Raw genomic sequence first — 567,517 nt, 5'->3', positions numbered from 1 at the left:
GAGCTCCATCACTGATCACTACACAACATCCGATTTAAATATAAACTGTAAATTCTCTCAGTCTAGTGTAAAAGTGATCGTGGTGTGCGGCTGTGTCCGTTGGCCTGAGCGTACACCATGTGTATGTGGGGGGATGGGATGGGGTGGAGAGAGATTGTGTTTGTGTGTGTATGTGTGTGTGTGTGTGTGTGTGTGAGTCTTACACGGTCCATCTGGCCATTGCGGCTGTCATCTGGAGCACCAGGTGTCATTGTGGCCTGGAATCCTGTCTGTATGTTTGTGTGTCATTTGGCATCAGAGAGACACAACCCTTCTCTAGTCGTGGTGTTAGTAAATGCCACAGCTCTAGCTATAGATCAAACTGGCCTTTTTTATCAGTTACAGAGGATATGAAGCTGATAAGCAATGATTGTAGTTTAGCACGTATGTTGCTGAACAGCTGTGTGTGTGTGTGTGTGTGTGTGTGTGTGTACATGGGAATGCTGAATGCTCCAGTTTCTCTGGGGAGGATTTTGCTGGGAGTTAAAGGGGTCGTGAGATCGCAGCGTTGGAGTGAGAAAGGGCTTAAAGGTGTGTGGGTGTGTATGTGTGTGTGTGTGTGGTTTAGCTTAATGCCTTGTAAACTGCAACTGGACTAGTCAATCAACAGATATGGAAACGTAGCCCAAAAACATGTCCTGTGTTCCACACACAACCTTTGAAAACACCTAAAACATACAAAAACTGCACAGTAAATGAGAGTGGTGACTGGATTGAAGGCTATGGTTCATGTAAGAGACTGTAAATAGCTAGTTAGCTAGTTATGGTTACTGACAGCTAACCCTGCTTTCACACGTGCTGCTTGTAGGTTAATGTTTACTTTGTACTAGCTTCATTGGCAGATTAGCAAAGAAACCTAACGATCAACACTCAACGATCTCTGCTACTTCCTTCCAAGCTTTATTTTTCTTTGTAACAGCTCTATAAACATTTAATGAGAGCTCATATGACAGGATAAGACAAAACCACAGTTATAGATTTATCTTCCATTTTTGGGCATCAAACAGAAGAACGAATTGGGAATGAATTGGAGGTAGGAAATAAAGTGACCATACATGACGATAGGATTGATCTGAGGAATTATTCAAACCAATCGTTTGGATTTGTCACTTTACATCGTCATAGTGAATTTGCATGGGGTTAAGAAAATCTCAACTCGCTTATCACTCTGCCACATTGTTGCTTGCCATTGTTACTGGTTCTGTGTTGTGCTTGTACATAGAAAACGAACGATCGCCAAGTCGCAATTTTTAACTCACTAGTAGATAACAATAACATTACTGAAGCTGTCAGAAAAGTAAGGACTCAAACACAACTGAAATGGAGTCGTGATGTGGCCCAATACAAAGAGGAGTTACAGCACATCCCAGAGTAGTGTGTTCCTCTTCTAACACAGGAATTTGTCATTGCATTTTTCTATTAATTAAAGAACAGCACATTGTATTTTTTTAAATCCATTTATAATTACATTTAATGCTATGGAATGTCCATGAGACAAGTTTGTTCCTATTATCACTTACCTTTACAACTACAAACAGCCGTTCCCTCACCAGCCTCTCTGTTTCCTCTCTCTTGAAGTGAATAAGACAAAAAAATTACAACTTAATAAAATGAATAACAACAACAACATAACAATAATAATGCATGAAAAAGAATGTAGATTAGTATAGAACCAGAGGGCACTCTAACTACTGTTACAAAACGCTATCTAACTACTCTTAAACAAAACGCTGACACTAGAGACTCCTTCCAAAAATGTTAAAAGAACATCTCCTTAGAGAAAGTTTCACCATATCAGTGATTATATTTTTCTTCATTTTTTAAAAAAATTTGTTTCTTTTTAGGCTTAGATTAGATTTAGATTATTAGAGTATGTGGAACATCCATCAGAGAATACTGCAGCTCAGAAGGTGTTGATTAATTTTCTATAACAGCATCTCTGACAGTAGTGATAGCCATGATTCAGATCACAGGTGTACAGTATGTTAATGCACTCGTTGTAATATGGTACTGTTTCTATAGTAACAGCTAACTCAAAGCGGATGCTTATGCAGTTTTAGTCTAACAACAAACAAAGACAAATGTAAGACGTTTTGTGTAAGGAGGCGTTTATTCAGCATTTATGGAAGGAGTCTCCAGTGTCAGTGCTTTGTAACAGTCAGTAAGTTTTGCTCATTGTGGTTTATCAGTTATGGAGCAAGCTGCATTTTTTCGTCTTATTAACCTCAGTATGAATAATATGAGTAAACTGGACTGGTCATGATACCTTTGATACTCACAGAAAAGTGTATTCATCATTTATTACAATATTAGCATAATATCATCATATCGCCCAGCCGTCCTGTGTTATGATGTCGTATTGTCAGTAAAAGAGGATGGATGGTGAAGGTGTGGAGGCTTATACGGCTTAAAAAGTCCTTATTGATGTCACAGGGTGGTGGTGGTGGGGGGGTCACAGGGTTGTTGCATCTATTGACTGGGCTCTGTGTGTGTGTGTGTGTGTTGGGGGGGTATGTGTCATCATATGAACAGGCTCGTATTGATGAAATGGGGGAATCTACAAGGGTTATGGCGATCGGAGAACATGCAAGGTTTTATTGACGGGAGAAGGAAAGGTGTGAGTTGGTTTTGTGTGTGTGGGGGAGTCATAGTTTGTCTCCATTTCTGTTGTGTATGGGGTTATTGATGTGTGTAAAATTGTAAAAGTGGACCATATCTTTGTGTGTGTGTGTGTGTGTGTGTGTGCGCGCGTAATGTTTTCCACTTAAAACCTTTGACAGCTGTGTGTGGGAGGAGACAAGGATGGCAGTAATCCAGGCTCCACCCCTTTCCCAAAGAGCTTAAGCAACAGTCAGACAGATGAGGTATTTTAGGAACACGTCTGTGTGTGTGTGTGTGTGTGTGTGTGTGTGATTTACTGAGAGAAAATTAAAAATAACAGTGAGAAAAATAACGACCGAAACTGTCTGCAGTGTCATATTTATTTGTGTACGTGGGAAGGATGAGTGTTTTTTAGTTTGTGTGTACATTTGTGTGTGTGTGTGTGTGTGTGTGTGTGTGGCCAGGGACTGATTTGCCATGTGCTTGCGCCGGGCGTCCATCTGTGTTGGCTTGTCAGGGGGGTCATGGAAGGATAAGGGGAACTGTGTGTGTGTGTCTGTGTGTCTGTGTGTGTGTTTGTGAGTGTGTGCAGATATGCCAAGGTCCTGTCAGCTATCTTGGAGAGTAATGAGGGAGAGGGAGAGGGTGTCCAGGACAGGAAAAGAGTGTCTATGAATGTGTGTGTGTGTGTGTGTGTGTGTGTGTGTGTGTGAGGTTATTAAGTCACAGTAGGTGAAATCATCGTCTGCCCGTGTTACTTCATAATTAAGCAACTTCACTCCTCCTTGTTTCTGTCTTTGTCTCATTCTCTCTCTCTCATGTGATGACGGTTAGCTTTTCCAGGAAATGCTGCAGTTGGCTTGAGTCTCTCAGTGCCAGTCCCCACGTCCCACCGCCGCCCGGCCGGCCCCCACAGCCGCAGGGCATGCTGGGAAAAATCCACCACTACTGCGGCATTTCAGGCTCCACAGGCTCAGAGTCCAACTCCACACATTGAGAGAGAGAGAGAGAGAGAGAGAGATGGGGGAGGGGTGAGAGAGCAAACGTGACTAATAGGGGGTAAATCAGGCAGAGAGAGAGAGAGAGAGAGAGAGAGAGAGAGAATGAACAAAAAGAAAGCACAGTCCAACACAGGTGTTAATGCTCCAGTCTTTGGGAAGTTTGTCAGCCTTGTTTTCTTCTCAGATGTTTACCTTAAAGGAATACTCCAGTGTTTTCAGTCTAATCCCTATCCACTACATCTGTAGTGTATTTGTGATTACAACAGACAAGAATTTCAACACATTTCCGCACAAGACCAGAAAACATGTTTACTCACGTATAATGGGAATCTAAGGACAGTTGTTGAATTCCGTCAAAAAGCTTTGAAAAACGTGACTACATCACGTGAATTCAAAACTACAACTTTTACACTCTGATGGTCTTCTGCTGCATTCGACTAAAACTCGTAACTCAGAATTTCTGACCTCCGACTTGGGAAAAAAGACAATTTTCCCTAGAATTCCTACATGTAAAACTCAGGAAGGTCTCCTCAACCCTGATTTCAGTAAGTGACGTCAAAGCAACATGGCTGCTCACAACATCAACAGTAAACAAAGTAGCACTTCTTTACTGTATGTACAAGTATTTGCTTTAGATCAATCAACATACACACATATTCGCTTGTTAAATCAATAACATTGACTATCTAGTTTGCTCATCACAATTAGCTGGCTAGCTTGTTGCTAGCAAAAGATGAACACGGAGGCGTCCATGTTTTTTTCCTGCTATGCAGCTCGAACATGTTTGCAGCTCGAACACAGTTCTGACTAAAAAAAATTTACTGAAACTGCTGTTATGGAATTTAATTCCACTTTCTAACCCTGTAACCATAAAGTAAAAAGTATTTCCGGTTACTTATGCCGTGGCTGCATTCGTTCCCTGCTAGTGCACTATTTGGGGTGCAGACATTTTGTAGCATTGTCCGAATTCTCAGTGGACAAATTATATTCCCCTGATATACTAGCTACTATGTTATAGGGCGAATAGGATCGATGCATTGATTTAAAAGGCAACAATTGAAATAAATTGAGGCAACAAATTTCATCATCATAAATCGATGATTGTCCAAAAAGATCAGAAAATTGGTGATGCTAACTGGTGACGTAAACTGATGTGTAAATAGGTTAGCGAGGGAATTGGAACATAACTCTGACACTTCTAAGAAATAAAGTCCTTCACTACATCATCATCATTCGCAAATTAAGGATAGACCTACCCTAAATTCTGAGCAACACTGATCACACATCGATTGGAGGCTACTAAATGGAATCGTATCATAGTAGATTCAGTGATATAGTCAAATATTGAAGTAAAATTGTATTGTATCATGTGGAAGCCCGAGGGTTACACCTCTAGTATGTTTTTACACTTAGTAATGAGAATAATAACAATATACAGGCCAGGCAAGTTTCTTTCAGCTCGAAAATGACTGGTCAGGAGGACACCAGAGCGGCCGTCTTGGAATATAAATGTATTTATTGAATATTAATGCATTTTTTTTTTTTTTTTGTTTAATGACAACTAAAGTATGAATTCAGTCTGTCTTCCCATATAGTGCTCTGACAGAACAGTCGATATAGTAAATAGTGAATGAGTGAGGGAAGGATTTCAGCATTACACAGTGTTACTCTTTTCCAAAGGTTTTGTTGTATCAAAATGAGCAATTAGATCCATAATTATTGCCTTTGAAAAAGTAGTTTGATCTTTCAAAGGATAAAGAGTTTACAAAAACCTTTGAATTTACTAAGGCATTTTAGCCAAAAATGTGTCTCATAAACATTTATTAATGGTCAACAACTGGCATTAGACCTCCATTATAAGTGAGTTTCAGTTAAATTGGTGGTGGTGTTTTTTTCCTCAGTTAAGGATAATGTGTTAAAATTCTTATCTGAAAGATAGATATTATTTCGAAAAACACTGAAGTATCCGTTTAACCGTGGCGCAAAATGCTTCATTTACTGACCACTGCTGTTCTCTCTTTCTCCCCCTCCCCCTCTTTTACTTCCCTGTGTCTCTAAGAAGGTGATGCTGCCCACCGGAGCTCCTTTCCGCTGGTTCCAGTAGGACGATGGCCAACCGGACTCCCTGGCGAGCTCAAATTAACAAACTGCCAATCACGCGCAACGCCAACGCCCACTCGGACTGCTGCTGGCTCATAAACACTGGCCACAAATAACAAAACGAATAAACAAACAGCCTCTATGAACCGAGAGAGGTAAAAAAAGAAGGCACTAAACGAGGATGAAGCTAGTTCTTCTGAACCAAAAATAGACTGCCATGGCAGCATGTCATTGCTTTGTTTATTTTTTTGTTTGTTTGTTTGTTTGTTTGTTCGTTGTTCTCTATGTTCCAATCAGGAACCGTTCGACTTTTTATTGTGGAGTCGTGTCCTTTGTTGGACACTTTGGGAACTCTGGACTGCCAAACAGAAGATGTACAATCATTTTATTTTCTGTGTTTTTTGTGTTTTGTCCATGTGTGGAGGAATGCTGTATTTGCGTTAGAGAATGTAAACTCGAGACTCTGTATTAAAGCTAGTTATTAATCCAGAGCACTATTGTACAGTTAGCACCGACGTTCTTACTGACTGCTTCAGTATATTTGGATTTGGCTTTTTTATTTTCTTGTTTTTTTTTTTTTTTTTTTGGGAGGGGGGAATAGTTTGTCATAAAAACTGGTTTTCAGATCGCTGTTTGATATCAAACCTGATGAAAAGACAGAAATCATTATGATGTAGCATCCCTTTTGGCAAACAAACAAACAAAAAAACATCTACTGTTATTTTTTTTGTATTGTGAAACCGAATCAATGTAGTTCTGCACTGACGTCATTCAAGGATGGCTGAGACAAACGGAAAAAAGGAGCACGAACACCAGCCGGCGGCGTTTACAGATCAGATTACTTTCCACGGCAGGTTGTTGCTCTGCTAGATCCTGATTGGTCAAACGGAAATCACTGACACAACAGAGATCTCTAAACAAAAAGTGGAGGCCCTTATTCTACTAAACCACATCAGAAAGCTATCTGTACGTTTACCTAGCTTGCGAGATTCCGAGTGAGATTAAAAAGACTCAAGGACAAAAGACATCCCTCCCTCCTGCACCATAACCACATGGTGGAGGCCATCTTGGATGGCTGACCACAATCCGCTTAATCAGTCACGCTGGTGGTGTTCTGTTCTGATTTTGTGTTGAAGCCTGGCTAGAAAAGGACGAAGCCCAGGTCCCTAAAGTGTCTGAAGATCTTCAGTGCGACATCCGTGTCTCCACAGCCACCATCCCGAGGGCTGCGTTTGTAAACTGAATAGACGAATGCATGTATCTGTGTCAGAAACCGACAGCTCTGAGGTTGCAGCTTTCCTCAGCTTTGGAATAAATAGAGATACCAACCTACACTGTTTGACCCTGGAATATGTAAATGTGTCACTTGTAGTACAAAGTTTAATGGATCTGAAGGATAATTAGAAAACAGATAGGGTGCTGCTCCAAAGGTCATTCAGGGTGAAATCGATGCCCAGTCAAATTTCCGCATTCCCACATCAAAATGTGTTTTGTAGTACGTAGGGAGGATTAATAGCCTGCATGTGGGAAAAAACAGTCACATCAGTGTATTTTTGTTTGGAGTGTAGGAGTGAATGAGTGTCTAGGTCTGGGTTTTGTTTTTGTCTTTTTCTTTTCTCTCTGTGTAAGCTCTGTCTGGATTAAATCGTCAGCCTATTACAGAAACAATGGGCCTCATTTATGAATCGTTCAGTAAAGTTGTGCGTAAATGTTGTCATAAGCCAAACCATACAAAAAAAAAAATCCCACCAGATTTACAAAAGTTTGGGTAATGCTGATTTTCTTCATGCATATGTTGATAAATGCCAATCACCCATAAATTACCAAGAGTGTTCACATCACAGCTGATTTATATTTAGCGACGTCCGCAAAACACCATAAAAAGCAAAGATGACAGAGCTGAAAATGACAACATGACAATTAAATGGTGAAAGAGCGCCTCCTAAGTGTCGCGTGCATCAAATCTTCTAGTAACGCAGCTCAGCCACTGCAGCAAATCAGCTACCTTAAACCTACATTAACTCTTCCTCCTGTTATAGGGCGCCATTTCTTTTGACCTAATTGAATGGATAGTTTTATTTGTATTAATTTATGGATTTGTTTTGGATTGCTTTAAGTCATTAATATGAAATGACTGAGTTTCACAAAATTTTCACTAAATTTGTGTGTGATTGAAATAAATAAGCTATTTAAACTTGACAGTGTAATCAGTGTATAAAATTACAGTAACTAATCACCAGTTATACGATTTGAAGCCGATCAATCGAGATTCACGTTACTCAGGAACTCAGGAGCTCTCGTAGGACGCGATTTTAATACATTTTAACGATATAACTGGATTTTTATGAATACCACATTTCTTGTTTAAATGCTTCTGCGAACAATTAACGAATAAATTTGTTTGTATCCAGTTTGATAAATGAGGCCCTGTGAGAGGACGGGGACAAGAACGTTAGCTAAGGAAACTAATGACGTGTTCAGATGAAAATTGTGAATTAGTGCTTTTGATATGGGAAGGCAAACACACTGCGCCAGTCAAGTGGTTAAAGTTGTGAGAACACTGTTGCTAGGCAACCAAGAAACATGGACACCGTGCATAGCTAGCTGATGAACTAGCTAGCTAACATGACTAGCTATCCATTTATTTGGGATGGCTGATGGATCAATGTAGAATAATATAAGGATAAACATTTTGCTAAGTAATATTAATTCATGATAGAAGTGGAGTAAAACTATTAGTGTCAAAAATGTTATCTCCCTTCATCTTGATACCAAAGAGTATTGTGCACATCCCATTAACAGGTAATGAGAAAACTTGAAGAGTGATAGGAAGGGTAGCAAGCCTTGAATCTTTTTTTTTTTTTTGCACAAATGTGAACACCGACAAATATAAACACAAAATTGTGCTAACTAGTACATAGTCCATATGAACAATCTAGTACTAGTAACAGTGACTAGTACCAGTGGAAACAAGTTAAATTTTTTTTTTTTAAATTTTCATCAGATGTGTTGCTTAATTATGAAGAATTATGAAGATTTCTGACTAAAACAAACTTCTACGGGTTTCCACCATATTGAGGAATGTCAATGCTGAATCATGAATCGGAACTTTCAGGAAAAATTTGACCAAAAAAGAAATTTGTCCTTTTGACATGAGAATTGTATGAAGGTACTCTCAGTGTTTACATGGTCAAAATCATGAAAACACTGTTGCTAGGCAACCTAAGGACACTTTGCTCTTGACTCTAAATGAGGCTAAATGAGGATTTAGCTAGCTATCACCTGTCCGATAAGTATTGTACATGGCTAATGTAAAGGCACAGTGACAGTGAAAATGAGACAAAACTATCAGGAATATCAACATTTTCCTCAGATGTGTTGGTAAACTGCTTAAAAAAAAGAATTTTATAAGTGAAATCAGGCTGTAATTATGCGTAGCATCGACCACTAATCTTCATATTGAGAACCATCAACATTGCAGCCAACTTGTGATCTCTGAGCTATCAGAAAATTGCCAAAGTAACGAACACCACAAGAGTAACAAGTTTGGGTGGAATTTTTTCAGAAGCATGGTGATCACATGACCCGGTATGAACGTACCATTAGAACAAAGTGAGTCGTTGCGTGTGTGTCCTGTGTATCCGGTGTGTTTTGTTTGTTTCTGCGCTACAGGTCGTTAGACATTATTTCACCATCCATCTCTTGTCCAAAAAGCTTGCATGCATCAGTGTGTGTGACCTGTGGGCACAGAATGGCTGACACTGAGGGACGGACTGGAGACCCTTTCAACGTTATCAGCACAACCCAGGCTCTAGTAAGGTATGCATCCATACACACACAAACACACACACACACACGTTTCTGTTATTATCCTTCTGAGGACCTTCCATTGACATAATTATTGAGGACCTTCTGTTGACATAATTATATGCAGCTAATTAATGCTATACCTAAATCTATCCTGAACCTTAACCTCAGTGACCAAAGGGGAACATTTTGGTCTTGTAATTTTTTTTAAAATAAAAGCTGCAGTTTTTGTAAGGAAAAAAAGAAACAAAAAGAGCAGTTTTTCTAATGGGGACAAGCCAAATGTCCATTTCAGATAACCCTATACTTGTGTATTTGGCCCCCACCAAGATATAAACCCCCCCCAACACACACACACACACTTTGAGCGGCCTGATGCTCATGTGTCTGGGCGTGCGTGAGGAAGGAGGGATGAAAGGGGGGAGGGAAGGAACGGTATCCAGGGCGATGGATGATAAGATATTCGCTCCCCCGCGGTTCCTGCACGGGTTCGGAGGAGGCGGGAACGTAGTGCGGTGCTACTATGGTAACGGCAGCGCGAGACATTGCGCTATAATTGGTGCGAGGCAGCGTAGCGGCACTTCCAGGTGCGCGTGTCAGCACGATGTTACCCCCTCCTGCTGAGAGAGGCAGAAAAAAACCCCAGACCTTGGGCCTGCTCTTTCCTTCCTTTTTTCTTTTTTCTCTGTGGCTTGTTTTCACTTAGGAAATGTTTTAATGGGTCTCTGATGATTCAAAATTGTTTTGCAAAAAAATATTAAAGAGTTCAAACCTGTGTGTGTGTCAGAAAGTGGGGACTCAAGTGACTTCCTGGCACACACAGACCTGAACTGTTATTTTTACAGATCATATTGAATCATTAGAGACCCATTAAACAAAAAAAAAAAAAACAACCTAAGCCATGTTCAGAATTTGTGTCCTTCTAAAACTGCTGATGACGCTCAAGGCCTGAAATCACACACATCACGTGCAGCACCTTTGTAACTCAATCTGTCTGAGCGTGCACGCTGAGGCATGAGAGAGCACACTGAGTGAGAGATTTCTCCCTCCTCTTGCAGAGATCTAGAGATTGCTGCTGGTCTCTCTCTCTCTCTCTCTTTCTCTCTCTCTCTCTCTCTCTCTCTCTCTTCTCTCTTCACTCTCCTCTCTCTCTAGGCTATGTCTGGGTTTAATTGCGTGTGGTGGCGGGAGGCAGCAGCAGGACAGGCTCAGGTCTCTCTCTGCAAGGAAGCCATTTAATTCAGCTTCCCCTGCGCACCACACATACACACACACACACACACACACACACACTCACACACACAATGTTTGTCTTACTATACTTGTGAGGAACTTCCATTGATGCTTCCATTGATGCAGCTAATTAATACTATGTCTACACCTACACCTAAATCTAACTCAAACCTTAACCTCAGGAACCCAAAGGAAACCTTTTAGTTTTTAATATAATAGCTGCAGCTCCAGCCAAATGTCCCCACAAGGTCAAAACTGTCAGTTATTCCTCACCTCCTTCATTCCTCTCACAAACACACACCAAACACAGCTACACATGCCCTAATAGCTAATGAAGCAAGTCTCAGGCTACCACCGAGCTGTTACCTCTAACGGCTATGGAGTTGGTCAAACACACACCCATGGACACACTTGGGCATGGCTAGGTTTTTAGGAAGGGTGTTAGAGACTACACACACTCACACACAGTTTCATAACGTGCATACTGACACTCCTGTAAACACCAGGACATCGAGCATTTAATATAGCTACTATACAAGTTATATCAATGACATATTATAAATATTAAAAATGACATAAACAAATCACACAAGCAGAAATTAATCAGATGCAAAAGGGCTCATCTGAGTATTTTCAAGCAATGTTTTCTTTCTTTCTTTCTTTATACCTTTTTTCAAGCATGTCAAGTCTACAATAAGATACAATGTAAGTAGTGTGCCCTATATAAGATAACAACATTCAGCATTCTGTCTCAACTACATCACAGCATTCACAATGACATTATTTTTCACCCAGGAGGCTTTTCTTAAACTTCCCAAATACTCCGAGCTCTTCACTGCTTTTCCTAAGTTCTAAACAAAAACTACACGTTTGGGGAGAACAATTTAATTTGAAGTCAAAGCGTAACATAACAATAATTAGACGCTATTTACAATGATCTTAGAATCAGAATCTCCCATAGGTGTTCAGGGTTGAGATCTGGTGACCGTGATGACCAAAGCATATGATTTACATCACTCTCATTGTCATTAACACATTCAGTCCTGTGGATGTGGGAGGAGTCATACCAGAAGAGACCACTCCCATCAGGATAGAAGTGTTTCATAAATCTTTTGCAAGCATTTACAGTGTAAAGCTGATCAGTCAGAAGAACTTACAGTAATGCTTAACTCTAAAGAGAAGCCAAACCATGCTAGTAAAATGAATAAATAAATAAATAAATAAATAAATGCCCCCCCAGTGCGAATCAGAACTGCCGTTTGTTTCCTAATAAACACTTCTTTATCATTCTCTGCCTAATGAGAAAAATGAAGCAAAGTTACAACATTTATGCTGATTGTTTTTTTTCTCCAGTAATTTATTACATGTAATGGCTACACCTGACAGCCACAGAGCTTCCAGACCTGACTACCGGACCTGAACAAACACATACACCTAAACGGAAGTTATTAATTGCCGTACATTAGAGAAGGACGGAAGATGAGGATAGTACAGAGGTAGAATATGAGGAAAAGGAAGAGCACAAGTATTGTCTTGCCCAAAACAGTCTCAAATGAAAGTCAGGCTAGACTAGTTTAGCCACATGGCTCAGCTGTGTGTTCTGTGTGTGAGATGAGAATGAATGTTTGGCTGGAGAGAAAAATCACATGTAGAAAAAGGTCTCTGGACAAACAGAAAAATTAATAACACAATGTTAGTCTCATTCATTCATTCATTCATTCATTTCAATAAAGGTATGGTGTATATTTTGTCCCTTCTTGCATTTTCTTTACTATATCCTTAAATAAATGATCTGTTGTGCATGATAGGTACACATGGTATTTTGATATGGTAAATATTTCACTTTGGGCAGAGTGTTTATTGCTTTGGATGCAGCCTTTCATTTGCTCATAATTATACAAAGATTTGCAAAATGTGTGTACAAGTTTTAGACACTTGCCTGAAATGTGTGTAAAACACTGAGAAGAAAATGTAACAAAATTTCATCACAAATATCAGAGAAATACAGTATTTGTATATACATATTTATCCGAATTTGTTTCCCAATTTTAGCCACATTTATAAGAAATGTAAACTGGACCCAAGTGAGACCCTTGTGGGACACCTTTTTCCAAGGAATTCTGTAATTGTGCATCATGCCTGCTTATTTTTTTTCTTTTATAGACCTTTCATTCAGTTGTTACGTAACAGCGTTAAAAAGTGACAGCAAAAACAGCAGCTCTGACTGTACTTCAAATCACAGGTTTATATTAATGCACTTGTTCTAATATTTTATTGTTTCTATAGCAGCAACTCATTTACTGGGACTTGTATGGTGGATGCGCCACAAAATCTAAAACCAATTAAAAACAGATTTTAAAAAATTATGTACTAAAGGAAAAAAACATAATCATTGATATGGTGTAGTTTTTGGAAGGAGTCTCCAGTGTCAGTGCTCTGTAACAGTCAGTAAGCTTTAACTAACTTGAACTTTAACAACAATATTCATTATAAATGGTTAAAAAGTACATCATGTTCATTTAAAAATATGTAAAATGTATTTTTTTTGGCAAATTGCTGTGGTATAAGAGGAATAAAACACTTCAGGAAGTGCTGTTACTGGAATTAATCAACTGATCACACCACTCTGTCGTTGATGATTTTCCTTTGACATCATGTCCTGATGTGTTTCCTTACATAAATGAATAAAATGCAAAGAATACAAATAAATATATAAATGACATGTTTGTGCAGTTTGACAGCACTGTGACAGTTGTATTGTCAATACATCTGTGCAGTGTGCAGTGACATGGCTTGCTGTAGAAGTGTGTTTGCGTGTGTCGTATTTTGCTCTGAATAATTCATTTTGAAGAGTGTATGTACGTTTGTGTGTGCGCGTATGTGTGTGTGTGTGTGTCGGGGGGTGTATAGGTATTGCAGTCTATTTCGCTTAAGGATTTACAGAAGGTGTGTACATTTCTGAGAAATGTGTTGGGACATTTGATAGCAGAGACACTTCTGATTTCCTGAAATGTGTGCAAGCAAGTGAGAAACGGTAACATCGATAGGACGTAATCCTACACCGTACGTATAGGAGGTTAGTGAGGTTTTCTGGGTTGCTGAGGGGCAGTCAGGAGCACTCGGCACCCTTCTGAGGGCTGGGGGAGGGGTGGCCGTGTGTGTGTGTGTGTGTGTGTGTGTGTGAGTGAGTGAGTGTGTGTGTGTACGGTTTTCGCCACGCTGCTCGAGTCACCAGCAGAGCCTATTAAATCCGGCGGCCTTCTCCAACAAAGACTGACTGCCAATTACAGAAGCCTTTCCACCATCTCTCTTTCCAGCTCACTCCCTCCTTCTCTCTCTCTTTCTATCGTTCTTCTATTGAACACACTTCTCGCCTTCATTTGGCAGATGAAGAAAAATTTCTTTACTAATAATCAAATCATCAAAGAGATGAATATCTACTCATTATTGACTAACCTTGATTTAAGTGAGTGATGCATCACTGAGCTCATCAATAGCCTCAAAACAAATCGTGTGACATGGTCCGGAGACAAACTCACAACATGATAAACAACTGTTTTACCTTGACGCTGTGCATTTGGGGCTGATATAGACAAGGCTAATTCCTTTAAGGTTTAAAAGGTTTTTAACGCAAGTGAACCTTGTCATACAGAAGGTCAGGGATACATGCATTTAAACGACACATTACAATTTAGAGTAATGGAGAATACATTTGTAGACAAACCCAGCATGTAATCAAAATGCTTTCGTGTTCTGTAGTTTTGTCCTTTCAAACATCATTAAATGCTTTGTATTTTGACCATTGTTGAGTCATGTAATGAACGCTGTTGAAAATGTAATTACTACTCATTATTGTCTGGAAAAAGTCATCAAACTACTCATTTAAAGTTACTCTTTAAAACCCGTACAAATTAGCGATGAAAATTCTCATCTTTTCAGTGAGTCAGATCATTCGACTCAGAGTCAACTCCCAAACGGCTCACTGTCGTTTTCTTTTAAACTGGACAAAGACAAAAACATTTTGACCACTGATAACAGGTTTTATTGCTCACTATAACTACATGAAAAAAATGGAACTCACATGTTTTAGTGCTGCTTTTAAACCGAAACATGGCGGACACTCATCTACATCAACATCCTGGTGATGTTTGAAGCTGCTTTCGTTAATTGAATCAGATAAAACTTTCGTTTCTTTGACCAGGATAAAGCACTTACTCAACATGAATGAATTCATGCTCAGAGACAGCTCAGATGTTGAAAACAAGTTTCCACTGAATCCTTTTGATTAAATTACTCTACAAGAGTAAGGACATTGCCCACAGCTACAAAAAAAGGCTCATATAAATGAGTCAGCTCTTACCGCTCTAACAGACACGTCAGTAGTACAAATCTGTAGCAGATGACTCTGTGATTGGGGTGCTATTTGTGTCCCACTGATATTTAAAGACATTTGAAACATCAGCAAAGTGTCCTTCACAACAACCTATGTGCATATTTCAGATAAATAACTTAAAACATTAATAAAACTTCTACAGAACTTAGAAAACAGCATTTTTGCTCACTATAACTACATTCTACCATGAAATATAATGTTTAAAATACATAAAAAATATTATTATTCTTTATATTAATGTGTAACTCTCACACTTGAAACATCTGTTTCTGTGAGTCATCCATTATAAGTTATAAAAAATGTACATTTTAGTTTCACAACATTCACTCAGCCCTGTTACCTGTACACATTCACCCCTATGAAAATTTGGAATATTCCAAAAGTCAACAGGAAGTTGCATCATCTGAATTTCCTGAGGATTGTGGGAAGAAGAAAATTAAGTTCTCTCTTCTTCTTTTTTCTTTATTTTCAGTGATACTGTGATATCTGACAATATCCATTAGCATGGATGCAAGTTAACCAAATTTTGTGTATTTGTTAATTCCATGCTAAAAAACTCAACCCTGTTATTCATATAACGGCAAAATTGTCAGCAACGACGCGTGAGAGATATCGCTGCCTGTTTTCTCATATTAAAAATTGAGATTTTTTTAAAGATTTACAAGAGTTAAATGAATCCTGAATTTCCCTTCGGGGATTAATAAAGTTTATCTTATCTTATTATCTTAAATGGCACCTAAATCATGGAATCACCTAGATAACAACTAATGCTTTATTACAGAGGAAAAAGGCATGTGTGGGAAAAAAAAATCATTCTTAGCCACTAGTTTCATCCTAGCATGCTGCCTGACGACCTTTCAGTATTTGACAGCATCTAACAATTTGAATAATGTTGATATGTTTGATCTTTTTGTGTAATAAACTCAGCCATTTTACAACAAAACAGCACAAATTATGTAAAATGCTAAGAATTAATATTACGTAGACAAAAACGTATGGTATATTTTAAGTGCAGTACCCTGAAATGACCTGACGTCCCATCCAGGGTGAATTCCCGCCTCGTGCCCGGATTAATACAAGTTAGAAAAGTATCATTAAGTCAGTGAATATAATGTGATTCCAGAAACACTAAATATAATATGCAATATATTGTTTGTTTTATCACTGTTTTCTTTGTGTGTTTTTTTTTTCAAAATTGTACCAAGCTACCTCACAGCTACCTCAAGCTAAATTAAATTAAAAGTAAAACTAAATGAAAACTAGTAGCATTAGTATTTATTAAGAAGTTTTATTAAGTTCCGTTGTATTGCTTAACACCCAACAACAGCTGCTTGTGTAGAAATACTCGCAAGCACTAAACACTTGTGAAAAGCAGTACTTTAATGAACAGCAGCTTACAAATGCTTAAATGACTCGCCAGGAAGGAAATGGAAATGATGACTGACTCATTTCTGTCCGCAACTGTTGTTTCTGGATGTCTAGTGCTGGATGCTAACTAGCAGAAAAAGCTGCTATGATCTTGTTAAGGCTCGTTTTCTATGCTCACATAAAAAAAAATATAATACCAGGTTAACATTTGTGGTAAAGACACCAGACCATACAGAATATCTGTCAGTTAACGATTTAGTGCAGACCAAAGTGTGGTTTCTGAAGAAAAACTAGCATTAGCACTAGCTACCGTCCACTTGACTGCTAGCATTACCTTTATCATCTCATGTCCTCCTCACAATCATTTTCCCCCATTTATTTTCTTTTCATACGTTTTAGTCATATTATTTTGTAGTTCATTTTAATACATTTTGTATTTTGTGTCAAATTACTGATGTATTTTTTTTTTTGCCCAGCTAACAGCGTAGCCCTTGGCTCTACATCCATGTAGCACAAAACAAAGGAAGGATGCGGTGACTCACTAAACACCCTGGGGCTCTCTCTCTCTCTCTCTCTCTCTCTCACTCCTTTATATAACTCTATATAGTGTTCAGAATATATATGATGATCTATATGATATTCAGCTGGCTGTGTTGAAGCCCAGACAAAGCAAGCAACACTACCGCATAGTGATGAGACGGTGGACACACAACCTGGAGCTGTGTGTGGATGTGCAGGAAGGTTGTGAGGGTACTGGGGATTTTACAAAGAAAGAGAAAACAGGAGCTGCTCCTAGATTTAGTCAATTCCTTGCTCAAGTTTCTCTCTCACACTACAGGTTTAATTACTGCTCTGATGCTGTCAGGTTCTGTGGAAGTGCTTAGACAGTGTATTAGCATGGAGGTAAGGAAAGGTGAACTACAGGGGACTGTAGAAACTGCTGAAATAGTAGTAGTATTAATAAATTATAATTATGTTACTCATTAATAATATAGCAAATTTAAATTTTGTGCCCAGAATTTCTGTTTTACAAAGAAAAGACTTACAAAGAAGTGTGAATGATCAATCTTTATTGAAATAACTATAAATCTATGAAAACCACTACAAAATGTTAAATGCTTTAGAGGAATAATCAACAATCTTTAATCAGTTAACTATAAATCTATGAAAACTACTTCAAATCATTAAATATTTTAGTGAAACGATCAACAATCTTTAATGAATTAACATAAATCTATGAAAACTACTACAAATCATTAAAAAATTTTAGTGAAACCACCAACAATCTAACAAAATTACTATATATATATGAAAACTTCTACAAATCATTAAATATATTAGTGAAACCATCAACAATCGTTAATGAATTAACTATAAATCTGTGAAAACTACTATAAATCATTAAATATTTTAGTGAAACAGTCAAAGATCTTAAACAAAATAACTGTAAATCTATGAACAACACTACAAATTGTTAAATAAATAATAAAATGTGATAAAAAGCCAAATAACCACAAATAGGCTAGCCTATAAGGTACAAGTATTCTTTTAGTCTGGACAATTTTAAAGGTGAACCTATTCTACAGTTTCATCTAGTAATGAGTTGGATGACTTGGTTTTAATCTGTATCTACCCCCCAAAAAGTTACAGTAAGTAAAGCCAAAGCATTCTGTGCTTTTGGCTGAGCGGATCTTTGTGTCTGGAAATCACGGCTGGTTTTTCCTGCATCCCTGGCTCCACATTTTCCACATGAACACTCACTGGACAGCGATTTCCACACCTCTAATTCCACTTTTCCGGAAATCCGTATCACCTGCTGTCCGTGCTGCTGTACGCCTGGCCTGCCAATGCGCCAGCAGGCACCGGAGCCTGGCAGAGTGGCAGAGACAGGAGACGGGGGAGGAGGAGAGGAGCGAGAGAGCGAAGGAACAAGGAAACGGGGTCAGATTGTGAAGCAGGATGGACAGAGTTATAGATAGGAACAGTGATGGAGAAGGACAGGGAACAGGAACGACTCTGAAGCAGGGAAGTAGATTGAGAGAACACGACCTGGTAGTTTGAAAAGTTTTAGATGTGTGACAGAGACAGAGACTAACAAGAGTTATAGTAGTGTTTAAGTAGTTATTTTTATGAATATGAGTTCATATCATCAAAAATTTGTGCAAATTCAAGTGAGGAAAAAGACATTGGAGTTTGTTTGTTTTCATTCAAATTAAGGGATTAGTTAATTAGTTAATGCTATTTGCTTGGCATTGTATTGTGTATGTATATTTTGTATTAAAGACCAAATCAAGTTCCTGAATAGTCAAAAAAAAAAATTGTAGACATCACAGATTTAAAAATCCTGTAGTGTACTCCAGGCAACATGTCACACCTAGAAATAGTTTTTGTGATGTCATTATTGATACCAGTATTGTATAACCTAACCAGCTAATGGAGAACATTACCAGAATGTTCAGTAAGGTTATCTCACAGGTCACACTGTAGTGTTACAAAAATAACGTTCTTGCAAAGTTTTAAAACATGAATGCTTTACTTCACTAAATTCCCACTTAGACATAAACGTTGCAGCAACAATGTTGGAAAGTTTACAAAGGTTATGTAAAAATGTTCTCAAAACACTAAAAACAAAACGTTACACACTGCATTAATACATCATTTTTATTTTTTGCTCACACTAGCATTTTTAGTAGGTTTTCCAATCGCGTTGTGTTCTATTATGCTAGGAATATTTGACCTTTGACATGGAAATTTGCAATGAAAGTGTCAGAATTCCCAGTTGGAACCTTGGACAACAGCCTCTCTATCAGAGTTTGACAATCACAGATAAAACTGTAAAACTGAACCTGAATTTTAAAATGTCTATAATCATTGATATGGAGTTTTCTATAAGGAGAAAATTATTTAGCATTTTTGAAATGAGTCTGCAATGTCTGTCTTCAGTCTGAGGTAAAGCTGCAACTTTTCCAACACATTCATCTCTAATGGAGGATTTTGTGGTTTCCTGGTAACAGGACAAGCTTTTTTTGGGCTTATTAACTTCAAGAGAGAGAAAAGAAGAGACACTGGTGAGGGAACAAGTGCAATAACAGGAATTAACTTGTTTTGCAGACGTTCCACAACATTAAAGGCACCTATAAATGCATAAAAATCATGACATGATGTTCTTTAATAAATAAATAAATTGCAATAATTGGCCGATGCTGTAGTATAAGAGGAATGAAACATTTTAGAACATGGTTTTACAGGAAAATAATCAACTTCAATTATGGTGGTAACAGTAACTCTGCTTCATGTTGGGCTGCAGCATATCACTCTGTCGATTATTTTCCTATAATAGCACTCCCCCAAAGTGATTTATTGCTTACCTAATGTACAGGACCCATCCATTTCAATTTAACTTCAGAAACCACTTATAAAATTCTTAAATAGAAAAAGTTGTCCTTTCTTTCCTAATACTTGGTTACTCTTTCCCTCAGCTGAACACCAGCTCCAGTCCTGCCAGGAATGGAGAAAGATGCCACTGGTATCTTGAGACAGTTCCTGTCAGTTTTAGCTCACTCTTCCACTGACTGGGTGACAATTCAGCTAGAGTTTCTGGTGTTTCACCTGCTGTTCCAAATAATCCCACAAGTTTTCTATGGGCTTGTGATTTTGCAGTCAGTCAAAGTGTCAGCAGATTCATCAAAAAAGTCACACACAGGTTTGGCTCTATGCACTCTATAGTCGACTAACTCCAGTGTCAGTGTGGGGTTATGATTGGACACGAAGCACAAACCTCAGAGTCTGGAACTGACCATTTGCTTTTATGCTAAATGACAAGTATTCAGATGAACAATAAGGTTCTGCTGTTGGTGACTGTGAAGGATTTTCAGTCCAGGGAGCTTATTTTGTATATAGACAAGCCAGTGTTATACGAGGTGTCTGTACAGCAAATGTAAGGCTAGCTATCCTAGCTTTTCAGTCACATGATTTTTCTGTTGTGATTGGCTTACTTGGGACCGAATTTCTGGCTTTTGATGACAATGCAAACATGAAAGATGACTAAAATTACCCACCTTACTTTGGAAGAGAGTAAAAGGCACCCTGAAAACTTCAACTGTGATCCTTATGAAATTTTTCCCCCAAACTGCTGATTCCACTTAAACTGGCAGAAAACAAAACACTTTATATACACAACATTTTAACATTTTATACACTAATAGGAACACCTATACCCCTACTCATTCATGTAATAATCCAACCAGCCAAACACTTAGCAGTAGCACAATGCATACAATCATGCAGATATGAGTCAAAAGCTTCAGTTAGTGTTCACATCAAACATCAGAATGTGGCAAAAATTTGATCTCAGTGACTTGGTGACCATGGTATGTTTGTTTGTGTTTCAAAAACTGCTGATCTCCTGGGATTTTCACACACAACAGTTTCTAAAATTTACACCAAATGGTGAAAAAAAACCACATCCAGTGAGCATCAGTTCTGCGGGCAGAAACGCACAAGCCAGAGTGGTTCTAGCTGACAGGAAGGATATGGTAACTTAAAATAACCAATATTTACAACCATTGTGAGCAGAAAAGCATCTCAGAATGCACAACAATGTCAAACCTTAAGGCAGATGGGCTACAATAGGAGAAAACCACACCAGGTTTCACTCCCGTCAGCCAAGAACAGGAGTCTGAGGCTACAGTGGGCACAGACTCACCCAAACTGAACAGCTGAATTGAAAGGGTTCAGCTTATTATAAGGAGGGTAAGTCAATATCAGCGTACTAACATTTGCTCATGTTATCAATACTTGCTGCCAAGAGAAACTTCTCAGTTTTCCCAAAATGTAGCTACCTATCTAACATAGCTATGAGGCAGCATAGGCAAGAAGACGATGTAACATATGTAGTGAACACTGCAAAAAATGACATCTTACTAAGTGAAAATATCTTGAATATAGTCAAATTTATGTAGTATTTCCTATTATAAAATTACAATAAAGCAAATCTAAGATTATTAAACACATTTTGAGATATTTTTAAGCTTAAACATATTTTCTTATTAAGATAATTAATCATTTAGAAAGAAGCAGGTAATTTTGCTTCTTTCTAGAAATAAATGCTTAAAATGAGCAAAAATATCTGCCAATATATCAAGACTATTTCAAGTTTGAATAGTTTAAAAGTTTAGAAGTTTAGAAATAGGTTTAATAATCTTATATTTAGGTTTATGGTAATCTTATAATAGGAAATACTAGATAAATTTGACTACATTCACGACATTTTCACTTCCTATGATGTCATGTTTTGCAGTGAAGTGTATTAGGCCATTTGATTAGTAGTATAAATGAAAATTTCTTGAAAAAATGAAGCACAGCTTCAGAAACATTGATGCAGTCAGTCCTGTATTCAATCCTCAAAATGGTGGTGGTCATACAGTGTGAGGTCACATGAAGCACAAGGATGCTTTGTGATGATATTCTGTAGCATTTATTGAAATATATTCAAAAACCAAACTGCATGATTTTTGAGGTACACAAAAGAAAACACACACCTATCATACAAACTTAATACACGTATGAACACTGAGGCTCTGTGTATCGGCTTCAGCGTCCAGCCTGTTCTACACTGGATCAAGGATATCTTTTCAAACACATTTCACACAGGAGAAACAGCAAAGGAGGGATGTGTGTGTGTGTGTGTGTGTGTGTGTAGAAGCTAATTATTAGCCTGGGTCTGATGTGGATCGTTAGCAGTTAGGAAAGCCAGCTGAATCCATGAGACTGCCTTGAAGCAGTGTGCTGAATTTAACCAAGGACACCTTCTACAGACCAAAACTAACCAAAATGTGCCAAAATGTGTGTGTGTGTGTGTCCTTTTTTGTTCATCTGTGTGTTGTTGAAAAAAATGGGAAAATATGATGACAAAATGAGCCTGTAAGAGAGACTGATCAAAAACTGGATGAGTGAGTGTGTGTGTGTGTGTGTGTGTGTGTTTGACAGAGATACAGATACAATGTGTTTTTCCTCAGGAGAGCTGCTGGAAGCTGGAGATGCTGCCTGGAGACAGCATGAGAGGGCAGAGAGCATCAGAAAGTGTGTGTGTGTGTGTGTGTGTGTGTGAGGAGGTTTGGTGGGAGAATTCTGCAGCACGACTGTGCTGGTTAATCATTAATACGTGGTAGGGAAAGGTTGACTTCGTTAACGCACAACCATGTGACTAATGCAGTGAGCTGTGCTTTGACCCTGACCCCAGTGTATGTGTGTGTGTGTGTGTGTGTGTGCTCATGCCTGTGCATTTATGTGAGGTCATTCCTGGATTTGTTGGATGTCAGTAAAGATTTTTTTTTTCCGCAAAATTGTTCCTAATGGCAGGAAATCCAGTGTGTGTGTGTGTGTATAGAGTATGGAAAAATAATGCGTGAGTAATATGTGATCATGTGAAAAACGTGAAGATGCATTTCAGCTTCACATGCTCTTAAATTGTGAACTCAAGTAAACGCGTGACATCATGTGACTAATCTGTGATCAATCATGTGAAAAATTACACGTGGAATAATAAAACACATGGCTTACTTGTAGAAAATTTTGAAAGTTTGAAATTAATTAAATCACGTGAGAAATTTAGATGTGAAAAATAATCATGTGAGAAAATTACATATGAATGTCCACATGAGCAACATAACATGAAGTGTGTAAAAGTCATATGTGAACCATGTGATTATTCTCACGTGAAGTTTGTGTGTTTTTCTGTAAGGGGACATGTTGGGAATTTTCTCCCTGGGTTTTAGTTTGAGGTAACGGAATTAACAGATAAGAGGAATGGTCACAGTGATGACAGTTAAAGGAACTGCATCATCATTATGGCACAGCAGCAGCAGTGTTCAGTTAAACACACGACAGACGTGTTTGGATTTATGGCACTCTTTTATGTTAATGGCTGTTTAGTTAACCAGATTACATCAGCTACAATGACATTACTGTCTAGAAGGCTTGTTGATAAATGTTTTTCAATTTCTTCAAAGGCAACAACACAGTGAGTACTGAAACTGCAGTGTGTACTGAGACTGAGTACTGAAACTGCAGTGCGTACTGAAACTGTGAGTACTGAAACTGCAGTGCGTACTGAAACTGTGAGTACTGAAACTGCAGTGCGTACTGAAACTGAGTACTGAAACTGCATTGTGAACTGAAACTTTGTACTGAAACTGCAGTGTGTACTGAAACTGAGTACTGAAACTGCAGTGCATACTGAAACTGTGAGTACTGAAACAGCAGTGCATACTGAAACTGTGAGTACTGAAACAGCAGTGCATACTGAAACTGAGAGTACTGAAAATGCAGTGTGAACTGAAACTGAGTACTGAAACTGCAGTGCGTACTGAAACTGTGAGTACTGAAACTGCAGTGTGTACTGAATCTCCAGTGTGTACCAAAACTGAGTACTGAAACTGTCAGTACTGCAACTGCGGTGTGTACTAAAACTGAGTACTGAAACTGCAGTGTGTACTGAAACTGTGAGTACTGAAACTGCAGTGCGTACTGAAACTGAGAGTACTGAAACTGAGAGTACTGAAACTGCAGTGATTACAGAAACTGTGAGTACTGAAACTGCAGTGTGTACTGAAATTGAGTACTGAAATAGCAGTGCATACTGAAACTGTGAGTACTGAAACTGCAGTGTGTACTGAAACTGTGAGTACTGAAACTGCAGTGCATACTGAAACTGTGAGTACTGAAACCGTGAGTACTGAAACTGCAGTGCGTACTGAAACTGAGTACTGAAACTGCAGTGCGTACTGAAACTGTGAGTACTAAAACTGCAGTGCGTACTGAAACTGCAGTGTGTATTGAAACTGTGAGTACTGAAACTCTTTTTAATGATCAATTATTACTTTATTAATTTTATTTGTTTCCTTTACAGCTGTTATTTTACTATTATATTTGATTCGCATGTGGGTCTTTATTTTACTGAGAATGTTCTAGAAACCATTAGATAATTAAAAGAATCTTAAGGGTTCAATATCTTAGGATCCTAGAACAACCTTAATTAAAGTCATCTAGAACAATATTAACTGTGTGAAGAACAATCTAAGGGTTCTAAAAAAAAACCCTAGCTAAATGGTTTGAGAACAATCTAAAATAAAGGGATCTAGGACAATCTTAACTAAAGAACTTGAGAACAAACTTAGGACTCTAGAACAATCCTAACTAAAGGCTTCTAGAACAATCTTAACTAAATGGTTTGAGAACAATCTTAGGATTCTAGAACAATCTTAAATTAAGTGTTTAAGAACAATCTAAGGGTTCTAAAAGTTAACTAAAGAGTTCTATAATAATCTTAACTGAAGAGTTCTGAAGCAATCTTAAATAAAGGGTTCTAGAACAATTTTATCTAAAGTACTTGAGAACAAATTCTAGAAAAATCTTAATTAATGTTCTAAAACTATCTAAATGGTAAAGTAAATGGTTTGAGAACAAACTTCCTATGGTTCTAGAACAATCATAATTAAATGTTTTTTAAAACAATCTTAACTAAGTGGTTCTAGAGCAATCTTAACCAAATGAGAACAATCTTAGGATTCTAGAACAATCTTGTCTAAATGGTTCTAGAATAATCTTACCTAAAGAGTTCAAAAAAACAATCTTAACTGAAGGGCTTGGGAACAATATGAGAATTCTAGAACAATCTTAAATAAAGGGTTTGAGAACATTTGAAGGGTTCTAAAAAAACTTAACTAAATAGTTCTAGAAAAATCTTAGTTAAAGGGTTCGAGAACAAACTTAGCATTCTAGAACAATCCTAAATCCTAAAAACTTCTTAACTAATGTTCTTAGGGTTCTAGAACATTCTTAACTAAATGGTTTGAAAACAAACTTAGGATTCTAGAACAATCTTAACTAAACTTCTTGAAGAAAGATTGTTGTAGAACACTTTAGTAAGGATAAGTTAAGATTCTGGAACCTCAGTGGAAACATAGGTGCTGTTGGTACAGGTCTCAGCATCGCTTCAGGGGATAATCTCACATGGACACTGTAGATTTGTACATAAGAGCTGCTGCTGTAATCATAAATACTGTCTTGTGCTCATCCCAGAACTCTTATTCACAATCTGCTCATCCTGTAAACACACTCAGTACAGTCTGTCTCTCCTCTTCTACTAATGATTTATAATCCCCCTATCCGATGTCACCCAGAAGAGGAGGAGCTCCCTTTAGAGTCTGGTTCCTCTCATGGGTTTCTTCCTCACATTGTCTCAGGAAGATTTCAACTGTCAATCTCACCTCTGGCTTGTTCATTAGGGATCTAAATCTACATCCTGTTTTCTGTAAAGCTGCTTTGTGTATTTGTGTAGTTATGTTTAGAGAGTTTCGAATATTTAGTGAGTATTATCTGTTGTGTTTCAACACTGCATGTGGATGGTATTGACTTGTCTTCACTGGATGTCTGACTGATATTTGATAGCATTTCCAGCTATTTCATGACTAACCCATGATACGAGACTCTAGCTAGGTTACAGAGTAGGGTAGTGTGTTCATACCGGGAAAACTAACTGAGATGTTGTGCATTATTAATAGCTGAACAATATATTAAAACTACTTAAAAAATGTAGATCATTGGAAGGTTTATGCACTAAGCAGTCACAGCCTGCTCTACGTACCAAAAGGGGCGGAGCCACCAGAGGGCGCTGTGACTTATAGATACAAAAATTTAACCCATACGTTTAGAATTTTTAAAGTTGGTTGCCGTGGAGGCTGTTCTGCCGTGGTTCACTGATGTGAGGCAGCACACGAGAACGTGTCATTTCTGTTTAGAGCGGAGATTCTCACCCTACAAAAATCATGTACTGCAACCTCAAGTGCGCAGTGTATAGTACTGTATATAGTGCTTACTACACCATTTGAGACAGTTTATAATGCTAACAGGAAGCCTTGTGTCAGTCCTCAGCCTCCCTGCAGCAGTATAAGCGTTAGAACTAGCCGTGACTAGGCTGAAAGGAAGAGCTCTGAGAGGCCCTTGTTCTTCTCGTCACAGTCCAGTGTGTTGCCGTGGTGTCTGTCTGCAAATACGCGCCTGGCGTCACCGAATCGGATCGGCTTCGAGCGGAAAGAGAGACAGCGTGAGACTGGGGTGTGTGTGTGTGTGTGTGTGTGTGTGTGGGGGGGTGATATGAGGTGTAAGCAGAGGGGAAAAAAAGAGGATGGGAATGTGTGAGGGAGAGAGGCACCAAGAAAGGAAAGAGTGAGAGCGAGAGATTGAGGGAGTCAACAGAAAAGTAGAGGAGAGGAAGAGAATGTGTGGGAGAAAAACACAGAAAGAAAGAAAAACAAGAGCATGAAAGGAAAGGGGGAGAGGAAAGAGTGAGAGAAAAAAAGAGAGAGTGAGAGAGAGAGCAGTGCCTCCGCCTGGCCTTGTATCTCACGCTACAGCATCCGCAGGCTAACAAAGTTTACAGTCTTATCTCTAATTGCATTTCCATCACAATTTCATCACCACACACACACACACACACACACACACACACACACGCTGACTGGCTACTCATAACACCACAGCCGAGAAACAGAGGGCACTTGATGAATTAAAGGAATACTCCAGTGTTTTTCAACCTTTTCTCTATCTACTGTCTGGATCTGTAGTGTATTTGTGATTACCACGGACAAAAATTTATAAGAAAAAAAAATATATAAATTTCCCTGTTCTGAGAGAAAAAACAACAACTCCAAACTCACTTACGATGGAGGTCTAATGGCAGTTGAATTCTATCAATATTTACATTTAATAACATTTAATATGTGACTTACATTATACCATTATATAATGTTACATTATATATTATATATTAATTATATATTACAATTATATATTATATAATATATTTTGTATTGTAAAAGTTGTATTGTAACTTTTCAATACAATACAGTAAAAATTAATCTAAATGTTTCTGCAATCAGGCACAAGATAACGATGCTGATAATGCATTATCATTGATTCTTCCCTAGCCCAATCTATAAAAAGTGAGGCGACAATCACTCATCCTACCTTTATTTTCAAAGAGTGGGTGTTGGCAGGCAAATCAGGGCAGCAGGAGGAGAATCAAGCGTGCTTGTACAAGACAAACCGTAACGTGTTTGCCTGAAACAAACACACACCTGCCTGCCTCCGAGCTAAAAAGTACTCGACTTTTAACTTCACAACAAGAAGACTGGATTGTCACTGCTCAGCATTTCCAGCTAGGTATCCAGCATGATAAAATTGGCTTTAGGTTAGCCTAACAGTTTCAGCTGACACAGAGGAAGAAAATTAGTATATGATGTGGTCAGTTTTTAGAGGCCAAGGCTAACTATTAACATGATGCAACCACCACCATGCTTTACTGTAGAGATGGTGTTCTCAGGTTAAATGAGTAGTGTTGGGTTTCTGCCAAACATAGCAAATCTGAGCTGTGGGTCTTTCACCCTTGGGGCTTTGGTTGCTTCTCTGATTAATTTCCTCTTTATCCAGTCACTGACTTTTGGTAGACGGCTTTGTTGTTCCATCTTTTTTTTTTCATTTTTTTAAACTGATTTAATGGTGTTTCATGAGATGTTCAAAGTTTGGGATATTTTCATAACCAAACCCTTATTGATACATTTCTGGAATTTGTTCCAGTAGCTTGGGGGGTTAAAATAATGGCACAATCTGTGTTGGACAAGGGCTAGCTGGGCTTGATATTGCAGTGTGGGAGACACCAGAGATTTTACCCCTGCTGTATGGAAAATTTTGCTGAGTGGAGAATTCTGCCATTTCAGCCTGAAAGCGGAGATGCAGTTGTTCCGGCAAGTGATTTGGCATCTACCACATGAAAAAAGCCTTTATACAGATGAGAGTTTATTTCTGAACATCTTTAACTTAAGAGAAAGCATTCTACAAAACTTGTTTCACATAAATGTTTACTGAATAAACTCAACAACTGCCCTTGTGGATTTTGAGTAAACATGTTTTCTGTTTCTTTTTCGGTACAGGGAGATGTGTTGAAATTCTGTGCCTGTGGTAACCACACATATGCTACAGATACGGTGAACAGAGATCAGGCTGGAACATTTTGTCATAGTCCTTTAACACAGCCACATTTCCGGCACTTTTTCTAAAAAAAAAAAAAAAAAACTGAGGAAACCCTGCAGATTTGATGCTGTTATAGTTTCACATGTGTGATAATGAATAATAACCCAGATATTAATCTAATAATTACCATCTGTAATCATTGCACACAATCTATCCTGTAGCGACAGCAACTATGGCGTCTGCTCTCTTGGAGAGGTGTGCAGAAGCAGATCTGTTCCAGACGTGTGTGTGTGTGTGTGTGTGTTTGTGTGTGTTTGTGTTCGTTCCAGTGCTGAACTGTTCCAACGCGTTTCAGCCTGTGTGCTTCTCAAGCCTTTCTGCACGTATCCCAGCATGCAACGAGCCTAGCTACTCCTTGCTCTAGGGACTGCGTGACCACCATCAGTCACGGTTCTGCGTTTCAGGCGCAAACACACACACGCACACACATGCATGCACGCACACACACACACGCACACACACACACACACACAGTGAGAGGCTTGCTGTGAAATCCTACTCCCCTGAGCAGGGGTGAAATGCGGGTCTGGCTCGCAGTGACCTCTTCGGTTTCCATGGTTACGGCGGACTATAAATAAAACAGGGTTTTTCTCCAGGCAGTTTGGTGGGCCTGTTAGTACTACACTTCCCTCTCTTTCTCTCTTTCTCTCTTTCTCGCTCTCATTTCCACCCTCTCTGTCTTTGTGGCGTTGTGGTTTCTTGGTACATGGCGCTGTGTGTCCTTCTCCTGTTAGCTGGGCGCAATCAGCCGAGCACATAAACACAAAGAGTCTTTATGAGGAAGGCCCTGTGTGTGTGTGTGTGTGTGTGTGTTGGCTGTATTTGTAATGGAGCGAGATCTTCTCTTTCAGAGTGTGACGCATGGGCGTGTGTGAACAGTGAGCTATAGATTACTGCAGGCCACACGGTGTGCGTGCATGTTTGTGTGTGTGTGTGTGTTTGTGTGTGTGTCAGTGCCCGTAATAGCAGGATGGACTCTCTTCCGTTTCACTGCCACTCTGACTCATGCCTGCATTTCTGTGCGTGTATGTGTGAGGCCAAAGATAGCAGTGAGTGAGAGCTGTCTCACTACTCCTAGGTTGTGTATTTAAATTCAGTCTAGACACACACACACACACACACACACACACACACACACTCACACTATATTCTATTCTAATCTTACATAGAGCTCTTTCCTTTATTAGCCACATTTCCATACAGTTTCTAGAACACTCTAGAGTTTGTGTGAATGAGAGTGACAGTGGGAATGTGTGTGTGTGCATAGTGCCCTACGATGGAACAGCACACCTCATGCCCAGTATTCCCGGGATATGCTCCGGATACACAGTGACCCTGACCAGGATAAAGAGGTTACCAAAGATGAAAGAATGCATTAATATTCATTCTCAGTGTTGGTCAGTTTAATATCACTCTACAGTGTTCACTGTTTTTTTTTTTTTTACTGATCACTAAAAAACAAACTTTGCAGCAACAGCTGCCATGTCCCTCTCCTGAGAATACATTTCATCCTTTCTCTCTTTCCCTTGCTCTCTTCTTCTTTCTTTCATTGTCATGCTCTCATGTTGTTTTCACAGAAATAAACTGCTGGATTGAAAAATGGTGTGAGATTTTGACGAAAGCAAAGGTGAAAATTCTGTCGAAATCACTGGTCTGGTTTTGTGTTGGCTTACCAATGGAAAGCGTGATCTCCATCTATCACTCTCACGCTCTGTCAGATTCTCCCTCTCTCTCTCTCTCTCACACACACACACACACTCTCTCTATCACACTCTCTCTTGGCTGTGGGCTGTAAGGGGTTAAGTGCGTTCCTGCTGCAGTCCCCTCGGCCCTCGGCCTCCTGCCCTCGCTCTGATTAATCATGGAGGGGAAACGACGCAGTAGACCGTTACACGCACACGCACACACTTTCTCACTCACACATTCTCTCTCTCTCTCTCTCACACACACACACACACACACACACGGTGGATCATTTTTCTTGCAGAGATTCGTTCTCTCGTTCTCACAGCAGACCGTTCCGCTCTTGCCTGCAGGGGAGATTGGGGTGGGGGGGGTGTAGGGGGCACTGCATATGTGTGTGTGTGTGTGTGTGTGTATGTGTGTGTGTTTGCGGGTGGAATGAAGCGGCACATCCACAGTGGCCCTGTCACATGTTGCAGTTGCACAAACACACTTTCACTGACACACACACACACACACACACAAACAGAGCTCTCTCTCTCTCTCTCTCTCACTCTATCTCTCACTCTCTCTCTCTCTCACCAGGGGTCAGTGGGACTGAAGATCAGCTCAGCTCAGTCCACCAGGCGCTGCAATGCTTTTTTTCCCTTCTCTCTCTCTCTCTCTCGTTTTCTCTTTCTCTTTTTTCTCTCTGGGTGACAGAGAAAGAGAGAAAGTGAGCGACGGGAGGGGGTCACAGAGCCGGCTCTCTTCCTGCACACAACACACTCTTTTTATCTCCCTTCAGAGAATCCCACTGCAGTGGGGGAGCGTGTGTGTGTGTGTGTGTGTGTGTGTGTGTGTGTGTGTGTGTGGGTGGGTGTGTGTGCTTTGAGAGGTTTACGAGGCCTGAGTACCCCTGTTCCTCCGACCCTGAGGCCCACCCCCACCCCAACCCTCTTCTGTCTCCGGAAGCTTCTCTAGAGCATCTGAGCATGACGGCAAAACAGTCACACCCTTTGTAGATGTTGAGAGAGAGAGGGAATTTGCTTTCTGTTTGGATCCTAAAAAGTGTGTGTGTGTATGTGTGTGTGTGTGTGTGTGTGCGTGAGATGTTGGCAATAAGGACGGGCAGAACGGGCGGGTCATTCAGAGCTCCAGGTAGCGGAGCAGAGCCACACAATCAGCAGAGTCTAATCAAAAGCGCACACTGTAGAGGAGGATTTGTGGCGTAACGTTATCAGTCTATCAGTCACTATCAGGGCTGATGAGGTCACTGTCACACATGTTTGACTTTTCCACGATACTGATTAAAATCTCAAGCTAAAGGCTTACGCAATCTGGTTGACTCTTTTTCCATTGTATAATAGCATTGAGATTCTCCACAAGGGGTGCTATTTACGCTCAAGGAGCTTTTTCTGCGTGTGGGTCACTGTAAAAATGACCACAGAAAAAGCGTCATGGCTGCTACGTAACAGTCTCACTTTGCCTTAAGAATTTAATGAGTGTGACATTGTTACAGTTGGAATCTTGGTGCAAAATATTATGTTGGGAATTTTGAAAGCATCGCAGTAATAATCGAAAAGTGGGGTAAACAAACAAACAAACAAGAGGACTGGATTCTCGAGGGCAAATCTATACACGGTACACAATCTAGACATATCAGCAGAGGTCAAAACCAGAAAAAAAATCTAGCATAAATAGGAAAATAAGGTACAGAGGGACCCACAGTTTGGAACTGCAAAAGCGCATGCAAGACTTCGCAAGCCATACAGGGGGAAACAGGGAACAGGTGAAAAAATTCAGTGGAACGTGAGTAGATAGTGATAATAAGATTTACATGTACAAAATTTACATTTACAACATTTAGCAGCAGAAAAAAAGCATTTTTTTCACTATAGGCATATATGTAGGTTTATATTATGCTTCAATATGAGCAAGCAACTCTGGGATAACTGTCTGAAAGTGTTAGCCTTATGTTCTGCATGCTAGATGTAGTGCTAGATTATGCTTCCCAATTAGATAAAGCATAGTTAGATCACATAGGTTACAACACAACACCTTTCGTAAAGTATTGGCTTTACTTTAAAAGTTCAAGACAGTTTGAGCAAAATGACAAATTACACCAAGAAAGCTAGCTAAATAATTAGCTAGCATTATCTTACTTTACGGCTCTACAGTTGTTATCCTTAATTCAACTTACCACAGTTCTACCTCCTCTTTAAATCTTCCTCATGTTGCTTCTTCATAAACTTAGCCAAAATGCTATCAAGATGGGCCCCCTTTAGGAGTTTCCTGGTATCGTGTTGTACACCATTCTGAAGTTTTCAGGCAGTTCTGAATGTTGAGATTTGACATTTTCATGGAATGTCATGGGTTCTCCCTCAAAACTCAGGACCCCAAGCAATTGCCTGTCCTGTAGCTATGCCTCTGTTCAGGAAAGATGCTCTTATGCAGAATGACTTACAGAAGTGCTTTGTAGTCTCCATCAAAAACACATCCTCAAGCTAGTACAAGGATCTAAGAACACCATTAAGTTAAGGAGCTAGAACAGCAATAAGCTGCAACAAACAATGAAAACAGTAAAGGTGAAGGCCTTACATAAAGCACAAATACGAGCAGCTTATATATATATATATATATATATATATATATATATATATATATATATATATATAAATATAAACATATATAAAAGCTCAAGCAACCCATGACAATAAGCATAACAACTCATATAGTATAATAATATATTACATATATTATTATATTATATCAGAGTTACATATACTCTTATAATAACTCGTCTATCTAGCTTATTTATTATTATTTATTATATTTATATTTATATATATTTATTTATTATTTTCAGTAATAAAGATGAAATAAAGATTGGTTTAATCTGGCTCATTCGTTCTAGCTTTAGAGGCAGAAATTTGAAGCGAGAAGAAAAGCTGCTTGAATGACATGACTGTATGCAGCCACAGATAAATTCAGCCGTCACAATGAGAATATTAGCAATAAAATATTTTTATTTTATTCTCCTTGTATTATCTCAGTATAAAGACTAACTTTTCAGCAGCACTTTGTCCTCCATGTTTGTTTTTCTTGCTTGGTCAGGAGGTTTAAAAAATGTTTAAAAAGTTTTTTTTTTTCCTGCAGTTTGACAGTGCTTTTTAAAAGCAGCCGCATTCCACCTGTCTCATGGCTGCTTTCCATAGGATTGCATATAAATTGTGTGATGGTGGCTGAGATAAAATTGGCAAGTATTAAAGCACCTTTAGTTGCTTTAATGAAGAAATGCATCTTCATAATTTGTTTAAAAACAGACTGTTCAGAAAGTCAAGAGAAGTTCATTCCACCGCCTGAGTGCTAGAACAGAGAAAAATCTTGATGCATGTCTTCCTTGTACCTTGAGGGACGGTGGGTCAAGTCGAGCCATGCTATTGGCTTAAAGAGAACATGGTGTAAAGCCAAAGGGAGGATAAATTCCTCCATCCCTCCTTAAGCATGGTGACAGAAGAGGTGGACCTGAACCCCTGCAAGAGACAAGGAGAAGATATGCAATGACCACAGCAAGACTTAACACAGAGATGAAGACAGGACCAGAGACTGGCACAGAGACCAAAATACATGCTTCTTTCCTAATGAACACCTGACACCTTTGGCTTGTTGAAAAGGAAAGAGGAAAAGTCAAGCTATTAAAGTGTAGCAAAAGCTCCACATCCACTGGAGTTAACACCAGATAAGCCACCAGTAGCCGAGTTACTCATGTCAGCAGAGGAGGTGGAGGACGTACTGTACTGGGTATGAGAGGACAGAAAACAGAGCAAAGAGGAAAAGAAATGAAACGATGGAAGAAAAAAACTTCCTTGTCCTCATCTCCTCATCTAAAAAAAAAATAGAAATGGATAGGTCACTTTTTTAATCCCAGAGGGAAATTCACATGTAGTAAATGTAGTAAATCACTATTTTTTTATTTTAAATATTTAATAAAGATGTTTTAAAACCACACATTTAATAAATCTGCAGTAAATCTGCATTTTAAAAAAATCTACTGAATTTGTATTTCAAAGTAAAGTAATTTATATAATATATATTTTGTCCTAATTAACATTTGCAAATTTTACCTTTAGGTTTGCCTAAAAAAAATCTACCCCCTCCAGTATATATATATATATGTACAGTATATATATATATATATATACATATACACACACAGTTAGGACAATGTATTTGGACAATAACAGAGTTTTTGTGATTTTGCTTTTATAAACCACCACAATGGATTTGAAATAAAACAAGATGTGATGGAAGTGTAGACTTTCAGCTTTATTTTAAGAGGTTCCACAAAAATATGGCATTTACCATTTAGGAATTACGGCCATTTTAAGCAAAGTACTTCCATTTTCAGGGGCTCAAAGTGGACAACTGACTGACAAGAAGTTAATTGACCAGGTGCGGTCCATTCCCTCATTACTTCAAGACAAATGAAGCAGACAAAAGGTCTGGAGTTGATATCAGGTATTGAGTTGGCATTTGGCAGCTGTTCGACTGGAGCTACCAATATGAAGTCCAAGGAGATGTCAATGCAAGTGAAGGAGGCCATCATTAGGCTGTAAAAACAAAAGAGACCTATCAGAGAGATAGAAAAAACTTTGAGTGGCCAAATCAACAATTTGGTACATTCTTAAAAAGAAGGAATGCACTGGTGAGCTCAGCAACACCAAAAGGCCTGGAAGACCACGGAAGACATCTAAAGTGGATGATCGCAGAATCCTTTCCTTGGTGAAGAAAAACCCCTTCACAACATCAAGAGAAGTCAAGAATACTCTGGAGAAGGTAGGCGTATCATTGTCAAAATCTACAATCAAAAGACGCCTTCATGAATGTAAATAGAGAAGGTTTACAACAAGGTGCAAACCACTGATAACATTCAAGAACAGGAAAGCCAGATTAGACTTTGCCAGAACACATCTAAAAAAGCCTCCTATGTTTTGGAATAAGATTCTTTGGACTGATGAAACGAAGATTAACTTGTACCAGAATGATCGGAAGAGAAAAGTATGGCGAAAGAAAGGAACAGCTCATGATCCAAAGTATACCACATCATGTGTCAAATATGGTGGAGGAAGTGTTATGGCATGGGCATGTATGGCTGCCAATGGAACGGGCTCACTGGTGTTTATTGATGATGTGACTGCTGACAGAAGTAGCAAGATGAATTCTGAGGTGTATAGGGCTATACTCTCTGCTTACATTCAGCCAAATGCTACAAAACTGATAGGACGCCGCTTCACAGTGCAGGTAGATAATGACGCTAAACATACTGTGAAAGCAACTCAAGACTTTTTGAAGGCAAAGTCAGTCGCCTGATCTCAACCCAATAGAGCATGCTTTTCACTTACTGAAGACAAGACTGAAGGCAGAAAAACCCACAAACAAGCAGCAACTGAGGGTGGCTGCAGTGAAGGCCTGGCAAAGCATCTCCAGGGAGGAAACTCAGTGGAAACTTGGTGATGTCTATGGGTTCCAGACTTCAGGCAGTCATTGACTGCAAAGAATTTTCATCCAAGTATTAAAATTGTGGTTATATTACAATTATGTCACTTTGTCCAAATACCTTTGAACCCCTGAAAATGGAAGTACTTTGCTTAAAATGGCTGTAATTCCTAAATGGTAAATGCCATATTTTTGTGAAACCTCTTAAAATAAAGCTGAAAGTCTACACTTCCATCACATCTTGTTTTATTTCAAATCCATTGTGGTGGTGTATAAAGGCAAAATCACAAAAGCTCTGACATTGTCCAGATACTTCCAGACCTAACTGTATATACACCGATCAGCCATAACATTATGACCACTGACAGGTGAAGTGAATAATATTGATTATCTCGTTACAATAGCACCTGTCAAGGGTTGAGATATATTAGGCAGCAAGTGACCAGTTGGTTCTTGAAGTTGATGTGTTGGAAACAGGAAAAATGGGCAAACGTAAGGATTACAGAGACTTTGACAACGGCCAAATTGTGATGGCTAGATGACTGGGTCAGAGCATCTTTAAAACGGCAGGTCTTGAGGGGTGTTCCCGGTATGCAGTGGATAGTACCTACCAAAAGTGGTCCAAGGAAGGACAACTGGTGAACTAGACCTGTCAGAGTGCCCATGCTGACTCCTGTCCACCGCCGAAAGCGCCTACAATGGACAGGTGACCATCAGAACTGGACCAGGGAGCAATGGAAGAAGGTGGCCTGGTCCGATAAATCACATTTTCTTTTACACCATGTGGAAGGCCGGGGGCATGTGCATCGTTTACCTGGGGAAGAGATGGCACCAGCATGCACTATGGGAAGAATGCAAGCTTGCGGAGGCAGTGTGATGCTCTGGGCAATGTTCTACTGGGAAACTTTGGGTCCTGGCATTCATGTGGATGCTATTTTGACACATACCACCTACCTAAACATTGCAGACCAGGTACACCCCTTCATGGCAACGGTATTCCCTAATGGAAGTGACCTCTTTCGGCAGGATAAGGCGTCCTGCCACACTGTAAAAATTGTTCAGGAATGGTTCAAGGAACATGACAAAGAGTTCAATGTGTTGACTTGGCCTCCAAATTCCCCAGTTCTCAATCCAATCGAACATCTGTGGGGTGTGCTGGCCATCAAGTCTGATCCATGGAGGCCCCACCTCGCAACTTACAGGACTTAAAGGATCTGCTGTTAACGTCTTTGTGCCAGATACCACAGCACACCTTCAGGGATCTAGTTGACTCCATGCCTCGATGGTTCAGGACTGTTTTGGCAGCAAAAGGGGGACCAACACAATATTAAGCAGGTGGTCATAATGTTGTGGCTGATCGGTGTATACATAACCTATAGCTCACTGTTTTCAGGAGAGATGAATCTTTCCTGTGCTAGGACAGAGCAGGACACTAAAGAGCCTCACTGGAAATCTCTCTTTTCTCACACTCGTCATTTATGCCACTCTCAAAGTAAGTCTGAAAAGTTGAAGGTATCAAAATGAAGGTGATGAAGGTATGAAGTGTTTTTTTCTGTGAACTTTACTTTATTAAAGAGTGTAATAGCACCATGGGCATTCACACAGTCTTAGAATAAGTTATCATTTTACACCAGGACAAAAATGATACTAATATCTGCTTGTAATACACACCAGGCTGAAATGCATTTCAGAGTCCTGATGTTTAAAGCTCTAAATGTTTTGCTTTTCTGCTTATCTCCTGAAGCAGTATAGTCCAGTATAAAGCACTTTATTCAGCTGAGACATGTCTACATTTTTTTTTAACTCAGAATAAAAGTGATACATAATTAAAGCTTTTAATTATAATTTATTAAATTATATTAATTAAATATAATTTTTATGAGTAGGATGACATAAGAGCACTTCAGTAATATACAGGCAAATCTAATTATTGACACCCTTGGCAGTACGTAAAGACATAGCAGTACGTATTTGTTACTTATCTATTCCTGTTCTGCACAAACCCAAACTTTTGACAGCTTGATCAAAAAAACTGTTTTTACTAGGCAGATGAGCTGGCTTGCTATACGATTCTAGCAAAGAGGGAACTAGTCGTGAGGCAGCTTGCCATGCTTCAGGCGACCAATACTGTCCCAGCCATGGTCAGCTGCCTCGATCTTACTTTACGACCTACAACATCCACTGGGGCGAGACCTGCCACGGCATCCAATCTAAGTGCAGAGTGCCAGAGGCCAGACTGCCAGGCAATCAGACAGAGGCTAAGGATGCTGGAGGCGAATTTTCCAGAGCGACCTTACAAAGTCCACCAGGACAAAGTACTCACTGTGAAAATCTTAAAGCCATGGTAAGCTCTTCCTACATGATATAATTTTCAAACAAATTTGAAAACCCATAGATTATCAATCTTTACAACTGAATTTAAAACGGAAATATTCAATGCTGTAATGGGTTCCTGGGACATTTATTGTACCCTTAGTAACCTCAAATAGGCTTTATCCCATGTGACAAATGTACACATATATAAGACAGGCCATGTTATTAACCCTTGCTGATTAAGAGTTGTTTTTTTTTTAAACATCTATGGGCATGAATACTTGAGAATCAGCCACCTGCAAAATATGTACTTTACAATCACTATTTCTTTAATGTTATGTTATTTACAATCAGTATTTTCTGAATACTGAGTTCTTTACACACGATTTTTGATTATGTAATGAAATACACCTTAAAACTCTAAATCTGTATTTGTTTTCTGTCTCTACCATATTTTATAATACTAATCAGTCATTATATTTCAAGGTAAATCAAAAGGGTTAAGAAGTAAATTATTGAATATATACTTTCTCTTTAAATATATATTTATATATTCATATTCTTTTATATTCTTATATATTCTCATAATCTTCTTTTAGTCATATTCTTTTGTGCAATCTTTACTTTGGATGTAAAACAAATTCAATTCAATTCCATTTTATCTGTATAGTACTTTTAACCACAGAAATATATAAATTCCAGATATAAATTTTAAATTTATCCCTAATGAGCAAGCCAGAGGTGATGGTGGCAAGGAAAAGCTCCCTGAGACGATATAAGGTATAAACCTTGAGAGGAATCAGACACAAAAGGGAACCCATGCTCATCTGGATGACACTGGATAGTGTGATTAGAAATCACTTCACTTCTATAACTGTATACTATATAGTCAAAAAGTGATACTTGTGTTAACAAGAACTTATGAGCAACTTATGAATATAAGAATCATTTCTGAAATCATTATAGGTTTATCTTAAAGTCTATTGTATCGACTTTAAGTTATTAACTGTCCATTGACTGAGACTTGAGTGCAAACTGTTCTTAGCAAATGTAATCCTAAGGCTATCCAAGGAAGAACATCTATAGCCATCAAATAAAATACATATTATGGGCTGCTAAAGAAGTACATATATCTGAACCTTCAAATGTTATTTTGTTACTTATTTTTCCACTTGCACTGCAAAATTGGATTGTTTAATATGAGGGACTGCACCTTGAAAAGCAGAATGCATTTTTGTTCCCCTCTGCTGTGGTGGCTATAGACTGAAACATGCAACTTTGAAACCCAACAAGTTTTATTTGCAAATTTGATACAGTGTAATCATATTTACAAAGCATATTCGATAAGACAACAAGTAGAAAACATCTAGAAACATCTTTGGCCTTTGTTTACTGGATAAAAATGGTGTATATATATATATATAAAAAAAAAGGCTTGGGGACCACAGTGGACATCACACTTTGTTTAAAAAAAAAAAAAAAAAAAAAAAAAAAAAGAGGATGTGTTGCTAAAGTCCAGGCTGTGCGTATCGACTTGCCGCAGTGGAGTGATTGAAAGGGTTCTGATATCATATACAGAAGATCAGGTTTTATTTCTACCTCTTTGACACCATTGTCTGCTTTATATCCGTACAACCAGCTGAAGGAAGTCCCACGTGTGGTGGTGCTGGAGTCCTTTTATTTACAGGTATGCGAATGTTAAATTATCGAGAACCCATAGCTGGTGTTGATCTCAAGTGTTATATGGTTTACTCCGTGTGTGCTGTTTATCTGACCGAGGCAGCCGTCAGCAGATGAGCCGGTTTGGTGGGAATGGGTGGTTTGGTGCACGGTGAGGGGACTTTAGTGTTCGGTGTGTTAAAGTTCATCCTGAGCTGAGCCACACGACCTCCGAAGGGAGAGCCGAGTCCCTGTTCGTTTACCACTCCTGCAGAGAGAGAGAGACAGGGAGAGACAGGGAGAGAGTGTGTGTGTGTGTCAATAAAACTTGGGAAATGACATGGGTTAACCTCAACCTCAAGCTCACCCAAACATTCAATCATCTGTCCTAGTCTTGTAATGATAAGCTGTTTTTACTGGCTGTAAATCTCCTCTGCTTGTAGAAAGCTTTTATGACCAGGACACAGACCAGCTGAGGATTCAATATATACAGTTTTTCCTCCTTGGTGAACTTGTGATTAAGGATGGATAAAATAATTGATTCTTTAAATCTCTCTGTCTGTTAGCATTTGCATAAATAACTTGTATATTTCACTGAGAAATGTCATTACCAAACATTTCTACTAAATATGATTTGAACACATTTGAAACGCAAGTGTACTCTATGAAGTTAGACCTCCTTTTACTGTACGAGATCTGTTTAGCTATGTTTTCTTTAAATGACCGACTGGATTTGGTGCTACAACTTTAACTAATGATTCATAATTAGCAGTGTTGCTAGTTAGCCATCTTAGCTAGCTAACTAGCTATAGTGATAATAAGAACTCATCAAAATTGAAAAGGTGTCAGTTAGCTAGCATAACTAGCTAGTGTTGTCAGCAGACATATTGTAGCTACAGTTAGATACTCTAAAACAGGGGGAAAAAAGTAGCATTAGTCTAGTTAGCCAAGCTAATATTCATACTAGAGGACAGAGAAACTTTGAAATTGTCATACAGTCCTTGACTGTATCAATTGTTATTTAAGAGACACCAGACACCAAAAGGTAGCTGTGAGCTAACAGTTATATCAGTTTCTTTAGTTTTTTGTGCATTCCATAACTAAACAAACAGTGCCAACTAGTTTTATATTTCCTTTAATGCTAAATAAAAATGCCAATTTCTAGTGGAAGATGTGAGGTAAAAAGAAATCAACAACAACAAAAACCCCAGCTAGCTTTCTTTTGTTTGTCTATATCTCTTTGTCTTTCTGTTATATTAGCTAGTTAATTAGCTAGTTAGCTAGCTAGCTAATATAACCTGAAATTGCTAACTCAAAGAGTATGCTCAAACAGAATCCATTGGTCTGATGGAAAGTTTTTCATCATGGATAAAAAATTGGTACAAAATGATAAGGTAAGCTATAGATATGCAGGCTAAAGAAAAGTTTTGTGATTGATACTGGCAAAAAGTATAACAAAAGCTAAGCTAGAGCATCATTAATAACATCTCTGAATCAAAATCAAATAGAATAGAATGATGTGGCAAACGGATGAGAACAGGATAGAGAGACAGATGCAGTTCAGATTCAGAGGAGCAGTCGGATGAGGGGATGGACTGTATTTTTAGCTTCTCCCTGAAGGCTTAGAGCCTAGAGCTAGCTATCTCTCTTTGTCTCTCTTTCTGTCTTTCCCTCCATCTCTCTCTATCTCCGTCTCAATCACTCTTTTCATCTTCCTTTCTCTGTCACTCACCTTCTCCCTCTCTCTGTCTCTTTCTTGTGTCTCTCTCTATTTGTCTTTCTTTCCCCATCTCCCTCTCTGTCTGTTTTTCTGTGTCTCTCTCCTTGTCCCTCTCTCTGACTGTGGGTCTCTCTCTCTCTCTCTCTCTCTCTCTGTCACTTTCTCTTTGTCTCTTTCTCCATGTCTGTCTCTCTCTATTTCTGTCACTCTCACCCATGAATGGTTCGTTTTCTCCCAGCTGACACGGTGCACCCTACAGCTCTCCTTCACCCGCTACTCTCGCTTCCCTCTCCTTCTCACTTGTCTCACACACACGTTCTCTCTCTCTCTCTCTCTCTCTCCCTGTTTTATTTCTGTCTCTCTCTGGCTCTCTAGCTGTCTCAGTCTGTGTCTGCCCTTTGATCTGCACTTCTTCTTAATGTGTCTCTGTCCATTCGCCGCAGCCGTGACCCTGTGACTGTGTTAGGCTGTCGCCATGGAGACTGGGGTGTAAGTCTTTTCTTTCTTTCTCTCTTTCTTTCTCTTTCTCTCTCTCTCTCTCTCTCTCTCTCTCTCTCTCTCTCTCTCTCACACACACACACACACACACACACACACACACACACACACACACACACACACACACACACACACACACACACACACCCCAGCTGAAGTTCTCCTGATCTAAATGAAGGTAAAATTATACGAACTGGTCAAAGTAGTAAAATGTGCAGACGTGCTTTATATAAAAAGAGCCTGATACTGAAGTGACCGGGCCAGAGTTCATCCGGCAGTTCAGCAGACTTTACATTTCTGAGACTGTCTGAGTTTCTGGTTTTGTTCACTTTAATATAAAACAGCCTGATAGCTGTGTGTGAAGTCGGTACATTTAAACACAGCCAGAAAAAAATAAAATATAAATTCTACCAGTGTTTGGAGGTCAACTCTGCATTACTATTATACAAGCGAAAAATGTGTAATTTTCTACTTTACTGAAAGACAAACACACAGCTGACAGACTGTTGGTTCTATAGAGAACATTTAAGGGTTTTATGAGAGACAAACCCAAGATGCCTTTAGGCTGCTTTGCTAAGAGTGTAGATATTTGGATATTTCCTATACAACTGTATTATCATTATTACCACATTCAACTCACTGAAATGTCATTAAATATAATATACAATAAAATTATATAAACAAACAAACAATGCTAATTAATTTCAAAGACTTCAGATATTTTCCAAAAAAATAATTCAGATATTCAAATAATAATTCAGATATTTTCCAGTTTTCTAGTGTGGTGTTTTGTACATTACAAAACTTGTGAATTTTATTAAATTTTATTTAATCCAATTCAAGTTTCATTGTATTAAATTTGAATATTTTAATGTTGCCAGTAATACTGTTACACTGTGTTACTCTGCAAACCCTTTTCATATTTTTTTCTTTCTTTTTTTTTGATTCTTTATATGTGTGTATAATCAGTAGATACCAGTTTCCTTGTGTGACAGTAAAATTATTAAAAAGGAAACAGGAAACTACGGGAATATTTCGGGAGAGTACGCACTGTGGTGTCTCCTAGGGCCACAGCCGTGGGCCGTGATCAGTTGCACAACATTGCAGATAGAGCTAAAATTGACCGAGCAGACAGACGAACTCAACTAACTAGGGACTGACCGTGTGAGCTCTATTAAAGGAAGCACCGTCTACAGTGTTAGAGCAGAATTAGACCCAGCTGAGGAAAACGAATGCAAGATGCAGTTATAACCTGCTCTGAGATCAGTTGTGTCTCTAATGATTTAGATTACAGGTAGGTAGAGTGCTTCTCATTCACAGCCCTGCTTCATTGCACATCATTTAGATCATCAGCTTATTATCCTTTTATTGAGGTTTATTTAGGGAAATTGTAATAGGGAGACTATGAAGTGCAGAAGTTCTCCAATAGCAAAAGTGGGTTTAAAGTAGCTGGTTTAATCTCACTGTGGGAAAAAAAAAAAAAAAAAAAAAAGACAGCTAGAACTGATTTCTAAGATACAGTTCCACTATATGTCCACTAGATGGCACTCATTTCTTGATACACATGAATAAATTACCAGCTCCACACCACAGCACAAAGCTGTTTACTTCACATACTTAAGTGTATAATGTGGCCTCTTAGTTCAAACACATTCATTTAAAAAATGTCATCATCATTATTGTAATATTTCAGCTATTAATTTTAGTCTAACTCTGGTAATGCTATGGTGCACTATGAAACGTGTGTGTTTGTGTGTAGGTTAGAGATATGCATTGTTTAAAAATCTTACCCCTGAAGGAATTCTTCCTAATTCCAACCACCTGCGATATTTAGCACCCTAATTACTTCTATTTTGCAAAAATATTCAACAAAATTAGTCATTTTATCCACCATGACCTCGTTAATGAACAAGGCCTTTCTTTGTCTCGTAAGCATCATATCTGACCATCCCCTCTTGCTCGCGTGTGAGTTTTTTGCCCCCCCATTCCTGATGCACATGTTTAATTTGGGGGTAAAGTTAAAGCTTAAACGTTTAACTTTGCATTCATTTTGCACTTGTTTACCTCTTTCCTGTGTGTCTTGCTCCACGGCGCTTTTCTGCAAGCCGAACTGGTTCAGTCTCGCCACTACAAACGGCTCTCTGTCCGTCCTGTATGAGTTGGGTGTTCTCAGATTTGAAGAGTCGTCCTTTTGGTTCTTCAGCTCCTCTGTGGAGTGACTGTTGTTGTGTTTCTGGATGTCTGGAAGAGTGTTGGAGTGGTTCATCTCCTCTGCTTTCTGTAAATGTAATCGTATACAGGAAATAAGCACACACAGAGCCTGGGTACAGTCAGTATAAAGACGAAGTATAGACCACGTACAGCTCAAACACATGACTGAAACAAGTGTAGATACAAATGATTTCTGTCAGTTGGTTTATTTTATGTGTCTGGCTTGGCAGTATAGTGATTATGATATTGATATTTTGATAAATTATGTCATGGTGCACACTTAGTACTTCTAGAACACTGACTGATTCAATTGTTACTTAAAAAATGGATGTTAAAGTCTATATTTCTGTCTTCTTTCCTTCCTCCATCATTAAAATAGATTTTTAATAAACTTTAAATGAATAAATACATCACTGAAAAAACAGTATTTTGATGTTACACAATGTTTGGCAGGCAGTTTGGTAGTATGCATTTTACATCATGAATAACGTTTCACTTATTGTTACATTTTTGCCATATTGTCAGCCCCTAATTTGTGCATAAACAGGAGTGTATGTGTGTATTTGTGCAATTTTAGGGTACTCAAGGAAGCCATATGTGCCAAGCTCACACAGTGTATAAGCACGTTAAACGTAATCTCAGCTTTGTGCAGAGGCTACAGAGAGTCGGATGTTGTAATTTTGTACACTTTTCTGGACACAAGCTTCAGAATCTTGATCTACAACTAATATCCCTTTCATGTCATACAGTCAAATGACTCTCAATATGTTTATGAATTAGAATGCCATACCACATGTTAATAATAAATGATTATCTAAAATGTTTGGCGAACATGGGAATAGCATATTTACTAAACAGAATTGCTAACAAAAAAGCCACAAGGGTGAAATATAGATGAAATTGAATTAAACTATCTTGAACTGGTGTACTTGTACATGGCTCATACTCACGTTGAGCAGTAGCTCTATCCCGGGCTTACTGCTGTCCTGCTGGATCACTCGGTTGCCCAGGCTGCTCTTGAGATGTCCAGGATTCTGAGGTCTGTTCAGAGAAAAACACTGCTGTGAGAGTTTATCACTATTTATGCCATTTTCCTCTTCCCCAAATGTGTTTGATCAACCAGGACCTGTCTGGTGTGTTCTAGTTTTGTACTGTAGCTACAGGCTACTGTGGTTAACAAATTAAGGTAGTCTCTCTCACCTAAAATCTTTTCAGTAAATATCTGCCCCTAAATCCAATTCTTCAGACATGCTGATATGTTTTATTGTAAGACTCTGTATAAACAAGAGCCAAACTTGCTGTTATGTTATAGGACAGACATCTTGGACAACTAATAAATCTTTTTTTTTTCCTTAGGGTAATCTTTAGAATTTGCATCAGTCATTAATTACTGTTTTTATTTTGGCTCTTAATTTTTTTTAATAACATAGTTTGATCCATTATTATATGGACTGCTATTATGAAAGATAGTTTTGCACTTTAGAGCTTTATTTAGCACTTTGATTTGTCCAGCCAGCACCATTATGAAAGTAAGATTGGAATGAAACCGTATAATTTTCATGCATATTATTCATTTTCTGTTAAATGAACAACCTTTGGACACAAATACAGACCATCTGTTTTATTTTGTAAAATTACTACACTATGTTTAAATAAAACTTACATAATGTCATTTGAAGAAATTATGTGAACATATGGACATTATATTCATAGAAATATGATAAAAGAAGACTTCTAATACTTGCTACTACCTTAGGCTCTTAGCTCCAGCACAAGAAGAAAGAAGGAAATTTCATGTCTTGGCATGGGGTAAGAGGATCATTGTATTGTAGATTTTATTTATTACTTTAAATTGTATGCATATGTTAAAACCTGCTTGATTCTTGATAAATTCTACAATAAAACACTGGATAGTAGAAGTCAATGAACCGCCTTTTTCATTCTCCACAATTCACTGGAATGAAAACAATCCTTCAGCTGCCATTCAGACTCTAACATCTGAATTACATGCCATTTACTTGAGTAGGTTTATCCTGTTACTTTCTTGAGACTGGAGTCATTGACGTGAACAATGACCTTTACAGGACTAGAATAACCTCATCATCACTATTGTACACCTCCTTTTCAGGAGAGGTGTAGCCTGTTGTTTTCCTGACCTCTGTTTTACCTCTGAGGGACTGCGTACCTGTTGGTGTTGTTGAGGTTGTTCTCATTTTGTTCCCTGAGTTCAGACAGGAGAAGTTTGGAAGATTTGAACTCATCTGTCTCTCCGATAACACACACGTGCACATCTCCATCTCGTCCCAGGAGCCAACTCACTTTCTTAAAAGAGACTAAAAAAAAAGACAGAATTACTTCATTACCTCATTACATCAGATACACACCTTCACGTCACACCTCATAGACGTCAGAGCTGCATGATGAATTTGTGACGTCTATGCTTTTTTTTTTTTTTTTTTTTAAATAACTTGAAACATGTAGCATATGAAAATAAGTAGCATATGAAAAATGTATGTGGTAGCTAAAGAATAGAAATGATTAAGTACTAAAAATGTGACAATAAAAAAAAAAGCAGACAAGAGTACTTATGATGTGTCATTCACAAATGAGTCGGCTCTTTTACTGAACGCTGATTGAGAGTCGACTCGTGAAAGGTGAGTGTGTGTGAGTGGTGTGTATGGGAGGGATAAGAAGAATAATCACTGATCAAAATATCACAATCTCAGTTTAGAAGGAAAAATGGCAATGAGTAGTTTGGAAAATGGAAGAGTCGACTCTTATTGGTGAGCCAAATGAACTGACTCACTGAAAAGAGTCAGAATTCCCATCACTAAAAGGTAAAGTACAGAGTCAACAGCAGAGGGCGGTGTGATGCAACAAACAATCGTATTGTCTCTGAAACTGTGTTGCCAATTTGGCAAATTCCAATTACATGGCTTTTTGATAGTCACTACAACTGTTTTGTGACAAATAAATATATTTTTTATTTAAAACAACAACAAAACACCACCTACATTGGTCCAATAGCTTGAACACCCATGTTCTACTGTACATGTATTTGTTGATCCCCTTTACAAAGTTTTTTCCCCAATCAATCTAACTTTAACTTGTATTCAACCAATCATTTACAGCATTTAGCAGATGCCCTTATCTAGAGCGATTTACACTTATTTCATTTATACAGCTGAGCAGTTGAGGGTTAAGGGCCTTGCTCAAGGGCCCAGGAGAAGCAGCTTGGCAGTACTGGGATTTGAACTCACAACCTTTCAATCAGACAGCCACCGTCTTGACCACTGAGCTACCACTGCCCTGTCACCGAATATTGCTGAATGGTGAATGCGCAGTACAAAATGGCAGAGAAAACAACCTCACTGGTTACTTTATTAAGTACTTAAACCATATAGCTTATTTTGCAGGTGTATAATTAGAGGTTGAGGATAAGTAGAGGATAATCCTGGCCTGGAACGATACAGAGCGCTGGGGCTGGCGACTCCAAGGGCCCCCTCCATCATAACTAGTTTTAAGCTATATTGATGCTAGATGAGCTCAGGCAAGTATGGATTCATTTACATACATAGGTTTTCATATTAGAAGTCTTTTTATTTTATTTTATTTTATTTTATTTTTTTAAATGAGACTTTTGTGGGTGGTTATGGGGATTTTCAGTGGGAGGGGTTTAGCAACTGCATATTTCCACTGTGGATCTAAGGACAGTAAGTCATCCAGCTCGACTACACAGTTCATAGCTCAGGTTTCATATTTGGAAAATACTTTCACTTCTGATTTGTAAAGGTGATAATACCTGGAAATTAGGGTCCTTCTTCAAAATGCACACAAGTTCAAGCACTCCTTCACCCACATCTTTATTTATATTTACAGTCATGCCTATTGAACCTGATCTATTCTACTTAGGGATACTGTAATGTTATAGTAATATTGCTATGGTGCTGTAATATTTTAGGCTTCTGCTGCCTGTAAGGTGAACTGGAATTGCAATGAAAACACTGACAAGCATTCGTCTTCACCCAATCAACCCCGCCAACTTTGTCCTTTTTCCTTAAAAGGCAACAAAACGTATACAGAGCTAAAACTGGGGGTGGAGCCTGTTTCTGGGCCAGAAAAAAAATGTAAACAGAAGACAAAACAAGAAATCAGGCAGCTCTTATTCCAAGTCACAGGTACATTTCAAATGATGAGTACTATAGGCCTAGATATATGTAAAATGTACAAATTGCACATGTTATATTATCGTAATTTTATTTTTCATTACTTAATGTTATTTTCTGAGAATGGTGGCTGAACTGCAGACTTAACAGGAGTGGCACTTTTTTTTTTTAAATAATTATGAGTATCATAGGTCTAGAGAATATTTAAAACTTAAAAACAGGACATTTAATGTTTTATTTTGACTACACACCCTTAAGATGTTCTATGTTGAATATGTGAATACATGAGGTAGCTAAAAAATATTATATCACTCTATACATGTATGTGAAGAAGAAACTAACTGGCTCTAACATTCCAAGTTTTTATAAGATTTCTTTAAATTCTGAGTATTATAGGATTAGGGACACTTTAAATTTACAAACAGCACCTTTAATGTTATTTTTTTATTATTTATTGTTAGTTATGTAATGATTTTTGACCCTGGTTAAAATTAAAAAGGTACCCAAGCTCACTAAACAGTATTGTATTACTCTGTTTGTGTATGTAAAAGTATAACAATACAACTGAATTGGATTTTCAACACACATAGGCTTCTTTCACCACCCCATAATTGCATGTAATCTACATGTTTCCCTTCAATAGTGCTCAGGTTATCCTCCTCTTTATTCCAGTGTCATGTAACCGTATCATATTGCGCACAAAGTAACGTCAGCGTCTGAACCCATGTCACATGATTAATGATCATTACCACGGTCGAGTTTACATAACAAAGCTCTAAAGGGAAAAATACCTTTCAGGGACAGCATGTAGCTTAACGAAACACAAAACAAAACAAAGCAGCATTCCATGATAGGAGTCCGGGTTTATAGAGGGACGGGCAGTGAGCGCTCAGCAGTCACGTCAGGGAAAATTCAGCAAGTTGGAGAGTTTTATGACGAGAAGTATTATTGTTACTAAAGAAACCCAGTACTCCAGGTGACATAGGCATTCCAGGAAGAAATAGAGATAAAGACAGATGGATATGAGCAAGGAGGAAAAAAAAAAAAAGAGAAGAATGCATGACATTAATTCTGTGCCACCATTTGAGACACAATATTCATAACTCCATAATCTTCAACAAGAATTAATCCACTTTCAAATATTCCAGCTCATCTCCTCCAGACCTCACGCAGATCACCATGCTCCTAATTATCATGATGTGTATGGCAGGACATTCGTAACAACTAAATGCGACCGATGCCAATGCAAAAGAACATACATGCAAACAATTTGTCAAAACACAAATGCAAATCTTTAGACGGGCAAGAAATTCACTGGAGCAGAAAGAACACCTACAAAAATATGTGCCATGAAAACAAATCAGCAAAGCTGAAAAACATCTACTGGAAACTGTGCGATAAATACAGGTGTAGGATTTCAAATGCTAACTATGCTGCTTTGTTCTGAATGCACACCAATTATAGGGCATCTCTGCCATATAGTTACACTCACTGATCATTTTATCAAGTACATCTGCCACATAGGATAAGTAGAGGAGCCAGTATTGGCCCTTTTGGATTGGAGCTTGATGTAATTTTACGACTTCAAGTACTCAGGTACTAAGAGGATGTCTGTATCAAATAGCAGTCCATAATCAGAGCTCTGATATTGGTATTGTATCCAAATGGGAAAAAACGGTCACTCCTACTTCAGAGTACACTATAACGGTGGGTTTAACTGAAAAAATGGCCAATGAGTGTATCTATAAATTAGATGTACCAAATATACTGGCAACTCAGTGTATAGAGTTATAAAAAACCTTTAAAAAATCTTTACTATGCAAATTCCTAAAAAAAAAAAAAAAAAAAAAAAAAAAAAAAAACACTGCATGGCCTAAGGGTCATGAAGGAGACGATCTGCATTTTTCATTCCATTTAATTCAGCATTTTTGAAAGGCCATAGCAGAGTTAGATTTGTTTTTCAGCCATCCATATCACTGAATAGTCTTGTTCTAGTCAGTCAAGGTCATACAACATATTCTTGATTAGTTTTGCCTCAGTTTTTTTCCTTAGTTTGGCTCCTGTTAGGAGGAACTAATGGGTAGAACTCGGATGAACTTTTTTAAAAAAAAAAAAAAAACCAAAAAAAAAAATCACAACATCAAGTCATGCAGACTTACTGTTTTATAGAAAACAGTCAATTTCAATTTGCTCATTTAATTCTTTTTTGACACTGTTGTTGTTTGCTTTCATGCTTTCTATTTTGTATTATCTGTTTACTGATGTTTGTTGTGCTTCATAGGTTTCCACAGTGCAGCTACTTTCAGATTCATGTCAGTGCTTAGGTCACATTACTATGCATGTGCCTACCATTACAATTTGGCAATTTGTAAACACACAAGCAGTGCGTGTAAAGAGCAGGGCCGCTGTGCTTTTGGATAATGAGGGCATGTTCACATGTATGAGCTGTCTGTCGTCAATCGGGTCAGTGGGTTTAAACACACAGAACTCGTTTATGTGTTTGAACACTTGAGCAGCTATTATTGTATTTCACCCTGAGGCATAAAGACATGGTACATAACGTCCAGACAGAGAGAGAGAGAAAATGGGAGACCACTTTGTGGGTAACCTTTCTTACACTTTTGCAAATAGAGAGATCTCCTAGATTTATTTTGAACATATATGACAACACACAAAACAGCAAAGTGTTCCATGCTAAAACTTTATGATGTAATTGTGGAGAACATTGCCATGTTTGGACTTGTAGGTCTAATGGATATTTTTTTTTTTTTTTTTTTTTTTTTTAAAAAGGGGCTCACCTGTTGCGGAATAGGACAGGTGCAAACTCCAGTTTCGCACTACTGTGTACACAACTCATCAGCCAACCGAAACATCAGCAGTGTGTTGAACCAGGTCAGATTTCATACCTAATGCTGAGTCAATGTCTGCTCAGACCACTGATGCAGTGCTGACGCATAGAATGAACTAAGAAAAGCATGCTTTACAGACAGACTCGGACTAATAATAAAAATAAAAAGACGGATATAAAGAGCACTATATTCAGCAACGCACCCAATGACAAAGTGTGAGCTCAACAGTACTACAGAGAGGAAAAGCCTCAACCCAAGCTTTGTCCAATAGAAAAGCCACAAGACCCAAACCACATGATTATATAAAAAACACAAAGGATCCATTTGTTGTGACACTTTTAGACCACAAGTCACTAACTGCACTTAGTTCTATAGATAGGGACATTCAACAGCTTCCAAATAAGAAATTGGCTGGGCAGAGAATGTGGACATGCCAGATTCCTTAGATTATACAGGTCTAACATGGTATATGTTTTCTTTCCTGAGGAACATGTCCCCAAAGTCCCCCAAGATATTCTGCAGGCGAGATGCCTCGCATTCCACACATCCTCATCTACTCAGTTGTTGTGTTCCCTACGGTGTGTACTCCAGGCTAAATTCAAACAGTACCCTCTCTTGAAATAAATATTAGAACATTTCAAACCTGTAAGGTGAACCAGGTGCCAAAAACTAATGTTATTCGATGCTATTTATCTACGGTTTGGCATGCAAGTAGACTGTGAGAGACAGAGCGTGAGAGAGTTATGAAAAGCTTGAATGGAATTTGAAAGGAGTTTGGTTACAGTATAAAAACCAAGGATGGTATGCAAGTAGGGGGAAAAAATAAATAATTTAGTAAGAGGTTTGGTATTGTCTAATTAATCTCATGTTGTAATGTTACATGATGAAAAATGATTGCAATTTCAGGGAAATGATAAAATGCCCTGTTTTCACGTAATCACACGCGAAAAACAAGTTCTTATGTGAAATATATGTGATTTATTTTTCTTTTTGTTAGGTTGAGAGAATCCAAAAGCTGTTTCAAAGTATACCTAAAAGTTGATGGCATTTTAATGCAAGATATTCAAGAGAATTTATATAATATTTAGAAAGTCTTTGCTGTTATTATCTTTACATACATTACATGACCATTTCTTTTACTCAAGATAATGAAGGAATGTCTATGAAACCTATCAAACTAAACATTTGGTTCATTTTGCCCTAACGGTATACAAAACCTCAAGCACTCAGCCATATGTAAGTCATAGAAAATGTCCGGGAAAACAGTTTCCTGGAAAAAAAAAAAAAAAAAAAAAAAAAAAGGGACAGGATTTGTTTAGAGAGTTTCAGAGCAGCTACAGCTGAAGAATGTCTGAGAGCAGCTAATGAATCTCAAAATTCACATACTGAGGTCAGTATGGTATTGCAGTGCAAAAAAAAGTCTCAGATTTCCTGTTAGATCATACTGGATGTGAAGAGATAAGCACTCAGTGACGCACAGCTTTATATCTGATGTAGCAGGTGATGTTCTGATGTGCCTTAATATGTTTTGCTTTGGGTAAGATCATAATTATGTCTCCTATCCTTTGCTGCTGTAACAATGCAAATTTCTTATCTTATAATAGGTTTAATCATGCTCTAGGATCTAATGTTGTAGGATAAGCAGTGAATCCAAAATACAAGAACGTTATCTCAGTGACCCCATTTTGAACATTATCTAAAGCAAAGCTGATGTTTGGAAGGCTGTACTTCAGGACGACTGAGAGTGATACACATAACAGACATCCTGTTGTTTGTTATATTGTGAGAAATCCTTACCTTTCTTTGGCCTGGGCTTCTCTCTCCTGCCTTCCGTCTCTTCCTTCTCCTCCCTCTCCTTCCAGCGGCGCACTTGCTCTTCTCTCATCTTCAGAAAGAGCGTCTTCTTCTGCTCCTCGTTCAGTGCCTCCAGGATGTCCGGGTCGACGTACATGTTTGTGAGAATTTGCTGCAGCATGTTGGAGTGTGTGTGGGGCCTGGTACAAAGTGTTGGGAAACAGGAGAGTGTGTGTTTGCAGGTAAACAGGAAGCACTCCTACAAATGTGATTGTTCAGTTTTTTCCTCTTCCTTTTCCTCTTCTCAGGAGAGAATTACCCCTATCCTCCTGCAGCTGGCTCCAACTGTTTCGGCTCTGCTCATTCCTGGCACACACATTCACCGTGTATTTGTGTGTTTTCTAAAAAAAAAAAAACAGCGAGAAAAACAAGAGGGGGAAGAGGAATCAATTACATCGCTGGTGTTATTTGGCAGGATTCCATTTCTTTTTCCCTTAGTTTAACTCATGATGGAACAGCTTAATTAAAAATGGCATCTTTGTGGACAAATGCCACAGATTAGCATTATCATGTTACCATGAATCAAATCCTGATCAGGGTCATGGTGGATCCTGGGAACACTGTGTGTAAAGTAGGAATACACCTTGGATGGCACCATGCACACACATCCACAATGATGGGCAATTTAGAATCACCAATCCACTTACCAGGAAGTTACTGCGAGGTAGGAATCAACCAGATGAAACCCACTTGAGCTCAGGATTGAACCTGGGGACAGGCTGCACCACTTTGCCGTTCCACCGTGAGTTGACCAAAGCAACCAGCCCATTTATAAATCAACCCAACAGCAAACCACCAAACATCCAACTTACACCCTTAGTACACAGCTTTGAAAGTCTAACATCATCACTACCAATGCAAAATGTAGTGTAATATTTGAAAGTACCCTAACACCAAGGCTGTTTTTAGCTATAAACTGTAGGACTGCTTTTTTAAGGCCCCCAAACCACTGAGGGCCCTGCAAGTAACCAGGGTACTTTAATCTTTAATAGGAACACCTCTACCCATGCTCATTCACGCAGTTATCCAATCAGCCAATCATATGTCAGCAGTGCAATGCATAAAATCCTGCACATGCAGGTCAAGAGCTTCGGTTAATGTTCACATGAAACATCAGAATGAGGAAAATATGTGACCTGAGTGACTTTGACCCTGGCATGGTTGTTGGTGCCAGGTGGCTTGGTTTTAGTATTTCAGAAACAGCTGACCTCCTGGGAGTTTCACACACAACATTCTCTACTATTTACACAGAATAGTGAGAAAAACAAAAATTCAGTGAGTGGTAGTTCTGTGAGCAGAAATGCCTTGTTGATATGAGAGGTCAGAGGAGAATGGTGAGACTGGTTCAAGCTAACAAGAACCCTACAGTAACTCACATAACCACTCTTTACAACCATGGTGAGCAGAAAAGGATCTCGGAACACCCAACATGCTTAACCTTGAGGTGGATGGGCTACAGCAGCAGCAGACCGCATTGGCTTCCACTCCTGTCAGCCAAGAACAGGAATCTAAGGCTACAGTGGGCACAGGATCACCAAAGCTGGAGAGCTGAAGACTGAAAAAGGACCAGGCAGTATAGCCCACAATATAGCCCTAATTAAGCACAAACTATGACTTAACTATATGTGCAGAAACAGTCTTATTATTGCACATATTGTTATAAATAAAGATCACAAATGTAGCCCAATTTCACAGGAAAACTGTGGATGTGGCAACTCTGAAGCTATTGTTGTGCTATTGAGGCAAAAGGTCATAACTGCTTATAGTTTGACAACTTAAAACACATAAAACCCAAAAGAAAGTGGCTAAATATTTAAATTGGGTGTTCACTTGCAGCTAAAAAAAGATCATTTTAATCAGTGTCTAATCTATTAAACAAAATGACAGCAAAACAAACAACAGTTACTCAAGTTGGAGTGTTACTCAACACTGGCTAATACTTTCTTTTGCTTTAGGAGAGCAGAATATCCGGTTATTTTCTTGCGTTCGTTGTTAGCCTGATACCTGGACTGTATAGGTGACCACTGATGAAGGGGCCATACTATTTGTTTTGTGTGTGTGTGTTTAAATATCTATGTTAGTATTGTCTCAAAGGCATCAGAGCAATGCTGAGTGACTGAATTAATATGGATTCACTGAGCAAGTTAGCTAAACCATAGATTAAACTGAATTTTGTGCACTTTAGTTAAAGTGTCCTGGGCAGCTAATTAAGCTAACTTTGTGCTTGATAGCTTGCTAACATTTTATCAGCTGTTTACTGTGTTAGACACTTAACCAACTAAAAGGGCACAGTATGAAGTTGTTGGTCAAATCTTGCCTTGTTGTGACTTGATAATTTGGAGTCTTTGGCTAAGCTGCAGACTATGTTGATTTATGTGTCTTGTTAAGATTACAGAGTAATGCTACTCAAGGATGCTAGCTATTAGATAATGATGTATGGCAAAGTTATTAGCTTGCTTTTTTTTTTTTTTTTTTTTTTTTTAGCCTAAAGTAAAGTCTGGCTTGTAAAATAATCATTCTTAAAATCCGTTCTAAAGCACTTCAGAACTTCAGGCCAGCTCTATTAGCTACAAAGGCTAAAAATAAAAGTTGCCTTTCTGTGTTTGGCTAACTGTGATTGCAGGTTAAAATGGACACTAGACAGTTTAAAACAACAACAACAACAACAACAACAACAAAAAACATGGTAAACATACATATTGCATGTACAATGTTTAAGTACTCATTTAGGGATTGTGCTGGGTTTGCGACAGTGACCTCTGTTTCATATGATCCCAGCTGCCTTTCCTGACCTCTGTGTGTGGTGACAAAAGCCAGTCTGTTTTAATACAGTCCAGTTTCTGTCCTTTCTGTCTTCTCTGTCCTCTCTCTCTCTGCCTCCCAGCTGCTGTTGAGCTTCTCTTTTCTCTCACTCAGTCACTTTATTTACTCATTGCTCATTATCCATTCATCCACTGGCTAGTTGTTGGTCTGGTTTGCACAGTTTACGGGATCCTCCTGCAGTCTCCATTTTCAGTCTTTCTGACTCTTTGTCTGATGGTCACACATATCAGAAAAGCTCCCCACGCCTTTACAGCAGCCCTCTTTTCAAAAGTAAACTTCACCATGTGTATCCTGCTCAGTCAGCTTTTCACCAAGCCAACAAAGCCACTTAAAGTGCAACACCACAACTTTTTTTTTTGCCTTACATTTACATTAACTTAACAACCTGTCTGGAACAACCATCATAAAAGCTCAATGTTTAAATCCCACAGCTAAGCAGGAAAAGCTGTGCAACATGCAGGAACATTCAGCTGAGACAACAATGGACTACAGCAAGACTGAAACATTCACAATGTTCAAGATTGCATAACAGAAAAAAGACTGAAAGGGATTTTTGTCCCACAAAAACAAAACAAAGAAAAGTAATGCTCAGAAGAAGTTAAAAGCCCAGTAACCTCATACATTTTTTGCTAAGAGAAGAAAGTAAACACATACTCACATCCAGAGTGAGAGGCACAGAGTCAACAGGAGTTAGTTGTGTGTGAGCGTACTAGTATGAGTTAGTGTGTGTTTCTCTCCCTCACGCCTTTGTATGAGTGGTGTGGTGTGGAGTGACATCACAGCATTCCTCTTTGTTTCTCCTTCCCGCCTCCTTTCTTCCACACACACACACACACACACACACACACACACACAGAGTCTCCTCCCCTACTTAGAGGTTTCTTGGCTTTCTGTTTTTACTTTACACTTTGAGCTGCATTTTAAATTTATGAAAGGTGCTATATTGAGGTTATTATTATTATTATTATTATTATTATTATTATTAAATTATGGTACAGTAGCATTGCCTCCTCACAGCTCCAGGGATCAATCCTGAGCTATTGTGTGTATGGCATTTTGCATGTTCTTCCTGTGTCTTTGTGGGTTTCCTCCTGGTTCTCTGGTTTCCTCCTACCTCCCAAAAACATGCCAATAAGAGGACTGATTCCTCTAAATTGCCCCAAGGTGTGAAGGAGTGTGTAGATAATGCCCTGCAATGGATTAGTGCCCCATTCAGGATGTATTTCTGCCTCATGTCCAGTGATCATGAGCTCCACCATGATCAAATGAATGAAAAGTAGTTGTATTGTGTATCGCTATCAGGTTCCTAAATAGCCTCTAGTCCATTCATCCCCCTATTCCTACTGTTACTGAGTCTATTTACACCCTACTTTAGTACAAAGCAATACTTTGTCTTGATTCCACTTATTCATATTGTTTTCCTCTTACTTATGTTGTATGTTACTTATATATGTTGCAGAGTCACGGTAGATCTGGAAGACAAATGATTGAATTACTTATTTTTAAAAGATATTTTATTTTATTTTAAATCATATTTGTTTAAATTAGGACAGTAGTTGTTGCTCTTGGGTTATGTTTGGATGTGTTGTATATTTTATGCCTTATAATGTCAAGCACAGGCAAAAAAACTTGCGCCTTGCCACAATTATTTCAGTGTACTCGGTGTATAACACAATGACACACTGTCTGTATCTGGTTTCAGATTTAAAACTGAAGTGGGTGTGGGCTAAACCAGAAAGGTTTTTTTTTTTTAAATTAAATATGACCCCAACCACTACACTCCAGGAAATGCTGGGAAAAAAGAACGGAAACACGAATGGCAGCACTACCAGCATGATGTGTGAATTCTGGCTCTCAGAGTTCCTCAACCTCAGCTACATCACCCGAGTTCATATCCTGCTCGCATAGTTCTTATTTTTGTTTGTACTTTCCTGCGATACTTTCTATCAAATCGTCAAGTCGTGGTTTTAGTCTCAACCAGATGCCGTATGAACAAATAATAATAATACTGTATCCCCTATTCATAACTGTATTTGTATCCATTTGGAACACATTCATTCCAAATAATGTATTGATAGCCATTCACTGTACAACATTTGTCAGATTTTTTTTTTTTGTAAATAATGTGAATAAAATATTCCAAAGCTCCAGTTTTTTTTAAAACACATAATAGGTACATTTGCCTGTGAACTATTCATAATAATTAATTATCACCCACAATAAAAGAAGGAAATTATTTTCTATTAACATTAACTGCACTCTTCCTGTAGTTACTGGATGCTTTCCAAAATACACATCAATTCCAGGAAACTGATTGCTCCAGAGGTGGTGAAACAGCCGGTAGTGTTGTTGCCTCCCTGGGTCCCTTGTTCAACCCTGAGCTCAGACTACTCTCTGGGTGGAGTTTCACATGTTCTTCCTGTGTTTGTGGGGGTTTCTTCTGGGTTCTCTGGTTTCCTCCCACTTCCTGAAAACATGCCTTTATGTGAACTGGCTATGCTAAATTACCCCAGGTGTGAAAGTGTGTGTGCTATGTAGTAGTGTCTCATCTTGGGTGCGTTCCTGCCTCACAACCCAAGTTCCTGGCACAGGCTCCAGATTCACTGTGACTAGGATAAAGTGATTATCGAAGATGAATGAATAATATTTTCTAATAATATCATTTGCCCGCACTTTGGCTTTATAACCGCTTCCAAAATTTTTCATATCCTTTTAACAGCTTGTGGATCCTCTCAGTTAAAGTAATCTGTATAACTCAGCCAGATGCATTCTTCAAATCAAGTATACAAACCAAGCGTGCCATGACAAAACTACTTCAAACTACTTTTCGATTGATTTTATGGTCTTGTAACAAGATATAACCATGTTTCACTATTCCAAAAATAGAGGTGCACTTTTTTCATTTCAGAAACCATGGGATATAGGAACTTTTGCTCATGACTGTATCCTTGATCGGTAGCTAGAGCAAGAATGCATGGATGTCTTTAAAACCATGGATGAGAAAATGTTTAATGGAAATCATTAAAACCATAGATGAGAAAATGTTTATAAAATGAAACAACTTTTCTTTTCTTTTTTTCACACAGGGCCCTGAATTAGTTCCCTGCCTCCTTATGTAACTACTTCTCACCCAACATTTTTTTCATATTCTTTTTGTCCTATATATTTTGCCTTCCTTTTCTTACAGCCCCCAGGCCATCCTCTGAAAGAACATTGAGTTCTCTGGGCAAATGGTGCTCGCTATACATTACCAAACAGCCGCTGCCTTTTAGCCTCAAGCTCTATTGATCAGGCTAAATGAGTGTCTGAAAGTAAGAATGTGTGGAGAAAGAGAAAATTTGGGGGTTGGGTCTGCAGCACGAGTAATTGGGGCTATAAAGGGCCATATTTAACTAGTCTCTAGTAGTTTGAGTGTGTTTCTCGCCTCACCTCAATTCACCCTGTCCTTTTAATCAACTATGTGATGAAAGGCAAAAGAAGACTTTATTTTGATCTGTACATACAGCATGAGCCCTTAAAGGAAAACTCAGGTGCTTTGCAATCTAATCTTTAACCACCACATCTATAGTGATTGTCAGATTACCTAAATAACAATTTCAACACATTTGCCTGAACTTAGAAAATAACAGACACCCTTTGTATGCAAAAAATGGAAGACTTATATTGTCTAAGGGCAGTTACAGATTTCCATCAGTAAAGCTATCTTTTTAGCCTTTCAGTGGTATTTGTAAATTAAACTCTAAACCCTTTTCGAGATTTTTGAGGGACTACTTGTTTTGTGGTAGTCAGGTGGGTCTGATGACTAAATAGAGACTTTAAGAGACTGCTTTAAGAACCTGGAATTACTTTTTTTTACTGCATCACTCCAGTGTTGGAAAGTTGGATGAAACACAAAAACAGCATCTCTGTTAAGACTTACATCTGCCTCCACCTCACATGCTTCTTGTTAAAGCGCAATTTTTGTAATTTTCAATTCATGTTACATATTTGCGTATTTTAAACATCTGTTGACTGAATTAAGCAACTGCCCTTACACCTCCATTATGAGTAAGTTTCAAAAAGTGTTTTCTGTTCCTTTCTCCGTACAGGGAAATGTTGAAATTGCACATATGCTACAGTTAAAATAAATATGAAGAAGCTTGAGAAACACAAGAGTATTCCTTTAAAATGTACAAATTGTGGAGTGTTAATTGCGGTTAGAGCAATGAAAAGTGTCATAGAATGAGCGGGAATCCAAGATGCCAGATGAGAAAATAAGGAGCCAGATGAGAAAATAAGGGTGATGAGGGTGTGTATGTGTGTTTTGACAGCATGTGCAAAAGAAGACAGTTTGTTAAGGAAATGTACTCATGAAAAAGAAAGAAAAAAGAATTATTATATTATTCACTCACTTTCAGTAAGCACTTTATCCTGGTCAGGGTTGCAGTGGATCTAGTGCCTATCCCAAGAACACTGGGTGTGAGGGGGAAACACACCCTGGTTGGTTGGGTGTCCAACATAGGGCATCAGTCACACACACACACACACATTCACACACACATTTACAAACTTGGCCAATCCATCTAGTGGCATGCTTTTTGGAAAGTAGGAGGAAACTGGAGAACCCAGAGGAAACTCCTGTGGACACAGAGAGAACATGCATAACTCCTCACTAACAGGATTGAACCCTGGGCTGTAAGGTGGCATCATGCCATATATTACATTATTTTAATTAGATTAGATTGGATTACACTGTATACTATTATTTGTCACTGGAAAACCCCAAATAAAGGAATGATATAATTTCTGACTAGTATCAACAGTTCTCTTCCTGTAGTGACTGGCTCCAGTCTGAAAAATACATACAAATTATATATCTTTATATATCATTATATAAATATAAATGATATATCATAATTGCATTAGATCATATTGGATTTCTATAGAGGCAGAGCTAGGAGTTTGGCATGTTCTCCAGGTTTTCATCAAGGTTTTCATCAGGGTTCTCCAGTGTCCTCCCACCTCCCGAAATCATGCCAGTAGTAGTGAATTAGCTACACTAAATTATCCCTAGGTGTGAATGTGGGTGTGCATGGTGCCCTGTGATGGACAGGAGTGTATTCCCACCTCCTGCCCAGTGTTCCCGGGATATACTCCGGATCCATCACAACCATGGCCGGAATAAAATGATTACTGAAGATGAATGAAAGTGAATGAATGATTTTTTTTTTTTAGAAGTTCTTGATTAATTTTAGGATGTGTATATCTACTAAACTAAACTCTCCAGGAGGAAGATATGTGTTTATTGCAGAATTAAATATTCTACTAATAACAGGAAATGGCCTACATTAAAGTAAATGAAGGAATAAGGAAATGTCATTAGGAAAAGTCCTAGCGGAGGTGCCCTCCCATCCAGCTAATTAAATATTACTTAAGAGAAAGGAAAGTACCTGTTTGGCGAGACTCACCTCCTCGCAGTAGCTGTGTTTACTGTAAATGGTGTTGCTCCTCTGAATCCAGGTCTGTTTCATAAGCTGACATACCTTTAATACTTCACATACACACCCAGGCTATGTGTGACTCAGTTGTTTTTTTCACTGATACAAAACTAGATGCTTTTTAATACACCCACAAATGTAGAACAGGTTTCATAGGGTTTAAAAATGATAAAGAATCCAACCACAGTCACACGACCACTTTATCTTTAATACACATTGTGATTCAGTTGCTTGATATATGAGAATAAGTCATGCATAACTGAAAAGACAAGACCAGAATGTTGAGTGAAAATATCTGAAATTACTTAATGGAAGAGAAAGTGTGTGTGTGTGTGTGTGTGTGTGTGGGAATGAACAAGTTTATAGATTTGTTGTCACTCTAATGCTGCATGCAAGGTTTGAGAGGTGTTTACTGTATACAATGCAAGATTTCATACAACACACTTAAGGAGTCCTTTCATTATATATTTCTGGGCAACCCTTGATGTAGAACCCTACATTCAAACAAGGGTTTCCCTTTCAGGTTCCAAGTCAAGCTTATTTAGAAAGCTATAACCATTAACCAGCAAAAGAACCATTGGGAAATCCCCTTCTCTTGCATAGATACATTGACAGACTAGTGGTTTCATCATGTTGTGATAGTTTCCTCAAAATCGCCAAAGCAAAAATTTCAAAATTGTATACATATTAAGGGTAGTTTTGGGATAAATAAATGTACACAATTACAAGACCTTCAAACACAATACTAAGTATTACAATATAACAAGATTGATGTTTACTTCCCTCCCTCTACCATTTTGTGATTTTTGTTTGCAGATTCTTCTGTTTCCATTTTTGGCATGGTTGTAATATCAGAGAACTTGTAGAGAATGTTTTAAATCCAGTTTTACTAATAGGAATTTGAAGAGTATGCCTTCTTCTGAAACCCTCCACTTGTGAATCAAGGCCTAAATTCAGAAGCAAAAAAAAAAACAACTTTATCCAAAAATGACTACCAAAGAAAACTAAATAACTAACTTTGACTTAATTATTCAACACCAGTCATTTTCATACTGCATTTTCATATTGCTAGTGGATCTTGTAATTTGTTTAATGCATTTGGCACGGCAATAACTCGATAGAAAAAGAAAACACTGTGCAAATGCTTGTCAGTTCTTTTGTACCTTTAGTTAGTGGAACATCATTAAGGCATATAATTTGACCTTAAGGTTCAATATTGTACCTTTGAGGATAAATTAACATTGTGTGTACCTTGAGGAACAAAATATACAGTCTTATTTTCTTTGACAGTATTTTATGCTTAGTTAGTTTAAATGTCAAAATGCTCATAATGCCAAAGTTGTGTAGACTTTTGTGTGTGAGCCAGGTATGAATTGGCCTAGATTAAGCCTTAATCAGAGCCTGTAAGAACAATGCAGCTTTTCGAGCTGTGACACTGTGGCATTTAAGGCTTAGGGGAATGTAGCAAACACTGGCTGGGAGGCAGAGGCATGTTAAAAATGTGCTTTTGTTACTCTCAGGCAGAAATTGTTTGCTGACGACATCAACATCACCTGACTTCTTGGGTTTTTCCTTGAAACTCTGTGGCTTCTTAATGCAGTTTCAAATGAAATGGTTTCAGGGAATCTAATAGTTCAAAATTTAGTTGTCAGTTGGTAACAGAAATGTCAGTGTTTTGTTGAAGAGACCACAGACTTGTGTTTTTTTGATGATTGTGTTTATGTCCATTGAAAATAATAACACACCTGTAACAATTGAGGACGTCAGTGCAAAAAAAAAAAGTGTGCGCATGTGTGTGTTTCCAGGCCACGTATCAGTACAAGCTATGTTTCTATGTTTGACTACAGATAAAATCTATTTTTGCCATGAGCTCAAAACTTCCTGTTATCGACATTCAGGAACACTGTGTCATTGAACAACGTGGCATTCAGGAATTTTAACACATTTACATTGACAGTTATTCACTTACGTTTTACATTAGAATAATTCCTTTATACTGATCCTAATCCTTTTATAAAACAAATAAGACAAACGTGATTAACTTTAAGTCTACTGGCTCCTGATGAGTATCTGTGGTTTAATTACTGGTGATTTGTATGCATGCCTCAAGCTGTCTGCACTGACAAGAGAACAAAAGAACTTGGCAAAAATCATGGAATAGGAAAGTGCAAAATATAAATCAGGGGGTGATCTTTGGGGGTCCAAGCACCCTTTGCAAATAGCGCCCCAGATAACGCTTCTTACAGAGTTACATAGAACAGTAAAGAGGACACAGATCTAGGATCATCAACTGATGTACAATCTTCCGAATACAGACCCAACAAAGCAGAGCTGATAAACACATTACAAAAAAGCCTGTAGTTCAGCGACACTAAATATCATCTAACTTGGCCTCTATAGCAGATTTCTGTCGTCGTTTATCACATCATCCTGTATGCATTTAATGCAAATTATTCAGCTGAAGGTAGCTGGCTCATCAGACTAGCTACAGGGCTAGAGACACTGGCTCAGAGAGTTTCACAGACTTCTATAAATTTTTTTATTTAATTTACTCTTTCTGATTTGATTAGCGAACTGATGATATGACAAAAAACAGAAGGACAAATGGTCTAAGATATATGGGTGAATTCTCAATGTGTCAAATTCAAAACATTGTCTCATTTGTTCGGAGTCTGTGGCGCCAGTCAAAAGTAGTAGTGTGAATTGCCACAGAAAAACAAATCACAACCACTGCTGTGTATTATTTAAAGCCATGAACTTGATTAATGGTGAAGCATAAAAAGGTAGCTGTCACCATTCTGTCATGTTAGTTGCTTATCCTGGTCTAAGCATAGAATTTTAATTGGGCGTTTACAAATAAATGAATTATAATAATAGGAGAATAAAGAAAATAATAATCAGAAATCCTAATAACAACAAGGGAGTTCCAAGCACTTGGAGCCCTAATTAGTGCATATTGTTAAGGTATTTGTTTTAAATCCAAAGAGAAATGTGATGTGGCTTTTTTACTGTTCTTTTCAAACTGTGGTTAAAAAAAATAAATAAATAAAAAAAATCATTTATACCTATCCCAACAAAAATGTTAATTTACAAGAATTCATTATTGCCTTAATGCTTTGCTTGAAACTCAGACTCATTTTCATACAGAGGTTTTCTGAAACTGCATGCTGAACTATAGTGTACTGTCACTGGTGATTCTCCATTTGAAAATTGCTTGTTATGTCACATTTACTGTATTAAAGTAAAACCTGTTTGAAAGGCTTGAGCAACCCTCTCCATGTTAATAAACCGGCTGCTGACAAGGAAGACTTGTTTAATCTTGCCTTAATAAACCAATATCTGAGGTGAACAATAGCTGTCCCTTATACACAACATGAAACCAATATATTCAAGTTTGTGATAAATAACTCATGGAAGCCACCTTTTGGTGTATGTCTTATTAAAAACCTTCCCCACAGACTAAAGGTTTTTGTATGCTGAATATTTCGCAGATTTGATGTCGTTGTTATTTTCTGATGCATTGTAACACATTGGAAAGTTTAAAATCACAAGCCTTACTTTCTCCATCATTCAAATCCAATCTGTAGTTTCTGCATTCAGTTAAAATGGAGCCTAGAGCCTCTCACAAGAAAACCAGTTCTCAGGAATATAATTTCATTTGTAAAAAGGTGAAATGAATGAAAATTGATGCCTTGGTGCCGCCTAGTGATGGTGAAATGAAGCTACAAGGAGCGTTGAAGCTTTCCAGTGTTAAAAAATTGTTCGTTTCTTGACTCTTTCTGTGTCCATTAGAGACCTCTAGTGGTCAAAAAACAAATATATAAAACAGTGAAACTGTTTCAAACTGTTTTAGGTCTTGTAGGTCACAAGGACAGGCCAGTGGTGCATCAGGCATATTAACTACCTCAGCCAGTCACTCCAGATCCCTCAAAGCATAACACCAGTCACTCCAGAACACTCAAAACATAACACCATTCACTCCAGTTCCCTCAAAACATAACACCAGTCACTCCAGAACCCTCAAAGCATAACACCAGTCACTCCAGATCCCTCAAAACATAACACCAGTCACTCCAGATCCCTGAAAACATAACACCAGTCACTCCAGATCCCTCAAAACATAACACCAGTCACTCCAGAGCCCTCAAAACATAACACCAACACCAGTCACTCTAGAACTCTCAAAACATAACACCAGTCACCTCAGAGCCCTCAAAACATAACACAAGTCACCTCAGAACCGTCAAAACATAACACAAGTCACTCCAGAACTCTCAAAACATAACACCAGTCACTCCAGAGCCCTCAAAACATAACACCAACACCAGTCACTCTAGAACTCTCAAAACATAACACCAGTCACCTCAGAGCCCTCAAAACATAACACAAGTCACCTCAGAGCCCTCAAAACATAACACAAGTCACTCCAGAACTCTCAAAACATAACACCAATCACTCCAGAACCCTCAAAACATAACACCAGTCACTCTAGAACTCTCAAAACATAACACCAGTCACTCCAGATCCCTCAAAACATAACACCAGTCACTCCAGATCCATCAAAACATAACACCATTCACTCCAGAACTCTCAAAACATAACACCAGTCACTCCAGAACTCTCAAAACATAACACAAGTCACCTCAGAACCCTCAAAACATAACACCAGTCACCCCAGAACTCTCAAAACATAACACCATTCACTCCAGAACTCTCAAAACATAACACCAGTCACCTCAGAACCCTCAAAACATAACACCAGTCACTCCAGAGCCCTCAAAACATAACACAAGTCACCTCAGAGCCCTCAAAACATAACACCAGTCACTCCAGAACTCTCAAAACATAACACCAGTCACTCTAGAACTCTCAAAACATAACACCAGTCACTCCAGAAATAGGCATATTCAGTGCTTCAAAGTTCACAGACTAGAGCTCAGTCACGGCTCCAGATTCAGTCTTACTCCCTGCTCCTGGCTTTATCTCAGACCCAGATCCAGTTTTGCCCCAGTGTCAGTTTCTGTAATTGATGATGCCTCTGTGTCTACCATTGATTCATTCTCAGTCTCACCCATATCATTTTTTTTGCCATGTGACATGCTCTGGTCTCAGTGTTCAGAACTGCTTTACTGTGATTATTTCCTACCAAGCACCTTGGATCAGTGGATGCCTATAAACATTTCTAAACTTTTTTGACAGTTCAGCTCAGTTGTCATTAGTTATCACTATTTCATCTCATGAAGTCACTACAGGATTTTGAGTCATAAATATCAAACATATTTAATATTTATGAGCTTACATCAGAATTGCCATGACTGACCTATAATTAGATTGGAGGAGTTAGGATTATTATGCACCCCACACCACAGAATAATCTGGGAATATGACCATCATAAAATCAGGACACCTTTTGCAATTGTCTGGAGAAACGACCCAAAATCGACCCAGTTATCCCCTAATGAGGCCCACGCATTAGCCTACTACACAGGTTTCCAACCCTGGTCCAGGAGTACCCTCTGTCCTGCATATTTTAGTGTTATCACTACTCTAATACATTGACTTTAACTCAGGAATAGATGTTAATTAGCAGATTATTTGATTCAGGGAGTAGGGAAAACACTGATATCAGAATCAGAATGAGATTTTATTGTCAAGTGTTCTCACATACGCACAAGGAATTTGACTTGGTATGAAGTTTCCAGAACACACATACCAATAAGATGGCAAGACATATAATGATAAAATTTACAAATAATAATAACATGAGAGAATATCTAACACTGTACAGTAGATACAATAGGCTTAAATGGATTAGATATATGTACAGATATAATAAAGCTATGTGCAAGGTGGCATTAAGGATATGTGTACAGGTAGTATAGTAAAGAATGAATTTACATATTGCACAAAAAATTGTATCCACAGAGAGATAATACACTAAGAAGGACCTAGAAGTAGTTAACTGTTCATGAGGGAAATGGCTTATGGGAAAAAGCAGTTCTTGTGCCTGGTTGTTCTACTGGTCAGTGCTCTGAGGCACCGGCTGGAGAACAACAGTTCTAAGAGATTGTGGCCTGAGTGAGAGGTGTCTGAAATGATTTTACCTGCCCGTTTCTTCACTCTGGATGAGTATAGGTCCTGTAGGGTGGGCAGGGGAGCACCAATAATCCTCTTAGCGGTTCGGACTGTCCGTTGAAGTCTTCTTGTATCTGATTTTGTAGCGGAACCAGACAGTAATTAAGTTTCCAGAACATGTGTAGGACAGGAAGTACTCCAGGAACAGAGGTGGGATCCTGTGGCCTACTATATACACCTAATTAGAATTAATTTAATTCATACACCATGGCACATTTTATGGCATCACCTGTATTTTAGGGCATAGAGCATTGGCCAAATACATAAATTGCTAATAGTGAGGAAGTATTTTTTGGAATCGACAGTAAAAATGGAAGCACTACTATTTAGCAAAACGTTATAGGTCACACATTTCTGAGAGGCAATGCTCTGTACTCACAGTGCAGCTAAGTTAGGTTTGTCCTTGTTCCCTTTTGTTTGGTGTTTGCAAGATGGCTTTTTTTTTCAACATTGTATCCTACCTCGGCATTATGTCCACAGCCACAATGCATTTTCTTTTTTCTCCTATATTTCTATATTTCACAGTGCAAAAGGAAAGAATGTACAGAAAAACCCCACAACCTATGCGGTCACTACTACAAACGAAAATACAATGTTGTTTGGGAGGAAGGATTAGCTGTTTTGTTCCCTACATAGTAATTCCTTGACGTCAGAAACCTTGTGGTCAGACGCAACAACACGCCCAGCTGTAAACAGTCCAAGCACATCTGTCTCTGCATATAAACTGTAATTACCATTCACTGCAGCTCAGGAAAGTCTCTTTTATGATGCACTTCTAATAAATTAGATGCCTGAACTGTAAAACATCAACAACTGTTAATTTAGAATCGAATGATCGAATTGTGCATTTACTTGTTTTCTAGGTGCATTGTAAGCATATACAGCACATCATATGTACACAATTAGTTTAATTTGTGTAATTTTGAAGTCTAGCTTTTATTTGTGAATGTAAAATAAGAGTCCTTTACATTTCCTGGTAAATTAATTTACACAAGATCTGATAAAAGATTTAAAGCCTTCCTATTTTTTCTTTAAAAGGGCATAATTATGACGTCTGCATTCTATTTTCTGAGAAAAAACTTGAGGGCTTTTAAAGTGGACTAGTGCTAGGCAGAGCTAGCACTGGTTAAGCTAGCAATAGTTAAGCTGATAGGCTGTTGATTAGAAGGTTATGAGTTCAAATCCCAGTGCTGCTACTACTGGGCCCTTGAGCAAGGCCCTCAACTGCTCAGTTGTATGAATGAGATAAATGTAAGTTTAAGGATAAGGGTGTCTGCCAAATGCTGTAATGGTTTGTGGGTTTGCTTTACCAGATTTACAATGTCATTATCCAAGATTGTTGGGTGATATCAATGCAAATAGATGAATTTAGCACCTGCAGTGTGATTTTACTGCCTGGAGGAAAATGTTGACAATGGTGAATTACAGTGTTGATATTAATACATGATAGCTCAAATTACTATTTGAAGAAACCAATAAAACCATTTACTAGGCCTGAGAAAGACTTAGAAGGTTTTGTGAAATTATGGCTTGGTATCTCAAAGTAATGAAAATGCTTTCCAAATTATGACTTAATATTACCACAGTAAAGATTTAGCATTTGATATTTTAGATATTAGATGAGATATTTGTGACACATTTGCACCATAGATGCCAAAAGCACTTAAAGAATGCTGTGAATTTTTTTTTTTTGCCTTATGAACAAAACACACATTCAAGTCCACATTCTTTTTCATGCTGAAAACGTTTTATACAATGTCTCACAGTATGTAATCAGTATAATAATTGAGTGATTTTGCATATCTGTGTGCTCGAATGTTAAACACAGTAATACAAAATCATAAATTACACAAAAAAAACATATTGTATTGAGATATGAAGTCATAATTTTAAGAAAACATACACTAAATTTGAATTCAAACATAGATCCATGATGCTTGTACCAAGTCTTCACCATCTAAAGCCTTCTCATCTCAAATAAGTGAAGAAGGAGAAAATATAGAGTAATATCTATACGATGTCGTGGGGATCCTGGAGGACTAGTGCTTAGGCATTGGTGCTCTCACTGCCACGGCCCGGGTTTGATTCCCAGCCAGGAAACCAAAGACAGTGCACTCCCAGTGCCAGTTCCAATCCCAGATAAAACTGGGGTGGGTTGCGTCAGGAAGGGCATCCGGCGTAAAAACTGTGCCAAATCAAATATGCAGACCAACGATCCACTGTGTTACCCCTAACAGGAGCAGATGAAAGAACAACTAATATAAGATGTCATGATGAGAGGTTAATACACAACCAATGTATGTGAGACAGGAAAGGAGAGTAAGAAAGCATATATTTGGATGTGAAATTATCCTAAAGAACCCTCAAAACTCAAAAAATTCTCTGATGCAGTTTTAATTTTAAATGCCTTTTTGCCCTCCAATAAGGAAGCCTCACTGCTTCAGTGATGCTGCCTGGTAGTAAATAACCCAAGGCCTGGTTCTGCAGCTCAATAGTTGGAAAAGTCTTTAGTAGATTGTGTAGTAGAGGCATGGAATTTGTGCCCATAGGTTCTCATGGATCTTAGATGGGTGCTTTAAAGGAGGAGGTCCAGACCAGTAAACATTTGTAAATCAATGACTCCTTTCAGAATGAGTGGTGTAGTCCTGTTTTTTTGATCCCTAAGAAGAATTTTTTTTGTTCATATGCTGAACAGTTTCTTCTTTTTCCATATCAATGTAATGTCCAGTATTGATGACTTGTTTGGAAAGACCTGATTTATCACCCCACTGGATGTATGTAATAGCTACTTTAGGAGTGCAATCAAGTTCTCTAATGGCTTTTAGCACCCCCTCCTTTGGCCTGTTCCAGTTTACAGAAATGCTTTTTGGTCTGAGCAAGGCTCCAGTGATGTTTCAGTATCTAATGGCTCAAGTAATTCTGAGATCCAAAGTGTACAGCTGCAGTCATCTTCACTAGCATCACTTCTGGACCTTGATTTGGGGAAAAAAGGCACACCAGCTGATGCTAAAATGTGATAGAATGTAAGACAAGGAAAGATCACACTGCAGGTGGACAAAGGGGAAGCCATCCAGAACAGTCCCTCAATTTGGACCAAGAAATAGGCCAATTCTTTTCAGGGGCAGGTTGTAGAGTGTTGTAAGGTTATTCTCTAATTCCACAGTGATGTTTTGGCTGTGACTGAACATTTACTGTCAAGTCAGGTGTAAGTCTTATGGAGATTCTAAGCACTTGGCTGTCAAGTCATCAGGATCTCAGCCAGCTCTTGTTCAGTGCCACTACAGAAAATGTTTGCTCACATATACATACACGTGTGGAGTAAAACAAACTGATCTTATCACACCTGACTGAATAAGAAGCAAAACCATATGCTTTTCCTTGTTTTTTACTTTCACATTTAGCATTCAGCAGACACCCTTACTGGCTTCAAAACTGACTTTAAGATCTGTTTAAGACTATTGATGCATGTCTTACTTGTATCTTCAGGGATGGTGGTCAAGTTGAGCAGCGCTAAAGGCTCAGAGGGTGTGTGGTGCAGAGCAGGGTGTAATAAATACTTTAAGGATGGTGGGAGCTGGTCTGTTTTTGGCTTTGTAAGCAAGCATCAGTGCATAACGATTTTTCTGGTGTGAGCAACAACAGGAAGCCAGTGGAATGGGGCAATGGGTTGGCATCAGAGATCTTGGAAAAGATTGAAAACAAGTCTTGCAGCTGCATTTTGGATCATTTCCAAGGGTCAAACGGCACACAATGGCAGACCTGCCAGCAACATTACACTTCTTCATCAAAGCAACTAATTCATGACAAACTAAACAGACACACTTCCTTCTAAAAAAAATATTCATTTTGCAAACATGCCTGTGTCAGGCTGTGAAAACAGTGACAGTTGCAGGTTAAGAGCTTTCATTTTAAAACAGGAAAACAAATCCAAAACATGAGGCAGAATCAAGGTCAGCATACAGGCAGAAGTCAGGTGGTGTGCAAACAGAGTAAACTGGGCAAAAGAGAAAGACCTAAACCGAAGAAACAGAATGATAATCATAACCACAAACACTATAACAAAACAATAACACTTGGTATCACAGGTACAAGACACTAAGCATATACTCTGCAGTGTAGTCTAGGTGTGTGCAATTCAGTATAACGTTGAACCAGAGCGAGTCGTGATGGCTGTTGGGTGCTGTGGTCCATGTTTGTAGGCTGCTCTGTGTTACATGGAATGGGAAGCACTGCTGATTCTGGCATTGACGTGACAGCCTGACGTCCTTTGCATTTGTTTTCTGTTTTTAATTTTTTTGGTGCTGCCATGCCTAACATTAATGTAGGTATGTAAATTTAACATCAAAATTAACATTTTGAGTAGGGGGAAGAGAACACTCTGCAGAGGGGTTTAGATTTGTTTTTATGTGATAGCAAAATCCAGTTTTCAAATTAGGAACCTTGTGTTTTTTGTTTTAGTGTTTTACTTCTAAAATACTTTGTGGACTGATTTAAAAGTGGCAGCGGGCTGCAAATGGCTGTAATATGATCTTCTTGTTGGGAATTCAACCTTGCCAGAGAATTTCAGAGAACTAGGCATTCTTGTTTCTACCACCGTAGAGAAAAATTACAAAGACAACTGAGGTATTTGTATTAAAAAAATTAACTTACATGTAAACTGCAGTATATCCTGCTACGGGTTTGAGTTTGAGTAATTTTTTTTTTAATTCAGGCATCAGAAAAGCATAAAGTCTATGTTTTATTGAATAAACATAAAGTGAAAACGGCAGTATTGGGCCATAAGAACATTCAGCTGTTTAAGAACAAATAAAGTTCATTTAAGCTTTATGTGTGCTCTTTTTTTTTGCAAGGTGTGTAGTAGAGTTTAAAGCCCAATAAGTGTAACGAATGGCCCTGCTTCTATTTAATAAGGTGCTTTCATAGGCCAAACTGAATTAAAAATTCCTAGTTTCGGTAATGGCAATTTTCTTTGTGCTCGTGTCTGTTTGTTGATAATCAGTTGTATATTATGAATCACCTTCATGGCACAGAAGATTTACATTTAGTGATGCACACAAACTCTATAAAAGGCAATGCACACAGAGCTGAAAATGTCAAAATGGAAAGTAAATGTTGAAAGCGTGTCTCCTAAGTGTGGTGTGTGCTTTCCAATAGCTCTGCCATTGCTACAATAGACACACAATAAAAAAGGGCTGATTTGTCTTAATTTATGGATTTAAATTGCTTTCTTTCAAGTCATTAATATGAAAGGAACAAGTTTAACAAAATTTACAGTTTGTTCGCAGTTGAAATAAAACAGCAATTTAAACTTGTCAACATAATCCATATATGTAAAAGTGTGATAACTCAGGCCAATTTTATGATTTGAATTTTTTGAATTTTCATTTTTATGAAAACCTCACTTCTTGTGTAACTGCTTTTGGGAATGAGTTATGAATAAATTAGTTTGATTGAACATGATAAATGAGGCTCTCTGACTTCACAGCAAGAAAACAGAAAAGCATTTTAACATGATACATTAATGGCATATTGGCAATATTTCATTCATTACAAATCTTCTTTTACCTATAAATGCCTATAGTTTCTTACTGCTTAATGTAATGTAATAACCAAATAGGTACATTAAGACTGATAAAGAGATATGAAAGATGCAAGTAACATAGTTTTTCTGGGTTTTTTTTTCAACTTTATGCTTAGATTCTTAAGCATAACACTGTTAACACTTCACAGAAAGTTTGAGTTTTTGACATTGTTAACTTGTTCCTTAAACCCAAGCTTTTAACCTTCTTCTCTTGTTTGCGATGCCTTTTTTCCATCCATCTTTACATCATAACTATAACTACAGCAACGTGTCTTCTTTTCTAAATACTGTTAATATTTACTCTGAATGCTTGGTATTATTTTCTTTATATCAATGAATCAATTAATTATTTTTCTTATATCAATGAATGTTATGGTTTTTACTTCCCAGACAAAAAGGAATAATGGAAATACAGAGTGCTTTTATTTGTTTGATTATAATAGCATGTGTTTATTTTAATATTACACATCATTAATGCCACAATTACAAATTATTATCAAAGAATGCTTGGAATATTAGAGGTCATTTTACTGCACTAAATTACTATCACATGTGTGCAGTGTAGTATATTTTAACAGAAATCCAAATCTATATAGTTTTAGTTTTTTCACCAGCTGACTTCTTATTTCTCTGCAGAATAAAAAGAAATTATTAGAAATATTATGGTTTTCTCTAGATTACTATTATTAGCTAATGGACAATTAAAATAATAACAACTTAATATGTTTTCTAATAATGAAAAAAACAAGAATGAAAATAACAAAATAGGGTTTTTTTTTGGTTACCTGCAGGAAAAACATTGTCCTTAAAGTATCCTGGATTGGATATGTTTCCAGCAGGTTTGTACTGACCAACCACAAAGACAGTTTTTCCGTCAGTGGCTAAGCCCACTCCAACTTCAGTGGTTGATTTCCACACAACCTGGGTGAAGTGTCCTGCAAATTACAGCAAATCAGATATACTCAAGCAAAATGTCTAACAAATAATGAATATCTAAAGATGCACTAAATCTAATTTGTATTTATTTTAATTTGTCCATATTTCCTGCATACAATAATTAACAAATTCAGTAATTTGTAAAATCAGCTTTACCTGTGTTGGATTGAAATCCAGGTTTATTGAAATCATAGTCTTTAATCTCGCTGTACCAGCTTTCCACAGGCTCTTCTCCTAATGTGTGAAGGAAGTCAGTTTTATATATAAAGCACATTTATAGCTACAGGTATAAGTGCTACCACCAATTATTGTTCTCCACTGCTTTAGACAATAATACAAAACACACAAATCATACATAGAATGATACATTGAATGGAGAGAACATACTGCAGTTTTGTGAGAACATAAACTGATTTGTTTGTACTTTTTCACTTTTGTGCAAAGCACTAATGTAAAGTTCCAGTTGTCCAGAAATTTTTTCAATTATTAACATTTTTTTTTTTTTTGGCAAAAGACCCTGTTGCTCTGTCAGTGAATGCTGTAACTACAATTCACTCCAGCTTTTTTCTGATTTACTTCTTTTAATTTATCTGCCTGGCCTAAAAAACAACAACAATTTTAATTCAGGCATATGAATTTTATTCAGTTTGCATTGTCAGTCTAAAATGTCAGGTTTAGCTATTTAATATTTGCACCCTTCCTCAGGGGTGCCCAATATGTCTTGTCTTGACTTACCTGCAAGTGTCTTTGGCGCAGTACTCTGGAAATAATAGAGATTCTCTCCGCTGTCAGTATCACTGTGCTGCAAGGTTTTAGTGGATAGTAAATGGTCAGCCCAAGCCTGTGCAGAGCTACATAAGTCTTGACTTATGGTCAAAGCAGGGGCTCCATGGTTGTTTCTGTACTCGTTATGTTTGGCGAGGAACTTTGCCTTAAACCTTTCATCTGTGAATGGAAGAAATATAGTGGGTAAGAATGGCTCAGAATAGTGCAATATTCTTTAAAAGAAATATGGATACAAAAAATCTATATAAAATAACTGACTAACCTGCCATAGCTGTCAATGATGTGGTGCTGCAAAAAGTATATATATATTTATTAATGCATTCAATCATATGTGATATATTAAGAAATGTTATTAAAATTATTCTTATTTATACAGCAGCACCTTACCTTGTCTTTTCTCCGTGCTTCCTGGTGGTTGCAGTTTGTTTCTTTTTCTCAACCTGATGAAGGAGTGTACGCAACATACATATTTATATAGTTCTCTTCCTAAGCTGTTGCAGGAGGAGACTCAACTGCTCCATCCATTTAGTTTCGGGTTAAAAGGGTATCAAAGGTTATCTTTCTTTGGAAACGAACAAACAAAAAAGAAACCAAGTTGATAATCATCTTTGTCCTTGTAAAAAAAGCATACAGGTGTAAATTCTTTCATCAGTTTCTGTGGAATCTGTGTAAATGAACCCACCAGGAAACACAGAAAGATAAAGATCTTTAATATGTCATTTTTATTTTAGTTGTAATTTATCTGCATAACATTCCATACTTAATGCTGCTAAGATGTAACAGTTATTATTAACATTTTATAAAGTTTTAAAATGCTCATACTCAAATGATGCTCATACTCATGTTCCTTTTAACACTATTAGCACTACTTGACTCTATAGTGTACAGTTACAGAAGAGAAATTATTTATATTTACAGGATCTGGTGTCACCCAGAAGAGGATGGGTTCCCTTTTGAGTCAAACTCAAGGTTTCTTCATCTTGCTGTCTTAGGGAGTTTTCCCTTGCCACCTTGCTTGCTCATTAGGGATAAAATAAAAAAATTCAATTTCAATTTTGTATCCAGATTTCTGTAAATTCTTGAAACTGCCTGCAGCCATGTCTAATAAAAACTAATCAATAACTGCCTTAGCAGTCTTTGTCATATGAGCACATCAGTATTAATTCACATACCATTAACATCCACATTAAGAAAAAACAATATGTAATTTAATATTTAATATGTAATATTCTTTTAAGATTTTATTACTGTTTACCCATGTTATACACTGGTGGGTGTGAGGGAATTGAGTAGACAGAAGGCAGGCATGAGAAGGAGTAGTGCTGTATGCATTCTCTCTCATTTTCTCTCTTTCTCTCTCTCTCTCTCTCTCTCTCTCACACACACGCTCACTCACACACCCACACACACACACACAGGCTCAGCAGTACACTGTCAGAAAAAGCTTAACACAGGGTCTCTCATTCAGTCTGCAGCCTCTAACTGAAATCCACACAGCATGTAAATAATGCATCATTTATCACACACAGGTTAATGCTCCATTCACATCCAGCACTCAACCATGCCTTTGCTGCCACATATTCCTACTGGACGGTTCCAGTTGGGGAACCATCCAGACTAGCCATCTGCACCCCCAGCCTGTGGACCACCTTGAGCTTAACTGGCTAAAGTGCAAGGTACTAACAAGTAATCCGCACACTGGAATCTTTCATGAGGTGGCAATACTGGACCGGGGCATGGGCCAAACAGAGGGTGAAGGCCCATCTCAATAGATAGTATTGGAGGATGAGGACTGCCCACTTGGTAGTCAATTACGCTGTACCAGCTCTCACTTACCATGAGCTTGCAGCTGATCTATAGCACTGGCCACTCCTCCCCTTCCACTACCTGGGACAACATGGCCACCAGCCCTCTGTCTGATGTGTCTGTCTGTAAAACAATAGGAAGACAGTCAGTAGAATCTAAGAGTGGGACTCCACAAAGTGCAGCTTTCACCTGAGTACAAGCCCATTCACATTGCTCCATCCACTAGACCAGATCTGGCATTCCCTTTTCAGTAATGTCAGTCAGAGGGCTGTTGATGATTGAATAATTAGGCTCAAACCAGTGACAGTAGACAGCCAGCCCCAGAAACTGGCTCACCACCTTATTCCTTATATGAGCATAGCTCAAGTGGAAGCCTGGATACAGTACTTCCATCCACACAGTCACAAACGTTTTTCAGGTTTGCTGTGAGTCCTGCCTGTCTCAAAGATCTGAGGACAGCCTTCCTGAGTTTGAATGTGCTGCTGCCAGTCATTACTATAAATAATAGTCATTGAGATAGAAGGATGTGATTTATTTAGAAAAAATGGGGTGGGATGAGAGTGCAAGGGCTAACTGCTGCCTCCGTGCTATGTTTTCAGCCCCAGAAATTCCCAATGATGGGCACTAGCAGATACTCGTCAATATCCCCATGTACATGCTTTGGTGGATTGAGGTTTGATTACTGCCTGAATCAACAAATGCATGATACACTATATTACCAAAAGTATTCGGTCACCTGCCTTGACTCACATATGAACTTGTGAGTCATCCCATTCCTAACCCATAGGGTTCAATGTGATGTCGGTCCACCTTTTGCAGCTATTACAGCTTCAACTCTTCTGGGAAGGCTGTCCACAAGGTTGAGGAGTGTGTTTATAGGAATTTTTGACCATTCTTCCAAAAGCGCATTGGTGAGGTCACACACTGATGTTGGTCGAGAAGGCCTTTGCTCTCAGTCTCCGCTCTAATTCATCCCAAAGGTGTTCTATCGGGTTCAGGTCAGGACTCTGTGCAGGCCAGTCAAGTTCATCCACACCAGACTCTGTCATCCATGTCTTTATGGACCTTGCTTTGTGCACTGGTGCACAGTCATGTTGGAAGAGGAAGGGGCCCGCTCCAAACTATTCCCACAAGGTTGGGAGCATGGAATTGTCCAAAATGTTTTGGTATCCTGAAGCATTCAAAGTTCCTTTCACTGGAACTAAGGGGCCAAGCCCAACTCCTGAAAAACAACCCCACACCATAATTCCTCCTCCACCAAATTTCACACTCGGCACAATGCAGTCCGAAATGTACCGTTCTGTACCGTACCGTTGCATCCGACGCTTTGCATTGCACTTGGTGATGTGTGGCTTGGATGCAGCTGCTCGGCCATGGAAACCCATTCCATGAAGCTCTCTGCGTACTGTACTTGGGCTAATCTGAAGGTCACATGAAGTTTGGAGCTCTGTAGCAATTGACTGTGAAGAAAGTCGACGACCTCTTTGCACTATGCGTTTCAGCATCCGCTGACCCCTCTCCGTCAGTTTACGTGGCCTACCACTTCATGGCTGAGTTGCTGTTGTTCCCAAACTCTTCCATTTTGTTATGATAAAGCTGACAGTTGACTGTGGAATATTTAGGAGTGAGGAAATTTCACGACTGGATTTGTTGCACAGGTGGCATCCTATGACAGTTCCACGCTGGAATTCACTGAGCTCCTGAGAGTGGCCCATTCTTTCACAAATGTTTGTAAAAACAGTCTGCATGCCTAAGTGCTTGATTTTATACACCTGTGGCCAGGCCAAGTGATTAGGACACCTGATTCTGATCATTTGGATGGGTGACCAAATACTTTTGGTAATATAGTGTATGTACCCCATTGGATACTTACAGGTATTCGTTACAACCCTGCTCAACTGGGAAAAGCCTGTAGCACATCAGGGATCCAGACCAGTGTTCCCACTCTAATGACTGAACACTGATCCTGGAAATGTCCAGGTTCCTGGTAGTACCAATACACCTGCCTGGGCCTTACTCCTCAGTCCATGGCTTCATGAACTGTGTGTTCAGGGAAGAGAGATTGAGAATTAGAAGGAAGGGAAGAAGAGATCAAGGAAGAAGTGGGTCAGGTTGGAGCCTGGGCCTGAGGAGTGGCTTTAGGAAGGAGAGCTCTAAGGAAGACAGAGAGTGAGAGAGACAGACCACATACCCCTGGATATACTGCTAAAAGAGATCCAAAAATGTCTCTGGATTGTCTTGTGGAGTCGTCTTCTTGGTGATGTGATCTGTGGATGTGGATGGGGCAGCTGTGGCTAGGCAAGGCAGATGTGGCTGCATCAGGCTCTGGAGCAGCTGTCTATCCTCTGCCTGCACTGTGACCATGGTACTGTTCCTGTTGGTCGGCTTGCAGGTCAAGAAAGACCTGATCCTGCACTTGGTGAAAGGTTGTAAGGGAAGCGATTATCTTTGAGAGGAGTGAGTGCCCCATAGTGGCATATCAGTCCTCAATCCCGGGATTCGGCATCACTGTGAAATCCTGTTAATTACACACCCCATTCTGTTAATCACACACAGGTGTATGCTTATTCATTATATTACTCTCTCCTTCTCCAAGACTCCTCCCTCCATTCACAGGCAATGCTTGACCACACCCACACTGCCACAACCCACTATTGACAATTAAATAAGGAAAAATAAAATACTTTATTCTGGCCAGGCTTGCAGTGGATCCAGAGAAAGCCCCAGGTACACTGGGATAGGATGCCCTAAATGGGATGCCAGTCCATCGCAGGTCACCATACACGCATGTATAAACACACTCATTCACACCAAGGGGCAATTTAGAGTAGCCACTCCACCTATGGGAATGTTTGGGGGTGGAAGGAAACTGGAGAACCTGGAGGAAACCTGCATGGACACTGGAAGTACAAATGAAACTCTACACAGACAGGAAGACAAGATTGAATTGGGGACCCTGGTTCATGATAATTTGTGCTTCTGAGCCTATGCTTCCCATGTTTTCTTGTTCCCTTGTTTTGATTTCAGTGTTTCATGTTTCCCAGTTTTGAGTTTACGCACTTGTGTCCTGTTGCTCATAATCACACGTTACACCTTTTATTTTGCCTCTCTATGGCTATATTTACTTAGTGCTTAGTGTAATTTAACAGCCAACTATGAACAATGAGCAATTTTGCTAATAATGTCAAGCTTGATAGAGAGATACAAATCTTGAAACATGATCCAAGATTTTCCAAGATTTTTTCCATCTTTATACATGAAATAAACACTTCACAGTTTTTGACAGATGCTATTCTTAATCTGTTCTATAAACTGAGAATGCGCCATCATTTAAACCTTCTCCTGTTTGTGATGCCTCTACTGCTTTTTTTTGTCGCCTACCTTTACATTCCAACTGTAACTTACTTTATCTTTTTTGCTACATACTCTTAATTTTCTCAAAATGTATTTGGTATTAATTTTGTTATATCATTGAATCATGTTATGGTTCTTACTTGCCACAGTAACACACAAGAAGACATGATAGAAAAGCAGTGTGCTTCATTTTATTCGTCTGATTACAATAGCATGTTTTTATTTGTTGAAAAACATTAGTTATGCCACAAATGCTAATTATTATCATATGATGCTTTGAAAGATCAGAAGTCATTTTATTGGAGTAAATTGCAAATGCTTCTGTGAAATATAACATGATTTAATAGAAATCCTTATCTATATGGTTTTAGATGTTTCACCAGCCGATGTCTTACTTCCCTGCAGAATAAAGAGAAATTATCATTACTAATATTACAGTTTTCTTCGGGGTTACACACTACATAAAACTATAACAAATATTCACAAATAGAGTATACGAACTGATAGACAATTAGCGTATTAACAACATAATCTGTTTTCTAATAAAGAAAAAACAAGAAAGATTAGAATAAATCGGTTTTCATGGTTACCTGCAGGCAAAACATTGTCCTTAAAGTATCCTGGATTGGATATGTTTCCAGCAGGTTTGTACTGACCAACCACAAAGACAGTTCTTCCGTCAGTGGCTAAGCCCACTCCAACTTCAGTGGTCGATTTCCATACGACCTGGGTGAAGTGTCCTGCATTCAATGTTTTATAAATTATGAACATCTAAAGATGCACTATTTGCAAATTAATTTTGTTCTTATGTTCTGTGTACAACAATTAATGCATTCTTTGGATATTGCCAAAATCAGTTTTACCTGTATTGAACTTAAATCCAGGTTTATTGAAATCATAGTCTTTAATCTCGCTGTACCAGCTTTCCACAGGCTCCTCTCCTAATGTGTGAAGTAAGTAAGTAAGAAAATTTAATTTATTATGCAATGAATGAACATGAATTAAAATTTAAATAAAAATTAAAAATTATTTCTCTTATGCTAGGCATTAGTGAAAAGTTCATTCACCTTCAGAAGGAGAATGCTATGTTTCCAAAAAATTACATCCATTTATTGAAATTGTAATCAAAAGGTACAGCCTGCATTTCTAAAGCAGCAAAATTGTGATCTGGTTGCTTTAGGTTTGCTATAAAGTTTTGTTTACTAAATAGACAAATCTTTCCCTTTCAAATTAATAGAAACATAATTGTAAGAACCAGTAATTAAAAAAAAAAAACATTTTCTTATTATGTTATTGTTAAATATACATTCATTCATCTTTAGTAGCCAAATTATCTTGCTATCTTGGTCAGGGTCTTGGTGGAGCCTAAGCATATCCCAGGAACACACCCAGTCACACCTTGGGGTGATTTAGCGTAGCCAATCAGTTTTTTGAGGTGGGAGGAAACCTCAGAACCTGGAGTGTCCAAAAATTCTATTTATTCACTGTTCAGTTGCTAACTACAACAAAACCACAACATTCTTAGCGAGGAAGGACTAGCTTCTTGCATCATGTTCCCTGCAGTGTAATTCCTTTGGCATTGAAAAACCTTGTGCTCAGAAGCAACAAAACACCCTGTTGTAACCAGCCCAGGCACATCTGTCTCTGCATGTGAATCCCTTAAATTACCATTTACCTCAGCTCAGCAAAGGCAGTTTTATGATGTACTACAAATTCAGTTTGTCAATGTAAAATGTCAGGATTAGCCATAAGCTAGCACAGAGGTGTCCAATATAGCACATACTATGATATACAGTTTCGACTTGCCTGTAAGCTTCTTTGGCGCAGTACTCTGGAAATAATAGAGATTCTCTCCGTTGTTAGAATTACTGTGCTGCAAGGTTTTAATGGATAGTAAATGGTCAGCCCAAGCCTGTGCAGAACTACATAAGTCTTTACTTATGGTCAAAGCAGGGGCTCCATGTTTCTTTCTGTATTCATTATGTTTGGCGAGGAACTTTGCCTTAAAATTTGCATCTGTGGATGAAATATAATGAGTAAGTATAGCTTAGAATAAAACCAATAACTATTCTAGAAAAGGGAATACAGATGAATACAAAAACCAGTATACTAATAATAATTGACTAACCTGCCATGGCTGCTAAGGATGTGATGCTGCAAAGAGTACAAAAAGACATACGTATGTTTTCTGATTCTCTATTCATTAATACATGCAATGATATCTATAATACATGTGTATTATACACATAAATGTGTATTGTTTACACTGCACCATCCTACCGTGTCTTTTCTCCTTGCCTCCTGGTTGCAGCTGCAGTTATTTTCTCAGCCTGATGCAGCAGTGAACACTGCATGCATATTTATATATTTCTCCTCCTAAGCTGCTGAAGGAGGAGACTCAGCTGCTCCATCCCTGTAGTTCTGGCTAAAGATGAATCCCATTCCAGGTGATTAAAAGGCTACATTTCCTTATAAAAGAGAAAAAGTAAATTGATCATTATAGGTGTTAAGTCTTTTATCAGATTCTGTGGGAGGTGTGTAAAATCATCTAACAGGAATCCAACAGGAAATATGATAGCTTATCAATATTTGTTTTTATTGTCATTCTGAAATGATTATTGTTAGTAAGAATTTCCTTAGAGCTCAGCCCTTATTAGGTACTGTGTAACATTGCATGCTTACTTATTATTAATAATTTATAAAGGTTTAAATTAAAGATATAAAGACCAAATTCCTGGAACTGTCTGCAGCCATTATCTGCAGTGTTCGCAGAGTGCAGAGTGATTTTTAAACTCTAAAAGACAATATAAATATGTCAAATTCTCTGTTATATGAACACATCAGTATTAAATTCACATAACATTAACATAGACATGAATTAAAAACAATATATAGTTTTCTTTACTATATTTTATTTTATTTTTTTAAAAATGTGTTCTCACATTTTTTTCAATATTGTGAATTAAATAAGGAAACAGTTAAACAAGTGTTCAATCAAATCCATAAATCTTTGTATTTAAGGACTTCATCATGGTCCACTCTCAGATTGTAATGGGACTCTAAATGAGTGCTTTATTAAAGCAGAAGGTGAAGCAGCTACTGTAAGACTGTAAGTTACTGTAAGCTGAAATTTGTCTTACAGTTGATATTTGACAGTAAGAGTGTTTACTCTAAGATAAATATTTCTTAGACTTTCTAATTCTAGAGAATTTAACTTGAAGCCAGTTCCAACACTGGCAGTATGTGTAATATTTATAATTTTATAGCTTCTGCTGAACTGTTAGCAGTTATGAGATGGCAGACTGATGTGAATTTTATGACATGCACACGGATATGCAAATTGTTTTTAGTTTTCACATATTGCAATATTTGGAGCATGCCCAATTTTTTCTTGAAATTCTTCAGATAAAATAACACTGTTAGGAGTTTCTCCACTGCCTTCATCAGAGTAGCTATACCCTCACGTCCATTCTCCTCATTGTTGGAATTAGGCAATGGTCTGCATTATACCTCACATTCACTATACTGAATGTGAGTGACCTCAATAAAGAGAGTTACAAGAGAAGTAGTTTGAACCAAGCAAGCAGCAGCATTCTGGATGTAGAGGATATAGGAAATATGGAGGGAAACCAGCAAGTAGAATGTTGCTGTAGACAAGTTTAGAAATTACTGAAGTTAGAATGAGAATCTGATGAATTTCTGTAGCTAGGAAAGATAATATTCTTTTGATGTAGAAGAAATCTGTAGGTTTTGTTGTTTGACGTGATGAGATTGTAGAAGCATATCATTTAGATCAATATCAAGTTTTTTTAGCATTGTATGCTAGATGTACAGTGAGTGATGATGATATCTTCACCACACAAAGCTGTATCTTAACAAGACGTTCTAAGAAGGAGCAGTTTCTTAAGAACTCCATGATCACTCCTTCTCAAAATGTAGTATTGGATGAGCAGTTACAGTTTTTAGCACATGTTCCAAACATTCATTCTTTCATCCTCCTGTAAGCACTTGATCCTGCTCAGGATTGGATTCAGAGCCTTTCCTGGGAACATTGCGTGTGACATGGGAAAACCACAGGCTAAATGACGCCATGCACACACAAATTCACATACTCATTCACATGTAGGGCCAATTTAGTGTTGCCAGTTCACCTACCAACATGTTTTGGGAGGCGGGAGGAAAACAGAGGACTCAGAACCCAGTTTGTTTACATCCTTCCATCATATTTCTGACCAATTTTCAAACCCTTTATGCCTTGTAGCCAACACTGCTTTTGCTTTTTGGTTTGTTGAATTGAGTGCAGTGTGAAACCAAAACTAACCAAAATGCAAACAAACCAAAAGTATCAATTTTGCTCTGATTCATACTCAGTAAACAAGACTAATAGATGTGAAAGCACCACAGGTCTGGCTGAAAGCGTGCCAAATCACTATATGAGTTAGTACTGTGGTAGCAATAAAACTTGGTCCTTATAGGCATGTGGGGCTTATTATAAGCTTTCTGTGTCATTTTATGTGAGTAATATGGCATTACTGCTTCAGCTACACATTAAACCCAGCTCCACATTGTCAAGTGATTTACAAATGAAAATAGCAGGGCTCAGGCCTGAATTGTCTGGGTTCTGTGTCAGGAGTTATGATAATTAAGTTGGTGTGTTGAAACAGCCTTCACCGTGTGTTTTACATCCACTACTTGTACATCTACTCTACAAACAAAGCTATTTACATTTGTGATCAACAATAGTCAACTGGTTATGCAACTGAAACACACATAGTTGAGTCAATAGCTGAATCAGAGATAACACTGTAAAAACATATATGTACTTTCTTAAATCTGGGGGCGTTATAATGTGCTGTGACAATTTACTGAGAATTTGTTATGTAATTTCTGCTGGTGATCTAGATTAACACTGTAAAAATAAAGGTATACAGTGCAATATACTATATGTAAGTGTAAATCTACTGCATGTATTTATAGAATGTATTCACATAAAAAAATATATGCATATGCAAAAAACATAAGCATGTTTTTTTATTATTTTTCCAGATTAGCAGGCTTCCAATAAAATATTTTATAAAGGATCTTTAACAGCTAATGGACAAAGGTGCACACCATAGTAAAACGTAATCACAGTACCACCCTTTTACTGTGGAAGATTTCGTTCATGAAATTGTAATAAAAAGGTATAGTCTGTGTAACCAAAACATCTGGTTGCTTTAGCGAAGGGTTAGGGATGAAAGTGATTATGAATGCATGATTCGGAATAAACAGATAATGTGTTTTAAACAGATACAAATATGAATAGGGGGTGCACTATTCGTTTCTTTCTTTCTTTCTTTCTTAAAAAAATACTTGCCAGAAAGGTTCAGAATTGTAGCATCTAGTTCAGACTAAAGGTGTGCACTGGGAAACACAACAAAAAAAAGAGCGAGAGGTTTTTACTTTCATCTGAAAATATGATGCTTAGTAACTGTCTGGTTAGGGTCATGGTGGTTTAAATTAAGCTACTAGTTTATTTATTTTTTTAGGTAATAGAACTAACTAAATTTGTTAGAAAATATTGTGGCCAGTTTCCAGGACCATAGTGATAGGCCTTACAGTGGATATGAAAAGTGGATGCATGCTTTGGGTCATTGTTGTGCTTAAAGGTGAAATTCCTTTTCATCTTCAGCTTACTAGCAGACACCTGAAGGTTTGGCACTAAAATTGGCTAGTATTTGTAGCTATTCATGATTCCCACATGCAGAGAGTAATCTTGTAAGTACTTGTCTGATATTCCTGCAGCTCCTTTAATGTTGCTGTTGGTCTCATGGCAGCATTCCTGGTAAATTTTTGTCTTGTCCTTTTATAAATTTTAGAGGGAAGTCCTGTTCTAGGTATGGTTACTGTGGTGCTCCATTTTCTCTATTTATTTATGATGGCCTTTATGGTGTTCCATGGTACATCTAATGTTTTGGAAATGCTTTTTTTTTTTTTTTTGGAAATTATTTTATACCCCTCTAAGAAGAAATGAAGAAGAAAGTCCTGAAGAAAATCCTACAGAGACAGCTGATCTTTATTTGGGGTTAATCAGAATAATTTCATTGATGACAGCTGTATGATAATTATTTTTGAACATGAGATTGAACATGATTGGTTCATTCTGAACACAGCCACATCCCCAATTACAAAAGGGTTTGTACACTTATGCAACCAGGTTATTGAAAGTTTTTTTTTTATTTTTCCTATTCTTCCTAAAATGTTTCTGATTGTTTTTCACTTAAATGTTGTATGTTATAATTTCACATTAAGGGGGGAAAAGTCCTAGACATGCTTTATCTTGGCTTCATTTTTTTTTTACATCACAAAAACCTGCCATTTTAAGAGGGGCATGTACACTTTTTATATCCACTGTATATTAAACAACAAAAAAAACCTTCTGGTTTAGATCACACCCACATTGGGTTTAAATCAGAATATACTGTACAAAGATCATAGACACCCTCATTTGTCTTAGATGTTTATTTTATGACTAATGCATTATTGGATCAGTCAAACACATTTTAGATTTTCAAACATGAAAAAAGTAATGAAAAATGTTTGTCTGTCAGTAAAGAAGGTATCAGACAAAAAATGAATGCTGGCAAGCAGGATTTACTGGCAAAAGCAGAAGTAAACTGTGTAACAATGAAAAACTCAAGAACAACTGTGGCAGATTCTCCACGATTAGCTTAGAAAAACATACCAGCTAATTTTCTTGTAAAACAGCACACAGTGTACCTAAGACTATTGATGCCTTTTTAAAAAGCAGTGTTGTCATGCTTTTTAATATTGACTTTGTTTATTTTAGTACATGTGCCTAAGACTTTTGCACAGTACCATAGATATGGATATTTGGCGCATTAAACAAAAAAAAAAGACAGACTGTGGCATTGAGTTAAATCTCTCTTTCAGATGTAAGAGCCAGTAGTCAATTATGAAACATGTTGAAGTTATTATTAAAAATTGTTAACTATTATTAATAGTTTGTTCTCTCGAAATCTGTAGTTATTGTAACAGAAACCCTATATGTGTATAATGGCAAATAAAGGGGCAATAAAATGTTAGCTTTTCAAGCAATTTAAAAACTGTTTGCAGGATGAGTGTTCAAATAGAGCAAATCATGTGAACAGGTGTTTTTTTTGTTTGTTTTTTTTACTGTGAAACCATTTTCAATGCTTGTGTCACCGTAAGATGAGATTTAGATGATTTAGTCAGAAGAGACACAAAAACATTCCTTTAATGCTTTAATACAAACATGTAACAAACATCTTAGCACACACATGATCCTGTGGGCTCTTTAGAAATCTCATTCCTCTGTAAAAGATATAGTTACAACCGCATCAACAACACATTACTTTCGACCTGGTTTTCATGAGTCTCTTAAAGACTGTAGTTACAGCTTTATGTCTGCCTGTTACAAAGCACTGAAACTGGAGACTCTTGCCAAAAATGCAAAATAAAAGTATCAACGATTACCTTTATTTATTTTTTATTTTTATTAAGTGGTATTGTGAAGAATTTATGCCTTCATCTGGAATAAAGTGTTACATAGCCACAAGAAAATCCTAGCAGGGAGAAAGAAAACACAGAATTTTAGAGAAAAAAAGGACATATTTCAGTTTCAGTCCTAAAAAAATATTCCTGGTCTTAACACTTTTATTACTGATATGAGAGGAAATCATCAAGCAAATCAAACATCTTGTCTACAATACATACTGAAGAAAATATTAAACTCTGCCATGACACATTTTACCCTGCACTTTTATTATTAAAAATATTTAGCAACCACATATGTATCTTTCACTTCCTGTGTCCTTTCCTCTTAAGTCAATTGGCTTTTCTAACAGAAATTTTATTTGTATTTGGTCTGACCACTGCTTTAGCTGAAAAAGCAATAAATGTAGTCTGGAAGAGGTCAGAAATTGTAAATACTAAAGCTAAACTCTAGATGATGGCAGATCTGTATAGCTAACATGATGCATAATACTGTACATATGGAACATGAGGAATAATAAATATATTTATTTGACTCCCCTCAGTGCTACTTTTACTGCAGAACCCCATTTCTGAATCCATCAATATGTCTAATTTACCACCTTCATGGACTGTAGAGCCATGTGTTTCTGTATCTGTCTTTTGTAGTCCATTTGTCTAATTAGTATGCAGGTTGTGTTTACAGGAACAGTGCAGATAATTACTGCTTTTTGCTGATGTGTCATTTGGCACAAGGCACTCATGTGGTGTTCTGAAAGACAGACAAAAGGATTTACATTGGTGTGAGAATCTGTCAGAATGCCATGCATGTAAATTATAGCTTCCAAGGAAGCCACAACATGAAACAGTGCCAAAACCTCCTGGTAAGACAACATAATGGTTCTTGAGGAAAAGAGTGTTCTTGGGCACATAAAGAAATTCTGTAAAGCAAACAAGTCGTTGATGTAATAATGAAATTAAAACTTACTACATATCAAAAATGACAATAATGTACATTAAACTGTAATAAACTAAAATAAATCAATACTGCAAAAACACAGCACGAGTGATTTTCTAGCGTGCTTACTTTTCTTCTGACCTGGATGTTTGCATGGCGATATGTTCACATTATCACAAATTATGAACTGCTTCATTCATAGAAAACGAGAGTCATTATATTGTGGCATATGCAAATTTGAAGTCAAGCACTCACACAGTTCTAGCATAGCCAGTTTGAACAACAAGGGATATTGTGACCCTTGGTTAAGTGTCATTTTACTTCTAAAGAACTGAAAACACAAAAGACTTCCAAATAATCAATCAGGTGCGGATTAAAGTGATTAAATAGCGGGCCACTTCAGTGAGGCAACACCCATCTTTTTTTTTTTTTAATATCTGAAAAGCGGTCTGTTTCTTAATATGTTTCTTTCTTTAATGACATACAAACATTTCTTTGTAACATGAATTTCTTGAAAATTCCTATACATGTCTCCCAAACAAATATGACACATGTATGGCACTGGCTATGCTAAATAAGTACTTAGTTACTTAAATACTTACTTAGAACTTACTTAGTACTTACTAACTTAGCAGTGTTACCATAGTAGTGCTAACCACTGTGTTACATAAAGTGCAATGTCTTAGTAACTAAACTCACACTGTTTTGATAAAACATTGTTTTATGCATTCTTTATCCACATGACAATAAACTTGAAACCTGAAATTTTATGGCTCATTAATTAATGCTTGAGTACTTACTAAAAAAGTAGTCAAGTATATCAGTTCTCTGTTAGTTATGCCTGAATGTAATAAACAGCAATGATACATTTTTGTGGTGTCATTATATATGCTGTGATAAATCTGTCACTGCAGATTAATGAATGAATGATCACAGACTACTTATATTTTGTTACACAACTAGATTAGTTATTTTGAGCTTCTGGTTTCTGCTTGTTTGTGTGCTGTTCATCCTGTTGAACTGCTCTCTCTCTCTCTCTCTCTCTCTCTCTCTCTCTCTCTTCTCTGCCCACTGCTGTAATCTGTTCTGGATTATATGTATGAAGTTTCATAATATGTGTGCATTGCTTTCTCATTATCATGTTTCCCATCACATTCTCCATTCCTAGAATACTGATATGGAAACAAAAGTAAAATACAGTTAAATTCTGCTCTAACAGCAGTCTAAACTGGCACTAGTTTGGTTTTAGCTCAAAAGACAACCATGTTCTCATCACTTTAGTGCCGAAGTTATTTAAAAGTTGCTTTTTTTTTGCAAGTGTGAATTATTAGAAAGAGTATGAAATAAGAGTTTAGTGCATCTTATGAGCTACACATCACAGTGTTAATAGACTTTGGCCCAGAACATGGCACATGAAAGTCATGCTATCATATTCGTTATTCTAGTTAAAAATGATTTTGAAAAGACAGGTACACACAAAACCTGATCCCAGACGAATCACTATTTGTTTTTCAGTTTGAGTGGCAGCTTTTTAAGAGATACGGTTTTAAACAGTATGGTGCTAACTACAACTAGGACTGAATGTAGAAGATAAAGACTTTATATTTTTTAATTCCCTGTTTGTCTAGTATAATATCAGAATAACTACTGTATGATAAATAGGTAATGAAATTATAATAATTATGAACAGATTCTTAGAACACAATAAATTCTATACAATTTTGGGCTAAAACAATTTTATACTCCAGGGTGCAAATTATATGTTCTTGTATATTCAACCCAGCGGAAGAAAACCTTCCCCCTCAAATGTTATTGTATAATTCATCCTTTGAGCTGCTCTGTCAGTGCCTCAGATCCACTCTATCACTTCAGTCTATAATAAACAAATAATACCCATTACCGTGCAGTGTCTGTCATATGCACGGATCTCGTTATGAGACCTGGCCAACAGAAACTGTCATTACATGGTGCTTATAAAGCTGTTTATCTGTTTTTTGTCTTTGGTTTCCAAATCTGTTCTTAACTGCTCTTTGTAACTCAGAAGTATCAGCTACATCATATGAGTCTCTCAGACTTACAATTGCTCTGCTCTTATTAAGAGCAAATCTTAAAAAACAAATTTTTATTTTTTATTTTTTTATCTCCTGCACACATTATGATACTCTTATGGGGAAAAATGCCATATTGAATTTTAAGTTTCAAAATCTTTATATTATTATTATTATTATTATTATTATTATTATTATTATTATTATTACAGGAGGAATTTTTGGTATGGTGCCATATGCAAACATGGTATCACAATGGAAAAAGTTTCACCTACTTCAGAAAGCCCAGTCAGTAAACAGGTTCTTCCAGATAAATGGTATGTTGTCTGAGTCTAGAGATGAGGCTAAGATGCTGTCAGTCATTGCTGATAGCACTCAGTCAGAGTCAGTGCTGATTTACATAAAAAAGAACATATATAATACAACATTTTGTGTGTGATTAGTATTTAAGTGTTCACTGAAGAGAAGGACTTTAATTTTTCAGTCTTTAATTAATACAGCACAGGACTCAGCTGTTATCATAGCTGTACTAAACTTTCATATAGAAGTCAAATTCATTTCCGCTAGGTGGCAGCATTTGCTCTCCTGCACACTACTTACTCACATCTTATTGCTTTTATATTTGCCCAAAGCAAAAATTGGAAAATGAGAAAAATAAGGCAAACTGACAATAACCACTGGTCATTTACTTATTTTTCTTATATGTATGAATTTTTTTGCTGCACTGGTAACTGAAATAATCTCTAATGCGCAGGATTAGAAATGAAGTTTAAAGCATGTGGTAATATAGCAGAAAATGTTTCCTGAGAATCAGAACATTCATCAGCTGATCAAGGAAAAAGCATCTGGAAAAGACTGATTCAGAATCAGAATCAGTAGCAGAGTCAGAATTAGAATCAGAAATAAAATCAGTAACAGAAGAAGAAGCAGAGCCATAATCAGCAGCAAAGTCAGAATCAGAATTAGAAAAAGAATAAGTAGCTGAATCATCAGTCAGACTCAGCACAACAATCTGAATGAGAATGAGAATCAGACTCAGATTTCACCTCCTGCTCTTTCTAAAGCACTGTCCTGTCCGTCCCACAGCTGATGAAGGGCTTGAGGTGTGAAGAAAGTTTACTGTCATTTGAAGGACTAGTATATCTTTCAGTCTTAAAACTTTTCATTACTCCAGTAAAAGTCCTTAATTCTCATGTTTTGCTGCCTGATACAGCAATGAACTAAGCAATGATCTAAATTTTCTTTCTTCAGTGTAGTGCTGATTACACGGCTTGCAGGAGGTACAGTAAACAACTCCTGCAGTAAACAACACCCACAGTGACCCAGATCACAACTGAACCTCTTCCAGCAACACTACCATAAATGTCCTTTGCCAAAACAAACTTACTTTGCTTCTAGTATGACTCTTATGTATTTATCATGAAAGTAGCATATTAGTTGAGTCTCCAAAAAAGGGACGCATGTGGAACTGTCAAGCAGTGGAGCAATAGCAAAAAATGTATTGGTTTAGAAATGCAGGTATCTAATAAGTTGTGGACAAATTCTTTGTTTTATTGTCAATACTGGCACCTCTTATGTTAGAGTAACACTTATGAAAACTGAAAATTGAAGTAATGTTGGGTTCTGAAAATTGAAATTGAAGTAATTTTGGGGTCTTTAATAAAATGAATCCATATCCATAAGGTAATATATGGAATGTAGGAAAACGTTGAAAAATGTCATATAGAAACTGGGATAAGAACAAGCAGATGGACCTCCAAAACTATTGTCTTTTGTGCAATGTAGTGAGAATGTATAGAATGAGAAAATCCCAGGATGTCCTACTGTATCTGCTATTTTACGTCCAACAGAAAGAATACTACGGTTCATTGGGAAAGTCTTAAATGTTAGAAATAATCACCATAGAATTAGACAGGAACTGAACAGCTTTGTTTTATGTCCTTCGCCAGTGTGTTCCTGTCAAACAAGTGAGGGTGAGATTTGAGTCTGATTGATGTGTCCTGGGGGTCCTGATGACTTGATCACTAATTAAATATTGTTAATCAGCCAAAAGACTATCAGACTCACAGTCAGAGCCACACAGCTTGACACTCTCATACCAACTGTCCTGGCAAATGCCAAGGAACTTTTATTCTCTCTGCGGGTGTACCATTGAACATGCTTCAGTTTCACATCATACATGCTACAGTTTCACATCATACATGCTACAGTTTCACATCATACATGCTACACTATATGCCATTAAAGAATGTACTGCACCAATATTATTCAATGAAACCTTATAAACAACAGGTACAATCTGTGACCTTTGATTTGTTTCTCTTGAGGAACTCTTAAAGAAGTATGTAGAACTCTAAGGTAGAGGAATTCCGTGAGAAACATTGTTTTTCTTTTACTTCTATGTTCATATTTATGTTTAACTTGTATGTAGCACTGTGGTCCTGCGAGACACGACATTTCGTTCCACTATATGTCCACACATTTAGCAGAATGACAATAAAGCTCAACTTGAACTTGAGAAAGAGTTCCAAGAAGAACCCCTGCAGGAAGCAAAGAATTTCAATTCAATTCAATTCGGTTTTATTTGTATAGCGCTTTTAACAATGGACATTGTCACAAAGCAGCTTAACAGAAATATAAAAATTCTGGATATAAATTTTAAATTTACAAATTTATCCCTAATGAGCAAGCCAGAGACGAAGGAAAGGAAGGAAAATCTACCTGAGACAATATCAACAAGAAACCATGAGAGGAACCAGACTCAAAAGGGAATCCACCTCATCTGGGTGACACCGGATAGTGCGATTATAAATCATTTCGCTTCTATAGACTTCTTCTATAGACTTCTTTTAACTTGAAGTCTATACTGTTGAAGTTTTTAACTGTTCAGTGATTTATGTGGCTGACACATGGACTTTGGAAATAAGTGAAGTTGTATTGGAATGGTGCTTGATAATAGGTTTGAATGCAATGGACCACAAGCACTTTAGCTAAAAGGCATTCAATTCCATGCTCCTATAAGAAGTATAGACAGTAAATGCACCTCTTAGAAGATAAGATGACAGGTGGAAACGTCAAAGAAGATTTAACTAATAACTTCTAATGTTTAAAAAGATACAACAGTCTCAAACATCTGACCTATAATGGTAATTAAGGCTTTCTCTCTTCTTTGTTTCATGTAAAGATAAAGAAATGTACTTAACGTAATGTACATTAAATTAATGTACTTAAAGTAATGTACTTTGTCATCTCATTATACTGTGCTGTCTGTGGTTTTTCTTTTACATTGCTGTTTTCAATCTAAATGCACCAGATTTAGACTAAGCAGATATGCTTCCTGTCCCAGAAGTGAGCCACTTGACCTCTCTGAAAATGGAGTTTCTCAGTAGTTGATCACAAAGATGACGTAGATTGATTGATTCATGGGATGTCATACAAAAAAAAAGGCTAGATGTTTAATGATTGGCTTAAAGTGGACTAAATAAAATGGATTTCATTGTGATATACAATATAATACAATATGTTTTTTTTATTGTTCTCTTTTTCTGAAATTCACCTTTTTACTGCAGCTCCATTACGTAGACACACACAAAAAAGCCTTACAGCTTACACAAATTTCATATCATAGTGGTTCCTGCTAATGCACTTTTTTTCCTTTTTGACATGGTAGTAACACATACACACAGTATAACTACAGCTGCCCTCTAAACAGCCTTCCATCTTATTGAACAAGTAAAATTGGTTGATTTCTTAAACCTGCAAGGATGTGAAAGTCTATTTGAGGGAATAAATATATATTCACCATATAGCATGTGTGATGGGTTGAAATACTGTGTTTTTCCAGTAAGCATATAGTTGCTCATTATGATCACTATGTAATTCAATTTACAGTAAAACACTAAAAACAATAAAGTAAATTATATGCATTAGGTTTAGGTAGGAATATATAGATGCATATATGCATGTGTTTATAATTAAAAGCAGGCTATTTAAGGTTTTCTGTTGTGGCTAGACTAGGATCTTTAAATGACTTTACTACACTCTCGTGCTTGTGCACACTTTCCTGTGCTGACCACAAAATATATGTTTGCTGTAGTCTACGCTCACTGGGCATATTAAGCAACTTACACACAGTACTGAAATTTTTAAAGCAGGGGTTGTTAAACCTGGGGTTATGAACCCATGTCAGGCTGCTTGATTTATAAATGAAAGAATCAGAAACTCACAATCTTCTCTTTTGTTTTATTCATTTATTTTACAAATTAATGCTACAAGGATTGCTCTGATATGAAGATGGATTTTTAAAAAAATTTCTAGGAGTCATTTTCAAACAAAATTTATTCATCCTCAACCACATCCAGTGACTCTGACTCATTGGAACAAACAAACAAACAAAAAATGAACATAAAATTACACTGAATCCTTTACTGAATATGGATTTATACACATGAAATAAATGTTACACAAGTGTGCATGAATGTGCTATAAAAACCCTATCTAGGTAACCTTCAAATAGTGTTACTAAACTTTAACGGGGTGAAGAAAAATATTAAATTTCCCAGAGGTGTGAATGAGTGTGTGCATGTGTGTGTGCATTGTGTCCTATGATGGACTGCTGTCCCATTCAGGGTGTATTCCCGACTCATGCTCAGTGTTCCCAGGATCCACATGTGATACTGACTATGATACAGTGCTTGCTGTAGATGAATGAATGAGCCATTGGAGATGTAAACTTTTGCACTCAACTGTGTACACTATATTATCCACTCACTGACTATCCTCATTAGATTCCACCACATATGTTGTATAATGAAAGCAGCACACCAGTGGTTTAGTTGTTATGACATGCATCAAATTCACATGGCGAGCTGTCAGCAGGATCTTTGCTGAGTTTATCATCTCAGCTGCCTAATAAAGTGACCCAGTAAGAGAGCTGCACACCTTGACTGCTGTCAAGCCGTCCTCTCACTGCCCGTGAACCTGCAGAAACACCTCCGCTCACAGGATCGGAACGCTGTCAGAGAGCTGCTATGAGCTGAGGTCACACTGCAGGAGAGTTTGAAATAGAGCTTTTGTAATTTTAGTTATAACATTACATACAACAAAGATGATTCAACTGAATTAATAATCCATTTCTTGTGTTTTAGTGACAAAAAGATGTTTTTGGTTGACCTATACCTGTTTCATTTTAATTTCAATAGTTCCAGTAAGATGAACATGACAGCACCACAACAACGAGAACTAGCTACTTGAGAAGCTGGTGTAAATATAAATTTATAAATTGGTATAAATTTAAAAGACAGTCTAAATAACTTCAACATATTTTTACGTTTTAATCACTTTAGAGTATGAGCTGAGAGTTTTTAAAAAAAGTTTTTAACAAAAAATTGAATTTCTTCTCATTTTGCTTCTCCTAATATAGCAAATTACCAAATATTATGACTTTGTGCTACTGCAAGGCAATACTAATAATTTTGGAGGATAAAAGCATAAAGCATGCTCCTTCTGGACCTGTATATTGTTGAAGGTTTTCTGTGTTTAATTCTGCTAAATGATCATACTTTTCTTTTAGAAAAACATGTAAAGCACTGGCGGTACATAAGCTTCAGTCTTTTATTATGATAAGAGAAGATAGAATGATTGATTTGATTGATTTTTTAATCACAAGTTTGTAATAATTCACTTGTTCTAATACATTAGTGTTTTTATAGAAACATCTTGCACAGGGATTTGAATGGCAGACTGCACATAAGAACTGCTGACATGGTGAAATTTATCAGTAAGGAGATTATTTAATATTTATGGAAGGAGTTCAATCAAAAACGTACTTAAGTGAAAATAAGAAGAGTAACTTTTATTACTTATCTAAAACTGTCATAAACAACTCACAACTATGCCATTTTATCTATCTATCTATCTATCTATACATATACATATACATATACATATATACAGTACTGTGCAAAAGTCTTAGGCACATGCAAAGAAATGCTGTAGAGCAAAGATGCCTTCAGAAATAATGAAACTAAATGTTTCTACATTAAAAAAATACTATAAAGAGCAGTAAACAGTAATAAATGAAACAAAGTCAATATTTAGTGTGACGATCCTTCGCTTTAAAAAAAAATTGTAGTCTCAGGTACAATGTGTGCAGTTTTATAAGGAAATGAGCTGTAAGTGTTACTGAGCATCTTGCAGAAGCAGCCACAGTTCTTCTGGAGACTTTGACTATCACACACACTTCTTATTTTTGCAGCAAAACCCAGCAGCCTTCATTATGTTTTTTGTCTGAAAAGTGTCTCTTATGTAATATGTCTCTTATGTATATGTAATCTGTAACATTTAATTTTGTGCTGGAAAACTAATGTTTGGAAATCTAAAATGTTTTTGTACTGAATCAATAATGTAGAAGTCATATATATATATATATATATATATATATATATATATATATATATATATATATATATATATATATATATAAGATCCTAACTCAAGCCACAGCCTTAATGCTTACTGAGAGGTTTCTGAGATGTTTCTTAGCAGTTTCTCTGTAAAGCATTATTCTATGTTTGGACCATTAATCATTGTTTAAGACCTTCTCAAACTGAAAGTACATCTTTCCTGTACTGAAACTTGGAAAGGAGTGTTACTCTAGAAAGTGTGTCTTCGTAACTGTAATCTGAAAAAAAGAAGAATGAGTCATCTTACATAAGCACTTTTTCTATGATGATGTTTATCACTATTTGAAAGTGAGCAGGTCTTTGGGAGTAGTGACAAAATGAAAGATGGAGGAAAACTCCACATATCCTACAGCAGAGAAGATACAGAATGCATGGAGAAATAGTTCTGCATCAGATTTCAGGGGCCAGGATGCACATGAATCATCTGAAAGTGTGCTGGAAAATCTCACAGTATGTAAGAGGAAAAATGAGAAAATTCACCCATGGAACAGCAAGTACAGTTGAGCTTTAGCTAGCTCTGGCATAATAATAATAATAATAATAATAATAATAATAATAATAATAATAATACAGGTTATAAACTTTCCAGCTTCAATAAATCTGTATACAACATGCTAGTAAATGGTTTGGCATGGTATAACTGTTTTAAATTTCACTTAACTAATTAAGATGTGGATGCAAATTTATTAGCACAGCCACTAAAATTACATGCCTTAAATCATTAAGTGTTATTGACCATGTCCTTTTGAGCTATTAATTGTGTCTCTACATGAGATGGAAACTTAAAGCTTATTGGAAATTAATGCAACAGGAAATGAAAAGTGCTTGATTCTGACATTACAGGTAACACTTTACAATTCTGTCATGTCAGAATCAAGCACTTTTCATTTCCTGTTGCATTAATTTCTAATAAGCTTTAGTGGAAATAATAATAGCTGCTATTGCTAACATTGCTAAGCCTAGCATGCTGGCCTCCCTCCAGATGTGCTACTTCATGCGTGGGCAATAGGAATTTGGGAATATCTTTTAAAAAGGTGTTGTAGGCTCATTTGGCAAATATTGGGCGATGCTATGTACTTTAGAGGAGAGAAGTTTGGAGGCTATAAAAACAGAATTGGACAGGATTCTACAGGACTTAAGAATCCTTCCCATGGAGCTTTATCTCCTCAAGTGAACCATCAATACTCCTTACAGAACAATAGGAAATTTGTACAACCATTGAGTCACACCAAAATGACAACAGTTATCCTTTTTGTCAAGTGTTTTTAAATGCTCTCAGTGAATTTTTGCTAATGTTTTAATATTTGTTCCTACACTAATGTATATATACTATATATTTATCTGAATTGTATATTTATTTGAACTCATAAATTACTTGTCCAAGAGGTATCTGTGACATCTGGCTCTATCCCAATCCTACTCCTGCTGGGACTTTACAACTCCCACACTCACCTGAACTCTAAAACATCTGTTTCCTGTTTACATCCAAACAATTCATTGTATTTAAAGAACTCTTTCTCTGCTGGTCTTTGCAAGGTTTTGCTATTCCCCTACCCTTTTTGCAGCTTTCAGCCATTACTTTGATGCTCCTACATCACTTTCCTCTCAAAATGCAATTTTTATAGTGAGATCTTCTGGAGTTCTTTGTGTACATTTCATTTACATTCTGCTGATTCATGTTGAAGAATGCAATGCACATAGAGAGCGGAGAAACTGAAGATTAAAGGTTTTCCTCAAGGGTCCTCCAATGGCTATCTGGAAGTCCTGAGTTTTTCTACTGACAATCTTCATGTTACCAGAAAAAACTAAAGATAAGAAAGTTCAAACAGTCCCAAAAAAGCATGGGCTGTTAAACTTGTTGACTCTGTCATGCTAGCGGATGTGCCCTCTTTTTCCCAGGAACACAGTGGGGAACTGATTAGCATTGTGTTTGGCAGTAATTTTGGCTCGTGTCATCTCCAGTGTCACACTCATCTATTACAAAGTGAAGTTCTTGAATGTTGGAGGAACTTCATGTCTCCTGAATTGATCTTTAAATCCTGAGTATATGAAGAAGTTGTGATGACAGTCTATTAAATTCACACGATGATCTGCTAACATATGTGCATCAACAAACAATAACTATTATTGAATTTATTGTAAAGGTTTTTATCTTTTGTTCTTTCATTGTTTGGACAGAGATAACTTGGTTCCATAAGTGTCTCTTACTAAGCATAAAATATTAAATAAAAAGTTTAAGGCATAACCAGCTATGAGATATAGAACACAATATCAACTAGACATTTCCTCTTCTTATGTCATTTATATTGATTTTTCTTTTTTTCTTTTTTACAGATTTTATAGGAGTGTTACACTAAATGCAGGCTTTCTGAGACTTGTTGCTTAAATGAGCTTTTCATGTTGTTTTTGAAGGTATGAAATTATAAATAATAAAATGGTATTATCAATTCGATTAGTGTTGTAGCACTACACTTGTAGAAAAAAGAGGGAAAAAAAAAACATTAAAGATTTCTCTGACATCTCCTTTTTTTCCAGCTGATGATCTTGCAGTCCAGGAGAAATTATAGAGATAATGAGGAGATGAGTAGATTACTTTAAAGATTTTCGTCTCCTATGAGGAGAGACAGCGGGAGACAAGAGAAAGGGAGAAAGATGGCAAAAGGAATAGATGTTCAGTTGCAGTTCAGACCTTGACTTTAGTGCTTTTGTTCTGCTGCACAAAGACCGTCACGCTCCAGAGAATGTTGTGAATACGGGCTTAGTGGCACTCAGCCAAGCATCCGTAACTTAAAAAACTTCTGCTCAAGGTCCTTTTCTTGCTCTCTTATAGGACAAATGTAATGTGGAAATAGGGTTTATAAATCCTTTAAATTGGATATTGCTTCCGATCAAAAAATTTGTGCACCAAAAATTAAAACAAAAGTTTTCGAGTGTCTTTTGACATTAATATGAATGGTTCTAAAGGTATAATTTTTACTAGTTGACCAGTAAATCAAAAAAGTAGTCGACAGCAAAAATTGTTTCATTCACAACCGTTTCAAATCAAATGATTCTGAAACTGAGAGCGCATAGCATGGAAGCTCTTTATAGCTTACTAATGGGTGAAGGATGTGATGTCTACAGCAGTGTCTGGGAGGTTTTAACTCTGACCTCAGTAGCATCCAAAAACGAGTCTGGGTTGGCTTGAGCTGGCACAGACCACTGATCTGACTCTAAACTAGCTGAATGGGATTGGATAGTGATGCGCAACCCGTGGCTCCGAAAATACTGTTTCACACAGGGCTAGCCACAAAGGAATTCACTATGCCACAGTGCAAAGATTTTATTTACATTTTATTTAGTTTTAAAGTGTAACAAAAGTAACTGCAGAAGGAATTCCTTGGGGAGTGGGTCTAAACTTCAGGCAAAGTGATAAAGTTTTAACAGTCTGTTAAAGCAAAAGTAAAAAAAAAAAAAATCAGACTAACAAAGTACATTTAGCCTGTTTTCTTTACCATCTGCTTCACTGATTTATCCTCTGCCTTGCCTACTCAACATCCCCACAGCAGCATACTGTGTGTATTCTGAATGTATTAGACAACTAGTAGCAACTATGCAACCCCTGATTAATACTACAGAAAACAAAACCTCTATCCCCAGATTATTTCAAAGTCGGTCTCCATTCCCAGAAAGAGGATGCACATGTTTGATTGACAGCTCTGTGTTCCCTGCTGTCTGTCTGAGTAAATGTACAGTACAAGCAGTTTAGAGACATTCAGTATGATTCAGTTTTTCACAGAGAATTATACATCGCTTAGTCCTGCCTGGCGTTTCATGCCATCTGCTCAGATATATCACGTGTAAGAGAAATTGGTGCTGATGGCAGCAAGGGTGAATTTACCACCACAGCACAGTATGGAGCCAGAAATAAATCTCCAACTACTTCACTTACCCAGGAGAAGACTTATGGTATATCCCAGTAAGGTTGTAATGTTTTTTTTTTTAACAAAGCTTTCCTCTCAGTATAAAGAAGCTTCCATGTAGACCTACTGATGTAGTCTTGATAAGCTGCACTTAATAAAGTGGTGCCTGTTTATCACTGTTACAGCATTGTCATGATGTTAGAATAAAAAAATTACTTCTCACAGGAAAAGATTGAGCAGACTTTTCATTTGGTCATATCAATTTGCACGACTCAATTTATTTAAATGCTTAAGTTTTGTATGTTTTCTTACAACTTTCTTACAACTCCTATGAAACTGACTGAAATCAAGCCTCTCTGTATGACTTTCCCATGCAATCACAGTAATTGGTGGCATGCTTCTTGTGTTGTTTACTTGCTAGTTTCTCACCGAGGATAAATAGCTAGTTTTTTTTTTTAAAGAGCTAATGCTTATACCAAAGAGATAAGCCTGGCAAAGAATTAGCATAGCTACCTTGTTGGATAGCTAACTAGTGCTAGTTTGTAAAATGCAAATATAAAGTTGATTTTAGACGTCATTTTACACCAAAAGTATTCAAAACTTCAGGATCTGCCAACAAAGTTGTCGCAAGTACACATATTTAGAATTAAATCAACATTAATGCAATTTTTGCTCATTTTCCTGAGGTACCATTTGGGTTAAAAAAAAACACACACACACACACACACATATAAATACAGGGATATATATTAGTGGTTAAATATTATACTGTGGCTTGCATAAGTGTTCACCCGCACTGAACCTTTCCACATTTTGTACTGTTAAAACCTGGAACTGAAATGGATTCCATAATTCCATAATGGATCTAATGATACTCTGCAGGATGTTCAAAGTTTGGGATATTTATTTTATAACCAATCCATGAGCGATACTTTTCCAGAACTTTGTCTCAGACTTGTTTTGATGGCTACTCAGTCTTCATGATGCTGTTTGTTTAGGTATGGTCTCTAACAAACTCTGGGATTCTCCAGGAACAGGTGTATTTATACTGAGATCACATGACACTTTAATTACACACAGATTGACTTCATTTAACTAATTATTTGATTTCTGATAGCAAGCTGGTTGAACCAGAACTATTTTAGGTGTTTCACACCAATGGCAGTGAATAATTTATGGGAATAAATTATGCAATCATAAATATTTATGCAACTTTAACACTTTTTATGTGGCAAAATTCAGGAGGAGTAAATACTTTTGCAAGACACTGTATTTGTTAATGAATGTGCTGGTTTTAATTCAAATATCGGATATTTATGAGTTCTTAGCTTTCTAAAGAGGTTGAAACAATTTCTAAATAGTACATTTAAGTCTTCCCCATAGGGACAGATCTTTAAAAACTCTTTAATACATTCTAGTGTACTTCAGTATAAGTTCATTATACATTTTACAAACTGCTGTGTTGCAGTAGAACTATTTGTCCACTATGGGGCACTCTTCAGTGTTCTTCCTGTCTGTCTCAATCAACAACTTCTCAGACTTCTCTGTTAGTGTTTCTCTCTGGTTATCCTGGATCTTACTAATAAAACACACCAGGGGTTATTCAGAGTATAGTGCTGTTGGAATCACACAGCCTCCTCCCCCACGTCCAGTTGAGTGCCAGTTAAGGTTGTGTTTTGTCCTGTGCCATGGCTTGGTCTGAAAATCAAAGGCGTCTAGGCAGAACAGAAGTGCATTCACATCTGTGTGATCTTCAAAAGCTGAGAGGATGCTCACTTCAAAGCACACGGCAACACAGAACTCTATTCTGTTAACACAGCAAAAATAAAGACAGATATGATATGGGCTGATGAGAAGTTGTTGTTGTTGTTGTTGCTGTTGTTGTTGTTGTTTTTTAATGTACTGCATATTAATTTGCACAATTCTTATTGTTCATTAACGATAATGTGATATCTTGAAACCCCTTAGCAGAATGTAGACCTAACTGATCTCCATATTCTTTTATATTCATGTTAATTAAAATAAGATTGATGTTATAAAGCAGATAGTTCTGGTTGTAAAATCTGTGACAGCATCACAATAATTGTTACAGAGATTTTATCATGGATTTTAGGCATGCTGCTTTGTATAGGAAATAACACCCTTACCAGTGATAAACTCAGGCAACATGCCCTCTCATGGCTTATTGCTTTATTTCATACAATCATAAAGTCCATAAATTGTTAGACCATAAATAATGTTTCATTTCCCATTATTGTGTTCATGATTTTGCAGTGTGGTTATACACTGGCAATGACCGCAAGCAATGCATTATTGCTACATGTGCATTACCTCAAAGAAACATAATCTGTCCTAATCTGATTAACAGTCTCCCTTTCAATACTGTATATATATATATATATATCTATGAAAAATATGCAAAAATTCACAGTAATAGTTGAACTAAACATATATTTTTTTTCAGCAAATTTGGCAGAAATCTCTTCCTTTGCCAAAAAGAACTAAGAATATGAAGGCAGTCTTTTCTGTGAAAAATGTCATTTATTTCCATAGAGTGTTTCTAGTTCATTCAAAATAAGAGAAAGAGTTCTGATTAATTAAACGTCAATTTCACATACATTGTCCTTGACCTGTTTTCATTGACAACTGTTGTATTTGCAGCCCCTCTGTGGATATACCTTCTGGCAAATATCTACAAAAATAGAGTAGTAGGTTTCACCTGAATTATATTAGTTTAGAAGGAATATCCACTGGTGGCAGAATTTTATTTGATTTTAAAAACATTTGGTATGATTTAATTTGTGTAGCCGAGCTACGTCTTGTCCCTTTTCTATAATTTTTAAACAAATTTTGTTGTAATCAGCTTCAGTGTGCCTAGGCACAGATTCTACAAGTCTCAGGAACTGTATTGGAGTAATGAATGCTGTGCTTCCTAAATATTTTCCCATCACTTGGTGTTTTGATGATGGTGGAGAGTGCTTTCTAACAACTCACTCCAAAACCTCCCATAGGTGATCAACTGAGTTCAGATCTGGTTAGTGTGAAGACCATAGCATATAATTTATATTGTTTTCCTCATCAAACCATTCAGTGAGCCCTGCTATTCCATCAGGATAGAAATGTATAATTATAGGATAAAGGTTTTGGCTACTGATCAGAGGGCCGGGGGTTCAAGCCCCAGCACTGCCAAGCTGCCACTGTCAGGCCCTTGAGCAAAGCCCTTAACCCTTTCTGTTCCAGGGGCGCCATATCACGGCTGACCCTACGCTCTGACCCCAGCTTGCTAACAAGCTGGGATGTGCGAAGAAAAAATTTCGCTGCACTGTAATGTATATGTGACAAAATAAAGGCTTCTAAAAAATTAATCTCAGGTGTGAAATTCCAGTGTTACAGCAGCAGGCAAGAGATAATATACAATGGATATAAAAGGTCTACACACCTCTTATAAAATGGCAGGTTTTTGTGATGTAAAAAAAAAAATGAAATCAGGATAAATCATGTCAGAACTTTTTCCACCCTCAATGTGAAATTACAGTGTATAAAAATTAAGTGAAAAACAACCAAAAATATTTTAGGGAAAAATAGGAGATATAAAAAAGTTACAATAACCTGGTGTACAAACTTTTATAACTGGGGATGTGGCTGTGTTCAGAATAAACCATCTCATGTTCAAAAGTAATTATCATACAGCTGTCTTCAGTGAAATTATTCTGATTAACCCCAAATAAAGATCAGCTGTTTCTGTAGGATTTTCTTCACATCTTTTTGGTTACATCTATTTCTGAAGCCATGGTCCACAAAGCGTTTACAAAGCATGCATGGTATCTCACTTGTTGAAAGGTATCGATCAGGAGAGGGGTACAAAAAAATTTCCAAAACATTAGATGTACCATGGAACACCATAAAGGCCATCATCAACAAATAGAGAAAATGGAGCACCACAGTGACATCACCAAGAACAGGACGTCCTTCCAAAATTTATAATAGGACAAGACAAAAATTTACCAGGGAGGCTGCCAAGAGACCTACGGCAATAATAAAGGAGCTGCAGGAATATCTGACAAGTACTGATTACTCTCTGCATGTGACAACAGTCTCTCGTATTCTTCACGTCTGGCCTTGGGGTACAGTGGCTAGACGGAAGCCATTTCTCACACAAAACATCCAAACTCACCTAATCCACCCCAAAAAAATGTGTTATGGTCTGATGACACCAATACCAAAAGGTATAATAATTCCAGAATTCCAAAAAGTATGCCTGGCACAAAAAAAGGATATCACCAAAAGAACACCATATCCATGGTGAAGCATGGTGGTGGCAGCCTCATGCTTTAGGGCTGCTTTTCTTTATCATGGTGGAGGGAATAATGAATACCTACAAGTACCAGTCGATTTTAGTGCAAAACCTTCACGTGTCTGCTAGTAAGCTGAAGATGAAAAGGAGTTTCATCTTTAAGCATTACAATGACCCAAAGTATATATCCAGGTCAACAAAGGAATGGCTTAACCAAAAGAAGATCTATGTTATTGAATGACCTAGCCAGAGCCCAGACCTGAATCCAACTAAAAATCTGTAGGGTGACCTGAAGTGGGCTGTGCACAGGAGATACTCCTACAATTTGATGAATCTAGAATGTTTTTGCAAGAAAGAGTGGGAAAAGTCAAGATATGCCATGCTAATAGACCCTTTACCGAAGAAGACTGAGTGGTATAATAAAATCAAAAGGTGCTTCAACAAAGTATTAGTTTAGGGGTGTGCACACTTATGCAACCAGGTTATTGTAACTTTCCAATTTTTAAAATTTTTATTTCCTATTTTTCCCTAAATGTTTCTGATTGTTTCTCGCTTACTTTTATACATTGTAATTTCACACAGAGGGTGGAAAAAGTTCTGACATGATTTATCTTGGTTTAATTTTTTTACTTCACAAAAACCTGCCATTTTAACAGGGGTGTGTAGACTTTTTATATCCATTGTAAGCAAATACTGTATATTGCAGCAAGGAATAATAATTTAAGAAACACAATTGAGCAACATGCTGATCATCTGCTTCAGGAGAACAGCAAGATACACTGGAGTTAAGCCGTTTAGCGCTTTATACACATAATCAGACTTTGGATCATTGGCTCTTTGACTCTAACATCTAGAGGTTATGAAACCTTGTATTAATATCTTCGCATCATGTTGTCATGACAGACAGAGGGATACAAGTCTAGGGCAAACATTATTAACATATATCAGTAGGAGGACTTGGCAATAATCAAATACCATAAAATGAATGAGCCAATGGTCAAGCCATGAGCAAACAAGCGTTAGCTAGGCTAATCAAAATCCAGAGAGACTAGTGATTGGTCATGTGATGGCGGATGGGGTCCATTAGCTGATATAGAGGTTGACTTGATGGGTAATGCAGTTTGACTTGTATGGTATAGCATATGTCTAATTTTGGCTGTGTTTCTTAAATGATGACATGGAGTTTAATACACTTACATGGGAATCATTATTGCTTAGTACACAACATCATATTTCTGTATTATCAGAATTTAGAAACACTATACTCATTCAAATTTTCATCAAAAGTCTTTACGACAGTCTTTTATTTTGTGTAGCTGTGCTGCTGAAGCTGATCAAACTGCCAAGTATACTTATGTATCGTAAACACAGAAGTGTAAGCCAACATTTGTAAGCAAATGTCCAATTATGCTAGATATAAAGGTAGAACTATAGGGGGCCTAAACATGGAACCTTGTGGGACACCACATTGCACTTTTCCAAACTCTAAAGAATTTTCCTTAATGCTAAAAAACATGCTTGGTAACAGTTGAAGAAGAAGTTGATGAAGGCCTGAAGAGGATATTAAATCTTTTAATAGCAGAAGCTTCCACAGGAATGTTTCCATAATGAATAAATACTTCAAGTGATCCATTTGCTCTTTTTAATTCAAAGAAATGTCCCCTTAGCCACTGCCTCCTTTGATTTTCATTTCCTGTGCCATCAATTAAAAAAAAGTCTAATTTCTGTTGCCAACCAGATCAGATTATCTAATCACTAACCTTATTCCTTTTCCCCAATCAAGTAATTTCTGAGTGAAAGCAAGCAGTTGAGGAAATGAAGTCCTGAGTGTACGTATGTACCCAATTTCTCTTTTGAGAGTCAATGTGTTTTTTTCCCCTCTTAGATATCAGTTCAAGTCAATATCCACTATTTCTGAATTATGCACCATGCATTCCCCTAAGGGTGTGAACGCAACCATGAAGGGAATTAAGGATCAAGCAAAAAACAAGTGTTTGTTGTATTTATTTCTGCAATAACAATGCATGAAAGGGTGTTGCAGTCCCTGAAGGTGAATATTATTTGATTAAATTGAAAAGTATATGTCTCTACTGGCTATTTTATAGAGAGAAAGAATGATTTCATCTTATTATCAGCTTTGTAATGCTACCCAGTGGACACCATGTGAACTGGCAGCATATAATTGAGATGACAATAATTTCAAAACAATAGTGATATCCAAGCCCGGTATAGCACCAGCTTAAATAGTTTTCAGCTCAACAGTTCCCTTGGTAGATCAGAACACTGTTGTGGGACCAGACAAACACTGCTTTGTGTGCCTGAGAGCCATTTCAGACCTTTACAGTCTTAAAAATGTATGTGGTATGTAGAACTAACCCCTTAACTAACAAGAATGTAATATTTTTCAAGGGTAGCTAAAAATTTGATCATTGGTTGGTAAAATAAAATCAGACTAGTACACATTTAGTGAAACATGGAAATCATTCAACTTTTTCAGTAATGTGAAACTAACAAACTCTGAGTAAAGAACATTCCACATACAGTAAGTTTAGCTTAAGTACACTTTGCAGAGAAAGATATAATAGAGATATGTACAGTACAGAGGCATAGTTGGGGTGGATTTCAGGTTTGAACCCCTATGAAATATTTTATTACATTTCCAATTTATAATTCGTGGGCGGTTAACATTTAACACACACCAGCACAGCTCAATATAAATATACATGGCAAATGACATTGTTTTGTGCAATAAATGTACTATGGTTATTTCCATAAATGGCCAACGAAGTCATCAGTATGAAACCCTATATAACCACCCCAAATGTCAAATGAATGCATCCCTTTTTTGTTGAATCGCATTTTATTGGTTACCAGCTGCTATACTGAGAAACATGATTAAACAATCAGGATCACATTTCCATTTGAAAGCCAGCTAGCTACACTCTGAGCTCAGAGATATAGCTGACTGAGAAGTACTGGAGATTCACTGCAGGTGGAGAAATATAAGTTAGATCTGGTTTAATATGTTAAAGTGTCTTTCCCAAACTATTACTAGCATCTTCCTTTAATCATTTCCAGTGGAACTGTCATAAAAGTACAGTATTTATGGCAACATTATTAATATGGTATGATTGGTTGATGGTAGATCATGCCTTAAATGATTCAGTAACAAATCTGTGCTGTCAACCCAAAATGCATGAGAATGTCACACTTCTTAATATAATTGTAGATCATGGGGTCATTTTATTTAGTATATTTCCTCATAGCTCCCTTGGGTGAATTCCTGGCTATACCACTGGATTGTAGTATAAGAATTGGTCAAATTTGCAACAAATTCAGCTTTTTATTAGTTAATCATCTTACTTTCTATTTTAAAATATAAAAATATACAAATATTTAATCCTGTGTTTCTCACTTCCAGCTGGATTTCAGCATTTTTAATCATTTATACAGACAACATATGACATGTATTGAATGATTAAAACTATGGCTATACTAGATGTTCAATAATTAGTCTTTATTCATATAGAGTACAGTGAAGCCTTCCTGAATGCTTTGTGAGAGCAAGTTGTGTGTAATGATTCCTAACAGGGAGAAGAGTTGACCCTAAGAGACTTATCCTCATTTTTACAAATCCCTGAGCTCGTAAGTTATTGTGCATAAGACAGCAATTGAAGTGATGAACTGTAATTGGTTTGACCTAACTTATTAAAATAGCCTTTATGCAAGCGTAGACATGGGATAAAAAACTGAACAAAAAGTCTTTTAAGCATACTTAGAATTGGGGCATCATTTTCTATGAAACAAGACATTAAACTTTTTCTTTTTGATTACTGAAGTTCCCAGGAAGCAAACAATCCTGGGTGAATTAAGGTTTAGGTTTAGGTTTAGGTACATAAGAGTCATTTAGGGCAATGGAAAGGCGCTGAAAGTGGACTAGAACCTGGACCTGAGAGCCTGGACTGAGAATGGCACCATGCTTTTATACAGAGGTGGAGTTGTGGCTATGTTCTGCCAGCCAAATTCTCATGAATTTATCAGCATCATTCCACATGGTATCCATAGATGTATGTGATCCAACACTGGCCTGTCGCTACCTGGGGGTAGAGTTATGGTCAAGAATAGATTTATAGTCTTAGTGATGGCTAGGGATAGTTGTATCATTAGGGTCGGGTGAAGTTTTTTCAACTGTGCTCCATAAAGCATGTGAGTTTGCCAGGTTTCAGCAAATTTTCCAGCCCAATTATATCTCAAAAACTACATAAAATACCTGAAACTAGCCCAAAAAAATCAGGAATTGAAAAGGGAGACATTTTCATCTTTTCTCAGCGATTGCATGAGAAAAAGGCACCGTGGTGTACATGCATTTCTTATGTATGGACATTATCCACTCCATAATCCTCCTTTGCCTCTCCCAATATTTGTAATATACCTTACAAAAGAAATGTCAACCCTGCCATTAACTGCTCTGTCAGCTGAGCTTCCTCCACTGAAAATGTTCATAGCGTGAGCATGGAGCAGCACGATGTCTGCCCCAGTGGACCTTTACTAGTGCTGTTGCGGTTCCAATTTTTGACCACTAGGTGCAATAATAACTCTGTGAAGCTTGATTGTACTAAAAGCAAGCAAGTCAGTGGAACATCAGCTTATATCTGTCAAATAGCAACATTTTTTAATTAGTTTAATAGTAAATAGTAATTATTACTTCAATGGTATTTGAAATATATGGTGTTGTGAAGATTAACATTGGTTGAACGGTTCTGCCACACCTGCCCCTATGGATGAGCTGCCACTGCAGAAATGTAAAAGGTGTATTTAATATTTAATATTTATTAAGTTTAGGTATGCATAAACTATAAAGTCCACAAATACACATATATTATAACAGCTATAACAACTAACTGATGAATTAATACATGCACTAATCCTTAGCTCATCAGTAAACAATGAAATGTTTATATTAACAGCCTCTGAGCATATACATGAATAGCCATTAATCATGGTAGTAGTCATGTATTAACATCTTGTTAACTTGTCAACTTGCAGTATTAATAAAGATCATTTACATTATGAAGGGTTTGGAAAAAGTGTAGGTTAACCTAAATTATAGGCAAAGATTTCAGGCAAATTGAGACCGTTTTGTATGTTTTGTTTTTCAGTACCCCCAAATCTAAACTAAACCCAAACACACCATATATTATAAAAACAGCTGAAATATACATTTTGTTAAATTTTCCCTGTGGTAGAACCACAGGTTTAAAATACAGAGTCCTTACACTATGTGAAAGTGGACATCATTCCTGATAATGTACAAAAAAATAGTTAGTAATGTTACTTAGTAAGTTAGTAATCTTTATTAACACTCATGTTAAGTCATGATATTAATTAACATAATGAGGTAATACAGCTATTATTAATGGCTATTTATATATGACTCAGAGCTTGTTGATGTATATGCTTCATTATTTCCTGATGAAACTAAGGATTAGTGCATGTATTAATTCATCATTAAGAAAGCATTACTTAAGTTAGTATATGCTTATTTGTGAACCTTACATGAAATTGTTGCTACATAAACACATAAGACAATTACACATATTTGACCAAGGCATTTTAACACTGTTTCTTTAACAGTTCTTTTGTTGCAATCCTTTTTTTTTTAAAATATATTTTGATTTTTTAAAGTCTATTTTGATTTTTTTTTTAAATAAAAAATGTCTGCATGCTCCATGCAATATGTGCAATTTGTAATATGTGCTTAAATTAATGCTGATAGCCTGATAGCCTTCCCTAGCCATTTATTAATTTCAAATCCATTGTTTTAGAGTACAGAGGACCATGAGTACAAAAGTTGTAATTAATTATTTATTTATAAATGTAATATAGACACACAAAGTTAGTAAAATTCTTTTTGCATATTCTATACATTTTACAATACAAACTGGAATTTGAGGTATAGTTCAATAAATAGACATACAATAATAAATGTTAAATTACAGTAAAATGATATTATAAAATAATAAAAACATCATGTAATTAAGATGCATATTTGGAAATGTATAAATAATAGCCCCAATAAAATCTTTGTTTTAACAAAAAGCTAAGTCTTTGGCAAAGAACATTCCATCAAGCTACATAAATTGCACATTATACCTCTTTTCCTATTTTATGATTCTTTAGGTGCTTTCACATTTGCATAAAGACATGTTTTAACACTATATTATCTTTACTATATTTTATAACATGTCTAGGTAGATCAGAATAATAGACGAGAAAAATCTATAGGGTGATACATACCACCCTCCACTTGAGTTTGAAATGTATATATTTTTAAAAACAAAATTAAATGGGAAAATATTTCTATTGCTATTTCCTATTGCAGTTCTAGGCTGAATTTCTCTAGATCCAGTTTCTTTGATGCTCTCTGTGTCTTGGTTTTGACATCTCTGTTTTTTGTTTTTTTTTGATTATTATATTGATTGATTATGGATTTGCTTGTGTTAACCTTGCCTGACACCAGTTATAAAACAGTGATGTTTCTAGAAAAATCTTAAATATAGCACTGCAATCCACACTGGTCTTCTCGAAGTGTTCACTTTGTCACAGCAGAAGGCTAATTTATTATGCCATCTGGTGATTATACATACACGGACTGGACACACAATTCTCACAAATCTGTTGTGTTCTGCATTACTAAATACAGTATTTCTGTATGACTTTTGTGTTTTCTGTTATCACACTCCACGTAAGTGTGTAATTTCCACACACACACCCAGCTTTTTTTTATGTTTTTCTTTATTTCCGAATTAAATATTGTAGTTTTCATGTTGTGTCAATTTTTCCTTTGGTTATTTTTGTTTCTATGCTTTTTAAATGTAAGCTGTCCCTCTCTCCTGCCTGTTCTGACTCAATTTCCTTCATCAGTCTTAATCCTGAGGCCCGAACATAAGCAATAAACCAATACAAAATGACACTAAAGAGTTATTACCTGAGGTCAAAGCATAAAAATTTTCAGAAGGTTTTACCCTTTGTAATGTGAGACCAAAATCTTACTCATGCTTTTTTATTTATTTTAACCTGACATGCAGAATTAGAGCTATTAATATCACCATCTCTACCAGCAGATGTGGAGTAATAACAATGATTCCTACAAAGCCATTGATCATGGAGATGCTGCTGTGGTGTATTTGATTATGTACAGTCATTTACAGCTCTATTTCTTTTTGGCAATGACACCTGCACGATGATAAGCCACCTGGTGCCATCCAGGCAGGCCAGTTTGTGCTGTTTACATCATGCATGCAAGAGGATTAACAGCAAAATTTTGTTTTTGGTTTTGCATACATTCCCCATAAAAAACTACACACAGGGAATAACATACAGTGAATGAATTTTACAGTATCATGTTTCTCTCAATTAGTACTCAGTTTTGCAGCATAATACATGCAGGTCCTGTTGTTCTGTGCAGTTTTCCAAGCTGCCTTGTGTGTCTACTATTAGCATTTTTACTGAAACTATGATACTGTACTTTGTTGCACTATGTTTACTTGACTTCTATGTTTCTCTATGATCCTGAAAGCACACTATTCTGTCCCTCTGTATATGTTTACATTGACATTTTATTTATTTGGCAGATGCTTTTATCCAATGCAACTAAAATTTTAACGGAGCAGATTTTTCCTTCTGATAACCTTCTCTGATGACTGAACCACCACCATCATTGCATTCATATAAATACATTAGGAGTGTAACTCAATGCCACTATCTGCCTCCATTTCAGTAATTGTTTATTGCTCCAAATATTCATATCTGTATCAGTTTTCAGATTTAAACATGAAGTGGATGTGGCCTAAACCAGAAAGGTTTGTTTATTTATTTATTTATATATATATACACATAAATAGAAATATGTGTGGACCTATTTTTTAAAATCCCACTTATACAGTAATTATTTTTGTATGTACCTGTCTGACATTTTCTAACAAATGTAGTTTTTAGTTTTATTTATTTCCTGAAATACAAACAAACGAATAGCTTAATTTAAACCTCAGTGACTCTGACCAGGCTGTTACTAAGGATGAATGAATGAACATTGTGCAATGCATCATTCTTGTGAACCTTTCTGGTGAACTTTCTTTAAAAAAACAACATATAAAAGAATACTGCACCTTCTCTTCACATCTGTATCAAATTAGAACACATTTTCTGTTCACTTTGAATAACGTATTTGTGTTTGGTTATCCCTAATATACAGTACATGAATGCAATGACAATAAAAAAACTTGACTAATTGAAATAGGGATGCTGAGTTGACCAAAGCTACAGGGAGACAACAGAGAAGTGAATGACAACATGGAGATTTTTATCCTTCGCTTACACATTCTTACTAAGCTTTACTTAGCACTGCTGTTGGCTTTTCAGAATTTCATACAACTTCACTGGATATACATTTAGAAAGTTCAGGACTTTTCTATTGCAACTCACTCAGAACAGGAAACAACAGAGGAGAAGCCTGAAGTAAAAAAGGAAAAGCATGATTCCTTACAATATTTGCAAGGCATAAGAAGCTGGCAGTTCTTCTACACCCAGCATTTATGTTTGCCATTTTGCTCTGGTTTTTGGTATGAACACAAAACACATACTGTCTTATATATTAAAGGACATTTTCAACATCTTACAGGTAAAGTAATAACTGTCAAACAAGCAGACTGAAAATGTCTTTTATCCACATAGTAATACGTTAAACTTAATCCCAGCAAAACTGCTGCTGTTCATCCCAGGTGATTTATCCCCACGTCAGGATCTTGTGATCTCCCTGGACAACTCTTAGATCTCACCTTCGGTCACCGTGTGCAACCTTGGGGTAACCATGGACAATCAACTGTCCTTTTCCTCACACACAGCTCATCTGACACACTCATGTCGATTTCTCCTTTACAACATCAGAAGGATTCATCCATTTCTATCCACACAGGCCACTCAAGTGCTTGTTCAGTCCCTGGACTACTGCAGCTCTCTCCTGGCAGGTCTGCATCTGGCACCTTTCGTCCTCTGCAACTGATACAGAATGCAGCTGCGCGACTTGTTTTCAACCTTTGTTAGTTCTCCCACACCTCCCCATTGCTATGCTCCCTCCACTGGCTTCCTGTAGCTGCCCACATCAGATTTAAACCACTGATGCTTGCCTACAAAGTCAAAAACGGACCAGCACCCACTTACCTCAAGGCACTTAACACACCTGCACTGCACCACACTCTCTCCAATCCTCTAGCACTGCTCCACTCGTCCCACCATCATAACTCATAACTCTTCTCATCATGCATCATAACTTCTCTGTTCTGGCACCTAGGTGGTGGAATGAAGTTCCCCTAGATGTCCAAACAGCTGTCACTGGCAGACTTCAAACAACGTCTAAAGACTTACCTCATCCTGAAGTGCTTAAATTAGCACTTAAAAAATTGTGTTGTCCCCAACAGAGTTTTTAGACTGATGGTATTCTTAGTCCATGACCCCAGTGAACCAGTATCAGGGTGTATTATTTACTGATAGAGACTTCAAAGCACTACTATATATATATATATATATATATATATATATATATATAGAGAGAGAGAGAGAGAGAGAGAGAGATAGATAGATAGATAGATAGATAAATACATACAATGGATATAAAGTCTATACACCCCTGTTAAATTGCGGGTTTTTGTGATATAAAATAAAAAATGAAAGATGATTTCATAATTCCTTATGAAAATACCATGCACTGTTTTTTTTTATTTATTTTTTTTGATTTTGTGACAGTTTTTAAGTATAAAATCTAATTTAAATCAAATAATAATCAACATTTTATGTTTTATATTTATTTTGAGGGAAATTATTTAAGAATTATAATGGAAATTGGCATGTATATGATAATGACAGAGATTTACATATATCAGAAAACAAGCATTTCGGAAATATATGACATGGCTGATTGTGCCAAGTGTACAGAGGTTAAGTCTCACATAATGTTCTGGTTGCAAATGAAAAAAAAAAAAAATAATAATTTTTTTTTACTGTTGAGCTCAGCTATTACTACAGTCATAGAAAGGAAATATTACAGAGGAAATTTATCCACAAATCTGAAAAATGATTGATGTGCCCAAAAGTTTAGTTTCTAACCGTAATACCATGCCTTAATTTTTTTAGACGTTAGATACTACATATTTCATCTCATGTTCATTAAGCACTTTATTCTGGCTTAAAAACTCATTTAATGTTTGTTCGTTGATAAGTCACTCGTTCACTAGTACCTCTCATAACAACAAAGGTCTACTCTGAAAGCCACTACCCCTCCACAATTCAATATATTACAAAATTACATTGGATAATTTGCCCAAGGTTGCTTTCTGTGTGAATAATGTAGTTGCTTTCTATGTGAATAATGGCTAGTTGAAGATAATAGTGTATGAGCGTGGCCGTGACTGTAGTCTCACATCACTCTTTCCAGTTTAAAGCACTCACGCCTTGGATAGCATAATATTTGTTCCAAACTTGGAATAGTAATGCTAGAAGAAATGTATATTATAAATAAATTGCATAAGATGCTCCTTGCATTGTTTATTTGAAGTGAAATGGGTTTGTAGCAAAAAAAAAAAGCTGAGTTGCTGCATTATAATGGCAGTAGTATTTGTTTTGTTATCCACCAGTTGTTTTTAAAGATGTCCTTACTAATATTCATTTGTCAGATGTTTTTGTTCACTTACAAATGAGGCAGAATTTAATCCAAGTATGGCGCTGTTAAAGGAGCCAACAGCACTACACATCCTGCAAGGCTGAATTTCTACCAATTGGAAACAAGTGCAGTATAGTTATAGCTATACACTTAGATGTAATCATAAACACTGCTGTAATCATATGTCTTGCGGACACTAATTCACAACATATACACACTTAGTGCTGTTTGTCTTTAATCTACACCTGTATACCACAATGATTTATAATCGCACTATAGGGTGTTACACAGAAGAGGATGAGTTGCCTTTTGAGTCTGGTTCATTTGAACATTTCTTCCTCCTGTAATTTCAGGGAGTTTTTCCTTTCCTCTGGATTGTTCATTAGGAATCTAAATCTACATCTACATCCAGATTTCTGAAAAACTGCTCTGTGAAAATGTCTATTATTAGAAGTGCTATACAAATAAAACTGAAATGAGTAGCTATAAGAAGAACAAAGACAGTAATACCTCAACAGGTTTTGAGCTACAGAGACACTAAGACCAAATAAACACAAGGGTTGTTGCAAGTGTTAGCATTAAATAGGGCTACTAATGCTAATGCAATAATAATAATAATAATAATAATAATCAAGGGTGTAGCTAGAACCTATGGAAAGGGACACGCACTGATCAAGTGTAAACCCAGAATGGTGTTTACATTATACATCAGTATTAAGCATAGCCTTTTTTGTTTAATACCAAACCATGATACAAACTCTTCTAATCACACACCAATGAACTTTGTCATAATGGGATGGTGGTTAAGATTCTGCTTCCTTTCCTTCCCCTCCCTTCCATAACATTTCCATCTACTGGAGACAGACAGACTACATCTTCAGTATGGAAGAGTCAGCCTTAAAAGAAAATGAAAATCATCTATCTTCAAATCAGCCTAGAGCACAGTAAAGCAAATAAAGAAATAAAATGCATGTGAATTGGCAGAACAAAAGCATAACGTAAAAAGAAAATGAATAACTATTAAAACAGATATCCAGACTATCATTGGTAAAGGTCCAGTAGCAGCTGGTAATGATGCTCCAGGTATATTAGCATGCATACCATTTGTCAATGTCAGTGTTGCTGACTCTATTCTCATTAAATTCGCTAATGTTCTGTCGAGAAATCTATCCTTCCCCAGTAACTTCATGGGCGTAGCGACATCGTCTCATTATTTGGAGGCGCAACACTGGATTTCTTTAGTTCATTATTAGCTATCAGTAGCTAATGATATTAAATTGTAAAGCTAGCATATTGAGACAAACAAACGCACAGATAATGTGTATAGTCACATTATGCTATGTTCTATGAATGTGGATTAGTATTTTACCCCACTGTAGATGAGGATGTGACTGATGTGATTCAGACTGATGTGATTACATGGTATAAAACTAGTTCTTTTTCTTATTCCAAATGCAAGACACAAACCACTACACAACATATACAACTGCTTGACAATAACATGACAATGTATTTTGAACACATCATTTTTGCCATGACAGTAGTACGCAATCATAGTCGTAGAGTAATGCATGTAGCCGTAAGCAGCATCGATCAGATAGAACACACACTCACAGAGATGTAGACGCACACACTCAAAGAGAGAGTGCTGTTTTTTGCTAACGGGAAAGGCATTTTATCTGAAGTGCTGTGAATTTAAATGACCCAAATGCCTTGTAATTGATTCTAAGTCAGAATAGTAATGAGAAAGGAGCAAAACTGTAGTACAAATCATTTCCAATGTATCATAGGTTTGGACTTTGTAACTATAACTAGATGATATTCTGTCCATATATATTAAATATTTATGATGAATAAAATGCATTACTCTCCATATTCTGAAACAGCACCAAACCCTGGGTAAAGTGTTTAAATGTTAGAAGAAAGGCTATATTTGAATGGAATCCTAAGTGATTCAGTTCAATTCAGTTCAATTTTATTTGTCCATTATTAGAGCTTTTAATAATGGACATTGTCGCAGAGCAGCTTTACAGACATATATACTAAATTCTGGATATAAATTTTAAATTTATAAATTTATCCCTAATGAGCAAGCCAGAGACAACAGTGGGAAGGAAAAACTCCCATGAGATGACCTTGGGAGAATCCAGACTCAAAAGGGAACCCATCCTCATCTGGGTGACACTGGATAGTGCGATTATAAATCATTTCGCTTCTATAACTGTATACTATATAGTCAAAAAGTGCTAACTGTTTTAACAGGAACTTACGAGCTTATGAGCAACTTACTATATGAGTCTGAGCATCAGAGTCATTTCTGAATTCATTAAAATTTTATCTTCAAGTCTATTGTATCTAATTGAAGTTATTAACTGTTCAGAGTACAAACTGTTCTTAGCAATTGCAGTCCTAAGGCTATCCAAGGAAGAACAATTACAGCCATCTTTATAGTTTCTACGCGGTACCATCCACAGTAATCTCATGGTGATCTTTAGTCTGTCCATGTGGGGCCATCCTTAGCAGCAGCGAGTGATTTTCAGGTAGAAATATAGATCAGTCATATCCCTAGGTAATGTACACACTGTTTCAAGGGCTCTTAGATTGATATATGATATATGAATGAATATATTGAATATCTTACAGCAGTGAATTGCTCATATTGATTCATCAAATCATCTTTCATTAGTATGATAGGCGATCTCTGATGTACTTTATTTCAGTCCTGTAGCGTAATACATGATGCGCTCTTGACATATTCATCCCATCAACCTCATTCTATCTTTATGTGAGGAGCAGATGCATGCTGTCATCTAATGTCCAGTGATATGTTATGAATGTCAAAAAATGTTTAACCCTATGATAACTTATGTCAAACATTAAAAAAATCACTTCAGTCTACTATGCTATGGCACATAACATATGACAAGCCCCCTATAATGCTGTTATAGACTTGCAGTAACGTCAGGATAGAAATATAAGCCGTTTATGAGTAATTATGTATAAGGAAAATGACCCAAACTGTGTTATGTGTCATAACACTGGCAATAAAACATACGCTAACTAGAGTAATTAGCATGTCACATAAACATTATGACAGCTCTCATGAAAATGAATATTAACATGGTACATTAACACGACTTATTTTACTTGACATAAAGCATGATAGCATGTGACCTCTGCCATGACATTTTCATGAGATGGTTATGTCAGGCTTACGATGCAGGTTTAAGTGCAGTGTTATTGCTCTCATAAATCAATTAATAGTGGAGTAGCTAAGAGATCTGTCAGTACCCATAACCTCTGTGTATGAGTGTGTATGTGTGTGTGTGTACAATAAGACCAAGTGTATTAATCTATTGCTTGATAAATCAGTCCCCTTCCTCACCTCTCTCTGTACATCTCGGGTGAGTGCAATACTTCAGCACTTATTTATTCAACATCACTGTTAAATTCTCTAATCTGATTGTTCAGAATGTGTCGATTAATTTTTTATAACAGCAGCTCTGACAGTAGTCCCAGCTGAAATTCAAACAATAGGCTTATATTAAAGTGCTCATTGTTATATGTTGTAATATATGTAATCATTTCTATAGTAACAGCTCATTGACAGGGACTTGTATAGACTCTCAGCATAATCTAAGGCTAATAATAAACAGATTTATAATGTGTTGTTTAACAAAGAAAGACATCAGGTGAAGCTTTGTCTAAGTATATGTTTATTTAGTACTTATGGATGGAGTCTATAGTGTCAACACATTGTAACGGTCAGTAAGTTTTCCGCCACGGGAAAGTCTTCAGGACACAGGACCTGTGCTTTACACAACATTTAAGGATAAATTGTAATCATTGTCAAATCACTGTGGTATAAGTGGAATAAATCATTCCAGGCGTGTTGTTATAGAAAACTTAGTCCCCTTAGAGAGAGGAATAGTTTCATCTCAAAACCAAAAGTCAAGTTGCTAGCCAAACAAACTTGTGTAAACTTGTATATTCTCAGAAAATTGAGACAATGAGACTAATCATGAGCAACAGATGAGAAAAATAATCAGGTGTTGAGCGTGTGTTTGGGTTGTTTTTGGTAGGCACCTCATGTCGTTATGTACTTCAGGTTCACAAAAACCAACAGGAGGTTTTTACTTTCTCTTCCTGGAAACCCATGAGGTTGTTAACACTGTGCCCTGCTTTTATTTTCTTCTTTTTTTTTTTCAGTTTTAACTCTTCCACCCATGGCTGTTGCAGGCAGGCCTCACACAGTGTTTTGCATCGACAATCTGGACTTCTTCATTGCTGTTCCATTCGATTCTGCTGGAGAAAACCGAGCCTCACTGTTCCCCAGGGGCACGAGACTACAGCAGGACAGTATTTACTCACAAATCAGCTCTCTATTATTAGACCTCACATCAGGGAGTTTGTACCAGCCACAGTAATAGAAAGAAATCTTTCAGAGATCCATTGCATGGCATATCAGCTTTTATAATGTTTAGCACTTTTGAGAAGTTTCTCACCTTAAGTGTTTCCTCCACTGTTGAAAACAGAACTTCTCAAACCCAAAAATGTACTTCATGTGAAAACATTTTCACAAACACTTACCCTTGCTGTGATGTGGATGAGCGTTCCTGGGAAGCCTGAGGGAGAACTGATTTGAATGTGAGAAAGTGATTGTGAAAAGGGCAAGATGAAGTTAGGTCTTCTTTCACAAAGCTCAGTCTGACCTCCTGCAATAGTTAGAGTTAAATTAAAAAATTAAAAAATAATAATACAATCTCCAAGCTGATATTTGAAAAATATATAGGACTCAGTTCATATGAAAAGTTATTAAGGTTATGATTAAGTTTAGGGGTGGGATTAGCATTTGTACTTCATAATTTATTATTTAATGAATCTTTTGCTTGTGAATAAAAAAGTAAAAATTGAATTTTGCAAGTAGATTTTCTTATATCTGATCAGTTATAAGATAATTGCAAATAGATTTTTTTTCTCTCTCTTTCCCTTTGAATGCAGACAGGCACAAAACATGAAAAAAAAATGTGATTGGGTTTTATTAAAGCTTCATGCACACAGTCTAGATGTTAGCACTTCTGAAAGGCAAATCTCAGGTTTATATGAGCATAAATCGATTTTAAAAAGCTGTAATCATTCTTGTATGCATTTTTGGAAGGAGTCTCCAGTGTCAGTGTTTCATTTCAGTCAGAGGTAAAGCTGTAGCTTCTATAAGTTTTCTGTCACAGGAAAGACTTCGGGATGTAGGGCTTTGCACTATGTCCTGAGAGAGAAATAAAAGGCTGTTTATAGTTCTTAAACGATTACAGGAAGTAGCTTTACAACATTAACTGTAACTATAAAACAACGTGTCTGTTTTTAAGTAAATAAAAAATGTGTATATTTGAAATATTGCTGCACTATAAGAGAAATAAAACACTATGTCATTTATTATTTTCCTATAACAGCACACCCTGTCATGTTCTTTATGTAATTACGCACTGTCTTGTACTACCAAGTCCAGTCACATCATTTTTATAGTCATCCCATCCATGTACATGTTTATAATGAGATAAAATATTCAATTCCCAGCCAGGGAACCAACCCCAACCACTGGGGTTGTGCAAGACAATGCACTCCCAGTGCCAGTCCCAAGCCTGGATAAAATTGGGGAGGGTTGCATCAGGAAGGACATCTTGGGTAAAAAATGAAATATGCGGACCAATGATCTGCTGTGGCGACCCCTAACGGGAGCAGCCGAACAACAACATTCACATTGCTCACCAGTTCAGGTCTTCAGAGCACTTAGCACTGAATCTTGTGTCCTTGTTCCCTAATAGTGGAATGACCCTGTGTCTCCATTCTTAAAAAAAAAAAAAAAAGATCTAGAGATATCCCTCTCCACACAATATGTAGGATAACACTGCATTTTTTCTGTTGTAGTGATTGTTCTTTCTGGTACTTATTGGTTTTCTGTACTCCTTTATATTTAATGTTCATGAATTTACTTACATCTCTGCTGCCTTTTAGTCACTTACTAGACCAGTCTAGCATTTGTAAGAACTAGCATCTTTACAGATCCTTTTTCCAAGCATATCATGGAATCTTTGAGCTGTTGTCATGGTTTTTGAAGTAGCTCTGGATAAGAGCGCCTGCCAGATGACTGAAAGTGAATGTAAAACTACGCAGAGCAACAAGACCATCATGGTGACAAGCTAGATGTCATGACTGTGCTAAAGCTGACCAACAGTGGGGGATGTGTGCTTGCTCAGTCTTGGTAAGAGATAAGGAATCTGCCAGGCTTTTTGAGCTAAAGAGTAGTGTTGAAGGTCTTCTGCAATATGCATTTGTGTGTGACTTCATGACATTAACATGAGGAGGTGATTCATATCTGTGATATCATGACACAAACATGACGTTGGGGTCTGGAGGAGTTTCACACATAACAAACATGAAATTTTAGACCTACATGCATAAATAAATCGTTCAAATTTAATGAACTTAAATGAAAGTGTGAAAATGAAGATGTCTAACTAAAGGAAATATGTTTAATCAGGTTCATTTGTTTATTATTATATGTAGAGAAGAAGGGCATATTTGCACAATTTTCTAGCTTAATCTCATGTTTCTTCTGTGTAAACAATACCCAAGTTTACTGGGATGTTTAAAGAAATGTCTATTGTATTCTCCCGAGTAAGGAGTGTCCAAATTGCTTAGTTTGGATTTTCACATCCCTCTTGGCTATAGTCATTGATTATTCTCACCCTCTACCACACTCTCATTCTGTCTACGTGTTTTTTTGCTGAGCCAGCAGTGGTTCTGGTCAATAGTCAATCACAGGTTTATATAGAATTGATGTAAAAGGCCATTTTGTGTCAGTACTGGCACTGACAGTAATTTCTAGTAATTATGTGAGTCGTTTGTTGCTAAATATTAATGACAGAACAATAGTTTAACAAACAAAGGTGTGTACTATAAATGAGACAGAATGGGAATGAGTACTATTATTTGATGGAAACAACAATTTAATTATAATTAAAATCTGAGACACCCACACAATTCTTCAGACAGCATAATGATTGACAGTGGGTCTCTCCAGCATCACTCACGTCTCTATGGGTCTTGAATTTTCAAAGAGTTCCATGCACACAATGCAAAAATATACATCATCTGAAGTCTCTGCCTTGTTTGACTTGGACCTTATCTTGGCTGGCTTTCTCTCTGTTTTGCTTTGCTTGCTTTGCTTCTTTCCAAAACCTTTTTCGCATTTTGGTAGACTTTCTCCTATTTTTTACTTCTTCCTCTAAAGCTTTCTTCAGAGGTATACCTGATAGAATTCTGAGAATCTCTTCTTTTTTGTCCCATGGGTAGTCTTCCTTGGTCCTTCTTTTGGAAATGGCCGTAGAGCAGAAAGACTGAACACACTTTACACATCTTTTGTGGATAACGTGAGCCTGAGAGGAGGTTGAGGTGTTTAGCTGACCTGGAGAAGAGTCTGCGATGGCTAGCTGAGCTAGAGAAATGTCTACTAAGGTAGCTGGGTCCAGAGGGTCAGTTACCTATGATGGTGCAAAATCAGACTCTTGAAAAAGTCTGGGTTGAAAGGCCAAATATCGGTGGATCTGAATCCATCTTGAATGCTGTTGGGTGTCATGGTCTTCGTGGGTTTCATCCACATCCAGACATTACTTACCAAAGTCACCATTTTCTTAAATGGACCATAGACACTTCAATCTACTGATTGCAATTTATGTGAAGAATGAGGGGGAAAGGACAGAAGCACAATCCCATTTGCCTTCCAGTAATCAATTGCTTTTACTGAAATGTGTGAGCTGTGATTGTCAAGCAGGAGTAACACCTTCTTACTGACCTTTGTATGCTTGACAAAGTGCTTGAGGAACAAGAGGAAATAGTCCTCTTCCACCCAACCAGAGTAGTTACCACTCCCATCACTCCCAGGTGGCCCACCGTGTACAAAGAGGTCCTTGTACCTCTTGCATGGGAAAAATGAAGAAGGGTGGGATGGCATTTCCCAATGATGTACTGCACATGCTACTGAGACAAGGGCACCTCTTTTTGCTGAGATTGTATCAACTTGCTTCACTCCACAGCATGCAACTATATGGTCAGATGTCTGGACAGTTGTAACACTGGTCTCAACCATAGTTCACATATTACTACCATCAAACCATGCCTCTCAATAACCTCTCCAAGGCTCTTGAAAAATCTTTTTACTTTTGAATGGTTAAAGCTTGTAGCTCGTGCCAGACTAGTTGCCTCTGCACGGCTCATGGACAGGTTGGGCTGACTTTCACAAAGGTTGAGAACCAGTCAGGACTTGCCATACATTTTTTATCCCAAAATTGGGGTGTTTGAGTTTATAATAAACTGCCAGTTGATGTGTAAATTTTCTGACCTAAAATGTAGAATAAGAAACATTTGATACATAAAGTGATTCATACTTTGGTTTAACTGGCTAACCTGTAGCTGTCATATGTTTACCTCAAGTGGACTCAATCCATAAAATGGTCTGCTGCCTGCATCAAATAACCAGTCAAGACCTCTTCTTCTGTCTCACTGAAGGTCTCACTGAAGATCTTCCCTTCATCGTTCAGCTTCTGCAAAGCTTTAGAAAATCCACCCAAAGTAACATTGCAGATAGAATGGGCCTTAGTGACAGATCTGACTGATTTCCCCATCTGACCTGCACTGCAGCCCATTTCAAGATGTCTGCTGGTATACCCCTGCCTGTCTTCCTTTTCCACTGTCTAGGCATGCTGAAAAATAAAGAAAATATAAAAATTGTCCTTCATTGGGGATTGGTTGTAAGAATTTTTCAAAAGTGTTACAACTTTCCCCACCTCTGTCAGACACTATACTCCTAGCTGTTGTAGAATAGTGGTTTGAGATTAGCATGATTAAAATACATCACATTTTACATGAAAGGCTACTCTTTAATTTAATACAAGTTCTCTCTCATTTTAACTTAAACATTTGATGGCTTGGGACTGTGATTGCTGTGGTGGCTTTGGGGCTGCAGTTGCCATGAGCACCTTCGTACTCAGGACTCCATCAGTGGACAGTGGATAGATTTCAACAAACCGGACTTCTTGCGAAAACTGTGATGAATTTACTGGTTGCACAATTGCACTATTTGTCCATATAGTACACAATAATAGAAGGGATTTATTTCTAATCGCACTATCCAGTGTCACCCAGATGAGGATGGATTCCCTTTTGAGTCTGGTTCCTCTCAAGGTTTCTTCCTCATATTGTCTCAGAGAGTTTTTCTTTGGGGATAAATTTTCATTAGGGATAAATTCACATATTTACAATATATTTTTTTAATCCATTTATTTCTGTAAAGCTGCTTTGTGACACTGTCCATTGTTAAAAGCACTAAACAAATGAATTGAATTGAAATTTTAGGTGCTAATCGAAATATAAACTTGATCCCAAAATTACTTTCTTACTAAATCTTATTATTTTTTTTTTGTCTCTAAAATCTGCAGCTTAGCTTACACGGCCTTAAAACTGCACGTGAGATCAGGAAGGAGGTGGGAGTGTGCAATATTGATCATGTGATTCTAGCTTTTCCCTGATTGGTGAACACTGGTGCTGTTACAACTAACCCAGTGCCCAGTGTTACAACCATCCCCAGTCTCACCTGAGGTACTTTTAATTAAGGATTTAGAGATACAATACACCTAAAGATGCATAGCCTACTAAAGTGCAGATGGTGCATCCTTGTGTGTACCATCTCAATGACATGAAAAGAAAAAAAGACATTTTTTTCTGAGAATGCAGAAGCTAAGAGACTAAGTAAGAAAATGAGGTGGCAGGGGCTATAAGTGCTTGTATCTTTCATGCATCTTTACCAGAAAAGAATCAGAAAATAATGAAAATTACAAACAAGCAATATCACAACAGTCTGGCGACCCAGCTGTTGTTAGGTGAATTGAGACCTTGGGATAGAAATACATAAGAACAAATTAAAAATGTAGTCACATTTCTATGATATGAATATTAAGACTTAGTGAGGCTCCCCCACTAGCTAAATCTTAATGTATGCTCTGATTGTATACCGCTATAAATTTATTGTAATGGTGACTGTAAGTGAGGATGATGATGATGATGATTAATGGGAAGGAGGAGGAGGAGGGGCAGGAGTATCACAGTGACTGATGAACTTGCTTGTAGCCTGTCAGGCGGCTCCGCTCCACTGCAGTGCACTTCAGCTGAACCTCGGCGCGCGCGCTGAGCTCCGGCACCGGCGGTGCGCGCGCATCCGGTGCTTCTCAGGCGGAGAAGCCGCACTCGCCTGTATGTCCGCCAAAAGCAGGCTGTCCAAATACCATAAAAGGGTATCAGTGCCCGCGGATGATGATGAGCAGTGTTGGAAAGAGGAGAACGGCGGTGTGGATGCACGTTACCTGAAATCCGTGAAGAGTGCCAGAGACGCGGCGCACTACTACCGCTACAACATGTGAGTAGCTCACAGTCAGAGCAACGCTTCAGTCTGAGTGAAGGATGTGAGATCTCTAACACACTTACTCACTGAGGATTAAAAAGTGTACAAATGCGTAACAGCTATTGATGGACAGTTAAAAAACTAATGAGAGAACTTGACTTTTTTACAATGTGAAATCTGAAATTTATGATGTGTGCATGCAGTTTTCTCAGTGATCTGGAGTGAAAGATTGTGTTACTGTATGCAGATGCAAGTTTTATGTGCATAATAACAACAACAACAACAACAACAATAACAACAACAACAACAAAAATAATAATAATAATAATTATAATAATAATTGTTACTATTATTATTATTAATGTTGTTGTTGTTCCTCGTCTTTTTCTGGAAAAAAAATCAAATACCTATTTTGTATCCAGTCTTGTTAAATTAATTATTCTGAATAATACAATTAATGTCGGGTGTGTGTAAAGACAATGTAGCGCCATCCTGTGGATCTTTACGAAAGTGTGTGTGTGTATGTGAGAGAGAGAGAGAGAGAGAAAGAGAGAGAGAGAGTCCGTTTTGATCTTTTAGGGACATCTGACTGACCCATAAAAAGAAAAACTGCTTTAAAAGGTGAAAGGTTTCCTTTTGGTTACTGAGGTTAAGGTTAAGGTTAGGGTTAGATTTAGATGTAAGCATTGTATTATTAAACTGCATTAATTATGAATTATGTCAATGGAAAGTCCTCACAAATACAGTAAGACAGTGTGTGTGTGTGTGTGTGTGTGTGTGTGTGTGTGTGTGTTAGTCACAGCATTGTTTATATACTATATTAACACCATCATACTGTATATATATATATATATAAAACCTTTACAAAGTTAAAATAATTTGTGTAGTCTGTTGGTGAGTGTAACACACCGACAAATTCCTCATATGGGTAAAATACTTGGCAAGATAAACTGCTTCTGATCCTGATCCTGATTTAATGGTTCCTCTGGCATTGCTCCAAAGAACTTTTCTAGCACTTTTTTAAAGATAAAATTGAAAACATTAAATGCTTCTTTAGTAAATACTGGTTATCTGCTTTGCTTTGTAGAGAGAGACAAAATGACTTTTTGTATTGTTTGCTCTGCTGTTTCTAAAGATTTTCAATATTTAACATTTTAAGTGATCACATAATATCATGATTCCCAAGGGGAGAGTAAATTAGGTTCACTTTTACCTAATATTGACTCAACTAATTAGCATCAATAAGAAGCTCCTTTTGTCACTGTAATCATTCTCTGTCATTCTTTACTTCAGTACAAAGCATTTGTCTAAGCTTCAACATCCTCACTCCTAGTGTGTGTGCCTCAGTTACTACATTTTCTCAGTAATACTTTATTTGAATTGTTCATTATAGACAATCTACAATTCATCTGTAGACCATCAAGACCCAGTCCCTTAAATGATTCTGCAAAATGTATCAAGGGAATACACATGGACTGAATTTGACATAGTGATAAGACCAGGGACAGTTTGATAGTCTGTAAATGATCAACTAAAATTTGGAGCTATAAACTGGACCATCTATGTTATTAACACATATTAATATACTATAGACTGTGAATAGATTATATATTATACATCAACAATCATTAACAGTTGACATACTGTTTAAAATCAGTTGATATGCTTGTTGATGACAGTCTGTAGATGTTTTCTGACTTCCTGGACTATCCTAATAAAGTGTAACCATTGTTTTACTGTGCTGTTACCTGATTGATGAACCATGTTGTTCACGGTTATGTGTATTATTAGGCACTCTTTCTCTAAGATTGGTAAAGACATTGCATTACATGCAGTGTCACACTTCCCCAATGTTGCCTCTTGCCCCTTTGATATTGCGGTTTATAAGTAGAAGATATTGATTGTCAAAGAGTCACAACACCTGACCTAATAAAGAAAAAAATGACTTTTGTTTAGATGTGGCTCTCTGAAAGATTTTCCCTTTGGACACTGTTGGGGTTAGGGTTACTGAGGTTAAGGTTACGGTTAGGGATTATGGATAAGTGCATGTACAGTAACATACAACCAAATGGGAATAACATGCAATATTTGAATTATATGAGAGTGTGTGTATGTGTGTTTAATAAGCTGCACTTTATGGTTTCTGGTTGATGGAAACTCAATTCTACAACATTGATAGTACTTTGGCTCTTCTAACAGCCATTTTCTTGAGTTAGATTCTGCCTCACTTGTCACTTTGGATGAAAGTATCAGCCAAAATGAATAAATGTGAATGTAAAGCTATCGTGGTGTTAGATACAGCAGTGGATGGGACACTGCAATGCCTTATGAAATGACATACTGATCAGACTGTATCTATCAGTATCTACTTACTGCATAAAGTAGCCATCAACATTTTAGTTGCACTTCCAGGTGTGGCAGGGCTGTGGGTTAAAATAACAAATGCTTTTTGGCTTTTTTTGTAAGTTACTCCTTGTTACTGGAGCAATGGAGGGAGCACCACCAGAAACCTCACAAGTGATATTTGAAGTTATGTGATGAGCAACTATTCTTATACTGACTGACCTCTGAGGGTGCATTGCTCTACCCACACAAGTTTGCACATCTACACTTGATCAGGCACCAGAATGATCCAGCAGCCAGTGGGATTGTCAACATGGTAGGGGGTTAAGCAGGGTTTGATGGAGCAAGCATCACTTGGCCCAGTAGTAGAGCAGGCTACTGTGAGTTGGTCGGCAGAGCAGGCATCTCTAGGGCCACTGGCAGAGCAAATGGCTTTGGGATAGTGGAACAGGGGTATTGGGAACCTTTTTCAGAGCAGATGTCTTAGGGACTTTAGTCAGATCAGGCAGCCTTTCAGACTTTGGAGAAGCAAGAATTTTGTTGGCCTTTGGAGTAACAGGCATCTAGTTGGCCTTTGTTAGAGCAGGCATATTTTTAAATCTTAGAGGAGAAGTTCTCTTTGGACTTTTGGTGGAGCAACTCTCTTTTTTGTCTTTGGAGATGCAGGAACTTTGGGACTCTAGGTGGAGCAGGTGTCTAGGTAATTTTGGTAGAGCAGGTGTCTTGGGTAGACATGGTGGTGGACAATGTGGTGAACAGGATAACTTGGGGTGTAATGGCGGGGCAGGTGTCTTGTTGGCCGTTAGAGAGCAGGTGTTCTGGCACTGTTGCTGGAGCAGGTGTCGTGGAACTCTTGGTGAAACAGGTTCTTGGTGTACATGGTGGTGGAAACTGTGATGGACAAATTGGCTTTATTGGTGGAGCAGGGGTCTTGAAGGCCTTTGGATAAGCAGACATCTTGTGTGCCCTTGGTGGATAAGACATCTGGGGGTCTGTGACATCTTAAAGGAAGCATCTTAAAGGGCCAGTAATGGAGCAGGTGTCATGGAGGACAGACATAGAGCTGGGCTGCAGGCTTAGATATATGTATGGCCTAGGCATCAGGCTGAGGCACCAGGCTACTAACTTTGTTTTTAACCTCATCCAGAAGATTCTCTGATAGAAGACTTATTGATCATTACCCCTTAATAATAAAAAAGATTAGTTAACAGACAGGCTGCATTACATCAAGTTTGATTTCTTTCTTATGGTGTCCAAAACAACCATCTTTTTGTTTTAGATTTTAGTTGTTAATCTTTTGCTTGTGGAGCTTGTCATTTTATTTAAAACTTTTGGCACAGAAAAAAACTCTGGCTGGTTGGATAGTAGGTAAATGCTGAGCTTTCACTGGGATTTTCAACAGAATAATTATACATCAGAATAATTATAGATAGTCCAGATCAAAACGTTGAAACCAGAAACTACATTATTAAATATTGGACTGGGAAAACTAGAAAAACAAGCAACAAGATCAAGGGGTCCAGAAATGAAGTATTGACACATGTAATTTATGCAACAGCAGGATTTAAAGATTGTCAGACCACAACAAAACAAGATACTGGTGAAAAATTAGACATATGGGACATCTAATAATGAATAAGGATTGGAAACAAACCAAAGGCAAACAAGAAGCAATTTTGTCTCGTCTGTATCAGGTATTCGGCTGGCACTCTCCTATGGAACACTTTTATATCTCTAGTTCTCGTCTGTTGATCATCAATTCATCTTCTCAGTGAGGGTGTAATATTGTTTCTCTGTGAGAATGCATATGATAAAAAATAATTATATTTAGGAAATGGGAACACGGTGCCTTGCAATACATCAATACATCACATCATTATTCCTACAGCTCACTTACTCTCTGTATTGTGTACCTACTCCCCAGGCAGATATGGACATAGATTATTGCACCAATATGCATTATCTTCTGCTTGAATGAAGCCTACATCATGATCTGGGTTTTTGTATGTGTTTGTGTTAGATATGAAGTAGCAAAATTAAAAATTTAGTCAAACTTACTTATGTCAGCTTGTAAGACTAATTATATGTTATCAAATGGTAGGTTGAAGTGAGTAATGAGCTGCATGATTAGTTGCAATCAAATCATTTTTCACAATAATGAAGTCTGTATTTTTTTTTTTTAAAGCAAGCTCTCATTCTAATCCTCTTGCCTGTTTTCTCACAGATACTACCATGGTTTAAGGCTGTGCTAAAAAGAGTTTTTTTCCCCCCAAGACTCATGTTTATTTATTTATATGTTTTATCCAGTATAACAGTGAGCGTTAGCACAAAAGGAAGATGTTGCTGCTGTTCCTGGTGTATGAGCGCGTTGTCCAGGTCGAAGACAGCTTGAGACAGAGTGTTTTCATTGGCCGTAGAATTTGACTAGAAAAAAGTCTTATTTACAGCAATTGCTTCATGGTGAGAGAACGCATAATAGCTGCAAAGATATCCCTTTCAAATGACTAATGTGGACCCAAAGGTGGATGAGGTTACAGAATTCTTTAAGCTGAGCATTCACATACCTTGTTGTTGGTTTTTTGTTTGTTTGTTATGTATTTGAGCCAATATCAGCCACGGAATTTTAAAAAATTGTTATTTAATTAAGGAATCAAATACAGCGGAGTATGCTGTTATATAAGAAAAAAATCATTGAAGGGGTAGTGTGGTGCCATTATCACCCCAGAGTTGATTATTTTCCTATACCTTCATGTTCTGAAGTGTTTCATTACTCTTATACTACAGCAATTTGAGACCAATTAAATTTTTATATTGTAATTTTTTTTAATCTGTTTATAGTTGCATTTAATGTTGAGGACCATCCATGAAAAAAAATTGTTCTTTTTACCACCTACTTGTTATCACCAATCTCTCTTTTTCTCTCTTGAAATTAATAAGACAAAAAAAATCAGGATTGTCATTTTACCAAGAAACTGGAAAGCTCAAAGTTCTCTGAACCCTTTCTTGTGTTACAAAGTGCTGACACTGGAGACTCCTTCTTCAAATGTGAAATAATTGTCTCCTCACAGAAAGATTTACCATATCAATGACTTTATGTTTTTCTTTGCCAAATAATAGCACATTTTAAATCTGTTTATTATTAGTCTTAGATTATGTGAAGCATCCATGATCCAAGTCCCTGTCTATAGAAACGATAACGTATCAAAAGAAGTGCACTAATATAAAAATGTGATTTGAATTACAGCTGGTAGTGTCAGAGCTGCTGTTATAGAAAACACAACACTTTTTGGGATGGAGAATTTAGCAGGACTGTGGTATAAAAAAAACATAAAGAACTATGCCCACTCTCATATAATGACTTGAAGCCATTTGTTCTAATAACTTTCTAAATTCTCATAATTCTTTTCTAAAAATCTAACTCTTGGCAGAAAAATCGAGAAAGCTGACAGCATCACCAGTCTTTGGTTGTGATTAATGTATGCTTTTACTTTCTGCTTATGAGAATAAAAGTCTTTTACTCATCTTAATTATGAATTAAACCTCAAGTCAATCAAGTGAATGTACACAGGGGTTAAGACCCCTAGCTGAGGCCTGAGAGGTGCCTTGATTATTTTCATTATTGATTTCATCAAATACCTGACTTGTACAAATTCATTTTTGACATGTTGCTGTCAGCCCCCATTTTGTCTCCATTATCACATCAGGGGTTTGATTGTGTGTGTGTGTGTGTGTGTGTGTGTGTGTGTGTGTGTGAGCTCGTGCATGCAGAAGGCGTTCCTCCAAGTGTGTTCTGCTGCCCCGTGACGCAGAATGAGCAGTAGGTTTGGTTGGATGGCTTCACATGTCTAAGAGGAAACAATTCACAAAAAAGTCAAAATGACACAAAAAGATAAAGCACTTAGCAACGCTAATGGTTTCGTATGGTTTTGCTTTGTGTATAGTAAGTAGTGAGTACCTTTATAGGTTTTCTTGAATGATGTTATTTAATTTTAATTAATTCAATTCATTTTACTTGTCAAAGTGAACTTTACTGTCGTTACAATTATATAATTCATATGTTCAGTTATATAAATCATTATTAGTAGTATTTTTAATTAATTTTCATGTACTTTTGACTTTAAATCTTTTTCATGTATTAAGTAAGTACAGACAAAAGTAACCAACACAATGGGTAGGAGTAAATAAATAAATAAACACATGGTATTCATTTTTTGAATTCATTACTGAATTAATTACTTAACTTAATAAGTAAGGATTGAATTGCACTTCAAATCCACGTCAAGTAAAAGGTTAATATCCCAAACAGAAACATTTAAGGGGGAATAATACAGTAGTGTAAGTTGCCTGAGGTGCAGAAAGTGGCATACCCTGTTAGGTGCAAGAAAGCACTAATATCTGTTATATGAGCTTTAATGAACCCTCCTGTGGAGAAGAGGTACAATAGATATTGTCACAAAGCTTCAAAATGTAATATATACTGTTTATACAGGATAAAGAAACAATGTTTCATTATAACTGTATTTTAAAAATTTAAGCAGCAATGCCAAGCAGGAGACTATTTGCAAAATGCTGGTGATTTTCTCTACCCAAATGAAATCAGCTTCTCTGTACAAATCAAATTGTGGAGTAGATTGAGGCCATATCTTAAAGGCCCATTGGATATGCAGACATTAGGACTAATATTGGTCCAAATTGGCTGTGGAAAGCACTGTGGATGTTCACATCTGGTTCCAAGTTAAACGACCCTCTCGTCTTTAGCTATTCGGCAGTGAAGAGACCGTAAACTGGAATGAGTGTGTGCAGCTCTGCTCTCAGAAATACGGTTCCCTGCTCCACTGAGGCTCTTGTAAAGGGGAGCTGATGGACTCTTGAGACTCAGTGTGTAATTCCACTTAGCATTTATTACTCAGTAACATCCTTTCATCACTGGGGTATGAAAAAATGAGTGAGTGTACAGTGGAGATATTTGATATTATACTGAGATTACTGGAATACAGTGGGGTCCAAAGGTCTGAGACCACCAGAAAAATGCTCCTAATTTTTTCCTAATTTAAAACAACAGTTTTCATTAAAAATTATATTATTGACAACACCTTGAGTGAAAAGTAGAATCTTGGAAATTTTTACATGAATTTCTTCAAGTTTTCTTAGTATTTGGTATCTCCCCCTTTTTGCTTTAATGACAGTGTGCACTCGAGCTGGCACGGACTCCACAAGTTTGTACAAAGCCTTATGATCCATCTTAGATCAAATCCATAGGAGTGTTGTCTGATCATATGCTTCAATAGAAGATATTATGCATGAGTAAAACCTGACCTTTTGTATAAAGCAGTTAACATAATCGTTATCACAAATTTGCTTACATTTAAAAGGGACCTACAAATAGTGCAGAATCTTCAATATTAATTATTCTTTGTTTTAAATATTTCAAAATACTAAAAACTTCGGTTTATTTCCAATTTTAAATATAAAAAAAATCCCAGATTTTCAGTGCGGTCTCAGACTTTTGGAGCCCTCTGTATATTATTAGTTGGAACTGGTCAATGACATCTGTACATTGTAACTTTATTTATAACTTTCAAACATACAATCAAAAATACAATCAAATCTTTACCTATTTGTATAGATACCACAATCATCAGTCTATGCTCATGGATTCTCTCACTTGCTCTTGATACATTAATGTAACTTGAAAGAAACAAGAACCTTATTTATTTTATGAGAAGTTTGTACAAATTTGAATGAGCGATTGTGATATGGATGGATTTCATTAAATTTCATAGGAATCAATGGTACAATCACTAACTCTACATCTAACCTTAACGGTCCCAGTTTTTATAGGAATTTGAAAATGTGAGAGCATGCTGAAAGGGAAAAAACATGTTCTGATTTCCAATTTCAATTAAAATTATTTGTTTTTACTAATATACTGTATATTTGAGCACACTTAAACTAAATATGGACACTTTATTTTACTCAGGTATATTGCTGACTTGCTATTTCTATTTTTAATTAGGATTTAGACCCAAACCTTCTCTTACGTTTTTTTTTTTTTAATTACATTTTTTTTTTGTACTTTGTCCATATTTGTTATTATAAAATGAAATAAAGGTAAGACAGTATATATGTATAGGCCTCCTTATACTGTCTACTGGCAAGTGAAAGTCACATGAAATGCAGATGTTCAGAATAAATGGCTTGTTATTTTCAAAGTGTATCATTAACTTTGTATATACTAAGTGTAAATTCACAAAGTTGACATGTAATTGAGAGTCAATCTCATTTTGAGATATATCAGAGGTACATATATGGATGTCTTTCTACATTTAGTTGATAATCCATCGATAGAATGTAGTTAGATGTAGAACTTAGTGTATACCGTAAAGATTTATATTCCTGCTGTCTGGTTTTACCCAGAATAGGTTGAGATCTCTTTTGAGTCTGGTTCCTCTCAAGGTTTCTTAAGAGAATCACTTTCTGTGAAAGTAGTGCAACAAAAACTTAAGGATCATTAATAGATTCATTAATTAAAATGTTCACCTATGAACAATGTCACGCTCAGAACACTGAAGTGTATACATTTAAATTGGATAAAGTCTAATAGTAAAATACTTTAAATGCAGATTCATCAAATAGATTGTGTTGTTCTTTCTTGTATGACTGTGTTCATAAATGTTTCCTAAAATTGGCACAGAAGGAGCTGGGATGAGGCATCTACCTGTAGCATCTGTTGTGTTTTATTAAAAAGCTATTAAAACCAGGATGAGTTTGCACTATCCACAGGGATCTTTCCCAAGATGGCTGCTCTCACTGTGTTCACTTCATCTGTCACCAGACCTCCCCTGGGAGATAATAGTCCAAACCAAATGTCAATCATCTGCTCCTTCTCAGAGGTGGCTACCTGATGGGACAATGTCAACATGGATTAGCATATTAGACAAAAGCGGGCAGGGGAATACAGCACTGTTTCCACTCACATGAATTTGGAGGGTCTGGAAGTTTAATCTTAGTACAGCTAGATTCTTTAGACGGACAACCTTTTCCTTACAAGGTGCAAATCGACTGTTTATTTCTTCTTCCAGGAAAACTCTGGACTCTTTTCCAGCACGGAGGATGACCCTGCAGCGTGAGAAGGGACGTCGGCAGGCAGTCCGTGGTCCAGCATTCATGTTTAACGCACGTGGAAGCAGCCTGACAGCCGAGGAGGAACGTTTCCTCGATGCAGCCGAGTACGGCAACATCCCGGTAGTGCGTAAGATGCTGGAAGAGTCATCCACCCTTAACGTGAACTGTGTGGACTACATGGGCCAAAATGGGCTGCAGTTGGCTGTGGGCAATGAGCACCTGGAGGTGACTGAGCTGCTCTTGCGGCGAGAGAACCTGGCACGTGTTGGCGATGCCCTCCTGCTGGCCATTTCAAAGGGCTATGTGCGCATTGTGGAGGCACTGCTGGGCCACCCGTCATTCGCTGGTGGAGAGAGGCTCACGCGCAGCCCACGCGAGCTGCAGGACGACGACTTTTATTCATACGACGAAGACGGGACTCGCTTCTCACCTGACATCACACCCATCATCCTAGCCGCCCACTGCCACAAGTACGAAGTGGTGCACATGCTGCTGATGAAAGGTGCGCGCATTGAGCGGCCGCACGACTACTTCTGCAAGTGCGCCGACTGCACAGAGAAACACAGGAAGGACTCGTTCAGCCACTCCAGGTCCAGAATCAACGCCTACCGTGGTCTGGCCAGCCCGGCATACCTCTCGCTCTCCAGTGAAGACCCTGTTCTCACTGCCCTGGAGCTCAGCAATGAGCTCGCCAAACTGGCCAACATCGAGAAGGAGTTTAAGGTATGATGGTTGGGAATGGATAGACCACCAGAATTTTTAACTTTTATTTTCATATACTTGAAACCTGATTGCATGAGAGATTTGAATAGATTTGAACAAACAAGGGTAAAGTGGTTGGATTTTGTTTCATGAAGATGTTAAAAAGTCTACCTTAACCCTACACTTAGTATCTTTTTATACAACTTTAGCTATGCAAATTGTTTCTAATTTGCCAGCCTAATAATATGTTGGCTTTAAAATAGTCCAATTTGAAATACTTAGTAAAAGTTGAATAATACTAATGTTTTTCCCACTTCATTACATGATGCACTAGGCTCAGTTACCTTAATGAATATAAAACATCATTTTACAAAATAATATTCCAGTTATTTTGCCCTGAACAAAAAGATTTTATTTGCTGTCTTTTCATCTTTTATTTACATTCCCATCTGTGCACACACTCCTGCCATCAGAATTGATTCTGAGCATAGAAAACAATTTATGTGTCAGTTTCCATACATATTGTTATATTAATAATAAAAGACATATATGTAACATATATTTGGGGCATTTTAAAATAAGATTTTCATTTGTATTATAAAATAAAAAAAAGACCTGGGTCAATGGGACATCCGTTGCTACTTTTTGCTATTTTTGTCCATTTCATTTTGCTGAAGGCACAGCACTGTGCATAAAATTTAGGACATGGCTTTGAAGAAACATGAAGGTTCTTGTCATTGTTGTACATCTTATGACATTGCTAGGGGGTTCAAAAGTTCAAAACCTTCAAGTACATACAGCACTAAATCAAACACGTATGATTTTTGTATTTTTTTTTTTTTTCTTGGACTCTGTTAGATACATTTTTTTTTTTTTTTTTACAAATGTGAGGTTTTCTATGTAGTTGTGGTGTACTTGTTCATCAGGAGGGGTGATATGACCCTTGCTGAGAGCAATAACCTTGAGATCATCATGATCTTGGCAGAGATGCTCAATAGCAATGCATGCTGGGAGATTAGTCTGGCATTCGATCAACGGAAATGACCTGGGCAGAGCTTTATTGGATGATAGAGACACTTGTCGTGAATAATTTTGCATTTGCTGATTTAGCTGATGCTTTTATCCAAAGCGAATTACTTTGACATTCGGCAACTGTTATTATATGCCATTATTAAATCACTAGAGCTGATTTGTCAACAAAATGCTACAAATAATTCAGAAAATTTTATTACTGTTATTTATTACTGTTCTCATCCGTGTCTGGTCAGTTTCAGCTGCGTCCTGCTTTTTATTGTATGTCTATAAAGTCTTATGCATTTCCACACCGTGTATAAGGTGTGTTTCTCATTTTGCAGTTCTGTGTGGTTTTGATATTTTATGGCTTTAATATTCACCTACATGCTTTAACATTGAATATGCTTTGGTTTACTGTGTCTTGTAGGAGACAAAAAAAGTCATAAATGTCTAACCAAGTAATAATTTTAGTTGTCTAAATTACCAGGCTCCAATTTATAAGGTTATTGCAACTGATTTCAATCAGTGAATTTTGACTTAAAATTAGAGATGGCACAATACAACTTTCCTTACCAATACTGACACAGTTAGCTCTGCCGATATCGATATCCATGTGATATCCATGTGATTTTTTTTTTACTGAAGCACTTAAAATATACAGGAAAAAACAAATAGCTTAAAACATGATTTACATAAAACCACTTATATTGCAAATATAATAAAGTGTAAAATATAAATATAATAAAAATAAATTCTAAGAAAAAAAATAAAATCTCTTTATATGCAAACATTTACAATTCCAAAAAAAAATAATAATCTTTTCCAAACCCAATTCCAGTCCTTTCCATTTACAGGATTTTTTTTTTTTTCTCTGATAACTGATCCAACATTTTTTGCTGGTATTGGCCTGACACTGATCCTGCTTATTGGATCAGTTCCATCTCTAGTTAACCTAGTAATGTTGGAAAAGTCATTTCTATCTCAGCATTGTATTACTAGTATATGCCCAGCTTATGTAATGCAAAACTTTGCACCAGAATGTGACGTAATGGTTTCAGAGACCTTTATTTCTAAGATGTGTTTTGCAACAGCTCTCAGAGGCTACTGTACATCTTTATGCAGGCATCATATGAAAAGGTTAGCTTAGCAGTTTATTTTGAAAAATTTCAGACTCGTTCAGCATCAAATTTCTCCCACATTCTTTAAATCCACTACAGTTTGCTCTGCTCTGCTCCTGACTGTAAGTGCCTGAAAAAAGAAACTCTAAGCATACATACAAGCACTATCCCAATTATACAAAACTTCTAACTAAGTCTCACCAGGGGTTACCATTGAACCGAATGTTGATATGCTACTGTGTCTGCTGTTCAGCTTGTGGTGCATCGTGGGGATTTGATTAATAAATGAAAACCACATTGCAATCACTACCTATGCAGCTCATTCAGACTACACTAGATCTCCTTATTTAAATTAAGCCTGATCCTCAGCTTTGTTAAACGTGGGTACACTTCCTGACAGCATTATCCTTTGGAAGTTTTCCAGCCCGAGGCAAAGAAAATGTCACTGTGGTGGTTAGATAGCTTATAATACAGAGATGGAAACTCTCAAATTTATGTTTAAAATGAGTCACTATGAAATTCTGATAGAAAACTGCTTAAACAAGACATATATTTGATAATACTATGTGTGATTTATACAATCAGGGTTGTACATTTAGCTAACGCTTTACATTCGCTTAACGTTCCCTTAATAAACATTATTTATTGCTTTGATTAACATTAACAAATGCTAAACTTCACCTTTAATAAACTCTAAGTAATGTTAATCATACTACAAAGTAGCTTAACATATGTATTAATTGACATTTGTTTAAATTTGTCCAGGTATAAATATTAAAACTGGATTTTCTGAATTTCACTAGTGAACATTGGTTAATGCAGGTGGTTAATAAGTGACTTTTTGATTTATTATTAAAAAAAAAAAAAAAAACATCAATTAATAGATGTATTAGTTTCTTTGCTAATGTTAGACATGGTGTAGTTTATTATTTGTTCATGTTAATTAATGCAGTAAATAATGTTAGTTAAAACTTTAACTTCCAATTTCAGATTTTATAGATGTATAATTCTAAGACATGATGCAGTGTTATATTTATTCGGCTTACCACATTGTTTCACAGCACAAAAACAAGTCAACAATACATCAGCTCACACTGAAGAAATGGTTCAGGTTCAGATTTCACCATTTAATTAAAGTCTTTCCCTGATACAAGAGAATAAGTTTTACTTAAGAATAGACAATGTGTAGACACTGGAGAAACTGTCAGGTGACTGTCATGAACAAGTCCATAAACTACTTCTAAATAACATGTTAACAGTTTATGGTGGTTGATGTTTAGACCCCCTATAGACCAGGGGTACAATAAAATACTTCAAATGACTGAACTGAGTACTTGAAAAAATACTGCAACAAAGCTTTTAAACATGAACCATCATGGCTTCTGTTCTCTGTTGCAGTTTATCCAATCACAGGCATGTATGTAAATGAATTAGCTGAACATAGCTCATCAGACCAGAGGCTAGCTACAGGGCTACAAACATTAGCTCAGATGGAGAAGAGCTTTCGCAAACGTTCATAGAGTTTTCATTTTATTTACTGGTCTGATTAGTGACCCTATGACAATGGTTGTTTTTAAAGCAAAGTTGAACTTTAAAAATGAAAGGACTAAAGATATATATATGTTTTTCATCTGTTCAGAGTCCATGGTGCTAGTAAAAGGTGGTAATATAAAGCACCATTATGAAACAAAACATGACCACTTTAACCAATTGTCTTATATAACTTATAGAATTGAAAAGAAAAGTGTTGTCACCACCACCAAGTGTTGTTCATGTTAGTTGCTTATCTGGAACTTTGTAAGCAAGCAATTCTGAGTCTGGATTGTTACGAATTTTTAGCTGAACAAAATTTTACATTCAGTTGTGGACTCTGTTGACACTATTTTATGATCAACATTAATTTGCCATATTGTAGAGAATAAGTTGATAGACTGTCTATAGATAGTTTGTGGCCTGTCTAAAGCATACTATCCAAACAGTGTCAACAATGAAAAATATAATTAATCATTGTAGTATAAATCTACTTAGCGTGTCCATGATGTAAGGTTTTAATTTATCTTTGTCTTCTCTTTCCTTAAGTGAAGCTCTTAGACTTGCATACTGAGAGAGTCATTGATTCTTTGGCCACCAACTGCAATAAAAAGAAAACAAAACAAGTTTACAGGGTGTGGGTGCTATGTACGCTGTCTGGTCATTCTACATTAAAATAATTAAATGGGTTTTTTTTTCTAGTTTAATCTTCATCTAATATTGTAATGAACTTAAGATCTTGGATGAGTCATCTGATAAAATCTGCCTGGCCTTAAAATTTTGAGTTTTCTCCTTATAAATCCTAAATTAAACTGAAAGTTTTTTTGTTTTGTTTTTCCTTTTGCTCAACCTTTTTATGAATTTGAATAAATGAAGGTGTTGTGGTTGGGTTTTGCTCAATTTCATACAAGTCTACCAAACTGTACTGAAAACTTAAAGCTAGAGCTTTACCTGTGACTGTTAGAAAGCACAGAGACTTAAGACTCCTTCCATAAATTCAAACTAAACATAAACATCTCCTGACAGAAAACATCATTATATCAACCTTTGATATATAAGTTTTCACATAGGTAAAGTGTAAGACCATGTTGTTTTGTCTAGTGAGGTTCTGTGTATACCTCAGAACTCATAAATTTCTAATAATTGAAAATTGTTTATCAGTATTAATGGTATGCTCTGCTTGAATACTTTTCACACTGGCTGAAAAAGAAATGCCTGATATGCTTTTTAATTTAACATAGTGCCAAGAGCTTTTTTCTTTACAAGGAAAAATGTATTGCATTTTATACAACATAGGAATTTTAATATTACTACTTTATGAAAATGCATGGAATGTTTTTTTTTTCTTCAGGTTTTTATTCGCAGGGCTGGATAAGACGTTTAATTAGAATTCCCCTGCTCTTCTCAGCAGATACTGTTATCTTCACTCTCTCAGTGTATAACTGTTATAAATGGCAGTCCTGGACTGAATAAGCTTGGCTTTGATGAAGTAAATGTGCATAGTAGTGCCCCTCATATCAAATCCCTTCAGACAAGAATTGCTCGACGAATCTACGTCCTAGTAAGCCGTAACTGAATTTGACAGCATGGTTGCTTTGCTTCTTGGAGGAAACACACAAAGTATTTGTCAGCACCTAGCCAAGCAGAAGTTTCAGGACATTCAGGATCTGCTGTAATTCATACTTTGGCAGGTAGAATCTGCTGCTGCTGGCCCAATATGCCGAAGCAGCTGGTCCGGAGTCGAAACCATCATTTTAATTTCTGTTTCCATTTATTCAATTGGCAGACACTTTAAGTGCTAGTACTGAGGAGACACTAGTCATTAATCAGTCAGTCACAACAATGAAGAATGACACAGTCTTACTAGTGCTGAGTAAAGAGACAACATTAGTACACAGTAGTATCTGTTTAGGCCTGTCACAATTATTATATATCACAAGGTATAATCAAATTCATCATCATCTGTTTATTTATTCTCAGTCAATGGCTGTTTGTAATTGTTTTGTCATCTAAAGCTGTAAACTGTATGATGTTTTTGCCCGATTTTGCTGTTGCAGGGGAACGTGGGAAAGGGAATGGGAAAGTCTTCAGGACAGAGGACACTATGGCTTCTGGTTTCTCTGTAATATAATAAGCTTCATTTATTAGATTCAAGAGAGAGAAAAAAGAGCAGATGACAAAATTGTGTATTTGCTGTTTTGTTATGTTAACATAGATCCTTCTTCTCTCTATCTCACTCTCTCTGTCTCCCACTTTGTCTATCTCTGTCTCTGTATCTTTCTCACCACCTTTCACTGTTTCCTGCTGTCTGTCTGTCTTTGTTTCTGTCTTTCGCTCTGTCTGTCTGTCTGTCTGTCTGTCTCTCTCTCTCTCTGTCTCTCTCTCACCCTCTCTCTCTCTGTCAGTTTTTTAGTTTTCATTTATTGGCATGACAAATAATTGTACATTTGTATTGCCAAAGCAGCTACAAAGGAAGGATAGAGTAAAAACAAGAGAAATAAAATAAAAAGACAAAACAAAATAAAATACTAATAGATTAAAATAAACAAAACAAAAAAAATAGTGCAAACAATGTACATAACTTAAGGACACTATATACAGAATAATTGAAAAAGGATGGATAAAATGAGTAAAATAACAGAAGTGAATTTACTAATAAAGGTAAGAAAAAATCTAAAACAATAATAAGAATGAAGAGCAATCATAGCAAATAGAAGAGACACAAGAGTGAGGCAGATCACTTGCTGCCCCTTATATTGTGGCAGGCCAAGACGTATTGTGCTGCTAATAAACAGTCTTTATCTTCTCCTGTGTCTCTCTCTCTCTCTCTCTCTCTCTCAGAATGACTACAGGAAATTGTCTATGCAGTGTAAGGACTTTGTGGTGGGCGTGCTGGACCTGTGCAGGGACACAGAGGAGGTGGAGGCCATCCTGAATGGAGACGTATCTGCGGAGCTGGAGGAGGGTCAGCACCATCGCTCTCTCCTCAGCAGAGTCAAACTGGCTATCAAATATGAAGTCAAGAAGGCAAGTAGCTCAGCTTGGCCTCTTCTGTTGTACATCACATATGCAGTATGTGTGCTTTCTACACCATATGCTCAGCTTAATATATAACCACCTCATAACAGCTAATTCCACTAATTGCACCCTCCATCTGCTGCTGTCTCTGAAAGTTCCATCCAGAGATATAAAAGGATGAAATACAGTGTCCTGTGTATTTCATCTTGACATGCACTTTGGTCATGCTTGTGTGTTAGTTACACATGAGTACTATATGTTCTTGGCCTTGGCTGTCTTAAACACATAAATACAAAAATAGAACCCCTCCCTACTGACTCACCAAGGTCATTAATATGAGGGTTAAAGGAGGGGGTTAATCAAGCTAACAGCAATGAGCTAGAAGTGCAATTTCAAAATGGGCTTTTGGAGGAAAAGATTACCACAGGGGTTTGCTGTCGTGGTCAAAAAAAAAAAAAAACAAGCCGCTTATCCATCTCTGACATAATTGAGATTTAAATGGATGGCAGCATGTTTGGTGTGTTGCTGTGTGATCAATGGAAGCTGTGTGATGTATGATTGATGGAAATACTGTATGTCTGGAGAGCTGGTCCCTATTTTGGTTTTCGGAAATAAGCCACAAAATCTTGGCTTTATATCACCATCGAACGAAGAACAAGTATCTCCAAAAATCAAATTTTTTTAGAACATGGAAAAACTCTTTCTTTTTCATAGGAAGTATCATACAAAATAATTGCAAAATATAAGAATTTAGACACATTTATGCTCAGAAATAAAAATGATCTTTATCACATCATCAGTGTACATTTAAAATGGACTTATGTGGCTTGTAGACACCAAACATGAATCTACGTGGTATTCTTATGAGGAATTCCACCGAGTCGGCTTCTTTATATTCCAAAAACATGGCCATTATGAATAATAAATAGATGTTTTCTATGAATCAACCAGCAGTTTCAATCAAAACCAGTATGTTTAATTCATGTATACTGCTGTGCTGTCCTAATATGTAACATATACGTTGATATATATATATATATATAAAATTCTGATCATGCCATTTAAATAGAATGTATGCTGGTGGCTTTTTTAGAATATTGTACTCATCAATGTTATGTGAATAATTTAGTGGTAGAAACAACCAGAGGGCTGACAAAATTTAAACACATTTTCTGCCTGATCATTTCCTTTTCACAAGATTCAGGAATAGAGTTTATATCAGCTAATTTCCTCATCTTTATGAAGGCAATAAATATTTGGCAAGTCTGGAAGATTTGTTAGACATTTTATCAATTCTTTTAATTATAGAGTGTTTTGGCTTTGCCACCGAACTAAAAGAGGATCTCTCAGCTTATATTACAATGCTAACCTAAAATAATTAAACAAACAAAAAAGTCACTAGATGTCTCTAGATTGTCACTATGTTATATTTGGAAGATTATCTTTTTTTTGTTTGTTTGTTTTTGCCGTTTTGAAAATTCTTTTAATCTTTGGCCCATGTATAAATCAGCTCCTGCACCAGCTGCATGGCATTATATGAGATTTAAACAGGATGAGCTATAAGTTGTCCAATACTGATTTAGCACTTTGCACATATTATCTAACAGCTGTCAGTGTGAGATTTAGCCATGAATGTAATTCCCTGTTAGCTGTAACTAACGCTGCTTACAAACTGGTGTGAGTTATGGTTGCTCAGACAGATCCTGGCTGCAATCTTACAGCCTTTTGATCAGCGGCTGTTGAAAACTATACAGCTTTAAGGTTATTTAAGTTTAGTTTCACACTAAGCTAACAATAAAGGACTTCTAATACTGTAGTGTGAAGCTCATAGGAGTCAAATGTGTATGATGGTTTTTTGATAAGAATCTGATGTGAATTGGAGATTACTGGCAATGTTAATCTAATTTTAAAAGCATGATTAATTGAGGTCAGCTATGCAATATTAAACAGTGTTATTATTCTTTCCAACACATAATGTGGCTTCATTCATTAAGGGTATACTGTATATATACAGATTGTTTTTTTACTCCTTCCTCAAAATAGTCATAGCTGTTCTACCTTCACTTCACTTGACTGCATATTTTAGGATAATCAGACATATTTTGAAACACATCACTGATATATCAAGCAGCATAGCCTATGTTAAGTAGGGCAGATATGAATTTAACACCTATAATTCCCATTAGATACACGCAATTAACCTACTACCTCAAATCAGACCCGCATGTACACCAGAGAACAAAACCGTCACCATCCATCCTCTGTGTAAGCAGTGATCTTAGCTTTGGCCCAGAAACCGTGATTTACCTTTTCAGCATGTACTAAACTCTTTACTGTATCGTGAAGGCACTTCTTTACTTGTCCTGTAGTCATTTCTGATTTAAGGAGCTGATAAGGAGAGATAATAGTTTGATTGATTAATTGATACAATGGACTTGGTGCAGACCCTAGTAATCTGTTATTGCAAGTAAATAATACATTTTATTGATCTAAGTCAGTACTATGTTTGGCTATAATTACAGCTACAAGGCTTCTGGGATATTTCTCTATCAGCATTGCACATATGGATCCTGATAATTTTCCCATTCTTCATGGAAAACATCACACAACTTGATGCTACCTCCACCATGGTTCACTTTGGGGATGGTGTTCTCACAGTGATGAGCAGTGTTGGGATTCTGCCAAACATAGCACTTCATGCCATAGCCAAAATGTTCAAATTTAGTCTCATCAGACTTGACAACCTTCTTGCATATTTGCTGAGTACCCAGCATGCTTTTTGGCAAACAGCAAACATGATTTCATATGGCTCGCCACTCTTCGATAAAGCACAGCTTTGTGTAGTATCCATCCTGTGGTCGTGCTGTGTACAGTTTCTTCTGTGTGAGCTTCAGAGCTCCAAGATGGACAGAGCCACAAGTAGGCTTGAATCAACCCACAGTCCCTCAAGACACATTCATCAAGAACCTTCTCTGTTATGGCACCCAGGTCGTATAATGAACTTCCCTTGGCTGTCCAAACAGTTGAGTCACTGTCTGTCTTCAAACAAAGACTGAAGACTTCGTCACCAAACACTAAAACTAGCACTAAATCTACATAACTTATTATTTTAAAAATCCTGTACAGTCTTTGCTGTGCTAATTCTCACTTGTTCTATTTGTACTAGCATGAGGACATATTTTCAACAGAAAATTCAGTGCACATCTATAAGTCGTTTTGGACAAGAACGTCTGCTAAATGCTGTTAATGTAAAATAAATGAAAATGTTGACTGCTCCTCTGACTAAAGAACTCCTCACGCAGTCACTGACTTCTGGTGGACAGCCTACTCCAGGCAGAGTTAAGATTATTTTAATTGTTTTTTTTCTAATGAATCACACTTTAACCTTTCACATTCAGATACTGATTATGATGATCCTCACTATGATGTTGATGAATGGCATGTTGACATTCCCCTCAGTCTTTTGCTGTCACTCTTAGTAATTACATGACAGTATCTGTGAATGATGTGTTAAAAATACTTCACACTTTCTCCTCTGAACAAAATTCAATCCATCACCCAGTCCTCAGTGCCTCCATCCTGGCCTCTGGAGTCTGTTTCTCAGGCAAGAGTCTAATCTCACTCTCTACACCAAGTGCATATTTTGAGGCATAAACCAGCTATGGATCCATGCACAGTCCAAGCACAAACACTGAGAAGTTTCTTCAGCCATCATTACTGTCTCTGCTGTTCCCTACTGAATCTATCTCTCGAGAATTAGGTCAGATCTGTTAATGAGATTATTATGATGGCTCTCTGTTTCTCTGACATTCCCACATAACATGCAGAAGACCACCTATCCTTTCAGTCACTGCTTCACCGAGCTGAGTCAAACAAGCTGTTTACCTCTACACACTTTCCTTGGATCCCCACCTCTTATTATTGTTGGTGACAGTGTGCAATCTCAGTAAAATGCCTTTACCAGACGAAAAAGTGCATTGCTTTGATGGAAATTATTTGAGGAATTGTTGACAGATTCACTGTAGGCAATTTAGCAATGAATATAACCCTTGGGGACACGCTGTTATAGGAAATTAATAAATGATGGGGTGGTGTGATGCAGCCTGATACAAAGTGGAGTTACTGATACTCACTGATACCACACATACCACAGATATTTTTCTATTTATTAAAGAACGTCATGCTTTTTATCTGTTCACCGTTACATTTAATGTTGGAACGTCTGTGAGACAAGTAACACTTACTTCATAACATCTATAGACATTCATTCCTTCACATCAACAGCCTCTCTTTTTCTCTCTCTTCAAGTTAATAAGATGTAACCATGAACCTCCAAAGCACTCCATCCTCCAGACTCTCGTGTGCTGGAAAATCTATGACTTTTATAAGGCGCTGACACTTGAGACTCCTTCCATAAATGCTAAATACACATCTCCCCACAGAAAACATCACCATTTCAACAATTATACATATTTTCTAATTTGTTTATATGGAGTGTCAATCATACAAGTGCCTGTTTAAGTTGTTAATATAGTAATGATAACGTATTAGAACAAGCATGTTATGACTGATTTGAAAATGAACCAACATCTTCAAATCACAATCAAGAATTCATCAGCTCTGTGGTATAAGCATAAATAAAACATAATATTTTAAAAAATATTGGTGTTATTATGGTCTGAATTGCACTTGTTGATATAAGAAGGCAGTTAATGTCAGAAAGATGAAGTTGTTTACCTCCACCCATAGTGCCAGTGAATCTGCTGTGTTTTGGGGGTTATGTATTCTCGATACTGTGATACATGTAGTCAAATCTATTCTTATTTTTGTGACTAAAAGGTTTTATCCATTTATTGAATCTGATTCTGAGTTTTTATATAGCTGGAAGTTTTCCTCAGTGATGTGAAAGTACAGTATGATGATATTGATACTGATATTGTAATAACCTGATATTCTGGACGTATCACAATATCTTTTCATAACATCTTGGAATATTTTTATAACAATTACAAACTTCAAAGAACTTTGCTATAAAGAATCTTTAAATTGTAAAAATGCTAAAATGTAGTTACAGAATTTTTTGCCTCCTTTTCAGAGTTAAAATAATTTTATTATTTTTAAAATAATTTTATTATTTTACCAAATTTACTTGTTACCAAACCTATATATTGTTTATCATTTTAAAGTATCATGATAAAATATTTTTCCCTAATGTGAATCTGTGTCATCCAATAATGAAGTTACTTTCGTTTGAAAACTCTGTTCTTATCATATACATACACGAAAACTCAAACACCTGCACATTTCTTTCCTCTCCAGTTTGTGGCCCATCCTAACTGCCAGCAGCAGCTGTTGACTATCTGGTATGAGAACCTGTCAGGTCTCCGAGAGCAGTCCATCGCAGTGAAGTGTCTGGTGGTGCTGGTGGTAGCTCTAGGCCTCCCCCTGCTGGCTGTGGGGTATTGGTTTGCTCCATGCAGCAAGGTATGGTGCCACAAAACAACTTCTTAAAGTAAAACCTTGACAAATTCGAAAATACATGATGGTTATGATTAATATGTTCTGTTCACTACTTAGGATGGGTTTTACCCAGTGATCCCAGGCCATCTTGTTGTTGCTGTTGTTGTTGTTGTTTTAGCAATATAGTTGTAAACAACATGGCTTCACACTTATTTCATAATAATGTGCAAGAATCATATGAAAAAATACAGTCTGATGATCAAGGTTACAGTCAGCATTAGTATTCTTACCTTTTCTTACATTTCACACAAAATTCCAGCACATCACCCTCGCTTATTCAAATTCATAAGAATTTAAAGTGAGATCAGCTTGAGAGTTAAAAGTTTTAATTTATTTAAACAAAAATTATTGTTTCATAGTTTATCATTTTTATACTTGTATTTCCACGTTCAAGTTAAAAGGAGTACAATTAGATTGATTTTATTAGAGAATCTGAGCCAAATGCATGACATTTCACATAAAGCACAATGTTTGTCTTTTAGTACAGCTGTGAAATATTCTGAATGTGAATAGCTGAAGCTTGAGCTATCTATTCATGTTCCAGGCAATGGCTTGGATTCTCTTTTTTTTTTTCTAATGGCATTATTTCATTTTTAAAGGTTCAGAGCACAATACCCAGACTGTATTATGGTGATTAAACTACATTATTATTATTATCATGATCAGTAACGTAATTCATTTCAATTTTATAATTCATCATTCAGTTTAATTATGAAGATCCAGTGAAATATACACTAGTGTTGACATAGTGAGTGTTCGTCATTTTGATTTTATGCAGGCATTATTATTTTCATGTGTCCTCGTAAGACAGTGACTTGTAAATCACAGAAACGGAAAAGAGCAAGGTTTTTTTTTGTTTGTTTGTTTTTTTTTTTGTGGAGTAGTAGCAGATGGTACCAAACGAGCTACTCTGGCAGATCCGTCACTAAGAGATGAAAATGCCAAGATGACATTGCAGAGTAATGAGGATCAATCTTTATATTTAGCCTGAAACTCACTGGTGTGTGACATCTGATTTCTCAACAAGGTCAGATGGTCATGCCATATATTAAATTGAATAACAGAATGTATATGAGAGACAAGCAAATTTGTATGATCTAATAAATCCTTTATTACATTAAACAGCCAAGATAGTATTCATGTTTTGCGTCAAAGGTCAGCCTTTGCTGTATTTTTAACAGAGGTTTAAAATGCTTCTTTATATTTACAAAGCTTTTAAATCAGTAACTTTATGGTTGTCCAAAGTAACTTTTAAAAAGATTATATGCTACTTTTACATTATAAGAGTGAGAGGCAAAAATGTGTGATGGCTTCCATGGCTTCTTGGATTTCTAGAGCTTTACTCCATTAAGCAGCCATGGGACCCGCTTGGATCACAACATGAGTTAATGTAATCCTCTGCTTGCAAATGACCCATAACTTCATCGAGTTGTTGTTGTTTTTGCAATAAAGTTAACATTTGAGTCCAATACATTCCATCTCCTTACACTGGTGGAATTAAAACTGACTTTCATTGAAAAACCTTTAGTTGTTTTTATTTTTGATTCTCCTGGCAATGTTTGGTATTTAGAGATGAAGGAGGTAGTCATGCATGTAATGAATAGCTAATCAAGTTCATTATACATCTGTGGCATATGTATGATTACCACAAACAAGAATTTCGACACATTGCCTTGTAGTGAGAAAACAATTCGAATCCCAGAATGGAAGCTGAATCCTATGTACTCACTAGTAAGTGATGAAGTTATACGTGATCATTTTCTATGTACGTGTGTGACAGAAATGTTTTCGCTACAAAGCAACAGCACGACAAGTAACATTTCACTTGACATTTTCTCAATTCTACGACATGGTAAAGCAACAAATTATTGTATTTGGTCAGACGTTACTTAAGTTCTCCACTCTTTTCAGTTCCTACCTGCCTGCTAATTCCCAACTACCTAGCATATAACAGCTACTAACAGGGGAGGGTGAAGGCTAACATATACTTCCTCTGAGACAAGTGAAGCCACCCAACCTCAATGCAGTGTAACACACACTGAGCAAAGCGCTATCTGCCCTGTTCCGCATATATGAGCTCACAGATGCCCACGATTGGCTAGTGTCGCTGTCCCCCGAGAGCATGGCCAGTTTTGCTCCCCATGCTCCAGGCAATGGTGTATATCAGTGTTATATATGTGGAACACCCTGCTGTCCATGAGCAAATATCTCACTTTGCTATGTGAATGTTTCCAGCTGGGTAAAGTCCTGCGCAGTCCCTTCATGAAGTTTGTGGCACATGCTGCGTCCTTCATCATCTTCCTCTGCCTGCTGGTCTTTAATGCATCTGACCGGTTTGAAGGCATTAGCACTCTGCCCAACGTCACGGTCACAGACTACCCACTGCAGATCTTCAGAGTGAAGACCACTCGCTTCTCATGGACCGAGATCCTCATCATGGTGTGGGTGGCAGGTAGGAGGGTAACTCAATAAATTGCATGCTCTTTAGTGTTTAGTGTTATATTTAGTATTATTGCATGTCTACTATGATTAAACTGGGACCGCCCCTGGGCATTTCTAGACATACCTACTGAAGTCACAGATACTGACAGGTGACAAATTAAAGAAAAAAATAGTATCTCTGTTTTTTTTCTGACATGGTCCACTTGTCCCCTTAGAAGGTATGGTCACTGCAAATCAATACAAAGGTCTTCTGACTGATCACCATTATCCTATGATTAAACATTTCTATCCTGATGGGAGTGGTCTTTTCCAAGATGACTTCGCCCCATACACAGGACACAAAGGCTCACTGAATAGTTTGAAGAGAAAATTGTGTAAATAATATGGTATGGCCATCACACTCAAAAGATCCAAATCATGAACATCTATGGGAGATTTTGGAACGGTGTGTTAAACAGCGCTCTCACTTACCATCATCAAAACATCAACTGAGTGAAAATCTTTTGGAAAAGGTTGTTCATTCATTTAATATAGTTCCAGACTTGGAACTATATGATATAGTTATAGACTTGGGAGACTTGCCAAGGTGTGTTGCAGCTGGCCCAAAACCTTACTAGGAGCTTTTATGCTGGTTTTTTCTTTCATTTCATTTGTCTATACTTATAAATGTTTTCAGCCATTTAAAAAATTTTAGTAGTAGTAGTAAGATGTTTCACCATTCATCAGAGGGCCTTCATTGATTCTCCCACTAATATTTATGATTATAACACAACCTGGGTTGCCTTGACTTACTGACTTTCTGCTGCTAGACAATTGATGCATTTAGCGGTCAGTCTTTTAAATACATTTAGAAATAAATCCTGTTCACTCTTCCCTAGTGTATTACACTGTTCAGTGTAGTGTGACAAAGTAGTGCATTCATTATGTCTGGCAGCTTGTGTGCTGCATGGAAATGATCATCCATTACAGAAGTCATCATGTTGAGTGACCCACACAACACACTCCGGACTAATTCCATTTCCAGCCCTGTTGTGGTTGGCTTGTCCTTGAGTGGTTCGTGAATGAATGGGTTTATTTCTATTACATGTCCGTCACAGTGGCCTTGAATGTGAATGATTTTTAGCTCTGTCTTGACAAATTTCGGCTCTGCAGATCAGTAAATTAGGCCGAATGCAAAATATGTGACTGCCCTTTGGGAGTACTGTTTCTCAGTTTCTGAGCTCCATTTTAGTCTAGTTTACTGTTCTCCTCTTGCACCAATAAAAATTGGTTCAGTAAAAATTCCTCTTGTTGTCTTTGGATCAGTACTATTAGAAGAGTAGAAAGAAATTGATATCAAGTGCCTGTCTTTGCCATGGACAGTCTTCCCTGACATTTTACATACTCATTAATATTCAATAATAGACCACTGATGCTCATTAATATTCATTAGTTTGCCAATAGCCTTCTCAACAAAGGGAAAAGCATTTTACATCACAATATAATCTGACGTCTTCTTTGAAATCAGTGTGTTGGACCCAGTTGCAGTTGTTCTTTCTTAATAACAGTGAGGTTACTGCACCTTCTTCTGCTTTGTAGATCCAGTTTTGACTTCTTGTAAAAGACCTCAAGAAAGCATTCTTCTAGTATCAGAATAAATAGTCACTTAGAACACCATAAAAGATATAATCTTTTAAATAAAGCTCAAGACCAACCACATCAATTGTCTACTGAGTCTCCTCAGAGACAGAGAAGAGTGAGATAAGAGATCAATGGACTAAAACAGTTTTTCTTATTTCATGTTATTTAATGGTTCAGAAGCTTTTCATCCATCCTGCAGGCATGATGTGGTCGGAGTGTAAGGAGCTATGGACAGAAGGGCCAAGGGAATACATCCTGCAGCTGTGGAATGTTCTGGACTTTGGCATGCTGTCCATCTTCATTGCAGCTTTCACTGCCCGCTTCTTCGCCTTCATGCAGGCCATGAAAGCGCAGGAGTATGTGGATGAGAAAATCCATGCCGCTGACCTCTCTCTGGTCACGCTGCCACCCGATATCAAGTACTTCACGTACGGTGAGTAGGAGAGACGGTTGTACTTATAAATGGCTCTGAAGTGGTTACAATTAGTTTGTACAACCCTTTCACATTCTCCCTGACGTACCTGTTTGTCAGGTAGTCCTGATATGATACATGTACACTTCATTTTAAGTTCTTCTGAGTCTATTTTTGTAGATAAATTGTAAAATAGAGATACATTTTTTCCCCTATTCAAAAACCATGGAGGATGCATATTGTTTAGGAAATGTAATGACTTACTTACTTACTACCAATATTTATTTCCTGACATTTTAAAGATTTAAAAAGTATTTTTAACTCAGCAAATTTTTTAGTTAATCCACAATTAACTTTTACAATAGTTTACCTAGAATTGGCATATGTGATTAGTCTAATATACAAAATAAGATGATGAGTGAATTTCACAGTATAAAAGTATACAATTGTTGTACTAACCGATGTACAATATTTGTTGTGATTATGTTCCTCTAGCGAGGGATAAATGGCTTCCCTCAGACCCTCAGCTCATCTCAGAGGGCCTGTATGCCATTGCTGTTGTGCTGAGCTTCTCTCGTATTGCCTACATCCTCCCAGCCAACGAGAGCTTCGGCCCGCTGCAGATCTCTCTAGGACGTACCGTGAAGGACATCTTCAAGTTCATGGTGCTCTTCATTATGGTCTTCCTCGCATTCATGATTGGCATGTTCATCCTCTACTCTTACTATCTGGGAGCTAAGGTTAACCCTGCCTTTACCACGTGAGTTACAATCAATCCGTCCTTCTCACATACTGGTGAGGCATTACATCAGCAGTGTTCATTTATCAGAATTTATCTGAAAGGTACATTCTGAATGCACAGACTGAACATATATCACCAACAAATCACATGAACACACTGCAGTTCATTACCAAGAAAATAACTGTTTCAAATTCTGGTTTTACTACACCGTGTCTTGCATAAGTATTCATCCCCCTTGAACTCATTTTTCAATAACAGAGACTAGGTTTTTTTGTTGTTGTTGCTGGGGTTTTTTCAGCAGCAGTCCACAATACATTTTAAAATTAAAACACATAAAAAATGACTTTTTTAAATGACTTTTTGATGAACCATATGTTTGACATCCCTACATTAAATACAGGGTGAGAGCAGGAATTGTGAAGCATGCAAAGGCAATTAAGTAGTCCTATAAGATCATTTCAGCCCAGTTTGCTCACACACTGCAACTCCAGCATCTGACCAATTTCAGATGGAGAAAGTCAGGGCTAAGTGTGAGGTTGCCCGACCAAAGAACTCATTTCATGCTGTAGTTCATCTTCTCCAGGGACACAGTCTCGCTAAAGAGTGCAGGAAGGAATGAATCACGTTCTCTAGCAGGACTGTGTGTGTGTGTGTGTGTGTGTGTGTGTGTGTGTGTGTGTGTGTAATTTCCTCAGGTCTAGTAATTTCATCAAGAGAGCTCTAGGACACCAAGCAGATTTACTTTACAGTCATTTCCTGTTACTAGTTACTCAATCCTCTGTCTGTTTGACTTTCATTAAAAAAATGACTTGAGTTCCTTGTATTAATATATCACCATGTCTGAAACATGAATGTTCTGATTTAAAGGCAGAATAAATTGTCATCACATTTGTTTTATTGAATGAACTTATGCAATAACTATTTCATAAATATATTAGGTTAGTCTTCAAACAAGAAAGGAACTGAGCTAAATACTACATAACATATCCATCTGTTTATTTATCTTTGTCTTTGCAGAGTGGAGGAAAGTTTTAAAACTTTGTTCTGGTCCATATTTGGCTTGTCTGAAGTCTCCTCCGTGGTCCTGAAGTACGACCATAAATTCATAGAGAACATCGGCTACGTCCTGTATGGGATATATAACGTAACTATGGTGGTGGTTCTGCTGAACATGCTCATCGCTATGATCAACAGCTCCTACCAGGAGATAGAGGTGAGTCCAGAAAATCTGATATTCACAATTACATAAAGTTGAATGGAAAAGTTTGCATATACTTAGGAAAGAAATTAGACAAAGAAATTTAATTCATGGCAATTTTGTGTGTTTCACAGATGATCAAATGATCACATAACAAAAATAGTCATGTAGTGTATCTTAAGATATTGATAATAAAAAAAAATCTAAATGATATTAGGAAAGAAAGATATGAGACACTGATGAAGAGAAAGAAGGAAGGTTGAGTGTAATGAGTCCTGGTTATGAAATTAGCATATGCAATAAATGAGGAGAAGTGTTAAAAAAGTAATCAAAATCAAGCAACACGTTGAAGGAAAGCCTGTTAATTAAAATGATTTATACACAACACTTTTGAATTCTCAAAGCTGATTAGTCAGAAGATGATTAATTTTCTATAACACCAGCTCTGAGAGTAGTGCAGCTCTAAAACAAATCACAGGTTTATATTAATGCACTCGTTCATATACGTTATTATTTCTGTAGTAATAACTCACAGAGACTTGTATGGCGGATGCTCTATAATAAACGGAATCTAATAATAAACAGATTAAAAGTGGTGAAGATTTATGTAAGGAGATATTTATATAACATTTATGGAAGCATCGGCGCTTTGTAACAGGTAAAATTGTTTTTTGTTTGCTTGTTTTGTTTTGTTTTTTGTTTTTTTAGTTTTCCACAATGGAAAAAGTCTAACAATGGATGTTGGACTTTGTATTTTTTTTTTCTGTAAACAGCTTTTTTTTAATATACATTTCAAGAGTAAGTATAGGGAACGACTCTTTTTTTATCTCCTAGAACATAAGTGATTATTTGTTTAGCGTATGTTCCACAACATTAAATGTAACTATAAAAGGTTAAAAACTATGATAATCTCCACTTATATCATGAAATGTTGAAGAAAAATGAAGGACAGTGGGACAGAAAGAGAATCTCAACCATTGTTAATGGTATTGGATTTTTACAGGGTACTGACCACGATTAATGGACCATGAAAGACCACAGGAAACATGTGCCAGTTAGTCCACTATCCAGATTAGGACAGTGCAATGTATAGCACAGTTTTCCCCATGCTTTTGAGTTTTATTTGTCTAGCACTTCAAACAGTCCAGACCGTTTATGATAAACACGAGGGTAAAAGTGGCAAAAAAACACACACACACTGAGATGGAATGGGAAATTAAGGCTGGGAGCCAGGAATTTGAAAACCAGTGTTCCCAAAGGATGATCTTTTTTCCCTCTCCCTCTGTCAATCAGGATATTTCTAACCCATTTTTCCCCATTTTCTCCCCAATTTCGTCTCCTGCCTATTCCCTCCCATCAGCCAGCTCTCTGGAGTCATACAACAGTTAAAAAGCAAGGAGAGAGAAGGCTAACACATGTTCCGTCTGGAACATGTGAACAACCAGTCAACCGCATGTTTTCAAACTGCTGCTCATGCTGTGTCACAGGGCAGCGTAACACAATTGGAGGAAAGCGCTGTCGACCCTCTTATGCATACTCCCACAATTGGTTAGTGTCGCTGTGATTGACAGGGGAGAAAGTATGCCATCCCTTCCTCCCAGAGAGCACAGCTAATTTTGTAGCTCCTCATGAAGCTGCTTAAAAAGATCTAAGCGTATACAAAGCCGTTTCTTGATTACTGCACAGTTCCGTATGTGTTATTTCTTTGTTAATGTCATCCTACAATAATAGAAAATAGTAAAAATAAAAAGAAAACCCTTCTACGAGTAGGTGTGTCCAAACTTTTATTTCCTAGTCTATACGTAATAGTCTTGCAGTCCAGCGCCTGTGAGCCCAGTACAATTGGCATATGAAGAGTTTCGGATTTCTAGATCAGATTTAAAGCTGTGGCGTAATGTGTACTGGATTTAACAGATTCTGTTTTCTAGGATGACGCAGACGTGGAGTGGAAGTTTGCCAGGTCTAAACTCTGGCTGTCATATTTCGATAATGGTAAAACCCTGCCACCTCCCTTCAGCATCGTGCCCAGCCCCAAGTCCTTCGTCCACTGCATCAGCAAACTCATTAGCCTGTTGCGTTGCCGACGGCGACAGCTCAACAAAGATGTAGAGCTCGGCATGGAGAACTCCAAGTCTAGAGTATGTACATGTGTCTGTATGTGTAGATTTATGTGTGTGTTTGAATAATGCATGTATGCTTTTCTCATCTCTTATTTGGACCAACACTTAGGTTCTTCCATTTTTCCTTCTATCCCTCTTTTTCTCTCCTTCTTTCTTCCAGCTCTCTTTGACCAAGTTGAAAATCAGCATTTCTACTAGTCATCAAGGTCATGCAGTTGTCAATCGGATTGTGTATCACTCTATCTCTCTAATAAATCCAAAGTAACCTTTACACCTATATCAAATTTATCAGGGCTTCCCCTCAAGGACAATTTGCTAGCATTCATTTGAGACAAGACATATGGCTTTATTCTCCTTGACCCCGCACTGAGCGTGAGTGATGCTGAAATGTTTTATAGGGTGAACGGGGACAATCCTTGTTCATTATTGTGGCACCTATAATCTATCTTTTCATAAACCTACAACGAGGTGTACACAGGACGCAAAGAATAACTGCATTACAGTGATGCACGAGTGGTGAAATTCAACACATTTCCTAGGAGCGTCTAATTCAATCTGAGCTGCTGGATCTCTTCTTGTGGGCTGGGGTAATTGAAAAGCTGGCAAATTTGACATATTGCCGTCAAAACGAATCAGGGAATGGGTTTCTTTTGTCTCACTTTTTACAATGAAGTGGATTTTCATACCTAATTTAAGTTCTTTTAATTAATCTAATTAATTTAATTAATTAGTTCATTTTCTTTTTCAGTAAAATTTTGGCAAGGCTTGTGTCACTCACTGGAACAGTTTGTAATTTTGTCATTTCTAATGCTCCAGCTACATAACATTTCTTGCTTATAAAGGTCCAGAGAAACAACTAACATGATATGAAATGAAAGAATGGTGACAATAGTTACAATAAATTAGGTCATGGTTATAAGTAAGATACTCTGGTGTTGTTATGTTTTGCTTCGTGGTTGTGAGTCACTTTAAAACTTTTGACTAGTGCCATAAAACACATCTGTTTTGAAGTTGATGCAGGGAGAATAAACTCTTACTTCTCTGTCCACTTGTCTTTAAACATTCTATTTTTGTCATTGCCTTGTTCAAAACAAGCCACATCATTAGTTCACAGACCTGAGAGAGTAAATAAAATGAAAAATCTAAGAAAGTCTGTAAAAACACACCCCTTTCTTACCTAGTCCTGCAGCTAGTCTCAATTCCAATGAGCTTCTTTCAGCTAAATAATTTACATAATTATCTGATGTGACTGGACAAGTCGCAACACAGGATTTGCTACAAAAGCTGGTTCATGTTTAGAAAACATGTTTAGGTTTTTAGATCTGCTACAGTATTTTTTCAAGTACTCAATTTGGTCCAATGAAATGATTGCGTTCCAGCATTTCACGACCTCTGGTTTAGAGACGTTTACTGCCTGCAAGGTGAATTGCAAAAGATGATAAGCCTTAACCTTCCCCTTCCCTTAACTGACCCCAGCCTCTCAGCTGAAATTACACAAGCATCATGTGTTGCCTTTTAAGATTTGTGTCCAAAATGTTTTCTTGCGCTGAAATCTATAGCAAAAAACCAGTGCATTTGTACATTGTGTTTGACCAATCAGATGAAGACTTCATGAACTGTATTTATATATATATAATAGAGATAGAAGGGATATAATAATAAACACAGACATTCCAAACTGCACCCTGAAATAATTTACAAATAATGTATCATGTATAAAGTCCCATGTGATTCTACTTTACATATTTTATATTGGAGGAGTTTAATAAGAGTTTGGAGATGGTTGCTAGAGTTTGCTAGAGATGCTAGAGTTTGGTAAGAAAGGATGAGGGTTCATACTGTTTTTAACACATTTCAGCAGTGACACCTAGTGGCCCAACATGCTCAATACAATTTAACACATTTCAGCAGTGACACCTAGTGGCCCAACATGTTCAATACAATTTGTAGGCTGATTTTTATTTATAGTATGATTATTTAGAAACCTAATGTACTGTATACTTGGGTGCATTGAGCATTTCAGAATTTTAATGAACTAAAATTTCATTAAAATTCAAAGAAAACACTTAAATCATGCCCATGTCTATGCTTTAAATGCACAATATATTGCAATATGTGCGTTTAAATGTGCTTCTCAGCCTACATGCCGCATGTAGCTATGTGTGTGCATGTTCAGTTAATCTGCACTGGTTAATTTATACCAGAATCCGCCTGCTCCTGACAGAATGTGTGTTTCACTGCTTGCAGCTAAACCTGTTCACGCAGTCCAACATGCACATGAGTGAGTCGCACAGCTTCAACAGCATCCTCAACCAGCCCACGCGCTACCAGGCAAGATGCATGCTTAACTGGCATCTATATTCCCTACATCCCCCTCACTTTCTGCCTCTTCCTTTCTCTTCTCCTTATTAGTCTTTGATATTCACCAGGACTCCTGCCAAAAAGTATATTTCACACTCAACTTTTTAATTTGGCATTTAATTGTACAAGTTTTTTTTTACTAACTTAAAACAAAAAATTGTACTTGTACATTTTGCCTATGCCATGTCTTATTATGTTATACCTATGTAATTTATTGTAATTGTTCTTCCTGTTTTTGTGGCACATACTGTAAAGATGGGATCTGTCATGTACAGCCTTGTGGTTTTATTAATTTAATTTAATTTATTTATTTACTATTAAATAATAACATTAATTTAATAGTATTAATAATATTATGGTTATTAGTTATTGTTTTGTTATTACAATTATAGGTACAGTACCTAACTGATGCGAATATTTTTTAATTGAAATCTCAGTAACAAAAACAAATGCAAATAATGCCAACTAAAAGTATTGGCACCCTTAAAAAGAAATGGCCAAAAAATATGTTTTATAAAGAAACATTACAAACAATAATTTGTCCTGAACTGAAACTTTTTGGAAAAAGGTTTCATATACATATATATATATATATATATATATATATATATATATATATATATATATATATATATGTTTCAAACTTCTAAAGCAGATGAAAACTTGAGGAAGTGAAAAGGAAATAAGATCTGTTTCAGAAATTAATTGTTCTTTTTAAGTTTTAAAATTTACTTGAATTGGAAATTTATTTGAATTATGATATGATACAACCTTGTATACATCTTGGATAACATTTGTTCCCAAACACAAAGGGGAAAGGAAAAACACACACAATACACTTTACCTAGTCTCAGTATTGCACAATACTCTGTAACCTTACACTATATTTATTAGACGCCATCTCCATAGCAACAAGCTGCTCAGATGATATTTGAACTTCCCCAAGCGTGCCACAATAGAGCTACAGGTGGAACTTTGTGATGTGGTCAGATAAGACTTAAAAGAAACTGCCAGTATATTTGGAGATAAAGGGGAATGCATACAAGGACAAGCACTTGATACCCACTATAAATATAAAATATAGAGGTGGATCATTAGAGCTTTGGGGCTGTTTTGTGGTTGGTGGTTCAATGTCTCTTCTGAAGATTAATGGGATCATCAATTCAGCTAAAGAGAGGATATTTCAGCTCAAAGTGTAGTTGCATCTGCCAGGAGGTTAAATCTAGTCAAAACAATGATCCCAAGTAAACATGCGAATCAGCACAAAAATATTTTGCCCGACCATCTCATTCTCCTGAGTTGAACCCTACCTAAAAAAATAGCTTAAAATATTGTGCATGGACGAGTTGCCCAAGATCTATCTACCCCGCACAGACATTACAGTAAGAGTCTCAGTGCTGTTTTTCTCTCCAGGGAAGGATTTACTAAATATTAATTGTAGGAGTGCCAATAATTTTAAAACCAGTGTTTTACTGGAAAACTATTACTATTGCACTACCTAAGAAAACTCTGAGTGTTTGAAAATGTTTATTCTATACAGTCCTCCCATATATTTAACCTCAATGTACTGTATAACTCATTACATGCTTTATTTATTTTACTCAATAATTTTTGCTTATTTTTATGAGTGCCAGTATGAGTATTTTTATGATTTTTATGAGTGCCAGTAATACTAGAGTTTTAGTCGACTGTATTAGTCATGGTACGATTGACCAATAATTTGCCTAATAGTTAAACTGTTGGATTATTTTCATAAAATACTTCTGTGCTGGGACTGTAAGGTGATCTGTAGATTTTTTTCACACTGGAATGGGTCTCTAGTTATAAAATAAAAAATAAATGAGGGCACATGCTGTAAAGTAGTTCAGTTTTTTTTTTATATATTAATGGTGCTACGTAATATATTATTTATACCACAGTGCTGTAATAATTCTCAGTTCTGATTGGTTAGAAGGTGTTGATTAATTTTCTATAACAGCAGATTTGACAGCTCTGCCAGGCAGGTTTATATTAATGTGCTCGTATTCATGACAATATTTGTAGTAACAACTAATAGGGACTTGTATGATGGATGCTCACTAAAAAAGGATTTTTAAAATGTATAATCCTTGATATGGTAAAGTTTCCTGTGAAGAGATGTTTATTTAGCATTTATAGAAGGAGCCTCCAGTGTCAGTTCTTTGTAATGTTTTCCAACACGGAAAAGTCTGAATGAGGGAGTGAGTGTTTATAGCTGTTATAATATAAGCAAAAACAAGAACTAACTTGTTTCACAAGCGTTCCGTTAATGTAATACTGAACATCACTATAAACAGATAAAATGTATGGTGTGTCATTCTTTAATATATAAAAAAAATGAGTCATTGGCAAATTGCTGTGGTTTGAGAGGAACAAAACACTTCAGGGAGGTGACAGTTGCTTACTGATTAGTTTCCCATAGCAGCACACCCACAAACTTTTTTATTCCTTGCTTACCTATAGAAGTATCGTCTAGTCACTCTTCACCTCTCATCTCCTCCTTTTCCTTCTTATTCAAATGACTGGCAGTTATAACAGATTTACACGATTATCACATATTCTAATCTCCTTATGATCTTCCCATATGGTTAACCTTAATATACTGTATAACTTATTACATGCTTTATTTATTTTACTCATTATTTTTTGCTCATTTTTAAAAAAGAGTGCTAGTAATACTAGAGTTTATTCAAATGTATCATAATGCAGCTTTGTCTAATTTGGACAATACTTTGCCTAATAGTTAAATCATTGATCTTCCCACAGCAAATTATGAAGCGGCTCATAAAGCGTTACGTCCTGAAAGCACAAGTGGACAAAGAGAACGATGAAGTCAATGAAGGTAAGGCTTGTTTCAGATTCCTTCTCAACCCAGATGAAACCACTGGAACAGGCAGGCTTTTAAAATTATAATAGCTTCAGCTAAACTGTGATTGAATAATTTTTTGAATATTTAACACATTAAACTTTCAGAAACGGGACCAGCTTTCCATTCGTCATGCTCATAACTACATACTCTTTCTGTTAAGTTCACTGTAGTTACTGAATAATTAGCAGTAAGATGAATAACTGAATTATAAGCCAAAGCTTTAAGGGGTAAAATAAACACAGACATGCCGACGCATGCTCTTACAAAGTGCATGACTGGTTTTTCTCCTCCCTTTGTCTATATGCATGCACTGGTTGTGTGTGCTTATGGCTCTGTTTTATACGTGTGCGTTTGTTCTCTGTTTTGTTCATCTAAGGCGAGCTGAAAGAGATCAAGCAGGACATTTCTAGTCTGCGCTACGAGCTTTTGGAGGACAAATCCCAGGCCACAGAGGAGCTCTCTACGCTCATTCAAAAACTCAGTGAAAAAATTCACGCATCATAATCTTATCCTGGGACAGTGAGCGTCTCTCGAACAGCCGGGATGCTGCAGATCATCACACCCCAGATGATATGATTAATTCAGTTGTGGCTTTTCTTTTGCCAGCGGTATGCAGATTGAGTTTTTGTTGACACCTGCCACAACAAGCCAAGTGTGTCAGTGTGTCAGTTTGAAGATTCAGCATTACGTTGTTGAAAATTTCTCCCTCATATACACACACACTCACACATATACATAAATCCACTGTCTGGATTTAGCTCTAGGTTTAATTCGTACAGAGCATGGAGAGCAGGAATATATCTATCACTAAACCCATCAATTTAACTTTCAATAATTCTATCAATAAATAAACCAATGATGTGTTTATTTAGCACAGGGGTTCCCAAACTAGGGGTTGGCAGCCCATGTGGGGTCATTTGATTTAAGAGAAACTTGTATTATTAACTTATTTTACAAAGTAATATTATGAGTATTGCTCTAACTAAGTAATCACAGCCATATGAAGAGTGTGCATGATATTTCAGCAATAAAAATGGACATCTACCTCCACTAATTCCTTGACAACATCAAGTGACTCAGACTCAGTGAAGAAGTCAAGAAAACAAACACAAACACATGCCAAAACATTTACTGAATATGAATTTATATTGAAGTCCTAAATTATAAATCAGGAATAAAAAACGTAAAGGATCAAAATCATAAAATCCATTTGCAGTTCTTTGTCCAAAATGTTTGGGAATCCCTGATTTAGCTGATGAATTTAATGATAGATATACAGTGTATTTCATTTTGCATGTACACTGCCAGTCAACATTTCTGAACACTCGGTAATATTTTTGGTTTAACCTCTTGGAAATGGGTTGAGCTGAAATACTCTAGAATTAGAAAATCTTAGTAAGAAATAGGTTTATGTGAAATGAGTAATATTGTGACTTTACTTTGCTGAAAAAGAAAATCTAGATGACAAGGCAACTGACGGAACACTTGTTTAATTTTTTAGTTAATTGCCAATAATGGGAAATCTGTATACAGAAAAAAAATAAAATTAAAAAAGACCATCCATGTGTTCAAGCTGGCAGTGTATGAATTTATTTATCTATTCATTAATGTATTTATTTATTAGTCTCGTCTCCGAAAAATTAGCTATATATTTCCTATAGTTTCTCTGTGATACACTGTACTTTTATTATGGCCCCAGACGCGTAAAAAAACATTCCTCAAATTATGTCTATAATCTACATGAACTAGGCAGTTATTTCCTTCAGTCATTCAAGTACAACCAACATACCAAAAGAACAGATTAAATCTGCATGATAACTCAAAAAACATTCTGCTTCTTCCACTGCTTTAGCTTTCTGTTTTTGTAGTGCACTCAGTGTGCAGCACCCCTCTATTTTGTCCTGTTCTAACACTCCAGATCTATCTAATCACCTAACTAACAGGTCGTTCTTGAGTCAACGTGGGTGTTTTAGAGCAGGAAAAACACTAAAATATACAGAGCAGGAATAGATCAGGACCAGGATTGGGAAGCAGTGGTATAATCTATAGCACCATGTGAGCAAAGGCAAAATTCAAACATTGTGATCCCTTTGAAAAAAAAAATGAAGAAGGTAAAGAAATGTAATTTATATCAACAAGACCTTAAGTTTATTAGGTTTCAGAGTAACACTTTACATTAAGGATCCCTTAACTGACATTATTTAACACATTAGTTAACACGAACTTTAGCATTAATACACCATCAGTAAGATTAACAAAGTAATTAACATTTGTATTAATTGATGTTCATATCATGAATGAATAAAATAAAGATGAATGCTGAAAAGCAAGTTCTAATGTTTACATCTGGATTGCAGCAACTCATCAACACTTAGGAACATGCTGCATTAATACATGTGTTTAATTATTTTACTACTTGGTTAACCTTTTATATGGTTTATTAATGCTGAACTTCATGGTTTGTTAATGCAAAGTAGTCAAGCAAATAACATTAGATAAGGGAACTTCATTATTACAAGTAACAAAAATGCACAAATAGTACGTGTCCATATAGTACTAGTGAAATTCTTTTTTTTTTTTTTTTTTTTCAGATTTGAACCCCCTTTCTAGTACATATAATACAAATTCTAGACCCCCTGGTAGCTCACCATCTACATATTCTCCCTGACACTTCTGTTCTAACTGGTTGTCCTACGCTGTCTTCATCAGATCATATATGGAGACTGAGAGGGTCAGGGTGAAACTACTTTGCAAACAACTTTTTCTGCTGTGTTTGCTTCATGATTTGTATTGTTTTATTGCAGAGTTATGGTGACCTGTAATTGCAAAACACATCAACAAAACAAAAACACAATTCAAATCAGAAAATGCAAGAGCTAATCAGAAAATAGAACAGGAAATCAGAAAACGGAGCAGGAAATCAGAAAATGTAATAACAATTTGAAAACAAAACAGCAAATCTAACAACAATAGGAAATCAAAAACACAACAGCAAAATTACAAACAACAGCAAAACTAAAAAGACAACAGCAAAATCTAAAAATGCAGCAACAAACTTGGAAACACATCAATATTAAGAGGCGGTCCTTACTGAACATCACATGCACAATCCTGATTGGCTACAGCGTGCATCAGTCTGAGAGATGGCAGAAAGCAGAGAACTGGAAGACGTTTAAGGAGAGATGAGGAAAAAAGAAGAACGATACGTCTAAATCAATCTAATGAGGCTGTTATTTCTGCTTTTCTTTTTTTAAATAAAGACAGGATATTCATAAGATATTATTTTAAATATGCTGTCAACTTTGCATGGCATTAATGTGAGTAAACAATGAAAATCCAGCTAAAGAAGGCTGGTTTATTCAGAAGAAAAAATTACTCCTCACCATTATAACATAAATAATTTTGCTTTAAATCACTTTCACTCAGCTACCTAGATGACAGACTTGAAAAGTGGAATTACTTATCCTTGTGATAGTCATACACCATGTCCAATCAGCAACGAGCATATGATGTCCAACAAAAATATCCATTTTGAGTCAGTCCCTTTCTGTTTTGAGTCAATGTTGATGTGATTGTGAACTTGCTGTTGCTTTTTCTGATTTGCTGTTGTGCTTTTGGTTAGCTAATGTGTTTTGCACTTATGCCACCATACAGAATGCAGAATACATACATTTCAGGTTTTGCATTTTCTATTTTTGTTGTAGATAAATTGTGAAATAGATGTAAATTTTACTTTTTTCCAAAACAAAACATGTCCGGACCTAATACACAAAGAGCTAAAATGCTCTGATAGTTTAAAAATATAATGTAGCGTCAACCTAGAGCAAGCCAACTGCGTCATCAGAACAGATTTATACGTAGATGGGTCATTTACGGGTCTGTGCCTTACAGTCAGGTCCATAAATATTGGGACAGTGACACAGTTTTGGTAATTTTGCCTCTGTACACCACCACAGTGGATTTGAAATGAAGCAGTCAAGATGTGACTGAAGCGTAGACTTTCAGCTTTAATTCAAGGGGTTTAACAAAAATATTGCATTAACCGTTTAGGAATTACAGCCATTTTTTACAGAGTTCCTCCATTTTCACAGGCTCAAAAGTAATGGGACAAACTAATATAATCATAAATATTAGGATTATTTTTATTACTTGGAGATAAATCCTTTGCAGTCAATGACTACCTGAAGTCTGGACCCCATGGACATCACCAAATGCTGAGTTTCCTCCCTTGAGATGATTTGCCAGGTCTTTACTGCAGCCATCTTCAGTTGCTGCTTGTTTGTGGGTCATTCTGCCTTCAGATTTGTCTTCAGTAAGTGAAAAGCAGCTCAGTTGGGTTGAGGTCAGGTGACTGACTCGGCCATTTAAGAACATTTAATTTCCAAGCTCTTGGGCTGCTTTCACAGTATGTTTTGGGTTGTTATCCATCTGTACTGTGAAGCGCTGTCCTATCAGTTTTGCAGCATTTGACTGAATCTGAGCAGAAAGTACAGCTCTGTACACTTCAGAATTCATCCTGTTACTTCTATCAACAGTCACATTATCAATAAACCCCAGTGACCCAGTTCCATTGGCAGCCAAACATGCCCATGCCATAACATTGCCTCCACATGTTTGACAGATGATGTGGTATGCTTTGGATCATGAGCCCTTCCTTTCCTTCTCCATACTTTTCTCTTCCCATCATTCTGGTACAAGTTAATCTTGCATCAGGACTGGTCAGGCTTTTTTTAGAGGTTTTTTACCAAAGTCTAATCTGGCCTTTGTGTTCTTGAGTGTTACCAGCGGTTTGCATCTTGAGGTAAACCGTCTGTATTTACATTCATGAAGGTGGCTCTTGATTGTAGACTTTGACAATGATAGGCCTACCTCCTCCAGAGTGTTCCTGACTTGGCTAGATGTTGTGAAGGGGTTGTTCTTCAATAAGAAAAGAATTCTGCAATCATCCACTTTAGTTGTTTTCTGTGGTCTCCCAGGCCTTTTGGTGTTGCTGAGCTCGCCAGTGCATTCCTTCTTTTTAAGAATGTACCAAATTGTTGATTTGGCCCTCCTAAAGTTTATGCTATCTCTCTGATAGGTCTGTTTTGGTTTTTCAGCCTAATGATGGCCTCCTTCACTTTCATCAACACCTCTTTGGACGGCATATTGAGAGTTCCCATGAACAGCTACCAAATGCAAATTCAACACTTGGAATCAGCTCCAGACCTTTTATCTCCTTAATTTATCATGATATAAGGAGGAAACAGGCCACAGCTGGCCATGAAACTGCTTATCAGTCAATTGTCCCATTACTTTTGAGCCTGTGAAAATGGAGGGACTCTGTAATAAATGGCTGTAATTCCTAAACGGTTAATGCAATATTTTTGTTAAATCCCTTGAATTAAAGCTGAAAGTCTACGCTTCAGTCACATCTTGACTGCTTCATTTCAAATCCACTGTGGTGGTGTACAGAGGCAAAATTACCAAAACTGTGTCACTGTCCCAATATTTATGGACCTGACTGTAGATATACTTGAACGTCTGGTATCACTTTATTTTGATGTTCACCCCAGAGATATCCTGTTGATGATTAGTAACCTGGCAGCTATCTCTCAGTTGACTGGTACATGGCATATTGAAGGATTCTTAAATACTGGTATTTTAGATGGCGTAGTTCATCTGGTTTAGAGACACTCATTCGTAGTGTATATCATGATATGACAAGTTAAAAATATTTTGTAGTTTAGCATCTATGACAGCGTTTTATTTATAACTGCCTGTCAGGGTACACAAGGACATTGCACTGATACAGCACAGAAAAAAGCATGTAATAATAATAATAATAGTAATAATAATAACAATAATAATAATAATAATAATAATAATAATAATATAAAGAAAGGAAAGAGAATTAAGAGCAATAATAACGATACAAGAAACGCAACAAAAAATAATGTATGCTTATTTAACTATTAGATAATAAACATAAGAAACTAAAAAGCAGATGGCAAATAACACAGATACATAAGGAGTTATTATGTCAGTGGAAAAGCAAGGTGGAAAATATTTTAAGTTAAAAGTTGCTCAAAAATGGGGCCGGGAGCTCCCGAGTGGCACTACAAAAAAAAAACATTGGCACTACTGTCTGGAGATTGTGAGTTCGAATCCAAGTAATGCCACAGCCATCCACGGCCAGGAGCCCAAGGAAGCAAAACTGGCTGTGCTCTCTGAGTGGGAGGGATGGCATACTCTCTCTTGCCTGTCAATCACAGCGACACTAGCCAATCATGGGTGCCTGTGAGCTAATGTATGCAGAAGAGGGTAGATAGCACTTTCTTCCAAGTGTGTTATGCCTCCCTGTGATGCAGAAGTTCAAAAAGATGTAGTTGTCTAGCTTATCTTGGAGGAAGTGTGTGTTAGCCCAGTTGGTAGCTGTTGTGTGATAGTGGAGAGCTGGCTGGTGGGTGGGAATTGGCAGGTAAATCAAGGTGTAAGCATAGAGATGGAGAAGAAGTATTCCACAGTTTATGTAAGGGTTTTTCAGCAGACTTTCAGGAGATGCTCAATAGTCTGTGCAACAGATTCTCAACACAACAAAACTCAGCAACATTCGTACTCATATATGAGCAATGGCTTTGCAACAATACCTTAGATCTTCAGTAGTATACACTTAGCAAAGCAAGAGTGTCTACATTTTCAGTAGTTTTCTGCTTAAATAGTTTGTTTTTTATATACTTGGCAAATATACAAAGCATAGACACTGCTGCTGTCTCCACTATCAAGTTTATCATATCAATAAATAAAGTGTATTAATGTTATAAATTTGGTATTGTAAAGTGTTACCGTTAACACATCTGATCTTACACTTTTGAATTTTACAGTCATTATTTTTTAGGAAATGTTATTACATTTTCTTACACTCCAGTCAAAACAATATATATATTTTTTTAAACTTTACCATGCTATCACAAACACAAATCAACTGTGTCATATGCAGCATTGACCTATCGTACCAGGTGAGGTAATTGAATAGTTAAAAAATAAAACACTTCAGGGCATGCTGTTATAGGAAAATAATCAATGACAGGGCAGTGTGATGATACTTAAACCACAACAGTTGATTAGTTTTCTATAAGAGCATGTCATGTAGTGTTGTATTGTTCTTATAGCAGAGCAATTTGCCAATGATTACATGTTTTTATATATTAAATATTAGTTAAATGAACATCTCTTTACATAAAGCTTCAGCATATTAACAATTATGCCTTTTTCATTGTTAAATAACAGCACATTATACTGTTATAGCAAATAAGTCAGAACAGAGAATTCAACAGCAATGTGGTATAACAAAGCATTAATGAATGATGTCAGTCTAGTGAGAGGAAACTGCACGTCGGGTTATTAAAGGTCAACAGGATATCTACAGGGAGATTATCAAAATGAAGTTATACCAAAAATCTTAATGTGAAGCTTTATTTCATTCACATTTGTTAGAATGACAAACCTCTAGAGCAATCTGGATAAGGGTTTAGTATTTGGCTGATTCATTTTTATCTTTGTGTAGTTTTTTTTTCCATACAGACATCTGCTGCATACAGCCAAATTTACTTTACATGGAGGCTGCATAATTACCTGCACTTAACTCCAAGCTTATACTCTGAATTCAAAACAAAAATAATTCTTTGTATTATCTGTCCAATATTTTTCCTCATATGTTCCATAATTAAAATGCTGTTCATTAAAAAAAAAGAGTTGGATGGGATGTATTAATATGGCATAAGCACGAGTGTATATTAGAGCACCTGGAGACTTTGATTCCAGATCTATGCAGGACATACAGTCTGTCTGTAATGCATAAATGATGTGGCAGTGACAGAGATGACACAAATTGATCTGCAGAAAATTATACATTGCGTGTATGCTCATGATATTCTAAATTGTATATTTAGGCTGATGAGTCATCCCATTCAAGTTCATGTTCAACAAGCAATTTAGTAATTTGATTTAGCATAAAGCCATAATAAGGTTCAAATTACAAACAAACTCCAAACAATCTGGTAGCCTTTCTATGTTTTTTTAATCTCATGATGCGTTCATCCAGTTTTCTCTTCGATGTGTAGTTTGTTAGATATTTAAGCTATGCATTCTATGTAATTATATGAACTTAAAATCTTGAGAAATACTAAAAACATTATACAAATATTATTGTATTATGAAAAAGACTGTATTGAATTACAATTAGCAAAATTTGTAACCTGTTTTTTTTTTTTTTTTTTTTTTTTTTTTTTACATAAAATGACTTTATGAAAAGAACTGTCTCCAGAGCTGTGTGTTTGAAAAAGTAGACAGTTGCTTTGTTTATTCGTATTCTTATTTGCTTATTCTTTGTTTATCGTTTAGTCTTAAATATGTATAAAATAATAAGTCTGGAAAATATTTCTATCTCAAGGTACAGCCTTACAACTGTGTTTTTCTTTCTGACAAGGGTTTGTATCATGTTGTTTGTGACAGTGTAAATGTGTAATCATTCACTTTAAATCGATGCTTGTTAACAAGCCCCTAGTAGCTAGAACCCCTGGGCATTTGACCCAGTAGGCCCGGATAGTAATCCATCTCTGGTCATGATTAGATGAAATAGTAGCATTTGGTACCAGACTATATTTTAACACAACACTGACATTGTTTGTATTAAATACAACTCATTAATCATGTTAGAACAACATAATGTACTGTACATTGCCCTTAGCTAGACATACTAGTGTGTGGAAAGAAAAAAAAAACACACTATGGCACCTGAGTGGTGATGCATTGGCTAGCTCCATGGAGAAAGCACATGTTAGCCCTCAACTTTCCTGGTTGGTAGCTGTTGTGTGATAAGAGAGAGACAGATAAGTAAGAATAGAAAAATAACCAAAATAGCAAATAAATAAATAAATAAATAAATAAATCACAGTGTGTGCTTTTAATACATCAATTTTAAGAATGTTATTACTAAAACACAATAGTTTTTTAGTAATAACACAGTTTGAAGTTATGTTTTGTTTTGTACTGGTGCCAAATGTTACTGCTTTTGGCTAGCTGCACATACTCTGAACAGATGAGATACATCTGTTTTGAATTTGATTTGGAGAGAAAAAACAGGATGTCTTTGTCTAACTGTGTTTAAACTTTGTTGCCACATTCATCAACTTTATCTATGAAAGTCTTTGAAAACTATCCTTTCTGACCTAATAGCCTTATCCCAGTAGACAGTCACTGGTTTGATGAGCTGTCTTTAGTGAAATAATTTGCATAAATGAATGGGATTGGCTGCAACAGAACAGAGGATCTGCTACAAAAGCTGTCCTCATTCAAGTTTAGAAAACAAGAGCTGAACTTAAGCCATTTTTTATACATTTATTGGATTTTCTGCAGTATTTTTTCAAGCACTCACTTCGGTCTACTGAAATACTGTGCCAGGTTTGAATCTGGGCCACGGATGTTCAAGGTGGCTAAAGAATGAAATACACCTGCCTACAACTGTACCGCAACAATCTACAAATGAATGTTTAACAACCTGAGGGCAAAGTGCACTCTATACTGTAACTGTTAGTGTATTAAAGTTTTACAACTACATTATGCATTCATATTTATTCATTTGGCTGACGTATTAGGATACAAGCTAACTAGGGTCTGACAGTTACATTATTCATTCTTGTTTCTTATCCCCTGGAAAAATCTGACTTAGCGGCAGACAGATGCAGGCTGTAACACGCTCCTATGCCCTTGAGGAATGTGGTTTTTATGCTTAACTATTGTGCATTAAACATCATGGCCCATATGCCTCTGTTATCCGTTTATGTGAGAAATAATCACCTCTGGAGTTGAACAATGTATGCTTAGCCTTACGGTTGTAATCAGGGATTACAATCCGAAAAGAAAAATGTCTCTGTCCACGTCAAAGGAAGTGGTTAGGGAAATGACACCCTCCTACAATTTACAGACAAAGGACTAGAAGTTATTTATAAAATGGACAATACAGAGGACCAGCAATATTTGCAAATGGTGAAATAAAAACTATTATGCCTTCGTCAATCAAATCAAACCCCCATCCCTGGAGGGTAGAGGCAATGAGCTACTGTGCCCCCCTCATCCCCCCCTTCTGGACATTATAAAAAGTAGTAATGTGTCATTTGCAAAAGGAATCAAATCTTTGAGTCAACTCGTTTAAGTGAATGTTGGGAGTCAGCTCGCAGTTCTGAAGAGTCTTTTTAATTACTAAATTAGAATGGGTCAGCATGAACAGGTTAATATTAGCAGTAAATAACAAAAGTGTCTGGACTGCATAGTATTTTATTTTATCTTACCTTTAAAGGAAAAGTAGACATTTTCTTTTGGAAAATGTAGTGAATCAAGCGTTAAAGTTAGGCAGAAACATTTATACTTGAGCAAAGTAGAAATATTATTAAAGTACAGTTAAGTACAATAACAAAGTATTTCTATTTTATTATTATATACCACCAGCAAAAGACGTCATTGGGAAAAAAAATGTACAGTTCTTGCCTTTTATCTTTCACTTATTTACCTCTGCAAATTTTTTTTTAAACATGGAAAACTGCAATAGAACCAGTTACTGAATGTAGAGTCCATGCAGCGTCATTATAAAGACCTGAATCTACAAAAAATTGGCAATGCATTTCTACATCTTGAGAAAAGATTCTCATACAAATTGTGAACCACTAAGCCTTGCTTGCGTGCATACATTTGGGTAGCAACAGAATCTGGTCTCTCATGCTTAGAGGTGATACTCAGCAGGGAAAAAGATGCTGAATAACAAGCTCCATAGAGAGAAGGAGACGTGAAAAACACCCTATGCATTAAAGCATGCATTAAAAATATACATGAGATTTCAAACACAACTGAAACAGAGTTTTACAACTCTGGAATCATAAAAAAAATGTATAGCATAGAAACTTGATTGTGTGTGGGTGTGCTTTCAAATGCTCATGCTCAAAAATCCATGTTTTATGGTATGACATTGAGGCTTGCAATGGTATCTTGTACTGTGGCATGTAACAAAAACTTAGGTGCCTATTGTTTTGTAGAATAGTAGTTATCTTTTATTTATTCATATACAGTATGTAAGGAATACAACATGACAGATCATGCTGTTATAGGAAAATAATCAATGACAGTGTGTTGTGATGCAACCTGTTGAAAAGCATAATTACTGTTACCACTCTGAGGTTGATTATTTTCCAATAACAGCACATCCTTAAGCATTTTATTCCTCTTATACCACAGAAATTTGTCAATGATTACAATTTTCTACTTATTAAAGAACAGCACATATATAGTAGTTTTAACTATTTATAGGTACATTTAATGTTGGAAGGTAACAAAACAAGTTAGTTCCTGTAATCACTTACATTATAGCAGCTATAAACGTCGTTAAGTCATAAAAGTCGTTCCCTCAACAGCCTTTCTTTTAATCTCTTGAAGTTAATATGACAAAAAATTAATTAATTTATCATTTTGGAAGAAGAGTTTCCTTGTGTTGTATTCACTCACTCTTTACATAAAATGAGATAAAAGGTTTAAAAAAGAATGACAGTTACAAGTTGGATTTCATAATATTTGTGAAAGGCATATGTCCTCAGAAATTACCAAACAACTCAAAGCTTGCTAAATCAGGCTCAAGAGCATCTATTTAAAGAACAAACCTCCAAATGGAGAGTTACGAAAAGACTGACACTGACACATCACTTGCAACCAATTTATATGTGATAAATCAAAAAATAAAAATGGTAATCCTATAAATACATGTAAAGAATTCTCATTTGCAGGTGCTAATTTGTAGATACATTATATGGCCAAAAGAATGTGGACACCTGACCATCATCATGAACCATATGTAGGCTTTCTCCAAATGACTGCCACAAAGTTGGACACACACACAATTGGCTGGAATGTCTTTGTATGCCTTAGCACTACAATTTCCCTTCACTGGAACTAAGAGGCCCAAACCTGTTCCAGCATGACAACGCCCCTGTGCACAATGCGAGCTCCATTAAACATGGTTTGCCAAGGTTGGAGTGGAAGAACTTGAATTTGGCCTGCACAGAGCTCTGACCTCAACCCCATGAACACAATTGGAATGAACTGGAACATAGACTGCACCCCAGATCTCCTCGCCCAACATCAGTGCCTGACCTCATTAATGCTCTTGTGGATGAAGGAGCCACGCTCCAAAATCTAGTTGAAAGCCTTCCCAGAAGAGTGGAGGTTTTTATAACAGCAAGGGAGGAACCAACTCCTTATCAATGGCCATGGTTTTGGAATAGGATGTTCAACAAGCACACATATAGGCGTGATGATCAGGAGTCTACATACTTTGGTCATATAGTGTATCTGATGAAAGTCACAACATATGCAATAAAATTAACTATAAAAATAATGTGTGTGTGTGTGTATATATATACACTCACTGAACACTTTATTAGGAACGCTATACTAATACTGGGTAGGGCCTCCCTTTGCTCTCAAAACAGCCTCAATTCTATATGGCATGGATTCTACAAAATATTAGACACATTCCTTTGAGATTCTGGTCCATGTTGACGTGATTGCATCACCCAATTCCTGCAGATTTTTCAGGTGCACTTTCATGCTGCGAATATCCCGTTCTACCACCAAAGGTGTTCTACGTGATTCAGATCCAGTGACTGGGAAGGTCACTGAAGAACACTGAACTCATTGTCACGTTCATGAAACCTTTTGCTTTGTGACATGGTGCATTATCATGCTGGAAATCGCCATAAAAAGATTGGTAGATTGTGGTCGTAAAGAGATGCACAAGGCCAGCAACGATACTCAAAGAGGCTGTGGCATTCAAGCAATGATTGATCGGGAATTAACGGACCCAAAGTGTTCCGAGAAAACATTCTCCACACCATTACACCACCTCCACCAGCCTGGACTGGGTCCATGGATTCATGCTGTTGGTGCCAAATTCTGACCTTACCAATTGTGTGCCTCAGCAGAAATTTAGACTGTTATGCAATACAGAAAAAAAAACATTATTTCAACACTTAAGATACCAATTATAAGAACTATCATATCGTATATCTAAATATAGGACCCTGCTGTTATAATCATAGTGTTTCTTTCTTTATGAAGTTTTTTTGTAATGTTTTTAACTTATATTTATATGATTTAAATTTGTATTATATTGAGGAGGCACACACACACACACACACACACACACGCACACACAAAAACTCCTTTGAATGTTTATTCAATTCAAATCGACAGGGTTGTTTATTCAAATCAGTTTGCCAGTCATTAATAAGTCATGATTTACTTATGCACACCTTTTATCTAGCGTGCCTTTCACAAGACTGCCAGATTGCAATGATAGCCCATGTTTAGCCCAAGGGCAGTTTTGGAGGTTTTTGAGTTATCTTTTATTTAAATCCAATGGTTTTGCCTGCATTAGAATGTTTTCAAATTTTTGACTGTCACCATGAACTTGCAATCTTTTTGCCTTCCGACATGCCTGAGTGACTTTGTTTGCGTGAGCTACCTCACCTACAGCTCACCGTTTGACGTCCTTACTGGCCACAGCATTTGCCACGTGTTTATCTACAATAGGGTGTGTCTCTCTACGACAAGGTTTACAACTGAACTCACAAAGAGCAATGACAGTGTAGGAAACCTTCTGCCAGTCAAGAATTTGTAATATATATATATTTTTTTACCTTTTCAATCATGCAGATTCTGTTCATTCATTACAGATTACTGAGATATTGCTATAAATAACTGAATTATTCATGTATGATTTTTTCTGGGAGAAATGTATGGCAGAGAAAACTATCTACATAGACCATTACTTGGTCCTGAGTCATGATTGCTCAGTGCTATCTGGCTGCTGCTTCTAATTTCCATAAAGAAGAATCCAGAGCAACATTTTGTCACCGCACTGGGAGTCACGTTTTTGCCACTCTACATTAAAAAGGTGAAAATGAAATTTGGTGAATCTGCGTTATGTGTGCTACTGTCATTTGGGTGACACTGCTTCTGCCCTTGCCCCCAGGTGAGAGTGTAACATCATCTTTATGGCAACAGATCAATGTCAAAAATTTCAAGCACTTTTGCATAAGCACTTTGTTCAACTTTTTTTTTTTTTTTTACATTGACCTAACACCATAAACATGGCCTTACTCTTTACCTGTGAGTATATGTAAGTTCCTGAACACAGAGGAGGACATTTGGTGCCTCATCCAAGCATCTTCATCTATGCCGCGTTGTTTCATGAGCAGCAGTTCGATTAGAAAAAGATACAGTGGCAGAGCTTCACATGTCTTGGAGGAGACATGAACACGTGTGAACCCTTCCGAGCTGGTAGCTGTCACACAATAACAGAGAAAATCTGGCTTTGCTTGTTACATGTTTTTATGAAACGTTGATAATTCACATTTTTAAATTTACAATCCAGTTTCACACATAGGCTTATGATATAAATAAATTTACACAAACATATAAAGATGTTAAATAAAACCTTTTATGCTTATTCTCTGAAAAAAGTATCAATTTGTTCATTCAAAAAAGTTTACTAAAAATTGATAACTAACAAATGGTGGTTTAGTTTCAGCCTAGTGTTAAGAGGAAATCTGTCCAATTTGACCTCACTAGTCTTTAAACACTGGAAGTCAGCAAGACTCAGCATATGTGTGTGTGTGTGTGTGTGTGTGTGTGTGTGTGTGCGCGCGCGTGTACATATCTATATATATCTATATCTATATCTATATATATATATATAGATATATTACTACAATATAACTGATTCACAAAAGTAGTGATGGCTGCTGCGATGAACTTGACTGATTTATTTTTCGTTTACTGCTTTTTCCTTTTTTAACATATTCTATTTATATATTTATATTCTATATACTCTAAATTCCTCTATAGGCTGCTAATCTTTTATTATATAGTCTACTAGATTTTATTACATAGTCTTACTTTTTTTCTGTTTTTATTGTGTGTGTGTGTGTGTGTGTGTGTGTGTGTGTCTAGCTCTTTGTTGGTTCTGTTCATTGTTGCACTGTGGGACAAGGAACTAAGGAAAAACTTTTCACTTCATTACATGTATGTAATATGTATGTGACAGATAAAGAATTGAACTGAACTGAACTGAACTACTTGATTCGTGATTCGTTACAGTTTGCAGGCTACAATTTCGACCTGTACTACAACCAAACATTCAGTAACCATCAGAGAATGAACAAGAATATCTAGGTGACAAAACTGTGAAAATGCACACTTAAAAACAAAGAAGGGAAGCAAACCATTTGATTGATTCGTGCTTAAGATTCGATTCCTTTGAATCGATTCGTCCATGAATCTTCAAGGTCAGTGGAATGCAGGCCTAAGTGCAGCTTCTACAATGTTTTTATAGTGCAATAAATTGTTTACTTTCCACACAATGCTGTTGAAATGAGGTACATCTGTTCATTCTCGTAGCACTGGCCACTTCATAAAGGAAACCGGTTCTTCGAGTCATTTATATAATAAACATCCTGTAAGAAAGCCAGATTAGCATGACTCATCAAAAAAACTGAACGCGTGTATAAAAGGAGAAGTGCTCCACACTCACACACACTCGGACACACTCACACGGGCTCAGCGACTGCAGTAAACCAACAGCATCCATCTACAAACAGTAAGTAGCTAAATGTATTCACTCTTCGTGTTTGTGTTCTCTTGTTTAGCACGAGCTATTGCAAGACGCTGTTTATATCCAGACTGGTGCATCTGTATATATTCATTCGCTGTGCAAGTCTTGAGTGCAGAGTATACAATCGAAATCACGATATTTAAAAACATTTGCAAGATATACCATTTGCATAGTCGTATTTTAGTTTAGTGAGTTGTGCAAAAAGACAACAAACTGTTGACACCCATCAGAATACTAGTGCAACCTTTTATAATGCAAATTTTAATATCTGAATATATATACGTGCAATATTTTTTTTTTTTTGCAAATCTTGAAATAGTAAACACCTTAAGACTGGTAAAAATGAAGAAGATACGATTAAAATAATAAAATCCTAAGAGCCAGTCAGCTACCTGTTGCTATGCAGTTTTAATTAGTCTGTGATGCCATTGGTTGATTTTTGTTTTGATCTGTGATTGGTCTAAATTTCTCCATGTTCTGGAACAGACAAAGTGCATTATGCATCCCATAATAGTCCACTTAGTTAAGGTATACAATCCACTGTTGGTCTCCTCTGAGACATTGTGACTGTGGTGATGATATAATTACTGTATTCATCCATCCCTTAGAGATGTCATGCGTTAATGCATCAGTCTCAAGTGTCCATTATTCTTATATTAAGAACCTAGCAACAAAAGGGTGCATTTGATTACATGCCTGAGCAATGCAGTACGGTGGATTAGTTTTCATGTCAACATTTGAATGGAAGATTAAACAAAATATTGCATTTAAATTATGATACTTATTTCCTTCACTGAGATGTGACACATGACCATGTGGGCTTGGCGCAGACAATGATTACTTCTCCTTCTTCGGTGATAAATCAAAATTGCTGCACATAGTTTCCTCAACATGACGTTAATGCATGACATTAATGTTACGCCCTCATATAACAAGTACATTCATATTTATATGCATTTATTTATAAGATGCAGCTGCATTGTTGAATGAAAATGAACAGCTTCGGATATTGTCAGAATGAAAGTAAGGACAAATGGTTTCTTGGCACAAAGCCATGTTATGTAACACACCAGTTGCATTGAAGCACTGTTTCAGTAGTGGTGTGCATAGGGATTGGGATCCTGTAGGACTGGCCCAAAACAATGTGAATGTGGGTGGTTTTTAGTCTTAGCCAAGTAGGGGCGGGCAAATGGGATGAAGAAAAGCCATGATCATTAACACGGGAGTGTAACGTTGGCTATGAAAAGGCCCTAAGCAACACAGTAATGCACTGATTCATTTTCAGTATATGCTTTATCGTGGTTAGGGTCAGCGTGGTTTAAATGACTAATAGTTTATATTTTGTTACAAATATCGCATGCAGGAGTGGGATTTAAAAAAAAAAAAAAAAAAACTCCACACCTCTAGTTCAAACTACAGGAAAACATCCATAGACAGCACATTAAAAACAGCTCTGAAATAAGCTAGACTTAAATGAACCCTTTAAGTGTTAATGCAGCATGACAAGATGAATCAGAACTGTCACAGCTTCCTTAACTTGGTTTCACTACACAAAATGCAGAACATGCACTGGATCAACAGACACCATTGTGTAACAAACTCACAAATATAATAATGCACAAATATGATGTGATTGAGCTACTGTTTGAAATTGACACAAAAATTTCCTCTGCACAAATGTTTTGAAGATTCATTGTATTCTCTCTTTTTTTCCCCCCACACAGTGCCACCCTACACCATCACATACTTTCCTGTGAGAGGTATGTGACAATCTTTTACTTAATCTCCACCACAGTCATATGACTTAGGCTTGACCCCTCAGGATTTTCTGAACAAAATGTCTCATGGTCTTTCTTTCAACTGGTTTACTGGGGAAAGCAAATAAGATTCAAGTAGTTTAATGATTGCACATGCATCCTGAATATCAATTAAATGTTTAATCTTTCTCTAAATACTTGTATTAAAAAAGCAGATGCAGTAATGACTCAGCAAGACCTATCTGATTTGGCTCCAAAGCAAACCAACCATATAAAAGGGAGCTTTACATCGCTGATCGGTCTTGACATATCTGGTGTTCTCCCTTCCAGCATGTCACACGTGACCAATCAGATAGCTGTGTGACCTAAATTGGGGACAAAGGTTGATTTGCATATGAACCATGCAAGAAAAAGAGTGGCAGAGTCACTCATTTAACACTAATTTATCCTGTTTTATTTTGCATTAAGCAGATATAAAAGTAGATCAGAAATTGAAATCAATTAAAGAGATTTATTAACAGTGGTTTAATGATGATTTATAATAAATCTCATAATAAATAATTCCATGTTAGCATTTGCGTAAAGCAAACATAGTACATGCATGCATAAGGGATTAGAAAATCCTGTTGCCATAGTAATGACCTTTTGACATTGTGTTATGTGCTGTGCCAGGACGTTGTACTGCTGTGCGAATCATGCTGTCTGACCAGGGTCAGCAGTGGAAGGAAGTTGTGGTGAGCTTGGAAGACTGGATGAAGGGAGACCTGAAGAAAACCTGTGTGAGTGTCTCCTACAAGGCTAATACTGTTACACATATTCACTTTTAATTTACTTCTCTGCTGTTTATTCTCCAAACTAAATATTATATCTGGAGTTGTAACAGTGAATAAAGTAAACATTAAAAATCTTAAAACCAACATTTAAAACCAACACTTTAATTACTTCCTGTTTTGATATTTTATAGGTTTTCGGACAGTTGCCTAAGTTTCAGGATGGTGACCTTGCTTTGTTTCAGTCAAACACCATTTTGAGGCATTTGGGCCGCAAACATGGTAATTATTTGTCACATAATATAATATTTGTCTGTTCAAATTGTATGTAAAGTGTACAAATTAATCCAGAACACTTACATCTGGGGCAACATTACAGTATATTACTTTATTTATCTTCATCGCAGTTTTGGCTCTGGTCTTGCACTGACATGTCTGGAACCAGTTTATTAATTTACAATACAGTTTAAACCTGCTTATAGGAGTGTTTTCATAATTTTTACTCTCAAATAATAATGAAGACATGAACACTATAAAATAACAAGTATGGAAGTTCTCACATAGTCCAAGCTTCTCAAATAGTCTAAGCAAGTTCTTAAAAAAAAAAAAAAAAAAAAAAAAAACTACTTGTTTGGAGAAACTATATAATAATAAGTAAAAACTATTATTTACAATACATTTTAATAATAAGTTAAATCTAGTGTGTCCAAAATTAGACTAGAAGTGCATATGTACACCATGTACACTATTTACAAGTATAATCATTTAAAGAAACTTATTTACTGAATCTTCAATATCCAATCACCTGCTCTATCCTGATCCAGTGTAAAACTGCACAATAATCAGTTTATGCTATAGTGATAAACTTAAAATGTCACTAGCTATAATACAATAACAGTCAGAAGTTTTTCAAACACCCTGTATTAATATATTTGGTTCAACTTCAAGGAACAGGTTAGCTTTAATTACAGACTCAAGAGGAAAAAAAGGTGAAAAATGTTTCAGACTTTTTAATTTTTTTGAAAAAAAAAATTCTAGCTCTAACTGAAAAGGCTGATCTGGATCACTCAGGCCCTTGTATCACACAACATGTGTGTCTTACAGTAGATAGTATAATACTAGGATAACAGTTGATACTTACTTTAAAGTCCTCAATCAATCCATTCCCTACAAAACAGAAACCTCAGTCAGACTGTCATTAGTAGATCATTTGGAATGGATCAGGGGTTTCATATTAAAACCTCCACCCTGAGAGTTCATTCTGCTTATATGTGCAGGTGCATATGGAAAGAATGACAGCGAAGCTGCCCTGATCGACATGTTTAACGACGGAGTTGAAGATCTTCGTATTAAATACATAAAACTGATCTACCAGGAATATGTAAGTGATGTTATCTTTTTATCTTTGTAACGCCGAAGATACTACTAAAAAAGCATCACCTTCAATAAGAATCCAAAGTTCTACACATGTCTGCATTGTCATACTCTCAGCAATTTATTTAACAGCAGCAAATATACCACAACAATCAACTTTTTTTCATTGCTAACATTAGCTATGATAGCTAGCTACGTTCTGCAGCTAAAGCTTCAGGGTACTGAGTCATCCTCTAAAATTTGCATATTGGACCATGACAAGGTTTGGTCATTTGTGATCATTGAGATCACAAACTAAGCTTATACTGATATGAAGAAGCAAGGCTGGGCTGATTTCTTTCTAGCCCAGACTGTAGACCCAGCTGTATCACATGATTACATGGAGTGAAACACACTCTAGATTTGTTCTCCATTTGAGCTGGTTTTTTTTTTTTTTTTTTTTTTTTTTAATCTCACTTCGCTCACACATCTGCCAGTAGAGCATTACAGACTTGAAACACTTTATAAAAAAAAAAAAAAAAAAATTAACAAATTCAACTGTCTGTATGCTTTTTTTGTGTAATAGTTTGCCCCACATCATTCTTATGTTATCAATGAGAAGTGATATGACGCATTGCTCAACCCTAATAGTCATTGTTGAGCTATTGCTACATTTTAGATTTTAGCAATTTTATCATTTCTAATATCACAACCAGCCGTCATTGTTCAGGACTACACAGATATGTGGGCAAACCCTGAACTACAATTGCACTTATTTTTGTCTGTGTTCCCCAGGAAACTGGCAAAGATGCATACATCAAGGACCTGCCGAACCACCTCTCTAAGTTTGAAGCTGTTCTGGCGAAGAACAAAAGTGGTTTCCTCGTTGGTGACTCGGTATGATATATATACCATATAAAACGTATATAGAACACTTTGTATTCCTGCACATCCACAGTACTTTTCATACTCTACTTGCTCTACACATGATGTGTGTATTGTCTCAAAACTAACCACAAGGTCTTTGAATCATGTGCATGTGTGTTTTCACTCTGTTCACAGATCTCCGTTGCAGACTACAGTCTCTTTGACGTGTTGTTGAACCACCAGGTGCTGAGCCCCACCTGTCTGGACTCCTTCCCTGCCCTGAAAGGCTTTGTGCAGAGGATGTCCAGCCGTCCCAAAATCAAGGCTTTCCTTGAGTCTGATGCCCACAAGAGCCTGCCTATCAATGGCAATGGCAAGCAGTAATACAGCTGAGCATTAATGTTGAATGCAGATAGATTCACTCTCAATCTCTCAACTGTCCTTCCGCTATGACTGTGTAGCATAGCTTTCCATTTTCTATATCTGGATACATTTTTTCAAAGATCTAATATTTGGTACTCTTTTTCAGTGTAACAAACATACATGCATACATACATCATTTACTGAAAATAAAAATTAAACCAAGACATAAGCAATGTGTATTTTCATTTGTTATTCTAGGTTGACTTAATCTTGTCCTGTACCTTTTAAATAACAATTATATATGTAAATGTATTTATTTTTATAACAGATAATTATTATTTTCTGAATAAATAATTTAAAATCTGCAAAAAATCATACTTAGTTATGGTAACAGTTAAAAAAAAATAATAATAAAATTTTTGCACCAGAGTCTTTTTTTTTTTTCTCTCTCTTGAGACAGTCCCTCAAACATCTGGTAAACTACCATATGTCCTTTAACCAAATATCACCTTCCCCTAACATTTCTAAATACAAGCTCCTAAAACACTATATTTGGCACAAATCACCCAAAAGGGTCGAACCTTTTTTTTTTTTTGTTAATAACTTAAACCTGTAGTGAAGTGTCCTCTTGGTTATTTTTCTTAAATCGAACTTTTTTGCGCTCTAACACCTGCAACAAGATATTTCTCTATGATTCATAAACTGTTGTGTGCTGCCTTACTGTTTGTAGACAAATAACCCACATACATGGTCTTTGTGAAAACCATGATTCTCTAATATATGCAAAAATTACAGCATAAGCATGTAAAACCAGCTATGAATAATAAGTGTGTATACATATATTTTAATATACAATATTATAATATAAGTTAATATTTATTATCAGCAAAGATTAGCTGCTTGTTCCCCTGTGCCACTGATTTGCGGTGATCACAAGCAGAGACTGATTGTACTTAACTTTCTTCCTGACTTAGACTTTCTGCTGCCACCTGCTGATTTCCTGCATTCAGTGAAGTGAAGTGACTTGTGGCCAAGGGTCTCACCTCAGTTGTGGTATTGAGGGTGGAAGAGAGCTGGTCATTCACTCCCCCCACCTACAATCCCTACCAGACCTGAGACTCAAACCCACAACCTTTAGGTTCACCTTCGGGTTGCAAGGCCAACTCTCTATCCATTAGGCCACGACTGCCCCCATTCATGGCATGTCCTCTCTGTAGCAAGATCTTTAATCCAGCGTTTCACTAAAGCACAGGTTCCGCATTTTAGAAAATGGACCAGGGCTAGGAACCTGTTCTCTTAGGATACTTGGTGGTAGTACAAAAGGCACGTAATGAAAAAGGAGAAGAGAAACCAGTAGTACACTTTGTGTGATGCAATGTAATTAACACTACTATCTTGAAATGGATTTTATCAGTAATTAAGTAAAAATGCATTGGAACCAGCTTTATAATTGACTGCATTCTGTTTCTCTAGGATAGAATGTAGCTATGAATGCGATATGCTGTGATGAAAACGGTGGCTCAAAAACAAGTGGCTTATTTAAAAAGAAAAAAAAAATGACGTGACCCTCCGGCACAGCACCAAGTGTTCCCTGGTTATCCATTTCTATCACTTGGACAGCTTTTGACAACCAAGTTTCTTCTTTTCTTAAAGCCCATCTTCAACTGCGACCACTCCGTTGAGACTGGCCGGTCAGCATTTTAAAAATTTGCTTATCAGAAAGGTTCACAGGGAATCTGGTTGGGGTAGGTTTTTTTTTTTTTTTTTTTTTTTTTTAAACTTTCATCGTCTTCATGGGACAAACTACATCTACATTTAAGAACACAGAGATGCATTTACAGCATCCTTAGTAACTGCCTGGTGAGGGTAGTGGTAGTTTCAATTACGCTACTAGTTTGTTTATATTTTGGAAAAGACAACCAACTAGATTTGTTAGAAAATATCGAAGCTAGGTCAAAAAAAAAAAAGAATAACTGTTAGCGGAATTAAAAATGGTCTGACACATATCTCTACTTGAGACCAGTTATGAAGATCTCTATTATTGTAGATCCCTCTCTGCTACATTAGTCCATCTTTTCACAGACCTTACTACAGGCTTCTGATTCTGATTCTGAACTTGAATGATGTAGCTGAGGTTGAGGAACTGTCAGAGACAAAAGTCACACATCATGCTGGCATTTCTACATCTGAGGGTTTTTTTTGTTCCATTTTTATTAAACCTAAAAAAAAAAAAAAAATTGTAACACTAAAGAGATACAGATAGTGTCATTGTGTTAAATACCTAGTAGCTACATAAGTTTAGCAACAAGCTATACTAGCTTGCATACCTAGCTACCATACCATGTAGTCTTGTTAGCTAAAACAATTTCTAAATATATATATATATATATATATATATATATATATATATATATATATATATATATATATATATATATATATATATATATATATATATATATATTTTTTTTTTTTTTTTTTTTAATTGTACACATACCCAAATGCTGTTATATTTGGACTGACTGCTTTACAAAACCTCTGCCAGAACAATACAACACAATCTCCAGGGTGCTCGCTTTTTTTTATTTCCAGTTTTTTTCTCTATTATATCAAAATGTTTTTCATCGCATATTTCATGTGAAATCAGAGCCAGTCAGACCAATGTACACAGGCATAAATTACATAAATAGATACATGACATACTCAGCTTTAAATCATAAAGCACAAAGCGATTAAATGCCCCAGAGCATTTAATTCACTCAAGTTTTAGGGCAAATTATTTCTTATTTTCTGGACATCATGAAGAGAGAGGTTGCCCATAAGACAACTATCTGCAATCCCCAGGTATTAAAAACATATGTTAAAGTGTTCCAATAAGAAAATAGGACCACACTTTTCATAATTTGTCCAGAATTAGATTAAGTTTAAAACTTTTGCCATTTGCATTATACATAAAGAACTGAGACACACCCACCAAAAAATAAATTAACAAAATAACTTCTCAACCATTATTATCAAAAAAAAATAATCATATGCTCTGTTATATTCTTTTATACATACAAATACCTTCTGGATAGAAATGAGAAAATATCACAACTATAACAGAATAAGCAGAACTCATTCAATGGCATCTTAAATTGTCCAGGTGGATAAAATGGGCACTATGCGCAAAATAGCGAGGTCATCAGCAATTCATCCTGATCAAGTATGGCAAATGTGAAAAATAATGCAGAAAACTGTTAACGGCAGGTACACTTTGTAGCAATCATTTCTTCGTATTCCTTATACGCAATAGAGCCATCGTTTTCAATGGTCAAGACACTCAGAGGGTCATATTCAGATGGAACACAAGAAGGTCTGGGCACGGAGGAGTCCAGCTTCTCATAAATAATGTTCTGTACCATCGTGTGCACTGGCGAGCCGTAGATATGGCCAACAACACGAGGACAGATGCCTTTGCAGTACCTGGGGTTGTACTTGGAGGGCGCTATGATCCAGTGATCTAATCTGAGCTGGGAGAAGCTCACGCGGAAGTCATAGAGGTCGCAGTCGTCTGTTGGGTGTTCGAATTTGGCCAGTGGTCCACTCGACTTTAAGGACTGAGTTGTGTTTGGAGCACTCCTCCGATCTCTCCACTTCAGCCTCTGAATACCAGATCCATAATATTGGCTCTGTATATTCTCACCCCAATGGTTCGATCTGATTCCTCCCATCCTAGTGTGTGTGGAACCTCTCTGATAGGCCACCTCGCTGGTGTCGTTCAGATAGAGCAAAAGAGACGGCGCCATGTGCGTGAGCTCCACAAGGCTTCGGGAAGTGTGACGTCCTGGTTCATCATCCAGGCAGGTCAGGTTGATGAGTAGGTGGATGTCCTTTTTGTGGCCCTGGATGAGAGGGTGGAGGAAGGGGGTCACATCCACCTCCACCCACTTGTGGTGGCTGGCTCTGTTGACTTGGAATTGAAAACTGATTGGGGACACGGAGTGCTGTGAGCTGGGAGAGCTGAGGCACATGTGCTCAACCGAAGGTGTCTGTTCCTTCATGTAGAGGTAGCAGTGAGAAGTGAGTGATGCCGCGTGGTTGTGGTCCAAGGAGTAGAGCAGAACTGATTTGAGCAGCTGTTCCTGGACTCGTACACGGTTCAGACTGTAGGAAATGTCCTGCATGAAAAATTCTGTAGGAAAGAAGACACACTTGAGAAACCAATCGTGTCCATTGCCTGAATAAAATTCTTTTGGGGGTCTCCTGCTGACAAAATCATAAACAAAACTCCCAATCTGGAATTGCCCAAATGGGGACAGAGTCACTCTAAATTACATTTCACACTACATAACAGGAAGAAGAATCTTTTTTTTTTTCAGATCTGAAGATGGTGGGATACACACAGTCTTATTTGGAAAAGACAAATTCAGTAATCTTAATGGAAAACCCGACCCTGAAACACATTAAATATATTTATATTGAAATATTTGTGAAGTGTTTACTGATTCTTGTGCTAGTTTGTTGTTTGGTGCTGTATTTCCAGACAGTATTACTGCTGGCACAGGTAAAATGGTGTTTAATATGAATAATATAAGACGAAGTTATAAGACGTGGTTACAGCAGAACCCCAGCTCAACTAGTTAGTAATCTACGAGATGACGATGCTGGTATTACCATGAGTGTACAGGAGGAGGAGAGAGAGCTAGACAGACTAAAGGACTAAAGCATTGCTGCATCACTCACTTTAGGTAAAGATGAAATGAGAGAGAAATCCCACCGATGCCACTATCAGAAGGTAGTCCAATGACATTGTGGGTAATGCAAGAAACCGTTAGCCAAAGTGAAAATGTAATAATTCCACCATAATTTTTATGCTTGTAAGTTAAGAAATTTTCTCATAGCCATTAAGACATTTATTTTTAAAAATCAATGAAAACAAATTCATTAATTATAGCTGATATATTCAAGATATGTTTAAAATTGTCACATAAACCAATAAACTACAAATAGTACACTAACCAGTGTTGCTCTGTTAGCCTTTAACCTCTATAGTCACACTTGACCACACTGCAAAACAAGTTTTAAATGATTATTTTCAAAGAATCATTTTAGCCAGTTAAATGAAATGCTTATTTATAGTTGCAGCCTTGCTAGAGGTGAAGTAGCTCCTTCTAGCATGGAGCAAGCTTGCTAGCAAATCCAGTGGAAAATTTTACATCCACGTTAATTTAGCCCAAAAATATACTTTCTGTTTAGCCCATATTAACTCTGACGTATTGTATACAACCACAACAGCCATCTTTTCCAGGTCCTCAAAACATGCACTAACAGCATTTACTCTGGCCAAAACCTACAACCTTAGGCAGCTAGAATCAAACTACTGTAGCTGTCTAAAAGGGTGGAAACTTCTCTTTAATGGAAACCATCTACACATCCTTTAAGGGTCCTTCAGAAGGACCAATTAAAGAACATTTATGATGATTGATGGAAAAAATATTTTCACATCATTTTAATGTGTTTGTGCTTACTGTATCCAAAAATGTCCTCAGTATACTTGTGATCCAATTCCGCAGCCATCAAGCGTACAACATTCAGTGAAATACATCATGTTTCCAGTTTATTAGGTACAACTATACCATATGAGTGCACATTGTAGATATACAACTACTGACTGCAAATACAATTTCCATTCATCAGAGGAAAAAAGGGAACACCACGGGACCAAAACTGACCAGATATTATTTGGGTTGTGGGTGACCCTGACATGGTAGCGTCTGTGGTGGTACGAGCGCATCAGGCACAGCAGTGTCGCTATAATCTATTAGACGCAACTACATTGTTAATCCACCTTGAAAGTATGCAGGTAAAAACTATAGCTCAACTTTCCATGTGCGAAGTGTAATACTTGTCAATTAGTGTTAATCAATGGTCCATCAGTGGTCAGTGGACAGTGCATGAATATTTTTGGTCATTCAATCAATTCATTTGAGGTTTGTTTGGAAATTGTACTGATTTTAACAGTAGGCATTGTCCCAAAGCAGCTCTACAGAAATCCTGACGTAGATTTAGATCCCTAATGAGCAAGACGACAATAATGGGGAAAAACTCCACATTATTTTAAACTCCCTAAGGAAGAGACCTTGAGAGGAACCACTTCATTCCAATCAAGGTAGATCCAGAGCCTATCCTGAGATCACTGGGTTCAAGCGGGAATACAGCCTGGATGGGAGTCCATCAGACACTAACGCTGCATTCGATTCACTTCATAAATGGTAATTCGCCTGTTGGAATTATGTCAACGACCTCGGCACGTTTGACAGACCAGGTGCAGGGGAAAACGTGCACGACACCATGTTTGTCTTTTGTTAGCAACAAGCTAGACAGCTAACTGTGATGAGTGATGTATATTTTCCTCTTGAAACAGTGAACTGTATAGTCAGGGTTATAGATTTAAGAAGCTAATGTCTGTATGTTGATTGATCTAAAGTAAATACTTGCATATACAGTACAACTCATCGAAAGGTAAAGCAGTGCTACTTTGTTTTACTTCTGATGTTGTGAGCAGCCATGTTGATTTGATGTCACTCCGTAAACAGGGAAGGAACTTGTAGTTGAGAAGAAGCTGATGAGTAGGAATTTGAAGTTGAGGGTGTGTTTTCTTTGGCTTTTTACTGGTTCAAGATTTACAACCTCAACAGCATTATTCACACCTAGGGGTAATTTAGAGTCACCAGTCCAACTACTGGCATGTCTTTGTGAGGAAATTCCACACAGACACTAAGCTGTGCTCTGGATCGGATCAGAGGTTCCTGGAGCTGCAAAGCTCTTGCGCCCGATACACTCGTACCAGCTCCCTACACACACACACACACACACACCCACCCACACACAACTATGTCAGTGTGACCGCTGTGCTGAGAATGAGCTACCACTAGAAACAACATCTGGTCAGAAGTGGTCCTTTCCACTGATAGACATGGTAGAAGTGAGGCTGACACACAAGTAATCTTCACACTGTAACTGAATGGATCTCTGGGGTGTGGTTGTTGTGTTTGTACCTCCACATTGGTCCAGACACTCCTGCCGTGCTGTGATCAGGCGCACAGTGTTGTAAAGGTGGGACGCCTCGTGGCTCCTCTCATGCTTTGTAGACAGTTTGTAAAGCCTTTTCATGAATCGTACATATCTGGAATCGGGTCTAGTTCTCGGGAAATGAATTCCCCACGGCTCGTGCTCCGATAAGGCTTTCAGTAACGGGCTTAAAATGTTGCCGTGATGCACTAAGTGCTCGGCGGGTTGACCTCCAGCACCGCGGCCCGAGAGTCCCGACACTCCGGCGCCCATCAGCACGAGCACCAGCGCGTTCAGGCAAAAAACTGCGCAACTTTCCTTAACCATGATCAATAAATGCATCAAACTTTAACACATTCTTTGACCTGCACTTGCGGAATTCTCCCCGGGCCATGCACACTTCCGGTCGCGCGTCACCTCACAGGTGTATGTAATCATCTCAAACCGGGCGCGCGTGCATGACGTTTCTTCAGCACATGGACACTAGAAAACAACACACACACATACACACATACACACACGTCGATAAAAATGCAGTCTTCATCACTGCATTATCCTAACCTGATAGCACGTTTCACATTTTGCATTACCACACAAAAAACTGGAGATGTATACTGTACATTATTTTCCTACATATTGTCTACCAACAAACCCTGACTCAAAATACATTTCACATGTGATTATGTAAGTAATACGTGATCACATGTAAAAAAAGAAAAAAAATTAAAGTGTAAAGGTTTTTTAAAATTATTATTATGCTGTGTCATGCCCTGAAATTGCACCTGTGAGCTCAGACATGGGACATCATGAGGGATAAATAAATCAAATAAAAACACATGGCCTACCTGTGGAAAATTAAACATATTAAATTAATGAATCATGTGGGGGGGGGGGGGAAATCACGTGGGGGGGGAAAACACATGCACTACATATAAAAATATATATATATATATATATATATATATATATATATACATACATACATATATAGTTAAGGAAAAAAATACAGTGTAAAAAGTAAAGTTTTATTAGGCTGTGTCATGCCCTGAAATTGCACCTGTGAGCAATTATATGAAAACAAATTATAATAAATATGTATATATATATATATATATATGTCAAAAAATGTGTGAAACCCAACATGTGAAGTGAAAAAAAAAAGTGTGGAAAAAAAAGCTCACGTATGGAGCTATCCACATGTGAAGTTGATGAGTTCATGTGATTTTTCTGTAAAAGAACTCATGGCCAAAAACCTGTGTACATTTTTTTTTTATTGCTAAAGAAAGCTTCCAAAATCTTTCAAAATACTACTGCACAAATCTACCACTTGTAAGGCAAATAGAAATCTATTCCATCCTTGTTAATATTTCATATTTTTTTTAACAACAAAAGATCCTGTGTTGAATTAAACCCTATATTGATCAATGCATCTATATATCACACTTGTTATGTCACAAACTCGTAGCTAGCACTAAAATATATGATCTGAAAAATGTCTCTGTGCTGTTCAGGGATCTGCAGTATACAACCAGATATTTCAACATAGTCCATTAAACATTGAATAATCAGGAAACGGCTTTGCACTGGCACGGTCCTCCCTTCCTGTTAACTATATATGTACATAATAATATAATCTATCTTTATAACCTATGACCAATATATTATATTGGTCATAGGTTATAAAGATAGATTATAAATGAACAAGAAGTGAAACTAGCTTGACTGAAAAGCTTATTGCATACTTATTTATGTATATTATGTAAACTGATCTAAATATATGATAAAATGTAATGTGGCCAGTGGCACAATTTATAAGCAAAATGCTAAATAAATTAATTAATTAATAAAAGTGTACATAGAAATGGGGGGCATGGTGGCTTAGTGGGGTTCGATTTCTGCCTCCACCCTGTGTGTGCAGCACTTGCATGTTCTTCCTGTGCTTTGGGGGTTTCCTCCGAGTACCCCAGTTTTTTTCCCCCAGTCCAAAGACATGCATTGTAGGCTGGCCAGCATCTCTAAATTGTCCGTAGTGTGTGTGAATGGGTGTGTGAGTGTGTGCGCGATTGTGCCCTGCGATCAGTTGGCACCCCGTCCAGGGTGTCCCGAGTCCCCTGGGATAGGCTCCAGGCTCCCCACGACCCTATGTAGGATAAGCAGTACAGAAAATGGATGGATTGGTAAAATATGTTTAACTTCTCTATCACTGTGGAGCTGGGAAAGAAAGTTCATTCTTTCAAAGATACAAGCAAAATGTAATAAATTCAAGGACCACATTCCTACAGCCCACACAGACTGACTCGTTCTTTTATTCCAGCACAATCAGCCAGTTTTTTCTCAGCACATCCCACATACAGTCACAGAATCAGATATGACAGAAATGAGCAAGTAGTCATTCATAAAGAAGAAAATATGGACAGGATTTCTACTCCAATTTGAAATACTTTAATGAACTATCTTCAACAATTTCACTTATTTAAAAATATGAAGGACAAACAATACCAAATAATCAATGTCTAGTAATTAATTCATTACCAGTTACAAGAAGTGTTATAAAAATATATGGTCAATTTATTCTTTTGAATTTACATCTATTCATTTTTAATCTAGAACTACTTACAATGTGGAATACAGTCTAATTATATATCTGACTAGTTGAGGGATAAAGGCTTCTAAGGGCCCAACAGTGACTTCCTGGCAGTCGTGGGATTGAAATCATCCAGGCACTAGTACAGCCTTAAACACTAAAACATTTCAGTGCTCAGAAAAAAAAAGAAAAAGATGACACTCTGACATTTTCAATACCACAGACAAAAAAAAAACTGTTTTTGTAATTTGTCTACAAACACAATCAGGGTCAGAGACAGGTGTACATTATTCATATTTTCTACAATAACAATATAAAGACAAATTGTACATTGGTTACAACTGTCCTTTTGGCAGGGACATCCATTACACTTACTTGTCATGCTGTAAGCAAGATTATAGTGTAATATCTGAAATCTGAAATAAATGAAATCTATTTGTGACATTTCTTTTAAAACGGAACAAAAGTATAGGATTCTCAAATCGTTTAATGAAATATACTGCACCATGGTCATATGTGTAACACCATTTGTGTGGCTGACAACAATTAGCTAAGGCTAATGATGTTAAATAAAAAAATTAAATAAAATTACCCAAGACTTAAAACAAAACTTAGATTATAGCTCACTGAATCAAATTGACAGTGGTTAATGTCTGAAAAGTCTATGCACAAATTAGTCACAACTTGGCTAAACACCTAAAATATCACTATATTTATTAACTAAAATAATAAATATCAATTAATTAACAAAATATATGGTGTAAAAGTTTACAAGTATTCAAGTGCATCAGCTTTTACTGGGAAGTTCATTCATGTTAGTGGAAAATTCTGCAGTTTTATATATAGTCTTTTGCTGGTTGCCTGGTGGACTAGTGGCTCGCACACGGTGCTCTCATTGCTGCGGTCCAGGTTCGACCCTTGGTCAGGGATCTAACTCCACTGTAGAGTCCATGAGCCAGTGCACTCTTAGTGCTGGTCCCAAGCCCAGAAATGGGGAGGGTTGTGTCTGAAAGTGCATCTGGTGTAAAACTTGTGCCAGAATCAATATGCAGACAGGTGATCATCTGTGGTGACCCAGAATGGGAGCAGCTGAAAGACGAAAAAATATATATAGTCTTTTGCTGTTCTCAACTTATCTAAAAGTAAAATATCACTATCATCTATTTATGTTCACTAAGCGCTTTATCTTAGTCAAGGTGTTGGTGGATCTGAGGTCTATCCCAGGAACACAGGGCATGAATCGGGGACACATGTAGCTCCAAATCCACCTACTTGCATGTTTTTGAGAGGTGGGAGGAAACTGAAGAACCTGTAGGAATCCCACACAGACACAGGAACAACATGCGAAACTCCACACAGACACTAATCAGAGTTTAGGATCTAACAGGGGATCCTGGAGCTGTGTGCCGCCTAATATCACTAGCAAGTAAATGCAAAACAGATATGTTCTGGCAAAAATCTATTCAAGTGCATTATTATCTCTATTAATTAAATTAATAACGATTTTTTTTAATTAACAACAGACACAGTGTAAAAGTCTATTCAAGTGCACCAACTCTAATTTGGGCAGTTTTTTAGTGATAGTGGAACAGACTGGTTCAGTATACAGTCTTTCCTGCCATCAGTATGGCTAAATAAGGAATAAAACACTTTAGTGTGTTGTTACATGAAAATAATCCACAATAGGATGGCGTGATGCTGTGTTTTCTTTCATGTTGTACTAACCTCCTCCAATATGGTTTAGCTTAATGGTGCTGTTGGTCCATGACCTAGTAAACTAGCATGAGGATGTGTTTTTGATTGAGACTACAAACAACTTCTGTGAGCCGTGTCTTCTAAATGCTGTAAATATTAATGTCATTCCCACCCAGAAGTGGATTATTTTCCTATAATAGCATATTAAAATGTTAAGTTAATAATAATTAAACACACACACACACACATACACAGCTTGTCATGTTATCAAGAAACTGTAAAGAGCAAAGTCCTCAGTCCTAAAGACTTTCTTGCGATGGAAAACTTACCGACTGTTACAAAACCAGTGACACTGGTGACTCCTTCCACAAATGTTAAATAAATATCTCCTTAGCAATGATCATATGTTTTCTTCGTTAAATAACATCTTGGATTATGCAGAAATGATAATGTAATAGAACAGGCACATTAATATAAAAACTCCCATTTGAATTAGAGCTGGAACTACTGTTGGACCAATCAGATGCGAGAATTCAACAGTGCTCTGGTATAAAAGCTAAATATCACTATAAATTAAATTAAAAACAGATATGGCAAACATCTATTCAAGTGCATAAACCCAAATCTGAGCACTTTATTAGTGTTAGTGATCTAATGTACAGTCTTTCCTGTTCTGTTCCTGTTCATCACTGATTAAACGGAAGCTTGATCGATGTCTGGATTTCTTTCTGTGTCCCACACTGGCTTGAAATAGTTTACTGAATGTGTTGAGGTTTTTAGACAAATCTGAAAAGTGTTGATCATCTGAGAATGCATGTTCGGTGACCTGGCATGAAACAGCAGGGTCTCCGAGCAGCTCTCTCACCTCAGCCGACAGGTCTTTGCTTAGGTACTGATAAGCCTTTTTGCCACTGTTGTCACGTATGTTGCAGTTAGCACTGTATTCACGCACCAGTAAATTTAAGACTGATTCATGGCTGTGAATGGCAGCAACATGCAGCGGTGTGTAACCATCATAGCTCTTGATGTTCACATCAACTTTTTTACCTACGTCAAGGATTTTGCGCACCATTTTGCTGTTTCCGTGTTTAGCGGCCCAGTGAAGTGCCGTGAAGCCAGATATGAAGCTTCTCTTCTCTGCCAGGTGGACATCCTGCAGCAGGAGGCTGTAGAGTTGACTCCAGCGTCCTGTTGCTGACTTTACAAGCCACTCGTGTTCTCGTGGCTCCAGACGGATCACAGATGAGTCCTTAGCACCAAAACCTGGTTTACCAACTTTATTTCCTCTTTTCGGTGCTGGTGAAATAGGCACCACTGTCTGTCTCCTTTTGATTCTTGGTGATTTGTTTAGATCAGGTTCATGATTTGGGCAGGGTGAATTCTTTCCAGCTTCCACAGTTTTTATCTCCTGCTGTGGTGGAGTCTCGAATCTCTGGCGACATGCAGGTATTCTGTGGTTGACTTTTATCTTCTCAGACTGTGAACGAAGCGGTGATTTTATTGCCACAACAGCAAAAACAGCCCCTACTTTGGCCTCTCTGGTATTATTAGCTACATTAAGTACTCGCGCAGTCAAAGATTGCTCCTGGTTGGATGTAGTGACTGGAGCAATCACAGCATCACACTCAGCTGATCTAATTTGAAACTGTTGTTTTGTGACTAAATCTTTAGAACTGTTAATATAGCAGCCAGGTGGACTTGTGCAAAACCAGGAATTGTTATTTAAAACATCTGCACTGGTTATAGAGCGAGGCTCAGATGTGGAAAAGCAGCTCTGCTGTGTTGTGCATGATGATGATGATGGTGATGATGATGGTGATGATGATATGGTGGACTTTCCTTCACTGATCATCTCTTTGTATTTCTTCTTCAGGACGACGTATTTGACATCATCGACCCGTTTCACGACAGCCACGTTGTTGATGAAACTCTTGAACAGATCCCTGTTGCGACTTCTTTGCTCCGGCTCGCTGCAGTTGATGTGCGCCGTGAACGCGCTCAAAAGCTCCGTGTTCTTCACTTTTCCGCCGCGCTCCATTAAAAACGACAAAACCACACCCTGCGTCAGGGCCATGTTTATTTCTACTTAATCCTTGAGTAAGATAAATCCTTTACTCGTCAGATACAAACTAATCAGCCCTCCCTCCTCTGTTATCTTTAGGATGTTTTCAGCACCAACCTGCTGCTTCCGGTTCTCCCCAACTTCAGTTTCCTGGCAAAGTTCCCCGACAGCGTGAGCGCGCACTGAATAGAGCTCTGGGGAATGCGCGTTCACGACTGGCTCAGCGTCCCTGTGTTTAATTGTTTATTGGTTGCAGAATAAATGGTCTTACGTAACAGCACCAATTAACTACAGAAAAGTCATAAAAGTTGCTTTTTTATGACTAATCCTTTTCAAATGCGAAATAGCAGCCAGTAAGCTTAGTGCAAAGTCAGGAATTGTTATTTTAAACAATCTCACTGGCTATAATGCCAGACTTACATTTGGAAAAGCAGCTATGTGTAGTGCATGATAATGGTGATGGCATCATCATCATAATCATCATCATCCTCATCATCATCATCATCACTATCATCACCACCACCATCATCATTATCCTCATCATCACCATCATCATCATATAAATTTTCATATAAAGTCAATCAACTTTTTTTCTACTTAATCTTTGACTAAGATACTTTATTCAGTAGATTAAAACTCGTCAGCCCTCCTCCTTTATCTTTAGGATGTTTTCAGCACAAACCTGCTGCTTCCGGTTCTCCCCACTATCAGTTTGTGGCAAAGTTCCCCGACAGCGTGAGCGCGCACTGAATAGAGCTCAGGAATGCGCGTGCACGACCGGCTGACTATTTCAGAATAGTGTTACATAACAGCACCAGTTAAATACAGAAAAGTAAATGTTTTTTTGTTTGTTTGTTTGTTTTGTTTTAAGTTCATGCAAAACCAATAATTGTTCATTACAACATCTACACTGGCTGTAGGGCGAGACTCACATTTGGAAAAGCTGATGAGGAGGAGGAGGATGATGGTGGTGGTGTGAGTGCCTTGTTAAATAAGATCAATCTTTTATTCAGCAGATAATGCTGTCAGCCCTCCCTCCTCCATTATCTTTAGGTTGTTTCAAAAAAGTCTTAGATAACAGCACCACTTAACTACAGAAAAATATTTTCACTATTATTATTATCATCACTATTCTAGCTGACAAAGTATTATAAGATCAAAAATCCCCATTGGATTAATTAAAAATGTCATTTTTCCCCCCTCTTTCTCCTGAGATGCTTTCTATTTGTATCCTGTTATATGTTGATATGATATAAAATACATGTATGAAATATGTCAATGTATACTTAGCAAATACCAAATGCCCATTCGTTCAGTCATTCACCTCCAGTAACTGCTTTATCCTGGTCGGGCCATGATGGATCCAGAGTCTATTCTGGGAGCACTGGACATGAGGCAGGAATACACCCTAGATGTGATGCCAGTTCATCTCAGGGCACCACGCACACATGCATTCACAGGTTGGGGCAATTTAGCATAGCAAGTACATCTACTGGCATGTTTTTGGGAGGTGGGAGGAAACCGGAGAACCCATACAGACATACTCGACACACTGCACACATTTTGACCATATATATATATATATATATATATATATATATATATATAGTTAACAATAAAGTCTAGCACTTGGTTGGAATGAATATATATACAAATAACCAGCTAAATAATGTCATCTCTGCCATTCTTAAGGTTCAAGTTAAACTTTTTTTTTTTTTTTTAATTGTTCACACACACACGCACACACACAGCCCTGTTTGTTTTCTCTTGGGTTTTATTTTACTCCTTTACAATCATTACTCTTACTATCGCCACTATTATTGTTATTATTCTTAATTATTGTACTTAATGTTAATTTCTGTTCTCTAATGTTTCTATATTCACGCACACACAGCCCTGTTTGTTTTCTCTTGGGTTTTATTTTACTCCTTCACAATCATTACTCTTACTATCGCCACTATTATTGTTATTATTATTAATTATTGTACTTAATGTTAATTTCTGTTCTCTAATGTTTCTATATTGACACTTAATGTTATCAGTGTTAATTTGTGACAGGTTCTCTCTCCATGATGTTTTTCTATGATGCTTCGGCAATACTGTAAATGCATACAGTCATATCAAGAAAGCTTTGGACCTGTATGCATTCAATAAGTTGAATTGATAAATGATTAATTAAAACAAAGCATCAGTAAATTAATATCTACATTGGGGTGCCATCTTGTGATATAGCCTACATTAGCAGATGAGATACAGCTATTGTAACTATGTAACAAAACTAGCATTATATTTGATTGTACTTTCAGTAAAGTTCTCCTTTTGATGAATGATGACACCATATTTTAAAGAAACACACAGGTTCAACTGCTTATTACAAATAAAATGGAGCTCATAAGCTGTAGTTTATTAGATATATTGTGTTGGATAACAACCATAAAATATGCCAAATTTGTGTACTATACATCACATTTACTCACAGCTTCAAACTGACTTTAACCTACAGAACACCAGGCAAGAAGAGCAATAAATACAGCAGCTCACTGCAGTGAAAACACTGTGGGCTAATAAAGACATTGACTGCACACAAGGCCTAAATTTCAATTCATTTGCTCCACTGGGGCCTTGAAAGTCCTTCAAAATAGCGATTGTGTAAAAAAAAAAAAGGCACAGTAACACAACTTCCCCTGTTCCCCCACCAGAGGGAACTTTAAGGGTTGGATACATTTCACAAGCTCATTGCTCAGAAAAAGGCACACATGCCAGACGAAACTCAACAAACAATAGTCAGTTGTCTCTGAAGGAGCTGTAGATTCTGATAAGCTGGGTTTAATGTGTGTTGCTCAACTGAAACAAATTTTACTTAATTTAATGTAAGAAATGAACAATCTGTAAGAGCAGGCAATGGAGCAGACTGGCAAAAAGATACACAGAATCATACAAGATACACAAATACTCATTTACAACTTACTCATATGCCTTATTTAAGGGCTTGCTACTTCAATTCATTGTGTCATATACATAATGATAATAAAGTTGACTTTTTTTTTTTAAAACTCCTGATATTATATTGGCAAAAAAACTGGATAAAGTTACTTTCCCACTGTGTGATTATAAAATATTCATTCTTTTCCCCTCCCCATGGTCAATATTTTAAAGCCTAGGGGTTTGCTGTAACTTTAATGTGTAACTTTAAAACCAGAAGCATCCTTCACTGAGTAGGGGGAAAAAGAGAAGAGAAAAGAAAAAGAAAAAAAAAAAAAAACCAGACCCCATGGCCTCAACATAATGCACGAATAGCAGCTCAAAAACAATCTACTTTCATCCATCACTCTCTATGGTTTGAAAATAAGGACATTCATATTATTCTAAAAATTCTGAAAATGGTCTCTCCGATTAGCATTAGCATGTTAATTGGTTAACATTATTTTATATAACGCACTGTATAAGTGTTTGATAAAATGTGATCCATTTGTTTTTAATTTTTTTTTCCTACTATTATGTAAACCCCTTCCCTAATTTAGAAACCTGTGCTAATAAGCTGCCACTATCTTTCTCTTGATTGAGTAATTTCTTCAGAGGTGTTTATTGTTTATTTATTGTTAATAAATCACCATTGTGTTTTATCCCAACTTGTCACCTGACTGTCACCTTGGTGTACCCACCACAACAGAACCCTAATGCAATTAGATCTAATTAAACTTACAAAGTTTGATTTCCTTAGCAGCTTTCTTCCCAATGACTTTAGTGTAATCAGTGAGTGATGAAAAGTGTGAATCTGGTAGAAATCAACTCTAAATCGTAAGATGATTCAAATCGTCATGGGCAGTTTCTCGATTTTCCGGCACATTATTTTAACTTGGCTTAAGTAGTGATTTGGGTTGAGCTACAGGGACAATTCAGGTGATGAAATTTGAAAAAGAAAGTGTAGAAAACCTTATAAATGAGAAACCATAACAGTGACAGAAGCACTTACAATTACTACTGACTCGGTTACTTTATCAAGGCATATCTGAATAAATAAATAGCAACTATGTGATTTTTTTTTCCTTCTAATAATTTCAGCAAGGGCTTGAGTATCCACCTCGCTCATTTGTAACATATGTATTTAAAAAAAAAATAAATAAAAGAAAGCAAAAAAAAAAAAAAAAAAAAAAGGCTGCTATATCAAAGAAGTAATATGACTGAGAAAGCCTGCAGGATTTGTTTCATCCAGGCTTACTAATTTTAATTAAGCAATTTTCACTCAAGGTTTTTCATTTCTTCTTTAGAGGTAAGAGGTCAAACGCCATCTTTGGAATGTGTTATATCTTATGTCGATAGTCAAGGCCCAAAATCAAAAACTTTACTGAGTTACTCTCTGAGGATGGAGTCAGAAAAGCAGCACCAAGGCTATTGAAGTTTGAGTATCTGAACACTGAGCATGGTAAACGTAACTAATGTACATTTGCTGATCAGAGGCAAAATTGTCAGTGGAAAAATATCTGGATAAATAAAATTATAATATCTCTAACTTCCTTTGTTACATTTCCTACATTATAAAGTATAAATAAGTGACATCATAAATATTTAATTAAAGTCTTAAAACTCAACACAATTGTCGCAGAAATAAAATGTGGCATGTCCAAAATTCTTTGGGTTGCTGTGTAGATTGTCATTTTAAAAAAACAGCCACGTGATCATCATATCTCTGATAGAGTTCCTACTTTTTCCTTGTTTTGGCTCTAGGTTCACACAGGTTACACACAGGGTGCCGCAGAGACATGGAGACTGGTGCATGAACTTCTAGTGAGAAGATGCCACAGCGAGTCATGCAGCTTTAAGCAGAACTGGTGTGACGTGTGTGTGCATGAGATCACACTTTGGCTCCTCCCCTACAGACTACAGGCATTGAGGTGTGTTAAGTAGTCATGTCGCTCTTGGTAACGCCCCATCAGACGATGTCCTCATCACAGTGAGCTCCAGCTACGAGCAGCGAGTGTTTGTCAGGCTCACTCAGGGCTATGCTGTTGAGTGAGTGCTTGTCTGAGCGCAGGGAGTTGATAGAGGCTCGGCTGTAGTTGACAATCCGGTCGAGTAAGCTAAGTCTGGGCGAAGGACGGCGCAGTTCGCCCATGCCAATGTGAACGCTGACGTCTGAAAGGCTGCCCTGTTTACGCTGCCCGCATATCTGCTGCTCCAGCTTCTCAGCACTGGGCTTAGTGTAACTGTTAAGATTAAGGAGAAGATACCAGACATTGCTCATGATAGAAAACAAACTGTATTATATTACATCTTCCTGCATACTAACTGTCATGCAGGAAACTGTCATGTAGGAATGTTATTAATTCATCATATATACCCAGATCCCTGCTATCCAGATACTCACTACAACAATCATAATCATTAGAGATTATCAATGTTATTACTAGTCATGTTATTTTGCAGTTATTATTTGTATTTGTATGTGTATTACTGTATTTGTTTCCTTCTGATTTCTTTTCTTCATTTTTTTTCTTGTCTTACAGACATCACATCTTAGTGCTGGTTTTCACACTTGTATTACTTTGTATTCTCCCTCTTTCATAGTATCTAATAACAGTAACAAAGTATTACGGGTCCTCTAAAGAGGGTGGATGGTGGCATTCCTCTCTGTTTGTTTGGATTACTTTGAACATGTGGCCTTACCACCCCCCAACAAACTTAAACAATATAACTAACATTACACACATAGTACATACAGATGTGTTTAAGTTTTTTTTTTTTTTTTTTAAATTTAAATTACTTTAATACAGGTAATGTCAAATCATACACTATATAGCCAAAAGTTTGTGGACACCTGACCATCACACCCATAGGTGCTTGTTGAACATCCCATTCCAGATTTAGTCCCCCTTATCTGTTATAATAACCTACACTCTTCTGGGAAGACTTTCCACTAGATTTTGGAGCGTGGCTATGGGGATTTGTGTTCATTCAGCTACAAAAGCATTAGTGAGATCAGGCACTGATGGTGGGTGAGAAAGTCTGGGGTGCAGTCAGTGTTCCAGTTCATCCCAAAGGTGTTCAGTGGGGTTGAGGTCAGGGCTCTGTGCAAGGCACTTGAGTTCTTCCACACTAACCTTAACACACCATGTGTTCATGGAGCTCACTTTGTGCACAGGGGCATTGTCATACTGGAACAGGTTTGGGCCGCTTAGTTCCAGTGAAGGGAAATTGTAATCCTACAGCATACAAAGGCATCCTATACAATTGTGTGCTTCAAAATTTATGGAAACAGTTTGGGGAAGAACCACACATGGGTGTGATGGTCAGGTGTCCACATACTTTTGGCCATATAGTATATTTTCTGTACCTTTCATCATACTTCTGTCTTTTCCACAGTAGCCCTTCACTTAATGTGAAAGGCACAACGACTTAATAATCTTGCATATGGATTCCTCTGAAAAAAAAACCTGCTTGTCTTCTTTTTTGCAACAGTTTTATTTGCACTGTTGGTACATGCTTAAATTTGACAAGCCAGTCATCCATTAAAAAAAATAATTCTGCTTGCTTAGCCTGCTGAGCTACTGATATCATGTACATGTTTGAGATGGCTATCTTGCTCTTGGCGGGTTGAAAACTCCTGTGTTAGTTGACTAGACTACCTCTAGGTGGTGCTAGAATATCAGTATCAGTGGGACTGCCATGTTTTCATTGTGATAAAGTTCAGTCCTTAAATATGAATCTCAAAAAGGCTGACAAATTGGTGCAAGCCATAAAGAGGAAAGCAGAGATGCCCACAAAAGTGTTTTTATTATTATTATTATTATTATTATTATTATTATTATTATTATTATTATTATATGCTGATTTGATTATCTCTTGATTTTTTTTTTGAGTATTTTTATTGGTTTAAGTTTTTAAAGAAAGAAGAAGTTTGGGCAAATCCAGGCAGAATTGAGCACTCCTAAAAATAATGAGAAATAGACACTGCTTTCTGATAAATTCACAGATATATACACATTTTCCAGAATGGATTATACCTGGATAGCACAGTACTGGTGTATGGATCCAGGAATAAGAATATTAGAAAATAACCTCAAAACCAAAGAGAATGGACCCTATAACATGTTTTACAGACCACATCAATTCACTCACCATTTGAGTAAAAGGGAGGAAAGGACCACAGACACAGAAGAAGCTGCCATAGCAGCAGAACCCATCCACGGCTGCAGCACCAGTCCTATCGGCATGAACACACCTACACAGAGAAGCAGCTATTAACATACCTGGATCAAGATATCAGGGCAACCACAGGATCTGTGACATGCAATCAAGCCATTCTGTATGGTGCCATTACCACTTGTTAAGGATGATTTTTCCATGTATGTGCTTACCAGCTGCAATAGGAATTCCTACAAGATTGTAGATTAGTGCAAATACAAAGTTAATACGGATCCTTTTGACTGTCTTCTTTGACAAGTCAATGCTCCCAACAACATCCAGGAGATCGTTCTGCAAAGAAAGTCAGGAAGCATTATGAAGAGTTAGCAGAAGTGCAGGAGAATACTAAAATACCCCAAAGTCTGTTTAATATTAATACTAAAATGTATCAGAATTACTGTGTTCCACTGTTTAAGAAAAAAAAATCAGTTCTTGTCAAAACACTGCTGTAAATAAAATAAAGAGGACATAAAATCATGTCTTCTGAGTCCTACAGTGCAGTGGGTGGAAGCTCTCACCCTGATGAGCACCACGTCTGCTGCTTCAATAGCCACGTCAGTGCCCGTGCCAATGGCGATGCCCACGTCTGCCTTGGCCAGAGCTGGCGAATCGTTCACGCCGTCTCCCACCATGGCCACGCGCTTCCCTGCCAGCTGCAGCTGTTCCACTTTTGCCACCTTGTGAGAGGGCAACACCTCGGCGAACACCTTCCTAATGCCAACCTACAGACACGGGCAAAAGGCACCAGGCCAATTATATACAGTATATATTTATAAAATACATATTCATCCATCCATCTATTTTATCCATCCATTTTATCTATATTTCCATCCATTATATCCACCCTTCTTATCCATCTTGTCCATGCATCTTATCCATCCATGCACTTTATCCTCTAATCCTATCCACCATCCATTTTATCCATATAACCATCAATCCATTTTATCCATCAATCCACCCATATTACCCATCCATTTTATCCACCTATCCATCCATCCTTCTATCCATTTTATTCATCCACTCATTTTATCCACCCATCCATTCTGTCCATCTATCCACCAACCCAATTTTATCCATTGTGCATGGTGATTACAAGCAGGTGCTTATGCTGTGGTTTTTTGTTTGTACATTCTTTGCTATTTAAATATATATTTTTAAATAAGTGCTGCACAACAACCCAGGTGTATTGCTGTGGCAGAAGCTTCAGACAAGTGCAAAGCAGCCAAAACAGGTTTTAGCTGTTACACACAGGTTTCATTTAGGAATAAAGAGGACAGTTGTGTTGAGTTTCACACTTTTACTTATCAAAGCAGGCACACAGAAAAATGGGCTGAATACAAGACTGAAATCTGAGTTACTGGGAGGCCTGAATTCATGTTGAAAAGAGAGGAGTGTATTGTACTTGTGCTGCAATGGCTCGTGCTGTCTTGCTGTTGTCGCCAGTCATCAGCACCACCTCCAGGCCCATAGAGGTGAGAGTTTGTACAGCCAGCTCAGCTTCTGGCTTCACCGTGTCTGCTATGGCAACCATGGCACACAGCACACCTGAGCACAGGTAAATATGCACAAAAGGTGCTTGAGAGGAGAAAACTAAGGCACAACAGAGTGAGGATAAAAAAGCCTACAAAAACAAACACGACAAACCTTTATCTCATGAAAATCGAATCCAGATTAATCACTGTTACAGCCTTATTAAATAAATATATCAGTGTGAATGATACTAAATGATTCCGGCTGGTGTTTTCACTAACCATCCACAGCCACCAGTACAGCAGTTCGCCCCCTCCTCTCGTGTTCGATCATGGCGTCGTCCACTTCAGGCCGTATGTGCAGGGCGTTGCGTCTCATCCACTCCCTGTTACCGATCAGGACTGTGTACGAGGCTGACTGCACCAAAGCTGAAACACCAGACCAGAAATACATCTGGTTTTTACTACTGAAGAGCTTTTGCAAATAAAATGAATAGCAGATAGGTAGGAGACTGTATTGCCTGTCAAAAAAAATTGATTTGTTAAATAAAAATATTATATCTGTAAGAATACCACTTCTTAAAATTCTTCTCAGGGAAGTTTGTTCAAAACCTTTTTTTCATACATGTATTCTCAAGAAAAAGATTATGCTTGCAGCAAATTAGTTTCTAAAATGAGACAGTGGTTAAACATCTTTTAACAAGCAACACAGAAATGGATATCTTGTCATCAATGTATTTAAATGACTGGAATCTTATTAATGTAAAAATGTTAAAATCACACACAAAGCTATGATAAAGCAGGAGTCATCTACTTGTAGAACAAGACCTTGATGTGGGCCCAGCAAGATATTTCACTGGACCAAACCATGCACTTGAAAAACACTGTAGCAGAAATCATCAACGTATGGGGGGAATATCTGTAGTTCAGTGACTCCAGATTTTTAAACATGAACCAGCAGCTTCTGTAGCAGATTATCTTTCGCAGCTAATCACATGCATTTATTTTAAATTATTTACTTGAAGGCAACTCATTGAGAAAGGGGAGATTTTACATAGATTTTAGTCAATTTTTCAAAAAAGTTCAAATCATATCTTATCTGTTCAGTGTCTACGTCACTTGTCAAAATTGGTAATGTGAAGCACTATTGCAAAACAAAAACATAAGTATATATATAAAGCCCTATGTGACTACAACAGTTACCTTTTAATGCTTAACTGTTAGTGATTAGTTCATGGCTATAAATAAGACATATACTATAAATTTAAAGTGCTTATGTTTTTGTTTTGCAATAGTGCTTCACATTACCAATTTTGACAAGTGACGTAGACACTGAACAGATAAGATATGATTTGAATATATATATTACATATATATATATATATATATATATATATATATATATATATATATATATATATGTAATATAAACACCCAGAATGTGTACCAGGCTAGAGGACTCACTCAGTGGCTCTGGGTCCATGATGAGCGGGTGAGAGCTGGAGCTGGCTCTGGGGTCACTGATCTGCACGAGGATGGCGTTGCGCTCATTCTCCTCACCGTCACTGTCCTCTCTCTTCAGCAGGCTCTCCATGTTGCTAACCTGGCACCTGATCCCACAACCCGGTACTGCTTGGAAATCAGTACAAGTGCCCAGTGACTCCGTGCCCAGCTCCTTAACATGAATACAAGCCCAGAATAAGATCAAACAGCAAATTCTTCATGATCACACACGGCCTTTGGCCAGACTCTACAGAAGCATTCATTAATTTTGTAAATGAGCAGACCTGTTTACAGAAGCGGGTGATTGCGGCCCCTAGCGGATGCTCGCTGTTGTTCTCTGCCGTGCCCACAATCGCTAGTAGTTTGGAGCGAGCCATCCGGTTCCCCTCCACAACCATCTTCACCTGCACTACTTTGGGGGTTCCATAGGTAATGGTGCCCGTTTTATCAAAAACAACAGACTGAATCTGAGGCAAAGATCAAACTTTTTTTCAGCTCTTTCCTCTTTGTACAGCAAAAGTCACAGTACATTTGCTAATGTAAAAAGTCTGGCATCAAATAAACAGTGTGACCAAACACACACACACCAAAAACTGTCCCTTTCTTTACTCCCTCACCTTATGTGCCGTCTCAAGAGGTTCCCCGCCTTTGATGAGGATGCCGTTCTGTGCCCCGACTCCTGTGCCAACCATCACTGCTGTGGGGGTCGCCAGGCCGAGAGAGCAAGGGCAGGCGATGCAAAGCACAGTAATAGAGGCCTGAAAGGCAAAGCGGATGATCGCCTCTGCTTCAGACACACTCCTATCATAATCCTGTAGAAAAAAAAAAAATTCTTCAGTAAAGTCATATTACACATAAGCTTCACAATGAAGTCACTTTTTTACAAGCGTGCAAAATGCTACTATTATTATTCTATCACATAAGCATTTAATGAATAATGTTATTCTCTAGGGGCACTTTCACACCTATTAGACTTTCTGCTAAGTCCGAATCAGAGCAAAAGTCAAAACATTTGTGTTTGCTATTTGGTTTGGTTTCACACTGCACATAATTAAAAGAACCAAAATTTCCAAAAAGAACCAAAAGCATTTATTTCCTTTTTTAGTTTGTTGGTACAAATATCCACTAGACAGGATATTTTTGCAGCTCTCTCCTATGGATCAGTTTGCAACTCGTGGCTCAGCAATTCCGGGTAGAATTGCTTTCTCACTGCAATCAAACCACACTAGAGTTCACTTGGAACTGGACTGAGACAACCTCACTCAAACTCTTTTGGGTCAGTTGTTTTGGCCCGCGCCCAAGTGTGATTGCTGTGTTCTCACCTGTCCAAATGAACCACGAGTGGGGAAAATGCACCAGCGTTCAATTCTGATATCAGATATTTTACTAGAACCACATCTTCAACAATAAACACACAAATAAAACAGTAAGACCTCTGCCATACAGACAAAGTATTCAAGCACAGAGAAGGGTCTATTTTTGCAGAGTCAGAAGCACAGCAATACTTACTGGGAAGTATTTCTTCACCACAGAGAAGTCTACAAAACCAATCACAATCCAGGCAATGAGGGTGAGCACAGAGACGCCTACAATAAAGGGGACGAAGTAGCCACTGATCTTATCTGCAAACTGCTGAATGGGAGCCTGGGGGTCAAGAGAGAGAAGCAGGTCAGAAATCAAAAGACGATGGTTGTCGTTCAGCCATCCAGACTTATAGTCTCATAAAAATAAGCATTAGTTACTCTCAGTGCACAAACAGTTTGAGACTTCAAGCACATCTGAAGGACTGAAACTGAAGGAAAAATTTGTTTTCAATTAACAAATTATTGTTGCAACAGCACTGGCACAATCTTAGTTTTTAAACCCAAATGACTCATTTGTGTAAAACACATTCACATCAAAAACCTGATTCATGGACTGTTTGGGGGTGTTAACTGGTTTCTAATCAAATAAAAACAAATAAAATTCAGTGTCAGTGTCATTAGGCAAATCAAAGAAATATTGATTTATAACACTGAAATAGTGTACTAAATGTCTGCTGCTTTTGAGAGAAAGCTGTGTTTAGCTGCAGATGTTGGCTTTATGTCTTAATAAATGTTCTAATTTACTTCAAAAATTAATGAAACATTTACTTCATAGTTTTGAATCCAAAGCAAGGTTTGAATATAGCCTTCATTGAAATGAACAGGCCTCATCCAATACAAAACATATTACCAAAAATACATAAATTTACCATAAAGCTGTGACTTTCATCTTTACACCTTTACATAAAACTCATAATGTGGTTTTGGGTCAAAGTGACATAATACTCTACCAAACACAAATAAATAAAAACTCTATAAATATAAATCATAAACCCAATGTACACAGTGAATAAAGTAATTTGTGCCATAACATGCTTTAGTACAAAAAAGAACAAATTACAATTTACATTCATTTATTAAAGAATATAAATAAAAATTATTAATTAAAAAAAACATAAAATGTGCATAAAGACATTCTCTAATAAATGCACCTTTGAGGTCTGTGCCTCCTCCACCAGCTTGACAATCTGGGAGAGTGTAGTATCTGTGCCCACATGCGTGGCTCGGATCAGCAGAGAGCCGTTCTGATTGATGGAGCCTGCGATCACTGTGCTTCCTGGCTTCTTCGTCACGGGCATGGCTTCACCTGCAGCACAGCACAGTTTTAACAACAATCCGCTTGTCTTCCAGGATCAGTTAACAAAAAATATCAACATGAGTGAGTGATTTCTTAATATTGAATATTAACTTAAAAATAAATTATTAAGAGATTAATGAGTATGCTGCATAATTAGGAAGATCTATGTATGCCTAACCTGTGATGAGCGACTCGTCTGCCATCGAGTGCCCTTCAATTACTCTCCCATCTACTGGGAACTTTCCACCGGGCACCACTTTCACTATATCACCCCTCTGCACCAGCTCCACATCCACCTGCTCTTCACTGAGACAGCAAGAAAGAAAAATACAGGAAGAGAGCTTAATGGGCTGTCTTGTTAAAAATGTTGGACGGCTTGAAGTGTGTAGATCTTCTAGGGCTTATAGACTGAGAGGCACCAACATTTATAAAATGAAGAGGAGCAGCAAGGTTGATACCCAATCCTTCCATTTAAACTGAAGATTACCTTTAATGTAACAGTTAGGACAAAAATAGTACCTCAAATAGAAGTCTTAATCAGTATTATCTGAGGATCATGGACAAACACAGTAAGCAAGGGAATATTAAAATGGTAGTGGGTTATATGCTTAAAACAGAGAACTGAAGTTACAGAGAAGAACATTAGGTACCTCAAAACAGTCATTGTGTCCTCATTTAAAGTGACAACAGTGGCCTCGGTCGCCTGTAAGGACATTAGCTTGGATAGAGCTTCTGATGTTTTACTCTGTGATTAAGCAAATACAACAGACAGAAAAATTAATTATTCCCCAAGAATACATCACATTTGCTATTCAATTTAGCTTCCAAAAATACCTTATAAAAATCTAAAAGTGTACATATAAACAGTTCTACATACATCTTTTCTGTGTTCAGTTTGTACTCTATTTGACTGTTTAAATCTGCATTTAAGACACAACAATCTCCCTGAAGATATAATGATCTGATTATATCCTGGCAAGGGACCCTTGAGCAAGAACCAGAACCCTCATCTGCTCAGTGGAATAGTAACTCGATTTGGATAAAAGCATCTCCCAGAATCGCTGAGCAACTGTGACTGTAAGTGGTGCTGATACAAAATACTGAAGTACTGCAGAATGACAGTTGGTTTTGGTTATTTACACAGTTAACGTTCAAATTTCAGTGCAACTATGATTGTCACTTTTCTTTTTCCATCAGTATACAAGATAACGTTAATGCATACAAAATAATTTCCAAGCAAGATGATAATATACTGTTAGCAAGTCAATACCATTAAGAACAATAAAAGTAAAATAACTTTTTTAACCTCAGCTTAAGGAGCTGTACCTTGGCTATTTGCTCCAGCCACCTTCCCAGTGAGATGAACACAAAGAGCATTGGTGGTGTATCAAAGAAGGTGATGGGGTTGAGCTTTGCCTTCTCTATCATGGCCACCATCAGAATGACCACAGAGTAAGTGAAGGCTATAGAAGTGGCCAGGACTATCAGCACGTCCATATTCGCAGTCCGGTGCTTCAGTGCTTTGTATGCTTGGGTGTAGAAGTAACGGCCTCCTATGAACTGCAAGGAACAGTAAGCAAACTTTAAGTTTTTAGATAATTCCGTCTCTCTAAAATCTAAGACACAGCGTTGTATGTGTCATGGTGTGCTCTTTAAAATGTTTAATTTACCCATTAATTGCATTTACATTTATGGCATTTGGTAGATGCCCTTATCCAGAGCGACTTACAATAGTGCTTTGAAGTCTATCAAAAATACATTCTGATATTGGCTCGCTAGGTCACAAACTAGGAATACCATCAGTCCAAAACTCTGTTGGGGAGTTTTTTTTTTTTTTTTTTTTTTTTTTTTTAAAAGTATTTTATGAAGAGGTAAGTCTTTAGACGTTATTTGAAGACTGCCAGTGACTCAGCTGTTCGGACATCTAGGGGAAGTTCATTCCACCACCTTGGTGCCAGAACAGAGAAGAGTCTCGATGCATGCCTTCCTTGTACTCTGAGAGATGGAGGGACCAGTCGAGCAGTGCTAGAGGATCGGAGGGAGCGTGGTGGCGCTCGAGGTGTGATAAGTGCTTTGAGATAAGTGGGTGCTGGTCCGTTTTTGGCTTTGTAGGGCGAGCACCAGTGTTTTAAATCTGATGCGGGCAGCTACAGGAAGCCAGTGGAGGGAGCGCAGCAATGGGGTGGTGCGGGAAAATTTAGGAAGGTTGAAAACCAGTCGTGCAGCTGCATTCTGGATCATTTGCAGAGGACGAATGGTGCTCAGAGGCAGACCTGCCAGGAGTGAGTTGCAGTAGTCCAGTCTTAAAATGACAAGGGACTGAACAAGCACCTGTGTGGCCTGTGAGGAAAGAAATGGACGAATTCTTCTGATGTTATAAAGGAGAAATCGACATGAGCGTGTTAGATTAGCAATGTGAGAGGAGAAGGACAGTTGATTGTCCATGGTTACCCCAAGGTTGCGTGCGGTAACCAAAGGCGAGATCAGAGAATTGTCTAGGGAAATTGCAAGATCCTGAGATGGGGATGAATCACATAGGATGAACAGCAGTTCAGTTTTGGTGGGATTAAGTTTCAGCTGGTGAGTTGTCATCCATGATGAGATGTCAGCCAAACAAGCTGATATCCGAGCAGAAACATGAGAGTCTGAGGGAGGGAAGGAGAGGATGAGTTGAGTGTCATCTGCATAGCAGTGGTATGAAAACCCATGTGAGGATATGACCGCACCAAGAGATCGGGTATAGAGGGAGAACAGGAGAGGACCAAGTACTGAGCCTTGTGGAACACCAGTGGAGAGTCTGCGAGGAGCAGATGTGGATCCCCTCCATGTCACCTGATATGACCGATCTTCCAGGTAGGAAGCAAACCATGCTGTCATTGCCATGCTGCACCACGAATTCCTAGGCTCATGAGGGTGGATAGGAGAGTCTTGTGGTTCACCATGTCAAACGCTGCTGAAAGGTCAAGGAGGATGAGAACTGAAGACAGTTTGGCTGATCTAGCGGCATGTAGCTTCTCAGTGACGGCCAAAAGGGCAGTCTCTGTGGAGTGTGCCGGTTTAAAGCCAGACTGATTGGGATCTTGGAGGTTGTTCTGTGAGAGATAGCAAGACAGCTGATTATAGACAGTCCGTTCAAGGGTTTTAGAAAGAAAAGAGAGAAGTGATACCGGTCGGTAGTTGCTGATGACAATTGCCATTGCCATGCCCCTGAATCCATAAATCCTGATCCTTAACATTATAAGATATTAAACAGTATGGGAAACTTCTCTGCAAACTCATGCAAAATATGAGGAAGTACAGCTGCTTTCACACTTGGCATTTTTTCCCTCAACCACCAGCGCATGTTTTATGTATAATGTTATGGGAAGCAGCCACAAGGTGTTTGGAATGCGACCACTTTTTAAAAATGCTGCCAGCCTTTTAATGTCACAGCAGAACACTTCCAAACGTTGAAAAAAGTTATTTTCAGAAAGGTGTCAAGTGACGTCAAGTGTTTTATACCTCCTGACCAATCACAAGATGGGTCACAAGATGGGTATGAGTATGTTTGTGAATTCTTTGAATAAAAGATCAAAAGGTTAAACAATAAAGACAATTTTTCACAGTCTTCTTTGCTCATATTTAATATTAGCGGAGGGCATTGTGTGTGCATGTGTGTGTGTGTGCGCATATATATATATATATATATATATATATATATATATATTCTCCTCAGTGGTAAAACTCCCACATCCAGACAGCAATAAATTTACCAAAAGAAGGGTGAATTTCTAGTGGGATGTATTACTTTTGTCAGCAAGACATCTCATTTCTACATTAAGACCATAACAACTATTATTACACTTTCCATATTACATAACATGGATTAGGGCAGCAGCTCCATCAGCTGTGCTTTACCTGCACAGGCAGACAGAAAAGGAAGGAGAGCAGGTTCATGATGGACAGGCCAGGGAGAAGCTGTCTCTCCAGGAACATGCTGGAGTGGTACATCTGCCTGTCCTCCGGTGTGGCGTTGTGATGGTGCATCACCTCAATCTGGTGGTCCACCACCATCATGTACATCATCATGCCCATAACAGGAACACAGAACACCAGGCTGATGAGGAAAGATCTCCGCCACCTGGACGAAAACAACACATAACATATGCACAGTGCTGTTAATGATTAATCATTTAATTTAAACAACATTATAAAATTAAACGACTTTCGTCTTCTACTAGGCTACTTTAAAAAAAAAAAAAAAAAGTTATTTGAAGAAATTTTTCATGATTTATAATTTGACAATTTACCATGAAGCAGTGTGACATGAGTTCACTGTGGGAGCATTTTACAAAGACAACATTGTGCATTGCTGACGTTCTGAATTATAAAAGCAAAACTAATTTACCACAGTGGCATTTGTGCATACCCACTGAGCTCAGCAGCATGCACTGAGCTACTAAAAGTAACTTTTTGGTTAATTTATGTTACTAAAAGCTATTAACAGTTGAGTCCAAATTAGCCTATGCATGTTACGTTAAGCACTGATTTTTTTATTAATAAAGATATGTTTCAGTAGAAAAAATGGGTTTGTACGGTTTATCATCAGTGCATGACAGCACACAACAATCACATTTTTTACACAAGTACACTATATAGCCAAAAGTTTGTGGATGCCTAACCATCACACCCATAACAGCTTTTTGAACATCCCATTCCAGATTTAGTCCCCACTTTGCAGATATAATAACCTACACTCTTCTGGTAAGGATTTCCACTAGATTTTGGAGTGTGGCTGTGAGGATTTGTGCTGAGCATTAGTGAGGTTAGGCACTGATGGTGGGTGAGGAGGTCTGGGGTGCAGTCAGAGTTCCAGTTCATCCCAAAGGTGTTCAGTGCAGTTGAGGTCAGGGCTCTGTGCAGGACACTTGAGTTTTTCCACACCAGCCTTGGCAAACCATGTGTTCATGGAGCTTGCTTTGTGCACAGGGGCATTGTCATGCTGGAACAGGTTTGGGCCTCTTAGTCACAATGTATGGAAATTGTAATGCTACAGCATACAAAAGCATTCTACACAATTGTGTGCTTCAAACTTTGTGGCAACAGTTTGGGGAAAAACCACATATGGGTGTTATGGTCAGGTTTCCACATACCTTTGGCCATATAGTGTATTATCACAGGACCATTAACCCAGTTGGGGACACCTCCGATATATTACTTTGTATTGGTCAATGATTAACTGTTTTTAGTGTTCTTCAGCATTAGCAATAATTAATCAAGGAAATTCCTTAAATTTTGCAACCCTAATATGGCACATATGAAGAAATATTGTTTCATAATAAACAGCATAGTTAACACACAAGGTTGAGTACTAACTTACTCTGGGATTTCCTTCCCTTGAGATATTAAATGCAGTGACTGTTCCACTTACTGCTGTATCTCTCTGCTGTGATCCAGATGACTTCCTGGGCGATCTTTCTTCACCAGAGAGGCTTCAAAACCCAAATTCTGTCAAACAAAATCAAGCAACTTAAATGTTTGTAAACTAAAAATGTGCTACTTCATTTCACTATTAGAAAAGGTCTCAACTATAATAGCACTAAGCTATATATATATATATATATATATATATATATATATATATATATATATATATATATAATTTTTTTAATTTTTTTTGCTTTTTGATGTCCTTTTGATGTTTAAAATCTATACAACTGAAACCACAATTCTCACCTCAATCAATCTCATTATGTCCCGAGGGCCCGTCACCTCCGGGTCATATTTGACATGAGCTTTGTTTGTTGCCAAGGCCACAGAGGCGTAGACGATGCCTTTCTGTTTCATTAGGCTAGACTCGATTTTGTGGACACATGAGGCACATGTCATCCCTCTGACCTGTTGGTCCAAAGACACAGAGCTGTTAGATTTAATTATACTTTTTTATTCCTTCAATCCTATAATAAGTCCATATAATAAGTACACACCACAAGCTCAAGGGTGCCATTGGAGCCATCATAGTTCTCCATAACGGAGGCAGTGAAGCCCAGCTCTTTGATGCACTCCGCTATCCTCAGCGGGTCGATGACACCGGGGTTATAGCGCACTTCCGCTTTACTAGCCATCAGCGCCACCAACACAGAGTGTATACCTTCAGAGAAACCACAATTCATTAATATTAACAACTAATTATCTACAGTACTTAAGCAGGTATATTAATCACAGTGTAAATCTATCTGACGTGGTGAACCACACTGGTATTTGTGTTCATTCAGCAACAGTTTCCAATCAACACTAATTTGAAAATTTGTCTAACTGGGTGCATCATTTGAAAATAACTTTACGATATTATAAGATAAGCAAGCAAACATTCCAAAACCAAATGAAATTCAAAACTGTGAGGCATATATCAAAAAAATTGTATTTAAATAGGGTATAGCTGGGCTATGTTGGCAACCTTTTTTTTAATATATGTATTATTACTAGCCATAATCATTAACCCAACTGGTAAAGGACCTGGCATACTAAGTACCTCATTAATCAATAGCATATGCTATTGCAATCATGAAGCTTACAAGACTTTATACATGTACTACAACACTTTGGTTTAAATAATTAATTTAAATTAAGCATTAAAAGACAACCTAAAAGGAAAAATTCCCTTTTTTAATATTCTTGTCTTTCCTTAGTCAGATTCATTCCTGCACAATTCATCTGTACTAATCTCTTAGACGGCGACTGTCACTTCCGCTAAAGCACAGTGACTTTTTCTTTCTTTTCCCCCCTCTAAATGGCCTGTGACTACGTCACAGTCAGAGTCATGAGACTCATGTGACAAAAATAATAACCAATCAGCAACATCATGTTGTGATGCTTGTTGGGGTGAGAGCAAACTTTGGCCTTGACACTGGAGTCATTGCCTTTGGTCCTGGCTGCATGTACAGGCTCAAGTACATATAGACAGCCTCCTGGGAAGAAAAATTTTATCTTTCTTCACTAACAAGATATCATGACTGTGTTGGTTGTGGGGTGTAAGTGACTGCTATGATCTGACTCCCTGATTGTTTTGGAATGTCGACATAAGTCATAATCCACTCAAACACTCGTGGTCCCTCTCATCTAGCCAGATATAACTATTCACTTGTAAGCACCTCATGTTATGAAAGAAATGTTCTGTCCTTGAGGTTTATTTACATTTCCCATTATTTACTTCCAATTTGCATATTTTACCAATATCTGTTGCATTACATGTACTCTGCCATTAACACACTTGAAGAACGACATTTTGCTAGTGTCTTAACATTATTAAAGCATTGATCATCAACAGCACTAATGCACTGAAAATGATGCCACTTATACTATCAATATCTTCACCTTCAACTTGTCTAGCTTAAATAAACACTCTCACACTGCTACTGCGACTAACTGAAAAAACGAATTAATAGCTAGTGGAGGTAATTTGCATGGTTTTGATTTGCATAATACTAACAACTGGTCAAACTATTTTCTAATTCCATCATCATCCAGATTAGAAATTTTGGTTTTAATAGGGTAGATAATGGCAGTGGTGGCTTTGTGAAATACCACTGAAATAGTGCCTCATGAGTCATCTTGCAACTATGTGTGTACAGTAAGGCTTCTGGGAAAATTTTGATTTTCAACTCAGCGACTCTCACCAGGCTCGTTTTTGAGGTTCCTCTCGATGTTGGCTACGCATGAGGCGCACGTCATCCCACCAATCTGGATGAAACATTTGGAATGTGTATTTGTTGCTGACTCAGCATCGATCTCCACTTCCTTCTCCTTTTTGGTGGAGAGTGCGGGGGACGAAGCAGATTTCTGTACAGATGGAGGACTTTTCGCTTCTGACGGCACCAATGAATTCGTCTCTGTTTACCACATACATGAGAAATAAAGTCACACTGACTTTAGTTAGGTAAGGACTTAGAGCATCCAAAAACAGCAAACATTACGATCTAATCCGCCAAACAATGATAAGGTGGCACTGCATTAAACAATATGCACAGTCAGCAAGATGTTTTCTCCCTTGCAGAGCTATTTATTTTTATGACCAAAAGACTTACTAGGGAAAAAGATCTTGCGGTCAAGATGACCTTAAATTTCACTGCTTCTTGGCAGTGTAGCAAATCTAAGCCTTTATCTAAATAAATAAACTTTAAGGTGGCTATATAAAAGCAATTTTGGTAGGAAGTCATGGCATCAATCCAGTGTAGATAACATTTTTCTGACCTAAATTAAACTGGAGCATGAAAAGTACTCATAATGCACACAAAACCTTTCGTAATCATAATTCATAACAGATGCAGAAACCAAAATAATAAAAATGAGCACAGAAGCTCACCAGGCAGAAACGCATCAAAGCCCATATCCTCAATCGCTGCTCGCAGTTCTTCCGATGTGATGATCAGTGGATCGTAATCAAACGTACCCTGATGGTTAGCCAGGGACACCTGAGCTGATCTCACACCTTTCTTCTGAGAGATGGTGCTCTCAATGGTCTGCACGCACGAGTTACAGGTCATTCCCTCTATGTGGATTTGAACTACAGAATCCAGCGGCTGCAAGAAGTTAGATGACGTCGCGAGGGATTGTTCTGAGGGAGAAGCTGGTGATGTGGCCTCGCATAAGGATAACTGGGTCTTAAATTTCCCTGGTGGCAGCACTTCAATGGCCCTCTGTAGCTCTAGTGCCGTAACTAAATTTGGATTGTGCTGGATTACAGCCTGTCCCTTCTCCAAGGAGACCTGCACCGAGCCGACTCCTAGCAGCTTGCCTATATTGTCTTGGATGTTCACCACACACGAGTTACAATGCATTCCTGTAACGTTTATTAATGTGGTGATGGAGGTGGTGAAGTCTACAGCCTCCTCACTGGTGCTCCCCTCTGGAGAACAATGCATAGATCGTGAGGCATTTAGTAGGCGATCCAATGAAGAGAGCTGTAACTGACGAGGCTTGGACTTCACCGAGGCCTTGAAGCCTGCTACACCGATCTGCTTCACGATCTCATCCACAGTGATGAAGTAAGGCAAGTATGACACTGAGGCTTCCTGGGACTCAAGATTTACTTAGAATAAAAAAAATATATGTAATATATTATAATATGTAATAATAATAATAATAATAATAATATTAATAATATTATAACAGTTATATTATTTTATATATATATATATATATATATATATATATATATATATATATATATATATATATAATAACAAACTTAATGACAGCAAAATATTAAGGCTTGTTCAAGTGTTGAAAGTAGTTGTTTTCAATATGCCTACGAATGTTTTTAGCAATTCATCTTCGGTAGTAGTAACTAAAAGTGCCTCATAATCTTGAAGACATTTAGTCACTTATTAAAAGGGACTTTGTCAGTTCTGCTTCAACAGTTCGTCACTTATATTAATCATTTATAATCACCTATATTAAATGGTAATTCAACCATAAAATGATTCAATTGTATAATCGCAGTACTGCTGAATTCTTGAATTTGGGCAGAAGGTGTTCCAGCTGTAATTTAAATCATAGGTTTATATGAATATTATTGTTTTAATATTAATATCTCATTCACAGGGACTCTTATGGCAGACAATCTACATAATTTAATTGAATAATAAATGGAATTTTAAAATATGTTGTTTTTTTAACAAATAAACATGTATAATCGCTGATGTCATAAAGCTTTCTGTTAGTAAACGTTTAACATCTATGAAATGGAGTCTCGGGTGTCAGTTTTCCACCATGGGAAAGTCACCAGTTTCTCAGTAACATGACTAGCTATGTTTTTTTGTGTTATTAATTTTATGGGAGAGAAAAAAAAACAGAGGTTGGTGAGAGAATGACTGTTTATAGCTGCAATAAAGCAACTGACCAGGAACTAACTTGTTTCACAGACGTTCCATAACATTAAATGTAAATATAAATGGCTAAAAACATGACACAATGTAATTGTAAAAAAAAATGTAATTGTTGGCAAATTGCTGTTGTATAAGAGGAATAAAACACTTCATAACTTCTGTAAAATAATCCACTTTGGGGTGGTAACAGTAACTCTTCTCTTTGAGCCATATCACAACACCCCGTCACAAATTATTTTCCAATTACAGCATGCCCCGTTATGTTTTATTCCTTACATTATTTACATGTATTCATGTTAATTGTACATGTACACTGTCAACATCTTGCCACATTTCAAATTTGCACATTTAAATGCATTCGTTACTGATGAAAATGAACTGATGAAGTCTCTTGGATATGTGGAGAAATGTTTTCAAAATCAAACCACAAGTCCAGTTGTCATGGCCTACTACAATTTTTCAAACTTGAATACAGTTATCCTTTAACACACTGATGGTATTTAGGCTCACCTTTAATCTTCTGAACTCCTTTTAACTTTCCAATCTTGCCCTCAATGGTGGTGGTGCAGGACAGACAGGTCATGCCCTCAATGCGCATCTTCAGCAACTCCACACTACCAGAACTACGGGAACTTGCCTGATCTGTGGAAGTGTTGCCAGAGTTGGACAGTGTATTCAGCATTTCCTGGATTCTCTCGACACTCACAAGACCTGGGATGAATGTGACAGCGAGGTTCCTGTCTTCGCCATTCTCCTTGGCCTCCAGTACACCCTTTAGCTGGCAGAGCTGAGAGAGAGATTCTGCGCTACAGCTGCTGACAGGAAACAGCCCCGTTTCTGTTTGAACAACCGTGGCTGGAGTAGCATTTGTTGCACTCGACTCAAAGCCCATGTCCTCAATGGCGTCTGCTAAAGATTTCGGAGTGTGAAGTGCTTGGTCAAATATCACTGTGGCATTCTTGTGCTCCAAGGACACCTGTAGTACAAGAGAGGCACAATAATTGGGTTTATTCTTAACCACACAGTCTTTAACTGTTTAATGGCCCAATGATAAGCTGTAAAAATAAAACACAGAGCAATGAAGCCTTCGTAACCGTTGTTAAAATCTGCAGATCTATGTGCTTCCTGGCACATTTGCCTACACACACTGAACTAAGTAATCTCCTCTGACACAGTGAGAACTTGTGATTCACTGCATCACCTGATCCACAAGCACAGGGCTACACGTGAGCAACAAGACTGACTGGAGACCTTTTAAAAAAAAAAAAAAGAAAAAAAAAAAAAGAGAGAGAGAGATATGAAATCATATGAATTCTAGGTTGAATGAAAACTAGGGCTTTAAAGTGGCAGCAGCCTTTAGTAGCCTCTAGTAACATGAACTGAGAACAGCACTCAGAGTCTGCTACGTGCTAGTGACATATCTGTAGATATTTAATTTGCTACAAGGCACTGACATGCTCACTTCCCCAAAATGAAAAGTCTAATTCCTGGTCATTGGTGTAACAAGTCAAAATGTTCCTGGTTCCTCTTGAACTCAAAACTAAAACAAGTACAAAGAAAGTAGTATACCCCATTCATCAATAAGGGACAATATGTGACATGTGACTCTACTGATCAACAGTGACACAACCGGTTTCTGCCTCGGAAAGGACAAAGCTCTCGTACACACATGCATAATATCATTATCTGTTCTCTGACTTGAGCCTTCAGGGGAACAAGGCGATTAAGGAAAAGGGCAGCTCACATTAACAATAATTTGGCTGCATCTCCGACCCATACAGATGAATGGCTTTCCTCAATTATGTGACAATCCCTCAGGGAAAACACTAGTAAATCCTATTACGAGGTTTTTAGTGTTCTTGGTGTGTGCATATAGACCACTGATACTGAGTATCATAGCCATTAACTGATTCCCAGAACAGAAACGACACCTACATATTTCATCTGGGGCTTTATTGGGTTTACAATTACTGCCTGCCATTGATAAGGTGTTTTTATGACAGAGAAAACACTAACTGCATTGTCAAAATATAATAAATTATTTCATCAAGTTGTTTTCCCATCCAATTGAACATTTTGGTTTGAAGTGTGAGAATTTGTTCATAAATGTCACTTATTTGCTTTTCTTCATCTCTCTCACTGCACTCAGTCTCTTTTTATGGCTTCATCTCAAGGGTCAACTAAAGAGCATCTGCTGACACTGAAAAGGAAGATTGTAACAGTCACTGTACCATAAGCACTTTCATGTTATTGCGAAAGCGGCCAGATCAAGTTAATATGATAGTTCTTTTGCAACTTGCCACAAAGGCAAGAGAGAAATTAGAAAAAACCTTATGTTAACCTTCATAGAGCTTGAGCCTTATTTATCAATCTTTTAGCAAAGTTGTGTGTAAATGTTTTCATAGGCCAAACTGAACTTTCCTGCCAGATTAAAAAAAAAAGTTTCAGTAACACTGAGTTTCTTAGTATTCTTGTGGGTATGTTAAAAAAAATGCAAATCACCCTCTAATTACCAAGCTTGTGCATGACATTTCAGGTTTGCATTTAACTGATGCCCACAAAACACCATAAAAGGCAAAGCTCACACAGAACTGAAAACGACAAAATGATGGCTAAAAGGTGACAGGGCGCCTCCTAAGTGTGGCGTGTACTGAACCTTCCAATAATGCAGATCAGCAACTACCACACACTAACGCTTTCCTCCTTTTATACGGTGCCATTACTTTTCTCCAGTCTTAATTTATAGATTTGTCCAAGACTTCTTCCTTTCGAGTCATTAATTTTCACTAAATTCATGTGTGCAATTGAAATTAATGATCTATTTATACTTGACAGCATAATTTGCATTTAAAATAGCCAATTAAACGATTAAGCCTATCAATCAAGCTTCTCATTAGTGAGTGTCCTATATACTCCAAATGTCTTTTCTCAATTTGTCTTAATGTGTTTTGACAACTGTTCTGGACTGTAATGTTTACACACCAGGCACTTGTCCAGCTTTTACATTTTGTGAGCAATCAGTGATTGCTGCCTAATGCACTGTAGAAATAACACAGATTTTCTATTGGAGAAGTTTGATATGGAATTGTGCAATGGACGCTCAAGTGTATATTCATTTTTCCTGCATTGTTGATGTTTTCAAGTCCTCGGACAACTGAGAAGCTCTTTGATATGGAAGTGTGTTATAACAAAGGATACAGAACACTATTTGCACCAAACTTAGTCCTGTATACCCCTGCTACCAACTGGTCAATACATTTACCGTTTGTTATTTGCATAAGAGTACGATGTATCATTACCTCTATGTGGATTACGCCTGGCAGTCCCCCAATCTGCTGTTCTATGGTCTGGACACAGGAGCCACATGTCATCCCGTCCACACACAGGGTCACGGAGCTCAGCCCGCCTCTGTACATCATGCTTCCTCTTTAGGACACAAAAATACAACACAAAAGGCACGTTAAAGCTAAAGGTGTTTTTGATAAGGGGACAAAGCACCAGAGGATACAAACAGCCTTCCACGTGGTCCTGTAAAGCAAATATTAGGTGTAGGTTGTAGCGCACATGGTACACATGGTTACTGGATTGATTCAAGTGTTCCACTTTCAGCCTTTTCGCCCTGTTGTAGATAATTATGCTAACAATATAACTAGGAACAATACCTGGTTTCAAGTAACAATAACAATACATAATGTGATCCTTATAAAGTAACGTTGCACCAAAGGAGAACTGAAAGTCAAAACTAGCCAAGCAGTCATTAGGACAACCTGAATGAACCTGAACACAGCACACACATTCAATTTATTAACCATGTGAACATTTTACAAATGAGTAACTGATACATAGATAACAGGTCTTCATTGTAATACTCAGTTTACTTATGCAGGCACAAAACTGAAGCAATTTAACACGAGTCAATAATACATTGTTTAAAAAAATATATGTGAAATAACACCATCATAAAAAGTAAAGGTCTGTGTCAAGGCCTTACTTGTAAGCTGATCTGAATAAAAGCATTTGCCAAATAAATTATGTTTGTAGATTTTGATAGTTAAGACAGCTTTACAACCTGCTGTTCAAATTACCAGTTTATTTAATTTAGATAAATATGGGAAATGTTCAGAGTATCTATGACGTCACTCCTTATAAATAATCTGTGTGGACTTTGTAAATTTGAAGGCCTTCACAGTTACGTATTTATACAGAAATAAAAAATAATAGCTGTGTGTCCAAACTATTGACACTTGACACTTTTTCTAACATAATAAAATAGAATAAAATTATCTACCAGTATCTAATTAATTGTAAAATGAAGGACACTGAAACAGTTCAGTTTTTAAATTTTAACAGTTTGCTTTGCAATCTGCCAACCCAAGCAAAAAGACTAACCGAGTATTAACTATTCCCACGTACCTTTTCTAGTGTCATGAGTGGCTGTAAGTATTCAGACTTATAACTCTTCGCAAGTCTTATGTTCAGACTTATAACTCTTCGCAAGTCTTATGTTCAGACTTATAACTCTTCGCAAGTCTTATGTTCAGACTTATAACTCTTCGCAAGTCTTATGTTCAGACTTATAACTCTTCGCAAGTCTTATGTTCAGACTTATAACTCTTCGCAAGTCTTATGTTCAGACTTATAACTCTTCACAAGTCTTATGTTCAGATTTATAACTCTTCGCAAGTCTTATGTTCAGACTTATAACTCTTCGCAAGTCTTATGTTCAGACTTATAACTCTTCGCAAGTCTTATGTTCAGACTTATAACTCTTCGCAAGTCTTATGTTCAGACTTTTAATAAATCTTGCAGCTCAACTCCACTGAACAGAAGTTTACATATGACTACACTATTATATGTATTAATCAAGCTGTCAAACTTAAATGGGAGAGTCAAAATACTGTACTGTTTTGATGATCAATACGAATGTATGATTTTAATAAGTGAAAGAATAATGGTATAAAATGTACATTTTAAAAAAATGATGGTGGTGTTTCCACAACCAGCTCAACTCAGTATAGCTGTACACATGTCTACACTGTTATATGCATTAGTAAAACTATCAAAATTAAATTACTGTACTGTAATTTTATAATAATAAGAAGAAGAAGAAGAAGAAGAAGGAGGAGGAGGAGGGTGCTTTTCAATCAGCTCAAACAGATCCCAAATCTCTATTTAACTGAAGCTACATAATAATAATAATAATAATAATAATAATAATTTAAACACTACAGTTTATATGTACAATACTGATGTTTTCTGTTCAGATAAACACCAGATAAAACCACACAAAACTTTGATGACTAGAGTCCACTGTAGCTAGATAAACAAATTCAGCTAATCCACAGTGTTGTGTGTGAACGACTACACGGCGAAAAAGTAAACAATGTAGACAAAAATACAATAATACAAAACATACTACTCAAACTACTGAATAAAATATATGCAGTTGACTTAGTTAGCAAGCTAAAAAAGTCAACAAAAATCCCATTCCAGCTAAACCTAATTAGCTATCGCCAGCTACGTGGTTTTCTAAGTACCGTGTAGTCCAGGCTAATGTTATCTAACGCTGTACAGCTAGCAGGAAACAATAACAGACTGTTTATATAATTATTACCTTTTTAATAAGAGTATCCACGGCGGCGTTAGCTAACAACAACCCTCACACACTTGGCTTGTTAGTAAGATAGTTAGTGAGACTCCTCCTCATTAAGCAACTCTCCGCGGTGGATAAACACTCAAACACCGACAGCACTGAACAAACCATCACACACTGTACTCACAGCAGTGAAATAAAACGCCCAGTCCTTCAGCGAGACTGTCTCTTCTCACTGTCTAGCCCATTTGAGAATTAATGAAATGTCGTGAGCAAGACCTGTACCGCACGTATTATCAGATTAAGGCTCAATCCCAAATCGCCCACTGATTTAAACCTAGCACGCTACATAGTGTGTAAACAACCTTAGTGCCTTACCCTAGGTAGTGCAGTTAAGTAGTGAATACAGGGCTATTTGGGTTTTACGTAACTGTACCGGCGCCCTTCTCCACGTTACAGTGCGTTCATGGGAATCAACACTGCGCCACTGAGTGCGCAGCATTAAAATAAAATAAATTAAATAAACAGTACATTCAATTTGTAGCTACAAAAGTTTAAAAAAAAAATGTACTACTGATCCATTGGTCTCTTCTGCTACTTTAAACCTGATACACTTTTGTGACACCTACACTATGTGGCCAAAAGTTTGTGGACACCTGACCATCACATCCATGTGCTTTTCAAACATCCCATTCCAGATTTATTCCCCCTTTGCTGTTATAATTCCATCCTCTATTCTGGAAAGGCTATCCACTAGAGTTTGGAGTGTGGATGTAGAGATTTGTGATCATTCAGCCACAAGAGCATTAGTGAGATCAAGAAAAAAAAAAAAAGTGCCCAAACCTTGTGTACTAAGTGAATTTTATTTATAAAGCACATGTAAAAGAGCATCTGCACTCTTCAGTGATTTAGACAATAATATATGCAAACATAAATTTGCACACTAATGTATTATGCATTCAACCATTCCCAAAGGCTTTGGAAGAAAAGTATGTTTTCAGATTTTATTTAAAAATGACACAGTTCCGGTGAGGGGAAAGTGTAGTGCTACAGCATACAAGGATATTCAGAATTGTGTGCTTCAAACTTTGTGGCAACAGTTTGCGGTAAAACACATATAGGTGTAATGGTCAGGTTTCCACATACTTTTGGCCATATATTTTTTTCTGTAAATATAAATTCTATGTTAATCATAATTGGCAATCATTTATGAGTACTAATCGTTGATGAAGATCAGTGGGTGGGGGGAGTAGGTTTGGGGTGGGAATAATGGGTAATGGGTGTGAATTTTTGGTTGGAGTGAGGACGTACGGAACATCATTTTATAATATTACCCTCCCTGCCAGCAGTTCTCCTGAGTTCTAGTGCAACCTCTGACCTGAATTTCTTGTTCGCTCTTCATTTCATGGTATATAAGCTCACCGTTTTTAGTATATAATTGTCAGTGTCATAGTTGCATAAGTTCTCAAGCCTTGATTGCATTGAATGTGTTTTGGCCCTTTGGCTCATCTTCTGGTGTTTTATTCCTTATTGTGTTCTGACCCTTGCCTGCTCTACAGTTTTAGATTTTTGACTGTGCTTTGGTCTGATCAGAGCATTACAGAAGACTGCAGATTCACATTCAGCAGAAGTTCAGGTGTTGAATGTTGAACGTCTACAGTCGTGTCTTAAGGCCAACTCCTAGGAGCACACACTCAACAGCTACAGCATGTTTCTGCCACCACAGACAAGTCTGTTGTGGTACGCTGCACCATCGCAAACACCCAAGTTTAACGTGAGTCTCTGAATGCACAAAAGTCAAAAGTGCCCAAACCTTGTGAATTTTATTTGTAAAGCACATGTAAAACAACATCTGCACTCTTCATTGATTTAGACAATAATATATGCAAACATTCATTTACACACTAACATATTATGCATACAATCATTCTCAAAGGCTTTGGAAGAAAAGTAAGTTTTCAGATTTTATTTAAAAATGACACAGAAGAAGCATGCCTGAGGTTACTGATAGACTGGTCCAGAGAAGCCCAGTGCAGTGACCACAAAAGTGAAAACATATTTCTGGTTCCTCTAAGAAGTATACAAAGCATGTCTGAAATATAAGAGGGGGTCAGTCCATTTAGGGCTATAAAAAGAAAACAAATAAAGCCTTATACTCAATCCTAAAATGAATAGTAAGCCCATGGCATCACCCTATGAGATGAGTGCAATGGATCCCTGGGCAACTGGAAGAAGAAAAAAGAAGCCTTTATTTTTCACATATACATTACAGTACAGTGAAATTGTTTTCTTCACATATCCCAGCTTCTTAGGAAATTGGGGTAAGAGCACTGGGTCAGCCATGATACAGTGCTCCTGGAGCAGAAAGGGTTAAGGGCCTTGCTTAAGGGCTCAACAGTGGCCGCTTGGTAGTACTGAGGCTTCAACCTCCAATCTTCTCATCAGTAACACAGAGCCTTAACCACTGAGCCACCACTGCAAAGGGTACCTCTTACAGTGCTCTCCTTTTCACTAGTCACCTACTCTACTTTTGGGGTATTGATAAAATAATCCTACTCACTGGAAGACAACTCTATTGGGCAATCATCCTTTACCATTCCCAAGAGTCACTACAGCAGTTTGAATGGGCATTCTGGGAGGTGTATGATCACTGTGTCTCAAAATAGGGGAGCAGCTATTATCTCTGAACAAAGGGGAACATCCAGCTGCTGATTATGCCTTCTTTTTGCACACTTGTTGCACAGAGTAGTTGGAATGAACCTGCCCTTAAAACAGCCTTCCTTCAGACTAAATTAGCATGCAAAGATGGGCAAATGTCCCTAAATGAATCCATTCAGTTGGCTGTATGGATCTGAATCTGATGATGGCCACAAAACCACAATGTCTCACAAGCCCTCAAACCCTGAAGTGCCCATTGGCCAAGTGAAATTATACTAAGAAGGGGGGAAAAAACTGAACAGGAGACATGAGGGGTACTTCAAATACTATGAGGCAAAAGGACATTATCGTGAGGGTCAAGTTTGCCCGCAGAACAAGTTTGTGACCCAGATGAGCATGCCCATCACCTCACTCTAAAGACCAGGAAGTGCACTTTCCCAGTCTGCTTGTCATGGTGAACAAAGTCCTATTATTTTTCAGCTCTTGTAGATTCCAGTGCATGTGGTAACTTCATGGTTGAAGAGAAAGCCCAACAACTTATGCTCATCCCCTCATGTTCTAGATAGTGAACATTTAGGCAAAGAAAAATGGTGATGAGCACCATACTCCTGACCACAAGCACCAGGCTCCTCCACACCACACCACAAGTCCATCTCCTTTATAATGATCAAATCTCCTCATAACGGTGTCCTTCTAGGCATTCTGTGGCTGGCCATTAACAATCCCTCCAACACATGAAAAAAAAAGGAAAACACCTGGGTCGGAGTTATTGTAACATTTTCTCTGAATATCCTACAAGTATCTATTATCGTGTCACTGAAATGTTAGTGACCGTCGCTAAAGTGCAGCAAGAAAGAAAAGAGTGCATAGTTGCACTCTTTTCTTTAGCATTAAGCACTAACTGCTTAATTAGGGGAGACAGTTAGAGAGTGGCAGAGTAGTTGCTTTTATATCAGAAAAATTATCTACTCCTATGTCATCATGATATTTTCTGCAAGATTGACAATGGTGCTCCAAAACAAGACAATGCTTATGTTTAAAATCTATTCAGTTAGTTTTAAATCTATTATTGAACAAACAAGAACTTGACGCCGACTGCGTCAACGAGGATGTTTCCATTACAAGTCAAGTCCCTTTTGTTCCTAATTTGTATGCCAGAAATACCTTTAAAATATACTTCAAACAGCATGGGAGCTATCGAAGAAAAACTATTTAACATGTTTCAGATGGTTGACCTTGTTGTGACCTTGACCCTGTTCAGATCATCCTGATCCTCAATTCCAAAAATCTAATTTAATCTGTTGGTTACAATGGTAATTCCATATAAATCCTACACACATTCAACCACACATTATCAGTGGCGGTTCTGGCTTACTTGGTGCCCTAAGCCAGATCAACCACAGCCACCCCCCCCCCCATAAGCATGCAACATGTTGAAATATGTTAAAATAAATAATGAATAAATGAAAATACAAATACAGTAAATACAATAATTGAGTAATTAGCTATTTACAACAATCAATTCAACATAACTCAAATAACAATTAAGTAATAAATAAATAGAGAAATGTTATGAATAGAAGAGTCAGAAATGTTCAAAAGGGCAAGACAGTACATGAGGTATGATACTAGCAATAATACTGAGATATAATGGCAGAATGCCACTGCAGTGAAAATGACATGAACAAAAAAGAGTTACTACATAAAAATATAACATTAAAATAATGATGCATGTATTGATACTGCGATTTAGGTTATAAAAATTGTTATAATGCGCAATCCAAACTTTCATGTAATTTGGTTTTATACCTATTGATGACTATTATCATAACTAGCACTGCAAGATTAATAAAGTTACTGCAAAACGTCGTATGAGATGACATACATAACATAGCTCTATCTGTGTCCCATTTCTCGTCGTCCTCATTTCTCTTTTTCCGAAATTGAAATCCTGATGGTTTTGAGGTTTTTTTGTTTGTTTGTTTTTTTCTCATTCACAGTTTCTATTTTCATCATGTCACACACACAAACACACACACACACACACACACACACTTGTAAACATGGCTAATTCTGCCCCCGTCGATCACCGGTCAAGACTAAACTTCACATTTGTGGTGTACAGTGTGTCAGCCTTTTGTTGTTATTTATTAGTGTTTTACAGTAATCCAAGGAAACTGCAACTGTACATCATTGGATCAGGAGTAGGGAAACATTATATTTTGCGATTTCACTTATTTCTTTTTTATTTATTTGTTTATTTGTTTGTTTGTATAGCACTTTTGAAATATCCCTCCCCTAGTTGAGGCTTCTAGCAGGTGCGTTTTCATGAGCAGGCAGCCAGCAGCAGAGGTGTGAGGGGCGGCAGAAAGGGGACGTGTACCACAAGGGGCCTATAAAGAACTCATTTTCAATAAGTGCGAAACAGGTAGCAGGCGCAATCCTCTGTGAAACTGCCTCAGATGACCTATGCAGAAGTGAAGAGTGTGTCTGAAAGCTGCGTGCGCGAACGGCGCCCCATGCCGCCCTAGGCGAGTGTGTCTTCACTGCAGCCTGTAGCGCGATGACGTATTGGATTAGATCCACTACGCACTGGATGTTGTAACCCTAACCGTAGTTGAATTATTTACCGACACACTGTCTCTGCCGTGGGTGCATGTATGTTACTACATCCAGAACGTAGTGGGTCTAATCCAATACGTCATCGCGCTACAGGCTGCAGTGAGAACCTCTTGCCCTAGGCGGCTGCTTATGTGGCTTATGCCAGGATCCACCACTGCTCATTACTGATAACATAGGAGTTCCCAGACTCCGGGGTCATGACCTCACATGGTATCGAGAGATAAATTTACTCTTTAGTTTCATTAATTTATTTTAAAAATTAATATTAGAAATAGTGAAGACCGATTTTTTTTTGTGCGCTAATATTTTGAAATACTACTGGGAGCGACGTTTGCATCAATACACGTTATTTTAGTGTATTTTTCCACGATCTTGACACTGCACTCGTGAAGTTAAGCAAAAAACAACAACAACAACAATAAATAAATAAATAAATAAATGACGTAACTGTCACAATGACAGAATCAGACATAATTTGTAGACGCTCTACCATTTGAGCTAATCCCCCTTCCCGAGAGTGGGGAAGTGCGCCACTCTGAGCCCGGAGAGGTGAATAACGTTTGCCTGCTTGGGACAATGTGTTTGCAAAAGCACGTCGGAAAAAATAAGAAGAAAATCCGTGCATTTTTTTCAAACTGGAACAGGTCGGTTCACAATATTGTGCTGGAAGAAAGTCTGTTCTTTGCTTAACAATTTTTTATTAAAGCGGAAAGGTAAAGAACTACCTTTCAGGCTCATTCACAGCTTTGATCCAGTCAAATCCTTTCTGGTGTCACATTTGAAATTGGATATTGATGACAGCTGAACTTTCTGTAGCTAACACCCTGAGATCTTTCTTCATTTTCTTTCGTTTCTTTCCCTTTTTATTTATTTATTTATTGATTAATTTGGAATTCATTTACTGTGACTTGAAACACAAATTTATACTCTGTATGCAATTTAATCATTTTATTAGCCAAGTATCACGTTCACAAATGCAGTGTAGTAAAACTTCAACCCTGGTTTGGTTCTTTTAAAAAACGACTTGGAGTGTTACTTTCATAATTTGTCCACTTCTACTATCAGGAAGGCAACCAAAACTTTGAATATATGTTCCAGTAATTGCATTTGTGCATAATCTGGTTGATGTTCATTTACTTTAACAAACACCTGTTTCATTTTACTTCTGCTCTCCCCCAGGCACTGATGTTGGGTGGGTGAGGAGGTGTGGGGTGCAGTCAGTGTTCCAGTTCATCCCAAAGGTGTTCAGTGAGTTTGAGGTCAGGACTCTGCGCAGGACACTCGAGTTCTTCCACTTCAACCTTGGCAAAGCATGTCTTCATGGAGCACGCGTATTGTAAAGGGTCACTGTCATGATGGAACTGGTTTGGGCCTCTTGGTTCCAGTGAAGGGAAAATGAATATTGGCTGATTTCAAAGACGTCTACCTGTCGTGTCTGACTCCTCCCCTTTTAGATCCGACTGGAGGATTGGAAGCCTTTTATTTCTATTTAATTTCAGGTAGCTTATTTGACACCTTTTTGCTAGGAAATTCTTGAACCTGTTTGTTCTCAGTCAAACTAGTGACAGAAGGTTCAGTCGTGTTGTTCCTTTAGTGACTGACATACCTGAGCGATGTGTTTGGACTTACCATCCTGGACTGTCTCCTATCTGAATGTGGGCATGTGCCGTTGTGGGCGGGATCTTTATCCTTTCGCAGAGGCAATATCGTAGCTTATGAGGTTAATCCGAGGCGCGATCATTGCTGGTTGAAAACTTTACCCAATACCCCGCCTGGATGACTTGAAAAATAGTCAGCCGTGGCAATTTTTGATGGTCTCTAATGAGACCTTTAAAGTTGTGTCAAAAGAAGATTATGCGCTTACTTTTTCCGAGCTAGTAACGAAGGTTTGGTTGGTAAAATGTACGTTGTTCTATGAACATTTATCTGGCGTGTTTTGACACGTCCATGGGTGTTCCTGGTGTAGTAGTGGTAGAATTTTGCTCCATGTGTTTTGCTTCATGTACTAAATGCATTTCAGTTGCGGAATTCTGTTTAAGAAAAAGGAAATAAAAATTCTAGGGCCAATTTCCATTGTTCCTAAGGGGAATTTTAACCAGTGAATAAGAAAGAGTAGGTTTTCCAAGGGGCTTTACCAGATTGCTTAATAATGGAATGGAACTGAATCTCACCTGGTTTCAAGCATGTACCTGTCGTATGTGACACCCGCCCCTTTTCTTCCAGACTGTAGCACTGGAAGGTTTTTGCTTGGTTTGTTTGTTTTCCCCCCAGGTTTTCTAGATCGTTTAATATGAGCTTGGAAATGAATATTGGCTGATTTCAAAGACTTCTACCTGTCGTGTCTGACTCCTCCCCTTTTAGATCCGACTGGAGGATTGGAAGCCTTTTATTTCTATTGAATTTCAGGTAGCTTATTTGACACCTTTTTGCTAGGAAATTCTTGAACCTGTTTGTTCTCAGTCAAACTAGTGACAGAAGGTTCAGTCGTGTTGTTCCTTTAGTGACTGACATACCTGAGCGATGTGTTTGGACTTACCATCCTGGACTGTCTCCTATCTGAATGTGGGCATGTGCCGTTGTGGGCGATTGTGTTGTTCTAGTTTAGCTGTGGTGCCATTTTGGCTGGTTGAAATCTTAGCCCAATTCCACGCCTGGATGACTTGAAAAATAGTCAGCCGTGGCAATTTTTGACGGTCTCTAACGAGACCTTTAAAGTTGTATCAAAAGAAAATTGTGTGTTTAATTTTTCCGAGCTAGTAATGAAGATATGGTTGGTAAATTTTACCTTGTTCTATGAGCATTTATCTGGCGTGTTTTGACACGTGTTCCTGGTGTAGTAGTGGTAGAATTTTGCTCCATGTGTTTTGCTTCATGTACTAAATGCGTTTCAGTTGCGGAATTCTGTTTAAGAAAAAGGAAATAAAAATTCTATGGCCAATTTCCATTGTTCCTAAGGGGAATTTTAACCAGTGAATAAGAAAGAGTAGGTTTTCCAAGGGGCTTTACCAGATTGCTTAATAATGGAATGGAACTAAATCTCACCGGGTTTCAAGCATGTACCTGTCCTATGTGACACCCGCCCCTTTTCTTCCAGACTGTAGCACGGGAAGGTTTTTGCTTGGTTTGTTTGTTTGTTTTCCCCCCAGGTTTTCTAGATCGTTTAATATGAGCTTGGAAATGAATATTGGCTGATTTCAAAGACTTCTACCTGTCGTGTCTGACTCCTCCCCTTTTAGATCCGACTGGAGGATTGGAAGCCTTTTATTTCTATTGAATTTCAGGTATCTTATTTGACACCTTTTTGCTAGGAAATTCTTGAACCTGTTTGTTCTCAGTCAAACTAGTGACAGAAGGTTCAGTCGTGTTGTTCCTTTAGTGACTGACATACCTGAGCGATGTGTTTGGACTTACCATCCTGGACTGTCTCCTATCTGAATGTGGGCATGTGCCGTTGTGGGCGATTGTGTTGTTCTAGTTTAGCTGTGGTGCCATTTTGGCTGGTTGAAATCTTTGCCCAATTCCACGCCTGGATGACTTGAAAAATAGTCAGCCGTGGCAATTTTTGACGGTCTCTAACGAGACCTTTAAAGTTGTATCAAAAGAAGATTGTGTGTTTAATTTTTCCGAGCTAGTAATGAAGATATGGTTGGTAAATTTTACCTTGTTCTATGAGCATTTATCTGGCGTGTTTTGACACGTGTTCCTGGTGTAGTCGTGGTAGAATTTTACTCTGTGTGTTTTGCTTCATGTACTAAATGTGTTTCAGTTGCGGAATTCTGTTTTAAAAAAAAAAAGGAACTAAAAATTGTATGGCCAATTTAGATTGTTCCTAAGGGGAATTTTAACCGGCTTCACCAGATTGCTTAATAATGGAATGGAACTGAATCTCACCTGGTTTCAAGCATGTACCTGTCCTATGTGACACCCGCCCCTTTTCTTCCAGACTGTAGCACTGGAAGGTTTTTGCTTGGTTTGTTTGTTTTCCAGCCAGGTTTTCTAGATCGTTTAATATGAGCTTGGAAATGAATATTGGCTGATTTCAAAGACTTCTACCTGTCGTGTCTGACTCCTCCCCTTTTAGATCCGACTGGAGGATTGGAAGCCTTTTATTTCTATTTAATTTCAGGTAGCTTATTTGACACCTTTTTGCTAGGAAATTCTTGAACCTGTTTGTTCTCAGTCAAACTAGTGACAGAAGGTTCAGTCGTGTTGTTCCTTTAGTGACTGACATACCTGAGCGATGTGTTTGGACTTACCATCCTGGACTGTCTCCTATCTGAATGTGGGCATGTGCCGTTGTGGGCGGGACCTTTATCCTTTCGCAGAGGCAATATCGTAGCTTATGAGGTTAATCCGAGGCGCGATCATTGCTGGTTGAAAACTTTACCCAATACCCCGCCTGGATGACTTGAAAAATAGTCAGCCGTGGCAATTTTTGATGGTCTCTAATGAGACCTTTAAAGTTGTGTCAAAAGAAGATTATGCGCTTACTTTTTCCGAGCTAGTAACGAAGGTTTGGTTGGTAAAATGTACGTTGTTCTATGAACATTTATCTGGCGTGTTTTGACACGTCCATGGGTGTTCCTGGTGTAGTAGTGGTAGAATTTTGCTCCATGTGTTTTGCTTCATGTACTAAGTGCGTTTCAGTTGCGGAATTCTGTTTAAGAAAAAGGAAATAAAAATTCTAGGGCCAATTTCGATTGTTCCTAAGGGGAATTTTAACCAGTGAATAAGAAAGAGTAGGTTGTCCAAGGGGCTTTACCAGATTGCTTAATAATGGAATGGAACTAAATCTCACCGGGTTTCAAGCATGTACCTGTCCTATGTGACACCTGCCCCTTTTCTTCCAGACTGTAGCACTGGAAGGTTTTTGCTTGGTTTGTTTGTTTGTTTTCCAGCCAGGTTTTCTAGATCGTTTAATATGAGCTTGGAAATGAATATTGGCTGATTTCAAAGACTTCTACCTGTCGTGTCTGACTCCTCCCCTTTTAGATCCGACTGGAGGATTGGAAGCCTTTTATTTCTATTGAATTTCAGGTATCTTATTTGACACCTTTTTGCTAGGAAATTCTTGAACCTGTTTGTTCTCAGTCAAACTAGTGACAGAAGGTTCAGTCGTGTTGTTCCTTTAGTGACTGACATACCTGAGCGATGTGTTTGGACTTACCATCCTGGACTGTCTCCTATCTGAATGTGGGCATGTGCCGTTGTGGGCGGGACCTTTATCCTTTCGCAGAGGCAATATCGTAGCTTATGAGGTTAATCCGAGGCGCGATCATTGCTGGTTGAAAACTTTACCCAATACCCCGCCTGGATGACTTGAAAAATAGTCAGCCGTGGCAATTTTTGATGGTCTCTAATGAGACCTTTAAAGTTGTATTAAAAGAAGATTATGCGCTTACTTTTTCCGAGCTAGTAACGAAGGTTTGGTTGGTAAAATTTACGTTGTTCTATGAACATTTATCTGGCGTGTTTTGACACGTCCATGGGTGTTCCTGGTGTAGTAGTGGTAGAATTTTGCTCCATGTGTTTTGCTTCATGTACTAAATGCATTTCAGTTGCGGAATTCTGTTTAAGAAAAAGGAAATAAAAATTCTAGGGCCAATTTCCATTGTTCCTAAGGGGAATTTTAACCAGTGAATAAGAAAGAGTAGGTTTTCCAAGGGGCTTTACCAGATTGCTTAATAATGGAATGGAACTGAATCTCACCTGGTTTCAAGCATGTACCTGTCGTATGTGACACCCGCCCCTTTTCTTCCAGACTGTAGCACGGGAAGGTTTTTGCTTGGTTTGTTTGTTTGTTTTCCCCCCAGGTTTTCTAGATCGTTTAATATGAGCTTGGAAATGAATATTGGCTGATTTCAAAGACTTCTACCTGTCGTGTCTGACTCCTCCCCTTTTAGATCCGACTGGAGGATTGGAAGCCTTTTATTTCTATTGAATTTCAGGTATCTTATTTGACACCTTTTTGCTAGGAAATTCTTGAACCTGTTTGTTCTCAGTCAAACTAGTGACAGAAGGTTCAGTCGTGTTGTTCCTTTAGTGACTGACATACCTGAGCGATGTGTTTGGACTTACCATCCTGGACTGTCTCCTATCTGAATGTGGGCATGTGCCGTTGTGGGCGATTGTGTTGTTCTAGTTTAGCTGTGGTGCCATTTTGGCTGGTTGAAATCTTTGCCCAATTCCACGCCTGGATGACTTGAAAAATAGTCAGCCGTGGCAATTTTTGACGGTCTCTAACGAGACCTTTAAAGTTGTATCAAAAGAAGATTGTGTGTTTAATTTTTCCGAGCTAGTAATGAAGATATGGTTGGTAAATTTTACCTTGTTCTATGAGCATTTATCTGGCGTGTTTTGACACGTGTTCCTGGTGTAGTCGTGGTAGAATTTTACTCTGTGTGTTTTGCTTCATGTACTAAATGTGTTTCAGTTGCGGAATTCTGTTTTAAAAAAAAAAAGGAACTAAAAATTGTATGGCCAATTTAGATTGTTCCTAAGGGGAATTTTAACCGGCTTCACCAGATTGCTTAATAATGGAATGGAACTGAATCTCACCTGGTTTCAAGCATGTACCTGTCCTATGTGACACCCGCCCCTTTTCTTCCAGACTGTAGCACTGGAAGGTTTTTGCTTGGTTTGTTTGTTTTCCAGCCAGGTTTTCTAGATCGTTTAATATGAGCTTGGAAATGAATATTGGCTGATTTCAAAGACTTCTACCTGTCGTGTCTGACTCCTCCCCTTTTAGATCCGACTGGAGGATTGGAAGCCTTTTATTTCTATTTAATTTCAGGTAGCTTATTTGACACCTTTTTGCTAGGAAATTCTTGAACCTGTTTGTTCTCAGTCAAACTAGTGACAGAAGGTTCAGTCGTGTTGTTCCTTTAGTGACTGACATACCTGAGCGATGTGTTTGGACTTACCATCCTGGACTGTCTCCTATCTGAATGTGGGCATGTGCCGTTGTGGGCGGGACCTTTATCCTTTCGCAGAGGCAATATCGTAGCTTATGAGGTTAATCCGAGGCGCGATCATTGCTGGTTGAAAACTTTACCCAATACCCCGCCTGGATGACTTGAAAAATAGTCAGCCGTGGCAATTTTTGATGGTCTCTAATGAGACCTTTAAAGTTGTGTCAAAAGAAGATTATGCGCTTACTTTTTCCGAGCTAGTAACGAAGGTTTGGTTGGTAAAATGTACGTTGTTCTATGAACATTTATCTGGCGTGTTTTGACACGTCCATGGGTGTTCCTGGTGTAGTAGTGGTAGAATTTTGCTCCATGTGTTTTGCTTCATGTACTAAGTGCGTTTCAGTTGCGGAATTCTGTTTAAGAAAAAGGAAATAAAAATTCTAGGGCCAATTTCGATTGTTCCTAAGGGGAATTTTAACCAGTGAATAAGAAAGAGTAGGTTGTCCAAGGGGCTTTACCAGATTGCTTAATAATGGAATGGAACTAAATCTCACCGGGTTTCAAGCATGTACCTGTCCTATGTGACACCTGCCCCTTTTCTTCCAGACTGTAGCACTGGAAGGTTTTTGCTTGGTTTGTTTGTTTGTTTTCCAGCCAGGTTTTCTAGATCGTTTAATATGAGCTTGGAAATGAATATTGGCTGATTTCAAAGACTTCTACCTGTCGTGTCTGACTCCTCCCCTTTTAGATCCGACTGGAGGATTGGAAGCCTTTTATTTCTATTGAATTTCAGGTAGCTTATTTGACACCTTTTTGCTAGGAAATTCTTGAACCGGTTTGTTCTCAGTCAAACTAGTGACAGAAGGTTCAGTCGTGTTGTTCCTTTAGTGACTGACATACCTGAGCGATGTGTTTGGACTTACCATCCTGGACTGTCTCCTATCTGAATGTGGGCATGTGCCGTTGTGGGCGGGACCTTTATCCTTTCGCAGAGGCAATATCGTAGCTTATGAGGTTAATCCGAGGCGCGATCATTGCTGGTTGAAAACTTTACCCAATACCCCGCCTGGATGACTTGAAAAATAGTCAGCCGTGGCAATTTTTGATGGTCTCTAATAAGACCTTTAAAGTTGTGTCAAAAGAAGATTATGCGCTTGCTTTTTCCGAGCTAGTAACGAAGGTTTGGTTGGTAAAATGTACGTTGTTCTATGAACATTTATCTGGCGTGTTTTGACACGTCCATGGGTGTTCCTGGTGTAGTAGTGGTAGAATTTTGCTCCATGTGTTTTGCTTCATGTACTAAATGCGTTTCAGTTGCGGAATTCTGTTTAAGAAAAAGGAAATAAAAATTCTATGGCCAATTTCCATTGTTCCTAAGGGGAATTTTAACCAGTGAATAAGAAAGAGTAGGTTTTCCAAGGGGCTTTACCAGATTGCTTAATAATGGAATGGAACTGAATCTCACCTGGTTTCAAGCATGTACCTGTCGTATGTGACACCCGCCCCTTTTCTTCCAGACTGTAGCACTGGAAGGTTTTTGCTTGGTTTGTTTGTTTGTTTTCCAGCCAGGTTTTCTAGATCGTTTAATATGAGCTTGGAAATGAATATTGGCTGATTTCAAAGACTTCTACCTGTCGTGTCTGACTCCTCCCCTTTTAGATCCGACTGGAGGATTGGAAGCCTTTTATTTCTATTGAATTTCAGGTATCTTATTTGACACCTTTTTGCTAGGAAATTCTTGAACCTGTTTGTTCTCAGTCAAAATAGTGACAGAAGGTTCAGTCGTGTTGTTCCTTTAGTGACTGACATACCTGAGCGATGTGTTTGGACTTACCATCCTGGACTGTCTCCTATCTGAATGTGGGCATGTGCCGTTGTGGGCGGGATCTTTATCCTTTCGCAGAGGCAATATCGTAGCTTATGAGGTTAATCCGAGGCGCGATCATTGCTGGTTGAAAACTTTACCCAATACCCCGCCTGGATGACTTGAAAAATAGTCAGCCATGGCAATTTTTGATGGTCTCTAATGAGACCTTTAAAGTTGTATTAAAAGAAGATTATGCGCTTGCTTTTTCCGAGCTAGTAACGAAGGTTTGGTTGGTAAAATTTACGTTGTTCTATGAACATTTATCTGGCGTGTTTTGACACGTCCATGGGTGTTCCTGGTGTAGTAGTGATAGAATTTTGCTCCATGTGTTTTGCTTCATGTACTAAATGCGTTTCAGTTGCGGAATTCTGTTTAAGAAAAAGGAAATAAAAATTCTATGGCCAGTTTCCATTGTTCCTAAGGGGAATTTTAACCAGTGAATAAGAAAGAGTAGGTTTTCCAAGGGGCTTTACCAGATTGCTTAATAATGGAATGGAACTGAATCTCACCTGGTTTCAAGCATGTACCTGTCGTATGTGACACCCGCCCCTTTTCTTCCAGACTGTAGCACTGGAAGGTTTTTGCTTGGTTTGTTTGTTTGTTTTCCAGCCAGGTTTTCTAGATCGTTTAATATGAGCTTGGAAATGAATATTGGCTGATTTCAAAGACTTCTACCTGTCGTGTCTGACTCCTCCCCTTTTAGATCCGACTGGAGGATTGGAAGCCTTTTATTTCTATTGAATTTCAGGTATCTTATTTGACACCTTTTTGCTAGGAAATTCTTGAACCTGTTTGTTCTCAGTCAAAATAGTGACAGAAGGTTCAGTCGTGTTGTTCCTTTAGTGACTGACATACCTGAGCGATGTGTTTGGACTTACCATCCTGGACTGTCTCCTATCTGAATGTGGGCATGTGCCGTTGTGGGCGGGATCTTTATCCTTTCGCAGAGGCAATATCGTAGCTTATGAGGTTAATCCGAGGCGCGATCATTGCTGGTTGAAAACTTTACCCAATACCCCGCCTGGATGACTTGAAAAATAGTCAGCCATGGCAATTTTTGATGGTCTCTAATGAGACCTTTAAAGTTGTATTAAAAGAAGATTATGCGCTTGCTTTTTCCGAGCTAGTAACGAAGGTTTGGTTGGTAAAATTTACGTTGTTCTATGAACATTTATCTGGCGTGTTTTGACACGTCCATGGGTGTTCCTGGTGTAGTAGTGATAGAATTTTGCTCCATGTGTTTTGCTTCATGTACTAAATGCGTTTCAGTTGCGGAATTCTGTTTAAGAAAAAGGAAATAAAAATTCTATGGCCAGTTTCCATTGTTCCTAAGGGGAATTTTAACCAGTGAATAAGAAAGAGTAGGTTTTCCAAGGGGCTTTACCAGATTGCTTAATAATGGAATGGAACTGAATCTCACCTGGTTTCAAGCATGTACCTGTCGTATGTGACACCCGCCCCTTTTCTTCCAGACTGTAGCACTGGAAGGTTTTTGCTTGGTTTGTTTGTTTGTTTTCCAGCCAGGTTTTCTAGATCGTTTAATATGAGCTTGGAAATGAATATTGGCTGATTTCAAAGACTTCTACCTGTCGTGTCTGACTCCTCCCCTTTTAGATCCGACTGGAGGATTGGAAGCCTTTTATTTCTATTGAATTTCAGGTATCTTATTTGACACCTTTTTGCTAGGAAATTCTTGAACCTGTTTGTTCTCAGTCAAAATAGTGACAGAAGGTTCAGTCGTGTTGTTCCTTTAGTGACTGACATACCTGAGCGATGTGTTTGGACTTACCATCCTGGACTGTCTCCTATCTGAATGTGGGCATGTGCCGTTGTGGGCGGGATCTTTATCCTTTCGCAGAGGCAATATCGTAGCTTATGAGGTTAATCCGAGGCGCGATCATTGCTGGTTGAAAACTTTACCCAATACCCCGCCTGGATGACTTGAAAAATAGTCAGCCATGGCAATTTTTGATGGTCTCTAATGAGACCTTTAAAGTTGTATTAAAAGAAGATTATGCGCTTGCTTTTTCCGAGCTAGTAACGAAGGTTTGGTTGGTAAAATTTACGTTGTTCTATGAACATTTATCTGGCGTGTTTTGACACGTCCATGGGTGTTCCTGGTGTAGTAGTGATAGAATTTTGCTCCATGTGTTTTGCTTCATGTACTAAATGCGTTTCAGTTGCGGAATTCTGTTTAAGAAAAAGGAAATAAAAATTCTATGGCCAGTTTCCATTGTTCCTAAGGGGAATTTTAACCAGTGAATAAGAAAGAGTAGGTTTTCCAAGGGGCTTTACCAGATTGCTTAATAATGGAATGGAACTGAATCTCACCTGGTTTCAAGCATGTACCTGTCGTATGTGACACCCGCCCCTTTTCTTCCAGACTGTAGCACTGGAAGGTTTTTGCTTGGTTTGTTTGTTTGTTTTCCAGCCAGGTTTTCTAGATCGTTTAATATGAGCTTGGAAATGAATATTGGCTGATTTCAAAGACTTCTACCTGTCGTGTCTGACTCCTCCCCTTTTAGATCCGACTGGAGGATTGGAAGCCTTTTATTTCTATTTAATTTCAGGTAGCTTATTTGACACCTTTTTGCTAGGAAATTCTTGAACCTGTTGGTTCTCAGTCAAAATAGTGACAGAAGGTTCAGTCGTGTTGTTCCTTTAGTGACTGACATACCTGAGCGATGTGTTTGGACTTACCATCCTGGACTGTCTCCTATCTGAATGTGGGCATGTGCCGTTGTGGGCGGGATCTTTATCCTTTCGCAGAGGCAATATCGTAGCTTATGAGGTTAATCCGAGGCGCGATCATTGCTGGTTGAAAACTTTACCCAATACCCCGCCTGGATGACTTGAAAAATAGTCAGCCGTGGCAATTTTTGATGGTTTCTAATGAGACCTTTAAAGTTGTGTCAAAAGAAGATTATGCGCTTGCTTTTTCCGAGCTAGTAACGAAGGTTTGGTTGGTAAAATTTACGTTGTTCTATGAACATTTATCTGGCGTGTTTTGACACGTCCATGGGTGTTCCTGGTGTAGTAGTGGTAGAATTTTGCTCCATGTGTTTTGCTTCATGTACTAAATGCGTTTCAGTTGCGGAATTCTGTTTAAGAAAAAGGAAATAAAAATTCTATGGCCAGTTTCCATTGTTCCTAAGGGGAATTTTAACCAGTGAATAAGAAAGAGTAGGTTTTCCAAGGGGCTTTACCAGATTGCTTAATAATGGAATGGAACTGAATCTCACCTGGTTTCAAGCATGTACCTGTCGTATGTGACACCCGCCCCTTTTCTTCCAGACTGTAGCACTGGAAGGTTTTTGCTTGGTTTGTTTGTTTTCCAGCCAGGTTTTCTAGATCGTTTAATATAAGCTTGGAAATGAATATTGGCTGATTTCAAAGACTTCTACCTGTCGTGTCTGACTCCTCCCCTTTAAGATCCGACTGGAGGATTGGAAGCCTTTTATTTCTATTTAATTTCACGTAGCTTATTTGACACCTTTTTGCTAGGAAATTCTTGAACCTGTTTGTTCTCAGTCAAACTAGTGACAGAAGGTTCAGTCGTGTTGTTCCTTTAGTGACTGACATACCTGAGCGATGTGTTTGGACTTACCATCCTGGACTGTCTCCTATCTGAATGTGGGCATGTGCCGTTGTGGGCGGGATCTTTATCCTTTCGCAGAGGCAATATCGTAGCTTATGAGGTTAATCCGAGGCGCGATCATTGCTGGTTGAAAACTTTACCCAATACCCCGCCTGGATGACTTGAAAAATAGTCAGCCGTGGCAATTTTTGATGGTCTCTAATAAGACCTTTAAAGTTGTGTCAAAAGAAGATTATGCGCTTGCTTTTTCCAAGCTAGTAACGAAGGTTTGGTTGGTAAAATGTACGTTGTTCTATGAACATTTATCTGGCGTGTTTTGACACGTGTTCCTGGTGTAGTAGTGGTAGAATTTTGCTCCATGTGTTTTGCTTCATGTACTAAATGCGTTTCAGTTGCGGAATTCTGTTTAAGAAAAAGGAAATAAAAATTCTATGGCCAATTTCCATTGTTCCTAAGGGGAATTTTAACCAGTGAATAAGAAAGAGTAGGTTTTCCAAGGGGCTTTACCAGATTGCTTAATAATGGAATGGAACTGAATCTCACCTGGTTTCAAGCATGTACCTGTCGTATGTGACACCCGCCCCTTTTCTTCCAGACTGTAGCACTGGAAGGTTTTTGCTTGGTTTGTTTGTTTGTTTTCCAGCCAGGTTTTCTAGATCGTTTAATATGAGCTTGGAAATGAATATTGGCTGATTTCAAAGACTTCTACCTGTCGTGTCTGACTCCTCCCCTTTTAGATCCGACTGGAGGATTGGAAGCCTTTTATTTCTATTTAATTTCAGGTAGCTTATTTGACACCTTTTTGCTAGGAAATTCTTGAACCTGTTGGTTCTCAGTCAAAATAGTGACAGAAGGTTCAGTCGTGTTGTTCCTTTAGTGACTGACATACCTGAGCGATGTGTTTGGACTTACCATCCTGGACTGTCTCCTATCTGAATGTGGGCATGTGCCGTTGTGGGCGGGATCTTTATCCTTTCGCAGAGGCAATATCGTAGCTTATGAGGTTAATCCGAGGCGCGATCATTGCTGGTTGAAAACTTTACCCAATACCCCGCCTGGATGACTTGAAAAATAGTCAGCCGTGGCAATTTTTGATGGTTTCTAATGAGACCTTTAAAGTTGTGTCAAAAGAAGATTATGCGCTTGCTTTTTCCGAGCTAGTAACGAAGGTTTGGTTGGTAAAATTTACGTTGTTCTATGAACATTTATCTGGCGTGTTTTGACACGTCCATGGGTGTTCCTGGTGTAGTAGTGGTAGAATTTTGCTCCATGTGTTTTGCTTCATGTACTAAATGCGTTTCAGTTGCGGAATTCTGTTTAAGAAAAAGGAAATAAAAATTCTATGGCCAGTTTCCATTGTTCCTAAGGGGAATTTTAACCAGTGAATAAGAAAGAGTAGGTTTTCCAAGGGGCTTTACCAGATTGCTTAATAATGGAATGGAACTGAATCTCACCTGGTTTCAAGCATGTACCTGTCGTATGTGACACCCGCCCCTTTTCTTCCAGACTGTAGCACTGGAAGGTTTTTGCTTGGTTTGTTTGTTTTCCAGCCAGGTTTTCTAGATCGTTTAATATAAGCTTGGAAATGAATATTGGCTGATTTCAAAGACTTCTACCTGTCGTGTCTGACTCCTCCCCTTTAAGATCCGACTGGAGGATTGGAAGCCTTTTATTTCTATTTAATTTCACGTAGCTTATTTGACACCTTTTTGCTAGGAAATTCTTGAACCTGTTTGTTCTCAGTCAAACTAGTGACAGAAGGTTCAGTCGTGTTGTTCCTTTAGTGACTGACATACCTGAGCGATGTGTTTGGACTTACCATCCTGGACTGTCTCCTATCTGAATGTGGGCATGTGCCGTTGTGGGCGGGATCTTTATCCTTTCGCAGAGGCAATATCGTAGCTTATGAGGTTAATCCGAGGCGCGATCATTGCTGGTTGAAAACTTTACCCAATACCCCGCCTGGATGACTTGAAAAATAGTCAGCCGTGGCAATTTTTGATGGTCTCTAATAAGACCTTTAAAGTTGTGTCAAAAGAAGATTATGCGCTTGCTTTTTCCAAGCTAGTAACGAAGGTTTGGTTGGTAAAATGTACGTTGTTCTATGAACATTTATCTGGCGTGTTTTGACACGTGTTCCTGGTGTAGTAGTGGTAGAATTTTGCTCCATGTGTTTTGCTTCATGTACTAAATGCGTTTCAGTTGCGGAATTCTGTTTAAGAAAAAGGAAATAAAAATTCTATGGCCAATTTCCATTGTTCCTAAGGGGAATTTTAACCAGTGAATAAGAAAGAGTAGGTTTTCCAAGGGGCTTTACCAGATTGCTTAATAATGGAATGGAACTGAATCTCACCTGGTTTCAAGCATGTACCTGTCGTATGTGACACCCGCCCCTTTTCTTCCAGACTGTAGCACTGGAAGGTTTTTGCTTGGTTTGTTTGTTTGTTTTCCAGCCAGGTTTTCTAGATCGTTTAATATGAGCTTGGAAATGAATATTGGCTGATTTCAAAGACTTCTACCTGTCGTGTCTGACTCCTCCCCTTTTAGATCCGACTGGAGGATTGGAAGCCTTTTATTTCTATTGAATTTCAGGTATCTTATTTGACACCTTTTTGCTAGGAAATTCTTGAACCTGTTGGTTCTCAGTCAAAATAGTGACAGAAGGTTCAGTCGTGTTGTTCCTTTAGTGACTGACATACCTGAGCGATGTGTTTGGACTTACCATCCTGGACTGTCTCCTATCTGAATGTGGGCATGTGCCGTTGTGGGCGGGATCTTTATCCTTTCGCAGAGGCAATATCGTAGCTTATGAGGTTAATCCGAGGCGCGATCATTGCTGGTTGAAAACTTTACCCAATACCCCGCCTGGATGACTTGAAAAATAGTCAGCCGTGGCAATTTTTGATGGTTTCTAATGAGACCTTTAAAGTTGTGTCAAAAGAAGATTATGCGCTTGCTTTTTCCGAGCTAGTAACGAAGGTTTGGTTGGTAAAATTTACGTTGTTCTATGAACATTTATCTGGCATGGTTTGACACGTCCATGGGTGTTCCTGGTGTAGTAGTGGTAGAATTTTGCTCCATGTGTTTTGCTTCATGTACTAAATGCGTTTCAGTTGCGGAATTCTGTTTAAGAAAAAGGAAATAAAAATTCTATGGCCAGTTTCCATTGTTCCTAAGGGGAATTTTAACCAGTGAATAAGAAAGAGTAGGTTTTCCAAGGGGCTTTACCAGATTGCTTAATAATGGAATGGAACTGAATCTCACCTGGTTTCAAGCATGTACCTGTCGTATGTGACACCCGCCCCTTTTCTTCCAGACTGTAGCACTGGAAGGTTTTTGCTTGGTTTGTTTGTTTTCCAGCCAGGTTTTCTAGATCGTTTAATATAAGCTTGGAAATGAATATTGGCTGATTTCAAAGACTTCTACCTGTCGTGTCTGACTCCTCCCCTTTAAGATCCGACTGGAGGATTGGAAGCCTTTTATTTCTATTTAATTTCACGTAGCTTATTTGACACCTTTTTGCTAGGAAATTCTTGAACCTGTTTGTTCTCAGTCAAACTAGTGACAGAAGGTTCAGTCGTGTTGTTCCTTTAGTGACTGACATACCTGAGCGATGTGTTTGGACTTACCATCCTGGACTGTCTCCTATCTGAATGTGGGCATGTGCCGTTGTGGGCGGGATCTTTATCCTTTCGCAGAGGCAATATCGTAGCTTATGAGGTTAATCCGAGGCGCGATCATTGCTGGTTGAAAACTTTACCCAATACCCCGCCTGGATGACTTGAAAAATAGTCAGCCGTGGCAATTTTTGATGGTCTCTAATAAGACCTTTAAAGTTGTGTCAAAAGAAGATTATGCGCTTGCTTTTTCCAAGCTAGTAACGAAGGTTTGGTTGGTAAAATGTACGTTGTTCTATGAACATTTATCTGGCGTGTTTTGACACGTGTTCCTGGTGTAGTAGTGGTAGAATTTTGCTCCATGTGTTTTGCTTCATGTACTAAATGCGTTTCAGTTGCGGAATTCTGTTTAAGAAAAAGGAAATAAAAATTCTATGGCCAATTTCCATTGTTCCTAAGGGGAATTTTAACCAGTGAATAAGAAAGAGTAGGTTTTCCAAGGGGCTTTACCAGATTGCTTAATAATGGAATGGAACTGAATCTCACCTGGTTTCAAGCATGTACCTGTCGTATGTGACACCCGCCCCTTTTCTTCCAGACTGTAGCACTGGAAGGTTTTTGCTTGGTTTGTTTGTTTGTTTTCCAGCCAGGTTTTCTAGATCGTTTAATATGAGCTTGGAAATGAATATTGGCTGATTTCAAAGACTTCTACCTGTCGTGTCTGACTCCTCCCCTTTTAGATCCGACTGGAGGATTGGAAGCCTTTTATTTCTATTTAATTTCAGGTAGCTTATTTGACACCTTTTTGCTAGGAAATTCTTGAACCTGTTGGTTCTCAGTCAAACTAGTGACAGAAGGTTCAGTCGTGTTGTTCCTTTAGTGACTGACATACCTGAGCGATGTGTTTGGACTTACCATCCTGGACTGTCTCCTATCTGAATGTGGGCATGTGCCGTTGTAGGCGGGATCTTTATCCTTTCGCAGAGGCAATATCGTAGCTTATGAGGTTAATCCGAGGCGCGATCATTGCTGGTTGAAAACTTTACCCAATACCCCGCCTGGATGACTTGAAAAATAGTCAGCCGTGGCAATTTTTGATGGTCTCTAATAAGACCTTTAAAGTTGTGTCAAAAGAAGATTATGCGCTTGCTTTTTCCGAGCTAGTAACGAAGGTTTGGTTGGTAAAATGTACGTTGTTCTATGAACATTTATCTGGCGTGTTTTGACACGTCCATGGGTGTTCCTGCTGTAGTAGTGGTAGAATTTTGCTCCATGTGTTTTGCTTCATGTACTAAATGCGTTTCAGTTGCGGAATTCTGTTTAAGAAAAAGGAAATAAAAATTCTATGGCCAATTTCCATTGTTCCTAAGGGGAATTTTAACCAGTGAATAAGAAAGAGTAGGTTTTCCAAGGGGCTTTACCAGATTGCTTAATAATGGAATGGAACTGAATCTCACCTGGTTTCAAGCATGTACCTGTCGTATGTGACACCCGCCCCTTTTCTTCCAGACTGTAGCACTGGAAGGTTTTTGCTTGGTTTGTTTGTTTGTTTTCCAGCCAGGTTTTCTAGATCGTTTAATATGAGCTTGGAAATGAATATTGGCTGATTTCAAAGACTTCTACCTGTCGTGTCTGACTCCTCCCCTTTAAGATCCGACTGGAGGATTGGAAGCCTTTTATTTCTATTTAATTTCAGGTAGCTTATTTGACACCTTTTTGCTAGGAAATTCTTGAACCTGTTTGTTCTCAGTCAAACTAGTGACAGAAGGTTCAGTCGTGTTGTTCCTTTAGTGACTGACATACCTGAGCGATGTGTTTGGACTTACCATCCTGGACTGTCTCCTATCTGAATGTGGGCATGTGCCGTTGTGGGCGGGATCTTTATCCTTTCGCAGAGGCAATATCGTAGCTTATGAGGTTAATCCGAGGCGCGATCATTGCTGGTTGAAAACTTTACCCAATACCCCGCCTGGATGACTTGGAAAATAGTCAGCCGTGGCAATTTTTGATGGTCTCTAATAAGACCTTTAAAGTTGTGTCAAAAGAAGATTGTGTGTTTAATTTTTCCGAGCTAGTAATGAAGATTTGGTTGGTAAAATGTACGTTGTTCTATGAACATTTATCTGGCGTGTTTTGACACGTGTTCCTGGTGTAGTCGTGGTAGAATTTTACTCTACGTGTTTTGCTTCATGTACTAAATGTGTTTCAGTTGTGGAATTCTGTTTAAAAAAAAAAAGGAACTAAAAATTGTATGGCCAATTTAGATTGTTCCTAAGGGGAATTTTAACTGGCTTCACCAGATCGCTTAATAATGGAATGGAACTGAATCTCACCTGGTTTCAGGCATGTACCTGTCGTATTTTTTGCCTGTTTAGATGGTTGATGTGAACATTACCTGATACTGCTGGCCCAAATCTGCATGATTTTATGCACTGCACTGCTGCCCCACGCTTGGCTGATTAGATAATTGCATGAATGAGTAGGTGTACAGGTGTTCCTAATAAAGAGCCTGATGAGTTTAATTTCTGTTGAAAACACGGCGGAGTGTGGAGGATGCGGGCATCGATCCCGCTACCTCTCGCATGCTAAGCGAGCGCTCTACCATTTGAGCTAATCCCCCTTCCCGAGAGTGGGGAAGTGCGCCACTCTGAGCCCGGAGAGGTGAATAACGTTTGCCTGCTTGGGACAATGTGTTTGCAAAAGCACGTCGGAAAAAATAAGAAGAAAATCCGTGCATTTTTTTCAAACTGGAACAGGTTCACAATATTGTGCTGGAAGAAAGTCTGTTCTTTGCTTAACAATTTTTTATTAAAGCGGAAAGGTAAAGAACTACCTTTCAGGCTCATTCACAGCTTTTATCCAGTCAAATCCTTTCTGGTGTCACATTTGAAATTGGATATTGATGACAGCTGAACTTTCTGTAGCTAACACCCTAAGACCTTTCTTCATTTTCTTTCGTTTCTTTCCCTTTTTATTTATTTATTTATTTATTGATTGATTGATTTATTTGGAATTCATTTACTGTGACTTGAAACACAAATTTATGCTCTGTATGCAATTTAATCATTTTATTAGCCAAGTATCACGTTCACAAATGCAGTGTAGTAAAACTTCAACCCTGGTTTGGTTCTTTTAAAAAACGACTTGGAGTGTTACTTTCATAATTTGTCCACTTCTACTATCAGGAAGGCAACCAAAACTTTTTGTATATATGCTCCAGTAATTGCATTTGTGCATAATCTGGAAGACGTTCATTTACTTTAACACCTGTTTAATTTTACTTCTGCTCTCCCTCAGGCACTGATGTTGGGTGGGTGAGGAGGTGTGGGGTGCAGTCAGTGTTCCAGTTCATCCCAAAGGTGTTCAGTGAGTTTTCCAGCCAGGTTTTCTAGATCGTTTAATATGAGCTTGGAAATGAATATTGGCTGATTTCAAAGACTTCTACCTGTCGTGTCTGACTCCTCCCCTTTTAGATCCGACTGGAGGATTGGAAGCCTTTTATTTCTATTTAATTTCAGGTAGCTTATTTGACACCTTTTTGCTAGGAAATTCTTGAACCTGTTTGTTCTCAGTCAAACTAGTGACAGAAGGTTCAGTCGTGTTGTTCCTTTAGTGACTGACATACCTGAGCGATGTGTTTGGACTTACCATCCTGGACTGTCTCCTATCTGAATGTGGGCATGTGCCGTTGTAGGCGGGATCTTTATCCTTTCGCAGAGGCAATATCGTAGCTTATGAGGTTAATCCGAGGCGCGATCATTGCTGGTTGAAAACTTTACCCAATACCCCGCCTGGATGACTTGAAAAATAGTCAGCCGTGGCAATTTTTGATGGTCTCTAATAAGACCTTTAAAGTTGTGTCAAAAGAAGATTATGCGCTTGCTTTTTCCGAGCTAGTAACGAAGGTTTGGTTGGTAAAATGTACGTTGTTCTATGAACATTTATCTGGCGTGTTTTGACACGTCCATGGGTGTTCCTGCTGTAGTAGTGGTAGAATTTTGCTCCATGTGTTTTGCTTCATGTACTAAATGCGTTTCAGTTGCGGAATTCTGTTTAAGAAAAAGGAAATAAAAATTCTATGGCCAATTTCCATTGTTCCTAAGGGGAATTTTAACCAGTGAATAAGAAAGAGTAGGTTTTCCAAGGGGCTTTACCAGATTGCTTAATAATGGAATGGAACTGAATCTCACCTGGTTTCAAGCATGTACCTGTCGTATGTGACACCCGCCCCTTTTCTTCCAGACTGTAGCACTGGAAGGTTTTTGCTTGGTTTGTTTGTTTGTTTTCCAGCCAGGTTTTCTAGATCGTTTAATATGAGCTTGGAAATGAATATTGGCTGATTTCAAAGACTTCTACCTGTCGTGTCTGACTCCTCCCCTTTAAGATCCGACTGGAGGATTGGAAGCCTTTTATTTCTATTTAATTTCAGGTAGCTTATTTGACACCTTTTTGCTAGGAAATTCTTGAACCTGTTTGTTCTCAGTCAAACTAGTGACAGAAGGTTCAGTCGTGTTGTTCCTTTAGTGACTGACATACCTGAGCGATGTGTTTGGACTTACCATCCTGGACTGTCTCCTATCTGAATGTGGGCATGTGCCGTTGTGGGCGGGATCTTTATCCTTTCGCAGAGGCAATATCGTAGCTTATGAGGTTAATCCGAGGCGCGATCATTGCTGGTTGAAAACTTTACCCAATACCCCGCCTGGATGACTTGGAAAATAGTCAGCCGTGGCAATTTTTGATGGTCTCTAATAAGACCTTTAAAGTTGTGTCAAAAGAAGATTGTGTGTTTAATTTTTCCGAGCTAGTAATGAAGATTTGGTTGGTAAAATGTACGTTGTTCTATGAACATTTATCTGGCGTGTTTTGACACGTGTTCCTGGTGTAGTCGTGGTAGAATTTTACTCTACGTGTTTTGCTTCATGTACTAAATGTGTTTCAGTTGTGGAATTCTGTTTAAAAAAAAAAAGGAACTAAAAATTGTATGGCCAATTTAGATTGTTCCTAAGGGGAATTTTAACTGGCTTCACCAGATCGCTTAATAATGGAATGGAACTGAATCTCACCTGGTTTCAGGCATGTACCTGTCGTATTTTTTGCCTGTTTAGATGGTTGATGTGAACATTACCTGATACTGCTGGCCCAAATCTGCATGATTTTATGCACTGCACTGCTGCCCCACGCTTGGCTGATTAGATAATTGCATGAATGAGTAGGTGTACAGGTGTTCCTAATAAAGAGCCTGATGAGTTTAATTTCTGTTGAAAACACGGCGGAGTGTGGAGGATGCGGGCATCGATCCCGCTACCTCTCGCATGCTAAGCGAGCGCTCTACCATTTGAGCTAATCCCCCTTCCCGAGAGTGGGGAAGTGCGCCACTCTGAGCCCGGAGAGGTGAATAACGTTTGCCTGCTTGGGACAATGTGTTTGCAAAAGCACGTCGGAAAAAATAAGAAGAAAATCCGTGCATTTTTTTCAAACTGGAACAGGTTCACAATATTGTGCTGGAAGAAAGTCTGTTCTTTGCTTAACAATTTTTTATTAAAGCGGAAAGGTAAAGAACTACCTTTCAGGCTCATTCACAGCTTTTATCCAGTCAAATCCTTTCTGGTGTCACATTTGAAATTGGATATTGATGACAGCTGAACTTTCTGTAGCTAACACCCTAAGACCTTTCTTCATTTTCTTTCGTTTCTTTCCCTTTTTATTTATTTATTTATTTATTGATTGATTGATTTATTTGGAATTCATTTACTGTGACTTGAAACACAAATTTATGCTCTGTATGCAATTTAATCATTTTATTAGCCAAGTATCACGTTCACAAATGCAGTGTAGTAAAACTTCAACCCTGGTTTGGTTCTTTTAAAAAACGTCTTGGAGTGTTACTTTCATAATTTGTCCACTTCTACTATCAGGAAGGCAACCAAAACTTTTTGTATATATGCTCCAGTAATTGCATTTGTGCATAATCTGGAAGACGTTCATTTACTTTAACACCTGTTTAATTTTACTTCTGCTCTCCCTCAGGCACTGATGTTGGGTGGGTGAGGAGGTGTGGGGTGCAGTCAGTGTTCCAGTTCATCCCAAAGGTGTTCAGTGAGTTTTCCAGCCAGGTTTTCTAGATCGTTTAATATGAGCTTGGAAATGAATATTGGCTGATTTCAAAGACTTCTACCTGTCGTGTCTGACTCCTCCCCTTTTAGATCCGACTGGAGGATTGGAAGCCTTTTATTTCTATTTAATTTCAGGTAGCTTATTTGACACCTTTTTGCTAGGAAATTCTTGAACCTGTTTGTTCTCAGTCAAACTAGTGACAGAAGGTTCAGTCGTGTTGTTCCTTTAGTGACTGACATACCTGAGCGATGTGTTTGGACTTACCATCCTGGACTGTCTCCTATCTGAATGTGGGCATGTGCCGTTGTGGGCGGGATCTTTATCCTTTCGCAGAGGCAATATCGTAGTTTATGAGGTTAATCCGAGGCGCGATCATTGCTGGTTGAAAACTTTACCCAATACCCCGCCTGGATGACTTGGAAAATAGTCAGCCGTGGCAATTTTTGATGGTCTCTAATAAGACCTTTAAAGTTGTGTCAAAAGAAGATTGTGTGTTTAATTTTTCCGAGCTAGTAATGAAGATTTGGTTGGTAAAATGTACGTTGTTCTATGAACATTTATCTGGCGTGTTTTGACACGTGTTCCTGGTGTAGTCGTGGTAGAATTTTACTCTACGTGTTTTGCTTCATGTACTAAATGTGTTTCAGTTGTGGAATTCTGTTTAAAAAAAAAAAGGAACTAAAAATTGTATGGCCAATTTAGATTGTTCCTAAGGGGAATTTTAACTGGCTTCACCAGATCGCTTAATAATGGAATGGAACTGAATCTCACCTGGTTTCAGGCATGTACCTGTCGTATTTTTTGCCTGTTTAGATGGTTGATGTGAACATTACCTGATACTGCTGGCCCAAATCTGCATGATTTTATGCACTGCACTGCTGCCCCACGCTTGGCTGATTAGATAATTGCATGAATGAGTAGGTGTACAGGTGTTCCTAATAAAGAGCCTGATGAGTTTAATTTCTGTTGAAAACACGGCGGAGTGTGGAGGATGCGGGCATCGATCCCGCTACCTCTCGCATGCTAAGCGAGCGCTCTACCATTTGAGCTAATCCCCCTTCCCGAGAGTGGGGAAGTGCGCCACTCTGAGCCCGGAGAGGTGAATAACGTTTGCCTGCTTGGGACAATGTGTTTGCAAAAGCACGTCGTAAAAAATAAGAAGAAAATCCGTGCATTTTTTTCAAACTGGAACAGGTTCACAATATTGTGCTGGAAGAAAGTCTGTTCTTTGCTTAACAATTTTTTATTAAAGCGGAAAGGTAAAGAACTACCTTTCAGGCTCATTCACAGCTTTTATCCAGTCAAATCCTTTCTGGTGTCACATTTGAAATTGGATATTGATGACAGCTGAACTTTCTGTAGCTAACACCCTAAGACCTTTCTTCATTTTCTTTCGTTTCTTTCCCTTTTTATTTATTTATTTATTTATTGATTGATTGATTTATTTGGAATTCATTTACTGTGACTTGAAACACAAATTTATGCTCTGTATGCAATTTAATCATTTTATTAGCCAAGTATCACGTTCACAAATGCAGTGTAGTAAAACTTCAACCCTGGTTTGGTTCTTTTAAAAAACGACTTGGAGTGTTACTTTCATAATTTGTCCACTTCTACTATCAGGAAGGCAACCAAAACTTTTTGTATATATGCTCCAGTAATTGCATTTGTGCATAATCTGGAAGACGTTCATTTACTTTAACACCTGTTTAATTTTACTTCTGCTCTCCCTCAGGCACTGATGTTGGGTGGGTGAGGAGGTGTGGGGTGCAGTCAGTGTTCCAGTTCATCCCAAAGGTGTTCAGTGAGTTTTCCAGCCAGGTTTTCTAGATCGTTTAATATGAGCTTGGAAATGAATATTGGCTGATTTCAAAGACTTCTACCTGTCGTGTCTGACTCCTCCCCTTTTAGATCCGACTGGAGGATTGGAAGCCTTTTATTTCTATTTAATTTCAGGTAGCTTATTTGACACCTTTTTGCTAGGAAATTCTTGAACCTGTTGGTTCTCAGTCAAACTAGTGACAGAAGGTTCAGTCGTGTTGTTCCTTTAGTGACTGACATACCTGAGCGATGTGTTTGGACTTACCATCCTGGACTGTCTCCTATCTGAATGTGGGCATGTGCCGTTGTAGGCGGGATCTTTATCCTTTCGCAGAGGCAATATCGTAGCTTATGAGGTTAATCCGAGGCGCGATCATTGCTGGTTGAAAACTTTACCCAATACCCCGCCTGGATGACTTGAAAAATAGTCAGCCGTGGCAATTTTTGATGGTCTCTAATAAGACCTTTAAAGTTGTGTCAAAAGAAGATTATGCGCTTGCTTTTTCCGAGCTAGTAACGAAGGTTTGGTTGGTAAAATGTACGTTGTTCTATGAACATTTATCTGGCGTGTTTTGACACGTCCATGGGTGTTCCTGCTGTAGTAGTGGTAGAATTTTGCTCCATGTGTTTTGCTTCATGTACTAAATGCGTTTCAGTTGCGGAATTCTGTTTAAGAAAAAGGAAATAAAAATTCTATGGCCAATTTCCATTGTTCCTAAGGGGAATTTTAACCAGTGAATAAGAAAGAGTAGGTTTTCCAAGGGGCTTTACCAGATTGCTTAATAATGGAATGGAACTGAATCTCACCTGGTTTCAAGCATGTACCTGTCGTATGTGACACCCGCCCCTTTTCTTCCAGACTGTAGCACTGGAAGGTTTTTGCTTGGTTTGTTTGTTTGTTTTCCAGCCAGGTTTTCTAGATCGTTTAATATGAGCTTGGAAATGAATATTGGCTGATTTCAAAGACTTCTACCTGTCGTGTCTGACTCCTCCCCTTTAAGATCCGACTGGAGGATTGGAAGCCTTTTATTTCTATTTAATTTCAGGTAGCTTATTTGACACCTTTTTGCTAGGAAATTCTTGAACCTGTTTGTTCTCAGTCAAACTAGTGACAGAAGGTTCAGTCGTGTTGTTCCTTTAGTGACTGACATACCTGAGCGATGTGTTTGGACTTACCATCCTGGACTGTCTCCTATCTGAATGTGGGCATGTGCCGTTGTGGGCGGGATCTTTATCCTTTCGCAGAGGCAATATCGTAGCTTATGAGGTTAATCCGAGGCGCGATCATTGCTGGTTGAAAACTTTACCCAATACCCCGCCTGGATGACTTGGAAAATAGTCAGCCGTGGCAATTTTTGATGGTCTCTAATAAGACCTTTAAAGTTGTGTCAAAAGAAGATTGTGTGTTTAATTTTTCCGAGCTAGTAATGAAGATTTGGTTGGTAAAATGTACGTTGTTCTATGAACATTTATCTGGCGTGTTTTGACACGTGTTCCTGGTGTAGTCGTGGTAGAATTTTACTCTACGTGTTTTGCTTCATGTACTAAATGTGTTTCAGTTGTGGAATTCTGTTTAAAAAAAAAAAGGAACTAAAAATTGTATGGCCAATTTAGATTGTTCCTAAGGGGAATTTTAACTGGCTTCACCAGATCGCTTAATAATGGAATGGAACTGAATCTCACCTGGTTTCAGGCATGTACCTGTCGTATTTTTTGCCTGTTTAGATGGTTGATGTGAACATTACCTGATACTGCTGGCCCAAATCTGCATGATTTTATGCACTGCACTGCTGCCCCACGCTTGGCTGATTAGATAATTGCATGAATGAGTAGGTGTACAGGTGTTCCTAATAAAGAGCCTGATGAGTTTAATTTCTGTTGAAAACACGGCGGAGTGTGGAGGATGCGGGCATCGATCCCGCTACCTCTCGCATGCTAAGCGAGCGCTCTACCATTTGAGCTAATCCCCCTTCCCGAGAGTGGGGAAGTGCGCCACTCTGAGCCCGGAGAGGTGAATAACGTTTGCCTGCTTGGGACAATGTGTTTGCAAAAGCACGTCGGAAAAAATAAGAAGAAAATCCGTGCATTTTTTTCAAACTGGAACAGGTTCACAATATTGTGCTGGAAGAAAGTCTGTTCTTTGCTTAACAATTTTTTATTAAAGCGGAAAGGTAAAGAACTACCTTTCAGGCTCATTCACAGCTTTTATCCAGTCAAATCCTTTCTGGTGTCACATTTGAAATTGGATATTGATGACAGCTGAACTTTCTGTAGCTAACACCCTAAGACCTTTCTTCATTTTCTTTCGTTTCTTTCCCTTTTTATTTATTTATTTATTTATTGATTGATTGATTTATTTGGAATTCATTTACTGTGACTTGAAACACAAATTTATGCTCTGTATGCAATTTAATCATTTTATTAGCCAAGTATCACGTTCACAAATGCAGTGTAGTAAAACTTCAACCCTGGTTTGGTTCTTTTAAAAAACGACTTGGAGTGTTACTTTCATAATTTGTCCACTTCTACTATCAGGAAGGCAACCAAAACTTTTTGTATATATGCTCCAGTAATTGCATTTGTGCATAATCTGGAAGACGTTCATTTACTTTAACACCTGTTTAATTTTACTTCTGCTCTCCCTCAGGCACTGATGTTGGGTGGGTGAGGAGGTGTGGGGTGCAGTCAGTGTTCCAGTTCATCCCAAAGGTGTTCAGTGAGTTTTCCAGCCAGGTTTTCTAGATCGTTTAATATGAGCTTGGAAATGAATATTGGCTGATTTCAAAGACTTCTACCTGTCGTGTCTGACTCCTCCCCTTTTAGATCCGACTGGAGGATTGGAAGCCTTTTATTTCTATTTAATTTCAGGTAGCTTATTTGACACCTTTTTGCTAGGAAATTCTTGAACCTGTTTGTTCTCAGTCAAACTAGTGACAGAAGGTTCAGTCGTGTTGTTCCTTTAGTGACTGACATACCTGAGCGATGTGTTTGGACTTACCATCCTGGACTGTCTCCTATCTGAATGTGGGCATGTGCCGTTGTGGGCGGGACCTTTATCCTTTCGCAGAGGCAATATCGTAGCTTATGAGGTTAATCCGAGGCGCGATCATTGCTGGTTGAAAACTTTACCCAATACCCCGCCTGGATGACTTGAAAAATAGTCAGCCGTGGCAATTTTTGATGGTCTCTAATAAGACCTTTAAAGTTGTGTCAAAAGAAGATTATGCGCTTGCTTTTTCCGAGCTAGTAACGAAGGTTTGGTTGGTAAAATGTACGTTGTTCTATGAACATTTATCTGGCGTGTTTTGACACGTCCATGGGTGTTCCTGCTGTAGTAGTGGTAGAATTTTGCTCCATGTGTTTTGCTTCATGTACTAAATGCGTTTCAGTTGCGGAATTCTGTTTAAGAAAAAGGAAATAAAAATTCTATGGCCAATTTCCATTGTTCCTAAGGGGAATTTTAACCAGTGAATAAGAAAGAGTAGGTTTTCCAAGGGGCTTTACCAGATTGCTTAATAATGGAATGGAACTGAATCTCACCTGGTTTCAAGCATGTACCTGTCGTATGTGACACCCGCCCCTTTTCTTCCAGACTGTAGCACTGGAAGGTTTTTGCTTGGTTTGTTTGTTTTCCAGCCAGGTTTTCTAGATCGTTTAATATAAGCTTGGAAATGAATACTGGCTGATTTCAAAGACTTCTACCTGTCGTGTCTGACTCCTCCCCTTTAAGATCCGACTGGAGGATTGGAAGCCTTTTATTTCTATTTAATTTCAGGTAGCTTATTTGACACCTTTTTGCTAGGAAATTCTTGAACCTGTTTGTTCTCAGTCAAACTAGTGACAGAAGGTTCAGTCGTGTTGTTCCTTTAGTGACTGACATACCTGAGCGATGTGTTTGGACTTACCATCCTGGACTGTCTCCTATCTGAATGTGGGCATGTGCCGTTGTGGGCGGGACCTTTATCCTTTCGCAGAGGCAATATCGTAGCTTATGAGGTTAATCCGAGGCGCGATCATTGCTGGTTGAAAACTTTACCCAATACCCCGCCTGGATGACTTGAAAAATAGTCAGCCGTGGCAATTTTTGATGGTCTCTAATAAGACCTTTAAAGTTGTGTCAAAAGAAGATTGTGTGTTTAATTTTTCCGAGCTAGTAATGAAGATTTGGTTGGTAAAATGTACGTTGTTCTATGAACATTTATCTGGCGTGTTTTGACACGTGTTCCTGGTGTAGTCGTGGTAGAATTTTACTCTACGTGTTTTGCTTCATGTACTAAATGTGTTTCAGTTGTGGAATTCTGTTTAAAAAAAAAAAGGAACTAAAAATTGTATGGCCAATTTAGATTGTTCCTAAGGGGAATTTTAACTGGCTTCACCAGATCGCTTAATAATGGAATGGAACTGAATCTCACCTGGTTTCAGGCATGTACCTGTCGTATTTTTTGCCTGTTTAGATGGTTGATGTAAACATTACCTGATACTGCTGGCCCAAATCTGCATGATTTTATGCACTGCACTGCTGCCCCACGCTTGGCTGATTAGATAATTGCATGAATGAGTAGGTGTACAGGTGTTCCTAATAAAGAGCCTGATGAGTTTAATTTCTGTTGAAAACACGGCGGAGTGTGGAGGATGCGGGCATCGATCCCGCTACCTCTCGCATGCTAAGCGAGCGCTCTACCATTTGAGCTAATCCCCCTTCCCGAGAGTGGGGAAGTGCGCCACTCTGAGCCCGGAGAGGTGAATAACGTTTGCCTGCTTGGGACAATGTGTTTGCAAAAGCACGTCGGAAAAAATAAGAAGAAAATCCGTGCATTTTTTTCAAACTGGAACAGGTTCACAATATTGTGCTGGAAGAAAGTCTGTTCTTTGCTTAACAATTTTTTATTAAAGCGGAAAGGTAAAGAACTACCTTTCAGGCTCATTCACAGCTTTTATCCAGTCAAATCCTTTCTGGTGTCACATTTGAAATTGGATATTGATGACAGCTGAACTTTCTGTAGCTAACACCCTAAGACCTTTCTTCATTTTCTTTCGTTTCTTTCCCTTTTTATTTATTTATTTATTTATTGATTGATTGATTTATTTGGAATTCATTTACTGTGACTTGAAACACAAATTTATGCTCTGTATGCAATTTAATCATTTTATTAGCCAAGTATCACGTTCACAAATGCAGTGTAGTAAAACTTCAACCCTGGTTTGGTTCTTTTAAAAAACGACTTGGAGTGTTACTTTCATAATTTGTCCACTTCTACTATCAGGAAGGCAACCAAAACTTTTTGTATATATGCTCCAGTAATTGCATTTGTGCATAATCTGGAAGACGTTCATTTACTTTAACACCTGTTTAATTTTACTTCTGCTCTCCCTCAGGCACTGATGTTGGGTGGGTGAGGAGGTGTGGGGTGCAGTCAGTGTTCCAGTTCATCCCAAAGGTGTTCAGTGAGTTTTCCAGCCAGGTTTTCTAGATCGTTTAATATGAGCTTGGAAATGAATATTGGCTGATTTCAAAGACTTCTACCTGTCGTGTCTGACTCCTCCCCTTTTAGATCCGACTGGAGGATTGGAAGCCTTTTATTTCTATTTAATTTCAGGTAGCTTATTTGACACCTTTTTGCTAGGAAATTCTTGAACCTGTTTGTTCTCAGTCAAACTAGTGACAGAAGGTTCAGTCGTGTTGTTCCTTTAGTGACTGACATACCTGAGAGATGTGTTTGGACTTACCATCCTGGACTGTCTCCTATCTGAATGTGGGCATGTGCCGTTGTGGGCGGGACCTTTATCCTTTCGCAGAGGCAATATCGTAGCTTATGAGGTTAATCCGAGGCGCGATCATTGCTGGTTGAAAAGTTTACCCAATACCCCGCCTGGATGACTTGAAAAATAGTCAGCCGTGGCAATTTTTGATGGTCTCTAATAAGACCTTTAAAGTTGTGTCAAAAGAAGATTGTGTGTTTAATTTTTCCGAGCTAGTAATGAAGATTTGGTTGGTAAAATGTACGTTGTTCTATGAACATTTATCTGGCGTGTTTTGACACGTGTTCCTGGTGTAGTCGTGGTAGAATTTTACTCTACGTGTTTTGCTTCATGTACTAAATGTGTTTCAGTTGTGGAATTCTGTTTAAAAAAAAAAAGGAACTAAAAATTGTATGGCCAATTTAGATTGTTCCTAAGGGGAATTTTAACTGGCTTCACCAGATCGCTTAATAATGGAATGGAACTGAATCTCACCTGGTTTCAGGCATGTACCTGTCGTATTTTTTGCCTGTTTAGATGGTTGATGTGAACATTACCTGATACTGCTGGCCCAAATCTGCATGATTTTATGCACTGCACTGCTGCCCCACGCTTGGCTGATTAGATAATTGCATGAATGAGTAGGTGTACAGGTGTTCCTAATAAAGAGCCTGATGAGTTTAATTTCTGTTGAAAACACGGCGGAGTGTGGAGGATGCGGGCATCGATCCCGCTACCTCTCGCATGCTAAGCGAGCGCTCTACCATTTGAGCTAATCCCCCTTCCCGAGAGTGGGGAAGTGCGCCACTCTGAGCCCGGAGAGGTGAATAACGTTTGCCTGCTTGGGACAATGTGTTTGCAAAAGCACGTCGGAAAAAATAAGAAGAAAATCCGTGCATTTTTTTCAAACTGGAACAGGTTCACAATATTGTGCTGGAAGAAAGTCTGTTCTTTGCTTAACAATTTTTTATTAAAGCGGAAAGGTAAAGAACTACCTTTCAGGCTCATTCACAGCTTTTATCCAGTCAAATCCTTTCTGGTGTCACATTTGAAATTGGATATTGATGACAGCTGAACTTTCTGTAGCTAACACCCTAAGACCTTTCTTCATTTTCTTTCGTTTCTTTCCCTTTTTATTTATTTATTTATTTATTGATTGATTGATTTATTTGGAATTCATTTACTGTGACTTGAAACACAAATTTATGCTCTGTATGCAATTTAATCATTTTATTAGCCAAGTATCACGTTCACAAATGCAGTGTAGTAAAACTTCAACCCTGGTTTGGTTCTTTTAAAAAACGACTTGGAGTGTTACTTTCATAATTTGTCCACTTCTACTATCAGGAAGGCAACCAAAACTTTTTGTATATATGCTCCAGTAATTGCATTTGTGCATAATCTGGAAGACGTTCATTTACTTTAACACCTGTTTAATTTTACTTCTGCTCTCCCTCAGGCACTGATGTTGGGTGGGTGAGGAGGTGTGGGGTGCAGTCAGTGTTCCAGTTCATCCCAAAGGTGTTCAGTGAGTTTTCCAGCCAGGTTTTCTAGATCGTTTAATATGAGCTTGGAAATGAATATTGGCTGATTTCAAAGACTTCTACCTGTCGTGTCTGACTCCTCCCCTTTTAGATCCGACTGGAGGATTGGAAGCCTTTTATTTCTATTTAATTTCAGGTAGCTTATTTGACACCTTTTTGCTAGGAAATTCTTGAACCTGTTTGTTCTCAGTCAAACTAGTGACAGAAGGTTCAGTCGTGTTGTTCCTTTAGTGACTGACATACCTGAGCGATGTGTTTGGACTTACCATCCTGGACTGTCTCCTATCTGAATGTGGGCATGTGCCGTTGTGGGCGGGATCTTTATCCTTTCGCAGAGGCAATATCGTAGCTTATGAGGTTAATCCGAGGCGCGATCATTGCTGGTTGAAAACTTTACCCAATACCACGCCTGGATGACTTGAAAAATAGTCAGCCGTGGCAATTTTTGATGGTCTCTAATGAGACCTTTAAAGTTGTGTCAAAAGAAGATTATGCGCTTACTTTTTCCGAGCTAGTAACGAAGGTTTGGTTGGTAAAATGTACGTTGTTCTATGAACATTTATCTGGCGTGTTTTGACACGTCCATGGGTGTTCCTGGTGTAGTAGTGGTAGAATTTTGCTCCATGTGTTTTGCTTCATGTACTAAATGCGTTTCAGTTGCGGAATTCTGTTTAAGAAAAAGGAAATAAAAATTCTATGGCCAGTTTCCATTGTTCCTAAGGGGAATTTTAACCAGTGAATAAGAAAGAGTAGGTTTTCCAAGGGGCTTTACCAGATTGCTTAATAATGGAATGGAACTGAATCTCACCTGGTTTCAAGCATGTACCTGTCGTATGTGACACCCGCCCCTTTTCTTCCAGACTGTAGCACTGGAAGGTTTTTGCTTGGTTTGTTTGTTTGTTTTCCAGCCAGGTTTTCTAGATCGTTTAATATGAGCTTGGAAATGAATATTGGCTGATTTCAAAGACTTCTACCTGTCGTGTCTGACTCCTCCCCTTTAAGATCCGACTGGAGGATTGGAAGCCTTTTATTTCTATTTAATTTCAGGTAGCTTATTTGACACCTTTTTGCTAGGAAATTCTTGAACCTGTTTGTTCTCAGTCAAACTAGTGACAGAAGGTTCAGTCGTGTTGTTCCTTTAGTGACTGACATACCTGAGCGATGTGTTTGGACTTACCATCCTGGACTGTCTCCTATCTGAATGTGGGCATGTGCCGTTGTGGGCGGGATCTTTATCCTTTCGCAGAGGCAATATCGTAGCTTATGAGGTTAATCCGAGGCGCGATCATTGCTGGTTGAAAACTTTACCCAATACCACGCCTGGATGACTTGAAAAATAGTCAGCCGTGGCAATTTTTGATGGTCTCTAATGAGACCTTTAAAGTTGTGTCAAAAGAAGATTATGCGCTTACTTTTTCCGAGCTAGTAACGAAGGTTTGGTTGGTAAAATGTACGTTGTTCTATGAACATTTATCTGGCGTGTTTTGACACGTCCATGGGTGTTCCTGGTGTAGTAGTGGTAGAATTTTGCTCCATGTGTTTTGCTTCATGTACTAAATGCGTTTCAGTTGCGGAATTCTGTTTAAGAAAAAGGAAATAAAAATTCTATGGCCAGTTTCCATTGTTCCTAAGGGGAATTTTAACCAGTGAATAAGAAAGAGTAGGTTTTCCAAGGGGCTTTACCAGATTGCTTAATAATGGAATGGAACTGAATCTCACCTGGTTTCAAGCATGTACCTGTCGTATGTGACACCCGCCCCTTTTCTTCCAGACTGTAGCACTGGAAGGTTTTTGCTTGGTTTGTTTGTTTGTTTTCCAGCCAGGTTTTCTAGATCGTTTAATATGAGCTTGGAAATGAATATTGGCTGATTTCAAAGACTTCTACCTGTCGTGTCTGACTCCTCCCCTTTAAGATCCGACTGGAGGATTGGAAGCCTTTTATTTCTATTTAATTTCAGGTAGCTTATTTGACACCTTTTTGCTAGGAAATTCTTGAACCTGTTTGTTCTCAGTCAAACTAGTGACAGAAGGTTCAGTCGTGTTGTTCCTTTAGTGACTGACATACCTGAGCGATGTGTTTGGACTTACCATCCTGGACTGTCTCCTATCTGAATGTGGGCATGTGCCGTTGTGGGCGGGATCTTTATCCTTTCGCAGAGGCAATATCGTAGCTTATGAGGTTAATCCGAGGCGCGATCATTGCTGGTTGAAAACTTTACCCAATACCACGCCTGGATGACTTGAAAAATAGTCAGCCGTGGCAATTTTTGATGGTCTCTAATAAGACCTTTAAAGTTGTGTCAAAAGAAGATTATGCGCTTGCTTTTTCCGAGCTAGTAACGAAGGTTTGGTTGGTAAAATGTACGTTGTTCTATGAACATTTATCTGGCGTGTTTTGACACGTCCATGGGTGTTCCTGGTGTAGTAGTGGTAGAATTTTGCTCCATGTGTTTTGCTTCATGTACTAAATGCGTTTTAGTTGCGGAATTCTGTTTAAGAAAAAGGAAATAAAAATTCTATGGCCAATTTCCATTGTTCCTAAGGGGAATTTTAACCAGTGAATAAGAAAGAGTAGGTTTTCCAAGGGGCTTTACCAGATTGCTTAATAATGGAATGGAACTGAATCTCACCTGGTTTCAAGCATGTACCTGTCGTATGTGACACCCGCCCCTTTTCTTCCAGACTGTAGCACTGGAAGGTTTTTGCTTGGTTTGTTTGTTTTCCAGCCAGGTTTTCTAGATCGTTTAATATGAGCTTGGAAATGAATATTGGCTGATTTCAAAGACTTCTACCTGTCGTGTCTGACTCCTCCCCTTTAAGATCCGACTGGAGGATTGGAAGCCTTTTATTTCTATTTAATTTCAGGTAGCTTATTTGACACCTTTTTGCTAGGAAATTCTTGAACCTGTTTGTTCTCAGTCAAACTAGTGACAGAAGGTTCAGTCGTGTTGTTCCTTTAGTGACTGACATACCTGAGCGATGTGTTTGGACTTACCATCCTGGACTGTCTCCTATCTGAATGTGGGCATGTGCCGTTGTGGGCGGGATCTTTATCCTTTCGCAGAGGCAATATCGTAGCTTATGAGGTTAATCCGAGGCGCGATCATTGCTGGTTGAAAACTTTACCCAATACCACGCCTGGATGACTTGAAAAATAGTCAGCCGTGGCAATTTTTGATGGTCTCTAATGAGACCTTTAAAGTTGTGTCAAAAGAAGATTATGCGCTTACTTTTTCCGAGCTAGTAACGAAGGTTTGGTTGGTAAAATGTACGTTGTTCTATGAACATTTATCTGGCGTGTTTTGACACGTCCATGGGTGTTCCTGGTGTAGTAGTGGTAGAATTTTGCTCCATGTGTTTTGCTTCATGTACTAAATGCGTTTCAGTTGCGGAATTCTGTTTAAGAAAAAGGAAATAAAAATTCTATGGCCAGTTTCCATTGTTCCTAAGGGGAATTTTAACCAGTGAATAAGAAAGAGTAGGTTTTCCAAGGGGCTTTACCAGATTGCTTAATAATGGAATGGAACTGAATCTCACCTGGTTTCAAGCATGTACCTGTCGTATGTGACACCCGCCCCTTTTCTTCCAGACTGTAGCACTGGAAGGTTTTTGCTTGGTTTGTTTGTTTGTTTTCCAGCCAGGTTTTCTAGATCGTTTAATATGAGCTTGGAAATGAATATTGGCTGATTTCAAAGACTTCTACCTGTCGTGTCTGACTCCTCCCCTTTAAGATCCGACTGGAGGATTGGAAGCCTTTTATTTCTATTTAATTTCAGGTAGCTTATTTGACACCTTTTTGCTAGGAAATTCTTGAACCTGTTTGTTCTCAGTCAAACTAGTGACAGAAGGTTCAGTCGTGTTGTTCCTTTAGTGACTGACATACCTGAGCGATGTGTTTGGACTTACCATCCTGGACTGTCTCCTATCTGAATGTGGGCATGTGCCGTTGTGGGCGGGATCTTTATCCTTTCGCAGAGGCAATATCGTAGCTTATGAGGTTAATCCGAGGCGCGATCATTGCTGGTTGAAAACTTTACCCAATACCACGCCTGGATGACTTGAAAAATAGTCAGCCGTGGCAATTTTTGATGGTCTCTAATAAGACCTTTAAAGTTGTGTCAAAAGAAGATTATGCGCTTGCTTTTTCCGAGCTAGTAACGAAGGTTTGGTTGGTAAAATGTACGTTGTTCTATGAACATTTATCTGGCGTGTTTTGACACGTCCATGGGTGTTCCTGGTGTAGTAGTGGTAGAATTTTGCTCCATGTGTTTTGCTTCATGTACTAAATGCGTTTTAGTTGCGGAATTCTGTTTAAGAAAAAGGAAATAAAAATTCTATGGCCAATTTCCATTGTTCCTAAGGGGAATTTTAACAAGTGAATAAGAAAGAGTAGGTTTTCCAAGGGGCTTTACCAGATTGCTTAATAATGGAATGGAACTGAATCTCACCTGGTTTCAAGCATGTACCTGTCGTATGTGACACCCGCCCCTTTTCTTCCAGACTGTAGCACTGGAAGGTTTTTGCTTGGTTTGTTTGTTTTCCAGCCAGGTTTTCTAGATCGTTTAATATGAGCTTGGAAATGAATATTGGCTGATTTCAAAGACTTCTACCTGTCGTGTCTGACTCCTCCCCTTTAAGATCCGACTGGAGGATTGGAAGCCTTTTATTTCTATTTAATTTCAGGTAGCTTATTTGACACCTTTTTGCTAGGAAATTCTTGAACCTGTTTGTTCTCAGTCAAACTAGTGACAGAAGGTTCAGTCGTGTTGTTCCTTTAGTGACTGACATACCTGAGCGATGTGTTTGGACTTACCATCCTGGACTGTCTCCTATCTGAATGTGGGCATGTGCCGTTGTGGGCGGGACCTTTATCCTTTCGCAGAGGCAATATCGTAGCTTATGAGGTTAATCCGAGGCGCGATCATTGCTGGTTGAAAACTTTACCCAATACCCCGCCTGGATGACTTGAAAAATAGTCAGCCGTGGCAATTTTTGATGGTCTCTAATGAGACCTTTAAAGTTGTATCAAAAGACGATTGTGTGTTTAATTTTTCCGAGCTAGTAATGAAGATATGGTTGGTAAATTTTACGTTGTTCTATGAGCATTTATCTGGCGTGTTTTGACACGTGTTCCTGGTGTAGTCGTGGTAGAATTTTACTCTACGTGTTTTGCTTCATGTACTAAATGTGTTTCAGTTGTGGAATTCTGTTTTAAAAAAAAAAAGGAACTAAAAATTGTATGGCCAATTTAGATTGTTCCTAAGGGGAATTTTAACTGGCTTCACCTGATCGCTTAATAATGGAATGGAACTGAATCTCACCTGGTTTCAGGCATGTACCTGTCGTATTTTTTGCCTGTTTAGATGGTTGATGTGAACATTACCTGATACTGCTGGCCCAAATCTGCATGATTTTATGCACTGCACTGCTGCCCCACGCTTGGCTGATTAGATAATTGCATGAATGAGTAGGTGTACAGGTGTTCCTAATAAAGAGCCTGATGAGTTTAATTTCTGTTGAAAACACGGCGTGATCGATCCCGCTACCTCTCGCATGCTAAGCGAGCGCTCTACCATTTGAGCTAATCCCCCTTCCCGAGAGTGGGGAAGTGCGCCACTCTGAGCCCGGAGAGGTGAATAACGTTTGCCTGCTTGGGACAATGTGTTTGCAAAAGCACGTCGGAAAAAATAAGAAGAAAATCCGTGCATTTTTTTCAAACTGGAATTTGTGTTACTTTCATAATTTGTCCACTTCTACTATCAGGAAGGCAACCAAAACTTTTTGTATATATGCTCCAGTAATTGCATTTGTGCATAATCTGGAAGACGTTCATTTACTTTAACACCTGTTTAATTTTACTTCTGCTCTCCCTCAGGCACTGATGTTGGGTGGGTGAGGAGGTGTGGGGTGCAGTCAGTGTTCCAGTTCATCCCAAAGGTGTTCAGTGAGTTTTCCAGCCAGGTTTTCTAGATCGTTTAATATGAGCTTGGAAATGAATATTGGCTGATTTCAAAGACTTCTACCTGTCGTGTCTGACTCCTCCCCTTTAAGATCCGACTGGAGGATTGGAAGCCTTTTATTTCTATTTAATTTCAGGTAGCTTATTTGACACCTTTTTGCTAGGAAATTCTTGAACCTGTTTGTTCTCAGTCAAACTAGTGACAGAAGGTTCAGTCGTGTTGTTCCTTTAGTGACTGACATACCTGAGCGATGTGTTTGGACTTACCATCCTGGACTGTCTCCTATCTGAATGTGGGCATGTGCCGTTGTGGGCGGGATCTTTATCCTTTCGCAGAGGCAATATCGTAGCTTATGAGGTTAATCCGAGGCGCGATCATTGCTGGTTGAAAACTTTACCCAATACCACGCCTGGATGACTTGAAAAATAGTCAGCCGTGGCAATTTTTGATGGTCTCTAATGAGACCTTTAAAGTTGTGTCAAAAGAAGATTATGCGCTTACTTTTTCCGAGCTAGTAACGAAGGTTTGGTTGGTAAAATGTACGTTGTTCTATGAACATTTATCTGGCGTGTTTTGACACGTCCATGGGTGTTCCTGGTGTAGTAGTGGTAGAATTTTGCTCCATGTGTTTTGCTTCATGTACTAAATGCGTTTCAGTTGCGGAATTCTGTTTAAGAAAAAGGAAATAAAAATTCTATGGCCAGTTTCCATTGTTCCTAAGGGGAATTTTAACCAGTGAATAAGAAAGAGTAGGTTTTCCAAGGGGCTTTACCAGATTGCTTAATAATGGAATGGAACTGAATCTCACCTGGTTTCAAGCATGTACCTGTCGTATGTGACACCCGCCCCTTTTCTTCCAGACTGTAGCACTGGAAGGTTTTTGCTTGGTTTGTTTGTTTTCCAGCCAGGTTTTCTAGATCGTTTAATATGAGCTTGGAAATGAATATTGGCTGATTTCAAAGACTTCTACCTGTCGTGTCTGACTCCTCCCCTTTAAGATCCGACTGGAGGATTGGAAGCCTTTTATTTCTATTTAATTTCAGGTAGCTTATTTGACACCTTTTTGCTAGGAAATTCTTGAACCTGTTTGTTCTCAGTCAAACTAGTGACAGAAGGTTCAGTCGTGTTGTTCCTTTAGTGACTGACATACCTGAGCGATGTGTTTGGACTTACCATCCTGGACTGTCTCCTATCTGAATGTGGGCATGTGCCGTTGTGGGCGGGACCTTTATCCTTTCGCAGAGGCAATATCGTAGCTTATGAGGTTAATCCGAGGCGCGATCATTGCTGGTTGAAAACTTTACCCAATACCCCGCCTGGATGACTTGAAAAATAGTCAGCCGTGGCAATTTTTGATGGTCTCTAATGAGACCTTTAAAGTTGTATCAAAAGACGATTGTGTGTTTAATTTTTCCGAGCTAGTAATGAAGATATGGTTGGTAAATTTTACGTTGTTCTATGAGCATTTATCTGGCGTGTTTTGACACGTGTTCCTGGTGTAGTCGTGGTAGAATTTTACTCTACGTGTTTTGCTTCATGTACTAAATGTGTTTCAGTTGTGGAATTCTGTTTTAAAAAAAAAAAGGAACTAAAAATTGTATGGCCAATTTAGATTGTTCCTAAGGAGAATTTTAACTGGCTTCACCTGATCGCTTAATAATGGAATGGAACTGAATCTCACCTGGTTTCAGGCATGTACCTGTCGTATTTTTTGCCTGTTTAGATGGTTGATGTGAACATTACCTGATACTGCTGGCCCAAATCTGCATGATTTTATGCACTGCACTGCTGCCCCATGCTTGGCTGATTAGATAATTGCATGAATGAGTAGGTGTACAGGTGTTCCTAATAAAGAGCCTGATGAGTTTAATTTCTGTTGAAAACACGGCGTGATCGATCCCGCTACCTCTCGCATGCTAAGCGAGCGCTCTACCATTTGAGCTAATCCCCCTTCCCGAGAGTGGGGAAGTGCGCCACTCTGAGCCCGGAGAGGTGAATAACGTTTGCCTGCTTGGGACAATGTGTTTGCAAAAGCACGTCGGAAAAAATAAGAAGAAAATCCGTGCATTTTTTTCAAACTGGAATTTGTGTTACTTTCATAATTTGTCCACTTCTACTATCAGGAAGGCAACCAAAACTTTTTGTATATATGCTCCAGTAATTGCATTTGTGCATAATCTGGAAGACGTTCATTTACTTTAACACCTGTTTAATTTTACTTCTGCTCTCCCTCAGGCACTGATGTTGGGTGGGTGAGGAGGTGTGGGGTGCAGTCAGTGTTCCAGTTCATCCCAAAGGTGTTCAGTGAGTTTTCCAGCCAGGTTTTCTAGATCGTTTAATATGAGCTTGGAAATGAATATTGGCTGATTTCAAAGACTTCTACCTGTCGTGTCTGACTCCTCCCCTTTAAGATCCGACTGGAGGATTGGAAGCCTTTTATTTCTATTTAATTTCAGGTAGCTTATTTGACACCTTTTTGCTAGGAAATTCTTGAACCTGTTTGTTCTCAGTCAAACTAGTGACAGAAGGTTCAGTCGTGTTGTTCCTTTAGTGACTGACATACCTGAGCGATGTGTTTGGACTTACCATCCTGGACTGTCTCCTATCTGAATGTGGGCATGTGCCGTTGTGGGCGGGACCTTTATCCTTTCGCAGAGGCAATATCGTAGCTTATGAGGTTAATCCGAGGCGCGATCATTGCTGGTTGAAAACTTTACCCAATACCCCGCCTGGATGACTTGAAAAATAGTCAGCCGTGGCAATTTTTGATGGTCTCTAATAAGACCTTTAAAGTTGTGTCAAAAGAAGATTGTGTGTTTAATTTTTCCGAGCTACTAATGAAGATTTGGTTGGTAAAATGTACGTTGTTCTATGAACATTTATCTGGCGTGTTTTGACACGTGTTCCTGGTGTAGTCGTGGTAGAATTTTACTCTACGTGTTTTGCTTCATGTACTAAATGTGTTTCAGTTGTGGAATTCTGTTTAAAAAAAAAAAGGAACTAAAAATTGTATGGCCAATTTAGATTGTTCCTAAGGGGAATTTTAACTGGCTTCACCAGATCGCTTAATAATGGAATGGAACTGAATCTCACCTGGTTTCAGGCATGTACCTGTCGTATTTTTTGCCTGTTTAGATGGTTGATGTGAACATTACCTGATACTGCTGGCCCAAATCTGCATGATTTTATGCACTGCACTGCTGCCCCACGCTTGGCTGATTAGATAATTGCATGAATGAGTAGGTGTACAGGTGTTCCTAATAAAGAGCCTGATGAGTTTAATTTCTGTTGAAAACACGGCGGAGTGTGGAGGATGCGGGCATCGATCCCGCTACCTCTCGCATGCTAAGCGAGCGCTCTACCATTTGAGCTAATCCCCCTTCCCGAGAGTGGGGAAGTGCGCCACTCTGAGCCCGGAGAGGTGAATAACGTTTGCCTGCTTGGGACAATGTGTTTGCAAAAGCACGTCGGAAAAAATAAGAAGAAAATCCGTGCATTTTTTTCAAACTGGAACAGGTTCACAATATTGTGCTGGAAGAAAGTCTGTTCTTTGCTTAACAATTTTTTATTAAAGCGGAAAGGTAAAGAACTACCTTTCAGGCTCATTCACAGCTTTTATCCAGTCAAATCCTTTCTGGTGTCACATTTGAAATTGGATATTGATGACAGCTGAACTTTCTGTAGCTAACACCCTAAGACCTTTCTTCATTTTCTTTCGTTTCTTTCCCTTTTTATTTATTTATTTATTTATTTATTGATTGATTTATTTGGAATTCATTTACTGTGACTTGAAACACAAATTTATGCTCTGTATGCAATTTAATCATTTTATTAGCCAAGTATCACGTTCACAAATGCAGTGTAGTAAAACTTCAACCCTGGTTTGGTTCTTTTAAAAAACGACTTGGAGTGTTACTTTCATAATTTGTCCACTTCTACTATCAGGAAGGCAACCAAAACTTTTTGTATATATGCTCCAGTAATTGCATTTGTGCATAATCTGGAAGACGTTCATTTACTTTAACACCTGTTTAATTTTACTTCTGCTCTCCCTCAGGCACTGATGTTGGGTGGGTGAGGAGGTGTGGGGTGCAGTCAGTGTTCCAGTTCATCCCAAAGGTGTTCAGTGAGTTTTCCAGCCAGGTTTTCTAGATCGTTTAATATGAGCTTGGAAATGAATATTGGCTGATTTCAAAGACTTCTACCTGTCGTGTCTGACTCCTCCCCTTTTAGATCCGACTGGAGGATTGGAAGCCTTTTATTTCTATTTAATTTCAGGTAGCTTATTTGACACCTTTTTGCTAGGAAATTCTTGAACCTGTTTGTTCTCAGTCAAACTAGTGACAGAAGGTTCAGTCGTGTTGTTCCTTTAGTGACTGACATACCTGAGCGATGTGTTTGGACTTACCATCCTGGACTGTCTCCTATCTGAATGTGGGCATGTGCCGTTGTGGGCGGGACCTTTATCCTTTCGCAGAGGCAATATCGTAGCTTATGAGGTTAATCCGAGGCGCGATCATTGCTGGTTGAAAACTTTACCCAATACCCCGCCTGGATGACTTGAAAAATAGTCAGCCGTGGCAATTTTTGATGGTCTCTAATAAGACCTTTAAAGTTGTGTCAAAAGAAGATTATGCGCTTGCTTTTTCCGAGCTAGTAACGAAGGTTTGGTTGGTAAAATGTACGTTGTTCTATGAACATTTATCTGGCGTGTTTTGACACGTCCATGGGTGTTCCTGGTGTAGTAGTGGTAGAATTTTGCTCCATGTGTTTTGCTTCATGTACTAAATGCGTTTCAGTTGCGGAATTCTGTTTAAGAAAAAGGAAATAAAAATTCTATGGCCAATTTCCATTGTTCCTAAGGGGAATTTTAACCAGTGAATAAGAAAGAGTAGGTTTTCCAAGGGGCTTTACCAGATTGCTTAATAATGGAATGGAACTGAATCTCACCTGGTTTCAAGCATGTACCTGTCGTATGTGACACCCGCCCCTTTTCTTCCAGACTGTAGCACTGGAAGGTTTTTGCTTGGTTTGTTTGTTTTCCAGCCAGGTTTTCTAGATCGTTTAATATGAGCTTGGAAATGAATATTGGCTGATTTCAAAGACTTCTACCTGTCGTGTCTGACTCCTCCCCTTTAAGATCCGACTGGAGGATTGGAAGCCTTTTATTTCTATTTAATTTCAGGTAGCTTATTTGACACCTTTTTGCTAGGAAATTCTTGAACCTGTTTGTTCTCAGTCAAACTAGTGACAGAAGGTTCAGTCGTGTTGTTCCTTTAGTGACTGACATACCTGAGCGATGTGTTTGGACTTACCATCCTGGACTGTCTCCTATCTGAATGTGGGCATGTGCCGTTGTGGGCGGGATCTTTATCCTTTCGCAGAGGCAATATCGTAGCTTATGAGGTTAATCCGAGGCGCGATCATTGCTGGTTGAAAACTTTACCCAATACCCCGCCTGGATGACTTGAAAAATAGTCAGCCGTGGCAATTTTTGATGGTCTCTAATAAGACCTTTAAAGTTGTGTCAAAAGAAGATTATGCGCTTGCTTTTTCCGAGCTAGTAACGAAGGTTTGGTTGGTAAAATGTACGTTGTTCTATGAACATTTATCTGGCGTGTTTTGACACGTCCATGGGTGTTCCTGGTGTAGTAGTGGTAGAATTTTGCTCCATGTGTTTTGCTTCATGTACTAAATGCGTTTCAGTTGCGGAATTCTGTTTAAGAAAAAGGAAATAAAAATTCTATGGCCAATTTCCATTGTTCCTAAGGGGAATTTTAACCAGTGAATAAGAAAGAGTAGGTTTTCCAAGGGGCTTTACCAGATTGCTTAATAATGGAATGGAACTGAATCTCACCTGGTTTCAAGCATGTACCTGTCGTATGTGACACCCGCCCCTTTTCTTCCAGACTGTAGCACTGGAAGGTTTTTGCTTGGTTTGTTTGTTTTCCAGCCAGGTTTTCTAGATCGTTTAATATGAGCTTGGAAATGAATATTGGCTGATTTCAAAGACTTCTACCTGTCGTGTCTGACTCCTCCCCTTTAAGATCCGACTGGAGGATTGGAAGCCTTTTATTTCTATTTAATTTCAGGTAGCTTATTTGACACCTTTTTGCTAGGAAATTCTTGAACCTGTTTGTTCTCAGTCAAACTAGTGACAGAAGGTTCAGTCGTGTTGTTCCTTTAGTGACTGACATACCTGAGCGATGTGTTTGGACTTACCATCCTGGACTGTCTCCTATCTGAATGTGGGCATGTGCCGTTGTGGGCGGGACCTTTATCCTTTCGCAGAGGCAATATCGTAGCTTATGAGGTTAATCCGAGGCGCGATCATTGATCATTGTACGTTGTTCTATGAACATTTATCTGGCGTGTTTTGACACGTGTTCCTGGTGTAGTCGTGGTAGAATTTTACTCTACGTGTTTTGCTTCATGTACTAAATGTGTTTCAGTTGTGGAATTCTGTTTAAAAAAAAAAAGGAACTAAAAATTGTATGGCCAATTTAGATTGTTCCTAAGGGGAATTTTAACTGGCTTCACCAGATCGCTTAATAATGGAATGGAACTGAATCTCACCTGGTTTCAGGCATGTACCTGTCGTATTTTTTGCCTGTTTAGATGGTTGATGTGAACATTACCTGATACTGCTGGCCCAAATCTGCATGATTTTATGCATTGCACTGCTGCCCCACGCTTGGCTGATTAGATAATTGCATGAATGAGTAGGTGTACAGGTGTTCCTAATAAAGAGCCTGATGAGTTTAATTTCTGTTGAAAACACGGCGGAGTGTGGAGGATGCGGGCATCGATCCCGCTACCTCTCGCATGCTAAGCGAGCGCTCTACCATTTGAGCTAATCCCCCTTCCCGAGAGTGGGGAAGTGCGCCACTCTGAGCCCGGAGAGGTGAATAACGTTTGCCTGCTTGGGACAATGTGTTTGCAAAAGCACGTCGTAAAAAATAAGAAGAAAATCCGTGCATTTTTTTCAAACTGGAACAGGTTCACAATATTGTGCTGGAAGAAAGTCTGTTCTTTGCTTAACAATTTTTTATTAAAGCGGAAAGGTAAAGAACTACCTTTCAGGCTCATTCACAGCTTTTATCCAGTCAAATCCTTTCTGGTGTCACATTTGAAATTGGATATTGATGACAGCTGAACTTTCTGTAGCTAACACCCTAAGACCTTTCTTCATTTTCTTTCGTTTCTTTCCCTTTTTATTTATTTATTTATTTATTTATTGATTGATTTATTTGGAATTCATTTACTGTGACTTGAAACACAAATTTATGCTCTGTATGCAATTTAATCATTTTATTAGCCAAGTATCACGTTCACAAATGCAGTGTAGTAAAACTTCAACCCTGGTTTGGTTCTTTTAAAAAACGACTTGGAGTGTTACTTTCATAATTTGTCCACTTCTACTATCAGGAAGGCAACCAAAACTTTTTGTATATATGCTCCAGTAATTGCATTTGTGCATAATCTGGAAGACGTTCATTTACTTTAACACCTGTTTAATTTTACTTCTGCTCTCCCTCAGGCACTGATGTTGGGTGGGTGAGGAGGTGTGGGGTGCAGTCAGTGTTCCAGTTCATCCCAAAGGTGTTCAGTGAGTTTTCCAGCCAGGTTTTCTAGATCGTTTAATATGAGCTTGGAAATGAATATTGGCTGATTTCAAAGACTTCTACCTGTCGTGTCTGACTCCTCCCCTTTTAGATCCGACTGGAGGATTGGAAGCCTTTTATTTCTATTTAATTTCAGGTAGCTTATTTGACACCTTTTTGCTAGGAAATTCTTGAACCTGTTTGTTCTCAGTCAAACTAGTGACAGAAGGTTCAGTCGTGTTGTTCCTTTAGTGACTGACATACCTGAGCGATGTGTTTGGACTTACCATCCTGGACTGTCTCCTATCTGAATGTGGGCATGTGCCGTTGTGGGCGGGACCTTTATCCTTTCGCAGAGGCAATATCGTAGCTTATGAGGTTAATCCGAGGCGCGATCATTGCTGGTTGAAAACTTTACCCAATACCCCGCCTGGATGACTTGAAAAATAGTCAGCCGTGGCAATTTTTGATGGTCTCTAATCAGACCTTTAAAGTTGTGTCAAAAGAAGATTATGCGCTTGCTTTTTCCGAGCTAGTAACGAAGGTTTGGTTGGTAAAATGTACGTTGTTCTATGAACATTTATCTGGCGTGTTTTGACACGTCCATGGGTGTTCCTGGTGTAGTAGTGGTAGAATTTTGCTCCATGTGTTTTGCTTCATGTACTAAATGCGTTTCAGTTGCGGAATTCTGTTTAAGAAAAAGGAAATAAAAATTCTATGGCCAATTTCCATTGTTCCTAAGGGGAATTTTAACCAGTGAATAAGAAAGAGTAGGTTTTCCAAGGGGCTTTACCAGATTGCTTAATAATGGAATGGAACTGAATCTCACCTGGTTTCAAGCATGTACCTGTCGTATGTGACACCCGCCCCTTTTCTTCCAGACTGTAGCACTGGAAGGTTTTTGCTTGGTTTGTTTGTTTTCCAGCCAGGTTTTCTAGATCGTTTAATATAAGCTTGGAAATGAATATTGGCTGATTTCAAAGACTTCTACCTGTCGTGTCTGACTCCTCCCCTTTAAGATCCGACTGGAGGATTGGAAGCCTTTTATTTCTATTTAATTTCAGGTAGCTTATTTGACACCTTTTTGCTAGGAAATTCTTGAACCTGTTTGTTCTCAGTCAAACTAGTGACAGAAGGTTCAGTCGTGTTGTTCCTTTAGTGACTGACATACCTGAGCGATGTGTTTGGACTTACCATCCTGGACTGTCTCCTATCTGAATGTGGGCATGTGCCGTTGTGGGCGGGACCTTTATCCTTTCGCAGAGGCAATATCGTAGCTTATGAGGTTAATCCGAGGCGCGATCATTGATCATTGTACGTTGTTCTATGAACATTTATCTGGCGTGTTTTGACACGTGTTCCTGGTGTAGTCGTGGTAGAATTTTACTCTACGTGTTTTGCTTCATGTACTAAATGTGTTTCAGTTGTGGAATTCTGTTTAAAAAAAAAAAGGAACTAAAAATTGTATGGCCAATTTAGATTGTTCCTAAGGGGAATTTTAACTGGCTTCACCAGATCGCTTAATAATGGAATGGAACTGAATCTCACCTGGTTTCAGGCATGTACCTGTCGTATTTTTTGCCTGTTTAGATGGTTGATGTGAACATTACCTGATACTGCTGGCCCAAATCTGCATGATTTTATGCATTGCACTGCTGCCCCACGCTTGGCTGATTAGATAATTGCATGAATGAGTAGGTGTACAGGTGTTCCTAATAAAGAGCCTGATGAGTTTAATTTCTGTTGAAAACACGGCGGAGTGTGGAGGATGCGGGCATCGATCCCGCTACCTCTCGCATGCTAAGCGAGCGCTCTACCATTTGAGCTAATCCCCCTTCCCGAGAGTGGGGAAGTGCGCCACTCTGAGCCCGGAGAGGTGAATAACGTTTGCCTGCTTGGGACAATGTGTTTGCAAAAGCACGTCGGAAAAAATAAGAAGAAAATCCGTGCATTTTTTTCAAACTGGAACAGGTTCACAATATTGTGCTGGAAGAAAGTCTGTTCTTTGCTTAACAATTTTTTATTAAAGCGGAAAGGTAAAGAACTACCTTTCAGGCTCATTCACAGCTTTTATCCAGTCAAATCCTTTCTGGTGTCACATTTGAAATTGGATATTGATGACAGCTGAACTTTCTGTAGCTGACACCCTAAGACCTTTCTTCATTTTCTTTCGTTTCTTTCCCTTTTTATTTATTTATTTATTTATTTATTGATTGATTTATTTGGAATTCATTTACTGTGACTTGAAACACAAATTTATGCTCTGTATGCAATTTAATCATTTTATTAGCCAAGTATCACGTTCACAAATGCAGTGTAGTAAAACTTCAACCCTGGTTTGGTTCTTTTAAAAAACGACTTGGAGTGTTACTTTCATAATTTGTCCACTTCTACTATCAGGAAGGCAACCAAAACTTTTTGTATATATGCTCCAGTAATTGCATTTGTGCATAATCTGGAAGACGTTCATTTACTTTAACACCTGTTTAATTTTACTTCTGCTCTCCCTCAGGCACTGATGTTGGGTGGGTGAGGAGGTGTGGGGTGCAGTCAGTGTTCCAGTTCATCCCAAAGGTGTTCAGTGAGTTTTCCAGCCAGGTTTTCTAGATCGTTTAATATGAGCTTGGAAATGAATATTGGCTGATTTCAAAGACTTCTACCTGTCGTGTCTGACTCCTCCCCTTTTAGATCCGACTGGAGGATTGGAAGCCTTTTATTTCTATTTAATTTCAGGTAGCTTATTTGACACCTTTTTGCTAGGAAATTCTTGAACCTGTTTGTTCTCAGTCAAACTAGTGACAGAAGGTTCAGTCGTGTTGTTCCTTTAGTGACTGACATACCTGAGCGATGTGTTTGGACTTACCATCCTGGACTGTCTCCTATCTGAATGTGGGCATGTGCCGTTGTGGGCGGGACCTTTATCCTTTCGCAGAGGCAATATCGTAGCTTATGAGGTTAATCCGAGGCGCGATCATTGCTGGTTGAAAACTTTACCCAATACCCCGCCTGGATGACTTGAAAAATAGTCAGCCGTGGCAATTTTTGATGGTCTCTAATCAGACCTTTAAAGTTGTGTCAAAAGAAGATTATGCGCTTGCTTTTTCCGAGCTAGTAACGAAGGTTTGGTTGGTAAAATGTACGTTGTTCTATGAACATTTATCTGGCGTGTTTTGACACGTCCATGGGTGTTCCTGGTGTAGTAGTGGTAGAATTTTGCTCCATGTGTTTTGCTTCATGTACTAAATGCGTTTCAGTTGCGGAATTCTGTTTAAGAAAAAGGAAATAAAAATTCTATGGCCAATTTCCATTGTTCCTAAGGGGAATTTTAACCAGTGAATAAGAAAGAGTAGGTTTTCCAAGGGGCTTTACCAGATTGCTTAATAATGGAATGGAACTGAATCTCACCTGGTTTCAAGCATGTACCTGTCGTATGTGACACCCGCCCCTTTTCTTCCAGACTGTAGCACTGGAAGGTTTTTGCTTGGTTTGTTTGTTTTCCAGCCAGGTTTTCTAGATCGTTTAATATAAGCTTGGAAATGAATATTGGCTGATTTCAAAGACTTCTACCTGTCGTGTCTGACTCCTCCCCTTTAAGATCCGACTGGAGGATTGGAAGCCTTTTATTTCTATTTAATTTCAGGTAGCTTATTTGACACCTTTTTGCTAGGAAATTCTTGAACCTGTTTGTTCTCAGTCAAACTAGTGACAGAAGGTTCAGTCGTGTTGTTCCTTTAGTGACTGACATACCTGAGCGATGTGTTTGGACTTACCATCCTGGACTGTCTCCTATCTGAATGTGGGCATGTGCCGTTGTGGGCGGGACCTTTATCCTTTCGCAGAGGCAATATCGTAGCTTATGAGGTTAATCCGAGGCGCGATCATTGATCATTGTACGTTGTTCTATGAACATTTATCTGGCGTGTTTTGACACGTGTTCCTGGTGTAGTCGTGGTAGAATTTTACTCTACGTGTTTTGCTTCATGTACTAAATGTGTTTCAGTTGTGGAATTCTGTTTAAAAAAAAAAAGGAACTAAAAATTGTATGGCCAATTTAGATTGTTCCTAAGGGGAATTTTAACTGGCTTCACCAGATCGCTTAATAATGGAATGGAACTGAATCTCACCTGGTTTCAGGCATGTACCTGTCGTATTTTTTGCCTGTTTAGATGGTTGATGTGAACATTACCTGATACTGCTGGCCCAAATCTGCATGATTTTATGCATTGCACTGCTGCCCCACGCTTGGCTGATTAGATAATTGCATGAATGAGTAGGTGTACAGGTGTTCCTAATAAAGAGCCTGATGAGTTTAATTTCTGTTGAAAACACGGCGGAGTGTGGAGGATGCGGGCATCGATCCCGCTACCTCTCGCATGCTAAGCGAGCGCTCTACCATTTGAGCTAATCCCCCTTCCCGAGAGTGGGGAAGTGCGCCACTCTGAGCCCGGAGAGGTGAATAACGTTTGCCTGCTTGGGACAATGTGTTTGCAAAAGCACGTCGGAAAAAATAAGAAGAAAATCCGTGCATTTTTTTCAAACTGGAACAGGTTCACAATATTGTGCTGGAAGAAAGTCTGTTCTTTGCTTAACAATTTTTTATTAAAGCGGAAAGGTAAAGAACTACCTTTCAGGCTCATTCACAGCTTTTATCCAGTCAAATCCTTTCTGGTGTCACATTTGAAATTGGATATTGATGACAGCTGAACTTTCTGTAGCTAACACCCTAAGACCTTTCTTCATTTTCTTTCGTTTCTTTCCCTTTTTATTTATTTATTTATTTATTGATTGATTGATTTATTTGGAATTCATTTACTGTGACTTGAAACACAAATTTATGCTCTGTATGCAATTTAATCATTTTATTAGCCAAGTATCACGTTCACAAATGCAGTGTAGTAAAACTTCAACCCTGGTTTGGTTCTTTTAAAAAACGACTTGGAGTGTTACTTTCGTAATTTGTCCACTTCTACTATCAGGAAGGCAACCAAAACTTTTTGTATATATGCTCCAGTAATTGCATTTGTGCATAATCTGGAAGACGTTCATTTACTTTAACACCTGTTTAATTTTACTTCTGCTCTCCCTCAGGCACTGATGTTGGGTGGGTGAGGAGGTGTGGGGTGCAGTCAGTGTTCCAGTTCATCCCAAAGGTGTTCAGTGAGTTTTCCAGCCAGGTTTTCTAGATCGTTTAATATGAGCTTGGAAATGAATATTGGCTGATTTCAAAGACTTCTACCTGTCGTGTCTGACTCCTCCCCTTTTAGATCCGACTGGAGGATTGGAAGCCTTTTATTTCTATTTAATTTCAGGTAGCTTATTTGACACCTTTTTGCTAGGAAATTCTTGAACCTGTTTGTTCTCAGTCAAACTAGTGACAGAAGGTTCAGTCGTGTTGTTCCTTTAGTGACTGACATACCTGAGCGATGTGTTTGGACTTACCATCCTGGACTGTCTCCTATCTGAATGTGGGCATGTGCCGTTGTGGGCGGGACCTTTATCCTTTCGCAGAGGCAATATCGTAGCTTATGAGGTTAATCCGAGGCGCGATCATTGCTGGTTGAAAACTTTACCCAATACCCCGCCTGGATGACTTGAAAAATAGTCAGCCGTGGCAATTTTTGATGGTCTCTAATAAGACCTTTAAAGTTGTGTCAAAAGAAGATTATGCGCTTGCTTTTTCCGAGCTAGTAACGAAGGTTTGGTTGGTAAAATGTACGTTGTTCTATGAACATTTATCTGGCGTGTTTTGACACGTCCATGGGTGTTCCTGGTGTAGTAGTGGTAGAATTTTGCTCCATGTGTTTTGCTTCATGTACTAAATGCGTTTCAGTTGCGGAATTCTGTTTAAGAAAAAGGAAATAAAAATTCTATGGCCAATTTCCATTGTTCCTAAGGGGAATTTTAACCAGTGAATAAGAAAGAGTAGGTTTTCCAAGGGGCTTTACCAGATTGCTTAATAATGGAATGGAACTGAATCTCACCTGGTTTCAAGCATGTACCTGTCGTATGTGACACCCGCCCCTTTTCTTCCAGACTGTAGCACTGGAAGGTTTTTGCTTGGTTTGTTTGTTTTCCAGCCAGGTTTTCTAGATCGTTTAATATAAGCTTGGAAATGAATATTGGCTGATTTCAAAGACTTCTACCTGTCGTGTCTGACTCCTCCCCTTTAAGATCCGACTGGAGGATTGGAAGCCTTTTATTTCTATTTAATTTCAGGTAGCTTATTTGACACCTTTTTGCTAGGAAATTCTTGAACCTGTTTGTTCTCAGTCAAACTAGTGACAGAAGGTTCAGTCGTGTTGTTCCTTTAGTGACTGACATACCTGAGCGATGTGTTTGGACTTACCATCCTGGACTGTCTCCTATCTGAATGTGGGCATGTGCCGTTGTGGGCGGGACCTTTATCCTTTCGCAGAGGCAATATCGTAGCTTATGAGGTTAATCCGAGGCGCGATCATTGATCATTGTACGTTGTTCTATGAACATTTATCTGGCGTGTTTTGACACGTGTTCCTGGTGTAGTCGTGGTAGAATTTTACTCTACGTGTTTTGCTTCATGTACTAAATGTGTTTCAGTTGTGGAATTCTGTTTAAAAAAAAAAGGAACTAAAAATTGTATGGCCAATTTAGATTGTTCCTAAGGGGAATTTTAACTGGCTTCACCAGATCGCTTAATAATGGAATGGAACTGAATCTCACCTGGTTTCAGGCCTGTTTAGATGGTTGATGTGAACATTACCTGATACTGCTGGCCCAAATCTGCATGATTTTATGCACTGCACTGCTGCCCCACGCTTGGCTGATTAGATAATTGCATGAATGAGTAGGTGTACAGGTGTTCCTAATAAAGAGCCTGATGAGTTTAATTTCTGTTGAAAACACGGCGGAGTGTGGAGGATGCGGGCATCGATCCCGCTACCTCTCGCATGCTAAGCGAGCGCTCTACCATTTGAGCTAATCCCCCTTCCCGAGAGTGGGGAAGTGCGCCACTCTGAGCCCGGAGAGGTGAATAACGTTTGCCTGCTTGGGACAATGTGTTTGCAAAAGCACGTCGGAAAAAATAAGAAGAAAATCCGTGCATTTTTTTCAAACTGGAACAGGTTCACAATATTGTGCTGGAAGAAAGTCTGTTCTTTGCTTAACAATTTTTTATTAAAGCGGAAAGATAAAGAACTACCTTTCAGGCTCATTCACAGCTTTTATCCAGTCAAATCCTTTCTGGTGTCACATTTGAAATTGGATATTGATGACAGCTGAACTTTCTGTAGCTAACACCCTAAGACCTTTCTTCATTTTCTTTCGTTTCTTTCCCTTTTTATTTATTTATTTATTTATTGATTGATTGATTTATTTGGAATTCATTTACTGTGACTTGAAACACAAATTTATGCTCTGTATGCAATTTAATCATTTTATTAGCCAAGTATCACGTTCACAAATGCAGTGTAGTAAAACTTCAACCCTGGTTTGGTTCTTTTAAAAAACGACTTGGAGTGTTACTTTCGTAATTTGTCCACTTCTACTATCAGGAAGGCAACCAAAACTTTTTGTATATATGCTCCAGTAATTGCATTTGTGCATAATCTGGAAGACGTTCATTTACTTTAACACCTGTTTAATTTTACTTCTGCTCTCCCTCAGGCACTGATGTTGGGTGGGTGAGGAGGTGTGGGGTGCAGTCAGTGTTCCAGTTCATCCCAAAGGTGTTCAGTGAGTTTTCCAGCCAGGTTTTCTAGATCGTTTAATATGAGCTTGGAAATGAATATTGGCTGATTTCAAAGACTTCTACCTGTCGTGTCTGACTCCTCCCCTTTTAGATCCGACTGGAGGATTGGAAGCCTTTTATTTCTATTTAATTTCAGGTAGCTTATTTGACACCTTTTTGCTAGGAAATTCTTGAACCTGTTTGTTCTCAGTCAAACTAGTGACAGAAGGTTCAGTCGTGTTGTTCCTTTAGTGACTGACATACCTGAGCGATGTGTTTGGACTTACCATCCTGGACTGTCTCCTATCTGAATGTGGGCATGTGCCGTTGTGGGCGGGACCTTTATCCTTTCGCAGAGGCAATATCGTAGCTTATGAGGTTAATCCGAGGCGCGATCATTGCTGGTTGAAAACTTTACCCAATACCCCGCCTGGATGACTTGAAAAATAGTCAGCCGTGGCAATTTTTGATGGTCTCTAATAAGACCTTTAAAGTTGTGTCAAAAGAAGATTATGCGCTTGCTTTTTCCGAGCTAGTAACGAAGGTTTGGTTGGTAAAATGTACGTTGTTCTATGAACATTTATCTGGCGTGTTTTGACACGTCCATGGGTGTTCCTGGTGTAGTAGTGGTAGAATTTTGCTCCATGTGTTTTGCTTCATGTACTAAATGCGTTTCAGTTGCGGAATTCTGTTTAAGAAAAAGGAAATAAAAATTCTATGGCCAATTTCCATTGTTCCTAAGGGGAATTTTAACCAGTGAATAAGAAAGAGTAGGTTTTCCAAGGGGCTTTACCAGATTGCTTAATAATGGAATGGAACTGAATCTCACCTGGTTTCAAGCATGTACCTGTCGTATGTGACACCCGCCCCTTTTCTTCCAGACTGTAGCACTGGAAGGTTTTTGCTTGGTTTGTTTGTTTTCCAGCCAGGTTTTCTAGATCGTTTAATATAAGCTTGGAAATGAATATTGGCTGATTTCAAAGACTTCTACCTGTCGTGTCTGACTCCTCCCCTTTAAGATCCGACTGGAGGATTGGAAGCCTTTTATTTCTATTTAATTTCAGGTAGCTTATTTGACACCTTTTTGCTAGGAAATTCTTGAACCTGTTTGTTCTCAGTCAAACTAGTGACAGAAGGTTCAGTCGTGTTGTTCCTTTAGTGACTGACATACCTGAGCGATGTGTTTGGACTTACCATCCTGGACTGTCTCCTATCTGAATGTGGGCATGTGCCGTTGTGGGCGGGACCTTTATCCTTTCGCAGAGGCAATATCGTAGCTTATGAGGTTAATCCGAGGCGCGATCATTGCTGGTTGAAAACTTTACCCAATACCCCGCCTGGATGACTTGAAAAATAGTCAGCCGTGGCAATTTTTGATGGTCTCTAATAAGACCTTTAAAGTTGTGTCAAAAGAAGATTATGCGCTTGCTTTTTCCGAGCTAGTAACGAAGGTTTGGTTGGTAAAATGTACGTTGTTCTATGAACATTTATCTGGCGTGTTTTGACACGTCCATGGGTGTTCCTGGTGTAGTAGTGGTAGAATTTTGCTCCATGTGTTTTGCTTCATGTACTAAATGCGTTTCAGTTGCGGAATTCTGTTTAAGAAAAAGGAAATAAAAATTCTATGGCCAATTTCCATTGTTCCTAAGGGGAATTTTAACCAGTGAATAAGAAAGAGTAGGTTTTCCAAGGGGCTTTACCAGATTGCTTAATAATGGAATGGAACTGAATCTCACCTGGTTTCAAGCATGTACCTGTCGTATGTGACACCCGCCCCTTTTCTTCCAGACTGTAGCACTGGAAGGTTTTTGCTTGGTTTGTTTGTTTTCCAGCCAGGTTTTCTAGATCGTTTAATATAAGCTTGGAAATGAATATTGGCTGATTTCAAAGACTTCTACCTGTCGTGTCTGACTCCTCCCCTTTAAGATCCGACTGGAGGATTGGAAGCCTTTTATTTCTATTTAATTTCAGGTAGCTTATTTGACACCTTTTTGCTAGGAAATTCTTGAACCTGTTTGTTCTCAGTCAAACTAGTGACAGAAGGTTCAGTCGTGTTGTTCCTTTAGTGACTGACATACCTGAGCGATGTGTTTGGACTTACCATCCTGGACTGTCTCCTATCTGAATGTGGGCATGTGCCGTTGTGGGCGGGACCTTTATCCTTTCGCAGAGGCAATATCGTAGCTTATGAGGTTAATCCGAGGCGCGATCATTGATCATTGTACGTTGTTCTATGAACATTTATCTGGCGTGTTTTGACACGTGTTCCTGGTGTAGTCGTGGTAGAATTTTACTCTACGTGTTTTGCTTCATGTACTAAATGTGTTTCAGTTGTGGAATTCTGTTTAAAAAAAAAAAGGAACTAAAAATTGTATGGCCAATTTAGATTGTTCCTAAGGGGAATTTTAACTGGCTTCACCAGATCGCTTAATAATGGAATGGAACTGAATCTCACCTGGTTTCAGGCATGTACCTGTCGTATTTTTTGCCTGTTTAGATGGTTGATGTGAACATTACCTGATACTGCTGGCCCAAATCTGCATGATTTTATGCACTGCACTGCTGCCCCACGCTTGGCTGATTAGATAATTGCATGAATGAGTAGGTGTACAGGTGTTCCTAATAAAGAGCCTGATGAGTTTAATTTCTGTTGAAAACACGGCGGAGTGTGGAGGATGCGGGCATCGATCCCGCTACCTCTCGCATGCTAAGCGAGCGCTCTACCATTTGAGCTAATCCCCCTTCCCGAGAGTGGGGAAGTGCGCCACTCTGAGCCCGGAGAGGTGAATAACGTTTGCCTGCTTGGGACAATGTGTTTGCAAAAGCACGTCGGAAAAAATAAGAAGAAAATCCGTGCATTTTTTTCAAACTGGAACAGGTTCACAATATTGTGCTGGAAGAAAGTCTGTTCTTTGCTTAACAATTTTTTATTAAAGCGGAAAGGTAAAGAACTACCTTTCAGGCTCATTCACAGCTTTTATCCAGTCAAATCCTTTCTGGTGTCACATTTGAAATTGGATATTGATGACAGCTGAACTTTCTGTAGCTAACACCCTAAGACCTTTCTTCATTTTCTTTCGTTTCTTTCCCTTTTTATTTATTTATTTATTTATTGATTGATTGATTTATTTGGAATTCATTTACTGTGACTTGAAACACAAATTTATGCTCTGTATGCAATTTAATCATTTTATTAGCCAAGTATCACGTTCACAAATGCAGTGTAGTAAAACTTCAACCCTGGTTTGGTTCTTTTAAAAAACGACTTGGAGTGTTACTTTCATAATTTGTCCACTTCTACTATCAGGAAGGCAACCAAAACTTTTTGTATATATGCTCCAGTAATTGCATTTGTGCATAATCTGGAAGACGTTCATTTACTTTAACACCTGTTTAATTTTACTTCTGCTCTCCCTCAGGCACTGATGTTGGGTGGGTGAGGAGGTGTGGGGTGCAGTCAGTGTTCCAGTTCATCCCAAAGGTGTTCAGTGAGTTTTCCAGCCAGGTTTTCTAGATCGTTTAATATGAGCTTGGAAATGAATATTGGCTGATTTCAAAGACTTCTACCTGTCGTGTCTGACTCCTCCCCTTTTAGATCCGACTGGAGGATTGGAAGCCTTTTATTTCTATTTAATTTCAGGTAGCTTATTTGACACCTTTTTGCTAGGAAATTCTTGAACCTGTTTGTTCTCAGTCAAACTAGTGACAGAAGGTTCAGTCGTGTTGTTCCTTTAGTGACTGACATACCTGAGCGATGTGTTTGGACTTACCATCCTGGACTGTCTCCTATCTGAATGTGGGCATGTGCCGTTGTGGGCGGGACCTTTATCCTTTCGCAGAGGCAATATCGTAGCTTATGAGGTTAATCCGAGGCGCGATCATTGCTGGTTGAAAACTTTACCCAATACCCCGCCTGGATGACTTGAAAAATAGTCAGCCGTGGCAATTTTTGATGGTCTCTAATAAGACCTTTAAAGTTGTGTCAAAAGAAGATTATGCGCTTGCTTTTTCCGAGCTAGTAACGAAGGTTTGGTTGGTAAAATGTACGTTGTTCTATGAACATTTATCTGGCGTGTTTTGACACGTCCATGGGTGTTCCTGGTGTAGTAGTGGTAGAATTTTGCTCCATGTGTTTTGCTTCATGTACTAAATGCGTTTCAGTTGCGGAATTCTGTTTAAGAAAAAGGAAATAAAAATTCTATGGCCAATTTCCATTGTTCCTAAGGGGAATTTTAACCAGTGAATAAGAAAGAGTAGGTTTTCCAAGGGGCTTTACCAGATTGCTTAATAATGGAATGGAACTGAATCTCACCTGGTTTCAAGCATGTACCTGTCGTATGTGACACCCGCCCCTTTTCTTCCAGACTGTAGCACTGGAAGGTTTTTGCTTGGTTTGTTTGTTTGTTTTCCAGCCAGGTTTTCTAGATCGTTTAATATGAGCTTGGAAATGAATATTGGCTGATTTCAAAGACTTCTACCTGTCGTGTCTGACTCCTCCCCTTTAAGATCCGACTGGAGGATTGGAAGCCTTTTATTTCTATTTAATTTCAGGTAGCTTATTTGACACCTTTTTGCTAGGAAATTCTTGAACCTGTTTGTTCTCAGTCAAACTAGTGACAGAAGGTTCAGTCGTGTTGTTCCTTTAGTGACTGACATACCTGAGCGATGTGTTTGGACTTACCATCCTGGACTGTCTCCTATCTGAATGTGGGCATGTGCCGTTGTGGGCGGGATCTTTATCCTTTCGCAGAGGCAATATCGTAGCTTATGAGGTTAATCCGAGGCGCGATCATTGCTGGTTGAAAACTTTACCCAATACCACGCCTGGATGACTTGAAAAATAGTCAGCCGTGGCAATTTTTGATGGTCTCTAATAAGACCTTTAAAGTTGTGTCAAAAGAAGATTATGCGCTTGCTTTTTCCGAGCTAGTAACGAAGGTTTGGTTGGTAAAATGTACGTTGTTCTATGAACATTTATCTGGCGTGTTTTGACACGTCCATGGGTGTTCCTGGTGTAGTAGTGGTAGAATTTTGCTCCATGTGTTTTGCTTCATGTACTAAATGCGTTTTAGTTGCGGAATTCTGTTTAAGAAAAAGGAAATAAAAATTCTATGGCCAATTTCCATTGTTCCTAAGGGGAATTTTAACCAGTGAATAAGAAAGAGTAGGTTTTCCAAGGGGCTTTACCAGATTGCTTAATAATGGAATGGAACTGAATCTCACCTGGTTTCAAGCATGTACCTGTCGTATGTGACACCCGCCCCTTTTCTTCCAGACTGTAGCACTGGAAGGTTTTTGCTTGGTTTGTTTGTTTTCCAGCCAGGTTTTCTAGATCGTTTAATATGAGCTTGGAAATGAATATTGGCTGATTTCAAAGACTTCTACCTGTCGTGTCTGACTCCTCCCCTTTAAGATCCGACTGGAGGATTGGAAGCCTTTTATTTCTATTTAATTTCAGGTAGCTTATTTGACACCTTTTTGCTAGGAAATTCTTGAACCTGTTTGTTCTCAGTCAAACTAGTGACAGAAGGTTCAGTCGTGTTGTTCCTTTAGTGACTGACATACCTGAGCGATGTGTTTGGACTTACCATCCTGGACTGTCTCCTATCTGAATGTGGGCATGTGCCGTTGTGGGCGGGACCTTTATCCTTTCGCAGAGGCAATATCGTAGCTTATGAGGTTAATCCGAGGCGCGATCATTGCTGGTTGAAAACTTTACCCAATACCCCGCCTGGATGACTTGAAAAATAGTCAGCCGTGGCAATTTTTGATGGTCTCTAATGAGACCTTTAAAGTTGTATCAAAAGACGATTGTGTGTTTAATTTTTCCGAGCTAGTAATGAAGATATGGTTGGTAAATTTTACGTTGTTCTATGAGCATTTATCTGGCGTGTTTTGACACGTGTTCCTGGTGTAGTCGTGGTAGAATTTTACTCTACGTGTTTTGCTTCATGTACTAAATGTGTTTCAGTTGTGGAATTCTGTTTTAAAAAAAAAAAGGAACTAAAAATTGTATGGCCAATTTAGATTGTTCCTAAGGGGAATTTTAACTGGCTTCACCTGATCGCTTAATAATGGAATGGAACTGAATCTCACCTGGTTTCAGGCATGTACCTGTCGTATTTTTTGCCTGTTTAGATGGTTGATGTGAACATTACCTGATACTGCTGGCCCAAATCTGCATGATTTTATGCACTGCACTGCTGCCCCACGCTTGGCTGATTAGATAATTGCATGAATGAGTAGGTGTACAGGTGTTCCTAATAAAGAGCCTCATGAGTTTAATTTCTGTTGAAAACACGGCGTGATCGATCCCGCTACCTCTCGCATGCTAAGCGAGCGCTCTACCATTTGAGCTAATCCCCCTTCCCGAGAGTGGGGAAGTGCGCCACTCTGAGCCCGGAGAGGTGAATAACGTTTGCCTGCTTGGGACAATGTGTTTGCAAAAGCACGTCGGAAAAAATAAGAAGAAAATCCGTGCATTTTTTTCAAACTGGAATTTGTGTTACTTTCATAATTTGTCCACTTCTACTATCAGGAAGGCAACCAAAACTTTTTGTATATATGCTCCAGTAATTGCATTTGTGCATAATCTGGAAGACGTTCATTTACTTTAACACCTGTTTAATTTTACTTCTGCTCTCCCTCAGGCACTGATGTTGGGTGGGTGAGGAGGTGTGGGGTGCAGTCAGTGTTCCAGTTCATCCCAAAGGTGTTCAGTGAGTTTTCCAGCCAGGTTTTCTAGATCGTTTAATATGAGCTTGGAAATGAATATTGGCTGATTTCAAAGACTTCTACCTGTCGTGTCTGACTCCTCCCCTTTTAGATCCGACTGGAGGATTGGAAGCCTTTTATTTCTATTTAATTTCAGGTAGCTTATTTGACACCTTTTTGCTAGGAAATTCTTGAACCTGTTTGTTCTCAGTCAAACTAGTGACAGAAGGTTCAGTCGTGTTGTTCCTTTAGTGACTGACATACCTGAGCGATGTGTTTGGACTTACCATCCTGGACTGTCTCCTATCTGAATGTGGGCATGTGCCGTTGTGGGCGGGACCTTTATCCTTTCGCAGAGGCAATATCGTAGCTTATGAGGTTAATCCGAGGCGCGATCATTGCTGGTTGAAAACTTTACCCAATACCCCGCCTGGATGACTTGAAAAATAGTCAGCCGTGGCAATTTTTGATGGTCTCTAATAAGACCTTTAAAGTTGTGTCAAACGAAGATTATGCGCTTGCTTTTTCCGAGCTAGTAACGAAGGTTTGGTTGGTAAAATGTACGTTGTTCTATGAACATTTATCTGGCGTGTTTTGACACGTCCATGGGTGTTCCTGGTGTAGTAGTGGTAGAATTTTGCTCCATGTGTTTTGCTTCATGTACTAAATGCGTTTCAGTTGCGGAATTCTGTTTAAGAAAAAGGAAATAAAAATTCTATGGCCAATTTCCATTGTTCCTAAGGGGAATTTTAACCAGTGAATAAGAAAGAGTAGGTTTTCCAAGGGGCTTTACCAGATTGCTTAATAATGGAATGGAACTGAATCTCACCTGGTTTCAAGCATGTACCTGTCGTATGTGACACCCGCCCCTTTTCTTCCAGACTGTAGCACTGGAAGGTTTTTGCTTGGTTTGTTTGTTTTCCAGCCAGGTTTTCTAGATCGTTTAATATAAGCTTGGAAATGAATATTGGCTGATTTCAAAGACTTCTACCTGTCGTGTCTGACTCCTCCCCTTTAAGATCCGACTGGAGGATTGGAAGCCTTTTATTTCTATTTAATTTCAGGTAGCTTATTTGACACCTTTTTGCTAGGAAATTCTTGAACCTGTTTGTTCTCAGTCAAACTAGTGACAGAAGGTTCAGTCGTGTTGTTCCTTTAGTGACTGACATACCTGAGCGATGTGTTTGGACTTACCATCCTGGACTGTCTCCTATCTGAATGTGGGCATGTGCCGTTGTGAGCGGGACCTTTATCCTTTCGCAGAGGCAATATCGTAGCTTATGAGGTTAATCCGAGGCGCGATCATTGCTGGTTGAAAACTTTACCCAATACCCCGCCTGGATGACTTGAAAAATAGTCAGCCGTGGCAATTTTTGATGGTCTCTAATAAGACCTTTAAAGTTGTGTCAAAAGAAGATTGTGTGTTTAATTTTTCCGAGCTACTAATGAAGATTTGGTTGGTAAAATGTACGTTGTTCTATGAACCTTTATCTGGCGTGTTTTGACACGTGTTCCTGGTGTAGTCGTGGTAGAATTTTACTCTACGTGTTTTGCTTCATGTACTAAATGTGTTTCAGTTGTGGAATTCTGTTTAAAAAAAAAAAGGAACTAAAAATTGTATGGCCAATTTAGATTGTTCCTAAGGGGAATTTTAACTGGCTTCACCAGATCGCTTAATAATGGAATGGAACTGAATCTCACCTGGTTTCAGGCATGTACCTGTCGTATTTTTTGCCTGTTTAGATGGTTGATGTGAACATTACCTGATACTGCTGGCCCAAATCTGCATGATTTTATGCACTGCACTGCTGCCCCACGCTTGGCTGATTAGATAATTGCATGAATGAGTAGGTGTACAGGTGTTCCTAATAAAGAGCCTGATGAGTTTAATTTCTGTTGAAAACACGGCGGAGTGTGGAGGATGCGGGCATCGATCCCGCTACCTCTCGCATGCTAAGCGAGCGCTCTACCATTTGAGCTAATCCCCCTTCCCGAGAGTGGGGAAGTGCGCCACTCTGAGCCCGGAGAGGTGAATAACGTTTGCCTGCTTGGGACAATGTGTTTGCAAAAGCACGTCGGAAAAAATAAGAAGAAAATCCGTGCATTTTTTTCAAACTGGAACAGGTTCACAATATTGTGCTGGAAGAAAGTCTGTTCTTTGCTTAACAATTTTTTATTAAAGCGGAAAGGTAAAGAACTACCTTTCAGGCTCATTCACAGCTTTTATCCAGTCAAATCCTTTCTGGTGTCACATTTGAAATTGGATATTGATGACAGCTGAACTTTCTGTAGCTAACACCCTAAGACCTTTCTTCATTTTCTTTCGTTTCTTTCCCTTTTTATTTATTTATTTATTTATTTATTGATTGATTTATTTGGAATTCATTTACTGTGACTTGAAACACAAATTTATGCTCTGTATGCAATTTAATCATTTTATTAGCCAAGTATCACGTTCACAAATGCAGTGTAGTAAAACTTCAACCCTGGTTTGGTTCTTTTAAAAAACGACTTGGAGTGTTACTTTCATAATTTGTCCACTTCTACTATCAGGAAGGCAACCAAAACTTTTTGTATATATGCTCCAGTAATTGCATTTGTGCATAATCTGGAAGACGTTCATTTACTTTAACACCTGTTTAATTTTACTTCTGCTCTCCCTCAGGCACTGATGTTGGGTGGGTGAGGAGGTGTGGGGTGCAGTCAGTGTTCCAGTTCATCCCAAAGGTGTTCAGTGAGTTTTCCAGCCAGGTTTTCTAGATCGTTTAATATGAGCTTGGAAATGAATATTGGCTGATTTCAAAGACTTCTACCTGTCGTGTCTGACTCCTCCCCTTTTAGATCCGACTGGAGGATTGGAAGCCTTTTATTTCTATTTAATTTCAGGTAGCTTATTTGACACCTTTTTGCTAGGAAATTCTTGAACCTGTTTGTTCTCAGTCAAACTAGTGACAGAAGGTTCAGTCGTGTTGTTCCTTTAGTGACTGACATACCTGAGCGATGTGTTTGGACTTACCATCCTGGACTGTCTCCTATCTGAATGTGGGCATGTGCCGTTGTGGGCGGGACCTTTATCCTTTCGCAGAGGCAATATCGTAGCTTATGAGGTTAATCCGAGGCGCGATCATTGCTGGTTGAAAACTTTACCCAATACCCCGCCTGGATGACTTGAAAAATAGTCAGCCGTGGCAATTTTTGATGGTCTCTAATAAGACCTTTAAAGTTGTGTCAAAAGAAGATTATGCGCTTGCTTTTTCCGAGCTAGTAACGAAGGTTTGGTTGGTAAAATGTACGTTGTTCTATGAACATTTATCTGGCGTGTTTTGACACGTCCATGGGTGTTCCTGGTGTAGTAGTGGTAGAATTTTGCTCCATGTGTTTTGCTTCATGTACTAAATGCGTTTCAGTTGCGGAATTCTGTTTAAGAAAAAGGAAATAAAAATTCTATGGCCAATTTCCATTGTTCCTAAGGGGAATTTTAACCAGTGAATAAGAAAGAGTAGGTTTTCCAAGGGGCTTTACCAGATTGCTTAATAATGGAATGGAACTGAATCTCACCTGGTTTCAAGCATGTACCTGTCGTATGTGACACCCGCCCCTTTTCTTCCAGACTGTAGCACTGGAAGGTTTTTGCTTGGTTTGTTTGTTTTCCAGCCAGGTTTTCTAGATCGTTTAATATAAGCTTGGAAATGAATATTGGCTGATTTCAAAGACTTCTACCTGTCGTGTCTGACTCCTCCCCTTTAAGATCCGACTGGAGGATTGGAAGCCTTTTATTTCTATTTAATTTCAGGTAGCTTATTTGACACCTTTTTGCTAGGAAATTCTTGAACCTGTTTGTTCTCAGTCAAACTAGTGACAGAAGGTTCAGTCGTGTTGTTCCTTTAGTGACTGACATACCTGAGCGATGTGTTTGGACTTACCATCCTGGACTGTCTCCTATCTGAATGTGGGCATGTGCCGTTGTGGGCGGGACCTTTATCCTTTCGCAGAGGCAATATCGTAGCTTATGAGGTTAATCCGAGGCGCGATCATTGATCATTGTACGTTGTTCTATGAACATTTATCTGGCGTGTTTTGACACGTGTTCCTGGTGTAGTCGTGGTAGAATTTTACTCTACGTGTTTTGCTTCATGTACTAAATGTGTTTCAGTTGTGGAATTCTGTTTAAAAAAAAAAAGGAACTAAAAATTGTATGGCCAATTTAGATTGTTCCTAAGGGGAATTTTAACTGGCTTCACCAGATCGCTTAATAATGGAATGGAACTGAATCTCACCTGGTTTCAGGCATGTACCTGTCGTATTTTTTGCCTGTTTAGATGGTTGATGTGAACATTACCTGATACTGCTGGCCCAAATCTGCATGATTTTATGCACTGCACTGCTGCCCCACGCTTGGCTGATTAGATAATTGCATGAATGAGTAGGTGTACAGGTGTTCCTAATAAAGAGCCTGATGAGTTTAATTTCTGTTGAAAACACGGCGGAGTGTGGAGGATGCGGGCATCGATCCCGCTACCTCTCGCATGCTAAGCGAGCGCTCTACCATTTGAGCTAATCCCCCTTCCCGAGAGTGGGGAAGTGCGCCACTCTGAGCCCGGAGAGGTGAATAACGTTTGCCTGCTTGGGACAATGTGTTTGCAAAAGCACGTCGGAAAAAATAAGAAGAAAATCCGTGCATTTTTTTCAAACTGGAACAGGTTCACAATATTGTGCTGGAAGAAAGTCTGTTCTTTGCTTAACAATTTTTTATTAAAGCGGAAAGGTAAAGAACTACCTTTCAGGCTCATTCACAGCTTTTATCCAGTCAAATCCTTTCTGGTGTCACATTTGAAATTGGATATTGATGACAGCTGAACTTTCTGTAGCTAACACCCTAAGACCTTTCTTCATTTTCTTTCGTTTCTTTCCCTTTTTATTTATTTATTTATTTATTTATTGATTGATTTATTTGGAATTCATTTACTGTGACTTGAAACACAAATTTATGCTCTGTATGCAATTTAATCATTTTATTAGCCAAGTATCACGTTCACAAATGCAGTGTAGTAAAACTTCAACCCTGGTTTGGTTCTTTTAAAAAACGACTTGGAGTGTTACTTTCATAATTTGTCCACTTCTACTATCAGGAAGGCAACCAAAACTTTTTGTATATATGCTCCAGTAATTGCATTTGTGCATAATCTGGAAGACGTTCATTTACTTTAACACCTGTTTAATTTTACTTCTGCTCTCCCTCAGGCACTGATGTTGGGTGGGTGAGGAGGTGTGGGGTGCAGTCAGTGTTCCAGTTCATCCCAAAGGTGTTCAGTGAGTTTTCCAGCCAGGTTTTCTAGATCGTTTAATATGAGCTTGGAAATGAATATTGGCTGATTTCAAAGACTTCTACCTGTCGTGTCTGACTCCTCCCCTTTTAGATCCGACTGGAGGATTGGAAGCCTTTTATTTCTATTTAATTTCAGGTAGCTTATTTGACACCTTTTTGCTAGGAAATTCTTGAACCTGTTTGTTCTCAGTCAAACTAGTGACAGAAGGTTCAGTCGTGTTGTTCCTTTAGTGACTGACATACCTGAGCGATGTGTTTGGACTTACCATCCTGGACTGTCTCCTATCTGAATGTGGGCATGTGCCGTTGTGGGCGGGACCTTTATCCTTTCGCAGAGGCAATATCGTAGCTTATGAGGTTAATCCGAGGCGCGATCATTGCTGGTTGAAAACTTTACCCAATACCCCGCCTGGATGACTTGAAAAATAGTCAGCCGTGGCAATTTTTGATGGTCTCTAATAAGACCTTTAAAGTTGTGTCAAAAGAAGATTATGCGCTTGCTTTTTCCGAGCTAGTAACGAAGGTTTGGTTGGTAAAATGTACGTTGTTCTATGAACATTTATCTGGCGTGTTTTGACACGTCCATGGGTGTTCCTGGTGTAGTAGTGGTAGAATTTTGCTCCATGTGTTTTGCTTCATGTACTAAATGCGTTTCAGTTGCGGAATTCTGTTTAAGAAAAAGGAAATAAAAATTCTATGGCCAATTTCCATTGTTCCTAAGGGGAATTTTAACCAGTGAATAAGAAAGAGTAGGTTTTCCAAGGGGCTTTACCAGATTGCTTAATAATGGAATGGAACTGAATCTCACCTGGTTTCAAGCATGTACCTGTCGTATGTGACACCCGCCCCTTTTCTTCCAGACTGTAGCACTGGAAGGTTTTTGCTTGGTTTGTTTGTTTTCCAGCCAGGTTTTCTAGATCGTTTAATATAAGCTTGGAAATGAATATTGGCTGATTTCAAAGACTTCTACCTGTCGTGTCTGACTCCTCCCCTTTAAGATCCGACTGGAGGATTGGAAGCCTTTTATTTCTATTTAATTTCAGGTAGCTTATTTGACACCTTTTTGCTAGGAAATTCTTGAACCTGTTTGTTCTCAGTCAAACTAGTGACAGAAGGTTCAGTCGTGTTGTTCCTTTAGTGACTGACATACCTGAGCGATGTGTTTGGACTTACCATCCTGGACTGTCTCCTATCTGAATGTGGGCATGTGCCGTTGTGGGCGGGACCTTTATCCTTTCGCAGAGGCAATATCGTAGCTTATGAGGTTAATCCGAGGCGCGATCATTGATCATTGTACGTTGTTCTATGAACATTTATCTGGCGTGTTTTGACACGTGTTCCTGGTGTAGTCGTGGTAGAATTTTACTCTACGTGTTTTGCTTCATGTACTAAATGTGTTTCAGTTGTGGAATTCTGTTTAAAAAAAAAAGGAACTAAAAATTGTATGGCCAATTTAGATTGTTCCTAAGGGGAATTTTAACTGGCTTCACCAGATCGCTTAATAATGGAATGGAACTGAATCTCACCTGGTTTCAGGCATGTACTTGTCGTATTTTTTGCCTGTTTAGATGGTTGATGTGAACATTACCTGATACTGCTGGCCCAAATCTGCATGATTTTATGCACTGCACTGCTGCCCCACGCTTGGCTGATTAGATAATTGCATGAATGAGTAGGTGTACAGGTGTTCCTAATAAAGAGCCTGATGAGTTTAATTTCTGTTGAAAACACGGCGGAGTGTGGAGGATGCGGGCATCGATCCCGCTACCTCTCGCATGCTAAGCGAGCGCTCTACCATTTGAGCTAATCCCCCTTCCCGAGAGTGGGGAAGTGCGCCACTCTGAGCCCGGAGAGGTGAATAACGTTTGCCTGCTTGGGACAATGTGTTTGCAAAAGCACGTCGGAAAAAATAAGAAGAAAATCCGTGCATTTTTTTCAAACTGGAACAGGTTCACAATATTGTGCTGGAAGAAAGTCTGTTCTTTGCTTAACAATTTTTTATTAAAGCGGAAAGGTAAAGAACTACCTTTCAGGCTCATTCACAGCTTTTATCCAGTCAAATCCTTTCTGGTGTCACATTTGAAATTGGATATTGATGACAGCTGAACTTTCTGTAGCTAACACCCTAAGACCTTTCTTCATTTTCTTTCGTTTCTTTCCCTTTTTATTTATTTATTTATTTATTGATTGATTGATTTATTTGGAATTCATTTACTGTGACTTGAAACACAAATTTATGCTCTGTATGCAATTTAATCATTTTATTAGCCAAGTATCACGTTCACAAATGCAGTGTAGTAAAACTTCAACCCTGGTTTGGTTCTTTTAAAAAACGACTTGGAGTGTTACTTTCGTAATTTGTCCACTTCTACTATCAGGAAGGCAACCAAAACTTTTTGTATATATGCTCCAGTAATTGCATTTGTGCATAATCTGGAAGACGTTCATTTACTTTAACACCTGTTTAATTTTACTTCTGCTCTCCCTCAGGCACTGATGTTGGGTGGGTGAGGAGGTGTGGGGTGCAGTCAGTGTTCCAGTTCATCCCAAAGGTGTTCAGTGAGTTTTCCAGCCAGGTTTTCTAGATCGTTTAATATGAGCTTGGAAATGAATATTGGCTGATTTCAAAGACTTCTACCTGTCGTGTCTGACTCCTCCCCTTTTAGATCCGACTGGAGGATTGGAAGCCTTTTATTTCTATTTAATTTCAGGTAGCTTATTTGACACCTTTTTGCTAGGAAATTCTTGAACCTGTTTGTTCTCAGTCAAACTAGTGACAGAAGGTTCAGTCGTGTTGTTCCTTTAGTGACTGACATACCTGAGCGATGTGTTTGGACTTACCATCCTGGACTGTCTCCTATCTGAATGTGGGCATGTGCCGTTGTGGGCGGGACCTTTATCCTTTCGCAGAGGCAATATCGTAGCTTATGAGGTTAATCCGAGGCGCGATCATTGCTGGTTGAAAACTTTACCCAATACCCCGCCTGGATGACTTGAAAAATAGTCAGCCGTGGCAATTTTTGATGGTCTCTAATAAGACCTTTAAAGTTGTGTCAAAAGAAGATTATGCGCTTGCTTTTTCCGAGCTAGTAACGAAGGTTTGGTTGGTAAAATGTACGTTGTTCTATGAACATTTATCTGGCGTGTTTTGACACGTCCATGGGTGTTCCTGGTGTAGTAGTGGTAGAATTTTGCTCCATGTGTTTTGCTTCATGTACTAAATGCGTTTCAGTTGCGGAATTCTGTTTAAGAAAAAGGAAATAAAAATTCTATGGCCAATTTCCATTGTTCCTAAGGGGAATTTTAACCAGTGAATAAGAAAGAGTAGGTTTTCCAAGGGGCTTTACCAGATTGCTTAATAATGGAATGGAACTGAATCTCACCTGGTTTCAAGCATGTACCTGTCGTATGTGACACCCGCCCCTTTTCTTCCAGACTGTAGCACTGGAAGGTTTTTGCTTGGTTTGTTTGTTTTCCAGCCAGGTTTTCTAGATCGTTTAATATAAGCTTGGAAATGAATATTGGCTGATTTCAAAGACTTCTACCTGTCGTGTCTGACTCCTCCCCTTTAAGATCCGACTGGAGGATTGGAAGCCTTTTATTTCTATTTAATTTCAGGTAGCTTATTTGACACCTTTTTGCTAGGAAATTCTTGAACCTGTTTGTTCTCAGTCAAACTAGTGACAGAAGGTTCAGTCGTGTTGTTCCTTTAGTGACTGACATACCTGAGCGATGTGTTTGGACTTACCATCCTGGACTGTCTCCTATCTGAATGTGGGCATGTGCCGTTGTGGGCGGGACCTTTATCCTTTCGCAGAGGCAATATCGTAGCTTATGAGGTTAATCCGAGGCGCGATCATTGATCATTGTACGTTGTTCTATGAACATTTATCTGGCGTGTTTTGACACGTGTTCCTGGTGTAGTCGTGGTAGAATTTTACTCTACGTGTTTTGCTTCATGTACTAAATGTGTTTCAGTTGTGGAATTCTGTTTAAAAAAAAAAAGGAACTAAAAATTGTATGGCCAATTTAGATTGTTCCTAAGGGGAATTTTAACTGGCTTCACCAGATCGCTTAATAATGGAATGGAACTGAATCTCACCTGGTTTCAGGCATGTACCTGTCGTATTTTTTGCCTGTTTAGATGGTTGATGTGAACATTACCTGATACTGCTGGCCCAAATCTGCATGATTTTATGCACTGCACTGCTGCCCCACGCTTGGCTGATTAGATAATTGCATGAATGAGTAGGTGTACAGGTGTTCCTAATAAAGAGCCTGATGAGTTTAATTTCTGTTGAAAACACGGCGGAGTGTGGAGGATGCGGGCATCGATCCCGCTACCTCTCGCATGCTAAGCGAGCGCTCTACCATTTGAGCTAATCCCCCTTCCCGAGAGTGGGGAAGTGCGCCACTCTGAGCCCGGAGAGGTGAATAACGTTTGCCTGCTTGGGACAATGTGTTTGCAAAAGCACGTCGTAAAAAATAAGAAGAAAATCCGTGCATTTTTTTCAAACTGGAACAGGTTCACAATATTGTGCTGGAAGAAAGTCTGTTCTTTGCTTAACAATTTTTTATTAAAGCGGAAAGGTAAAGAACTACCTTTCAGGCTCATTCACAGCTTTTATCCAGTCAAATCCTTTCTGGTGTCACATTTGAAATTGGATATTGATGACAGCTGAACTTTCTGGAGCTAACACCCTAAGACCTTTCTTCATTTTCTTTCGTTTCTTTCCCTTTTTATTTATTTATTTATTTATTGATTGATTGATTTATTTGGAATTCATTTACTGTGACTTGAAACACAAATTTATGCTCTGTATGCAATTTAATCATTTTATTAGCCAAGTATCACGTTCACAAATGCAGTGTAGTAAAACTTCAACCCTGGTTTGGTTCTTTTAAAAAACGACTTGGAGTGTTACTTTCGTAATTTGTCCACTTCTACTATCAGGAAGGCAACCAAAACTTTTTGTATATATGCTCCAGTAATTGCATTTGTGCATAATCTGGAAGACGTTCATTTACTTTAACACCTGTTTAATTTTACTTCTGCTCTCCCTCAGGCACTGATGTTGGGTGGGTGAGGAGGTGTGGGGTGCAGTCAGTGTTCCAGTTCATCCCAAAGGTGTTCAGTGAGTTTTCCAGCCAGGTTTTCTAGATCGTTTAATATGAGCTTGGAAATGAATATTGGCTGATTTCAAAGACTTCTACCTGTCGTGTCTGACTCCTCCCCTTTTAGATCCGACTGGAGGATTGGAAGCCTTTTATTTCTATTTAATTTCAGGTAGCTTATTTGACACCTTTTTGCTAGGAAATTCTTGAACCTGTTTGTTCTCAGTCAAACTAGTGACAGAAGGTTCAGTCGTGTTGTTCCTTTAGTGACTGACATACCTGAGCGATGTGTTTGGACTTACCATCCTGGACTGTCTCCTATCTGAATGTGGGCATGTGCCGTTGTGGGCGGGACCTTTATCCTTTCGCAGAGGCAATATCGTAGCTTATGAGGTTAATCCGAGGCGCGATCATTGCTGGTTGAAAACTTTACCCAATACCCCGCCTGGATGACTTGAAAAATAGTCAGCCGTGGCAATTTTTGATGGTCTCTAATAAGACCTTTAAAGTTGTGTCAAAAGAAGATTATGCGCTTGCTTTTTCCGAGCTAGTAACGAAGGTTTGGTTGGTAAAATGTACGTTGTTCTATGAACATTTATCTGGCGTGTTTTGACACGTCCATGGGTGTTCCTGGTGTAGTAGTGGTAGAATTTTGCTCCATGTGTTTTGCTTCATGTACTAAATGCGTTTCAGTTGCGGAATTCTGTTTAAGAAAAAGGAAATAAAAATTCTATGGCCAATTTCCATTGTTCCTAAGGGGAATTTTAACCAGTGAATAAGAAAGAGTAGGTTTTCCAAGGGGCTTTACCAGATTGCTTAATAATGGAATGGAACTGAATCTCACCTGGTTTCAAGCATGTACCTGTCGTATGTGACACCCGCCCCTTTTCTTCCAGACTGTAGCACTGGAAGGTTTTTGCTTGGTTTGTTTGTTTTCCAGCCAGGTTTTCTAGATCGTTTAATATAAGCTTGGAAATGAATATTGGCTGATTTCAAAGACTTCTACCTGTCGTGTCTGACTCCTCCCCTTTAAGATCCGACTGGAGGATTGGAAGCCTTTTATTTCTATTTAATTTCAGGTAGCTTATTTGACACCTTTTTGCTAGGAAATTCTTGAACCTGTTTGTTCTCAGTCAAACTAGTGACAGAAGGTTCAGTCGTGTTGTTCCTTTAGTGACTGACATACCTGAGCGATGTGTTTGGACTTACCATCCTGGACTGTCTCCTATCTGAATGTGGGCATGTGCCGTTGTGGGCGGGACCTTTATCCTTTCGCAGAGGCAATATCGTAGCTTATGAGGTTAATCCGAGGCGCGATCATTGCTGGTTGAAAACTTTACCCAATACCCCGCCTGGATGACTTGAAAAATAGTCAGCCGTGGCAATTTTTGATGGTCTCTAATAAGACCTTTAAGGTTGTGTCAAAAGAAGATTGTGTGTTTAATTTTTCCGAGCTAGTAATGAAGATTTGGTTTGTAAAATGTACGTTGTTCTATGAACATTTATCTGGCGTGTTTTGACACGTGTTCCTGGTGTAGTCGTGGTAGAATTTTACTCTACGTGTTTTGCTTCATGTACTAAATGTGTTTCAGTTGTGGAATTCTTTTTAAAAAAAAAAAGGAACTAAAAATTGTATGGCCAATTTAGATTGTTCCTAAGGGGAATTTTAACTGGCTTCACCAGATCGCTTAATAATGGAATGGAACTGAATCTCACCTGGTTTCAGGCATGTACCTGTCGTATTTTTTGCCTGTTTAGATGGTTGATGTGAACATTACCTGATACTGCTGGCCCAAATCTGCATGATTTTATGCACTGCACTGCTGCCCCACGCTTGGCTGATTAGATAATTGCATGAATGAGTAGGTGTACAGGTGTTCCTAATAAAGAGCCTGATGAGTTTAATTTCTGTTGAAAACACGGCGGAGTGTGGAGGATGCGGGCATCGATCCCGCTACCTCTCGCATGCTAAGCGAGCGCTCTACCATTTGAGCTAATCCCCCTTCCCGAGAGTGGGGAAGTGCGCCACTCTGAGCCCGGAGAGGTGAATAACGTTTGCCTGCTTGGGACAATGTGTTTGCAAAAGCACGTCGGAAAAAATAAGAAGAAAATCCGTGCATTTTTTTCAAACTGGAACAGGTTCACAATATTGTGCTGGAAGAAAGTCTGTTCTTTGCTTAACAATTTTTTATTAAAGCGGAAAGGTAAAGAACTACCTTTCAGGCTCATTCACAGCTTTTATCCAGTCAAATCCTTTCTGGTGTCACATTTGAAATTGGATATTGATGACAGCTGAACTTTCTGGAGCTAACACCCTAAGACCTTTCTTCATTTTCTTTCGTTTCTTTCCCTTTTTATTTATTTATTTATTTATTGATTGATTGATTTATTTGGAATTCATTTACTGTGACTTGAAACACAAATTTATGCTCTGTATGCAATTTAATCATTTTATTAGCCAAGTATCACGTTCACAAATGCAGTGTAGTAAAACTTCAACCCTGGTTTGGTTCTTTTAAAAAACGACTTGGAGTGTTACTTTCGTAATTTGTCCACTTCTACTATCAGGAAGGCAACCAAAACTTTTTGTATATATGCTCCAGTAATTGCATTTGTGCATAATCTGGAAGACGTTCATTTACTTTAACACCTGTTTAATTTTACTTCTGCTCTCCCTCAGGCACTGATGTTGGGTGGGTGAGGAGGTGTGGGGTGCAGTCAGTGTTCCAGTTCATCCCAAAGGTGTTCAGTGAGTTTTCCAGCCAGGTTTTCTAGATCGTTTAATATGAGCTTGGAAATGAATATTGGCTGATTTCAAAGACTTCTACCTGTCGTGTCTGACTCCTCCCCTTTTAGATCCGACTGGAGGATTGGAAGCCTTTTATTTCTATTTAATTTCAGGTAGCTTATTTGACACCTTTTTGCTAGGAAATTCTTGAACCTGTTTGTTCTCAGTCAAACTAGTGACAGAAGGTTCAGTCGTGTTGTTCCTTTAGTGACTGACATACCTGAGCGATGTGTTTGGACTTACCATCCTGGACTGTCTCCTATCTGAATGTGGGCATGTGCCGTTGTGGGCGGGACCTTTATCCTTTCGCAGAGGCAATATCGTAGCTTATGAGGTTAATCCGAGGCGCGATCATTGCTGGTTGAAAACTTTACCCAATACCCCGCCTGGATGACTTGAAAAATAGTCAGCCGTGGCAATTTTTGATGGTCTCTAATAAGACCTTTAAAGTTGTGTCAAAAGAAGATTATGCGCTTGCTTTTTCCGAGCTAGTAACGAAGGTTTGGTTGGTAAAATGTACGTTGTTCTATGAACATTTATCTGGCGTGTTTTGACACGTCCATGGGTGTTCCTGGTGTAGTAGTGGTAGAATTTTGCTCCATGTGTTTTGCTTCATGTACTAAATGCGTTTCAGTTGCGGAATTCTGTTTAAGAAAAAGGAAATAAAAATTCTATGGCCAATTTCCATTGTTCCTAAGGGGAATTTTAACCAGTGAATAAGAAAGAGTAGGTTTTCCAAGGGGCTTTACCAGATTGCTTAATAATGGAATGGAACTGAATCTCACCTGGTTTCAAGCATGTACCTGTCGTATGTGACACCCGCCCCTTTTCTTCCAGACTGTAGCACTGGAAGGTTTTTGCTTGGTTTGTTTGTTTTCCAGCCAGGTTTTCTAGATCGTTTAATATAAGCTTGGAAATGAATATTGGCTGATTTCAAAGACTTCTACCTGTCGTGTCTGACTCCTCCCCTTTAAGATCCGACTGGAGGATTGGAAGCCTTTTATTTCTATTTAATTTCAGGTAGCTTATTTGACACCTTTTTGCTAGGAAATTCTTGAACCTGTTTGTTCTCAGTCAAACTAGTGACAGAAGGTTCAGTCGTGTTGTTCCTTTAGTGACTGACATACCTGAGCGATGTGTTTGGACTTACCATCCTGGACTGTCTCCTATCTGAATGTGGGCATGTGCCGTTGTGGGCGGGACCTTTATCCTTTCGCAGAGGCAATATCGTAGCTTATGAGGTTAATCCGAGGCGCGATCATTGCTGGTTGAAAACTTTACCCAATACCCCGCCTGGATGACTTGAAAAATAGTCAGCCGTGGCAATTTTTGATGGTCTCTAATAAGACCTTTAAGGTTGTGTCAAAAGAAGATTGTGTGTTTAATTTTTCCGAGCTAGTAATGAAGATTTGGTTGGTAAAATGTACGTTGTTCTATGAACATTTATCTGGCGTGTTTTGACACGTGTTCCTGGTGTAGTCGTGGTAGAATTTTACTCTACGTGTTTTGCTTCATGTACTAAATGTGTTTCAGTTGTGGAATTCTTTTTAAAAAAAAAAAGGAACTAAAAATTGTATGGCCAATTTAGATTGTTCCTAAGGGGAATTTTAACTGGCTTCACCAGATCGCTTAATAATGGAATGGAACTGAATCTCACCTGGTTTCAGGCATGTACCTGTCGTATTTTTTGCCTGTTTAGATGGTTGATGTGAACATTACCTGATACTGCTGGCCCAAATCTGCATGATTTTATGCACTGCACTGCTGCCCCACGCTTGGCTGATTAGATAATTGCATGAATGAGTAGGTGTACAGGTGTTCCTAATAAAGAGCCTGATGAGTTTAATTTCTGTTGAAAACACGGCGGAGTGTGGAGGATGCGGGCATCGATCCCGCTACCTCTCGCATGCTAAGCGAGCGCTCTACCATTTGAGCTAATCCCCCTTCCCGAGAGTGGGGAAGTGCGCCACTCTGAGCCCGGAGAGGTGAATAACGTTTGCCTGCTTGGGACAATGTGTTTGCAAAAGCACGTCGGAAAAAATAAGAAGAAAATCCGTGCATTTTTTTCAAACTGGAACAGGTTCACAATATTGTGCTGGAAGAAAGTCTGTTCTTTGCTTAACAATTTTTTATTAAAGCGGAAAGGTAAAGAACTACCTTTCAGGCTCATTCACAGCTTTTATCCAGTCAAATCCTTTCTGGTGTCACATTTGAAATTGGATATTGATGACAGCTGAACTTTCTGTAGCTAACACCCTAAGACCTTTCTTCATTTTCTTTCGTTTCTTTCCCTTTTTATTTATTTATTTATTTATTGATTGATTGATTTATTTGGAATTCATTTACTGTGACTTGAAACACAAATTTATGCTCTGTATGCAATTTAATCATTTTATTAGCCAAGTATCACGTTCACAAATGCAGTGTAGTAAAACTTCAACCCTGGTTTGGTTCTTTTAAAAAACGACTTGGAGTGTTACTTTCGTAATTTGTCCACTTCTACTATCAGGAAGGCAACCAAAACTTTTTGTATATATGCTCCAGTAATTGCATTTATGCATAATCTGGAAGACGTTCATTTACTTTAACACCTGTTTAATTTTACTTCTGCTCTCCCTCAGGCACTGATGTTGGGTGGGTGAGGAGGTGTGGGGTGCAGTCAGTGTTCCAGTTCATCCCAAAGGTGTTCAGTGAGTTTTCCAGCCAGGTTTTCTAGATCGTTTAATATGAGCTTGGAAATGAATATTGGCTGATTTCAAAGACTTCTACCTGTCGTGTCTGACTCCTCCCCTTTTAGATCCGACTGGAGGATTGGAAGCCTTTTATTTCTATTTAATTTCAGGTAGCTTATTTGACACCTTTTTGCTAGGAAATTCTTGAACCTGTTTGTTCTCAGTCAAACTAGTGACAGAAGGTTCAGTCGTGTTGTTCCTTTAGTGACTGACATACCTGAGCGATGTGTTTGGACTTACCATCCTGGACTGTCTCCTATCTGAATGTGGGCATGTGCCGTTGTGGGCGGGACCTTTATCCTTTCGCAGAGGCAATATCGTAGCTTATGAGGTTAATCCGAGGCGCGATCATTGCTGGTTGAAAACTTTACCCAATACCCCGCCTGGATGACTTGAAAAATAGTCAGCCGTGGCAATTTTTGATGGTCTCTAATAAGACCTTTAAAGTTGTGTCAAAAGAAGATTATGCGCTTGCTTTTTCCGAGCTAGTAACGAAGGTTTGGTTGGTAAAATGTACGTTGTTCTATGAACATTTATCTGGCGTGTTTTGACACGTCCATGGGTGTTCCTGGTGTAGTAGTGGTAGAATTTTGCTCCATGTGTTTTGCTTCATGTACTAAATGCGTTTCAGTTGCGGAATTCTGTTTAAGAAAAAGGAAATAAAAATTCTATGGCCAATTTCCATTGTTCCTAAGGGGAATTTTAACCAGTGAATAAGAAAGAGTAGGTTTTCCAAGGGGCTTTACCAGATTGCTTAATAATGGAATGGAACTGAATCTCACCTGGTTTCAAGCATGTACCTGTCGTATGTGACACCCGCCCCTTTTCTTCAAGGAACTAAAAATTGTATGGCCAATTTAGATTGTTCCTAAGGGGAATTTTAACTGGCTTCACCAGATCGCTTAATAATGGAATGGAACTGAATCTCACCTGGTTTCAGGCATGTACCTGTCGTATTTTTTGCCTGTTTAGATGGTTGATGTGAACATTACCTGATACTGCTGGCCCAAATCTGCATGATTTTATGCACTGCACTGCTGCCCCACGCTTGGCTGATTAGATAATTGCATGAATGAGTAGGTGTACAGGTGTTCCTAATAAAGAGCCTGATGAGTTTAATTTCTGTTGAAAACACGGCGGAGTGTGGAGGATGCGGGCATCGATCCCGCTACCTCTCGCATGCTAAGCGAGCGCTCTACCATTTGAGCTAATCCCCCTTCCCGAGAGTGGGGAAGTGCGCCACTCTGAGCCCGGAGAGGTGAATAACGTTTGCCTGCTTGGGACAATGTGTTTGCAAAAGCACGTCGGAAAAAATAAGAAGAAAATCCGTGCATTTTTTTCAAACTGGAACAGGTTCACAATATTGTGCTGGAAGAAAGTCTGTTCTTTGCTTAACAATTTTTTATTAAAGCGGAAAGGTAAAGAACTACCTTTCAGGCTCATTCACAGCTTTTATCCAGTCAAATCCTTTCTGGTGTCACATTTGAAATTGGATATTGATGACAGCTGAACTTTCTGTAGCTAACACCCTAAGACCTTTCTTCATTTTCTTTCGTTTCTTTCCCTTTTTATTTATTTATTTATTTATTGATTGATTGATTTATTTGGAATTCATTTACTGTGACTTGAAACACAAATTTATGCTCTGTATGCAATTTAATCATTTTATTAGCCAAGTATCACGTTCACAAATGCAGTGTAGTAAAACTTCAACCCTGGTTTGGTTCTTTTAAAAAACGACTTGGAGTGTTACTTTCGTAATTTGTCCACTTCTACTATCAGGAAGGCAACCAAAACTTTTTGTATATATGCTCCAGTAATTGCATTTGTGCATAATCTGGAAGACGTTCATTTACTTTAACACCTGTTTAATTTTACTTCTGCTCTCCCTCAGGCACTGATGTTGGGTGGGTGAGGAGGTGTGGGGTGCAGTCAGTGTTCCAGTTCATCCCAAAGGTGTTCAGTGAGTTTTCCAGCCAGGTTTTCTAGATCGTTTAATATGAGCTTGGAAATGAATATTGGCTGATTTCAAAGACTTCTACCTGTCGTGTCTGACTCCTCCCCTTTAAGATCCGACTGGAGGATTGGAAGCCTTTTATTTCTATTTAATTTCAGGTAGCTTATTTGACACCTTTTTGCTAGGAAATTCTTGAACCTGTTTGTTCTCAGTCAAACTAGTGACAGAAGGTTCAGTCGTGTTGTTCCTTTAGTGACTGACATACCTGAGCGATGTGTTTGGACTTACCATCCTGGACTGTCTCCTATCTGAATGTGGGCATGTGCCGTTGTGGGCGGGACCTTTATCCTTTCGCAGAGGCAATATCGTAGCTTATGAGGTTAATCCGAGGCGCGATCATTGCTGGTTGAAAACTTTACCCAATACCCCGCCTGGATGACTTGAAAAATAGTCAGCCGTGGCAATTTTTGATGGTCTCTAATAAGACCTTTAAAGTTGTGTCAAAAGAAGATTATGCGCTTGCTTTTTCCGAGCTAGTAACGAAGGTTTGGTTGGTAAAATGTACGTTGTTCTATGAACATTTATCTGGCGTGTTTTGACACGTCCATGGGTGTTCCTGGTGTAGTAGTGGTAGAATTTTGCTCCATGTGTTTTGCTTCATGTACTAAATGCGTTTCAGTTGCGGAATTCTGTTTAAGAAAAAGGAAATAAAAATTCTATGGCCAATTTCCATTGTTCCTAAGGGGAATTTTAACCAGTGAATAAGAAAGAGTAGGTTTTCCAAGGGGCTTTACCAGATTGCTTAATAATGGAATGGAACTGAATCTCACCTGGTTTCAAGCATGTACCTGTCGTATGTGACACCCGCCCCTTTTCTTCCAGACTGTAGCACTGGAAGGTTTTTGCTTGGTTTGTTTGTTTTCCAGCCAGGTTTTCTAGATCGTTTAATATAAGCTTGGAAATGAATACTGGCTGATTTCAAAGACTTCTACCTGTCGTGTCTGACTCCTCCCCTTTAAGATCCGACTGGAGGATTGGAAGCCTTTTATTTCTATTTAATTTCAGGTAGCTTATTTGACACCTTTTTGCTAGGAAATTCTTGAACCTGTTTGTTCTCAGTCAAACTAGTGACAGAAGGTTCAGTCGTGTTGTTCCTTTAGTGACTGACATACCTGAGCGATGTGTTTGGACTTACCATCCTGGACTGTCTCCTATCTGAATGTGGGCATGTGCCGTTGTGGGCGGGATCTTTATCCTTTCGCAGAGGCAATATCGTAGCTTATGAGGTTAATCCGAGGCGCGATCATTGCTGGTTGAAAACTTTACCCAATACCCCGCCTGGATGACTTGAAAAATAGTCAGCCGTGGCAATTTTTGATGGTCTCTAATAAGACCTTTAAAGTTGTGTCAAAAGAAGATTGTGTGTTTAATTTTTCCGAGCTAGTAATGAAGATTTGGTTGGTAAAATGTACGTTGTTCTATGAACATTTATCTGGCGTGTTTTGACACGTGTTCCTGGTGTAGTCGTGGTAGAATTTTACTCTACGTGTTTTGCTTCATGTACTAAATGTGTTTCAGTTGTGGAATTCTGTTTAAAAAAAAAAAGGAACTAAAAATTGTATGGCCAATTTAGATTGTTCCTAAGGGGAATTTTAACTGGCTTCACCAGATCGCTTAATAATGGAATGGAACTGAATCTCACCTGGTTTCAGGCATGTACTTGTCGTATTTTTTGCCTGTTTAGATGGTTGATGTGAACATTACCTGATACTGCTGGCCCAAATCTGCATGATTTTATGCACTGCACTGCTGCCCCACGCTTGGCTGATTAGATAATTGCATGAATGAGTAGGTGTACAGGTGTTCCTAATAAAGAGCCTGATGAGTTTAATTTCTGTTGAAAACACGGCGGAGTGTGGAGGATGCGGGCATCGATCCCGCTACCTCTCGCATGCTAAGCGAGCGCTCTACCATTTGAGCTAATCCCCCTTCCCGAGAGTGGGGAAGTGCGCCACTCTGAGCCCGGAGAGGTGAATAACGTTTGCCTGCTTGGGACAATGTGTTTGCAAAAGCACGTCGGAAAAAATAAGAAGAAAATCCGTGCATTTTTTTCAAACTGGAACAGGTTCACAATATTGTGCTGGAAGAAAGTCTGTTCTTTGCTTAACAATTTTTTATTAAAGCGGAAAGGTAAAGAACTACCTTTCAGGCTCATTCACAGCTTTTATCCAGTCAAATCCTTTCTGGTGTCACATTTGAAATTGGATATTGATGACAGCTGAACTTTCTGTAGCTAACACCCTAAGACCTTTCTTCATTTTCTTTCGTTTCTTTCCCTTTTTATTTATTTATTTATTTATTGATTGATTGATTTATTTGGAATTCATTTACTGTGACTTGAAACACAAATTTATGCTCTGTATGCAATTTAATCATTTTATTAGCCAAGTATCACGTTCACAAATGCAGTGTAGTAAAACTTCAACCCTGGTTTGGTTCTTTTAAAAAACGACTTGGAGTGTTACTTTCATAATTTGTCCACTTCTACTATCAGGAAGGCAACCAAAACTTTTTGTATATATGCTCCAGTAATTGCATTTGTGCATAATCTGGAAGACGTTCATTTACTTTAACACCTGTTTAATTTTACTTCTGCTCTCCCTCAGGCACTGATGTTGGGTGGGTGAGGAGGTGTGGGGTGCAGTCAGTGTTCCAGTTCATCCCAAAGGTGTTCAGTGAGTTTTCCAGCCAGGTTTTCTAGATCGTTTAATATGAGCTTGGAAATGAATATTGGCTGATTTCAAAGACTTCTACCTGTCGTGTCTGACTCCTCCCCTTTTAGATCCGACTGGAGGATTGGAAGCCTTTTATTTCTATTTAATTTCAGGTAGCTTATTTGACACCTTTTTGCTAGGAAATTCTTGAACCTGTTGGTTCTCAGTCAAACTAGTGACAGAAGGTTCAGTCGTGTTGTTCCTTTAGTGACTGACATACCTGAGCGATGTGTTTGGACTTACCATCCTGGACTGTCTCCTATCTGAATGTGGGCATGTGCCGTTGTAGGCGGGATCTTTATCCTTTCGCAGAGGCAATATCGTAGTTTATGAGGTTAATCCGAGGCGCGATCATTGCTGGTTGAAAACTTTACCCAATACCCCGCCTGGATGACTTGAAAAATAGTCAGCCGTGGCAATTTTTGATGGTCTCTAATAAGACCTTTAAAGTTGTGTCAAAAGAAGATTATGCGCTTGCTTTTTCCGAGCTAGTAACGAAGGTTTGGTTGGTAAAATGTACGTTGTTCTATGAACATTTATCTGGCGTGTTTTGACACGTCCATGGGTGTTCCTGGTGTAGTAGTGGTAGAATTTTGCTCCATGTGTTTTGCTTCATGTACTAAATGCGTTTCAGTTGCGGAATTCTGTTTAAGAAAAAGGAAATAAAAATTCTATGGCCAATTTCCATTGTTCCTAAGGGGAATTTTAACCAGTGAATAAGAAAGAGTAGGTTTTCCAAGGGGCTTTACCAGATTGCTTAATAATGGAATGGAACTGAATCTCACCTGGTTTCAAGCATGTACCTGTCGTATGTGACACCCGCCCCTTTTCTTCCAGACTGTAGCACTGGAAGGTTTTTGCTTGGTTTGTTTGTTTGTTTTCCAGCCAGGTTTTCTAGATCGTTTAATATGAGCTTGGAAATGAATATTGGCTGATTTCAAAGACTTCTACCTGTCGTGTCTGACTCCTCCCCTTTAAGATCCGACTGGAGGATTGGAAGCCTTTTATTTCTATTTAATTTCAGGTAGCTTATTTGACACCTTTTTGCTAGGAAATTCTTGAACCTGTTTGTTCTCAGTCAAACTAGTGACAGAAGGTTCAGTCGTGTTGTTCCTTTAGTGACTGACATACCTGAGCGATGTGTTTGGACTTACCATCCTGGACTGTCTCCTATCTGAATGTGGGCATGTGCCGTTGTGGGCGGGACCTTTATCCTTTCGCAGAGGCAATATCGTAGCTTATGAGGTTAATCCGAGGCGCGATCATTGCTGGTTGAAAACTTTACCCAATACCCCGCCTGGATGACTTGAAAAATAGTCAGCCGTGGCAATTTTTGATGGTCTCTAATAAGACCTTTAAAGTTGTGTCAAAAGAAGATTGTGTGTTTAATTTTTCCGAGCTAGTAATGAAGATTTGGTTGGTAAAATGTACGTTGTTCTATGAACATTTATCTGGCGTGTTTTGACACGTGTTCCTGGTGTAGTCGTGGTAGAATTTTACTCTACGTGTTTTGCTTCATGTACTAAATGTGTTTCAGTTGTGGAATTCTGTTTAAAAAAAAAAAGGAACTAAAAATTGTATGGCCAATTTAGATTGTTCCTAAGGGGAATTTTAACTGGCTTCACCAGATCGCTTAATAATGGAATGGAACTGAATCTCACCTGGTTTCAGGCATGTACCTGTCGTATTTTTTGCCTGTTTAGATGGTTGATGTGAACATTACCTGATACTGCTGGCCCAAATCTGCATGATTTTATGCACTGCACTGCTGCCCCACGCTTGGCTGATTAGATAATTGCATGAATGAGTAGGTGTACAGGTGTTCCTAATAAAGAGCCTGATGAGTTTAATTTCTGTTGAAAACACGGCGGAGTGTGGAGGATGCGGGCATCGATCCCGCTACCTCTCGCATGCTAAGCGAGCGCTCTACCATTTGAGCTAATCCCCCTTCCCGAGAGTGGGGAAGTGCGCCACTCTGAGCCCGGAGAGGTGAATAACGTTTGCCTGCTTGGGACAATGTGTTTGCAAAAGCACGTCGGAAAAAATAAGAAGAAAATCCGTGCATTTTTTTCAAACTGGAACAGGTTCACAATATTGTGCTGGAAGAAAGTCTGTTCTTTGCTTAACAATTTTTTATTAAAGCGGAAAGGTAAAGAACTACCTTTCAGGCTCATTCACAGCTTTTATCCAGTCAAATCCTTTCTGGTGTCACATTTGAAATTGGATATTGATGACAGCTGAACTTTCTGTAGCTAACACCCTAAGACCTTTCTTCATTTTCTTTCGTTTCTTTCCCTTTTTATTTATTTATTTATTGATTGATTGATTGATTTATTTGGAATTCATTTACTGTGACTTGAAACACAAATTTATGCTCTGTATGCAATTTAATCATTTTATTAGCCAAGTATCACGTTCACAAATGCAGTGTAGTAAAACTTCAACCCTGGTTTGGTTCTTTTAAAAAACGACTTGGAGTGTTACTTTCATAATTTGTCCACTTCTACTATCAGGAAGGCAACCAAAACTTTTTGTATATATGCTCCAGTAATTGCATTTGTGCATAATCTGGAAGACGTTCATTTACTTTAACACGTGTTTAATTTTACTTCTGCTCTCCCTCAGGCACTGATGTTGGGTGGGTGAGGAGGTGTGGGGTGCAGTCAGTGTTCCAGTTCATCCCAAAGTTGTTCAGTGAGTTTTCCTGCCAGGTTTTCTAGATCGTTTAATATGAGCTTGGAAATGAATATTGGCTGATTTCAAAGACTTCTACCTGTCGTGTCTGACTCCTCCCCTTTTAGATCCGACTGGAGGATTGGAAGCCTTTTATTTCTATTTAATTTCAGGTAGCTTATTTGACACCTTTTTGCTAGGAAATTCTTGAACCTGTTTGTTCTCAGTCAAACTAGTGACAGAAGGTTCAGTCGTGTTGTTCCTTTAGTGACTGACATACCTGAGCGATGTGTTTGGACTTACCATCCTGGACTGTCTCCTATCTGAATGTGGGCATGTGCCGTTGTGGGCGGGACCTTTATCCTTTCGCAGAGGCAATATCGTAGCTTATGAGGTTAATCCGAGGCGCGATCATTGCTGGTTGAAAACTTTACCCAATACCCCGCCTGGATGACTTGAAAAATAGTCAGCCGTGGCAATTTTTGATGGTCTCTAATAAGACCTTTAAAGTTGTGTCAAAAGAAGATTGTGTGTTTAATTTTTCCGAGCTAGTAATGAAGATTTGGTTGGTAAAATGTACGTTGTTCTATGAACATTTATCTGGCGTGTTTTGACACGTGTTCCTGGTGTAGTCGTGGTAGAATTTTACTCTACGTGTTTTGCTTCATGTACTAAATGTGTTTCAGTTGTGGAATTCTGTTTAAAAAAAAAAAGGAACTAAAAATTGTATGGCCAATTTAGATTGTTCCTAAGGGGAATTTTAACTGGCTTCACCAGATCGCTTAATAATGGAATGGAACTGAATCTCACCTGGTTTCAGGCATGTACCTGTCGTATTTTTTGCCTGTTTAGATGGTTGATGTGAACATTACCTGATACTGCTGGCCCAAATCTGCATGATTTTATGCACTGCACTGCTGCCCCACGCTTGGCTGATTAGATAATTGCATGAATGAGTAGGTGTACAGGTGTTCCTAATAAAGAGCCTGATGAGTTTAATTTCTGTTGAAAACACGGCGGAGTGTGGAGGATGCGGGCATCGATCCCGCTACCTCTCGCATGCTAAGCGAGCGCTCTACCATTTGAGCTAATCCCCCTTCCCGAGAGTGGGGAAGTGCGCCACTCTGAGCCCGGAGAGGTGAATAACGTTTGCCTGCTTGGGACAATGTGTTTGCAAAAGCACGTCGGAAAAAATAAGAAGAAAATCCGTGCATTTTTTTCAAACTGGAACAGGTTCACAATATTGTGCTGGAAGAAAGTCTGTTCTTTGCTTAACAATTTTTTATTAAAGCGGAAAGGTAAAGAACTACCTTTCAGGCTCATTCACAGCTTTTATCCAGTCAAATCCTTTCTGGTGTCACATTTGAAATTGGATATTGATGACAGCTGAACTTTCTGTAGCTAACACCCTAAGACCTTTCTTCATTTTCTTTCGTTTCTTTCCCTTTTTATTTATTTATTTATTTATTGATTGATTGATTTATTTGGAATTCATTTACTGTGACTTGAAACACAAATTTATGCTCTGTATGCAATTTAATCATTTTATTAGCCAAGTATCACGTTCACAAATGCAGTGTAGTAAAACTTCAACCCTGGTTTGGTTCTTTTAAAAAACGACTTGGAGTGTTACTTTCATAATTTGTCCACTTCTACTATCAGGAAGGCAACCAAAACTTTTTGTATATATGCTCCAGTAATTGCATTTGTGCATAATCTGGAAGACGTTCATTTACTTTAACACCTGTTTAATTTTACTTCTGCTCTCCCTCAGGCACTGATGTTGGGTGGGTGAGGAGGTGTGGGGTGCAGTCAGTGTTCCAGTTCATCCCAAAGGTGTTCAGTGAGTTTTCCAGCCAGGTTTTCTAGATCGTTTAATATGAGCTTGGAAATGAATATTGGCTGATTTCAAAGACTTCTACCTGTCGTGTCTGACTCCTCCCCTTTTAGATCCGACTGGAGGATTGGAAGCCTTTTATTTCTATTTAATTTCAGGTAGCTTATTTGACACCTTTTTGCTAGGAAATTCTTGAACCTGTTTGTTCTCAGTCAAACTAGTGACAGAAGGTTCAGTCGTGTTGTTCCTTTAGTGACTGACATACCTGAGCGATGTGTTTGGACTTACCATCCTGGACTGTCTCCTATCTGAATGTGGGCATGTGCCGTTGTGGGCGGGACCTTTATCCTTTCGCAGAGGCAATATCGTAGCTTATGAGGTTAATCCGAGGCGCGATCATTGCTGGTTGAAAACTTTACCCAATACCCCGCCTGGATGACTTGAAAAATAGTCAGCCGTGGCAATTTTTGATGGTCTCTAATAAGACCTTTAAAGTTGTGTCAAAAGAAGATTGTGTGTTTAATTTTTCCGAGCTAGTAATGAAGATTTGGTTGGTAAAATGTACGTTGTTCTATGAACATTTATCTGGCGTGTTTTGACACGTGTTCCTGGTGTAGTCGTGGTAGAATTTTACTCTACGTGTTTTGCTTCATGTACTAAATGTGTTTCAGTTGTGGAATTCTGTTTAAAAAAAAAAAGGAACTAAAAATTGTATGGCCAATTTAGATTGTTCCTAAGGGGAATTTTAACTGGCTTCACCAGATCGCTTAATAATGGAATGGAACTGAATCTCACCTGGTTTCAGGCATGTACCTGTCGTATTTTTTGCCTGTTTAGATGGTTGATGTGAACATTACCTGATACTGCTGGCCCAAATCTGCATGATTTTATGCACTGCACTGCTGCCCCACGCTTGGCTGATTAGATAATTGCATGAATGAGTAGGTGTACAGGTGTTCCTAATAAAGAGCCTGATGAGTTTAATTTCTGTTGAAAACACGGCGGAGTGTGGAGGATGCGGGCATCGATCCCGCTACCTCTCGCATGCTAAGCGAGCGCTCTACCATTTGAGCTAATCCCCCTTCCCGAGAGTGGGGAAGTGCGCCACTCTGAGCCCGGAGAGGTGAATAACGTTTGCCTGCTTGGGACAATGTGTTTGCAAAAGCACGTCGGAAAAAATAAGAAGAAAATCCGTGCATTTTTTTCAAACTGGAACAGGTTCACAATATTGTGCTGGAAGAAAGTCTGTTCTTTGCTTAACAATTTTTTATTAAAGCGGAAAGGTAAAGAACTACCTTTCAGGCTCATTCACAGCTTTTATCCAGTCAAATCCTTTCTGGTGTCACATTTGAAATTGGATATTGATGACAGCTGAACTTTCTGTAGCTAACACCCTAAGACCTTTCTTCATTTTCTTTCGTTTCTTTCCCTTTTTATTTATTTATTTATTGATTGATTGATTGATTTATTTGGAATTCATTTACTGTGACTTGAAACACAAATTTATGCTCTGTATGCAATTTAATCATTTTATTAGCCAAGTATCACGTTCACAAATGCAGTGTAGTAAAACTTCAACCCTGGTTTGGTTCTTTTAAAAAACGACTTGGAGTGTTACTTTCATAATTTGTCCACTTCTACTATCAGGAAGGCAACCAAAACTTTTTGTATATATGCTCCAGTAATTGCATTTGTGCATAATCTGGAAGACGTTCATTTACTTTAACACCTGTTTAATTTTACTTCTGCTCTCCCTCAGGCACTGATGTTGGGTGGGTGAGGAGGTGTGGGGTGCAGTCAGTGTTCCAGTTCATCCCAAAGGTGTTCAGTGAGTTTTCCAGCCAGGTTTTCTAGATCGTTTAATATGAGCTTGGAAATGAATATTGGCTGATTTCAAAGACTTCTACCTGTCGTGTCTGACTCCTCCCCTTTAAGATCCGACTGGAGGATTGGAAGCCTTTTATTTCTATTTAATTTCAGGTAGCTTATTTGACACCTTTTTGCTAGGAAATTCTTGAACCTGTTTGTTCTCAGTCAAACTAGTGACAGAAGGTTCAGTCGTGTTGTTCCTTTAGTGACTGACATACCTGAGCGATGTGTTTGGACTTACCATCCTGGACTGTCTCCTATCTGAATGTGGGCATGTGCCGTTGTGGGCGGGACCTTTATCCTTTCGCAGAGGCAATATCGTAGCTTATGAGGTTAATCCGAGGCGCGATCATTGCTGGTTGAAAACTTTACCCAATACCCCGCCTGGATGACTTGAAAAATAGTCAGCCGTGGCAATTTTTGATGGTCTCTAATAAGACCTTTAAAGTTGTGTCAAAAGAAGATTGTGTGTTTAATTTTTCCGAGCTAGTAATGAAGATTTGGTTGGTAAAATGTACGTTGTTCTATGAACATTTATCTGGCGTATTTTGACACGTGTTCCTGGTGTAGTCGTGGTAGAATTTTACTCTACGTGTTTTGCTTCATGTACTAAATGTGTTTCAGTTGTGGAATTCTGTTTAAAAAAAAAAAAGGAACTAAAAATTGTATGGCCAATTTAGATTGTTCCTAAGGGGAATTTTAACTGGCTTCACCAGATCGCTTAATAATGGAATGGAACTGAATCTCACCTGGTTTCAGGCATGTACCTGTCGTATTTTTTGCCTGTTTAGATGGTTGATGTGAACATTACCTGATACTGCTGGCCCAAATCTGCATGATTTTATGCACTGCACTGCTGCCCCACGCTTGGCTGATTAGATAATTGCATGAATGAGTAGGTGTACAGGTGTTCCTAATAAAGAGCCTGATGAGTTTAATTTCTGTTGAAAACACGGCGGAGTGTGGAGGATGCGGGCATCGATCCCGCTACCTCTCGCATGCTAAGCGAGCGCTCTACCATTTGAGCTAATCCCCCTTCCCGAGAGTGGGGAAGTGCGCCACTCTGAGCCCGGAGAGGTGAATAACGTTTGCCTGCTTGGGACAATGTGTTTGCAAAAGCACGTCGGAAAAAATAAGAAGAAAATCCGTGCATTTTTTTCAAACTGGAACAGGTTCACAATATTGTGCTGGAAGAAAGTCTGTTCTTTGCTTAACAATTTTTTATTAAAGCGGAAAGGTAAAGAACTACCTTTCAGGCTCATTCACAGCTTTTATCCAGTCAAATCCTTTCTGGTGTCACATTTGAAATTGGATATTGATGACAGCTGAACTTTCTGTAGCTAACACCCTAAGACCTTTCTTCATTTTCTTTCGTTTCTTTCCCTTTTTATTTATTTATTTATTTATTGATTGATTGATTTATTTGGAATTCATTTACTGTGACTTGAAACACAAATTTATGCTCTGTATGCAATTTAATCATTTTATTAGCCAAGTATCACGTTCACAAATGCAGTGTAGTAAAACTTCAACCCTGGTTTGGTTCTTTTAAAAAACGACTTGGAGTGTTACTTTCATAATTTGTCCACTTCTACTATCAGGAAGGCAACCAAAACTTTTTGTATATATGCTCCAGTAATTGCATTTGTGCATAATCTGGAAGACGTTCATTTACTTTAACACCTGTTTAATTTTACTTCTGCTCTCCCTCAGGCACTGATGTTGGGTGGGTGAGGAGGTGTGGGGTGCAGTCAGTGTTCCAGTTCATCCCAAAGGTGTTCAGTGAGTTTTCCAGCCAGGTTTTCTAGATCGTTTAATATGAGCTTGGAAATGAATATTGGCTGATTTCAAAGACTTCTACCTGTCGTGTCTGACTCCTCCCCTTTTAGATCCGACTGGAGGATTGGAAGCCTTTTATTTCTATTTAATTTCAGGTAGCTTATTTGACACCTTTTTGCTAGGAAATTCTTGAACCTGTTTGTTCTCAGTCAAACTAGTGACAGAAGGTTCAGTCGTGTTGTTCCTTTAGTGACTGACATACCTGAGCGATGTGTTTGGACTTACCATCCTGGACTGTCTCCTATCTGAATGTGGGCATGTGCCGTTGTGGGCGGGATCTTTATCCTTTCGCAGAGGCAATATCGTAGCTTATGAGGTTAATCCGAGGCGCGATCATTGCTGGTTGAAAACTTTACCCAATACCACGCCTGGATGACTTGAAAAATAGTCAGCCGTGGCAATTTTTGATGGTCTCTAATGAGACCTTTAAAGTTGTGTCAAAAGAAGATTATGCGCTTACTTTTTCCGAGCTAGTAACGAAGGTTTGGTTGGTAAAATGTACGTTGTTCTATGAACATTTATCTGGCGTGTTTTGACACGTCCATGGGTGTTCCTGGTGTAGTAGTGGTAGAATTTTGCTCCATGTGTTTTGCTTCATGTACTAAATGCGTTTCAGTTGCGGAATTCTGTTTAAGAAAAAGGAAATAAAAATTCTATGGCCAGTTTCCATTGTTCCTAAGGGGAATTTTAACCAGTGAATAAGAAAGAGTAGGTTTTCCAAGGGGCTTTACCAGATTGCTTAATAATGGAATGGAACTGAATCTCACCTGGTTTCAAGCATGTACCTGTCGTATGTGACACCCGCCCCTTTTCTTCCAGACTGTAGCACTGGAAGGTTTTTGCTTGGTTTGTTTGTTTTCCAGCCAGGTTTTCTAGATCGTTTAATATAAGCTTGGAAATGAATATTGGCTGATTTCAAAGACTTCTACCTGTCGTGTCTGACTCCTCCCCTTTAAGATCCGACTGGAGGATTGGAAGCCTTTTATTTCTATTTAATTTCAGGTAGCTTATTTGACACCTTTTTGCTAGGAAATTCTTGAACCTGTTTGTTCTCAGTCAAACTAGTGACAGAAGGTTCAGTCGTGTTGTTCCTTTAGTGACTGACATACCTGAGCGATGTGTTTGGACTTACCATCCTGGACTGTCTCCTATCTGAATGTGGGCATGTGCCGTTGTGGGCGGGACCTTTATCCTTTCGCAGAGGCAATATCGTAGCTTATGAGGTTAATCCGAGGCGCGATCATTGCTGGTTGAAAACTTTACCCAATACCCCGCCTGGATGACTTGAAAAATAGTCAGCCGTGGCAATTTTTGATGGTCTCTAATAAGACCTTTAAAGTTGTGTCAAAAGAAGATTGTGTGTTTAATTTTTCCGAGCTAGTAATGAAGATTTGGTTGGTAAAATGTACGTTGTTCTATGAGCATTTATCTGGCGTGTTTTGACACGTGTTCCTGGTGTAGTCGTGGTAGAATTTTACTCTACGTGTTTTGCTTCATGTACTAAATGTGTTTCAGTTGTGGAATTCTGTTTAAAAAAAAAAAAGGAACTAAAAATTGTATGGCCAATTTAGATTGTTCCTAAGGGGAATTTTAACTGGCTTCACCAGATCGCTTAATAATGGAATGGAACTGAATCTCACCTGGTTTCAGGCATGTACCTGTCGTATTTTTTGCCTGTTTAGATGGTTGATGTGAACATTACCTGATACTGCTGGCCCAAATCTGCATGATTTTATGCACTGCACTGCTGCCCCACGCTTGGCTGATTAGATAATTGCATGAATGAGTAGGTGTACAGGTGTTCCTAATAAAGAGCCTGATGAGTTTAATTTCTGTTGAAAACACGGCGGAGTGTGGAGGATGCGGGCATCGATCCCGCTACCTCTCGCATGCTAAGCGAGCGCTCTACCATTTGAGCTAATCCCCCTTCCCGAGAGTGGGGAAGTGCGCCACTCTGAGCCCGGAGAGGTGAATAACGTTTGCCTGCTTGGGACAATGTGTTTGCAAAAGCACGTCGGAAAAAATAAGAAGAAAATCCGTGCATTTTTTTCAAACTGGAACAGGTTCACAATATTGTGCTGGAAGAAAGTCTGTTCTTTGCTTAACAATTTTTTATTAAAGCGGAAAGGTAAAGAACTACCTTTCAGGCTCATTCACAGCTTTTATCCAGTCAAATCCTTTCTGGTGTCACATTTGAAATTGGATATTGATGACAGCTGAACTTTCTGTAGCTAACACCCTAAGACCTTTCTTCATTTTCTTTCGTTTCTTTCCCTTTTTATTTATTTATTTATTGATTGATTGATTGATTGATTTGGAATTCATTTACTGTGACTTGAAACACAAATTTATGCTCTGTATGCAATTTAATCATTTTATTAGCCAAGTATCACGTTCACAAATGCAGTGTAGTAAAACTTCAACCCTGGTTTGGTTCTTTTAAAAAACGACTTGGAGTGTTACTTTCATAATTTGTCCACTTCTACTATCAGGAAGGCAACCAAAACTTTTTGTATATATGCTCCAGTAATTGCATTTGTGCATAATCTGGAAGACGTTCATTTACTTTAACACCTGTTTAATTTTACTTCTGCTCTCCCTCAGGCACTGATGTTGGGTGGGTGAGGAGGTGTGGGGTGCAGTCAGTGTTCCAGTTCATCCCAAAGGTGTTCAGTGAGTTTTCCAGCCAGGTTTTCTAGATCGTTTAATATGAGCTTGGAAATGAATATTGGCTGATTTCAAAGACTTCTACCTGTCGTGTCTGACTCCTCCCCTTTAAGATCCGACTGGAGGATTGGAAGCCTTTTATTTCTATTTAATTTCAGGTAGCTTATTTGACACCTTTTTGCTAGGAAATTCTTGAACCTGTTTGTTCTCAGTCAAACTAGTGACAGAAGGTTCAGTCGTGTTGTTCCTTTAGTGACTGACATACCTGAGCGATGTGTTTGGACTTACCATCCTGGACTGTCTCCTATCTGAATGTGGGTATGTGCCGTTGTGGGCGGGACCTTTATCCTTTCGCAGAGGCAATATCGTAGCTTATGAGGTTAATCCGAGGCGCGATCATTGCTGGTTGAAAACTTTACCCAATACCCCGCCTGGATGACTTGAAAAATAGTCAGCCGTGGCAATTTTTGATGGTCTCTAATAAGACCTTTAAAGTTGTGTCAAAAGAAGATTGTGTGTTTAATTTTTCCGAGCTAGTAATGAAGATTTGGTTGGTAAAATGTACGTTGTTCTATGAACATTTATCTGGCGTATTTTGACACGTGTTCCTGGTGTAGTCGTGGTAGAATTTTACTCTACGTGTTTTGCTTCATGTACTAAATGTGTTTCAGTTGTGGAATTCTGTTTAAAAAAAAAAAAGGAACTAAAAATTGTATGGCCAATTTAGATTGTTCCTAAGGGGAATTTTAACTGGCTTCACCAGATCGCTTAATAATGGAATGGAACTGAATCTCACCTAGTTTCAGGCATGTACCTGTCGTATTTTTTGCCTGTTTAGATGGTTGATGTGAACATTACCTGATACTGCTGGCCCAAATCTGCATGATTTTATGCACTGCACTGCTGCCCCACGCTTGGCTGATTAGATAATTGCATGAATGAGTAGGTGTACAGGTGTTCCTAATAAAGAGCCTGATGAGTTTAATTTCTGTTGAAAACACGGCGGAGTGTGGAGGATGCGGGCATCGATCCCGCTACCTCTCGCATGCTAAGCGAGCGCTCTACCATTTGAGCTAATCCCCCTTCCCGAGAGTGGGGAAGTGCGCCACTCTGAGCCCGGAGAGGTGAATAACGTTTGCCTGCTTGGGACAATGTGTTTGCAAAAGCACGTCGGAAAAAATAAGAAGAAAATCCGTGCATTTTTTTCAAACTGGAACAGGTTCACAATATTGTGCTGGAAGAAAGTCTGTTCTTTGCTTAACAATTTTTTATTAAAGCGGAAAGGTAAAGAACTACCTTTCAGGCTCATTCACAGCTTTTATCCAGTCAAATCCTTTCTGGTGTCACATTTGAAATTGGATATTGATGACAGCTGAACTTTCTGTAGCTAACACCCTAAGACCTTTCTTCATTTTCTTTCGTTTCTTTCCCTTTTTATTTATTTATTTATTTATTGATTGATTGATTTATTTGGAATTCATTTACTGTGACTTGAAACACAAATTTATGCTCTGTATGCAATTTAATCATTTTATTAGCCAAGTATCACGTTCACAAATGCAGTGTAGTAAAACTTCAACCCTGGTTTGGTTCTTTTAAAAAACGACTTGGAGTGTTACTTTCATAATTTGTCCACTTCTACTATCAGGAAGGCAACCAAAACTTTTTGTATATATGCTCCAGTAATTGCATTTGTGCATAATCTGGAAGACGTTCATTTACTTTAACACCTGTTTAATTTTACTTCTGCTCTCCCTCAGGCACTGATGTTGGGTGGGTGAGGAGGTGTGGGGTGCAGTCAGTGTTCCAGTTCATCCCAAAGGTGTTCAGTGAGTTTTCCAGCCAGGTTTTCTAGATCGTTTAATATGAGCTTGGAAATGAATATTGGCTGATTTCAAAGACTTCTACCTGTCGTGTCTGACTCCTCCCCTTTTAGATCCGACTGGAGGATTGGAAGCCTTTTATTTCTATTTAATTTCAGGTAGCTTATTTGACACCTTTTTGCTAGGAAATTCTTGAACCTGTTTGTTCTCAGTCAAACTAGTGACAGAAGGTTCAGTCGTGTTGTTCCTTTAGTGACTGACATACCTGAGCGATGTGTTTGGACTTACCATCCTGGACTGTCTCCTATCTGAATGTGGGCATGTGCCGTTGTGGGCGGGATCTTTATCCTTTCGCAGAGGCAATATCGTAGCTTATGAGGTTAATCCGAGGCGCGATCATTGCTGGTTGAAAACTTTACCCAATACCATGCCTGGATGACTTGAAAAATAGTCAGCCGTGGCAATTTTTGATGGTCTCTAATGAGACCTTTAAAGTTGTGTCAAAAGAAGATTATGCGCTTACTTTTTCCGAGCTAGTAACGAAGGTTTGGTTGGTAAAATGTACGTTGTTCTATGAACATTTATCTGGCGTGTTTTGACACGTCCATGGGTGTTCCTGGTGTAGTAGTGGTAGAATTTTGCTCCATGTGTTTTGCTTCATGTACTAAATGCGTTTCAGTTGCGGAATTCTGTTTAAGAAAAAGGAAATAAAAATTCTATGGCCAGTTTCCATTGTTCCTAAGGGGAATTTTAACCAGTGAATAAGAAAGAGTAGGTTTTCCAAGGGGCTTTACCAGATTGCTTAATAATGGAATGGAACTGAATCTCACCTGGTTTCAAGCATGTACCTGTCGTATGTGACACCCGCCCCTTTTCTTCCAGACTGTAGCACTGGAAGGTTTTTGCTTGGTTTGTTTGTTTTCCAGCCAGGTTTTCTAGATCGTTTAATATAAGCTTGGAAATGAATATTGGCTGATTTCAAAGACTTCTACCTGTCGTGTCTGACTCCTCCCCTTTAAGATCCGACTGGAGGATTGGAAGCCTTTTATTTCTATTTAATTTCAGGTAGCTTATTTGACACCTTTTTGCTAGGAAATTCTTGAACCTGTTTGTTCTCAGTCAAACTAGTGACAGAAGGTTCAGTCGTGTTGTTCCTTTAGTGACTGACATACCTGAGCGATGTGTTTGGACTTACCATCCTGGACTGTCTCCTATCTGAATGTGGGCATGTGCCGTTGTGGGCGGGACCTTTATCCTTTCGCAGAGGCAATATCGTAGCTTATGAGGTTAATCCGAGGCGCGATCATTGCTGGTTGAAAACTTTACCCAATACCCCGCCTGGATGACTTGAAAAATAGTCAGCCGTGGCAATTTTTGATGGTCTCTAATAAGACCTTTAAAGTTGTGTCAAAAGAAGATTGTGTGTTTAATTTTTCCGAGCTAGTAATGAAGATTTGGTTGGTAAAATGTACGTTGTTCTATGAGCATTTATCTGGCGTGTTTTGACACGTGTTCCTGGTGTAGTCGTGGTAGAATTTTACTCTACGTGTTTTGCTTCATGTACTAAATGTGTTTCAGTTGTGGAATTCTGTTTAAAAAAAAAAAAGGAACTAAAAATTGTATGGCCAATTTAGATTGTTCCTAAGGGGAATTTTAACTGGCTTCACCAGATCGCTTAATAATGGAATGGAACTGAATCTCACCTGGTTTCAGGCATGTACCTGTCGTATTTTTTGCCTGTTTAGATGGTTGATGGTTGAAAATCTGCATGATTTTATGCACTGCACTGCTGCCCCACGCTTGGCTGATTAGATAATTGCATGAATGAGTAGGTGTACAGGTGTTCCTAATAAAGAGCCTGATGAGTTTAATTTCTGTTGAAAACACGGCGGAGTGTGGAGGATGCGGGCATCGATCCCCCTACCTCTCGCATGCTAAGCGAGCGCTCTACCATTTGAGCTAATCCCCCTTCCCGAGAGTGGGGAAGTGCGCCACTCTGAGCCCGGAGAGGTGAATAACGTTTGCCTGCTTGGGACAATGTGTTTGCAAAAGCACGTCGGAAAAAATAAGAAGAAAATCCGTGCATTTTTTTCAAACTGGAACAGGTTCACAATATTGTGCTGGAAGAAAGTCTGTTCTTTGCTTAACAATTTTTTATTAAAGCGGAAAGGTAAAGAACTACCTTTCAGGCTCATTCACAGCTTTTATCCAGTCAAATCCTTTCTGGTGTCACATTTGAAATTGGATATTGATGACAGCTGAACTTTCTGTAGCTAACACCCTAAGACCTTTCTTCATTTTCTTTCGTTTCTTTCCCTTTTTATTTATTTATTTATTTATTTATTGATTGATTTATTTGGAATTCATTTACTGTGACTTGAAACACAAATTTATGCTCTGTATGCAATTTAATCATTTTATTAGCCAAGTATCACGTTCACAAATGCAGTGTAGTAAAACTTCAACCCTGGTTTGGTTCTTTTAAAAAACGACTTGAAGTGTTACTTTCATAATTTGTCCACTTCTACTATCAGGAAGGCAACCAAAACTTTTTGTATATATGCTCCAGTAATTGCATTTGTGCATAATCTGGAAGACGTTCATTTTCTTTAACACCTGTTTAATTTTACTTCTGCTCTCCCTCAGGCACTGATGTTGGGTGGGTGAGGAGGTGTGGGGTGCAGTCAGTGTTCCAGTTCATCCCAAAGGTGTTCAGTGAGTTTTCCAGCCAGGTTTTCTAGATCGTTTAATATGAGCTTGGAAATGAATATTGGCTGATTTCAAAGACTTCTACCTGTCGTGTCTGACTCCTCCCCTTTTAGATCCGACTGGAGGATTGGAAGCCTTTTATTTCTATTTAATTTCAGGTAGCTTATTTGACACCTTTTTGCTAGGAAATTCTTGAACCTGTTTGTTCTCAGTCAAACTAGTGACAGAAGGTTCAGTCGTGTTGTTCCTTTAGTGACTGACATACCTGAGCGATGTGTTTGGACTTACCATCCTGGACTGTCTCCTATCTGAATGTGGGCATGTGCCGTTGTGGGCGGGATCTTTATCCTTTCGCAGAGGCAATATCGTAGCTTATGAGGTTAATCCGAGGCGCGATCATTGCTGGTTGAAAACTTTACCCAATACCACGCCTGGATGACTTGAAAAATAGTCAGCCGTGGCAATTTTTGATGGTCTCTAATGAGACCTTTAAAGTTGTGTCAAAAGAAGATTATGCGCTTACTTTTTCCGAGCTAGTAACGAAGGTTTGGTTGGTAAAATGTACGTTGTTCTATGAACATTTATCTGGCGTGTTTTGACACGTCCATGGGTGTTCCTGGTGTAGTAGTGGTAGAATTTTGCTCCATGTGTTTTGCTTCATGTACTAAATGCGTTTCAGTTGCGGAATTCTGTTTAAGAAAAAGGAAATAAAAATTCTATGGCCAGTTTCCATTGTTCCTAAGGGGAATTTTAACCAGTGAATAAGAAAGAGTAGGTTTTCCAAGGGGCTTTACCAGATTGCTTAATAATGGAATGGAACTGAATCTCACCTGGTTTCAAGCATGTACCTGTCGTATGTGACACCCGCCCCTTTTCTTCCAGACTGTAGCACTGGAAGGTTTTTGCTTGGTTTGTTTGTTTGTTTTCCAGCCAGGTTTTCTAGATCGTTTAATATGAGCTTGGAAATGAATATTGGCTGATTTCAAAGACTTCTACCTGTCGTGTCTGACTCCTCCCCTTTAAGATCCGACTGGAGGATTGGAAGCCTTTTATTTCTATTTAATTTCAGGTAGCTTATTTGACACCTTTTTGCTAGGAAATTCTTGAACCTGTTTGTTCTCAGTCAAACTAGTGACAGAAGGTTCAGTCGTGTTGTTCCTTTAGTGACTGACATACCTGAGCGATGTGTTTGGACTTACCATCCTGGACTGTCTCCTATCTGAATGTGGGCATGTGCCGTTGTGGGCGGGACCTTTATCCTTTCGCAGAGGCAATATCGTAGCTTATGAGGTTAATCCGAGGCGCGATCATTGCTGGTTGAAAACTTTACCCAATACCCCGCCTGGATGACTTGAAAAATAGTCAGCCGTGGCAATTTTTGATGGTCTCTAATAAGACCTTTAAAGTTGTGTCAAAAGAAGATTATGCGCTTGCTTTTTCCGAGCTAGTAACGAAGGTTTCGTTGGTAAAATGTACGTTGTTCTATGAACATTTATCTGGCGTGTTTTGACACGTCCATGGGTGTTCCTGGTGTAGTAGTGGTAGAATTTTGCTCCATGTGTTTTGCTTCATGTACTAAATGCGTTTCAGTTGCGGAATTCTGTTTAAGAAAAAGGAAATAAAAATTCTATGGCCAATTTCCATTGTTCCTAAGGGGAATTTTAACCAGTGAATAAGAAAGAGTAGGTTTTCCAAGGGGCTTTACCAGATTGCTTAATAATGGAATGGAACTGAATCTCACCTGGTTTCAAGCATGTACCTGTCGTATGTGACACCCGCCCCTTTTCTTCCAGACTGTAGCACTGGAAGGTTTTTGCTTGGTTTGTTTGTTTTCCAGCCAGGTTTTCTAGATCGTTTAATATAAGCTTGGAAATGAATATTGGCTGATTTCAAAGACTTCTACCTGTCGTGTCTGACTCCTCCCCTTTAAGATCCGACTGGAGGATTGGAAGCCTTTTATTTCTATTTAATTTCAGGTAGCTTATTTGACACCTTTTTGCTAGGAAATTCTTGAACCTGTTTGTTCTCAGTCAAACTAGTGACAGAAGGTTCAGTCGTGTTGTTCCTTTAGTGACTGACATACCTGAGCGATGTGTTTGGACTTACCATCCTGGACTGTCTCCTATCTGAATGTGGGCATGTGCCGTTGTGGGCGGGACCTTTATCCTTTCGCAGAGGCAATATCGTAGCTTATGAGGTTAATCCGAGGCGCGATCATTGCTGGTTGAAAACTTTACCCAATACCCCGCCTGGATGACTTGAAAAATAGTCAGCCGTGGCAATTTTTGATGGTCTCTAATAAGACCTTTAAAGTTGTGTCAAAAGAAGATTGTGTGTTTAATTTTTCCGAGCTACTAATGAAGATTTGGTTGGTAAAATGTACGTTGTTCTATGAACCTTTATCTGGCGTGTTTTGACACGTGTTCCTGGTGTAGTCGTGGTAGAATTTTACTCTACGTGTTTTGCTTCATGTACTAAATGTGTTTCAGTTGTGGAATTCTGTTTAAAAAAAAAAAGGAACTAAAAATTGTATGGCCAATTTAGATTGTTCCTAAGGGGAATTTTAACTGGCTTCACCAGATCGCTTAATAATGGAATGGAACTGAATCTCACCTGGTTTCAGGCATGTACCTGTCGTATTTTTTGCCTGTTTAGATGGTTGATGTGAACATTACCTGATACTGCTGGCCCAAATCTGCATGATTTTATGCACTGCACTGCTGCCCCACGCTTGGCTGATTAGATAATTGCATGAATGAGTAGGTGTACAGGTGTTCCTAATAAAGAGCCTGATGAGTTTAATTTCTGTTGAAAACACGGCGGAGTGTGGAGGATGCGGGCATCGATCCCGCTACCTCTCGCATGCTAAGCGAGCGCTCTACCATTTGAGCTAATCCCCCTTCCCGAGAGTGGGGAAGTGCGCCACTCTGAGCCCGGAGAGGTGAATAACGTTTGCCTGCTTGGGACAATGTGTTTGCAAAAGCACGTCGGAAAAAATAAGAAGAAAATCCGTGCATTTTTTTCAAACTGGAACAGGTTCACAATATTGTGCTGGAAGAAAGTCTGTTCTTTGCTTAACAATTTTTTATTAAAGCGGAAAGGTAAAGAACTACCTTTCAGGCTCATTCACAGCTTTTATCCAGTCAAATCCTTTCTGGTGTCACATTTGAAATTGGATATTGATGACAGCTGAACTTTCTGTAGCTAACACCCTAAGACCTTTCTTCATTTTCTTTCGTTTCTTTCCCTTTTTATTTATTTATTTATTTATTTATTGATTGATTTATTTGGAATTCATTTACTGTGACTTGAAACACAAATTTATGCTCTGTATGCAATTTAATCATTTTATTAGCCAAGTATCACGTTCACAAATGCAGTGTAGTAAAACTTCAACCCTGGTTTGGTTCTTTTAAAAAACGACTTGGAGTGTTACTTTCATAATTTGTCCACTTCTACTATCAGGAAGGCAACCAAAACTTTTTGTATATATGCTCCAGTAATTGCATTTGTGCATAATCTGGAAGACGTTCATTTACTTTAACACCTGTTTAATTTTACTTCTGCTCTCCCTCAGGCACTGATGTTGGGTGGGTGAGGAGGTGTGGGGTGCAGTCAGTGTTCCAGTTCATCCCAAAGGTGTTCAGTGAGTTTTCCAGCCAGGTTTTCTAGATCGTTTAATATGAGCTTGGAAATGAATATTGGCTGATTTCAAAGACTTCTACCTGTCGTGTCTGACTCCTCCCCTTTTAGATCCGACTGGAGGATTGGAAGCCTTTTATTTCTATTTAATTTCAGGTAGCTTATTTGACACCTTTTTGCTAGGAAATTCTTGAACCTGTTTGTTCTCAGTCAAACTAGTGACAGAAGGTTCAGTCGTGTTGTTCCTTTAGTGACTGACATACCTGAGCGATGTGTTTGGACTTACCATCCTGGACTGTCTCCTATCTGAATGTGGGCATGTGCCGTTGTGGGCGGGACCTTTATCCTTTCGCAGAGGCAATATCGTAGTTTATGAGGTTAATCCGAGGCGCGATCATTGCTGGTTGAAAACTTTACCCAATACCCCGCCTGGATGACTTGAAAAATAGTCAGCCGTGGCAATTTTTGATGGTCTCTAATAAGACCTTTAAAGTTGTGTCAAAAGAAGATTATGCGCTTGCTTTTTCCGAGCTAGTAACGAAGGTTTGGTTGGTAAAATGTACGTTGTTCTATGAACATTTATCTGGCGTGTTTTGACACGTCCATGGGTGTTCCTGGTGTAGTAGTGGTAGAATTTTGCTCCATGTGTTTTGCTTCATGTACTAAATGCGTTTCAGTTGCGGAATTCTGTTTAAGAAAAAGGAAATAAAAATTCTATGGCCAATTTCCATTGTTCCTAAGGGGAATTTTAACCAGTGAATAAGAAAGAGTAGGTTTTCCAAGGGGCTTTACCAGATTGCTTAATAATGGAATGGAACTGAATCTCACCTGGTTTCAAGCATGTACCTGTCGTATGTGACACCCGCCCCTTTTCTTCCAGACTGTAGCACTGGAAGGTTTTTGCTTGGTTTGTTTGTTTTCCAGCCAGGTTTTCTAGATCGTTTAATATAAGCTTGGAAATGAATATTGGCTGATTTCAAAGACTTCTACCTGTCGTGTCTGACTCCTCCCCTTTAAGATCCGACTGGAGGATTGGAAGCCTTTTATTTCTATTTAATTTCAGGTAGCTTATTTGACACCTTTTTGCTAGGAAATTCTTGAACCTGTTTGTTCTCAGTCAAACTAGTGACAGAAGGTTCAGTCGTGTTGTTCCTTTAGTGACTGACATACCTGAGCGATGTGTTTGGACTTACCATCCTGGACTGTCTCCTATCTGAATGTGGGCATGTGCCGTTGTGGGCGGGACCTTTATCCTTTCGCAGAGGCAATATCGTAGCTTATGAGGTTAATCCGAGGCGCGATCATTGATCATTGTACGTTGTTCTATGAACATTTATCTGGCGTGTTTTGACACGTGTTCCTGGTGTAGTCGTGGTAGAATTTTACTCTACGTGTTTTGCTTCATGTACTAAATGTGTTTCAGTTGTGGAATTCTGTTTAAAAAAAAAAAGGAACTAAAAATTGTATGGCCAATTTAGATTGTTCCTAAGGGGAATTTTAACTGGCTTCACCAGATCGCTTAATAATGGAATGGAACTGAATCTCACCTGGTTTCAGGCATGTACCTGTCGTATTTTTTGCCTGTTTAGATGGTTGATGTGAACATTACCTGATACTGCTGGCCCAAATCTGCATGATTTTATGCACTGCACTGCTGCCCCACGCTTGGCTGATTAGATAATTGCATGAATGAGTAGGTGTACAGGTGTTCCTAATAAAGAGCCTGATGAGTTTAATTTCTGTTGAAAACACGGCGGAGTGTGGAGGATGCGGGCATCGATCCCGCTACCTCTCGCATGCTAAGCGAGCGCTCTACCATTTGAGCTAATCCCCCTTCCCGAGAGTGGGGAAGTGCGCCACTCTGAGCCCGGAGAGGTGAATAACGTTTGCCTGCTTGGGACAATGTGTTTGCAAAAGCACGTCGGAAAAAATAAGAAGAAAATCCGTGCATTTTTTTCAAACTGGAACAGGTTCACAATATTGTGCTGGAAGAAAGTCTGTTCTTTGCTTAACAATTTTTTATTAAAGCGGAAAGGTAAAGAACTACCTTTCAGGCTCATTCACAGCTTTTATCCAGTCAAATCCTTTCTGGTGTCACATTTGAAATTGGATATTGATGACAGCTGAACTTTCTGTAGCTAACACCCTAAGACCTTTCTTCATTTTCTTTCGTTTCTTTCCCTTTTTATTTATTTATTTATTTATTGATTGATTGATTTATTTGGAATTCATTTACTGTGACTTGAAACACAAATTTATGCTCTGTATGCAATTTAATCATTTTATTAGCCAAGTATCACGTTCACAAATGCAGTGTAGTAAAACTTCAACCCTGGTTTGGTTCTTTTAAAAAACGACTTGGAGTGTTACTTTCGTAATTTGTCCACTTCTACTATCAGGAAGGCAACCAAAACTTTTTGTATATATGCTCCAGTAATTGCATTTGTGCATAATCTGGAAGACGTTCATTTACTTTAACACCTGTTTAATTTTACTTCTGCTCTCCCTCAGGCACTGATGTTGGGTGGGTGAGGAGGTGTGGGGTGCAGTCAGTGTTCCAGTTCATCCCAAAGGTGTTCAGTGAGTTTTCCAGCCAGGTTTTCTAGATCGTTTAATATGAGCTTGGAAATGAATATTGGCTGATTTCAAAGACTTCTACCTGTCGTGTCTGACTCCTCCCCTTTTAGATCCGACTGGAGGATTGGAAGCCTTTTATTTCTATTTAATTTCAGGTAGCTTATTTGACACCTTTTTGCTAGGAAATTCTTGAACCTGTTTGTTCTCAGTCAAACTAGTGACAGAAGGTTCAGTCGTGTTGTTCCTTTAGTGACTGACATACCTGAGCGATGTGTTTGGACTTACCATCCTGGACTGTCTCCTATCTGAATGTGGGCATGTGCCGTTGTGGGCGGGACCTTTATCCTTTCGCAGAGGCAATATCGTAGCTTATGAGGTTAATCCGAGGCGCGATCATTGCTGGTTGAAAACTTTACCCAATACCCCGCCTGGATGACTTGAAAAATAGTCAGCCGTGGCAATTTTTGATGGTCTCTAATAAGACCTTTAAAGTTGTGTCAAAAGAAGATTATGCGCTTGCTTTTTCCGAGCTAGTAACGAAGGTTTGGTTGGTAAAATGTACGTTGTTCTATGAACATTTATCTGGCGTGTTTTGACACGTCCATGGGTGTTCCTGGTGTAGTAGTGGTAGAATTTTGCTCCATGTGTTTTGCTTCATGTACTAAATGCGTTTCAGTTGCGGAATTCTGTTTAAGAAAAAGGAAATAAAAATTCTATGGCCAATTTCCATTGTTCCTAAGGGGAATTTTAACCAGTGAATAAGAAAGAGTAGGTTTTCCAAGGGGCTTTACCAGATTGCTTAATAATGGAATGGAACTGAATCTCACCTGGTTTCAAGCATGTACCTGTCGTATGTGACACCCGCCCCTTTTCTTCCAGACTGTAGCACTGGAAGGTTTTTGCTTGGTTTGTTTGTTTTCCAGCCAGGTTTTCTAGATCGTTTAATATAAGCTTGGAAATGAATATTGGCTGATTTCAAAGACTTCTACCTGTCGTGTCTGACTCCTCCCCTTTAAGATCCGACTGGAGGATTGGAAGCCTTTTATTTCTATTTAATTTCAGGTAGCTTATTTGACACCTTTTTGCTAGGAAATTCTTGAACCTGTTTGTTCTCAGTCAAACTAGTGACAGAAGGTTCAGTCGTGTTGTTCCTTTAGTGACTGACATACCTGAGCGATGTGTTTGGACTTACCATCCTGGACTGTCTCCTATCTGAATGTGGGCATGTGCCGTTGTGGGCGGGACCTTTATCCTTTCGCAGAGGCAATATCGTAGCTTATGAGGTTAATCCGAGGCGCGATCATTGATCATTGTACGTTGTTCTATGAACATTTATCTGGCGTGTTTTGACACGTGTTCCTGGTGTAGTCGTGGTAGAATTTTACTCTACGTGTTTTGCTTCATGTACTAAATGTGTTTCAGTTGTGGAATTCTGTTTAAAAAAAAAAAGGAACTAAAAATTGTATGGCCAATTTAGATTGTTCCTAAGGGGAATTTTAACTGGCTTCACCAGATCGCTTAATAATGGAATGGAACTGAATCTCACCTGGTTTCAGGCATGTACCTGTCGTATTTTTTGCCTGTTTAGATGGTTGATGTGAACATTACCTGATACTGCTGGCCCAAATCTGCATGATTTTATGCACTGCACTGCTGCCCCACGCTTGGCTGATTAGATAATTGCATGAATGAGTAGGTGTACAGGTGTTCCTAATAAAGAGCCTGATGAGTTTAATTTCTGTTGAAAACACGGCGGAGTGTGGAGGATGCGGGCATCGATCCCGCTACCTCTCGCATGCTAAGCGAGCGCTCTACCATTTGAGCTAATCCCCCTTCCCGAGAGTGGGGAAGTGCGCCACTCTGAGCCCGGAGAGGTGAATAACGTTTGCCTGCTTGGGACAATGTGTTTGCAAAAGCACGTCGGAAAAAATAAGAAGAAAATCCGTGCATTTTTTTCAAACTGGAACAGGTTCACAATATTGTGCTGGAAGAAAGTCTGTTCTTTGCTTAACAATTTTTTATTAAAGCGGAAAGGTAAAGAACTACCTTTCAGGCTCATTCACAGCTTTTATCCAGTCAAATCCTTTCTGGTGTCACATTTGAAATTGGATATTGATGACAGCTGAACTTTCTGTAGCTAACACCCTAAGACCTTTCTTCATTTTCTTTCGTTTCTTTCCCTTTTTATTTATTTATTTATTTATTGATTGATTGATTTATTTGGAATTCATTTACTGTGACTTGAAACACAAATTTATGCTCTGTATGCAATTTAATCATTTTATTAGCCAAGTATCACGTTCACAAATGCAGTGTAGTAAAACTTCAACCCTGGTTTGGTTCTTTTAAAAAACGACTTGGAGTGTTACTTTCGTAATTTGTCCACTTCTACTATCAGGAAGGCAACCAAAACTTTTTGTATATATGCTCCAGTAATTGCATTTGTGCATAATCTGGAAGACGTTCATTTACTTTAACACCTGTTTAATTTTACTTCTGCTCTCCCTCAGGCACTGATGTTGGGTGGGTGAGGAGGTGTGGGGTGCAGTCAGTGTTCCAGTTCATCCCAAAGGTGTTCAGTGAGTTTTCCAGCCAGGTTTTCTAGATCGTTTAATATGAGCTTGGAAATGAATATTGGCTGATTTCAAAGACTTCTACCTGTCGTGTCTGACTCCTCCCCTTTAAGATCCGACTGGAGGATTGGAAGCCTTTTATTTCTATTTAATTTCAGGTAGCTTATTTGACACCTTTTTGCTAGGAAATTCTTGAACCTGTTTGTTCTCAGTCAAACTAGTGACAGAAGGTTCAGTCGTGTTGTTCCTTTAGTGACTGACATACCTGAGCGATGTGTTTGGACTTACCATCCTGGACTGTCTCCTATCTGAATGTGGGCATGTGCCGTTGTGGGCGGGACCTTTATCCTTTCGCAGAGGCAATATCGTAGCTTATGAGGTTAATCCGAGGCGCGATCATTGCTGGTTGAAAACTTTACCCAATACCCCGCCTGGATGACTTGAAAAATAGTCAGCCGTGGCAATTTTTGATGGTCTCTAATAAGACCTTTAAAGTTGTGTCAAAAGAAGATTATGCGCTTGCTTTTTCCGAGCTAGTAACGAAGGTTTGGTTGGTAAAATGTACGTTGTTCTATGAACATTTATCTGGCGTGTTTTGACACGTCCATGGGTGTTCCTGGTGTAGTAGTGGTAGAATTTTGCTCCATGTGTTTTGCTTCATGTACTAAATGCGTTTCAGTTGCGGAATTCTGTTTAAGAAAAAGGAAATAAAAATTCTATGGCCAATTTCCATTGTTCCTAAGGGGAATTTTAACCAGTGAATAAGAAAGAGTAGGTTTTCCAAGGGGCTTTACCAGATTGCTTAATAATGGAATGGAACTGAATCTCACCTGGTTTCAAGCATGTACCTGTCGTATGTGACACCCGCCCCTTTTCTTCCAGACTGTAGCACTGGAAGGTTTTTGCTTGGTTTGTTTGTTTTCCAGCCAGGTTTTCTAGATCGTTTAATATAAGCTTGGAAATGAATACTGGCTGATTTCAAAGACTTCTACCTGTCGTGTCTGACTCCTCCCCTTTAAGATCCGACTGGAGGATTGGAAGCCTTTTATTTCTATTTAATTTCAGGTAGCTTATTTGACACCTTTTTGCTAGGAAATTCTTGAACCTGTTTGTTCTCAGTCAAACTAGTGACAGAAGGTTCAGTCGTGTTGTTCCTTTAGTGACTGACATACCTGAGCGATGTGTTTGGACTTACCATCCTGGACTGTCTCCTATCTGAATGTGGGCATGTGCCGTTGTGGGCGGGATCTTTATCCTTTCGCAGAGGCAATATCGTAGCTTATGAGGTTAATCCGAGGCGCGATCATTGCTGGTTGAAAACTTTACCCAATACCCCGCCTGGATGACTTGAAAAATAGTCAGCCGTGGCAATTTTTGATGGTCTCTAATAAGACCTTTAAAGTTGTGTCAAAAGAAGATTGTGTGTTTAATTTTTCCGAGCTAGTAATGAAGATTTGGTTGGTAAAATGTACGTTGTTCTATGAACATTTATCTGGCGTGTTTTGACACGTGTTCCTGGTGTAGTCGTGGTAGAATGTTACTCTACGTGTTTTGCTTCATGTACTAAATGTGTTTCAGTTGTGGAATTCTGTTTAAAAAAAAAAAGGAACTAAAAATTGTATGGCCAATTTAGATTGTTCCTAAGGGGAATTTTAACTGGCTTCACCAGATCGCTTAATAATGGAATGGAACTGAATCTCACCTGGTTTCAGGCATGTACCTGTCGTATTTTTTGCCTGTTTAGATGGTTGATGTGAACATTACCTGATACTGCTGGCCCAAATCTGCATGATTTTATGCACTGCACTGCTGCCCCACGCTTGGCTGATTAGATAATTGCATGAATGAGTAGGTGTACAGGTGTTCCTAATAAAGAGCCTGATGAGTTTAATTTCTGTTGAAAACACGGCGGAGTGTGGAGGATGCGGGCATCGATCCCGCTACCTCTCGCATGCTAAGCGAGCGCTCTACCATTTGAGCTAATCCCCCTTCCCGAGAGTGGGGAAGTGCGCCACTCTGAGCCCGGAGAGGTGAATAACGTTTGCCTGCTTGGGACAATGTGTTTGCAAAAGCACGTCGGAAAAAATAAGAAGAAAATCCGTGCATTTTTTTCAAACTGGAACAGGTTCACAATATTGTGCTGGAAGAAAGTCTGTTCTTTGCTTAACAATTTTTTATTAAAGCGGAAAGGTAAAGAACTACCTTTCAGGCTCATTCACAGCTTTTATCCAGTCAAATCCTTTCTGGTGTCACATTTGAAATTGGATATTGATGACAGCTGAACTTTCTGTAGCTAACACCCTAAGACCTTTCTTCATTTTCTTTCGTTTCTTTCCCTTTTTATTTATTTATTTATTTATTGATTGATTGATTTATTTGGAATTCATTTACTGTGACTTGAAACACAAATTTATGCTCTGTATGCAATTTAATCATTTTATTAGCCAAGTATCACGTTCACAAATGCACTGTAGTAAAACTTCAACCCTGGTTTGGTTCTTTTAAAAAACGACTTGGAGTGTTACTTTCGTAATTTGTCCACTTCTACTATCAGGAAGGCAACCAAAACTTTTTGTATATATGCTCCAGTAATTGCATTTGTGCATAATCTGGAAGACGTTCATTTACTTTAACACCTGTTTAATTTTACTTCTGCTCTCCCTCAGGCACTGATGTTGGGTGGGTGAGGAGGTGTGGGGTGCAGTCAGTGTTCCAGTTCATCCCAAAGGTGTTCAGTGAGTTTTCCAGCCAGGTTTTCTAGATCGTTTAATATGAGCTTGGAAATGAATATTGGCTGATTTCAAAGACTTCTACCTGTCGTGTCTGACTCCTCCCCTTTTAGATCCGACTGGAGGATTGGAAGCCTTTTATTTCTATTTAATTTCAGGTAGCTTATTTGACACCTTTTTGCTAGGAAATTCTTGAACCTGTTTGTTCTCAGTCAAACTAGTGACAGAAGGTTCAGTCGTGTTGTTCCTTTAGTGACTGACATACCTGAGCGATGTGTTTGGACTTACCATCCTGGACTGTCTCCTATCTGAATGTGGGCATGTGCCGTTGTGGGCGGGACCTTTATCCTTTCGCAGAGGCAATATCGTAGCTTATGAGGTTAATCCGAGGCGCGATCATTGCTGGTTGAAAACTTTACCCAATACCCCGCCTGGATGACTTGAAAAATAGTCAGCCGTGGCAATTTTTGATGGTCTCTAATAAGACCTTTAAAGTTGTGTCAAAAGAAGATTATGCGCTTGCTTTTTCCGAGCTAGTAACGAAGGTTTGGTTGGTAAAATGTACGTTGTTCTATGAACATTTATCTGGCGTGTTTTGACACGTCCATGGGTGTTCCTGGTGTAGTAGTGGTAGAATTTTGCTCCATGTGTTTTGCTTCATGTACTAAATGCGTTTCAGTTGCGGAATTCTGTTTAAGAAAAAGGAAATAAAAATTCTATGGCCAATTTCCATTGTTCCTAAGGGGAATTTTAACCAGTGAATAAGAAAGAGTAGGTTTTCCAAGGGGCTTTACCAGATTGCTTAATAATGGAATGGAACTGAATCTCACCTGGTTTCAAGCATGTACCTGTCGTATGTGACACCCGCCCCTTTTCTTCCAGACTGTAGCACTGGAAGGTTTTTGCTTGGTTTGTTTGTTTTCCAGCCAGGTTTTCTAGATCGTTTAATATAAGCTTGGAAATGAATATTGGCTGATTTCAAAGACTTCTACCTGTCGTGTCTGACTCCTCCCCTTTAAGATCCGACTGGAGGATTGGAAGCCTTTTATTTCTATTTAATTTCAGGTAGCTTATTTGACACCTTTTTGCTAGGAAATTCTTGAACCTGTTTGTTCTCAGTCAAACTAGTGACAGAAGGTTCAGTCGTGTTGTTCCTTTAGTGACTGACATACCTGAGCGATGTGTTTGGACTTACCATCCTGGACTGTCTCCTATCTGAATGTGGGCATGTGCCGTTGTGGGCGGGACCTTTATCCTTTCGCAGAGGCAATATCGTAGCTTATGAGGTTAATCCGAGGCGCGATCATTGATCATTGTACGTTGTTCTATGAACATTTATCTGGCGTGTTTTGACACGTGTTCCTGGTGTAGTCGTGGTAGAATTTTACTCTACGTGTTTTGCTTCATGTACTAAATGTGTTTCAGTTGTGGAATTCTGTTTAAAAAAAAAAAGGAACTAAAAATTGTATGGCCAATTTAGATTGTTCCTAAGGGGAATTTTAACTGGCTTCACCAGATCGCTTAATAATGGAATGGAACTGAATCTCACCTGGTTTCAGGCATGTACCTGTCGTATTTTTTGCCTGTTTAGATGGTTGATGTGAACATTACCTGATACTGCTGGCCCAAATCTGCATGATTTTATGCACTGCACTGCTGCCCCACGCTTGGCTGATTAGATAATTGCATGAATGAGTAGGTGTACAGGTGTTCCTAATAAAGAGCCTGATGAGTTTAATTTCTGTTGAAAACACGGCGGAGTGTGGAGGATGCGGGCATCGATCCCGCTACCTCTCGCATGCTAAGCGAGCGCTCTACCATTTGAGCTAATCCCCCTTCCCGAGAGTGGGGAAGTGCGCCACTCTGAGCCCGGAGAGGTGAATAACGTTTGCCTGCTTGGGACAATGTGTTTGCAAAAGCACGTCGGAAAAAATAAGAAGAAAATCCGTGCATTTTTTTCAAACTGGAACAGGTTCACAATATTGTGCTGGAAGAAAGTCTGTTCTTTGCTTAACAATTTTTTATTAAAGCGGAAAGGTAAAGAACTACCTTTCAGGCTCATTCACAGCTTTTATCCAGTCAAATCCTTTCTGGTGTCACATTTGAAATTGGATATTGATGACAGCTGAACTTTCTGTAGCTAACACCCTAAGACCTTTCTTCATTTTCTTTCGTTTCTTTCCCTTTTTATTTATTTATTTATTTATTGATTGATTGATTTATTTGGAATTCATTTACTGTGACTTGAAACACAAATTTATGCTCTGTATGCAATTTAATCATTTTATTAGCCAAGTATCACGTTCACAAATGCAGTGTAGTAAAACTTCAACCCTGGTTTGGTTCTTTTAAAAAACGACTTGGAGTGTTACTTTCGTAATTTGTCCACTTCTACTATCAGGAAGGCAACCAAAACTTTTTGTATATATGCTCCAGTAATTGCATTTGTGCATAATCTGGAAGACGTTCATTTACTTTAACACCTGTTTAATTTTACTTCTGCTCTCCCTCAGGCACTGATGTTGGGTGGGTGAGGAGGTGTGGGGTGCAGTCAGTGTTCCAGTTCATCCCAAAGGTGTTCAGTGAGTTTTCCAGCCAGGTTTTCTAGATCGTTTAATATGAGCTTGGAAATGAATATTGGCTGATTTCAAAGACTTCTACCTGTCGTGTCTGACTCCTCCCCTTTTAGATCCGACTGGAGGATTGGAAGCCTTTTATTTCTATTTAATTTCAGGTAGCTTATTTGACACCTTTTTGCTAGGAAATTCTTGAACCTGTTTGTTCTCAGTCAAACTAGTGACAGAAGGTTCAGTCGTGTTGTTCCTTTAGTGACTGACATACCTGAGCGATGTGTTTGGACTTACCATCCTGGACTGTCTCCTATCTGAATGTGGGCATGTGCCGTTGTGGGCGGGACCTTTATCCTTTCGCAGAGGCAATATCGTAGCTTATGAGGTTAATCCGAGGCGCGATCATTGCTGGTTGAAAACTTTACCCAATACCCCGCCTGGATGACTTGAAAAATAGTCAGCCGTGGCAATTTTTGATGGTCTCTAATAAGACCTTTAAAGTTGTGTCAAAAGAAGATTATGCGCTTGCTTTTTCCGAGCTAGTAACGAAGGTTTGGTTGGTAAAATGTACGTTGTTCTATGAACATTTATCTGGCGTGTTTTGACACGTCCATGGGTGTTCCTGGTGTAGTAGTGGTAGAATTTTGCTCCATGTGTTTTGCTTCATGTACTAAATGCGTTTCAGTTGCGGAATTCTGTTTAAGAAAAAGGAAATAAAAATTCTATGGCCAATTTCCATTGTTCCTAAGGGGAATTTTAACCAGTGAATAAGAAAGAGTAGGTTTTCCAAGGGGCTTTACCAGATTGCTTAATAATGGAATGGAACTGAATCTCACCTGGTTTCAAGCATGTACCTGTCGTATGTGACACCCGCCCCTTTTCTTCCAGACTGTAGCACTGGAAGGTTTTTGCTTGGTTTGTTTGTTTTCCAGCCAGGTTTTCTAGATCGTTTAATATAAGCTTGGAAATGAATATTGGCTGATTTCAAAGACTTCTACCTGTCGTGTCTGACTCCTCCCCTTTAAGATCCGACTGGAGGATTGGAAGCCTTTTATTTCTATTTAATTTCAGGTAGCTTATTTGACACCTTTTTGCTAGGAAATTCTTGAACCTGTTTGTTCTCAGTCAAACTAGTGACAGAAGGTTCAGTCGTGTTGTTCCTTTAGTGACTGACATACCTGAGCGATGTGTTTGGACTTACCATCCTGGACTGTCTCCTATCTGAATGTGGGCATGTGCCGTTGTGGGCGGGACCTTTATCCTTTCGCAGAGGCAATATCGTAGCTTATGAGGTTAATCCGAGGCGCGATCATTGCTGGTTGAAAACTTTACCCAATACCCCGCCTGGATGACTTGAAAAATAGTCAGCCGTGGCAATTTTTGATGGTCTCTAATAAGACCTTTAAGGTTGTGTCAAAAGAAGATTGTGTGTTTAATTTTTCCGAGCTAGTAATGAAGATTTGGTTTGTAAAATGTACGTTGTTCTATGAACATTTATCTGGCGTGTTTTGACACGTGTTCCTGGTGTAGTCGTGGTAGAATTTTACTCTACGTGTTTTGCTTCATGTACTAAATGTGTTTCAGTTGTGGAATTCTTTTTAAAAAAAAAAAGGAACTAAAAATTGTATGGCCAATTTAGATTGTTCCTAAGGGGAATTTTAACTGGCTTCACCAGATCGCTTAATAATGGAATGGAACTGAATCTCCCCTGGTTTCAGGCATGTACCTGTCGTATTTTTTGCCTGTTTAGATGGTTGATGTGAACATTACCTGATACTGCTGGCCCAAATCTGCATGATTTTATGCACTGCACTGCTGCCCCACGCTTGGCTGATTAGATAATTGCATGAATGAGTAGGTGTACAGGTGTTCCTAATAAAGAGCCTGATGAGTTTAATTTCTGTTGAAAACACGGCGGAGTGTGGAGGATGCGGGCATCGATCCCGCTACCTCTCGCATGCTAAGCGAGCGCTCTACCATTTGAGCTAATCCCCCTTCCCGAGAGTGGGGAAGTGCGCCACTCTGAGCCCGGAGAGGTGAATAACGTTTGCCTGCTTGGGACAATGTGTTTGCAAAAGCACGTCGGAAAAAATAAGAAGAAAATCCGTGCATTTTTTTCAAACTGGAACAGGTTCACAATATTGTGCTGGAAGAAAGTCTGTTCTTTGCTTAACAATTTTTTATTAAAGCGGAAAGGTAAAGAACTACCTTTCAGGCTCATTCACAGCTTTTATCCAGTCAAATCCTTTCTGGTGTCACATTTGAAATTGGATATTGATGACAGCTGAACTTTCTGGAGCTAACACCCTAAGACCTTTCTTCATTTTCTTTCGTTTCTTTCCCTTTTTATTTATTTATTTATTTATTGATTGATTGATTTATTTGGAATTCATTTACTGTGACTTGAAACACAAATTTATGCTCTGTATGCAATTTAATCATTTTATTAGCCAAGTATCACGTTCACAAATGCAGTGTAGTAAAACTTCAACCCTGGTTTGGTTCTTTTAAAAAACGACTTGGAGTGTTACTTTCGTAATTTGTCCACTTCTACTATCAGGAAGGCAACCAAAACTTTTTGTATATATGCTCCAGTAATTGCATTTGTGCATAATCTGGAAGACGTTCATTTACTTTAACACCTGTTTAATTTTACTTCTGCTCTCCCTCAGGCACTGATGTTGGGTGGGTGAGGAGGTGTGGGGTGCAGTCAGTGTTCCAGTTCATCCCAAAGGTGTTCAGTGAGTTTTCCAGCCAGGTTTTCTAGATCGTTTAATATGAGCTTGGAAATGAATATTGGCTGATTTCAAAGACTTCTACCTGTCGTGTCTGACTCCTCCCCTTTTAGATCCGACTGGAGGATTGGAAGCCTTTTATTTCTATTTAATTTCAGGTAGCTTATTTGACACCTTTTTGCTAGGAAATTCTTGAACCTGTTTGTTCTCAGTCAAACTAGTGACAGAAGGTTCAGTCGTGTTGTTCCTTTAGTGACTGACATACCTGAGCGATGTGTTTGGACTTACCATCCTGGACTGTCTCCTATCTGAATGTGGGCATGTGCCGTTGTGGGCGGGACCTTTATCCTTTCGCAGAGGCAATATCGTAGCTTATGAGGTTAATCCGAGGCGCGATCATTGCTGGTTGAAAACTTTACCCAATACCCCGCCTGGATGACTTGAAAAATAGTCAGCCGTGGCAATTTTTGATGGTCTCTAATAAGACCTTTAAAGTTGTGTCAAAAGAAGATTATGCGCTTGCTTTTTCCGAGCTAGTAACGAAGGTTTGGTTGGTAAAATGTACGTTGTTCTATGAACATTTATCTGGCGTGTTTTGACACGTCCATGGGTGTTCCTGGTGTAGTAGTGGTAGAATTTTGCTCCATGTGTTTTGCTTCATGTACTAAATGCGTTTCAGTTGCGGAATTCTGTTTAAGAAAAAGGAAATAAAAATTCTATGGCCAATTTCCATTGTTCCTAAGGGGAATTTTAACCAGTGAATAAGAAAGAGTAGGTTTTCCAAGGGGCTTTACCAGATTGCTTAATAATGGAATGGAACTGAATCTCACCTGGTTTCAAGCATGTACCTGTCGTATGTGACACCCGCCCCTTTTCTTCCAGACTGTAGCACTGGAAGGTTTTTGCTTGGTTTGTTTGTTTTCCAGCCAGGTTTTCTAGATCGTTTAATATAAGCTTGGAAATGAATATTGGCTGATTTCAAAGACTTCTACCTGTCGTGTCTGACTCCTCCCCTTTAAGATCCGACTGGAGGATTGGAAGCCTTTTATTTCTATTTAATTTCAGGTAGCTTATTTGACACCTTTTTGCTAGGAAATTCTTGAACCTGTTTGTTCTCAGTCAAACTAGTGACAGAAGGTTCAGTCGTGTTGTTCCTTTAGTGACTGACATACCTGAGCGATGTGTTTGGACTTACCATCCTGGACTGTCTCCTATCTGAATGTGGGCATGTGCCGTTGTGGGCGGGACCTTTATCCTTTCGCAGAGGCAATATCGTAGCTTATGAGGTTAATCCGAGGCGCGATCATTGCTGGTTGAAAACTTTACCCAATACCCCGCCTGGATGACTTGAAAAATAGTCAGCCGTGGCAATTTTTGATGGTCTCTAATAAGACCTTTAAGGTTGTGTCAAAAGAAGATTGTGTGTTTAATTTTTCCGAGCTAGTAATGAAGATTTGGTTGGTAAAATGTACGTTGTTCTATGAACATTTATCTGGCGTGTTTTGACACGTGTTCCTGGTGTAGTCGTGGTAGAATTTTACTCTACGTGTTTTGCTTCATGTACTAAATGTGTTTCAGTTGTGGAATTCTGTTTAAAAAAAAAAAGGAACTAAAAATTGTATGGCCAATTTAGATTGTTCCTAAGGGGAATTTTAACTGGCTTCACCAGATCGCTTAATAATGGAATGGAACTGAATCTCACCTGGTTTCAGGCATGTACCTGTCGTATTTTTTGCCTGTTTAGATGGTTGATGTGAACATTACCTGATACTGCTGGCCCAAATCTGCATGATTTTATGCACTGCACTGCTGCCCCACGCTTGGCTGATTAGATAATTGCATGAATGAGTAGGTGTACAGGTGTTCCTAATAAAGAGCCTGATGAGTTTAATTTCTGTTGAAAACACGGCGGAGTGTGGAGGATGCGGGCATCGATCCCGCTACCTCTCGCATGCTAAGCGAGCGCTCTACCATTTGAGCTAATCCCCCTTCCCGAGAGTGGGGAAGTGCGCCACTCTGAGCCCGGAGAGGTGAATAACGTTTGCCTGCTTGGGACAATGTGTTTGCAAAAGCACGTCGGAAAAAATAAGAAGAAAATCCGTGCATTTTTTTCAAACTGGAACAGGTTCACAATATTGTGCTGGAAGAAAGTCTGTTCTTTGCTTAACAATTTTTTATTAAAGCGGAAAGGTAAAGAACTACCTTTCAGGCTCATTCACAGCTTTTATCCAGTCAAATCCTTTCTGGTGTCACATTTGAAATTGGATATTGATGACAGCTGAACTTTCTGTAGCTAACACCCTAAGACCTTTCTTCATTTTCTTTCGTTTCTTTCCCTTTTTATTTATTTATTTATTTATTGATTGATTGATTTATTTGGAATTCATTTACTGTGACTTGAAACACAAATTTATGCTCTGTATGCAATTTAATCATTTTATTAGCCAAGTATCACGTTCACAAATGCAGTGTAGTAAAACTTCAACCCTGGTTTGGTTCTTTTAAAAAACGACTTGGAGTGTTACTTTCGTAATTTGTCCACTTCTACTATCAGGAAGGCAACCAAAACTTTTTGTATATATGCTCCAGTAATTGCATTTATGCATAATCTGGAAGACGTTCATTTACTTTAACACCTGTTTAATTTTACTTCTGCTCTCCCTCAGGCACTGATGTTGGGTGGGTGAGGAGGTGTGGGGTGCAGTCAGTGTTCCAGTTCATCCCAAAGGTGTTCAGTGAGTTTTCCAGCCAGGTTTTCTAGATCGTTTAATATGAGCTTGGAAATGAATATTGGCTGATTTCAAAGACTTCTACCTGTCGTGTCTGACTCCTCCCCTTTTAGATCCGACTGGAGGATTGGAAGCCTTTTATTTCTATTTAATTTCAGGTAGCTTATTTGACACCTTTTTGCTAGGAAATTCTTGAACCTGTTTGTTCTCAGTCAAACTAGTGACAGAAGGTTCAGTCGTGTTGTTCCTTTAGTGACTGACATACCTGAGCGATGTGTTTGGACTTACCATCCTGGACTGTCTCCTATCTGAATGTGGGCATGTGCCGTTGTGGGCGGGACCTTTATCCTTTCGCAGAGGCAATATCGTAGCTTATGAGGTTAATCCGAGGCGCGATCATTGCTGGTTGAAAACTTTACCCAATACCCCGCCTGGATGACTTGAAAAATAGTCAGCCGTGGCAATTTTTGATGGTCTCTAATAAGACCTTTAAAGTTGTGTCAAAAGAAGATTATGCGCTTGCTTTTTCCGAGCTAGTAACGAAGGTTTGGTTGGTAAAATGTACGTTGTTCTATGAACATTTATCTGGCGTGTTTTGACACGTCCATGGGTGTTCCTGGTGTAGTAGTGGTAGAATTTTGCTCCATGTGTTTTGCTTCATGTACTAAATGCGTTTCAGTTGCGGAATTCTGTTTAAGAAAAAGGAAATAAAAATTCTATGGCCAATTTCCATTGTTCCTAAGGGGAATTTTAACCAGTGAATAAGAAAGAGTAGGTTTTCCAAGGGGCTTTACCAGATTGCTTAATAATGGAATGGAACTGAATCTCACCTGGTTTCAAGCATGTACCTGTCGTATGTGACACCCGCCCCTTTTCTTCCAGACTGTAGCACTGGAAGGTTTTTGCTTGGTTTGTTTGTTTTCCAGCCAGGTTTTCTAGATCGTTTAATATAAGCTTGGAAATGAATACTGGCTGATTTCAAAGACTTCTACCTGTCGTGTCTGACTCCTCCCCTTTAAGATCCGACTGGAGGATTGGAAGCCTTTTATTTCTATTTAATTTCAGGTAGCTTATTTGACACCTTTTTGCTAGGAAATTCTTGAACCTGTTTGTTCTCAGTCAAACTAGTGACAGAAGGTTCAGTCGTGTTGTTCCTTTAGTGACTGACATACCTGAGCGATGTGTTTGGACTTACCATCCTGGACTGTCTCCTATCTGAATGTGGGCATGTGCCGTTGTGGGCGGGATCTTTATCCTTTCGCAGAGGCAATATCGTAGCTTATGAGGTTAATCCGAGGCGCGATCATTGCTGGTTGAAAACTTTACCCAATACCCCGCCTGGATGACTTGAAAAATAGTCAGCCGTGGCAATTTTTGATGGTCTCTAATAAGACCTTTAAAGTTGTGTCAAAAGAAGATTGTGTGTTTAATTTTTCCGAGCTAGTAATGAAGATTTGGTTGGTAAAATGTACGTTGTTCTATGAACATTTATCTGGCGTGTTTTGACACGTGTTCCTGGTGTAGTCGTGGTAGAATTTTACTCTACGTGTTTTGCTTCATGTACTAAATGTGTTTCAGTTGTGGAATTCTGTTTAAAAAAAAAAAGGAACTAAAAATTGTATGGCCAATTTAGATTGTTCCTAAGGGGAATTTTAACTGGCTTCACCAGATCGCTTAATAATGGAATGGAACTGAATCTCACCTGGTTTCAGGCATGTACTTGTCGTATTTTTTGCCTGTTTAGATGGTTGATGTGAACATTACCTGATACTGCTGGCCCAAATCTGCATGATTTTATGCACTGCACTGCTGCCCCACGCTTGGCTGATTAGATAATTGCATGAATGAGTAGGTGTACAGGTGTTCCTAATAAAGAGCCTGATGAGTTTAATTTCTGTTGAAAACACGGCGGAGTGTGGAGGATGCGGGCATCGATCCCGCTACCTCTCGCATGCTAAGCGAGCGCTCTACCATTTGAGCTAATCCCCCTTCCCGAGAGTGGGGAAGTGCGCCACTCTGAGCCCGGAGAGGTGAATAACGTTTGCCTGCTTGGGACAATGTGTTTGCAAAAGCACGTCGGAAAAAATAAGAAGAAAATCCGTGCATTTTTTTCAAACTGGAACAGGTTCACAATATTGTGCTGGAAGAAAGTCTGTTCTTTGCTTAACAATTTTTTATTAAAGCGGAAAGGTAAAGAACTACCTTTCAGGCTCATTCACAGCTTTTATCCAGTCAAATCCTTTCTGGTGTCACATTTGAAATTGGATATTGATGACAGCTGAACTTTCTGTAGCTAACACCCTAAGACCTTTCTTCATTTTCTTTCGTTTCTTTCCCTTTTTATTTATTTATTTATTTATTGATTGATTGATTTATTTGGAATTCATTTACTGTGACTTGAAACACAAATTTATGCTCTGTATGCAATTTAATCATTTTATTAGCCAAGTATCACGTTCACAAATGCAGTGTAGTAAAACTTCAACCCTGGTTTGGTTCTTTTAAAAAACGACTTGGAGTGTTACTTTCGTAATTTGTCCACTTCTACTATCAGGAAGGCAACCAAAACTTTTTGTATATATGCTCCAGTAATTGCATTTGTGCATAATCTGGAAGACGTTCATTTACTTTAACACCTGTTTAATTTTACTTCTGCTCTCCCTCAGGCACTGATGTTGGGTGGGTGAGGAGGTGTGGGGTGCAGTCAGTGTTCCAGTTCATCCCAAAGGTGTTCAGTGAGTTTTCCAGCCAGGTTTTCTAGATCGTTTAATATGAGCTTGGAAATGAATATTGGCTGATTTCAAAGACTTCTACCTGTCGTGTCTGACTCCTCCCCTTTTAGATCCGACTGGAGGATTGGAAGCCTTTTATTTCTATTTAATTTCAGGTAGCTTATTTGACACCTTTTTGCTAGGAAATTCTTGAACCTGTTGGTTCTCAGTCAAACTAGTGACAGAAGGTTCAGTCGTGTTGTTCCTTTAGTGACTGACATACCTGAGCGATGTGTTTGGACTTACCATCCTGGACTGTCTCCTATCTGAATGTGGGCATGTGCCGTTGTAGGCGGGATCTTTATCCTTTCGCAGAGGCAATATCGTAGCTTATGAGGTTAATCCGAGGCGCGATCATTGCTGGTTGAAAACTTTACCCAATACCCCGCCTGGATGACTTGAAAAATAGTCAGCCGTGGCAATTTTTGATGGTCTCTAATAAGACCTTTAAAGTTGTGTCAAAAGAAGATTATGCGCTTGCTTTTTCCGAGCTAGTAACGAAGGTTTGGTTGGTAAAATGTACGTTGTTCTATGAACATTTATCTGGCGTGTTTTGACACGTCCATGGGTGTTCCTGGTGTAGTAGTGGTAGAATTTTGCTCCATGTGTTTTGCTTCATGTACTAAATGCGTTTCAGTTGCGGAATTCTGTTTAAGAAAAAGGAAATAAAAATTCTATGGCCAATTTCCATTGTTCCTAAGGGGAATTTTAACCAGTGAATAAGAAAGAGTAGGTTTTCCAAGGGGCTTTACCAGATTGCTTAATAATGGAATGGAACTGAATCTCACCTGGTTTCAAGCATGTACCTGTCGTATGTGACACCCGCCCCTTTTCTTCCAGACTGTAGCACTGGAAGGTTTTTGCTTGGTTTGTTTGTTTGTTTTCCAGCCAGGTTTTCTAGATCGTTTAATATGAGCTTGGAAATGAATATTGGCTGATTTCAAAGACTTCTACCTGTCGTGTCTGACTCCTCCCCTTTAAGATCCGACTGGAGGATTGGAAGCCTTTTATTTCTATTTAATTTCAGGTAGCTTATTTGACACCTTTTTGCTAGGAAATTCTTGAACCTGTTTGTTCTCAGTCAAACTAGTGACAGAAGGTTCAGTCGTGTTGTTCCTTTAGTGACTGACATACCTGAGCGATGTGTTTGGACTTACCATCCTGGACTGTCTCCTATCTGAATGTGGGCATGTGCCGTTGTGGGCGGGACCTTTATCCTTTCGCAGAGGCAATATCGTAGCTTATGAGGTTAATCCGAGGCGCGATCATTGCTGGTTGAAAACTTTACCCAATACCCCGCCTGGATGACTTGAAAAATAGTCAGCCGTGGCAATTTTTGATGGTCTCTAATAAGACCTTTAAAGTTGTGTCAAAAGAAGATTGTGTGTTTAATTTTTCCGAGCTAGTAATGAAGATTTGGTTGGTAAAATGTACGTTGTTCTATGAACATTTATCTGGCGTGTTTTGACACGTGTTCCTGGTGTAGTCGTGGTAGAATTTTACTCTACGTGTTTTGCTTCATGTACTAAATGTGTTTCAGTTGTGGAATTCTGTTTAAAAAAAAAAAGGAACTAAAAATTGTATGGCCAATTTAGATTGTTCCTAAGGGGAATTTTAACTGGCTTCACCAGATCGCTTAATAATGGAATGGAACTGAATCTCACCTGGTTTCAGGCATGTACCTGTCGTATTTTTTGCCTGTTTAGATGGTTGATGTGAACATTACCTGATACTGCTGGCCCAAATCTGCATGATTTTATGCACTGCACTGCTGCCCCACGCTTGGCTGATTAGATAATTGCATGAATGAGTAGGTGTACAGGTGTTCCTAATAAAGAGCCTGATGAGTTTAATTTCTGTTGAAAACACGGCGGAGTGTGGAGGATGCGGGCATCGATCCCGCTACCTCTCGCATGCTAAGCGAGCGCTCTACCATTTGAGCTAATCCCCCTTCCCGAGAGTGGGGAAGTGCGCCACTCTGAGCCCGGAGAGGTGAATAACGTTTGCCTGCTTGGGACAATGTGTTTGCAAAAGCACGTCGGAAAAAATAAGAAGAAAATCCGTGCATTTTTTTCAAACTGGAACAGGTTCACAATATTGTGCTGGAAGAAAGTCTGTTCTTTGCTTAACAATTTTTTATTAAAGCGGAAAGGTAAAGAACTACCTTTCAGGCTCATTCACAGCTTTTATCCAGTCAAATCCTTTCTGGTGTCACATTTGAAATTGGATATTGATGACAGCTGAACTTTCTGTAGCTAACACCCTAAGACCTTTCTTCATTTTCTTTCGTTTCTTTCCCTTTTTATTTATTTATTTATTTATTTATTGATTGATTGATTTATTTGGAATTCATTTACTGTGACTTGAAACACAAATTTATGCTCTGTATGCAATTTAATCATTTTATTAGCCAAGTATCACGTTCACAAATGCAGTGTAGTAAAACTTCAACCCTGGTTTGGTTCTTTTAAAAAACGACTTGGAGTGTTACTTTCATAATTTGTCCACTTCTACTATCAGGAAGGCAACCAAAACTTTTTGTATATATGCTCCAGTAATTGCATTTGTGCATAATCTGGAAGACGTTCATTTACTTTAACACGTGTTTAATTTTACTTCTGCTCTCCCTCAGGCACTGATGTTGGGTGGGTGAGGAGGTGTGGGGTGCAGTCAGTGTTCCAGTTCATCCCAAAGTTGTTCAGTGAGTTTTCCTGCCAGGTTTTCTAGATCGTTTAATATGAGCTTGGAAATGAATATTGGCTGATTTCAAAGACTTCTACCTGTCGTGTCTGACTCCTCCCCTTTTAGATCCGACTGGAGGATTGGAAGCCTTTTATTTCTATTTAATTTCAGGTAGCTTATTTGACACCTTTTTGCTAGGAAATTCTTGAACCTGTTTGTTCTCAGTCAAACTAGTGACAGAAGGTTCAGTCGTGTTGTTCCTTTAGTGACTGACATACCTGAGCGATGTGTTTGGACTTACCATCCTGGACTGTCTCCTATCTGAATGTGGGCATGTGCCGTTGTGGGCGGGACCTTTATCCTTTCGCAGAGGCAATATCGTAGCTTATGAGGTTAATCCGAGGCGCGATCATTGCTGGTTGAAAACTTTACCCAATACCCCGCCTGGATGACTTGAAAAATAGTCAGCCGTGGCAATTTTTGATGGTCTCTAATAAGACCTTTAAAGTTGTGTCAAAAGAAGATTGTGTGTTTAATTTTTCCGAGCTAGTAATGAAGATTTGGTTGGTAAAATGTACGTTGTTCTATGAACATTTATCTGGCGTGTTTTGACACGTGTTCCTGGTGTAGTCGTGGTAGAATTTTACTCTACGTGTTTTGCTTCATGTACTAAATGTGTTTCAGTTGTGGAATTCTGTTTAAAAAAAAAAAGGAACTAAAAATTGTATGGCCAATTTAGATTGTTCCTAAGGGGAATTTTAACTGGCTTCACCAGATCGCTTAATAATGGAATGGAACTGAATCTCACCTGGTTTCAGGCATGTACCTGTCGTATTTTTTGCCTGTTTAGATGGTTGATGTGAACATTACCTGATACTGCTGGCCCAAATCTGCATGATTTTATGCACTGCACTGCTGCCCCACGCTTGGCTGATTAGATAATTGCATGAATGAGTAGGTGTACAGGTGTTCCTAATAAAGAGCCTGATGAGTTTAATTTCTGTTGAAAACACGGCGGAGTGTGGAGGATGCGGGCATCGATCCCGCTACCTCTCGCATGCTAAGCGAGCGCTCTACCATTTGAGCTAATCCCCCTTCCCGAGAGTGGGGAAGTGCGCCACTCTGAGCCCGGAGAGGTGAATAACGTTTGCCTGCTTGGGACAATGTGTTTGCAAAAGCACGTCGGAAAAAATAAGAAGAAAATCCGTGCATTTTTTTCAAACTGGAACAGGTTCACAATATTGTGCTGGAAGAAAGTCTGTTCTTTGCTTAACAATTTTTTATTAAAGCGGAAAGGTAAAGAACTACCTTTCAGGCTCATTCACAGCTTTTATCCAGTCAAATCCTTTCTGGTGTCACATTTGAAATTGGATATTGATGACAGCTGAACTTTCTGTAGCTAACACCCTAAGACCTTTCTTCATTTTCTTTCGTTTCTTTCCCTTTTTATTTATTTATTTATTTATTGATTGATTGATTTATTTGGAATTCATTTACTGTGACTTGAAACACAAATTTATGCTCTGTATGCAATTTAATCATTTTATTAGCCAAGTATCACGTTCACAAATGCAGTGTAGTAAAACTTCAACCCTGGTTTGGTTCTTTTAAAAAACGACTTGGAGTGTTACTTTCATAATTTGTCCACTTCTACTATCAGGAAGGCAACCAAAACTTTTTGTATATATGCTCCAGTAATTGCATTTGTGCATAATCTGGAAGACGTTCATTTACTTTAACACCTGTTTAATTTGACTTCTGCTCTCCCTCAGGCACTGATGTTGGGTGGGTGAGGAGGTGTGGGGTGCAGTCAGTGTTCCAGTTCATCCCAAAGGTGTTCAGTGAGTTTTCCAGCCAGGTTTTCTAGATCGTTTAATATGAGCTTGGAAATGAATATTGGCTGATTTCAAAGACTTCTACCTGTCGTGTCTGACTCCTCCCCTTTTAGATCCGACTGGAGGATTGGAAGCCTTTTATTTCTATTTAATTTCAGGTAGCTTATTTGACACCTTTTTGCTAGGAAATTCTTGAACCTGTTTGTTCTCAGTCAAACTAGTGACAGAAGGTTCAGTCGTGTTGTTCCTTTAGTGACTGACATACCTGAGCGATGTGTTTGGACTTACCATCCTGGACTGTCTCCTATCTGAATGTGGGCATGTGCCGTTGTGGGCGGGACCTTTATCCTTTCGCAGAGGCAATATCGTAGCTTATGAGGTTAATCCGAGGCGCGATCATTGCTGGTTGAAAACTTTACCCAATACCCCGCCTGGATGACTTGAAAAATAGTCAGCCGTGGCAATTTTTGATGGTCTCTAATAAGACCTTTAAAGTTGTGTCAAAAGAAGATTGTGTGTTTAATTTTTCCGAGCTAGTAATGAAGATTTGGTTGGTAAAATGTACGTTGTTCTATGAACATTTATCTGGCGTGTTTTGACACGTGTTCCTGGTGTAGTCGTGGTAGAATTTTACTCTACGTGTTTTGCTTCATGTACTAAATGTGTTTCAGTTGTGGAATTCTGTTTAAAAAAAAAAAGGAACTAAAAATTGTATGGCCAATTTAGATTGTTCCTAAGGGGAATTTTAACTGGCTTCACCAGATCGCTTAATAATGGAATGGAACTGAATCTCACCTGGTTTCAGGCATGTACCTGTCGTATTTTTTGCCTGTTTAGATGGTTGATGTGAACATTACCTGATACTGCTGGCCCAAATCTGCATGATTTTATGCACTGCACTGCTGCCCCACGCTTGGCTGATTAGATAATTGCATGAATGAGTAGGTGTACAGGTGTTCCTAATAAAGAGCCTGATGAGTTTAATTTCTGTTGAAAACACGGCGGAGTGTGGAGGATGCGGGCATCGATCCCGCTACCTCTCGCATGCTAAGCGAGCGCTCTACCATTTGAGCTAATCCCCCTTCCCGAGAGTGGGGAAGTGCGCCACTCTGAGCCCGGAGAGGTGAATAACGTTTGCCTGCTTGGGACAATGTGTTTGCAAAAGCACGTCGGAAAAAATAAGAAGAAAATCCGTGCATTTTTTTCAAACTGGAACAGGTTCACAATATTGTGCTGGAAGAAAGTCTGTTCTTTGCTTAACAATTTTTTATTAAAGCGGAAAGGTAAAGAACTACCTTTCAGGCTCATTCACAGCTTTTATCCAGTCAAATCCTTTCTGGTGTCACATTTGAAATTGGATATTGATGACAGCTGAACTTTCTGTAGCTAACACCCTAAGACCTTTCTTCATTTTCTTTCGTTTCTTTCCCTTTTTATTTATTTTTTTATTGATTGATTGATTGATTTATTTGGAATTCATTTACTGTGACTTGAAACACAAATTTATGCTCTGTATGCAATTTAATCATTTTATTAGCCAAGTATCACGTTCACAAATGCAGTGTAGTAAAACTTCAACCCTGGTTTGGTTCTTTTAAAAAACGACTTGGAGTGTTACTTTCATAATTTGTCCACTTCTACTATCAGGAAGGCAACCAAAACTTTTTGTATATATGCTCCAGTAATTGCATTTGTGCATAATCTGGAAGACGTTCATTTACTTTAACACCTGTTTAATTTTACTTCTGCTCTCCCTCAGGCACTGATGTTGGGTGGGTGAGGAGGTGTGGGGTGCAGTCAGTGTTCCAGTTCATCCCAAAGGTGTTCAGTGAGTTTTCCAGCCAGGTTTTCTAGATCGTTTAATATGAGCTTGGAAATGAATATTGGCTGATTTCAAAGACTTCTACCTGTCGTGTCTGACTCCTCCCCTTTAAGATCCGACTGGAGGATTGGAAGCCTTTTATTTCTATTTAATTTCAGGTAGCTTATTTGACACCTTTTTGCTAGGAAATTCTTGAACCTGTTTGTTCTCAGTCAAACTAGTGACAGAAGGTTCAGTCGTGTTGTTCCTTTAGTGACTGACATACCTGAGCGATGTGTTTGGACTTACCATCCTGGACTGTCTCCTATCTGAATGTGGGCATGTGCCGTTGTGGGCGGGACCTTTATCCTTTCGCAGAGGCAATATCGTAGCTTATGAGGTTAATCCGAGGCGCGATCATTGCTGGTTGAAAACTTTACCCAATACCCCGCCTGGATGACTTGAAAAATAGTCAGCCGTGGCAATTTTTGATGGTCTCTAATAAGACCTTTAAAGTTGTGTCAAAAGAAGATTGTGTGTTTAATTTTTCCGAGCTAGTAATGAAGATTTGGTTGGTAAAATGTACGTTGTTCTATGAACATTTATCTGGCGTGTTTTGACACGTGTTCCTGGTGTAGTCGTGGTAGAATTTTACTCTACGTGTTTTGCTTCATGTACTAAATGTGTTTCAGTTGTGGAATTCTGTTTAAAAAAAAAAAAGGAACTAAAAATTGTATGGCCAATTTAGATTGTTCCTAAGGGGAATTTTAACTGGCTTCACCAGATCGCTTAATAATGGAATGGAACTGAATCTCACCTGGTTTCAGGCATGTACCTGTCGTATTTTTTGCCTGTTTAGATGGTTGATGTGAACATTACCTGATACTGCTGGCCCAAATCTGCATGATTTTATGCACTGCACTGCTGCCCCACGCTTGGCTGATTAGATAATTGCATGAATGAGTAGGTGTACAGGTGTTCCTAATAAAGAGCCTGATGAGTTTAATTTCTGTTGAAAACACGGCGGAGTGTGGAGGATGCGGGCATCGATCCCCCTACCTCTCGCATGCTAAGCGAGCGCTCTACCATTTGAGCTAATCCCCCTTCCCGAGAGTGGGGAAGTGCGCCACTCTGAGCCCGGAGAGGTGAATAACGTTTGCCTGCTTGGGACAATGTGTTTGCAAAAGCACGTCGGAAAAAATAAGAAGAAAATCCGTGCATTTTTTTCAAACTGGAACAGGTTCACAATATTGTGCTGGAAGAAAGTCTGTTCTTTGCTTAACAATTTTTTATTAAAGCGGAAAGGTAAAGAACTACCTTTCAGGCTCATTCACAGCTTTTATCCAGTCAAATCCTTTCTGGTGTCACATTTGAAATTGGATATTGATGACAGCTGAACTTTCTGTAGCTAACACCCTAAGACCTTTCTTCATTTTCTTTCGTTTCTTTCCCTTTTTATTTATTTATTTATTTATTTATTGATTGATTTATTTGGAATTCATTTACTGTGACTTGAAACACAAATTTATGCTCTGTATGCAATTTAATCATTTTATTAGCCAAGTATCACGTTCACAAATGCAGTGTAGTAAAACTTCAACCCTGGTTTGGTTCTTTTAAAAAACGACTTGAAGTGTTACTTTCATAATTTGTCCACTTCTACTATCAGGAAGGCAACCAAAACTTTTTGTATATATGCTCCAGTAATTGCATTTGTGCATAATCTGGAAGACGTTCATTTTCTTTAACACCTGTTTAATTTTACTTCTGCTCTCCCTCAGGCACTGATGTTGGGTGGGTGAGGAGGTGTGGGGTGCAGTCAGTGTTCCAGTTCATCCCAAAGGTGTTCAGTGAGTTTTCCAGCCAGGTTTTCTAGATCGTTTAATATGAGCTTGGAAATGAATATTGGCTGATTTCAAAGACTTCTACCTGTCGTGTCTGACTCCTCCCCTTTTAGATCCGACTGGAGGATTGGAAGCCTTTTATTTCTATTTAATTTCAGGTAGCTTATTTGACACCTTTTTGCTAGGAAATTCTTGAACCTGTTTGTTCTCAGTCAAACTAGTGACAGAAGGTTCAGTCGTGTTGTTCCTTTAGTGACTGACATACCTGAGCGATGTGTTTGGACTTACCATCCTGGACTGTCTCCTATCTGAATGTGGGCATGTGCCGTTGTGGGCGGGATCTTTATCCTTTCGCAGAGGCAATATCGTAGCTTATGAGGTTAATCCGAGGCGCGATCATTGCTGGTTGAAAACTTTACCCAATACCACGCCTGGATGACTTGAAAAATAGTCAGCCGTGGCAATTTTTGATGGTCTCTAATGAGACCTTTAAAGTTGTGTCAAAAGAAGATTATGCGCTTACTTTTTCCGAGCTAGTAACGAAGGTTTGGTTGGTAAAATGTACGTTGTTCTATGAACATTTATCTGGCGTGTTTTGACACGTCCATGGGTGTTCCTGGTGTAGTAGTGGTAGAATTTTGCTCCATGTGTTTTGCTTCATGTACTAAATGCGTTTCAGTTGCGGAATTCTGTTTAAGAAAAAGGAAATAAAAATTCTATGGCCAGTTTCCATTGTTCCTAAGGGGAATTTTAACCAGTGAATAAGAAAGAGGAGGTTTTCCAAGGGGCTTTACCAGATTGCTTAATAATGGAATGGAACTGAATCTCACCTGGTTTCAAGCATGTACCTGTCGTATGTGACACCCGCCCCTTTTCTTCCAGACTGTAGCACTGGAAGGTTTTTGCTTGGTTTGTTTGTTTGTTTTCCAGCCAGGTTTTCTAGATCGTTTAATATGAGCTTGGAAATGAATATTGGCTGATTTCAAAGACTTCTACCTGTCGTGTCTGACTCCTCCCCTTTAAGATCCGACTGGAGGATTGGAAGCCTTTTATTTCTATTTAATTTCAGGTAGCTTATTTGACACCTTTTTGCTAGGAAATTCTTGAACCTGTTTGTTCTCAGTCAAACTAGTGACAGAAGGTTCAGTCGTGTTGTTCCTTTAGTGACTGACATACCTGAGCGATGTGTTTGGACTTACCATCCTGGACTGTCTCCTATCTGAATGTGGGCATGTGCCGTTGTGGGCGGGACCTTTATCCTTTCGCAGAGGCAATATCGTAGCTTATGAGGTTAATCCGAGGCGCGATCATTGCTGGTTGAAAACTTTACCCAATACCCCGCCTGGATGACTTGAAAAATAGTCAGCCGTGGCAATTTTTGATGGTCTCTAATAAGACCTTTAAAGTTGTGTCAAAAGAAGATTGTGTGTTTAATTTTTCCGAGCTACTAATGAAGATTTGGTTGGTAAAATGTACGTTGTTCTATGAACCTTTATCTGGCGTGTTTTGACACGTGTTCCTGGTGTAGTCGTGGTAGAATTTTACTCTACGTGTTTTGCTTCATGTACTAAATGTGTTTCAGTTGTGGAATTCTGTTTAAAAAAAAAAAGGAACTAAAAATTGTATGGCCAATTTAGATTGTTCCTAAGGGGAATTTTAACTGGCTTCACCAGATCGCTTAATAATGGAATGGAACTGAATCTCACCTGGTTTCAGGCATGTACCTGTCGTATTTTTTGCCTGTTTAGATGGTTGATGTGAACATTACCTGATACTGCTGGCCCAAATCTGCATGATTTTATGCACTGCACTGCTGCCCCACGCTTGGCTGATTAGATAATTGCATGAATGAGTAGGTGTACAGGTGTTCCTAATAAAGAGCCTGATGAGTTTAATTTCTGTTGAAAACACGGCGGAGTGTGGAGGATGCGGGCATCGATCCCGCTACCTCTCGCATGCTAAGCGAGCGCTCTACCATTTGAGCTAATCCCCCTTCCCGAGAGTGGGGAAGTGCGCCACTCTGAGCCCGGAGAGGTGAATAACGTTTGCCTGCTTGGGACAATGTGTTTGCAAAAGCACGTCGGAAAAAATAAGAAGAAAATCCGTGCATTTTTTTCAAACTGGAACAGGTTCACAATATTGTGCTGGAAGAAAGTCTGTTCTTTGCTTAACAATTTTTTATTAAAGCGGAAAGGTAAAGAACTACCTTTCAGGCTCATTCACAGCTTTTATCCAGTCAAATCCTTTCTGGTGTCACATTTGAAATTGGATATTGATGACAGCTGAACTTTCTGTAGCTAACACCCTAAGACCTTTCTTCATTTTCTTTCGTTTCTTTCCCTTTTTATTTATTTATTTATTTATTTATTTATTGATTTATTTGGAATTCATTTACTGTGACTTGAAACACAAATTTATGCTCTGTATGCAATTTAATCATTTTATTAGCCAAGTATCACGTTCACAAATGCAGTGTAGTAAAACTTCAACCCTGGTTTGGTTCTTTTAAAAAACGACTTGGAGTGTTACTTTCATAATTTGTCCACTTCTACTATCAGGAAGGCAACCAAAACTTTTTGTATATATGCTCCAGTAATTGCATTTGTGCATAATCTGGAAGACGTTCATTTACTTTAACACCTGTTTAATTTTACTTCTGCTCTCCCTCAGGCACTGATGTTGGGTGGGTGAGGAGGTGTGGGGTGCAGTCAGTGTTCCAGTTCATCCCAAAGGTGTTCAGTGAGTTTTCCAGCCAGGTTTTCTAGATCGTTTAATATGAGCTTGGAAATGAATATTGGCTGATTTCAAAGACTTCTACCTGTCGTGTCTGACTCCTCCCCTTTTAGATCCGACTGGAGGATTGGAAGCCTTTTATTTCTATTTAATTTCAGGTAGCTTATTTGACACCTTTTTGCTAGGAAATTCTTGAACCTGTTTGTTCTCAGTCAAACTAGTGACAGAAGGTTCAGTCGTGTTGTTCCTTTAGTGACTGACATACCTGAGCGATGTGTTTGGACTTACCATCCTGGACTGTCTCCTATCTGAATGTGGGCATGTGCCGTTGTGGGCGGGACCTTTATCCTTTCGCAGAGGCAATATCGTAGCTTATGAGGTTAATCCGAGGCGCGATCATTGCTGGTTGAAAACTTTACCCAATACCCCGCCTGGATGACTTGAAAAATAGTCAGCCGTGGCAATTTTTGATGGTCTCTAATAAGACCTTTAAAGTTGTGTCAAAAGAAGATTATGCGCTTGCTTTTTCCGAGCTAGTAACGAAGGTTTGGTTGGTAAAATGTACGTTGTTCTATGAACATTTATCTGGCGTGTTTTGACACGTCCATGGGTGTTCCTGGTGTAGTAGTGGTAGAATTTTGCTCCATGTGTTTTGCTTCATGTACTAAATGCGTTTCAGTTGCGGAATTCTGTTTAAGAAAAAGGAAATAAAAATTCTATGGCCAATTTCCATTGTTCCTAAGGGGAATTTTAACCAGTGAATAAGAAAGAGTAGGTTTTCCAAGGGGCTTTACCAGATTGCTTAATAATGGAATGGAACTGAATCTCACCTGGTTTCAAGCATGTACCTGTCGTATGTGACACCCGCCCCTTTTCTTCCAGACTGTAGCACTGGAAGGTTTTTGCTTGGTTTGTTTGTTTTCCAGCCAGGTTTTCTAGATCGTTTAATATAAGCTTGGAAATGAATATTGGCTGATTTCAAAGACTTCTACCTGTCGTGTCTGACTCCTCCCCTTTAAGATCCGACTGGAGGATTGGAAGCCTTTTATTTCTATTTAATTTCAGGTAGCTTATTTGACACCTTTTTGCTAGGAAATTCTTGAACCTGTTTGTTCTCAGTCAAACTAGTGACAGAAGGTTCAGTCGTGTTGTTCCTTTAGTGACTGACATACCTGAGCGATGTGTTTGGACTTACCATCCTGGACTGTCTCCTATCTGAATGTGGGCATGTGCCGTTGTGGGCGGGACCTTTATCCTTTCGCAGAGGCAATATCGTAGCTTATGAGGTTAATCCGAGGCGCGATCATTGATCATTGTACGTTGTTCTATGAACATTTATCTGGCGTGTTTTGACACGTGTTCCTGGTGTAGTCGTGGTAGAATTTTACTCTACGTGTTTTGCTTCATGTACTAAATGTGTTTCAGTTGTGGAATTCTGTTTAAAAAAAAAAAGGAACTAAAAATTGTATGGCCAATTTAGATTGTTCCTAAGGGGAATTTTAACTGGCTTCACCAGATCGCTTAATAATGGAATGGAACTGAATCTCACCTGGTTTCAGGCATGTACCTGTCGTATTTTTTGCCTGTTTAGATGGTTGATGTGAACATTACCTGATACTGCTGGCCCAAATCTGCATGATTTTATGCACTGCACTGCTGCCCCACGCTTGGCTGATTAGATAATTGCATGAATGAGTAGGTGTACAGGTGTTCCTAATAAAGAGCCTGATGAGTTTAATTTCTGTTGAAAACACGGCGGAGTGTGGAGGATGCGGGCATCGATCCCGCTACCTCTCGCATGCTAAGCGAGCGCTCTACCATTTGAGCTAATCCCCCTTCCCGAGAGTGGGGAAGTGCGCCACTCTGAGCCCGGAGAGGTGAATAACGTTTGCCTGCTTGGGACAATGTGTTTGCAAAAGCACGTCGGAAAAAATAAGAAGAAAATCCGTGCATTTTTTTCAAACTGGAACAGGTTCACAATATTGTGCTGGAAGAAAGTCTGTTCTTTGCTTAACAATTTTTTATTAAAGCGGAAAGGTAAAGAACTACCTTTCAGGCTCATTCACAGCTTTTATCCAGTCAAATCCTTTCTGGTGTCACATTTGAAATTGGATATTGATGACAGCTGAACTTTCTGTAGCTAACACCCTAAGACCTTTCTTCATTTTCTTTCGTTTCTTTCCCTTTTTATTTATTTATTTATTTATTGATTGATTGATTTATTTGGAATTCATTTACTGTGACTTGAAACACAAATTTATGCTCTGTATGCAATTTAATCATTTTATTAGCCAAGTATCACGTTCACAAATGCAGTGTAGTAAAACTTCAACCCTGGTTTGGTTCTTTTAAAAAACGACTTGGAGTGTTACTTTCGTAATTTGTCCACTTCTACTATCAGGAAGGCAACCAAAACTTTTTGTATATATGCTCCAGTAATTGCATTTGTGCATAATCTGGAAGACGTTCATTTACTTTAACACCTGTTTAATTTTACTTCTGCTCTCCCTCAGGCACTGATGTTGGGTGGGTGAGGAGGTGTGGGGTGCAGTCAGTGTTCCAGTTCATCCCAAAGGTGTTCAGTGAGTTTTCCAGCCAGGTTTTCTAGATCGTTTAATATGAGCTTGGAAATGAATATTGGCTGATTTCAAAGACTTCTACCTGTCGTGTCTGACTCCTCCCCTTTTAGATCCGACTGGAGGATTGGAAGCCTTTTATTTCTATTTAATTTCAGGTAGCTTATTTGACACCTTTTTGCTAGGAAATTCTTGAACCTGTTTGTTCTCAGTCAAACTAGTGACAGAAGGTTCAGTCGTGTTGTTCCTTTAGTGACTGACATACCTGAGCGATGTGTTTGGACTTACCATCCTGGACTGTCTCCTATCTGAATGTGGGCATGTGCCGTTGTGGGCGGGACCTTTATCCTTTCGCAGAGGCAATATCGTAGCTTATGAGGTTAATCCGAGGCGCGATCATTGCTGGTTGAAAACTTTACCCAATACCCCGCCTGGATGACTTGAAAAATAGTCAGCCGTGGCAATTTTTGATGGTCTCTAATAAGACCTTTAAAGTTGTGTCAAAAGAAGATTATGCGCTTGCTTTTTCCGAGCTAGTAACGAAGGTTTGGTTGGTAAAATGTACGTTGTTCTATGAACATTTATCTGGCGTGTTTTGACACGTCCATGGGTGTTCCTGGTGTAGTAGTGGTAGAATTTTGCTCCATGTGTTTTGCTTCATGTACTAAATGCGTTTCAGTTGCGGAATTCTGTTTAAGAAAAAGGAAATAAAAATTCTATGGCCAATTTCCATTGTTCCTAAGGGGAATTTTAACCAGTGAATAAGAAAGAGTAGGTTTTCCAAGGGGCTTTACCAGATTGCTTAATAATGGAATGGAACTGAATCTCACCTGGTTTCAAGCATGTACCTGTCGTATGTGACACCCGCCCCTTTTCTTCCAGACTGTAGCACTGGAAGGTTTTTGCTTGGTTTGTTTGTTTTCCAGCCAGGTTTTCTAGATCGTTTAATATAAGCTTGGAAATGAATATTGGCTGATTTCAAAGACTTCTACCTGTCGTGTCTGACTCCTCCCCTTTAAGATCCGACTGGAGGATTGGAAGCCTTTTATTTCTATTTAATTTCAGGTAGCTTATTTGACACCTTTTTGCTAGGAAATTCTTGAACCTGTTTGTTCTCAGTCAAACTAGTGACAGAAGGTTCAGTCGTGTTGTTCCTTTAGTGACTGACATACCTGAGCGATGTGTTTGGACTTACCATCCTGGACTGTCTCCTATCTGAATGTGGGCATGTGCCGTTGTGGGCGGGACCTTTATCCTTTCGCAGAGGCAATATCGTAGCTTATGAGGTTAATCCGAGGCGCGATCATTGATCATTGTACGTTGTTCTATGAACATTTATCTGGCGTGTTTTGACACGTGTTCCTGGTGTAGTCGTGGTAGAATTTTACTCTACGTGTTTTGCTTCATGTACTAAATGTGTTTCAGTTGTGGAATTCTGTTTAAAAAAAAAAAGGAACTAAAAATTGTATGGCCAATTTAGATTGTTCCTAAGGGGAATTTTAACTGGCTTCACCAGATCGCTTAATAATGGAATGGAACTGAATCTCACCTGGTTTCAGGCATGTACCTGTCGTATTTTTTGCCTGTTTAGATGGTTGATGTGAACATTACCTGATACTGCTGGCCCAAATCTGCATGATTTTATGCACTGCACTGCTGCCCCACGCTTGGCTGATTAGATAATTGCATGAATGAGTAGGTGTACAGGTGTTCCTAATAAAGAGCCTGATGAGTTTAATTTCTGTTGAAAACACGGCGGAGTGTGGAGGATGCGGGCATCGATCCCGCTACCTCTCGCATGCTAAGCGAGCGCTCTACCATTTGAGCTAATCCCCCTTCCCGAGAGTGGGGAAGTGCGCCACTCTGAGCCCGGAGAGGTGAATAACGTTTGCCTGCTTGGGACAATGTGTTTGCAAAAGCACGTCGGAAAAAATAAGAAGAAAATCCGTGCATTTTTTTCAAACTGGAACAGGTTCACAATATTGTGCTGGAAGAAAGTCTGTTCTTTGCTTAACAATTTTTTATTAAAGCGGAAAGGTAAAGAACTACCTTTCAGGCTCATTCACAGCTTTTATCCAGTCAAATCCTTTCTGGTGTCACATTTGAAATTGGATATTGATGACAGCTGAACTTTCTGTAGCTAACACCCTAAGACCTTTCTTCATTTTCTTTCGTTTCTTTCCCTTTTTATTTATTTATTTATTTATTGATTGATTGATTTATTTGGAATTCATTTACTGTGACTTGAAACACAAATTTATGCTCTGTATGCAATTTAATCATTTTATTAGCCAAGTATCACGTTCACAAATGCAGTGTAGTAAAACTTCAACCCTGGTTTGGTTCTTTTAAAAAACGACTTGGAGTGTTACTTTCGTAATTTGTCCACTTCTACTATCAGGAAGGCAACCAAAACTTTTTGTATATATGCTCCAGTAATTGCATTTGTGCATAATCTGGAAGACGTTCATTTACTTTAACACCTGTTTAATTTTACTTCTGCTCTCCCTCAGGCACTGATGTTGGGTGGGTGAGGAGGTGTGGGGTGCAGTCAGTGTTCCAGTTCATCCCAAAGGTGTTCAGTGAGTTTTCCAGCCAGGTTTTCTAGATCGTTTAATATGAGCTTGGAAATGAATATTGGCTGATTTCAAAGACTTCTACCTGTCGTGTCTGACTCCTCCCCTTTAAGATCCGACTGGAGGATTGGAAGCCTTTTATTTCTATTTAATTTCAGGTAGCTTATTTGACACCTTTTTGCTAGGAAATTCTTGAACCTGTTTGTTCTCAGTCAAACTAGTGACAGAAGGTTCAGTCGTGTTGTTCCTTTAGTGACTGACATACCTGAGCGATGTGTTTGGACTTACCATCCTGGACTGTCTCCTATCTGAATGTGGGCATGTGCCGTTGTGGGCGGGACCTTTATCCTTTCGCAGAGGCAATATCGTAGCTTATGAGGTTAATCCGAGGCGCGATCATTGCTGGTTGAAAACTTTACCCAATACCCCGCCTGGATGACTTGAAAAATAGTCAGCCGTGGCAATTTTTGATGGTCTCTAATAAGACCTTTAAAGTTGTGTCAAAAGAAGATTATGCGCTTGCTTTTTCCGAGCTAGTAACGAAGGTTTGGTTGGTAAAATGTACGTTGTTCTATGAACATTTATCTGGCGTGTTTTGACACGTCCATGGGTGTTCCTGGTGTAGTAGTGGTAGAATTTTGCTCCATGTGTTTTGCTTCATGTACTAAATGCGTTTCAGTTGCGGAATTCTGTTTAAGAAAAAGGAAATAAAAATTCTATGGCCAATTTCCATTGTTCCTAAGGGGAATTTTAACCAGTGAATAAGAAAGAGTAGGTTTTCCAAGGGGCTTTACCAGATTGCTTAATAATGGAATGGAACTGAATCTCACCTGGTTTCAAGCATGTACCTGTCGTATGTGACACCCGCCCCTTTTCTTCCAGACTGTAGCACTGGAAGGTTTTTGCTTGGTTTGTTTGTTTTCCAGCCAGGTTTTCTAGATCGTTTAATATAAGCTTGGAAATGAATATTGGCTGATTTCAAAGACTTCTACCTGTCGTGTCTGACTCCTCCCCTTTAAGATCCGACTGGAGGATTGGAAGCCTTTTATTTCTATTTAATTTCAGGTAGCTTATTTGACACCTTTTTGCTAGGAAATTCTTGAACCTGTTTGTTCTCAGTCAAACTAGTGACAGAAGGTTCAGTCGTGTTGTTCCTTTAGTGACTGACATACCTGAGCGATGTGTTTGGACTTACCATCCTGGACTGTCTCCTATCTGAATGTGGGCATGTGCCGTTGTGGGCGGGACCTTTATCCTTTCGCAGAGGCAATATCGTAGCTTATGAGGTTAATCCGAGGCGCGATCATTGATCATTGTACGTTGTTCTATGAACATTTATCTGGCGTGTTTTGACACGTGTTCCTGGTGTAGTCGTGGTAGAATTTTACTCTACGTGTTTTGCTTCATGTACTAAATGTGTTTCAGTTGTGGAATTCTGTTTAAAAAAAAAAAGGAACTAAAAATTGTATGGCCAATTTAGATTGTTCCTAAGGGGAATTTTAACTGGCTTCACCAGATCGCTTAATAATGGAATGGAACTGAATCTCACCTGGTTTCAGGCATGTACCTGTCGTATTTTTTGCCTGTTTAGATGGTTGATGTGAACATTACCTGATACTGCTGGCCCAAATCTGCATGATTTTATGCACTGCACTGCTGCCCCACGCTTGGCTGATTAGATAATTGCATGAATGAGTAGGTGTACAGGTGTTCCTAATAAAGAGCCTGATGAGTTTAATTTCTGTTGAAAACACGGCGGAGTGTGGAGGATGCGGGCATCGATCCCGCTACCTCTCGCATGCTAAGCGAGCGCTCTACCATTTGAGCTAATCCCCCTTCCCGAGAGTGGGGAAGTGCGCCACTCTGAGCCCGGAGAGGTGAATAACGTTTGCCTGCTTGGGACAATGTGTTTGCAAAAGCACGTCGGAAAAAATAAGAAGAAAATCCGTGCATTTTTTTCAAACTGGAACAGGTTCACAATATTGTGCTGGAAGAAAGTCTGTTCTTTGCTTAACAATTTTTTATTAAAGCGGAAAGGTAAAGAACTACCTTTCAGGCTCATTCACAGCTTTTATCCAGTCAAATCCTTTCTGGTGTCACATTTGAAATTGGATATTGATGACAGCTGAACTTTCTGTAGCTAACACCCTAAGACCTTTCTTCATTTTCTTTCGTTTCTTTCCCTTTTTATTTATTTATTTATTTATTGATTGATTGATTTATTTGGAATTCATTTACTGTGACTTGAAACACAAATTTATGCTCTGTATGCAATTTAATCATTTTATTAGCCAAGTATCACGTTCACAAATGCAGTGTAGTAAAACTTCAACCCTGGTTTGGTTCTTTTAAAAAACGACTTGGAGTGTTACTTTCGTAATTTGTCCACTTCTACTATCAGGAAGGCAACCAAAACTTTTTGTATATATGCTCCAGTAATTGCATTTGTGCATAATCTGGAAGACGTTCATTTACTTTAACACCTGTTTAATTTTACTTCTGCTCTCCCTCAGGCACTGATGTTGGGTGGGTGAGGAGGTGTGGGGTGCAGTCAGTGTTCCAGTTCATCCCAAAGGTGTTCAGTGAGTTTTCCAGCCAGGTTTTCTAGATCGTTTAATATGAGCTTGGAAATGAATATTGGCTGATTTCAAAGACTTCTACCTGTCGTGTCTGACTCCTCCCCTTTAAGATCCGACTGGAGGATTGGAAGCCTTTTATTTCTATTTAATTTCAGGTAGCTTATTTGACACCTTTTTGCTAGGAAATTCTTGAACCTGTTTGTTCTCAGTCAAACTAGTGACAGAAGGTTCAGTCGTGTTGTTCCTTTAGTGACTGACATACCTGAGCGATGTGTTTGGACTTACCATCCTGGACTGTCTCCTATCTGAATGTGGGCATGTGCCGTTGTGGGCGGGACCTTTATCCTTTCGCAGAGGCAATATCGTAGCTTATGAGGTTAATCCGAGGCGCGATCATTGATCATTGTACGTTGTTCTATGAACATTTATCTGGCGTGTTTTGACACGTGTTCCTGGTGTAGTCGTGGTAGAATTTTACTCTACGTGTTTTGCTTCATGTACTAAATGTGTTTCAGTTGTGGAATTCTGTTTAAAAAAAAAAAGGAACTAAAAATTGTATGGCCAATTTAGATTGTTCCTAAGGGGAATTTTAACTGGCTTCACCAGATCGCTTAATAATGGAATGGAACTGAATCTCACCTGGTTTCAGGCATGTACCTGTCGTATTTTTTGCCTGTTTAGATGGTTGATGTGAACATTACCTGATACTGCTGGCCCAAATCTGCATGATTTTATGCACTGCACTGCTGCCCCACGCTTGGCTGATTAGATAATTGCATGAATGAGTAGGTGTACAGGTGTTCCTAATAAAGAGCCTGATGAGTTTAATTTCTGTTGAAAACACGGCGGAGTGTGGAGGATGCGGGCATCGATCCCGCTACCTCTCGCATGCTAAGCGAGCGCTCTACCATTTGAGCTAATCCCCCTTCCCGAGAGTGGGGAAGTGCGCCACTCTGAGCCCGGAGAGGTGAATAACGTTTGCCTGCTTGGGACAATGTGTTTGCAAAAGCACGTCGGAAAAAATAAGAAGAAAATCCGTGCATTTTTTTCAAACTGGAACAGGTTCACAATATTGTGCTGGAAGAAAGTCTGTTCTTTGCTTAACAATTTTTTATTAAAGCGGAAAGGTAAAGAACTACCTTTCAGGCTCATTCACAGCTTTTATCCAGTCAAATCCTTTCTGGTGTCACATTTGAAATTGGATATTGATGACAGCTGAACTTTCTGTAGCTAACACCCTAAGACCTTTCTTCATTTTCTTTCGTTTCTTTCCCTTTTTATTTATTTATTTATTTATTGATTGATTGATTTATTTGGAATTCATTTACTGTGACTTGAAACACAAATTTATGCTCTGTATGCAATTTAATCATTTTATTAGCCAAGTATCACGTTCACAAATGCAGTGTAGTAAAACTTCAACCCTGGTTTGGTTCTTTTAAAAAACGACTTGGAGTGTTACTTTCGTAATTTGTCCACTTCTACTATCAGGAAGGCAACCAAAACTTTTTGTATATATGCTCCAGTAATTGCATTTGTGCATAATCTGGAAGACGTTCATTTACTTTAACACCTGTTTAATTTTACTTCTGCTCTCCCTCAGGCACTGATGTTGGGTGGGTGAGGAGGTGTGGGGTGCAGTCAGTGTTCCAGTTCATCCCAAAGGTGTTCAGTGAGTTTTCCAGCCAGGTTTTCTAGATCGTTTAATATGAGCTTGGAAATGAATATTGGCTGATTTCAAAGACTTCTACCTGTCGTGTCTGACTCCTCCCCTTTTAGATCCGACTGGAGGATTGGAAGCCTTTTATTTCTATTTAATTTCAGGTAGCTTATTTGACACCTTTTTGCTAGGAAATTCTTGAACCTGTTTGTTCTCAGTCAAACTAGTGACAGAAGGTTCAGTCGTGTTGTTCCTTTAGTGACTGACATACCTGAGCGATGTGTTTGGACTTACCATCCTGGACTGTCTCCTATCTGAATGTGGGCATGTGCCGTTGTGGGCGGGACCTTTATCCTTTCGCAGAGGCAATATCGTAGCTTATGAGGTTAATCCGAGGCGCGATCATTGCTGGTTGAAAACTTTACCCAATACCCCGCCTGGATGACTTGAAAAATAGTCAGCCGTGGCAATTTTTGATGGTCTCTAATAAGACCTTTAAAGTTGTGTCAAAAGAAGATTATGCGCTTGCTTTTTCCGAGCTAGTAACGAAGGTTTGGTTGGTAAAATGTACGTTGTTCTATGAACATTTATCTGGCGTGTTTTGACACGTCCATGGGTGTTCCTGGTGTAGTAGTGGTAGAATTTTGCTCCATGTGTTTTGCTTCATGTACTAAATGCGTTTCAGTTGCGGAATTCTGTTTAAGAAAAAGGAAATAAAAATTCTATGGCCAATTTCCATTGTTCCTAAGGGGAATTTTAACTGGCTTCACCAGATCGCTTAATAATGGAATGGAACTGAATCTCACCTGGTTTCAGGCATGTACCTGTCGTATTTTTTGCCTGTTTAGATGGTTGATGTGAACATTACCTGATACTGCTGGCCCAAATCTGCATGATTTTATGCACTGCACTGCTGCCCCACGCTTGGCTGATTAGATAATTGCATGAATGAGTAGGTGTACAGGTGTTCCTAATAAAGAGCCTGATGAGTTTAATTTCTGTTGAAAACACGGCGGAGTGTGGAGGATGCGGGCATCGATCCCGCTACCTCTCGCATGCTAAGCGAGCGCTCTACCATTTGAGCTAATCCCCCTTCCCGAGAGTGGGGAAGTGCGCCACTCTGAGCCCGGAGAGGTGAATAACGTTTGCCTGCTTGGGACAATGTGTTTGCAAAAGCACGTCGGAAAAAATAAGAAGAAAATCCGTGCATTTTTTTCAAACTGGAACAGGTTCACAATATTGTGCTGGAAGAAAGTCTGTTCTTTGCTTAACAATTTTTTATTAAAGCGGAAAGGTAAAGAACTACCTTTCAGGCTCATTCACAGCTTTTATCCAGTCAAATCCTTTCTGGTGTCACATTTGAAATTGGATATTGATGACAGCTGAACTTTCTGTAGCTAACACCCTAAGACCTTTCTTCATTTTCTTTCGTTTCTTTCCCTTTTTATTTATTTATTTATTTATTGATTGATTGATTTATTTGGAATTCATTTACTGTGACTTGAAACACAAATTTATGCTCTGTATGCAATTTAATCATTTTATTAGCCAAGTATCACGTTCACAAATGCAGTGTAGTAAAACTTCAACCCTGGTTTGGTTCTTTTAAAAAACGACTTGGAGTGTTACTTTCGTAATTTGTCCACTTCTACTATCAGGAAGGCAACCAAAACTTTTTGTATATATGCTCCAGTAATTGCATTTGTGCATAATCTGGAAGACGTTCATTTACTTTAACACCTGTTTAATTTTACTTCTGCTCTCCCTCAGGCACTGATGTTGGGTGGGTGAGGAGGTGTGGGGTGCAGTCAGTGTTCCAGTTCATCCCAAAGGTGTTCAGTGAGTTTTCCAGCCAGGTTTTCTAGATCGTTTAATATGAGCTTGGAAATGAATATTGGCTGATTTCAAAGACTTCTACCTGTCGTGTCTGACTCCTCCCCTTTAAGATCCGACTGGAGGATTGGAAGCCTTTTATTTCTATTTAATTTCAGGTAGCTTATTTGACACCTTTTTGCTAGGAAATTCTTGAACCTGTTTGTTCTCAGTCAAACTAGTGACAGAAGGTTCAGTCGTGTTGTTCCTTTAGTGACTGACATACCTGAGCGATGTGTTTGGACTTACCATCCTGGACTGTCTCCTATCTGAATGTGGGCATGTGCCGTTGTGGGCGGGACCTTTATCCTTTCGCAGAAGCAATATCGTAGCTTATGAGGTTAATCCGAGGCGCGATCATTGCTGGTTGAAAACTTTACCCAATACCCCGCCTGGATGACTTGAAAAATAGTCAGCCGTGGCAATTTTTGATGGTCTCTAATAAGACCTTTAAAGTTGTGTCAAAAGAAGATTATGCGCTTGCTTTTTCCGAGCTAGTAACGAAGGTTTGGTTGGTAAAATGTACGTTGTTCTATGAACATTTATCTGGCGTGTTTTGACACGTCCATGGGTGTTCCTGGTGTAGTAGTGGTAGAATTTTGCTCCATGTGTTTTGCTTCATGTACTAAATGCGTTTCAGTTGCGGAATTCTGTTTAAGAAAAAGGAAATAAAAATTCTATGGCCAATTTCCATTGTTCCTAAGGGGAATTTTAACCAGTGAATAAGAAAGAGTAGGTTTTCCAAGGGGCTTTACCAGATTGCTTAATAATGGAATGGAACTGAATCTCACCTGGTTTCAAGCATGTACCTGTCGTATGTGACACCCGCCCCTTTTCTTCCAGACTGTAGCACTGGAAGGTTTTTGCTTGGTTTGTTTGTTTTCCAGCCAGGTTTTCTAGATCGTTTAATATAAGCTTGGAAATGAATACTGGCTGATTTCAAAGACTTCTACCTGTCGTGTCTGACTCCTCCCCTTTAAGATCCGACTGGAGGATTGGAAGCCTTTTATTTCTATTTAATTTCAGGTAGCTTATTTGACACCTTTTTGCTAGGAAATTCTTGAACCTGTTTGTTCTCAGTCAAACTAGTGACAGAAGGTTCAGTCGTGTTGTTCCTTTAGTGACTGACATACCTGAGCGATGTGTTTGGACTTACCATCCTGGACTGTCTCCTATCTGAATGTGGGCATGTGCCGTTGTGGGCGGGATCTTTATCCTTTCGCAGAGGCAATATCGTAGCTTATGAGGTTAATCCGAGGCGCGATCATTGCTGGTTGAAAACTTTACCCAATACCCCGCCTGGATGACTTGAAAAATAGTCAGCCGTGGCAATTTTTGATGGTCTCTAATAAGACCTTTAAAGTTGTGTCAAAAGAAGATTGTGTGTTTAATTTTTCCGAGCTAGTAATGAAGATTTGGTTGGTAAAATGTACGTTGTTCTATGAACATTTATCTGGCGTGTTTTGACACGTGTTCCTGGTGTAGTCGTGGTAGAATGTTACTCTACGTGTTTTGCTTCATGTACTAAATGTGTTTCAGTTGTGGAATTCTGTTTAAAAAAAAAAAGGAACTAAAAATTGTATGGCCAATTTAGATTGTTCCTAAGGGGAATTTTAACTGGCTTCACCAGATCGCTTAATAATGGAATGGAACTGAATCTCACCTGGTTTCAGGCATGTACCTGTCGTATTTTTTGCCTGTTTAGATGGTTGATGTGAACATTACCTGATACTGCTGGCCCAAATCTGCATGATTTTATGCACTGCACTGCTGCCCCACGCTTGGCTGATTAGATAATTGCATGAATGAGTAGGTGTACAGGTGTTCCTAATAAAGAGCCTGATGAGTTTAATTTCTGTTGAAAACACGGCGGAGTGTGGAGGATGCGGGCATCGATCCCGCTACCTCTCGCATGCTAAGCGAGCGCTCTACCATTTGAGCTAATCCCCCTTCCCGAGAGTGGGGAAGTGCGCCACTCTGAGCCCGGAGAGGTGAATAACGTTTGCCTGCTTGGGACAATGTGTTTGCAAAAGCACGTCGGAAAAAATAAGAAGAAAATCCGTGCATTTTTTTCAAACTGGAACAGGTTCACAATATTGTGCTGGAAGAAAGTCTGTTCTTTGCTTAACAATTTTTTATTAAAGCGGAAAGGTAAAGAACTACCTTTCAGGCTCATTCACAGCTTTTATCCAGTCAAATCCTTTCTGGTGTCACATTTGAAATTGGATATTGATGACAGCTGAACTTTCTGTAGCTAACACCCTAAGACCTTTCTTCATTTTCTTTCGTTTCTTTCCCTTTTTATTTATTTATTTATTTATTGATTGATTGATTTATTTGGAATTCATTTACTGTGACTTGAAACACAAATTTATGCTCTGTATGCAATTTAATCATTTTATTAGCCAAGTATCACGTTCACAAATGCAGTGTAGTAAAACTTCAACCCTGGTTTGGTTCTTTTAAAAAACGACTTGGAGTGTTACTTTCGTAATTTGTCCACTTCTACTATCAGGAAGGCAACCAAAACTTTTTGTATATATGCTCCAGTAATTGCATTTGTGCATAATCTGGAAGACGTTCATTTACTTTAACACCTGTTTAATTTTACTTCTGCTCTCCCTCAGGCACTGATGTTGGGTGGGTGAGGAGGTGTGGGGTGCAGTCAGTGTTCCAGTTCATCCCAAAGGTGTTCAGTGAGTTTTCCAGCCAGGTTTTCTAGATCGTTTAATATGAGCTTGGAAATGAATATTGGCTGATTTCAAAGACTTCTACCTGTCGTGTCTGACTCCTCCCCTTTTAGATCCGACTGGAGGATTGGAAGCCTTTTATTTCTATTTAATTTCAGGTAGCTTATTTGACACCTTTTTGCTAGGAAATTCTTGAACCTGTTTGTTCTCAGTCAAACTAGTGACAGAAGGTTCAGTCGTGTTGTTCCTTTAGTGACTGACATACCTGAGCGATGTGTTTGGACTTACCATCCTGGACTGTCTCCTATCTGAATGTGGGCATGTGCCGTTGTGGGCGGGACCTTTATCCTTTCGCAGAGGCAATATCGTAGCTTATGAGGTTAATCCGAGGCGCGATCATTGCTGGTTGAAAACTTTACCCAATACCCCGCCTGGATGACTTGAAAAATAGTCAGCCGTGGCAATTTTTGATGGTCTCTAATAAGACCTTTAAAGTTGTGTCAAAAGAAGATTATGCGCTTGCTTTTTCCGAGCTAGTAACGAAGGTTTGGTTGGTAAAATGTACGTTGTTCTATGAACATTTATCTGGCGTGTTTTGACACGTCCATGGGTGTTCCTGGTGTAGTAGTGGTAGAATTTTGCTCCATGTGTTTTGCTTCATGTACTAAATGCGTTTCAGTTGCGGAATTCTGTTTAAGAAAAAGGAAATAAAAATTCTATGGCCAATTTCCATTGTTCCTAAGGGGAATTTTAACCAGTGAATAAGAAAGAGTAGGTTTTCCAAGGGGCTTTACCAGATTGCTTAATAATGGAATGGAACTGAATCTCACCTGGTTTCAAGCATGTACCTGTCGTATGTGACACCCGCCCCTTTTCTTCCAGACTGTAGCACTGGAAGGTTTTTGCTTGGTTTGTTTGTTTTCCAGCCAGGTTTTCTAGATCGTTTAATATAAGCTTGGAAATGAATACTGGCTGATTTCAAAGACTTCTACCTGTCGTGTCTGACTCCTCCCCTTTAAGATCCGACTGGAGGATTGGAAGCCTTTTATTTCTATTTAATTTCAGGTAGCTTATTTGACACCTTTTTGCTAGGAAATTCTTGAACCTGTTTGTTCTCAGTCAAACTAGTGACAGAAGGTTCAGTCGTGTTGTTCCTTTAGTGACTGACATACCTGAGCGATGTGTTTGGACTTACCATCCTGGACTGTCTCCTATCTGAATGTGGGCATGTGCCGTTGTGGGCGGGATCTTTATCCTTTCGCAGAGGCAATATCGTAGCTTATGAGGTTAATCCGAGGCGCGATCATTGCTGGTTGAAAACTTTACCCAATACCCCGCCTGGATGACTTGAAAAATAGTCAGCCGTGGCAATTTTTGATGGTCTCTAATAAGACCTTTAAAGTTGTGTCAAAAGAAGATTGTGTGTTTAATTTTTCCGAGCTAGTAATGAAGATTTGGTTGGTAAAATGTACGTTGTTCTATGAACATTTATCTGGCGTGTTTTGACACGTGTTCCTGGTGTAGTCGTGGTAGAATGTTACTCTACGTGTTTTGCTTCATGTACTAAATGTGTTTCAGTTGTGGAATTCTGTTTAAAAAAAAAAAGGAACTAAAAATTGTATGGCCAATTTAGATTGTTCCTAAGGGGAATTTTAACTGGCTTCACCAGATCGCTTAATAATGGAATGGAACTGAATCTCACCTGGTTTCAGGCATGTACCTGTCGTATTTTTTGCCTGTTTAGATGGTTGATGTGAACATTACCTGATACTGCTGGCCCAAATCTGCATGATTTTATGCACTGCACTGCTGCCCCACGCTTGGCTGATTAGATAATTGCATGAATGAGTAGGTGTACAGGTGTTCCTAATAAAGAGCCTGATGAGTTTAATTTCTGTTGAAAACACGGCGGAGTGTGGAGGATGCGGGCATCGATCCCGCTACCTCTCGCATGCTAAGCGAGCGCTCTACCATTTGAGCTAATCCCCCTTCCCGAGAGTGGGGAAGTGCGCCACTCTGAGCCCGGAGAGGTGAATAACGTTTGCCTGCTTGGGACAATGTGTTTGCAAAAGCACGTCGGAAAAAATAAGAAGAAAATCCGTGCATTTTTTTCAAACTGGAACAGGTTCACAATATTGTGCTGGAAGAAAGTCTGTTCTTTGCTTAACAATTTTTTATTAAAGCGGAAAGGTAAAGAACTACCTTTCAGGCTCATTCACAGCTTTTATCCAGTCAAATCCTTTCTGGTGTCACATTTGAAATTGGATATTGATGACAGCTGAACTTTCTGTAGCTAACACCCTAAGACCTTTCTTCATTTTCTTTCGTTTCTTTCCCTTTTTATTTATTTATTTATTTATTGATTGATTGATTTATTTGGAATTCATTTACTGTGACTTGAAACACAAATTTATGCTCTGTATGCAATTTAATCATTTTATTAGCCAAGTATCACGTTCACAAATGCAGTGTAGTAAAACTTCAACCCTGGTTTGGTTCTTTTAAAAAACGACTTGGAGTGTTACTTTCGTAATTTGTCCACTTCTACTATCAGGAAGGCAACCAAAACTTTTTGTATATATGCTCCAGTAATTGCATTTGTGCATAATCTGGAAGACGTTCATTTACTTTAACACCTGTTTAATTTTACTTCTGCTCTCCCTCAGGCACTGATGTTGGGTGGGTGAGGAGGTGTGGGGTGCAGTCAGTGTTCCAGTTCATCCCAAAGGTGTTCAGTGAGTTTTCCAGCCAGGTTTTCTAGATCGTTTAATATGAGCTTGGAAATGAATATTGGCTGATTTCAAAGACTTCTACCTGTCGTGTCTGACTCCTCCCCTTTTAGATCCGACTGGAGGATTGGAAGCCTTTTATTTCTATTTAATTTCAGGTAGCTTATTTGACACCTTTTTGCTAGGAAATTCTTGAACCTGTTTGTTCTCAGTCAAACTAGTGACAGAAGGTTCAGTCGTGTTGTTCCTTTAGTGACTGACATACCTGAGCGATGTGTTTGGACTTACCATCCTGGACTGTCTCCTATCTGAATGTGGGCATGTGCCGTTGTGGGCGGGACCTTTATCCTTTCGCAGAGGCAATATCGTAGCTTATGAGGTTAATCCGAGGCGCGATCATTGCTGGTTGAAAACTTTACCCAATACCCCGCCTGGATGACTTGAAAAATAGTCAGCCGTGGCAATTTTTGATGGTCTCTAATAAGACCTTTAAAGTTGTGTCAAAAGAAGATTATGCGCTTGCTTTTTCCGAGCTAGTAACGAAGGTTTGGTTGGTAAAATGTACGTTGTTCTATGAACATTTATCTGGCGTGTTTTGACACGTCCATGGGTGTTCCTGGTGTAGTAGTGGTAGAATTTTGCTCCATGTGTTTTGCTTCATGTACTAAATGCGTTTCAGTTGCGGAATTCTGTTTAAGAAAAAGGAAATAAAAATTCTATGGCCAATTTCCATTGTTCCTAAGGGGAATTTTAACCAGTGAATAAGAAAGAGTAGGTTTTCCAAGGGGCTTTACCAGATTGCTTAATAATGGAATGGAACTGAATCTCACCTGGTTTCAAGCATGTACCTGTCGTATGTGACACCCGCCCCTTTTCTTCCAGACTGTAGCACTGGAAGGTTTTTGCTTGGTTTGTTCAGTGAGTTTTCCAGCCAGGTTTTCTAGATCGTTTAATATGAGCTTGGAAATGAATATTGGCTGATTTCAAAGACTTCTACCTGTCGTGTCTGACTCCTCCCCTTTAAGCGAGCGCTCAAATGGTAGAGCGCTCGCTTAGCATGCGAGAGGTAGCGGGATCGATGCCCGCATCCTCCACACTCCGCCGTGTTTTCAACAGAAATTAAACTCATCAGGCTCTTTATTAGGAACACCTGTACACCTACTCATTCATGCAATTATCTAATCAGCCAAGCGTGGGGCAGCAGTGCAGTGCATAAAATCATGCAGATTTGGGCCAGCAGTATCAGGTAATGTTCACATCAACCATCTAAACAGGCAAAAAATACGACAGGTACATGCCTTCAGTTCCATTCCATTATTAAGCGATCTGGTGAAGCCAGTTAAAATTCCCCTTAGGAACAATCTAAATTGGCCATACAATTTTTAGTTCCTTTTTTTTTTTAAACAGAATTCCACAACTGAAACACATTTAGTACATGAAGCAAAACACGTAGAGTAAAATTCTACCACGACTACACCAGGAACACGTGTCAAAACACGCCAGATAAATGTTCATAGAACAACGTACATTTTACCAACCAAATCTTCATTACTAGCTCGGAAAAATTAAACACACAATCTTCTTTTGACACAACTTTAAAGGTCTTATTAGAGACCATCAAAAATTGCCACGGCTGACTATTTTTCAAGTCATCCAGGCGGGGTATTGGGTAAAGTTTTCAACCAGCAATGATCGCGCCTCGGATTAACCTCATAAGCTACGATATTGCCTCTGCGAAAGGATAAAGATCCCGCCCACAACGGCACATGCCCACATTCAGATAGGAGACAGTCCAGGATGGTAAGTCCAAACACATCGCTCAGGTATGTCAGTCACTAAAGGAACAACACGACTGAACCTTCTGTCACTAGTTTGACTGAGAACAAACAGGTTCAAGAATTTCCTAGCAAAAAGGTGTCAAATAAGCTACCTGAAATTAAATAGAAATAAAAGGCTTCCAATCCTCCAGTCGGATCTTAAAGGGGAGGAGTCAGACACGACAGGTAGAAGTCTTTGAAATCAGCCAGTATTCATTTCCAAGCTTATATTAAACGATCTAGAAAACCTGGCTGGAAAACTCACTGAACACCTTTGGGATGAACTGGAACACTGACTGCACCCCACACCTCCTCACCCACCCAACATCAGTGCCTGAGGGAGAGCAGAAGTAAAATTAAACAGGTGTTAAAGTAAATGAACGTCTTCCAGATTATGCACAAATGCAATTACTGGAGCATATATACAAAAAGTTTTGGTTGCCTTCCTGATAGTAGAAGTGGACAAATTACGAAAGTAACACTCCAAGTCGTTTTTTAAAAGAACCAAACCAGGGTTGAAGTTTTACTACACTGCAAAAGGTAAAGAACTACCTTTCAGGCTCATTCACAGCTTTTATCCAGTCAAATCCTTTCTGGTGTCACATTTGAAATTGGATATTGATGACAGCTGAACTTTCTGTAGCTAACACCCTAAGACCTTTCTTCATTTTCTTTCGTTTCTTTCCCTTTTTATTTATTTATTTATTTATTGATTGATTGATTTATTTGGAATTCATTTACTGTGACTTGAAACACAAATTTATGCTCTGTATGCAATTTAATCATTTTATTAGCCAAGTATCACGTTCACAAATGCAGTGTAGTAAAACTTCAACCCTGGTTTGGTTCTTTTAAAAAACGACTTGGAGTGTTACTTTCGTAATTTGTCCACTTCTACTATCAGGAAGGCAACCAAAACTTTTTGTATATATGCTCCAGTAATTGCATTTGTGCATAATCTGGAAGACGTTCATTTACTTTAACACCTGTTTAATTTTACTTCTGCTCTCCCTCAGGCACTGATGTTGGGTGGGTGAGGAGGTGTGGGGTGCAGTCAGTGTTCCAGTTCATCCCAAAGGTGTTCAGTGAGTTTTCCAGCCAGGTTTTCTAGATCGTTTAATATGAGCTTGGAAATGAATATTGGCTGATTTCAAAGACTTCTACCTGTCGTGTCTGACTCCTCCCCTTTTAGATCCGACTGGAGGATTGGAAGCCTTTTATTTCTATTTAATTTCAGGTAGCTTATTTGACACCTTTTTGCTAGGAAATTCTTGAACCTGTTTGTTCTCAGTCAAACTAGTGACAGAAGGTTCAGTCGTGTTGTTCCTTTAGTGACTGACATACCTGAGCGATGTGTTTGGACTTACCATCCTGGACTGTCTCCTATCTGAATGTGGGCATGTGCCGTTGTGGGCGGGACCTTTATCCTTTCGCAGAGGCAATATCGTAGCTTATGAGGTTAATCCGAGGCGCGATCATTGCTGGTTGAAAACTTTACCCAATACCCCGCCTGGATGACTTGAAAAATAGTCAGCCGTGGCAATTTTTGATGGTCTCTAATAAGACCTTTAAAGTTGTGTCAAAAGAAGATTATGCGCTTGCTTTTTCCGAGCTAGTAACGAAGGTTTGGTTGGTAAAATGTACGTTGTTCTATGAACATTTATCTGGCGTGTTTTGACACGTCCATGGGTGTTCCTGGTGTAGTAGTGGTAGAATTTTGCTCCATGTGTTTTGCTTCATGTACTAAATGCGTTTCAGTTGCGGAATTCTGTTTAAGAAAAAGGAAATAAAAATTCTATGGCCAATTTCCATTGTTCCTAAGGGGAATTTTAACCAGTGAATAAGAAAGAGTAGGTTTTCCAAGGGGCTTTACCAGATTGCTTAATAATGGAATGGAACTGAATCTCACCTGGTTTCAAGCATGTACCTGTCGTATGTGACACCCGCCCCTTTTCTTCCAGACTGTAGCACTGGAAGGTTTTTGCTTGGTTTGTTTGTTTTCCAGCCAGGTTTTCTAGATCGTTTAATATAAGCTTGGAAATGAATACTGGCTGATTTCAAAGACTTCTACCTGTCGTGTCTGACTCCTCCCCTTTAAGATCCGACTGGAGGATTGGAAGCCTTTTATTTCTATTTAATTTCAGGTAGCTTATTTGACACCTTTTTGCTAGGAAATTCTTGAACCTGTTTGTTCTCAGTCAAACTAGTGACAGAAGGTTCAGTCGTGTTGTTCCTTTAGTGACTGACATACCTGAGCGATGTGTTTGGACTTACCATCCTGGACTGTCTCCTATCTGAATGTGGGCATGTGCCGTTGTGGGCGGGATCTTTATCCTTTCGCAGAGGCAATATCGTAGCTTATGAGGTTAATCCGAGGCGCGATCATTGCTGGTTGAAAACTTTACCCAATACCCCGCCTGGATGACTTGAAAAATAGTCAGCCGTGGCAATTTTTGATGGTCTCTAATAAGACCTTTAAAGTTGTGTCAAAAGAAGATTGTGTGTTTAATTTTTCCGAGCTAGTAATGAAGATTTGGTTGGTAAAATGTACGTTGTTCTATGAACATTTATCTGGCGTGTTTTGACACGTGTTCCTGGTGTAGTCGTGGTAGAATTTTACTCTACGTGTTTTGCTTCATGTACTAAATGTGTTTCAGTTGTGGAATTCTGTTTAAAAAAAAAAAGGAACTAAAAATTGTATGGCCAATTTAGATTGTTCCTAAGGGGAATTTTAACTGGCTTCACCAGATCGCTTAATAATGGAATAGAACTGAAGGCATGTACCTGTCGTATTTTTTGCCTGTTTAGATGGTTGATGTGAACATTACCTGATACTGCTGGCCCAAATCTGCATGATTTTATGCACTGCACTGCTGCCCCACGCTTGGCTGATTAGATAATTGCATGAATGAGTAGGTGTACAGGTGTTCCTAATAAAGAGCCTGATGAGTTTAATTTCTGTTGAAAACACGGCGGAGTGTGGAGGATGCGGGCATCGATCCCGCTACCTCTCGCATGCTAAGCGAGCGCTCTACCATTTGAGCTAATCCCCCTTCCCGAGAGTGGGGACGTGCGCCACTCTGAGCCCGGAGAGGTGAATAACGTTTGCCTGCTTGGGACAATGTGTTTGCAAAAGCACGTCGGAAAAAATAAGAAGAAAATCCGTGCATTTTTTTCAAACTGGAACAGGTTCACAATATTGTGCTGGAAGAAAGTCTGTTCTTTGCTTAACAATTTTTTATTAAAGCGGAAAGGTAAAGAACTACCTTTCAGGCTCATTCACAGCTTTTATCCAGTCAAATCCTTTCTGGTGTCACATTTGAAATTGGATATTGATGACAGCTGAACTTTCTGTAGCTAACACCCTAAGACCTTTCTTCATTTTCTTTCGTTTCTTTCCCTTTTTATTTATTTATTTATTTATTGATTGATTGATTTATTTGGAATTCATTTACTGTGACTTGAAACACAAATTTATGCTCTGTATGCAATTTAATCATTTTATTAGCCAAGTATCACGTTCACAAATGCAGTGTAGTAAAACTTCAACCCTGGTTTGGTTCTTTTAAAAAACGACTTGGAGTGTTACTTTCGTAATTTGTCCACTTCTACTATCAGGAAGGCAACCAAAACTTTTTGTATATATGCTCCAGTAATTGCATTTGTGCATAATCTGGAAGACGTTCATTTACTTTAACACCTGTTTAATTTTACTTCTGCTCTCCCTCAGGCACTGATGTTGGGTGGGTGAGGAGGTGTGGGGTGCAGTCAGTGTTCCAGTTCATCCCAAAGGTGTTCAGTGAGTTTTCCAGCCAGGTTTTCTAGATCGTTTAATATAAGCTTGGAAATGAATACTGGCTGATTTCAAAGACTTCTACCTGTCGTGTCTGACTCCTCCCCTTTAAGATCCGACTGGAGGATTGGAAGCCTTTTATTTCTATTTAATTTCAGGTAGCTTATTTGACACCTTTTTGCTAGGAAATTCTTGAACCTGTTTGTTCTCAGTCAAACTAGTGACAGAAGGTTCAGTCGTGTTGTTCCTTTAGTGACTGACATACCTGAGCGATGTGTTTGGACTTACCATCCTGGACTGTCTCCTATCTGAATGTGGGCATGTGCCGTTGTGGGCGGGATCTTTATCCTTTCGCAGAGGCAATATCGTAGCTTATGAGGTTAATCCGAGGCGCGATCATTGCTGGTTGAAAACTTTACCCAATACCCCGCCTGGATGACTTGAAAAATAGTCAGCCGTGGCAATTTTTGATGGTCTCTAATAAGACCTTTAAAGTTGTGTCAAAAGAAGATTATGCGCTTGCTTTTTCCGAGCTAGTAACGAAGGTTTGGTTGGTAAAATGTACGTTGTTCTATGAACATTTATCTGGCGTGTTTTGACACGTCCATGGGTGTTCCTGGTGTAGTAGTGGTAGAATTTTGCTCCATGTGTTTTGCTTCATGTACTAAATGCGTTTCAGTTGCGGAATTCTGTTTAAGAAAAAGGAAATAAAAATTCTATGGCCAATTTCCATTGTTCCTAAGGGGAATTTTAACCAGTGAATAAGAAAGAGTAGGTTTTCCAAGGGGCTTTACCAGATTGCTTAATAATGGAATGGAACTGAATCTCACCTGGTTTCAAGCATGTACCTGTCGTATGTGACACCCGCCCCTTTTCTTCCAGACTGTAGCACTGGAAGGTTTTTGCTTGGTTTGTTTGTTTTCCAGCCAGGTTTTCTAGATCGTTTAATATAAGCTTGGAAATGAATACTGGCTGATTTCAAAGACTTCTACCTGTCGTGTCTGACTCCTCCCCTTTAAGATCCGACTGGAGGATTGGAAGCCTTTTATTTCTATTTAATTTCAGGTAGCTTATTTGACACCTTTTTGCTAGGAAATTCTTGAACCTGTTTGTTCTCAGTCAAACTAGTGACAGAAGGTTCAGTCGTGTTGTTCCTTTAGTGACTGACATACCTGAGCGATGTGTTTGGACTTACCATCCTGGACTGTCTCCTATCTGAATGTGGGCATGTGCCGTTGTGGGCGGGATCTTTATCCTTTCGCAGAGGCAATATCGTAGCTTATGAGGTTAATCCGAGGCGCGATCATTGCTGGTTGAAAACTTTACCCAATACCCCGCCTGGATGACTTGAAAAATAGTCAGCCGTGGCAATTTTTGATGGTCTCTAATAAGACCTTTAAAGTTGTGTCAAAAGAAGATTGTGTGTTTAATTTTTCCGAGCTAGTAATGAAGATTTGGTTGGTAAAATGTACGTTGTTCTATGAACATTTATCTGGCGTGTTTTGACACGTGTTCCTGGTGTAGTCGTGGTAGAATTTTACTCTACGTGTTTTGCTTCATGTACTAAATGTGTTTCAGTTGTGGAATTCTGTTTAAAAAAAAAAAGGAACTAAAAATTGTATGGCCAATTTAGATTGTTCCTAAGGGGAATTTTAACTGGCTTCACCAGATCGCTTAATAATGGAATGGAACTGAAGGCATGTACCTGTCGTATTTTTTGCCTGTTTAGATGGTTGATGTGAACATTACCTGATACTGCTGGCCCAAATCTGCATGATTTTATGCACTGCACTGCTGCCCCACGCTTGGCTGATTAGATAATTGCATGAATGAGTAGGTGTACAGGTGTTCCTAATAAAGAGCCTGATGAGTTTAATTTCTGTTGAAAACACGGCGGAGTGTGGAGGATGCGGGCATCGATCCCGCTACCTCTCGCATGCTAAGCGAGCGCTCTACCATTTGAGCTAATCCCCCTTCCCGAGAGTGGGGAAGTGCGCCACTCTGAGCCCGGAGAGGTGAATAACGTTTGCCTGCTTGGGACAATGTGTTTGCAAAAGCACGTCGGAAAAAATAAGAAGAAAATCCGTGCATTTTTTTCAAACTGGAACAGGTTCACAATATTGTGCTGGAAGAAAGTCTGTTCTTTGCTTAACAATTTTTTATTAAAGCGGAAAGGTAAAGAACTACCTTTCAGGCTCATTCACAGCTTTTATCCAGTCAAATCCTTTCTGGTGTCACATTTGAAATTGGATATTGATGACAGCTGAACTTTCTGTAGCTAACACCCTAAGACCTTTCTTCATTTTCTTTCGTTTCTTTCCCTTTTTATTTATTTATTTATTTATTGATTGATTGATTTATTTGGAATTCATTTACTGTGACTTGAAACACAAATTTATGCTCTGTATGCAATTTAATCATTTTATTAGCCAAGTATCACGTTCACAAATGCAGTGTAGTAAAACTTCAACCCTGGTTTGGTTCTTTTAAAAAACGACTTGGAGTGTTACTTTCGTAATTTGTCCACTTCTACTATCAGGAAGGCAACCAAAACTTTTTGTATATATGCTCCAGTAATTGCATTTGTGCATAATCTGGAAGACGTTCATTTACTTTAACACCTGTTTAATTTTACTTCTGCTCTCCCTCAGGCACTGATGTTGGGTGGGTGAGGAGGTGTGGGGTGCAGTCAGTGTTCCAGTTCATCCCAAAGGTGTTCAGTGAGTTTTCCAGCCAGGTTTTCTAGATCGTTTAATATGAGCTTGGAAATGAATATTGGCTGATTTCAAAGACTTCTACCTGTCGTGTCTGACTCCTCCCCTTTTAGATCCGACTGGAGGATTGGAAGCCTTTTATTTCTATTTAATTTCAGGTAGCTTATTTGACACCTTTTTGCTAGGAAATTCTTGAACCTGTTTGTTCTCAGTCAAACTAGTGACAGAAGGTTCAGTCGTGTTGTTCCTTTAGTGACTGACATACCTGAGCGATGTGTTTGGACTTACCATCCTGGACTGTCTCCTATCTGAATGTGGGCATGTGCCGTTGTGGGCGGGACCTTTATCCTTTCGCAGAGGCAATATCGTAGCTTATGAGGTTAATCCGAGGCGCGATCATTGCTGGTTGAAAACTTTACCCAATACCCCGCCTGGATGACTTGAAAAATAGTCAGCCGTGGCAATTTTTGATGGTCTCTAATAAGACCTTTAAAGTTGTGTCAAAAGAAGATTGTGTGTTTAATTTTTCCGAGCTAGTAACGAAGATTTGGTTGGTAAAATGTACGTTGTTCTATGAACATTTATCTGGCGTGTTTTGACACGTGTTCCTGGTGTAGTCGTGGTAGAATTTTACTCTACGTGTTTTGCTTCATGTACTAAATGTGTTTCAGTTGTGGAATTCTGTTTTAAAAAAAAAAGGAACTAAAAATTGTATGGCCAATTTAGATTGTTCCTAAGGGGAATTTTAACTGGCTTCACCAGATCGCTTAATAATGGAATGGAACTGAATCTCACCTGGTTTCAGGCATGTACCTGTCGTATTTTTTGCCTGTTTAGATGGTTGATGTGAACATTACCTGATACTGCTGGCCCAAATCTGCATGATTTTATGCACTGCACTGCTGCCCCACGCTTGGCTGATTAGATAATTGCATGAATGAGTAGGTGTACAGGTGTTCCTAATAAAGAGCCTGATGAGTTTAATTTCTGTTGAAAACACGGCGGAGTGTGGAGGATGCGGGCATCGATCCCGCTACCTCTCGCATGCTAAGCGAGCGCTCTACCATTTGAGCTAATCCCCCTTCCCGAGAGTGGGGAAGTGCGCCACTCTGAGCCCGGAGAGGTGAATAACGTTTGCCTGCTTGGGACAATGTGTTTGCAAAAGCACGTCGGAAAAAATAAGAAGAAAATCCGTGCATTTTTTTCAAACTGGAACAGGTTCACAATATTGTGCTGGAAGAAAGTCTGTTCTTTGCTTAACAATTTTTTATTAAAGCGGAAAGGTAAAGAACTACCTTTCAGGCTCATTCACAGCTTTTATCCAGTCAAATCCTTTCTGGTGTCACATTTGAAATTGGATATTGATGACAGCTGAACTTTCTGTAGCTAACACCCTAAGACCTTTCTTCATTTTCTTTCGTTTCTTTCCCTTTTTATTTATTTATTTATTTATTGATTGATTGATTTATTTGGAATTCATTTACTGTGACTTGAAACACAAATTTATGCTCTGTATGCAATTTAATCATTTTATTAGCCAAGTATCACGTTCACAAATGCAGTGTAGTAAAACTTCAACCCTGGTTTGGTTCTTTTAAAAAACGACTTGGAGTGTTACTTTCGTAATTTGTCCACTTCTACTATCAGGAAGGCAACCAAAACTTTTTGTATATATGCTCCAGTAATTGCATTTGTGCATAATCTGGAAGACGTTCATTTACTTTAACACCTGTTTAATTTTACTTCTGCTCTCCCTCAGGCACTGATGTTGGGTGGGTGAGGAGGTGTGGGGTGCAGTCAGTGTTCCAGTTCATCCCAAAGGTGTTCAGTGAGTTTTCCAGCCAGGTTTTCTAGATCGTTTAATATGAGCTTGGAAATGAATATTGGCTGATTTCAAAGACTTCTACCTGTCGTGTCTGACTCCTCCCCTTTTAGATCCGACTGGAGGATTGGAAGCCTTTTATTTCTATTTAATTTCAGGTAGCTTATTTGACACCTTTTTGCTAGGAAATTCTTGAACCTGTTTGTTCTCAGTCAAACTAGTGACAGAAGGTTCAGTCGTGTTGTTCCTTTAGTGACTGACATACCTGAGCGATGTGTTTGGACTTACCATCCTGGACTGTCTCCTATCTGAATGTGGGCATGTGCCGTTGTGGGCGGGACCTTTATCCTTTCGCAGAGGCAATATCGTAGCTTATGAGGTTAATCCGAGGCGCGATCATTGCTGGTTGAAAACTTTACCCAATACCCCGCCTGGATGACTTGAAAAATAGTCAGCCGTGGCAATTTTTGATGGTCTCTAATAAGACCTTTAAAGTTGTGTCAAAAGAAGATTATGCGCTTGCTTTTTCCGAGCTAGTAACGAAGGTTTGGTTGGTAAAATGTACGTTGTTCTATGAACATTTATCTGGCGTGTTTTGACACGTCCATGGGTGTTCCTGGTGTAGTAGTGGTAGAATTTTGCTCCATGTGTTTTGCTTCATGTACTAAATGCGTTTCAGTTGCGGAATTCTGTTTAAGAAAAAGGAAATAAAAATTCTATGGCCAATTTCCATTGTTCCTAAGGGGAATTTTAACCAGTGAATAAGAAAGAGTAGGTTTTCCAAGGGGCTTTACCAGATTGCTTAATAATGGAATGGAACTGAATCTCACCTGGTTTCAAGCATGTACCTGTCGTATGTGACACCCGCCCCTTTTCTTCCAGACTGTAGCACTGGAAGGTTTTTGCTTGGTTTGTTTGTTTTCCAGCCAGGTTTTCTAGATCGTTTAATATAAGCTTGGAAATGAATATTGGCTGATTTCAAAGACTTCTACCTGTCGTGTCTGACTCCTCCCCTTTTAGATCCGACTGGAGGATTGGAAGCCTTTTATTTCTATTTAATTTCAGGTAGCTTATTTGACACCTTTTTGCTAGGAAATTCTTGAACCTGTTTGTTCTCAGTCAAACTAGTGACAGAAGGTTCAGTCGTGTTGTTCCTTTAGTGACTGACATACCTGAGCGATGTGTTTGGACTTACCATCCTGGACTGTCTCCTATCTGAATGTGGGCATGTGCCGTTGTGGGCGGGACCTTTATCCTTTCGCAGAGGCAATATCGTAGCTTATGAGGTTAATCCGAGGCGCGATCATTGCTGGTTGAAAACTTTACCCAATACCCCGCCTGGATGACTTGAAAAATAGTCAGCCGTGGCAATTTTTGATGGTCTCTAATAAGACCTTTAAAGTTGTGTCAAAAGAAGATTATGCGCTTGCTTTTTCCGAGCTAGTAACGAAGGTTTGGTTGGTAAAATGTACGTTGTTCTATGAACATTTATCTGGCGTGTTTTGACACGTCCATGGGTGTTCCTGGTGTAGTAGTGGTAGAATTTTGCTTCATGTACTAAATGCGTTTCAGTTGCGGAATTCTGTTTAAGAAAAAGGAAATAAAAATTCTATGGCCAATTTCCATTGTTCCTAAGGGGAATTTTAACCAGTGAATAAGAAAGAGTAGGTTTTCCAAGGGGCTTTACCAGATTGCTTAATAATGGAATGGAACTGAATCTCACCTGGTTTCAAGCATGTACCTGTCGTATGTGACACCCGCCCCTTTTCTTCCAGACTGTAGCACTGGAAGGTTTTTGCTTGGTTTGTTTGTTTTCCAGCCAGGTTTTCTAGATCGTTTAATATAAGCTTGGAAATGAATACTGGCTGATTTCAAAGACTTCTACCTGTCGTGTCTGACTCCTCCCCTTTTAGATCCGACTGGAGGATTGGAAGCCTTTTATTTCTATTTAATTTCAGGTAGCTTATTTGACACCTTTTTGCTAGGAAATTCTTGAACCTGTTTGTTCTCAGTCAAACTAGTGACAGAAGGTTCAGTCGTGTTGTTCCTTTAGTGACTGACATACCTGAGCGATGTGTTTGGACTTACCATCCTGGACTGTCTCCTATCTGAATGTGGGCATGTGCCGTTGATCTTTATCCTTTCGCAGAGGCAATATCGTAGCTTATGAGGTTAATCCGAGGTGCGATCATTGCTGGTTGAAAACTTTACCCAATACCCCGCCTGGATGACTTGAAAAATAGTCAGCCATGGCATTTTTTGATGGTCTCTAACGCGACTGTTAATGTTGTGTCAAAAGAAGATTGTGCGCTTACTTTTTCCGAGCTAGTAACGAAGGTTTGGTTGGTAAAATTTATGTTGTTCTATGAACATTTATCTGGCGTGTTTTGACACATCCATGGGTGTTCCTGGTGTAGTAGTGGTAGAATTTTGCTCCATGTGTTTTGTACTAGGCGCCTTTCAGTTGTAGAATTTTTGTAATTAGGTGTTCAGTGAGTTTGAGGTCAGGGCTCTGAGCAGGTCACTCGGGTTTTTCCACTTCTACCTTGGCAAAGCATGTCTTCATGGAGCTCGCTTTGTGTACAGGGTCACTGTCATGATGGAACTCGTTTGGGCCTCTTCATTCCATTGAAGAGAAACTGTAATGCTACAGCATAAAAAGTCATTCTATACAAGAATGTGCTTTAGACTTTGTGTCACCACTTTGGGGAAGAACCACATGTGGGTGTGATAGTCAGGTTTCCACAAATGTTTGGCCATGCATACTTTCTTGCAGGCTACGTTTGTCCAGTCCTCACCTGTCCAGTTTTGGTGAACCAGTGCAGACTTTACCCTCAGCTTTCTGTTGTTGGCTGACATAAATGGAACTCGATGTGGTCTCCTGCAGTTGTAGCCCAACTGCGTCAATGTTCGATGTGTTGTGCATTCTGAGATGCTTTTCTGCACACCACAATTGGACAGAGTGCTTATGTGACTTACTGTAGCCTCATTGTCAGCTGGACCTAGTCTGGCCGTTCTCCATTGACCTTTCTAATTAACAAGGTATTTCCATCTACACCATTCTGAGTAAACAGACTGTGGTGTGTAAAAATCCGAGTAGATCAGAAGTTATAGAAATACTCAAACCAGCACATCTGGCACCAGCAATCATGTCAAAATCACGGAGTTCACTTTTTTTCCCATTTAGTTGGTTGATGTAAACATTACCTCAAACTGCTGGCCCATATCTGCATGATTTTATGCACTGCACTGCTGCCCCACGCTTGGCTGATTAGATAGCATGAATGAGTAGGTGTACAGGAGTCATTCTATAATTTGGAGTACATTTCACATAACCAAAAAAGTGCAAAAACAGTGTTCTTTCTCAACAGAACAACCAGTGGTTTATGTTAGTTTATTGCTTCAGTGTAACATATCCACTAGTTGCAAACCTTAAACATGAACAACATGAAATTAATTTTTTTAAGGTTTAGGATGTTTGCATTACTGAGCTTATCAACTATGTTACGGACAAACTGGATGTCATAATAGTAATTAGATTAAATGCACTTCAATCAAAACATACAAACTCAAGAGCTCTTGAGTCTAGAGCCATGAGAGCATGGTGGACAAACAGTGATCTCCGCACTTCTCCAGAAACAGTGACATTTTGTAGCAGTCTCCTCGTTTTTGATGCTGGGGATTCTGCGACATTACAGGGTCTTTTGATTCTTTTGCGTCGTTTGTCTGTTCATCTTTTTTGTATTTTGAGTTTTCTCCCCTGACCTTTTTTCTTCCAGCTTTTTTCTGTCTGCAATAAACAAAAGAAATTCATTTACAGATATATGATATATTGTGTGAATGTAAATGGAAATCTTTTACCTTGTTACACAATTTTCCTGTTAAATACATAAACCAGTTTCTCTCTTGCTATCACAAATCTCTACCTTGTTTCCTGAGGGTGATGGACAACTTGGCTGTCTGGACTGTCTAGTGGTGTAACTAAGTTGTCAAGCCTGCACTTTCTTTCTCTGCTTTGCTGCTGTTCTTTCCTCCAGTAGGCCCTCTTGCTTCTTTTCTCTCTCTCTCACTCATCTCTGCCACTGTTTTCACATTTCCTTGTGCCATGTGCCATGCCTTTTTCTGTTTCTCCAAATATGCTGCCCTTCTTGCAGGATCAGCATCCCAACGAGCCCTGTATCTCACTGTTTCTCAGCTGCTGACACCTATTTTTAAATAATACAATTGTTAAAATCTGTTGATAAAAAGGGAAAATGTGCCCATAAAAAATATATGTTGCGACTTTATTAGACCGATAATGATAATGATAATGATGTGACAATAATGACTGACGATGTAAACTACTGGGTAACTTAGTTGACATGTAACATAGTTGACAATATCCCTATTTTGCCCCATAATTTCAACAATTCATAATTTCATGATGGAATATTTGGACACAGAATCTAAGTGCAGTGCATTTTTTGTAGTTAGCCAATTATCTCGTTAACTAAATAAGTAGCAAATGCTGTCCAGCTAATATAACCTGATCTACCACTCAGTAGGCTTCCTTAACGGTTGAATTATCACTGTACATTAAGACAGTATATAGTAAATGCACTTACCTTCGCATAAACGTGTTTTCAACAGATTCTTAATGAAGTGTCCCAATTATTCAATCCAATTTTTGAACGTCTCTGATCCCGACTCCTCTGTGATTGATCCCGCCTCCTCTGTGATTTCATTGGTCGTCTCTGTAAACCAATCATTTTCCTTTCTGCTCTCAGAACAATTTTGAGTAAGTAAAACGCCCACCTGCTAGGCAAAGGCAATGGATCCTGGAGAGTGTTGTGCCTTGGGATTCACTTTTTTCCAGGGGTTTCAGGACAGCGTAATCGAAACTGCGTCATCAGGCAGGCGTGGCCTATTTGAGAATTTGCAGAGGTCACCGATCATGCGCAGTTTGGAAAAAGCCATTTACTTCAAATACCTCTTCTGATCACAGGGGTTTCGTGTCAGATTACATTCATACTGTTATAACTTCAGATGCCTGTCCTGATCACAGGGGTTTCGTGTCAGATTACATTTATACTGTTATAACTTCAGATACCTGTCCTGATCGCAGGTGTTTCGTGTCAGACTACATTCATACTGCTATAACTTCAGATGCCTGTCCTGATCGCAGGGGTTTCATGTCAGATTACATTCATACTGTTATAACTTCAGATGCCTGTCCTGATCACAGGGGTTTCGTGTCAGATACCTTTTATATTATACCCAGCAACTTCAGATACCTGTCCTGATCATAGGGGTTTCGTGTCAGATTACATTTATACTGTTATAACTTCAGATGCCTGTCCTGATCACAGGGGTTTTGTGTCAGATACCTTTTATATTACACACAGATACCTGTCCTGATCACAGGGGTTTTGTGTCAGATTACATTCATACTGTTATAACTTCAGATGCCTGTCCTGATGACAGGGGTTTTGTGTCAGATTACATTTATACTGTTATAACTTCAGATGCCTGTCTTGATCACAGGGGTTTCGTGTCAGATTACATTCATACTGTTATAACTTCAGATACCTGTCCTGATCACAAGGGTTTCATGTCAGATTACATTCATACTGTTATAACTTCAGATGCCTGTCCTGATCACAGGGGTTTCGTGTCAGATTACATTCATACTGTTATAACTTCAGATACCTGTCCTGATCACAGGGGTTTTGTGTCAGATACCTTTTATATTACACACAGTAACTTCAGATACCTGTCCTGATCACAGGGGTTTTGTGTCAGATTACATTCATACTGTTATAACTTCAGATGCCTGTCCTAATCACAGGGATTTTGTGTCAGATTAAATTCATACTGTTATAACTTCAGATGCCTGTCCTGATCACAGGGGTTTCGTGTCAGATTACATTCATACTGTTATAACTTCAGATACCTGTTCTGATCGCAGATGTTTCCTGTCAGATTACATTCATACTGTTATAACTTCAGATGCCTGTCCTGATCACAGGGGTTTCATGTCAGACTACATTCATACTGTACACTACAGAGAAACAGAGACGAATCAGAGATGAAGAGCATAATAATTTTTTTTAGAATTAATGGTGTTCACATAAATAGTGTTGCTTGATCATGTACCTGTCTGAAAGTGAGTGGCTTTCCTTGAGAAAGGAAGTCTGCATATTTACAGGCAAAAATGGTGTCATACGTTAAAGACAAGTAACAAGTTAAAGACAAACTGAAAATCATAAATAGTGTTTTGCACTTTTCAAATATACCTTGCTGGTGCTGCTTGACCTTAGTGCAGCTTTTGATACCATTGATCATGCTATTCTCCTCGATAGACTAGAAAATGTAGTAGGCATTAAGGAAACAGCCCTTTCCTGGCTCAGGTCTTATTTGACTGATCGTTATCAGTTTGTAAACGTAAATGGTGACTTCTCTTCTCATACTAAGGTAAAGTTTGGTGTCCCGCAAGGCTCTGTTTTAGGCCCACTGCTCTTTTCTCTATATATGCTACCTCTGGGTAAAATTATCCGTAAGCATGGTATTAGCTTCCACTGTTACGCTGATGACACACAGTTGAATGTTTCAGCAAAGCCAGATGACAGACACCAGCTTAATAAAGTTGAGGAATGTGTAAAAGACATTAGAAACTGGATGCTTATTAACTTTCTCTTACTTAATTCTGATAAGACAGAAGTACTTGTACTAGGACCACATGCAGCTAGAAGTAAGCTTTCTGATTACATAACCCTGGATGACCTTTCTGTTTCATCATGTGCAGCAGTAAAAGACCTTGGTGTGATTATCGACTCTAGTCTTTCTTTTGAAGCTCATGTAGATAATATAACTAGGATTGTTTTCTTTCATCTCAGAAATATTGCTAAAATAAGAAATATATTGTCACTACACGATGCAGAAAAATTAGTTCATGCTTTTGTTACCTCTAGGTTGGATTATTGTACTGCCTTACTGTCTGGATGTTCCAGTAGATGCATAAACAAGCTCCAGTTAGTCCAGAATGCAGCAGTGAGAGTCCTTACTAGAAGCAGAAGATATGACCACATCACCCCTATCTTATCCACACTGCATTGGCTCCCAATCAAATTTCGTATTGATTATAAAATACTACTATTGACCTATAAAGCACTAAATGGTCTCGCGCCACAGTACCTGAGCGAACTTTTGGTCTTTTATGATCCATCACGCCTACTCTGATCAAAAGGTGCAGGCTATTTGTTGGTACATTGAATAATGCGGGCTACAGCTGGGGGTAGAGCTTTCTCTTACAAAGCCCCACAGTTATGGAACAGCCTTCCACTTAGTGTTCGGGGCTCAGACACAGTCTCAGTGTTTAAGTCTAGGCTGAAAACATATTTGTTTAGTCAAGCCTTTTGTGAATATTTTTCTTAGGTACAGGGGCAGGTCTGGAGGGTTTCACAGGCATAGAATGTTGTGGTGAACTGGGATGTTTGGATGCTGTCGCCCCCCCACTCTCACACGTTCATTCAGGTTTGTCGACGGTGGAGCTGGCTGCCTTATGTCCCAGGGTGCCCTCATGTCTGTGTTAGCTTCTGGCTCTCCTTTTTAGTAATGCTGTCATAGCTAGTCTTGCCGGAGTCCCTGCTTGCACTCTGCGTACAAAGTACATCGTGCTTAACCATTAGAGGACAAAAGCTCACCTAACAATCTCTTCCTTTCTCTCCATCTCTCTCTCTCCCTCACTCTCTGTCGAGCTACACATGCTACTTCTGAGATGCCAGGGATGCCAGTGATCCTGACCCCTTCTGCTCCTCATCGCTGCCTGACCCATCCTGATGCCCTACTTCTGGTTGGAGTTCTCATCGGTTGAGTTCGCTCGCTGCTGCTGGGGGTGGCTCCATATGGATTGCCTGAAGAACTGTTTGGATTGCTTGAGATGGCGCCACCTGGGGGCTGTGGAGATGGCATGGGGATCACATATGGGGAACTATACTGTAATGGCTTGGGACTGTGATTGCTGTAGTGGCTTTGGGGCTGCAGTTGCCATGAGCAGCTTCATACTCAGGACTCCATCAGTGGACAGTGGATAGATTTTAACCAGCCAGACTTCTTGCAAAAACTGTGATGAATTTATTGGTTGCACAATTGCACTATTTGTCCATATAGTACACAATAATAGAAAGGATTTATTTATAATCGCACTATCCGTTGCACCCAGATGAGGATGGGTTCCCTTTTGAGCCTGGTTCCTCTCAAGGTTTCTTCCTCATATCATCTTGGGGAGTTTTTCCTTGCCACCGTCGCCACTGGCTTGCTCATTAGGGATAAATTCAAATATTTACAATATATTTTTGTGAATCCATTTATTTCTGTAAAGCTGCTATGTGACAATGTCCATTGTTAAAAGCTCTATACAAATAAATTGAATTGAATTGAACATGTAAATATTAAAACTGAAAAATGCAAAAAAGCATCCTAACTCATAAATGACTTACAGCCATAGCCCAATGCATGCCTAGGTGCAAAGGAACAAAAACAAGATCAAAGAGGAAGAGATCCACAATTTTTGTCCAGTTCTTCACTGCGGCATGGCCTTCACCACTCTGAAGCTTTGGGTAGGAGAAAGTGCTGAAAGCGAAGACTTTAAGGCTTCCCACCTGATCAATTGACAATCTTGAAAAGAGAAGAGGAAAAAATACTCATTATTGGGAATGCATGACATTGGTGACCGCCAGCATTAGCGCTTTAAGATCAACAATGGTCTGATTACATTGATACTGTTGGCAGACAATAAGAGCCTTTTAAGTAGTAAACACATCATCAGAGCTTTTTAAGTAGTAAACACCTACTGATCTTTTGGGTAACACTTTATTTAAAGCCCTTATGTGTAATGAATTATAAAAAAAATACTTATAATGCAACTTATAATGCATTGTAGGGCCTTATGAATAATTGTAATCACAGTTATAGTACATACCTATTCATTGAACACACCTTCAGAAAGTATAGTGTTAATCTGGTACAAAAGTTTTACCATCCTTTGTAGCAAACATTTATTTTATGCCAGTGCATCAAAGGGAATAGTGAAGTACAGAAAACAGTGAAGATTTATAAGGTGTGAGACATTATAAAATATCTATTTCTCAATGTTAATTGATTTCTCATTATTATAAACCGATATTTATTCTTAAATTCCAAGAATCAATCTGTTAGTCTATCCTGTCTTCAGCTGAAGAATGAACAAAACATTGTAGCGTGCCTCCCATTCAATAAATTGCAAAAAGCTTTGTTTTGTTACATTTTCTATACAAGACAAAGTGTCAGATTTACAATTTTATCCAATTTATTACCAAATTCAAACAATATGCTGCTCTTTAATGTAGCGTGACAGATTGTGTTGGTGCCTCAGTTGAAGTGAAGTGGCAGCACTAAGTGCACGTGAACCGATCATCCTCTTTACTACAGTACTAGTTGTAGGAGCAAATGAACATGAATGAATGTCAGAAGGAATGTTGAATGATAAGTACATTTTACCTGTCTCATGTAATTGCTCAGTGTTTCAACCGCAGAAAGACATCAATAAAACAAATTAATCTCATGCTTGAATCAAAATCAAACATGTTACATTTGTGAATATACCCAGCCCTAGTGTGCAGTGCAGATTCATTAATTTATTCAAAAAGGAAAGCCATTTCAGAGGATAACCAATATTTGATGTTTGATTTGATAATAGATTGAGGACAAACCATATTTTTCATTTTTACATTTACATTTACATTTATGGCATTTGGCAGACGCCCTTATCCAGAGCGACTTACAATAGTGCTTTGAAGTCTATCAAAAATACACTCTGATATTGGCTCGGTAGGTCACAAACTAGGAATACCATCAGTCCAAAACTCTGTTGGGGAGGTTTTTTTTTTTTTTTTTTTTTTTTTTTTTTTTTTTGTGTGAAAGTGCTAATTTAAGTATTTTATGAAGAGGTAAGTCTTTAGCCGTCGTTTGAAGACTGCCAGTGACTCAGCTGTTCGGACATCTAGGGGAAGTTCATTCCACCACCTTGGTACCAGAACAGAGAAGAGTCTCGATGCATGCCTTCCTTGTACCCTGAGAGATGGAGGGACCAGTCGAGCAGTGCTAGAGGATCGGAGGGAGCGTGGTGGCGCTCGAGGTGTGATAAGTGCTTTGAGATAAGTGGGTGCTGGTCCGTTTTTGGCTTTGTAGGCGAGCATCAGTGTTTTAAATCTGATGCGGGCAGCTACAGGAAGCCAGTGGAGGGAGCGCAGCAATGGGGTTGTGTGGGAAAATTTAGAAAGGTTGAAAACCAGTCGTGCAGCTGCATTCTGGATCAGTTGCAGAGGACGAATGGCGCTCAGAGGCAGACCTGCCAGGAGTGAGTTGCAGTAGTCCAGTCTTGAAATGACAAGGGACTGAACAAGCACCTGTGTGGCCTGTGAGGAAAGAAATGGACGAATTCTTCTGATGTTATAAAGGAGAAATCGACATGACCGTGTTAGATTAGTAATGTGAGAGGAGAAGGACAGTTGATTGTCCATGGTTACCCCAAGGTTGCGTGCGGTAACTGAAGGCAAGATCAGAGATTTGTCTAGGGAAATTGCAAGATCCTGAGATGGGGATGAATCACATGGGATGAACAGCAGTTCAGTTTTGGTGGGATTAAGTTTCAGCTGGTGAGTTGTCATCCATGATGAGATGTCTGCCAGACAAGCTGATATCCGAGCAGAAACATGAGAGTCTGAGGGAGGGAAGTCCATTTTCTTTACAAAAATGTACAGTGATGCATTAGTCCCAATAAGCTAAGCTATTTGTCTTAGTAAAGTAAATAGTCAGTAGCAAATAGATCTTTGGACAGACTTTATTTACAAAATACATATTGTCAACATTTCACCTCTGTCAGCCTGGGTAAGTGCTCACTATGGTACACATGAGAACATCTGTCACCATGTGTCATTGTGGTTGCTTTTGTCATTTCTTCTCTGGAGAGATCCACTCCACATGCCTTTTTCTAATGTCAAGACGAATGCACAAAACAACATGATAGGTTTCAAGTGAGATTTTCGGTAATAACAGCACAGTAGAATGAAGTGGTGTATATTATCTGAACAGAGCTTTTGTCCATTTCTTTGTCTACTGTCCTCTGGGATTCTGGGGTATTTGTTTTTGACTTTTTATGGAGATTTGCTCTGATAATGGAATTAAATTAAAACATTACACTTACATCAGAAAGTTACACACAAAGGCATTTTAAACAATGAATCATAAATGGATGCCGACGCCAGGTACTGTGTGAGAGAAGATGAACTGCTCAAAAAATTTTAAACAGGAAAATAAGTTTATTACACTAATTTACCCAAACATGTAAATTCTTTACCCATGCTCATGGTAACCTTTGGAATACAAATTAATATTTGCACTTTAATATTTTCCCATCATTTTTGTCCGTCTATCAAAAGTCTCTGCTACTTGTGATGACTGTGACTCACTACTGTATGTCTGCTCCCCCGTGCATGGTACAGGACTATCAAAAACTTCAAAAGAGAGGTCTTCTTGAGTGTTGATTTCATTACTCTGGGGATCTGGTGTTAAAGCAACGTTGAAATCCAGAGTTATATATGGGCTTTGATGGTACTCTGGGCTAAGGTCAACCCATGTTTTTTCAGTGTGCCTAAAAATGGCAAAGAAATGCTTGCATGGTAAGAATGTTGTTTTGAAGAGGACACATTCACATGACGGGTATTTTTCAGAGTCACCAAGTTCTACTTTGTACCATGAAGAAGTTGTCTCTCTCCTTGATCTTAAAATATTCCTTTCCAAGCTCCTCTATGTGCTCTTTGGAGTAGCTGGAAGCTGCCTTGTTCAAGCAATGTTTGACAAAACTTCTGGGCCTGTCTTTCAGGAATGCTGGAACAGCTGGATTGTAAGTCTTGCATTCACTACTGTAGATGAAGTTGACTGTATGACAGCAACTGCTCTGGGACAAACTCACATACTAGAGTTTCAAGCAAAGATGAAAGACTTCCTGTGCCAGAAAATGTGAGGTAGAAGCTGTTCAATGACTTATTGAGTGCCTCAACTCCATTGTTGGTGGTGACTGCCACAGAGAATCCAGGCCCTACACTACCTCTGGAAAACAACAACAAAAACATTATCTTGATACAAGTAGGTTCTGCAGAATGGAACACAAGTAAATAACAAGCACAAAGAAGAGTGGAAGTGCTCTAAATGCCTGCCTGTACTTTTACCTTCTACCTGTCTAAATGTACAACTGAACATGAAATGTGGAATACAGAACATGTCCAGTGCAGTACCTCACCTCCCGAACACATAACCACCTTCTATCAACATAATTTCTGACTTCAAGGGATTTGTAAACTTTGCTTTCCTTCAGTCTTTCAACCTCCCTATCACAAGATGATTCACTTGGGGTGCTAGCTATGTTCAATTCAATTCATTTCAATTCATTTTTATTTGTATAGCACTTTTTTACAAAGGTCATTGTCTCAAAGCAGCTTTACACAAACAAAAGTAAAGTGAAGTGTGTGTGACGTCTCTGATGAGCAAGCAGGGTGACGGTGGCAAGGAAAAACTCCCTGAGATGGTGATAGGAAGAAACCTTGAGAGGAACCAGACTCAACAGAGAACCCATCCTCATATGGGTTTACACTGTAGTGTGTGTGTGTGTACAATGTGTGTTTGTGTAGTCCATAGAAAACAGCTGAAGCGTCTTCGTGGCAGTGTGAAGCATTGCCGGTGTACAGGTCCAGAGTGAAGGGGGGGAGGTCTGGATTACCAGCAGCTGAGGAGTGATGCTCATCTGGTCCAGAGCGTAGGGGGGTCTGGATCACCGGCAGCTCAGGAGTGTAGCTCGGCAGAAAGAGAATGAAAGTGGTTAGGTACACTCACAGTCACCATGTGGAGATAAAACTTAATGAGGAGTGCAGGGGACTCTGGCAGGACTAGCTATAACAGCATAACTAAAAGGAGAACCAGGGGGAAACACAGACGTGAGAGATCCCTGATATGTAAGGCATACAGTCACTCTGCCGTCATAAACCTGAGTGACTAACGAGAGTGAGGAAGACAGCATCCAAACACACCAGATCACCATAACACTCAACATCCACGAGTCCCCCAGATCTACTCCTTTGTCTAAAACACTAGTCGCTAAATGCTAGGTTAAATAAATAAGTCTTCAACCTCGACTTAAACACTGAGACCATGTCCGCTTCACGTACATTAACTGGGAGGCTATTCCATAATTTTTGGGGCTTGGTAAGAGAAAGCTCTCCCCCCCGCCATGGTTTTGGCAATGCGTGGTACTGATAGACAGCCTGCATCCTTAGAGCGAAGTAGGCGCGGCGGAACGTAAGGTACTAACATATCGATTAAATACTGCGGAGCGAGACCATTTAATGCTTTATAGGTTAGGAGTAATATTTTAAAATCGATGCGGAATCTTACTGGGAGCCAGTGTAATGTAGATAAGACTGGCGTGATATGCTCATACGAAGCTATGTCACGAAGGTGGTCAAGTAGTTCTTTTTGCTCAGAGGGGGACAACTTGATCTTTGTGGTGTAGTTCAGCCATAAATGTCACGTGTGTTATATATACAGTCAGGTCCGGAAGTATTTGGACAATGACAGAGTTTTTGTGATTTTGCCTTTATACACCACCACAATGGATTTGAAATAAAACAATTAAGATGTCATCGAAGTGTAGACTTTCAGCTTTATTTTAAGAGGTTCCACAAAAATATGGCATTTACCATTTAGGAATTACAGCCATTTAAGCAAAGTACTTTCATTTTCAGGGGCTCAAAGGTATTTGGACAAAGTGACATAATTGTAAATATAACCATAATTTTAATACTTGGATGAAAATCCTTTGCAGTCAATGACTGCCTGAAGTCTGGAGCCCATGTTCTCAAAACTCAAATTCTGAGTTTCCTCCCTGGAGATGTTTTGCCAGGCCTTCACTGCAGCCACCTTCAGTTGCTGCTTGTTTGTGGGTCTTTCTGCCTTCAGTCTTGTCTTCAGTAAGTGAAAAGCATGCTCTATTGGGTTGAGATCAGGCGACTGACTTGGCCATATAGCATGTGCTATAAATAAGCAGCACACTCCAACATATTCCAACAAAGCCACCGTGCAGTGCAAAATCAAGATTTGTCCACACAGAAATTACCGGTATAGCCAAACCTGTTAATTAGTGTGTGTAAACGGTATCTTATATCTGTTATTAATAAATAAATCAATAGAATAGTATAAAATAAGTCCAAAAAAGGGAAATAGGCTGTGAAAGGCTATGGCAATGTTGGAATTTATAAAACATAATTAAACTGCTGGTTTACTGAAAAGTACTTAAGTCTGTACTGGTGTACTGCTAATCATGAGTAAAAATGGCAACCAATGTCAAAATTAAAATTTTATTGTAATCATGAATCAAGACTTTGGGCTATATATTCAGAGGAGTATATTTTAAACACAGTGCAACATTTTATATATTATAAATGCAAGTTTACTTCATTCATACTTTGCCTTGTCCATCGCATCCAAGCTTGCTCACGATGGAATGAGCATAGATACTTCTGAGAATTTGGAAATACATTTTCCAAAGCTTGGTATTCTTGTTGTGAGTAATCAAGCATGAAGTATTTTGGTTCCCAATGCTGATTCCACTGTTTAAAGATGTTAAGGGCTTCGGCTATTGCAGCAGTTGTCTCATTTTCACAAATAAACTCGGCGATGGGTTTGTATCCAACATTTGTCCAAATGACAAGAAGAAACAAGGGCAATGCATATTTGGTTGTTCTGTAAGTAGCATCAAGAAGGACTATATCTCCATAGCGCTTAAGTAACTCCTGTTGTTGTGCATTCTGATGAATAAACAAGAAAGTTTCTTGTGAAGATGTTATCTCCTGTGTGTCGTGACACTCCAAATCAGAGTCTTCTGAGTCTGGAAATCCTTGTTCTTCCGCTTTCACTTCAAACTTCATAACTGTCTGCTCGAAGTTGTTGTTCTCTGTACATTTCCAAAAGAAAAACTTGGCACTTGGATCTGATATTTTCCATTCATCAATTTTTTTTCTACTTGCAGTTGATCAAAGCCAGAATATTTTCCAGAAACTAAGGCATGATGCACATGGTTTTGGATAACATGGCTTGAAGGGTAGTACGATGGGTCTTGTGAATGTGGTACAACGCTTCCCATCTCTGAAAGCTCTTTCTGGACAAAGGTTTTCAGAACCTTCTTCAGGAAAGGGACTGAGTGACACATATTCCTGTATTTTGTCACGCACCATGTAATGGATGTTATTTGAGAAATGACAGTTTTGTGAAGTGTTGTGGTTTTTGTGTGCTTCTGCCAAGGGTATTTTGACATGGATAATTTCTGAAGTGATGGTGGTGTTTCCTTTTAATGACTCCAGAACACCCTTAATTGCCGCTTGTTTTTCGGTCTTAGAACTTGTTTTAGTCACAGCAAACTGGTCATATCTGTGAAAAACAACACTGTTCAATAATACTCATTCAACAAATATCCAATATGTCGAACCACTTTTATATGAGACAACAAGAAATATGCATTATATTAATTATTAATTAAATTGATTAATTAATTAAATTAATAAATAAAAAAAAAACTGTAGCAGTATCAATTGTGGGTGTCTGTTTTTATAGAGTCAAGAAAAACATAGAAGAAACAGTAGTTACAAACCTGAGTCATCAGCACTTGTCAAAATAAAAACTGGGGCACTAAGCAAAAACAGTTGAGAACCACTGGGTCTCATTCACTAAGCATGTGCACGCACAAATTTGTGCATGAAATCTGTGTAGGAACATTTTCACAAATAAATCATGATTCATCAATAACTTTCTATCTAAAATGTATCCTAAATTTACAGAAAAATGTAGGAACAAATAAAAATCAAAAATCAAAAACACTTGTTGGCCTTATGAACATGTTAAGATGAAAATTTAAAAGCATAAGAAAAGGTACGTTACAGCTCAAGCTGTGAGGCAACTCTGCAAAAAGACAGACATGCGTTTGTACAGCTGGCTAATCAGAGGTCTGTAATGTCTGCATAGTAGGTGTTTATTTTGTTTGAAGGATGGCGTTTGTGGCATTGCTAATGGCTCTTGCTGTGCATGCTCTCAGGCAAGAGTGAATGTGAATGTCATGTTTGTTGAGAGTAACAAAAGAAAGGGTGTGCTAAATGCCCTTGTATGGACATGGTTTTGGTGTGTTTTATGTAATTGTGTTACATAGATGTGTTCCTGTCTATATGTATACTGTATATAAAGCCATGCTAATGTAATGCTTACCTTACTACATATCGGATGTAAAGTTTTGCTGGGCAATCCACTTTCTTGCTGTATTGAATATGGAACCTTTTTTCTTCTTGTGTATTCATGTTCAGTATGCTGCAGAACTAAAGAAAATAAAGCTTTAATTACATATTTTCAGGGCCAGGCACTAGCATTTATTTGTGAATGAACAAACAATTTGCATATGGCATATATCAAATTGTAATGTGGACATGCTTCTTGTTCTGCAGAATGACTGCAGAAACTGTCTCCCTGCATTAAGAATATATATATATATATATATATATATATATATATATATATATTCATTTGATCAAACATTTTACGTTCAAATGGTACAGAATAGTTATGTAGACAAATAGGAACTGTGCAAATGTATGGATTTCTTAAATTTTAAAGACACACCATGTACCTTACTTACAACATTTATATAATGGGAGAGTACACCATGAAAGTTTTGTTTATTAACCACTAGAGCGGCAATAATTACATTGTGTACCTTTAAAAGAAAATTCTTTATTTACAGAAAATTAATCTTGAGTTCACAAGTTCAATGATGCATGGATGTTGTGTTGATGCAAGAGAAGACATTTTGTGAACACGTGTTATAGATTAATATTTTGTATTTTGCCATTTTTTTCGTGCAAACACAGCCAAAAAAAAAAAAGAAAGAAAAAAAGAAAACAGTTACAGCTGAGGTTACATTTGTTATTTTGTACTGTAATTTCTATGACTATTATTCTAAACACGAGAGGAAATAAGAAAAACACTGTTGTTGGTGTGCTCAAACATTTGTCGGGTAGTGTAAAACTTTTTTACTACTTTAGCATAACATAAACTAAACCAAGGGTGTCCAAACCTGCACCTGGAGGGTCACCTTACAGAAAAGTTTATTTACAGCCCTAAGCTGTGATTGCTTATATCAGCTAATAAAGGTCTTCAAAATCACTCAAATCTGTGGTAAAGTGGCCCTCCAGGAACAGAATTAGACACCTCCACACTGAATTCATCACCAGTGTGGTGAACAAAATGTGTAGTGATACATACCAAATCATCTGTTGTGGGTGTCTTCTTGTAGTTCTTTCTGTGCTGAAAAGCATATATCACTCTTCTTTTCACAGAGAGTGGGATGTGTTCTGAATAGTCTTCCACCTGCCATAGACATCATGGTGTCACTTTCTGTTTTTTGTTACTGTCATCAGACCTGTTATGAGGAAAAAGACAATGAACATTCAAAATTAAAGAAAAACAGAAAATTATAGGACAAGCACAGCATTAATAAATAATGTAATTATTAATATAAATAAATACTGTAGTAATTAATGGATTGCTCACTGTAAGTTGATGTTAGTTAATGCTTTAACTAATGTTATTAAATGAGGCCTTACTGTAAAGTGTTACCCTATGCTACATATTATCTTTTTACATTGCATATTTTTCTATACAGAGAGTTATACTGTATTTGTGTTAATGTGTTTTCTGTAGGGAATCTAAAACAAGACACATTCCTTATATCATGGCAAATAAAATTCACTAGATATTTCCATAATACAGTAATAGGTACAGAAATATTTCCCATAAGGAGAAAACATGCAGTAAATATATGAATGTTAAATTACCAAACAGTGTAAGATGTGCCAGATGCACGCTTGTGGCTTTCCAGTAGATGTCTCAGTTCTTTTTCTGAAGAAACAATTCCTGTGATGTATCCTTTTGATGATGTACATACTTTTGTCCACATGATCTTTTTATTCTTTATATTCACTCAGTAAAATTGTGGAAAGATATTTATTAGAATATACATATATATATATACATAACAATTAATTACTTAATTAAGATTGGGTCAGTACTAAAATTAACCATGGTTTATTATAGTAAAAGTGTGGTAACCATGGGTTTTTTTTTTGTTTTTGTTTTTTTTTTTAACCGGATTGATTACCATTTGTGTAACCAGTTTTACTACAAATAACGCGGTTAAACTATGATTAGTTTACCACAATCATTATTATTTTGTGGTTACCATGGAAGTATGTTGTTGTTGAAAAACCATGGTTAATTTTCGTAAGGAGACTGGCTACAACTTACAGAAAAACGTAATTACGCTATTGACGGTTACTGCACATTTCTTCTGGTTGTTTGTTTTCGAAAATCGTTTAAATGTAAGATTATAAAATATAAATAACATGTATGACTGTTTTGTCCTTCATTATCCATCGCAGGTATGCTTTTCTCCTTCATTATCCATCTGAGCTGATCCTGGGATTGGAAATGCCCGCGCAAAAAAACAGTATTCTGCGCATGATCGGTGACCTCTTATTTTATTTATTTATTTTATTGTATTTTTTAAAAGGGGGCGTTTTCCCAACACCTCCAGAAACGCCCACTTTACGTCGTGTAATGAAACCCCTGGAATTTAGTGAATGCCGTGGTGCCGTTTTGCTTCTCCTGCCTATATCACTATATCAAGAGAACACTATGAAGGCAAACATGCATTTGTATTAAAAAAAATGAAACCTATCTTTTAACTGTCATGAATTCTTCAGCGGGAGTGTGGGAGAATGAGCCGATTATAACGTGGCACAGCTGATGCCCATTCATTGTTTTCATTCATTCATTCATTCATTCATTCACTCACTCACTCACTCACACTCACTCACTCACACTCACTCACTCTCTCTCTCTCTCTCTCTCTCTCTCTATATATATATATTTATATTTATTTTGCCTTCATATGTTTAGCAAAGTTGAAATTAAAAATTAACACAGTTCGTGTATATTAAAGTGAGGGGTGCCTTTATGTACTGACTGGTTGAACCTGAGCACTGAAATTAGCAACATGAATGCAAGTTTTTGAAAAAAGGTTTAAAAATGTAAAAATCTGAATATAATTCAAATTTCTAATATATAAATATATATACACACACATATGCAAATATGGAAGAAGTAATGTTTCTGTATCATTAGTTCATTCATAGCAATCAACATATTGTATTTCCCTTAGGGAGTCAATAAAGTTTCTCTTGTCTTGTTTTATTTTATCTTGATTTAAACTGATTTTCTCAGAATGTCACACTTTTGCATCCCTGAAACGTTTGCCCATACAGTTAGTTGTTTGGAGTGCTCCTTCAGCATGCCATGCAGCAGTCACAATTAAACTAAAATACACTACTTGTTCCATATAAACACTGGACGTCAGTAATGCAAACATTTAGCCAATAGTATAGAGACTTTATTTCCCAGACCCTAGGAGAGCAGCAGATGCTGCTGTTCAGCTGTTTGTTATATATGTCATAAATTTCAGGTTGTGACAGGGAATATAATTGTAAATATACATTTTACATACGATTATGATAAAATATCCTTAAGACACAACATAAATTATAAATTGATAGCATAATATTAGTTAAAGCTAATCAAGCAAACAGTGAAGGCTGGTCACAATATTAAATGGGAAGGCCAAAATTTTTTACTACCCATCAGTAAATCAGCATTTTTTTTAAATTGTTATTATGCACTATTACACATGCACATAGGAACACATTCACTGAAAAACCTAATTTTTAAAGTCAATTCAATTCAATTCATTTTTATTTGTATAGCGCTTTTTTACAAAGGTCATTGTCTCAAAGCAGCTTTACACAAACAAAAGTAAAGTGAAGTGTGTGTGACGTCTCTGATGAGCAAGCAGGTCGACGGTGGCAAGGAAAAACTCCCTGAGATGGTGATAGGAAGAAACCTTGAGAGGAACCAGACTCAACAGAGAACCCATCCTCTTATGGGTTTACACTGTAGTGCGTGTGTGTGTGTGTACAATGTGTGTTGGTGTAGTCCATAGAAAACAGCTGAAGCGTCTTCGTGGCAGTGTGAAGCATTGCCGGTGTACAGGACCAGAGTGAAGGGGGGGGAGGTCTGGATTACCAGCAGCTCAGGAGTGATGCTCATCTGGTCCAGAGCGTAGGGGGGTCTGGATCACCAGCAGCTCAGGAGTGTAGCTCAGCAGAAAGGGAAGGAAAGTGGTTAGGTACACTCACAGTCACCGTGTGGAGATAAAAAGGTCTATACAGTCTGGCCTAGAAAGAAATCAGCCACAGCCTTGATTCTTCATACTATTTTTTTTTTCTTTGTTTACTTCTGACTGTTGGTGGTGCTGTTGTTCTTGGAACCACAAAAGTGAAAAATAATCTACTTTAAGCCATCTGTTAACAGCAAATAAGACAATGTGGATGCCAAGAATTTTACCTTATGTTTTATGCATTTTTTCCTTTTCCTTTACTTCTCTATCCCATTTATAACAGCTGGCCCTGCACTGCCTCAATTTCATGTCATATGTGTCGATAAGGAGTCTCTCTAAAAGAAACCTATGGAGTTCTACACAAAATGTTAATTGAAATCATTCAAACACAGAAACACAAATAATTCCTTGCCCAATCAAGGCAGCAAATTGTAACATATCAATTACATTTCCAAGATAAATTTATATCGATTACCTGCGGCTGTGTGGGATTGTCTATGCTCACCTGCTCATGACACATTCGAACATGAAAAGGCAGAGTCGCACGTCCATGATGTCATCTATTCCCAGCTTAGTGATTGGCTAGAGAAGAGCTGTTGGTTTAGAACCAGTGGACCAATGGAGACTTTAACCCATCATTGATCTGCATGAAACTCTTTTCATAATTTTTGTAATCATAGGCGAAGAACTTGGAAACAAGGGCAAAGAAAACTGAATCGTGAATGAAAAGCAAATGAAATTATGAGCAAAAAATTAGCAGACAGAGCAAACATCAGAGTCAGTTAACCAAGGAAAACACAATTTTGTTTTTAATTCCAATTATTTTGAGTTCTATTTGTTGGTTTTTCTCGATATTTGTGTATTCAATTCTACGACTCACATGGAATTTTTTTTTTTTTTTTTTTTTTTTTTTTACGACCACAATACTTATGACATGAAATTGACGCCAGGCCTGAAACTGTTAGTTTTTACTGTGAAAAAAATATATATTAATTTCCTTTTTCTTTCATTTCCTTTTCCAATGAGCTAGCTTAGACATAAAAATGAGCAACGTACTGGAAAAATTGCAAAGAACTCCCCGCCGAGGGTCTGTTGCAACAACAGAACAAGACAATGCTTTGCTGCAGAAATGTCAAGAGCTTTAGCTGTGTGTTGGAAAGTGTGTGTACGTTCCTGAGGCTCGACTATCATGTCCAAAACCATCAGTCACCTCATTAATCATGCCAGATAAGTCCTATGAAATGCATTTATCATTAAGAAACATATTCGGGCTGATATCAAGGTCAACTGAACTTGACAGAACAATATTCCCAAAAATATTTAGTAACTTAAAACTTAGGTTTGGCTCCTTCTCTGTTCACTAACATGGGAATGGGCGGGGTTAAAGACTGTACCACAGCCTGCGACTAGAGGACTTCAGAGACATTTTCTTGAGTGTGGGTGCAGGTTTTCATTCCAATCAAGCAGGAGCCACACCTGATTCCACCTGTTTAATCAGGTGATCTTGGCTTTTAGTAGATTATCAGTAGATATAGCTCCTGCTTGAGTGGAATGAAGCCAGCAATGTCTAGATAAGACTGGACAACTCTGGTATACAGTTATTGGCTCAACATGGAAAGTTGCCCCCTCTAAGATGGCGGCGACGTTGACTGATTTATTCAACTTCCGGTCCATCTCTGGTCTGCGCTGTGGCTTTAAAAGTAAACAGACTCCGCCCCCGTTGCGTTTGTTGTACGTTTCGTTTCTTTCGAACGAACGTTCCCGCGCTGCTTTACTAAGCTGATCTGCATAATGGGTTCTTCTTTAGACAAACCGGTTGATCGCCAAGCACTTTGTCCGTTGTGTCACTGCGAGTGTTGGGATATAATCACACTGGAATGCGGACACGGATTTTGTAGGAAATGTGTTAAAGAGCTGTGGAGTGGCGCATCCGTGGGCCCTTACTACTGCCTTGAATGCAACCAAGAAATCAGGAAGCTGCCAGACTTCCTCGTAGAGACAGACGGAGCCTCAACATCTACAGGCACACGCACAAGTACTGACATAGCTCCTCAACTTATTCTTACACCGTGTACATTTTCGTTACTGCTCTAGTTTCCACGCACAAACAACAATGCGCGCCATATTTATGACGGAAGGAGGCGCTTGGTTATGAACCTTGACGCTATTGCCAGTTCCCACTTCTTTATGTTATTTGAATACGTCTAACTGTATCTGCCACAGCTCAGGATGCAGCTGAAGTTACCCCTAAATTTGCTACATTCATTAATCCTGCATGTTTTTTTTTTTATTTTTATTTTATTTATTTTTTTTATTATTATTAAATCAACTATTCGGAAACTTATCACGAGACTGTGACGTGGATTTCCTGTTACTACAAGCATTACTTAGTTATTAGTTTAATAGCTGTGGCAGCTTAGAGAAACCATTAAAATAAGCATAAAAGAAAAAACAAATATATATACGCATATATATACACACACATACATAAATATCTGTATGTAGAGAGAGAGAGCGCTTTTATAAATATTAACATTGGTATTTTTTTAAATAGAAATCCATAGATTTAGGTTTAGATGTAGATTTAGATCCCTGTTGAGTAAGCCATAGTTTTTCATTGCGACAATGGAAAGGAAAAACTCCCTGAGAGGACATGAGGAAGCAACCTGGAAAGGAGCCAGATCGTTAGTTATGAATGACTTATTAGTTTAATACCTGTGGCAGCTTTGAAAAATTATTAAAATAAGCAATATTTTTTTTATTATAAAAAATATCATAAATTTCTGGAAATAAACCTCCTTGTTCTGAAAAGGCTTTGCAGCAGTAGCTTATCTTATATTATTTTATAATGATTAACATTGAACATAGTCACAAAACAGCTTTACAGAAGTTCAGATAGACTGTAGATGTAGATTTGGTTCCCTGTTGAGCAAGCCATAGGTGACCATGGCAAGGAAAAACTCCCTGAGAGCACATGAGGAAGCAACCTCTGTGAGGAACCAGACTCAAACGGATAGTATCACTGGATAGTGAGATTATGAGTCATAACTCTTCCATAACTGTATGCTATAAAGTCAACCAGTACTGAGTGGTTTAAAGAATCTTTAGTACAGACATCAGGGTCCTTTTTTTCTATAATTATGTGTAGTATCCAAGTGATCTTTAGGCTTAAATTCTATAAATGAGTTGGTTACATTCAAAAACATAGTTGCATGTGAAAGATGCAGGCAACCTCGTTAATTTGTTCAGGCTTGTCCACTTATGTCCAGACAAGCTGAGACTGTGGAGTTATAATGTTTTTTAATAAATGTAATACACATATGATTAAGTGCCACTGTATGTGAGAATTTTACACCAGAGTATTGCATTCAAGTGCAAAAAAATATAACTATATAAAGTTTAAGAAATATATATCTGCTTTCCACTAATTGAGGGTCAAAATTTTATTGTATAACATCTTAAAAATCACAGAATTCCCAGTGTCTCACAGTCATAATTCAAGCAAATAGCATTAATGTAGATAACTCCACTGCTGAAGCATTGCAAAGTTTACAGTTCTTCTCTTATATACCTGTCATCGAAGAACTTAAGGAATAATAAATACCAATAAGCTGATAAAGTACCTGGCAGTATCAGTGTAGTATCCTGCAGGCCTGTATTGCAGTGTATTTGAGGCACAGCTACCATATAGGTGCACTTTGTAGGTACAGAAATACTAACTATGCTCAGCACATCGTTCTCAGCAACTCTGGCATGGTAGCGTGTGTGGTGCTGGTGTGTGTTTAATAAGTGCAGCAGCAGTACTTATGTTTTTTAAGCATTGTGAATTGTTACTGGCTACTTTATAGGACACAGCTACCATGTTAGATACAGTAAGAGGATAAAGCTTATCTTTTTCTTTCCATGCACAAGTTGTGCTAATCGCCCTGAAGTCTTTGAGGAGTGTGTGTTTCTGCTGTACTGAGAGTGATCAGGGGTGGGCCTGTGTTAGTCTCTTTTCAGTGAAGGATGGAGTAGAGAAGGATGGTTTGGTACTTGTTCCTAGCAATAGTACAGTAATTGTTAACACACAAAAGGAAATTAAAAGTTTCCAAATATTAAAAATACTAAAATATATATATAATGAAAAACTGTAAACAGTGGGCACAAAAAAAAAAAAAAATCAATATTTGTGATCATCCTTTGCCTTTAAAAGTGCATTAACTGCAATTTTAGGTAGACTGTTTTGGTGCATGGTCAATTTTAGAAGTAAACCGCCTGGCAGGTTGCCCACAGGATCTTAGATAATTTCCTGCAGTTTTTATCTGGTCTATTAAGCAATTTTACTTTCTTTAACTATACAAATTATTGAAAAGTTTAGGAACATCGAAGGCAAAATTTTAATTTAAGATAAACAGTGCCTACACAGTAATGCACCTGATAGGTGTGCTGATAAAATGGTCAAAAAGTAAAGTGGATAAAATAAACCTTTATTAAATTGTTTTGTATTGTTTACCTAATAAATTGACAATTGAGTGTGTATATTTTACTGTAGCTACTCCCTTTAGTACACGTTGCACCGGATAAGTGATTTCTATTTCCAGTTTGATTGCAAAAATGCTGTCTTTCATTGTGTTATCTCTATTTTTTTTTTATTTTATTTTTTTTACAGACTGGAATCTTGGAAAGCGCCTCTCTGAGCACTACTCGCCCAAAAATATGCTAGGGAAAAGGAAGTTTGGCTCATCTTCCTTCAGGCAGAACAGCGGAGGACACAGACTCGGCACAGGTTCATCTGAGAATCACACAAGCAATGACTCATCTGCTTATGAGACACCAGTAAAAAAGAAAGCAGCCAGAGAAACACCTTCATCAGAAAGACAAAGAACATCTCCTGTGCAGGACACTTCTTCAACTAAAACCACCTCTCAAGCATCTAACGCTTCAACCAGTAAATCATGTCCAGAGGATGGTCAAAAAGACAGAAAGTTTAATGAAGCATCCTGTAGTGGAATGCAGACACCAAAACAAGAGCCACCACCACCAGCCAACACCAAGTCCAAGGAGTCCCCACAAAAATTCGGAAGCTCATCCAACAGCGATCAGGATCAGACAAGAAGTCAAAATAAGAATTCTCCAGCATCTTCCAGCACCTCTAATGAATCCAGTGAAAGACCTTCAGCTGGCAGCTCCATAACCTGCCACTACTGCTCCAGTCGTGAGCAGAGGTCAGCTGTGAAGACCTGCCTGGTGTGTGGTGCCTCCATGTGCTCAGAGCACCTGCGGGTTCACCTGGAGTCACCCGTGTTCCAGAGCCATCCACTTGTGCCTGCTGTGGAAGATGTCTCACAGTGGAGGTGCCAAGAGCACCAGGAGATGAACCGCATCTACTGCCGTCCTTGTGGGGTGTGTGTGTGCACTGTTTGCACTGTGATTGGCTCGCACAAGGATCATGCCTGCATCAGCATCAAGGAGGCCGAGAAAGAGCTCAGAGTAAGTACAACAAGGAGAAGGAGAATCTGGAAATGCACAGTTTATTAAACTCAGTGAAGTTTTAAGGTCTCAGGCCCTGTCCACATGAACGTGGGTATTTTTGGAAACATAGTTTTTACCCTTCCATTTTCAAAATTATTTCCATCCACATTAAAATGCAAAAACAATTTTAAAACACTCACATGTAGGTGGTGATGTTATGCCATAATAACTGTTATGTCAAAAACCTCAGGAGTAACGTTACGAGCATGCGTATTGTGTGATGGAGAAGGTGAAATGCGGAAATGCACTCTTCACCCACAGCAGTCTCTGATTGGAAATTCTTATCCAAAATCTCTGGTCAAAGTACTGTTTGTGCTGTTGATTCAGGAGAAGTGCAGTGAATATCATATTCTTGTGACCCTGCACAATAATAAAACAATATGAATTTAAATTGCAAACATGTTATCAGATAAGAAATTACAGACCACAGTGTAACAACGTGATCAGCAACCGTGATATATGGAGTCCTTGCACATTTATAAAATTGCAATGGGCATGTGCAGGTTCATGCTGTGATATCAGCGTTTTCAAAAACATAAGTTTTTTTCCATCCATTTGAAAATGGAGAAAAAGGCATTTTACCATTTCTCCACATTTGAAAAAGCTTAATTTACAGTGACCCCAAATGTCTTTTTAGTGTGGACGGGAGGCCAAGACTACAGAAATATCCGTATACATGGGGACGCATCCCTAAGTTGGGGCCTATTATTTAATTTTCTGAAGATGATAACATGAAGATGATAATTCATTCTATTTTTGACTCCTTTCATTAAATCTGCTTTTGATTTTATCTCTTTTCATTATTGCATTTTATTGCTTTAGAAAATCATGGGCACTGAGACAGCACCTAATGTATTTTCAAGGTTTTGTTTCTCACTTTGCTTTTTTCCCATTTTTCAGGCCTCTCTAAAAACTGAAATGAAAAAAATACAGACAAAGGAAGCAGCCATCTTAACCGAAGTGAAGAAGCTCACAGAGAAGAAACGCAATGTTCAGGTATGTGCTACTGTATTTATCTGTCAGGATTCTTATTGTCCAAAAAATGAAGTCTGAAGACACTGCACTAGAGTCACTTTGTGACTGAAATAAGAACTTGAGTTTGACCATTCTGCCATGAAAATATATGTTTTTTACTGTTAGGAAGGCCTTCTCAAATTAACTCGTCAACAGTCCTAAAATATGCAGTTAATCAGGCATGATTTTATGCGCTGTGCTGCTGTACCATGATAGGCTAATTGGATAATTGCATGAATATGCAAGTGTATAGGTGTTCCTAGTAAAGTGGAGTGTGTAGTGTGTGTGTGCATCCACCTTGCACTTTCAGTTTTTTTTGTTTTTTTTTTAAAATAGAAGTCACTGGAGGCTGTGTGTGCCGCAGTAGTGCAGCAATATCAGGCAATGCGAGAGGCTCTGAAGATCGAGGAACAGCAGGCTCTGCACTGTGTGGCCCAGGAAGAGAACAGAGTGCTGGGGAGCATCCAGGCACAACTCGACATGCTCAATCCAGTCCTTACAACCATTCAGCGCACTTTCCATCCACTGACTAATTTAGCAGATGCACAGGGGGCATCACGGGTTCAAGACCAGGCCTTCATAATGGTACGAGCAGATACACAGGCTGCAAGGAATTAGACCACTAGAATAATAGTTTATAAAGGAGTGAATATCATTAGTGACATTGTAGGAACATAGTCAGATATATTGTAAAAATAACATAAATGTGTATTTTTCCTTTTCAGGAGTACAGAAAAATAACTGAATCGTAAGTACATTATTTATTTTACTGAAATTAATTTGACTTTCATAGCTTTACAGACATATTAACCAGTCTGAGCATCACAGTGTCAGTGAGAAATTATGAATATTCATTCTTTAAGGATTCTATTTTATTTTCTTGTATCTACTTAGTAGAAAATGATTTGTCATTGATAGCAACAATTAATATGTCAAAGATATATTATCAGATGTATATACCATTTGCCCAATGAATAGACTTTGGACTTTTTAGACTTTAGCCTTTGTTACCTCACAGTTTAGGCAGTATACCCAGGGTAAAAAGTATCATAGGCGAGTGAAAGTCTTACATTTCCCAACATCAAAGCAGCCAGTTAAAAAGAGGAGATCTAGTAAAACAAGGTAACATATTGTGCATGATGGAGAAATGTGTTTAATAAACATGCTATGTCAGTAATTTAAATGACATATAACTATATATTGCACTGAAGATACGGTAAAATAAATATGCGCAAAATAGCAATGTAAACCTTAAGTAAATGACTGCAAATGTAAAAGGAAATCGGTCAATTCAGCATTTCTGATTGTCAGTAAAATAATTTATCTGTCCCTTACCCTGCCCTAGTCTGAATGGCTTGTCTGACCCTGTGGAGAATCTGGAGTCAGTCGAGGAAGTGAACCAGGGCAAACTGGACTGCCTGCAGGAGTGGACAGACAGGAGACTGGACATTGTAGTCATCTCCATGCCTCACAGAGACCCATTTAGACTGCTTTGTGAGTGCTTCACTAGTCCAAGTACAGAAAATACTTAGTAAACTCATTCAAATGGAAGCTATAATATCACTCATCCCTGATTAACTTAACAGAGCAGTGGGTATAAGTAGGCTTATACTGTGTGTGTGTTTGTTTGTTTCTGGGTATGTGATTGTGGGCCTGTTTGTGTGCAGTTGTCAGTGTTTTTTGTGTGTGTTTTTGTGGGTATGTGTGTGTTTGTATGCGTGTTTTTCTATGTGTGTGCGTGTGTGCGTGCGTGCATTCGCACACTGTTCATGCTTGTGTTTTTTTTGTGTGTGCATGTGTTTGTGTCTTTGTTTTAGTGTTTGTTTTTTTTTTGTGAGTGGGTGTCTCTGTGTTTATCTGTGTCTGTGGTGATTGTATGTGTTTGTATGTTAGTTTTTGTGTCTGTATTTGTTTATATATTTTTTTTACGGGTGTGCACGTTTTTGTGTTTGTGTGCGTGTGCGTGTGTGTATTAATAATTCATAGTGTCCAAAGCCCATTCTAATTTTATAATTATAATTTTAAGAGATAATTTTAATGGTTTTAAGATAAATTTTTTTATCCTTTACAACCTGCAGATGGTTTAAGTCCAACCCTGAACCCTGACACGGCTCACCCGAAGCTGCTGCTCTCCGCTGAGAACAGGCAGGTGGAGTACAGTGAGGCGCAGCAGGACTACCCAGATCTAGAGGCTCGCTTCAGCATCTTCCCCCAGGTGCTGGGCACGATGGCGCTGTCCCAGGGCCGCCACTATTGGGAGGTGGAGGTATCTGTAGACGAGGGCCGCTGGAAGGTGGGTGTTTGTGATGAGCACATAGGCAGGAAGGGGCAGAAGGATGCCTCCCGTCTTGGCTTCTACCCAAACTCCTGGTGCCTGGTTTATGAGAAAGGCAAGGTGGAAGCGCTGCACGATAAGGCAACCTCACCCGTGTGTGCCACTGCACTGCAGAAAGTTGGGGTACTTTTGGATTTTGAGGAGGGTAGCTTGTCATTCTTCAGTGTGGGTGAAGAGGGTACTCTTACTTTACTGTACAGCTTCCAGCATGAGTTCTCTGAGCCACTGTACCCTGCTCTGGCTGTGTCCAAAACACATCTCACTATCTGTGACCTGTTTGCTCGATCCACTACAGACTGAAAAGGAGCAAACTGTCAATGTGTGATATTTTATGATTTTTAGAGTGTACTATGCATTAAACATTATCCACTAAAATTTGGTGAGCAATAACTGGATTTTCCAATACATAAACCTATGTAATTTTTTACGATTGAATCTTTTTTTTTTTTAATCATTGAAATGCATAAAAATTTGGATCAAACTACAGATCCATTTTCAGACAGTAAATAATCAAAATGGAGGACATCTTTTTTTTTTTTTTTTTAATCAAGTCCTGAATTTGTATTACAATTTTTGTTAGATCAACAATTTTTGTATTTTACTATAAAATATTTCAAATTTTCTATAAATATTTCAATTTCCTATTCTTTCTGTCTGTGCATTTTTTTAAACTATTTGTGCTCACTAGGATTGCATATTCACTTTGAGAAAGCTGGATATGTGCTTTATGAGGGATACTTATGTTGTTCATACATAAATGGAGTATTATGTATTTAAACTTATTATGTAAGCTTCTCAGCTGTTCTAATCAAACTACAACTGGCTTTACTTATATTTCCTTATTAACATGTGTAAAAAAAAATGTATATTAGGTTTGCTACTTACATGCATTCTCCTGGACAGAGCCATTTTGTACTAAATATTGTCTTATAAATTTTATCACCTTGTTTGACTGCTATTCTAATGGTCTTTTGTGTAATTCTGTTCAAAGTGTAAACAGACACTACAAAGTTCTGGGCATAGCTGCTTGCCATGACCTCTTTAAACCCGTTACACATTCTGCTTATTATTCAGTTATGCATCTTATTCATCCCACTTTTGGCGTTTCCAGAAAGTTTAAGGGGTTAAAGTGACCACATCTGTGATCACATCACGTAGTCTGTATATCTATCACCCCCCAACAAAAAAGCTGGCTTTCTCCATTTAGAAAATGGAGGAGGAGCATAAATCTAATGCATTTATGATTCAAAACATACATTACAAAGCTTTACATGTGGCACTAAAATTATCTAACCTTTCAGCTCCTTTGAGATGTATTAATCACCTAGAGACGTGTAAGATCAAGGCACAGTGAAAGAGGTCAATGCACATGGTGTCTTAATGTTGTGGTAGACCAATTATAAACTGATGTAGAGTGATATTCATTTCTACCTGTACATTTATTATATTGTGGTGTGCTTTACATTCTGCTGAACTGAAATTTTGCTGTTATATTACATTTTTTCACTCTATTTGCACATATCATTCTGTACACAGAGGGCCTATATTGTTAAGATGTAAAAAATTGACTTAATAGATCATTAGGAGACATGTTCAGCATCTATGGTACTTCAAGACATAAATGGCTTCTGCCATCACGTAGCGGAATCTTTATAGCAGAATGACACTCTCCACTTCAAGGGTAATGATTATTTGAAAAGTGTCTAAAGACTTTAATTAAAAGAAGCTTGTCGCCTGGGGTCTTGCATGAGAGAAATCTTCCTTGTGACTTGGCTCGACTAAGGTTTCCAGTACTAAATGAACTCACCAAATGAGCTCATTTGTCCATCATCATCTCTCCATCTTGGAGTTATGTAGATCTCATTTAGGTAGAAATGAACTTGGAAGCAGTTGATTTAACACTACTCATTTTTACAGTGTAAATGGGAAGCAAGATATGAATGTGTATTATAAAATGATTTAAAGGCTCCTCTGAGTAGGACGTGCACGTGGAGCAGCTGCACATTAGCATGGTGAGTGTGAACTCGACCCAGGCAGCATTTCACCATCAGGAAGAGCAGCTGCAATATGTTGATCCACTACTCACATAACATCCTCATCTACTACTTCCTGTACAAGAGGGATTTTAGGCCTAGACATCCATAGTCATGAGCTGATATGCAGTTGATCGCTGTGCCGGAGTTTCCTCAGTTTGGGAAAATATTATCTGCCATATAGCAGCTTCATAGATTCTCTTACTGGACAGCAGCTGGAGCACGGACCATATCCGCAGTGACGTGTCTGAGCACTTTGAATGCAATATTTTCCATAATTAGGCTACGGGATTTATTATTTTTTTTCTTTGTAAAGGAAAACAATATCATGACTATTTAGAAAAAATGTGATACTACACAGCTCAAAGACAGAATGGACTCAGGGTGATGATTACTATTATTATTATTATTATTATTATTATTATTATTCCTGAGCTGCTATGAGTTGCCCAGACAATCCAGGTCAGAATTGTCTGGAAATTTGTATTCAGACGTCATCAAGCCTCAATTTTAGGTGTGGAAGAAGACTCCATGGAGACAGATAAGAGCTAGCAGCCAATCAAGGGAGAGAGATTCAGGATTCAAGATGGATAGAATTTTAGCTTTTTTCTGACTTAAAAGGTGAGGCATTTATTCGCTCTGTATAGAACTCATGACAGCTGGTTAGTGAGTAACGGGAGTTGTTTGTGTGTTTCTCTGTTTTTGTTTGTTTGTTTGTTTTTATAAATAGTATTTTATACTATATTGGGTGGGAGTGATATCTCCTTTCCTTCAGGGTGTAACTTGTGTTTATTTGTCTGTGTTTTGGTTAGCATGCTAACACTATCTGGCTCATGCAGCAAAATACACATATACACAGAGAACACAGATTGTGTAATGGAAATACACAAAAGAATCCAACTCTAATAGAAAATTACTAATAGACATTGATGCAAAGCAGCTTTAGAGCTCTAATGAACAAGCTAGAGGTGACCGTGGTGAGGAAAAACTCCCTGAGACAACATTAAGAAACCAGAACCAGACTTTAAATGGAGTCTATCCTCTTTTGGGTAACACAAGATAGTGAGATAATTGTATACTATAATTGTATACTATAAATTCCAACAGCAGTGAGGGCTGTTCAGTATAAGCATCATGGTCTTTATGATTACAGCAGAGGTTTTTTTAGATCTACATTATCCAACAGAAATTATCCACTAAAGAATGGGTAAGTCTTAGAGATAAACTGTTTTTGGGAAGTTAGAGCATCCAATTATCTCACAATAAACTCATCAAATTCCAAATGTTATAAAAATGTTATTAAAATTAAATGTGGCTGATTACAATTAAGTCACTTTCAGCCCATAGTAAACTTGTCATTGTCAAAAAGGACTCTTATGAACTCCTTCGGCCTGGATCTCTCTGCCACCTACTATAGACAGTGTTTTTTTTTTTTTTTTTTTTGACAAATATTTCTTCTAAAGTACACACGTTTAAGGGGGCATGATAAACGAAGACAAGGGGTGATAGTTCAGGTAGAAATGTGATTTCAATTTCCATTACATGAGGTTGTGTTTCAGGGAGTCAGAAGCTCTTACATCTAGGGAAAGAGAATATGGGTGTGTTTTATTTTGAGCCTTTAACAGAGGTGAGTCGTGCACAAGTGTAGGTTCTTAACACCACAAATGGCAGTGTTAGTTCTGTTTATATACCATAAGCAGGAAGTTTTAAACTTGCTCTTTTTCTCAACCTGTGATTACATAATTCTGTTCTGTGTCTGTATGATTAAACTATCTTTTGATTGGGGCTTGTCTTGTTTTCTACCTTTTATTCCTTTTGTGTTAGGCTAATTGTTACTTTGGTCTAATACTTTATGTGAGGGCAAAGTTGAATGATCATTATTTTATGGATTGTCTAAATTTTGGATTTGTTACTATACTAAGTGTCACTACTAGGCTTATATATATATATATATATATATATATATATATATATATATATATATATATATATATATATATATATATATATAATGGTCAGGTTAGCATTTTTCCACCTCAGAAATATTGCTAAGATTAGAAATATACTTTCGCTAAGTGATGCTGAAAAACTAGTCCATGCATTTATCACGTCCAGATTAGATTACTGTAATGCTTTACTATCTGGATGCTCATCTAGATGCATAAATAAGCTTCAGATAGTTCAGAACGCAGCAGCGAGGGTCCTGACTAGGACTAGGAAGTATGAGCATATCACGCCAGTCTTATCTACATTACACTGGCTCCCAGTAAGATTCTGCGTCGATTTTAAAATATTACTCCTAACCTATAAAGCATTAAACGGTCTCGCTCCGCAGTATTTAAGCGATATGTTAGTACCTTACGTTCCGCCGCGCCTACTTCGCTCTAAGGATGCAGGCTGTCTATCAGTACCACGCATTGCCAAAACCACGGCAGGGGGCAGAGCTTTCTCTTACCAAGCCCCAAAATTATGGAATAGCCTCCCAGTTAATGTACGTGAAGCAGACACGGTCTCAGTGTTTAAGTCGAGGTTGAAGACTTATTTATTTAACCTAGCATTTAGCGACTAGTGTTTTTATCAAAGGAGTAGATCTGGGGGACTCGTGGATGTTGAGTTTTATCTCCACACGGTGACTGTGAGTGTACCTAACCACTTTCCTTCTCCTTCTGCCGAGCTACACTCCTGAGCTGCTGGTGATCCAGACCCCCCCCCCCCCCCCCCCCTTCACTCTGGACCTGTCCACCGGCAATGCTTCATACTGCCACGAAAACGCTTCAGCTGTTTTCCATGGACTACACCAACACACATTGTGCTCACACACACGCACACTACAGTGTAAACCCATATGAGGATGGGTTCTCTGTTGAGTCTGGTTCCTCTCAAGGTTTCTTCCTATCACCATCTCAGGGAGTTTTTCCTTGCCACCGTCGCCCTGCTTGCTCATCAGAGACGTCACACACTTCACTTTACTTTTGTTTGTGTAAAGCTGCTTTGAGACAATGACCTTTGTAAAAAGCGCTATACAAATAAAAATGAATTGAATTAAATTGAATATATGTAACAGTACTTGGAAAGCCCATAAGCTCACCTATATTACTATATATGATCAGTTCAAAAATATTATGCAACTCCTCAGTATGGTCCATCTGGAAAAAAAAATAAATAAAAAAGAGAGAGAGACATAAAGTGTTGTTTGAGAGATTTTATGAAGTATAATGAATGTGTTTGCATTCACATTAATTATACTAATATATTATTTTTTTACTAGATTATTCTAATGGTCATGTAAATCATATAAAAATGGATTTTTGTTATCAGATTTTAAGAAATTTGATAGACACCTAGATTTAAGCCCTGTAATTAGGTTATTCAAGTGCACGAACATAACCAAATCTCCCAGAAGCAGTAAATGCAACACACTTAATACAACACTGCACTTGCACAATGCTGACAAGGCATCATTTTTTTCAAACTCAAGCAAATATTGGCCAGTAGAGTGTCCTGATGTTGGAAAAAAAAAATGTGTCAGGAAGTTTGCAACTGGCATCTCATTCTTCTTTGGTAGATTCACTAGTAGGCTCTTAAATAACTGTAGCAGTACAAATATTTCAGAAAGAAATCTGTATACTGTCTGATTCATGCAGACATGATGTTTTTCCATTTTCAGATTACTTGAGTTCATGTATTGAAAATTAAATTATTGCAAAAAAAGTATTATTATTATTATTATTATTATTATTTATCAGATAATTTTGTAAATGTAACCACATATTTAATAAATATATGTCTGTTTAGAGATACAAAATGGTCCGATACCTGCTAAAATAATTTTCTTTTGAGGGCTAATGTAAGATAATAATAATAATATTGAATTCATTATATGAAAGTGAAAAGCTGATCCTTCATCCCGTTTTTTGATTCAGCTAAACCATACTACTACTAATTACTAAAATCCACTATGAAGTTGAGTTACATAAAACAAGTCTTATGTACTTTTATTAATATTTCTGTATATTCTTGAAGTATTATGCTGAATAATGTGTTTCATAACAAATTTGTCTCACTTGCTAAGCAATCAGTTTGATTTCACAGAAATATTCACTATATGGCCAAAAGTTTATGGACACCTGACCATCAATCCCATGTCTGGGTCTTCTCCAAACTGTTGCCACAAAATTGAAAGCACACAATTACATAGAATGCCTCTGTATGCTGTAGCATTACAATTCTACCTTCACTGGAACTAAGAGGCCCAAACATGTTCCAGCTTGACAATGCCCAAGTGCACAAGCTGAGGTCCATGAAGACATGGTTTGCCAAGGTTGGTGTGGAGGAACTCGAGTGTCCTGCACAACGCCCTTACCTCAACCCCACTGAACACTTTTGGGATGAATTAGAATACTGACTGTGCCCCAGGCCTTCTCACCTGACATCAGTGCCTGACCTCACTAATGCTCTTGTGGCTGAATGGGCAAACCCCAACAGCCACGCTCCAAAATCTAGTAGAAAGCCTTCCTAGGAGAGTGGAGGTTATTACAACAGCAAAGGGAAACTAAATCTGAAATGTGTTATTCAGAAAGCAAATATGAATGTGATGGTCAGGTGTCTGCAAACTTTTGGCCATATAGTTTATATTAAATAAATATCTACTAGAATGAGAATAACTATGTGTATTGAGGTTACTGGTTTAATGGACTGATCAATGTTAACACACATTGTGATATATTAATGCAAAGCTATACCACTGACATTGAAACATCATCCATCTTGTTCCCTTCCTCCTGTCTCTCTAGTATATATACAGTTTGCAGTTCAACAATCTAACACAAGATGGCAAAAATGGTCCACTCATCCAGGCTCTGACATCATTACATAAAAATGCAACGAGCTCTCCAAATCCAATCACTCCTAGACCCATTTTATTGCAAGCTTCAGCTACAGAGGGCACTTAAGCGAGAGGTGGAAGAGAAGACCAAGATTTGTTTAGCTTTATCTCACTATGCGGCCATTTGTATGGGATCATCACTGTCTCCTTGAAGAAAGACGAACGTCAGAGACACGTCAGAGATACAATTAAGTGGTGTTTGTATTCCTGCACACACATACACTTACACACTCACAATCTAGTCAAATCTAATGTTAAATAATTAAGAATCAAGTAATATGACAAAAGTCAGAGATGCTTCTAAATTGTGCTGCAATACTTGTGTTTCTGTCTCTCACCGTCAAACCCAGCATGCTGTCAACACGGATTCATGAACTGAAAATACCAAGATATTATGTAACATCTGCAAACCTCAATTATTTCATGAGCAGCTCGAAGCGCCTCTGAATACAAATGAGGTTTCTCACAGTGAAAGTAGGTTTCTCACAGGGAAGCCAACGCCACTTCAAATCACCAAGTCCAGAAAATCAGCTCATTTTGAGGTGTTTGCTGAGAAACTGTGGGTGGTGCATTGATCGGCCAGTGTGGAATGTGCAGCATAATAGTCTGACTTCTCCCCGAGCTTGAAAGAACCTCTGAGATGTGCTTGGAGTCAAATTCCACTTTTAATCCATGAGGCTTGTTAGTGAAGAAGAGGCTGGAGGAAGCAGATTCAGACACTAAACAAGCATGACTCCAAGATGTTCGGGTTATTTCCTTGACTGAGGCCAATTCCCAATGTTGTTAACACTGCATTAAAGTATTTTTTTTTGCATAAACATGAGTTCTTCACTTTTGTCTATGAAAGGTTACGCTTGCACACTTGGCCTTGGGCAAAAGTTCAAGTTTGCCAAAGTATAAAATTGTTATCAAATGTTCTGTGTCTCAGGAAGTCTGAAAACTAAAGCCAGTTCTTGTGCTCACATTCTCCTGTACATTACACTATTGTTGAGAGCGCTGAAGAACTAAGCTGCATCCTGGACTCTAGCAGCAGCTGAGCGTTTACGTGTGGAGGAGGACAGGCTGGGGTAGGAGCTACACAGGGCTTTAAGGCTCCTCCACTCTCGGAGCCACATGTCCCGTTGGTCTGGAGGTAGTTGGTCTATCTGCCTCGCCTTGAGGTGGTCACAGGGCACTAGCGTTCCTGTCAGGGCATGAAGTGTGAACCTGCAAAAAAGGAAAGTCTTCATTGGCGGTGTAAGGCAAGGACACTATCTGTGTCTGTATCTGTTTAGTGCTCCAAATAGTTGTATCTGAATCTGTATTTGGAATTAAACACAAAGTAGGCATGGCTACTAGGTATATATGAAATAGTAGCCTAATTTAAACAACCACAGCCCTGATCAGGCAGTTACTAAGGATGAAAGAATTAAACTTATAAATGTATAATGCTTATATTCACATGAATTAATGTGGTCTTTCTTTGTCCTACAATATTCATATTTGTGTGCAAACCCAAATTAATGTAAAACCTCTCACTCATGTACCTTTTTTTTTATTTTTTATTTTTTTGCATCCCTACTCCCTACCACCCAATGATCGGCTTTTATCCAAAATTTTGTAAAAAAAAAAAAAAAAAAAAAAAAAAAAAAAAAACAAACAAAAAAAAAAGTAATAGGCACCTTGTGAACTCCATGCTCACAGATTGGTCACATAAATAGTGAACAACATCAAAATTAAATTACCTTGGTAACAGTGCTACAACTGTGGTTAAAATGCAGACCAGGTAGAAAACAGGGTCTTTCATTTGTTGCTGCATGATCCAGTATGGGTCTGAGGGGGGATTGCAGCTGATGCAGAGGGCGCTGAAAGCCAGAGTCACGATGAAGAACATCAAGACACTCCCCACCATGATCACCCAGTGCACCACTGTCTAATATTAGCCAAACACAAATGAAGAAATCATTGGCACCAGTAATGCCTAAGTATGCAGCTAGACGGCTTGGATTAAGCTTGGCTAGCAATAATGACAAAGCAAAGGTTTCCAATTCTACTGTTATTTTCAAGTTGAACAAGGTGTAATATACCGTAGCAAGAAAGAAAGAAAGACCTCAGCATTATCTAGTGAACCTTGGAGTATTGAAGAGTGCCACTGTGATGTATTTATCACCAAAATCCCTACTGTTGAACTTGATCTCTGTTGACACTCGATTGAGAATGACTCACCCAGCTCTTGATCTCAATTGCCAGATGAAGGATGATGGTGAACAAAGACACAGTGTTCATGGGGGTTCCCAAAAAGAAGATGCCAATATCAGAGCCTTTGTATGTCTACAAAAATTACATGAGAGCTCCAGTCGAGAAATGTCCAGATATTGCACGAAAAGGACCATTAAAAAGGAACCAAACAACAAAAAATTTAACTGACTTACCCAGTATGGGACAAAGAAGCAAACAAGACTCTGATAAAAGGCATCTAGAATAGCTATCCAAAAGGTGGTGCGACAGTATCCCTAAAAATAAAGTAAAAAGAAGGGGTCTCTTAGCACATGCATAAACGTGTATTTCACTTAAAATTCTAAATAGTAATGTAATTAATTTTGAATGAGGAAAAAAATGTTTTTTCGGTGAATTGACCCACTTAATGTGAATTGACCCACAAGTCACACTTCACATGTAATTATGTTAGTAATACATAAAAAAAACATGTGAAGGTGAATTTCAAAATTTTTCACCATGCACTGAAATTCTACTTGTTAACTGCAGTAAACACATGCGACATCATGTGAATAATATTTGAATAAATAAAACCACGTCATAGACGTGAAAAAGATATGAGAATAAACAAATTTTAGGGTAAAAAAAAAAATCACAGCGAGTGAATGTGTAAATTATTCCCATACAAAAATCATGTAAAATTGAAAGTGAAAATAAATTACTCATGAAAAAATCTCATTTGAAAATAAATAAATTGTGTAAAAAAAAGTCACAGGTAAAAAACAAAGAAACCATGTAAAAAATCTAAATAAATGAATGTTATGTAACAAAAAAAGGGAAATTATTAAATTAACCATGTAAAAAAAGTAAATGAATCTTGTGTAAAACAAATCACGTGAAAATAAATGAATCATTTGAACAAATCATATTTGAAAAATAAAAACAAATCTGAAAAATGTGTGAAGTGTCCTAATACCAAAGTGTCCAAAAAGTTAAGCCCTAACAATCTGACAGCTCAATGCTTAAGGTACTGAACTACATCTGATTACAAGGATATTGATTGAAAGGGTGTGAGTTCAAATCACCTAGATGTCCGAACAGCTGAGTCACTGGCAGTCTTCAAACGATGTCTAAGGACCTACCTCTTCTGGAAGTACTTAAATAAAAAAGTTATCTGTGTGCTTTTCTTACTATATTACAGAGTTTTCTGACTGATGGTATTCTTAGTCTACGACCTATTGAACCAGTATCAGGATGTATTTATTGATAGAGACTTCAAAGCACTTCTTTAAGTCGCTCTGGATAAGGGCATCTGTCAAAAGCCATAAACATAAATGTAAATTTAAATCCCAGCACCACCAAGCTGCCACTGTTGTTCCTTGATCAAGGCCCTTCAACTTCAACCATCAACTCCTCATTTGTATCCTGGTCACAGTTGTATGTTGCTTTGGATAAAGTTATCAGGTTAACAACCGCATATGCTTTGACCAGTGACATAACTGGCTTGTCAATAATGGTAGGTATCTTTGTACCTAATTCTTTCAATGACTTTTAGTATTGTTTTTAACATGCCCTTGTTGACTCCCTACAACGTAAAGGCTGTTTGGTTACTTATTGAAGCTTGTTAGATAAGCCCTTGAAAGCATGAGTCAACACGACTGTAGACTTCAGGAGCAGAATTTGCCCAGAAGGTATTATAATCTGATGCAATTTCCCTTTTATGAAGTGAGAAAATAGCAGACAAAGCTGTTTAGAAGGAAAAAGAGGAGCCCCAGAATGCCTCATATTTCACAATTATAAGATCTTATTTTCTGTTTAATTTGGGCTTCAACTGTACATGACAGATTCATTACTTTACTCTAGTTGGCAAGCTAATATGATTCAATGCAATTCAACTACATTGTTTTCTATACATTTCTCCCCTTGTGCTACAAGTGGCCATTTATGTGACATATGTGATGCACACTACTCAAATCATGAGGGAAAGTTGATGAGGGTGTGCTAAAAGCAGCAGTGGAATAATTTATCAACATAGTGCCATTACTCTGACATGGAAATGTCAAGTGCTGACAGATGTGTTATTATAGCTGTACATAATCATAACGGGAAATACAATCCATATTCTGCAGCCTCAGTAGACCATGACTGTGTGATCCTAATCAAAGTGTCTACATTTGAGGACTCACCCCAGCATGCTGGCCTCTTTTATAGAGTTCAGGCAGGTGGAGGAGCATGTGGGCAGAAACCTCCCTGTCCATGATGCCAAACATGATGGGTGGAGTGGATGTGAAGAAGAGGTTGAAGAAAATCATGAACCAGTAGTCAATCATGGCCGTGCCGGAGAAGCCGCAGAAGAACTGGTACCAGAACAGGAGGTTGACGTAAGCCTGGGGAGATAACGATGGGGTGAATGTCAAACTGAAAGAAGGTATTGAGTAAGAGCACTATACACTGCTACTACACTGAAATCCTCACCATCCCAGATGCAATCATGGTAAAAAAAAAAAAAAAAGAAAGTCTGTGTATGTTGTGTTCATTTCTGCGCATTTATGCAGTTATCCAATCAGCCAGTCGTGTGGCAACAGTGAAACGCAGAAAATCATGCAGATACAGGTCAAGAGCTTCAGTTACTGTTCACATCAACACCAGGATAAGGAAAAAGTGTGATCTCAGTGACTTTAACTACGACATGGCTGTTAGTGCCAGATGGGCTGGTTTGAGTATTTTAGAAACTGCTGATCTCCTGGGAATTTCACATAAAACAGTCTCTAGAGTTTACACAGAATGGTGCAAAAAACAAACAAACAAACAAAAAAAAAACTGTCTGAAGAGTGCCACTTCTGCAGGTGGAAATGCCTTGTTGATGAGAGAGGTCAGAGAAGAATAGCCAAACTGTGTTGAGCTGACAGGAAGGCTACGGTCAAATAAGCACTCTTTACAACCGTGATGAGCAGAAAAGCATCTCAAAACCTACAACACACCAAACCTTGAGGCAGTTGGCCTACAACAGCAGAAATATTTAAAAATAGCAAGAAGGTGATGGTAAATGGACGAGTTGTTGCAAAATGAAGAATATTTTAATCACTCAAACTTGATTTCTGCATATAATTTTCCTATGTTTATTACATCTTTTATGAAAACGGAATAAGGTTCCAGAGTACATATTTGCTTCTGGGTTGACTCTGTAAACACTAAAATGTAATGAAGTAGGCATTTTTTAATTTTTGGATTCAAGAATATTAGATTTCTAAACTTTGTGTGGTGAAATGAGTAGAAAAAATTTGAAAAGAGTCAATACTGTATTTTTTTAAATAACTTCATTCATTTTAAATGAAAAAGAAAGAACGCATCATACGCGTATCATGTCTCTATCGTGGTAGATATTTCATAATGAAAATGAACAAATAATAAATAGATTTCGTAACTGAGCACTAGAAACAGAAAACATCTTCGCATTTACAGTGAATTTCACACAAACTTTGCTGTCACTGTTATATTTACCACATTCTTGTAGAAGAAATAGATGATCATGTTTGCCAGCCGTGTGTAACAGGAGTGACCATGAACCAGGAGAAGCTTCTTCAGGTGTTTGAAGCGAGATATTGCAAAGTCACTGGCCATGACAGCCTTTTGAATACACACACCACACACAGACACAGCCAGTCAACAGCAGAAAAAGTGTTCCATATCATTCAATAATGGATTAGTGAATTATATGAGTCATTTTATCCTATTAGCTACATGTCTGAAAATACCCACTGAAGCGCCTAGAAGATAGAATACAAACCTGCAAGCCTTCCTGGCCTGATATTCCCACACCGACATCTGCTGCTTGAATCATGTTTACGTCATTGGCACCATCACCTGGAGGAGCAGAACGAATTACGTCTTCATGTTTAAAAATAACAATGGCATGCCATCAAACCTGCACATACCACAATGTAAAAGCAGATACCCAACATGATCCCTAATCCCATATAAAAAGGTCTAGTGTGTTACCTATAGCAAGAGTCGTGACCTTGAGCCTGTCACGCAGCAGTGTGACGACTTTGCCCTTCTGCAGCGGTGTGGCTCTGCAGCACAGCACAGAGTGGCTGTGTTGGCATAACTGCAAGAACTGAGCCTGCAGATCATTATCCAGGAGCAGGCCCAGGGTTTGACCATCAATCACTAACCCAATTCTGGGCATCTCACCCAGAAATCGCGGTATTTCACTCAGAGCTCCATTCAGCATGGTCCTACAGACATCCTGTGAGATAGGAGAGAGAAAGAAATACAGGCTAAAGCACGTCATTCAGTTCAAGGTGGGACAGAGACCCAGAGCTTGTGTTATAGTGTCTGATTTATGGATTTACATACTAACAAATAGGGTTAGTGCCAAGATTAAATTAGGATTAATGCGGTGAGTGAGACCTGCTGCTTTCATGGGTGCCAACAATTGGCCTCATTCGTCATTATGAATATGAACGCATTTATTCGTAAAATGTTCGCATGAGAATTTTACATAAGAAATGTGGTATTCATGAAAATCCTGTTAGTTCGGAATAACGTTTGTATCCTTTGAGACCTCCTGAGTTTGTGTCAATTTATGCGTGAGGAGACTAGCTAATGTGTACTTCGACTGATCAGCTTTAAATCATTGCATTTAGAGGCATTCTATTGATGTTTAGTTGTCATTTTTTCATTTTAGGCTCTGTATGCTCTAGCTTTTACTGGGCTTTGTGGGCATCACTAAATATAAATCCACATTTGGTAATTTATTGCTAATTGGCATTTATTAATGTACACACATAAGTATGAAGAAAATCAGTGTCACCAACATTTTTTTCTAAAACTTTATGTAGCTTTTGTAAAACTTTTGTTTGGTTTGGCCTATGAAAACATTTACACACACTTTGCTATAAGATTGATAAATAAGACTCAATGTGGGATCCATAGTGATTGATTTATGTTTATTTATATGGATCTTTCCTAGAGGTTTCATTTAACATTCATTAAAATTAAAATCATTAAAAAATATATAATTTAATTTATTTTCATTTAAAAGATGTTGTGTTTTCAGATTTCCTTGTTTGGCAGTTTTGGCAACAAAATGATATCAAATATCTTATTTTTTCTTGTGGGTCAAATGAAAACCTTATTTTTTTTCATTGTATTGCAGTTCTGGTTTAAGGTAGCAGTAGAAGGGGCTATTGAGAAAAATAGTACATTTTATTCTATTTTATTTTAACTACAAATTTAATGTACTGTTTCTCTAATTTATGTCACACTTTTAAGGTTTTCATTTGACTCACCCTATATAAGATGGCAAAATAAACAAATATTCATTTAATAATAAATTATAAAGCAGTTAATTGCCTTGACTGAACAAATACATTTTTAATAATTTTGAAATGAAATTGTTTCTCTATAAAGCAGTGTGAAACTATATTTCATCATCATTATTATCCCCATTATGCTGGCTATGACTTTCTATCAAATTATAATAATGGAGCTCGGCATTGCTTACTATTCACATAAACCAAAAGTGTTGAGGAGTTAGGATTAGTACAATGTATAGTGCACCCTGCAGCCCAAATTTTTTATTCACACATAGCAAATACACTATATGGCCAAAAATATGTGGACATCTGACCATCACACCAATAAGTGGTTCTTCCCCAAACTGTTACCACAAAGTTGAAAGCACTTGATTGTACAGTATGACTTTGTATGCTGTACCATTACAATTTCTCTTCACTGGAACTAAGAGGCCCAAACCTGTTCCAGTATGACAATGCCCCTGTGCACAAAGTGAGCTCCATGAAGACATGGTTTGCCAAGGTTGAAGTGGAAGAACTCGAGTGTCCTGCACAGAGTCCTGACATCAACCTCACTGAACACCTTTGGGATGAACTGGAACACTGACTGCACCCCAGACCTCCTTGCCCAACTTCAGTACCTGACCTCACTAATGCTCTTGTGGCTGAATGATCACAAATCTCCATAGTCACACTCCAAAATCTAGTGGAAAGCCTTCCCAGAAGAGTGGAGGGTATTATAACAGATAAGGGGGACTAAATCTGGAATGGGATGTTCAACAAGCACATATAGATAGGTGTGATGCAATTAACAGTATGATCTTAATATACAATATATGGCCAAAAGTATGTGGACACCTGACCACATACTTTTGGCCATATATTGTATATTAAGATCATTCTATTTACTGTTAATTGCAGCACTGTAAGTGATTTCTTGATCCATGGTTCATGATTTTTAAAAATTACAGTATATTGTGTGAGATCACGATTATAAAGACATGTTGACATCACCAAAAAGACATCACCATTAGCGAATTCTCAATCTGAATAGCCTTTTATGCCTGTTTCTACCAAATAATTAACTGGAGGCCACATATTAATTATGACATTCCAGCAACATATTAAGTTGTGTGCTCAAGTTATATAATCACGACTTTGGTATCTGACGTGACATGGCGGTTACTTTTAAGTAAGGCATGGCCAAAAAATGAATATATTTCAAGGCCACAACATTATGATTCATGGCCACAAGATTTGTGGCCTTGAAATATGTACAGTTGTGGTCACTCCTTATTTAAAAAAAGTTTTATAGGTACAAAGCTGATTGACTGATTCACTGGGTTTATCCTACATCTGTCATAACAAATATAAAAAATGTCAAATCATGTCTAGTGGAAATGCATACAACCAACATCCTGGGCATCGGACAAGTCAACAACTCACAGCTCAATGCCATGGTGATGTTAATAAAATTTAATAACACAGTATAACTCTTTGGGGTTCTGTGGGTGGAACTTTCTCTAACAAATAAATATGATATAACTGTGATGTATGATGATGTACTGTGACTGTACAATGTGCCTAATATTTGAATAGTTGGACTTGTTCATAAAATACATCTTTGCTATTATTATTATTATTATTATTATTATTATTTATACTTATACTATTATTATTTTATTTGTTTATTATTTTTGGAATAGAAGGGGCCTCTGGATAGTCTATGCTTTATTCTGTTACATTACCATTGCTTTAACTAGATTCAATTTTGAGAATGTTAGTAGCCCAAATACATTTGGATTTGGGAAAATACACAGATGATGCAACTTGTGTTGCATATCATGAATTTTATACTAATTCATTCCTTACCAAACTCACAATAGTTTTTAGTCTTTGGCATTTTTCGCAATAGTGATCCAGTAAAACATTATACTCATTAGATACTGTGTCAACAATGTTATTTCTTTTCTTGTTTATTGCTTGCTTACAGCCTAGCTGCAGCACCCCACTAAACAAATATAACAGGAACAGAATAAGATTCTGTGTGAAGGAAGCTCTATCCTCTCCTCCTCAGCACTGTAGAAATGGGATTACAACGCAGTCAAACAAGCCTTTCACATTTGAAAATTTACTTCCGACCTACTCTCTCAAAATAGGGCTTGGGGACAGAGACAAATGCATAAAGAAGCAGCATGCCTGTCAAATCACTGCCTTGTTTGAGGCAATGCTGTAAATGTTCGATGGTGGATTTCATGGAGCTCAAGCCCTGGGGGCTAAAAGTGACGAAAAGTGTCACCTGCCCCAGTTAAATTCAATACAACCCCTCATTCAGGACTTCCACTTCCAGCACACAGAACCATTTTTAAGCCACTATCTGAGGGAGTGATATACCCTGGTTGCATACAGACTAACAGAACGGACGATGGAGCACTCAGAGGCTTAGAAGCACTCTTACACCATCTAAAATATGGCTGCATTGAGCATCCTAACATGCTTTAATGGTCAAACAATGCAGAGAGGACTGTGATCAAAGGGAAATTGAGTTTAACACCTTGTTCGCCATTTTAAAAGTGAACACCAGGTCATTCTGGTCCAGCAGCTTGCAGGAGTAGGCAATGTTGACAGCTGTCTCAAGTTTGTCCCCGGTCAGCACCCATACTTTGATTCCTGCCTCTCTCAGGGCTTGGATGGTTTCTGGAACATTTTCTTGAAGACGGTCCTCAATTCCGGTGGCCCCTGTTTGCAAATGTATTTCATGCTTAACATACTTAAAGTGCACAATTTAAAGTGAACAAATAATAAATAGATTTAATTTAAATTTAAACTTAAAGTGTCTTTTATTATTGACTTTGGTTTTGGTTACATCCATATCCATAATCATATTGATCAAAGGGTAAATGACTCATATATTCAACCCTCATTTGATGCCAAACAGCATTTCTGTCACAATTATATTTTATAACAAGTCAAAAGAAAGTATCGATTAATTCTTTAATTTTTTTTTTCAATATACCCAGCAGTGTAAGGTTGTTTTCCATGTATGCTGCAGTGTCCATGAGTAGCTCTTCTTTCCTCTCTATGGCTGACATGGCTTCCTGTCTCATAACTAACCAGTTCCTATAAGCCTGTTCACTTACAACCTTAAAGAGTAAAGTGAGAGATTGGAGGAGAGAGAAAATAGACAATATTGAAAGGCAGAGACAAGGTAGATCTTGAAGATCTTGTCTGAAACCACTCAGTACTAGGAGTGTTATGGTTTTAAATTTTCAATATATGATAACCTAGTCAAGACACAAAAACGATGAGAACCTCTGGAGTAAGGAACTTAAGTGCGTAAAAAAATAGTATGGGGTAATACATGTACATGCATTGTAATCTGTATTCTGAAAAAGTAAGCAGTGAGGTAACCATCCGATCATACACCGTGACTAACCGTGAAGTCATGACACCCTTCCAACCCTACTCAATATGCAATACAAATGAAATAATGGCGTACTTTACCTTTCTTGTGAAACACAAGGTCCGTAAACCATCCCTAGCGTACATGTCAAGGTCCTGCTGAGTCTTATACGCAATATTTCTACTCTCACTTTTTAGGTGTGATTTGTCTAGGGGAATTAAAGCAAAAAAGAAATGTGTTATTATGGTTTCTTTGTGCACCACATACTGATTAAAGATGGCTGGCAGGACCTGCCTTTGGATTCTACCTTCAAAGGAATTCTGCAGTCGCTCCATGATGCCAGAGTCTGCACCCTTAGTATACATTACAATCTCATTGGTTTCAGGATGACGGACTATTATGGACATCCTCCTCCGAGTCGAGTCAAAGGCCAAAACATCCAGCACGTCAAACTTCAGCAGTGTTCCTTGAGGCAGCTGAACAATTACATGATCAGGTGTCCTTTCCTTTAAGGTGAAGCCATAAGCCTTGGCTGCGTGCACCAGAGCTGCTTCGTCTGGACTCTGGGCCTCATAACAAACATCCTCTATCACAGACAGATTGCCTCCTGTCCGGGCCCTCCCCCAACTGGTCCTGCATTCATTATGGCTGGGGACATCATGGGCAGGAGATTCAATGAGGTCCATAGGTACAGGCTCAGGGAAAGTGCTTCTCTTGCCTCTGATCAGCTTCCCAAGAGATGCTACTCGACTCAACAGGCCCTCCATGCACTCGAGCGAACTAGAGTGAGAAGAGTTGTGTCGCCTTTTAGCCTGAAAGACAAAAATCACGTTTACATTCTGATATTCTGAAATGATCTCTACAGAGCCACAATGGTAACATTCATACTTAAAAAAAGAATGCATAGCCACAACTTAGTAATATGTGGGAATGAGATAAGGGCACTCACATGTTAATAGGACATGATCATTTTGCTGTGGCCCCGGATTGGAGTATTTTATGGTAACCACCAAGTACATTGAGAAAAAAGCTGTCTGTCATCTGGTTTAGTTAAGATATACACACCAATAAAGTTTACATGCACATTTTCTTATTAATTATTGGACATATTTTTTTTTATTCCTAGAATAGAATGTTCTTTCAACTAAAATGCTAATTTTTTATTTATCTATAATGTATAAAACAATAACCATTTCTAAGTTCTATAATTTGCCATAACTAGTTAAAATACATGATTTATTAATGGAAAGAAGTCTAGTCTATTGTTCTTTAATATGGAGGCAGTTCACTGTAACAATTCTGAGAATTATGCAAGGAAAATAAGGTCTTCAGTAAAGATGTGACTTATTCTGATACCTATAAAAAGCTATGTTTCATTAGGGTTGCAATATGACTTTATATTAAATAACAATAAAGTAGAGATTTTACCATTAATACATCTTCTTCCCTTGCTTTAGTAAATCACAGCCACAACTTAATTATCTCATTCCTTCGCATTATTAAATAGTGACCACAACTTAATTATCGTGTTCCCTTGCATTACTAAATAGTGACGACAACTTAATTATCTTGTTCTCTTGTGTTACTAAATAGTGACCACAACTTAATTATCTCATTCCCTTGTGCAACTAAGTAGTGACCATGGCCTACTTATCTCTTTCACATACACAAAAAAGTCACACATTATTTTCATTAAGTAATGATGTCACCAGTGAGGCTCTGTATATTTCAAGTAGGGAATCAGTTTGTTATTTACTTGTCAGCTAGGATTTTAACACATCACTCAAATCTGTCGCTATCATTGTAGTTAAAATATGGCTTCTCAGGCTCCCTCCCTGGGGAAAACTACTTTTCTGTTTCTAACAATAATGTACCATTGCTAGTCAAATTGATTAGAAGCAGCATGGTTTCCTCTTTAAATCTTATTTAGATCTGAGGACAAACATTTACACCTTGGACAAAGTGTTTTGGTGTGGGTTTCTCAAGATCAATTGAGAAAAAGACGAAGAATTAGCTTCCTCAAACCATTCTATTAAGTTTGCACAGCTTAAAGACTAAGACTGCAAACAAGGAATGACCTCTGGCCTACAAGGAGAAAGTTCTAATAGCATACAATAAGAACAGATCTACTGCTGCTTGTAGGCACTTAAATATCCTCATTTTTCACAGCAGCACTGAGCTGTTTCAAAGTAGGTAGAGTAGGATTAGTCATACAGGCCATAATAATATCTGGGGGGCATCAGAGTTGGAGATACATATACTCTGCTTCCAGGAGGAGTCACTGTGCATGGTGCACTATTAGTGCTATTATTTTGACATCAAGGCTGTTTTTGTGCTGTGACTCAGTTCATGAGAGCATAGTGCTGTCCTTTGCAGTAGAGACAAGGTTAACATGACAACTTCTCTTACCCTTTGTCTCTGGGCCGCTTTTGTTGAAACCACTACAGTGTTACAGATGGCTAAAGCCAGGAAGAACTCCAGGTAGTGTGCATTTTTCCTCCCACACTCAGCATCTTTTACTAGCTGGAGCAATGTCTGGTCTGGAAGCACCTCAGTTTCCTGTTCAACCAAACAACAAGCCAAAATACTTAGTGGTGAGCCATGGCACAACACACACACACGCTGACATCACCCACCCAAAGCATTGTGTCATATGCATCCCCATGGTGGATATCGTAAAATGGAATGAGAAGAAGGTGTGATGGGATGGGGAAGCTGTGAGAAAGAGTGGTGGGCTATGGGATAGCAGTAGGCCATGTTTAATGCACCTCAGCAGGCCCATATGTCAGCGCACAGACATTGAAAGCAATGGAGCCAGCATCCCTCCGTTTCTTTCTCACACCAAGCTGGCCGGCCATCTGCGTGCTGGATCTGTCCACTTACAGGGACGAGACATTGGTGGTCTGTTCACTCCTATTTGATGCCATCTCACCTCATCTCATCTGCACCTGCCACTAACTCTCATATAAACACAGCTCACTGCAAATACTCTCCACAGGGTACCCCTACAAAATCTGCTGAAAAAAGAGTGGTATTGATTCAGTAACTTGCCATGCATGACTGGGGAAAGATCTGACCACCAAGTAGACAGGTTTATAGTTTTGCTGTCCAGGCTATTCAAAAATGTATCTTGTCACCTGTGGGTGTGTACTTTTATTTGATTAGTTTAATTTATGTTTTTCTAAACATAAATGATTCTTTTGACCTTTGTGTACATTGTGAGGCATGATGGCAGTTTTTGTAGAAAGGTCTACTAGATAAATAAATTTAATTTAACAAAGCCACAATGCTCTTTAACATCATCATGTTACAGGAGTTAAAATACTGCATACTTCAGTTTTATTTGTCTGGGAAGGTGAATGTAATGTGGAAAACTCATTTAAGGTACATAATAGGATCTTAAGGACATGCCTTATACAGTAGAATTTACGTTTTTGAGTAAACACACTCATCAGTTGTTGCCACCCCAATAACCACCATATTAGAACAACACTAACTAGATAAAACTGTACAGCAAGGTATGGTATCCAATCCCACATTTTGCTGTTCTTTCTGTTGCAAAACCAGACAAATGACAGTTAAAACCAAACACCTGGACACACATCTTGACTGTCCTCGTGAAAAACGGTTAAGTGCCAACCTTACAGCCCTGTCCCTGTAACTATTTTCTACTGGACAGTGTGATACAACATATTATAGTATCCAATCCCACATTTTGTTGTTATATCTGTTGCTAAGTGATTGTAATTAAAGGCCTATGCTGAATTTGGTTACCAAGGTAACAGGGACATATGGATGGAGCTAGAAATTGGTCATACAACTGTCATATTGGAACTAGCTAAAATTGCTTTTCTAACAGACAATCATGTCAATCAAGCTTTAGTAGTAGTGTCTGATAACATTCCCACACAGTACAATGTATAGTTTTAAGCTTCTTCTCCAACTCTTGCTGTGTCTTCACATAAAACCATTTCAGAATTCAGGTACTTCAGATTTTGAAGCTCATCCATTGGTGCTGATGACATTGTTGGCATTGTTTACTGTTAGCATTAGCATCATGTAGAAAATGACACCAGTACCTCACAACCTTGAGAGAACAGCTACCTTTCCTATTATATATACAGGGAAACGAATACAGGGACTTGACCATGATATGAATTGTTCTGGATTCAGCTAGGTAACCATGCCACGCCTGTATCACACTGTCTTGTGGGAAAGAGCAATCCAATGCAAACTCAGAAGTATTGCCAGAAGATCTCACCAGAGGGCTGCTGAAAGCGAGGATTCCAGGGGTTCTTGCTATGACCCTTGGCCTGTGAAATCTGCTCCTGGCAAAGGTGTTGGAGTTCACTCTGCCTCCTGCTGGGCCTTCCTGAATCTCCTCCAGAGAAAATAGAGAAGGCTGTCTGTTCTGTTGGTAAATAACCTCTTCATCTTGATCTGTCTCCCCTGCCAGAATGGCCAATCGTGTCGCTACAAAAAAAACCAAACAAACAAACAAAAAAAAAACAAGAACCACGTTATCAGTAAGAGCAGCATAAACTGATGTGCTGCTGTATTTCTGGGATCCTACCCCAGAACAAATGGAGTTGCCCTAAACTCACCATTATCCTCATGAGGGAATTCAGTTCCCATTATAGTGCACCGGCGGAACACCATTTTATTCTCAGTCAGAGTCCCTGTCTTGTCTGAGAAGACATGCTGGATCTGGCCCAGGTCCTCTGTGATATTAAGAGCACGACACTGGACCCGAGTGTCTTTCTCCTCATCATACAGGTCCAAATCTTGAGTGATGAAGAACACCTGGCCAATCTTTACCAGCTCGATGGACAGGTAGAGTGAAATTGGGATCATCACCTGGACAGAGAGGTAATTTTTATAATTTGCTTCGTGACTGCTTAGGCCAGTGCTGCTGTAACCCTTGATGGATTTTGTGCATTGTGGGTGTACAAAAGTATAAATAGACATGATTGTGTACAAAAAAATGGTTCTGACTGATAGCATGCCAAGATTTTTGAGAGTTTTGAACATTGAGAGTTTACTGACGCTATAGTGGTAGCTGTATGGAGTGAAAAATGACAGCCTGGAGAGCTAATAACTTTTACACATTGAACTATTTAAAACAATATCTGTATTTTTTTTAATGGAGCAGTTTTTTGTTTGTCACTGTTGATTCAAATGGGTTCAGGCCATTAGTTCCCATGTATCACTTGAATGAGGCATTCAAAAGTTGAACAGATTGCTGTGTGTGTGTCATATAAATAATTTTCTAAAATATATCAAATGCAATATTACATCCTATACCTGCAGTAGGATAATCATGGTAAAGAACATGTAGATCCCTGCCCGCAATGGATGGATAAAACTCCCATCGCTTTCTGGGATAAAGTAGATTGGGATACTAGGGAAAGTCTCCAACCAATAGATATGACCTATGAGAACAAAAGAGAAAATTAGGGCTTGAGAGAGATTAATCTTTTGCCTTCTTAATTTATTCTGAGAAGTTTTCTCTAACTTCAGCCTTATATAAGGAGGAAAAAGGAAGATTCTGCACAAGGTCATAACAGCACTTTCTATCTACATCTGCTGTGAGATCATTTGTCATGCTGTGAAAGCTGAGGCAAGATTGAAATATAACATTGATTGTGGCTTCCCCAGTGTATCAACATAGCACTACTATGTAATGTCTGGATTAAGTGATTTTTTTTTACATTCCAGTCAGCCACACTCCAAGCATGCTAGTGATTTATATGTATAGCATGTTTATGCAGAGGACCTCCTCCTTCCCAGTTACCCGTGGCTCCTATGAGACACATGCAGAAGAGCAGAAGCACGCAGAGGAGCACATCCTTGTTCATCTTTCTCTCCAGCTTGCTACATTTGTACCTCGGCCTGTCATTGTTTAGCATGGACTTGGACTCATGGCCTGCAGTAGGAAAAATAAATAAATAACCTCTGAAAAACAATTATATAAAATCTGTGGCACTGCAGTAACCATGTGTAGGCTGTATAATGTGCATAATATAACACAGTAAAAAAAAAAACAGGTGGACATTTACATATGAAATACATGTGCAATACCATATAATTAATGATTAAAGTAATAATTTTCATTCCTATTTAATTGGATAGGGATTTCATTGGATTGATACATTTTTTTTCAGACTGAATATGAGTGCATGTTTTCGTAAATAGCAATACTGATAATAATAGTGAAATGAATATTACCTACTATCTACAAAGTGTTAAGCGATCGGGGGGATCGTGGAACATTTTATTTAGCTATGTTTGCTGCTGCCATTTGCTGCTGGCAATGACTTCTTAATGTGTGGTATCAGTGCATTTTTTTATGAGTATGAGTAAATCACCCAATAACAGTAGGTATCGATGTGTCCCTACCAGGGCCGGTTCTAGACATTTGAAGGCCCTAGGCAAAATTTATATTGGAGGCCCCCTGGCCTCCTTCCCTCCACATTTCAGAATAAATAAAAAGCACTTGAAACAAATAAAATTTCTAACATTTTTATTTATACAAAACCTATTATCATTACTTGAATATATTTACTTAAATGTGCATATTAATTAAACTTTAACTAAGGTCAACACTAAAAAAAATGAAAGGTCATCTGGACCACCTCTTCTTCTTCTTCTTCTTCTTCTTCTTGTTCAGTAATTTATTTACAGTAACACACTAACCCACTATTTGGGATAACAAACAGTTTTGCCTATTCTATACAGTAAAATGGGGGGTAAGATGGAGATGGACACAATTTCCCCCCCCTACTGAAGCAATATAGGCTAGATTGTCATATTATCTACTGCATTTATAAACCCTAAATATGCACTTTAACCAAATCAACAGTGGAAGTGAAGAAGACAAACTACTAAGCAGAAAGAGTAGTTAACTTCATCAGTTGTATTTGTATGCTTAAATTGTATTTATTCAGTAAATGCAACAGCACAATTTATTTGAAAACTAAAAAAAGTATGAAGTTATTATGAATGAATGGTTGTTATGAATGGTTATGAGAATGTAAACATCACCGGAATTTATACAGACAGTTGAGGTACTTTTTTGAAATAATAAACAACCATAAACAATGGTCTAGCCTAGCTGCGATTGCTGTTTTTATTAAACTTTTACATTTTCTTTAGTATTTTGAAAATCAGCTCCTGCTGGTTCACTGTACAGTCGATCAGCTCGGATTCAAAACGTCATACGTGAATTTAACGCGTCACGGCGCTCGCGCTGTTTTGAACTCGGCTGCAAATAATGATCCATCTTCAAATGGCGCTGACGCGAATCAGCAGAATAAGGCTCCGTATATTTTAATATACATTTACAATGAAAATACATGATGACAGCTCACATACCTGCATCACGAGCTGCGCTTTCTTTGTTTCTTTTGAGTATAGGTTTGTTACGGTTATGGAGGCCCCGCCTCCTCTGCCTATAGCTCGCGCCGGCCCTGGTCCCTACTATTGATTTGTCATGAGTTGATAACAGGATGCATGATCCAGTAGTTGAGTTTACAGAAACAAGACTATACCTGCATACACCACTATCCCTGAGGCATGAGCTGTATTTCTGACAGTGCATCCACGTAGTAATAAGCTCTCAATGTCAAAACCTGTCTTCTTCTTGTCTTTTTCTCTGTGAGAGCAAACACACATATACAGACATTGGATGACATTGTAACTCACTGCAACAGTAACAGATTAGCTGATACAGACAGGCCCAGAGATCGCTGCTTTGTATACACAAAGGGGGTCAGTCTGTGCCAGGGCTTCTCAAACTTTTTGGAGACAAGGACCCTTTTAACTGTAATAAATAAATAAATAAATAAATAAATAAATATTTTTTAAAAAATGTGATTTTAAGAAAACCAGAAGCTGGAAGTGAAAGAGTGAAAAGACCACAATCAAGTAGTGCTAGCTTGTAATACATGTAGGTTCAATAATATGTAGAGCATGCTGCTCTGCACGTCAGTGATAGAGGTTGTATGCAGAGAATGCAAATTACTAGTAGGAGTTAAACCTAAGAACTTTTTTTTTATGAGTGTAAGCTAACTATTTAAATATTAGACTCATTATTTAAATGTTTACAGTAATATTCTTTCTATTTGTTGGAGACCTAAAGCTTTTTTTATTCCTTTCCAATGACAGAACACAAGTTCTTCCATGATGGAGCGGAAGAACTCGAGTGTCCTGCACAGAGCACTGACCTCAACCCCATTAAACACCCTTATAATGAATTGGAATGCTGACTGCGCACCAGGCGTCCTAGCCTCTATGCTCTTGTGGCTGAATGAGCACAAATCCCCAGAGCCATGCTCCAAAATCTAGTGGAAAGTCTTCAGAGAAGAGTGGAGGTTATCATAAGAGTAAATAGGGTCTAAATCTAGATTGGGATGTTCAACAAGCACACAAGTGTGTACTGGTCAGGTGTCCATATAGTGAATATCATGGTGTTCAATCACAGTACCTGATGACTGTTTAGCAACCAAGGGTGTTTAATGTTACTATAGTTGTAGCTGTCTGCATTCCTTGAAACATTAGTGTTAAGAAATACTTTTGCTGCTTGGTGAAATGATTAAGACAAACTTTAAAACAGTCACGTCCAGTTTGAAGTACCATCACAACAACAAATCAGAGTCTGGCCCTCAGTGTGAGAAATGGTATACAAAGAGCTGACTGTGATTCAAACTGACAGCTAAACTGGCAAACAGGGCCAAATTATCAGGACTCATCATTATAATTCATTTGTGACTGCCTACATAAGCAAATGTTTTGATGATGTACTGATGACCAAAAGCATCAGATAATGAAAAAAACAGACCCTGTGAGTAAACAGTAATGTGCAGGTGAGAGCCCATTATACTACCTTCAGTTCAACTAACAAATCTGCTGTCTATCCATAAAAAGGGTCGACAACTTATACCACAAGCGTTGGCAAACTACTGAATGACCAGAGGAACTTGTGGTAGGACATTTAGGCTATTACAGACTACAAGGGCAGGACTAGCACCAGCCTTGATTTTAGTGATGCTTCCCTACCAGACACACTAAACAGCTTTTATGGAAGTTTCAAAAATGGGAACATCGAGGCATCCAGAAAGGCAATGTCTCTACCAATCATCTACCCTTCTACCTATATTAGGGGCATAACTCAATGCCACTATCTGTATCTGTTTACTACTCCAAATATCCATATATGTACCAGAACAGCTTCATTGCTCCTTGACATCAATTCTACAAGTCTGTGAACAAATGCAATTCTTCCAAAAGGTGTTAATGGTGGTGAAGAGTGTGTGTCTAATATGTAGCTCCAAAATGTCCCATAGGCATTTCATTGGTTAAACCATTCATTGTTAAACCATTCAGCGAGCCCTCGTGTCCTGTGGATAGAGGCGGAGTCATTCTGGAATAGACCGTGCCCATCAAGATAGAAACGCTGAAGGTGATCAGTCAGAAAAACGTTGTACTGATTTTCAGTGATAAGTGGACCACAAATCCCCTCATAGCATAACAGAGCCACCAGTTTTCCCTTAAATTTGTCACCTATCTGTAGCTATGTTTAAGATGCTGATTGAAACATTTATTAGTTAGTCATTGGTGTAGTTAATGCATCAAGTGCACAAGCAAGAATATAAAATATATTAAATAGACATATTTCCACAATATCTTTTCTGTATGATGTCTCTATTTTCGAAGGTAGTAAGTTCAGATAATGTGGTAGGCTGTAGGTTGTGTAAATATTTCAATATATGGTTTAATATTTGATCAATTATATCAATCCTTCTGTTGCTGGATCTGTGTTTATTGTCTCTGTATTTTTCCCAGGCCAATTTGTTTCAGTATTATTCACAAAAGCGTGTATCTGTTGACTGTTATTGTAATACCTTTGGATTGACCTTAGTGAGCTATTTTTTATTATTCAAAGTAGAGTACATTGTTCCAATCTATGCAGAAGGAAAATGCTCATATAAACAAGTGCATCATAAGGGTGTCTTTCAGGTTCTTGTCAATCTAGTTAGACCAACACATTGACGATAAACTTCACTTCCTGCAGATCTTTGGACATGCCTGGATGTTCTTTAGGGGATCATGTGACAGTAAATGCAATGACTGATATCACCTTTTCCTGCTTTTTTTAGGGAGAGTGGTGTGGCCACAAAAACACACAGACTGAATATTTCTTACAACATTCATTGGTATGGATCAGGCAAATTGAGAGAGGAAGTGGAAGCCTGATGTGGTTGATCATGCATGAAATTGACTGTAGAGAGTTCTCTGGGATACTCACAGAAAGCCATTGAAATTGTTCAGGTTGTTGTTGGGCTTCTCGCAAACCACAGTGCTGTTGAAGTTTAGTGGTTCAAATGGAGTATTCTGAAACACAGAATAAACAATCCAATTAATTTGCATGGTTTCAAATTCATACTTAGATGAATGATTAGAAATCATCATATACTCAGTGGCCACTTTATTAGATACACCTGCCTTGTTGGTGCACCTTGTAGATGTAAAGTTATACACTGTATGAGGAAGATTATAGCTGATCTTTTTTCCATGCAAGGTGTGTGTTAATCATACTCCAGCCCTTTATCAATATCAGTTTCTGACCAGAGTACTCAATATTTGTGGCTGATGGACTCTCAATATCGGGGTGTTTAAAAACCCTAGCAGTACTGTTGCACTTTAGGCAATATGAAAATACCTGATACAAATGGTCAATGAGTACACTCTAAAAACAATGCTGGGTTATGTTTATAACTCAGTTGCAAATTGGGTTGATAATGGGAAACGCTGCATGCTGGGTTGGGGATCTGAATGGTAACAGGCATGTTGCAACAAGATTCATTTTCCAGAATTTTCTACAGTGCCTGTCGAGACAACCAGAAAATGTCTGAAGTAAAAGAAATCAGCTACAATTGCGAGAAATATAAGTTTTTGTTTACATTCAACTCAATGTATAGGTTAGTTGAAATAAAAATTATATTTCTGTATTATTAAGACATTATGTAGGCAATGTCTTCATGTGGTTTGATAGTCAATATTAACCTGCTGACAAAAAGTACTCTAACTAATGATATTTGAGGGTAAAATATGGCAGGGTCCCTCCATTTTCACAGGCTCAAAAGTAATTGGACAAACTAACATAATTATAAATATTAGGATTATTTTTAATACTTGGAGGTAAATCTTTTGCAGTCAATGACTGCCTGTAGTCCAGAGCCCATGGACTTCACCAAATGCTGAGTTTCCTCCCTTGAGATGATTTGCCAGGTCTTTACAGCAGCCCCCTTCAGTTGCTGTTTGTTTATGGGTCTTTCTGCCTTCAGTTTTGTCTTCAGTAATTGAAAAGCATGCTCAATTGAGTAGAGGTCAGGTGACTGACTCGGCCATTTAAGAACATTCCATTTCCAAGCTCTTGGGTTGCTTTTGCGGTACATTTTGGGTCATTATCAATATGTAATGTGAAGCACTGTCCTATCAGTTTTGCAGCATTTGACTGAATCTGAGCAGAAAATATAGCTCTATACACTTCAGAATTCATTCTGCTACTTCTCTTAGCAGTCACATCATCAATAAACACCAGTGAGCCCGTTCCATTGACAGCTATACATGCCCATGCCATAACACTTCCTCCACAGGTTTGATAATGTCATATGTTTTGGATCATGAGCCCTTCCTTTCCTTCTCCATACTCTTCTCTTCCCATCATTCTGATGCAAGTCAATCTTGTTCCAGAACTAGGCAGGCTATTTTAGAGGTTTTTAGCAAGTCTAATCTGGCCTTTCTGTTAATAAGTGTTACCAGTGGTTTGCATCTAGAGGTAAACCATCTGTATTTACATTCATGAAGGTGTATTTTGATTGTAGACTTTGACAATGATATGCCTACCTCCTCCAGAGTGTTCTTGATTTGGCTAGATGTTACAGTAATCCATGTTAGGTGTCTTCTGTGGTCTTCCAGGCCTTTTGGTGTTGCTGAGCTCGCTAGTGCATTCCTTCTTTTTAAGAATGTGCCAAATTTTTTATTTGGTCACTCCTAAGGTTTCTGCTATCTCTCTGATAGGTCTATTTTGTTTTTTCAGCCTAATGATGGCCTCCTTCACTTGCTCCTCTTTGGACTGAATAGTGAGACTTCTCATGAACCGCTACCAAATAAACCGCTACCAAATTTAGCACTTGGAATCAACTCCAGACCTTTTATCTCCTTAATCTGTCATGAAATAAGGAGGAAGCAGGCCAAATCTGGCCATTAAACTGCTTAGCAGTCAATTGTCCAATTACTTTTGAGCCTGTGAAAATGGAGGTACTATGTAAAAATGGCTGTAATTTTTAAATGATTAATACAATATTTTTTGCTAACCCACTTTAATTAAAGTCTACACTTCAATCACATCTTGATTGCTTCATTTCAAATCCATTGTGGTGGTGCAGGCAGAATTATGAAAATTGACCATCTGACCATCACACTCCCATTGCTGTTATTATAATAGCATCCCTCTTCTGGCATCATTCTGATCAGCCACGAGATCATTAGTGAAGTCAGACACTGATGTTGGGTGAGGAGGTCTGGGGTGCAGTCAGTGTTCCAGTTCATCCCATGGGGTGTGGGCACTGAGGTCAGGGCTCTATGCAGGACACTTGGGTTCTTCAGGACAACCATGTCTTCATGGAGCTCACTTTGTGCACAGGGGCATTGTCATGCTGGAACAGGTTTGGGTCTCTTAGTTCCAGTGAAAGGAAATTCTAAAGCTACAGCATACAAAGACATTCTATACAATTGTGTGTTTCCAACTTTTTGGCCACAGTTTGGGGACAAACCACATATGGGTGTGATGGCCAGGCATCCACAAACTTTTGGCCATATAGTGTATGTAGTTAAATATTAGTAATATTCTCGCAGGCTTTCAGACGAAAAATGTTTTTGATTTTGATTAACCTGTTAAACTCACAGGACCTGTCCAGGCTTGAATTCCTTAATCTCATAAATGCATACTTGTCATTACTAAATAATTTATAGTAATTACTTTAAAATGAATAGCTGAATACTAAGCTTGGCCTTTAATAATGGAGTTAAAATAAACATTAACAGCATTAAATGTTCCCCAGCCAGAAAATCAGGTTTAGCCTATACTCTTGGACCATGGGAATTCTCCATTAAAAAGGCATTTTAATTTCTGTTAATGTATAAGCATTTGAGAACTGAAGCCATTTTGTGAGCACATAATGTTCGTTGCCCTGCAGAGGCTTTGTTTAAGCTTTTAGATCTATAACAGGATCCTCACCAGTATGGAGAAACCAGGCACCACTTTCCTCTGCTTGAGGTTGGTCTCGCCATCCAGGTTGGCCGTCTCCATGTGGCACACTCCATTAGGGTTGGACGTGTGCAGGAGCAAGATGTCTGCTGGGACGATCTCATTGGCGAGCACTCGGACAAAATCCCCCACCCGTACATCCTTCCATCTTTTCTCCACAAAGCTCCGCTGGCTCCTGGAAAAAGACAGACAGACACTCAGCTAGTGACCTGGAGCCCCATCGTGCATAAACCTGCTCTGGATTAAACTGTATGCCTGGATAGAGGTGCAAATTATATTTGAAACAAATATGCTTTTATTCAACCATAAAGTTGTTTTTAGTCTTGTTTACATCGTAATGTTGAAAACTCTCCCCCCTCAGAAAAAAAGATACTACAGAATACTGATAATACACAATACTAATATGACTACAGAAGCATCAAATTTGTTGAAACTAATTCTATTAGTCTGCCCTGCGAGGTGCAGGTGAATGCAAAATATGGGCACCTTTGATCAGATTAAATATTTTGTTGATTTTTGAAGTGAAAAGAAGTAAACACAACTGCTACAGCAAACTATTTTAAAAATAAAATTTTTCTGCAAATAACAATGTACAGTTACATTATATATGATGAATTTAAAAAATAGAAAAAAAGGAATTGTGCCTTGTGCAAAAGTTCGGGCACCCTTCCATTTGTAAAGGCCTTTGCTGACTCATTATGACTTGTTTGACAGGTCAAGAATTGCATATGCCTGCAACTGTAAATATTTGAAGTATACAAGTAAGATGCATCACATTTTTAGAAAATGCTTTTTAATTATAATTTTTTTTTTTTTAATCATTTAGGACCAGTTTCAAATCCTTTTTGCAGATCTGAGATTGCCTCAGCTGGAGATTAAAAAAAATAGCAGAAAAATAGATGAGTGTCATCAGCATATACATGCAAATCAGCATTTGAGACATTATTGGCAACATCACTAATATATAGAGAATAACAGAGGCCCCATAATTGAACTGTGTGAAACCTTAGCTTTAATGCTCATCATATCAGTAAAAAAAAAAAAAAAACATCGGAAATACACACTAAGATCTGCTATTTCATTCATTCCTAAACCAGCCCAGTCTTGTCAGACAAGCCAGTATTATATCCCTTATATTACTTATTGCAAAACCAGTTGTATACAGATATGTATGACTTTTAAGCATACTGAGACAGCAGTTAAACAAGTCATAAATATTTTAGACAAATAAGTCAATATCATCGTTGTTACATTTTTAGCTAAGTATGTGTGAAAACACATCTTTAAGCTGTGAAAATCTAATGAAATTCCCAAAAGTAATATTGAGTTTTTGGAATGGTCTTGTTCCTCCACTGCTTTGAGAATTTGTATAGGCCTATAAATAGGCTGACAAGAAGTGATTGAGCAATAACATTAAGGAAAAGGTTAAGGAGCAATAGCATTAAGTGTTTCTGGCTAATGTGCATTTTCTTGTATGGAATGAATTGCTGATTTAAATGATTTGAAATACATTGAAAAAAATCAGGAGTGCCAACATGATGTTTAGTTACATACCATGTAACTAAATTTAGTTTTATGTTATGCAACCGTGTACATTTAATGCTGCTTTGTGGACTTTTTAAGATCATATTTGTTCCTTTTTCTTAAAACTCAACTTGCCCAGACACAACCGATGAAAATTAGCCGTTTGGCTAAACCTGACATACTTACATCATAAATACTCATGTTGATTAATGTGTACTGTCCCCAAGGCCATAACTAGCAATAAGGACACTGAAGTCGGGACCTCAGTAGTTTCAGGAGGCTTTGTTTTTCATCTCCACTTGTCAGATTCACAATGGAAAGTGACATTCTGATAATGTCATGTCAGAATGTAGCCAACTATGTGGAAAAACTTTAATTGAAATAATAATAACTGAAATTGGCGGTTTATAAACCACAATCTTTTTTTTTTTTTTTCAGACTACATGTAACACTGCTAGCCAACTCAGCCTGTAAGTTGCAGTAACATTATTTGATCAGGTTACAAGCTACTTATCTGGCAATAAGCAAACACTTAATGTTAATTCAGTTTTAATATGTCTTGTGTAATCACCTATTACCATTATCAAAATAGGCACTGTATTTAGACTGGAACTGGGTGGGGATATCCAAGGTTACAAAGGTACAGTGCATTAACTTAATGTAAATTTCGACATCATATTTTCAGTTAACTGATGAGAAAGTGATGAGAAAGACACAAAACTTGGATGATGATAGGTTTCATCAGGCATGCAGCCCAACATGTAGAACGAGGAGGGTTGCGTTCTTGAGGAAGACACCTACAGAAGCCACTCCTAAAACAAAAAGCCTGCCAGACACCAGCCACATCATATTTAGCATACCAGTTGTCTGCAGTAGATAGCCTCTCTTGCAAATTAAGCAATGTGCTATGTAAACCCAGGGCCTGCAGGTTTTGATGATCAGTGAAAGATTGTTAAACAGACACGTTACTCATTTGTGAGGATTTTACCTATTTTTAGAGTAAATACATTTCTATGCTAAAACTATTTATAGCACATTTTATCTTACCAAGCTCTAAGTAGCTGATAATTTATGGAATATGAGAGGTTCATTTTGTTACTATATAAAATTTGCAATTTGACAAAGTAAACTGCTTCAAGCAGTGAAGACAAAGAATCAAAAAAAGGAATCTGCAAAATCTAACAAAATGTTCATTTTTCTGCCAGGTCTGCATAACTGCTGGCTTTCTTAATTGAATTCACCTGTAATCCTTATCTTAATAAGACATAATTAGTTTCTATTTTCTGTTTTCTGTCCCCATTTGTTTCAGAAGTAGTTCAGTTAAATATCATTTTGCTTGAGTTTTATAGCATTCATCCTTACTTGTAAAGTTTGAAGTGAACAATAATTAAACATTAGTACTGACCAAGAAACTTGTGCTTAGTTCAAACAGTGATAATGATCTTAAATTTACCTGTATTAAGTTCATGCATGTTTCAGAATATGGATACACTCACCAACCACTTTAATGGGAACACCTCTACCCCTGCTCATTCATGTGATTATCCAATCAGAGATTATCCAATCAGTGTGGCAGTAGCTTGATTTAAAAATGATTTAAAAAAAAAAAAAAAAAGCAAAAAAAGTATAGGACAATGTACAATAATATTGAAGATGAAGAAAAAAAGAAATAATATTCATTATTATAAAACATAAGAAGCTAACCAAAAGAATATTTATGATCCTGTAATTAAAAAATTAATTGTGTATACATGATGATTGAGGGTTCTTTTACTATATATTTTGCTATTGTTACTACATTCAACAGACAGACACCTAGTAATATGTAAGATTTGGACTAAACAAATGACAAACTTAAACAAAAAGAAGTGAAAGAAAGAAAAAATATGATGACAAAAAATACTGTTAAAAATAAGACAACAAAACATTTAAGTAACAAAAGGCAGAGAGACAATGTGCTCTGATTCTCCTCATCAATACCTTTACACAAAAGCATGAATAATCTTCTTGACATCTTGCAATGTATCAAAAAATTCCAAACTCTTGATATATTTCTTAGAGTTTCACATGTTCTGAAATTTAAATTAATTAATAAAATCTCACTGATCCAGACAATAATACTGGCTAGACACTTTTTCAGGTTCAAGACTGTGCCAATTATCTGATGAAACTAGTAAAGTTATCATCTGAATAATTGCAGAAACCGATACCATGCATTTTAATGATAAGACCAAGTAGAGTATAGACAGACAGGATAGCAATCGAACAAGTCTAAACTATATATTTTTTTCTATTTATTTCTTGTTATTTTCCACCAGATAAATCAATTATTAAGAGAAGGTATGTCACATTATTGTATGTGTGTAAACCATCAAAGTTTAACACATTTTTTTAGAGACGGGGAGAAAATCTTGAACAGGATTTATGTAAAATGTGTGAATATCACTGGATTTACCACAGAAAACATTCCTCAAAAAATCTAACAAAAAAGTGGTAGCTTGATGACTTGCAAAAAACATTTTGCCACTCATATCAGGCAAAGAAAGACAATCACTATAAACTGCTTATCTCTGTTTTATGGTGGATGTTTTGTTGTTGTGCTGTGCGAAATCATTTTTTAGCCCGCAACCTAAAAGGGATGTAATCCACATGGGCTTTTTGTGAAATTTCTGGAATGACTGGATTTACCATCACATAACAGCACATGTGATGTGTTGTTTGTGCCATTTCTCTGGCAATAAATTGTGCACATCAGCAGGATGTTATCTACACAAAATTAATTTAGAGCTGTACTGGAATGTCTACTGTAATTTTCCATGCACTGTATTATGGCATCAACAGTGTGAGAAGCAGCACTTAGGTCAAGATGAATAATTATTGCTATCACAGTGTCATGACACTATCAAACTGATCTCTAAAGCCTAAAACCTCCTGCTTCAACACCTCTCTTACAGAGTGAACACAACTGCATGATTAGGTGCGATTATTTTTGTGATAAGAACTCCACCAGAGGAAGACAAGTGATTGCAGGTTGTGATGATTCGGCTGTCTATTTCTAGCACTAGACTATCAGTAGTGTGAAAATATTATTATAAACATATATAGGGGTGGCAATGCCACTATCTATATTTATGTATTATTGCTCCAAATATCTGTACCTGTATTTGGATTTTAAACCTAAAGTGGGTGTGGCCTAAACCTGAAGAGGATTTTTCTGTTTTTTTTTTTTTGTTTTTTTTTTAAATGAATGCTACCACTATGCACCTATAAACACTGGAAACCACTGGAATCTCTTGAAAATTCTCTCTTGAAATTTATTTTTTTTTTTGGTCGCTGCCAGTGATATTTTCTAACAACTTTAGTTTTCTTCTATTTTCCAAGCTAATGTCAACCACCACAACCCAGACCAGGCAGTTACTAAGGTTTAATGAACAATGTAAATGCATCGCTCAGTGCCACACATTCAAACTGAAATGAAACTGAAAATCTCCAGCTCATGCAGGATCCCAGTTCTAATAATTATGACTTCTAGTCATAATTAGATGCCTTGTGAACCATTCTGTCAAAGCAAAAAACAAAAATGAATAGTGCTCCTCCTATCCATATCTGTTTAAAACACATTATTTGTTCCTTTAGAATAAAGTATTCATGTTCAGTTACATTCCTAATACTGTATATATAATATATATTACACATTGTATAAATCTAATTTGGAGTAATCAAGGATCACAGAACACATTCACTTATTATTACAGGACAGAAATCTTCCATTATGTATTATTCTTTTGGGTTCACTGACTCCACTGCATTCCATGTGATTTAAACTTGGCAAAGTGACAAACATGCTGAATAACTGACTGGCATGTTCTAAAAATAGACGAGGGTGGGGTATATAAGTATATATAAGTTCATTAGTATGGTAAAAATTTACATGAAAGCATGACACAAAACTTTTAGAGTATTCAATGTAGCACAAGTACATTCACACACTCAAACATAATATTGTATAACTGAGAATCTAGATTGTATTACTTTTTGGCCATGAGAAGGATGAATAGATACTTTTTTACAATTAAATTGAACCTCAACCAAAAATTAAAGGAAAACTCCACCCTGAAACACATCAAATATGTTCACATTGAAATATTTGTGAAGTGTTTTGTGATTCTTAATTTGTTGGGTAGTGCTGTATTTTTGTTATTGCCATTAGAGGTTAGGGGTTGTCTGCCATGCTGATGTAACAGGGGGAGATGGTTGTGGCTAGCATATTTACTATGGTGGTTAATAAGAGAAAACAAATCAACAATCTCAAACATTAGGGATAATAATCATGTTTAAGTTTTTAGCTCCTAAAAACAGGAGGGGCTTCTTCACTCACTCGCTAGTTTACTGTGATATTTCTGTTTTTTTATGTTAATGAGAAATCCAGTGTAGATCTAGAAAAACAGCAATTGCTGGATTCAAAGTCCCAGAATGCATTGCAACTATACAATGCACTTGCACTGAGTTATGTGATGAGAGGATGAGCACAGTGGTGTTGATGGTGGTATTAGCATGAAAGGTGAACTTTTGGAAGCTGATCTGTTTGAGCAGAGTGTAGAGATGAGGAGATGTAAGAGCTGGACAGGAGTAAAGGGCTGCTGCATTGCTCTTTTTAGGTAGAGATAACGTGAGGGATAAATCTACCATCAGCAGGTGGTCAAACTGCATTGTGGGTAAAGTGGGAACTTGTTAATCAAAGTAAAAATTGAGTTTAAACATTGAGTTTAAACAAAAAAAAATCAGCTAAGAATTTAATCATGAAATAAATCTTTTGCATAACTAAAGATCATATATTGATTATGATATGTTATTATTGATATGTTTTCTCCTTGAATGTGGTTGCTTGTTCTATGGTAATGCTTCTCCATCAGCATCATTAATGACATTTTTATTTCTAGTGGAATGGCAACCAATGACAAATTTTAATGACTATATATAAAATGACAAATTAGTGATAATCAGTGATGAAATGCATTATATATGTCCTGGAGGCTCTAAACATTTCTGTGCTCCAACATGACCGATTTAGGCATGTTAACACCAAGGATAACATGTAATAGAGGGCAGGGACTGGAAGTCTCTGTCTCCCTCTGTCCAGCTCTGAATCTCAGCTGTACCACAATGTCTACTATCATTTTCCATGATCTTTATTATATATTTTGGTGTCAACACTTGCTACATCATGGTGTCAAAACTGGCCATGATGAATAATTAATATTATCACAATGTTGTGACACTATCAAACAAATCTCTAAAGGCTTACAAATTGCTGCTTCAACATTTCTCTTACAACTTGAACGCAGCTTTAAAAACAGACATGGCATCTTAAGTTGAAAAAAAGCTGAGGTAGCTCCATTATGGATATTTAGAAACACTTTTTCTTATTAGTGTGTGTGTGTGTGTGTGTGTGTGTGTGTGTGTGATTACACCTGTGATCAGAATTCCTTCAAAAGACAATGACAAGCATTTGCAATTTGTGATGACTCAGCTGTCCATTTCTGGCACTTGGCTATAAGTAGATAAGAAGAAGTGTGAAAAGTAATAATATTTTCCATTGCTGGCTCTGGTCATGTAGCAGCACCTCTCACTGCACAGCTACACACAGAGACGTAAAGATCTCTATAACAGCTTACATACTGTCAAATATTGAGCCTCATTCATCAAGCTGGATATGAACAAATTTATTCATATTCATATTCATAGATTTGTAAATTTACACAAGAAATGTGGTGAAAATCCAGTTATTTCTGAAAAACTTTTGTAGCTATGAGAGCTCCTGAGTTTGTGTAAATTTTTACGTATAAGGAGACTCACTAATGCAAACCTTCAATGATCGGCTTCAAAATTTGTATTTGGTGGAGTTACTGCAATTTTATGCACAGATAATACTGTCACGTTTAAGTCACGTCCACATGACACACTGGAAAAACAGATCAGGGTGGGGTATATGCTAAGTAAAATGTTGCCCATCAGCATGACTCAGAGCTTTCAGAGACAAATGCCAACTCAGAACAGAAGAGGAGTGTAACATGAGGCATCATTGAGGCAGAAAGTAAAACTTGCTGCCCAGTAGTGGACTAAACATGGACAGAATTAAATGTTAGTCTAAGAAATTAACTTGTAACATCAAAAAAAGGTATTGAATATTCTGTAATAATGGTTCTCAGAGAGAGCACATGATAGAGATAAGGGATGTGGACAGTGACTGGGTGTATGTCGCAGGCCCCATCCACATTTATACAGATATTTTTAAAAATGTAGTTTTCACCCCTCTGTTTTTAAAACAAACCCTGTCCACACAAACAATGTTTCGCAAAAATATCTTCATCCACATGAAAATGAAAAAACAATTTGAAAACGCTCACATGAACATGCCAGTCTAGTGATAGTATATCAGAGAGCATAAGAATTGAGAGGTAGAGAAGGCAAAATGTGGAAAAACAGCAACGTGGCTAAAAGTTGTTTTTAAAAAAGGATTCATATGTGTGGACTGAAGATGAGGTGGAACTCCTGCTTAAGGTTGCACTTGAAGACAAAGTCAACAAGACCCAAGGCTTATCAGAAATCTAAAATTAAAATTAATGTTATAAGAAATTACGGACTACAAAATAACCATCCGTGATAAAAGGAGTCCTAGCACATTCATAACACACAGCAATGGGCATGGACAGGTTATCGTTAACATGTCAGCATTTTCAAAAATATACATTTTAGCCATCCACATAAAAACAGTGGGGAAAAGGTGTTTTAAAATTTCGCCACCTTGCAGGGCATTTTTAAAGAGCTTTGTGTGATGCAAAATGGCATTTTCATGTGGACAAGAGGCCAACTTAGAGAACCTACATTTTCAAAAATATCCATATACATGTGCCTTATTTTGCTTATACATGTGGCCTTAGTGTGGACTAAGCAATGTCACTCTTTTCCAGCTCTCATATTCTGCTGTAAGATGGAATTTAAATTTGGAGTCAGATCTTTGGGTATATTATACATAACTCCATCACAGATGCAGATATAAGACAGTATTCACTTTAGAGACAGATGGTGAACAACATGATGAATATTACAAACAGTGGCAAAATGCCAATGCCAAATATAGAAAATACAAAAATGCAGCCAAGGGTTCACACCAGAAGCAAAGTGGAGTCAATACTATGCCTGCTGCTGCTTAATGTTACTGCATGAGTTCATGATTCAGTGGTTTAGTATGTAAAAATAAACCATGATATGACAGTAGCTACTAGAGTGCAGGGAAAATATGCTGAAGCTGATGCTTGAAGACACAGACCTTATAATCTCATGCTGTACAATTATTATGGTACATTTACTTTTAAGACCCACTTAGGATTTTTATACCTAGACTACCACTCAAAGGTTTGGACTCATCTGTCATATGGTTTATTTTATCATTTGATTTCTTAGTAACCTATACTATGTTGCTTTAGTATATGTGTAACAGTAGTAGATTTTGGTTATTTATTTTACTTTAATTTTATATATATTGAGGATAAAAGAAAGCATTTATGTATATACTTTAATTTTATTATAATATAATTCTAGACACTGTACAGCATTCTGAATTATTGTGAGTCATTTGTTTGCAACATTTTCAGGGGTTAAACTGGGGTTTTGGAAGTTGGAATGTTACTATATTTAATTTATTTATTGGGTGCCAATAGTGTGGGAACAGTATTGTTCAATTTATATGATATTAGTCCTTAAAATTATTAGAATGAAAAAGGGAATAAAGCAAGCTTTCAGTAAAACTGATTCTCAGGGTCAAGTTTTCAGTATTCCTTTTTTTGGTAAATATCTTCAAATATATCTTCAGATTATTTTCTGGCAAAGATACAAACCAAAGAAAACCTTTAAACAAGCAAAATGAATACATAGTTACATAGTTCTTAAAAGTATACACATTGCAGAGACCTTGAACTTTTCCACATTTTTTAGTCTTACCACATGGAACTGAAATGGACTGAAATGGATGTAAATAGAGCATAATACTGAAAATTGTATTTAAAAAAATATATATATATATATATATATATATATATATATATATATATATTTATGATCTCAGTATAAATAGACAACATTCCTGAAAGGCTCCAGAGTTTATTAGAGAACATACCTAAGCAAACAGCATCATGAAGACCAAGGAGCTATTAAAACAAGTCCAGGACAAAGAATATGGCACAACTATGCTACCACCATCATATATCACTGTGGGGATTTAAAAAACTCTGAGGCTTTTCAGGAGCCTCAGGTGTATTTATGTTGAGATTGACATGGCAGAATGATTCCACCAAGCACAGAAGTGGGGGTGAATACTTATGCAATCACAACATTTTTTTATTTATGTATAATTTTGCAAACTATATTAATTTCTCTGACTGAAACAATTACCCCCAGCTGGAACCTATTTCTTGCCATTCCTAAGATGCACAGGATTAATATCAGTATAGAATAATTTTGGGAAGGTTTTTATGAGTCCAAACTTTTGACAATTAGCAAATCAGTTAGTGAGCTATTCAGATCTGGAACTCAAATCAAAATAAACCTTTTTTGTCTAATTTTTCACATTTTGCTTAATTGGATGATCTGTGCATTTATTTGGCCAATGCCTGATAATTATATGACTCCTAAAGGGTATATGACAAATCTGTACTACCTGCAATGCCCTGGGGCAGTAATGGTTTAGTGTTTAAGGTTATGGGCTATTGATCGAGAGGTCTTATGCCAGCAAGCTGCCACTGTTGGTCTCCTAAACTCCTAATCAGTTGTGCCATGAAATGTCCAAACCTGTGCTCTGACCTCAACCTCAAATTTCATTGTATTGTAATTAAGAGATTATCTGTAAAGGCAATAGAGAATTGTGGACTCAATAGCCATCACTGTACTGAGAAAAAGTGTGTTTAGAATGCTGAACAGTCCAGAAATGGAAGTGACTCACAAAACACAGTGATTAGTTATCTAAAGCCCAGCACACTGCTGGTGAGGGTCTAATCACAGCTGGAAACTAGAGAAAATGTTCCAGAGTCCAGAGAACACTAAAAACAGCATTCCTCCCACCAAATAACACCTTTTTTAAACCCCCCTGGGACAGGCCTGCCATGTCAGAACAGGACGTCAGTATGCGGCTCCACGCTGGCTTAGGCCAGTTTGTGTGACCGTGTTTGTGTGGCCCACCTGGGATCCACCATATGGAAACACTCTGAGAGCCTCCAAATGGAGCACAGCCTCAGAAAATACTCAGAAACACATAAATGGATGTAGCAATGTATTTGGAGTGATTTTTAAAAATGAGAAAAAAATATCCTGGGACTTACCTGTAACAAATGTCCACCACTATTTTTATGCTCACTCTCTCTCCATCATTCCCTCTTTCCTTTTCTCCTTTTCATCTATTTTCTCTTTCATCTCTTTTTTGCCATATGCTGAATTACTCCCCAATTTTCACCGGCTATTCAGGCTTTTAAAAATAGATCTAAACAGCATTCTCTGTCTTTACTCTGATGCAACACTGTGTTGAGGATTTCACTCGAACTCGCACCATGAACACGTTGGACGCAAAGACATTGTCATCGTCAAAAGAGGAAAAAAAAATCTCCCACACAAAATTTATTTCTAGGTCAAAAATTCCCATAGGGTTTTGAAACACACAGATGAAGTGAAGCACATACACACACATATACACACACACACACACACATACCCACACAGGCCGAGAGATGGAGGGAAAACTAAAAGAGAGCCAGAGACAGAGAAAGATGGCACACATCTACATTATTAAAAGCCTGTGTATGTTTATCAGAGACCCCACATTAAATTAAATCCATGCAGATAGCAAGCAGAGTGAAACACTGAGCTGATGAACCTCTCTCTTATTAAATCAGGTGTCATTGAGAGATTAGAGGTAGCAAAGAGGTGCTTTGTACCTGGTGTAGACGAGGCAGGGCATGCTGTTGAGCTGACGATCACTCTGGTAGCGTCTGAAATCCTCCCAAGCATCTTTGATGGCGGTCAAAGCCAAAATGACACAAATGGGAATGATGGCCACCTGTGGCTGGAAAGCGTTCACTGCTGGGATAAAGTTTAGCACCGCCAAGCCCACGAAATAAATATTGGCTACCCGGCGGAATTGTTCCAGCAAGTTCATAGGGATGAAGGACCAGATGCTGTATTTTGTGGTCTTGACGCCATTTCCCGCATAGTTCTTGTTGGGATGATCTTTTTGTTTCTGGTTCTCGTAAAGCAGGTTCGATACTAATGTCCTCACATCGCTGTCTCCACTTCCTTGCCCAGTCCAGAAGGCCCAGGCTGAGGCCAGACCACTAGACCAGGTCATGCTGTCTCAGCTGTCTCGGTGCACAACCTACAGAAATGTTTTCCCTCGTACATACACTTCTCCCATATCACTTGGACACGTGGCACTGAGAGACTGGGAAGAAAGAATAGCAGCAAGTGAGAGAATATCTCGGAACACACTTGTCAAACTCCCCTGACTGCTCAGCATGTTTTAGGCGTCTGTCAGAGTCAAAGGCATGCTGTTGGAACAACATACCACAGCCGTGTGTACAGACCAAATGTTCACATTCACCATTAAAGATTCTTACAAAGGAGAATGACCTGAAATGTCAAGGTACAATTCATGAACAATTCTAAAACATGTGTGTGAAATTTACTTCAAACAGCATGTTATACTGAAACATGGGAATGATTTGTTGCAGTAGTCTTGGTGACACAAGAGGAAGACAAAGTGCAGAACAACAGAGCAAGCATGCAGTCAAACTTGCTCTCAGTCCAAAAAGCTTCCAGTCACGTACACGTCACTCATAGACGCATGAGGCATAGATAACACCAATTAGGTTTAATACCAAATAATTGCCACTGATATGGACAGGACTGAAGGTAAAGCTTAGCATCACAGCCAGCAAGGCATGATATAAGACAGGCCACATGCAGCCAATTATACAGCAAATAAATAAAACATTGTAATTGTTGTCAAATTGCTGCGGTAGAAAAGGAATAAAACACTTCAGGAAGTGTTGTAAGAAGAAAATAATCTGGTTCCTCTCAGGATGTAACACATCCCGCCATGGATTATTTTTCTATAACAGCACGCCCTTTTTTCGTTTGTTTTACTCCTTATGTAATTAACCACATAACTAAAACTACATGAAATAAAATAATAATAATAAACAGAAATCAGAAATAGCACAACAGTGTTTTTGAGCTTAAATGAGCAATGAGAGGGAGGACGTCCTCAAAGATAACACAACTCCCACTGACATCACACCCGACCTAAGCTATTATTGCTATATTTATCAGATGGGAATGATGGCACTTGCAGAATGAAGTTAAGTATCAGTGAAGAAATGCTGCCTCCTAACTAGAACAAAATAAAAAGTAGACCTGAATTATTTCTTTTTGTGCAAAAATATATTTTAGCCCAATTAAACATATCATAAATTTACATTTGTTTACTAGTTCACATTCAGCTAAAGTGTCTTCTTTCTGTTTCTGTAGCATTAATGATGCCTTTAGCATGTTCTGACCATTTTAATGATGTTAGACAATATGGGGTGTGTGTTCATATATTCTCCTCTAAAGACACTCCACAAAAAATCTACACAACCTTCAATATGCTACTATAATGAACAAAGATAAAAATGAAACCAAAATATATCAGAAGTAACTAAAGATATTTCTAAAGAAGAAATAAGAAAGTAAGTAAGTAAGGAGTTAGGTACATGAGTAAATACCTAAGTATGTAACTATGTAGACATTGGCACATCAGTAGAATTAATTGACCAGGTTCAAGATGAGATTCTGTAGCCTACTGCAGAGTTCATGTTGAGAAGATCTTCCAGTTTCAGGTTCTTGTAAAACAGGTTAGCAATTACACATGCCTACAAGGCAGATAACAATGTTAACTTATCTTTTAAATCTACCTGAATGCATGCATGCATTAAACAATATTAACTTAACTCTGTCTTTTTGGAATCTATAATTAGTTAACAGTATCTGAAGAAAATGGCATTCAATCATATCTTAGTAGAGCTGCTGAAGGTGGATGTGGACTTCGGCAGAAGTTTTACTGTCTGTGATGAAGTTATTTCTGCCTTATACACTCTGGCACAGAGCTTCTGATACCTTCTGTACACTTTTCTGGCCATAACCTTCAGACTGTTAAAGCTTGCGAGCTGATCAGCTCTCTGCACCTCTCTGCAAAGGTTTCCAGGGGAAAACAAACTGTTGAACATCATGACACAGCGAGCTTTGTGGAGTAAAGTATAACCACTGGATTAAAAGTCATTCATTCTGTCTGTCAAACTGGCTTTTCCTGTAGAAGTAGTCAGTTCTTGGTCATGTTTATATATCCAAATGTACCACACTCTTTAGCAAAGTTAAATCTCTAAAATTAAATCTATAAAAAGTAGCTAAAATGTAACTAAATATATCTATAAATAAATAAATAAATAAATAAATACTGAAAATGTATTTGACACTAAGCTAAAAAAATAACGTTAAAATCAAAACTAAGTTTAAAAAATCATGACTATAATAACAATGGCACTGCAAGTTTTTCTTGGTAGGTGTATGTATATTTGTATCCTGGCAAAAAGTGCTGACCTGCACAGGCTTGTTTTTTTTTTTTTTTTTTTTTTTTTTTTTTACACCAATACAATCAATCCATATGAGTTCAGTGTTTGTAACAGAGCTTCCTATGGATTTCATAATAAATATAAAGAAACTGACATATTGCCCATGCCTTTGTTTTAGTCAGACCCAAATTAATTACGATCCCCAGACTGCTGTTCAGTGCTACTGCACGTTTAATTCATAACTCTCCCCAGAGACTTCATTACAGTGGGTGTTAATGCAGCTGACCTGAAATCAGAGCTCTCCTGGGGAGTGAGTGAAAACAGCGCTGGGCTGGAATTCGTTCAATCTCCATACTGCATACATTACAGCAGATTTACATCCAGTGTGCAAAGTGCCAATAAACTAATGTAAGTAAGTAGACTTGGAGGTCAGAAAAAGTAATAACTGGTAAACCTCTTCTTTCTGTGAGTCTAAATAATGAGTGAAATGATTTATCAAACTGGGAGATGGAGCAGGGAAATTGGAAATGTAAAGAGAGATGGAGGGGGAAAAAAGGCAAGCAAACCATTTCAGATCAGTGCTGTTTGTGTGGAATTTACAGTATTGTTTATTTCAGGTATGCAATTTTTAAATGGGCACTTTGTAGGTTTAGAGCCCTCTTCTGTCTTTTTCTTTATCCCCACCAACACAATCCCTCTGTTAAAACACCTAGGATACTTCCCAAAACTCTAATTGCTGCATCCTTGATCTGTCAATCCTACTTCCTTATGCCTGTGAAATCAAAGTCCACCATCTTTAAAATCTTTAAAGAAGTTTATCAGTTAGCTTAATGCAACTTACATTAAAATGAGCAAGAACATCTCATTTGACAAACACATTTGTTCTCAATTCTTCTTGTACATTTGTCCTTTCCTCGCTTCCTCAGAAGGAGGAGCTGAGAAGTGAGCAAGGGAAGCAAGGAGAAGAAACAAGGAGACACAGAGTGAAAAGCTCCCTAAGTATTACCCTATGTTTTTGGGGAAAGCAGGAGAGTTGAACTGCTCTGGGGCGGAGCTAATTTATGGACTGAAAAAATTATACAATGTATATAATGTACTGTATATAATGTAAAAAAAAAAATAATATGAAGCAAACATTGGCACATCAGTGGAGTTGTTTGAGCAGGTTCTTGAGGAAAGAAGATGAGATAGTGTAGTCTACTTGGTGATCTTGATAGTGCTGCCTGCAGAGTTCGATAGTTAGGTTTCAAGTCCTCATAAAACAAGTTATCTGCTAACCAATTACATGCCTACACAACAGATAACAATGTTAACCTCTTTTAAATCTACCTGAATGCATTTAATACTACTTACCTGTTTTTTAGGCAGCTATTATTGGCTACCTGCCTCTGAGGCATTAAACAGTATTAACGTATCTCTCTCTGGTAGGAACCTGTTGTTAGTTAAAAGTATCTGAGGCAAATGACTTTCAATCATATCTTAGTAGAACCACTGTAGATGGCTGTGGACTTCAGCAGGAGTTGTGCTGTCTTTCAGGAAGTAGTTTAGGCCTTAGACTCTCTGGCCATGGCAACAGAGCTTCTGATATTTTTTGGACACTTTTCTGGCCACAACCTTCAGAATCTTGATGGTTGTAATCTGAATGGCTCTCCAAACATTTCCTTTCCTTGCTTCCTTAGTGAGAGAATCTAAGAAGTGAGGAAGGGAAGCAAGGAAAAAAATCGAGGAGGCACAATTTAAGAAGTGAGAAGCAGGCTGTGAATTCCGCATGGATGGAAAAAGGGTTAGCTAGGGTGGAGCAAAATTATTGACTGGAAAAATGGGTAAATGAGCTAGAACATTTGCCAGGTAACATTGGCAATTAATGAAAATCCAAATCTTTATAAGGTATCTGAATTTCTATGATTTTTATATGTTTAGAAACATTTACAAACTGCATCTTTATGTGTAAACAGATGATGTACAGAAAACTGTGATATTGAGATTATTTTCATACCATTCTACCCTTATGGTGAAGCACACAAAAGCGCGCACACACACACATACACACACACATACACCTGACTGAATCCCATTTCAGGAGCAGGACTTGCTCACCTGTGCCTGTAGTGCACCATGTGTTTGGAGCACCGAGCTGACAGCAGAGTCACAGCAGTGGAGTGCACAGCCAAATCATCACAAGATGGCTGGACTTCTCCTCACAACAGGAGGATGGAGCAGATGTTAAAGCAGAACTCACTCCAACCATCCTTACACACACACACACACACACACACACACAAACATATGCATATGCAAAAAGCAGTAGGTGTCACTCAGTTTCCACAAGTCATGGTTAATGCATATTTAAGCAATATTGCAGGAGCAAGACTGAGGTTATACTGAATAACTGTATGCCTGTGATTTGGACTAGATAATCACAGCCGTGTCAATATTAGTATTAATAGTATAATGGCACGACTGCGAGTGTGATATTGCTTTTATACAAGAAATTAATATTGAATATATAGCTCACACTGATTTATACATTCCTGTTAAAGGTGCTTCCAGGAAAATTGGTTTACCTTCTTCCTTTTCATTTTCATCTGATGAGTTTTCATATTTTAAGTCAAAAGTTATATTCCTGAAAAATATTGTTTGCCATGTCCACTGATGATGTCAATAACTTTATGTAGTAACTGTTTCCAGCAAAGAAGTGGAATTTTACATAGTGAACACAGATGAGCAAAATGTCACAATGCAGTTATAGGAAATATAAGCACTCTTGGAACACCGCTCGACCAATCACATTAGTGGACAAGACCTAACTGTTGTATAATCAGCTATGAATTATGTGTATATATACCAGCAAAATGTATATATTGGTAAAGGTGGGGTTTTTTAACACTTTTTGTTCTAGTCACTTTTTGGCACCTTTGATAAAATATCTGCTCAGAAGAAAAATTCTGGTCTCCGTGGTGTGCCAGAATCTGTAACCTTGCGTTCACTCTAGCAAGCGACAGGCGACTGTTAATTTTCTATGTACATGTGTGACATAGAGCCATGATTTCAGCGGCAAGTGACTTTGGAATGGAGATTTTCACAGTTCTATTACACAGTAAAGTGATGGATCCAAATGATTGGCTTAGATGAGTCCTGATTAAACACTATGGTGTGTGTTGTCCAACATTTCTTTTAGTTCCTGCCTGAAATTAGTTCCTATTTAACGTCTGATGCATAAAAATGGACAAAAAACTTGCAGCCATGGTTTCCTTTTATCATGTCATATACATCATCTTGGAAGGAATTAGCTGAAATTCTTGGTGCCTCTGGTGAGTATAAGTAGCCATTACATTTAGCTTGCTTTGCTAATCTCCCAAAAAAGCTAGTACAAAACCTAACACGTAACCAATTTTCACACTGATTAGTGCATTATTTAATTTGTGCTTTAATTAGTTAGCTTTGGAAGTTACTACCGTTTCTCATCGGAACTTAAAAAAACTCACTCTCATAAGAATCAACACTATCTATCTCTACTAAGAGACAAAATATAAAGCGACACAAGTGACTTGTCACTTGCTAGTGTGAATGTAGGATTTAAAAAAATTTTGTGGTCCACCAATATCTAGCCAATCAGCACAAAGAGGCATTTCTACTTGTCTGGCACTCATGTTACATGCATGTGTTTTGGGGATTTGGTGCTAATTATCAGCAAAATCACTGAGCGTATCTTTGAATAAAGTGGACTGGTCCCTAACTTCACAGCCACATAATACAAAATCCAGGGAGCCTTTCATTTTTGCAGTGACATGAATGAACAGAAAGCAGATTTTCACTTCTTCATGCTTCTCTTACATACTGGCACTACTACAAACATCGCACATCTGTGAAGTGTAGTGTGATGGTGGATGACTTGCTCTTCTTCATACATTAGAGTGTGTGTGAGAATTATCACATACAGGGATAAGGGAAATGCTTTGAAGTATATAGGTGTGTCTGATGATCTGCACGTATTCCTTGTGGCTGTTGGTTAATGGTTTTAACTTTCTAAAAGGGGTTCTACTTGAAACTTTCTTTTGAAATGGAAACCTTGTTGTAGGGTTCTACATAAAATCTTTAAACGTTCCCCCAGAGAAAGAAACTGGGTCCCATCCAGGGTGTATTCCCACATCATGCCCAGTGTTCCCAGGATAGATTCAAGATAAAGCGTTTACTGAAAGTGAGTGAGTGATTGTTGTTTCCCAGATGTGCACCAATCCCATACTGTGTATTTGTATTGCCTTGAAATGCTTGGGTGGTATTGGAATGTAGTTGACAGGTTTTCCAATATGATCTACTAATCTATTTAATACCACAGTACAGTTGAATTATCGATCCTGATTGGTCAGAAGCTGTTGAGTAATTTTCTATAACAGCAGTTTTGACAGTAGTGCCTGTTGTGATCATAATTGACAGGTTTATAATACGCTCATTCTAATACGTTATCGTTTCTATAGTAACAGCTAATTCACAGGGACTTGTATGGCCAATGCTCCACAAAATGTAATAATAAACACTCTAAATAGCATAATAATAATAAAAAAAAAAGATTTAAAAAATGTGTTCTTATTTAACAATATAATCGTTGATATGGTGAAGTTTTCTTTAAGGAGATGTTTACGTAACATTTATAGAAGGAGTCTCCAGTGTAACAGTTGATAAATTTTCCGCCACAGCAGAATCTTCAAGACAGAGCATTTTGAGCTTTGCGGTTTCTCAGCAACATGACAACTTTTTTTTTTTGTCTTATTAGCTTCAAGAGGGAGAAAAAAGAGAGGCTGGTGAGGGAATGACTGTTCATAGCTGCAATATGATATGTGCTAACAGGAACTAATTTGTTTTGCAGATGGTCCACAGCATTAAATGTAACTATAAATGGATCGTGCTACCCTATCATACCCTATTTTGCTATAAAAGTGTGCCCAGATATGTTTTATTCCTTACATAATCAGAGCTGTAATATCAATTCAAAAACGGAAAAACATGCTCATGAGCAAGGATTTAATTTGTGTGACTTGTGTGTGTTAAAGAGAGAGAGTATACACTTTTGGTTTTTTTTTTCAAATACGGTTTTCTTTCAAATACAATAAAATGTAAGCTTGATGAGCTGTATATGGACCTCATTTTGACATACTACTTTCAGTCACACAGTCATATTGCCATACTACTTTGCTTATGACAATAAAATGCTAGTATAACTTTGTGTTTGTGATTTAGAGATCAATTCTGTCCTAGCATGTTTAAGACTGTATCATTTTTCACAAAGGGAGAAGTGTTGGGTTTAAGACCACCTTAGGTGAGACTGAATCAAGACCATAGACATTGGAGTCTGAGTGAAGACCAAGTGTGACAGGAGGACAAGACCAAGATGTGACCAACACCACACATGGCCAACTCCGTGTCAAGACCGAGACCCTCTTTAACTAATATAACCCATCTACTTTGGTATCATTTTGTACAAATAAGTACACAGGACATACAGTACATAGAACATGTTAAGCATAGCCCTTTCTTCTAGCAAGTGCTGCAGCCTGATCCTATTTTACATCACTGCTACATAATGCACACATGGGGTGGGGTGGTTAGGGAGTTTGCATGAGGTAAATGAAATGACACACAGGTTGCTAGTTATACAAAAGATTTTTTTTAAAGAAATGCAACAGGAAACAGTACAGTCCATGTACAGATTCGCAAATCAAAGCTCATTTCCTTTGATTTAACCACACAGCAGGTAAATAAAATGCATTAAATGCTAGAAATTGTTTTGGCTCATACAGCATTCTGAGACCAAAAACAGCTGTATGTATTTGTGCTATATTATTTTAAACATTTTAGGATGAAGTAATTTGAAACATAGTCACACTGTATAACTGTATAGATGCTGTATAACTTCACACGCAGAGATAGACATTTACATTTTGTACTGTAATGGGAATATTACAAAGTACTTGTTCATGGATGTCATGGTCCCAGGTGGTGTCAAAAAAATATTTTGAGTGTATGTAGGCCAAAACAAGACAGAGTAAAATTTCAGCTGAGTTTATGACAAGACTGGGACCACTGATTTGTGATCTCAAGACCGGTCTTGAGTACCACAACACTACTTGATACAGTCTTCTCTGGTTCCCTGGCAAACAGACTCATCTCTCAGCTTCAGATATGAGTCTTTCACCTTCTAGTGGACACAATTCATGCTTTTAATCCTCTGCTTCACTCAGAGTCCATCTCACAGGCATGCTCATCTTTCTCTTTTTTCTGATAGAGATATATTTTCTTTTCAACTGCACTTGATATTGTGATTTTTGAACCTTCAAGCTCTTTCAGCTGTAGAATCGAGTTAGTTCATGGAGAATTTGGTTCTGTAGAGCACAAGAGGGGGGAAGAAGCTGAATGCAATTTTCACTGCACGTTACTGAAATGTTTTTTGCTCCAATTTAAATGCAGCTCTCCAAAGCCCTTCGATAAAAAAAAAAAAAATCCAATTAACATTTTAACACCTATGGGCTTTCTCAGCCGTCAGAGACATAAAATGGCTTCTTAGGTTTGCTGGACTTCACCTCAGTGAGATGCCACTGCTGATTTCACTCGCGGAAATTTTCAAAACAGCTTTTTTAAGACAAAGCAGCAATGGTTGTACAATTTCAGAAATAGGTTTTGCTGGATTGTTGTGGCTCATGTCACCAGGAAATATATATATATATATATATATATATATATATATATATATATATATATATATATATATATATATATATATATATATATGTATTGCAGTAATAAGGGAAAACAGTGTGAGAGTGTGTTTTTTGGGAGTGAGAGGAAGAAATCTTTTTTCCACATGCTTTTCATGTTTTGACCCTTCTGGCCTACAGGGCCATTCTTTCAGTGTGGAGGAACGTTCATGCATTTCTGCCTTTATGTCCCCCGTGGCTGAATGGAGAACTCACTTTTTCCCCCAACAGGAGCAGATGTGTTGCCTTTTCATCCATTATATATTCCTCGGGTTTTATCAGTATTCTCCAAAACTCAGCCAGCCATAAAACCAAGATAAAAAAAATCTTTCATACGCAGCGGAGTACACACTCTCTCTGACTCATACTCACCTCTGCTACATAATATCATAATTCCTTTTTCAAACCAGAAATGGACAACAAATATGCAGCACAAGACATTGCTTCAAAAAGTGTCAGTAAAAAGTGCCATACTTACACATAATATCAGCCATGTTGTGATCCAAGTATAAGATAATGAACTGTAGGCAATGCATTTATATTTTGTTATTTGGCAGATACTTATCAAAAACAGCTAGCATAATAGCAATCATCAATCGAGAATGACCCCATCATGACTTCTTCAGTTTCTATCTGTAATATCGCTTTTCACCAATTTTAGTAAATACCTAAATTGGACCACATACCCAATAACCAAGTCAATATTCTCACAGATAAAAATGAAACACCTATAGGCCAAGTTCCCATTTTCTTTCTATCGCAATGCTGATATACACAGAGGTGAAAAATACTGAAGTAATTCTACTTCAGTACTATAATTAAGTATACTTCCATGTGGTTTATTCATTATTGTAGTATAATTTTTTTAAAAATGAAAAGATTCGTTGTTAAGTAATTATATTTGGAGTATGTAACCTGTACTTTTTGCTCCTTACATTTCATTTAGATAAGTAGGTTCTTAAATCTTAAAGTTAATTGGCCAGAAAATCAGTCAATTTCGTGTCTGTGCATTTTTGCTTTATTTATTAGCTATATTTAAAACATCAAATCCATATCCATACCAATTTACATAGATACCACGTCCAGTCATCTTCAGTCAAGGGCTGTCTATTAATTTCACCACTAAAAATCACACCACCTGGAATCAGTCCACTTTTTTAAAATTCATTTTTAATATCAAGATATTTTGCCTGAGGGTTACCAGGTCTGTACGGTTTTCCTTTCAACTGGCTGCTACCAGATAGTGATTGGAATTTGCACACATTAATGATCCATTTTGTGAGACAAATACAAAGGTATGCTGGAGCTTTTTCATTCTTAAAATTATAGTCTATGTACTGGATATATGTGGGCTGTGGTTATAATTAAAATGAACAGAGTATACATTTTACTTCTTAATCTGCTTAAACTAGTGTGGGTGGCACAGTGGTACAGCGGGTAGCATTACCACCACACAGCTCCAGCCTCCCTGGTTCAATCAGGAGCTTGGATTACTGTTTCCATGTGGGTTTTCACAGGTCAGTTGGTGACTTTAAATTGCCCCAAGGTGTGAATGTGTGTATGCGTGGTTCCCTGCAATAGGGATAGTTTCCTTATCACTTTAATAGGAACACCTGTACACCTGCACATCCATGCAATTATCCAATCAGCCAGTCACATGGTAGAAGTGCATGCATAAAATCATGCAGATACAGCGCAAGAATTTCAGTTAATGTTCACATCAGAATGAGGGGGAAAAAAACTTGATCTCTGTGACTTTAGCAGTGGCATGGTTGTTGGTGCCAGAAGGACTGGTTTGAGTATTTTAGAAACTGCTTATCTTCACAATTTTTCATGTGTAACAGTCTCTAGAGTTTACACAGAATGGTGTGAAAAACCAAACACATCCAGTGAGCGGTAGTTCTGTTAGTGGAAATGCCTCATTGATGAGAGAGGTCAGAGGAGAATGGCCAGACTGGTTTAGAGGTGACAGAAAGGCTACAGTAATTCAAATAATGTCTCTTTACAACCATGGTGAGCAGAAAAGCATCTCAGAATGCACAATACATCAAATATTGAGGTGGATGGGCTACAACAGCAGAAAACCACATCGGTTTCCACTCCTGGAGGCCAAGAACAAGAATCTGAGGCTACGGTGGGCTCAGGATCACTGAAACTGGACAGCTGAAGATTTAAGAAACCTTGCCTTAACTGTTTAGTTTTGATGAGACTGTTGTCTATGAAAATCCCAGGAGATTAGAGGTTTCTGAAATACTTAAACCAGCCCATCTGGCACAAACAACCGAGTAATGGTCAAAGTCACTGAGATCACACGTTTCCCCCATTATGGTGTTTTATTTGAACATTAGCTGACACTCCTGACCTGTATGATTTTATGCACTGTAATGCTGCGACTTGATTGGATAATTGCATGAATGAGCAGTTGAACAGGTGTTCCTATTAAAGTGGCTGCTGAGTGTATATGTACTAATACAAGTCCATTTTTAAAGATTAATGAAAGAACTGTTTTTTTTTTGTTTGTTTGTTTGTTTGTTTTGTTTCTTTGTTTGTTTTTTATCTTCATGATAATACAGGACTTTGGAGGGTCAGATTTGGAGTTTGGAATTTTACTAGCTAGTTTTCACTGGCTATTAGCTGATTAAGCTAGTTTGGTCAGACAGACTTGGCAACCCTGGTATCCAGGGTATCCAGGGCTCCAACGTCAGCTGAGAATCACTCTTACAGAAAGAAATGTTACATCTTTTACATTTGGGGAATAAAAACATAATACCTTTACCAGCCATAAAATCTACAGAAGCAATCTGAAGCAAAGTTAACTGTACATTAGGCTGCTCGCTAACTACTAAAATGGCTAATGTTAGCTAAGTTCATATCTAGTGAGATACATAACTCATTCCTGCTCATAATACACTAATGATCGCTAGCTAATATCATTAGAAGAGTGCTAGCAGTATATTTTATATATGATTGATTTTTTTCTCAAAATTTGTTAGCCATAGAGGGAAGCTCCTGAGGTAGCACTAGCTAAGGAACTGTAGCCTGCATTGCTAAATTTACAAGAGGATAATTAGCTTGTACAGTGTACCACTGAGGAAGGTGTAATTTCATTGTAAATGCAAATATAGTTGCTTTTAACAGTCGCACAAATTTAGAGTAAAAATGTCATTTAAAGCCCTGTTTTTTCATTAACATCTCAGCACTCTTATTCCCCTATTTTTCTCTTTCTTTTTTGCCTAGTCTCTCATTTGCTCACCATACAGTAAAGTTATTTGTTACTATATTTAATACTTGAGTAGATTTATAGATATTTTTGAGTTTTCACTTAACTACATTTTTGACCATAGTTCCACTTTTAATTGCCTTACATGTTAACTCAACACCCAGACTTTCATTTCAGCATATTTAATTTTTTTCTGTTCTTTCTGTTTTTTCTTCCTTTTTCCACTCTATCCATTACATCCTGCTTTCCTCCACATAGTTCCAAAAAGAGAAGCTCAATTCAGCTTTAATAATTTAATTTAGATACATATTGTTATTCTTGACAGTCATTACACAATATATATTTACAGATCATTATGAAATATCATTATAATGTACAGGATTTGATACAAAATCACCTTACAGATGCCTTGATTGATCTTTCCAGATACTTCCCTGTTCTGAAAAGTTGACTTCAAAACAATATTTCATTCACGCTCTGTTCTGTCCATACCATCCTTTTCACATGTGCAGGCCTTGAGAAAGTTCAGTCTTTTTTCTTCCTTTAGATAATTTTTCTCCGCATCCCAGTAGAGATCTTTTATAATAAGAAAGCTAATACACCAAAATATACCTGCTTAAATAATGATTTGTAACATTAACACCTAATATTATAACTATGAATTATAAAATTCTTTTTAACATGATTTAATATCATCTATAAGCTCTTTTTTAACTTAAATCTATTGGTAATGTTAATGGATTATAATTATATCTTTTATGGAACTCACCTTTTTCATTATATCATGTCGGAGAGATGTCAGTCAGCCATAATGTCCCACTCACGTGTGAGTAGAGATAAAGAGTGTGTGATGTTTTTGATGACTTGGATCTGGAACAAAGCCAGACAAAAGTTTGTCGAATTAAGAGGATGAAGAGAATCTTCATTATGTCCAGCCACGGGGTTCAAACAATCCACACAACTGATGTTTGCCCAAATCTCATTCAATCACCTTCAAAAGTCCCCACCATAGGAGGGGCGAAGAAAGTCTGTTGGGTTGATAGGAAAGAGCGCCCCCTATTGCCCCATTCACATCTGCGCCGATAACAATGCCAACATTATGATGAAGTTACCTGGTGTGTGTTTACCCTGTTTTCCTTTTAGAGACTCAGTGCTCTGCATTGCACCAAATCAAATGTTTTTTTTTGTAGAATAGAAGGATCTTTAGCTATTCAAAATGAAATTGCATTGTGCTTCATCTCACAGCAAGAGATGTAGACAAAAAACCAAACCAAAGCATGCTTTTAAAAGATGTCTAACAGTTTAACTATAGGGGAAAAAAAGGGCTTTGAAGGATGAGCCCTTGAAAAAAATCATCTCTAAAACTTTCCTGGACACACATAGCATTGGCTACAAAGTAAATAGATATAATCAGCAAAAAAACAAAACAACAAAAAAAAAAAAACTTTAAAATATATGCAAACGCAAGCATAAATATTTGTCCACAGAGTAAGTTACGAATGACAATATACGTGATCTATTAAAATTCTGCAACTTTCAGTCTGGTTGTGTTTAGTGTCTTTGTCAGTCATTATGGTGTTCTCAGAACAAAAAAAGAGCCAATCCTGACTCCTTTGCCTCCATAAAATCTATTTTTCGAGAAATAAAAGGGACTCAGTGTTTTATATATTTTATCTTTTGAATGTTTTTGTACTTTATTCTCTCCCGGGCCCTTCTTAATGGACATAGTAGAGCCAGTAGACCACATTAAAGAATGAGAAGACGGTTGGGAAGACCATCCTGGACCACTTGTCGATGGAGTTGACGTCAGACAGGTCAGGGATGTTGACCTTGAGCTGCGAAGCACGTCGGCGTAGACGGCTCTTCTTCTTCTCCAGAGCACCGGTGCCGTAGTTGTGGCGTGCCAGTGCTGCCCGTCGATACTGCAGCGTGGAGCTGTCATACGCCAGCATGGCACCTCGCGGGTCGCCCAGACCACGGGAGAGATCGCCAGGACCCATCTCATTCTTCATCTCCACTGTGGTCAGCCGGATATCATCCGGATTCATCTGTAGAAAAGTATGACTTCCTGATTATATCTGTCTTATGTAATGTTTTTCTGACCTTTTCCCTTTTTAAGAGCTTAAAAAAACAATCTAAAAACTACATGAAGCTACACTAAGTGTTATGGAAATGTCATGATTCGCATGGAAGCAAAGCTCTTGTATTATTCTGCTCTACACAGGCAAACTGCAGAAACTGTGTTACCAATGAAACAAAAAAGATGTTTTATATGCAATGATATTTATGCCATTACGATTTGAATCTTAACTTCTCTGTTTTATTTTGACATTGTATATCAAGTATTAAGTTGAATTAAAGCAATTTAATCAAATTTAGTTGTAAAATAATCAGATGTAGAGGGTGAGGGCAGGGAATCGATCATTTCTTGACTGCCATTTGGCTGAAATAGCAATAATAAAATCTTTGCTTCTCTTGAAATGCTCTAGCATTGTATAATTTTGAATTTGAATTTGATGCTGATCAAATTTAATTTTGTACATTTCATAAATCATTTTGTTATTTTAGAATATAAATTTCAAGATGAGTTCAGCTGAAGTGTTGAAGTCTTAAAAAATTTAATAATTTTTTAATTATCAAATGTGAAATATTTCAATGCTATAAAATTTCTAAATAAAGCAAAATTCTGATTTGGATATTGAAATTCAAATCTTAGTGGCATAAACATCATTCCATAGGTTTTAACCATTTAGACCAGCAGGTTTAAATACATTTTTGATTTATTAAAGGCAAAATTAAATGCCCAAAACCTTTGCCTCACTCATGCCTCAATTTTGAACCAAACTGTAGTTTCTGCATTTTGCCTTTATTATCTGTAACATCCTGATCACAGTTCTTAGACTAACTCCTAATTGACTTAGATTTGTGACAATACAAAACATACAATTACTACTTGTTTAATCAATAGCAAAATGTCAAATATGTATAGCCATTTCCGAATTTCAACCACATTATGGTTAAAATTCTGTCTGCAAATCGAAATAATCAGGCAAACAAATGCAAAGGAAAAGGAGAACTCATGAAGACAAAGGTCCAGAAGAGCGGTGAGGGAAAAGGCTGCTGAAATGAAGAGAGGAAGAGGCTGGAAAAACGAGGAGAGGATGAGATTGAGCTCCTCTAGGCACTCCTGCTATTCTTCTGTTTCACTCCGCTACTGAGGAGAAAAGCAACTGCACTGCTCCTCTCTTTCCTAACGTGGGTGTTAGTCTTGTCATGAAGCTTTTAGTCTTTATTGTACAATGACTGCTGATTTAACCACCAAAATGACTAACCCAAAAACGCATCATCCTTTTTTTTTTTTACTCGTTTTTTCATGATCTCTTTGTCATGCTGATTTAAATGGCTTTGAGCTGCTAAAACTGCCACCGATGACTAATTTTTGTAACAAACGCACGATTTGCATAATTGTTGTAGGATTGAAACACAGAGGTTTTGAGGACGGCAAGCCACAATAAAAAAACTGGACAAAGGTCAAAAAACCAAACAGTCTGCACATCAATACAAGTCAGTCAAAAAAAAAAACAAAACAGACAAGCTAGAGTTAAAAGTGTCATTTATCATCAAAAGTGGCTTAGAAATTCAGTACTGAAAAATAAAAACCATGTGTTCAAAATAGTGTTCTGCTCCGTATTCCATACAAAGAGCAAAATGCATTAAGGTTACATTGTTTGGACAATAACCTAATTGAAGGATGATATTTGTAATATTTGGATTTGAGTTTTGTAAATCTGATTTTTTATTTTTTATTTTATTTTGCTTGCTTTTAAAAATGTACATCACGTTTTAAAACCGAATCTAATTAAATTGATTTCATATTCCATAATTTTAATTTGTACACAAGACTTTAAACCAGAATTTAACTTGAAATTTAATTTAAAAATAATTTCATCCAACTTCCAATTTCAGTCCATCGATTTAAATTTGATTTAAATTTTATGCACTGAATTTGAAATGTGTTGCACTACCAAAATCTGCATTATCTATCTATCTATCTATCTATCTATTTTTTGTATATATTAACTTTTGCAGGTTAACTATAATGTTGTGCTGTCCCATATAAGCTGTTTTGACAAATGCACCTAGACTTTTGAGAATGTTAAACTGCTCCAAGAAATGAGCCAAAGCAATTGATTAAATTGAAATGCAACTAAATATAGCATGAGCAAAATCCAAATCCTAATGGCGCAAATATCATTCCATAGTTTTCATTGGCACACTCCATTTTCTCCACCAAGATCAGTTTCCCTGCACCCGGAGATCATAACAGTCCCAGAATCTAATAACTTAACTATTTATTGCTTTTCCAAAGAGAAACCCAACACTTAAGCATTCTTTCAAACCAAAAAAAAGTTTGTAGTGGGCGAATGGTAAAACTCATGCGCACTGGGAAAGAGCTTCAGGTGCAAACAGCAAATCAAATGGAAAAAAAGGGGAGTGGAAGTGGTGGAAATGATGATCATCACTATTCTAAACCAACCAAAATCGATGAATTACAAAAAAACAACTCAGGTGGTTGGAATATTGGTGTCATTATTCATTCTAATTGCGTATATATCGATGCAGATCCAGTTTTTTTTTTTTTTTTTTTTTACTTCTGAGTCGAGAGGGCAGTACCTTAAGTCTCTGCTCGCCTAGTCCTAATGCAGCATCGTCGGCAAAGATTGGATCCCACATCGAGTCATACACGTCAATTTCCCTCTGTTTCATTCTGGCATACAGAGCATCGTCTCTCTGAACTACATTTCCCACCATCCACTGCAAGTACACAAAATCAGCACTGTTACTTCGGGAAATGGAAGCTTACGACACTCAGATATAGAGAGGAAGAGAGCGAGAAAGAGAAAGAAAGAGAAGAGAGGGACAAAGAGAGAAGGATTTTGGCACATCTAGCTCATTCAGCTCAAAAAGATTATGAAGCAAGCAGCTTGATGCCCTGCCAGCCCTCAGCTGAGAGATGACTTTTACCCTGTGAAACGGCAAGGTCACCACTTATTGCTACCAAAACTGAGCTCTGCTCTGCCAGAGAGAGAAAAAAACCCACAAAAACGTCCCTTGGTGGGTGAGTATCCATTAGACGGGGTTGATCAGTAAGCCTATGCCGCTGGGGGGGAAAAGATGAATTTCCAGAATTGTAGCAAAACCTGAAGCCCATTGATCCTGAAAGGGGCACGGCTACAAGTCACAACACATAGCCCTCAAAATAACAAACCAGCCACTGCAGAGGAACAGCTGCGGACAACAAAACCCTAACAATCCGCTTTTTCCTCTGCAGGCGTCTGAACGCACGCTACCTTGTTCGGATCAGGTCGGAGTTTCTCGTTGTTGGCGGTGGCTGCTTTCTCAGCTGCCTTCTTCTGCCTCTGGGGGCCTTGACCAAAGAAGATGTAGTTGACGAAGGCGTACTCGAGCAGGGCCAGGAACACAAAGACGAAGCAGCCCATCAGGTACATATCTATAGCTTTCACATAGGGGATCTTGGGAAGAGTCTCTCTCAGATGGGTGTTAATGGTGGTCATGGTCAGCACCGTGGTGATACCTGCAAGTGTAACAGTACATAGAAACATCAATATGTTGTGTAGTCCTACAGTAAAGCAATGAAGGATACACAATTTCCCTTACTCCAAATGTAGTCGAACAGCCAAAACAAATTTGGAGTCTTTATTTCAGTTTCATCAACGATAAACTTGGGGCTATAGGCTTTGTTTAATTGTTAGCTTCATTAGCCTCGTCACTCCAGTGGAAAAAATAAAGACACTAAACTAAACATGTCTTGGCTGATTAACTACATTTAGGGCAAGAAGAAAACTGTGATAAAGATGGCAGTATGGCACTTCACTAAGATTAATTGTACAGCACTAGGCATGTGCGACTATTAAAGGAGCAGGTTGTAATGTTTGAGGTCACTGCTGCCTGGTGAGGAGAATCTCAATCAACAAGCCTTCCTCATCATCTCACTCCACTCCCAATGGTGCTGAACAACTCTGCTCCGTCTGGGGTGGAGCTAATTCCTGAGCCAGAAAAATTGAAACAAAAAAACCTCAATCAAGAAACCCGCCATATCTAAAGATAAAATTTGGATTATTGCATGCCGAGAAACATGTGAACAAGATAAATTCCAGCTTTAAATACTAGTTAAGGCCAGTAATGTATAGACACCAGTATGGTATTCACTCACTCACTTTCAGTAACCACTTTATCCTGATCAGGCTCATGGTGAATCCAGAGCCCATCCCAGGAATTCTGAGATCAAACCCAAGACCTTGGAGTTGTGAGGCAGCAACTAAAGTATGATATCATGTAGTATATTGTAGTATACAGAGGATAACAACAGAATACACACCAAGGACAGAAGAAAAGGCACATCACGGTATAATACAGCAGTTCATAAAATCAGGGTAATACAGCACTGTGCCTATATAAAAAATTTCATATCACTATAATCACAGTATTACAAATTACTACAGCCTGTTTGTGTCTTGTTGGAAAGCTTGTTAACCTAAAAATGAACCTCAGTACGCAGGAAATTTAGGACTCTCTTCAGTGTTATCAAATATTATAACTTCTTGCCTGCTGTGCAGTAACACTTGTTTATTGGCAATTGCTGGCAAGCTTTTCAGCTTAGATAAAAACAAACTCCCTCCCACAACTCTCGACTGGAACATAGTGTTAGTGAAAGGCACATCAACTGTAACCGATTACTGTCCCTATAGCAAGCACTATAGTACACCATTTTATACCACAATGCTGTTTACTGCTTGATTCTGATTGGTCAGTTGATGTTGATTAATTTTGATTAATTAACAGGAGCATTGACAGTAGTTCCAGACGCAAGCTTTATATGAACCTGCTTGTTCTAATACATTATTATATTTATAGTAAAAATGTGTGTAATTGTTGATATGGTGAAGTTTTCTCTGAGGAGATGTTTATTTAGCAAACTTGGAAGTCCTATGTAACAGTCAGAAGTAAGGTGTTCTTTTAAGTTTTCCGATACAGGTAAGTCTTCAGGATGGAGAGCTTTGCACTTGCTCTGTAACATGACAAGCTGCATTTTTCTGTCTTATAAACTTCAATAGAGGGAAAAAGGGAGGCTGCTTAGGGAACGACTGTTTATAGCTGCTATAATGTAAGTGATAACAGGAACTAACTTGTTTAATGTACATTTCACAGTATTAAAAGTAACTATAAATGGATAAAAAGCACAATGCATCATTCTTTTATAAACAAAATAAATGTTGGTGTTGGCAAATTGCTGTGGTATAAAATTTGGAGGTGATAATATCATCATATCGCCCTGTCGTTGATTATTTTCCTGTAACATCACACCCCACACTGCTTTATTCCTTAAATAATAAACCAATTTAATAGAATGAAATAAAATATAATAGGAAACAAAACCTAGCTCAGATGACAATATAGAACAGTAACATGGACATCACACTCAGTTCTTCCTGTTAACCCTCTGGAGGAACCTTTAAACATTCTGTGTAGAACCCTACAACAAAGTGTTTTCCTATCAGAAAGGCTTCCAAGTAGAACTGTGTAAACTAAGAACCCGTAATTGTTAAACGAACCCTTTAAAAACCCTTGAGGAACCTGTGGGTACATGTGTGTGTTACAAACTCTTGTAGTTATTGGTAACTATGTTCTTAATATCTAGAATCTGTCAAGCATTTACAATGTAATTAAACTGTCATTTTATTTAGAAAACTCTTAGAAAAAAATGATGTTCAAGGGGTCTTTAAAAGTTCATTGGTTCATAGCCTCTTAAAATGGATCTACTTGGGACCATTTCTGATAGAAAAACTCTCAGTTGTCACGTTACATAGACCTTTACGGGTTCCCCAGAGGACAAATAAAGAACTCTTATGGTGCTTTTATACGTGCCATTTTTTCTCAACCACCAGCGCATGTGTAATCCTATGGGAGGCGGCTACAAGGTGGTCGAAATATGTCTGCTTTTAAAAAGCACTGCCGCTGGCGTTTTTTAGGTCACAGTGGAGCTTCCAAAAAGTTGAAAAATGTTTTCAGTAAATCTTTTCATAAAATCGATGTCAAGTGCCTTTTTTTAACCTTCCAGTTAATCAGGTTGCAAGTTGGATGGCAAGCAAGAATAAATGGAGAACAAGTGAAAAAAAATTAGTCTTGTTAATGAGAGAATGTAAGGAGTTTTACAAAAACATGACTTGAAAATATTCAATTGCTGATGTTCTAATGTTACAATTTTTGTGTATTTTGAGACGTTCACTAGTATGTGATTTAACTGTGGCTGAATACATTCAAGTTGTAGCTCAATTTCTCTTCATTTTCTGCCTCCAAAGTCACAGTGAAAGCAAACAACCTCCTCAAACCAATCTTTATTTCAGCTTATTTTAGAGCATCACAACCTAGAGATGCATAGTGAAAACACGGCCACTTTCTTAAACAAAGACATTCACAAGAAAGCAATATAATTTCTTAACTATAATTCTAAACTTTAATGCTTCAGATTTGTTTTTATTTATTTTCCCATGGTAATGTCTCCGTCTTCGTGCAGGAATAATTTTTTATTTAAGAAACAGTTATGCCAAAGCCCAAATGGTGTAATCCCTCTGCAGTCATACATCTCTGTAGTACTGGATTTAATCCCACTTTACAGTTATGAGAAAACTTAGCGATACTGCAGCCTAGAGAACAGAGGAGCTTCTTATTACAAGATATTAAATAACCTCACTCCAGGCAAACTTAATACTTATATAACGTCACCATTTATCATCCTCAAAGCACCATAAGATGAATCCATAAATCAACTATCTGACAACACTGTTGTCTAATGGAAAACATGGAAACGCTCCCATGTGCAGCTCTATCTGCAGCTTTCATCTTCCTTTCCCAGTCACGGGTCAGGCTGCAAATACACAGCCTGTATTCCAGACGTACAGTATGTGTGGCCAAGTGGATCTTTTAGTCACGACACTTCAACTGTCTCTGTTTTTACAGCCCCAAAGCCAGTAAAAGTACTGAAAGTCTCCATTCACATAAAAGTACACAGGTAAAAGATTATATACAGGTTTAAATTCTACAGTCAAGTTGAAGTAGAAAAGGGAAATGTTAGAAAACATCAGCTAAGGCAAACTAACAACAGCTTTATTCCTAATCTCTCAAATGTTTGCTACCATGATAATAACTCTGTTAATACAAACTAGCCAAATGTCACAATACTAACTGCAGTAATAATACAAGTGTACTTAGCAGCAGATTGATTACACTGATGCGTATTAGGTCTCATTCTTACTTTAACATCTGTTAAAATTTGTTTAGGCATTTAGATAGGCTCCTTGAAACTGTCTGATGCTAAAAGGTAAAAGTAGGGATGCACCGATGCCGATACTGGTGCTCGTTATTGATCCAATACTGCGCTCAGATCCCAACATCTGATACCATATGATATTACATGACGTAATTGTAGTGAACAGTATTGCATTAATGAACAAACAACATGAAATTACAGTGATCTGATCTGGTATTTCATAATTATTTACCAAAATGTGCTCTGCGAAAAAATCCAGAGGAAGAACTACAGCATCTTCCTCCAGTACAAGTAACCTTATAAAACCTCTTAAACATAAACTCAGCTCACTGCTAGCAGCAGCCAACAACGCTGCAGCAAATACTAGCTAGGTGAGAAAAAATGTCTACAGTCAAGGCTAGATGAGTGAAAATAACAGCCCTTACCTAATATGTTGTTCTTGATAATCATCGGTCCTTGACAGTGAGGGATTCTGACGCAGTGAAGACAATGAATCATACTTTACTTACAGCTGCTTTTCCGAAGTGAAACAAATCTCACTCTCTACTCCAACCCTATTCGATCCAACGTAATCATGTAGCTGGCTAATGCAAGTTAGCTAGCTACTGTTATAAAGAGCAAGTGCATGAACATGCATATGGACATGTTTCATAGCCACGGTGTATACTGGGGAAACATAAACAGGCCTAAATAAAAGGTTCTGAGTGATTAATAAATATTAATTAAGTAGATTAATTAAGTAGATTACACAATTCGAGTGTACCAAAAAAACATGTACTCCTACTCGGTCTGAAAAAGATGACATCAGAGCATATCTATTAAAAAGTCACACTATGACTGATTATAGAGCAATGTAGTGATGTTTGAAAATGTAGTGAATAGAGAGTATAGATTTTTCTTTTGAAATGTAGTAAGTAAAAGTCAAAACTCCACTAAAGTACAGATACTTAAAAATCAGACTTAAGTGCGGTAACAATGTAATTGTTTTGTACTTTGTTACATTCCACCTCTGTTGTGGTTAAGGTGTTAAGCATCTGTACGCACAATTAACTCATTGAAGCACACATGCAATTATGGAATAAACCTTACACATACTTTCTAGAGAAAGTTAAACAAATAATGGGAATCAAGATGCAAAAGAGAAAGAGACAGAAAGATCAGGCAGAAAAAAATAGAAAAAGGAAACAGACTGTGCGAAACAGCAATAGTCAAGGAAATAGAGAAAGAAATAGAGAAAGAGGTAGACTTCTAATACAGCTATTGTGTTTCACTATAAAAAGTATAAACCCAGAGGTTGAACAAATCTGTCACATGTCCCTTTGTGCAGACTGTAGAAAGGGTAAATCACTTCTTATCCACAGAACGACCATTCAGTGATCATTTTGTCAGCATAATCAGAGGCAGAAGATCAGATCAGCGATGGATGTGCTAAAGCTGGAAAGCTCCTTTATTGAAGTCAGGTAATTTTTACACCCACACAAACCCAGGCGTCATCTAATTTAGTTTAGGAAAGCTTGCAGCCAGAAGGCTTGATCACAAAGCGTCTAGGGTTTCTACTGCCGGTTACTTCATGCATCCAGTGCACATTACACATATTGTACTGGACTTTTGGTGGTCTACTGGAATCTCTCAGGCCTAATGATTAGAAAGCTCTCCTCTTGCTTTGGGCAGATGATATCATATAATTGATCCACGAGCCCGGAAGCATGCTGTACACATCAGGAAATGTGCAATGGAACCATCAATGAATTCAAAATTATGCCAGTCAGAAATAATGATGTGAAACATAATCATTCTCTAGATGCATTTTGTCTTAATAGATTCTGTAGATGTCAGAGTCAGATGCCATAAAACAAACAGTACAGGAGAATAACACTTAACATGGTGTTTTTCACGATGGATGAAAATGATTGATTTTAAAGCAGAAAGTGGTCATTCCTGGAAAAAAAAATCAAAGCTATAGAAATCAAAAATCAACATCCATTAGGGTGCATTAAGGATCGTTTTATAATCACATCTTGGCACACTGAATCGAAATCGAATTGAATCATATTCCTATAGATGGAAGCTCAGTCCAGGTCTACTTTGCCTGAGTTAGCAAACAAGGACAAACCTGACATCACAGGCAAAATGGTAGCATGCACAGTGAACCATAAGCCTTTCATTTTTACTTTATAAAACGTTACACATTGTTATGATGAACCAACATGGTTTTTATTCGTAATTTAATCTGGGAGATTTAAGTTTATAAGTAAAATACAGATTTTTTTCCTTTCCTACTTGGTAACAACAAAAGCATTAGTAAGTGCCTGTGTTTTGTCAGTGACTTGCTGCTCTAAGTGGACTGTTTTGTTTGAACAAGGGCAGAACATTCCCCGCAATGCATGCAAGGTGAAGTGCTGGAACACAGCATTAGTTAACACCCCAATCAATTCTGTCAATCAATCAGAAAATTGCAGCAAATTGCACCAGCTGAATGTAAGTTTGACCGTATGTCAGGGTGTAAAGTCAGTGCTAAATCGTATGTTAGTATTAGATTAGTTAGTTTTAAATACAAACATGTAAACGAGCTTTTTTTTACTCTAACTCATTGTGCACTTTGAACAGAATCACCACAGTTTTATTTACATTAAACATTGCTAGGATGTACATATACTTTTTAAGTTCTTAATGCTAGGTTAAAACTATGCTACTTGGTGCAACCGCTAATTTATAAGTAGTCCGTAAACTCAAACATAGTGGCCATTTACTTCTGCATTAGGCTACAGTAGGGCTTATGCTCTCCTGGTAAGGTTTGTGTCTAGTTTAGACAAATTGAGACTATACTCACACTTCTATATTAAGTGTGTAACATTTCTTCTGCTCTAACAGTAAAGTTGGAACCCCTAACTTGTACCACATTGGATCAATTCATCATTCCGTCAGTCTGCTTAACTCTGCACAAAGATATCACCTGGATCATCCTGATGCTGTTCCAGTTCTATGTAGTTAGAAGATACTGTGTAAAGTCCTATTCTATCTTCTATGTGTATAATATCGCTTTTCTACTAAAACAGTAATTTCTCTTCATTGCTCTTGCTGCACTGCACACACTTTATGTTGTTGTGTATATGTTGCACCATGTGCTTGAAGATACAATATCTTATCACACTGTATATGTGCACCATCAGCCAAAAGCACTGAAAACACTTAATTAGAGCAGGATTCTCGCAGGGCAATGAGGATGAGCCCAGCAGCCAACAAAACCAATACTCAAGAAACAAGTTGGCCTAAAAGTAAATTTACACAATGTTTGATTTATCTAAAAAAAAACTCTGTTAACCAAGACAGATTTGGAGTTACGAGCCACCAGGGTAGCGTCATGCAAATTGCATTTTTGACCAAACCATTCCCTGAAGCCCATGGAACAAAATCCTACCTAGGGCTACACGGGCAGCAGAGGCATCGTAGTTGATCCAGAATGAGACCCAAGACAGAATGGTGATCAGGATGGATGGCATGTAGGTCTGCAGGATAAAGTAGCCAATGTTCCTCTTCAGCTTGAAGCTCAGCGATAGACGTGGGTATGAACCTGGTCAAGAGCAGCCGAGAGAAAGAGATTTCAAGGTAATGTCCCCAAATGTGGGAATAAAGATACAATTTATTGTCTTTCAATGAACCACTATTCTGAAGACATCATTAAATAAGTTACAGCCAAACATACAGGAAATTTTCAAGAAATATTCACTTTTGTAAGTTGCTCTGGGCATCTGCCAAATGCCATAAATGTAAATGTAAATTCAACTGTCCTTTGAATTTATTACCTTACCATGTAATAAGAATTTTGCAAAAAGCATACGCAGGTTCATTCTCGATTGTCAATTCAGTTATCACTCACAATTCACACTTATCTTCTCATCAGTCACCCAAATGTGGCTCTAAGACATGGGTGCTGGGGTAAACACATACCTGTGGAGAACACTACATTCTTCGAGATGAGCTTGTAGTCCACGATGGAGAACTGGGGCAGCTCAATGCGCTCCACTCCAGACACAGCTCCATCTCCTCCTCTCCAGTAAAACTCAATATCATCTGTGGTGTATCCATCTGCATGGGCAGAATGAGAGAAATGTCAATCAGAAGATCTAGTTAGAGTAAATCAAGATGACTGGAATGGTGGGTGTGACATTTCACCACCTATCTGAGAAACTTCATCATGTACTTTTGGCACAGCTAATGGGGACTTATAGGAAACAAAAAACCCATGAAATGGCCTGGATGACTGAGATTCTTTATACTTTATGTATTTTTGTATCCTTACTCCTGCTGTAGTCTATTGTTTTCGGAAATGCATACAGTGCCTTGCATAAGTACTGACCACCTTTGAACCTTTCCACATTTTGTAGTGTTACGACCTGTAACTGAAATGGACCTAACTATGATTATATGTGATTATACATCAATCTATTCAAAATAGCCCATAATATAAAGGGGGATCAATATAGTTTAGAAAATTATTATTTTAAAATAAAAATGTGAAGCATGGTGTTGGTAGCATCATGTTGAGCATTAACTTTGCTTCTCTGACTGATCCGCTCCTTACACAGTCACTGTCTTTTGGTGGATGGCCTCCTCTATGCAGTCTAGAGAGTCTCAGTTGTGAAACATTTTCTTTCCATTTGTTTAATAATAGATTTAATGGCGCCCCACAGGATGTTCAACGTTTTGGATTGAACCCCTGATTGATGCTTTTTCAGAACTTTGTTCTGGACCTTTTGATAGCTTCTTGGTCTCCATTATGCTTTTTTAGGTATGTTCTCTAACATACTCTGGGGCCTACAAGGAACAGATGTATTTATACTGTGCTCACATGACACTTTAATTGCACACAGGTCAACTCAATTCAACTAGTTATGTTTGCAAACTGTTTGTACCAGAACAAATTTAGGGGTGAATACTTATGAAATCACAACTTTTTCGGTTTTTATTTGTTAATAATTTCACAAAAGATATAGATTTCCCCCCTCCCCACTTCAATATTTGTAGAATAATGACATACATTCTCAATTAAGGCCATTTCAGTTCCAGTTTGTAGCACTACAAAATATGGAAAAGTTCAGTGGGTGAATAATTATGCAATGCTCTGTGCAAGAGTATGTGAACACAGCTGCTTGGTGAGCACACACTATGTTAAATTAAAATGGTTAGAATAAAGTATAACACTGGCTATACAAATCAATAATGAGAGAAGCAATGTGAATAGCTGTTGTGTAAACTCCAGCAGTTCAGTCCTACATGACAATCTGAATGTCCCAATGTGATAAATATTAACAATAACGCCAACATTTCAAGACAGGCTGTAATTAAATAATGCGGGGACAGATTTTGTTTACAAAACCACGCACACACATGGTTGAGGGAGTGTTCTTGCCTAGTGTTTCTCTCCCAGCTATGCAGAGGATCCAGCTTCATCTGTGCCAGTGTGTAGCTGCTGCGACTCATAATGAGAACCGCTGCCCTATTTAGTGTTATAAATAATTAAAGCTGTGCTTCTGAGTCTTCATATATAAGGGCATCATGTGGGTCGCACTTAGCAGGCAGGTACTGGCTTTTAAAAACTTTACAAAAATGAGCTTTTCTTAAGGCTATGAAGAGCTTATTCATACTCCTTAATGGAGATGGTGGGGGGAGGTGTAAAAATGATAAGAGCAAAAGCACTTTGGCTGCATGACAATTTGCAGAGTGTACACATTGTTTAGCCGTATCATCGTCCTGTCTGTGGAGGAGAGAGAGAGGAAGAGAGAGACAGAGATGGAGAGAGAGAGAGGACTAGAGGAAAGCTCAAGGCTGGTCATTCAGATCCTATTAAATCCATTATCTCTGTGCCAGTGAGTCTGGCTCTGTCAATCGACTGACTGATTTCTGTCAACAGACCACATCACTCCTCTCGCTCCTCGTCAGAGAGGAGCAAGCCTGAATAGGAGATAAAGAGGAGTGATCCATCTCATCAGTGGGCTCCGAATTGTTCCAATTAAAAATGTATCAAGCGTCAAGTTTATCCAGGAAAATATCCAGGCACAGACTCATGCCTCATTAGGCTGCATGTGATAGAGTTACACAATGCAGTTCAGGCTCGGGATGGTACAATCTAGCGTTGTGCATATAGACAGGTCACAAATGAGGACAGAAGGCAAAAAATAATTTTGAAAAAGATTTGTTTGCTATACAGCATATAAATGTGTGAGAGAATTGCAGAGAAAATGCTGAAGGAGGTTTCCTAGAGACAGTAATGAGGAGGCGAGGGAAAGAGACAACAAATAGCAACAGTAGTGTAGAAGATGGAGAGAAACAGAGAGAGAGAGAGAGAGAGAGAGAGAGAGAGAGAGAGAAACTCTGGGCAAGTTTGGAGTGGAGAGAGACAGTATGGTAGCCCTGAACTTCAAGTTGTAAAAAAAAAAAAATGTTGAAGTGTTATTTTGACTTACATAATATTTCATTACATGTCTGTATTTAAATTCAATATCTTCTGCTAAGACCATTATGGATTTTTTGTCAGTTTAAGTCTTAGGAGTACCTGAAGCTTAAATACCTGAACCTTTGTAAATGAGCTACAAATCATTAGAAGTAGCTATATGTCAGCTGAAATCCACTAAAGCAAAATCTACTTGCTATTTGGAAAACAGTGTTCAGAAGAAGAATTATAAGCTAATGTTCAACAAATTAGTATTATGGAGGGATGGTGGGGTGTTAAACATTAAGCTGAAATAACGGGATATTAAGTCAACATAATGGCATGAAATAACAAGTTATTAAGTTAATTAAGAAATATTTTAATAATTAATATTTTTTCTCTATTAACAAATAATGAGATACTAAGTTAAGCGAAACTCTTAACTAACAGAGAACAATATCACAATGTTCAGTCCTGTCTTTGACAGGTTTATAAGGTTAGGTTTCACAATGATTTCAGTTAGACTGAAACTAACATGGAAACAATGTGGAAACGCCTAAATGGGAATGAGATTTCTTCAAGTAGCATGTCCTGGATCAACTTATTTTTGTTGTTCCTGATTCAACATTCCTTCAAATCATGGGCTCTCAATCATTTTACAATCAGGGACCCTTTTAAAATAAAAAATCATGGACCCCTTCAGTAGAGATTTATTTTACAAAAATTAGGCATATATTGAAATGTGTACAATAATATTTTTGCTATTTTTCACCAGGACTTTTCACCCATAGAAGCCATTTTATTAAAATTGTTAATAGATTCCAGTTGACATTATTTATAAGCATAATAAATAATAATGGTGGGTTTTGAAAAACCCAAAATTTGAAAATTACTGACCCCTTGGTTATGTTTCATGGACTTCCTGTGCTTTAAACAAACCGATGCCATTTGATGTCATCAGTGTGTGCCTCTTGACTCCTTCCAGTCGTAAACTGGAAAAAAAAATTCCTCCAGATCCACAAGTCATCTTCTAGACAAATAAAAGTTCCAATTCTGTTTAGAAAACTAAGTTAACTTTAGATTTCTTGATTGAAAATATCATATTTATTTGTTAAGTCCAAGTAAACACTCTTTTGCACTTGCACTGCAAAAAGTGCAAGTGTGTGAGATTTTTTGCTTTTATTCAGGTAGAAGGCATTCAGAAATGAAGAGAGATGATTGCTATGTAATAATTCTTCAGATTATTATTTGTTTTACCCAAAAAGAACAGACTTGTTTTCTTTGGCTCACGGTTCTGTTTTATGATTTTGAAGTTTGTGCTTTCTTGTTCAGTAACTGCTTTATCCTGATCAGGGTTGTGTTGGTTCTGGAGCCTATTCGAGGAACACTAAGCACAAGCTAGGAATATGCACACTCACTCACAGGAGCACTTTAATGTAGCCAATCCACCCATGTTTTTGGGAGGTGGGAGGAAACCAGAGAATCCGTAGGAAACCCACGCAAACACAGAGAGAACATGTGAAACTCCAAATACCCTGGAGCTGTGAGGCAGGAATGCTATCTACTGTGCCTCCCATCTAAATAAACCTGATTAGCACAAACTGATATTAACCTCTACCAGACATGAAATCCTGTTCATTAAATATACAAACCATCATAGCTGTGTTTAAATTACTTATTGGTTTATATTTGGGAGTTAGATCAACAGACTGCATTACTAAATACTGAAATACTGTGGGTGGATACAAACAGAATTCTCTGTGAGTACAACATTAAAAGACCAGTCCTGACATTGTATGTATAGCAAGCTGACGTTAGCTTAGAGAGACTTTGGAATCTAGATAGCAATGAATACAAATTTAAATTTAAATGAATGATGATAAAAGAGTTGCAACTTGTATAATGTTAATAGATGTAGGTGCTTGTTACATTATATATATATATATATATATATATATATATATATATATATATATATATATGTGTGTGTGTGTGTGTGTGTGTATAGAGAGAGAGAGAGAGATGTATATGTATATATACACATATATATATACATACCTCTCATTTTGTATCACTCTTTGCTAATTCAATCCTTGTTTGCATTACTGCTTACATTTCTAAGCCCTTTTTTCATTTGCTGTATTTATTATTTCCTTCCATTTGTTGACCCCTGCTCTGTTTTCTGGTTTTGTGATTCTTCTGGTGTTTGCCCTCATCTGTTTTGTTTTCTGTACTTTGACTTTCTGGTTTTCACTCTTTGCCTGGATTTTGGATATTGTTTTCTTTCTTTCTTTTTTTTTTTTAGTTTGCTCCCATTTTACTCCTCAATTTGATCTTTTGCCAATTCCCACCCACCTGCCAGCTCTCCCCTGTAATACGACAGCTACCATCCAAGGACGGTGAAAGCTAACATGTCCTTCATCTGAGACTCTTGAAGCCGCCATCTGCATTTTTTCTCCTGCAGCATCACAGGGCAGCATAACACATGGAGGAAAGCGCTATCCGCTCTCTTCAACATACATGAGCTCACAGAAGCTCATGATTGGCTAGTGTCGCTGTGATTGACAGGGGAGAGAGAGTATGCCATCCCACCCACCTAAAGAGCACAGCCAGTTTTGCTCTCTTGGATTTCAGTCAAAGATTTGGAATTCTCAGCTACGGATGGCTGTGGCTTCACTGGGCTTCCAAGTCTCAATCTCCAGATGATAGGGTGTACATTTTTCTGTTGCACCCCTCAGGGGCCTCTTGGATATTGTTAGATCATTTGCACTTCTGCAGTCTTTGTTAGATTCTGTACTTTGCATATTTTGTTCAGTCTTTGACAAAGCTATAGTTGTATATGGGACTGTACTTTAAATTCCCATCCACTGTTGCATGTTTGCATATAAACATGGTTAATGTTTCAATACTGTCAGCAAATTAACATTTGCATAATGTTATAATCTGAAATGGAGATCTTTCTGTCTGGAAACTGACTGGTGTGTCTGGAGGATGTCACTACATGATCCACGCAGGGGGTGTGGATGGGTAGCGTCAGTGTTTCCCACCACGTTCTGTTTAAATGGATTTACATTCTTAGTCGATCCATCGCATGCTTCCATATTAATGATGGTAAGCAAAGAATATAATGACAATGTCATACTGTACAATCTTAGAAAAAAAAGAATACTAAAATGTACCAATCCTTGTAACTGAGGCAGTACCCTCTAAAAACTACAGTCTATTTATGTGCCATAAACCTTTTTTTAAAGTTACACTATATCTACATTTCCATGTGAAGAAAAGACCAGGGTGCCTCACCAACAACAAGGAAAAGTACAAATGAAAAACAAGGCTTTATACACTTTGCAAACTTTTATACTTTATTATACTTTGGATAGTCTTAATCACAGCATATGAAGATATGAAATGTGCAGTTTTCCTAACAATAACTTTTTGCACTGTTTAGGCCTGTTATGAAATCACATGTTCTACAATAGCTCCATGTGCATATAATCTTATACATATGCTGGATTTTCATTTCATGCTATTTAACTATGTATGTTAGAGTATATAGCTTGGCTTGAATAAATCACCTGTTTGCTTAGTGAACATCACTTACACTGCTATCACCTCAGCAGAGTTCAAACCGTGGCCGAGTGTCTAGGGATTAGGAAGCAAAATTGGCCATGCTTTCTGAGTGGAAAGAGTTTTATTCTTTCTCTCCCTTGTCAATCACAGCGACACTAGCCAATCATGGGCATCTGTGAGCTCATGTATGTGGAAGATGGCAGATAGAGCTTTCCTTCAAGTGTGTCATGCTGCTCTGTGAAGCAGCATGAGCAGAAGTTCGAAAAGATGCGAAGCACGTTAGCCTTCTCCCTTACTGGTTTGTAGCTGTTGTATGACAAGGGAGAGCTGGCTGGTGGGTGGGAATTGGCAGATGACCAATTGGAGAGAAAATCCAAAACCCACAACATTAAATATAACTATAAACTGACAAAAATTACAATGTGTCATTCTTTAATAAAATAGCTATTAATAATAGTAATCAGGATGTGTGGTTATTGGACAATATTCTTATCCTATCCCTGTCATTGATTATTTTCCTCTATCAGCACACCCTGTCATGGTTTATTCCTTAGTTTCCTTATTTATTAATTTGTATAAGAATTGATTCAACTTTCCCTATTCAATTAAATTTTTCATAGCATGACAGAACTTACTCTATCCATGTTTACAGAGTTGGCAAGTTGCTTTCACGAAACATATCGTAATACTATAAAATAATGTTATAAAATTGGATCGGGTAGTGACTGGAATTTACAAGTGACTTGGGAGAGGGAGGAGTCTGATGACATCAGATGGCAGTGATTGGTTGAAGGATTGGACTGAAAAAGAGAGAAAAGGAAAGAGTGCAATGCAATGGGACATGGGTCCGAGGATGCTAGGGTTTGTGCTGATTAATGCTTCTGGTATGTGGCTGATCAAACCGGCCACATCACAGAGCACATCACGAATGGACATCCATTACTCCAGAGGGGCTGATAAAACACACAAGAGACCACTTCCCTATCATCCTATCACTCATGCCTTTCAATTTTTATTAGCACAATTACAGACAGTAATAGCCAAACTCAAAAGACCTTCATCTTAATAAGCACAAAGATGTTGGGCTTTTATTAGTGCTGTAATACTCTAATTTACAGCTGCTGTAAGAAAGGCCACCAGAAACGGCTCCACATTGATGACGGGATGATTGTGAGAGGGAAGGAGGAGGCGTCAGAGGTCTGAACTCAGGCTTGTACATGTGTGTGTGTGTGTGCGTTGAGATAGAGAAGGACAGAGGCAAGGAGACAGAAAAAAGAGCCTGGTTTACTCACAGCTCTCAATCTCCAGTGTGCAGTTCTGCTCATCCAGCGGGTAGCGTCTCAGGTCCATCATACATGCTGCTGTGGTGGTGATCCTGAATGCAGAACACATACACACACACACACGCACTATTACTGATGCCTCTCAAGGACACCAGGGACAAGAGCATCGCTGAAGTACCCCTCTTCTCACCTCCTCTAGTTTTCTCCTCACACACACACACACACACACACACACACACACACCCTTGCCCATACTCCTCTATGACCTGGAGTCACTGCTGAATTCAGTTAAGCACAAGGAGAGTAGATGAGGTCGGACACGTAGACCTTCACTAACACGTCGAGCTGATCGCCTCCAGCAATGGCTAAATAACTACAGGCTGGGAATTTGTCCTTAAAAGTGAAATGCGGTGACGTTAAAGAAAAGCGATGAAGTGTGTTGCAATTTTATTGCTCAATATCCTCGTGCTGTGGGAGGCCCGCTCATCCGGAGTGCCCACCATGCGGAGCACGTCAGGATTTCAGAAAACAGAGAATGAAATAAGACCTTCCTTTAACAGGACCTGAAGCAGATTGCTTTTAACATGCCTGTTCTTTTCAGCTCAAAATGCATTCTCTCACTTAGGAGTGGGTGAAATGAAAAACAAAATATCACATCATGACATTTCTATGGCATACTATATGTATCAGGATATATAGATTTAATAATAAACGAACAAACATCTGTGCGTTCAATGACACTTTTATTTAAGGTCTGCAAAAATGATGTAGCAGTGAAAATGAGATTGATATTATATAATACAGCCTAGCACTGCTCTCTATCTACTTTTATATCAAAAGTGAAAAAAAAAATGAAAATCAACATGAAGCTTCATGCACATGGCTCAGTTCATTTAATAAATTCAAACGATCGTTTTGAACAAGTCTAGGCACGCCTTGTTCTGCAGGACTGCAGTCTGCCATCAGACATTCAACAAGTCTCTCACATCACCGTAGCAACAACAGCAAAACAGTGGAACTTGAGAAGCATCCAGCAGCAGCTCGTGATCATAGATTTTGGTAGATTTTTTGATCCTTACACAAAATTAAGCTGAGAGACTATCACACCTGATTTATGCTATAAGCTACATACAACATACAGTCATCCAGTGTACAGTCTGGCAGCTCGTTTTAAGAGGTTTTAGATTTACCTTTGTTCAACAGGGTCTGATACAACAGGAGTGTTTCCTGTTTGTGAGACAAACATAGAAGAGCTACTATCATTTACCATTTCCATCTCAAACTCCACATAAAAGATGTGACACTAGCTTTGCAATGGAGAAGGGAGACATACTCTTCTTTTTTCCTTCTTTCCTTTGTGTGGGAAACAAGGTCATCGTGGTGCACACACATTTCTGATGTACGTAGAGTATCCATTCCAACAGAAATAATTCTGTATTGTCTGCACTTTATTAGATTTAATTCTAATGATTTGTTAAAAAAGCAAGACCTTGGTGGCCTCTGAGTATTTTTAAACTAGCTCAATGTGGCAACCCCATTAATTGTTTTGTCTACTGCTCCTCCCCAAGCATGGGGCAGCATAATATCTGCCCCAATGGGCCTCGAATAACACTTGTTGCAGTTCACATATTTGGTGCAATAATAATTCTGTGGAGCTAAATGGGGAAGTGAACATGCTGCCCCATGATTGCACAACATCTAGAAAGACGAGCAAATCAGTGAAACATTGGCTTATATCTGTCAAGCAGCAAATTAAAAAAAAAATAATTTGTCACTCAAAAGAGGTAATTAGTATTTCAATGCAATTTAAATGTCTGACGTTGTAAATGATTTGGCTGATGGCCAAACAGAAATGACATTCAGAACATTTAGACATGAGAGTAGAACTTAAATACATGTGTTAAAAAAGAATTATTATTATTATTATTATTATTATTATTATTATTAAAGTCCCTTCCTGTTTTATTTACACTCCCATCTGCACACACACACTTGCCATCAGGAGGCTCCCAAAGCATGTGACAGAGATTTGTGGCTCTATATCATTTGCAATAAAGAGTATTTAAAAACACCAGAAGTGTTCAGGTGTATTAAAATGCACTTTACAACTGTTTTGCAATAAAATGATCAATAGCACAGAACAGAGCAGAACATGAGGACTAACTGTTCAATCCTTATGTCAAGTGTTAAGTGAATTGCTGAGTGACGCATTAACTCATTAACGTCGATTTCACTTCTGAGACCATCTCCAAAACTTAAAATGTAAAAGGTTTTCATAAACTCCGGTGCCTTTGAATTCATCTAAAGCTGCTTATCTTTAATAATTAAGAACACTGGTTAATATGAAACCTCTCGGGATAACATACCCAAATCACACTGGTATTAAAGCTTATCAGAGGATTTGATTTGAATGTTAATAATACAACAATGCAGAAAAAGTAATAATGTCTGGATCTGATAATGAGACCTGAAGGAATTGATATAGCTATAAACAATGGGCAGTTACATTATTGGACAGTTAACTAATGCACAAATCAATGTGGAGAGATTTCAGTCTGTCTTTAAAATCTGTAAGTGGATTCTTTTGATAAGTCAATATATTTGTTTTATAGACGGTGTCTTCTGTATTTTATTAAAAATGAGCATGGAGGTAGGAAGACACAGCATGTCAAAAAACTTTGTGCTGTATAATCTGAATAATAAGCAAAACATTAAATCATTGGACCAAACCTAAATTAAATAATATGAATTTTTTAAGTACATGAGCAAATTATATTGATAAGAATATGGATGTTATATTATTGTATTATTATAGCTATATCAGCCACTGTAGATTAGGTAAATGAATAAAATTTTTAACTATTAAAATTCATGATGGTCAGAGTTAATAAGTGTTATTGAAGATTTCTTCCATAAGATAAACATTATGTAAGGGATTTGGCAGGATTTTGCCATGTGCTTTTGTTTATGTTTTGCCATGTGCCTGTTTTGTTCATTCCATTGGTTACTCATTGTGTTCACCTGTTTTGCCCCTACTCAGTTTGTCTGTTTGTACCCGTTAGAGATATGGAGTAACTCTTACTGTATTTATGAAGTAACTGATCCATTCACATCTATCAATTGAGGCCTCCAAGGCGCTTGTTCAGATTTTGTTGTCTCAAGGCTGGACCTGTGCAAGTGATCAAGAATGCAGCTGCATGATTTCCCAAGATCTCCCACACCACACCCCACTGCTTTTCCTTCACTGGCTTCCTGTAGCTTCCCACATCAGATATAAAGCACTGATGCTTGCCTACAAAGCCAAAAACAGACCAGCCCCCATTTACTTGAAGGCTCTCATCAAACCCTGCCCTGCTCGGCTCCACGTTCCCTTTGAACCTCTAACACGGCTTGACTGGACCCTCCATCCCTCCAGGTACAAAGAAGACATGCATCAAGTCTTTTTGGTGGAGACTACAAAGCACTTCTGTAAGTCACTCTGGATAAGTGCATCTAAATGACGTAAATGTGAAATATGAATAAACAAAATTGTAGTCGTTTCTAGCTAACCGTTCTAATGAGTTTACTGATTAAAAACAACTGATTTGGTTACTTTAATGCAAATGACTTCAAAAAGTTCTTTAAACTATTTAGTCAGTCAGTATTCCAAGAAATGGCTGTTAACACCTGAGCTATGGCATTGTCTCATCTGCCTCCCAGTGCTCTCTATCCCAATCCTAATCTATCAACAACTCTATTACAACTCATCATACTCACCTGAACTCTAACACACCTGTTTCCTGTTTATATCCAATCAACTTAAAGAACTCTTTCTGCACTGTTCTTTGGAAGGTTTTGCCATCCTTTTACAATTCTGAGCATTGTTTCCTAATGTTCTTCCTGGCTTTCTTCGTGTTTTGATCTGTTTGCTCTGTTTGCTCAATCATTTGACTTCTGCCTGTTTAGACCACGATTCTGCCTGTAGATTTTGGACTGTTAATAAAGAGTGTAGCTCCAGTTTACTGTTATAGCCATCCTTGTTATTAATATTGCACTTTCTGTTTGGTGTAAAACAAATGATTTTGACACATTCAGTGATGGTTTGTATAGTTTGAACAACGCTGAGAACTATTCTAGGCCAATAGTTGCATCTTTGACTAATGAAATACAATTTTTGTTTGACAGAATCAGGTTGGTATCATCAGCACTCAAAAAAAGGGCACATTTTGGTGTTGATGATGAAACCATTCTGGTTTGTTTTTCCACCACACAAGAACTGTGGCTCTGAGCCAAAATGCTGTGGGTCCAAGTGATGCCAAAGGCTTGGAGGACTCATCCTTATGTTTCCATGACAACAACTTGAACAAAAAGTTATTTATTGACATTATAATACGACATGAAGCGTGGAGGGCTTTGCTTTTTTTCCTTTAAACAGCCACCGTGAAAAGAGAGACTGCAGTATACTTCCATTTCAATGGGGTTTCAGAAGCCCAGTATATGAATATGATGAATACAAATATGAGTATGATTTGCGTCCTCCTGTAGCCGTATGTGACCTGAAAGCAGCAGGCTGAAACCCCGCAGCCCTCTTGTGCCTTCAAATCCACCTTCCAATAATCACACGTCCACAGGAAGCACCGGGGAAATGAGGAAATTAGGCCAAGATGGCAGAGGTAAAAATAACGGCCTATTTATAGCAGCAGCTACATCGTCATCATTGTCATCATCCGTGAACATCTCCATGCTTGTGTATATGTGTGTGTGTGTGTGTGTGTGTGTGTGTCGTTGAGGAGGAAGCGGTTGCCATGGCAGGGGATGCAGAGTTGAATGACAAGCCGCTCTTTTAAAAAGTGTGTTCTGACACTCACCTGGATGGCGTAACAGTGTCTCACCCCTCCTCTCTTTCTCTCTCTCTCTCTCTCTCTCTCTTTCTTCCTCTTTCTCTAGCTCTCTCACCCTCACTCGCTGTCTCTGTCACTACTACATGCTACTACATTCATCTTTCTTTCTTACCATTTCTTCGTCTTGCATCCCACTCATCCCAGTACTTCTCTCCTTCTCAATTGCCTCTGTCTCTTCCTGTTTCTAATCACTCATTTTCCATTTCCTTTTTTCTCTAGCCATCTCTCCCACTTCTATCCCAATCTTTTTTATTTCTCATCTATTCAACTCCCCCTCCTTTTCTATCATTTTCTGTTTCTTTTTTTCTCTTATTTACTCTCTGACTATACCCCATACTCACTTTTATCCCTATTTTCTCTGTCTTTATTCATCCTCTCTTTTCTCCTGTCATCTCTGTCCCTTGCATCTCACTATATTCTATTCTTGAGTCTACACTGTAAAAAAATGACCTTGTAAATGTAAACTATCTTACTGGCAGCTGAGTTGGCAGGTAATTACATTAAATAATACTTACAGCATTCATATTGTGTTGTTTATTTTCAGTACATTTTCAATGGGGTTCAGGAGATTGGCTAAGTCATGCAAGGCCTTCTTGAGTAATTTTGGCTGTATGTTTGGGGTTGCTGTCTTGTTGAAACTTGCATCTTCTCCCCAGATTCACTTTCTTGGCCCAGGAGATTAAATTCTCCTCTAATATGTCCCAGTACATTGCTCCATTCATGTTTCCTTCAATGATGTAAATGCAGAGAAGCAGCCCCATATCATGATGCTTCCACCCCCATGCTTCACTGTGGGTATGGTGTTCTTTGGATCATACGCACAACTCTTCTTTCCCCAAAATGATGATGTGCTGAATTATTGCCAAATAATTATATTTTTGGTTTGTCTGACCAGAGTATATTGTTCCAAAAGAGTTCTGGTTTGTCTAAATGCTTTTAGATGGACATCTCTGTGCTTTTTGGAGTTTTGTGCGAAGTGTAGGAACAGAGATGATTGCTGTGCACTTCAGTGCTTATTGTTCTCTGTGTAACTGCTGTTCCGGCTGCTTTCAGGTCATCTTGCAACTCTTTTTGAGTGACTTCTGGCTTCTCTCTTATCTTCCTTATTATTAGTCTGAGGGCATGGTGTGAAATCTTTTGCATCTGAAATATCTGTAGCTATGCTTTTTAAATCATACCAAATAATGGAATAAATGAAAGATGGAAAAATGAGCAAGATGGGGTTCCTTTACCGTTTTTGTTAAATGCATTTGGTGGCTTGCTTTACAGTAAAGCTAATGCTACTGTATATTACTATAATAAAACCATGAGTGTTACTGTAACTATATGGCAATACAGTATAATCTTCCAGTAATGTAAATGCTCCCAGAATATCACATGGCTGTACTTAACTTTAAAATTACACAAGTTCTTTACAGTGTACCTCTCCGTTCCTCTCTCCGTAAATCCTACAACTGCTTCTCTCTCTCTCTATCCTGCATCTCTCTTTCTACCATCTCTCTCATACTGTTTTAGTACTTAATTGGCTTCTGCTCTCCACCTCTCTCTGTATCATTTTCCACATTTCCTTCCCTCTTTGACTACCTTTAATACTCACTTCTCACATCTCATTTTTCTCCCCATCTCTCCCCAGTCCATATCAATACCATTCTATCTCTCTTCTTTCTCTTGCACCCCACTATTTTCTCTCTCTCTCTCTCTCTCTCTCTCTCTCTCTCTCTCTCTCTTTTTCAATCCCCCAATTTCTCTTGCTCTCAGTCTATCTCCCCTTTCCTCTCTCATTACATTCCACACTTGCTCCTCTGAATCTTAATCTTCTCTCTCTGGCTCCTGGTTGTTATCTCTAATTCTCCATCTCCTTCTCTTTTTTGGCCATTTCTCTCATTTCTGTCCTACTCTCTCTTATTTCTCACCTCTATCTGTATTTTCTGTTCCTAGACCTTATCTGTAATTCTTAATCTCTCCTGTTTGCTTTAATGCCTCCCCTCTTCCATCTCATTTCCATCTGCATATGGAAGTGAAGGTCAGGTTAAGTTATTTTTTACTCTTGACAGTTTTCTCCTCCTTTACCAAATTCTAACTCGTGCTCTGTACAATATGTTGACCCTTACTATACTATGTCATGTAAAAATTGAGTCAGTGTTGTCAATGTCATGTCAACATCTTGCCAATGTTGTGTCAATGTCATGTCAACATCGTATCAATGTCACATCAACATCGTGTCAAAGTTGTCTGTCAATGTTGTGCCAATGTTGTGTCATCATCATGCCAATGTTGTGTCAACGCCTTGTCAGTGTTGTGCCAACGTCATGCCAATGTCGTGTCAATGTCAAGTTAATGTTTTGTCAATATCATGCCAATGTTGTGCCAACGTCATGTCAATGGTGTATCAATTTCATGTCAATGACATGTCAACATTGTGTCAATGTCATGCCAACTTCATGATAATATTGGACCAATGTTGACAGACACCTCTGACAATGATGGAAAAGGAGCCTTTTCATGGCAAATATACCACTGTTGACCCAACACTGGCAAAGTAGAATGCTTCATAACAATCCTGGCAATAGTGGGCCAACAGATTGGCTGATGTTTGCCCAAAGTTGGGCCAAATTTGTGAAGGTGCTTTAAAAGGCACTGGTGGCCCAACTTTAGCCCAACGAATGAAATTACATTGGGTCAATGTTGGCACCCAAAGTTGGCCTAACAGAATGGCTGACATTGACTACCTGGATTGCTTTTGTACCTAATTTTCAGCTATATGTCTGACCCAAAACCTTGGATATTGAAGCTTTAGCTGCTAGCACCATAAATTGTGTGTATACATATATATACAGTATATATGCTCACCTAACATATTTTAACACTTTATCAGCTTCTTTATACAGCTATAGATATCAGATATCAGTTGCACCTTGTATAGCTACCTGGACATGTTTTCTTTTGGAAATCGTGACTTTTTCTGCTTGTTTTAAGTAGGGAGATAGGAAAGGTACTGCATTTCTCTTTTGTTTTTGTAAAGGAATATGGAAGGTACTTTTAAATAATCTCAGTTACTGATCTTGTTTTGTTGATTATTTTGGCAGTACTTACCCTGAAGCGAACTCTCCGGCAGTAAGTGTCTTTTTCTACAATTATATTTTAAATACATTTGCATCAAAATGAAAAATCTAGTATCTGGTCTCTTTGAGTTATTTAACAAACCTCACTTCACACTGACACAATGAGTCTCATGTTAACTGAACAAAAAACTTCATTTCCCAGAACAAAAGGGAACACCACTATTGTGCCTAAGAGACCTCACTTCAAAACGACATAATCTCTGGTCTTGTATTTATATATATATATATATATATATATGTATATGTATATATATATATATATATACATATATATATATATATATATATATATGTATGACTCTAGCTCTTTCAAGTGGCTGTGTTCTTTCCTGCATGTCCTTCTGCAGTGCTGCGCTTTTCAGAGTTCACACAAGGTTTGGTGTACAGCCCAAGGCATGCTGTGCACCTTTATTCCAAATGACCTTGTTTACTGAAGCTTGCGCACAAAAGGGCTCTGGACTAGCATTTTATTATGACGGCGAGCTTGAGATGTAGACACATCCAATGGTCTACACTCCTACCGCGAGAAAGCATGCCACATATAGCGCTGAATCACCAAAGTCAATAAGCATTGGGAATTATCATGAAACTATTAGCACACTATGATCAGAGCCAACTAGGAGAGACAGAGCAGAGACAGAGCAGCTCCAGGCCTCTGCAAGTCCTCAGTTAAGTGACACCACTTTAGCATCGTTTATTTTGACATGTCAATGTGGACGCTGGCACATGATGCATGACATGGCTGATTTGCCATTTTGGATGGCTCACTGTGTTTTCGTCAAGCGCTGCCAGCTTCTAGCTGAGATGAGCAGTCTTAGCCAATGATTACATTTGTCGTTGGCAAAAATAACCCACAAATATGCAAATATGATTTCTGTCAAAATATCACCAAGTCAAACATGTCTGTTATATCAACATCAAGAAACTCAAATTTGGTCTGATTCGTGAATAGTCTGAGGGACTCCAGTAAATTTTGTTGTTCTTTTGTTGTTTGAGTTGAAAATTTGAATCATTATATGCCATGCTGGTTTATCAAGCTAGATATGAACAAATTTATTCATAAATTGTTAGCAAGAGTATGCGACTCCATCATTTCATTTCAATGACATGAAAGAAAGTAAACCAGAATAAATCCATAAATTAAGACAAAGAAGACTAGCCATTCAATGAGGACAAAAGTAATGGGAACCTATAAAAGGTGGAAGAGTTAGTGTGTGTCAATGGTAGCTGATGTGCTGCAGTGGCTGAGCTGCATTACTGGAAGATTTAATGCACGTCACACTTAGGAGGTACTCCTAACCCACCGTTTAATCATCATGTTGACATTTTCAGCTCTCTCTGAGATTTTTGCCTTTTATGGAGTTTTGTGGGTGTCATTAAATATAAATCAGCTGTGCCATGAACTTATGCTTGATTGGCATTTATCAACATATACATATGAGTACAAAGAAAATCAGATCAGTATTACTGAAACTTCTTAAATCTTGTGGGAATTTTAGTTTGGTTCAGCCTAATAAAACATTTACACACAGCTTTACTAAAAGATTGATAAATCCAGCTTAGTTTGTGTAATTTTTCATAATCCTTTTTGCCTATTCACTTAAAGTGTGCGAATAATTCTAGAGTTTCCTGTACATTTAGAGACCTAGACTGGCTTTGGCACTTTGGCCACTGATTATATTCATCCATCCAACAGCAAAAACAACCCTCAAATATCCAAATATTATTTCTGTCAAAATATTACAAAGTCAAACATGTCTGTTTCAACAACACTGAAAAACTCAATATTGGTCTGAATTCTAATCTCACACTCAGTGCCTTTCGTGCTAAACCACTATTGATGGAACTGATGCTCAATGGGAAAAAAAAACAGACAGAGGTACTAATCTCCCTGGTTTTTACCCAGCAAGCTCAGTCCCTCCCGGCAGTGACTGTCATCTTTCTCCGTCCAGCCACAACAAAACAAGGCAGCCTGTTTAATAGCAATGAAATGGGAGATTACGCAAAGGGACTTGTGGCCCCTATAAATAGCGGTGTGTTTGTGCAAGCTCCATCTAATCTTTGCGGACCCCAAAAAGCAACTCAAACACACTCCATCCAGCCCACTCACACCTCCATGTGTCATCTTCGCACTCTCCCGAACAAATAATGTGTCATTTTGGTACGCCGCATTATTCCTGAGTCTTTTGCGAAAAAGAACAATGAAGCACACAGGGTGATGAATGTGGTGCATTAAAAATTTATGCAAAAAGGAAAATCAGATAAAAGAAAAAGACATGAGTTACATCGGTGAGAGTGGAGTGCTTGTGTTCTGCGGTAAGTGAGAGTTAGCAGTGTAAAAATTCATCAATTGGTCTCAGTAGGGACATATGTAATGACCACTGCAGAAAAACTACTTGTTTTGTTTCTCTAGTACAGTTATATAATCACTACATTGTGAGGTTTGGATGCCTTAATTTTACATCATTAAATTGTATTTACACTACATAGTTTCATTATCATCTAAAGGATTTATGGCATATTTTTATTTTTCATTTCCACTGCAGTGCCATTAAAAAGTAAGTATCCTACAATTCTTTTCCTGTGTTTCCTGATCTTTAGAAATGTCCATATTTGTACAAAAAATGAACCATATTCAGACTCCTTAAGGAGGCATGGCCTATGTGACTGTCAGTCCCCCTGAAGGAGGTGTGGCCAATGTGACTGTCAGTCGTGCTGAAGGAGGCATGGCCTTCCACCCTTCAAAGCTACCAATTTTTTCAAAATTAAAATCTAGTTGTATGCACAATAATGAATTCTATTGTATCTCATTGAAAACAGCTCTAAGCCATATTGAATTACTGTCTGCTTTAAATATTTATTTCTTACATCTGACTGAGATGTGCTACCTAATCTCATAAGGAAAGATACACACCCCTAGTGAGAGCAGACTGGCTGTGTTTTGACTAGTTGCATGTCAGGGCCTGTTAGCTTTTACCTGAACAGGATATTAGCTGAGATCGTATAGGAGCAGGATAATCACATCTGCCTTCTGCTGTGTGATAGGCAAACTGAGCATCTCCTGGTAATTAAGTGCTTAGGAAGCAGTGTGTCTGTGGAGTAACAGGCAATCACTCCCTTTAAAACATATACACACATACACACACACACTGCTGCTTCAAACAGCACCCCATTTCAAGCAACATGACAGGGGTTTTCACTAAACCCCCCAACATCAGAAAGGAGAAAACTCCATTAGTACCCGTGATTACACACCACTTTAGAGCGAAACCCTGTTTTGTGCATGAACATTTCTCATTGCCAGACAAGCCCCAGAAGCATGTGGTGCTAACACTGAAGCTCACACACTCTCCAGGCTGTAAAATATTGTTCACTTTTCTCTCCAAGGTCTTCTCATGAGCCACTTCTCTGTCGCATGTGGTGTGCCCCTACCACAACATGTCCTATCCCTGCGCCATTGTTATATAAACTACACGTTAGCTTACATAAACCCTTACATAGTGGAGTGTCATGAATTACTTTTATTGATTCTTGCACCACAGAAGCTTTGAATGATATGCTGCAGTGCAGATGTTTAAATGTTAAAGGAACATATCATAAAAAACTGCTGACAGACCACTGAACAAATACAGCTGATAATCTGTCCCAATTAAATACAGACGTTGGCATGGGCTCATTAAAATGCATGAGAAAAAAAAATATAAACACATGTATCAGAACATAGGGTCTCAAAAGTGCTTCCTCCAGGTTTGCAAACAGAATGTATTGCTGAATTATGAGCTGAATTACGTGAGTATTGATTCAAGATGTGTGCTGGTTCGATAGGGATGATGAAGAGATGGAAAAACACTACCTCAATCCATACAGCACGGTGCCATCAGGATGCAGGCGAATCATGCGGTTCTTCACCGTGACGCCATGCACGAAGGACTTCTTGTCATTGAGGAAGTAAGTGTCAGGCACCCACAGCTGATCGGCCACGCGGTTGTCCAGCGTCAGGTTCAGTGGGATCTCTGAGTACGAGAGACGCTTGTCCCGCCATGCCTGCTGGAAATACATGGTCAGGGTGTAGTCCTGAAAAAGACAGAGAAAAACAAACAGGTCAAAGGAAAAATCCACCAGCTAAATCCACCAGCTAGAGCTAAAAAGAGTGATGCAGCGGCACTTTAGTCCTTTAGTCTGCCCAGCACTCTCATCTCCTCATCTGTGGAATCTGCTCAAACAGATTAGCTTCCAAAGCTTCAACTTTCATGCTAATACCAGCATTAACTCCATCTTTTATATCACTAACTAACTAGGCCGAACATTAGCTACTAGCAGAGTCATAACTTCATCATATAGCTGCACTGCATTCTGGGACTTTCAGTCCAATGTTTGCACTAACGTCTCCACTACATCTATGTTGGGTTTCTCATTAATATGATGTTGAACGTTGCAGGTTAAACGTAAGTTGGAAAAGTTCTTGTTCTTTTGTATTTAGGATCACTGGAACCTGATCGTTATCTCCTCCACATAACTGCTCCACCAACTTGCCTGTTTCAAGTGAGCTTTAAAATTTCTTGACTTTTTTAGTACCAAGATCAACAATGTCCGTAAATGCATTTTTTACTACTCATTCTGTCTCCTCTGCTTCTTTTCTCAGTCTCTCCTTTGTATTTGTCTCCACTTGACCATGTTACTCTAGGTAATGAGGTATCACGTATGTAGGTTACCACGTGCATTGTTGATCCTATACCAACTAGTTTATTTAAATCAAGTTTTGCCTCCTGTGTCCTGTAGTCTTGAGTATAATAAATCACTTCCTGTACACTGGTCTTGTGCCAGCAGCATTTAAAATTGCTGCTGTAACTCCAGTACCCAAAAAAGACTCACTTTGATTTGGACAACTTTAACAACTTTCGTCCTTTATCTAACCTTACTTTCCTTTCGAAAATCCTAGAACGCACTGTTGCTTCTCAATTACACAATCACCTCATTGCTAACAATTTTTCTGAGCCCCTTCAATCCCAGTTCCGTAAACTTCACAATACAGAAACAGCTTTAGTTAAGGTCGCTAATGACTTGTTAATAGCTTCTGACTCTGGTTCTCTTTCTATCCTCGTCCTTCTTGATCTCAGTGCCGCTTTTGACTCCGTTGATCACACTCTTTTACTCACCCATCTTGGAACTGTCTTTGGTGTCTCAGCGACTGCTTTAAATTGGTTTAGATCTTATCTCTCAGATCATAGGCACTTTGTCTCTCTGGGTGGATACAGGTCAGAACTGAGTTCAGTTTGCTGTGGTGTCCCTCAGGGTTCAATCTTCGGCCCCTTACTTTTTAGCATTTACATTTTTCCTCTTGGTCAGCTCTTAAGATCTCTCGGTCTTAAGTATCATTTTTCGCAGACAACACACAGATTTACATTCATTCTAAATCTGGTGATAAAAAGTGGCAGTCACTTTTCTTTCCTATTGTATTTCTGAGATAAAAATATGGATGGCTCAAATTTTTCTCTGTTTTACCAGTAATAAGACTGAAGTAATGCTTGGCTCTCCTCACCAGCTTTGTAACGCTGGCTCTTTAAATTTAACCGTGAATGGCTCTGCATTGGAGTTTCAAACTAAATTTCAAAACCTAGGAGTTATATTTGATGCAAGTTTGTCTTTTGATCCACATGTGCAGAATACTGTTAAAACATCCTTCTTCCATCTCAGAAATATTGCAAGATTGCACCCTATGTTATCTTTCTCTGTGGCTAAAAAGCTGATTAACACTTTTGTCTTTTCTCGCATTGATTATTGCAATAAGCTCCTTGCTGGGGTCTCTAAGTCTACAATAAATAAACTACAGTATGTGCAAAATTCAGCAGCTAGAATCCTGACTAGATGCAGGACAAGTGAACAAATCTCTCCTATTTTGGAGTCCTTGCACAGGCTCCCTGTCAGGTTTCGTGTAGATTTTTAAAAATTCTTCTGCTTACATACAAGGCTTTGCATGGTTTGGCTCCCCAGTATTTGGCTGAGCTTTTAACCCATTACACCCCAAAACGTGATCTCTGCTCCTCCAATTCTGGTTTCTTAATTGTCCCTCAGGCTTGTTACCGTACTATGGGTGATAGGGCATTTTCTTCTTATGCTCCAAAACTGTGGAACTCACTACCATCTGATCTTAGAGAAGCCCAGTCTTTTAGTGTATTTAAATCTTCTCTTAAAGCTTATTTCTTTAGGATTACTTTTACTTGATTACTTTGTTTTGTTTTTTTGTTTTTGTTATTTAATTATTATTATTACTATTATTGTTATTAATAATTTAATTGTATTTTATTATTAACTTTTTTTGATACATGTCTATATACTCTTATGTAAAGTGTAAAACTCTTATGCATGTGGTGTTGAAGCAGAGAGAATATTAGGACATAAACAGCTGTTACTGTCTCTCATGTAAAGCAACGTCGAAAGGAGCTATGTTTTAAAATATTGAGCTATAGCAGCTATTTCTATCCCAGTGAAATAGGTGATAATTGTCTTCAAACTCACTCCGTACCCAATCATATGGACATCTTTATATTCCTCAGTGAAGTAGTACTGGATAAACAGGAGCTAGAGTTAAGTGACATGGAAAAAAGGAGGATATTATTTTCTGACAGAGTTTGTGAGAGACAGGCTCCATTCTAAGGTACCCAGGGTTCCTAGATTGACAAGGAGACTCTGCTAATTAGCCTCTGTCTCCCAGAATGGGAAGAATACATTTCTGGAGATATTTTGTAAGGTTAAAATAATAAGCAATACAAACTGAAAGTTTTGTAAAGTGACACAAAATAATCACACAACAAACCTTCTTTAGTTTTTGTTTTTCACTCATCACAGTATATTAGATCATTTTTTTTCAGGATTTGAATTTAAAAAGATCAGCCATTTTAACATGTTTTTGGGGATTATATTGAGCAGAATAGAAGTTAGAGGTCAAGGACCACTTTCTTGGTCTGAGGCTAGGATTGAATGGGGCTCTATATTTATTTGCGTGCATGTGTGTGTGTATGTGTGTGTGTGTGTGTGTGTGTGTGTGTGTGTGTGTGTTGGGGGGGGCGTTTCAGAACCCTCAATTCCTCTTTACTTTGGGTCTGGCAATGACCCAAAAGGGAGCTTTTAAACCCAGCTATCGTCTGCCCAAAATACCACACTGATGAACGTCCTGCAGGAGAGGACAAAGCTGTGCTGCTCTTTACAAGCTTCTGAAGGAACCCAGCTGGGCAACACACACACACACACACTTCAGGATGAACAGGCACAAATGAAATGAACACGTGCATATATTATATATATATATAAAATGTGTGTATAATATGTGTGTGTGTGTGTATATATATATATATATATATATATATATATATAATGTCCTCCTAACCCCTACACTTATCCCCACATGTTCACAACTGTCAGTTCTTGCTATCCATGTGATGACATTGGGTCATCATTTCACAAGGATAGGAAAACATGGCCACACACACAAACACGCTGTGTGCTGATAAACATGCTCACAATTGATTCACCACTTTATCACAACACTCCTACAACAACATTAATCCGTGAATTTAAACCACTGCTTTTTGTGAAAACAACATGTCAATCCATAATGAACCACCCACACACACTCTGGGACACTCATGGCTTCCCTTTCTCTGAGCTTTCTCGCTCTTCCAGAGAGCAACTTCACCTTGAGTGATAGGAGAAGATCCTCCTGCGCATGTAGCGGTCACATGAGGCTACATCCGTGGATGGGAAGTCTTTCCCACCTTTAAGAGTGTTTTACGAGATCCACCGCTCCGTACAACTCCCACACACCCACACAGTACAACACCGCACACTACAACACAGACTACACCACAAAGTACACTACACACTACAGCACATACTACCCTACACACTGCAGCACACATTACAGTACACGCTACAACAAACACTATAAAACCACTACAGCACACAATACAGTACAGACTACAGCACACACTAGAGTACACACGACAATACAAACTACACTACACCACATACTACCCTACACACTACAGCACACACTACAGCACACCTTGCAGTATACACTACAGTGCATGCTACAGCAAACACTATAAAAACACACACTACACAGTACACACTACAGTACACACGACAAAAAACTCTACATCACAAACTACACGCTACAGTACACACTACAGTACAGACTACAACACAAACTACAACACAAGCTGTAGTGCACACTACAGTACAGACTACATCACATACTACAAAACAAACTACAGTACACATTACAATATAGATTACAGCATAAACTACAGCACACACAACACAAAATACAGCACACTCTACAGTACACAATACAGTACAGACTACAGCACAAACTACAGCACACCCTAAAGCACAAACTACAGCACACACTAAAACACAAACTACAGTACAGACTACAGCACACAACACGTACTACAACACAAACTACAGCACAGGCTACAGCACAAACTACAGCACACACTACAGTACAGACTACAGCACAAGCTACAGTACACCCTAAAGAACAAACTACAGCACACACTAAAACACAAACTACAGTACAGACTACAGCACACACTACAACACAAACTACAGCACAGGCTACAGCACAAACTACGGCACACACAACACAAAATACAGCACACTCTACAGTACACACTACAGTACAGACTACAGCACAAGCTACAGCACACTCTAAAGCACAAACTACAGCACACACTAAAACACAAACTACAGTACAGACTACAGCACACACTAAAACATGTACTACAACACAAACTACAGCACAGGCTACAGCACAAACTACAGCACACACAACACAAAATACAGCACACTCTACAGTACACACTACAGCACAAACTACAGCACAAACTACAGCACACCCTAAAGCACAAACTACAGTACAGACTACAGCACACAACACGTACTACAACACAAACTACAGCACACGCTACAGCACAAACTACAGTACAGACTACAGCACACACTACAGCACACGCTACAGCACACACTACAACACAAACTACAGTACACACTACAGCATACACTACAGTACAGACTATGGCACATTTATTACTATTACTATTACTACTACTAATACTATTTCCACTACTATTACTACTTTTACTACTACTACAGATAGTACTACTACTACGTCTTCTACTACTACTACTATTAATGCTACTACTATTACCACTTCTACTATTATTACTACTATTAATACAACTACTACTACTACTGTTAATTAATTAATACTACGACTATTCATACTCATATTCAACTACTGCTACTACTACTCTTAATACTACTTCCACTATTACCGTTACTACTTATTACTACTACTACTACTACTGTTAATACTACTTCTGCTACTATTAATATTACTACTAATACAACTATTGCTATTACTACTGCTACTGTTAATGCTACTATTACTACTACTACTATTGTTAATACTAGTACCACTATTCATACTGCTACTGCTACTACTACTATTACTATAACTACTACTACAACTAATAAGCATAATATATTCACACATTCTTCATTTGATCTACTGAAACTGAAATGCATTTTAAATAAATGTTAGACAAAATTGTATTTGTGCAAAAATGTGTAGCAGACATTATAAATTAGAAAAATAAAAATCCAGCTGAAAAATTTACATTTAGAGTGTTTTTACAGCAAAACAGGTTAAACTTGATCCTAATGGTATGTATGCAATAAATAGATAAACCTGAAAAAAAAAACCTGCTTCAGGATTAAATGAAACCAAAGCACAGTGAGGAGTGGCATTTCAGCTTTTGGTAAAATAAAGGCTGTTGTTTTGCGCGTTTGGTTTCCTAAGGGCAGATGCCGAGCTCAGAAACACCTGGGTCTAGCTTTCGCTTCGTGGCTTCGGTGCAGAATGAGTGAATAATTGCTCTGGTCACAGATGGTAGCAGATGCCTCTTTGGGCTCTGTTTACTCTCCTACGACATCAGTGAATCCCAAAAGCACACACACTCAGCTTCCACAGGCTCACATAGACATATTAGTGGATATATCTTGCTTTTCTTCTTCACTCCCTCTCTTCCTCAACCAATTATGTAAAGAGTCAAACGTGATCCATCTGCTACCATCAGTCGCTTGTCATTCATTTGGGACAGATGAGCAACTCCTCATATGCCTTTGTAACTGTGGGAAAAAATGATTTGCATATTCTTTTTTCATATTCATAAATTCTTTCATTCTTAATGAGGGTAAGGGTGTAGACATGTCCCCAGGCCATTTGTAGTATTTTCTTGGGGATTTAAAAACATATTGAACGATTTAATATTCAACATACATTATTTTTAATAGTTTAGAATGACACCTTCAAGGCGAAAGAGCACTCACATATTGAAATGAAAAATAAATATATTATAACCTATAATGTATTGTTAAATCAGTTTTACGTTAGCTTGCATAAGTATTCACCCCCTTGAACTTTTCCACATTTTGTACTGTTACAACCTGAAACTGAAATGGACTTAATTGGGATTATATGCCATAAATCTATGCAAATATAGCCAATAATACTGACGCGGGGGAGAAATCAATATAAAGAAATCAAATAAGAAGCTGATTGCGTAAGTATTAACACCACCAATCCCTCCTTCCCCAAATGGTGTGAAACCCATAAATTAGTTACCATCAGAAATCACTTCAGTTAGCTGAACGAAGTCAACCTGGGTGCAATTAGTGTCATGTGAAAATGAGTTAAATGCTGATTAGCACTCAATTCTTTTTTTTTTCCTGGTAATTTGATGGAAAGATGTGCAGCATTTGTACCACAATTGGCTCCATTATCAGCCAGTATCTTTGTATAAAAGTCTGTCACATGAATACATGGAAAATAAGTGAAAAACAGTTAAAACTACAACACCTTCTCTTTCCAAAGGAAGTGTAGAAAGTACCATTACAATATTCCAACTAGATACAATGAAATGCATTAGTGCAATACTTCTACTCTATTATTATCCTCCTGCATATTAAACTGTAACATTAAAAAACACAAGAACTTGCCAGATTTATTTATATACACCTCTGACACATCTCCGCTGCATTGCCTGCATGTATTTTGAAAATGCCAGGGTACGAGGTGGCATTAAACCGGTCCGAAACACCATTACACTGCTCCCTGTGCCAACTGCTCTGCAGATAAATAGCTCGTGCTGGGACGGTGACAGAGTGACAGGGTAATTTGTCAGGGCAGTCCTACTGAAGGCAGACACTGTGAATACAGGGACATCTCCATTTAATGTGGCAGAACCCAAATCTAAGAGCTATCAGACTCGCTGCACAGTCGGCACTTTTTGTGCAGAACGCTGTGTCATCACCTGTTCATAACATTTACATCTTTTACGTGCTGTAACACATTATTATTTATTATCATCTCTGCATGGTTTTTCCTAATTAACCAAATTAAATAAATAAATCAGGACTAGGTGTTGGCATCATAGTGTGTAGATCTAATCTCTCTCTCTCTCTCTCTCTCTCTCTCTCTGTGTGTGTGTGTGTCTTAGTTGATCTATAGTCCAGGCCATAGAAACTCAACATCCTGCAAGTAAAAATTAAGTGCCTTCTTATGTAAGTGCATATAATTTTAATTAAAGTGATAATTATAAATAAGTTTTACTTCAACCTCTGTGCATTATTTAAAAAAAAAAAAAGAGGATTTAGTCATAATGGGTGGAAAGTATCATGACAAAAATGCAAAAAATCAGTCTAAGGTTTCGTTTTTGGCATCCACATCAGACTAAAACCAAATAATGTAAGAATAACATAAATATGCTGTATATTGAGTTATGCCTATAAATAACAAAAAAGTAACCATAAAATGTTACCATAAAAAGTGCATGTTTAAACAGTTTTGTCTCCAAGCTGTAGTCCACCACATGGTTATATTTGCTGTAAGCAGTCCACCGCTGTTTTTTTTTTTTTTTCTCCTGCTGTGGGACTGGCAGGCCTCATTAATTTGACACAACACAGAGCCCGCCCAAGTCACTGGTTAAACATGAGTCGAAATATCGCAGGCTGTAAAGGGAGAAGATGAACAAACTTGTAAGCACTAATGGTTTTGTCCTGCCCCCCACCCCCTCCTCACCCCTAATGCCTTCTGGGAGTTTGTGCTTTACAGCTGTTTTAGCACATTTTAATAAAATGGCCTAATTTCCTAAATAGAGATGACACATTAACAGATTTGAAAACAGACTGCCATTTCATTCTTTTGGGTAGCTTTAAGGTTAAATCATAACAGTTCGCAAACACTGGGAACGTGTCTGAAGACAAATTTCTGATTTGGAGATTTTGTTAGCTTTGTTAGAACAAACACATTTCAGAGACATGAAACCATTTTGAACAATGAGTTGTGTTATGTTCTGTGAAATCTGGAATATGCCAGTGTTATTTTACTAATACTCAACTGCATAATTATTGGCACCCTGCAATAGAATTATAAAAAATGTTGCATAAAATTAATATTCCATACTCAAAGTTTCATTCATTCATTTTAAATAACTTCTTTATCCTGGTCAGGAGTCCGGAGGAAGCTGGAGTCTGGCCATCAGGTGAGAATACACCCTAGATGGGGGTCATTGCAGAGCACTATACACATACACGGCCAATTTAGGGTAGCCAATCCACCTACTAGCATGTTTTTGGAGGTAGGAGGAAACCCACATGGGAGAACATGTGAAACAGTAACCTGAGCTCAGGAGCGAACCAGGGATCATGAAGCTCTGAGGACATATCAGTACCCACTGTACCACAGTGTCACTCTAAACAATTTAAATTTAAATGTAATGCAAATAAATTGCCATGCTTGAAAAAAAGATTTGCTGTCTTTCTCCAGAAACTCTGTTGTGGCCAAATTTGCAATTGTACAAAAATAAAATCCATCAGCATGTGGAAAACCAAACAGACAGATGATAATTTTTTGACCTGCACAAATCAGGTAATGGATATAAAAATACTAACCAGCACTTTTCAAAATGCCATTAAGCACAATCAGGGCCTTAGTAAAAAAAAATCAACAGTAGGAACAGCTGGACATTTGCCAGGAGTTGGACACATGAGGATACTGTCCTCCCTCTGCACAGTGAGGAGGATGGTAAAGGATGGAAATAACTCTGTGTTCACACTAGCGAGCGACAAGTCGCTCTTGTCGCATGTAGTTTGTCTCTTGGGGGCGTGTAACAAGCGCTACTTGGGAGTGTGTACCGTCCATCCAGCACTTTTATTTCCAATGAGAATGGGTTGTAGCTAGCTTACAGCACACAATTTACTACAGTACACGATTTACTTATGTGCCAGGTTTTATATTAGCTTTGGTAACAAATTAGCAGCACAAGCTATCTGTACTAGCTATGTACCTCCAAACAGAGCCACCACCATATGCCTATATATCTATATATCTTCTAGTTAAAACTGAATACAAATTAAACAATGCACCAATCAGTGTGAAAAGCACACTGTACAAGCATCTGTACAATCAATTCTATGCAAATATAAAAATCTTGGGACAACAAAGACACTGCATCATTCAGGAAGAAGGCATAAATTAATTCCCAGAGATGAACAAGCTTTGGTCTGAAAGATTCAACTGAACCTCAAGATCTGGTGAGGTAGTTGGAGGAATCAAGTCCCAAATATATACATCCAACATCACCATGGCCTGAAAGACTCTCAAGCAAAGAAGAAGCCCCTATTCTAAGACCAGCATAAAATAGCCAGACTGAGCTTAAAATAGCCAGACGTAGCTTTTTTGGAGGACAAAAATTGAACTGTGATCAGCTCTATGTATGGAGGAAAAAGGGTGAGGCTTTTGATATGAAGAACACCTCCCCAGCTGCGAAGCATGAGGATGGCAGCATCATGTCATGTTGTCATGTTGTCATGTCATGTTGTCATTATCTAAAAATAATGAAGCAACATTTCAAAATCAGAAAGTTTAAAACTGGTCACAACAGTGTCTTCCAGCAGGACAGTGATCCTAAGCATACCTCCAGAGTTGTGATAAAATGGCTTAAAGACAACAAAGTGAAAGTATTGGAGTGGCCATCACAAAGCCCTGACCTGAATCCCAGAAATTTGTGGCCTGAGCTGAAAATGCGTGACTGAGCAAGGAGGCTCACAAGTTACACCAATTCTGTCAGGAGGAATGAGCAAAAATTCCAGCAAGTATTGTGAGAAGCTTGTGAAAGGCTACACCAAGCGTAAAAGGCAATGCAACCAAATGCTAGTAAGTGTATGTAAAACTTTGAGCCACTGAAAATCTAACATAGCAAATAAAAACTGATATAAATCTGTCTCTTAGGTATTATTTTGAAATGACCTATTATTGAAATAAAGTAGATACCCAAACTAACTTAACTCAGGAAAAGTATGGTAACATGAAAAGTGTGGCTTTGTGAAAAATTGAGTTTAAATGTCTTCATCCGAGACGTATGTAAACTTTTGCCTCAGCTGTACACAGGAACTAATTGCAGGTAGGAAGTTTTGAATGGGGAAATAATAAAATGTCATACCACATACGCCACCTGATTGGTCCCGGAAATCACTTGATTGAGCCAGTCATTGGGATCATATTACGCTTTCCTGCATCATATCTTAATTTCCATAAAGATGAGAAAATCTCAACTCATGTGTCACTTGTTGCACTGTCGCTTGCTGTTGTCACTAAAATCGTGGCTCTCTGTTGCGCATGTACATTGAAAATGAAGGGTTGCCTGTCATTTGTCACTTGCTAATGTGATGTGAATGCATGGTACGATCACAAAGTTCACAGTTTCATAATTACACACTTTATATAGGTTTGAAAATAAACCATTAGACGCCACTTCAGTAATAACAGGCTGTTCAAAAGTCATTAATAAGCATCAGTGGACCTACAATTAGAATGTGTTTTGACCAGATGAGAACAAAATCTAACTTTGCAGCCATGACAATCATTAGAACTAGGGGTGTAACGATACATCGTGCCATGACGCAAAAATATGTGCAACCCCAATTTAAAATATAGAGAGCACCCTAGTCACGTGATCTCATTCTTTCGTGGAGTGCCTGCACTTGTGAAATCCGATAGTTACGGACGGCAACAAACCATATGCACTATACGTTATACAGTTACCCGACCAATTATAACAATTAAAAAGAGCTCTTCAGTAGCTTTCAAATAACACCAAAGGCCCCAGAAATCGGGCATTTTAGCTGTCTTTGGAGCTCTATTTCTGCTACGGAGCTCATAATTTTTTAGTTAATCATCAAGATCATACAAGTTTTGGGAGAATTTATAAATGTATTTATATATTTTTAAGATTTGATGACCCTGTAGAATATTTTGTTTACAATGTTCAGAGCAATTTCCATAGCTCTGTTCATAGCAATTTTTTATTTATTTATTTATTTTTATATAGGCAAAAATGCACATTGTTTTGCATTGTTTATGATTCAGAAATAAAAAAAGGCATCTTTTCCATTATAATTTTTCTTCATTCAAATTTTGTTCAAAATATTCTGAGAATTGAATTGAAATTGTGAAGCCAGTATTGTGAATCAAATCAAATCATGACTGGAGTGTATCGTTACACCCCTAATCAGCACGTTTGGCAGAAAAGGGGGAGTGTTTAGAAGGAAAAGCCCTCAAACTAGGTGTAAAATATGGAGGTGGCTCATTGATGCTTTGGAGCTGTTTTGTGGCTGGTGTTCAATGGCACTTGAGAAGAATGATGGCATCATAAATTTTATTGAACCCCAGGATATTTCAGCCCCAAACCTAATTGCCTTGGAAACACAAAATCAATGTTTTGCAATGGCCGTGACAAAAATGTCTTAATTGAACTGTTATAGCTACTCTTTGTAATTGTGGAGAAGGAATACAATGCACTTTATTTGCTCTAAACCTGTAGCAATAATTTAAAATCCTACACCCTTGTACTGATTTAAAGTTCAAACTGTGTATATGTATAGGAGGAATATTGTTCTATAATGGCTCACAAAAGTGTTCAGTCTGTGTATTCTGTATCTAATCTTTAATAAAAAAAAAAAGATTATTAAAAAATCTATGATTATTTTTAAATTTTCTGCTCCTCATTCATTTTTGTCACTTTGTTAATATCTGTGAAGTACAAATCAGATTTCTTGTAATGAAAAGCTTTCTTTCCCAATAAAACTGTAAACTGCAAAATGGATGCTAATCAGTGTATACAGTGCACACAGCCATTAAATTATAATATGCTCAAGTAAACATGACGTAATATGAAATATAAATGATGTAAATACAACACAAAACGGTCTTTCTATAGGGCAAACAAAAGAGAAAACCCCAAAACCATCTGAGCAAAAATCAATAATCAAACACTCTGAAAGACAGGTTATCTACCAGAGATACCAGAGATGAGCAAACTTAAACCACACATTTTCTCAGTAGAGAGGCGTTGTCATAGCAACCGTAAGTAAAAATAACATGAGACTCCTTTTTTTCCATTCGGAGTTGAACGGGATCGGATAAAAAAGCACACACTGAGAAATACTGATCAACAATTACTGACATTTTGCCCAGAATATGCACAAATCCCAGCAATGTGTCTCTCGCAGATCGCAGTCAGGGATCTGGTGGCCTAACATACAGCCACACCTCTTATTCACATAAGGAATTAATGCTCGTCAAGATAATGATCATTATAAAGGCAACGTTTCCGCCCTGGTAATTATTTACCCTACAAGCTAGGACAAGTCTATTTGGACCTTTCTTCCTTTAAAAGGGATTAATTAGGATTTCAGAGAAGCCTGTTTTCAGCACATCCTTTTATCATGGCACCAAACAGTGGGGATCCCTCCTGAATAAGAGCATCCATCATGAAAGGAGAACGTACCGGAGCTCCACAAGAGCCCTACATCATCTGACTGCCAAAACCATGTTGAGGAGCACCAGGAGATCAATTATGATTTTACAACATCCCGTTTGTGTTCCCAAAACTCATGTGATTCAGCAGAAGGTCGTAGGGGGGAAAAAAACATGGAAAAAAACATTGTCCAAAAATAGCCACCAAAAAGACAGAGGATGGCCCAAGGATTAACATTGCCCAACGACACGGCTGACCTTTGGTCATGGAGGACTACCTTTGCCAAAAATGAAACAATTTTTCATAAGGCAGAGAGACAGAGAGAAATAGAGAGTGCACTGCAGTGGTCTGAAACATTGCGCCGGAGAACTGAATTGCTCTCCCAACACTTACAGCATTTGTTCTACTCTTAATTGGGAGGCCATCCAGCTGTCTGGAGCTAAAGCATCACACAAGACTAATGAGTTCCTCACATGATCCATTGGGAGATAGCGAGAGAGAGAAAGAGTGTGTTAAGGAGGTAGAGACTAAATGCACAACACTCAGAAAAGAGAACACTAAGTGAAAAGTAAATCTAAAGATTTTGACCCCATCATCATTTAATGCTAAGTGTTCTCTGTTTCTCAACTTAGGTAAAGTCTGTTCAAAATAAATAAATAAATTAACAAAAAAAGGGTCATAAGATGGAAGCAATGTCTCAGAATGAAAGGCTCATAATTTTTCCAGATTTCCAATCTCTCCCAGAAATTCGATGCACTGCTATTGAAGCAACTTCAGAGGTGTTGCATGATGTCAGACCCCACTGAGTGTCACAAGTCATAGAAACAAATCTCATTCCTCCGAGTTCAAAACCAGATCAAACGAGACCTGCAGTGTCACTTATATATCAGGTCCTGTTGCGCTGTTCTACTTGTCCACCACATTTGAGTCAGTCTAACATTGATTTTGCATGAATGTCACCCGAACATCAGTTATACCACAAGAAAACACTATCTTAGCAAGTGAAAATATCTTTAATATGGGAAAATGTGTACTATTTCTTATTATGAGACTATTAGAAATGAAATGTAATATTATTCAACCTGTTTTTTAGATGTTTTTACTCATTTCAAGCTTTAAAATTTCTTATATTGGAAGATAATTTGCTTCTTTCCAGAAATAAATAAATGCTCTACTACTAGAACAAGACTATTTCAAGCTTGAAAAGAAAGGTATAGAAATACATTTAGTAATCTTATATTTGGTTTATTGCAATCATATAATAAGAAACTCTAGATATATTTTAAGATATTGTCACTTGCACTTAATATTTTTGCAGTGTAGGCACTGATGACTCAGACTTAAGTTGAGTAAATCCGAGTCACTTAAACTCTGATTACTTGTATATTATTAACATGGGGTCTTCGCTGCAGTTCTGTGCACCCTCTGCCCTGTACAGTTTGAAGTTCTATCCTTAACATTAAATAACCCACCTCATTACAGGCATAATAATTAACTGATAAATTGGATTAGGTGTCCTAGCAGTAGGGAATAATCTAACTATGTACAGCAGAGGGTCCTAAGAACTCGGTTATTAAGAACTAAGTTAATAAAATCCAAGTATTCAAGCAACCCTGACTTATAAAATCAGTCATGTATCCTTAAAACCAATCAGATACGTTGCTCTGACATTAGCCATGCCTCCTGGCTGAAAAAATAAAGCATCGTGTTGTGTGCTGTTGTGCTGTGTCAGAATCATAACGGTGCTCATAAACGCATACATTTTTACTGCATACTATCGAATCAGACACCTTTCCAAGCCGGTTGCAGTTATAGCTAATTCAGAGGGATAACTGATTCGAGGAGCTCTGTCTTTGTAGTGCCCATTTCATCTCAGCTAATCAGTGAAGTTGGCATGCTAACTAAGAATTTAACAGGTTTAACTTGTTAGTTAGATAGCATAACTCATTTATATTGCTTTAACAAACCTACAGTATGTAGCTCCCCTAAAAACTACATCAAAAGTCCAGTTAGCTAATGCTAGAAAGCTGAGGAGTTGCCTATAACGGACACGTGTTGCTAGCTTGCTTTGTTTAGCAAACAAATGAGTTTATTGCATCTAGCTTGGCAGCACCTTGGCTTTCAGTGCCGAGAAAATGTCCTCTTGAATGTGCCCACAAACAACAAAGTTGTTAGCAGCAAGAGACTTGTATGCCTTCTTTTTTCTCTCCAGTATAATGCTCAGAGTTTGTATGAGACATGTGTGTGTGTATATAGATAGATAGATAGAGAGATAGATAGATAGATAGATAGATAGATAGATAGATAGATAGATAGAGATATGTTTCTATGAAACTGTATGTCTAGTAGTTGCAGGCTAGGCCACCGATTAGGATCATGTAGTCACTGACAGGACTCCAAGTCATGAGAATCTTCTAGAGTTATACCATTTGAAAGTGTTAGTTTAGCCAAATAATGCTTTCTGTCTTTTAGTGGTAACGTTAGTGGACAACATTTTAGCTAATGCCAATCTGATGCCAAACCGCACAGGGGTTTTCCTTTCAGAAAAGATTCATGTTTCTACCTCATTAGAAAGCCAGAACCATTGAAACTTTATTTCTAAAGAGTGTACTGTCAAAGTGGTTATGTTTGTATAATTATCATTTCCTCATTACAGCAATAAGCCTGATTTACTGCTTACTTACTTAGAGTTTTAATAAAACTAGGAAAACTGCTTTTATATGATTATTACGACTCTTACATTTTATCAGAGTGTAATTGATTTGGGTTTTATGGGTTAAAGGTTGAGATATAAAAAGCTCTAATGGCTGCAATAAATATATATATGATGGTATATATATATTAATACACAATCTGTATTTGCTTAATGTGCCTAATATTTCAATGGTTGGATTACTGTGCTGTAATCGTTAAGGGATTTGGGGAACTTGATTTTACCGGAAATGGTTTGAAGGCTTCTACTTCTAATCCAATGATTCTCAACTTCCCAATGCATGGCACGTCTAAGCGTTTCCTCTTCACCAATACGCTGGATTTAATTTAACTTATCAGCTAATTATCAACCTTTCAAGAGCTGGAAAAACATTATAATAAATTCTATAATGCAGGAGATAGCTAGAATGAATCCAAGCACTGCTAGTAGACCGCATCCTTCATACACTCTATTAAGGATTCTTAATTGAAATACAAATGAAACAGTTATGGTTATGAAACAGTGACTGGTTTTGAAATAGAGCTATGTATGTAGCTATGTATGTAGATTGCTTTTTACTTCTTACTATACCCTGTACAGTTAAATGCTTAGTGGGTCTAGCTTGGTCATGGTCTCAAAGAAGGTTCCTGAGACTGACTGGTTCAATCCAATGACTATATGTACAGTCACCTCTGAAAGCATTGGAACGGCAAAGCCAGTTCTTTTGTTTTTTTTTATACACTGACAATTTGACAATTTGAGCTTGTGATGATTATAGGAACATGTGGTCTTAAAGTAAATAACACTTAATATTTGGTTGTATATACCTTGCTTGCAATAACAGCATCAGGCAGGTGACCCAGTGACATCACCAAAATGTTTCATTCTTCTTTTGTGATGCTTTTCCAGGCTTGTACCACCGCTTCTTTCAGTTGTTGTTTGTTTTGGGTGGTTTCTCCCTTCAGTCTCTTCTTCAGGAGGTGAAATGCATGCTCAGTTGGGTTAAGATCTGGTGATTGACTTGGCCAGTCTAAAACCTTCCACTTTTTTCTCCGGATGAAGTTCTTTGTTGTGTTGGCAGTGTGTGTTGGGTCATTGCCTTGCTGCATGAAGAAGTTCCTCCCAATTAGGAGACAGAATGTTTCTGTAGACATCTGAATTCATTCTGCTGCTACCATTATGAGGTACATCATCAATAAAGATTAGTGAGACTGTTCCAGAAGCATCTATGCAAGGCTAAGCCATGACACTACCTCCACCATGCTTGACCGATGATATTTTGGATCATGAGCTGATCCTTTCTTTCTCCACACTTTGGCCATTCCATCACTTTGGTAGAGGTTAATCTTGGCTCCAGAACATTTGTGGATCATCTCATTATTTCTTTGTGAATTCCAATCTGGCTTTCCAATTCTTACTGCTGATGAGTTTTTTGCATCTTGTGATAATGGCCTCTATATTTCTGCTCTGGAAGGCTTCTTTGAACGGTGAATTGCGATAACTTCATCCCTGCCCTGTGTAGATTGTTGGTGATGACACTGACTCTTGTTTTTGTTTTTTTCTTCACAGCCTTCACAATGTTTCTGTCATCAACTGCTGTTGTTTTCCTTTGCCGATCTGTTCGATGTCTGGTTGTTTGTACACCAGTGGTTTCTTTCTTTTTCAGGACATTCCAAATTGTTGTATTGGCTATGCCCAGTGGCTTGTGCAATGGCTCTGATTGATTTTTTCCCTCTTTTCTCAACTTCAAAATGGCTTGCTTTTCTCCCATAGATAGCTCTCTGGCCTCTATGCTGGTTTATCCTTTTAAACAACAAATGCAGTCTTCACAGGTGAAAAACAGAGCTCAAACCAAGAATAGACATTCAGAGCTATTGGTTGTTTAAACAGTCACTCTAACAGGACACACCTCAGCAACAAGAAACAGTTTGATCACTTGAAAAATGGGTGGGTTCAAATAAAAGGTGCCATGTATTGTACTATACCATGTACTGTAATTTATAAATTAAAAATTTATATCCAGAATGTATATATTTCTGTAAAGCTGCTTTGTGACAATGTCTACTGTTAAAAGTGTGATACAAATAAAATTGAATTGAATCGAATGTACTGATTTAATTGAATGTTCGGATCTCTCATCTCATATTCGTCTTTTGATCTCAAACCCGAATGCCTTCAGTGTATAGAAAAAACAAAAGAATTGGCCTTACCATTCCAATGCTTTTGGAGGAACTGTATGAGTGGACAACATGGTGACATTCACTCCTGTTGTGTGTTTTTCAAGCCTTTTTGAAGTCTAAATGGGAGTCACCATCTTGCAAAATAACTGTGCAGTAGAGACTTGGTGCCAGAGCATGTCCAGTAGATACGGCCAGGTGGAGAGTGGGTCCGCCCATGTTAGTGAACATGCTCTTTCACAATAATCTACTGAAAAGTGCAACTTAACTGGCTCATTGGCTAACTCAAAGTGGTAAATACAGCATTATTAATTAATATGTAAAATGCTAAACTGTATATTGGTCACAGGCATTGATTTTACCATAATCAGAGAAAGATTTTAGAGCTTTTAGTCATGACTGATTGAGCTACTATTTGACAGCAAGCATTTTAGTCAAAGTATTGTAAAATAAGTAGCTAATACAAGGTATCAACTGAAAATATAAACAGCAGTTTATATTTATAGTTTATAACATTTACAACTATTTTTTTTGGGGGAAAAAAAAGAATCGCTGCTTTCCATAATTTTCATCTAGTTCTACCCATCTGAAAAAGTGCTCTTATATCCCCTGCTCATTTTGTCAGTGCAGTTTGTTTAAAAAAGCACCGACTGGCTAACCTTACCAAGATATTTTGAATGTCTGCTAAGGTCATACAGTCTATAGTAAATCATTATCAAACTTATGCCTATGTTTATGCCATCACTTCGCTCACTCACTTTGTTTTGCTAGTTATAATATCAGTACAGTGAGCTAGCTTAGACATCGAAATGAGCAACATACCAGAAAAACTGCAAAGAACTCCCTGATGAGGGTCTGTTAGAACAGTTCACAGCAAAACAAGACATGGCTTTGATACAGAACTGTCCAGAGATTCAGGTTCGTGCACGCACATCCAAGATGCTCCGAAGCCATCAATCACATCGTTGACCATGCCCTTTCATTCTTAATAACTCTTACAAAACATGTATCGTAAGTAAAAATATTGGGGGGGAAGATATTAAGGTCAACTGAACTTAAAATAGAAATCTGCCCTGGATCCCATTATCTAACATGAGAATGGGCGGGGTTAAAAATTGTACTGCAGCCAGCCACTAGAGGGAATCAGAGACATTTTGGCTTCACTTTTGACTCCTTGTTATGACATCCTCTCAAATCAAGCAAGCCACCAACAAAAATGGTCTATCCATCTATCCATCCATTCTTTGTACCGTTTATCCTACACAGGGTTGCGGGGGAGCCTGGAGCCTATCCTAGGGGACTCAGGGCACAAGGCGGGGATCACCCTGGAGGGGGTGGTCTCATTTCCAGACAGGTAAAAATAAATAAATAAAAAGATGGACCTATGAAAAGAATTATATCTCAAGGTTATGCTAAATGGGGTAGCTAACTTAATCAAATTGATGTTAAACAGCTAAACAAGCTTAGCATGTACTGAGAAATAGCACCAATTACCAGAAGCATTACCAGAATAATAATGATAAATGGGATTTTCACTGTAGACTAACTTGCAGTATTTCTAGACTCTGAGTGCAGGCCTGAAAGCCTTTTAACAATTCTGACCATAATTACCACATCTATTAAGAAAGCTTGGAAATTTCATAATGTAATATTCCCTGCGTATAAAGCTAGCTGTATAAGACTCACATCTCGTGGAATTTAAACCCACGATTTTTGTACAAGCACTTACAATCTTCCGATAAGATGTCTTTATATTATGTTATTATGTACTTTTAATTAGCAGTACTTTAAGCTTGTTACATTTTGTGTGTTAATGCTCCTTTTCTGTATTGTTATTTGCCGTGTTATATCCGAGCGTGCTATAAAAATACCAAGTGTTTTTTTTTTACAGCTCTTCATGGCTTACTTGGCTAAAAAAAATACTGAAGATGGCTAGAGCAGGAAACATTGTCCTATTTTTTTCCCCCAGCACTACATTATCTTTAAGTTACACAATACGAATGTGTTTTAACTGAAATTGGACTTTCACACTTCAGAAAACACCTATATATATTTTATTGGGATCAGACAGCCGTACAAAATGTCACCTAAATCAATATGCATACACTGTTTATATTCATAGCTTGCTGCATGCTGTAGTCCTTTACGAAAAGAAGGCTGGAATTATAAACCAGAAGAAAGTTGGAGTTATAGAACTATAACGAATGGTAGATATATTGGTATGTTTTAATGTTGTGACAGGTTGTGTGACAGGTAAGCGAATTTAGATATATAATGCATTAAGCTTTCAGATGGGTACAAAATACATTAATTATACAACATCTCACCTGCTATTGTGACTGCTAGCTTGTTAGCAAGCTAAATCTCTCCAGGACAGCTAAGACACACAGCCTGTGGGCTACACTAAGCCTAGCTAGCACACTCAACAACTAGGAGTAAGTTTTATGATTTAACATGAATGGAAAAACTTTGCTAACTTTACAGCAGAAGTTAGCATCCTTGCTTTAGAAAGCTATTTCATTCCTGCTTGAAATTATCCAGCAGTAACACAGGGGAAATAATTAATATATTTAGATAATATAATATATTTTTACTTCTTTGAAACATATTTTAAAATAGTTGCTTGGAATTTCTGAGAGTAACCATGAAAACCACTACAAAAGTTACTGGTCAAACCAGTGCCAAACCGTTAACTAAATATAAACCCAGCTAACGAAGAATATTATTATAACATAAATATCTCACAAGCTCTAAGGTTGGGATTTAGCATTTCATAGATAACATTGCTGTAATTTTCTTGAAAACATCTGGCGTGATAAAGGTTTCACAAAGCCTTCACAAAGTTATCAAAAATGACCACTGTAGAAATGTTAGTGTTAATGTCCTTATAACTACAATGTGGTAGGTAATGTTACACACATTTTAAAAATCTTCACAAAACACCTAATTAAATGTTCTTCGAAATAACATTCCCTAATACAATAATATTCAGAAAAAGATTTCGCTAACCTAAAATTGTTAGCTAGGAACTAATCATTAGCTATCTACTACTAAACTGTTCAGCTAACAACAATAATTGAGGGGTGAGTGTGTGAGTGGCATTAATACGAAAAGTCAAAATTACTAGAAATAATTATTTCATGAATGGTTATCACACAACAATATAGGCGAATATGTCTGAGGTATTGTTTAACAGCAAAAGGGATGCTGATTTTCATGTGGAATTGAGTACGGATTCAGGTGTTTTAGACACTGGACTATTTTCCTGACCAACATTATTTACAACTTAAACAACCAGCAGTGTTGGGTGTAATGCGTTACTAAGCAATGCATTACTGTTTTAACTTAATTATACTTACTTATGATGTACTTGCATTCCATACTGTATAGACTTTTAACAATTCTGTTTAGACCAATACTTAATTTAAAATCTAAATTTATCATCTAAAGATAAAATTTGTTGTGTAAATTAACTGGACCCCTTTAAATTCGTTAGCTGTAGGCTAGAGCACCTGCATGCGAGTTCACGCCATGTGGCTGTGAAGTCGCTCAAGTTCAAGGATGTCAGCAGGAATGAGTGGCTCTTTTGCTAAATTGAAATATTCCCATTACTTCATTTTTTTGACACATGTAGATAAGAACATCATGATAAAATGTAAGTTATATCTTGGGGGAAAAAAGCACTATTGGCCTGACATCTGACATGGCTTCTTTGTAACTACAGAGGGTTACTTCTGTCAAATGATTACACATGCTATCAATCAGTTGTGTTGAAATTCTGTGACTGCAGTTGTATTATGGCTTATTGAGTCAGGAGTCGCTTTTGTTTTTAGTAGCTCTTATTGTTAATCCATTTTATATCATTTGTTTACATTTTTGTACTTAAAAATGGTTTAATAAAACTATACTTAAAAGACTAAACTATTTCATGTTTGACTTAAATTTAATTTCTATTGTCCATGTGGTCACAGTTGATACAGATAAAAAGTAATTAGTAATGAGTAATGCAATTACTTTTCAGACAGAGTAATTAGCCAGTAATTTAAATACAATGTTGACAGTGTTATTATTAATTAATAATTAATAACTTTTTTAAGTAACTTACCCTACACTGCTAATCAGCTAACAAGCAACTTAGAATAACCTAGTAAAAAATGTATGATTTCTGTCAGTTGGCTAGAGACTCATGCGACCAAAGTTAGCGTAAAGTAGACTTTGACAACACTTTAGCTTTCAGTGCCATGGTGATATATAACTGAACATTTACCACTGGGCGTTTTAGGGGGTTCATTAATTTTGATATTTTACATTCTCATAGATTTGTGACACTGCCAGTGTTACCAACTTAGCAACTGATCATCAATGTACCCACCGACCAATCACTGATCACTAGTGTACCTACCGACCAATCACTGATCATCAATGTACCCACCGACCAATCACTGATCACCAGTGTACCCACCGACCAATCACTGATCATCAATGTACCCACTGACCAATCACTGATCACCAGTGAACCCACCGACCAATCACTGATCACCAGTGTACCCACCGACCAATCACTGATCACCAGTGTACCCACCGACCAATCACTGATCATCAATGTACCCACCGACCAATCACTGATCACCAGTGTACCCACCGACCAATCACTGATCACCAGTGTACCCATCGACCAATCACTGATCAACAGTGTTCCCAGTGACTGATCACTGATCACCAGTGTACCCACCGACCAATCACTGATCACCAGTGTACCCATCGACCAATCACTGATCACCAGTGTACCCACTGACCAATCACTGATCAACAGTGTTCCCAGTGACTGATCACTGATCACCATTGTTCCCAATGAATAATCACTAATCGCCATTGTTCCCCGAAATGATATTCATTCATTCATTCATTCATCTTCAGTAATCTCTTTATCCTGGTCAGGGTCATGGTGGAGCCTATCCTGTGAGTATGGTGTATTCTAGCCTCATGGCTAGAGTACACCATTCACCCATCATTTGATCCACACACTCCTTCACACCAAATCACCCATTCACCTACTGGCATGTTTTGGGAAGATGGGAGAAAACCGGAGAAAACCCACGTGAACATGAGGAGAACATACAAAACTCTGCATAGACAGTAACCCAAGCTCAGGACTGAACCAGGGACCCTGGAGCTGTGAGGCATCAACACTACCTGCTGTGCCATCTTGCACGTTCCTTACACAGTTAACAGGTTTTGATATCCAAATGATCATCACTGACTATACAGTTTAGATTATGATGTTATCTGGTGACTTCTAGTGACTTTCTGAGCATGCATAAGGTACTTTGTCCTGAAAATGACCAGCAACTCACACAAAAGAATGCGCCTTACTGAAGCATTAATAAAACATATTTAATTAGGCACTTCCCTGCTGTGTTTACCCATCACTGCTGTCATGAAAAATAAATCACTGACTTCGGCTCATTTATTAGTAAATAAAAGGCAGAACTGTCGGTCATGAATGGCCTTAGGGATTCATCGCTGCTTCATAAAAACCGCTGAAATGATGATTAAGCTCAAAACAGAGGCACATCAATCTTTCATTTCTGGGCATGCATTTTTCCTTTTAATTACAGCATCGGGCTGAGGTGTGGTCAGCAGGGGGCGCTGTTTCACGGCGCAACTTGATCTGCTTGTCCTGTTTTAATTAGATGCTTGAGCATTTGAGATATTCAGGAGACCATATCAGAATCAACATCAGAGTCATCATGGGCTGCTTGCGGCGGAGCAACAACAAACACATCCGTGAGGCTCTGATCATTTCTGGAAGGAGTGTGTGAACGAGTTTGGTCGCCATGTGAGATGGTTCTCCTTGAGAACGGAGCAGGATCACCTTGAACTATATTTGCACGGGGAAAAAATATAATCATCCAGCCTTTAAATCAATGCGTTCAGGAGGTCGTGCTAGTGCCGCTTCATCTTACCCGGTGTGTGTGTGTGTGTGTGTGTGCTGGGGGGGACGACAATCGGACACGCAGCATGGGTGCGTGTGCGTGATGCGCGCGCGCGCGCGTGTGTGTGTGTGTGTGTGTGTATGCGCGCGCGCGCGTGTGTTTGGAATCCAAATTGAGCGCAGAGCAGAGACTCCAGCATGCCAATGAACTTCTACACTTGTGCAAAATCATCATGATGGTGCCTGCTATAGGTTATAGCGCATGACATCCCATAAGCAGACCGTTTTTTTTTTTTTTTTTGTAATCAGCCGTCTAAAATATATGCTCTGGTTTAACAAAATAAAATAAAATAAAAATCTGTTACATACCATGTTTACTTCGGACACCATGTCTATGCTGGCAATGTCTATATTCATGCCAACCGCCACCGGAGCCCCTAAAACGAAAGAAAGGATAATAATAATAATAATGATAATAATAATAATAATAATAATAATAATAGCAATATTGGAAATGCAGATGATTCCTGAATTAGGATATATATATCCCGTTTACAATCCAGCAAAAACACCAGCAATTAACGGGCATTTCATAAAATCTTTTTTTTTTTTTTTTTTTAATAGAGCTGCACAGCAAATGCACAGGCTGAAATGGAGATCCTCAGCATCATCAGTGGAAACTGTTAACCAGCCTGTGACTAGAACAGGTGGATTAAGGTGTATTATGGTACAAGATGTCAATATAGACATGTCGTAATGTGGAAAGTGTAAAATGCGCAGTGATGTGATGTCTAACTTGGACATTTCAGCCCGAATCCGCTTGGATTTGATGTATAAAAATGAAAGGGGTTAAATGAACCTGCATGGATTAATTCATGCTGAGATTGCGTATAGCCTTCATGCTTGCTTGAGGATGAATTGACAAGGTTGCCTGCCACAAGTCACCGCACATCACGCACATCACACACATCATCACATGCATATTAAATGATTCAGATGCACGTTTTGATTCCTCACCTCCAAAATCCGGCCTCAGTCGGATATCGTATCCCTTCATCAGTCTGTCCACTGTGTCTTTCACTACAGGCATATTGCTAGAGTCTCTGCTGCGGGAATAAAAAAAACGCAACGTTTATTTAACATGCTGCAAATTCTCCAGCAAACACAGACTAACATATGAGGAAAACATGTGAGGAAAAATCCAAACGCTACAAAAAAAAACCTAATCATGTCCTTTCTTCTTTTTTCTTTCTTTTCTTTTTTTTTTTTTTTTACCTTTGCGCGCACACAGCAGTCATGATGAAGGGACACAGCAAGAAGATGCACTGCGATTTCCTCATCCTCTCCATTGCAACAGTTTTGATGATTTTTTTTCTTCTTGTGGACCAAGCTGAAGGAAGACAGCGCGCGCCGCGCATCCAACTTCAGTCCCAGCCAGTGCAGTAAAGCCGAGCGCGACTCACGCGCATGCGCACACCGAGCCTCAAGATCAAAGAGTAGCCTTGCTACTGAGGAGAGTGGACACGTTACGTTTTGCTGTCGTACAAAAACCACGCCCTCGTTTGAAACGTCTATGCTCTGATTGGTCAGAATTAGGCACTGTAGAGTGATAGGGTCCTCACTCTTTAATCTCTGAACTGAAACTTTACATTAGGGATGGACTTCTGAGAAAATAAAACCACTTATAGTCACTGGCAAGCATTTATATTTACCAGTGTGGTCAGGGGTGGACCCAGGCTGAGGGGCAGCCATTACAACACTTCATCTTTCCTCATATGTAGGTACACCCTATAGGGCACTGCATCTCATTTGCTCCATTGGAAGGGCACTCATTATGACACTTCATCATGTTTCCTCACACATAGGTACACTCTGTAGGGCACTGCATCATGTGTTCTCTATTGGAAGGGCAGCCATTACAACACTTCACCTTTCCTCATATGTAGGTACACCCTATAGGGCACTGTATACACCCTATAGGGCACAAATATTCTCCACTGGAAGGGCATCCATTATGACACTTCATCATGTTTCCTCACATATAGGGAAACCCTATAGGGCACTGCACCACCTATTCTCCACTGAAGGAGCACCTAGAGGGCACTTCAGCACGTTTTCCTGCATATAGAGGGCATTTCATAGCTTTTTTTCCATTTGAAGGGCAACCAATAGGTAACATTATCATGTTTTCTCCACTGTAAGGGCACCTAGAAGGCACCTAGAGGGCACTTTGTCACATTTTTGTCAACTGTAAGGGCACGTAGTGGGCACTTTTACTGTCTCCAAATGTAGCAATAAAGATGCAACACTGCCTACCTCTGCAATATTGCTTTTGCTAACAAGACAGATTAACCAGTGTTATTAGCCTACAAGAACAAGAGCTAGATGCTGACCAATCACAATATGTCACAGCTACAGCAGAGGCTAAATAAGTTCTTAATAACTGTTGAAAAAAAAACAGGATAAAGGTCACAAGTTAATAGTGAAATGGAAAAGTAAAACATGATAATAAATTAGTTTATAATAATAGTAATGATGACAGAGGACAGTTCGCTCTGGATAAGGGCATCTGCCAAATGCCAGTGACCTAAAGAGACCACAATAATCACCAACACTGTTGATTTATTAATGAGGTGTCATGCCTGGGTTATTACACACATACAGGAGAATTTAAACTATCTGTTTATTGTAAGACAAAAAGACATTTCATTTACAATCAGTTTTGTTTACAAAAAATATGTTGGTGTCACTAGATTTGTTTTTAAAATCTGACAGACTGAATCTTATCCCACAAGCAAACTGATTGTAAGTCCATAAATAATTAGAACACATTTGTTCATATTATGCAGGACTGTAGGATGTGTTCTGATCTTCAGTGTTTATCAGGAGTGCATATAGTACACAGTGTACATACAAATACTTTAAATAATGTATTTTGTCCACTGTATTATACAGTGGGTCAGTTTGTTCCAATTTTAAGTAGGTCTCACTTGATTTTTCCATAACAGAAAAAAGGGTACTGAACAGTATTTTTTGCTCCCTGAGGTACAAATAATGTAAATGTGGCCTCAAATGTTCTATAAAATAAGTTTTAAAGCTACATTCCATGGATAAAGATTAGAGAGAGTCCATTTTTTCTAAATAATAAATACTTTAAAGGAGTAGTTTGTAATTTAAGAGCGCTCTGCTGCCTGTAAGATGAACATGATTTAAATCAAAACAGCCTTTCTTCTTAACCCCATCCTACCTTACACTCTCTAATGAAACTACAGAGACCTTGTGAGTTACCATTTAGGAAAACGTAGGAAGAGCTGAACTGGTCTGTTTAGGCTGAAGCTAATTTCAGGGCCAGAAAAATATAATAAAGATGTCTGAAATGAAGAGACAAGCCAAATGCATTGCATGTTGATATTCTAAATCACTGATTTTTTTTTTAAATTTCTAAAATGATATGATTATTACAGGTCTAGAAGCACATTTAAAAAACTGACCAACTGCACCTTTAATAAATCCACAAGAATCCACAAGAACACAAATAAATCCTCAAACCCAGAATCTTTACTGCTACTTAGACAAACGTGTTGTGGAATTAGGACATGAGAGAATCATGTGTGTGTCTCTCTCTCTTTCTCTCTCTCTCTCTCTCTCTCTCTCTCTGTCTTTCTCTGTCTTTGAGATTTTGAGTTTTCTGTGCAGGATGGAGAAACCTTTGAAGCTCCTGAAGAATATGAACCCTTGCCATTTTTCTTCATCCAGTGCTCTGAGGTCTGGCTCTCTAGAGAGGTATCTGAAAGCACTGGTTCAATGTTGCATCACCAATTAGGGCTAAGGATTAGATCATCAATGTTTTTCTTACTCACTCAGCCACAGAAGCAGGGCACATTTTCCATGCACAGGGTTAAGGTACAGCAGAGAGGAACACGGGGCATGGGTGTGATCACAGACCCATATGGGTGACAGAATACACGCGCTTGTCAAGCTGTCACATGGGCCTGTGCTCCATCAGACCTCATCAGACCTCAGGAGTCAGAGACAGCAGAGGAGAGAGGAAGAGAGAGACTGAAACAGTCCAAGAACAAAGGGAGAGCGAGCGAAAGGAGAGCAGTAGATATTCTTCTGCACACTGCACACTGGAGAAACTCAGTCCATCTCCCTGTAGAGATAAAACACACAAAGACACAAACACAAGATGAGCAAAGATTACGTCTCTCAGAGCGAGTGCGGCTCTTCGCCTGCACTGTGACGTCAGTGATTAATGTTTGATGAAAATCATTTGTTCTCGGTGTGAAATCATGCCCGATGGTGTACTGGGAGAGAGAAAAGGCTTGTGCAGTGCCTTTCACAATAATGTCAGTCCTGCTGCTGTGCCATTTTATCTAAGCTGCAACAAACCTGAAACCAAACTGCATACAAGGACATTGATTAAAAACACAGGTCTTTAATATGCGCTTCAGCTCTGTGAATATATGCTGCTCTTTTATATTCTCAGAAAATAAAGGGTACTAAATAGTGCATTTGTCACTCTGGTGGTACGCTCAAGTGTACCTTTATTGTGTATCTTTTACCTGAAATGTGCATATAGTGCACCTTTAAAGTAGTACTCTAAATGCTAATTCAAAGTACAAGGGTTGTCCTTGAGGTCCAGTTATTTACCTTAAATTATTTTAAAGGTAGTACAAGCAAATTACCTGTAGAGGTACAAAAGCTGTGTCTGTTTCACAGCCCAGTGGAACCTTTAGGAAAGGTACACTGAGAATGTACCTCATATTCTCACAAAGAAAGGTACTGTACGTTATTGTTCTCTAAGGTAACACAATCCAATCCACATGTTTAACACACAACACACTCCGTTAATAGTCCTCAGTAGCAGTATAAGCATGCAGAGTTTAGAGTTCACTGCAGTGTTTGTAGCATAGTTTATTGCCCTTTTTGACTTTTTTCCACAAAAATTGGGAAAACTTGTTGGAGTTTGTGGTGTGTTGCCATTGTTACTAGCAGAGGAATAGTTTTGTGTTGCTGCCTCACTGAGAAACAGAACATGCAGTTTGCAGTTTTTGTTTATTGTAATAATGTAATCCAGGATTAAAGGTATAATCAGCAATTTTGGCAGTGGTTATTTGAAGCTAACTGTTTTGAAATTCAGAATTCAAACAAGTCACCTAGAAAAACACCTGAATACCTGAATACTAGAGCAAGAGACAGAGCTTTCTGAATTGACATGGAATATAATTTGCAAGTGAATACAAACTCCTCTTTGTGCTGATTGGTTGGATAATATTGGTCTACCTTTTTAATCCCGTTCACAGAGTCAGGGGCTCCACAGAGACAGACTTTCTCCTCTGAGCTGATCTTTTATTAAAGCTGCCAGAATGTGAGGAGAATTTCATCAAATATTACAAAAATTGTTCTTAAAAATTCCCTGAACCCACCTTTAATTCCCTGTTCACATGTACTGTATCTGATGTATCTATTACATTCATATTATCCACTTCAAGTCACTTTAGATAAAAGTGTCTGCCAAATGAATAAATGTAAATGCATTATTTGCGGATGGTGATGAAAACCACTGATGTGATTTGCCTTACAGCTACACATCCTTGCCGGAACAAGAGTAGAGTTCTAACCTCATCCACTGAAAGAGCAGAGTCAGTCCCTTCAGCTCTCCTGGATTTGCCGAGTCAGTCCCGAGGCAGTCATTAATTATTCATGTAATTACACAGACACTAGTTCTAGATGATGGGACACGCTTCTATTGTTTTAAGAAAACGTGAGCTCATGGATTAGTTTCACAGATGGAATAAAGCAGTTCACTGCACTGGAGGGAAAGGCATCAAAGAGAGCTGGAGTCACATCAGCTCCCAAGCCGAGACTTTGATCTGAGGTAAAGTTCTTTGACTCAGCTAGTAATGAAGCTTGCCAGAGTACTGACTTTACAGTGGCCTGTTTTAGTTTTAAACTTTAAGTGCAAAACTAGTAAAAACAAAAAAAAAAGATAGGGTGTGCTCTTATAGGAAATTAATGAAAGATGGGGTGGTGTGATGAAGTGTACCACCTCAAAGCTTTATTATTTTCCTATATGGTTACAACCTTAACTGTTTTATTCCTCTTATACCACAGCGATTTACCAATGCTAATCATTTTTTATGTATTACAGAACACATCATACTTTTTATCTGTTTACTGTTACATTTAACATTTTACTGTTCATTTACCAGATGCTCTTGTTTTCGCTCTTTCTTGAAATTTATAGGACAAATAAAGCAAATAACAAATAAACCTGTCGTGTGTCCTCAGTGCAGGCTGGTGGTGGTGGTGGTGTAATGGTGGGGGGAATGTTTTCTTGCCACACTGGATAATTAAAGATTGGAAAAAGACCAGGTAATGTATTTCCAATCTTCCCAGGAGATCAGCAGTTTCTGAATACTCAAACTCAAACCAGCACGTCTGGCACCAACAACCATACCTCAGTCAAAGCCACTGAGATCACATTTCGTCCCTCATTCAGTTTGATATGAACATTAACTGAAGCTCCTGACCTGCATCTGCATGGTGTTCCTAGTAAAGTGACCGGTGAATGTATATATCATGTGTTTGATACTGAAATAGAACATATTCACTTGGGGAAAAACAAGGACACACAGTTGATGTGAAGGAGAATCTTTACAGGGCATCTTGTTGCTTTTTTTGGCCTGTGCTAATCTTCATAGCTTGGCTGAATACTGGGTGGCTAAAGTGAAATATTTGTACATATATGATTAATTAAAGCCTGTCCTTATTCCCTTTAAACAGCAACACTGTAATTAAAGAGAAAACTCTAACAATGAAAAAAGTTGTAAAATATTTCTGTTTATAAACTATCCATATCTTTCTACAATGACATTATCCTAGCTTGGTTTGGTTTGTTTAATTAGTGAAATAAATCAGTGGTGTCACTCGGATGACGAAAATGTGTATTGCATTCATGCAAGATGACAACATCTCTCGCTGTAGAAATTAATTGCCTTTTTTGAAAACACTACCATCACCTTCTGAATAAAAGAAAAAGTATGTTCTCCTTGACTAACTGTAAACTGTGGACTACAATAACAGTGTTAAAACACTGTGTTTAATCTGCAAAAAAATCTGTAAAAAAAATAAAAGGGATGAATATTGCCGTTTTATTCGTTTAATCACAGCCCTATTTTTCCATATTATACTGTAATATGTAGTAACTGTTCTGTTCTGCCTAACCTGCATAGGAATGATTTTCTCATCTGGCCCACTTGTTAGTCAAGCTCAATAGCTGTACATTACAGATTGTAGAAATTAAATTCATCATGCTTGAAGAAAAAGAATGTCCAGAACAAGCCAACAGCCCTGTCCTGCAGGCAGACACATGGGGTTGTAACTGAATATGAATACATTATTATTATTACAGATAATATGTTCTAAAATGTTCTATATATATATATATATATATGATAAAATATGATAAAATATTGTCAATTATAAACAACAGTTCCCCGATCTGGGAAAGACACTGTTGTTTTGAAACATAGTTCATAAGTCATATTAGTAAATAGTTTTCCAGAAAGTTCCACAGGGCACTGAGATCAGTTATGAACTTGAGTGATGTAACTTCCAGTCTAAACCACCAAATACAAATCTGAATAAATATATATATATATATATATGCACTAAATAGATACAGATATTAGCATTATGGTACACTGCTACTGAATACACACCTCGATTTCTCCATGGTATCCTTGCTGAGGTAGATGTACCAGTAGATGATGTTAAAGAGGGCGAATGCGAGTGGGAAGAGCATGCGAGCGTACTGGTCAATGACACTGGGGCCAGCCAGCGTAATGTTGGGCGGGATGGCTGAACCCTGCTGCAGGAAGATGGGCAGGCGCATTTTTGGAGCTTCTGAAACTGAGTTCATCCTCCTTCTTTGTCGCTCTCCAGTGCTTGTGTCAGATATCGTCTAGGAACAGAGGAATAAACAGTGAGACGTTAGAAGCATGCATGTGAATAAGTTTCTTATGTCTGGTGATAACGCTCACGATACTTGTCAATTTCCTGTTTATTTCTCTCAAGTTGTAAGCCATGTTTCTTTCTGTAATGTACTCAGTGTTTTCCTACTCTTTGCATTGCCCTTTCATCTGATGATATGTGCCATTCCTGTGTTTGACCATTGCCTGCCTAATGACTTTGGATTTTCAATTGTATTTCAATAACCTATGTACATGGATCCTTGCTCTTCTTAACTGTATGTTACAATAACCATACTTACAATAAACTGAAACTGAATCTGTGCATTAATTTGACAGATGTTGTCTATTGTTAGTTTTTTTTTTTTTTTAGTGTGGCTTCATGCACACTATATATATAATTGATTTCATTTTAAAGTTTTGCTGTTGACAATGTTTCTATTGCTGGGAGCATTAATAAGCCAGTTAACAATAGGCTAGACAGATGTAATGCGGCTATGCAGGTAGCAATTACCAATTATTCTAATCAACACAGGCTACTAAGCAATATTAAACATTATTGTTACATACATATGTAACAATTCAATTCAAATTTATTTGTATAGCACTTTCAACAATTGACTATTTTGGCAGTTATGATTTGTTGGAGCTACCGGGACCTTGGCAGAAAATTTGTGGCACTCTATAACATCTGTCCTGTGCGAAACAGCTGCTAATGTGGTTACAGAATGCCAAATGAAGTTTATAAAGTGCTAAAACATTGCCACATGCCACCCTACTAACAGTCACCATGGAAAATGTGATACACTTGTGCACTGATTAGTGGGTGTGGATTGCAGTGAGACATGCTATCTGATTCCTAGTATTACCTTTGCTCAAAACTAGTCAGAGTAACAGGTCCATCTGGCTGTACAAACTTACTTAACCTTACTTAAACTTTTATTGTCCCCCTTTGGAATGGAATGGAGTACACCACATACAAAGACAAACAAATACAAATACACCAATTATAAACATAATGCTATAATACTATATTAAACATATAATAAATATTAAAAGAAAAGATCACAAAAACCATAACAACTACCTAAAAAACTACCTTTTTCTGTTTGAGTTAAGCAAAGAGATAGCACAAGGTACAAAAGAATATTTAAATCTGTGTGTTTTAGCTAAAGGGACTCCTGAAGGCAAAGTCATGAAGGGAATGCGATGTGTCAGATATAATGTAGTTTGCTTTCCTAAGTACCTGCTTAGTAAATAAATCTGACAACCCAGGAAGTTTCACTCCTAACACTTTACTACAAGTATTAACAACCTTCACCAATTTTTGTTTGTTTTACCTTTAAAGAGGCAAACCATCAAATCAATGAGAATGTTAAAAAGGATTCAACATAAGCCCTATAAAAAAAAACAGTCGTATGGAAATATATGGAATTTAGCTAATTTCCTCAGGCAAAAGAGTCTTTGCTGACTTATTTTTTCACAGTGTATCTGTGTTCATTTCAAAATGTAATATATTATCAATTATAGTGCCTAAATACTTATAACTTTCCAATAATTCAGTAGACTGGTCTTCAGTAAAGGTACTTGAGGTAGCTATATAGTTACACCAAAAACTGATGCACATATCTCTATCATTCAGATATAAACAAGCCTCCCGACACTACTTTACAAAATAGTAAAATACAGGGCCGTGGTCCCTTTCCTACCAACCAACAGACTCACCACCATCATGTCGTCAGAATGTACTGATTCTCAAACTGACTGTGACGCTTGTCACTGTAAAGGATTGATGTAATCGATGTAATTATCAAACCTGACAGACTATTGTTAACTCTAATTCCCTGAGACCTATTAGTAAGGTAGATGCTGAAGAATGCTGAAGAAAAATCTACAAATAAAAGTTGAGCATATTAATCTTTACATTCTGTGCTGGACAGAATAATAAATTTTGTCCCATTTAATAAATATGGAATGGTAGTAAACATGTTTTCTTTCCTGCATGTGAAACGACATGAGTTTGGCTAAATTCTTGAATGAACATTTTTTTTAAAATCACATTTGTATTACACAGATCATGTTCAGGCTTTTTCAACCTGGGAGTAACAAGTTGAAACAGAAATCACTGGTGTTTATAAATCTGGGGGAAAATGGTGGTTTTAATGGCTGTCACATTTTCTCCATTTCTTATTCATACTACCTGCCAAAAATATTCAAACCTATGGTCATAGAAGAGGTGACTCATTTTATATTTTCTGCTATTTTAGAGTAATAATGAAAACATTAACAATGTCCACGCCCAGACATTACAACACTCACACTCACCTGACTTCTAGCACACCTGCTTCCATCTGTTCTTGCAAGCATTTGGCTTATTTAAACTGCTCATTCATGCACACACACACACACACACACACACATACACTTTGCAAGGTTTTCTGTGTGAGCATTATTTTCCAATTGTTTCCCTGATTTTGACCTTTTTGCTCTTGTATGTTTTGTTTTTTTTTTCTATATGGCTCTGTTTGCATGATCGTTTGACCTACTGCATGTTTTTGACCACAAATCTACCTGCTGATTTAGATTTGTATACAGATTAACCTTGTGCTGTCGTACATCCACCTGATTCATGATAAACCTGATGAAATCACACATATGGAATTATAGAGTGACCAAGAAAATCTATCGTTACATACTCTGGGTATCTTCACAACTAGATTGATCTTTCCAAATAGGCTGAGATCCTCACTGCTTCCCAAGCTCTAAACAAAAATGACTTGTTTCATGTTTAAAAAAAACCTACTTATTAAATATACATTTTGTTTCAGAAATAAATGTATATATCGGCATTAAATTTAATATTTAAATTTGTTTCTAAGACATATTTAAATATTAAATTTAATGTCCATGTATATATGTATATTTAATAAGTAGGTTTTAATAAGTAATAATTAGTTATATAGTAGTATATTTAGTAATAAATCTAAATGAGATTTAATGAAAAAGAGTGCATCTAAACTTGTGATTAGTAGTGTACACTCCCACCTTCTCTCACACCTTCTGTTAAGATCCCTAAGTACAGAAAGGGCTTTTGGGGCTTCATTACCATGAATATTGGTGCGTATGTTAAAATAAGTGCTACAGTTATATCTCTACCAACTTTAAAACAATGACCTGAGCAATGGGAAATCTAAAACAGGACAGTCAAAATAAATGTCTGAGGCTGCATTACAGATGCACACCCCTTTTCCTCCTCCAGTATATGCGTCAGAGAGATGGAACAGGGGAGCCGTAGCATCTCAGGTAGGAGAGATTACAGAATAGTCATGCAGCGTGGTTCTAATATGGTCGCTATTTTTAAAACGCCAGGCGTGAGCCGGTCACACGGGAGACGTTCTCTGGAGACAGCGCATGCTTGTGCTATTAGCATATCCAGCTCAGGACTGCAGATACGAATCGCACATGTGCTCAGCTTGTTACAGTGCATACAGGAGTGTCTTACAAATCATCCACTAAATTAATTTCTCCCGTTCGTTTTCCTATGCAGCACACTTGACATGGCTCTGGGCCTACCATGTGGCACAGTTCACTAACAAACAAATGGTGTGGGCCAGAAGGCGGCCACCTCCTTGTGAGTGTTGGCTCGTCTTCATGCTCCTTCCTCACGCCTGCGCCAGAATGCTGTTGCCCTGCCACCATAACCTTTGGATCGCTCACTAGGGGTTCAAGCCCAGATGTCCATGAAGCTGTTCTCTGGCTGTGAGCTTTATAAATAAATTGAATTATTGAAATATTGCTTTCACATCTGCCTCTGTCAGTGTATGTGGGTCTAATGTGCGTGAAGCTTTTAAAATCATCCAGGGAGTAGTTACAAGTCAGAATTCCAGGATTTGTGTTCATCTAGATGTTATGCCACTCACTTCTGAGTAATGAAACAGCTACAGGATAACATTACTATTCCTGCCACCATTGCTTATTACTTTTACTTATTATTTACTTATTATATTACTACACAGTGGATAAGTTAATAAGTAAAATAATTCAGAGGTGATGATGGGCTCAAATAGTAGGGACAGGGTTCAGATGTATAGATGTATACATTTATAAACCTACTTTTTTTGGCTCAGGAATGATACCTAGTTAGCCTAGCTAGCAACATTTTTTTCCCAAAATGTCATTAAATTGCTCTGGAGGTGTCCTAACCCCAATTTCCAAACCAAACTGTATTTTGGCATTTAAAAAAAAAACAATAAAACCTGCATTAAGCAGCTAGTTTAACTAGCAAGTAGTTTAACAAATGTAATGCTGCAAAAATTTAATTCCACAATTTAAGGCTGTGGTTCTCAAAAGATTAACAATTCTACATTTTTCAAAATTTTTACAACAGAAACAACATCATATTAGAATAAGTGCATTAATATAAACCTGTGATTTGAATTACAGCCAACACTATTCTCTGAGCAGCTATCATAAAGGAGAAAATCGAGAAAATTCAGCAGCACTGTGGTGTAAATTAATTTAAATTTGTTTTAATGTAAATATCTGAATCTTTATCTAGGGAACGTGTTAATGTGATTTGAATGATGAACATTTCAGACTGGTTTGTGTTCTGTGAGTGGAAAGTTCAGGAATAAAAAGCTCTAATGGCTCCAGTAAAGAAATATGATGATACACAGCTGTCTGATGTGTCTAATATTTGAATAGTTGGACTATATTATTCAATAAGAAGAGGGACTGTGGATGTTTTTTCTACATCAAAAAGGATTTCTTCCTACAAATGCTCAATGCTCAGAGTTCTCATATTAACACTTGCAGTTATATTTGGCCAGGTTTCACCGAATACAGATAGAAGTACTATTTATAAATTCTAAGTATGACGCAACATTAGTATAGGACTGCAGTGTTTACCGACTCATCTTCATCGTCACTCCCCTCAGCGATAGACTCCAGCACAGAAGCTCTGGAGAGTCGACGTCTCATCCTGTTGGCCTCCAGCGTGGCAAAGTAGTTGACAGCAGCAAACTCGACCAGGGCCGAGGCCACAAAGGCGAAGCAGACGGCAATGAACCAGTCCATGGCTGTGGCATAGGGCACTTTGGGCAGGGAAGAGCGTGCGCTGATGCTCAGTGTGGTCATGGTGAGGACAGTGGTCGCTCCTGCAGATCAGAGTGGATTAGAGAGGGTGTAAATGAAGAGGATGCAACCAAATTATGTAGATACAGTGTGATTACAGGCATTAAATCTAGCTAGCATACTAACATTATCTAACAAATTCTTTGCTACTAACAATCTGCCTTTTCTGGAATTTTCTTTTCCAATTCAGGGAGATCATGTTAATGATAGAAAAAGTCAGACTAGGGAGTATAATTTTACCTTATTTTATATTATGTATTATATATTATTTTATATGATTTTATATGCCTTTCTCCTTTGATTTCATAGCAGTCCAACTGTAACATATATTTTAACCAGAAACTATCTACATTTAAATATACTCAAGCATTCAAGAGTAAAAAGTAAATATACTGTCATTTTAACTGATGATCAGTTTTTTCTTCATCGCCTGTTCATTATGCCCGACCCTGCATGACTTGCTAGATCGCTAAGCAATCACTCATAAGGAAAATATTCTGCTAACTCAGAAAATCCTAGAACTCGTGCTAGTTAGCTAATGTTTAATTACCCTTTTGGAATGAATGTTAACGCACATTAGCAACAAAAAAATTCAATTTCAACTGATTAGAAAAATGTAGCTAGCTAGCTAATTTAATGAGCTAATTTACCAAACCCATCTAGTTAGGTAATTAACCTAGCCAAATTACAAACCTTAACTAGCTCATTTCCCGAACATTAATTTAACTCATCGTACCTCTTTGGATTTGATGGTAGGCAGATACTTGTAATGAGTACTTTAAAGTTCAAAATTAAAATCTAAGAAGTAAACAATGTTTTTTTTTTATTCATTTACTTGAGTAAGAGTACAAGCATTCAATTTTAATAATACTTGAGAAAAGTACAAATCTTACAAACTAACACTCGAGTACAGTGACAAAGTTACTCAGGTATTTTCCACCCTTTAACACTCTTTTCACTTTTTTTTTTTTTTTACTTTTTTCTTAGGCATAAAAACACTGTTTGGGAAGCAGATACACATAAGCACTTCTCATCTTTGGATCTCCTCCAGGTGGCAGGTGAGTTTATAAATTAGACTTGGATTAAATCTGCAACTAAAATCACTTTTTTTTGGCTCAGATTTGCAAACACTAGTCATTCTTCACACTTTTATTGCATCTTGTTACTCTCAGAGCCAAATTCATCTGAACACCATCTCTGTAATATTTTTTTTAAATAAAATTAGTTTTGAAGGTCCATAAAGAAACTGAGCCAAGTGCATAAAGTTTAAAAATTAATACAACAGCATGGTACTGCAACAGGAACCCTAAACTTTTTTAACACCCTAAAGGGTTATTCAGATTGTTCCTTTGAGAAAAGCTTTAAAGGATCTTGAAGGTTTCATGTGCTAAAACCATTAATGATCCAAAGAACCATTAAGGAACCCTTTTATCTAAGAATGTAGGATCATTTGTAAATGATGAAAGATCTAGCACTGCAATCCTACAGCTGGTTAAAGTTGCATGTTAAAGCAAAAGCATTTTAAAATATGATGCATCATGTAATTAACATTGCAGTCATTAGTGTTTGCTCAGCACAGAGATATTTTCTATATTATTAGTTAATATGCTCCAGGGTTGCTGGTAGGTGTACTGCTGACTCTAAACTGCCTCTAGGTGTGAGTGAGTCTGTGAATGTGTGTGTGCAACCGATTGGCGTCCTATCCATGGTGTCTGCCCACTGTGCCCGGGATAGGCTCCGGATCCACCGCCACCCTAATAAAGCTAACAGAGAATTTCTAATTCCAATTATTGTTATTATTATTATTATTATTATTATTATTATTATTATTATTATTATTATTATTATTGTTGTTGTTGTTCACATTCTAATTCAGATTCTTCTTCTTCTTCTTCTTATTATTATTATTATTATTACTATTGTTGTTGTTGTTGTTCAGATTCTGATTCAGAATATTATTATTTTTATTCAGATTCAGATTATGATACAGATTATTATTATTATTAGTAGTAGTAGTAGTAGTAGTAGTATTCTGGATCAGATTCTGATTCTGATTATTATTATTATTATTATTATTATTATTATTATTCAGATTGTGATTATTATTATTCCAATTCTGATTCATTTGCCCTGCACTGATTACATGAGTTAAATGAAATGTGTCCAGCAGAGAAACCACTAAATTCTTCCACTTTCCACCTCTGGATTTTGAAACCTCTGCTTTCAGCAGTCATTGGGTTGTGTGCTGAATGTTCAGTCTTCTGATGCATGACCAGTACCCTCTGCAGGGCTGGAGGAGGAAGTGAAGCAAAAACCTCATCCTAAACAGTACATACAGTATATATTATTTTCTTCCACAAAATGTGCACTATTCCCAATCTACAAGTGTAATCCTGATAAAGAATAAGGAATGGTTGTTGTCTGGTTGTTAAATTGGTTTAATGCATGCTTGAGTATTGTTGTGATGGAAACGTAACCCATTAATGCAACAATGATATAAAAAAATTTAAAAATTAAATTCTGCTAAGATTCTGAGGATTCAATGTTGCACTATATAGTTACTATATAACATCAAATAACATGAAACAATAGTTCTAATGTCATTGGTAAAGAGTTTTTCTAAGTGCACATTAATAATGTCAATAATAATGAATTAAGATTCACAGGCTTAAGCTCATTAAATCACATCCAAGCAGCTAAAATGACCTGTCCATGGTGGCTTAATGTAATTCTTTCCTACCAGCCACTGTGCGAGCAGGCACGGACTCCTTATTGATCCAGAATGACACTTGGGACAGGACAACCACCATGATGAGGGGGATATACGTTTGGATCAGATGATAGCCGAGCTTCCTCTGGAGGAAGAAATGAACCATCTTGACAGAATATTGGCCTGAAAGAGAGCAGGATTGTTCCAGAAGCACATGCACAGAAAATGTTCAATGTGAGGCTGAACTTTTTATGCTGATACTACAAGATAGAAGTGGAGAGGGAATATTCTTGGAATGTCCTGGAAATTAATTGTGAATTTGTTTATTATGATCCACTAATATATTTAAAATATTATAATAATGAATGGTTGTTCTCTGATTGTTAAATTTGTGTAATGCTTGGGTATTGCTGTGATGAAACTATAATGGATTTTAATGCAACAACAATATAAAAAAATTAAAAATTATATGTAAATTATTAAAGAGCACATGATCTACATTTGGTTGTACAAAACATTATGTTGATTATAATTAGAAGACACTGAAGGACATTTTTTAAGTTTCCAGACAATATCTGACCACATTTTTACCAAATACATTGTTTGCACATGTATGAAAAGCAAACAGTATTTAAAATTTTTATGCCGTGCAACAGATTGAGACACCACATTTCTTCAAATCAATTTCAGTAACCTATGAGGACAGAAAGTGAATGATGCACTGGGGAGACGAGAAGGACAGTGGAGCTCTGTATGCCCTTTCTGAATTGTTAACTAGGCCACAGTCCTGCCTTTCAGGCCCATGCCCGATCCTCTCTCTGTGCCACAGTGATGTTGATGGCTTCTCAGCAGGGGGATGCTGCTTTTATGCCTACCTATAAATCTCCCCCTCCTAGGCACTCTATGGCCTCAGAGCCTGGAATAGGCTTTATCCTTCAGTGTTCTTTTTAAAGACAGATGACAGCACGAATTAGCCCTGACCACTTAAGCACCTTAGACTGACACTCAGGGAAGCAGATGACCATCAGTATGGCAAATACATTTGCATTAACTCATTTGGAGACGCTTTTATCCAAAGTGGGGCAAAATACGGTCAGATCTGTCAAGAGTTCACATTTTAGTCAGTGTTTACACAGGCTAGCATTGTTCAGTAACCACTTTATCCTGATCAGGGTGGCACTGGATCTGGACCCTGTCACTGGATCACTGGGCATGAGGTGAGAATACACCTTGAATGGGATACACCTACCAGCATGATTTTGGACAGAAACCTGAAAACCCAGAGGTAACTCCAACAGACATGAGAAGAACATGAGAAACATCACACAGACTGCTCAGGATTAAACCAAAGACCCTGGAGCTGGGGGCAGCAACACAACCTGCTTTGCCACAATGTCACCCACCATTGTTATAAACCCACAGCGAAGAATGATGATGGTAGCATCATGGTGATTTAACCCTGGACTCTTGGTTTCTTCCTAACTAAAGCCCTCATTACCAAGTCACAGGCTTTTGGTGTGTTTAGTTTGAGATCATGTCACACTTTATTTTCACACAGGTCTACTCTCTTCAACTAATGATGTGACTTCTAATGGCAAATGGTTGTACTAAAACCTATTTAGATGTTTCACAGCAAAAGGGGTGAATATTTATGCAATCACAGATTTTATATTTATTTTTAAATAATCTAACAAACTATACTGATTTTTCCCCTCATTTGAATATTATGGGATATTTAGTGCAGATTCTTGAAATTAAGTGTATTTCAGCTCCAGGTTGTACACTATAAAATGTGGTAAGGGAGCAAATACTTATGCAAACCACTGTATTGTAATATAAGCCATGCTAGAACCTCAGAAATGTATATTAACCAATTGCTACCTGTATTGATCTTCAGTATTTTGCTGGAGAGCGTCTGTCCGATGAGGTCGTACTGCAGTAAGTTGGAGGACTCTGGAGGGATGACCACAGACTGCTCCAGGCCTTTCCTCCATGTGTAAACAATCTCACTGCTGGTGTAGGCATCTACAAGAAGCACAAAATGGCAGCAAAGTCAAAAGTCAAGAAGAACTCTTATGAGTATGATGATTGTGATGATGATTAAAGCACTGACAGCTTCCGAAGCGTAGAGGACAAATATGGCCATCCATGGGAAAGTCCGTCAGCATCATGGGACACTCTGCGTTCACAGTCAGCCTGAATATAGAAATGTGTATACAGTGAAAATGTACACAACCCTTGAGTTATAAGAGATTTTATTTCTATGTTAATGTACCTCATGGTGTAGAAGACCGTGCCGTTCTGCATGATGCGGAAGAGCTTGTTAGGTGTTGTCATGTTGTGAGCCAGGGATTTCTTCGAGTTGTGAAAAAAGGTGTCTGGAGTCCAAATCTTGTCCACCATGCGATTGTTTAAGCGCAGGATCTCGATGGGACCGTTAAACGCCAGCCTCTCGTCCACCCACATTTGACGGAAAAACATGTCCATGGTGAATTCCTGTGTGACAGGACACATGCTCTGATCCTGACATGGCCTTCAAAGCTGGAATGTAAAAAATTCTACCAGAATATGAAAGTCTTGATCCCAAATTTAGCAAATCAGCCAAGACATGTTTAGTGTTTGATGACTGATCTGTAGTTTTGCACTGAAGGCCCAAGAATAGTATCAGTCTCAGACACTCCACCCACAACTCATGGCTTAAACATGCTACAGTCTGACTGGGAAAATGAACTTCTGTCAGGATGAGCTTTTCACTGCAAGGTATAGTAACTGGATTAGAAATATCGTGTGGCAAGAAGTTTTGAAGTTGCTCCTGGCAAGAAATCTGCACATATTTGCTGAGAGACAACGGGAAGGGTTTACTGTTGGTCATTTGCAATGTCAGTCAAATGGCTTCTTCCAGTGAAAGTTGATGTTCTTGGCCACAAATATTGATGAAAAGTAAATAATGTGAGACCAGTTGCTGTTGTAGTTGGCATGGTGGAAAAAAAGACAAGGCAGATGGTAAAGAAAGCAGGCTACATGTACTCTGTTAGTCGGAAAATATTTCAGACTGGATGAAGCCAGTCAGCTGAACATTGTGTAAGATGCAGGGAAGTCTTTTTTTTCTTTGCTTTATGTTTTATCACTTCGATATCACATTGTATGAAGTAGAGAGGTGTGCATGGGACTGCTTTTTAATCTCACTCCCTCCCTCGGTTATTTTTGTCATTTAAAGCTAAATAAAATTGAAATAAAATCTTTGAGTGAATTCTGTTCTGACCTGTGGTGTGCAAAAGAGCTGCAGGTCTAACATCAGTATCCGATCTCACTCAGCTAGTTTAGAGTCAGATCAGTAGCACATGTCAGCTCAAAGACACTTGATTTCAGATGCTGCTGAGGATGGAGTTGAACATGGAGGAAAAACCTCACACGCACTGCTGTAGACATAACATCCTCCATCCATGGAAAGCCGCTCATTGAGGAGGATTCTGTTGACGGACATGAGCTTCCACACTGCGCGCTCTCACTTCCAGAATCAGTGATTTCAACTGGGCCATATCTGTCAGGTCGAGTGCATTTTAAGAACTGGTGCATTCTTCAATAGTGTAATATGAAACACAGATTCATGATTTTGAACATTTATTAATAATTTTTTAGTTAATTTTGCCATTAACTGTGTGGCCTAAAAATCACTGAAGCTGGAAATATAATTTATAATGAAGTGCATCTTTGCTGCATAAATAAAGCATCTGAGGATGCGAGAAAATAGCAGTTTGTCCTGAAACAGTTGTTATTTTAACTACATAAAAAAAGATGACTAGTCACATACTTTTTAGAATTACTAGTTGGCTAATAAACATTAGTAGGGTGCAAACTCTACTCAGAAAAAAGAGTGATACTTTAATGAGTGATACTAAAGTGGTACTTTAATTGCTTGTTTAGCATCATAGCTCCAGTGCAAAACTAATGAAACAAATAAAAAACACCAAACATGTCTTGTGCTGAGTAACTACATCTGGCCTAAAGTGTGTAAATGTCATTTTCCACTGAACCGCTCCTTAAATTTAAGAGGCACGTGCATGGTTACTGCATAACAGACTAAATTTCTGACACGTTTTGTCATTGGTTAGAGGACATTTGCTGAATTTGCAACTGCACAGTCTTAATCAGAGATGTGCCAAGGATGTAGTTGATGTTTTAAAATCTTAGTATGTCCGTTTTTATCTTTGAGCTCTAGTCTTAATATTTATACAAAGTACAAACTCTACTGATTTACTGCTTATCCCTGACTCAGATATGTTCAAATAATCTATAAACCATATCAAAGCTGATTTCATGAATGAAATACGAATGAAACATTTTTTTTTTTTACCATTTCAACATCTGACACGGGTCCAAAACTGGTGACAAATATATCTGTTTTGACTTCAGTGACAGAACCTACAGAGGCAATGAAGAACCAGTGGTTAAAGGCTAATAATCCAAATTGGATATAAAAATAAGGCTATGACTTATGCAGTGCAAATACTAGACAGAATTCATTTAGGTCTCTTGGAAAGATTTTTGTCATCTATAAAAATAATGTGTACTGAATACATGTAACGTACGTATAACATATTTGAGCACATTGTTCAATAATAACTCATATTAAATCAGTGTTAGATAGAAAATAATTAGACTGTGGAGAGCCATTGAGAAAATGTCATCAATTTTAAGATGAAAACACAGAACACTGAATCAGCACTAATGAATAAATAAATGAATGCATAATAAAGTTGAGAGAAATATCCGATACATTCAGCAAGAGCTAAACATGGAAGCATGTAACTTTTTCTAAAAGCAAATTAGAAAAATTTTCACTTAAATAAAGAATCACATAAACAAATGCACACACTCTGGAGCTAATCATGAGTTAGAATTGTTATAATTGAGAAATAAAGAAACAGAGAAACACACCTCCTGATCCAGGCCTCAGTCGGTTGTCGTAGCCCTCAAGAAGCTGATCCAGAATCAGGGTGATGTTTTCTGGACTTATCTTCTCATGGTGGTTTCCTATTACATTCCCAATACTGAGGAACAAAACAGTTTATAGATCTATAAACATGATCTATACTCAAATATATATAATGTATATATACTGTAAAAATCAAAACCCTATTTTAGAAGGATAGGGTTTAAAGTTGAATCAAACTTATGTCAAGTGAATTTTATTTTAAAATTAAAATGGCATCAAAACCTCTTCATTAAGGAGTAAAAAGATGAAAAGCTAGTATAAATAAAACACATACAGAAACATATGAAATAGCATTAGATATATGGTTGAACAATAATAAAAGAGAAAAGTAAAAAGTAATGCTTAATAAATTAAGCAATGAAATGTCACTAAAACTGAAAAGAAAACATAAAAACTGAAAGTAGCTATAAATGATTTCAAATAAAGTTAAAAGAGTGCTAACAGCGAGTAAAACCTATGTGCATTTAAAAATTAATTCAGGTTCATTCCACTCACCTGGTTAAAAATAATAAACCTAATATTCTGTCCATTTTGTCCAGGAGTCTTTAAGTGCTAACTGGTGTTTCTTTCAGTAACGAGAGAAACTCCATGACTTGGGTACGAGAGACTGTTTCTTGTTGTGTGACTCTCAGTGTGTGTGTGTGAAAAAGACAGAGATCTTTTGAGATCTTTAAAGAATAATCCAGTTAAAGGATTTAGGAAAATCCACCAGGGTACATTTTTGGAAAAGAAGGGGGTTAAAAATAAATCTGATTTAATGACACATCAACACATCACAGTGCCAATGACCCTGATACATATCAGAAATAATATTTTGCGAATGTAAACATAATCTGATCTAAATAAATAAGTAAATAAATAAATAAATGCATTTGAATGTAAACTTTTTAACACCAGTGAGAAACTAATTTATTTATTTGTTTGGGTTTTTTTGTTGTTGTTGTTGATGTGATTAATTAATTAAATTGAATATAATTTTAAATCGTTAAAATATAAACAAACGACTAGACAAATAAATAAATTTATGTATTTATTTTAATTTAAACATAGTCTGACCTCATTAAAAAAAACGCTTGACATCAATGAGATTGGATATTTATTTACTTTTATCTAACAATAATAATAATAATAATAATAATAATTATTATTATTATTATTATTATTATTATTATTATTCTTATTATTACTGTTGTTGTTATTATTATTATTTTTATTATTATCATTATGACACCAGTGAGATTGGATTGTTTTTATTTAAACACAATATGGTAGCATAAGAAATGTACATAAATAAATAAATAAATAAAAATTGTATTCATTTTGATGTAAACATAATCCTATTCCATTAAAAAATTATGATAATCCGATCTCACTTTTTGACCCCAATGAGATTATAATAAATAAATAAAAAATATTCAATGTAAAAATAATTTGATATCATAAAAGTGTAAATTAACTGATCAATGTATTTATTTTGAAGTAAACAATCCAATCCAGAGAGGATAGATAGATAGATAGATAGATAGATAGATAGATAGATAGATAGAGTTCTATCCCGCAGGCTGACACCAGGGGGCGCAGTGGAGTCTTCGAGCTGCTGCTGCTGCTGCTTTTCCTGTGTAGAAGAAGAGAAACTGCCACAACATGGTAGAATGTGAGAGAAACATCTTCACCTATCTGTGGGAGTGTTTCTGAACTGCGTGAGGAGAATTATTCTCCTCAGGAACTACATGTTTTCTGTGGACATTGAATGGGTTAATCTTTCACCAGGACAGACCCAGAGTGTTAAAGTGTGAGCTTGTTGCTGTTATTAAACAGAAAGTAGCCGCAGTAAGAGCTCAGACCTACAGGCTGAAAGTCCCTGGTGGAAAATGTCGGTGCACTTTGAGGAGAGGAGCGGCGTGGTTCCGTGTAAAACTCCCTGGGGTTCCTGGTACCAGACCATGGAGGAGGTGTTTATAGAGGTCAATGTTCCTCCTGGCACATCCAGCAAAGACATCAGGTGCAGCCTGGGCAGCAAACACGTCGAGCTCAGCGTCAAAGGAAAGGAAATATTCAAGGTGAGTTAACTGCTTTTATTAGCAACTGTACATTTTCCCCTACAGGCGGAGGACTTCACATCTAGCCTAAGATGGTTTACTAGTTTACTAGCTGGTTTAGTTGATCTCCCAGCCTGGTCTAGCTGGTGTTTGCCTTCCTGCCTGACCTTCTAGAACCATCCTGTAAGTGTCCAATCCCCTCTAAAAGCATCAAATAAAACCAGCTACAACCAACCTGACCTGCTAGAACCATCCTGTAAGTGTCCAATCCCCTCTAAAAGCATCAAATAAGACCAGCTAGAACCAACCTGACCTGGTAGAACCAACCTGTAAGTGTCCAAGCCCCTCTAAAATCATCAAATAAAACCAGCTAGAACCAACCTGACCTGCTAGAACCATCCTGTAAGTGTCCAATCCCCTCTAAAAGCATCAAATAAGACCTACTAGAACAAACCCGACCTGCTTGAACCATCCTGTAAGTGTCCAAACCACTCTAAAATCATCAAATAAAACCAGCTACAACCAACCTGACCTGCTAGAACCATCCTGTAAGTGTCCAATCCCCTCTAGAAGCATCAAATAAGACCAGCTAGAACCAACCTGACCTGGTAGAACCAACCTGTAAGTGTCCAAGCCCCTCTAAAAGCATCAAATAAGACCTACTAGAACAAACCCAACCTGCTAGACCCATCCTGAATATTGAGTACCAGTTGGAACCAGCCTTTAAGTGTCCAAAACACCTTTAAAATAATCAAACCTGACCAGCGAGAATTTTCCTGACCAGTTAGAACCTACCTGACCAGTTGGAACCATATAGTAAGTCTCCAGAACCATCAAATATGACCAGCAAGAACTGACCTGTAAGTGTCAAAGCCCCTCTAAAACCATCAAACCTGACCAGCTAGAACCATCTTTAAGTGTCCAAAACCTCTCTAAACCTGATCAGCTATAACCAATTTGACCAGCTAGAAGTATTCTGGCCAGATAGAACCAGCCTGGAGGTGTCAAAAAAGAAAAACTCCAAAACCATTAAACAAGATAAAAAAACCAAACAAGAACCTTACTGACCAGCTAGAACCAGTCTGTAAGCAAAACCAACACACATCTGAAACTGTGAAACTTGGTCATCTTGTCCACCAGACAGGATTGAAACAGAGAACCTGATCTAATCATGTAAGGACTGATATCAGTAGAGAAACAGAAGTATTGCTGACAACACTGGAGATGTGGTGTGTATTTCACTTTGATGCATCTGTCATATTTGGCTTGGTTTTTTTTTCCCCCCCCCACCACAGGGGAAGTTGTTCGGAACGACGGTGGGTGATGAAGCAACATGGACACTAGGTGAGATTTTTCCCTTCCAGTGAAGAAACCACTAGAGTCTGATAAAGTGCACATGTTAATCCAATCCAGTACTTACTCAAGACTTTTTTTTTTTTTTTTAAATGCTTCACAGAGGACAAAAAGCTGATCAGGATAGTTCTGATGAAGACGAACCGTGAGGCAGGGAACTGCTGGACGTCGCTGTTGGAGGAGCAGTACACCGCTGACCCATGGCTGCAGGACCAGATGCAGAGGAAACTCACCCTGGAGAGGTTCCAGAGAGAGGTACAGTCACCCAAATCTTCAGTTATTTACGCCACCATTTCCCAGTAATGACTGTGTATCGTTTGGTCACTTACAGAATCCTGGGTTTGACTTCAGCGGTGCAGAAATCTCTGGAAACTTCCATGGTGGTGGACCAGATTTCAGCAGTTTACAGAAGTAACCTGCTAATTCAAGAGAGACTAAAGGACTTTCTACTGACTGCAGGAGGTTGTTTTGCACAATGGGACATTTACATTGCTGAACCTGATACAATATCCTAACTGAATGTTTAAACTCTGATTCATATCTACAAATACATCAGATGAAATGTTCCTGTGTTAAAGCCATAATTTAAATTCTAACAAAGCCTTTGTGCCAGTTTTACAGATGCCACTACATCAAGCTGCTAATTTTCTTCAAATCCTTTAAGACACTCATGTGTCATAGTGCATAATCTGGCAACTTGGTGTATTTAGTGATAAGAGACCACAATGTCTGTACACTGGAGTTATAATAAATGATCTGGTCAGATGCAAAAGTAAATCTTGTTACTGAATAAATGGACAGGTGAGCCAGGTTAGCATTTCAATAAGTGTTTTATTGAAAGGTTCACTTTCAGGGTACAAATCATTAATTTAGTCAAATCAAATTACACATTTACTCAAGCAACTCATGTCTTTCTTCAGTAGTACCTGAGGGGGAAAAAAAAAAAAAAAAAAAAAAAAAAACTTTGCTTTGATCTGCAGAACCAAAATGAAAACTATTTTTGTCCTAATTATCAATTTAAGCAATTAGACCCTGTGTAAAGTTGAATTTTAAACCCTGACCTACAAAAGCAAAGTCTGTTAAGGTCAGTCGTGTTAATGTTCAGCGACACGTCATGTTAGAGAACCACTCCTGAAAAGAACAGACGAGCAGTTAACAAAAGAAAAGGAACATCATATAATCACCTTGGGCAGGAGTGTGCTAGAGGACAGTAACAACCTAGGGTGGGAGTTAAGGGCTTTGGGCCCGATTTCTTGGTTCCTTTGATGTACACCTTTTCACAAAACCCTTCTCCCTCCTCTTCCACATGGTGGACTGAGGACCTAGGCGGTTCAATACTTTCAACTGCTTTAAACAACCAGCGCAATCAGGCGCCGATTCAAATGAGCGTGCTGAGTACACACACTCGAGCCGGTCAAACCAGGGTGGTACAACCCTCTGGCTGACGGCCATCAAACACTCGACTAGGATCTTCCAAAGTCAAACGAATACTTGCATGCTTATACAAAAAAAAAAAAAAAAAAAAAAGCCACAAAAGTTGGTTTCCTTACAGAGCTTCACTCTCAGTACAGAAGTTCTGTACAGAAGCCAACATCAAAACACATCACTACATTCCATAAGAGATTTTAAAAAAAAAAAAAAAAAAAAAAAAAGAAAGACCTATCACACTGCAGGTTTTAGTAGGCAGATTCAGGGATTGTGGGTAGGTGAGCAATCTTGTAGTAGCTGTGCTTCAGCTGTCGTGCTGTTCGGCCTGAGATGATCCAGCGCAGTCTCTGGCTGTTGGGCTTCCAACACTTGGTGGCAGAGTATTCAATCAGGCACTTGGAAACGAGCTCCCTCACACACACCAAATCCCCATCTTTAATCTAGAGGAAACAAAATATGGAAATTTCAGAATACTTATCAGAGGACTAGCAAGCTGACTTGCTTGTACTTCTCTATGATCATTTGCAAGTTGACCGTGCACTTGTCTGTGCTGCCAAACATAAGCTGTGAATATAGTCACTCTCAAAACATGAAAGGAAATCTAAATAAAGAGAGTTTATCGGGGCATCACCATACAAAAATTTGATATTTACACCCCCTTCTTTCATCTCCTCAAAGCCCCAGGCCATACCATCGTCAATCAGCGACGGCTAGAGCATGAGAGGACGATGGTGTGTTACAGGATCTCACACGCCACAGGTTTACGCCTCTAGTAATATCCCAGCCCAGGCTCAGGTGAACACATTGTTTAATTCTTGCCAATTTTCTGACCAATGGTTTGTTGTTAAGGCCATTAGAAGTTTATTTTAGGCCTATTTTTTGCACCAAGGAGTGTAAATAACCTGAAGAACCACGTACAAATGACGAGACTTACAGTCAGTTGGTGCTGAAGATCCTTCACTGCGTCTCTCAGAGCTTCTACGGACTCTGATTCGTGCTGCTCCTCAACCTCGAGGGCCAGCAGAGCCAGCGCAACCAATGAAGGCTGATGCAAGAAATTACAGTCAGTAAAATTCACAAACCAAAAAAAAAAAAACACAAAAAAACGACTACATAATGAATGATTTTTTGCTCAGGATTGCAGCAGTCTTTCATAAACATCCACTAGATAAATGAAGCAAGAATTTAATAAAATTAATTTTAAAAAATTGGTCAAAGAATCAGTCATGTTTTATATACAAAAGGAAACAAAAAAAGAAAGAAAAAACCCTCACCCTTAGTTTTGTGAAGGCAAAGGAGCAGTGGCAGGCCTTCAGCTGAGCCTCCAGCCTCTCAATGTTCAGAATCTTTTTACTGAAAATCACAAGAAGTCATTAACCTTTAATCTGGTGCTCAGAGTGCAGGATCACTCTGTGCTCAATATATAATAAATACAGGAACTAGCCATGTCATTGCTCACCCTTCATCGTCCATTTTCTCCTGGATGTGGCTGTGAAACAATCGGAGGAAATGCAGTGCAGTAGGAGCTTTAACCTTCCAGTAGAGTTTTTCCAGAATGATCTTCTCCATCCTCATCATGTCCGAAACAGTGAAGCGGTTCTGGCTGATTCGGATCAGATCGTTAGCCAGAGGAACATTCTTCTCCTCTTCAGAGGTCTTCACGGCAATGTAGAAGCAGCAAAGGCCGACACAGGACAGATGTTTGGGCTGGATCTGTGAACAAGAGAAGAAAGGGGAAAAAAAAAAATAAAAATCAAGCCTTGGGTTGGGTTTTACACTGAGAAGCATCACTGTGGCAGGTCAGGTCACTCACAAATCTTGATCTAAATTGGAAACTATACAAAGATTTAACCAAAAATTAAACACTGTGTGGCTTTGGTCAGGATCTCAGAATAGTTCATGTGGTTTCTAATACTTAAGTCATAGCTCCTTTTTGAAGCATGATTCGTACCTTCATCAGAGACAGAAAGCGATCCAGGAGGCTCACGGCGAGGGAGAACGTCTCAGCACTGAACCCAAAGAAGCGAGTCAGAGAGAGCAGATCTTTCATCTCGAAATCCCTCATCTTCACAGTCATCCTCATGCCGTTGTCGTGTGCCGACTCCAGGACGCGGAGGCCACACAGTTTAGGCTGACACCGGACCTCCTGCTCCAGAAGAGCTTTCAGCTGGAGTGCAAAGGGCAGAGCTTCTGCGCCACTCACTGTGTCAATCATCTAAAAACAAGAAACAATCTAGTTTATAAAGACACTCGATTGTCCAGCGCAGCTCAGCTGTGGTCCAGAACCCAGTATAATAAAAGATAGAAAGTAATCCATTCATCTCTTAAATTTCTGTAATTATTTTCAACTTAAAAAAGGTTTATGCATAAATAAGGTCAACTTGAAAAAAATTTAAATTAATTTCTTTTTAAATTATATATTTTAAACCAAAGTTGTTCATTGAGGAAGTTCAGCTGTGCTGTAGTTCCTTAGGTCTATTTTAGGACATTCTGAAATTTACAAAGCTACTAATGTGTTAAGGAATAAAACACTCGAGACATGCTGTTACAGGAAAACAATCAACAGATTGGTATGATGAAGCAGTTTCTTATACCACTGTGAAGTTTATTTTCCCAATAACAGCACATCAACACATTTTATTTCTCTACTAACTGCAATTTTTTTTTGTCAAGGGCAACAATTTAATATACTTTTTATCCATTTATAATTACATTTAAAGGTGCATTAGGCAAGATTAGATCTCTAAAGATCAGGTGGGTTAGTTTTACAGTTGTTAGTGATTTTTTTTTTTTTAACTCCTTGAGCTCACCCACCCATGTTCATGAAGCTCCGCCCTATATAATGATTGACAGGTGGCGCATCTAAACACAAACGCGTATCCCGGACCGGAAGTACGTTTTCCAAACGGATTATCTCAGCGATTAAATAAACTTTCTAAAGACCAGGTATGAATCAATTGTTTATCATGTTCTACATATCTTCCATGTTATTTGTACAAGCAATGAATAAAAAAATATATATCAATTATTGCACCATTAATGTTGTGGATCGATTGTGAAACCAGTGAACTGAATAAACACAAACACCGCAGGAGACAGACATGTCTGGGCATGTTGGGATTTAAAGTCAGTGAGCTGTTTAATCATGGACTACAGCGTTCAGTATTAAAGTTCTGTATAGTATTCCTTGTTAAATTACACACAAAATGTTAGCGCGACTCGCGTGAACGTAGAATGTGGAGGCCTGTCATCCATATTAGTCGCTGTTATTAATCGTTAAGGCTTTTCCCATCCGTATTGTGGCAAGGCGTATAACCTGCGCTGGGATTGGATGATACTTCATGCATATGCAAATTACGTCAATGACTAGCCAATCCTAACGAAAGCGCTGGATGCCTCTAGGCGATTCTAGAACCCGGAGGCGGGACTTATCGGAATACGAGTGGGAAAGGAAGACGTCACCGCTTCGGGTGTTATGTCTGGACATGTTCAAGACGCGATACAGCATGACCTTTGTAACATATGGACGCGTATTTATAAGCTAATAACACACAAAGCACATTTAAACTGAAACAGAAGTAGTTATATCCCTTTATATTTGTTGTTAACCTTTTACATTTCTTACACAAGGCCTTTTTAGCTTTATGTGAGACATGAGTGACGTTAACAAGCTAATGTTTATCTGAATAAGGATTTACAGAATTTTAAAAAAAAAATATATACACGTAATTTTTGTACAATTCAACTGACAAACCACAAACTTTTAATGTGTTTAAATGTTTAAAAAACAACTTAAGCAGCTTGAAAACACAGCACTAGCAAGTGAACATAAATACAAAATGGCGAACTTACCTTGGATGTTCTTTTATATTGGTCGGTTTAGTTAAAAGCGCAAGAAATAAATTTTAACACGTACAAAAACACAAATAAAAACTTGGTACAAAGAAGTGAAAGGCAAAAATTTATGAAGATTATGTTTAAAGCGAGTGTTTCTACTTGCTGCCCGGCACACCCCTGACCCTTGGCGTCAGGCGGCAGCTAAACGCCTACCTCGGCCTTTTATAGTCCACAGGCCACTGCGTCACGAACATTAGAACAGATTTCATTGGTTGGAGTGAGAGGGTGTTCTTTCATGCTGCATTTTCATTGGTGTGTCATGTTGTAGAATCACAAGCCACGCCCATTCATAGCAATCGCTGCCTTTTTTAGTGCTTAAATGTCATTTGAGCTGATTCCAGATCAGTGTAAACTGATCGCCGTTACCATGGTGTGTTCTGGAAAATACCAAAGTAATATAATACTGCTGCAATACAGCAATCTATACGTATAATACTCATTATTAAATGATTATTCATACAGTTTTCACATAATATTCACTTTTTTTGTCGACTTTTAGTATGCCAAGATCTCTGTGTCCTGTAAATAATGTGAAATATGCACATAATCACAACACTCACTGCACTATTCAGTCCAGTCACACTGTGGAGGGGAGAGTGGGGTCAGTTGTCACACTTGTCACATTTTTTGGTAAATCGTATGAGTTAAATATAGTAAAGCTACAATATTGTATACATGATAGGTACATTTGTCTGTTTACTTGTCCATAATAAATAAAGACCATTTTCATGTCAATATCAGAGGATAAATAAATTGAAACAAAAGACCAAAATGTTACAACCGACCTCACAGGTGGCGTCGAATGTAACATCTCAATTTAATAATATGAATATATTTCACAAATTATATTATCATGAAGTAAAGAGGTGTTATGGAGTTGTACAATGATTGCACCAGAAGGACTTTCTTTGCTAAATGTTGTGGTATAGAGAGGGCGTGGTCGAGCGTGGGCTGTGGATGGAGAGGAGTTGAACTGGCATTTGAATTTTGAATTTCAACTGGAAATTGAATTTCTCTTTTACAGCATCAGAAGGATTCGTCCATTTCTATCCACACAGGCCACCCAGGTGCTAGTTCAGTCCCTTGTCATTTTGAGACTGGACTACTGCAACTCACTCCTGGCAGGTCTGCATCTGGAGCCATTCCACCTCTGCAACTGATCCAGAATGCAGCTGCACGACTTGTTTTCCACCTCGTAAGTTCTCCCACACCTCCCCACTGCTACGCTCCCTCCACTGGCTTCCTGTAGCTGCCCACATCAGATTTAAAACACTGATGCTTGCCTACAAAGCCAAAAACAGACCAGTAAAATCACATCCGCACTGCAGTACGCTTCTTCTGATCCTCTAGCACTGCTCGAATGGTCCCATCATCTCTCAGGGTACAAGGAAGACATGCATCAAGACTCTTCTCTGTTCTGGCACCTAGGTGGTGGAATGATTTTCCCCTAGATGTCAGTACAGCTGAGTCACTGGCAGACTTCAAACAATGTCTAAAGACCTACCTCTTCCTGAAGTGCTTAAATTACCACTTAAAAAAAAAAGTCTTTGTATTGTCTGAGTGCTTGATACTATATTCCCTCCCCAACAGAGTTTTTCAACTGATGGTATTCTTAGTCTAAGACCTAGTGAACTAGCATCAGAAAGTATTTATTGATAGACACTTCAGAGCACTTCTGTAAGTCACTCTGGATAAGGGCGTCTGCCAAATGCCATAAAAGTAAATGTAAACTGGCATATAACACATGATTATTCTCACCTGTGTGTGTGCATGTGTGTTTTGTTTGTCCTTTCAGGAGAGAGATAGTGATCCAGAGAGAGAGAGAGAGAGAGAGAGAGAGAGAGAGAGAGAGAGTTACCTTAAACGTGAACATGAACACGAACTTGAAGTAACAAGCTGTCAGCAGCGTACAGTTTGGTTTGGTTTGAGTTTATTTATTAATTGGAACAGGTACGCACAGAAAAGTGCTCACGAGAAAAATAAAGCAAAAAAAAAAAATATTTTTTTTTTAAAAAAAGGAAGCACAAAGCTCACTTGTCTCCAGACATTAAACATCTTCAACACTTGTATTGACAACAGTGTTACAAATGAACGCACAATCATCTGTCAATCATCTTAAATTTTTATATGCTAACTAATCAGATTAGCATTGTCAACTATCAATCGTGCTAGCTTATTATGGTATGATTTGCAAAATAAAATGATTATATAAATCAAAATGTTCCCTAGATAAGGAAAATTCATTTCATATCCCAAAATCGTTTGAAGATAAAACCTCCAAGTTGTGATAAAGTTGCACCACTAAAGCGTGTTGCATATTATCTTTATTTATCTTTTCATTATCTTGACCTACAGTATATTATCTTTGTGCAAAAGTGCAAAAATAAAACACACAAAAAGTCCACTAAATGTTATCCAAATGTTATACACACTGCAAATGGAAGAATACTTACAGTATATATATGTATCAAAACAGGATTTCATTAACATTAATAATTAAAATTAACAAGTAAAGTTTTTAATTCACAGTGAAAAATATCTATTAAAAATTATTATCTGCCATATTTGTGCATTAGAAATATTAGTGAAATTGGATATGTAATTTTTTTTTGACATTTGTTGAAAAAAGTAAATTTTTCCTTTAAAAAAATATTCACCCAAAAGTTGCAGAACAAACTTACATGTACTGAGAAACTACAAAAACACTCTGATCATCAGCTACATGGTGAAATGCATTTAGAGAACTGAATGTTTTGACCAACATCAGCTCATGATTTCCTGAAGCCATAACTTTCTGACCCAAACTCATTCTCCCAGAATTCCTCTCTTCTCCAAGTGCTTCATCAAGGCCACACGGAGCTACAGAAAAGCCGTCCTATAAGTTCCCATTATATAGCTCTTAAGCATAGGTTAGTTAATTTTGTACATAAAAGCTGTATTTATTTTGGGAAAGTAACAAGTTTTACAAGTGAGCACAATATAACTTTTAATATATCATTGTGTGAACTCACGTATAAAATATTAAAACACTTCAATACAAATACAAGCTCAGTAACATGTCAGAAAGAAAGGTCTGGGATTTCTAGCACACTGGGAGGTGTAACAGGTCTAACACATGGTGTAAACACAGGCATTCAACTCCAACAGTACAGACTGCAACAATGAACCAAACTCACACACCAGTTAACAGCATAGCTCAAGATAAACAACAGAGCATTTCAGTTACAGCTGACGGCTTTATTTAAGCAGCACACTTAATAATGTGGTGGAGCAGATGAGCTGCTCTGATTCCATTCAGCTTCACACAGTCACTAGTTCAACATCACTGTCTCTCTGTCTCACATCACCAGGAAATAAAGAATAAAAAAGAATGAAACAATTCCTGACTGAGATTCCTTACTGTGGTTAAGGAGAAAGAAAGAATAGACAGAATAAGAAATAAATTAGAAATGAAAGACAAGAAAGAAATTAAAAAAGATGGTATGAGCTAAATAAACAAAGAAAAGTGTAATGAGTAATGTGAGAAAGAAAGAAAGAAAGAAAGCAAAAAAGCAAAATGAAATGAAAGAAAGAAAGAGAGAAAAAAGAAAGAAACCAAAATAAAAGAAAAGAAAAAGAGAAGTAGAAAGAAAGAAAAACAGAATGAAAGAAAGCGAGAGAGAAAGAAAGAAAAAATAAAATGAAAGAAAGAAAGAAAGAAAGCAAAATTAAATAAAAGAAAGAAAGAAAAAGAAGGAAAAAACAGAAAGGAAGAAAGAAAGAAAGCAAAATGAAATAAAAGAGAGAAAAAGAAAAAGAAGGAAAAAACAGAAAGGAAGAAAGAAAGAAAGAAAAATAAAATAAAAGAAAGAGAGAAAAAAGTAAAACAGAAAGAAAGAAAGAAAAGTAAAGAAGAAAGAAAAGAGAGAGAGAGAAAGAAATAATGAAAGGAAAGAAGGAAGAAAAAGAAAAGAAAAGAAAGAAAGAAACCAAAATAAAAGAAAAGAAAAAGAGAAATAGAAAGAGAGACTGAAAGAAAGAAAGAAAAAGAAAATAAAAGAAAGAGAAAAAGAAAGAAAAGTTAAAAATTAAAGAAAAAAGAGAGAAAAAGAAAGAAAGGAAGGAAGTACAGAAGGAAAATAAAATAAAAGAAAGAAGGAAGGAAAGAAAGAAAGAACGAAAGGAAAGAAGGAAGGAAGAAAAATAAAATAAAAGAAAGAAAGAAAGATTAAAAAATTAAAATTTACTAAAAATTAGGAATGAAAGACAAGTAAAAAAGAAATTTGAAAAGATTGTAAGAGCTAAATAAAGAAAGAAAAGTATAAAGAGTAATGTGAGTAATGAGGACAGAAAGAAAGAAAGAAAGAAGGAAGGAAAGATAAGTTATACACTAAAGCAAAGCTATCTCTGGTTGTGTGATTTTTCTGCACGCTGTAAAACGTTGGATTGAACAGAAAGAGAAACGCACTCTGCAGGCAGAACTACTGTAATGCGTATGCAGTGTAACTAATGCGTGTGCAGGGTAACTAAAGCATGTACTGTGTAACGAATGCATGTACAGTGTAACTAATGCGTATGCAGTGTAACTAATGCGTGTACAGTGTAACTAATGCGTGTGCAGGGTAACTAAAGCATGTACTGTGTAACGAATGCATGTACAGTGTAACTAATGCGTATGCAGTGTAACTAATGCGTGTACAGTGTAACTAATGCGTGTACAGGGTAACTAAAGCATGTACTGTGTAACGAATGCATGTACAGTGTAACTAATGCGTGTGCAGTGTAACTAATGCGTGTGGAGCGTAACTAATGCGTGTGCTGTGTAACTAATGCGTGTGCTGTGTAACTAATGCGTGTGCAGGGTAACTAATGCGTGTACAGCGTAACTAATGCGTGTACAGCGTAACTAATGCGTGTGCAGCGTAACTAATGCGTGTGCAGCGTAACTAATGCGTGTACAGCGTAACTAATGCGTGTGCAGCGTAACTAATGCGTGTGCAGGGTAACTAATGCGTGTGCAGTGTAACTAATGCATGTACAGCGTAACTAATGCATGTGCAGTGAAACTAATGCGTGTGCAGTGTAACTAATGCGTGTGCAGGGTAACTAATTCGTGTACAGCGTAACTAATGCGTGTGCAGGGTAACTAATGCGTGTGCAGTGTAACTAATGCGTGTACAGTGTAACTAATGTGCGTACAGCTTAACTAAAGCATGTGCAGCGTAACTAATGCGTGTGCAGCGTAACTAATGCGTGTGCAGTGTAACTAATGCGTGTACAGTGTAACTAATGCGTGTGCAGTGTAACTAATGCGTGTGCAGGGTAACTAATGCACGTACAGTGAAACTAATGCACGTACAGTGTAACTAATGCGTGTACAGTGTAACTAATGCGTGTGCAGTGTAACTAATGCGTGTTGCTTTGTAACTAATGCGTGTACAGCGTAACTAATGCGTGTGCAGCGTAACTAATGCGTGTGCAGTGTAACTAATGCGTGTGCAGTGTAACTAATGCGTGTACAGTGTAACTAATGCGTGTACAGCGTAACTAATGCATGTGCAGGGTAACCAGTGCATGTACAGTGTAACTAATGCATGTGTAGGGTAACTAATGCGTGTGCAGTGTAACTAATGCGTGTGCAGGGTAACCAGTGCATGTACAGTGTAACTAATGCATGTGTTGTCCTGATAAAAACGTGAAAATGTTGATTCCTTCAGCTCAGCTTTACAATGTGAATAACTCAACTGTAAAAGAAAAAAAGAGGAACTAAATGACAGAACAAGGCAAAGCTACACACTGCAGCACTGGGCTCCTAGCAGCAGGAACATGAAGAGTTGAACATAATGGGGAAATGTCCATTCTCAAATCTGATTGGTCAGAAGGTGCTGATTATTTATGCAATATCGCACAAGCAGGGTAACTAATGCACGTACAGTGAAACTAATGCACGTATAGCGTAACTAATGCATGTGCTGTGTAACTAATGCGTGTGCAGGGTAACTAATGCGTGTACAGCGTAACTAATGTGTGTGCAGGGTAACTAATGCGTGTGCAGTGTAACTAATGCGTGTACAGTGTAACTAATGCGTGTACAGCGTAACTAATGTGTGTGCAGGGTAACTAATTTCGTGTGCAGTGTAACTAATGCGTGTACAGTGTAACTAATGCGTGTACAGCGTAACTAATGTGTGTGCAGTGTAACTAATGCGTGTACAGCGTAACTAATGCGTGTGCAGGGTAACCAGTGCATGTACAGTGAAACTAATGCATGTACAGTGTAACTAATGCGTGTGCAGTGTAACTAATGCGTGTACAGTGTAACTAATGCGTGTACAGCGTAACTAATGCGTGTGCAGGGTAACCAGTGCATGTACTGTGTAACTAATGCATGTGTAGGGTAACTAATGCGTGTGCAGTGTAACTAATGCGTGTGCAGGGTAACCAGTGCATGTACAGTGTAACTAATGCATGTGTAGGGTAACTAATGCATGTACAGTGTAACTAATGCATGTGTAGGGTAACTAATGCGTGTGCAGTGTAACTAATGCGTGTGCAGGGTAATCAGTGCATGTACAGTGTAACTAATGCATGTGTAGGGTAACTAATGCGTGTGCAGTGTAACTAATGCGTGTGCAGGGTAACCAGTGCATGTACAGTGTAACTAATGCATGTGCAGGGTAACTAATGCGTGTGCAGCGTAACTAATGCGTGTGCAGCGTAACTAAAGCATGTACTGTGTAACTAATGTATGTACAGTGTAACTAATGTATGTACAGTGTAATTAATGCATGTGCAGAGTAACTAATGCATGTACGGTGTAAGTGCCAGTCAGTTGAAGTATTAATCAGATCATATAAAAGTTACTTATTGCTGGATTTACATTTGTGCTGTGAGCAGGTATTTAATAACAGAAGGAGAAGAGGCGTTGCTCCATTAGATGTTGTTGTCCTGATAAAAACGTGAAAATGTTGATTCCTTCAGCTCAGCTTTACAATGTGAATAACTCAACTGTAAAAGAAAAAAAGAGGAACTGAATGACAGAACAAGGCAAAGCTACACACTGCAGCACTGGGCTCCTAGCAGCAGGAACATGAAGAGTTGAACATAATGGGGAAATGTCCATTCTCAAATCTGATTGGTCAGAAGGTGCTGATTATTTATGCAATATCGCACAAGCAAGGTAGTATATAGACATGATTGCATGTGCGATATTGCTTTTATACAACAGTTCAATAAACAAGAAATTAATATCAAGTAACTGACATTTCGGACACAATATGGGCAAATGTTCTGCTTATTTTTTTCCACTAGCAGAATCAGATCCCAAAGATGCCACGCTCACTTTATAGCCTGTCGGCTAGCCGGCTAGCTGGCTAGCTAGCTCACATTGATTTGTACATTCCTGTTAAAGGTGCTTCCGTTAAAACTGGTGTCCCTTCTTCCTTTTCATCTTCATCTGATCAGCTTTCATATTTGAATTCAAAAGTTATATTCCTGGTATATTCCTGGTATATTCCTAACTCTACTGTAGTAACTGTTTGCAACTAGGAAGTGGAATTTTACATGGTGAAAAGTGAAATGTCCCAGCAAGGTTATACTAAACATAACCCCTCTTGGAATGCGGCTCGACCAATCACATTAGTGGACCGGAAATAACTCATGTATAATTTTCTATACCAGCAACTCTGCAAGACAAATCATAGGCAATACATTATCGTTACTATAGTAACAGCTCATTCACAGGGACTTGTATGATGAATGTTCCACATGGCCTAACACTAAAAATAAACAGACTTGTTACTTTAAAAGGCGTATAATCATGGATGTTTTCTGTAAAGGTGACGTTTATTTAACATTTATGGAAGGAGTCTCCAGTTTCAGAGCTTCGTAACAGTCAGTAAGTTTCCAGCACAGAGGATTTTACAGGTTTCGATTTCTCAGACTGACAAGCTGCAGGTTTTTTCTTTTGTCTTTAAGAGAGGCTGGGGAGGGAACAGCGTGTACGCGAGAACAGGAACTAACATGTTTCATGGATGGTCCACAACATTAAATATAACAATAAACAATTACAAAAACACAGTATGTTGTTCAGTAATAAGCAGACACTTGTAGTCTTTGGCAAATTGCTGTGGTATAAGGGAAACACCACCCCATTGCTGCGCTCCCTCCACTGGCTTCCTGTAGCTGCCCGCATCAGATTTAAAACACTGGTGCTCGCCTACAAAGCCAAAAACGGACCAGCACCCACTTATCTCAAAGCACTTATCACACCTCGAGCGCCACCACGCTCCCTCCGATCCTCTAGCACTGCTCGACTGGTCCCACCATCTCTCAGAGTACAAGGAAGGCATGCATCGAGACTCTTCTCTGTTCTGGCACCAAGGTGGTGGAATGAACTTCCCCTAGATGTCCGAACAGCTGAGCTACTGGCAGTCTTCAAATGACGGCTAAAGACTTACCTCTTCATAAAATACTTAAATTAGCACTTTCACAAAAAAAAAAAAAAAAAAAAACCTCCCCAACAGAGTTTTGGACTGATGGTATTCCTAGTTTGTGACCTAGCGAGCCAATATCAGAATGTATTTTTGATAGACTTCAAAGCACTATTGTAAGTCGCTCTGGATAAGGGCGTCTGCCAAATGCCATAAATGTAAATGTAATGGAAATGGAAATAAAACACTTTGGGACGTGCTGTTATTGGAAAATAATCAACTTCAGGGTGGTAAGAATAACTCTGTCTTTTATTCTTTACTGAAAAAATATAGTCTAATTACTCCATGCGCAGACACCAGCTTGCTGAAACTTGCAAAAGGCAGTAAGAGATAAATAAAAAAAGAAAAGTATAATGAGTAATGAGTCAAGAAAGAATAAGAGAAATTAGGAATGAAAGACAAGTAAGAAAGAAATAAAAAAAGATAATGAGTAATGTAAGGAAAGAAAGAAAGAACGAAAGAATAAGAAATGAATTAGTAATGAAAGACAAGTAAGAAAGAAATAAAAAAGAAAAGGAAAATGAGTAATGTGAGTAAAGAAAGAAAGAAAGAATAAGAAATAAATTAGGAATGGGAATTAGGAATAGATGAATTAGCTCTACGTTTCCTCCCTCTCTATTTTCCACTGACTCTAAAATCAGAGCTGAACACAATGCTAAGCTCAGAGGGACTCTGATTATAACCCCAGATTATAATCCTGTGGCGTGAGACACACTGTGTCTCTCAGTGTCTAATGGGACCTTCATCCACATGGTTTAATAAATTTTAAATATGTGCATCAGAAAACCTGGATGGATTTTGTGATCTGGATATCAGTAACACAAACAATCACCCACACCCAAACCCCCCCCCCAAACACACGCACACACACACACACACACACACACACACACACACACACACACAGGAACAGGCATAGTGTGTTTAAGAACTCACCTTTTCTTGTCTTTGGAGGTCTGGAGTGAGAGAGCCTGCAGTGTTTCAGCCGCCATCTTCCTCCTGTTAAAGGAGTTCATCTCCTCCTCTAGCTCTCTGCGCTTCTCTTCCAAAGTCTTCTTCTCCTCCTGGTGCATACGCTTGACACGCTCGAAACGCTCATGCAGCTGCACAAACGACCCACGAGAACACATCAAATGAACTGCACAGAAATCACAGTTGAAACCTGCTGTACCATTCATAAAGTTACCAGAACGTCCTTTCAGTGTTTTAACCAGATGACACATGAACGTAAGCGCCTTTACACCTTTAAACTAAAGTTTAGAGTCTTTAATGCCCATGACCTCTGACCTCACGCTCTCTCTCCTTCAGCTCAGCCTCCGTCTCCTTTACTTTGACGACGAACATCTGGCGCATGTCCTCCTCCATGCGCTGCAGCTCTGCGACAAACTCTCTCCTCTTAGCCACGTACGTTTCCTGCAGACTGGGAGACATGAGAGATGTTCTGATGGAGTCACAATTTGAAATACACAAACTGGCTTTGACAAACTGATTTTTTCTCCAATATCTCAAGGAGCTACTCAAGAGATCTCCAATGTCTCAAGTATGCCTTGGTTTGAGGGAGTATGGAGGATATGGCAACCCGTGAGCAGTACCTGAATGGCTGCATGTCAGCGTCTGGGTCTTTGAAGCCCATCTCCTCCAGTTTGCAGCGGCGATACAGCTCATAGTGACGTGCGTGTGTCTGCTCTCGCAGGTCCTCCATGTTCACCCGGATCAGCATCTCCCTCAGCTTCACAAAATCACAGTGGCTCTCATTCTCCACTGCGCTTAAACACACATACACCCACACACACACACACACACACACACACTACTTACAGTCTGTAGGACAAATATGTAGTACCTAGCATTGCCTCCCAATTCACTTTATGGTTCTAGAAATCATTCCCACAAGCAGTGGATCCAGAGTCCATCCTATTAGTGTGTTTTCAGACGTGGGAGGAAACCAGAGAACCCAGAGGAAACCCAAACAGACAGTAATCCGAGCTCAGGGTCAAAACGGGGACGCTAGAAATGTGATCTAGTGTGCCTCAGGAGTTTTTTTAATGAGAAATTCTGTGATATCTCAGGATCTCTGGTTTGTCAATAATAATATTTTATGCTGTGATAATTCCCAGCCTACAACCAGTAAAGAAAACACTGAAAACGCCTGCTCAAGTAGAAATTTCAACCCGTCAACTTTGGGCTGTCTTCTCAACTACCAGTTCCTTCCCCTGTTTACAGAGTGACATCAAATCAACATGGCCGCTCAGTGTAAAGTCCTGCTTCTCTACTGTTTAACGAGTTTATAGCAGTATTGGCTTTAGAGCAGTTAATATACAGACACAGTACTTTGTTAAATCTATAACACTGACCATACTAATCACTGCTTTGAGAAGATAATTATCAACATTAGTTATCACTAACTTCACCCAGTTAGCTTGTTGCTAAGTCATTTGATGATGATCGTTGTTGTTCCTGTGCTGCAATTTCAGTCCACAATGTTGCATGAATGTTTGAAGTTCATCTTAGCAGAATAGAACTGTACCAATAGCCATTCATTGCTGTAACTGTGAAAGTGCCATTTGAGTAGCTTTTATGAGCTTTACGTGTTCTGACAGAGCAAACAAAACACACGCTTTCGTGGAGGCGTCCATTTTTTTTCTACTTGTGGGAAAATTACGTTATCACACCTTGCAAATTACCACTTACAAGGCACCATGAAAGCAGCATTAATCTGAAAATGTGAGGTGATTTATTCTGAGTCGATCTCAATCTCATAGTGCGTCCCATGACTTGCTAGAATGTGCAAATAATATGAAGGTGGTGTGTAGGTGTAACTAATAAACCAACAACTACCGCTATACTGCATATGACACCTACGCATTTCTTCCGCATGGCAGGCCGTATAGGTACTCACCCTGTACCACTCCCCATGGGTACTGCCTGGCTCTCACCAGCTTGTTTCCCACTTTAACCTCCTCTCCACTTCCCACCACAGCAAACGGCAGATGAGCCTGAAACAGAAAATCAGACATGCAGACGTAACAACATTACAAATACGATAACTGTTTACAAACAGTCTGAGTTTCACTCACGTTCATGGAGGAGTTGATTTCTGCAACAGCTTCGTCGTCTGTGGGGAACTGGTAAATCTGAACGCCGTTGCTGAC

General features: G+C 38.3%; 15 protein-coding genes, 1 long non-coding RNA gene and 155 other non-coding genes across 178 annotated transcripts in view; 111 read left to right on the top strand and 60 right to left on the bottom strand.

Moving 5' to 3' along the window:
• Positions 1-7,940, top strand: part of cxxc5b (CXXC finger protein 5b) — a 22,911-nt gene extending 14,971 nt beyond the window's left edge. For 3 of the 4 annotated variants that reach the window (XM_026919865.3, XM_026919864.3, XM_034307592.2), the window contains exon 3: positions 5,701-7,940. In XM_026919865.3, the coding sequence (XP_026775666.1) occupies positions 5,701-5,745 (45 nt within the window). In that variant the 3' untranslated portion in view covers positions 5,746-7,940. The remainder of the gene's footprint in view (positions 1-5,700) is intronic. The other variant, XM_026919866.3, reaches the window with a different exon arrangement.
• A 31,638-nt stretch (positions 7,941-39,578) lies between these two features.
• On the bottom strand, positions 39,579-56,698 carry zgc:92242 (uncharacterized protein LOC436899 homolog). Of its 2 annotated transcripts, none has more exons than XM_026919983.3 (6): positions 56,545-56,698; positions 53,007-53,404; positions 46,380-46,527; positions 45,145-45,235; positions 44,048-44,261; positions 39,579-40,033 (listed from the first exon to the last, which is right to left on the bottom strand). In XM_026919983.3, exons 2-6 carry the CDS (start codon positions 53,182-53,184, stop codon positions 39,873-39,875), a joined length of 792 nt encoding a protein of 263 aa, XP_026775784.3. In that variant the 5' UTR covers positions 53,185-53,404; positions 56,545-56,698; the 3' UTR covers positions 39,579-39,872. The 2 variants fall into 2 exon arrangements, with proteins under 2 accessions (XP_026775784.3, XP_026775785.3); XM_026919984.3 differs by having other exon boundaries at positions 56,541-56,656.
• Positions 56,699-73,499: 16,801 nt separating this feature from the next.
• LOC113529727 (uncharacterized) lies at positions 73,500-82,354 on the bottom strand. Its single transcript, XM_034307405.2, has 12 exons — positions 82,242-82,354; positions 82,090-82,115; positions 81,768-81,977; positions 80,825-80,902; positions 80,552-80,701; positions 76,638-76,730; positions 75,189-75,249; positions 75,064-75,089; positions 74,751-74,960; positions 74,172-74,249; positions 73,865-74,014; positions 73,500-73,709 (listed from the first exon to the last, which is right to left on the bottom strand). Exons 1-12 carry the CDS (start codon positions 82,313-82,315, stop codon positions 73,702-73,704), a joined length of 1,164 nt encoding a protein of 387 aa, XP_034163296.2. The 5' UTR covers positions 82,316-82,354; the 3' UTR covers positions 73,500-73,701.
• Positions 82,355-126,031: 43,677 nt separating this feature from the next.
• trpc3 (transient receptor potential cation channel, subfamily C, member 3) lies at positions 126,032-163,606 on the top strand. Its single transcript, XM_026919727.3, has 12 exons — positions 126,032-126,300; positions 135,711-136,476; positions 142,959-143,144; positions 148,455-148,619; positions 150,891-151,107; positions 152,917-153,150; positions 153,625-153,889; positions 154,889-155,084; positions 156,998-157,207; positions 159,437-159,520; positions 162,335-162,410; positions 162,814-163,606. The coding sequence occupies exons 1-12, from the start codon at positions 126,140-126,142 to the stop codon at positions 162,939-162,941; spliced, it is 2,688 nt and encodes an 895-aa protein (XP_026775528.3). The 5' UTR covers positions 126,032-126,139; the 3' UTR covers positions 162,942-163,606.
• Positions 163,607-177,909: 14,303 nt separating this feature from the next.
• LOC113530137 (glutathione S-transferase P) lies at positions 177,910-183,470 on the top strand. The gene is made up of 7 exons (XM_026919914.3): positions 177,910-178,116; positions 179,856-179,891; positions 180,561-180,667; positions 180,853-180,940; positions 181,936-182,039; positions 182,807-182,908; positions 183,074-183,470. Coding segments are annotated over exons 1-7 (627 nt in total). The 5' UTR covers positions 177,910-178,115; the 3' UTR covers positions 183,263-183,470.
• Positions 183,471-185,759: 2,289 nt separating this feature from the next.
• On the bottom strand, positions 185,760-190,733 carry gdf9 (growth differentiation factor 9). The gene is made up of 2 exons (XM_026919694.3): positions 190,282-190,733; positions 185,760-187,415 (listed from the first exon to the last, which is right to left on the bottom strand). Exons 1-2 carry the CDS (start codon positions 190,634-190,636, stop codon positions 186,481-186,483), a joined length of 1,290 nt encoding a protein of 429 aa, XP_026775495.1. The 5' UTR covers positions 190,637-190,733; the 3' UTR covers positions 185,760-186,480.
• A 1,848-nt stretch (positions 190,734-192,581) lies between these two features.
• Positions 192,582-196,946, bottom strand: sowahab (sosondowah ankyrin repeat domain family member Ab). 2 transcript variants are annotated; one of them, XM_053236616.1, is made up of 2 exons: positions 195,643-196,945; positions 192,582-193,967 (listed from the first exon to the last, which is right to left on the bottom strand). In XM_053236616.1, exons 1-2 carry the CDS (start codon positions 196,645-196,647, stop codon positions 193,920-193,922), a joined length of 1,053 nt encoding a protein of 350 aa, XP_053092591.1. In that variant the 5' UTR covers positions 196,648-196,945; the 3' UTR covers positions 192,582-193,919. The 2 variants fall into 2 exon arrangements, with proteins under 2 accessions (XP_053092591.1, XP_026774685.3); XM_026918884.3 differs by having other exon boundaries at positions 192,582-196,946.
• Positions 196,947-199,630: 2,684 nt separating this feature from the next.
• atp7a (ATPase copper transporting alpha) lies at positions 199,631-225,252 on the bottom strand. Of its 2 annotated transcripts, none has more exons than XM_026919168.3 (23): positions 225,097-225,252; positions 222,616-222,742; positions 219,827-220,292; positions 217,792-218,517; positions 217,106-217,318; positions 215,417-215,580; positions 215,166-215,327; positions 214,861-214,937; positions 213,348-213,570; positions 210,777-211,010; positions 210,101-210,195; positions 209,629-209,756; positions 209,305-209,459; positions 208,299-208,433; positions 207,407-207,601; positions 207,074-207,256; positions 206,751-206,961; positions 205,569-205,715; positions 205,220-205,362; positions 204,336-204,539; positions 203,991-204,108; positions 203,752-203,854; positions 199,631-201,839 (listed from the first exon to the last, which is right to left on the bottom strand). In XM_026919168.3, the coding sequence occupies exons 2-23, from the start codon at positions 222,733-222,735 to the stop codon at positions 201,566-201,568; spliced, it is 4,476 nt and encodes a 1,491-aa protein (XP_026774969.2). In that variant the 5' UTR covers positions 222,736-222,742; positions 225,097-225,252; the 3' UTR covers positions 199,631-201,565. The 2 variants fall into 2 exon arrangements, with proteins under 2 accessions (XP_026774969.2, XP_026774968.2); XM_026919167.3 differs by having other exon boundaries at positions 224,931-225,228.
• A 6,623-nt stretch (positions 225,253-231,875) lies between these two features.
• On the top strand, positions 231,876-232,016 carry LOC117598194 (U4 spliceosomal RNA). The gene has a single exon (XR_004578888.2). It is a non-coding gene; the product is annotated as a U4 spliceosomal RNA (small nuclear RNA).
• Positions 232,017-232,761: 745 nt separating this feature from the next.
• Positions 232,762-232,895, top strand: LOC128319024 (U4 spliceosomal RNA). The gene has a single exon (XR_008302454.1). It is a non-coding gene; the product is annotated as a U4 spliceosomal RNA (small nuclear RNA).
• A 741-nt stretch (positions 232,896-233,636) lies between these two features.
• On the top strand, positions 233,637-233,770 carry LOC128319023 (U4 spliceosomal RNA). Its single transcript, XR_008302453.1, has one exon. It is a non-coding gene; the product is annotated as a U4 spliceosomal RNA (small nuclear RNA).
• Positions 233,771-234,502: 732 nt separating this feature from the next.
• Positions 234,503-234,643, top strand: LOC128319027 (U4 spliceosomal RNA). Its single transcript, XR_008302458.1, has one exon. It is a non-coding gene; the product is annotated as a U4 spliceosomal RNA (small nuclear RNA).
• Positions 234,644-235,413: 770 nt separating this feature from the next.
• LOC128319026 (U4 spliceosomal RNA) lies at positions 235,414-235,554 on the top strand. The gene has a single exon (XR_008302456.1). It is a non-coding gene; the product is annotated as a U4 spliceosomal RNA (small nuclear RNA).
• Positions 235,555-236,303: 749 nt separating this feature from the next.
• LOC117598208 (U4 spliceosomal RNA) lies at positions 236,304-236,437 on the top strand. The gene has a single exon (XR_008302452.1). It is a non-coding gene; the product is annotated as a U4 spliceosomal RNA (small nuclear RNA).
• Positions 236,438-237,169: 732 nt separating this feature from the next.
• On the top strand, positions 237,170-237,310 carry LOC117598206 (U4 spliceosomal RNA). Its single transcript, XR_004578900.2, has one exon. It is a non-coding gene; the product is annotated as a U4 spliceosomal RNA (small nuclear RNA).
• Positions 237,311-238,080: 770 nt separating this feature from the next.
• Positions 238,081-238,221, top strand: LOC128319008 (U4 spliceosomal RNA). The gene has a single exon (XR_008302437.1). It is a non-coding gene; the product is annotated as a U4 spliceosomal RNA (small nuclear RNA).
• A 770-nt stretch (positions 238,222-238,991) lies between these two features.
• LOC128318996 (U4 spliceosomal RNA) lies at positions 238,992-239,132 on the top strand. Its single transcript, XR_008302425.1, has one exon. It is a non-coding gene; the product is annotated as a U4 spliceosomal RNA (small nuclear RNA).
• A 770-nt stretch (positions 239,133-239,902) lies between these two features.
• On the top strand, positions 239,903-240,043 carry LOC128318985 (U4 spliceosomal RNA). The gene has a single exon (XR_008302414.1). It is a non-coding gene; the product is annotated as a U4 spliceosomal RNA (small nuclear RNA).
• Positions 240,044-240,813: 770 nt separating this feature from the next.
• Positions 240,814-240,954, top strand: LOC128318974 (U4 spliceosomal RNA). Its single transcript, XR_008302403.1, has one exon. It is a non-coding gene; the product is annotated as a U4 spliceosomal RNA (small nuclear RNA).
• A 770-nt stretch (positions 240,955-241,724) lies between these two features.
• Positions 241,725-241,865, top strand: LOC128319037 (U4 spliceosomal RNA). Its single transcript, XR_008302468.1, has one exon. It is a non-coding gene; the product is annotated as a U4 spliceosomal RNA (small nuclear RNA).
• A 766-nt stretch (positions 241,866-242,631) lies between these two features.
• LOC128319006 (U4 spliceosomal RNA) lies at positions 242,632-242,772 on the top strand. Its single transcript, XR_008302435.1, has one exon. It is a non-coding gene; the product is annotated as a U4 spliceosomal RNA (small nuclear RNA).
• A 762-nt stretch (positions 242,773-243,534) lies between these two features.
• On the top strand, positions 243,535-243,675 carry LOC128319036 (U4 spliceosomal RNA). Its single transcript, XR_008302467.1, has one exon. It is a non-coding gene; the product is annotated as a U4 spliceosomal RNA (small nuclear RNA).
• A 766-nt stretch (positions 243,676-244,441) lies between these two features.
• On the top strand, positions 244,442-244,582 carry LOC128319005 (U4 spliceosomal RNA). Its single transcript, XR_008302434.1, has one exon. It is a non-coding gene; the product is annotated as a U4 spliceosomal RNA (small nuclear RNA).
• A 762-nt stretch (positions 244,583-245,344) lies between these two features.
• Positions 245,345-245,485, top strand: LOC128319035 (U4 spliceosomal RNA). The gene has a single exon (XR_008302466.1). It is a non-coding gene; the product is annotated as a U4 spliceosomal RNA (small nuclear RNA).
• Positions 245,486-246,251: 766 nt separating this feature from the next.
• LOC128319004 (U4 spliceosomal RNA) lies at positions 246,252-246,392 on the top strand. The gene has a single exon (XR_008302433.1). It is a non-coding gene; the product is annotated as a U4 spliceosomal RNA (small nuclear RNA).
• A 762-nt stretch (positions 246,393-247,154) lies between these two features.
• On the top strand, positions 247,155-247,295 carry LOC128319003 (U4 spliceosomal RNA). The gene has a single exon (XR_008302432.1). It is a non-coding gene; the product is annotated as a U4 spliceosomal RNA (small nuclear RNA).
• A 770-nt stretch (positions 247,296-248,065) lies between these two features.
• Positions 248,066-248,206, top strand: LOC128319011 (U4 spliceosomal RNA). Its single transcript, XR_008302440.1, has one exon. It is a non-coding gene; the product is annotated as a U4 spliceosomal RNA (small nuclear RNA).
• Positions 248,207-248,729: 523 nt separating this feature from the next.
• trnaa-agc (transfer RNA alanine (anticodon AGC)) lies at positions 248,730-248,802 on the bottom strand. The gene has a single exon. It is a non-coding gene; the product is annotated as a tRNA-Ala (tRNA).
• Positions 248,803-249,887: 1,085 nt separating this feature from the next.
• LOC128319002 (U4 spliceosomal RNA) lies at positions 249,888-250,028 on the top strand. Its single transcript, XR_008302431.1, has one exon. It is a non-coding gene; the product is annotated as a U4 spliceosomal RNA (small nuclear RNA).
• Positions 250,029-250,798: 770 nt separating this feature from the next.
• On the top strand, positions 250,799-250,939 carry LOC128319010 (U4 spliceosomal RNA). The gene has a single exon (XR_008302439.1). It is a non-coding gene; the product is annotated as a U4 spliceosomal RNA (small nuclear RNA).
• Positions 250,940-251,462: 523 nt separating this feature from the next.
• Positions 251,463-251,535, bottom strand: trnaa-agc (transfer RNA alanine (anticodon AGC)). Its single transcript has one exon. It is a non-coding gene; the product is annotated as a tRNA-Ala (tRNA).
• Positions 251,536-252,620: 1,085 nt separating this feature from the next.
• LOC128319020 (U4 spliceosomal RNA) lies at positions 252,621-252,761 on the top strand. The gene has a single exon (XR_008302449.1). It is a non-coding gene; the product is annotated as a U4 spliceosomal RNA (small nuclear RNA).
• Positions 252,762-253,284: 523 nt separating this feature from the next.
• On the bottom strand, positions 253,285-253,357 carry trnaa-agc (transfer RNA alanine (anticodon AGC)). Its single transcript has one exon. It is a non-coding gene; the product is annotated as a tRNA-Ala (tRNA).
• A 1,085-nt stretch (positions 253,358-254,442) lies between these two features.
• Positions 254,443-254,583, top strand: LOC128319001 (U4 spliceosomal RNA). The gene has a single exon (XR_008302430.1). It is a non-coding gene; the product is annotated as a U4 spliceosomal RNA (small nuclear RNA).
• Positions 254,584-255,353: 770 nt separating this feature from the next.
• On the top strand, positions 255,354-255,494 carry LOC128319009 (U4 spliceosomal RNA). Its single transcript, XR_008302438.1, has one exon. It is a non-coding gene; the product is annotated as a U4 spliceosomal RNA (small nuclear RNA).
• Positions 255,495-256,017: 523 nt separating this feature from the next.
• On the bottom strand, positions 256,018-256,090 carry trnaa-agc (transfer RNA alanine (anticodon AGC)). Its single transcript has one exon. It is a non-coding gene; the product is annotated as a tRNA-Ala (tRNA).
• A 1,085-nt stretch (positions 256,091-257,175) lies between these two features.
• LOC128319000 (U4 spliceosomal RNA) lies at positions 257,176-257,316 on the top strand. Its single transcript, XR_008302429.1, has one exon. It is a non-coding gene; the product is annotated as a U4 spliceosomal RNA (small nuclear RNA).
• A 766-nt stretch (positions 257,317-258,082) lies between these two features.
• LOC128318999 (U4 spliceosomal RNA) lies at positions 258,083-258,223 on the top strand. Its single transcript, XR_008302428.1, has one exon. It is a non-coding gene; the product is annotated as a U4 spliceosomal RNA (small nuclear RNA).
• A 523-nt stretch (positions 258,224-258,746) lies between these two features.
• trnaa-agc (transfer RNA alanine (anticodon AGC)) lies at positions 258,747-258,819 on the bottom strand. The gene has a single exon. It is a non-coding gene; the product is annotated as a tRNA-Ala (tRNA).
• Positions 258,820-259,904: 1,085 nt separating this feature from the next.
• On the top strand, positions 259,905-260,045 carry LOC128319021 (U4 spliceosomal RNA). Its single transcript, XR_008302450.1, has one exon. It is a non-coding gene; the product is annotated as a U4 spliceosomal RNA (small nuclear RNA).
• A 523-nt stretch (positions 260,046-260,568) lies between these two features.
• trnaa-agc (transfer RNA alanine (anticodon AGC)) lies at positions 260,569-260,641 on the bottom strand. Its single transcript has one exon. It is a non-coding gene; the product is annotated as a tRNA-Ala (tRNA).
• A 1,085-nt stretch (positions 260,642-261,726) lies between these two features.
• On the top strand, positions 261,727-261,867 carry LOC128319034 (U4 spliceosomal RNA). The gene has a single exon (XR_008302465.1). It is a non-coding gene; the product is annotated as a U4 spliceosomal RNA (small nuclear RNA).
• Positions 261,868-262,637: 770 nt separating this feature from the next.
• Positions 262,638-262,778, top strand: LOC128319033 (U4 spliceosomal RNA). Its single transcript, XR_008302464.1, has one exon. It is a non-coding gene; the product is annotated as a U4 spliceosomal RNA (small nuclear RNA).
• Positions 262,779-263,548: 770 nt separating this feature from the next.
• On the top strand, positions 263,549-263,689 carry LOC128319014 (U4 spliceosomal RNA). Its single transcript, XR_008302443.1, has one exon. It is a non-coding gene; the product is annotated as a U4 spliceosomal RNA (small nuclear RNA).
• Positions 263,690-264,455: 766 nt separating this feature from the next.
• Positions 264,456-264,596, top strand: LOC128319032 (U4 spliceosomal RNA). Its single transcript, XR_008302463.1, has one exon. It is a non-coding gene; the product is annotated as a U4 spliceosomal RNA (small nuclear RNA).
• A 770-nt stretch (positions 264,597-265,366) lies between these two features.
• LOC128319013 (U4 spliceosomal RNA) lies at positions 265,367-265,507 on the top strand. Its single transcript, XR_008302442.1, has one exon. It is a non-coding gene; the product is annotated as a U4 spliceosomal RNA (small nuclear RNA).
• Positions 265,508-266,273: 766 nt separating this feature from the next.
• LOC128319025 (U4 spliceosomal RNA) lies at positions 266,274-266,414 on the top strand. The gene has a single exon (XR_008302455.1). It is a non-coding gene; the product is annotated as a U4 spliceosomal RNA (small nuclear RNA).
• A 1,272-nt stretch (positions 266,415-267,686) lies between these two features.
• LOC128319031 (U4 spliceosomal RNA) lies at positions 267,687-267,827 on the top strand. The gene has a single exon (XR_008302462.1). It is a non-coding gene; the product is annotated as a U4 spliceosomal RNA (small nuclear RNA).
• Positions 267,828-268,593: 766 nt separating this feature from the next.
• LOC128319018 (U4 spliceosomal RNA) lies at positions 268,594-268,734 on the top strand. Its single transcript, XR_008302447.1, has one exon. It is a non-coding gene; the product is annotated as a U4 spliceosomal RNA (small nuclear RNA).
• A 1,272-nt stretch (positions 268,735-270,006) lies between these two features.
• On the top strand, positions 270,007-270,147 carry LOC128318998 (U4 spliceosomal RNA). The gene has a single exon (XR_008302427.1). It is a non-coding gene; the product is annotated as a U4 spliceosomal RNA (small nuclear RNA).
• A 523-nt stretch (positions 270,148-270,670) lies between these two features.
• trnaa-agc (transfer RNA alanine (anticodon AGC)) lies at positions 270,671-270,743 on the bottom strand. The gene has a single exon. It is a non-coding gene; the product is annotated as a tRNA-Ala (tRNA).
• Positions 270,744-271,828: 1,085 nt separating this feature from the next.
• Positions 271,829-271,969, top strand: LOC128318997 (U4 spliceosomal RNA). The gene has a single exon (XR_008302426.1). It is a non-coding gene; the product is annotated as a U4 spliceosomal RNA (small nuclear RNA).
• A 766-nt stretch (positions 271,970-272,735) lies between these two features.
• LOC128318995 (U4 spliceosomal RNA) lies at positions 272,736-272,876 on the top strand. The gene has a single exon (XR_008302424.1). It is a non-coding gene; the product is annotated as a U4 spliceosomal RNA (small nuclear RNA).
• Positions 272,877-274,153: 1,277 nt separating this feature from the next.
• Positions 274,154-274,226, bottom strand: trnaa-agc (transfer RNA alanine (anticodon AGC)). Its single transcript has one exon. It is a non-coding gene; the product is annotated as a tRNA-Ala (tRNA).
• A 1,085-nt stretch (positions 274,227-275,311) lies between these two features.
• Positions 275,312-275,452, top strand: LOC128319016 (U4 spliceosomal RNA). The gene has a single exon (XR_008302445.1). It is a non-coding gene; the product is annotated as a U4 spliceosomal RNA (small nuclear RNA).
• A 1,277-nt stretch (positions 275,453-276,729) lies between these two features.
• trnaa-agc (transfer RNA alanine (anticodon AGC)) lies at positions 276,730-276,802 on the bottom strand. The gene has a single exon. It is a non-coding gene; the product is annotated as a tRNA-Ala (tRNA).
• Positions 276,803-277,887: 1,085 nt separating this feature from the next.
• LOC128319015 (U4 spliceosomal RNA) lies at positions 277,888-278,028 on the top strand. Its single transcript, XR_008302444.1, has one exon. It is a non-coding gene; the product is annotated as a U4 spliceosomal RNA (small nuclear RNA).
• A 1,277-nt stretch (positions 278,029-279,305) lies between these two features.
• On the bottom strand, positions 279,306-279,378 carry trnaa-agc (transfer RNA alanine (anticodon AGC)). Its single transcript has one exon. It is a non-coding gene; the product is annotated as a tRNA-Ala (tRNA).
• A 1,085-nt stretch (positions 279,379-280,463) lies between these two features.
• Positions 280,464-280,604, top strand: LOC128318994 (U4 spliceosomal RNA). The gene has a single exon (XR_008302423.1). It is a non-coding gene; the product is annotated as a U4 spliceosomal RNA (small nuclear RNA).
• Positions 280,605-281,858: 1,254 nt separating this feature from the next.
• On the bottom strand, positions 281,859-281,931 carry trnaa-agc (transfer RNA alanine (anticodon AGC)). Its single transcript has one exon. It is a non-coding gene; the product is annotated as a tRNA-Ala (tRNA).
• Positions 281,932-283,016: 1,085 nt separating this feature from the next.
• On the top strand, positions 283,017-283,157 carry LOC128318993 (U4 spliceosomal RNA). The gene has a single exon (XR_008302422.1). It is a non-coding gene; the product is annotated as a U4 spliceosomal RNA (small nuclear RNA).
• A 766-nt stretch (positions 283,158-283,923) lies between these two features.
• LOC128318992 (U4 spliceosomal RNA) lies at positions 283,924-284,064 on the top strand. Its single transcript, XR_008302421.1, has one exon. It is a non-coding gene; the product is annotated as a U4 spliceosomal RNA (small nuclear RNA).
• A 1,277-nt stretch (positions 284,065-285,341) lies between these two features.
• Positions 285,342-285,414, bottom strand: trnaa-agc (transfer RNA alanine (anticodon AGC)). Its single transcript has one exon. It is a non-coding gene; the product is annotated as a tRNA-Ala (tRNA).
• Positions 285,415-286,499: 1,085 nt separating this feature from the next.
• Positions 286,500-286,640, top strand: LOC128318991 (U4 spliceosomal RNA). The gene has a single exon (XR_008302420.1). It is a non-coding gene; the product is annotated as a U4 spliceosomal RNA (small nuclear RNA).
• Positions 286,641-287,410: 770 nt separating this feature from the next.
• Positions 287,411-287,551, top strand: LOC128319012 (U4 spliceosomal RNA). The gene has a single exon (XR_008302441.1). It is a non-coding gene; the product is annotated as a U4 spliceosomal RNA (small nuclear RNA).
• A 766-nt stretch (positions 287,552-288,317) lies between these two features.
• LOC128319007 (U4 spliceosomal RNA) lies at positions 288,318-288,458 on the top strand. Its single transcript, XR_008302436.1, has one exon. It is a non-coding gene; the product is annotated as a U4 spliceosomal RNA (small nuclear RNA).
• A 1,272-nt stretch (positions 288,459-289,730) lies between these two features.
• LOC128318990 (U4 spliceosomal RNA) lies at positions 289,731-289,871 on the top strand. The gene has a single exon (XR_008302419.1). It is a non-coding gene; the product is annotated as a U4 spliceosomal RNA (small nuclear RNA).
• A 766-nt stretch (positions 289,872-290,637) lies between these two features.
• Positions 290,638-290,778, top strand: LOC128318989 (U4 spliceosomal RNA). The gene has a single exon (XR_008302418.1). It is a non-coding gene; the product is annotated as a U4 spliceosomal RNA (small nuclear RNA).
• Positions 290,779-291,301: 523 nt separating this feature from the next.
• Positions 291,302-291,374, bottom strand: trnaa-agc (transfer RNA alanine (anticodon AGC)). Its single transcript has one exon. It is a non-coding gene; the product is annotated as a tRNA-Ala (tRNA).
• Positions 291,375-292,459: 1,085 nt separating this feature from the next.
• LOC128318988 (U4 spliceosomal RNA) lies at positions 292,460-292,600 on the top strand. Its single transcript, XR_008302417.1, has one exon. It is a non-coding gene; the product is annotated as a U4 spliceosomal RNA (small nuclear RNA).
• Positions 292,601-293,877: 1,277 nt separating this feature from the next.
• trnaa-agc (transfer RNA alanine (anticodon AGC)) lies at positions 293,878-293,950 on the bottom strand. The gene has a single exon. It is a non-coding gene; the product is annotated as a tRNA-Ala (tRNA).
• A 1,085-nt stretch (positions 293,951-295,035) lies between these two features.
• LOC128318987 (U4 spliceosomal RNA) lies at positions 295,036-295,176 on the top strand. Its single transcript, XR_008302416.1, has one exon. It is a non-coding gene; the product is annotated as a U4 spliceosomal RNA (small nuclear RNA).
• Positions 295,177-296,452: 1,276 nt separating this feature from the next.
• trnaa-agc (transfer RNA alanine (anticodon AGC)) lies at positions 296,453-296,525 on the bottom strand. The gene has a single exon. It is a non-coding gene; the product is annotated as a tRNA-Ala (tRNA).
• Positions 296,526-297,610: 1,085 nt separating this feature from the next.
• Positions 297,611-297,751, top strand: LOC128318986 (U4 spliceosomal RNA). Its single transcript, XR_008302415.1, has one exon. It is a non-coding gene; the product is annotated as a U4 spliceosomal RNA (small nuclear RNA).
• Positions 297,752-299,028: 1,277 nt separating this feature from the next.
• Positions 299,029-299,101, bottom strand: trnaa-agc (transfer RNA alanine (anticodon AGC)). The gene has a single exon. It is a non-coding gene; the product is annotated as a tRNA-Ala (tRNA).
• A 1,085-nt stretch (positions 299,102-300,186) lies between these two features.
• LOC128318984 (U4 spliceosomal RNA) lies at positions 300,187-300,327 on the top strand. Its single transcript, XR_008302413.1, has one exon. It is a non-coding gene; the product is annotated as a U4 spliceosomal RNA (small nuclear RNA).
• Positions 300,328-301,093: 766 nt separating this feature from the next.
• On the top strand, positions 301,094-301,234 carry LOC128318983 (U4 spliceosomal RNA). The gene has a single exon (XR_008302412.1). It is a non-coding gene; the product is annotated as a U4 spliceosomal RNA (small nuclear RNA).
• Positions 301,235-301,757: 523 nt separating this feature from the next.
• On the bottom strand, positions 301,758-301,830 carry trnaa-agc (transfer RNA alanine (anticodon AGC)). The gene has a single exon. It is a non-coding gene; the product is annotated as a tRNA-Ala (tRNA).
• A 1,085-nt stretch (positions 301,831-302,915) lies between these two features.
• On the top strand, positions 302,916-303,056 carry LOC128318982 (U4 spliceosomal RNA). Its single transcript, XR_008302411.1, has one exon. It is a non-coding gene; the product is annotated as a U4 spliceosomal RNA (small nuclear RNA).
• Positions 303,057-303,822: 766 nt separating this feature from the next.
• Positions 303,823-303,963, top strand: LOC128318981 (U4 spliceosomal RNA). Its single transcript, XR_008302410.1, has one exon. It is a non-coding gene; the product is annotated as a U4 spliceosomal RNA (small nuclear RNA).
• Positions 303,964-304,486: 523 nt separating this feature from the next.
• On the bottom strand, positions 304,487-304,559 carry trnaa-agc (transfer RNA alanine (anticodon AGC)). The gene has a single exon. It is a non-coding gene; the product is annotated as a tRNA-Ala (tRNA).
• Positions 304,560-305,644: 1,085 nt separating this feature from the next.
• Positions 305,645-305,785, top strand: LOC128318980 (U4 spliceosomal RNA). The gene has a single exon (XR_008302409.1). It is a non-coding gene; the product is annotated as a U4 spliceosomal RNA (small nuclear RNA).
• Positions 305,786-306,491: 706 nt separating this feature from the next.
• Positions 306,492-306,564, bottom strand: trnaa-agc (transfer RNA alanine (anticodon AGC)). The gene has a single exon. It is a non-coding gene; the product is annotated as a tRNA-Ala (tRNA).
• A 1,085-nt stretch (positions 306,565-307,649) lies between these two features.
• LOC128318979 (U4 spliceosomal RNA) lies at positions 307,650-307,790 on the top strand. The gene has a single exon (XR_008302408.1). It is a non-coding gene; the product is annotated as a U4 spliceosomal RNA (small nuclear RNA).
• A 766-nt stretch (positions 307,791-308,556) lies between these two features.
• On the top strand, positions 308,557-308,697 carry LOC128318978 (U4 spliceosomal RNA). Its single transcript, XR_008302407.1, has one exon. It is a non-coding gene; the product is annotated as a U4 spliceosomal RNA (small nuclear RNA).
• Positions 308,698-309,220: 523 nt separating this feature from the next.
• Positions 309,221-309,293, bottom strand: trnaa-agc (transfer RNA alanine (anticodon AGC)). The gene has a single exon. It is a non-coding gene; the product is annotated as a tRNA-Ala (tRNA).
• Positions 309,294-310,378: 1,085 nt separating this feature from the next.
• On the top strand, positions 310,379-310,519 carry LOC128319019 (U4 spliceosomal RNA). Its single transcript, XR_008302448.1, has one exon. It is a non-coding gene; the product is annotated as a U4 spliceosomal RNA (small nuclear RNA).
• A 770-nt stretch (positions 310,520-311,289) lies between these two features.
• On the top strand, positions 311,290-311,430 carry LOC128318977 (U4 spliceosomal RNA). Its single transcript, XR_008302406.1, has one exon. It is a non-coding gene; the product is annotated as a U4 spliceosomal RNA (small nuclear RNA).
• Positions 311,431-311,953: 523 nt separating this feature from the next.
• Positions 311,954-312,026, bottom strand: trnaa-agc (transfer RNA alanine (anticodon AGC)). Its single transcript has one exon. It is a non-coding gene; the product is annotated as a tRNA-Ala (tRNA).
• Positions 312,027-313,111: 1,085 nt separating this feature from the next.
• LOC128318976 (U4 spliceosomal RNA) lies at positions 313,112-313,252 on the top strand. Its single transcript, XR_008302405.1, has one exon. It is a non-coding gene; the product is annotated as a U4 spliceosomal RNA (small nuclear RNA).
• A 523-nt stretch (positions 313,253-313,775) lies between these two features.
• On the bottom strand, positions 313,776-313,848 carry trnaa-agc (transfer RNA alanine (anticodon AGC)). Its single transcript has one exon. It is a non-coding gene; the product is annotated as a tRNA-Ala (tRNA).
• A 1,085-nt stretch (positions 313,849-314,933) lies between these two features.
• On the top strand, positions 314,934-315,074 carry LOC128318975 (U4 spliceosomal RNA). The gene has a single exon (XR_008302404.1). It is a non-coding gene; the product is annotated as a U4 spliceosomal RNA (small nuclear RNA).
• A 523-nt stretch (positions 315,075-315,597) lies between these two features.
• trnaa-agc (transfer RNA alanine (anticodon AGC)) lies at positions 315,598-315,670 on the bottom strand. The gene has a single exon. It is a non-coding gene; the product is annotated as a tRNA-Ala (tRNA).
• Positions 315,671-316,755: 1,085 nt separating this feature from the next.
• On the top strand, positions 316,756-316,896 carry LOC128318973 (U4 spliceosomal RNA). Its single transcript, XR_008302402.1, has one exon. It is a non-coding gene; the product is annotated as a U4 spliceosomal RNA (small nuclear RNA).
• A 524-nt stretch (positions 316,897-317,420) lies between these two features.
• Positions 317,421-317,493, bottom strand: trnaa-agc (transfer RNA alanine (anticodon AGC)). Its single transcript has one exon. It is a non-coding gene; the product is annotated as a tRNA-Ala (tRNA).
• A 1,085-nt stretch (positions 317,494-318,578) lies between these two features.
• LOC128319030 (U4 spliceosomal RNA) lies at positions 318,579-318,719 on the top strand. The gene has a single exon (XR_008302461.1). It is a non-coding gene; the product is annotated as a U4 spliceosomal RNA (small nuclear RNA).
• Positions 318,720-319,485: 766 nt separating this feature from the next.
• Positions 319,486-319,626, top strand: LOC128318972 (U4 spliceosomal RNA). The gene has a single exon (XR_008302401.1). It is a non-coding gene; the product is annotated as a U4 spliceosomal RNA (small nuclear RNA).
• A 524-nt stretch (positions 319,627-320,150) lies between these two features.
• On the bottom strand, positions 320,151-320,223 carry trnaa-agc (transfer RNA alanine (anticodon AGC)). The gene has a single exon. It is a non-coding gene; the product is annotated as a tRNA-Ala (tRNA).
• A 1,085-nt stretch (positions 320,224-321,308) lies between these two features.
• LOC128318971 (U4 spliceosomal RNA) lies at positions 321,309-321,449 on the top strand. The gene has a single exon (XR_008302400.1). It is a non-coding gene; the product is annotated as a U4 spliceosomal RNA (small nuclear RNA).
• Positions 321,450-321,973: 524 nt separating this feature from the next.
• trnaa-agc (transfer RNA alanine (anticodon AGC)) lies at positions 321,974-322,046 on the bottom strand. Its single transcript has one exon. It is a non-coding gene; the product is annotated as a tRNA-Ala (tRNA).
• Positions 322,047-323,131: 1,085 nt separating this feature from the next.
• LOC128319038 (U4 spliceosomal RNA) lies at positions 323,132-323,272 on the top strand. The gene has a single exon (XR_008302469.1). It is a non-coding gene; the product is annotated as a U4 spliceosomal RNA (small nuclear RNA).
• Positions 323,273-324,038: 766 nt separating this feature from the next.
• Positions 324,039-324,179, top strand: LOC128318970 (U4 spliceosomal RNA). The gene has a single exon (XR_008302399.1). It is a non-coding gene; the product is annotated as a U4 spliceosomal RNA (small nuclear RNA).
• A 1,661-nt stretch (positions 324,180-325,840) lies between these two features.
• Positions 325,841-325,981, top strand: LOC128319029 (U4 spliceosomal RNA). The gene has a single exon (XR_008302460.1). It is a non-coding gene; the product is annotated as a U4 spliceosomal RNA (small nuclear RNA).
• Positions 325,982-326,751: 770 nt separating this feature from the next.
• Positions 326,752-326,892, top strand: LOC128318969 (U4 spliceosomal RNA). Its single transcript, XR_008302398.1, has one exon. It is a non-coding gene; the product is annotated as a U4 spliceosomal RNA (small nuclear RNA).
• A 766-nt stretch (positions 326,893-327,658) lies between these two features.
• On the top strand, positions 327,659-327,799 carry LOC128318968 (U4 spliceosomal RNA). Its single transcript, XR_008302397.1, has one exon. It is a non-coding gene; the product is annotated as a U4 spliceosomal RNA (small nuclear RNA).
• Positions 327,800-328,322: 523 nt separating this feature from the next.
• On the bottom strand, positions 328,323-328,395 carry trnaa-agc (transfer RNA alanine (anticodon AGC)). The gene has a single exon. It is a non-coding gene; the product is annotated as a tRNA-Ala (tRNA).
• Positions 328,396-329,480: 1,085 nt separating this feature from the next.
• LOC128319017 (U4 spliceosomal RNA) lies at positions 329,481-329,621 on the top strand. Its single transcript, XR_008302446.1, has one exon. It is a non-coding gene; the product is annotated as a U4 spliceosomal RNA (small nuclear RNA).
• Positions 329,622-330,898: 1,277 nt separating this feature from the next.
• trnaa-agc (transfer RNA alanine (anticodon AGC)) lies at positions 330,899-330,971 on the bottom strand. Its single transcript has one exon. It is a non-coding gene; the product is annotated as a tRNA-Ala (tRNA).
• Positions 330,972-332,056: 1,085 nt separating this feature from the next.
• On the top strand, positions 332,057-332,197 carry LOC128318967 (U4 spliceosomal RNA). Its single transcript, XR_008302396.1, has one exon. It is a non-coding gene; the product is annotated as a U4 spliceosomal RNA (small nuclear RNA).
• Positions 332,198-333,474: 1,277 nt separating this feature from the next.
• Positions 333,475-333,547, bottom strand: trnaa-agc (transfer RNA alanine (anticodon AGC)). Its single transcript has one exon. It is a non-coding gene; the product is annotated as a tRNA-Ala (tRNA).
• A 1,085-nt stretch (positions 333,548-334,632) lies between these two features.
• LOC128318966 (U4 spliceosomal RNA) lies at positions 334,633-334,773 on the top strand. The gene has a single exon (XR_008302395.1). It is a non-coding gene; the product is annotated as a U4 spliceosomal RNA (small nuclear RNA).
• A 766-nt stretch (positions 334,774-335,539) lies between these two features.
• Positions 335,540-335,680, top strand: LOC128318965 (U4 spliceosomal RNA). The gene has a single exon (XR_008302394.1). It is a non-coding gene; the product is annotated as a U4 spliceosomal RNA (small nuclear RNA).
• Positions 335,681-336,203: 523 nt separating this feature from the next.
• Positions 336,204-336,276, bottom strand: trnaa-agc (transfer RNA alanine (anticodon AGC)). Its single transcript has one exon. It is a non-coding gene; the product is annotated as a tRNA-Ala (tRNA).
• Positions 336,277-337,361: 1,085 nt separating this feature from the next.
• LOC128318964 (U4 spliceosomal RNA) lies at positions 337,362-337,502 on the top strand. The gene has a single exon (XR_008302393.1). It is a non-coding gene; the product is annotated as a U4 spliceosomal RNA (small nuclear RNA).
• Positions 337,503-338,779: 1,277 nt separating this feature from the next.
• trnaa-agc (transfer RNA alanine (anticodon AGC)) lies at positions 338,780-338,852 on the bottom strand. The gene has a single exon. It is a non-coding gene; the product is annotated as a tRNA-Ala (tRNA).
• A 1,085-nt stretch (positions 338,853-339,937) lies between these two features.
• LOC128318963 (U4 spliceosomal RNA) lies at positions 339,938-340,078 on the top strand. Its single transcript, XR_008302392.1, has one exon. It is a non-coding gene; the product is annotated as a U4 spliceosomal RNA (small nuclear RNA).
• Positions 340,079-340,844: 766 nt separating this feature from the next.
• LOC128318962 (U4 spliceosomal RNA) lies at positions 340,845-340,985 on the top strand. The gene has a single exon (XR_008302391.1). It is a non-coding gene; the product is annotated as a U4 spliceosomal RNA (small nuclear RNA).
• Positions 340,986-341,508: 523 nt separating this feature from the next.
• On the bottom strand, positions 341,509-341,581 carry trnaa-agc (transfer RNA alanine (anticodon AGC)). The gene has a single exon. It is a non-coding gene; the product is annotated as a tRNA-Ala (tRNA).
• Positions 341,582-342,666: 1,085 nt separating this feature from the next.
• On the top strand, positions 342,667-342,807 carry LOC128318961 (U4 spliceosomal RNA). Its single transcript, XR_008302390.1, has one exon. It is a non-coding gene; the product is annotated as a U4 spliceosomal RNA (small nuclear RNA).
• A 766-nt stretch (positions 342,808-343,573) lies between these two features.
• LOC128318960 (U4 spliceosomal RNA) lies at positions 343,574-343,714 on the top strand. Its single transcript, XR_008302389.1, has one exon. It is a non-coding gene; the product is annotated as a U4 spliceosomal RNA (small nuclear RNA).
• Positions 343,715-344,237: 523 nt separating this feature from the next.
• On the bottom strand, positions 344,238-344,310 carry trnaa-agc (transfer RNA alanine (anticodon AGC)). The gene has a single exon. It is a non-coding gene; the product is annotated as a tRNA-Ala (tRNA).
• Positions 344,311-345,395: 1,085 nt separating this feature from the next.
• Positions 345,396-345,536, top strand: LOC128318959 (U4 spliceosomal RNA). Its single transcript, XR_008302388.1, has one exon. It is a non-coding gene; the product is annotated as a U4 spliceosomal RNA (small nuclear RNA).
• Positions 345,537-346,302: 766 nt separating this feature from the next.
• LOC128319061 (U4 spliceosomal RNA) lies at positions 346,303-346,443 on the top strand. Its single transcript, XR_008302492.1, has one exon. It is a non-coding gene; the product is annotated as a U4 spliceosomal RNA (small nuclear RNA).
• A 523-nt stretch (positions 346,444-346,966) lies between these two features.
• Positions 346,967-347,039, bottom strand: trnaa-agc (transfer RNA alanine (anticodon AGC)). Its single transcript has one exon. It is a non-coding gene; the product is annotated as a tRNA-Ala (tRNA).
• A 1,085-nt stretch (positions 347,040-348,124) lies between these two features.
• On the top strand, positions 348,125-348,265 carry LOC128319060 (U4 spliceosomal RNA). Its single transcript, XR_008302491.1, has one exon. It is a non-coding gene; the product is annotated as a U4 spliceosomal RNA (small nuclear RNA).
• A 770-nt stretch (positions 348,266-349,035) lies between these two features.
• Positions 349,036-349,176, top strand: LOC128319059 (U4 spliceosomal RNA). Its single transcript, XR_008302490.1, has one exon. It is a non-coding gene; the product is annotated as a U4 spliceosomal RNA (small nuclear RNA).
• A 523-nt stretch (positions 349,177-349,699) lies between these two features.
• trnaa-agc (transfer RNA alanine (anticodon AGC)) lies at positions 349,700-349,772 on the bottom strand. Its single transcript has one exon. It is a non-coding gene; the product is annotated as a tRNA-Ala (tRNA).
• A 1,089-nt stretch (positions 349,773-350,861) lies between these two features.
• On the top strand, positions 350,862-351,002 carry LOC128319058 (U4 spliceosomal RNA). Its single transcript, XR_008302489.1, has one exon. It is a non-coding gene; the product is annotated as a U4 spliceosomal RNA (small nuclear RNA).
• Positions 351,003-351,525: 523 nt separating this feature from the next.
• Positions 351,526-351,598, bottom strand: trnaa-agc (transfer RNA alanine (anticodon AGC)). Its single transcript has one exon. It is a non-coding gene; the product is annotated as a tRNA-Ala (tRNA).
• Positions 351,599-352,683: 1,085 nt separating this feature from the next.
• Positions 352,684-352,824, top strand: LOC128319057 (U4 spliceosomal RNA). Its single transcript, XR_008302488.1, has one exon. It is a non-coding gene; the product is annotated as a U4 spliceosomal RNA (small nuclear RNA).
• Positions 352,825-353,347: 523 nt separating this feature from the next.
• trnaa-agc (transfer RNA alanine (anticodon AGC)) lies at positions 353,348-353,420 on the bottom strand. Its single transcript has one exon. It is a non-coding gene; the product is annotated as a tRNA-Ala (tRNA).
• A 1,085-nt stretch (positions 353,421-354,505) lies between these two features.
• Positions 354,506-354,646, top strand: LOC128319056 (U4 spliceosomal RNA). The gene has a single exon (XR_008302487.1). It is a non-coding gene; the product is annotated as a U4 spliceosomal RNA (small nuclear RNA).
• Positions 354,647-356,328: 1,682 nt separating this feature from the next.
• Positions 356,329-356,469, top strand: LOC128319028 (U4 spliceosomal RNA). Its single transcript, XR_008302459.1, has one exon. It is a non-coding gene; the product is annotated as a U4 spliceosomal RNA (small nuclear RNA).
• A 770-nt stretch (positions 356,470-357,239) lies between these two features.
• Positions 357,240-357,380, top strand: LOC128319055 (U4 spliceosomal RNA). Its single transcript, XR_008302486.1, has one exon. It is a non-coding gene; the product is annotated as a U4 spliceosomal RNA (small nuclear RNA).
• A 523-nt stretch (positions 357,381-357,903) lies between these two features.
• trnaa-agc (transfer RNA alanine (anticodon AGC)) lies at positions 357,904-357,976 on the bottom strand. The gene has a single exon. It is a non-coding gene; the product is annotated as a tRNA-Ala (tRNA).
• A 1,085-nt stretch (positions 357,977-359,061) lies between these two features.
• LOC128319054 (U4 spliceosomal RNA) lies at positions 359,062-359,202 on the top strand. The gene has a single exon (XR_008302485.1). It is a non-coding gene; the product is annotated as a U4 spliceosomal RNA (small nuclear RNA).
• A 1,277-nt stretch (positions 359,203-360,479) lies between these two features.
• trnaa-agc (transfer RNA alanine (anticodon AGC)) lies at positions 360,480-360,552 on the bottom strand. Its single transcript has one exon. It is a non-coding gene; the product is annotated as a tRNA-Ala (tRNA).
• A 1,085-nt stretch (positions 360,553-361,637) lies between these two features.
• On the top strand, positions 361,638-361,778 carry LOC128319053 (U4 spliceosomal RNA). Its single transcript, XR_008302484.1, has one exon. It is a non-coding gene; the product is annotated as a U4 spliceosomal RNA (small nuclear RNA).
• Positions 361,779-363,055: 1,277 nt separating this feature from the next.
• Positions 363,056-363,128, bottom strand: trnaa-agc (transfer RNA alanine (anticodon AGC)). The gene has a single exon. It is a non-coding gene; the product is annotated as a tRNA-Ala (tRNA).
• A 1,085-nt stretch (positions 363,129-364,213) lies between these two features.
• On the top strand, positions 364,214-364,354 carry LOC128319052 (U4 spliceosomal RNA). The gene has a single exon (XR_008302483.1). It is a non-coding gene; the product is annotated as a U4 spliceosomal RNA (small nuclear RNA).
• A 1,277-nt stretch (positions 364,355-365,631) lies between these two features.
• Positions 365,632-365,704, bottom strand: trnaa-agc (transfer RNA alanine (anticodon AGC)). The gene has a single exon. It is a non-coding gene; the product is annotated as a tRNA-Ala (tRNA).
• A 1,596-nt stretch (positions 365,705-367,300) lies between these two features.
• On the bottom strand, positions 367,301-367,373 carry trnaa-agc (transfer RNA alanine (anticodon AGC)). Its single transcript has one exon. It is a non-coding gene; the product is annotated as a tRNA-Ala (tRNA).
• Positions 367,374-368,458: 1,085 nt separating this feature from the next.
• LOC128319051 (U4 spliceosomal RNA) lies at positions 368,459-368,599 on the top strand. The gene has a single exon (XR_008302482.1). It is a non-coding gene; the product is annotated as a U4 spliceosomal RNA (small nuclear RNA).
• Positions 368,600-369,127: 528 nt separating this feature from the next.
• trnaa-agc (transfer RNA alanine (anticodon AGC)) lies at positions 369,128-369,200 on the bottom strand. Its single transcript has one exon. It is a non-coding gene; the product is annotated as a tRNA-Ala (tRNA).
• A 1,085-nt stretch (positions 369,201-370,285) lies between these two features.
• On the top strand, positions 370,286-370,426 carry LOC128319022 (U4 spliceosomal RNA). Its single transcript, XR_008302451.1, has one exon. It is a non-coding gene; the product is annotated as a U4 spliceosomal RNA (small nuclear RNA).
• Positions 370,427-371,192: 766 nt separating this feature from the next.
• Positions 371,193-371,333, top strand: LOC128319050 (U4 spliceosomal RNA). The gene has a single exon (XR_008302481.1). It is a non-coding gene; the product is annotated as a U4 spliceosomal RNA (small nuclear RNA).
• Positions 371,334-371,856: 523 nt separating this feature from the next.
• On the bottom strand, positions 371,857-371,929 carry trnaa-agc (transfer RNA alanine (anticodon AGC)). The gene has a single exon. It is a non-coding gene; the product is annotated as a tRNA-Ala (tRNA).
• Positions 371,930-373,014: 1,085 nt separating this feature from the next.
• Positions 373,015-373,155, top strand: LOC128319049 (U4 spliceosomal RNA). The gene has a single exon (XR_008302480.1). It is a non-coding gene; the product is annotated as a U4 spliceosomal RNA (small nuclear RNA).
• A 766-nt stretch (positions 373,156-373,921) lies between these two features.
• Positions 373,922-374,062, top strand: LOC128319048 (U4 spliceosomal RNA). Its single transcript, XR_008302479.1, has one exon. It is a non-coding gene; the product is annotated as a U4 spliceosomal RNA (small nuclear RNA).
• A 523-nt stretch (positions 374,063-374,585) lies between these two features.
• On the bottom strand, positions 374,586-374,658 carry trnaa-agc (transfer RNA alanine (anticodon AGC)). The gene has a single exon. It is a non-coding gene; the product is annotated as a tRNA-Ala (tRNA).
• A 1,085-nt stretch (positions 374,659-375,743) lies between these two features.
• On the top strand, positions 375,744-375,884 carry LOC128319047 (U4 spliceosomal RNA). The gene has a single exon (XR_008302478.1). It is a non-coding gene; the product is annotated as a U4 spliceosomal RNA (small nuclear RNA).
• Positions 375,885-377,000: 1,116 nt separating this feature from the next.
• LOC128319046 (U4 spliceosomal RNA) lies at positions 377,001-377,141 on the bottom strand. Its single transcript, XR_008302477.1, has one exon. It is a non-coding gene; the product is annotated as a U4 spliceosomal RNA (small nuclear RNA).
• A 1,498-nt stretch (positions 377,142-378,639) lies between these two features.
• LOC128319045 (U4 spliceosomal RNA) lies at positions 378,640-378,780 on the top strand. Its single transcript, XR_008302476.1, has one exon. It is a non-coding gene; the product is annotated as a U4 spliceosomal RNA (small nuclear RNA).
• A 766-nt stretch (positions 378,781-379,546) lies between these two features.
• Positions 379,547-379,687, top strand: LOC128319044 (U4 spliceosomal RNA). The gene has a single exon (XR_008302475.1). It is a non-coding gene; the product is annotated as a U4 spliceosomal RNA (small nuclear RNA).
• Positions 379,688-380,195: 508 nt separating this feature from the next.
• trnaa-agc (transfer RNA alanine (anticodon AGC)) lies at positions 380,196-380,268 on the bottom strand. The gene has a single exon. It is a non-coding gene; the product is annotated as a tRNA-Ala (tRNA).
• A 1,085-nt stretch (positions 380,269-381,353) lies between these two features.
• On the top strand, positions 381,354-381,494 carry LOC128319043 (U4 spliceosomal RNA). Its single transcript, XR_008302474.1, has one exon. It is a non-coding gene; the product is annotated as a U4 spliceosomal RNA (small nuclear RNA).
• Positions 381,495-382,260: 766 nt separating this feature from the next.
• On the top strand, positions 382,261-382,401 carry LOC128319042 (U4 spliceosomal RNA). The gene has a single exon (XR_008302473.1). It is a non-coding gene; the product is annotated as a U4 spliceosomal RNA (small nuclear RNA).
• A 508-nt stretch (positions 382,402-382,909) lies between these two features.
• On the bottom strand, positions 382,910-382,982 carry trnaa-agc (transfer RNA alanine (anticodon AGC)). The gene has a single exon. It is a non-coding gene; the product is annotated as a tRNA-Ala (tRNA).
• Positions 382,983-384,067: 1,085 nt separating this feature from the next.
• LOC128319041 (U4 spliceosomal RNA) lies at positions 384,068-384,208 on the top strand. The gene has a single exon (XR_008302472.1). It is a non-coding gene; the product is annotated as a U4 spliceosomal RNA (small nuclear RNA).
• A 523-nt stretch (positions 384,209-384,731) lies between these two features.
• Positions 384,732-384,804, bottom strand: trnaa-agc (transfer RNA alanine (anticodon AGC)). The gene has a single exon. It is a non-coding gene; the product is annotated as a tRNA-Ala (tRNA).
• Positions 384,805-385,889: 1,085 nt separating this feature from the next.
• On the top strand, positions 385,890-386,030 carry LOC128319040 (U4 spliceosomal RNA). Its single transcript, XR_008302471.1, has one exon. It is a non-coding gene; the product is annotated as a U4 spliceosomal RNA (small nuclear RNA).
• Positions 386,031-386,796: 766 nt separating this feature from the next.
• LOC128319039 (U4 spliceosomal RNA) lies at positions 386,797-386,937 on the top strand. Its single transcript, XR_008302470.1, has one exon. It is a non-coding gene; the product is annotated as a U4 spliceosomal RNA (small nuclear RNA).
• A 744-nt stretch (positions 386,938-387,681) lies between these two features.
• Positions 387,682-387,822, top strand: LOC113530235 (U4 spliceosomal RNA). The gene has a single exon (XR_003403129.2). It is a non-coding gene; the product is annotated as a U4 spliceosomal RNA (small nuclear RNA).
• An 18,120-nt stretch (positions 387,823-405,942) lies between these two features.
• On the bottom strand, positions 405,943-407,313 carry LOC128318946 (uncharacterized). Its single transcript, XR_008302371.1, has 2 exons — positions 406,942-407,313; positions 405,943-406,573 (listed from the first exon to the last, which is right to left on the bottom strand). It is a non-coding gene; the product is annotated as an uncharacterized LOC128318946 (long non-coding RNA).
• Positions 407,314-407,524: 211 nt separating this feature from the next.
• si:dkey-29p10.4 (tripartite motif-containing protein 14) lies at positions 407,525-415,706 on the top strand. Its single transcript, XM_026920007.3, has 7 exons — positions 407,525-407,920; positions 410,537-411,357; positions 412,300-412,395; positions 412,750-412,998; positions 413,139-413,161; positions 413,759-413,907; positions 414,492-415,706. The coding sequence occupies exons 1-7, from the start codon at positions 407,677-407,679 to the stop codon at positions 415,046-415,048; spliced, it is 2,139 nt and encodes a 712-aa protein (XP_026775808.3). The 5' UTR covers positions 407,525-407,676; the 3' UTR covers positions 415,049-415,706.
• A 4,234-nt stretch (positions 415,707-419,940) lies between these two features.
• On the bottom strand, positions 419,941-458,185 carry atp10b (ATPase phospholipid transporting 10B). The gene is made up of 21 exons (XM_026918736.3): positions 457,403-458,185; positions 445,866-446,070; positions 442,872-442,957; positions 440,116-440,219; positions 438,360-438,491; positions 437,870-437,997; positions 437,170-437,422; positions 436,827-437,038; positions 434,975-435,124; positions 432,873-433,377; positions 432,667-432,773; positions 432,179-432,305; positions 431,717-431,901; positions 427,862-428,111; positions 427,650-427,726; positions 427,364-427,489; positions 426,049-426,249; positions 424,078-424,158; positions 423,872-423,976; positions 423,391-423,578; positions 419,941-422,872 (listed from the first exon to the last, which is right to left on the bottom strand). The coding sequence occupies exons 1-21, from the start codon at positions 457,810-457,812 to the stop codon at positions 422,671-422,673; spliced, it is 3,834 nt and encodes a 1,277-aa protein (XP_026774537.3). The 5' UTR covers positions 457,813-458,185; the 3' UTR covers positions 419,941-422,670.
• A 12,134-nt stretch (positions 458,186-470,319) lies between these two features.
• gabrb2a (gamma-aminobutyric acid type A receptor subunit beta2a) lies at positions 470,320-527,875 on the bottom strand. 2 transcript variants are annotated; one of them, XM_026919243.3, is made up of 10 exons: positions 527,638-527,875; positions 527,380-527,468; positions 526,732-526,799; positions 502,529-502,749; positions 490,683-490,765; positions 483,339-483,476; positions 482,809-482,961; positions 475,393-475,637; positions 474,716-474,856; positions 470,320-472,089 (listed from the first exon to the last, which is right to left on the bottom strand). In XM_026919243.3, the coding sequence occupies exons 1-10, from the start codon at positions 527,778-527,780 to the stop codon at positions 471,757-471,759; spliced, it is 1,614 nt and encodes a 537-aa protein (XP_026775044.1). In that variant the 5' UTR covers positions 527,781-527,875; the 3' UTR covers positions 470,320-471,756. The 2 variants fall into 2 exon arrangements, with proteins under 2 accessions (XP_026775044.1, XP_026775046.1); XM_026919245.3 differs by lacking the exon at positions 474,716-474,856.
• A 152-nt stretch (positions 527,876-528,027) lies between these two features.
• gabra6a (gamma-aminobutyric acid type A receptor subunit alpha6a) lies at positions 528,028-547,795 on the bottom strand. The gene is made up of 10 exons (XM_026919624.3): positions 547,673-547,795; positions 547,120-547,232; positions 546,536-546,603; positions 544,457-544,677; positions 544,295-544,377; positions 544,063-544,206; positions 542,212-542,364; positions 539,247-539,494; positions 534,090-534,331; positions 528,028-530,515 (listed from the first exon to the last, which is right to left on the bottom strand). The coding sequence occupies exons 1-10, from the start codon at positions 547,705-547,707 to the stop codon at positions 530,503-530,505; spliced, it is 1,320 nt and encodes a 439-aa protein (XP_026775425.3). The 5' UTR covers positions 547,708-547,795; the 3' UTR covers positions 528,028-530,502.
• Positions 547,796-548,785: 990 nt separating this feature from the next.
• On the top strand, positions 548,786-552,225 carry nudcd2 (NudC domain containing 2). The gene is made up of 4 exons (XM_026919626.3): positions 548,786-549,237; positions 550,512-550,560; positions 550,673-550,824; positions 550,901-552,225. Exons 1-4 carry the CDS (start codon positions 549,049-549,051, stop codon positions 550,982-550,984), a joined length of 474 nt encoding a protein of 157 aa, XP_026775427.3. The 5' UTR covers positions 548,786-549,048; the 3' UTR covers positions 550,985-552,225.
• ccng1 (cyclin G1) lies at positions 551,381-556,047 on the bottom strand. The gene is made up of 6 exons (XM_026920013.3): positions 555,850-556,047; positions 553,949-554,212; positions 553,457-553,710; positions 553,272-553,350; positions 552,932-553,042; positions 551,381-552,437 (listed from the first exon to the last, which is right to left on the bottom strand). Exons 2-6 carry the CDS (start codon positions 554,210-554,212, stop codon positions 552,246-552,248), a joined length of 900 nt encoding a protein of 299 aa, XP_026775814.1. The 5' UTR covers positions 555,850-556,047; the 3' UTR covers positions 551,381-552,245.
• Positions 556,048-562,244: 6,197 nt separating this feature from the next.
• LOC113529491 (septin-8-A) overlaps positions 562,245-567,517 on the bottom strand; it is a 10,922-nt gene continuing 5,649 nt past the window's right edge. Inside the window, exons 5-10 of the mRNA XM_026918713.3 lie at positions 567,443-567,517; positions 567,265-567,361; positions 565,958-566,126; positions 565,653-565,785; positions 565,302-565,468; positions 562,245-562,881 (exon numbers count right to left, since the gene is read on the bottom strand). The exon at positions 567,443-567,517 is cut by the window's right edge and continues 87 nt beyond it. Coding sequence (XP_026774514.3) covers positions 562,878-562,881; positions 565,302-565,468; positions 565,653-565,785; positions 565,958-566,126; positions 567,265-567,361; positions 567,443-567,517 — 645 coding nt within the window. The 3' untranslated portion in view covers positions 562,245-562,877. The remainder of the gene's footprint in view (positions 562,882-565,301; positions 565,469-565,652; positions 565,786-565,957; positions 566,127-567,264; positions 567,362-567,442) is intronic.

The sequence above is a fragment of the Pangasianodon hypophthalmus genome, chromosome 9, assembly GCF_027358585.1.
Source record: "Pangasianodon hypophthalmus isolate fPanHyp1 chromosome 9, fPanHyp1.pri, whole genome shotgun sequence".
Taxonomy (NCBI): Eukaryota; Metazoa; Chordata; class Actinopteri; order Siluriformes; family Pangasiidae; genus Pangasianodon; species Pangasianodon hypophthalmus.
The sequence above is the reverse complement of the archived record's forward strand: the minus strand, read 5'-3'. Positions and strand labels throughout refer to the sequence as shown.

Bases quoted from the DNA above. Each gene is read 5' to 3' on its own strand.
- zgc:92242 (XM_026919983.3), bottom strand. From the start codon at position 53,184: ATGCTGCAGCAAATTCTCACAAACATGTACGTCGACCCGGACATCCTG. The intron at 46,528-53,006 runs GTAAGGATTTCT...CTTTTTTTTTAG, and splicing joins GAAGCCCAGGCCAAAGAAAG to TCTCTTTTAAGAAAGTGAGT. The intron at 45,236-46,379 runs GTACGCAGTCCC...TTCTCTGAACAG, and splicing joins AACCTCAACAACACCAACAG to ACCTCAGAATCCTGGACATC.
- LOC113529727 (XM_034307405.2), bottom strand. From the start codon at position 82,315: ATGCAGTGTTCACTGCTGCATCAGGCTGAGAAAATAACTGCAGCTGCA. The intron at 80,702-80,824 runs GTAAAACTGATT...CATTGAATGCAG, and splicing joins TGGATTTAAGTTCAATACAG to GACACTTCACCCAGGTCGTA. The intron at 74,961-75,063 runs GTTAGTCAGTTA...TTCCATTCACAG, and splicing joins ATCATTGACAGCTATGGCAG to ATGAAAGGTTTAAGGCAAAG.
- trpc3 (XM_026919727.3), top strand. From the start codon at position 126,140: ATGTCCGCCAAAAGCAGGCTGTCCAAATACCATAAAAGGGTATCAGTG. The intron at 143,145-148,454 runs GCAAGTAGCTCA...TTTCCTCTCCAG, and splicing joins TCAAATATGAAGTCAAGAAG to TTTGTGGCCCATCCTAACTG. The intron at 151,108-152,916 runs GTAGGAGGGTAA...TCCATCCTGCAG, and splicing joins CATCATGGTGTGGGTGGCAG to GCATGATGTGGTCGGAGTGT.
- LOC113530137 (XM_026919914.3), top strand. The intron at 179,892-180,560 runs GTATGTGACAAT...GTGCTGTGCCAG, and splicing joins CACATACTTTCCTGTGAGAG to GACGTTGTACTGCTGTGCGA. The intron at 180,941-181,935 runs GTAATTATTTGT...TTATATGTGCAG, and splicing joins GCATTTGGGCCGCAAACATG to GTGCATATGGAAAGAATGAC.
- gdf9 (XM_026919694.3), bottom strand. From the start codon at position 190,636: ATGCATTTATTGATCATGGTTAAGGAAAGTTGCGCAGTTTTTTGCCTG. The intron at 187,416-190,281 runs GTACAAACACAA...TCTTTCCTACAG, and splicing joins GTGTCTGGACCAATGTGGAG to AATTTTTCATGCAGGACATT.
- sowahab (XM_026918884.3), bottom strand. From the start codon at position 196,647: ATGGCCCTGACGCAGGGTGTGGTTTTGTCGTTTTTAATGGAGCGCGGC.
- atp7a (XM_026919168.3), bottom strand. From the start codon at position 222,735: ATGATGTACAGAGGCGGGCTGAGCTCCGTGACCCTGTGTGTGGACGGG. The intron at 210,196-210,776 runs GTACAGCTCCTT...GCTTAATCACAG, and splicing joins GGCTGGAGCAAATAGCCAAG to AGTAAAACATCAGAAGCTCT. The intron at 205,363-205,568 runs GTTAGTGAAAAC...ACCTGTGCTCAG, and splicing joins TGTACTGGTGGCTGTGGATG to GTGTGCTGTGTGCCATGGTT.
- si:dkey-29p10.4 (XM_026920007.3), top strand. From the start codon at position 407,677: ATGGGTTCTTCTTTAGACAAACCGGTTGATCGCCAAGCACTTTGTCCG. The intron at 413,162-413,758 runs GTAAGTACATTA...ACCCTGCCCTAG, and splicing joins TACAGAAAAATAACTGAATC to TCTGAATGGCTTGTCTGACC. The intron at 413,908-414,491 runs GTGAGTGCTTCA...TACAACCTGCAG, and splicing joins AGACCCATTTAGACTGCTTT to ATGGTTTAAGTCCAACCCTG.
- atp10b (XM_026918736.3), bottom strand. From the start codon at position 457,812: ATGACCTGGTCTAGTGGTCTGGCCTCAGCCTGGGCCTTCTGGACTGGG. The intron at 440,220-442,871 runs GTGAGTATCCCA...TTGCTCTCACAG, and splicing joins AACAATTTCAATGGCTTTCT to AGAAAAAGACAAGAAGAAGA. The intron at 422,873-423,390 runs GTAATTTAATTT...CCTTTTTTGCAG, and splicing joins GTTGTAGCACTGTTACCAAG to GTTCACACTTCATGCCCTGA.
- gabrb2a (XM_026919243.3), bottom strand. From the start codon at position 527,780: ATGCGCGGCGCGCGCTGTCTTCCTTCAGCTTGGTCCACAAGAAGAAAA. The intron at 483,477-490,682 runs GTGAGTAAACCA...CTGCCCATGCAG, and splicing joins CACACTGGAGATTGAGAGCT to ATGGATACACCACAGATGAT. The intron at 482,962-483,338 runs GTATGTGTTTAC...GCTCTTGACCAG, and splicing joins GAATGTAGTGTTCTCCACAG to GTTCATACCCACGTCTATCG.
- gabra6a (XM_026919624.3), bottom strand. From the start codon at position 547,707: ATGGACAGAATATTAGGTTTATTATTTTTAACCAG. The intron at 544,378-544,456 runs GTACATTAACAT...TTCTATATTCAG, and splicing joins ACGGTCTTCTACACCATGAG to GCTGACTGTGAACGCAGAGT. The intron at 544,207-544,294 runs GTCAGTGCTTTA...TGCTTCTTGTAG, and splicing joins TCCTCTACGCTTCGGAAGCT to ATGCCTACACCAGCAGTGAG.
- nudcd2 (XM_026919626.3), top strand. From the start codon at position 549,049: ATGTCGGTGCACTTTGAGGAGAGGAGCGGCGTGGTTCCGTGTAAAACT. The intron at 549,238-550,511 runs GTGAGTTAACTG...CCCCCACCACAG, and splicing joins AAGGAAAGGAAATATTCAAG to GGGAAGTTGTTCGGAACGAC. The intron at 550,561-550,672 runs GTGAGATTTTTC...AATGCTTCACAG, and splicing joins TGAAGCAACATGGACACTAG to AGGACAAAAAGCTGATCAGG.
- ccng1 (XM_026920013.3), bottom strand. From the start codon at position 554,212: ATGATTGACACAGTGAGTGGCGCAGAAGCTCTGCCCTTTGCACTCCAG. The intron at 553,351-553,456 runs GTGAGCAATGAC...TGTGATTTTCAG, and splicing joins GAGAAAATGGACGATGAAGG to TAAAAAGATTCTGAACATTG. The intron at 553,043-553,271 runs GTGAGGGTTTTT...TTCTTGCATCAG, and splicing joins TTGCCTTCACAAAACTAAGG to CCTTCATTGGTTGCGCTGGC.